Source organism: Halichoeres trimaculatus, unplaced genomic scaffold, assembly GCF_033239565.1.
Source record: "Halichoeres trimaculatus isolate MK-OKI-2021-1 unplaced genomic scaffold, fHalTri1.1 fHalTri1_scaffold_1, whole genome shotgun sequence".
Classification (NCBI taxonomy): Eukaryota; Metazoa; Chordata; class Actinopteri; order Labriformes; family Labridae; genus Halichoeres; species Halichoeres trimaculatus.
The window spans coordinates 16,381,146-16,837,605 of NW_027437179.1; the positions used below are offsets into that span (position 1 = coordinate 16,381,146).

At 40.8% G+C, this 456,460-nt stretch overlaps 7 protein-coding genes and 1 long non-coding RNA gene across 13 annotated transcripts; 3 read left to right on the plus strand and 5 right to left on the minus strand.

Moving 5' to 3' along the window:
• Positions 1–119,219: 119,219 nt before the first annotated feature.
• cdh4 (cadherin 4, type 1, R-cadherin (retinal)) lies at positions 119,220–366,849 on the plus strand. 2 transcript variants are annotated; one of them, XM_074670730.1, is made up of 17 exons: positions 119,220–119,437; positions 120,590–120,701; positions 220,389–220,412; positions 273,797–274,023; positions 282,223–282,405; positions 306,288–306,443; positions 312,938–313,082; positions 325,647–325,819; positions 336,100–336,237; positions 341,310–341,495; positions 341,806–342,059; positions 350,821–350,972; positions 357,609–357,845; positions 358,618–358,851; positions 361,063–361,202; positions 364,704–364,868; positions 365,376–366,849. In XM_074670730.1, the coding sequence occupies exons 1-17, from the start codon at positions 119,384–119,386 to the stop codon at positions 365,580–365,582; spliced, it is 2,787 nt and encodes a 928-aa protein (XP_074526831.1). In that variant the 5' UTR covers positions 119,220–119,383; the 3' UTR covers positions 365,583–366,849. The 2 variants fall into 2 exon arrangements, with proteins under 2 accessions (XP_074526831.1, XP_074526840.1); XM_074670739.1 differs by having other exon boundaries at positions 350,821–350,963.
• Positions 366,850–377,690: 10,841 nt separating this feature from the next.
• On the minus strand, positions 377,691–390,647 carry LOC141797628 (transcription initiation factor TFIID subunit 4-like). 3 transcript variants are annotated; one of them, XM_074679219.1, is made up of 16 exons: positions 389,700–390,647; positions 389,403–389,624; positions 389,060–389,199; positions 388,687–388,806; positions 387,103–387,192; positions 386,777–386,899; positions 386,468–386,557; positions 386,083–386,295; positions 383,756–383,897; positions 383,550–383,652; positions 383,133–383,302; positions 382,915–383,045; positions 382,677–382,805; positions 381,908–381,964; positions 381,694–381,816; positions 377,692–379,270 (listed from the first exon to the last, which is right to left on the minus strand). In XM_074679219.1, the coding sequence occupies exons 1-16, from the start codon at positions 390,193–390,195 to the stop codon at positions 379,106–379,108; spliced, it is 2,514 nt and encodes an 837-aa protein (XP_074535320.1). In that variant the 5' UTR covers positions 390,196–390,647; the 3' UTR covers positions 377,692–379,105. The 3 variants fall into 3 exon arrangements, with proteins under 3 accessions (XP_074535311.1, XP_074535320.1, XP_074535302.1); XM_074679210.1 differs by having other exon boundaries at positions 377,691–379,270; positions 382,677–382,802; positions 389,403–390,647; XM_074679201.1 differs by having other exon boundaries at positions 377,693–379,270; positions 389,403–390,647.
• Positions 390,648–391,653: 1,006 nt separating this feature from the next.
• Positions 391,654–394,101, plus strand: LOC141797663 (protein LSM14 homolog B-like). Its single transcript, XM_074679265.1, has 8 exons — positions 391,654–391,898; positions 392,019–392,182; positions 392,290–392,419; positions 392,509–392,694; positions 392,803–392,880; positions 393,059–393,199; positions 393,296–393,422; positions 393,496–394,101. The coding sequence occupies exons 1-8, from the start codon at positions 391,772–391,774 to the stop codon at positions 393,650–393,652; spliced, it is 1,110 nt and encodes a 369-aa protein (XP_074535366.1). The 5' UTR covers positions 391,654–391,771; the 3' UTR covers positions 393,653–394,101.
• On the minus strand, positions 394,085–401,542 carry cdh27 (cadherin 27). The gene is made up of 14 exons (XM_074668691.1): positions 401,532–401,542; positions 401,286–401,433; positions 400,542–400,691; positions 399,919–400,060; positions 399,657–399,820; positions 399,174–399,305; positions 397,937–398,119; positions 397,473–397,786; positions 397,250–397,392; positions 395,936–396,160; positions 395,593–395,814; positions 395,381–395,508; positions 394,574–394,657; positions 394,085–394,487 (listed from the first exon to the last, which is right to left on the minus strand). Exons 1-14 carry the CDS (start codon positions 401,540–401,542, stop codon positions 394,281–394,283), a joined length of 2,253 nt encoding a protein of 750 aa, XP_074524792.1. The 3' UTR covers positions 394,085–394,280.
• On the minus strand, positions 394,733–395,294 carry LOC141797680 (uncharacterized). Its single transcript, XR_012599101.1, has 3 exons — positions 395,190–395,294; positions 394,867–394,944; positions 394,733–394,785 (listed from the first exon to the last, which is right to left on the minus strand). It is a non-coding gene; the product is annotated as an uncharacterized LOC141797680 (long non-coding RNA).
• A 266-nt stretch (positions 401,543–401,808) lies between the features above and the next one.
• Positions 401,809–429,974, minus strand: LOC141797672 (dysbindin). 2 transcript variants are annotated; one of them, XM_074679287.1, is made up of 4 exons: positions 429,914–429,974; positions 403,513–403,665; positions 403,281–403,427; positions 401,809–403,197 (listed from the first exon to the last, which is right to left on the minus strand). In XM_074679287.1, exons 2-4 carry the CDS (start codon positions 403,607–403,609, stop codon positions 402,938–402,940), a joined length of 504 nt encoding a protein of 167 aa, XP_074535388.1. In that variant the 5' UTR covers positions 403,610–403,665; positions 429,914–429,974; the 3' UTR covers positions 401,809–402,937. The 2 variants fall into 2 exon arrangements, with proteins under 2 accessions (XP_074535388.1, XP_074535378.1); XM_074679277.1 differs by lacking the exon at positions 429,914–429,974 and adding an exon at positions 418,746–418,987.
• On the plus strand, positions 423,268–432,698 carry LOC141797645 (uncharacterized). Of its 2 annotated transcripts, XM_074679240.1 has the most exons (4): positions 423,268–423,726; positions 424,083–424,159; positions 427,084–428,232; positions 431,172–432,698. In XM_074679240.1, the coding sequence occupies exons 3-4, from the start codon at positions 427,186–427,188 to the stop codon at positions 431,520–431,522; spliced, it is 1,398 nt and encodes a 465-aa protein (XP_074535341.1). In that variant the 5' UTR covers positions 423,268–423,726; positions 424,083–424,159; positions 427,084–427,185; the 3' UTR covers positions 431,523–432,698. The 2 variants fall into 2 exon arrangements, with proteins under 2 accessions (XP_074535341.1, XP_074535333.1); XM_074679232.1 differs by lacking the exon at positions 424,083–424,159.
• LOC141797656 (bone morphogenetic protein 7-like) lies at positions 432,565–446,690 on the minus strand. The gene is made up of 7 exons (XM_074679254.1): positions 446,194–446,690; positions 441,016–441,205; positions 436,113–436,261; positions 434,167–434,373; positions 434,010–434,089; positions 433,801–433,911; positions 432,565–433,716 (listed from the first exon to the last, which is right to left on the minus strand). Exons 1-7 carry the CDS (start codon positions 446,588–446,590, stop codon positions 433,567–433,569), a joined length of 1,284 nt encoding a protein of 427 aa, XP_074535355.1. The 5' UTR covers positions 446,591–446,690; the 3' UTR covers positions 432,565–433,566.
• Positions 446,691–456,460: the final 9,770 nt, after the last annotated feature.

The window sequence follows — 456,460 nt, forward strand, 5'->3', positions numbered from 1 at the left end:
TGCAGTTTGGTAGAGTATCAGTTAAAACGTGTCAACAGATTCATATTGTGTCTATCTTCTGAAAAGTTTGTAGTTTTGTTGTGAATCAGTTCTTTTCATAAGATCACATAAGACAATGTTTTCTCCAGAGGCCTGTCAAGGATTCAAACAGGCAGCTTGAAATTTGCTTTGATTCATGTCACTCTGTTTTGGTTTAAAGTGAATTGGGAAAATGAAAAACTTAAATTAGATCCCAACTACGATGAATTGTCCAAATTCCAGATCTCGGCCAACTCAGTGAACTCAGCGTGACAGCTCAAATACAAGATATCATGTTGGTAAGTATTCACATTCTGCCCCCAAGCAAGCCCTTGAACTTTTACAAACTCCAGAGCTTCAGCCTTTGGTATAAAAGGCGAGGAGAATAAAAAATTGTAAATTTGACAGAGCTCATAGAGAGTTTAAGTTATTTTGACCATGCAGACATACTTTAAATTTGTCGCTGAGCAAAGTCGTAAAATCTTAACATATCTGGAATATGCAATACTCAACAAAGTTTTCAGACCACCCACCATAAAAATGAGAAAACCAGCCAGCATCATGAAGTGCTTTCAGAGATTTCCTTATGCTCCACCATTTTTTACAGAAGTGAGGAGTTTCAAACCATTTTTTATCATTTTATTTCCAAATTTTTGAAAAATTTAATTCTCTGAGTCCAAAATGTCAGATCCAAAATGTATCAAGAACACCAAATAACCACTAAAACACATTTTTTTTCTGTTCAGGAACATGAGTAAATAACTGTAATCTGTCAATTAAAAAATTATAATATGCTTAACTGTTTTCTGCTTTTTTTGTAAACAGTACATTTAAAATTCACAGATAACAACAATAATTGTATTTTTTCATTGAATGAATGAGTTTAATTAAAGAACTTGAATATTCTGGTGGATTAACCATTACAGCAATATGAAAAGTGTTTCGGTTGTCAACTATGTGCTGTTAATTTAGGGCAATGGTAGCAAATACTTTACACTGGATGTTGATCTAATAAATTTGTTAAGCTCTGTAGTCAAGATGTCAACATGATGTCTCTCTTTGACTTTATCTTTCTATTCACACTTATTATTTTGATTCCCTTGCAGAAGAGAAAAAAACAGCACTTTGAGCCCTCACTCAAAACACACTAACCCTAGAAATCTCTATTTGGTTCGAGACTGAAAAGAAACAAGCCGAAGGCCATCTTTAACTTTTCAAAAGTAATTTTTAATACACGTTTTTTAATTGAAAAACTCTATCAATATTGATTTATAAGGCATCAAAAATTACTAAAATATGCATGAACCTGTAATAAAAATCTACATTAACATCTTTTGATAATGTTACATTACTTGTACAATGAATTAATGTTTCATAGTACTTTGATTAAATGTCTGCATCAAGAACATAAAATCAGAATTATTATAGGTTATCTGTAATTAAATGAAGCTCTAGTAAGAGTTTGCATGCAGATATACAGACACTGTGCTGGATTAATGGTGTATTTAATCCACTTCTCGTACATCAGCACATCCTCAGTGCTCATCCTCTGGTCACATCTATCCAGTATCAAAACACAAACACAACCTGTGTTGTGCTGTTTTTAAATTTAGCTTTCCTTGTCGCCACATCGGTCGTTCCATCATTACTTGCTACCCCCCCCCGAACAGTTGCTTCAGCTTCATCATCTTATCAGTCTCAGATGACATCACTGGCCAGCACCTCCCCCTGCTGCAGTTCAGGAGAGACGCCCAACGACCACTCTGTAGAGGCCAAGCACCAAAGAGACCCCGGCAATAATTCAACATCACTTAGTCTCTAAAAAAAAAAATAATTAAAAAAATACATCTGTTTAATGCATTGACTTCTCATTTGTAATTTTCTAATGTCTATCTTCAGTTTTTCAAAATTGGAACCTACAAGACGTCACCAGCTCCCAATTACAGAAATTAGACTCCAACATAATAAGGACAAATATTACCATCAGTGGAAGCTGGAAACAATCAAAGCATTATACTGATAAAATTTATGAAGGAGGGAATTTAAATTGGCAGATTGTTTAACAGTAATCAAAGACCCTTTAAAGAAACAGACCCTCAGTTAATACAGACTCTCTGGTTATAAACTGGCCTTTGAAACTAGTCGATACTGAAATCAGTGGCTAAAGAGATCTCAGAGAATCTGTTGGGTCTGTAACACAGGACAGATAGAAATCAAGACCATTTCCTCATCACCTGCCCAAATTATAAAACTTTGATAGAAATATTTTTCCCCCAGATTTACAAATTAATGTCCTGAATTTCTTAATATCCCAGAAGAGGAACAGATCCAGATGATTCTGGGTGAAGAGAGTGCGACTGTTCAGCTGTCAGATAAATAACTGACAGCCTGTCACAGAGTTACACAAGCATCTGTGAAGGACATTTAATAAGGTGTTATTAGGTAACTAACATCACCTTGTCCATTTAAATATAGATCATTGTTAATTTAATCATTATTATTATTATTATTATTATTATTATTATTATTATTATTATTATTATTATTATTATTTGATGTATTTTTGCTTGATGTTTTTACTTATTTTTTTATTCACATGTGTTTTATTGTTGATATGTTTTTTAAAACCCTTTTATTTGGCTTTGGCAACATGTTAAAAAAAAGAAACAAAAAAATAAAGCTTATTTTGAATTGACCTCAGGTTAAGAGTTAAAAGACATGTCCTTAGTCACTATTTTTATTCGCCATACCTGACTTGGTACTTACTTTATTTTATGTTCTCACAAAATAGACATTCATTTTCTTAAGACTGAAAATGTACTTCCTGTTCATTATGGAGTTGATGGAGTGGAATTATTGTATATATGCTGATTATTCTGTACTGCTTGTGTTTTTGTTTTTGTTTAGAAATTATTTTTTTTTCTTTTGTAAAGACATGTTTTACTTCCTGTGAGTCCCCTCTTCTGTGATCGTGTGCCACTTGTCTGTCATTACACTCAGTGTATTTAATTTCCTTTCTTCACTTTCTTCCTGTTTCTCTACTGTGTGTTCTCCAGTACTCCTATTTTTTTTTATTCTTGTGATATTTGTTATTTTCCATCTGAACTATTTTAAATTTATAGTTGAACTCTGTCAAAGTTTTCTGTTAATGTAACCCTTTTATGCTGCATGCATTTGTTTTTGCTTTCAAACTGACAAAAAGGAACTCAACAGGCTTTTGAATGGATTGGGGGGTGGGGGGTCAACTTGGGTCTATACCTCCCGGGCCCAGATTTATATATCCAGCCATGTTAGCCCTATATCAGAAGAGTCCTCCACACAACAGACGCTCCAGTATTAATTTCAGGGTCACTTTATTATATTGACTCTACAGCAATTATTTAGTACAACAAAATCCAGAGAAAGACAACAGCTGATATGATTTATGAATAAAACAACAAAACCAGACGTCCTAGTCGATAGATATGCCGTGACATATGAACTGCAAATCTACTGCTTGTTTTGTTGCATGATGCCTCAGCTGTGTGACTCACCCTGGCTGTGCACGCCTCCCACCAGAGCATCAATCTTGTATCTTTAGGCTCTTGTTTTCTCTCCACCACAGAACTGTGAGACATCTGAATTAAAGATGGGCCTAAGACATACCATCGCTCATAGCCCCTTAACGGCTGTGCCACCTGTGGAGACCCTCTAACCCGATCTCTCTAGCAAGAATATCAAACACGCAGGAAACATAAGAATGTTGAAATCTCTGGCTTTTTTTCTGGTGAGAGGAGACAGAATTCTTTATTTTTTCAGCTTAAGATTCAGGGCTCAGGTGTTCATGGAGGTGTATATGTGTCAGAAAAAAACAAAAAGGTAACCTTGATTGAAATTGGAAAATTCTCATTACATGACATCCTTTGACAATTTGCATTGGTTGGTTGCAATTTAAAATACAAAAACATTCAAGTGCCTCTTGTTCAGCAGGTGCAAGCCTGCTTGTATCTGCTGAAGTGAATGAGAGGTAAAAAAATGAACACTTTGAATCACCCTAAAGGTGTCTAAAGAAACAGCAGGCCTTGGATTTGGTTTTGTCACTTTGAAGCTCTTTTTGCAGCTGTCTGATTAGCTTTGCCAGTGCTCTGACATGAAAGAGCACAGAGCATCATTCGAATCAAGGTCAGATTTATTGAATCAGTCAATAAGTGTCTTATTGACTAACCCAGCTGAGAAGTATAAAGCTGTAGGATATCTAGGCTTTGATAACATGACTCTCAATAAGAAAATAGGCTCAGCATTGCAGAGAGTGAGGATGAATGAGTCTACTTCAAAACAAAGTCAGACTGTGGCTCTGTGGTAGACTGGGAGGCATAAGTTTGGGTGTGCTGAAACATCCTTAAATGTCTTCTCAGCACCCCTGAAAAATAGTGACGCAGCGAGTACCCAACCAGACCTTTTAATTTGGAAGCTTCTTTGAAAACATGCCAGTCATATATTCTAGATATTGATTTGAATGAAGTGCAGTAAATCAATTCTAATAAAAGCTAAACATATATTCTGGATGTAATCCATCCCTTCCCCCCTCTCTGTCTCTGCAGTTGGTTTCATCTTTTTGAAAGAGCAGTGGGATTGCTGAAGTGTACAGCTGGGGCAAAGCCACTTAACTGCAAAAGTATTTAATAATACCAGTCAAACATACTTTTACACCAGCTAAAGATACTAGCCTTTCCTCACTCAGGTAATGCAGTGCTCCGGTCGGCTATCTAACATTTTTGCATTGTGATTAATAATAAAAGCTGAAGCTCAGATCTGTGAGTTTATTGTGACAGTGAGTGAGTGGTCTGATCATTCAAAGATGTTATGAGGAGGATCTGTTTTAATTATACTGCCTCTCCACCTTCTGGCCCAGAGTCTCAGGCCCCATTTACACGACAACGTTTCATCTGAAAATGCCAAAACGCAGTGAAAAAAATCTGCATTTACACTGAAAACGCTGTTGTAAGCATGCCAGGCCTGCAGGTGGTGATATAACTGTCTTGTCCATAAGCCGCTTTTGGGAGATTTCCACCAAAGTAGAGTTGAGCCGATCATCTGTTATACTGGGGGATACTAAGTGCAAAAGTGGAGCAACAGATGCACATTTTGAATGAAGATTCAGCAGATTGAGCAGCACAAGCACAACATGATGATCTTAACAACGGTACTGTTGTCCTGTTGTATGCACTCGCACGGAGAGGACTGTGACATCAGCGTTCCCACTGAAAACGCCGGCTGACTGTTTACACGGCAACAGAGTCGCTTCAGAAAAATCCCACTCTGGCCGTTTTCAAAAGTTTGCGTTTTAGGTTGACTGAAAGCCGTTTCCCTGTAAATGCGAGGCTGAAACGCAACAAAACTTTTGCATTTCACCCTAAAACCGTTGTCGTGTCAATGGCCCCTCATGCGAACTGTAGTAGAGTCGTGACTTTTAACCAGGTGTATGTTTGTTTTGGGACCAATTTTCTTTGTTCAAGTCAAGTTTTTCCTGGATTCAACGAGATGAGGTAAGGTATTTATCAGTACAGTTAAGTTAGTGCTGTTGTCTGAAACATGACAAAAAGCAAACGTTGCATGTTTTTACCATACATCAGCATCCAGCTATATTTATGTATTTTTATTTGTATTACTTTAATGCTGTCTTGACTGTAGATGAACAGTGTTGCCCCAGTTACCTTAAAAAAGTAATCCAATTACTGATTACTTCTTTAAAAAGTAAGTTAGTTACATTACTGATCTCTTGATTTTAAAAGTAACTAAGTTAGATTACAAGTTACTTTATTAGTTACATTCAGTTACTGCCAACAACACCTGCAGGTGCATGATTTGGCAAAATTGAGGGATTGCCATTAAAATGAAAAATAATAATATGAGTCTACATGTTTTGTTTTAAAGGAATATGCAGGCATTGGTAGTTGTGAAATGTTTACTGCACAATTAAAAACAAAAATATTAGTTTTATACATTCTAAATTTCAAAACCACAACTTAAGAAAGGTTTTACAGTACAATTTTTGGTGCACTACAGCTCTGTTCAGTTAATTTTAGATTCATATTTTTAAACAATTTGTTTTAGTCTAGTTTTTTTTTTATCAGTTTATTTTTATTTTCTTTCTTTTTTTCTGTTTCTGTTCTGTTGATCCTGTAAATGTAATACAACAAGCACAATCAAATGTTACTGGAGTGCGTGCTCACATAATCCTCAGTACTTTACATACTTAACTTACATATTAATTTTTTTTTTGTTTTGGTTTCACTTTTATTTATTTTTAATTTCGGCAGTTTTGGTCCTCCATACCCTCAGGCACCAAAGTCTAAAAAGTATGGGCACGCCCCTGATTGTCCCAGGTGCCTCGTTGCACGCAGCCTACGTTGTGTTGCTCTGCTCCTCAACGGATGGATTAATGCTAAACAGAGGGTTCAGCTCATGGAATAGATGGAGTAACAGTGAAAGACGGGACTCACCTTTCCCCCAGGTAAAAGTCAAACAACTTCTCAAGCGTTTATGGCCGCCGTGCGCTGATCTATCTCTGATTGATTCCTAAATGTTTCTGTGAAAGAGCTTGAGCTAATTGGCAGCACAGGGTGTACAACAAACCTAAATACTGGAATCTTTAGCTGACAAACTCAAAACAGTGACTGTATTTCCAGCTAGAAAACGCGTAGCTCTCATCTCCCCCTGTTGTTTAAGTTTTTGTCGCTGGCTGCTAACACGTGAGTTGTCCTCGTGCTTACTAGGCTTTGAGAGTCATGTTATCATAGCCTAAGTAGCACCTTGCTGGCATCACTGGTCGTGAATGGTGTTGGTGGTGTGAAATGAAAGAGTGGTGTCACTTATTGAAGGAGGCACTGCATGAACATAGTTCATACTGTTGAACATAGACGCTGGATGTTGCATTGAAAATGAGGCTTTTTCTTCTTTCCATCAAAGTTAAGCTTGAGCATCTCCATAGTAAAGAAGAATGGGGTGAATGTCCTGGAGAAATCACCACACATTTGGAAGTTAACACTCTTTCCTTCATATGTGGGCCATGGAGCCTCTTGGCCCTCATGTCTTCTTATCTATCTGTGCAGCAATCTGGTAATGACAGACCAACCTTTGTTATATACATCCAGGTGACTGCTACAACATCATTTTACCTGAGCAAATAATCTGCTTCTGTTGTCAAATTCACATATCTAACCTCTGACGAATGATTTTCATTTAATTTACATGAATAATCAGTATATAGTTGCATAAAATGATCAGGGTAGGTGTGGCATGCCATCGTAACCTGATTTAAATATAGAGCTACTTTCACTAAAACAGAAACCAAAGGCAGAAATCCAATGAACTCTCCAGGTTAAGAGCAATCAAATCCAGAAGTAGAGGTATTTAAGACATAAATCCCTTGGCTTTAAACTGTAACCACATTTTGTGGTGCTCACTGACAATTTTCAAGTAAATACAAATGTAAGCACTAGATAATTTTTTTTTTTTTAAAATTGGGGTTGTATGAGATATTGTCAATAGTTAAGACAGGGCCGGCTGGCTCACTTCATTATATGAAAAAAATGGAGGTATGAAAGCTGAACTATCAACAGCTACAGAAAGAGTAAATGATGACTTGACTGTACTCCTCTACACTTCTCAACATCGCTTCACTCTCACCTGTTCACATCATATTCGTACCGTGATGGCAGAGGCTGCAAGGTAAAGAGCCCATCAGGTTCAGTGTTTGTCCCAAAGCATGTGGACTGTAGGGTCTGAGATTAAACCTCATGATTTCTGATTGAAAGAAAAGCAAAATGGACCCTAATGGAAAACACTCAGGGTGCGTGGTCGAATATCAGTCAAATAAAGATGAAAACAGAGTGACTTACGGTTTCAGTTTTTAATGTTTTTAATAACACTGCAACACTGTCACCCAACTCCTCAAAGTGTAACTCCAACAACTGTTTGGCTTAGACTCTTGTGAAATTAGTTAATATACTCTACTTAAAAAAGGTAGTCTTGTTTTAATTTGCCATCAGAAAGCCTTTTTTCTTTTTGTTTCATTTGCAGTTTCAATGAGACTTGTTTCTGCAGATCAACTCTTTACAGTTATTCAACTCTGAACCAGAACCACTTACAGCAGAGTGACGATTCGATGCATCTATTTAACTTACACCTTTACACCTTTATACTCTTGCATATAGCACACACACACACACGCACACACACACACACACACACACACACACACACACACACACACACACACACACACACACACAGAGTTTTAAAAGAACCATATGCGCCAAGTGCAGTCCTTCATCAGTCAGAGGGTTGGGGGTTTGAAGCCTTATTGCAGTAGAGAGAAAGCTCCTCCAGAACCAAGTTGTTCTGCTTCATATGGTCCTGTACCATCTGCCTGAGGGCAGAGGGATGAACGCTTTGTGGCTGAGATAGGTGGGGTCTCTTCTGATCCTCATAGTTCTTAACAGGTATCAGGTAGTAACAGCAGTGTATTTTGATAAAATACACATATCGCGTGGACTGTGGGTTGTGTTATTAATAAATAAAGAATGGGAGCCTAAAAAGTGAGCGTAAATATAAACGATCATTCTGCTTTTCTTGTTGTTAGAGTCCATTTTATTTCTGATGAAGTAGATGAGTTGGTCAGGTAGGGAACTCTGGATGTTTGGTGATGCAGACTGCAGTCATATAAAGCCCACAGTGTTCTCTGATTGTGAACTGCTGTTTTCCAGTCCAGCTTGTGACAGCTCACTTTGTTGCCATGGGCTCACAGTTCACTCACCTGTCCCACCAGGTGACTGAGGATCCCTCCTGCTTTCCAGTCTGCATGACAGTTTCTCCCCTTCCACTTTCGGCCCACTGAGTTTCTTTCTTCCTCTCTGTTCTTCACTTCATAAAAGGTGTCCTCCAGAGTCCAAAAGAATAAAATGTTTAAGTTTGGTGATAACTTTATGTTTCATGAAGCCTGCAGACCAAACAGCTTTAAAGGTCACTGCAGGTGGAGAAACAGGTTTGTTCCTCACTGAATGTTGTGAGACGAACAAAATTGGCTTCCTGACAGCAAAGCAAAGAGGAACTTTAACACCAATGTTATTGGGTGACTCAGGGTTTCTTCAAGATAGCTGCTGCTAACCCAGCCCACTTCCCAACCAGGGCTGAGCAGGCACAAAGCTGTCAATTACAGTCATACAACCAGATCTTATAAAATTAGGGTCTGCAGGAATTTTACATGGAAACACTGAGGGGCTGGAAACACTGTTGTAGTATGCCAGGCCTGTAGGTGGCGCCACAACTGTCTTGTCCAGAAGCTGCTTTTGGTAGATCTCCCTTGAAGTAGAGTTGAGCCGATTGTCTGGTGTATCTGGGAATACATAGAGCAGAAGTGGTGCAACAGATGCACATTTCATGAAAGACAGTCAGCAGATTCAGCTGATTCAGCAGAATAGGCACAGCATGGTAGTCTGTGATGACTGTAACAATGGTACTGTACATGTACTTGTGCGAAGTGGAGCATGACATCAGCATTTCCACCAAAAACGCAAGCTTACTGTTAACACAGCAATAGTGTCGATAGTGTTTCAGAAAAAAATCCACTCTGGGGGCTGTTTTCTAAAGTTTGTGTTTTAGGTCGGCTGAAACATAGTTTCGGTGTAAATGGAAGACAATACTTTTGCTTATTACCCTAAAACCATTGTCGTGTAAACTGGTCCTTAGTTACTTCTTGTTTTCTTCCTTGGCTCAGTGCCAGCGGCAGCGCACACCCACAGCCTTCGAAAGTGACTACCTGAACACATTCAAAAGCCCAGAAACCACCTTCAGCATTGCGTTTCTATGTAGGAGACTCAAGAACTGTGCTTCTGACTTAGCACTTTGGCACAAGCTAATCACTGGATTATTTAACACATACCTGGTTAGCAGGTAGCTGACTCTGTTACTCTTTGTCCTGAGCTGCAGTCCAAGTGCCCAGAAGTGGGTGAAATTGAGCCAAGCTTGACCCTTGTTTATGAAAAAATATAAATGTTTTCGTTTTACTGTGGTTGTGTTTTTCTTGTTCTATGCTACGTCCACTATCGCATAGCCGCTCTTGATAGCTTCTTCCACTCACTAATCACCACGCAGTTACTTGCAGGTTACTTGTGCACTGGGTGTGCTGTGATTGACCGATGTAACCACGCCTACTCTCTGCCCAGAATTGTCCAGAAACAACCAAAACATCAGCATGAGACTGAGGAGAGGGTTCGAGGCAGACACAGACACAGACATGTATGTATATATACTTGTAAAGAGGCCCAGAAGTGACGATTGAGCAGGATTACTCCTGTAAAACTTGACATTTTATTTTATAGGAAAATCCTGCAGACTCTACGACCTAAGAACATGGCAGAGCCAATAATATATATCTGTAAATGTCAGGACAGCAATTCCGGGATCGCATCTGTCTTATTAGGACAGTTATGATGTTGTAAGGATTAAGGTCATCGTCAGGCACCAAAATATTCATGTTTAACACCAGATGTGTAGTTCTTGGTGAGCACTGGGTGTTTCCATCACAGTTATCACAGGCTGTAAGCCTAACATGTTTATTGTGTATGACAGTGAAATAACCTTTGTTTTCACAAGAGCTTTATTTCATGATTAATTTAAACAACACATAACACAGGTTAACACTGTGTGATGAGCAGGACATGGAGAAATGAGCTGATTTGAAGCTGCAATGTGTTGATATGTGTGTGGGTGTGTTTTCTTGTGTGAGCATGTTCTGCTTGCAGCTAACCTGGCTCAGAGGAGCTGGGTACCCCTTTGAGAGGTGATTAAACACAGAGATGAGAAAGAGGTCTCTCTCTGTTGGTGTCCAGCTGAATCATATGTCACTGTATTTTTAATATTTACCATACGTCCCACACACTGCTGTTTATCATCAACAGCACAGTAAAACTACGAGTGATTTACCTCCGTTGTGACCACCTTAGGTGCACGGTATATTCCTCTGAATGAGAGGGGGATGATAATTACTGGTTATAAATAATAATACACCTCTGTTTACTCGGCTCTGCAGGTCATGTCACGATGGTTTACTAGAGGTCAGGGTTGTGTCCCAAAAGGGAAACACTGTTAAAATAGAGAGAACAAACACTGCTTGAATTGTTGCATCAGAAACAAACTGCTTCTTCGCTGATTTTAATTTCACTGTGTACACTAAAGATTCAGTTTTTTGTCATCACTGCAGAATCTCTAAATCATACTCCTCTTTTTTCACTTTGCTACAGCTCCTTGTCTTGACAGTTTGGCCACTCAGGTTATCTGACCAGGGCTTGCCTTTTGTATCACTCTCAAGACTTTAAGACGATCAAAGGCAATCTTTCTTTTGAGGTTGTAACTCCCAGACTTTGGAACTCACTCCCACTCGAGTGTAGACACTTTTAAAAACAGCTCACAGCCCTTCAGTTTGGACGGCTTTGTTCAGCCTTATTGCTTTTTCAGGAACGGAGGATGGAGGTTACTTTTTAAAAAAATCTTTTTTTTTCCATTCTAAAAGTGAAACTCTTCATGATATCTGCTCGTGACAGTTGCTTTAAAAATCATCTTTCCTTACACTGATGGATGTCTGGTGGGGTTTTGCAAAGTTAGTCTGAGAATAGTTCAAGCAGTGAGGTTTTAGCCTTTTCTACACTACACCGGTCTTCTCAGTCCTAAGTCTTTTTCAGAGTCCTGTTGATCCAAAGTGTGCGTGTGTGCGTGTGCGTGTGCGTGTGTGCGTGTGCGTGTGTGTGTGTGTTTGCTCTGAAGAATGGAGCTGTCAGATGGAGGCTCTTATCAGTAATTTAATTGTAGATTGGATATTGGATATACATTTGAAGCTACAAAAAGCAATATAACTTAAAGCAGCTTAAAACAAATCACCCAGAAGGATTTTTGTCCTCCTTTTTGCAATATATTTCACAAATTACACCTAATGTTAAAACATATAATCACTGATAAGTGCTTGGATGTTGGGGCATTATAATTGTGAGTAAAGATGAAAACAGCAGAATATTTAATGTCATTATACTTGCACAAAATAGCTGAAAATCATTCTGAGGCTGGGGCCAAGAGATTTGTTTGTGAAGTGGTATACAACAACCAAACACAGCTTTCATTCTTTTTTTAAGTCAGAATTTATCACATTATGAACAGATAGATGGGAGCATTGATGTGTGTGTATTTATGTGCAAATCATTACAGCCAGCAACTTTGTAAAATACATGTACAGTGTAAAAACTACAGGTGATTTACCTCCGTTGTGACCACCTTAGGTGCACAGTATATTCCTCTGAATGAGAGGGGGATGATAATTACTGGTTATAAATAATAATACACCTCTGTTTACTCGGCTCTGCAGGTCATGTCACGATGGTTTACTAGAGGTCAGGGTTGTGTCCCAAAAGGGAAACACTGTTAAAATAGAGAGAACAAACACTGTTCGAATTGTTGCATCAGAAACAAACTGCTTCTTCACTGAAAGAACCACAGCAATAAAAGAAATGTCCCCAAACCTTTCTTTTATTGCTGTGGTCCTCTTTTGGAGGTAAACTTATTTTTAGCCAACCAACTCCCAATGTTACAACCTACATGCTCCAATCAATAATCTCACACATGTGCTTGCAAACATGCTAAAACTTAATTTATTTAAAATACTACCTGTATTTTTTTTCTAAGTGTTTTAATTTTCCTTAAAACCAAGGGAAAACTGACTTGTACATATTCAAAAACTAAGCCAAAAACACTCATACCAGTCTGTTTCTGGTTTTAAAACAGACTGAAAGTAATGACATTTTCTCTTAATGATCTTACATTGACCATCAATACTATTTTATTTTGTTTGAAACTACCCTGTATATTCAGTCAGTATTAGACTAAGTTATGTATTTCATTCAACTGATGCGGCCTTTTAAACAACTTCTGTGGCACTCGTCTCACGTTTACTGGACAAATGAGCAGTTATGGCTTTGACCACAGGGGGTGCCAAAATCCACTCATGGCAAATGTTCCTCACAAAAGTCATATGATATTCAGATAATTTATTACATTAATCTACTGTTTGCATCACTTTTGAGTTTTTAAAATAGACATGAATAATCTTGTTTTTAGGAAACTGCCTGCAAATAGTGTTAAACAAAATAACCCAAAGGACCAAAACCCTGAACATAGATGTGATACTTCTGTTGTACCTAAATTGGTGTGAAGTCAGAAAACAGAAAACAAAATTTTCCTGATGACAACAGCATTCAGCAGAACCTCAGAATTCAGGGTTGTAAAAAATATTTTTGTGAGCTCAAGGATGGTCTTTTGAGGGGCTGGGTTTTTAAGTTTGATTTAATAAAAAAAAACACTGGGTGAGTCATAAATCAATTACGGCTTGACAAACCTTAGAGCATCGTGATGAACTGTGTCTAATGACCTAGGACACTGAAGGGAAGGCATCACAATCAAACAGGAAGAAGCCTCTGGCAGCAACTTGTCTTTTTTTTTTTTGCATCACAAAAAACATGTGTTGCTGGCATTTAACTCCTCTTTGATCAGCCCACTTAAGAAGTGAAGAACATGTACTGGCCTTGGTGATTTCTCATGTTTCCTAGAAAGGAGTAAAAATCTGCCCCCACTCATCAGATAATGAAATTAAATTCTGCTGAATGCTTATCTCTTTGTCATGTGGTGAGTGTTTGCTGTATTAGTCCAACTACTGAAGGTACAAACAAACCTTTACCAAGAGTTAATATCAGTCAGTCGGCACACAGAACTCACAGCCTCATGCTTTTTTTTTTTTTTTTTTTTTTTTTTTTACAGAAAATTCAACACACAACACCCCATAATGAAAATGTACGTTTTTTGAAAAAAATTTATTAAAAAAGAACTAAGAGACCCCAGCCTTTGCCATGAAGCTCATAACTGAGCTCAGGTGTATCCTGTTGCCGTTGATCTTCCTTGAGATGTTCCTACAGCTTAATTGGAGTCCACTTGTGGTGAATTCAGTTGATTGGACACGAGTTGGAAAGGCACACACCTGCCTATGGCCACGTTTACATGGAGATTCTTCCTTTGCGTTTCCAAAAGCCACCCGTGTTTACATGAGGACGGTGTGACAACGATCCACGTTCATACGACTCCAAGAGGACAAGTCACAAATATGTAGTGGCCATGCCAGGCCAGTAGTTGGCGATGTGGATATATGTGTGTATATATGCTACTTGGAAATCAGCCATCATTGTTGTGGTTGTTCTTTCTTTTTCTGCCGTTTTATTGTGTGAGATGGTTGGCAAACCAACCTTGAGGCGCATTACCGCCACCTACTGGACCGGGATGGCTTACCTGGAAGTTGTGGCTGCGCGCGCAACCTTCACCTGAAACTGCGAGTGCGCATGCAGTGATGTCAGCGTTTCACCCTGAAGCGCTCTGCTCTGTGTTTATACGAGGCTGGATGGAGGAGCATTTTGAAAACTCTCCACTCTGGGGAGCATTTTCAAAAGTTTCAGACAAAACGCAACGAAGTCTCATCTAAACGCAAGGCCAGAACGCAACAAAAAGTTATCAGATTTGACCGTTTTTGGCGTCGTGTAAAAGTGGCCCATATAAGGTCCTAGAGGTGACAGTGCATGTCAGAGGAAGTCCCAGGAAATGTCTGTAGCCCTCTTAGACAGGATTGTCTCAAGGCTAAACTCTGTAAGGTAGCGTGTCCAGACAGAAGCCACTCCTCAGTAAAAGGGACATGGCAGCTGGCTTGGAGTTCTCGCAAAGGCATTTGAAGGACTCTCAGACCATGAGAAAGAAAACTCGCTGCTCTGATGACACACAGATTGAATTCTGTGGCGTGAATGCCAGGCGATATGTTTGGAAGAAACCAAGCAGCGCTCATCACCTGGCCAACACCATCCCTACAGTGAAGTATGGTGGTGGCAGCATCATGCTGTGGGGATTTTTGCAGCAGCATGGACACCAAACTTTTTGTGGCTTCAGCGATATTTTTATTACTTTTTCTCCTGTGTTTGTCTGGAGATCCTACATGTAACCATGACTGCATTGTTTACATGTGAACTCAGCTGTTAGCAGCCTGTAGCATGTCAATGCTAACTGGTGTAAGGCCTGATGTTTCCCCACAAGGTGAGGAGAAGGAGGTGAGGTGTGAGCTAAGAAGTGACGACATGGACCTGTCCTTCCATTCATCATTATTGGGAACATAAGATCTATCTCCAATAAGATGGACGAGCTAGCTGTGCTAACCCAGCAACAGAGGGAATACCAGAGGGCAGAGTAGCATCATGCTATTCACAGATATGGCTAACGGAGCTAACATCAGACACCAACACCACATTGGAAGAGCTTCACCTGCTGTGAGCAGACAGGATCAAGTTGACAGAGACTGAACAGACTGCTGAAGAAGCTCAGTCCTGGACCCTGTGGAGGTGGAGGCTGGCTGAACTGGAGAATGATGGACAAGCTGTCATCAACTATTTTCTTATGGACCTTTTTGCACTTTCTATACACTTTCTTACTTTTGTTTTTTTGATTGCTGCTGTGACTTCAATTTCATTGTACTTGTTCTAATGACAATAAAGTTCTATTCTATTCTTTTCTATTCTATTATGGGGTGTTGTGTGCAGAATTTTGAAGGAAAAAAAACTGTATATTCTATTTTTGAATAAGGCTGCAGCATCACAAAATGTTGAAGTAGTGAAACACAATGAACACTTGAAAGCAATATAAGTTTCTTTTTCTCCTGTCACAAATGTAAACCTTGTTCCTGTTGTTGGGATACTAAAACATCCCCCGTTTTCCAGACACTGGCAGTAAGTTCCCAAAACTCTGCTTTTCAGATAAAACAAAAGTTAAATTTAGAGTACCCAGATCTTTAGTCTTCCTCGAAATTGAGCCCACGGAAAATGATTAAGCTCATAAATTACATTCAAATTACAGCCAGCTCATCAAAGTCCTTTCCTGCGTGTCACAAAAAACAATTACTTGCTGTCGCTTTATGTTTCCTATCGGCAAACACTGCTGGGTGCAGCAGCTGCACTTACAATGCACTTCAAGTCAAGTCTATTAAATTCAGAGACAATAGTGTGGGAAAAATCCCTAAAAAGGGTTTTAAAAGTTAAAATTTAGTCCTGCTTGCTGCTTGAGAAATGCTGAGGTCAGCTTTGCCCTTTACACATCAGATAATACATCTGAAGTCAGCCTCAAATTAACTTTTTGCAATATGTTTTCCTCCTTATGCAAATAGTTCCCTCTCCAACACACACACACACACACACACACACACACACACACACACACACACACACACACACACACACACACACACACACACACACACACACACAGGAGCAGGAGTTGACAGGTGTGGATTTTGGATGTGCTGCAGAAACAGAGAGCTGCAAAGTAAGCACAGCCTGAAACTGGAGCACAACAAACTGACTCAAACTGTAAACAGCAGGTGTTAGGAGGAGAAAAACATTATTGAGCCAATTTGGTTCAGTGAAATTTGATTGCATAGACTTGGACATTATTCAATCTTTTCAAGATTTGAATGTTTTTAAACAGAAAACAAAGATGTTTAGAAAAAGAAGCTGGTATCAAAGATGTTTTGGTTCCAGTTTTTGTAAACAATGCACTGCTAGTTTTCGACCCTCAAGAGGAACTTCTGTGAGAAACCTTTGTTGTTAACACCGCAGAGATGCTGAGATGCAGGGTGGCAGAACTAAAAACAGATCCAAAAATAGATTCCTATATAGTTCAGTTGTTTAAAATGTATTTGAAATCTGCAGCCAGTGCCACCTCGGAGGCCCGACTGCACAGCACAGCATCGTGAGGCTGCAGATAGCAACTCTCAGTGTAACCCCATTGTGACTGGCAGACATGGGGACGCTGCTGCTCCCTGCTGGCACTGCTGCAGATGATGAATGATGCCATGCTGAACTAGTTTAAAAGGGGAGTCACACAATCGCTCATTTCAAAAGGCACTGCTTCACATGGCGGCCTAGGGAACAGCATGGAAAGTAATATCCATCAACAGCCAGCCAAGCAGTAGTGCTATCAGCAAACACAATTTAGAGCTCAGAAACATTATTGTTTTTCTCCCCCTCTGCTGTTCAACTCAGTGCAGCAATGAACTGGCTGAGTGATGCTCATTTGATGAATATGATACTGCTGTCATGATAATATGAACTTGGTCATTATGGGGAGGAATTGAGTTTTGGATGAAAAGGCACTCTGTAAGAACAGAGAAATTCCTTTTTTCATCGCCCACATATTGGTGTAAACCTTGTAAAGAATATTTCCTCTGCTTCACATTCTCACTGAAAGTTGTTGGCTTGTAGCAGACAGAGCTTTAAATGTCATAAAACTAGACTAATTAAAAATGTAAATCAAATCTTAAAATTACAAATGTTTTAAATTAAACATGGCGCACATCTAGAACAATCATACGCTAGATTTACAACATGACTCACTGCTTATTGCAAAAGTTGATCAAAACAAGGATCTGGCCATCTCTGCGGTGTCACTACATCAGATAGTTCTCAAGTCTTGTAAACTTTTTAACCTCATCTGGCTCTACTTAACTGTGTTTTGCTACATGTCAGGTCCAGCGGGCCAGAGCCCTCTGTAGCTGATACACAACACTTATCCAAGATGCTGAAACAACTTTAACACATCTGATTAACTTTCAGAATAACTCTTCTTGACACCAGGTAACTATGACCACGAACTATCATAATGTGTGAAGCCTGGCCTGGAGTCAAGAGGTTTTTAGAGGAGAGGTTCATCATTTGCTTGGGAAGTGAGACCATGTGACTTGGAGCGAGGTCACACCGAGCGGCAACCTCTGGTCAAAGAACATGAGACAATGTGGAAGTGCTAAAACCTGCTGTTCCTTGAGTGTCGGCTTGAGGCTGGCTCCAGAATCACATACACACCAAGCCAATAAAAAAAAGCAATTTTCTAAGCAGAAATTAACCTATTTACAGCCTGGTTCAAAAAACATCTCCTGCCTGAATCGCTAATTTCACGCTGATAAGCTGATTTGCTTCAAAAGTCTGTTTCAGAAACAGACGGTTGACAATGGAAGGACTACATCCAATTATCCAGTCCATGTTCCCAACACTGGTCATGTATTATTTGTCACGTCCTCATTATTTTCATGATGTACACAAGTTTTTGCCCATACATGAAGTGTCCCACACCTAAGCACACCTGTGCAGAGAGCCAAGGAAGTGTACCATGCTCTTAAGTAACTTGCCCTCATAGACTGAATAAAACATGGACGAAGCATCCGAGACCAAGGTTATAATAGTTTATTAAAACGAAACTAAAAATGAAAACTGAAATTTAAAATACATTGCAGTTAACTCAACTAATAAAAACTAGAAAAGAAAACAAAAAAACGATAAGTAAACTAAAACTGTATCTTGTGTTCACAAAACTAACTGAAACTAACCAATTAAAGACAAAATTCCCTTAGTTATAGTTTCTGACAATATTAATAGCCTTTAGGATTTTAATTAATCCGACACATTTTCCCAACCAATTTTAGACAGTTTTCGGCAGTTGTCAGTGCTGTACCGCACCATCACAGTGATGTACTGGGACGTGCTTGTTTACTGCACTGACTGTCTGTGCTGCCACGAAACGTAGTGGAGCAATGAATCAGAGCATCTGTAATAGTTTCATTGCATGTGAGTCTGACTTTATTGTTACAGAGCCCAAGTTTCTAATTATTAAAGCTCATATTATATTGTTTTTACATAATTTATGTATATATTTTTTATATTAAGTTTATATAATTTTCTTGTGTTTAAGGCAGCAGCCAACAGTTCAGTATCAACATTGACTGAGCAGTGAGCAGTATGTTGAACTTGAAAATAAACAGTACGACAAAATATTTACTCTGACCTTTTTGAATCCTGCACCTGGTTAATAAGGTATGAAAAAACTAAAACTGAACTGAAACTAAACTAAAACTGAACTAAAACTAAGCCTTGTTGCAAAAATCAAAACTAAGTAAAAACTAGAATGCCCGCTCAAAAACTAATCAAAACTAAAGTGTGATGAGAAAAACAATGTCAAAACTAACTAAAACTAAACTATAATGACAACTCCAAAATAACCTTGTCCGGGACATCACCCGTCTGTTCTTGAAACCGTGAAATGAAGCCGATCCACAGACGCAGCCACATTGGCTATGACGTTGGCTGTGAGTTTTTCTTTGAACAGCTACAGGGCACCCGCTGTGCCTCTGATTGTAAAATCAAACAATCCTAAAAACTTATAAACCTTCTATAAGAGATAGAAAAAAAAAATCACTCACCGTAAAGTGTGTGCTGATAGTGAAATCAGCATTTTAGATATTACTTTCCATGCTTTAGTTTTTTGAACCAGGCTGTAAATATGCTTTTAAATGCTGTAAAAGTCTGTTTTTATGGCTGGGTGTGTACGTAATTTCAGGTATTTCTGCAGCCAGCCTCAAGCTGGTTCTTGACAAACAGCGACTTTTAGCACTTCTGCATAGGCTTCATTTTTACCTACCCGTATTGCCCCTTGCTTGCACTGTGTACTATTAAGACTGGAGAGAAAGAACTAGTCACATGGTAATAATCAAGAATAACCATCTTTTATATAACAAATTCAAACTTTATACGAGGCTAGCAAGCTAAGTGAGCTGTATTTTCCATACTAAGCTAAGATTTGGCTTTCTTACAGAGACGTCTAAACTTTTCGTGAGTAACTTAAAAATAATTTTACATATCTCAATATATAGACTGATATATAGCTCAGAAATGTGGATTTCACAAGAAAATGGTTTTATTCTACAGATTTCAGTATCATGTGAGTCGTGTTTGATGGTAACAGCAGAGTGCTGTCTTAACACCCTTAATTGTAACTCTTCCAGGCTGTATAAACACAGCAGGTTTAGGTTGGAGGGAATGGGTTAATGATAAAGATGTTGAATAATTCATGTGATGGAATAACAAGACACTTAACTCTTCCACTACACACCTAGATCCCTTTCAAATGGGGCTCTTAGGGCCGCACTTATCTCCTTATCTGCTAATTATTTACATCTATACGCTCTTTTTAATCAAGCTGAGCACATCTGGCTCTATTACAGGGATAACATTCTCTCCATTCGGTATAACTCATCCTCATTTATAATGATGTGATGGCCAGCTAGGGGATACATTTTGCCCTGATGATTTCATAAAGAAACTCATCTGTGCTACAGGCTGTCTCCGCAGCAGATACAACACATATCTCACATCAGACATTAGCCTTGTAATCAAGACTTAATCCACCAACATGAGCCCTCTTTCTTTTTGTGTACAAACATGCTAGTCTGATCGAAGTTTATTTTGAAGGAACAATGTGTCCTGCTGAAGATGATGTTTCGTGGAAATTTCAAGCAGAGAGCCACCATTAGGTCAGATTGGAGTTCACTAAATCTAGTCCTCATGAGATGAAATGGCATCTGGACCATGTTGTATTTTTAACTATTGTAAATAACTCTCTCTGTCAGCCATGTCTCACTTAAGTCTTTGGTTGAGCTTTGTGTGAGTCATAACTAGGTAAAGTGTGTTTGGGCGAGAGTCCTATGATAAGTGTACACTTATTTCAATGCTAATGGTTTTCTCTAAGGTCAATGCACAACAGTTATGCTGTAAAATGGTTCAACGTGACATTTTCATAAGGTTAAATGGCCAAAGGAGTTGATAAAAGGGGTGTAATATTTTGTAAATGAGTTTATGCGTGCAGTAAAGCAGTTGATGGGGCAACACACTGGCCTTATAAAGATATCCAAGCTACAGGGGAGGGATTTGCTTTAGGTGCTGCTTGAAATGGCTTTTACCAATAACAAGTTTAATTTGATTAGGAAAAAGGCTCAGCAGTATTTAATCAAAGATCGTAGTCACATTGCTTTATAGATTTTACCCAGGCAATAATCCATTTCCCATTTCATTCTTGAATCTGTGAATCGGTTCAACTACTAGAGACCACGACGGGATTTCTGTAAAGACTTATTAGAGAAAAGATATAAAACTGAGTGTCTCTTTTTCCTGTGTACATCACGACACATCGTCTGTGATGTTACCTGGAGTCCTTCAGTATAGTCTCGTCCAGGTGACCTGGTCAGAGGTGATCAAGTCCCAGCCTGTGTCTGGCTAGCACCACCCAACCCACTGATCTCCTCTCCTGATCCACAGCCACCTTAAGGCAACCTCTGCTGTCTCAGTGGCCTCCTTGATGGATAGGCCTTGCAGAGCGACTCGCCTGCAAACCCTCCTTAGTAGAGAGACATCTTGCTCTCCACCCATTGCACTGGCACTCCTCCACCAGCTCAGCACATTTGGCTCTCTTCTTTGGCCTCCTTGATGCCATCCTCCCAGGGGACAGTGAGCTCCAGGAGAACAATCTGTTTTGCTGTCATTGAGGTGAGCACCATTTGGCCTTAATGCTGTTGTGGTGGCATTTTCTGGGAACTTCCGTTGCTTCTCGGGGTCGACTTTCCGCTCCCACTCTTGTGCCGGAGTAGCTGGTTTTGATGGTTGCTGGTGACTTTTCCCCAGCCCTGACAAAGGTGATGGTCTTCTATACTGGGTGTTGCTTGCAGAGGTCTATTCCACTTCAGAAGGTGTTTGCAATGGCTCACAAGACCTGGTCATGACGCCAGCAGAGCAGGGTGCAGGCTGGTGACCCCAGCTTCCCCCAGCAGAACAGGTTGGATGGGCTTGAAAGCACATCATCAACGACAGCCTGGATCAGAAAATGTATGCGCTGAGGCTCGGTCTTCCATAGCTTCTTCCTGGACCGTCGTAGAGAGGTGTCTTGCTGCTACCAATGTCTGCTTTGCCCTGAGTCACTGTTCCCACCAGTTTCTTGTGCAGTACCTGTGACTCTTCCACATCCACAGCCTCGCCTGCTCTCCACTTCCATCCTGTCCAGGAGAGACCTTTGGGTCAGAAGACCCCAGACCTCTTTTATGTGGCTCACCTATTACCATTCATGTCATGTCATTTTCCACCGCTTATCCAGGTGTGGGTCACGGGGGCACCAGTGCCATCAGTGAGGACCAGCAGCCCCTGTCTCCAGCCACTTCCACCAGCTCCTCTGAGGGGATACCAAGGTGTTCTTAGGCCAGTCGAGAGATATGGGTGAGGGATGTAATGTAGATTGACTGGTAAATTGAGAGCCTTACCCTCTGGCTCAACTCTCTCTTCACCACAATGGACCAATACAGTGTCCACATCACTGCTGACACCACCCAAGTCCATCTCTCAATCTCTCGCTTCATTTTCCCCTCACTTGTGAACAAGACCCCGAGATACTTGAACTCCAACTAAAGTATTAACAATCATGTTAATAGCTAACTAATGTTGCAGGGATTACAATACTGGCATATTGTGTGTGCTAGTATATGAGATGTTGAAAGTCTACTGCATTGGAACCATTCATAACAGCTCTTGGACTTCAGCTCTTTCAGATTCTGCTACAGCATCAGTAGCACCTGAGCAAAGTTTACCAGAAGATGTTTGACTGAGGTTGATTTCAAAGGTAATCAGACTCAGTTTGATCTGAGCCACTTGTCCCTGTGTGATGACTCATACAGGATGAAAATCAAATCACTCCATTTCCTCTGGTAACAAGACCATGTCAATGGGTTACACACAGATCTGAGTCTGGTTTCCTAATAACATGCGCTCTGAGAGGTAGAGCATTTTCAGTTTATTCATTATCTGTCTTTATTACACATAGCAGCAGTTAATACGAGACTAAGCCTGATATAGATATGTGCATCTCAATTAATGTTGCTCTCTGTGCCTCCGAAAGGAGCTCCAATGTTTACGTGGTTTCATAACAGCTGACTTTTTTAATTAAATGTAAATTTTAGGATTAGGTAAATGCACAGAGCAGAAAATATAAGGATGTGAGAAGTGAAAAGATGACTTGTACTTGGTAACTGAATTCATCATCTGTTATGTCGGGTATAACACTCATGTAGTGTAATGATGGCTTCTCAGTTAATAACATCCTTTACCCCCAAGCAAAAAATATAATAAGTTGAGATGTAGGTGTGATGATTTTTATTATTAGCTCTCTGACTAACAGAGCTGTTAATTTCAGCTTCCTATTAATCAGTTGCTGTCCCACAGTGAGGACATGAGTACGTGACTAAGAGGAGGCTGAGGAGAGGACAAAAAGATCTGAAGCTGCGTGTATGAGCCGCAGGATACACAACTCATAGCTGCTTTTAACGCCTGTCACCGAGTTTCTGAAAATGTTTTCAAACAGAAATGTTCTCTTTCTGTCCCCTCTCACAGCTGCATCAATCACACAATCCACCCACACAAGACCTGAAGAGTTCTTGTAAGTTTACTTTTATGCTGTATTCCCCCATAACCACAGTTCACTGAGAAACCCAAAACAAATTTTTGAGCTTACACTTATGTTTTCCTGATCACTGTACACCATGATTATAAAATGCAGTGACACACTCCACCATTTAAACACATGGTTAAACCCAAGCGTTAGACATTCATGTAAAATCCCATAGAGGGATTATCAGTCCAAGTCATCGTAAAGATGTGCATGCATTTTGCCTGCAGAGGCAGCGTTTAGCTACATTCATTTAGGAGAGTTAGCGTTTCTTGATTACTAAATTCAAGCTGTAAGCAGCCTGTGATTGGCTGGCGACCAGTCCAAGGTGTACCCCACCTCTCGCCCAATGACAGCTGGGATAGGCTTCAGCCAACCGCAACCCTGAACAGGATAAGGGGTTAAGAAAATGAATGACTGAATGAATGAAGCTGTAAGCAGCGTAAATATGTCCAGTTGTTTTGTGGTCAGTTGTTAGAAACGATACTATACAGCAGAGTCAACGTCTATCAAGTTTTGACTGTTACAAAGCAACCGGTGTTATAGAGCAGTGGTACCCAACCTTTTCTAACTTAGGGCCCACTTTTAAGTCTCAAACATTTTTGTGGCCCGCCCGCGATGAATATATAAAAACATACTACAACTTAAAACCTTTAGAGATGAATTATACATTTAACACTAACATAGTTTAGCCTTATCTAATGGCAGAGTTTACAGTCAGCGCTATCTTTTTATCTGGGCTTAAAAAAGTATTTTAAATTCATTAGACAGGCTGATGCACAGTAATATATAATAAATTTTATTTTAAAATCATAGGCTGGATTATAATATTTATACCATCATAGTTACTCATAGTTAAAGTAGTGAGTCAAGACAAATGGTAGAAATTTTTGTTTGCCCCCCCACCCACCCACCTATACCCCTGCTCTCATTGTGCCCCCCGAGTCTGAAAGTCTGTACATGCCCTTGCACAGAGGTACAGTGTGGTATGAAGGTTTTCAGGTTTGATCTCTGAAAGCTGGAGGAAAACTCCTCTGCTGATTTTTAAAGACGTCATCCTATACATGTAGTGGAAACCCAGCCATACGATGCGTTCTGAGAGCACTTTTTTTAAAATAAAGATTGAACATGAAGAACTGAATTGTATACAAGAGAAACATGTTGGAGGCTCCATAGTCACTAACACAGAATCTATAACATGTTGCAACGTTTTTATTTTTACATAATTACATCTCCACCCCCACAAAAATCAAACTATTTCGGAAAATCTTTGGCGGCCCACTTGCAGTACCTTCTTGGCCCACCAGGGGGTCGCGGCCTACAAGTTGGGAATCATTGTTAAAGAGTTATTAAAGAAGACCATGCTAACTGGAGACTCTCAGCTGAATGTATCAGTGATTAACGGCTGAGGGTCACCAGTTAACAGGGTTGCACTTTACACTGAAACACCAGCCGTCTGCAGCTGTGTCTTCTCTATCCAACCTCAGTCAGGTTTGACCGTAAATAAGTAATATTGACCATTGAGTTCCAGTTTTTATTTTGCTTGTTTAATGAAAAAGTTGATTTTGGGACAAGGTTATGACCAAGCATGGACTCAATATAGAGACTAAATAATAGGTGAACATAAATTATTATAAACTGAAAAAGATGTCATGATTAAAGTAAAATTACAGTAAATCAAAACTATTAACCAGTGTTATTAGTAACCCTGAAATAGACAACAATTAATATTCTAATATTTTTGGTGCATTTCTGTCTGGATGTAGTTTTCTGGCTCCTTCATTATAAACTGGGTCTTATTCTCAGCAGTTTGTGTGATCGCTTTTGGTTTGGGGGGGTTCCTCTCTGGGGTGCATGCTCGATTTCTCCACGAAAAATGTTTGTCCACTTGATGATCTCTTCCATCCACTTATTGGTTTTTCACACAGCCAGGAGTCGTTTACCATCCTCAAAGTAAAGATATTAAGTTTAAAATGATGTTTTTTAGTGCTTAACTCCTTCACATTGCTTGACAAACCGTTATGCTCAGCAGCGCTTCTACAGTCAAAATACGTGTGCATCCGCCATTGTTGATAAACAAATAATTCCTCTATAGGATGTCAACGCTTTTGGTTGACCTCACTTTACATCTTTCAGAGAAATTGTGCACTGCTGATCTTTCACTTCTTCTCTGAACTTGTTTGGGCCAGAAAAGAAACAATTAGAAAACAAAAATTGTAGAGACACATTTACCGGCTTTCATAGAGTAGAATTTGCTTGTGTGTAAATGTTGCATCAAAATTGAATCTTTATCAAGCATACGCATCTCTAGTGACGTGTGAATATTCATATCACGCTTAACATACCTTAAGTTTAACACAGCCATGCATGGACACGCAAACACACAAGAGTTTTGCATGAACTGTAGCATCTCATTCATGAGCACTTTCCCCTATCTGGCTCATTTAGATGGAGCAGATGCCTGAAAACATAATTTCACAGCTCATGGGGTTTTATTTGAGTGCTGCACTCCTGTTGTGTCGTTTGTCATGGTTCTCGCTGATTTCATTTTTCAAGATGACATCGAAACAGCATTCTGTGCTCTGTACCAATAATCAGATCTCCAGTTGTTTGTATTGTTTTACGCACTCAGTGAAATGTGCATATTGTGATTTCATGTGATGAGTATGTGTGTGAGTGTGTGTGTGTATGTGTGTGGGAGCAGCATTGTTCATCATCAGATCAGGAAAGAGACATTTCTGTGAGAAGATTTGTTTTGTTATTGGCCTTTGTGTCTGAGTTGCAGACACTCACACAAAGTTGAACGCTTTTTTTTCTGGGCTTGTGTTTTAAAAAGGCAGTGATATGAGCAAGATTTTTTAAAAAAGTAGGCGCATTAAAGGTTGGGAGATGGAGTGAGACGAGAAGCAGTGAGCAAATGGCTTCGCAGTAATCCTCGTCGCCTTGGTGGGGAAGTTCAGTGTTTGAACAGAGAGCAGCGAGGCGGGGCACAAACCTCCAGGATGGATCTCTGAGATTAAAGTGCCCCGATCGCTGCTCTCACATCACATCCCTTGCCATCAGGGGGGAATTCATTTACTCACACAGAACGACGGGGCAACCGAGAGCGCTGGGGAGAACAGACAGAAAATGGGAAGCAAAAGCCCGTCTGCAGGCTGTGAAGGAATGGAAAGCGGTTGAACTCTCTGAGGGCCTGTGGTATGATATGGAGACAGGGTGCTGAAGGGAGACACAGTGAATATACCCCACATGAATATTGACTTGAGTGAACATGTTTTCCTTTCTCTCAAGACAAAAACACTGTGACAACCCTGATAGCTTTCAGGTGAAGAAAAGAAAGCTCAAAAATGAGTGTGTTTGTGGTGAAAAAGAGTGGACTTCTTTGTGGGATCAGCTTTTGATCATCTACAAACAGGCATGATTCAGCACTCTGAATCACCACCCTCTAATTGGTACATTCACAGCTGCATTATAGCTGCAACACAGAGTTACACTTCAGAATCCTGCCTGTGAACAGCTCAAGGTAAAAATCATCAGAGGGACCAGAATGATTCAATGCACTGATTTTTCCTGAGAAGAAACACACAGTTACATAACGGAGGATAGAGACGCCTCACAGAAACAGACAGACAGGTAGACAGACAGGCAGACAGACAGGAGTAATTGGTAGTTTGGATTCAAATGCATTTACCTGCTTCTGTTGACCTGTGACAGTCACATGCCTTCTGTGCCATTACTCACCACAGAAGTCACAGTGTTAGCATTCTACTGTAGTGCACTCTGGTTCATAATTACATTCAAGGGCTGTGTCTGAAATCACTCCTTATTCACTATATAGTGAATAGGCCATTTTGTAGTGCTGTCGGACATCTGAGTGAGCATGGTCATTCCTAATGACAGTCCCACAATGCATTTTGAAAAGTAGTGTATTAGCAATGCTCACTATGTTAGCAATATATACCATCATGCATTGCGGTTCAAACAGAAGAAATGGCTGATAAAATGATTACTAATAATATGAAACAAAATTACAAACTGTCAGAGAATAATACTTAGCTCTAAGTTTGACTCTCGGGCAAGTGCATCTCACAACTTCAAGCAGAGAAACAAACAACACAGACGTTAGCCGCTGAACCGTCAGTGGCGGGTGATGCATTCACTGGACCTTGTAATTGTCAGACACAACATAAGTTGCTGCGCAAATATATGTTTTTTTTAATAACATGTAATAAATGTTCATTATATTTATCCTTCATGACAAATATGCTCAGTATAATATTGGTTATAACTGAAATCAATGCCGTTTTGCACTGTTTAAGATGAACTATGACTGTAAATTCCCAGCCATCCATGAACGACGCAAGAATAACTACATCACTGTCAGCGGCTGGCGAGTGAGTGAGTAGTGTCTGAAATGATGTTTTAATTTAGCTGATTGAGTGGACTATATGAAACACTACATCTTATTTACTATATAGTAAGCAGTGAGTAGGGAATGATTGAATGATTTTGGACACAACCAAGGTGTATTTGAAGCTGTAAAAGTGATAAAAAGTAACATTATGTAGTAACCACTTAACATAAATGTCTGACTTCATTAAATGAGGTGAGTCACCCCGAGTATGTTCACAAACTAACCTTGTGCAGAGAACAGAGCAGGGCACAGAGCAGTGTTATCACCTTTTTCATACAGCATCACCACCTTCACTATTCAGTTTCCACATTTCAGCAGTTCCTACCTTTACCGTCTGCTTCAGTCACAAGATTCATACACTCTTGAATCAAAATCAAATTTGTGTTTGTATACACACAAATTTAATGTTTTCATGGACAAATAGACGTAACACCACATGCAAAAGGTCTATACCAGGGGGTGCCCAAATTCTTTTCAGTGGAGGGCCGAAAAACAAACCAGGGTGAAGGGTCACAGGCCAATACTAATATCTTCACTCATGTTGCTGTACATGATATCAAATATGCCTATAGAATGATTGTGCAAAATAAATAATCATGAAACACTTTTCTTTGCTGTATTTCACACCATGAAGTTACTGAACATCCATATGGCACAAATACTTGGCCTATGTCTTCAGAGACATTCAGCGAGATATAAACTTTATAAACTTTATAAACTTTATAAACTTTCTCACACTAAATTTTCTCTGATTTTACAACTTATATGTGTCTGAATAAAATGAACATCTTTGTATTATTCTGCAAAACTACTGACAACATGTTTCCCAAACAATCAGTTGAAGAAAATGAAAAATGGTCAAACACAGCCATGAAAAAAAACAGTCATCACCTGTTTCTCCCCATTCTGATCCTCTGTTTTACACTGTGGTGTAGTAGGTGGCAGCCTGGGTGCCAGCTGCCTTTGCCCACAGGTGCAGCAGAAGAAGAAGTATTAGCAGCTAAGACCATAGTAGCAGCAGCAACTTTTCAGACCCCTCTTGCAGCATTTTTTCAAAAAGCAACTAGTCTGTTGAGCACAAATCTATTGACTTTCCTGGAGTTTGGAGACGTGAAAGCATGTATTGATCTGTGCTTCTCAACAGGCAGTGGCTGTTGGGCCCCTCCCCTATCCAAAACACTCACAGACAGAAAAGTCCTTTTCACTTGCAGCAGCCCCTCCAAGCTGCAGCCAGAGCAGGTGACTGCTGCATGCAAAACAATCTCACTCATGTGTGTGTCTTTTGAGTCACTTTTGGTGGTACCAAGCCTACATGAAAGAGGGGGGTTGTTATTTTGACATTAAAAAAAGAATCAACAGAAGAAAGTTAATTTAAAAATACAAACATATATGCAGTATTTTTCTTTTTTACACACTTTCTGTCTCTCCCAAAATGTTATTCCCCTCCTACTGTGTCCATGTCGACTGTTATAGGCCAGGCCTGGTCAAAGTCCAGGGATGTCTTTTAGTCCCAGTCTGTTCCTGACTGATCCTCCTCCAACTTTCACAGTGGGTGTGAGACTCTGTGGCTTGTAGGTCTTTTCTGGTCTCTGCAGGCTCCAAAGATATCCATGTTTCTATTGTGTTTCATGATGGGGATGACTCTTGTGCAGGAGGTCTGCACAGCACAGTCTGCTGATGTCACCACCAAATTTAGATAGACAACAAAAAACACAAAGTTCAGAGAGCTGAGGGGCCCAAAAATATGGATTTAGCACCTTTTCTTTGTTGGCATTATGCAGCAGATGTCTCAAAGTATCAGTCTACACTCCTAAAATAAACTAAACTGAAGGGGGAATTTGCACAATATTTTGGCACATTTACGAAGAAATGTCTGAGTGATTTTGATCGAAACAGCCTCTAAATATGTCTAAATTTTTAAGTATGAACTGTCAGCAGGAGTTCATGTGAAACTGATTTTTTATGAGCAAATATGTCAATTATTTATAAGCTATCAGTGCATCAGTATGTAAGTTGTGACATTGATTGTATTATTTATAAACCAAGTTTTGCAAATACATTATTTACATATCTTGCAGCATTCACTCCACAGAGCCTCTGCCCAGCAGCTATCATTAAAATGTGTGGGTTGTTTTACTGACTCCATTTTTAATGATAAGAAGCCTGGTAAGAGGCAAAAGGCAAAGATAAGCAGACAAATTCAACACACAGGAGACAGCAAAGAGTGTATGGCTCTATCTGGTGACAGGATCAAACATGTGACAGATCGTGCCAGAGATGTGCCTGTGCTTATTTGATGTTACTTTCTTTCATAGAGCTATTAAAAAGGGAGCACTGTCCAGAGGTGTATTAGAGCAGAGACATCATTACCGAGTTCAGTGTGAGTGTATCGTCAAACATTAACAAAGAGTTTAAGTGATGTTTGTGACGGCTTAATCGTGACTGACGGATAAACCTGTCTGCTGTCCTGGCTCTCTGCTCTGCTATGAAAGGTTTATTTTGTTCAAGTGGGCATGAACTGTCTTGAGCTCTTACTTTCATGCTGCAACCTCCTGTAATCTGCTGACTTTTCATGTTCAGAGGGCTCTTCACTACAGCCTCCTGAGTGAGCTCTCTTTGGAGCAGTTTGAGAGGACACAGCTTGAGTTCCAGCTGATACATAAAGGCAACACACACGACTGAGGTGTGCTCATGTTAATATTCAATGTTCAGTGTTCTGTCAAAACTTTTATGAGTTCAAATACTCACAACTTAATAAAATACATTAAAAAACGGCAGTGAAACCAGCGGAATACCCTTTGAATTCTCCTGGCCTGTCAGCCAAAATAACCCAAAAGGCATCAACTACCCTGCACAATTTCTACAACTCAGAGATAAGAGAGTGAATCCCTCTGAGCTAACTACATCAGCCCTCATGTCTGGGCTTTGCTAGAATAGCCTGAAGCATTTCCCAGACAGGAAATGCAAACTTTTTTTATTGAAACTTCACATTTTCCACACAGGTTGACTCTTTGACCTCCCTATAGCACTGGCTAATTGAAGACGGACAGACTGCTGCATAAGATGAAACATCTTCTGAGGAAGTTTGTGAACTTTAGGAGCATTTCAGAGTACTTATAAGTAACATTTCTGTTTCTACCAAAAGTAAGGTCCTCTTTTTGAAACAACACGAGTGCTAACAGGGCCTAGTGATGGGAAAAGCTATTCTTTTCAGTGTCTTGACTCATTAGAATCAGTTCAGAAAACTGAATCTTTCAGTGCTCTCCAGAGCTCCTCCTGTGAATCAGAATTGAATAAGCTCAAACACAGCCAAAGGTTTAGTCCTGCCCACAATTGTACTGAGAATGGCTGGTGGTGAATAATAAGCCAATGAGTTGAGTATTTAGTGGGATAAAGCTACATTTTGCAAACTGCAAGCTGCTAAAATAACCAGAGGAAGAGAGAGATTTGTAGGTGGAGCTTTCATTCAGTATGTTCAGTCACTGAACGACAGTCAGTGAGTGATTCTGTTGGAGATGCCGATCGTACTGAACCACAGTCAGTCAGTGATTTGTGTTGGAGCTCCCGTTCATTCAGTGAATGACTGACTCAGCTTATGAAACTGTGAGTCCCCAGCCTCAGTCACACACAAACATGACCTAAAGTTATAACGGCTAGCTGAGTAAAATTTAGTTGTATTTATATAAGCTGTTTGAAAATTGACAGCAGCTTGACATTTAAATGTTAATTAAATATTTGCTACTTCTTTGATTTTGAAGACATGAGAGAGAGCTGTAGGGGCAGGCTTAAGCCCCCAGAGCTGACTACGTCCGCTTGGTTCAGTCATTAAGTATCCCTGACATGAGAGGGACAAGGAAGGCAGACTTGGGTGACCCTCACAATCTAAAAACACAAGATAGGCGCGAGGAGACACAATGGAATTAGAAAATGAACAAGTCTCTTCAGTACGTGATTCGGTTCAGTACGGATGGGTACCGTGTTAGGTACTTTTATAGATACCGACCGAATTCTGTCAAAAGTACAGAGTACCGATTCACATAAAATCAAAAGGTACCATATTTAGGTACCTAAATGCATCCTTGTGACTGTGAGGGAGTGGAAGAGTAGGAGATTTTCCATGCTGGACATGAACACAGCATTGCAAGGTTATATATTGAAGAATGAATATGTTAAATTGAAAAAAAATTGTAGTTTATTCTTCAATAAATTGATATTTTTTTTACCACGATAACACAGAAAGTACCGAAAATTGGAACCGTTGAGTACAGGTACCATATTGTTTCAAATGTGAAAGGTACCCATCCCTACGGTTCAGTTTATTCACCCAGATGACTCGTTGGTTTCGAACGAATCATTCAGGAACCTCACATTTAACAATAGGGTCAGAGTTTGACACCTAAGCTGTCATCAGACAGCTAAACCTGACTCAAACTCTGCTGATTTGCCATAGAGCTGTAACATATGTCAAGAAGTGCTCTGATATTAATGCAGAGAGACAAAAGATGTGAATTAATGGATTAAGTGTTATTCACACATTAAAAGTGAGGTCTGTTGCAGTACTTTTCTTTCTTTTATGTTCAAATATGTGAAAGCTGAGGCATTAAAACTGTGTCTTAAATCAAAAGAAAGCACTTTTATAGAGATCAGGCAGTGAATTGAATTATCTTTGCCTTCATCTCATAGTTTATGATAAATCCAGGCATACGTCTGATGCGGAAACAAGGGCTGTGACTTTCCTGTGTCCCTTTACAAAGAGATAGGATTGTTTCAGTGCTGCCTTCTTCAGTAGTTTCTTCAGCTGTCATAGTGCTGCTGTATAACAGTTAATGACAGCTAAAGATTTAACCGGGGGTTCATGCATCATATTGCCTGAGGGACATATATTGCATAGTAGCTTCTATTTTCATACATTGTCTCAGACTAACAGATCTAAGAGTGTAATTGCTCTGCTTTCTTCTCCTTGTTACTTTGTAGTTACTGTAGGTTATCTCAGGTATAACTCTCAGCATATAAATCAGGAAGTCCCTGAGCCACCTGTAAGAGATACAGACTAACTGGATGAAGCTGCTTCTCCAAATCTTAGACAAATGAAGAACACACTCGGAGAGGCAGAGCAAAAACTATGTTTTCCAACATATTTCACTCACTGGAAGGTTTCATTTAGTGTCTGCTGTCATTGCAGGATCTCTTTTTGCTCATCGGTACTCAGGACAGTCAGACAGCTTCTCCTCCACTGCCTGGGTAGAAAGCAACAACACCTGAAGTTTCTTTCTCTGCACTAATTGTCTTGTTTTTGCATCACCTTGGATGCAGCATCCTGCTCAGACTGAGGAAGCAGAAGTGTAAGAGTTAAGGATAACAATGCAATAATTAACAAAGTTGTGTGATACTGAGTTGGAAGAATATTTCACGCTCAGATTCTTGAAGACATGGTTTCACAGTTTTGCCTTGGGTTGATGTTCCCGAATGAGACAGTCCATTAATTTGTGAGCTTGCATAACCTCTAACAAATTATCCTGTAGTTAACTCGACAATTTTTCTTCTCCTTCTGCGTTTTCTGGACGGAAAATACACAGGAGACACTGCATGACAGAACAACAGGACATGATCCTGACCCCATTAGGACTGAACTTGTCTCAAGAGGCTGTGGAACCTGGTCATTAACTTTTCTCCAGCTCCGCTGTCCAACTAATTGTAGAAATGCTGGAATTTGCCCACAGCTCTCTACTCAGCGGCAGGTCAACTAGCTTTTGTGAACACACCACTTACTTTCCTTCCTATTTTCTGAGCAAACTGGTGGTTACTTATTTTCTCCAGACTGCTCTACCCAGTTGGAAAATTGAGTGCTGTGGCCACCATGCACTCTGCCGTATTGACTTGCATGTTTGGTGCATGTTTGTGTGACCTGCGAAAGTGCTGAACGGCCCTCTTCGGCCTGCTTAATCAATCTCTTGTACATTTTCCTCAGAACATAATTGACTGATTTCTCCCCCGACAGGCTATTTCAGGAGGGTGGAGAGGGTGCAGTTTCACACTGCTGTTCACTGGTCCTCATGAATTGCAATCTATTGATCATGCTGCTGCACGGGGGAGCCAAATCTGGGCTAGCTGCCACGTCAGCAGTCTCTCTGCTGGCTCCAAAGAAGGAAAAACAGTGAGGGGAATACAACCAAGAAACAACAGGAGAAACATCAGGAGTAATTCTGCTTTTAGAGGTCCTTTTAACTGAACTGTTTGTAATTAAGAACAACATTTAGGTCTCTGGATCTAAACTTGAGTGTGAACATTGATTTAGTTGAAGCTGTGATTAAGTGATCTGTGCTAATAACGTAATGTAGGATGTATTTAAAAAAAAAAACCCAAAAAACAGCTTTCTGTAGGTGTGTGGACTGCGATAATGTGCTTACTGATGATTGATGCAGTCAAAGGCAAGCTTTGCGGCACACTGTCACATGCTGAAATGTCACCGGAGCCATGTAACAAACACACAGTTATTAACGATGACTGCAGCCCATCAACTGCAAGTTTCACTTCAGTGGTTAAGTCATTAAATTAAATTTATCTTGAAGCCCACAAAACTGTCAGTGCAAGAAATGTGTGAAATTCCTGTGCAAAAGTGGCAAAACACTTGCATCATTGCAGTCATTAATTTTGCTGAGAAGTATTTTCATGAGAGGATGTTTTTATGTTTGAGTGATGGGATTGAAGCGGAGGCCGTGGTTGGAGGAGTAAATAAACAGCTAGAATACATGGTCAATATACATAAAATAACGGATGATATGAAAGTTGTTTGAAGAGAAAAAAAATTCATCCGTGTGTGTGTGTGTGTGTGTGTGTGTGTTTACTCATGGGTGTTTGTATTGATGACAGCTACATTCCTCTCCGTTAAAGTCGTCACCATCCTCTCTGGAGATGAGAGCTCAAAGCAGTCTCTCAATTGAAGTTTAATGATGATGATTTATTAAGGTAACAACAGAGATCCATGTAAGCAGATTCAAAACTTAAAATTAAATATTTCATAAACATTAAAATGTAATAACATCGGCGCATAAATGAGAAGCAATTCTGTGGAAAGCAGTGTGATTAAATCTTTATCCTCATCCTGTAAAAGTATTACTGAATGAATGTGTAGCTGATTACTTCAAGTACTCTGGTGTTCACCATTTACACTTAAGATTGAAAAACACAGATTCATAAAAAAGGTTGTCAGAATGCATCAGGAATGATTATTTTTCATGTTTGCATTGATCCTGGTTGCATGAAAGAGCTGATCACGCTGACAGACTGACTCCGTATCACAGCTTGCTTTAAGTCATTAAAGAAACTCTTGAATGACGTGTGAATTTTGAAGCAAACATGAAAACTTTGGTGACTTTTATATGGTTTTCTATCACTTATCAAATGAAATGAAAAGTTGCCAAAAGAAACTCAAAGTAGATTTGCTTTTTTAGTCATCTCCCCCCAAACTTTGTTGAACTGAAAGAACTTTAAAACAAAACACTGCACATAAAGTTTACAGCAAACCTTGACCTGTTTTCTATATGACACTACATAAGTGTTTAATAATTCTTCTTGCCATAACTCCTATTAATACACTCCTCTTCTGCTCTTATTAAGCTCCTCAGAAACTCTGTAGTGACTCCCTGGCTCTCTGTTGTCTTGATAATCCACAGCCTTCAAGAGAGAGTTAGCCGTAGCTTCAACAATTTGCTGCATGCTGTTTGTGGCTGTGTGGGCTGACTGATGGTCCATGAACCCATTTGTTCTGGGGATTTTTTTCCTTCTTTCTTTTTTAGTAAGTTAGTACAAAAGTTATCTGTATCTGCCAAAAATATGTCAGTGAGAACTGTCAGGCTCACAACAAAACAGCTAAAAGAAAAGGGTGGAAGGCACAAACACACAATATCTTTTCAGTACGAGGGTTTTCACTTTCTGTGATTAACTTTAGATAACAAATCAAAGCTCTTTCAATGCTTCCTTTTCCAGCATGGGATTTTAAAACATGTAGGCATTAAATTCCTTGGCTAAAAAGAGTGAAGGGTAAGGTGTTACTGCTGTTACCTGATACTCTTGATTTATGGCAGCAAAGCTAAGTGATACCAAACAAGGGCCAAGGTCCAACTTCAGAGGAGATTTTACTGAGCAAAGAGGAGGCCAGTTACATGCTGAAGGTTTTTCTGTTGTAGTTGAGAAGACAAAATGTGGGAGGCACAATTTGGCTTTCATAGGTCTCAGCATTAAAGAGGGGGTACAGTGCTTTTAGACTTTGTAGTAGCCTTACATGGAAGATACAACAACAACAACAAAAATCACTATTTTTCTCTTACTGGTATTCCAGAAAGAGCTATAGGCAGACCTTGGTGTTTGAGGCCCAACCATCTGATGTGTCCATTTTTATGTTCATGTTGTCATCACTCTGTTTTCATTTGTAAATTACTAAAAAAAATTACATCGTTAAGTGCATGTTCAGTGTTACTTTTAGCTTAAAAAATGTTTTGTCATGCTTTCATTGAGTGGTCTTTCTCTAACAGTCTAAGTAGTACTTCCTCAGAGACGTGTTGCAGTAACCTGACAACAACAATAACAAAAAAAAAAAAAACTGTACACACAGATTTTGGCCACTGATGTTCTGGTGAGCTGGTGGAGATCTGTATGTGATGACTGCATCATTTTGGCATTCCCATGAAAATCTTGTGGTATTCCTCCGAAATGATTGCTTTGAAAAATTGATAGAGTCAGAGATGAATTTGACATATGAATAAAAAGCTTTTATAAAATATGCAGAATTATTTTGCACTTCCAACACAGTTACTACTTTATACTGTATGTTTCTGAATGAGGAAGCACAATACACCCTCTGTAAAAAGAAAAACAAAGTATGTGAAATAAGACTAAGGCTGATGGCAAGTCTGTGCTGCTAAGTTGTCTTTTGGGCTTCTGTGTTAAAGAAGCACATCAGGTCTAATTTGTGATGTTTTACATGAAGCCATTATGCTTTTTGAGTAGAAACTAGCAAAAGTGTTTCTGTCTTAACTCAAGATTCAAGAATTTATTGCCATGTCAAGCAAGTTGATAGGAATTTGTCTTGGTTCCAGCTCAACATAAACAAACAGTAAACAGACATTCCACAAAAAGACAGGGATTGCGGTACAACAATCAACAGTAACAAGGGCTAGCAGCAAGAAGTGCATACAGTTAAGGTGCAAAGTGCGTGTTGGTACATAGCATCTATGTTCCAAAACTATGCCTAACCGGGCATGTTCAGGTGTCTAATAGCTATGAGGTAGGTGCTATCTCTGAAACAGGATGTCCAGCACTTAATACTTCTATATCTCCTTCCAGAGGGAAGGAGGTTAAAGAGGTGGTGTGCGGGGTGAGAGGTGTCTGCCATGATTTTTTTAGCCTTCCTGATTATTCTTATGGAATGGAGTGATTCAAGTGTGGGGAGACTACATCCAATGATTTTGGATGCACGGCGTACTACTCTTTCCAGCCTGGTTTTGTCTTGAGAGGTTGTGTGACCAAACCAGACAGGCATGGAAAAGGTAAGCACACTTTCAATGGTGGCTCTATAGAAGTTGGTCATGGCTGCTTGACTGACCCTGAATTTCTTGAGTTGCCTTAAGAAATAGAGACGTTGATGGGATTTGCTAACAATCTGGTTGGTATTAAGATCCCAAGACAAGGAGTCGTGGATGGTGGTCCCAAGTAAACGAAAGGAGCTAACTCTTTCCATCACTTCCCCATTGATGTAAAAGGGGGGAGGGACACCTGAGGTCTTCTTCCTGAAATCAAAAATCAACTCTTGTTTTTTGGATGTTAAGTAGCAAGTTGTATTCAGTACACCATCTCACCCACTACTCTACTACTCTGTGGTACTCAGACTCATCTTTGTTGGTAATAAGACCCACTATAGAGGTGTCATCTGCAAACTTATACAGCAAGACTGATTCAGAGTATGATTGACAGAAATGTGTATAGTGTTTGCTGCACTGATGTGTCAGCAGTATTCTAAAATGTGTGAGGAGTTTTTTTTTTTCATTTGAGCAACTGAGTTTGTTGTTTGTGTTGTGTGTGTGGCCTCAGGGTTTTATTTCTCACTGTACGTTAAGTTTTACGTTGCGTTCGCAGTTTTAGCTCTTTTCGATGTATCCATATGAGAAACTTATAAATAAGCTAACTGTGGTATGTAACCTGGTTAAACCCTTCACTTATTAATACATCCCTTGTGTTTTTGACCTAATATCATTACTGTTTTCTGTTATAAAAGACAGTTGTCTGACAGTTAGTTTCCTCCGTTCGCCATAAGTAGACCTATCTGCCATCAGTTTGACAGCAGCCTGTGTCAGAGAAAGGCAAAGTGAAAGGTCTGTCAGAGCCAGTCAAATTATTTTTCCTGTCCTGATGCTCTTTCTGACAGATAAGCTGTCCTGACACACTCCCCCTCCTCAGCTCACCTTTGTCCTCTCCAGTCTCCGTGGAAACACTTGGAGAGCGTGATTGATAGAAAAGCGCGGGCAAAGGAATAATGTCGGCAATTGTTGCCTGGCAGAGGTCTCCATCAGAGGAACAGTTAACGCAGGTCCTCCATCCATTGTGGAAAAGCTCCAGACATCACACAGGTCTCCAAACAAATGTCAGAGGAGTCATTCTTCCATGTGTTTTTATTGTTAAGTAGTTCAGCTGAGCGCTGACAGACAACTGCTGAAGACAGAAAGATGGGGTGAGAAAAGGGGCATCAAGCCTCAGTGGTGACATTTTAAAAATGCTTGTTTTGTTGTTGGCCTGCAGTGTTGAACTGTGGCTTAAATTCCCCTGTGCAGTGTCTGCAGAGATGTCAGCACTGTTAGCAGCGTGTCAGGCTTACAGGCTTGAGCTAAAGAAAACACATCCCGCTTCATTAGACCTGCCGAGTTGGAACATAATTGGTTATATCAGTAAGCAACTCACCGGGGCTGATGTGCAGCACTCCGGCTTCAAAACAGGGTCATAAATGTAATCAGTGTTTACAGTTTTGTGGCAAAAGTGCTCCTCCAGGATCCATTTGCTCTGAGTGAAGTTAACATGCTGCTGCTACTTTAAAACCATAATTCACCTTTACTAGGGCCACAGAAAGAGGAGTCATTTGTCATTTATTTATCCTATGACACACATGTAAATGGATTACTTAGCCAGGCTTTAGAGTCCATTCTCTGCTGCCTCTACTTCCCCATCCCTCATTCCTCACTCCCACCATCTTCTCTCCTGTCACCAGAGTGCGGCTCATATCCATTTCATGGCTGCACTGCCATGATAAATCTGTCTGTCAGCAAGACATCATAATCAAATTGTTCCAGAGGTCATTTAACATTGCAGAGGAGGGACTTCACTTCAGCCCCTGGAAGATCCGGCTCAAATACAATTTACGTGTCAGAGATGAATTGTGGAATGAAACATTAAAGGAAGAAAATGAACTGTCGTGCCGACTGAAATAGCCTTGTTAAGACCAACTGAGTCACTTTATCTGCTAACTTCCATCACTGCTGTTTAGCTTCGATTCCCTCGACCGCCCTGCCTGTGATTTAAATTATAATAAATAATGGATGAGACACCTGCTGGGCTGGGTGCGTGGAATGCTGGATGAAATGCATGTGTCCTTAAAACGGATGCCACAGTGTTTCTGGGTTAACAGCGTCAAGAAAAATAAATTGCACTCTGATGACGCATCAGGACCCTCCAGTTCTGTAACACGCCACCGATTTATGAAGCACATGTGGATTGTCAAATGGAATCAAGAGTGGTATACTGTATTTTGATGTCCTATTTTTCCCCTCACTTTTAGTACAAAATGTTTTTCACATGTCCTCACTGGTTGGCATGATGGAAGAAGGCACCCAGAAAAAAAAAATCTGTAAATAGTCCAATAAATGAACATTAAAGTGGCTGTGAGGAGTTTGTAAGTGATCTGGAAAAAGTCTCCCTTCTAGATATATGACTGATCATAATCCACACTTAAAAAACAAGATTATCAGCACCAATACTACAGGCTACAGGCTATTTTAAATTGCTACCTCTTAGCTTCTGGTTTGGGCTGTCCAGGACTAGATTGATCTACGGCACCTATAGGTCTCTACGACAACACCATGCCAGCTGATGGCACTTTAGTAGTGAGAAAAGATCAAATACAGAGATCTGTGTTTTGTATCACTCTGTAACACAGGGGCTAAACTGTAAGTCCTAATGTTTATTCATACCCACAGTCAGCAGTTATCCTGCAGTGGTCTGTTCAAACTTGAGAGTCTTTCAATAAAAAGAAGAGTGAGGTTACGTTAGCTCTGCTTGGTAATGCACTGTTTGGAACACGGAGGTGAAGAAAGCGATTGTTGAACAGAGGAGTTAGTATTTATAGATAACTTTGATGGTAAAAAACTTAGCAATAAAGCATCACGGGAGCTTCTTGTTCCTCAAGGCCACCATCACTTCACCGATGAGCAGTTTTATCCAGACTGTGGAATGTGTCCATCAGTGTAAATAACCTTTGAGGAGATGTTCAACGTTTGATGAACATGACTCATAACAACATGAGTAACTATTTTTTTATATACTATTTTTAATTCTGTCAAATTCATGATGCAAAATGAAGTGCTCTTTATTTTTATGTCCCCCTTGGGAGTTTCAGAGTGAGAAGTATGTTTAGGTTTAAAGGCTGAGAGCTTTCACAGGCGACACTATACAGTCGTACAGGACAGAACCAGATTACACAGCCTAACCAGTCACCACACACATCACAAATTAAAGTTTTTCACTGTTGCTTTGGTGAATCCAAGAATAATTGTCAAATTAATTGATTTCAAAGTTATTATAAGCTATCGTCCTCATGACTCACTTTGTGCTCATGCAGCTGGGGTACAGAGCACAATCTTTTTGTGTTTATTTCACATGAGAGCGGGTGCTATTAAAGGCTTCCCAGAGCAACTAGTCATAAAATAATAAGAGTCTGAAAATCTGTTGTAAGTCTGTGCCCTTTACAAAAACTAATCTCCACATGACCACAGTATTTTCAAACTGATACAAAAACAGTAAAAAAAAAGGACGATGAATGATTGCTGTGGCTGCTATGGCTACGAAACACAATCATATTAAAAAAAAATTAAGAAAAGAGAAAAAACAAACAAAAACAAACAGCAACAAACAAACAAAAAGAAGCTGAACAGCTGCCTGCAGAGCAAATGTAGAAGATTTTACTCAATGTTCAGGTTGTATTGCATTTCTAGATTAAGAAAGTCCTGCTTGAGTTTGAGACTGTACAGGGGTAATAATAAGTGGTTGTGTCAAAATTCACAGACTGTAGTCAATGGACAGGTTTATGTAAGTGTTTGACTTTTTGACCTATAATCCTCTGATTTTTGTCTTTTATCACTGTGAATTATCAGCACAGATCACACTTCATTAAAAACTTCTGCCGCAGGATTACCCCTTCCTTCCTTCCTTCCTTCCTTCCTTCCTTCCTTCCTTCCTTCCTTCCCTTAGTGGTAAAATATAGAGATAAAAACCCCACCAATCAAAAATCAGGAAACTGTGCAGTGCTGAAAGCATGCAAAGAAATTTGTTATCAAGGTTCACAACCATTTTCAAAGATGGGTATTGAATTTATCTTTACAGACCATCAGCACCTCATTAGGAAGTTGTACTGCGCTGGGATGTTGTTTGATAAATTAGCATAATGTTTTTACAGCTTATCCTTTTTTTCTCTTTTTCTTGAGATAACATTGTTTTGCTTTGCTTTTATTTGGGACAATGTGTGGAGAGAAAAGGGGAAATGGCAAACACTGAACACCAAATCATGCTGGGACCATGAAACAAATGTGGGACTGATGAATCGAGAACTGTAGCCTCTATAGTCTGCCCAGCTAACTTGTTTTTTTTTTTTTTGTCCTTGTTAAATTACTGTTAACTACTGGCAGCCTCAGGTGCCAGCATTTGCATGTTGGGTTTAGGTGTAGTCTACAAGATATACAAAGAGGTCTTAGATTAATTTGGCAGCAGTAACTATAAATGTATTAAAAACTATTTGTTTTTGTTTCATTAAAAGCATGATGGATGACGTGGTGTCAAACCATAGGTCTGTAATGTTAGTAAGGTAGACCCCCCCCCCCCTCCTGGAGGAGTTTAGATGACCGAAGATTGACTTATCTGTCTTCCACTTTTTCTTTGCTTCGTCTGAAGAACAACAAAAACAAAAAATGCAAAACAAAACAAACACTACACTATTTCAGGTTTTGCTTAAATTTCCAACATTGTGTGTAAAGAGCAGGGCATAGTAGAGTACGTATAAAAGTGCCAACTGTTGCAGTTGGAGTCAGGCTGTTTGTAAATAAGCATTGTCATTGAAGCATTGATGCAGCTGCAGTCTGGTCTACAGCAACAATCCAGAGAAACCTCCAACACAAGAGAACCCAGAGACTCCAAGAAGGAACCACTGTGTGTGAATTTAAGGAGACGTTATATATATATATATATATATATATGTATGTATATATATATATATGTATATATATATATATATATATATGTATATATATATATATATATATATATATATATATATATATATATATATATATATATATATATATATATATATATATATATATATATATATATATATACATATATATATTTATATATACATATATATATATACATAAATGAGATATAATCTCTTTTGTTTTGTTATAAATTTTGTTATGAAACAGAGCTCAACCAGAGGTCAGTTTCCAAATAACAACTTAAGAGTACTTCTTAAAACCAGAACTATATGCACACAAAAAAGTGTGAATGCTGTGGATAGTTTTACTATAACATAATTTGATGTTTGCATCAACCCAAACATGCTCTATATCTAGAGCTAGAATAACCCTCTACACATGTAGAGAAATTTGGCTTTCATTTCAAAAGAGAAGTTTGCTGTAACAAGTTTTTACCAACATTTGAACTTGTGAACTCCTTTTGAAAACTAAACATGGTTACATATTTTACCTTTTTTGAGATCATTGTACCCTCAGTGAAATGTGGGTCCACAACATAAACACTTAAATAAACAGGGGGTTGACTTCATGTATTGGTTGGTAATTACTGTTTATTTAATTCATGCTCCAGGACACTTCTGTAGAACTTCAAAACAGAAGTTTCAATGAGGACATTGCGGGTGTGGGTTACCGCAGGAACACTTTTCTAACATCAAGGCCTGTGTCACACTTGTTTTTGAAGTGAAATAAACATTTCCAAATGAATAATTGATTTTATCTGTATTATTTGGGGGAAGGCATAAGGAAATATGCATGTTTTGGTTCCTTCAAAGACATACCTAATGCATAAGTAATGTTTTCCACTTTCAAGTGTAAAGTCCCACTTTTGCCTCAGGTATTTCAATTCTCTGTGTTTGTATCTCCCTTTTCACTCTCCACAAATACAGAATCAGAATAAAATGAGGAGAGGGAGGACATGGAAATGCACATCAAAGACATGATCATATGACACATTAGGACTCAAATTGGGCTCAGGCTTTTCTCCTCATTAAACACTCCTGCATTTTCTGTTTTAGCAGCTCACAGATATTAGCCTGATGTTGTAAACCCATACAGTGATTCTGTACGGTCCAGCATTATCTCACTGCAATGACAACACATGTGACGCAAACATTGCCAGCTCCTGTGTCCTGAGAGCAGGGCAGGGACTCTCAGGCCGTGATGGCGGAAATGTTATTTTGTTTTGCTGGGGAGATTAGATTCAGGCTGCTTGACCCTGCAGCAGAGTTTAGCTCTCAGCATTGCACATCTGTTTGGACATTAATTGGCTCCAGCATTTTGGGAATAGTTCTCGTAACAGAGAATGGTTGAGGAAAAAAAAAAAACAGAATAATTATGAATCGAGTGTAGTCTCTCCTAATCGATGTTCCCCCTAAGGCCAGAGTCAGAGGTACAGGAAGCAATCAAGGAAACAATGGCAGGTACACAAGTAATTTTGTGGGACAGCAGCTTTGCAGATGGGAGGGGGCTGTCAGACAAAAGGAGGGCCATCTGCATCCACCGATGACAGAAAATCAGCGAAGTGCCTCTGAATTCAGGATTTAACACAATGTAGGTAAACTGACATTTCATTATTGGGGTTCCTGACAAAACTTTTGCAAAAAAATGAAGCAAGTTTCAAGACAAGTACACAATTCTTTTTATTTCTGTGTAAGCTAGATTATTATTTTTTCTATCTAGTTTGAACTGGTCCCCAATCAAACCTTTAAGGGAAAAGCAAGTCAGAGGCATCAAATATATTAAAGAGTTATATTTAAGCATTAAGCCCTGAAGACACAAAACAATCGGAGAAACATTTAAAGCGTATTCAATTAATATGTCTTTTTGTGTATTTTACTGTAAATAATGGTTTCTTTTGTGTGTTTAAGGTTGAGAAGATAATGATCCAAGTCACAGTGATGGGCTTTGGATTCACCAGCAATGGTTCACTTACTAATACCCCTGCAATGATGAAGGGTAAAGGGTAAAGTTCAGGGTTAGACATGCTAGGCATGGTAAGAGGAACAGAAATCAATAAAACCCCTTGAGCACAGTCAGATATCTTTCTCTATGTATGTTTGTGTCTTCAAAAGGAGTATCGGACATGTGCTGCTGATTGGATGATGTGTGTCAACACAGAGCACTTGCATTGACTTCTTTCACATCAACATTGACTTTGGTCCAGCGACAATGGGCAGAGATCCACTTGGATCTACTTAAACGTGTCTGCGACAATAAGAGACAACAAACTCATTTCCCTTTCAATCAACTGCTCCGTCTTGAGCTGTTAGCTTTCCCACACACAAGGGTTGGTTTATAAGCTTTTTAAGAGCATAACTGCACTGCAATCAGACACACTGACAACAATCTACATTTCAAAAGTTTGAACACGTAGGTAGCTACTGTTATCCATTACTCCTTAAACTAGCAAGGCCAAGGCTGAAAAAACAACCTGTGAGAGAAGATAAGTCAAGAGGATGTGATATGAAAAATTATATTTAATTGTTTAATTGTCTTCTCCAGTGCCACTTCTACAAGTGTTTTTCAAATAATAGAAATGAAGTCCTCTTTAGACACATTTAGTACTCAAATCTTTTGAATAAGACCTGTTAATTACAAGACGACTTCACTTGCATAGTTACATTCAGTTATTAACTCACACTGTAATTTAAGGAGACTCTTGACTGTGTCATCACAAGTAGAGAGCCAGCAGATTTGATTTGATTAAGCCTGATCTGTCATGAACAGACACTTCATGTAAGAGCTGACTGAGCTGCAGTTTCAGCAACCTGAATGAACTTCAGCACCATGGACAGATCCCAAACTTTACCATCCATCCATCCATCCATCCATTCATTTTCTGCTGTGTAATAGAAAACAGTCCTTCTCCTAAGGATGTAAGTGTGTTTTACAAACCTTCCTCAGTTCCTCCAAAGAATGCAACTTTTTTAATGATTAAAAGAACAGACTTGTCCCAGCCAAGCGGCAACCTCTGGAAGTCACATCCACACCAAGCCAAAAAAAGACGTTTTAACAACAGAAATAAACCTACTTACTGGCTGGTTCAAAAAATATCTTCTGTCTGAGTCCCTAATTTCATTATCAGCACACACTGTTTGGGGGATGAATTCTTTTCTAACCTCGACAGTTCATAGGACATTAAGATCACAAGCTCGCCCAATCATGGTCACAGCTCAGGTCACGTGACAAACAGGTGCCCTATAGCTGTATGCAAAGCCCTTACCACTACAAATATGGTGGCAAAAGCCGATGTGCTTCATTTTCAGTTCGAGAAACAGACGGGTAACGTCAGGGAGACTACGTTCATGCTTTATACAGTCTATGATTCCAGCTGTTTATGCCGTGGCCACACCAAATGCGTATTCGTGAATTTAAACCCGAGTCACGCCTGCAACGCGCCCTGGACTATTTTGACAAGCTGACGGGCTGATGCGCGTCACTGTGCTGGCGGAGTAGAGAGCCCGCTCATGTAAAGACAGAAAGCCCAAAAGAGCATCAGAAAAACAATGAGCTGTGGTTTCAAAAGCATGACAGGAGAGTGTGTGAAAGCTTTGGAGATCACAACCAAGGCCTGCTGCCTCTCCCTGGTAATCCACCTCCACTGGCCCTGCCTGCCTGTTCCCCGCGACCTCATCCTCAATCCCTGGACTCATGTTCCCGGAGGTCTCCCTGAGGATAATGAAGGGGTCGAGGAAAGAGAGGACCACAGAGAACTTCCATCTTTTCCCTGGCTCTGCCCCTGCCCCGCTCTTTCCTCCTCTCTATCAGGCTCAAAACTCCACTGAGGAAAACACAGCTGGACTCAGTGATGACCCGTGCAGGCAAATCCAGCTGGAAACAAATATTTACAGAACTTACCTTCAAAACCTGTCTCCTCAGAGACTTTCACCCAAGCCTGCTCCTTTTTTCCCCCCGGTCTCTGTAGAGTACACACATCGTATTGTTGACTCTGGATAATGACACACTGCACAGATTATTTTCTCCTCCATCTTCCAGCGGGGTTGGAGTCGGAGTTGGTGGCGGTTCCCCCCCGCAACATCTTCAAATCAATGATGTTGTGGGGGAAAGTCATCACTGATTGGCTCCAAGTATTTTCAACTCGAGCGTAGAGGCCTCTGACGGCAAAACGGGCCAACGCTCCAAATGCGCTGATGCCCCAAACGCACTGCGCCAAACATATCCAACGCGCCATTCAGGGCAAATGCGCGTCCAAATGCGCCTTTGCATTGACTTTGTATGTAATCTCAACGCAAATTTGCTTGCGGTGTGGCCGTACCATTAGGGTGAGAGGTGGAGTACATCCTGGACACCAGGTCAACAATAATTCACCAATTAACCTAGTGAGCATGTTTTTGGGCTGTTGGAGGGAGCTGGAGCACCCGCACATGCTCAGGGAGTACATGCGTATCCCACACAGAAGGGCTCTCCTTTGCCTGTACTGGAATTCATACTGGTGACCTTTTGCTGTGAGACCACTCACCACTGCACCACCATGCAGCTCCCAAGCTTCGCTTCTTTTCAAGATGTTGCTCCGTCTTGGAGAACTATTGCTGTGGACCAGTTACAAATATCTGAAACATCTCGGACAAACCCTTTAATAGTAAGCTCTATGATTATATCCATTTAAGTTCTTTTATTGCCTTTTCCATACTCAGGGTCATTCTATTGTAGAAGTACTATGCCAGTCTAAGGGAACGGCTTTTGTCACAAATGAAATCTCTGAAAGGCAGCTTTCTGCTTGAGGAAAATAAAGTCTTCAGATAGATTAAAAAAAACAGTTTAGTCCTTTCATCAGCTGTACAACAGATTTTTGAGAAAAAAATATTGAGTCTTTGTGTGCAGTGCTGTTAGAGTTAGAGGCAGTGACTTCACACTGCAGAGATGTTGTGACTTTTTCAGTATGTTATACAAAGTGTATGTAGTTGTTTTGCCTCACCAATTATAGTTTCAGGAACAATGTCACTTATAAGTTAAGACATTTAAGGTTGTCTTATTTCCAGCCTGGAACCAAAACCCAGTTCTGCATTTTCCACTTTTTAAAAAAAACATCCAAGCCTTGTCTCAGCACCTACTGTACTACACCGAACAGATGCTTTTGCTTGGTGTCTTACAAATAAGGCTGTGGTTACACAGAGCAGTACGTGGATGTACTGTAGGAATCATTTACTGGCTACATCTGCAGCTTGCTTACAGAGTTGTATGAGTCACAAGCAAAACCTGGCTCATTAACAGAGATGTCTGTGTTATTGCCCGTGGTTTACACTGTTTAAATCAATGAATCCAGGTCCTCACAAATGAACACCGTATGAAAGAAAACGGTTGTAAAATATGAGCTGGCATCACACTTGTAAAATGGTGCACCATGAAGTAGCCTCCTGTAGTACACTCAGGAAAAAAGGAAAAAAACCCTCTTTTAATAGCTGCAAAGAGCTGTATAACACAAAGCAGAGGTCTCAGTAATTCGTAGTGTTTAGTGTGGATGCTGTTGGCGGGAGAACAAAGGGGAGACAATGTGAAAGCTCGAGAGTTGCGAGCAGCGTAAGATGTCGAAGGTGCTGACCCCCGACGAGTACTCCGGCTATAGGCCTAATGAGGCCTGGTTCACTGGTGTCTTATCCTTATTACTTTTAGTTATAATGAGGGTCAGCCTGTTAGGCCATTCAGCTCTGATCACCCTTATTAGGAACCAAGAGCGGGCGAGACAGGGGAGAAAGAAAAACAGAGTAAGTTCACAGAAAGGAGATCCTTTTTTTGTGGTTGTGGTCTCATTTTTTTGGATAGAATACCCTGGATACATTTTGTAGATTCTGTTTGATTTTTTTTTGCATCAGCAATTAACTGAGGAAAGCAAGCGATACATGAGAAGCCTCTGATAATTACACTTGGCTTCACACATATACTCACATGTGCAATAACACCACACACTAACGGCTGTTGTCTATTTCCAGCTCAGACTTTCTTACCCTGTAGCACAAGATCGGAGCAGACAAAAGAAGAAAGAGTTTTAAAAAAAAATCAATGAGGAGAGCTGTGATTTTAAAAGGTCCCTCATGGCTGCAACATGAAAAACACATACAAAGTAATTAAAAGCTGTGCTTAAAACCCCTTGTCACCCCACTCCACCGCACAAGCTCTGGAGGTCAGGGGGAGTTAATTCGCTTAATTACAGATGAGTCTTACAAATTTCTCAAAGAAATTTCTCAAAGATCGAAGGAGATCAAAAGAAAGGTTTGGAGAACTGAAAAGGCTCAAACAAGCTTAAGAAGACACTCAGGGTTTTAACACTTCACAAAAAATCCTTCATTCTTAATACTATGGTACACACCTTGAGGGTGCAGTGTTGGCTAAAATTATATCAAATCCTCTGTGGTAAGCTAAAAAATACTATTTAAAAGAAAAACTAAAACAGATTGATATAATGACATGTGGAGCCCCCTTTTGGTGCTCAAGCATGTGCTTTGTACATTTAAACACCTGAGAGAAGGTTTGCCATTGACTCAAGCTTTCCTTCTCTCCTCACCCCTCTCAGCCATCCACTGTGAAAGCTTTTATCCACGTCACCTGATCCTAGGTAAGAGGAAAGTAACTGCAGTGTAGAGGGACATTGTGGTTTGTGAAGAAAAGGAACAGATGAGAAGCTGAGATCATCATTAACTCACTATGCTGGGGCGCCAGTTTGGCCATGCGGTCTGACTGTGCAGTCCAAGCAAACAGCCTCAAGTCTCCAATGTGGGGACCCCAGGCTCCATATCCACTCTCAACCCTTTCCTGCTAGTCAAAATACCACCGGTCTCTTTCCAGCTGTGCCATTGATTTTAGCAAAAGTACCTGAAAAAAAAAAGAATAAAAAAAGTGAAGGAAGAACTCCTCTGGTAGTGACGTGATAGGAGTTCAGTAGTGCTGTGAAATGAGTGTCTGAACACACACCAAATCAAAATTTTAAGACCAGTTGAAAAACTGAAAGAATTTACATTTTGCACTGTTGGATCTTATAAAGGTTTCAAGTAGAGCTTCAAAATGCAAAAAGGAGAAATAAGAGAGACAAAAAGGGAGCAAGCAATTTATTGAAAACAACAATTGAACTGAAATAGGCTGTGTTCATTAGCAGATCAAAAGTTTAAGACCACAGCTCCAAAAAACATGAAACCCCTCTAAGATGGAATTAAAAGTTTCATGAAAGGACTCAGTAATGAGGAGCTCCACTGTTTTTGTTGATCACTTCAAATATTGTTTCAGCATGCTTGATGGGAGTGTTTCCAGGAGGCTAGGGAAACATTGCTCCAAGGGGTGAAGATGGCTTGGATTAAGACTTGGTCCAAAAGAGTGAGATTGATCCCTGGAAGAAGTCCTTTGTCAGGAGGGCATTACTGCACAGGCCAGGGCCCTCAGTCATTAAGGATGTTCCCTGAAGCATCTCCTCATAGCCTGCTGCTGTTTGACACCACTGCATAACCTGAAGCTCTGCTATTCCATTGAAGGAAAAAGCCCCAGATCATGATGGCGCCCCCTCCACTGTGCCGTGTTGAAAACATCTCAAGTGGTCATACCAGTAACGTTGGTAGCCATTGTAACCATCAAGGTCAAAGAAGATTTCTGTCACTGTCAGGGCAGAAAATAAAGTAAAACTATCTATTTTTTTTTCTTACAAGAGAATAAAACTTTCTTCCTCCTTTCAACTTTCTACGTTGATGCACTCTTGCAAAGTCCAAATGGGCTGGTCAAGGAGATGAGACCTTTGAAGGCATTGTTTGTTCTCAAAGCCCTTCTTGTGCAGTTTTTCAACTGGTCCTAAAATTTTGATCAGGTGCGTATAAAAATAAAGCACCCAGAAATGTCCTCACCATTCTGCTGTGGACAGGTGAAAAATCCAAAAATGAAACATTTCACACTGTGAAATGAAAGAGATCAGAAAAAGGATGTGAAGCTGATGTAGTCCTAGATAAAGTGTAAAAGACCTGGAGTTGCTTTACTCTAAAAAGCTGCCAGAGAAGTCATTCTGCTGTATTTTCTTGGAAAAAGAAAGTAAATGATGTTTGAGTTTGGCTGGAAAACTTATACGGATAAGCGCTCCATTGGTACAAGGTCCAGAGGATTTCTTTGCTGGGTTAGACGGGCCAGCAAAGAGGGAGAAGAAAATCGTTTGTGGTTGTTTCATCATTTCATTTCATTATTTTGTAAATATAGCAACTCTCCTTAATGCTGAACTAGTTTATTTCAGGGTGGTTTTACACAATCCTCAATGGAATAATCATCTAAAAATGATGACTGAAAAGTAATATCACTCGTCTGTGTAATATGATCAGAATTCAGATCGGGTTGTTATCCAACAATCTAGCCTCCAAACAGCAGTCCAGTGAAGAAATAAATGCAGTTTGATGCAAATGATCCTGTCTCCTTATCCAGAGCTTTCGACTCGTTTTCATACATTTGAATATATTTTATGAAATGAAGTGAAAACAACATGCAGCACGGGGGAAAACAACAAACACATTGTCTGTCATAGTTTCCACAGCGGAAGAATTCAAAGCAAACCTTTCATATGAGCTAGCTTTAGTGCTTCCATGGTATTCTGGCAGTTTGTGACCTGTGGGCTCGGTATTGATTAAGTTTTCATTAGCAGCTCATGACTCAGAGGTGTTGTGTGTATCGAGGAATGGAAGAGCAGCTGCTTTTATTTGAACCTTTGAGAATTCTGAGCAGGGATAATGTTTTTGCACTGAAGAAAGGGAGTATATGTAATGCTGAGTAACAAAGAAGAGGAAGTCGAGCTAAAAGGAGAGACATAGGGAGAGTGGGAAAAGCGAGTGGCATGAGAAGAGAGTGAATCATGGAAGCCGAGTGGAGGTAGCAGCCCGAGGCTAGCGCATCCTGATGTCTGCTCTTAAAGCAGGGAAATGAAATGAGAGAAGTGATGGAGGGAAGATGCCACTCATCAGGGCCAGCCCTGGCATCTTCTTATCACCAGCAGCAGCCTGTGGCTGGAGGGCCACACACAGATGAGAACGGCGCCGGCGCTGAGACCACAGGGTATCCAGCAAAGCATGCGCTGGCTATGAATGATGTATGACAGGGCTGAGCTAACGCAATTCAAAACAGGCTAAAACTGCAGCAAATCAAGGTCCTGTAAGGTTAAAACTTTTAAGCTTGGTAGTCTAATGCAGCGTATGGCCAGTGTTTAAGAGGGGTCAGGGGTTAATTGCCTTTCGAGCGGTCTCTGGGGTGGACTGTCGTGTGCTGGAGCTGAATTGTGGTTGGAAAACCATACAGTTATTCTGTCTATCTCTCTCTTCGCTCTTTCTCTCCTGGTTTGCCGGTGTGGGAGGATATTACCACTGGCATTGCAATGGTGAGCTGACCAATTTCAAAACACATCTGTTCAATTATACCTGGGAACCTGGAGATAATTAACTCTCTTCCCTCTGGCTCCTGCTGAATTACTATTGATTCCAGCAAGTTGGGAAGCAGCCTCAGCTCTTCTCTGCAGGGTTGTGTATGCAGAGAGATTATTAAGTCATAAACCTGTCGTTTGTGTTTTTTTCAGCTCCACAATCAGCAGACTCTGAAAGCTTAATGGGTACATAAAACTATTCATAGACGATTTAATGAAGAGACAGTGGAGCTGAGAAAGATGAATGGGACAAGTTTAATAGAGTGATGAAGATAGATGGGTGGAGGGACAGACAGACAGACAGACAGACAGACGTCTCATGCTATACACTCAGTGAATATGGAAACAAACAGACACATTAACATTTAACCAAAAACCTTCACATCACAGCACTCCCGCACTGGAAAGTAAAGTCATTGCCCTTGTGATGAGAGAAGTGCATTTCAGTGGCCTTGTTGCCATAGCAGCCTCCATTCAACGACTCAAATAAGTTTGAAGTGTTGTACCGAGTCTTTATCATCTTTGTGGAGGGAAGTGAAATAAACAGAGTGATCACGTCAGTCGGACTTTTCAATGGCAAGTTTTTGATGCAGAGCAGGATGTGCTGCCTTTTGAAAAACAACCAACAAGGCAGATTTAAATGGAAGACAGCACTCAGTCAGTCAAATGGATCTGATTTAAGTACACAGCTTTTCAACAACCTAACATTTCACACTGTATTGATTAGTCTGTGTCAGCTGCAGCACTCTGGTAGGAAATTCTTAAAAGTAACTTTAAAAATTGTCCTTCAGAGGAAAGAGAAGACAGAGAGTGTCTTCTCTAAAGGTATTTATAATGCTTTAATGATGGTTGTAAGACGAATCAGCAATGAAATATTTACTGCTTCACTGTCTGACTTTTTCCCCATCTCATTTCAGCTCACACGCGTCCCTCCCTCAGCTTTTGCGACATAATCCTCTCATAATTTCCTAAATCTGTTTTTCTTATCTTAGCCCTGTGCCTCTTTTCAACTACTTACCTACATCTTTTTAAAACTGCCAATAATCATCCACTTCTGAAGAAGTCCTCCCTGGATCCAAATTAAAAATTACCAGCCTCTGTCAAAACTTCCTTTTTTTGCCTCAGAACTTCTCTTCTCTCTGAACAACTCCTACAACATGCTGGAGGTTATGTTGTCTTAATAAACTCCAATATCCTTTTTAAAACAAGCACAGCATCTAAACAGCTCTATTCAAAGTTACTAATCCAGGGTTGTCACACTCATTTCAGTTTGAGCATCACATACAGACTAATTTTATCTCAAGTAGGCTGCACCATAGACTGTAAAAAAAAATGGACGTCCACTTCCTTGGCTCAAAGTGAGGTCTCCACAAAACTGCTCCCCCTGGTGGCTGGCTGCAGTATAGGTTAAAAAATCTTGCTTTCCAGCCATTCCAGATGGGCTGTGGTCAAACTTTAAAAAAATGAATACACTTCGTAGAAATGTTTCTCACGTCCGATTGTTGTGGTGTGTGAAGATATCATTTGGCTGCCTTGCATTCAAGTCCTCTTTTTTTCTGAAAAGTTTCGTTTTCATTAGTTATACGAGGTTAAAAACAAGGCTTTACACAATGATTGACAGATGCTGTTCTTGTGTATCTTTTTCGGGGATTGTAAAGTATGTCAGGAGGTAGAGTCAGGAAGTGATTAGACTCTCGAAAGAAAAAAAAAAAATGTCACCCAGCTCCACTCAGATTCTCCCAGAATCCCTCATCGTCTCTACTGCGCAGACTCTGACTGCAAACTGCTACAATGGCTGCGCCTGTGACGGGGCAATTTTGGCTTCAAAACCGTACAATCATAAATGGTGGAGCCACTCTGTCCACTCTATAAAAAGTCTATGGGCTGTACCACTAAAACCATAGCATAGTTACTTTCAGATCCAAGTCCAACTTTTTGCCTTTGAATTCAATGAGCTATCCCTCTACAAAACATTTTTTTGAACAGCCTGAGATTTCTCAAGAAAAAAAAATATTTAAACAGTATTTCACCTTAGTTTAACAATTGCACATGAGCTTTATATCTGACCACAGTGATCACAGAAGTACAAAACATTGAATCACAGTTATTTGGAACTGAAAAATATACCATTCAACCTAAAGATTTAATTAATTCATTAAGAGCTACACATTATTTGAACTGTTCTTCTCATCTGTGTAGTTATTCTGAACACAAACAGACTCTCCACACCTTACAAACTGAAGCTGGACCTTTTCTAAACATAACAAACCACGGTACGTTATCCCCCTGCACTGTAAATGTATAGCATGAAAAATCGTTCTCAAATCCTGTGTGCCACTTTATTCCACGTCAGGCTAATGGCAAAGTTTGTCACCTCTCAGGATTCTGCAGCCTTCAGCATGTTTTCTCTATCTCTCCCTCATACAGAGTTGGCCCTGCCCTGATGGTACAGCTTGTTACAAACCTTAGCAATTAGGTAACTGAAATGTAATTGCATTGCTCTGAAACATGTGCAATCACAATAAAGCTCATCTTGACATCTTGACACCTTGAGGTAGCTGGCTTTCACCGCTCCATTACTGATCTCTCGACTCCTGATGAAACAGACTGCTGTCTCCTCAGATGCAGCAGAAATTCATTCGTACATATGCTTGCAAAGGGCACAGAATATCCTTGAGCACCGAGACTTGCTGCAATCACACCAACGTCACAGGTTTCCCTTCACCTCTGCTTTCAGGCCCTCATTCGACCACACCAGGCCAGTTTTGACTTATCTCTCAATTCTCATCCTGTCAGATTTAACAGATTCAGTCCCATTGTGCAACAGATACTTCAAGTTCTGTTATTATGATAATATCCTTCTCTGCTTCTTTACTGTGTGGAGCTCCCCACAGTTTGCTCCTCGGCCCTATCCTGTTTTCTTTTCCATGATTTTGATGGGTAATATTTTCAGTGGGTTCCCTGATGTTTGGTGTCATTGTTAGGGTGGTGATACGCAAATCTATTCTGCTAAAACCACAAACTAAATCACTTGTCCTGCTTCCTTTACTGTCTATAAAAGGAGGTCGCTTAATTTCCTTCATTTAAAGGTGTAGTCAGTGGTCTGGGAGAAAATCAGTGAAGAGGTAGTTGATTAACAAATTTAGACCCACCTCTCCCTTCATACCCCACCCCTGGCTTCACACCCGAAAGATGATGGACGTGCATCGTCATGGAAACGACCATAGAAACTGTGTAGCTGACCAACATGGCGGAGGCCGGACCAGCGAACGCTCGAGGGTCAGTTCGCAATAACATGTGAAGCTGTATTTATTGCTTTGAAAGTAGTCGTAGTGGTAGTAGTGTGACGAGTTTTAGTAGTATTGTAGCAAATGATATTATAATATTAAGATATATGAATATTTTCCGATCAAAGACGTGCGATGCTCCACAATAGAAAGGCCCAGGTTGTTGAGCTTTGAAAGAGACTTGACCCGCAGATGTACAATGAAGTGGGAGGACGCTGTCCTCAGGAGGTTTAGCTGCTACACTATACGGCTCCAGCTGTTTTACAGGTATTTTAATCTTTAGCTCACTACTATTGTTTTGGTTTCGTGGTTCTTTGATTGTTGAATGGTGTTTGGTCTTCATTAATCTTGGTGCGCTAAAGACACACGGTTGTGTGCGCGCCAGAGGGAGAGAAAAGGGGGGGTGGGCGTGGCTTTCCTTGTGGTACAGTGCCTTGTATATGTGAATTAGAACTTTACACTATGGTTATGAATTCAGTAATGAACAAGAATTTGTGCCCCCCTGCACCTGTCATAATGCCCCCCTGTTTAATTTTGTCGCTGACTCTGGGTTAGCACATTGCTAAACTGCAAAGCTAAGGTAACCCTGACTTGTCATACAACAGTAGCCACAACTCGACTGCCATAATTGATAACATCACAACAACAGTACATTTTGGCAGATAAGACAATAAGATGAATGCCTGATGGCTGTTACTGTTTTGTGAAGCACCACAAAGCTAATCCAGCAGAAAGACGGCGACATCCGCGTCTGTTTTCAGGTCTGTTAAATCGCAGAATTCCCTCCACCATCGGAGAGCCACGCCAGTGTTGACCCGGGTCTTCCCTCTATTATTGTCATAGACCTTCTTTTTCATTTTATGCTCTTCTGTCCTTTATTCTTTGGCTGTTTTTTGGCCATTGCTACTGTTGGTATCGCACTGCTTTCTTACGCTAACTGTGCATGCTACTCGATTTGCAGCGTGTTTCTACTGGCCTGGTATGTCCTCAAAACAAGCTAGTTTTAGTACCTACTCCTCCCTGGTTCCAAGCGAGCTGGGTCTATATTGAAAGATGACGTCACTAACTGCCGGCTACTGATTGGTCAGACAATGTCGTCATTGATGAGTCATGAGCGCGGCGTCCAAAACAAGACGGGACATAAGAGGATGGGAATGAAGAATGGTGTCCCATCAAGGGTTAGCCTGCAGCCTTCTTCTGCTGTCCTCTTTCATTCGGTTTGTGACAAAGAGCCACAGACTGAGCAGCAAGTATACCATTGCCCCTAAGTCCTCCATTGTTTGTGATTGTTGAGTCGCGCTCAAAATGACGTGGACGCAGTGTCGCCCAGCTGTTTTAGGGCGACCCCGCCTCCGGTGGTCAAAGAACCGTGACCTTCAGACATTAACACACATTTTCATTTTCTCATATTTGAAACTCCCTCTATACCTGCTACCTGCAGTTAATCCAAAATGCAGCTGCCATTGTTAACTTGTTGGGCGTTATTGCTTTGTTTGTTTGACTACAATTTGTGTGTGCATTTTCTTTTTATGTTATCTGTTTTATTCCTGTGCTTGTGAAGTACTTTGTTACTTTTAAAAGTGCCGCATAAATACAATTTGACCCACTTAAAAAATAAATGGCCTCTTTACTTAAACATGCAGGGTCATATATTTTAACCCTTTTCATTACTCATTTGACAGGTGAAGCAGAGGGAGATCATTAATTAATTTCTTCATCTGATTCACATAAATCTCAAGTATAAGCTGCCTGATGAAAAAAACAGTTCAAGCTTTTCATTGCAGGAGTGTCCTTGTGCTGCACAACCGCTCTCCATACCCAGCTCTGCAGAAAATCAATTTGCACCCTTCAGAATTAACTGTGTCCAATTCCTACGGATATGTTTATTTCATTCATTCCAAATGAGATTATGAACCAGCAGAGTGACCCTGAAAATATCCGTAGCAAATCCATTTCTTGATGCATGGCGGAGAGTGTATTGCTCATATGGTGGTGAATAAAAGTGGTCTCTGTTCTGTTTTTCACTTTGTGAGTTTCAGTGAGAGTGACGGAGGACACTCTTAAGATAACATATTCAGTATGAAGGCGAGAAATGAAAAGAAAAATCTTCAAATGAAATTATGCTTCTTCCACTTTTCTTTTTGGCCAGTTGCAGCACACAGAGTGTGGTCATTCAGAGCTGTTCATCAAAGGCTCCTCCTGATATTGATAGCCTGTTGAAGCACAGCAGACTCAACCAAGATTGTTTGAACTGACTAAACTACAGCATTGTTCAGGTGAGGCTCTGGTTTTAAATAAATAACCACTCCTACACTGTTAAGTTGATGCAAGCACATCTCTATGACTGCAGCACAAACTATATATATATATATATATATATATCAAGGTCTGACTTTATGAAGCTGCTTTTTAAATATACAAATACCCTGAGTCAATTAGGCTCTGTAAGGCGTATATTTGCTAAGAATATAGTGAGACCTTTTCTCCAAGAGTGCACACAGCTGAGAGGTGAAAACTGGCATTTTTATTTGAGAAGGGAGCACTCTCCCTGCCAAAGCTGATTTCATTTAATGACTGACAGTCAGAATTAGAGTGACTCTGCCTCTGGCTGTTCAGAGAGTGAAAAACATCCCACCTTACCAGCAGCAGAGCAAACTACAGTTCCAGTGATACCTCCACTTAAATCCCAAGAGTCAATGCTTTGACAGCCACCTTCTTGTGATGGTTTAATTACATTTTATTCAAAAGGACATCAGTGAAAATAAGTCAGATCCCAACAACCCACATAACGCCCTGCACCTTACAATAAAATTACCCCAAAATAATGTTTTCCTGTTAATTTTTTTGGCTAATCCTGAAATTCCTTCAGCTGTATGAAAATTAATCTTGCAACAGCTCCATCAAGTTTCAACAAATCGCAGTCCAAATGGCCGCAAAGAAACCAGAACAGGGCCAAGGATCAATTCGTACTTCATTGAACGCCAATTTAAAGCCACTCAGAGTGATTCAGTTGGCTGCAGGGGCAGATCCAGAGGCCCTTGTAATGAGATTCATGCTGCTCCTTGCTATCTTAAGCCAGCACTGACATCCCGCACACATTCATTCTCCATTCTCATCCACGCATCTCATTTACTGCTGCAGGTGTGTTTCATTGAACTAATGTAGAATTAAAGAGGTGTGACCATGCACTTTTTTTTGTTTAGCTGTGTCCTCTCTCCCATAAAACCCAAATTAGAAGAAAGAAATCAGAGTGATTCACACACACCTTTTGCTATGACTCTGGTTTACATTTTTCCTAACTGGGACTTGATAAGTTGTGTGTATAAAAAAGGAAGAAGAAAATCAGCACGTCAGAGCCTCAACCAAGTCCAGCTGCATTTTGACCGTAGACTTGAAATACCCCAAACATGAAACACTCAGTGAGTCCTGTGCATCTAGAGGAGAACAGTGGTTGTTCACTTTGTTTTGAAGGTGACTCATATTTGACGCAGGGAGCAATGTGACAGAAACTCACAGATTTGGGAAACGTAATTTCTGAAATCGGCGGATGTTGGAATTGCTAGTGCATGTGTGTTTAGTGTGTGTGTGTGTGTGTGTGCATGATTACTGAGACCTGCTGAGAGCACCCCAGTGCACCCAGAGGGGTGGCAGGGGACAGATGGCAGGGAGGGACGAGCGCGGAAGCTGCCAGGCAGCATTAGTCACACCCATTACTCACAGACTCGGTGCTGGCAGACAACAAGTGGGTTTGGCCCTGACGTCTTCAGAGCAGGAAATTCTCATTAACAATTTTCTCAGGAAGGGAGAATAGGGGAGCAATTAGAGACAAGCAAAGAGGCATCAGAGAGTGAAAGGAAGGATGAGTGGTGAGACCTCCTCTCTGCTGTTACTGGATGCATCTTCATCATCAGCATCAGCATCACTCTTTGGCGCGGTCTCTCAAGCATCAGCTGGGGTTCCCTCCGGTCTTTGTGACTAAACCAAAGATGTGAATCACCACATCCTGCAGAAATAAACGTCTCAACAGTTTCCTCCCCTGCCTTTTCTTTTGTCTTCCTTTTACATTTAAGGACAAACACTTCTCATATGGTGTTGATCCCTTCACACCAATGTGTGATGTAGGCCAAGCGTTCATTTTCCCCTTTTAGACGGCGGCTAATGAAGTTACAAACAGGCCGACCCGGTGGGATGTGCTCATCCTGTGCCATAAAGATGGAAGGAGACTTGAGGACTAATTGGCAGCACCCTTGTTTCCAGTGTAATTGCACTTATCTTGTGAGTCACCTTCGAGGGTCATTTGGAGGCTCTGGATTAATTGAGCAGAGCGTTGCCGAGTGGAGGAGAGAGAGAGGAGCCAAGCGGAGAAGATATTTGGCCCATTACGCCCGATCGCAAAACTTTCTCAGAGTCTGACACGTTCGCTCACACGGGACACTTTCAATCAGTCTGCCTTAATCGCTGCTCCACTGTGACTAACAAATGCTTGCACCAGTTTTCTTTTTATAGAAATCTTAGTGATCATTATTTCACAGCCCTACTCCCACCAGCACACTCTAATGGGTCAGAGCCGCCCTTTTAAGAGCATGATGGAGTAATGACATAGCTTTTAGTCTGCTCATGTGCCAGCAAGTGTGTGAAAAAACAAGCCGCAGAGAGGACAGGGAGAAACGTTTCAAGTGGGATGTAAATGATGACTGTACAGCAGCCTGTCTGAGAGGGCAGAACAGTGCTATACGCTCCACGTTCTGAGCAGAAACTCACATTTCTCCTCACATCAAGGGCACATGCAGAGCCTGCCAGAGTAGAACGGAGGAAAGCAAAGTGTAATGAAACTGTGAGCTTGGGGAAATAGCTTTTGTGTGTGTTTTGGATTGCCTAAATGACGTACCAGGAAAGGCTGAATTTCATTTTCAAGGTCACTTGTCATGTTGGAGTGTCTGTGAAGGTTTCTCTGGAGCCTTACCATGGAGGGATTATGAAAAAAATGGGCTCCTGAGCACAAGCGTGGTGAAAGGACCCAAACATCATTGGGGTAAAATACTCATAATGAATGAGAAACTCCAGAATCATCCTTAGCTTTTTCCCCTTAAAATTTCAATCAGACAATTCTGCCTCTTTCTAGTAGTTTCACCTCTATTCCTCCTGTAAAAAATCTTTTCTATCTGTTTGAGTCCAGTCCCTTTTCTTTGAGGTTGGTCTTTTTTGTCCTCACATGTGCTGGTCCTTTTCAGTGACTTCTTTCCAAGTTAAACATATTCTTAAGGTCTGACGTAAAAACAACACCTGACCCTCTGTAGCTGTTGCTCACAGCAGAGTGAGTCATCCCTCGCTTCAATCCTGGCTTCTCTGGTCTGCACAAAGTTTCTATTGGTGAGACATGCACTGTTAAGTTGAACTGCTGTTGTAGCTAGAGGCAATTTAATTGGAGTGCTGTCCTTGTAACAGTAAACATATACCAGGCGACAACTGATTTATTGACAAAAAGATGTCTGCCTCAGCTACTATACACCATACGCCTCCTTTCAGGTAGTTACTATCAGACCTTCACCCTGGTGAACTTTAATGTCACATACATAAAAAAATCAACAGCTTGAGGCTTGCTTGTTGTTTATGAACATGCTAACATACTCAGCTTGTCACATCTTTTCTCATTTACTTCTTGTTCTTCTTTTTATCAGAATGAGTCTTTCATTTTCATTCTGTCTAGCTCTCGGGCAAAACCCCAGCATGCAAACTCTGGGGCATGTCAGGATGTGTCATCCAGTTTGGGTCTGACTGAGGTGAATCCATACAGGATAATTTCTTTTTCCACCCATATTATCTCCCCATTTGTTTGCCCAACTTTGTAAAATTTGATCTAGCATAGCATGTATCAAGGAGTCCAGTCATTTCAGTTTTGGTTGAACTATCACAATATATAAACTGTTTTTAATATTATGTCAACATAACCTCCAGACTGAGCCAAAGATGTGACTACACCTTAAAGGTAGGATCCGCAGGATTTTCACAAAAAATTAAAAGTCAACTTTTACAGGAATAATCCTGCTCAATTGTCTCTTCTGGGCCTCCATACACATGTGTCAGTGTCTTTGTCTGCCTTGAACCCTAACCTCAGCCTGTATGTTAATGTTTTGGGTGTATTGGGATGTTTCTGGGCAGAGCGTGAGCGTGGTCACATCAATCAATCACAGCACGCCCAATGTGCAAGTGACTTTGCATGTTGATTAGCCAGTGGAAGAAGCTATCGCTAGTGGATGTAGCATGGAGCAAGAAAAACACAACCAAAGTGAAACAAAACGCCAAACACTTAAGCATCTTCCTAAACAAGGTTGAAGCTTGGCTCAACTTTCACTTACTTCCAGGCACTTAGATAGCAGCACCGGACGAAGAGTGACGCGAGTTGGCTTTCTACTTAGCAGGTATGTGTCAGATAACCCAGTGATTAGCTTGTGCTAACATGCCAAGCCAGATACATGGCTCTGGTGTCTCTCCCATGTAGAGATACAATGCTGCAAGTGGTTGCTGGGGAAGAAAATGGGTTCACATAGACATGGTCGGAGGCTGCGGGTGTGTGCTGCAGCTGGCCCTGAGCCAAGGAGAAAGAGCCCAGTTTCGGTTTGTGTTTACTAACAAGTAAGAGAAATTCCTGCAGACCCTACCTTTAAGAATCTCTCTGTTTGTTCTGTTACTTCTACTTTAATTGGGAAAACATGGGTGGCCAATGTACACTGTAAAGATGTTACCTCTTTGCTGTCAGTTGTCTTTTCAGTGTAGATTTGCTGCATCTGAACTGTTGTCCAGGATAGAGTCTTGAGCTCTGGGGACCATTTCTGCACTACCAGTACAAACTTTTACTTTATTGTGGGCTTTCTATCCCGTTCACAGCCTCAGCGCCTTTCAAAACACACAGGGACATATAGCTCACCTTTTGAACAAAATATTGTCCACAGCTAAACCAGCCCTGGTTTATCTGGTAAGCAAATACTCAACATAGCAAGTTTCATTTTGTTAACAAATAAAAAATCACAAGGCCAGGAGTGACTGAGTTGCTGCTTTCAGTAAAAAATAGAGATACTTTTTATTGTTAGCGGTAGCTTTTCAACAGGTCATGCTAAGTGACCTTGCCAGAAGATGTGACGTTTAAGATCCAGGGACTCAAGGACCCAGGGAAGACTGAGGAGGCTTCATGTAATCCAGACCTTGCTGCTCACTGGACTTTCTCTTTCTTTGTCAAACTGGTCCAAATCTCAAGCTTCATTTTTAGTCGCTGTCAAAGGTTTATTCAGATCAGCTCTTCTTTAGTGATGACTCAGCAGGTCAGTACAGAGGGTAAAATTGTAAAACTCACAGCAGTGGGTGGTATTACAAGTAACAAAAGCGTCAGTAGCAGCTTGAATGACAACATTTGCCTTTGTTCAGCTGCATGCATTGTAGCAGGGGAGTGCGTCAAACGGGTGCTTGCTGAACAAACTAAGGGGTTTAACCTCTCTAATGCGTTCAGATTGATGCATCTACTGGAGTTCTTCCTTTCTCGCATCTCAGTTGTTGTTCGTACAGCTGGATTAGGTTGGTGTCTCTGCTGTTTGAGGGAGAGATGGATGTTGATGGGCCTGACCTTTTATTTGCGTGCTCTGCCATCCATGGCACACCAGTACAGGGAGCGCTTGTCAACAGCCGGTGTGTGCGAGCAATATGTTCGTGCGCTCGCTGTAATCTTTTACTAAAACATCCGTAGCTTTCTCATTGAGGAAGAGGCAGAAGACAGATGAAAAGGGCATATTTGTGTTCTGCCACTTTGTGCAACAGAGAAAGGAAACTGTGGGGCAGAGCTACGAACAAGCGCTTTGTACAGGAGGGGAGAGAGGGAGGCTGTAACAAAATGTCAACATGATAAATCCAACCTTTACAAGCAGTCTCTGCTCTAAGCGAGCCTGTGTCCTAGAATTGATAATCAGATATATCAAATTGTTTTGGAATAATTAATTCACCATGGGCTGTTATATATTCCCTCTGTGAGGTCTATAAATCCAGCTTTTAAAAACAGTTATGGCTAATATATACGCTGGACACTGCTCCATGAGATGCCTTTTGGGGAAAAGGGTGCTTTTTTATTGGCAGAGAGGATGGCGTCTGTTAAACAAGCCTCACTGGAGCTCAGGGTGTCAGGCTCATGTGAAAAAGAGATCAATCTCTCCGGCCTGTGGAAGATGAAGCAGGAGAGGGGGTGGGGCTGTCATTGTTTCGGATAGTTTAAGCCAGAGGTTCTTACCTTTAAGCCCACTGTCTGTCTCTGCAGAACAAAACTGAACCGCAGTGAGGGCGGATACAGAGAGCAAACCTCAGCTGTCAGTCTACCGCTCTCTCTTGTTTTTTTATTTAATTTTATTTTTTTTCAGCCGATCAGAGACCTGGAATAGGAGAAAGATTTTGTGACTCATTTTTCTCATAACAAGAAGAAACAATGACACCTGAATTATTCAGGGCAGGTTAAAGGTCACAGCAGAACAACGGTCTGCTTTCCTCATTGATACTTGACATTTCATCATCATTTTTGAGCACAGCAGACACCACAACATCAGGCTGTTTTCTGTGCATTGAGTGCATAATCATGAGTGAGCTTCACTGTGCTGAATTCTTTCTTCTTCTCCTGTAAACCTCTGGTGTATTATAATAATCAGACATATCAAATAGTAACCGCTCTGTTTCTGAAGTCTGCACTGCCTGTTATGATTGCTGTTGTAAGTGTATAACAAAGACATTAATGGTAAAAAGGATTTTAACCCCTGCTCATAAACATAAACTTAAAACACCTTTATACATAAGTCCAAATATGTGAAAAACTCGCAACCAGCAGTGTGACAAACGACTGCAACGCTTTGTGTTATTTAGAGCACAATTTGTCCCATGGGTGTCATCAAGTTGTAACTACCAATATGTGAGCAATTAATGATTTATTGTGTGATGAGGTAAAACCTCAGTGAATCAATTTGGGGTTTATCCCATTCTGTTTAATGTACATTTAACATTTTCATGCCCTTATGCTTTGCCTTTAACCCGATCATACATTACAAATTCTTCTTTCTTCTTTTTAAAGGGACTGTGAGGAGTTTCTGAGTGATCTTGTAAAGGTCTCTCTTCTTGATATATGCCCTATTGTAATCGAAACTTTAAAATGAGATTATCAGTACCAGTATATGTTATTTAGTAACGCTACTTCTTAGCTTCCCTATTGGGTCAAGCAGGACTGGACTGATTTACAGCTGACAAAGTTTAATAGTCGGAAGAGAAAGCTGTGTTTTTCTCTGCTGAAAATGATTTTTTGGATTAATTTTGTAGTGTTGGTGGACACAGGAGCCTAACTTTCAGACAGAAAAAGGACAGAAGAGCAGAAGTAAGCTAAACGGGAGAGTGACTCAGCCTGAGCTAAAGGCTAATTAGCCTTTAGCTCAGGCTGTGTCATTCTATAACACAGGGGTTAAACTGTTTGTGATAATTTCTATTCCAACCCACAGTCAGCAGTTATTCTGCAGTGGTCTGTTCAAACTTGAGAGTCTGTCAATAAAATGAAGAGTGAGGTTACGTTAGCTCTGCTGCTCACAAAGATTACACATTACCTACCCATCTCACAGCACTGGGCTGACAGAAACTCAACATATGGACGGCTACTAAACTAATGTACAAACTGAGAGTTAGCTTGTTGTCACGTTAGCCTATGGATTCCAAGTAGCAACGGGCTGCTGGCAGTGCTACATATAGCCAGCTACTGACGTACAGTACAAACTTACATTTGCTTGTTGTAATGTTTAAAATAACATCGCTACATAACTGTTGCTCAATACCATACCTCATCGCGTTGTATCCAGTAAAAAGTTATCTTAAACAAAGAAAAAACAAACACATGCACTGTTAAAATTTATATGCATACAGATCCTCCTCACAGCATCTTTGATTGATTGACTGATTTAAGAACAACAGTACATGTACCTGTTTCACATATTTTACCAGTTACTAAAACATGTTGCCAGTCTCTGATAGTTTTTTAAAGACATTACTAAATGGCTGTTTTTGTGTTAATCCCGGTTACAGGACGGTGTGCTTCCTCTGCAGGTTTAGAGAAGAAGATCTATACGGTTCTTAATGAATGTTCACAGCAGTGCACAGCAGGAGGCAAAGATTGATGGCTTTCATTGAGATAAAGGTAATCTTATTACATGGCCATTAATAAAACATCATTCATTAAGTGGAGTAATAAGGCTCCCATCAGTAATGTTGACTTCAACTGACACCTAATCAATACAGCCAGGGGAATTCAAACTTCACAAGGTACTCAGTGCTAATTGCAGCCTTCTCCAGGTGCTGAATGTCATATGTATTATACTTTAAGAGGTTTTATAACAATAATGAGTCCCTCCCAAACTCTCACTCTCCCTCCTGGTTTATAACAGGGGGAGGTTCTCAGGAAGATCCTCACAGAGGGGAAACAAGCCACAGCAGGTATTGTTTCACTGATCTCGCCAACTCCTGTGTTTTTTACGCTAAGCAAAGGAAATAAGTTTTGTGGTGAAGTTGTAGAAGTACATTTCACTTCTGCCTTTTCAGGCTGACTCTCAGAGGTGATCATTTCCCGCAGGAGATGAAGTGGTAAACGCAGCTTGCCTCACTGTTAGAGAGTATGTGGGAGTAATGGAGGTTACCGCGAGTCAAGAGAGAACGGTTCAGGAAAACATCATGGGCGGAAGAGAAGACAGATTAAGAGATTACCGATTTCACCATGCAATACGTTCTTCAGGCTTCAAACCAGCAGGTATTTGACTTTTTCAGAAAAGGCAAGAACAGGAAATATTGAGTTTGGCTCTGAACATAACAATGTGTTGTTCGAAATGGGATAGAATTTAAAAGTAGTGGAAATGAATTTGAATCAATACTTTTATGTTTGAAACAGCAGTTTGTAGACAGTAGCAGCTGAGAGGTGAGAGTTTTTATAAAGCTTAGAGACGGAGGCTTCAAGGGGTTTGTGCCAGACGTGTGAGGAATGCCGTGTGTGAATGCATCCGTAAGGTATTATGTACTCTGTACATGTGTTCTTCTGGAGAGGGATCAGACAACATGAGAAGAGGATGGATACAGTACATGGAGGAAGTAATTGTGTGCAAATACACTCAGTACTAAGGAGAGCTGCAAATTGTCATGCCTGTGCTGTCATTGTGCATAATGCACAAAAGCACTTTGGACAAAGTACACAAAGTTAAATGTATTCACAGTAGAGTGGGATGTTCCTAACATCTACAGTGTTGTGGCAGTGTCAAAAGCCTCTTGAAACAGGACATTTCAGATTACACTTAATTTCACCATAATAAGCCTCTTTGTGTCAGGCTCATAGCAGATGCTGCAGTTTCTTTGTGTGTGCTGAATAGATGACAAGATAAAACCAAAGCAATGAAAGCTACAGGAAGTGATGTCACAAGCGATAAGCAATAACAAGGACGCCATCAGACACCAAGCTAGATAATTTTTGTCTCTATCTCCTCTCGCTTTTTGTCCATGCTCTCTTCCCATTGCATGTCTTATCTTACAGCAATAATTAAACCCACAAGGGAGTATTTTATGATGGACATATAAACCTATTTAAAATGGAATTAAAGATGTTATCACAGCGACTGAAATAATGAAATGCTCTGGGGAATTAGAATCAGCAGGCTCCTCTCCCTCCCTCTTTCTCTCGCTCTTTCACTTTCTCCTGCTGAATCAAAGGGAAACAAGCTCTCCATGCTGAGATTACACAAACCATTTGACTTGTTGCTCTCTGGAACTTTGGGGTCTATGGCGCCAGCGGTGAATGATGAATCCCTAATCACGGCTGTATTCATCGCCCATTTATGCATAAGCAAGGTGTTCTCCTCAGGAAGATGAACTCTGAGGCTTGTGCTCCCATTATGCTGCAAATGAGCCTTAAAATGTCTCAGGTTGAGAACTTTTCCAGAGACAGTGACAAGGTGGATCATTCTTACAATCACTCACTGTGATCCATCCACTTAGTGGATGGATAAAACAGAATATCAAGCTCGGGAACAACGTGTCTCCATTACATTTCTGTCACCACATTTTACATAGTAGATCCCACATAATCAGACCTCTCCATCCGGACCTATTACTCCCACTGGGTCATGGTAACCGCTCATGGAACTTGGTAGACTCTGTTCCATTACCCTCTTTCAACACTAATGACAGTGAAAGTTCCTCTCTGATGCACAATAATGCTGTGCTGGAGAGGGTGGGAGGCAATTTGCTATACAGATAACCAGTATCTCATTAGCAGGAGCACATTCAGCGCTCCTGCTCCTCTGCTGAAGGCTAAAAAATAAGAGGAAGTCAGTTTTGGTTGTAATGAAGCCATGCAGGCATTAAAACTAAAACAGGATTAGCTCGAGCGAATGATAGCATGTGACCTTTGGCTTTCATATTGTACAAAAAGTTAAATCTGCAACTTATGCAGGGCTGAGTTTAAGGCTACAAAGTCGTAAACCTGTAATTTATTAAGATTTAATAAACATAATGTTTGAAGGAAAATAAAGGAGGTGAGTGTTTCTAGTAAGACACATTTAATTCTATTGTTTCCACCGAGATGCAGTCTGATATCAAGTAATCTGTCCACTTGGCTCCGTTGATGGTGCCTTATCCCTCATGGAGGCAATTTGCACCGTCTCTGGGCTTCACATTTCCCCAACATTAACTGCATGATTAAAAACTCATTTCAGCTGTAATTCCACAGTTAAGCACCTTTTCCTCTCCTATGTTAGATTCTCATAATCCTCTCTGTGACGTATGCCTCGGCTTTTCAGAATCCATTCCAGCTCCGAATGTTTTAATTAAAAGAAGAAAAAGTGTGCTCAGGTAATAAGACACCTCTGCCTAAAGTTGAGAAATGTGCTTTTCAAAGCGCTGCTATTCCTGGAGAAACTAACAAAGAGACCGACTACGGTGGAACAATTCAATACAGGAGGAGGGATTTCAGAGATTTAGGGTCTCACAGTCACATCAGCAGAGGAGTGGACACCATTAGGGACATGAAATAACGGCCTGCACTTTGCACTCAAGGACCCAGGCATCAAATATTGATGGAAACCAGTCTGCACTGGTGTTCTTTTAAACTCTTTCTTCAGGCAGATTCTCTTCTCTCCTTGCTAGTTCATAATTTAGTTTGAGGTTGGGTGACGCGTCTCCTCCAGGCCTCACTGAGCACCACTGATGATAAAAAAAAAAAAAAACTCCAAAGTTTACTTTTGGTTTAAAAGCATGAACTGTGCTGCTAGGTTTCAGAAAAAAATGGACAAGAGCAAGTCAGCCGCCTCAGCACAGGGCCTCTGCAGACAGAGCTATCGATATCTTCGACTTCTTTCACCATTTGATATGTTGTTTATTGTCAAGTCTGGAACATCGCTGGATCTCACCCTTGTACGTGTGCACTTGAAGATTCATTTAACTCTCCAAGACGGTGTGAAGTGTATCGTATCATCTCAGGAGCCAGAAAGACTGACGGTGACCTTGGGAGTGCACTGGATCCTATTTCTCCCTCCATGTCAAAGTAGGGTGGGTTGATGGGAACACTGATCATGGTGGTGGTGGTAGTGTGTGTGTGTGACTGAGAGATAGTAGGCTTGAGAATCACAGCAGATGAGGAGGGAGTTAACGCTCCTGCTCCATTCTTCAGATGTCTTGGAGATTTATTCTTTGGATGCAAGCTCTGCTGGCTACAGTATCGATCTCTTCTATAGGTAACACATGCCCACTCTGCAGGGAATCATACATCATTGCATTGGAAGGAGGAACAACTACCATCTCTCATAACTGAGAGGCTATTTTAAGTCTGTAATTAAGAAAAAGAGCCTATTCCCGAATCATGCAAGTTAGACTCCAAAAACTTTTTGGAAATTTCAAAGATGTCTACAGGAAGCTGGGTAAAGCATAAACTCTGATGCAAAGCAACACTACCCACAAGTTTAAACATTTTGCAAAGTGAGGAGAAAATAATCATTAATCTGAAAACTTTTCTCAAAGTTCCTTCCAAGTGTTCTGTAGGGTGCGCTGGAGGAATAAGTTTGGGATAACTTTATTGGTGGAGAATGAGCGATGAGTGAAAGAGAACCATCAGCAAACATGAAGATCAGTGCTCAGCATGCAATGAGGATTCAGCAGTGGGCAAATGCTCATATTAACTTGCCAGGTCATGCAGACATATTGATCCATGGGAAGAGATCACCAGTAGTGACCTTCATGATTTGAGGAATACAATTAAATATGCATTATTGCAGACCTTTCCTGTGATGCTTGAAGAAGCAGAAACATTTGGAAATGTCAGGTTCTGTCATTTCTATAAGGCTGATGAACCTTCCCTGTTTGAATTGGACCTGAAAGAAAAATGCAGCTGAGTGTAGGTGATGCCATTTTCCCCAGTCCAAAAAGCGCATTTTATCCACTTGAAGAGAAGTCTTTGTCTTCATTCAAAGAGATTTGAGTCTTTTTAATCAAATTTTGATAGCTGTGGCTGTTCGCTACGATGAGGGAAGAAAAGTGTAAATTTAAGAGTGCCAGACATCTTAAGGAGCCACATCATTTATGAGTTGTTAATCCAGAATGACATATGAATCATCATACTTCCTCTATAAGACATCTTGAGGAAATTTTGGTTGCTCCAGATACTTGCTAGAGCAGAGACTATATAGAGCTCAAAATAACATAGACAGTAAGAAAACAAGAACAACTGTGAGGGTTTATGATGACATAAACAAACAAGAGAAATGACTGCAGAGAGAAGGATATGTCCTTGTATCAAAATACAGAAATTTCCTTGTCCAGTCTGTGGCAGGGTAGTAGGGTTTTAAAATAATCTGTCTCTCTGGCTCTAAATTAGCTGTCAGAATCCTTCAAATGTGTCCCTATCTTTGGAGAACACAGAGCACTTTCACTGCCTCCTCTCCTCTCCTCTGCATTCCTCACATACTTTCCTGCTTTTATCCAAAGGGTTATAAAGAAATGTATTTTTCTTTATGTTCTATGCATTGCCTTTGAAAAAAAGGTATGTAGAGGCTCTTCAGCCAGTGCGCCTCAAGACTTCTCACATGAGCAACACACAAAACCTTGTTGATCTTCACTGGAAATCAAACAGAAACATGGATTTAATCTTCATCCAGCTTTTGTGTTTCTTAATTTCCTGCTCTTAGGCTGAATGGTGAGAGGAAAGAAAGATGTCATCAGTCATTGTTTGGATAAGATCAGACTGGCCACAAGTGTTTGTTGGTTCATGAAGCATTGATGGATATCATTTACCCACACACAGCGGTGTCATGTTTTTCATATCGGCCATTGATGAGCTCAGCTGAAAGCAAATTGTCGCATTTGCTTGAAAAAAGGGATCTTGTGTCCGTTAATCAAATATTGATTAAGTGCTCAACACATATGAAGCAAACAACCCCCTTGACGATGACAGTGATGATCTATGCATTTGAAAGATGCCTCATCGAACAATGTGTCAGTTACAGAAATATGGATCAGCAAATTGATTGCACTGATGGAGGTTTAATGTGAGTCACACAGGCAGTCACAATTAGATGATATAAACAATTTTAAAAACATTTAAATTTGAAAAAATAAAAAAAACCCATAATACTCAATTTTGCACAAATATTTCAAGTTATAGATTAACTAGAAACCATGTATACTGTGCAGATATACACGCATACATAAAAACATGGCTTAACTTGTTTTTTTTACTCTACATTGTACAGTGTTCACACTTTTTCTCTTTATCACAAATTTACCTAGGTGGCTTTTCAGCTCAATTTGTAGCAGTCACAGCTAGTTTGGTGGTTTTCCATGCTGAGGATACATGTGTTTAAAAAAATCTGAGAGGATGCAGTTTTAAATTAAAGCTCCTTAGAGGAGCATTTGACAGGCGGTGACACTGATTCAAATCATGGGATTAACTTTGAACATTGATTGGCTTCAGAAATCAGCTTCAGAAACTCATGGGTGATGGTGATGAGACTAAGGGTGCGGTCACACCGGCCATCCAAACCGTGCTGTGCTCAAGCACGACTGCCCCCCCTGCAGCACTGTTCCCTAGCTTGAGAGTACGGCCAGAGGTCACATGACTCCATTATGACATTATGGGTGTCACACACTCGCATGGCCCGCCAACGTCATTGTGAAGCGTCTTTTTACATAAAGTGCGATCTCATCAGAGTCAGCACAAAAAAACACAGAGCGCACTGCTACAACTTTAGAGACTTTTTAACTTATGGTAAGTTGTTTTGGCCCAACAAAGCCCTCTAGCACCCCTGCTTTGTTTCAAATGATTGTTGAGAGGTGTGGTTGTGACGATCATACATTATGAATCACATGCGCTGTCTGTGTGTTTGTGCTCGTGCATACAGTAAACCGTGCTGAAGCCCACCTCCAAAGCGTACAAAGTGAATCGTGCTGAAGCACAGCAGGTTACAGTCACACTGGCCTTTCAAAACGTGCTGGAGGGCTGAACTGGCTTAAGCACGGTATGGTTTTCCAGTGTGACCGCGTCCTAAATCCATATCTAAGCGCGGCTGCATGAGCAGGCTAGCAATCTACCCCCCATTTTTCTAACAAATGCAAGATCCCTATAAACTGGATGAACTGAGAGGGATGCTTGGCTGACAGAAGAGTTGAACATCTTCTTCAGTCACTTCGTGGCAGAGTCACTAGACAAATCTGCACCCAGCCCACAGCCCAGAACAGCCACTTCGTATGTATTGTATGGCAGCTGCACAGCAGCAGATAGAAAAGCACTCCAGAGAGTCATCAACACCTTCTTAAAGATCACCGGCTTGCCCTCTCACCTCCATGGATAAATTGTTACTTAACTGTTTTTTAATGTGTTTTTACATAAATTAATTGTTCACATCTTTTTTTTTTTTTTTTTTACTTGATTCCAATCTTGTACACATAGGTTTTCAGAAGAAGCAAAGCAGCCCCAGAGCATTGTCACCGCCATGCTTCACAGTAGGCAGGCCTCTTTCTCCTCATACCTCAGACATAAAAAAGTTCCATTTCCAGTTTCATCACTCCACATGACAGAATCCCAAAACCTCTAAGGAATCTCACTATCATTCAAGAATAAGTAGAAATTTCCCCAAACACCCTCAGTGTCCCAGTAAATGATTGCACATTGCATCACAGCACTGAGGAAGTGTAAGAGGCACAGCTTGTTAACACTACAGTAGCACCGAATACTCTCACACCTAGACAAATATGTACACACAGCGCTGTTCTGCCCTGCCAGCTTTGAAGCCACACATCACCACCCTCTCTTCTCTGTTCTGCCTCTGTTGCTACACTCAAAAAATAATTAATTGGATGGATGTGATTTTATCTTTTTTCCTTTATTCCAACGCAAGAAACCAGGTAAAATCAGCATGTCTTGAATGTGTTATTTGAAAAAACTGAACTGTACTTTTTATACCTGCATCCAATTCATTTTCCTTTCACTGAGTATATTGGCTCTTACTCAGTCTAGTCTTTGGTTTCAAAACAATGCTGGCTGGATAAGTAACCTCATTTAACAAAAATGTATGAATTAAAACATGTTCAAAATTTATCAACTGCAATCATTGAAATACTCTAAACATATTTGCTTGATTAGATTTTAGTTCATGAAAGGTTCTTTTTGCCAGACAGGACACTATGGTCAAATGTCTTGGACTTATAAAAACAAGAAATGTCCTTTATTCAACACTTTTTATGTTTCCATGATATTTTGTCCCAAGCCATTGTTTTTTTTCCCTTTCATTTTCGAGGGGGCAGTTCAAGTAAAAATTGGCGTCTTACCTTGCTCTCCTCTTGGTGTAATTGTAACTCTCTAACCAATAGGAAGCCCTGTGTAGGATGGAAATCAGAGTCGTATTCATCTTCCCTGAATCTATAGGAGTCAGCCACGCCCCATCTGCAGAGATGAAGCACCATCCTGCTTCAATCACTCTCCAGGACTCTCTCCACATGAGATCCCCTTACACCAGATTAACTCGATTTGTGTTTTTCTGTTCCAGGCAATTAAACGTGAGCGTGTGTGTAGGGTTAAATGAGATCACTAAAAGTAATTACCAGTATCCATCACAGCAGCTCAGCAAGCTCACACATGCGACTCTTTTCTTTTTTCGAAAGCTAAACCCGCATGCAGTCGTCAGCAGTCTCTCCACCCAAACCAAAGTGCTGCTGAAACATCATTATTAGAAAAACTGCTTAGTTCAGTGTATTAATCACACACTTTCTTTTTGACTGTGACTGTCAGTATAAATCATTTTAAACAGTTGTGTTTATTTGTGAACTACTAGATCAACAGCGTTTAAAACTATTAAAGGTATGCACAATTGATACCTGTTTTTCAGATGTCATTAAATAAAGTCATATTCAAAACAGGTCTGGATTATTCCCCCCATATTATCATGAATTCTGCATATGTTAGTTCATTTCAATCTTCAGGTCATAATTTGAAACCTCTGGTTTTGTATCAACCTTATAATATGAGAGATGAGTCCCAAGCATGAGATGTTGGTTTCTGGGAAAAAAAAAAAAAAAAAAGGTTCATACTCTTTTAGTTATGCAACAAAAAACTGTTGCCTTTAAGCAAAAGCTGACCCTGATAGTGTTACCAGGGTTTTTTTTTTTCAAACTCCAAAAGGTTACAAGTACTTCAGTGTGACTTCAACACTACTTGCAGACTGGTGATAATGCCAGAATTCAACTGGTAACTGAAAACCATGTCCCGAGGAGGTGAAAACTACTAATGCCACAATATTAAGCCTGCATGGCACAGCAAAGAAAAAGAAATCCCTGCGGGTATCTTAGGTAGAAGTTAAGGGAGTTTGAAAGTGATTTGAAAAAGTCTCCCTTCTAGATATATTCCTGATCATAATCCACACTTTAAAATGAGATTATCAGCACAAATGTAGGTTATTTCATAATGCTACCTTTTGGCTTCCCAATTGGGTCAAGCAGGACCGCACGTCTAAGTCTCTATGAGAACACCATGTGGATGAAGAAGTTTAACAGTAGGAAGAGAAAGCTGTGTTTTTCTCTGCTGAAAATAATTTCTTTAACGAATTTTGTAGTGATGGTGGACACAGGAGCCTAACTGTCAGACAGAAAAATGACAGAGGAGCAGAAGAAAGCTAACCAAGAGAGAGATAAACCCTGAGCTAAAGGCTATAAGGGCTAAGCTGTGCTAATGTACATTCCAACCCACAGTCAGCAGTTATTCTGCAGTGGTCTGTTCAAACTTGAGAGTCTATCAATAAAATGAAGAGTGAAGTTACGTTAGCTCTGATTGGTAGATGACTGGCAGGACCTGACCAGGATTCACTAACGCTACACATTACTGACACGTCTCACAGCATCGACAGTAGCGCTACATATGGACGGCTACTAAACTACTGTATGAACTGGCAGTTCGCTTGCGGTCATGATAGCTCATAAATATGTTGTAACACTGGGCTGCTACTAGCGCTACATTTAGCCGGCTACTGACGTACTGTGCAAACTTGAAATTGCTTGTTGTCATGTTTCAAACAACAGTGCTACATAACTGTACCGTTGAATACCTCACCTTAGCGCATTGTATTCAGTAAGAAGTTGTCTTGAACAAAGGAAATTTGTTGCTCCATAAACACATGCCTGGTTAAAAGTTTTGTCTTCACCACAGAGTGTGTGAGACTCTAGCATCTTCAAATAACACAGTTAGGACATAAATTGCTATATACCTTGACTGCATAACGGTAAAAATGTTTAATATTTGCTGAAATTAAAGCTTGAGCGAATTTTCCACAGAACATTTGCAACGTCAAACTGCTCCACAAACAGGGCTGCAGCATCTCTCCGTATCAGTGTTTCTTTTGATACATTTACTTTAAAAAATACCAACCTTTTATTCACTTGAAGAGCAGCTCTGAGCACATTTTATATGTTCTGTTGAAAGGTCACCAGAGAAGGCACCAAGGGAGGCGACTCTGAGTACACCACTGTTTTTCAACACTTAACTATGTATTGTGACCGTGGAAGGAAGAGTTAATTGGTCTGAAAAGTAAACTGGAAGATACTCAACATGAAAGACCCACCATCTGCACAGACAGAATTAAAAAACCAGCACAGCTGTGTTTGTGTATTTCAGTGCCCATATCAGTGGCTGAAAATAGAGAGACAAAATATATAAACCTGATTTGAAAACAAGGAACAGCGTTCTCTGTGTCCTGACCTCCTCACTGCTAAATGAGTTGCTATGTAGAGAAGGGAGCATTAAGTACAGTAATCCTACCATCACTTGGCTTTAACTGCAATTTTCTATCATCAAAGAGTATCCATCCTCATTTAAAAAAATCTACTGCTTCACTCAAATTCAATGGTTAAATGAAGAACCTTAAAGGAAATTTATCTGCTACATATTCTAGAAATACGATGTGTGAACATTATAAGCTGATCCAGCAGTAAATGACAGCACAGTGTTGTAAAGACACCAAAAGATAAATGTGTGTCCGTGTGTGTAGAGGGTAGATAAGGGCAGATTTTACACCTTTGACTAGCAGTCTTCACAGGGCCTGGCCTTAAATGACATAGAAATTGAGTTTTGCGAACTCGCTGTAAGACACATACTGGTTGGCAGAGTGGAGACAACACTTAAATGTGTTTCCACTCCATCAGACAAAAGCTGTACATCAGAGTCAAGGTCAGTCATGACGTTTCAGAACAGAACGAGTTCTGAGAAATCAAGAGTTTTCTTCTTTTTTCGAGGCCTCTTCAGGGAAATTAGCCCAGTATAGTTTTTTGCCATGATGACTGACACCACGGATAAAATAAGAGCCAAGCTGGGTAAATCAGGCTTGAAACTCAAACAACATTTTCCGGAGAGCAAAAATAACACATCAACGAGCTATCATGCTCACTTGAGTCCACTTCTAGTTGCTGGACAACAGGGCTTTTATATAACAAAATCAAGTATGCTGCATCACAGGTACTTACAGTATATGAAAATAAGCATCCAGGCTATTACCGCACAACAGGGATTTATCGTGTGCTGCATGATGATCCAACTACTTAAATTCCACAACAGCTAAACCACACAGGATTAGGAATTACTGTGAATTTAAGGAGGAAAACCTGAGCAGGAGAGTGCGGCGTGATTCTCTCTTCTCCCTGAGTTTCCTGTAGAATAACAAAAGGTCTGAATAAGATGCTGTGAGGGAAGTGATCATTGTTAGAAAAGAGAATAATGTGGGTTCAGTGTGTGACCCACTGACTTCTATAATAAAGCTGTGAAGCCTTCTGTGGGGCTCTGAGAGCTGGCACGTTAAACTGCAGCTGCTGAGGTCAGCCTGCTGAATTGTAATATTGAGTATGTATATAACCTGACTCCAGAGAGGCTAAAGCTGGTTCAGGTTCAATGTGGTAATGAACCCTGCAGTCACACATTGACCACAGATATTATCCGTTGAGTAATTGGCATACAGAGGGCTAGTTTGTGGTTCGCAAAGATGAGCTCGAGGTTTCAGGTCAACATATGCAAACATACCAGTGAGAGGAGTGAAAATGTGAAGCACAACATGCTTCATTATGCTGCGTTGTCTTGATGTGTTGGAGGGTAGTTTCACCTTTAACACAAGGGTACAGGGAAATCAAAAACATTTAAACCATACATAACATGTTATATAAACACATGAACAAGAAATAAGATGATAAGTAAATATTTTACAGTTATGTTGCACAAACTTTCTTTCATCATCTTGCATCACATCATCACTGAAGTTTGAAAAGTTACTCAGATAAAGAACAAAGTTTACATCACACAGATCAAAAAAAAGTAAAAAGTTGTTTATACTTTAATGTCAAGTGTGCTTAATTTACTTTTTAAAGTTTATATATTTGTACAGATGTGTGTCCCGCTTGTCATGAGACTTATCGACCAAAATATTATATTTTGGAGGAATCTTTGATGATATATTCTTGGATTTAGATTTAAGGTGTAGTTTACTGGAGTGTGAAGATCTTGTCTGAATGTCTAAAAAAAATCACTACAAATTTTAATTTTTAAGAATGAGGGCCTGTGTCTGCTAATAGCGTTTCTTTGGGCTAGCCGACCCCACAATTACAGTTTCTGACTGCTTGTAAGACAGGCTTATCATTGGTAGATTACAAATAGTGTGTCCTTGGCCAAACGAAAATGTAAAAACTATGGAGGGACACTGTGTCCTGGTGTTTACAGCTGCTTAGACCTAGAAATTTTGTAAATAACAGGTCTGATAAGTGCCTCAATATCTTTGTTGTTGACAAAGTTGATAATGGTAGTTCTGCTCTGTCTTTATTTTGGGTTGTGGTTGTAGGATAAGTTACACTTTTAGGTAATCAGGCAGTTATTCAGACGCTGAAGCTGAACTGGAAGCACTTTTTGGAAAGACTTTGCATACTTAATTTTGAGAATTGGTTTTGGATTTAAAAACTGCTGTCAGCATGAAAAACCCTCTGATCATTCTACTTGAGGAGTCAATGGCACAGAAGAAAAAACAAAAACAACAACTCTATTCCAACTCCGAATCACAGTAAAGTACAAGTATTTTGAAGTAGCTAATACTTTGGGAATATATCCAGACATAGATTTAAGCACTGAACTCATGTATCTGCTGTTCAAAGAACACTTAAGCCTTGTTTCCACCAAGCTGTTCAGTTCAGTTCATCTCAGCACGGCATACATTTTACAGGGTTTCCACTGACTGATCCCGGGACAGATCCCCAATTAACCGAGATGAGCCGCCCCACTTTTTGGCACCCTTACGTACCAGACTAAACCAATTCCGTGATACCATGTTCAGCTTGTTTTTACTTGCGGGGCATGAACGTCTGTCTTGGAGATCTTAAGTTTTTTGGCTAGCTCTTGCTCATGCCAATTTCCAGTGCAGTGCAGAGATGGCTGCCTTTGTGGCTTTACATAGTTATTTTGTTTTAATAGAATAGAATAGAATAGAAAATACTTTATTTATCCCCGAGGGGAAATTCGGGACTCATAGCAGCAATCAAGAAAACCAACATAAGAAAGTTTATAGAAAGTGCAAAAAGATCCATAAGAAAATAGATGACGACATCCCGTCCACCACTCGTCCACCACTCTCCAGCCCAGTCAGTCTCCACCTCCACAGGGTCCAGGACTGAGCCTCCCCAGCAGTCTGTTCAGTCTCTGTCTCCTGGATCCTGTCTGCTCACAGCAGGCGAAGCTCTTCCAATGTGGCGCCGGCGTCCAATGTCAGCTCTGTCAGCCACATCAGTGAACAGCACAATGCCGCTGGGCTAGCACGGCTAGCTCGTCCATCCCATCAGAGATAGATCCCACGTTCCCAACAACGATGGATGGAAGGACAGGTCCACGTCGTCACCTCCCAGCTCACACCCGAGAACCAGCACGTCGTCCTCACCTCCTCCTCCTCAGCTCGAGGGAAATCATCAAGCCCTACGCTAGTTAGCATTGACATGCTACAGGCTGCTAACAGCTGAGTTCACAAGTAAACAATGCAGCCATGGTTACATGTAGGATCTCCAGACAAACACAGGCGAAAAGTAGTAAAAATATCACTGAAGCCACAAAAAGTTTGGTGTCCATGACCAACAAATGAACCATACAAAGTGATGATCCACTCCACATAAAAAGATTACGAAAAAGAGATGAAAAAAATACAAGACACAGACAAAGAAGAGAGAGCTGCCGCAACAGGCAGCTACTTGGGCAGCGCCTAGCAACATTATGGTAATAATGATATAATATGATATGGTAATAATAATAATAATAATATTAACATTATTATAACATTATTATAAGGCATTATGTGAGAGCTGATTACTTCTGAGATGTGCTACAGATTCAATTTAAGCAGGAAACCACTCTTGGCCTTTGCATATTCAGTGCTTCCCACGTCATGAAATGTCCTCTTATATACCCTGGGAATACAATGAAGCTTAAGCATGTCAAATAGCACAATAAATATGAATAATCAGCTGCATTTTTTGTGATGTTCATTGTAGTCTTTAGCTAATATACCTTTAGTGGTATCAGGCATTGAAATTAAGAAAACTCTAGATGTCAAAAGAAAAAAGAAAACTCTTTGTCACAGTTGGCGGTTCTCTTCTGAGAGCCTAAATAATTAAGACAGGGTAACTTTTTCATCAATATTATTATTGACTCTCCAAAAATAATGGAAAAGTAATCAAGAACTGATAAAAACCAATACTGATAAAACTGTTCCCACCTGAGTGTGCTTCTATGTGGGATAAGAAGGCGGGCATTGTATAACTTTTGCACAAAGGCCTGTCACAGAAACATAAAAAAAATGTGAATGGAAGCACAAGTATGATGTACATGCAAAATATATGATACCTTTGATCTTATATTTAGCCATGTGATTATAATAATTACAAAGTACTCTTGTCCATGTGTGGAGACAAAAGCAAATCAATGCTCAGAAACTTTCATTTTATTTTTAAAACAGAATATTTAAATGAGGAAAGAAGATGCTGTTCTGAATGAAACATTCATGCTGCTTACTAACAAACTCTTTGGACAAGTTGTTCTTTTATCAATCCAAATGTGCTCATAAAAATTTTGTCTATCACCAGGTGCAGCAGTTAATTATTAGTCCATTTTTAGGTATGTTCACTTTTGTCTATGCCTTGTGAATGAGTTTTTCACTCTTTCCTCATTAAGCCTTGCTTTTCTTGTTTTGTTTACCTGTGCTGTTTCAGTGACATTGTGTACCCAGATTTTCAGTATTCATTTTGAGGATATAGAGTCACAACCAAAATGAATGCTGGGTAAAACTATAAAAATAACCAGAAGAAGTAATAAACACAGTTTCCCTTTTAACAAACCGTACTGAAATAAATGATTAATGTGTTGTGGAGTGACGTGCCTTACTGATGGCCTAAAATGTTCCTGCCATGGTAACAAGCTTCAATCCATCAACACAAATGCTGAGCTTGGGCGTTCAGGCGAAACACATACTGTAAACAAAAATCCTGCCAGTGCACAGAGCGAGGAAAAAAAACCCTCTTTATAACTGATAATGATCCTCAACCATTTGGAATGGCAGGAAGCAGACAGGTTTCTCCAGTACTAAGTGAATGAATATTCTTAAAGCGCTGGAGAGTGATTCACTGGCAGGACAAGCTGCCCTCCTCAAAGATAAATGTGTTGTTATAATACTGAGAAGCATTAAAGTGCACGGTGGAGGAAGGAGCTACTCTTCATTTAATGCACTCCCTGCAGATCGATTGACGCTGCGAAGCTCGGCAAAGTGACATAATTAATATTGGTATTAGAACAGGGAAAATAACATCAAATGAATTAGTGTGCTGTCAACTAGTGGCTCCAAACTCTGATGATAAAATTATGTTCCTTTGATATCTGCGTGGCTCAGTGACATATCAAAAAGGACAGGAAACAGTTAAATCTTCCAAAACTCTCAAAGGTGGAGTGTGCAGGATTTTCCTAAAAAATAAAATGTCACGTTTTACAGGAAAAATCCTGCTCAATCATCACTTCTGGGTCTCCATGCATGTGTGTCAGTGTCTGTATCTGCCTCAAACCCTCTGTATGTTGATGTTTTGGTTGTATTGGGACATTTCTGGGTGGGAAGTACGTGTGGTTACCTCAGCCAATCATAGCATGCCCAGTGCGCAACTGAATTTCTGTGTTGATCAATGGATGGAAGAAGCTATCCTGAGCGGCTATGACAGTAGACGTAGCACAGAGAAAGAAAAACACAACCAAAGTGAGACAAAACACCAAACAAAAATTTTTTTACTAGACAAGCTTGACTTCACTTTCACTCACTCCCAGGCACTTGGAGAGCAGCACGAGGATGAAAAACAATGCAAGTTGGCTTTTTTGCTAACCAGGTATGTGTCAAATAATCCATTAGCTTGTGCTAAGATGCCAAATCATGTGCATGGCTCATGAGTCTCCCCCACATAGAGATGCAATGCTCCAGGTGGTTGCTGGGCTAGTGATTGTGTTTACATGGTCATGGTTGGAGGCTGTTGGTGTGCGCTGCTACTGGCACTGAGCCAAGGAGGAGGAGCCTAGTTTGAACTTGTGTTAACTAAAAAGTGAAAAAAAAAACAAAACAGCATATCCTACCTTTAAGCAGCCTTTGTTGAAAAAATGTTAAGATAAATAACCTAACCCCTTAGTGCACGAAGCAAGAATCCTCTAAGTATCGTGAGGCCCTCATATTCTATGCAGTGGACCATTGTTTCCTTCAGAGAGATATCTCCATGCCAGTTAACAACTTCCTCAACCAGCCGGCCATCCCTCACTCTCGCTCCCAGTGCAGGTGAAGCCAGAGTGGTTGGTGAGCAGCTGTCAGAGAGGGATGTAATTGGAGCCCATTGCACCATTAGTCCTGCCCATTAGGCCTGTTATGATCGCTGTCTGTCTCTGCTACACTTCTACAGTCACTGTCTCCATTTGACCCTGGGCTCCCCTTTCTACAAGGGGACAGAGCCCAGACTTAATGACTTGTCACGTGTCCACCTGTGACTCCACGGGCTGATGATCCAGTGAGACACATTCCCCTGCGTGCTGTCTGATCTGTAATGGTCTTCATCTATACAGAGAATTCAAGAGTTCACCCGAGGCAAAAATAAATAAATACAAGAATGATTGCATTCTGCTGTTCCTGTCATTACAAGTGAAAGTCTACGTGCTCATGGGGAGATTGAGTCAGAGGTGGTCATAAAATCATCGGCTATCAGTGTGAATATTGGACAAGCAATCATTAAAGGAGAAGCGCTTATTCTGTGGTTGAGCTTAAACAGAATTCTTTAAGTCTTCTCCAACAATCTCAGCTTAAAGCATCTAAAGTTTCAACAAAAAGAGTCCACTTTTGTGGTTGATTATCCTAGGGCTGTACTCCATGTTGTCTCGCCTTTTATGTAACACTTCTATTTGATATTTTCTCTTCCCCAAGTTCTACGAAAAATAAAATAAATTCAAGCATGGCACCTGGAAATTGAATCTAATTGGAGCTTAATCCTGGACACAGAGCCAACAGCGTATTGATTCCTCCCTTTTTTGACCAGAGTACGGTCTGTACTGAATGTTTCCTTGCCAGAAAAAAAACAAGCTGTGAATGAATTATCAGGTCGGCACCAGGGCTCGCGGCTGTCCCAGCTTTTTCTGTAACACCAGAGTTTTTGCAGCAAATGCATGCTGTACCAGGGGAGAGGGAACGCTCAGATCACCGTTGGCAGCCAGCCTCGTAAAAGAACATTTTTATGCAGGGTTTCAGTACTTGGGGGAGAAAATGTAGAGTTACTTTATAGTTTTGAAAATAGAATCAGAGTGGTGGTAATGTTGGTAGTATGCACAGCAGTCCCTGGAAACTTCTTTTTTTTCTGGTAAAGGAATACAGATTTGTATTTGAGGATATGACTAATTAAGGATTGCTATGATGTGACAAGTGATGTTCACAGATTACTTTAAAATCTCACAGGTTTGGGCTTCCTAACAGGAATACAGTCTCAAAGAAAAGAGCAGAATAAAATGAAACAGCTTGGGTTTTCAGCAGTACTCACAGTCATTCAGCATGTTTGTGGGTACTTATTGTTTCAGTTCAACTACTTTGTATAATCACCTATACAATATAAATGATCCCAAGCTTAGCGCTTTCAAGAATACTCAAAGAATTTTTTTGTACCACAGAGTCCTGTTTGGTCTTGACTGGTTTTGAACTTCTTCATCTAAATGGGCTCAAATTTAAAAAGATTAAGACTCAGTCAGTTTTGCAGCTTGTTGAAGTCACACTGTAAATATAACAACATCTGACACCATTTTCAGGTCACACTTACCCTGACTCAAACAATCATATTAACTGTGCGTTCACACCAAAAGAGGCAAAAGTGGCAAGCACGCCGGAAGTTCATTCATTTTCAATGAGAGCACAGCGTCCTGAGCGGCCAAAGCGGCCAAAGCGGCTTAAGTGGCCAAAGCGGCTAAAACGGCTAAAGCGGCTAAAACGGCTAAAACGGCTAAACGGCTAAAGCCTCAAAAGGGGCACCAGATGAGAAATTGAGCCTCTGTCAACTTTATGGTAATGAGCTATGATGCAGTTCAGCGGCAAACAGTGGCAACCAATCAGAGTAGAGGTGTCCTTCGACCGAGCGGGCCTAAGGAACAACGCATGTAACTTCGGTTCCTAGTTCCATCTAGAAAAGCTCATAAACTGTGTTCGGGCTCATCCTATTCTTTTTCATATCCGCCTTTTTAGCTACTGCGACCAACAGCAAAAAAATTGTGTCGCAGAGGTGGAAGGTTGTTCTGGTGAGTTAAAAAAATATGCAGTAATAGCAGAAAATAGCGAAGTGAAGTGTAGTCTGTGACAAAGATGTAGCCTAGCCTTGCATGTAATCATTTCTTGCTTCATCTGAGTGAGATGACACCAGGGCTCCAGACTGACTTTTTTCAGCAATGATCTGAGGTTTACGCCGGGGGTGCAGGTTACTTTTATTATCAAACAGTCTCCGCTGGATCCTTCTGGATCCTTCCATGGATGGCTTCGTACCGGACTGTGCGCCAGGATCTGAAAGGACGCCAGTAACCTGGTTTTCACTTGCCTGTTTTGGGCTACCTTTTTTCTTCCTTGAGGATTTATCTTTTGTTCCTTGTGGATCAACGTTGTTTTGTGTTGCGGACTTAAGAGGACTGGAAAAAACTGGATTAAAGGAGCGTTTAAAATAGTGTGAAGAAGGACAGCTTGTATTTTTTCGTTAGTTGGGAACTTTTTCATGATTTGGGGTTCATGAACATTGAGATTAGTGTTTTATTTTGGTTGTGATTTATTTTGGAACGGGGAATACACATGGGCTGCGCAGGGGTTTAATTTATTGAATAAAAGTAGAGTCTGCAAGATTTTCCCAAAAAATTAAAATGTCAAGTTTTACAGGAATGGTCCTACTCAGTCGTCTCTTACAGGCCTCTATTCATATGTGTCAGAGTCTGTGTCTGCCTAAAACTCTATCCTCTGCCTGTATGTCGATGTTTTGGTTGTATCAGGATATTTCTGGGTGAAGATTAAGCATGGTTAATCAATAAGTGAGTAGAAGAAGCAATACCAAACCGCTACAATAGTGGACGTAACACAGAACAAGAAAAACATAACCAAAGTGCCGAGCCAGGTGCATGGCTCTCAAGTTTCCTTCACAAAGGAACACTTTTTGCAGTGAGTTTCGAGGCTAGAGAGTGTGTTCACGTAACTTTGGTCAGAGGCTGTGGCTGTTGCTGGCACTGAGCCAAGGAGGAGGGGCCCAGTTTGAATGATGCGTTTACTAACAAGTAACAAAAATTCCTGCAGACTCTACCTTTACAAATAAATAAATAAATAAATAAATAAATACATAAATAAATACATAAATAAATAAATAAATAAATACTTCATAAGATGGTGTTTTGTTTTTTATGTCATCTGTCATTTGCAATCTCTGTACTTACTGCCCTGATTCATGGATGACATAAACTCATGTTGTAAATGTAAACATGTTTAAATAACCGTACAGTCACGTTTTTTTGTTACTATTTATTCCCACGGTGGAGTGGGTCCTCGCCATCTTACACCGCCATGGTTCTTCCATAGCACAGAACAGACAAATAGACAACATTGCTTCACTGACAGGAGAAGGGAACATTTCAATCAGACTGTACCTTTTTTAATGAGCAAAATGAAGCACTGTTTTGCAAACAGTGCTTCATTTTGCTGGTTTTGCATTTTATTTTATTTTTTTTAACCAACTGCAGGAACATTCAACCACTAAATGCTGCATTCTGCATTTTGTACAAGTTGTTTATTTTTACAATTCCCACTCAATTTGGTTCGTGACAGTAGAACGCTGAGCTTTTTTTTTTTTTTTTTTTTTTTTTTACGTTGTTTTATTTCTGAATACTCTGTGTTTTGTTCAGAGCAGTGCATATTCCCAGGGCTGACTGAACTGCTGTTTTTTTTTTTTAAAAAAAAGTAAATCAGTTTCTTTTTTGTGTCAAATTATTTTGTATACACTTTCACAAAATGAAAATCTTTCAGTTTACTAATACTTTGCTGAAAACTGAATCTTGACATTTTTTTGAACAGTCTCTCATCAATTATAGCTCTAGTATTTAACGGATGATTTGGTAAACCAAATTCCCACTTCACTTAATCTCCCTTAAAATATGATTATCAACTTTGTGAAAACACCACAGGTGCAAAGCCCTGAGGTTGAGACAGGGCTTCACTGGTGCAGAACATTTGACAAAGACTGTGTGAATCATGGTGTGCTGTGGGAACAGATCTGCCAAATCGTAAGCTCTGAAGTAAAACTTGTTTTGACTGCGGTCATCTTCATGAACCACCAGAGAGAAAATGTGTCCACTGAGAGTCGCCCCACGCTGAGCCCCATGATGCCTGCAAGTCCCTGCAGCATGCTCGGCCCTGACGTGTCCAATTTGATGGCTCAGAATAACTTCTGTCTTGTCAGCTCTTGTGAGGATTCGTAGCTTTGACACGAGGCCTCAGTGTCCAGTGTCACCTGAGGCAACAATTAGCAGCTCCTCAGCCCAATACACAAGCACCAAATTCACACCTGCTGAAGAGCATGCACTTGCACAATTACTCACACACAAACACACAGTTTAAATCCTCCTCCTGCCATGAGCATGACCTCAGGCAGCTCTCCAACATTATTCATGGGGGCTGATGAGTCTGGACCGGTACTTGGTGGGACCTCATCTGGACAATGGTCCTGGCAGGGAGTCCCACTGCTTCTTGTCCCTGTTAGCCTCTTCATCCCCATGCTGAGATCATCATTAATGAAATCATTTCACCCAGATCCCAGATGGTGTGTTAGGGGTGCTGGCAAGCCTTGTGTTTATAAATCAGCCTCCCTGGAAGAGAGGAGTCATGAGCTGGATCTTTGACGACTGCAGTCTTCCAGACAACCCTGAAATGATGCTCTGGCAGCAGGAAACCTTTGGTTCTAAGATTTAGAGTTCATCATCAACATCATCATCAACTTTACACAACTGATTTCTTCTATTATTGCACAAGGGACAGACTGTCAGTATCTGTGGTCATCCAGGTTGACGTTTCTTATCTGAAAGAAGCCCCAAAATAAGAAATGCTTTGTGAATGCTCCTCCCTGAGTGAATTTGACTTGTTTTAAACAATGACAACAGCCCATAGCAATGCTGCAGTTAAGTTATCCCTGCTGTTCTGATGAAACAGAAGAATCTCCAGGTGGATGTTAAAATGGAGTTTGTCAGTGGGAAGAGACACATTTTAGATCAACACTGAAGAATTAAGAGACGTGATTTTGAATAAAATATGATTCTTTCATCATCCAATGAATAATATCAATATTTTTTGTATTATGTGACTTGATGATACAGAACCTTTGTTAAACAGCTCCGAATTCAAATTAAGATGAGCAGTTTAATTTATCCATCAACTGCTGGTGTAAACTTTCAGTCAGAAATTTCTTTATAAATGGTATTATCTGTTAGTCATCCACCATTTGGCCTGAGCTGGTGGTTTCACATTAACATCTTCAAAAAAATAGATGCTCCATGGATCTCCTTTAAGACATTTTTGCTCAATTCAAGAGCATACAGTGGAGTCCAGATACACAAGTACGACATCAGTATTTCTTCCCAGCCATCACCTAGCTGTATTAGACACTTGATTCTGACCTGATCCACTGTAGAAAAACCACAGCTCCTGAGTGTCTACCCGAGTTTGGCTCTGGAAGTTCCTAGAAACAATGCTCACACAAATGCAAAAAAGTTCACTTAATGGCAACAAATAAAGACATGTACAGCCCTGTGTAAAGAAACTTAGCTTTCAACAGCTCATTCCTGTAACAGGAGTGGGTGAACTGTTATACCAATAAGTAGTTTGGCAAATATTTAGACTAGATAGATTTGCATTCTAAATTTCTGAATATGGAATAAGTAAACATTTGTAATTTCTTAAATCATTTTTTTATGGTTTTGTTGACAAAACTATGAAAGATCAACTGAAACTGTCAAAAAGAGTTCATAGATGAGGAAAAAAATGCATATGTATATGTACGCTGGACCCAAATATATGATGCATTTTAAGATAAAGTCTCAGAAAAAAGGAAGAAAAATAAATAAATAAACACAGTACAAAGAAAGAAACTAATAAGAGTAATCACTGCTTGTTTGATCATTACATCATATAAAAACTATGACTGTCAGTAGTGTAGCAGGGCAGCAAGATCAGGATATTGAACCAAAAGAGCTCACAGGGTGACATGGCTGAAATCAGTTAGAAATGGAGACTGGCCAAAAGAGTGGTATAGGCTTCAGAGTCAGACTGAGAACACGTCAAAGGGCTGCTGGTTGGTGTGATCCCAAAAATAGCAATGAGGGGGCAAGGTTTAAAATCAAATTCAAAGATCTCTGAAAAACATTTAAAAACTACAGCCCCAAAAATCTGAAATCTTTGGACATGTCCAGAGTTGATGTAATAAAGTTGCCGGTTCCTGTTTGCAACAAGGACAGATAGGATTGTAGTTGGGAAATATCTTACCCAGTTTAGCCCTGGACCAGTAAATGGGATGAACTAGCTTAAAATGAATGAGAGAGTGTCTTGCACTAAAATAGGAAGAGTGAATCCTGTTTAAAATAAGACTCCACGTCTCTTTGTCGAGTTCTTCCCCCAGATCCTTTTCCCACTGTCACCTTGAAGAAAGATGGTAGGATCAAGAGATTGGCAACCGTTCTTAAGAAACCTGAAATTACACCCCTTTGAGCTTTGGTTAAACTCAGACTGTGTTTTTGCTGACAAAATTCCTCATTTGTGAACAGTGGAAAAACTGAGACGTGGGTAACTGAAATCTTTCTTTCAACATGCAAACGGGGCAAATATATCATCGATGTATAACTGCGATAAGGAAGTCAATCCTAATGAGTGCCAAGCTTTAAAGGCTCGGTCATTCAGTGAAGGAGAAAACATTACATTCTGTGATATTGGACCTGAAATGGAAATGTGTCTAATATCAAAAATTAATCAAAATTGTTGAACATTTTACCACTGGATTGTTGCCACATTTTTTTGAAGAAAGAGGTAAAGAGGAGAGAGCAGCAGGCGCACATGATTGTGACTCTAACTCTAACCCAAAGAGGAGTTATGTGCTCATGGTCTAAACATTTGTAATCCTTAAGACTTGTTCATCTTCAATCAATCAATCAATCAATATTTATTTATGGAGCCCTTTACAGAACCCAAGAGGCCCCCAAAGTGCTTTACAGTAGTAGTTTAGGATAAAAGGAACGATACATAAAAAAGGAGAGATACATAAAAAAATGCTGGGGGGAGGGGGGGGGTGCATAAGGGTGCATAAAAGCCATAAGGAAGAGATAAAACAAGTTAAAAACTAAAAAGAGCACGGTACCTAAAAGCCTCAGTCAGGGTTAAAAGCCATTCTAAAAAGGTGGATTTTAAGTTTAGATTTAAAAAGACCAAAGTCTGTGGTGGTGCGGATGTCTGGGGGCAACTTGTTCCACAAAGAAGGTGCCGCGATGGAAAAGGAACGGTCCCCCCACTTCTTGTCATGCTAAATGTTCAACTGAAATGTTACGTGTAATGGGAAACAGACAAACCAGCTGAAGTTTTACAGTGACATATGAATTAAATCTTTAAACTCTAAGGTCCACCAATTGGGACACTTTGAGGTCGCTCTGCAACAAAAAGACATAACAAATACTTGAGTTATAACTCTGAGTCAGTGACATAAATACTTATACTGGTGCCTCTGGGCAAATTTCACGAGTGTTCCCTTTATTATGACACCAGAGTTATTTTAATAGACCTCATAGATGCAGAGATATACCCTCTTTAATCTGGGTGTGTCATGTTTCCTAGCAGAGACCTAAAAAAAAGAGGCCTTGGCTTGAAGGTATGGTTTGATGTTGAATCGGACACACAAGGAAGATGTCACTGAAACCTGACTGGTGTCGTTTTTTTTTTTTTTTTTTTTTTTTAAGTACTATTTTCTTTATTTATGTTAATAATTTCAAATGAGTTATTTATTCTTGAAGCAGTATATTCTTTTTGCCATTTTTCCCAATTTCTTTCTTGCCATGGTAGATTTTGGGACAATGAACGAGTAGACTGAGATTATGCAAAATAGACTTCTGGCAGGCTGAGACGAGACCAAAGCAACGAGTGAAGGAACATACAAGTGCCATGCACTTTAATTACCGTATGACTGGCTCCACACCTCATTTAGTTGTTCCTCTCAGATGTAGTGGCACGGCAACTTAAGGGTCTTTTAAGAAGATGTTTATTTTTTATGTCACCGTTTTATGCTGTGTACACAGTCCTTGATGCCACAGTTGCCTTCTAAAGCTTTCCAGTGTCAATCAACTCAGCCTCAACCCAGTCAGTTCAGTGACTGTCACTCTCACTTGCTTATTTTTTACATATTCAATGGTGGATGAGGTTTTTCATCTCCAAACTAAATAGAAGCACAGCAGGGGTTTGTTTATGTCTTGCATCTGTCTCTTAGGATCAAACGGGTGTGGAAATGGAGTCAGTTACCATTAACATCGAGGCTGTTTTCCCAATGACACAGCAGAAGGCCCGGCATCATGGCGACAAAAAGAAAGAAATATCAAAGACGTAGCCCCATGACAAAGGCGATGCATTTGATTTTCAAAGGGATGCAGATATCAGCACTTTTAAATCACTTGACCAGGCCTGGCCTTTCCACTCTCTTACCTTTCATGTGGAGAACCCGCCTCAGGAAAGAAATGATGGAAAGCTACTCAATATTTATATGCATCCAGGCCTGACGAGTTCATGCTTCTATTCAGATTTGTTATGAATATTAAAAGCCCTGTGCACTAAATGCTGGTCAGAAGAGGGCCTAATGGATGGTCACTCATCTGATCTGAAGACGGTGAAAAGGCGTCTTCATCCTTTTCCATGGATCCGTTCCATCGTGTAGATCCATCCTCACATTTAGATTCAAGGTCCAGTTCTTGTTTCTACTTCTGAACCCAAAAATTACAGTCAGTAATTTTAAAGATTTTAGCTGTTTGTTCAGCTTACAGTGGAGATGTTCTACTCTGTTTTTCAGAACATCAAGTCTGCATTAATATCTCAAATAAATGTAGTTTTTTAATGGTATGAAGCATAATAACAAACAACGTAGCTGTAAAGTTCATCTTTATGGTTGTTGGATATCCTCTTAGTCTTACAGCAGTCTAATGCAGAGTTATTGTTTTTGATAATTAAATTGTTGTTGGGTTTTCTGTGAATCAACTCATCGTAATGAGTTGCTATTGACTAGCTGATCATTTTATCAACCCACAACCCATTCAAGTTCTGTAGTCTTCATCTGAGATTTGACTTACAAATCTTTATTCTCTCTCAATAGAAGATAAAAAGTCTTTAGATTAACTTTAGTCTACACATTATGATACGCTGCCAGGGTCTGTGTTGGCACATTTTCCAGTGAGACGAGGTGGAACGTTTGAGCAGTACACAGTGAAGTCTTTGTAATGAAAAAAGACATCTTACTTGAGATCCTGAGCCCCCAATCAAACAAATCAACAGATGGCTTGATGGTCTGCCAGAATCTCCTACAGGATTATAGAATAAAGAAACACTTAATAAGAATTAATGTAAAATTCAAAATGCAAGTTGCGCACTTACATTAGCTACTAGGCTATTTAGATGTGAAGCTTCCTTTATCTGGTATCTGCACTCTGCCAGCTAGCGGTGCTAGTTGAACATAACCTATGGCAGCTTTGATAGTCATGGCGTATTGGTGGGTTTCATTGTATTCGTAAATCTCAAACTTAGAGGGACCACACTTTTTTCTGCACACATACTTGGATGTCCCGAGTTTTCACTTTCCAACAAAACATGAAACATGAAACAAGGTAACCCATTCATTTGTTTGTGGTCCACGTACACCAACACACTGTTTGGTGGCCTTTTCAGAATCTACACACCTTTGGAGCTTTGCTTTATGAAAACTAGCCATGGATTTACACCAATGAGGAGAAACTGTGAGGATGTACAGATCTCAGGTTTACATTTAGCTAGATTTTTATTTACTACACCTTTTTTGAGTCACCTGCAGCAATGTACCCATCATTTTTTTAAAACTTCTTTGTAAGATAAACATGACAAAGGGCCCCTATACACGTTTAAATGTCACTCGAAGGTCATCTTCTGACTCTGTCATCATGGCAAGCTGACCTATGAAACCAAAAATGACACAAAGTTAAAAAATGACGGTTCAGAAACTTCTTTTTTGCACTCCACCTATGTCTGGCTCTGGTTTAAGCAGAAACGTCTGGACTGTGTTGTCTCCTGCAGCCATGTTTCAATGACACGCTCATGAGTTGCTATGGTAACACAGTGCTCTATTCATGTTAGAGCACCAGTAGAAAGAGACACCAAAAATGACAGTTTTGAGAAAGTCTGTGAGGAGTGGGATTAAAACCTCCTCTGCTGCTGGATTCCTACAGTATTTCTATGTTTTTGCACACAGGAGACTGTGTAAGATGACATTGATTGTTCTTGTATTAGAGATAATGAGACGTAAAATAAATGTCTGATGTCCCTCAAGATTCCTACCATGGTGAAAGAAATGAATGACATCAACTTGTCAGACAGTCAACACTTGTGTGTGACCTACAGCCTGAAACAAAGCAAGACCACAGTGATAACACTTGAGCCGATTTTGCTGCATAAAGGCGAGGCAAAGTCAGCCTGTGATTTATTATCAAATTTTGACTTTCCTGGAAATTTGAAAATTACTTTCTCAAAAAAAATTAAAAAAAAAGCCGACCCTGAACAAAACAAAAGTACAGCTTTGCACATAACTGACCACTTTCATGTCCTCCATTTAAAAGGGAGGCTGAGTTTAAAAGCTGCATTAAATTGTGCTCAAATTTTTATTTTACCCAATTTTAAAACTGAAATCAAACCAACCAAAACTGAAAACAAACCTTATAAAATAGAGGCTTTATGAAACTAAAATGTAACCCACACAAAAAAAAGAATGAAAGAGAGAAAAACTTTGATCATAATGAATGAGTCTGAATCAACGGTTTAGAGACTCTCTAATTTGAAATTTCACAGTGGCAGGTTGTGAACTGAATGAGGTCTAGTGGTCAAAAGGCCATCTGACATAAGAGCTCCTGAGTCTGTTGGAAGCAACAGCAATCTTCATCTGAACACACTTTTCGGCTGGGTAAATGTGCTGTGAAGAGGGTGGTGGGAACCTCCCAGTTTATCAAAAGTCCCCCTGTCTGCTGTTGTTGCAAGAGGGTCCTGCTCTGTGCCCATTATAGATCCATGTACCAGAGTTACTGCAGGGTCCCTGGTTACTCAGCTGAGCAGGCAGCAGTGTAGTTGAGTTTGTGCTAATTTCATTCAAGCACCCTCTAAGCATTCCTTTCAAGTGCTTATAGGTCCTCAGTGGAGAAAAGTATCTTAAAATTTGCTCTCATTAATGATTTCACACCCTGGAAATTTGTGGACCGATATAAATAGTTGGAATTTGTATACACACTCTGAGGACAAAGTGCATAAAAAGTTTCAGATGTTTCTAGCTCTACGAGCACTCTTTTGTTTTTGTTTTTTGCCAAAGTGAGTTGAATGGTCCTGTCTGTCACCCCATTTCAAATGAATAAACGTTCATAGCGCCAGTCTAGATTTTTTATTTATTTATTTATTTTTTGCATAACTGGTAAAATTTGCACCATGGAGTTCCACAGAGAGCTTGATTTTAATCTGAAATCTGGTAGTCTGAATGCTGAAAAATTCATTTTGTGATATTTACTGAACAAAAATGTGTTCCTCTGGGAGTTGACAAGTGTATAGAAAACTGATGATCATGCTGTATCGGTGCAAAATCTGTCCCAAAACGATCATTACCCTGAAACAACCTCAGCACCCTACAATGTTGCACAGTAAAGGTGGTATGATGTAGCCTGGGCGAGAAACTCTCATGGAAAGCAAGTGAGTAACCTGTTGGAAAAGAAGTGACAGAGCCTGTGTTGTGATGAAGGAAGTGTCTGACTACAGATACAGGTCTGCAACCTGGCAGATAGAAGAGGGTTGAGGGCTTTATTTGACACTTAATCCATTAAATGCATATAACTGAGCTAATGGTATACAACTATTTACACTTAAATTACATTCCTCTTCTGCTTAGAACGGCAGTTTTGAGGCCTCCGCTTCGGTGAATTCTTATATCAGTGTGATAATGTGTATAACTTAATAGCTCTCACCTGACATCTTTCCCACTTATCCACGATGGTAAAATAATAGCGATTAATTATCACCTTTCAAGGTGTTGTGTTATACTTGTGCATCCCCGCTCACCAGGAACTGGTCCAACATGATTAACACTTCAGTTAAATAAGGGTTTGTTGAACAAGTTACTTGACTGTCGGTAAACATACTGGCACAGTTGCGAGTATAAATACGATGTATTGTATGAACTCATCTCTTGATTCCTCACTGTAGACTCTAAAAGCTTAACTTGGAGAGAAACTGGGAAATGTTTGTAGACAAGCATAAAAGCACACCAGTACTGAGCTATCAGCTCCTGTCTTTATCCAGCTAACCTCCTGCACACTGCCGGTAGCACTGCATCGTGGGATTGTTATTGTACCGGGATGGCTATAGGGGCATGAATGAAGCAGTGAGGTGGATTTTGCTTTTCCATCTGCTAACTCCCACTCCAACAGGTAAAGTGCAGCAGGCTCTCTCTGGTAGAAAAAGCCTGTCTGTGCAGTATGTAAATACTGCTAAGAGCAGTTAGCTTCACCTGCAGGAAGGTGGCCTGAGAGGCCCAAAGATTGTAATGTGATTTAAGCATATGTTGTTAATAACAGCCCCGTGCTCCTCTCTGCTGCTGAGATTTCATTTAGATGCATAATGCTGGACATTAATATCAATACATACACTATTGATTTTTCCTCCCTGCCTGCTTTGCCAGGGAGGGAGTTTTAGAGCACAGCAGAGGGGGATTCAATTGCACTGAATTTAATTTGGTGGTTTCATGTCAGCATAGATATCCTGAAATTCAGACTCGTCTGAAGTCCAGTTCAATATCCTTGCTTGACCTCTTCCTCTGATTTCCGCTCCTCAGAGAGGGATGCATTACTCCTCAGGAAAGAGAGAAGCTCTGATCTCTCTCCCTCTTCTCTCTTTTACAAATTCTTCTCAACCCTTAACCACAGACCCACAGCAGGTCTCTGAGGGGTCAGTGTTGCAGCATTTCCACGGAGAGGAAAGGCCAAGCATGTGGGTGTTCGTTGAGAATCCAACAACCAGAGTTTCCTTTGGAATTAACGAAGGGCATCCGTAGTGCAAAGTCGGTTTGTGTGATTGTTTGTGCGATAAACTTTCTTCCTTTGCTTGAAGATCAGAGTTCATTTGCTTCAGAGGATTTATACTTCTTTTTGAAATGAACAATATGAACAATATGAAGAACTTCTGTTGGGAAGCAGTTCAGTCAGAAATACAAAGTAATTGCGATTGATGTTTGTATGGCGTCTCATTAATCAGAGACTAAATTGAATCCCGATATATTCCTCTGAATGGGTTCTTCGTTAATCTGGTACAATTAAAATTAATGGCAGCATTCAAAAAAGAATATTAAAGAACAGATGTTTACTCAGCATAAGTCAATAGTCGCAGAAACCTTCAATTATAGTCCTCCTACAGGGAAAAAAGAGGCAGCATTCATCCAAACCAATTGACAGTAGATTGAATTGATTAGCTTATTATAAGGAAGCTTGGTTATTATTGCCATAACTCACTGCCGATTATAAGTCTTTTGCAAGGAAGACAGTGACAGCACAAACATGATCAGGACCTAATCACATGACCAGCTCTGATCTATCTTGTGTACTTGATTAGGTCAGATATACAGAAAGAGGAAGGCAGAGAAGAGAGTGGGTATCAATTTCAAGATATGAAAATGATTTCCATAGACACCCCTGGGTGGTGGGATGCTACTGAGGCAAAACCTGATTGGATACCATTAATCATGAATAAACAGGCTGTTGTTGCAGTGGAGCATGCAGAAATTATGCAAAAACCTCACGGCCAAGTTCTTCAGTATGAGTAAACTTCTTATCGGCATTTAAAGGATACTTTTCTCTTTCTTGACTTTTTTTTTTGAAGTAGTTTGCATTCAGCACTGATGAGATTCTCATGTTTACAGATTTACCAACAGTACGAGTTCAGACAGCTGACATATGGGGAATGTGCCCTGATTTGTGCTCTGTTTGCTGAATCGCTTGAATTGAGTTGTAGCCCCCTTGTGCTCTGCCTGCATGATGAGGGCTCGCATCTGAACTCCCATCCTGTCAAGTGCTCGTCGGATGCATTCCTCTGACAGCTCTCTCGCTTTTACTTTGAGCCCCTTACCTCCCTCCCCAGCCTTCCATTTCACACCACAGAGGTCAGGGATTCTTCATGTGTGTGTTTATGTGTGTGTGTGTGTAGTTTTGTGCAAGGAGAGAAAAAGAGCTGAAGCGTGTATGGGGAGAAGCTGTCTTCCTTCTTGGCCCCTGGTGTTGTCAGGACTGTGGTGTTAAAGAACTCCGACAGTATGTCCCCTACCTCACCTTGCTGCAAACAGGGCCTGATATCAGCTTTCATCCATGGAACAAGTGTGTGAGGAGTGTGTGCACGTGCCCACTGAAGTGGATCTAGTTTGCTCTTTTCTCTTTGTGTTTTTATGTGTGTGTGTGTGTGTGTGTGTGTGTGTGTGTGTGTGTGTGTGTGTGTGTGTGTGTGTGTGTCTGTGTGTCTGTGTGTCTGTGTGTCTGTGTGTCTGTATTGCTCCACTGTTCAATATTTATCCACTGTATGTGGAGAAGGCCAACTTGAGGATGACTTGAGGATTAATACGACCCTCAAACAGAATACTACATGTCAGATTTTCACACCATGTCTCCCCCAGTGACCACACGGGATGGTTTTCATGAAGGGGAGAGAATACATCAACCCCAAACCAAAGGAAGGGCCAGACTGGCACTGCTCATGTTATTTCAAAGAGCATTTCACTTTTTCATCCTGTCTAAACAGATTTACCTTTCTGAAAATCATGTTGTTTTCTTTCTTTCTTTTTTTTTTTTAATCTCAACTTTTGATACTACAATTAGAAGGTCTTCTGAGGGACATACACTCAAAAAAAATTGTTGGATGAAGATGATTTTATCATGCCACCTATATTCCATTAAAACACACAGTCAATCAATGTTGGCTGTGTTGTTTCAAGACCAACAAGTTATTTCTTTTTTCACTCAACTTATTCACAATTAGTTGGTTTAACAAATTTAGGTCTTGCTGAATAAAAGCAATTTAAACATGCTGAAACAACACATTCAACATTAACTGACCTAACTTGGTTTGTTTTGATGTTGTATAGGTGGCATGATAAAATCACGTTCACCCTGTAACCAGTAAACATGAAATAATCTTGTTGAAGCTGGATGTTTTACTCTTGTTGGTTGAACAAATACCTGTTTTGATTTTTTGTCTTTGAAAGATGGAGATAGAGAGAAATAATTCACTCTTTCTCTTTCACAGCCAGTTCAAGCTATTGAAATTTTATGTTCGAAAAAAATGTTAATGGGTTCTCTCTGCTGCTCATTTTCCATCCCTGATAAGTTAAAGCAAATGACTTTTAGCTGTGCACATTTTGAATTTTTGTAATGTTTTCTTGTCTGACTGGAAATGACTAATCATTTTGGTTTTATGCAATTTTCCTTTCTTTTTAAAAAAATATAAAGTTTCAGCATTACAATGTTTAAACAATATCAAAACCAACTATGTAGGTTATCGTTTTTTAAATTTACTCCTTTCTCGGGACAAGAAAAAAGATACTGAACATATGAGATCCATTGACTCATCAGGAAGTTTCACCTTGTGTTCTGCAACATTTAATTGAATGTCTTCCTCAGACCAAACAAGGAAATTGATGATGTTATCATGCACTGGTTTGCTTTTCACTTTTTATAGAATCAATCCCTTTTCAAGCACTGAGCAGATTAATGGGTGCTGAAACAAACTTGTGCTTTGGCTCATTATCTGTGATTGGGTTTTATTTTGTTTTCTGAGAACAAAAGATTTCCTTTTTGCTGTTCTGCTTTTTATGGGGAAGGGTGGGGTTCTTTGCTTTTGTTTATAATACAAAGGTAAAGAGTTTGAAGTTGAAGGAGGAAGTGGGGAATGATGACAGATAGCAGGTTGCTAGTTGGATTTCTACCCAGCCCCCCCTGCTTAAAGACTTAAGCCTTTTCACACGAGGAACACAGGCTAACCTCTGGACCAAACCAGTGCTCCAAAACAAACAAATTGTTTTGATTCACATGAGCTGTATGATGAAAATAGAGTTTTATTTGCATTATTTATTTCCTCCCAGCTCCACCACTGTAATTCCCTTTTCACCTGCCTCAATAAATCCTCCCTTAACCACCTACAAATGATACAAAACACTGCTGCAAGACTGTTAACCACCTCCAGTAGGAAAAACACACATAATTACAATTTTACTCTCCTTCTATTGGCCATCAATCTGTTTCAGAAAACATCTAAAGACCCTTTTATTAACTCATAAAGCCATTAGGGATCAAGCACCTGCATCAACTACATCACGAGTATGTCCCATGGGTCTTCTGACCAGGGTTTACTTGCTCTGCCTTGTGATAGATGAAATACAGAAGATGATCATGTCTTTGAAGTCATGGCTTCAACTCTTTGGAATAATCCCCCTGTTACTGTGCTGTCTCTGCTTTCAAAAAGCCGGCTTGTTCCAGTTTCTCTTCCGGCACACCTTTTTGTATGAAATGGATGGGCAGACTGTTTTCTTATGTTTCACTGTGACAGCAACAGAAAGTCTGCTTCATTTAGAGGCAGCCTGTCACAACTCAGTGGAAATAGCTGGCTGAGTCCATCCTCTGTCATGGCAAGCAGCTAATATTAGTTTTGGTGGATGCTGAGAGGCACCTGGTGCCACTCATTAGATTTTAAGGGTGGCCAGAGCAAAGAGGTGGATAGCAAATCCACCCCTCTGGATTCAACCGTACTGTGGTAAATACAGTTGACAATTAACTGAATTAAAGGTACATATTACACATGTACATACATATGAATATTCAGTAATATCTAGAAACCAAATTATGGATTAATACATGTACATTCTTGTCCTCTGTGTTCGTCAATTTAGGAGAGATGGCAGCTTTTTGGGGCTAGGAGCTTCTGTGATGTATGTCAGTTTGTTTGTTACTGAGAACTACACATTTTTGTCTACAAAAATAACAACAACCACTCACTTCCAGCTGTGTTAATGTTGGGCACTCATTAAGGGCAAATACTGCCAATGTTGGTTTGCTTGCTCTGTAGGGATGTTTAATCACGGTGGTGTGAGGCACTGGCCTCCATGGATGGTGACCTGCTCCTGTAAAATATAAAAGGCTTGATCCAAGCTACAAAGAAAAATTTTAATCTGTAAATTACATTTTTATTCCTGCTCATAGAAAAATCAGTCTTCAGTTTGTCCTGAAACATATTGCCAGCTTTTTTTAATCCATGTTCTTTGTTATATCGGTGACAGTCCCAAACACAGGCTTTTTTATTTTTAGAACTTTGTGTCATATGAATTCCCAGTAAATGCTTCGTCCTGACCTGACATAGATCCACATACACCGGTTCATCCATCCCTCATACATCATCCTGATCCTCCCTCCCCTCCAACCCTCACCTTCATCTTTCAGCCCTCCACTTGCCTGTCCCATCCCAAGCTGCTGCCTGACAGGCGGCAAACTGGGTCTGACAGGTGGCCAGGCGGTGTCACAGGCTCACCGCAGAGAGCATCGCCTGTCTCCACTCATTTCCTCCTCTGTGCCCCCTCACCTGAACTCAAACCTCAGCCCCACTCCTCCCACCTTCCTGCTGGGGGAGCATCATGCCAAACAAAGAGCTTTGCTTCATACGAACAAGCTGTGTGAATGAAAGCTTTTTTTTAACATCTGTGCTTTAATGTTTGTGTTTATGTTAAACCCAAAGACTATAGGACACAATACGCAAGTAAATTACAGGAGTTGTAAAGATAAAAAGGTTCTTTGCTTTTTTAAAGAACTGTGGGAAAATTCCTTTCTGGAGCCTCTTTCTGAAGAATCTTTGCTGTGATGAACTGAATGTTTTGGATGCAGTTTTTGGTGCACTGAGGTCTTAAAAATCAACTCTGCAAAACAGCATGTTAGCCAGCTGTCAATGTCTCTTCACTGGCTTCTAGTAGCAGCTCGAATCAAATTCAAAGTTCTTCTTCTTGCTTACAAAACAATGACAAGAACATCTCCTGCATACCTGGGGTCTACACTCCTTCTCGCCAACTACGCTCTGCTTGTGAAAGACGCCTGGGGCTCCCAGCCCAGCGTGGCTTCAAATCTCTAGCCAGACTCTTCTCCTCTGTTGTGCCCAAATGGTGGAATGAACTACCTAACTATATACGATCTGCAGAGTCCTTTTCTACTTTTAGAGATATCTGAAAACTCATGTGTTCAGGGAACACTTAATCCCTTAATCTGACCCTTCTCCTCTTTGTCCTCAGGGGTAGAATAAGTCAGGAGGTCTCAGACCCAGCTCTTAGGGAATTTCCAGCACTATTACTGAATGTTGTTTAAGATTGAAGTATATTGTTGCAGAAATTAGTTGTAATTTGTTGGCTCAATTATTCTACAATACCTTAAATAAATAAATGAATGAAAAATCCTGCACTTAATGTTAGCAGCACCTGCAGCTGAATAACTTGTTGTATTGTTGTCGCCCTAACTAGTTTTTTCCGTCTGTCTAAATTCTTGCTTGTGTTGTACGTCGCTTTGGAAAGCGTCTGCTAAATGAAACTGTGGAAATGTAGATCTGTGTAGTCATGCAATAGGAATAAAAAGAGGAAGTATTATGTAATACTCGCTCATTTACTGACTGAGATAAAGACATGTTACAGACAATGTCATCCGAGCTCCAAACTATAATTGTCTCAGTAGGGGAGGGTCTTAATATGCAGAGGCTGTAGTTTGTCCTAAGGAGACTGTTATCCTTATCAAAGCACTGTTGTCCTGCTCTTCATCTCTGTATGCATTCATTTTTATCAATCCCTTAGACATGTCCCTCTGTGTTTCTTTGTTTTCACTGCAGATCAAGACACGGATCAGCAGCTGTTGTTGGTTGTCATGTAAACTAAGATGAGTCTGGAGATCAGCTGATTACTCCTGCATGCTTTTCCTCAAACACGGGTACATGAATATGCATACAAATACACAAACATGCAGAAATGCAAAAAGAAACATGTCCTCTGCACACACACACACATATATGTACGGGACACACCTTTACCACAGCTCAATTAAGTTGTTGTTATGAAGGATTGTTAACAAGGACTGAGATGACCGCTGGAACTCAGATAATGCAATGCAGTGCGGTAAAGGTCCCAAGAAATTATTTTTTATCTCGCGAAAAGAAATATTCCACTTGGCACCTTTGTATCTGAGAGAGAGAGAGACTCTTAAATGGCTCTAAATCAGCTGTACAGTAATTTGATATTTGATCTTTGCCACCCCTGAAGCATAATGGCCTTGATTATGTGATCCTGTCCGTTCAGAGCGGGTTGAAAGTATCTTGACGTCTCACTCTGCACAAAGGTGTGCTGTTAACGGGAACATTCACAAGGCAATGAACAAGATGGATGTGATGGAGCAGGTGGCTGCTCAGAGGAGGTGAAATGTCTTTTTCTCACCTTCAGCACTCTGTAGACATATCCTTTTTTACAATCTCTCTATATTTCAGAAAAAAATGAAGAGTCCCACAGCTTTCCCCTATCCGTACATTTATTTCTGTGCATCTTCCAAAAGAGCAGATGTCAGAGGTAGAAAAAAAGAAATGCTCAGTGTGATTTTAGGGCTTTGATCTCATTTCTTTTTTCTTTTTTTCATCGGGACCCTGGGGAAGGAAGTGTGACCCTGCTAATGAAAGAACTCATCAGTATCTGCTTGGGTAATTAGCCAAATTAGCCAATCCCCTCATCTCTGAGGTGACCCTGGTGTCGGGGTGAACATTTGATGTGCACAAAATATCTGAAGCTATCATACATTTCAGCTGGGGACTGTACCTGTTGGCTGTGTTAATACCTCAACTCTGGGGCAAAACTGCTTTTAGGATCAAGGATGACATTATAAAAACATCATGCTTTAAACACCAATAATGCATTCAGTAGATAAGGGAGATAAATAAGAACTATCCTTGTAATGAACTCCTTTCATTCATTAAAACAATTTGAAATGGAAAAGAGAAGTCATGCTTGTATAAGCAGGAGCTGCTCTTTGCTTACACAGCCTTGCAAACACATTCATTTCTTCTTATTTGTATACGTGTGGCACATTTGCTTAAAAAAATGACTCTTCACTTAAAGCTTCCATAACTTCTCTCTCAGTGAGTGATGATACCAGTAATGCTTTTTCGTCTAGAGCAGAACTGTCTTTATTATTCAGCAGCTCTGAGTCCATTAAAGGGCGAAACATATTACCTTTTTTCTCTATTAAATCTCTCTTACTCACTCTTTTCCATCCATTGTTGCTTACACTTCCCACTAAGCCTTCCTCTCCATCTCGCCAGGAGAATATTTAACCTTGGCGAGGCTCAGGGAGCAGATGGTGGGCCCTTATGTGTGTCCGGCATCATCCACAGCTAATTAAGTGATGTCTCTATAAACACCTGACCACAGGTCAAACCAGCCTGGATATGAAGATAGCAAGTTCTGGCTGCACAGATCAGGAAAGCAGTCCCACTTACTTCTTCCACAATGCAGTGCCAGCACATGAACTATTTATCCAAAACCAGGACAGGCCTGCTCGGGGCTGCACCTGCAGCTTCTTTAAAAAAAACTCAGTAGGGGTTTTATGAGCAATGTCCAGACAAGATGATCAACAACTGTAACAACGGCAATACAACAGCAAAACTATGCTTGACATTAGGAATCCCACTAGATTCACTGAAACATTTTCATAATTTTGTTTCTCCTTAAAGTTAATGTAAACAAAAAGCTATGGTTCTCTGTCAGAGATATACTTCTTTTTGACGCTTGATTTCTGTGCAAGTGATGCTGATATGGAATGGACAATAACTAGACTACCCTGTAGGCCTGGACCTGGATCAAACTTTGTTTTCTGAGTCATAACAATTAATTAGAAAGCAGTGAATGACATGGTTATAAGATTCATTATCAGGGCTGACATTGATATTTTAAATTTAGTGTTCCTCCCAATTATGTCTCAATGAATGTTTCAATTTGTAACAGTTCATGTCTCAGTTTAACACCTGACTTTCTGCATGTATCAGTCTGCATCTTTGTTACAGCTACTAGGTCTCAAATCATACAAAATTACCAAAGTCAATAAACTGCTGGGAGATTGAAATAAGTGACCACTGGCAGTCTTGGGAGACCACTGCCAGACAGTCACCTTACACAACAAACATATCAGTTGAACCACCTCTACTGTTGTATCTCTATGCCTATAGCTTTCAGTCCAGCTAAAATCCAGTTGTTTCTGCTCAAACGTCAACAAGTGTCACATTCATCTATGTCATCGGGTTTACCATTTCAGCTTAAATTAGTTTTAGGATGATGCTTTGTGCTGATCCAAAGTAAGGGAGGAGGGCTGTGTGGATCCCAAGGCACAGTCTTCGACCACAGTGATTTCCAGAGTGGGGATCAGGACCCCTCTAAGGTTGTCAAAAACTCAAACTGGGGTTGGTGGAATGCCTTCAAAAATCAAAAACTCTTTACAGTTACATATTTCACACAGGTGACCAAGCCTGTTTTCACTGTTGGCAGAATAAGTAAGGAAACTAAACTCCTTAAGAGCTGTGGTGAGCATAACCTTGTCATCAAATCAGTTTGTGCGTGTGTGTGTGTGTGTGTGTGTGTGTGTGTGTGTGTGTGTGTGTGTGTGTGTGTGTGTGTGTGTGTGTGTGTGTGTGTGTGTGGCAGGGGTAGAGGCAGATCCAGGCGATATTTAGGTACCTGTAGAACCCATTCCTACGCTCTTGTCTTAACCCCTTGATGCCTGTTGTTGCAAATTTGCGACATATCCTGTCAGGTCTTGATGCAGCTGAAATAACCTTTGTATCTCATTATTACCAGGTGGCAACCTCCTGTCTATGAATATGAGACAATGCAGAAGTGCTAAAATCTGCTGTTTCTCAAGTGTTGGCTTGAGGCTGGCTCCAGAAGTAGCAGAAGTCACATACACACCAAGCCAAAAAAAAGACATTTTCAAAGCAGAAATTAACCTATTTACAGCCTGGTTCAAGAAACGTCTCCTGTCTGAGTCGCTAATTTTACTACTGGCACACACAGTACGGGGGGTGAATTGTTTTCTAACTCGGCCATTCAGAGGATAATAAGGTTGCAAGCTCCTCCAATAAGAGGCACAGCTGAGGGTCACGTGACCGACAGTCGCCCTATGGCTGTACGCGAAGCCCTTGCCGCTACCAATCTGGCTGCTATAGCCGATGTGCTACATTTTCCGTTTCAGAAACAGACGGGTGACGTCGGCGAAACCATGACCCGTCAATGTTTTATACAGTCTATGATTATTACCCACTGATAAATATTCTACACATACCAAAGATTGTATAAGATCCACGACGTCACAATATATTGGTCAGGGGATGAACTTCTCATGCCTATTTATATAATATAACTTAGTTATACATTATACTATATTATGTATACTATACTCAAATTTATGATCTCCACTTAATTTAACATGTGCTCGAATGCAAAAATGCATAAAAACAATCTATTTTTATAATTGTTAATTAATTCAGGCAGCAAAGGGTTAAATCATTATCTCTTTTTGCATTTACAGGTATGTTGATGACAAAAGAAGTTTAAAAGTGTTATTTATGAACTGTAATTTATAATGTTGGTCTCTTCTACTGGAATCCCACCCAAATCAGAGTAGATGATTCAAACTTGACAAACAAGATGTGTTATAATCAAACATGGTGATTTAATTTTCAACAAGCGGAAATTAAGAGCAATTTATAAGCCTTGCAAAATCTATGATTATAAATAAACAAAATGATCACTGATTATAACCTTGTGAATGGCCTTTCGCCCACTGTTTTGAAATGAACCCAGCTGATATTCTGTATTTAAGAAGTATTCAGATGTCCCACAAAGGGCCTAGTAATTGTTCAAACATGACAATGAGCTTGTAAACACACAACAACAGATGCATTTGTTAAACAATGACCCTTTGTTCTTCTAAAGATAATCCACTGTGTATTAGATAAATTAATAATCGTGTAAAGCGCATTGACAGCCAAAACTACATTGTTGTATTTATCCTGTTGGTTCAAAGCAAAACCCACAAATCATATATCAATAAAGGAAACCTTATTTCTTAACTTATGTTTGTGGTAACTCAGTTTCCAACCGTTCATCTGCCACATTCAAGAAAAAAAGAAGAAAATCAGGAGTTTTGATTTAACAACCACCCAATCAGTCAGTCAGTCAGTCAGTCAGCGGTTTATAAATGCTGAAAAATGCTGGGCTCCTCTGAATTCTGCCAAGATAAGCCTGGTTTTGTCTGGGATATCATCTCCAATACAGCACATTTGACAGACAGCCCTAATTCACAGTTTTACTTCCTCAGGGTTTCATCATAATGGGAAAGTCTGTAAACATTGTGTGAAACACAGAGAGTCTGAAGAATTGAAGCCACCATTCAGGAAAGTTTTTCAACTGTACTCTTTACATTTTTTCCCAGGAAAATGTCACTAGTTTATACCTGGATATTTTTTTATATATATTTCAAAGCTAATCTATTTTTGCACCCCACAGCATTTGTGTTTCATATCCTGTCACGGTTACTGGGCATGTCACAGGAGCTCTACCTTTGTCCCCTTTAATTTTCAGTGGAAACAAAGCCTGGGAACAGATAATTGGCTGTGCTGCTAACAACCGCCTTTGTCCTTGTTGCTGAATTTACAGTGCATAGAAAATCTTTATGACAGGCCAAGCATGTTTTTTTTTGGTCCCAGATTGGTGGTACAGCCGCAGCCTCACCACTGGAGCTTTCCCTCTCGTTCTTTAGAGATGCTAAGATAGGCGAGTGAACAGCAGGAAGACTGTTTGTCACTCAGCAGCAGACCGCAGGCTGGGGTGTATAATTACCACTTACTGCACAATCACATGTCTTGTCACACCCTCCGTGGCAGGGTTTTTCAGAAACACACTCAAATTGCAGAGGAGAATTTTTCCTTCCTCAGATTTCCAACTTTTCTTCATTTCTGGCATTTTTGCCCTTCAATTTCAGTCCACATTTTCCCTTTTCTCACTTATTACTGCTCTCATTGATTTAATATAACCCCCATGATTTTCTGTTGGTGCATAATTTGCAACAGCATGTTTGATTTACAGCTTTTTTTCCCCTCATGCCTGCCTCCCTTATTGCTGGAGTACCCTCCCTCCCTATTATATATCTGCCTCTTGCTCCTTCACTCTTCCACTTTGCTGCGCCAGCACTTTGGAAGCAGAGTAGCTGGGGGTGGTAGTTTAATGGGGGTTGGGGGCTGCAGGCCCAGATGAGAACAGTCAATATTTCATATCTGTGCCTGGAAGGAGACACAGAGGGCAGTGCAAATTCAGATAGGGTAAGATGTATGACACCCATACACAAGTTTAACCATCTTGCCAATTGTATGTGCTGCAGGAAGCTATACGCCTGACGGCTCTTGACAGAAAGAATTCATTAATTTCAATTCATGTAAATAGAACACGGTTTCCTAAAGAAGGCAACACATGCTCCACGGAAACTAGGATATTGAAAGCAAGGACAACCATCCAAGTGAAGCTACATTAGCATAAATCAGATTGTCAAACTTCTACATTTCTTGGATGTATTGAGTGCATAATGTAGACGGTCTGGAAGTTTGAATACAGCACCTCTGAATAGCAACATCCATACAGCCCCATCAACTTTAGGTGTGAATACGTGCTGCTGCTTTCATAGGTGTGTTGTACTGAAACTGGATGGCTATAGATGAAAGGGGTGTTCCCTTCTACACTGCCAAGTCTCATTCTTCTACCTGAACTCAATCAGCCGTTCAGCTTGTGTAGACAGAGCTTTCTGTTGGCTCCTCGTATTGGTTTCCTTTGCCCAGATTAAACTGTGCAATCAGTTCACATTTCTCACCACATCCCTCCCAGGTTGGCTACATCTGCTCTCATTCAGGCCTCAGCCGTTCACCAATGAACTGTAGTCTTATCAGGGTCGAAATGGAAGCTCCGAATGATGTGATAGGATCACTTTGAGCTTGAGGATCCTGAGTGCCCATGAAGATGTTAATGTTGTGACCATGTTCCTCAATGCAGACTTATTTCTATGGTAATGTGGCCATTCATATGGTTTCTCTAATATCTGCTTACAGCAAAGCAATAACGACCGATGTGCAGACTGCACTGTACAACAGATAAATGTATATTCAGCATGCATTCATGCATCTAACAGTATAGAGCTGACATTATGAAGGTTTTCCTGGAACCAGGGCTTCTGCATGCTGTCATGGCTGAATGTTTTTCTATCAAAGTGAAATAAATGCGACCTTTATGTGGAAAAACTGAATACTAAGGATAATGTTATGTAGAAAATAAAACAATGATCTTTCCATGAAAGAAATTTTGCAGGAAATAAAACCCCATTCTTTGCACAATAATAAAAGCAAAGTTGAGTCTACTGTACCTGTCTTTGTCTGGCCCTGGTTAAATACTCCTGCTTGTTTTTGATCTCCACACAAGCCTGCTTTTGGCTCCTTTGCAAGGCCGTGCCACTTGGGTGCTGAACTGCTTCATTGTAGGTTGCTGTGTTTGTTTGTTTAAAGCTGGGCTCTGCTTTCACACAGACATAATTAAATCACGCCTAATCCACTATTTATGCATTCTGCTTCTGAATTATTCACACAGCAGTTTTATGTGTTATTGCATTTTTTCGTAGACATTCAGAACTTGCTGCCGTTATTGAAAAGCATTCCCCCTCAAGATTGCTTCTTTATTAATTAGCTGCCCCCCCCATCCACAACACACACACACACACACACACACACACACACACACACACACACACACACACACACACACACACACACACACACACACACACACACACACACACAAATGCTGCACAGTATGGTCACATAAGAGCTGTGTTTGCATTTCTTTGCTCTACGCAAGTATGAATTTGCCTAATGCAAGTACACACTGTGTAATAAGAGATATTATAGAGGTCCTCAAGAGAGTACATAAGCTTTCCAAGAATTCTTTTTTTTTAATTGAAAAGTCAGTGCTCACATAGAAACAACATAATGCATACGGTCTTAACTGATGAAGTACACAAACGTTTGCGGTCTGACTCAGTTACGTTGCGTGTTGACTGGGTTTGTGAATACACACCGGCTGTGTGTTCAGTCTGGCAAACAGCATGACTGACAGACACTCAGAGAGAAGTTCCTGTGCTTCCTACTCCATTGATAAAAACCTCAAACCTGTTGACTCCTGTTCTGGTTACGCTCATTATGTCCATTTGTCATGAATATGAACTGATTTTGACACGGTTTTATTTTGAATGTTACTGAGTGTTTTTAAGTGGATTCTGGTAACCACTTGCTGTCCTGCTTGATCCTCCCTGTACTAAGTTTATGCGTCACAGCTCAGGGTCTGGTAAAAAATAGGATGGCTGTGTATTATTTGTGACATGACGGACCAGCCACGCAAATGAGTTGACTGTGTTTGTCAACTCATGCCAGCTGCATGTTCAGTATTTGGTTCAGTATCACGACTTCCTGTCCTGCTTGATCCTCCCTACGCTGAATACGTATCCCATATGTTTGTTCCGTCAATCTGTATGTCACCTCTTAATAACTACATATAAAGTTTGTAAAAGAAACTGAGTCCTTCCAAAGCAGAGTGACTGTGAGATATTTATTTAATTGTCTTGCTTGGATGATTCCTGGGTTTCCAAACTTTTTTTTCTCAATAACTGCAAGAACTGATATTATTTGAGTTATTGCATCCAAAGCACAAAAAGATAATGCTAGATTAATGGCTGTTTGGGGTCACTTGGCATGTACTAGGCTAAAAATCTTGGACCGGTTTTGACTCCACTCTGTCAAACTCTGCAGCAAGATTACGGCCAAAATGATAATCACAACTATTTTGCTGAATGTCAATCTCATGATTATTAATCACTGTAAGCAACAGCGTTAGAGATTTTATTTGTAAAGCAGCTGTCATTACAGGTCTGCAGTGTCGTGCTTTACTCTGAACGTGAAATGTCTGTCTACCTAAAGGGTAGACGGACAGATACTTTTTAAATATCAAATTGTTTTCTTGTTATTTCAGTGATTTCTAGAGTTTACCCCATGATCCCTATCGTCACAAGTTTGTAACATACCCTATCAGATATTGATGCAGCTGAGATGACCTTTGTGTCCCACTAATGCCTGTTGATTCATATTCTCCACATACCAAGGATCGTATCAAATGCACTGGGTCCAAATATATTGGTCATAGAATGAGCTTAATTATCATATCCTTATAGCTTCTGTAAGAATGCAAAAACACACAAAAACTGTAAGTTAATTCTGGCAGTTGAGGTGATTTAAGGGTTAAGGTCTGAATCCAACTTACACCAAGATCTCTGACTTGCTCACAATATTTCAAAGATATTGATTTCATGTTGGGATAGATTTTCTGTCTCTGTGTCTAGTTTTAAAAAGTTCACAGACACCCAGCAGCTGAGATCATGAGTACCATTCATAATGTTGCTGGCAGGACTGAGATAAGCAGATGAGAGGAGAAGGCTCAATTTAATAACATCAGCATATGAATGGTGAGACATGTTTACTTTCCTACTGATCAGGAGCAAGTAAACTAGAGAGGAGGGGGCCAAGGATTGACCCCTGTGGAACCTCTGAGGTAACTGATTCAGCAGATATGACGTTTTCTACAGAAAAAAAAAGTTATTTCTTTTAGGTTGGATGAAACCAGTCAGAGTCAGGACCTGTCAAACTTACTGAAACAAGGAGCCTCTCAATCAAAATTTCATGGACAACAGTGAAGCTGTGCAATCAAGCAGAGCTAAAATTTTATGTTTTGACAGTCAGTGTTGATTTTAGGGTTATCTATAACTTTTGCAAGTGCTGTTTTTTGCTCTGATTTGTTTTAAAAGCAGACCTATAACCATCATGTATATTCTGAGTTGAAAGATTTGACCACGTAAAGTACTTTGCTGATGAAAGGGAGATTTTAGATTGGTCTGTAATAATAAATCTTGGCTTTGTTATTGTGTTGTTACAGCACATTTTATAGGAGAGGAGATGCAGATATGTATAAATAAAAGGTACACTGTTATTTATAAAACAGTGAGAGACAGCTTTAACTATTTCATGAGGGAAGGATCAAGAGAGTTGGACCAAGACCCTGGGGACTGAATACATTTCTCTGGATTTTATGAATCAAAAAAAAAAAAAAAAAGACTTTGAACTGGTTGCAACAAGACTGCATACAATTTTTGACAAAAATTCCTGAAAAAAAGAAAAGCAAATTCTTCACATCATTCAGAAGAAAGGAGCTCATGTAGGGTTGAATTAGGTGGGTTATTAGGGATGTTCGATACCACTTTTTGTGCAGAGCGAAACCAGTACAAGTACTCCCTCTTGAGCGCTCACTGATACCAAGGACCCATACTGCTAGAACTTTTTATACATAAAATTTCAATGAACAGTCACAGATCATTTTGATCAAAGACAGCACAGTCACTCTGACATTAAGTAAACACAAACAACTCTCTCCGAGTTTAGAATTTTTTTTGATAAATATAAAAAAATATATATATTTCAGAAGTGCACAATAAAACTAACAACTGTCAGAGTTTAAGTATTTTTTAAAGTAAACTATAGGGCAAAATAAAACAGTTAAACAGATAACTCTCCCTGGTTTATTCACGTCGTCTGGACAGGACCTGGTGCACATTTGCTGTGGCGTTAAACCGCAGCAATTAGCAGCAACTGATGGTGAGGAGGACTTGCTCAACGTCAGATTTTCTTGCCTAGAGTGTCTGCTGCTGGTATCTGCAGCCTTCAGGAGTACAGATACCTTGAAAAAAGGCTGGTATCAGCCCGATTCCTGGTATCGGTGCTCGCCCACCCTAGTTATTAGTCCGTCACTGGGAAAAAAAAAAAAAAAAAAAAAAAGACTTTTGTTAAACAAGGATGTAAGATTGTAAATATTATTTTGTAATTTAGAATTTAACTTTATCTCTACAATTCTCAAGGTCAACTTGTAGCTTGGTTTTCCTAAATTATCTGCCAGCCTTTCAGTGGATTCTCAGACTAGGTGCTGTGCATGCCAAGACCAAACAACGACAAAATGGCAACCAAAGCAAGCAGTGTAAAGCCAGCTCCTCCCAACTTTTCAGTCTAACATTTATGAGAAGCGTCATACCACAAACCACATATGTTTACATGGGCATGAAAATCAGAAAGTATTTAAATCGATATCCAATCGATATCCAATCAAACTGTGACCTGAAGAATCAAAATTGAATTGAGTCGTGATGCTCTCAGAAACACAAATTCAAATTCAGCTTTCATACTTTTGGGTATAATGTTACCATATTCTTCGAAGAACCAGTGTTTAAATTTGAAAGGATTATACATTTAAAAAATAAACTGTAAAAAGTACAGTTTGCATGACAGAATAAAGAACAAGTTGTCTTCAGTTTCTGTTTTTATCTACAAAACTTGAAATTTTGATCATCAGTGCTATGGTCAGGAGCCTCTGATTTTTCAAGTGCACATGTTTGTTACTTGAAGTGTGTCAATAAGTTGTCCCCCCAAGGGAATTGTCGAGCAGAACTGATGCTCCCATGTGTGTTTGTTTTTCGGTACTTACTCTTATTTACTTTTGGTATATGTAGTTCTTCAACATTACACTGCTTACATGGATCCTGTGCAGCTTGATTTCAGATCTAGACAGAGCATTTCTCTGTTCTTCATCTTTGTGGAAAAATGTTGCTTGATCATAAAAACTGCCTGGGCTATTAAAAGCTATTTTTTCTAAATAAGCAATATTACTACCAAGCTGTACAACTGCTATTTTTTGAGGCTGTTGCTGCCTGACACTTCCCAGTTGATATCTTTGCTTTGCTGCAGGTGTTTCTCCGGCTTTTAATTTTGAGTTGACTTTAGGGGCTTTAAATGAGGTGGTGCTGCATTAAAAGCTGTTTCGTTATATGTGATTCATTACAAAAATCAAGATTTATTTGATTTTACTGTAAAAATAAGTAGAGTTTGATGTTAATTTTGTCAGCAGATTAGAACAGACTATTGGCTCAGGCACCTTAAAATAGACCGTTTGTTTTAGCTGTAGAAATTATGTGTTAATCAATAAAGTTTCTTTAAACCAGAATTAATGTCACCTGTTTTGTTTATAGTTGGTAGCTGACTAATAAGCAGACAATAACAGAAGTAATATGGATTATTCCCACTTATATGAAGCAGTGACCTATAGCTATAACTTTGTGAATAATACAATCTTTTGATGGATGAATTAGTCAACTTTTGCGTTTAGCACAGAATTAGGATTGTGTTTATGAATCAATGGTTTGAAAGTTACTCTGGGAGACAGGGCTGGAACAATGGTCTTGTTCTTTCAGGATATTTCTTTGAAAACTCAATTTTCCTGAATAAGACCTCTGTGGCACATGGTGTTGTGGGTGAGTTGCTGTAGCGTTTTTTCCCCTCTGTGGCAGTCTGCTAAGAGGAAACACCAGGGGGCTGGGTTAATTAGGCAGAGGAGATTCTGATGTTCAGGTTCAAATCAAAATCAAACGACTTCCACCGTCATCCATCACTGTCGAGCCGCTCGCCATGCACCTACCAGACAATCATGGTGCACCAAACAGCAGTCACAGGGTTAGTGATACAGGCCTTCAAAGGAGTCCAAACCTCTTTTTGGAATAGAGAACAAAATTTTTAGTCTGTTAAAATAATTACCTGTTGCTGATTGATTTCTGCCTGTTATCTGGATTGTGCAGTCCGATCCCCGTGGAGGCTGAAATATCTACTGGGCCACACTCCTGAATATGTGAAGCTTACTGGGACAGAGAAAGGAAAAATTACCCAGTGTTAAACTAAATTTAAACTGCAGATCATCGGGGAAATAGTTTTGTATACATCTCACATCCTTTGCTCCTCTCAAGGTGTTATTAAAATGTTTACTCTGCTCTTTCACTGATGGACCATTTGCTTTCTCTTGTCTTCGGGCATTTCTGCCGCGCACATATCAATATTTCATTCACTGAGGAGGAGCTAGGAACAAAACAAAGCTTCCTTCAAGTCTGAGGATTTAATGTTGTGGAGTTAAAGAATGTGTGCCTTACTTTGGAGCTGCTTTTGTGCCTCTTTTCATTTTCTTTGTGTTCACAAATTTGATATTCACTGTGGAGTCAGTCTGACTCTATAGGGAAAAAACACATTATTGTAACAGCATGAAACTCACAGTATGCTGACTTCCCTACAAAGGAAGAAGTCTTGTACTGGTTGGCACTGAAGTTTGCCTTTTCTCACTGAGTGCTTGAGTGGAAGATGTTCAACAGGAAATCAGAAAACATGCTGCAAATTCAGAAACAATATACATTATTGAACATGAAAAACAAATGCAATGCATCAGTTGAAACATGCTGCGAGGAAATCACAACATTTTTTTTATTTTTATTTTTTTAAATGCACAAGCATAGAAAACACTGATAAAAGACAAATGCTGCAAACATGGCACAGCAACTGAAGTGCTGTGGGCCTGTGAGGGGACTCAGTGGAGCAGTTTATAACATTTCGTTCTCAAAAGGAGAGAGTGGGAGAGATAGGGCAGTGAACTTTTTATAAGACCACATAACAGATGATGCTGTTAGGGTCTCTGTGAGGGCAGGGCTTCACTGACCACTGTGCAAAAAGACAGAACCTGGAACCTGGGCAAGTGTTATTGAAATTGTTGATGGACAGCTGGCTCTGCTAGAGCTACTGCTTTTGAGTGGGATGAGTTAGCACTGATTCTGGCTGCCAGTAATACTTTTGGCTGACTCTGCAAGCTGTTGGGTCATCCCAATAAGTATCTAGCTATGGAGTCCAGGTTGCCCTGCAGCTACAATAATTATCCTAATGCTGTACCACTTTTTAATCAAATAAATTAAGCTAGAAAAGCACTCAGAGAGTGCGGACCAACCTTTTGGTCCTTCTTTAATGTTATACTCCCTTTCAGCAGACTGTCTGCTACAATTTGGTGTTAGTTGTAGGTTTGTATGATAATTTGTTACCTGGCAGTGTTGAAAATTATGATGAGCCAGTACATATTTCATATTCTGGATCTTAGTATCCAGAATATAGCCAGGATCTGGATCATACTTTAACATCTGTCAGAAATGATGGTGACCTTATCTTGTATTCTTTTGCAAAGCAATCCGACCATTTATTGTGGAGTTATACACACACATGGTGAAAACGGCCCTATCTCAACATGATAAAGAATCCTTTAAAAAAAATCCTGCATCCAGACAGTGATTAGGATCACCTCCAAAATTTAATCACTACTTCTTTATCCTATTTCGGACATTTCCTGAAAATTTCATCAAGATCTGTTTGTTTCTTTTTGAGTTGTTGTTCACAGACGAACAAACAGACAGACTCTCCCAAAAACATAACCTCCTTGGCAGAGGTAATTACCCATTGGGCTCAATAAAAGTTTGACAGCTCATGAACAAAGAGCCATTTCGTGGCGTTCCTTCTGGAGGTCTGGCACTTAAGCTGCGTTTCCACCAAGCAGTCCGGGTCGGTTCGTCTTGGTACGGTGCGCTTTTAGCGGCGTTTCCACTGACTCATCCCAGGACGGCTCCCTAAAAACCGAGACGAGCTGTCCCACTTTTTTGGGACCCTTTCGTATGGGTGCCAGACTGAACCGATCCGCTCTCGGGAGGTGGAGCAACACACTGCAGAAGGTTGATTGGTCAAAAGAAATCGAGACTTACCCCGACAGCGGCTTTATTTCTCCTGGCGGCTCACAGACTTCTCTGAAACGAAGCTTGATTGCACTTTGTAACAGAAAGTTACATGACAATCACAGAGAGGACAAAATGCTGCATGTCTTCCATCCGTGCTCTTTGTTTACTGTGTTTTTACGGCGTTACGCTATTGTTTACCAGCTGCGGCTTCCGGCATCCGGCCTACACGCCGCCCACCACGAGAGGGCACAGTTTGCTGTGGAAACGCAAATGGGATCAGACTTAACTGTCCCAAACCGTCCCAAACCGTACTGAACCGACCCGAACTGCTTGGTGGAAATGCAGCTTTACATTACTATGACTCAATTGAAGGAGTTTTTTCTTTTGGATTAAATATATTTTAGGCATTGATTTACACAAATCAAGACCATTTCAAGTTGGTGATTTTTTGAACAGCACAGTTCATGTTTCAGCAGATCTTTTGTTGTATTTAAGCTTTATTTGACACCCAAGCGTCAACTTTAACATGAGTCCAAAGCAGAAAGAAAATGTAGCTGAAGTTCATTGAGCAGTTGCTTGATTGATGCAGAAACACTTAATATTCTTGCAATCTTTACAGTAAAATAATTTTCTGAATGTGGAGCCCTCTTATCTTAAATGATTTCAAGGGCCTCTTGTCATTGGTCAGTCTTCTTGAAGTGAGCATTGTAGATGCTGCATCGTGATATCAAATTCCACAGTTTGTCTCCATTCAATCCAAGACAAAGTAAAGAAAACAAAATTCTGCTTGTCTCACAGACACTTCAAACTGTTGAGGGGTATCATTGGATAATCCTTTGCACTATTGTGTTCAATTGATTTACCTGTGTCCTTGCTGGAAATAACAGGAAGCCCTCCAAATATTTCAATGATGCTTTGTACCTCACTGAGTTTCTTCCTCCTTTTGTAAAAGCAAATTAATGTGAAGAGTTTGGTCTATTTCACCAGACTGTCACGGAGCTCCTGATAAACTTGAAGTTTTCTCCTTGGTCAGCAGTCGGGGAAGTTTCACACTGAAGAGAAGTCATACTCTTCTCTGTACAGCTGACAACATTGCAAGAGTTGCATCATGAGTCGCATCACTGTGCAGAGATGAACTCTGTGTGGCTTCTACATCTTGTAGATGTGTCTGTTCAAAGAGCAGTTCACACAGACAGACTGTCACTCGGTGCATCCATCGCAGTGAAGTGGTATGTTCAGAAACCCAGCTCAGTGATATCCATACTTAAGGTTTACATATGATGAGTGTCATTCATCTGTCTGACATGTTGATGACAAATGAAATGGCAGGGTAACACACACTGGCCTCATTCAGTGAGCTTTACAACACAGCTTTATTCGACTGTGTTTTTACTGTTGATGCATTTTCTGTTATACATTATTTTTATAGTAATTGATACAACTCAGCATTTTATCTAGTCTTATGTTGTGTTTGTGTACAGCCTTAGGGTTGATGTATGTTTATCTGGCAGATAGAAGGATAGCTTCTGTCTCCAGCTTGTGCCTGTGAGGTCTCTTTGACCCTGTGTAAGCTTTCACCCAGTCTCCCAGCTCCATGCTCTGATTCAACACACACACGCACACACACACACACACACACACACACACACACACACACACACACACACACACACACACACACACACACACACACACACACACACACACTTGGATAGCACATCTCACTGAAACCTGACACCAGCTGTGGGTTGAGACAGCGATGTCAATCATATTTGATGGCCAATTACTCTCGGGTGTTTAGTTAACTTTAACCTCTGTATAGACTGTTATAAAACTGTATTGCTCCCAGATATTGGGGCTCAGTCTTTTAAGACTGGCGCTGTAAATCTTAACTGTGATCAGAATAAACGCTGCACTGAGAAATATCTCCTCTTAGAGTGATTCTCGAGAAGTGTATGACCAAAGAACTGGGGATTTCATCGCGTCTATTTAATGAAGTAATGAAAACAAGCTTGAAAACTTAGTTGTCTCATACAAAAATTTGCAGTTCAGGAGTAAAAATCTCTTAATTCTATTTGACAGTGAGATATTCATTGATTAACATATTTGATAAGACAAAGATACAGTGAGTACTGCTTCCGAAAACTGATAGGATTCTTGTTATTTTAATTTGTTAGCTCCAAGGTATAAAAGCTTTTTGCAATACCATACAGTGAACTCAGTAAAGTTCAGATAGTTTTAGTGAAATTGACAGAAACTTTATCTGCTCAGAGCTCTGCAGCATTATCAGTTAGTCTCAATAAAATATTCATAAAACAGGAAAATGCTTAATGCTGCATGAGTAAACAACTATTTCATAATCTATCATCCATTAGTGAATCTGTCACTTACTTAGGAGGACTTTTTCCACATTTAAGCAATGAAACTTTTTCAGAGATTAAAAACAAGTCACACTCTGTCACACACCTGTCTGAAAGCCTTTGGTTGGCAGTGAACACACACAAAGGAGGGTTTGTGTTATAACTAGTAAGTAACATCTGAGTCTATCTACTGCTCCCTCTCAGTAAAATAACACAAACAACCGATTAGTACATGTTGTTTGACCCAAACTCTGATTGGTCTGGATCCTCAACAGACTGAGCTAGTTTCATTTTGAAGCCAGTGAAATGCAGAAGAGTGAGCTATGACTGACTGGTTAAAGCCGAGCAACTATTGTTCCATGAAAAATCAATTTCAAAAAGTTATTTTTTCCCTAATTATGAAACTGGTGTCAGCCCTCGGTTAGCGGGGAACAGTTGGACCTACTTAATTCAAGCCAGGTCATTAAATTCTCAGTGAACCTTTGAAAATTTGGTGATTTCGTGATAAACACATTAACAGTTGGTGCTGCTTTGAATTCACCGAAAAAAGATACGAATGGCACTCTGTCAGTGAATAATTGTGGTTTATAAAGTCTAACCAAGCAAGTAAAAAGGATCAGAGACAGAAATCTGGGGATGCATAAGAAACACGTTTAACTCTTCACAAATGAGTGCACGGGTTGAGAAATGTCAAATTATGATATAAAACATGAGAAGAAGCATTTGACAGTCTGTTTAGGGCAATTTTATGGTTTTACTTTCAGTAATGTCTCACTCCTCGAATAAAAAGAGAACTGGGAGCCATTTTTGTAAGATTTGTTTAATAATTCAGGACAGCCTTAAACCAATTTACTTCAAGTGCCCAGATGTTTTTTCTTTTTTTTTTTATTACAGACATGTTCAATACTTGAGTGGAATAATTTTATTGCTTTCTGAAACTGACAAGATACCTTGAAGCCAGGATGAATTCAGTGAGCTGGGAATCAGCTGGACCCCTCTCTGAGCTCCAGCAAAACAATAATTTCATGAATAGCACTGTGTTTGTGCGGCGGAGGCAGACATGAGGGTTGAGGGGGATCATCTGGCCACTTTGTGCACTGTTCTCTTTTCTTGCTAATGAGGTTAAAAGTTGAGACAGCATGTGCATGGCGTTCAGAGCTTCCTGGGGAATGTGGTTGCTGTGTTGGAGGAAGTCTTTTCCGTGAGGAGACGTGCTGTATTCAGCGCACTCAGGCATTTTTTCCTCTTCTCCCCCTGAACCGTCTTTCCGGACAGCAGCTGCTCCCATGTGAGGAAGTGACAGTGACTGATAAAGAGCAGCGACATTATTTATTAGTCATTGTTTATAGTACAAGGCATGAGCTTTAAATCCTTGTCACACAGTCCCTCTGCCAAGTTTCCTGGCTGTTATAAAAGCAGAAGCACAACACCCTGAAGAGAGACGAGTGGAGCGTATTACTGATATCACTGACCTTAAAGAAATCCTGCCCTGTGGACTGAAACACCCACTAAGCTGCAGTCAACTAGACTAGAAGTACTTCTTAATTATCAGCCTCCAGCAGTTTATTTTGAAGATACCATTTAAAGGAAAGAAACTAAAAAAAAACCTACACAGTTCAGAGGAAGTTGTTTGAATATTGAGGGAGTTGGTGGTGACAATGAAGGAGCAGAGTGAACAGCAGCAGCAGGGCGGACACTGGGCTGTGCTGATTGACACTGCAGTACTGTCCTGTTCCTTTTTGATGGGATTAAATTGTCATGACCTCTCAGATGTGGAAATTGTCACGGATCCGAGGTTTTTTTTATTGAACTGTAAGACCAGTTAAAGGCTTTCACATTTCTTTTTTAAACCACGTTTTCACTCAGACCACTGTGGAGAAATTCTGAATGGACTATTAAGCTACTCTGTCTTTTAAAAGTTATCAAAAATATCTTGCAGATTATATGCATCTAACTTTATCTCTACAATGGCAGAGTAATTGGGTAATATTAAGAATGAAAACTCCTCATGTAAGAGACAATGTATTAACTAGAAACCAAAGTTTTCACCTGTTATTAAGACTGAGCATTGAACCTAATGATTCGGCAAAATGTGCACATTTCCTGCAGATCATCAAACAGGCTGCTCATTCCTTGGACTTTATTTCATCTTGAGCTCACATTCACAATCACAGTCTTATCCCACAGTGCTCTATCATAGCAGCTTTAATAAAAAGCTAATAACTGCAGGTCTTGGCGCACTTATACCGCGGATCAGTGGCAGAGGGGAGAACTGGGGTGTGAAATAGACTCCAGTTGGCTGATGGACACATGAAAAGACTCGGATGGTTGGTTGTCACTCACACAGCCAGACCCGCCTTTGCTGCATTTGAAGTTAAAATATGAATCTAAATAGCCCGGAAAATGCATTTTTTCTACCCAAAGATCCCAGAAGTGTACCGGCTGTGATCGCAGTGAGCCATCTGAAGCGCAGATACTCTCTCCTGTGGCTGCTCCGCCGGGCGGTAGGAGGGGTTGTAGTGACGCTGTCATCCAATGGGCACCGGCTTCCTCTGGACGGAGCTCAGCATCTCAGTCTCAGCGGCACTTTTGCGCCAGACAAGTAAGGAAGGTCTCTTACTCAGCATCCGAGGAGAGGAACCAGGGCTCCGGGAATTACTGAGCTGTTTTAGGCGAAGAAGACTCTACTTGTCCTCTTCTTATCCAACACGCGGTTTTTGGAAAGATGAACGTTGCCTGCATCATCCTGGCGTGCACCCTCCTCGTGGGCGCATCCTCGGTAAGATGAGTTAATTTCTGTGTGTCTTTTCGGTTTACTGTAGAGCGAAAGTGCTGCACTGCCGTAGTGCTTAATGTTGGGAATCGCGCTGCCTGCGCCTCTGAAAGTGACTGACGGAGGCTCACTTTCCCCCCGCAGCGCTGCGCTAAAGGCAACGTGAAGCGAGTAATCGAGCAAATATAACGGCGTTTAAGGTCAAGAATATTCTTGTTTTACTGTAGGTAAAGAGTCTCTTGAAACTCTATCCCTTTTCCTCTCCACACTCTCAATGAACTGCAGTGCATCAGTGCAGAGGACAGCGGTTTGTGGACGGGCTTTTCTTGCTGTTAGCTGCGATCAACTTGGTTTACACACATTTACGCACCGGTACCTCTCATTTCTAGGGTTGATGGCTCAGTTGCACTGTTAGTATAGTGTTTCTTGAATGTTCCAAAGAAGCATGAGTTCCAAAATCCAGAGTGGATTACCTAACATTACTGTCAAACTTGGGCAATCAGCGCTGTATAATCAGGCATCAATTTGTAGCAGCTGATTAGTTCAGTTTTAACGATGAAGCCTTCAGACAGAGAACTAAGCTGTTTGTAAAATTTTTATTTATTTAACTAGAAATTTTAAATGGTTGGGTGTGAAAAACATCATTTGACTGTGCATTGTATTAGAGCTTTGCACATGAAACTGTGAATAAACTGTAATTTAACGTCTCTTTTCGTTGTCTCTCCACATGCACACACCCATATGAGCTCTCACTAACACGTCTGCTGGAGTTATCATTCTTCTATCTCTATCACTGTTTGTGCTCTGATTTTTTAAATTCATTTCTGATGATGGCCAAAACTTGTGAGTGTCACTAACAGTGATTGTGATAATAATGATAATGAGGATACTTGAATCACTCTTGTTTTGTGCTTCAGTGTCTCTGGTGAGGCTCACAGACCCTCCTCAGGGAATGAAAGCCAGTGTATGAAGCCTTCAATGTGGATTTTCTGTCTGTGACTGTATGCAGTGTGGTATTGTCCGCAGTAAACCTCTCTCTAGAGCCTGAGTGACTGTGGGGCTCAATCTCAGTCTGAATAGATTGTGAGGCCAACTTATGACCCTGTGGCCACAAGTCAATTTGCCAATGCTTAAGAGTCCGTCTGTTTTATTCCCCAGGGGAGTAAGGCAGGCCTGCCCCTCAAAGCCCCGTGCAGACCCGGCTTCTCCCAGAATTTCTACACAGTGATTGTCCCGAGAGACGTCCTGCACGGACAGAGCATTCTCAAAGGTAAGTCTGTCACTGCAGGATCTCATTTACCCACTGATGATATTTTCCCTCCTCTCTGCTTGGATCTGTCTCCCACCTCATATAGAGGAAAAAGGGAGAGGGTGTTTATGTATGTGTGTAGGAGGACACTGAATATTGTGAGTGGCCCTTCATCACTTCTGAAGTATGTCAGTGGACTCTCGGGTTGCATTGGTTCGGTTTGAGTAGCTCATCTCGAGCACAGAAATGCAGAAACACGAGCGCAGAGATCCGGTCCTGATGTAGCTGGGGTAGTACGAAATGTGCGGTGTGATAAAATGAGAGGTGACGGCAGGTGTGAAATGCATTCTGTTCAAGAGTTGTCATTTAATATGAAGTGTCACTGATCAATGAACACCGTCATTACACCGGTTGCAGTGAAATAAAACAATACACTTCCTCTTCTTTTTGATTGACTAAGCAGTAGGCAGACTCATTTAAATGGCCTGCTGCTTCCAGACTTGTTTGCAGCTGGAAGCCCAAAACTTTCGTTTTATTTCCGCTGTTCTTTGTAATACATTTTCCAGCCCTTTTATTCCTTCTGTTTTTCAGAGGAATTCAATTTTGTTTTCATTCGCTCCATTTATTTTGAGAGCAGGAAATGTAGTGAATCTCTTGTGAGGTTCATCTCCTGCCATTTGAAATTATGCTGCAGTTGCTTTCACGGGGCTCTTTTTTTTGGCAGGTAAAAATTTGCAATCATGGGAAGAAAAAATGTGTTTACTTTCCAACTGTTCTATGTTTCCGTTACATAGACATTGTTCAAACCTCTAATCTTATTTGAGATAAACAAAAATGCAGATTTTTATACAAATGCTTTGGATTTCTGCTCTAAAAGTCTGGTTCGGTATTGCCTCTTGGTTACTTAGATGGCTGGAAACTTCCTCTTTCTGTTCTGCTTCTCACTTTTGCTGACACTCATATGCAACATCTCAATAACTGTGGATAATAAGCTAAGCTCTCCCCTGACACTTTGCTTTTATAGCCAAATATTTGCCTGTTGTTATGTGAAATGCTATTTGCAGGGAGGAAATGGCATCTTCATTGTAACAGCTGTTTGAGCACTTTCTGGCTGTGAGCAAAACAATTGAATTATTCTGGAGGTTATTTTGTTATTTAGGAGGCTGACAAGGACGGTGCAGGCGGTCAGCGGGGAGCGAATGTGCCTGAGGGGGCTCAGGGGCTCAAGGTTTCTGCCTGTTTGGAAATGGGCTGAGGCATCATTACTGACCCAAACAATGTTAACAGAGGGAGATGATGTGTCTAGACGGATAAAATATTTCGCCTCCTCCTTGGTATTTGTGTGTGAGTGTGATACGTGCATGTGTCTCAAGGGGTGGTGCACAAACTGGACACATCCCTGTGTACATAATAGCAGCTGATACTTTCATTTAAAATAAGGTTGGCACAAAGCTGGGCTGCATCAATTTGATAGAGCTTATGTGCAACATCCGCTCCGTCTCTGATCCCATATTACCTTTGCTTCCAGTGTCACTCTTTCATTTTGTCTTTGTGTTTGTTCTTTGTGAAAATCAATCTAAGAGGAGCGCTGTCCTCCCAACTGGCCACTCAGAGGGATCTGTGCTGCAGGAGCTTAAGTCCTCAGGCAATGATGAATGTGCAGGGGCGAGCCTTACACAGGCTGTTTTCTATCTGCTAAGTGGGAGGAAGTCTTTAATACTAACGCCACAATATGTATAACCCGAAACTGTCACTTTCCCAGAAAATGAATGTGCAGAGGATGAGATGAAGGAGGGTCTGAGATGAACCAGGGCAGGCTATAGGGGGTTGCTGGACCACTGTGGGCCCCGCTGCCTGTTGTCTCCCCAGAGAGACGGACAGTGAGCGATGGGGAAAAGAACTGAAAAGCTGTGGCCAAGCAGGTGCAGTGTGAAGCAGGCCTCTGTTTCCAGACCCTGAACAATGTGTGGAGCACAGCTCTTTTCTCACCAAGGGAGAAGGAGGAGACGTTTTTCCTCTTTTTATCGTGTTGATACTGTGTGGGTAGTGTTGGAAGTGACAGTGTGATTTGCTGATGGCAAAGTGATTATCAGCAGTCTGAGTTAATTGAAAATGTAAGAACTATGCTCTTGTTGCTGTTGATGTAAAACTCCTGTTGTAAATGTAACATTCTGGGTGCTTAAAGGGTCAAACTGGAAATGAGTTTTCTGTTTTATGGGTGTTTGGCTAAAAGTACAATTTGCACACGGTTCCCTGCTCGAAGATTGTTTGTGCATTTACTGTTGCTTGGCAACATATTGATCAATTTGATTTGGAGCCCAACAGCACTCAAAGACTTATTTCATATTTGTGTCAAAATGAGCACTTTACAACAGGCGGGCTTCACTTGGTTTAGGTTCAAAAAGCTTTTTTTTTCATCTCCATATGGTTATTTTTATATTGTTTTTGCACCTTTTATGAGTCTTATGTTAAACTTTATTAAATCTTTTTTCAGAAAGCATCTTGAGATAACATTGGTTGTGATTATGTGCTGCATTAATGAAGATTGCTTGAAAGTTGTTTATAGAAATATGTGAAGGCACAGAGATGGAGATGAGGCAGATCAATTTGCTTTACATTTTATGTTGCTCTGCATCATTGAAAAGTTGAATTGTCTTAAAATGCTTTTTTTTTTTTAAATACCAGTTTCCATCGTTTTAGTGTGTGACAAGGATGGAGCTGATGCTTTTATCAGTCTCTGATGGCATGTACAGTAGTTGCCACCATTAGTTCCCTGCCATTATAACAGCAGGATTAAACTCCTACATCCTCCTAGCTGGAGCTTTACCTATGACTCACGATTTGATGCCTTTATTCATCTGTGTTGTGAAAATATCAGACTCCAGCACTTTGACGCTGAGAGAGAAAATGCGCTTCCTGCTTAAACTCATTTTTAAAATGCCAGCACACTGCACCACCTCATACAACATTGAGCCAGTTGTAACTTAGCCCCCCCCTCCATCATCTAATTCAAAAAAGGTAAAGCTGACTTCACTGTGAGTCTTCACTGGAGAGCATTGAAACAGCCAATGGAAACATGGTCTGATGTGATCATGTTGCCCTGCCTGTGACAGTACACAGCAATTATTGTTGTGCGCTGAATGTATCCATCATGCAACATTTGTGTACATTTGTGCCTTCCCCTCGAATAAATGAATCTACAGTTCTACAGGTCCACAGTTTCATTTAGCACAATAATTTTGACAGAAGGACAACCTAGTTAGTGCGACATCAGTGCTACAAGTTATTCGGCTGCAGGTGCTGCCATAAAGTGCAGGATTTTAATAAGAGCTAGGTCTGAGACATTCTGAGTCATTCTGAGGGCAAAGAAGAGAAGGGTCAGCTTACATGCTTAAGTGTTCACTGAACAGATGAGTTTCAGACATCTCTTAAAAGTAGAAAGGGACTCTGTGGATTGTATAGAGTTAGGTAATTCATTCCACCACTTGGGCACTACAGAGGAGAAGAGTCTGGCTAGAGATTTGGAGCCGCACTGGGCTGTGAGCACCAGGCGTCTTTCACAAGCAGAGCGTAGTGGGCCAAAAAGGAATGTTAACCTGGATGAGGGATCCCAGGTAGGAAGGAGCCATTCTTGTCAATGTTTTCTAAGCCAGAAGAAATAAATAAATGAATACAAGACATTGTCTGGACAATGTATGCCCCATAACAACTTGACAGTCCAAACTCACCTGGGGCTCATTTAAAGCAAAGTGCTCCCTCAGCAGCAACCAGACAGAGGTGTTTTATTTTAGTGCAGTCATCAAACTCTGAATTGTTAAAACTCAACAGCTTAAGATAAATCTGAATTGTTTTGTTTATTTCCTCATTTAGCTTTTTTAGTGTACAAACTTATACTGGGACCATTTCTGAGACCTGCTTTGCGTATTGGCCGCAGTCAGGCAATAACTGCTCTCTACCATGAAAATACTTTTCATGTAGCAATAAAGAAAATACAGTGAATGAAACCAAAGCCCCTGGAATCAATGAGGATTTGGATTGAGTTGGATGAACAAAGTTGTAAATATACTAAACTTGGCTAAAACAGAGCCTCATCCTTTTACAGCGTTACCTGAAGGAAAAGGGAAGCATCCAGTCAGGACTTGAAAGGTCAGATCTGAAATGTAATGCATCATTCAGTTCCCCCTTTGGTCATTCTTGGTTGGCTTTATAGGTTAAAGAGGGTGTTAGGGCTTTGTGGTTGACCATAAAAGACCTTTGTTTAACTAACTGACAAATCTCAGGGCTGCCGCTAAGTTGTGCTGAATAAATCATCGCACGCTTCCATGGAGATGTTTGTCTGGGTGCTGGCTCGGGATTGGAGGGGGAGGCTGAGGCACAGAGGCAAGCAGACAGCCGGGGCCCGGAATCGCGGTCCGTGCAGATTCCCGCTGTGGGCAGATAAGCCATGAAAAGAAATATTCCAGTGATTGCACATGGCTGTGCAAACCATCACCTCGCTCCAAGAGCCGGAACAGACACCTCTGAACACGGACATGAGATGGAGATGAGGCTGCAGCACAAAAGGAACTGATCTAAAATAGAGTTCAGTCAGGATGGTGTCTTTTTGAGTCTCTTTTTGAGTCTCTTTCAGTCAGTGCTGCAAGATTTGGGGAAATTGTGCAGTGGAAATTAAAGTGGACAGTATTGCAATAAAGTAATGGTAGTTGAGTGTACTAGCTTGGTTATCAATGGATGTACAGCGTTTATTGATGATCCTCATTTTAAAACATGGAAAATGGGTAAGCACAGCTTGGAATGTAAAAATTGAAGAACAGAAATGATAAACAGGTGATATTCTGAATATGAAGCAAGTGCTCACTGGAAACTCACCAGAGATGCATGTAAAGTATGAGTAATTGTACTCAGAGCTACCTACGTAGTCTTATCACTCTGGCAGCTTGTTAAAGATAACCACTGTCATACTGTAATTGTGCTCTGCTCTGATTTTATCCAGCTTTGACAACCTACAGCCATCTCTGTGTCTTTTTCTGCACTTACCTGGGCCGACACAAGCATGCATTTATTATACTTTTTTTGTGCCTTCTTGGTTGTTGATACAATTTGGCCATATTGCAGGGTGACCAAATTGTAGTCAGTGACTTGACCTATGCATGTTTGATTAAAGATGCTATGAGGAGGATCTGTTTTAATTGGACTGCCTCAACCCCCTTCTGGCCCTTCTGGCAATTAAGTGGAGATTGGATCGAAATACATTTTCTTTGTTCAGGTCAACTTTTGCAGATGCAGCGAGGTAAGGTATTGATCAGTACAGATACGTAGGGCTGTTGTTTGAAACGTAGCAACAGGCAAATGTTGTAAGTTTGTACCGTACATCATAAGCCTGCTATATGTAGCACTACTAGCCTGGTGCTATGTCGTATCTATAGGTTGATGTGAGAACAGGCACACTTTTTCAGTTTGTACCATAGTTTAGTAGCCATCCATATGTAGTGCTACTGCAGCCCGGTGCTGTGAGACGCGTCGGTAATGTGTACACTTTGTGAATCCTGGTTATGTCCTGCCAGTCATCTACCAAGCAGAGCTAACATAACCTCACTCTTTATTTTATTGATAGACTCTCCAGTTTGAACAGACCACTGCAGAATAACTGCTGACTGTGAGCTGGAATAAACATTATTACAAACAGCTTTGCTTGTGTGTTAGCCTTTAGCTCAGGCTGTATCACTCTCCCGTTTACCTTTCTTCTGCTCTTCTGTCATTTTTATGTCTGACAGTTAGGCTCCTGTGTCCACCATCACTACAAAATTAATCACAGAAATCATTTTCAATCAGAAATAAATACTGATGTATCTTCTCACTACTAAATTTCATCAGCCGGTGTGGTGTTGCCATAGAGATTTGGATGTGCCATAAGTCAGTCCGGTCCTGCTTGACCTGATCGGGGGAGCTACAAAGTAGCATAACCTGTAATATTAATGCTGAAAGTGTCCTTTTAAAGTGAGGATTTTGATTGGGTATATATCTAGAAGGGAGACGTTTTCAAGAACATTTCAAAACTCCTCGCTGCCTCTTTGAAGACCACTTCAGCATGAGCATACTCATCATGCTCCTGCTTGACGACATCAGAGTTGGTCACTCTGCACTTTTTATTTTGGTGAGAAATATGACCAAACAAACATGCTGCTTACACACACACACACACACACACACACACACACACACACACACACACACACACACACACACACACACACACACACACGCACAAAACTGTTAAAGTAGCTGATGGGTATAAGCAAACAGACTCCTGACAGTGAAAACATTACAATTCTTTGTGCTGTTTCATTAATGGTTTCAGTTTCACTTTTTCATATCACTAAAGCCTTTGCAGTTAGATTTATTGCGCAGCATTACTGTCAGTGCTTGCTTGAGTTTCATCTCTGGCCTTCTCACCATTAAAAGACGACGAAAAAGACTTCCTTGAGTGATAAAGACAGCTGCCTGTCTGACTGCTTATTTTGCCAAGAGTTTGAGACAGAGGAAATGAAGCTGATGAATATTTGGAGCGCAGAGACCTTGTTTTAGGAGTAAAACAGATTTTTCAATGACGGGGGATAGAGAAAGCAGCAGAGAGCCACTTTGTTCTCATTATATGAGCTGAAACATAATGATGATAAAGTTAAAACTATCTTGCATGGAGCAACAAGGGAGATGTTTTTCCTCAACCAAGTAAACAATTTATTTTCACACAAGCCTGGTTTTGTCACCTTCAGTCCACGCTGCTTTTTTTGCAAATAGAAATGTCTTGTTTCTATTATTATACTTTCATTCACAGAGTTGACTTTTGAATCAGGAGATTAACTCACTAAGTGTGAAAACAATCTAAAATTTACTGCCTTTTTCATTACTTCTATCATCCCAGGGTTTAACTGCTGCAATGCATGCAGGGAACAAAAACAGCTTATAGTGGATCTTTGATCTAAAAGATTAATTTTTAGGAGGATCATGCCTTCGTTGGGAATGTGCTTTCAGCTTGGATTTCCTCATGTTTAATTCCATCTCTAGAAGTTACACATCCAAAATGACTCGAAACATGACCCCAATTAGACGACAGCGGGGAAATCTGGCGTGGAGCCATATCTGCTTTGAAACAGCCAGCTTGGCGTTTGCTGCGCTGTGAAGGAACTTCTGACTCCTAACCTGCTATCCAAAGTGACAGGGCTTTCATAAGTGCGTCCAGACCCAAGAACTAAAGTGTGTGTATGTCTATGTGTGGGGTGGTGGGGGGATTACGTTTCCAGGCATTTGATAAGCGGGATGCCATTTTCCTTCTGACTCACGAACGTCTCTCTTGTCCTCCAGAGAGTCTTTCATCTGTGCAGCCAGGGCCTGCAGTCTGTGGTGAGCTGATAGAATACAGGTGCAGAAGATGAGCCACATCATTTCTCTTTATCTCTCCTGCCTTCTTACCAAACCCAGGCTACACTCCTATATCCCTCAAACCCTCCATAACATGACATACATGCTGAGCCAATTCCATCAAGCAAGCCACCCAAGATATAGTACATGCCACGGCACAATGCTTTTCATCCTGTTTTGTAGTCATTTCCTCTGTGGGGGTAGTAAGTAAAAAGAGGTTTTGATCGACGGGAAAGCGGCTGTCAGCAGAAATATTACTGCCACTTGTCAGGGCTTCCATGTGAATTTTATTAGCTGGAGCTAGCTTATCTCGCTGCGTTCTGGTATTAGCTTTAGTCTGATGCTTGGTCACAGGGTCATGGCATGCACTCTCATAGGGTTTCATTACAACAAAGCTAGTTCTACTGCTTTCCTGTATGCTGCCCACTGTGAGACAGGTGTGATTCATCCTGATCCCTTCACTTCTCACAGGCGGTGAGAAGCTGTCAGAGGCAAAAACCCAGCGCCCAACACGGCTGCTTTTTGAAAGTGCACGGTCTCTGCTTTCACTCCACCGGGTGCGATTATGCAGTAAATCCACTTTTCCTGACAAAATAGAGGTGAGCTAATTGTGCCCTAAATTCTGACCTTCAAACAGAGCTAACTGTGATATGATCAGACCTCAGCCTGCATCTGCAAGGGCTTGCGGCTGTGGGTTAAATCATGCAGTGATTATTGAGAAGAAAAGAAAAAAAACGAGGCACTTTTGATGGTGTAAGCCAAAAAAGAGAGTCCTTGGCGAGGGATTAACGGATAAGAAAGAGACTGTTGGATGAGGAACTAGAGACTAAGTACTGTATTCCTGGTGTTGAGACAAGGGCAGATTCAGAAAAAAAAAAATCATGGACAAAGTTTAAAGTGGTGTTTCTATCTTATTTCTTTGAAACTGTCTCCTGATTAAAGCTTAACCTTCCCAATGGAGCTTTTCATAAACTATTAAAGTAGCAAAAAGCTGTCTTTTTAAGAAATAAACACTTCTTCTAACATTAACGACCTTGTATTCACTGAATTTTATTTGCATTCATTATAGAAAACCTTTTTTTAATTGAGCATCCCATGCACAATCAATGTGTATTAGTGCTTTGCATCTCAGTGCACTCTAATGATCGGTGGCCTTGATTACGACCATATTGGCTTTTTTGTTGCAGTGCAGAAGTGAACCATTTTCCCACTGAGAGACCTCTGTTTCACCTCTCAGCTGTAAGTGTAACCCAGAATCCACCAGTTCATTACAAAGCTCTCCCCCTCCTCCTCTGGGTTAGCAGGATTTACATGCATCTGAATACAAATCAGGTTCTTAGTATTAAACTACTGTTTCCACAGCTCTAATTATTCACTGGCATGTTATCCTTTTTGTTTCTAATGTCATGACAATAAACTCTTAAGTGTCATTTAGGTGGATTATTTGGCAGTTAATTGTTATTCAAATAAAAAGAAAAAGGGTGGGCTTGGACTTCAGCAACCCGAGACAAAGTAACTGAACAGAACTGTGTTAGAGCTCTTTGCGAACCTTGTGAATTGCTGCAACAATAATAACAAGCCCAGTTTAAGTGATCTTAAACTGATTTCCTTTATTACCAGAGCATTTTGAAGTTTTGATTAGCCAAGAAGACACCAATTAAAAATGAGACAGCTTTATCCAAACCATGTTTCTTGTTACCAGAACTTTGTTCACCAGTGTTGACAGCTACCTTGAAAAGGTAATCTGACAACTCTACTAATTACTTGATTCTAAAAGTAACTTAGTAAGATTACAAGTTCATTAGTTTATTAATTACTTTCAGTAGCAGCCCCACCCCTCACCGTCTCATAAAGCTGCAGGATTTGGCAAAGTTTTCTGACTGTGATTATAATGCATAAAAATATGACTCTACATGCTTTGTTTTAAAGGAACATGCAGAAGTTATTGGTAGTTGTGAAATATGTAACTACAATTCAAAAAAAAAAATTTGTTTGATACATTTTGAATTTTAAAATACAAAATACTAAAATACTTTAAAATACTAAAGAAAGTTTGTATAGTTAAATTTATGATGAGCTACATCACTGTTCAGTTAAATTTGAGCTTTTTAAATAAATTTAAAAAATTGAATAAATTAAATATTTGTTTTGGTCTAGTTTTGTTGTTATACTTTTTATTATTTTCCTGATCCTGTATATGTAAAAAACACACAACTAGATAGTATTGGAGTTTGGGCTCACATAATCCCAAGTGCTGTGTTGGGGCCATAGACTGTAAAAAACAACATCAACAACAACAAAAAAAAGTCATTTTGCTCCGCTTGAAGTGAAGTCACTACAAAAACTGCTACCCCCGTGGCTGGTGTTGAAAATGAGGCGAGGTGTATGACATACATCTAAGTGTCAATTCTACTGTTTTCCCACACTGCCTAGCAGGGTACCTTTAACTGTTCGCACAGTCATTTTCCCACACTGCTATCCTGACAGAGCTACTTTTCCCACACTGCCTTACAGGGTACCTTTAACCGTGAACTAAGTCATTTTCCTACACTGCTATCCTGACAGGGTACCTCACAGATATAGTTTGTCACTCAAAATGATGTCTTAGTTCTAAATTTCCCAAATACTTAAATTACTTCTTGTTGGAGATGTGATGCTATCAATCTGACCAAAATACCTTAAAGTTATTGATCTGACTCCATTCTCCTCTCACCTCTTACCGCGCAGTCATTGAGCAGGTGTGTTTGAAAAGTTAACATTAGTAGTCCTAGACTTGCATAGCCCAGGAGAGGGCCACAGCAGCTTAACTTGAATGGACACCCAGCTCATGTTCTTAGTCTGAAATTTTTTTAATTGAATAGCCCTGCTATGAACAGCCTGTGGTCGGGGCACCCAAGTCTAAAAAGCCTGGACACACCCCTGCTGGTCAGCAAGTACCTCGTTACAGCTAGCCTACGATGTTGCTCTGCTCATCAACAGATGGATTTATGCCAAACGGAGGGTTCGGCTCATGGAATAATGATGATAGTAATAATAATAATAAAAGTAATAATAATAATAATAATAATAATAATAATATGTATTACGCTTGAACTGTCCTTTTGCTGAAAACGTGACTTGTCGCATACACGAATACAGCCAATGCAAAAATAAAGCAAATATATTATTTTACTACTACTATTATTTTACTAAGGAAAATGGATAAAAGAATAGTAACGCACTGTGGCGTGGATCACTGGTTTGGAAGTATTAACACTTCAGATTACTTGTTATTGAAAAATTGGTCACTGTTTTTTTAAATACGACAAGAAACCCTAAGAATATCCTGGAAAAGACCCCTGAAATTTTTAGATCCCCAAACTGCTTTTTTTCCCTATCTTCAGGGCAGACTTTTTCTGCAAGCCCCAAAGTGCAATCAGCACAACAAGTGAGCCAATGTGAGGATGTAGCAGGTGAAGTTAGACAGTCTTCCTGTGAGGGAGTGAACAGTGATGACATTTACACCATGCATCTGATGCAATCTTCATATGAAGAAGCTGCTCCATAGACTGTACTACTTGCCAGCATTTTATTTTTTTTATCCCCCCTTATTTATTTATTTACTTTTTTACTTAATTTAGTCTTTTTTTCATGTAGCACTGACGTTCAGTCAAGAAACTTCCCAACAGAGTCAGATTCTGCCTTGCGTACCGTTTTGCATGTGTTGTTGCACCATGACTTCAACAGCGTCCTTTAAAATTCATGTGCTGCCTGCTGGCGTCGTGCCTCCTGTCTGACAAGGAAAATTTCAGTCTCATCCGTCATGTCAAACAGGGTCCAAACTGAAAATGCGTCATACTCTTTGCAAATACAGTAAACAAGCAATCTGAAAATTCCAGAGATTGGATGGAATCAGTCACCATGATGTAAAAACACAATCCATATCCAAACTTAGTTATCCCATTACTGTGCCACCCAGAACTGGATCACCCCCCTTGATGAAGACTGCACTCAAAGAATTTGCACTCAAATTACTTTGAAGTGGTTTGTTTAGCACTTGAGAAGCACACCTCAACACTACACCATCTCCTGCACGCCAACAGAAATGTGCATTTTAGCAGGATAGCTTTTTTTTGTTTGAACCAGACTCAAAGTTTAATCCTCCCCGGCACAGTAATGCATTTTTTATGTTCAGATTTTACAGCGTTTTAACTGAGTGATGAGCTCTGAGGATGTGTGCGAATCTTCAACTGTCCTCGTTGCCCTTTTTCTCGGCTGCGCCTCTGTGTTGTCCTCCCCCACCTGCTCCTCATCCCTGAGTCATGGGCTCAAAGTGACATATAGCTTCTCACTTTATCGATGACTTACAGCCAAGGAGTTTGACCTTGTGTTGCCACTTGACCTCGCATGTTCTCTGACACTCATACTCTCAGTCTGCAGCTCTGGAGGAGATGAAAAACACGGGCCAATCAAAATGATTTATGTTCAGCTCGACTCAACACATAGATCCTTTTAAGCTGCAGCTAAATGCATCTCCAGAGGGCTGCTCTGTATTGTACTGTATAGTCATTTCTGAAGCCACAGGGCTTTTGCTATTCTATCCTCTTAATTAAAAGACTACACTGTCAAGATGCCTTTGTTCTCCAAACTTTAATATCAGAAAGAGCCCTTGCCAGAGAGCGGCTTGTGCTCCACTTGTCCTGTGGATTAATTCAGCCCAGAATCTATATTTGATCAGGGTGCCTGCCTGCTTTTGTTTATAATTTCCTCTTGGTCCCTTTTTGTTAAATCTGTAAACAAGCATTTATTTTACATATAAAGAGACACAGGATGTGCAGTACATTGTGTCTATTTTTTGGTGCTTGTGTCTGTTTGTAGCCAGTGCTCCATCCAGAGGGTGATTATCTTAAATGGAGAAATTAAAGGATTACAAACCAGCCCAGTAATCCAGCTGTCAATCTCATGGCTCATTACTACGCAAAGGAGAAGGAAAAGGAGAGAGGGATACACTTCATAAACACACTCTGAAGGAGAGGGGGAGGTAGAAACAGAGGGATGGAGGGAGAGGAATAGAGACAGAGAGGCCGAGGGAAGGTGGGGGCATACCTGGTGGTGGAGCTGAAGGGGTTTAACTTGCCAATCAGAGGTTTTCTCTTTGTTTGGTGTTCATCAACAACTTCACTTCCTCCATTACTAACACAGAGGCATTGATCAAACCCCATTAGCTGAGATGAGACGTTTCATTATTGTGTTTTACCAAAGTGGATCATTTTTGACACGCCGTCTGAAAACAAAACATCAGACATTTTTAAAATGTTTCATCGTATTTAATTGATGTTGTGAAGAAAAGAAACAGAAAGCTCCATATAAATCAGATTGTTTTGTTTACAGTTAGAGTATTTTCTCCCCTGATTGTTTTTTATGATATGCTTGTGTTCTCAAGTTGGGTGTCTTGGTACGCAGCTGCTTTGGTCAAGCAGGTTAAACTCCACTTGGATGTACAAGGGAAAATAATGCTTTAGAGCTCATCTCAAGGATTCACAGTGTTACCCACGTTCACATTGTTATTGCACCTTTTGCTGTTAAAAATTCATAAGCCAAGTTTGTTTGTTTCCCAGCTGCTGCCATCCTGTGTTTTACACCGCAAATGACTGAGTGCAACCAAAATGACGTGTACGGCAACATATAAACTGTGTGTGTGTGTGTGTGTGTGCTGCAGATTAGCCTTGGTGCTGAAAGATATACAGCATCACTGCCATTTTTCACCGGGCTCTGAGGCACATAAAAGAAACAGTTTGGGAAACGATGGCACCGTAAAAGAAAATAGAAACACAAATCCTGGCTCCATCATGAAAAAGGGGGTAAATTGCATCTTCTATGGTGGTGACGCTTCTTGGGTTTGATTGTATCAATTTGCGGTCTATTTTCATCTAAAAAGCCGGCTGTGTGCCTGCCTATTTGCTCATGCATGCTGACTTGTTGATGCCCACTGCTGCGAACTGTTCCTCATGTATCTCTACTCAGCTCATCTACTTAGACCTGTACCAAATAATAGTTAACATTTTTTTAAAAGAGTAATTCATCTATTTAGATTTTCTTGTTTAGGTTTTCACTGTTTTTTAATCTATTTTCTGCCACAAACTGTCTCAGTCAGGATTCAGGGAGAGAGCCACTTTTAATCTTGCCATGTCGTACTCAAGGTGTGTGGGTGTATTTCTGCTAAAGTGTGGTACCTGTTGGATTTGAGCAATGCCAGGCTTTCTTTGCTGCAAAACTACTATTTTTGCTATACTGCTGAGAAAACTCAGTCATACTTTCAACAGACAGTCTGTTTGAAAGAGCTCATTCTGGCTTGGATTCAGATGGCTGATTTGGAAATCACAATACGGTGGCATGCTCCGTCCTGTTGTGATGCAGATTTCACCGTGGGAGGCAGACAAATCTGCAAATATGCTTTGCTGACCAGAGTAAACTGAAGATATTCCACTGTAGGATCGTAATACTACTTAATCCATTCCCGTTCCCTCTCATCTGCAGCTGTAACGTCAGCGAAGAAATGAATCTTTTTATGCTTTTATTGCTTACTTTGCTTTCTTTCCACCATCACATTCACATTATCTCAGCTGTCTGTCTGTTTCCCTCCATCTCTTTCGCTGTCTCTCCAAACCTGAGGGAGCTCATCATTCCCTGACTGAATCTCCTATGAATCCATTTCCTCTAAAAGACTCCAAACAAAGCACAAATAACATGTGAGATTTATAAGTGGAGCTGCACTCTCACAGCAGCAGGCCACATGCACAGCTTGTGTTGTACACACATGCACCTACACACACCGACACACACTTTGCTTTCTCTAGAGGTTAATTCATTGCTGCGGTGAGAGGCCCCTGTAGGTATCTGAACAAATGTTAAATGTGCCATTATACTATTAGCTTTGACCCCCAGATGGGTTTCTTCTACATTCTAATCATCCACCTGTAGACCACCTGTGTGTTTCTGCACACTGCAAGAGAACACTCACACAGTTTAATTGCCACGAAAATACAAGATTTATTTCTGAATCTTACTGTGCCGTTTGAACTGCTGTCTTACCTCTTGACATATTTGGGAGTTATGAAGATAGAGGCACACAGCAAATACCCAAGAGAGGATAACAGCCACCGGCTAGCAACATTCAGAAATCCACATGAAACAACATTACTATTCCAAAGATGTCCTAGTTGCACACACAAACATGTCTTTTGTTGTCTTGGCATAACAAGATGGAGTTTTTTCAAATATGTTTAGGCTTGACATTTGGTATACTAGTTTTTGTTTAGTGGGAGACTGGAAATTCATAGAAGCAAAGAGGAAAAAAAGGGGGTTGAGAACCCACTTTTTGTGATTGAAATATGGGAGCAAATCAATAGAGGCCTCCTTTGTGCTGGCAACGTGCAATGCAGACACACGCTGGTAGCATCGATCAGAGCTTCAGAAGAATCACAGTTTTCTCCTCTGTCTCTCTGTGCGGCTCTCTTCCTTTTTCCATCTTTTTCTCACGTCTCCTTTCTCTCTGTAGCCTCGTATAGGTTTTCAGATAAAAATTATAGCTCTGAAAACAGAGAAAGTGTGTGTGTTTGTGTGTGTGAGAAAGGGGGAAGGGGGGGATGTTGGGTGACAGTGTTTGTGCTCTGCACCACAATCCGACAGTAAGACAATAAGAGTCAGTCAGACTAACTGTGGCCTCTGGGAATAGGAGCCGTCTTATTGCCATAAACAGCAATTTAGCCTGGGTGAAAGGAAACGGATGCAGCCACATTACTGTGTCATCATGATTACAGCCACCACAGGGCAGAGGCAAAGTGAATGATGGCTTCTGCATCCAGGCAACTATTTGAAATGCAGCGTCAAATTTATAGCTGAGTAAACCAAGCTAACATCAAGGCTAATCCAAATGATGACTTGTCAGAGATGGAAGAGATTAATGGAAGATGTTGGACTCTAGTTCTTTACTCAAGTGCTTATTTATCGTTGAACTTGCATTTGTGGAAAGCAGAAAGGTTCATTGTGTAGAATGGATTTGCATACAATAGCTCTTTTCTGTGTTTAAACATGAAATCTTTTTGATTTCCAGCCCATAGGTAGCTGGCTCAACATGCCGTAGTCATTTTAAATCAACCTGTCTGCATCCTAACCAGAGGACAGAAGATGCTTTGAACAGCTCTCTGAAAGCATCACCATGGAGCTGAGAGTTAAACGGCCTGGTTGTGTAAGCTCTGTTTCCCTGCAGGGAAGAGCCTAATGCGCATAACTCACCTGTCATGAATAAAGATCCACCATCCGGAGATATCTGGTGGAGTTCCTGATTTCAAGCAGTGATTCACAGCTTGATTAGCATTTTTGTTGTGCTTCTCTCTAAGATAATCTTAAACCACTGAAAGAGCACATGATGCTTTGAACGCACTGAAAAGTCCTGTCTGTTATTTTTATAAGATAACTCCATGCTTTGGTCAGGTTCAAGGCCTGCAGAGCTCATTATTGTGGAGCTGGGGTGGTTGTTGGCAACAAAACAATCCCCTCTTCCACCTTCAGGCCCCGCAGCATCCGAGATGAAATGCGAAGAGTTGGAGGCAGTTGGGCAGAACGTCAGTGCAGTTTTGTGTGTGATCAACATAGCTAGTTGCAACAGTGAATACTGAAGAGCACAGAATTGTCTCAGACTGTACTAAAGTTGCAAATACATTAAACATGTTCATGACTTTGTGACATGAAAATATTTGTTGTACAAAGTTCACCTCAGTTATGATCCTCTATCCTATTTTGGTATGTTGTGTAACTGTAAAGATGTTCAGGTCAGGTCAATCGACAGTCGGCTGCCAATGTTGTTATTTAAGTTTTATGCATCGTGAAATCAGCTTGGAAGAACAAAATAACACATTGTATTATTAGTAGTTTGGTGTATTTACTTGGAAGTACAGTGTTGAATAGAGAGCTAATGGTTACTAGTTTTTAAAACTGACGTAGCTGTTCATGTCAGCAGTGGGACTGAGTGGACAATTTCAGGATGTTTGTTGTCCTCCTACATGAACAAGCCTTGAATGTCTTGTGATCTGGCTTGAACACAGAGTATTTTCTGAGGTTACATTTAATTCTGCTGGAACAGGTTTCCACTTGTGGCTGGTTTTAAATTTCTGATATTTGTGAACTCAGCGAGGCATGGGAATTTTGCTTTTGGTTCCTAACAACAACAACAACATTATAAATCTTTCAGTAAATCTGCAAGGACCTGCTGTGTCAGAATGGCTCTATGTCTTTTTTTGACACTGTTTGTGGAAAATGATGTAAGAAATGGTGAGGGCAGAAAACAATCAAATATTGACAAAGTTTGACTAAAAGGGATAACAGAGTACAATACCTATGATATAAACACACTTAACATGACAAAGTATTGTCTTCAAACTAGCGTAACTCTGTGGATTTGCACTGTATTTTGTGCTGTTGTTCACTCACGTTTTAATCTAAGATTAACAATTATTTTTGCAAACTTTTCTAATATGTCTTTGTTGAATTCAAATTTAGAAAGCTTCATTGCAACCTGAATATTATAAAGAGAGACAATGTAGCACACAAACTCTGTTCTCTCTAGAGATTAAAGGTAAGATGATGAGGAAGCGAATGAATGTCAATGTGCAAAGACAACATTTGTGTTGAAGGGGTCACACCCTTTTTTTGAATCACCAGAAGCAGACAGTTTACTTTTGTAAGACCAAATGTCTCAACAATTAAGTCAGATTGATTTCTTTTTTTCTTTAAATGTTAATGTAATTGATAAAAATAAATAGTACCCATCCCTAATCTTGCACATGCATGTGGATATTTTTGAGAACAGTTTTTTTTCTTTCAGTTTTGACCCTGCTTCCAAAAAACCCAGTGAGGTTTTCAAAAATGCCTTCGAGGGTAGATATTTTTTTCATCTGAGTTGTCGTCTGTGTTGCAGATCAGAAGTTTTTGAAAATGCTGACTGTCCTGCATTTGGCAATTGTTGTTGATATGTATTTTGTAAACACTGAGATGGTGAGCTATCAGTTTGTTTTTTCTAGTTTGTTTTTTCAGTTTGTTTATTTGCACAATAAAAGGAAACCTTGCTTTTCTTTATAGTTACATACACATACACTTAATATCTTCTGACTACATGCTCCATGTACAGTTGAAAGAATGCTGGCCTGGCATGCCTTTGTAGGTATAATAAACTGTAGGCAAAGGAAATATTAATAATAATAATAAAAAACTCAGTGTAGAAAAGAACTCCTTTTTTTTTTTCTTTTTAGAAAACAGAAACAGTTTGATCATTTGGATGTAGCCTTGGTCTGAAAAGAGAAAGTATGAGTAACTTCTTAAATTCTTTTACAGCTGGTACAGAGTCAGCATTGCTTACCTCTTTGCTTATCTTTAAATTTAGCTGAGCATATTAGCTTAGCCTAGTTTAACGGAAACTTAACTCTATGTTCCTTTAAGAATTGAGTGTCTGTTAATAAGCACGTATTATTTCCTGCTAATCTTACTATAAATGTCGTCCACTGAGAGTAGCATTTCCCCTGGTATATAAAGCATTTTTCTCACATTTTTGAACTGAAGAACTGGATGTGGTTACTAAAGAATGTTGTCAGTCATTATCTTCAGATTTTAGTTACCTCAACCTCTGTTTTGCTTGGGGGTGTACCTATTAGAATTTTCTGGCCAATCACTGATCTTTAAAAAGCCTGACCTGCTGATATCGATTTGGGCCGATACAGATTTTTTTTTTTTTTAAGCATATACCTCAGTGTTACAATGTTATTTCATTGAAAATCATTGAACAGTACCTATGAAAATATAAAATCTTTCTGTCTCAGTGCAAAATGTAACAATGGCCAACTGTCAGACCCTTACATACCGAGGTATGTAAGATCAGTTTCATATGTAAGGATGGGTGATCACCGATCACCAATCCCCCAAAATTCAGGAAATCGGCACCAATCGACAGGTGCATGTCTAGTTTTGCTGCATCTTTAAACAGTAAAAAAAGTTTGGTCGGAGAATAGAAGAACCTCAGTTAACGACAGGTCAGCTTTGAGTCCCCAAAGCAACAGTGAAGGAGGACCAGCAGAGAGACAGTCATTTTTAACATAAAACTGCTTTGCTCAGCGTTTTTACAGCGAGTCATTATCAGGTCCGTCTGTTTTGGAGAGAAGGAGACCTCTGTGAATAATTCAGCTTTCAGTAAAAACCTTGTGCACGATGAACACTGAAGGGTCGTTTAGAGACCTGGTTTGTAAGTTTACAGCCTCTCACGCTGTTGCTTCTGCATTTCTCTGTGTATAAAGATGCAGCCAAAAGTACTGTCTTTTTGTTTTCAGCAGACTGCTCCTCTTCAAGCCCTCGAGCCACTTGTTGAAATACCTGCATATGCTCTGTGTAATGGTATGCTTTGTTATAGCAGGTATCCTCATCACACAGGTAAACTGTTAACAACTGTTTTATCACAAAGTAGGAATAAAAAAAGTGGTAGCTGTAAGTTGAAACACAAAGCTGATAACTCTTTGTAGCACTGGTTTTGGTGATGTGAATGGGCTTTATGCAGCTTGAGTTTACTCATTCATGAAGGTGCACAGGCATCACAAAATACCCCCTGCTATTATTTCACATAGAGAGTATGCAGTCCTTGCACTTTAATACCAAGTCATAGCTTGTATTTTATCATTTTAATTCAGTCACATCTTAAAATGCATTATCTAGCTGCCAGCAGAGAAGAAATTTAACAGAATCTGTCTCCCTAATATGGCATTAACAAAAACTGGTAGCAGTGCCAAAATGTAAGCTGTACTGTGCAAGTGCTTGAAGATCCTGAGTTCACAGTATTCTGTTAATCATCTACCCCCCTCCAGTGATTCACATATTTAATATGCAGAAGCCACAGCCACTTGTAACAACATTTTGACGCTAGGTTCTGCATCCTGCAGGAATATGAATCTTTACAGATATGCAGAAAGATTCTTTCATTAGAGATGACATTAGATATTGTAAAGGTGTCAGACAGAGAGACCAGCTACTCTGAAGCTGCTGTCTCTCTCACACACACACACACACACACAAACACGCATACACATCACACACACATTCGTGTTGAAAGAGAGCTGAAAGAGAGACAAGATCATTTTATTTTCTGCTGTAATTCTATCAAACAAAGACATCATCAGGGATGGGTCACCAGCTGTGTCTCCTCACAGCTCTTCTTCTCTCCTCCCCTCTCGCTCCTCTATTCTTTTCTCAGCTCTCATCTTTTTCTCTTGGTTTTGATATTCTTCTTTTTCTCATTCTCGAGAAGACTTTTGGATTCAATTTGTAATACTCTGTGTGCCTGCGTGCCATGTTTCTGAGCTTCGGTGTATTCCGCAGCCTGAAGCTCTGTGTGAACTTCTCTTCACACTCTGGAGATTTCATCTGACGGTCCGGGGAGAAAGGAACAAACAGGGGATATGATGTTGACAGTGTTTGTCCCTTTTCACCTTTTTTTCTTGAAAAGAACATATCCCATGCTACCTTTGTATGTTTCTGTGTGAATGTGGACATGCGTGTGCTCATACGTGCTCTCTAGCTACCCCTTGTTTTCAATAATTTCCCCACGCAGCACTAAGAGTCATAAGCAAGGCCCTTGCAGGCTGCATTCTAAATACTCTCAAGGCTGGAGGCAAAGCAACATGAATTTCAATGAATAATTAAACAGGATTATTTATTTACTTCCTCTGCACCCTGAACCACCTAACTGGCAAATCTACATAGCATTTCTCGAACCTGTGGCACATTTGTATGCATAATTTACTCTTATGGATGAATATTTTCTTTGGGATGTCAGGTCTTTCCTGTTCCCACAGCACTTTCAGGAATCAGACCAACGGACTTTAAATGGTGTCAGGACGTTGTTCTGGTAGGCTTTGATTGTGTATTGTTTTGAGCGTCTCCATAAAGAGACTGAATTTCAAACGTCAATTAGCACAATTTGTTTTGGTGGCAATCATATGGCGCCTCTGCATTTTGGTTTGTTTTAGATTAATGACATTGTGTGAATCAATCAAGTGGTATTGTTCTGGTGGCTGAGAGGTTGCCAAGTGTATGTGTGTGTGTGTGTTTGCGTTTGTGAATGTGTGTGAGGCTATGTTGACTGTGGGAGAAAGAGATGAATAAGCGAGCAAAGGACTGGAGCCCTGCCAGTGTGTGAGACTCCGACGCACTGCAGATGAGCCAAACTCCATCCATTCACATGCAGTGCTTCGTGGCGAGTTGACATTAGCTCCCACTGTCATTGTGTCTGTCAGTATGTTCAAACTGCTGTCATGTGTTGCGTTGTGGAGGTTTATTTATCAGCAGTTTCAATTCATTGTCATGGTTCTTTTCTAAAGGCATGATTAAGTATCAACATAAACCTTTCGGGGCAACAACCTTGGTTATATTATGAAGTTTTAAATGAGAAAATCTCATCCATTTCACAGTAAACATCATTATGTATTTATAAAACCCTGCCTGGAATCATTAATGGCACAACCAACATCAAACATGGCACCTTAATGAATAGCTAACAGCCCACGTACGACTGGAGAGTGTGACTGTTGCAAATACACAGATGAAATGTAAATCAAATTAAATGAGACGACACCTCCGTTTCCGCTGTCTGAAGCAACCTAACAGCTTTTTTTTCTCACTGCTATCCAGTGTTATTAGGAGTAAGTGTGTGGTCAGAGACTCCAGCTACACTAACACTGCAGTGATGGAGGATCCAGCAGGAGGGCAGTTAGATTTCAGCAGGATACTTCTAATGTTACCTCCAGGGGTGCAGCATTGCCTGATAACAGGGTTATGAGTGCTTTGTATCAGGGCTGAATCGGTTAATGAACGGACCCCTCAGGGCTAATAAATGCACACGAACTGTGATGTGTTATGCAGGCTTCCCGTGTAAATACTGCCACGCAGACACAGACGGCAGATTTATGTTCACTGAGGAGCTGTTGTCAGTTTTTACTGTAAGAGTGCTTTGAAACTCTTTATGCTTACAGTGCAGAGTTTTTACCTGTCAAAACCGTGCAAAAAAGATATGTTTTCAATGCAAGATCAAGAGTCAGGTTTCTGTTGAACTGTATTCAAACTCTCAGAAGAGGAACAGAGAAGTCGAGCACAAATTGCTTTATTTTGGATGTGAACCCAACACTAGATTACAGAGGGGTCAAAAGGCGAAAAGTCAAAGACTTCCTCCCACACAACAAAAAACAAACTTCTGTCAGGCTGCAGCTTTTATCAAGCACGTGTCTGCCACCAAGACAAAAGTTGATAGCCAGAAATCCTGATAACAGGATTAAAACAATATACCTCTGTTTTGTGATAGCATGTATCTCAACATTGCCATGACAAACCAGCATAACAACCCAAACAGGATGACATTTCATTCTAATAACATGACACAACTCAAGAAAGATTAGAGATGAACATATTAAAAATGCGAAGTAATAAAAATCACAACATGTTAATTATTTCAGCAAAATCTGCTTTCAAGGTTGGGTCTGCAGGAATTTTCGTTACTTGTTGGTAAACACAGCATTCAAACTGGGCTCCTCCTCTTTGGGTCAGTGCCAGCGGCAGCGCACACCCTCAGCCCCCAATCATGCTAACTCTCTGCTAGGGCTGAACAATTTTGGAAAATAATCTAATTGCGATTGTTTTGGACCAATATTGTGATTGTGATTCAGCATGCGATGTTTTAATCTACATTACTCATTTAACACAAGCAGTAAACAGTTCTATAGTATGACCAACACAACAAAGGATACTGTCAACATAAAAACTATTCTTTCCTGTTGGCCAGGCCAACATGTTATGATGAAATGAGATGAATTGATGCATAAATTGATATAAACAACATGTCTTTATTTAACTAGTACGGTCACAGCAGAATATTGACTGATTGATTTAACTTATAGCCTTGTAGGCATGTGATAATATTATCATTAATTCCCTTAAATAGAATCAGAGAAAGGAGCAAAGCACTGCAGAACAACAGGCCTGGAATGAACAATAATATGAAAAATAAATATGAATCCTCTCTTCTTTGAATCTTGCACTAAATAAAGAGCAGACATGTAAATAAGACCAAATCTCCGGCTCATTGACTGAAATATGTCAACATGTGGAGTGCACTTTTTATGAAATGAAGATACAGTGTGTGAACACATATCAAATGTATAAAAATCTTACTGATCTCTCATCGGTAACAAAACACAATCCAAAGTGCAGAAATGTACATAAAAACAAAGTTTTGTCTCATCCACTAAAATAAAAAAATTGGATTTAAAAATTGCATTCTATTACAATGTGATGTCAGTTTAAATTCAATTGTTAAGCCTTACTCTCTACCCAGAAATGTCCCAATACAACCCAACATCAACATACAGGCTGAGGAGGAAGTTTGAGGCAGACACAGACACTGACACAAGTTGTCATTTTATTATTTTTGGAAAATCCTGCAGACACTGTATTTAAAGAAAATGTTGATGGGGATCTTTATACGTTATGTTGCAAAGATACTTTGAGAGATAATTCTTTAAAAAAGAGCTGATGTGAGTCTTTGTGCAACAAAAAGTTAAAGTTCAACATTTCAAACTATTAAAAGGTTCATTAAAATAGAAAAAACAATAGATTTGAATCTAGGCATGAGGTTGCACATCACTGTTATAACCAAAAAGTGATTATTCAAATCCTTGGTGCATTCCTGCAGTACCATGCACCGTGCTGGATAATGGAAAAGTCTTGCTTTGCAATATACTGATAAAACTTACCTGAATAATTTAAATCAGTCATTGTCGATTTCTCTGAGGTCCGTATTGTACACTGTTCTTTCATTAGGCTTCAACTTGGTCTTGTTCTTGAATAAGAACAAAGTAAATGTTTCTTGCTTTCATGGAATACATAATGAGCCTTTTTTTTCTTTAAAAAAGGATAGTTTCTCGTTTCAAAGAGTAGGAATGAATCAAAGAATATGTTCCTTAAGATTGCCGGGTTTCTCGCAGCTGGTGCAGAGCTGACCTCTGACCTCTACCTGGCTCTGACCAGGCAGGGGGCAAGTCATCATCTCCTCCACATGTTTAGTATGAGACGGAGAAGAACCACAGGAGGAAGTTTGATGTGTGAGCTTGGTGCCGTATCTGACGGTGCTGAGTACAGGGCCTGAGGTCTGGCAGGGGCCTCCCAGGGGGGGCGCACCTCAGAGCTACCCACTCATGAATGTCTCTTTGAAATGCTGGGGGAAGGTTAAGTGCTGACAGGGCTGTATAATGGCTTCCTCCGGTTATGTTATGTTGGGGAAAAGAGCAATGCTGCGTTGTCATATGTAGTCTTGTAAATGCTGCTGAATCAAATCTAGCTGAGCCGAGCTGAGTGCTGCAGTGCTCAGGTTACACGGCCAACATAATTGTCAGAGAAAAAGTATAATTCGGGCTGGCACTATGCTGATGTGCTCTGACATAATGGAATATAAAGCATGTGTGAGGGAAGTTGCATTAAGTGTCTCACAGGGCTCCCCCCCTTTCATCACATGGCCTTGCGCTGCAGCATCCACAGCAGGGTCCAAACAGAAGAGGTCTGCGCTGATAACATGCTGTCGAGAAGAAACAGGATGAAGCGCTGAGTTGGCCTAACTCAGGCAGACATCAGCGCTGTGCCTGCTGCTTTCAGTAGGTCCGCCTCCAATCCAGTCTGTCTCACAGTTTTTCTCCGTGCACTTGCTTTGCTCTGTCTCTCCCAAATCATCATTTTTCTTCCTGCCTAGCTATTTGACGTTTATCCCCCTCCTCATTATTCACCCCTGTCTCTTAACGGCTCTTTGGTGTGGTCCCTTGTCTGGCTTGTGCTGAACCTTTCTGTGATGCCTCAGCCGATTTTAGTTGTTTTATTGAATCAAGGCCACAACGTTGAGCTGTGACAGGCCCCTCCATCATGTTCAGCCTTGTGATTGATCTCAGATGGACTATTTGACACTTTGGACTCACTAAACAAAGAAACTGCCCACACAAGATGCGTGTGATACATTCTAAACACACCAACATTCATTTGCTTGTAATTGCTGGTGTCAAGGTAAAGCAAAATGGTAAAAGTTTGATTAATAGAAATCTTTTCTCCCACTTCTTGATTAAGCTGAAGCAATTTACAGCAGTCCTTTGCTTTAGATGTAGCACTCACAGTAAAAGCCCTTTTATTCACACTTATTTAGATTAGGCTCCGTCAGCACATTAGCATGGATGCTGCGGTCTCTTGGCAAGAGCTTTTCGTCCAACATCCAACTCAATCATTTATGCTGGCCAGTGCCAGTGTGCATGTCCAGCACAGAAAGATGGCACATGGGCAGGAGGTAGCAGCCTGCTCTTCAGATGGCCCCACTACATATGTATGAATCAGCACAGTGCAGTAGAAATCACATATTGTCTGATGCAGGACAGCATTAACTTTTAGCATTGTCTATACAGTTTATGCAACCCATCTGAATCAGATAATATTGATTGGGCTCTTTCAGTGTCATTTCAAAAGATGGAAGTGCCACAGCTACCTCAGTTTGATTGCTACAAGCTTGAAATGGGATCCAAACTGCACGGCAGTCAGCTTCCATTTACACAGAGGGCTCCATTGATAACAAATGATAACAGTGAGATCTCAGAGGGATATTTGGGTAAAATGGCCGGCTCGTTCGACAGATTACTGTGACGTGTTGGGCGGCAATGACAAAGCATTCAGAGTGAGCTGAGGAGCAGCTACACGAGCCAAAGACGAGGCGGACGGCGCACATAGACAGAGACAGAGAGGTGCCATAAACTGTTGTGACGTGCTGTAAACTAAAAGCATCATTAGTCTTCACAAAAATCATCAGGACATCATGTAGCCATCTCTTTCTGAGCTCACCTGAAGTCCTCTTTCTCTCCTCACACTTGTTCCTCTCTGCTCTGTTTCCTGTCTTACACTGATGCCCCTCGACCTTTCACCCACCTGGCCTCCTCCCCGCACTAATTCACTCCTTAAAGAGTTATTTAATCTGCATAACTTAACGGCAGCCCTTTAAGGTTGACTGTGTTAAGGTTGAGTTATACCTCTGCCAACTTATTTTTAATGACATTCCACACGGGCAATAGGGCGCTCCTGTGGATATATATATATATATATATATATATATATATATATATATAACATGAATTCACTCTGGTTTCTCATCACTGTTGCTCACTGAAATGCCACTAAATGTGACATTTAGACCATTGAAGCAGTGCTACACTTCAGAGAAATGGGTTCAGATTTTACATGATTAAAGTGCAGTCGTCATTCTCAGCGCAGACTCTGTAAGAGTCTGCTGCCTGTTCAGGAAGCATTGAATCAAGGCTTCTCCTCCTAAGAGAAATGCCGATTCCTCTCAGGGTAAAAGTCATTGGTAGCTGATTTCCTAAATTGCCACTGTTTAATGGAATCAGAGTTTGCACAGGTTTTTTTTCTGGTTGTTTGCTGGAACAACAGGATTTCTTCTCATCAGTGTGGAGGAAAGAGGGAAAGCGTGAGCAAGCGAGGTCATGAAAATCCCACTTTGCTTGTCCATCCCTGAGCTGGACACATTAATGAATGAGCAGAGCTTGCCTGTCACTCTGGAATTGGAGCATGCACACACACACCCACACACACACACACACACACACCCACCCACACACACACACACACACACACACACACACACACACACACACACACACACACACACACACACACACACACAACAATAGCTCTTTCCCTTATGAGGAGCGTGGTGCAGGAGGGCTTCAATTTGCCTCTCCTCTCCCACAGAGCTTGGCATTCAGCAGAGCGTTCCTTATTCAGAGAAAGCATCCGCGGCAAAATAAAAACTAGTGCCATCTGCTCCATCTCCCCCTGCTTCCCGCCACAAAGCAGATGATTATCAACTGGAGCCTGCTCAGCTTTAGCGAAGCACTGAAGCATCTCAGCCAGCAAGCAAAATATCAACTGTCTGATTTTGGAAACTTTTGACAACTCAAAGGCTTCCTGTTTTGCACTAAGATTCTCTGTAATGTCCTTGTTCTTTGTACACATGAACCGTTGGCATTTCATGCAGTACATTCACTCTGAAATACCAATGTAATTACATTTTATGTAACGCTCTGAAAGCAGGCTTCTGTACTCTCCATGTGAGCACAAATACCATGGTGGCATCGGGCTGTATAGCCGTTGTTATTTGTGCTTTGTGGGCCCAATTTTTTGCCTTTTCTCTTTTCTGTCAACACGGAAAGATATTCAGGGAACAAGGATAGCCAGAAACGATAAAGGACATAAGAAATGGAGTCCACAGGGGTCCATTCATACCCTCCTGCGCCTGTCTTTAGGGAAAGTGTGCATCTCAGCAGGCCGCCGTGTCACATGTAGTGTACAACAAGAGACAAACACACAAACATACCCCAAGCTGTGGCTGCACATGTTAACTCTGATGTCTAAGTTTTATAATTTTTTTTCATCAGGGTTAAGTCTGGTTCTATACAGCTTTTATCTGAACCAGTTGAGATGCAACCTGAAATGCTGTTGCCTGCGCCTCACTGCCCTTAGGTTGAGTTAATTCACGCTGTTACACTTGATGACATGTTCCCACCTTAACATAAACGGGTGTTGTGCTACTTATTTTCAGCTAACTGTAGTCATATCCTGCTGCAGTAAGTACCCAGACATGTCCTTTGTTTTGCTCTGTTTGAGGAGAGTTTGGTTTAAACTACATCCTGCTGCGGATTCATTACTTGTTTGGATTTCTTCTCAACATGAAACCATAGGTATAGACTTCGAACTTGATGAGTGAACTGACATATTTTTATATTTACTTTTTTTTAATGGAATTTGTAACAAATCTTGATCATTTAGGAATAATCTATGATGCATAGAGATGTTCGATACCACTTTTTTTCAGACCGACACCAGTATGAATATTCCCACTTGAGTGCTCTCCGACACTGTGTACTAATACCACAAGTACTTTTGATACATAAATAACAGAGCATTTTGAACAAAGACATCACAGTTACTCCGCCATTAAGTTCACAAAAAAAAAAAACTCTTTCTAAGTTTTCCTTTTTTTTTTTAACAAATTAACACAAAGTGCAAAGTAAAACAGTTTAACTTTTTACTCTTCCTGGTTCATTCATGTTGTCTTAGGACCTCGCCATAGACTGTATAAAACATGGACGTCGTCTCGCTGACGTCACCTGTCTGTTTCTGAAACCGAAAATGAAGCACATCTCTTATTGGGCAAGCTCACAATCTTAATATCCTCTGAACTGCTGAGTTAGAAAAAAATTCACCCCCCATACAGTGGGTGCGGATAGTAAAATTAGAGACTCAGACAGGAGACGTATTTTGAACCAGGCTGTAAATTGGTTAATTTCTGCTTTGAAAATGTCTTTTTTTGGTTTGGTGTGTATGTGACTCCCGCTACTTCCGTCAGCCTCAAGCGAACACTCGAGAAACAGCAGATTTTAGCACTTCCGCATTGTTTCATATTCTTAGAGCGGAGGTTGCCGCTTGGACCTCACACATTTACTGTGGTGTCAAACTGCAGAAATGCAGCACCAACTACTGGTGAGGAGGACTTACTGGACAACTTGAGTATCAGCTGCTGGTATCAGCAGCCTTCACAAGTACCAATACCTTGAAATAAGGCTGGTATTGGTCCGATACCCGATGCATCCAGGTGTCTTCAAGATGTCTGATGCTGTAAGTTATTCTATGATGACGACAAATTTTAGCAATAATATCGAGATGTTTGTTGTTTGTGTTGTAGGTTGTCAAGCTAACTTTACCCACTTTATGGAGTAAATTAATCTTCTAAAAAATTGCTTTTGAGCATACATGTCAGTCTTGTCCAGACTCAAGAAGTGTCTGCTGATATCAAATTAAGTTGCCCGTAGTGACAGCCCGTCACGAATCTATCAGGGGAGCCCCTTCTGAGTTATCACGGGCCAAAAGGTCAAGTACACCCTGGACAGTTAGTCGGTCAAACAGCTGGCACATAGAAACAGAAACTTAACACTCTTATACTCTAAGTGAAACATTTTGAGAGTCAGTGATTAACTTAACACTTGTTTTTGGACTGTGGGAGGAAGACAGAGCACCACAAGGACCCATAGATGCACATGGAGAACCTGCCAGTACCACACAGAAGGACACCAGTCACTGCACATGAGCATTTGAGTATCAGGCTGTATTCACTGTCTCTCACAGACCCTCCACCACTGCGCATTTCTTTCGTTTGGATAATAACAGCAGACCACAAAGAATCGGGGAGATTCCTCTGTGCAAACATCAAATGCAGCATCATTCCCTGTTGTGCTCTAAAAGCTTTCTCTTTTATGCAGATTGGTGGCATTCTCTTTGCTTGTCACCCTCACACAGTTTTGAGGCTAGTGTATGTCTTGCCTGTCGTTGTACATACAATGTCCACCCTATCACAGAATGGATTTTCAATAGAAAGGCTCTCCCCTCCGCCCTAATCCGATTTGCAGCCTATTTGTGTGCCTAAGAAAAGCCTTAAAGTCTGCCGCTTGGCTTGGCTACTCTTTTTTTTTTTTGGTAGCATCACAGATCTGGGCAACTGAGATGACATGAGGACAGCAAGCAAAAGTGGAGCAGTGAGATAGCAGAACAGGGAAGAAGACACGGAGGGACAGAATGTAACGCAGCGAGGCAGCATCGTCGATGAGAGGGAAAAAAACAGCATGCAGACAGGACGCACAGACACTGCATTTACTACACAGCCTCTCCACTGCTGCTGCTTTTCTCTTAGGCTGAGGAGCTTAGTCGGCAAAGCCGGAGCAATAATTTATCCACCATTCATATGAAAAACACATGCCAGCAGACAATAGCTTTCACACACTAAACACACAAGCCTACGCAAACACAGCAAAACACAGATGAAAAAGATTACAGACAAAACGTATGAGGGGATTTCACAGTGAATCAATTATCAGTGCTTCCATCCGTGTCAGGCAGGATCATGCTTGGAGGTGAGCCGAAAGGATGTGAGGTTATAGGGATTAGATCCCACGGAGAGGAGCTGGAGGAAAAAGGCAGCCACAAAGGAAGGAGGCTGACCAAGCCCTCAAAGGGAACATCTTGAGGGGGGTTCGGCTTTAGAAAGTAAAGACCATCAGCAACATGTAGGCTTAGTTTGTAGAGGATGTCCCAACAAAAAGTTACCTGCCTTAATTCCTCCTTAAGTCCAGTTAGGGTGCACAGCAGTGAAAACACTGAACACTGGGGAAGAAACCCCTGAAGGTTTGCAGTTGTCACTGTTTGTGTTGTTGGTGCAGCTCTGGAGGAACAAGAGAGAGGATCGGGAAGAGTCAGAGCCTCAAGGAGGATGCACTGAACTAGCCCTATCCGCTGCTTATCCTCCTTTGAGCATTTCGTGTGTGCCGCCGAGTGTGTGTGTGTGTGTGTGTGATTAAGGGAGAAGGAGAAAGAGCGTGGCTGATTGCACATGTGTGAAGACACAGTGGGAACTCATCACTATTTGCATGAGGTTCACATTCATTAACAGTTCATACTAGAGAGCGTAATTAAAAGCTTGCTGTGTTTGTAATTACCCTGTAGCACCTGTTCCCCCACTGTCAGTCTCTTCTGCCCACGATGTAGCACTCTCACATTCTCTCGCAGGTGATGTAAAGGCTGAGGGGCACAATTTACTGCTTTAAGTCAGATGAAACTCACACAGTTGAGATTTGACTCATTAAATCAGGAGAGTCATTAAACGAGATCAGAACAGAATAAATGGGAACGTGGGGGCAACCCAAAAGCAAAGGAAATGATAATACCAAACGACACAAATATTTAAATGCTGCTGATCTAATATTTATGTAGAGGGATAAAGAAGGAGCTTAAGTTAGGCAACGCTTAACCAGCAGTGTGATAACCCACTCTGTTTCTTTTACCCACTCATGTGCATTATGACACAACAGATGTGTGTAAGGTAAGGATAACAAGTTCATCACCTGCTCTTTAATGAGCTCTGCATCTGGGTGAGTAAGTATATGTGTGTGTGTGTCTGTGTGTGTGTGCATCATTTTGACAAATACATATGAGGGCGTGAGAAAACTTTTCCCTCAAGGGCCCCTCTGGTGCCTCAAGACACCTTATTTGGTGTTTTATAAGAAGCACAGCAGCCTGCAGGAGGGAACGGCCCTAAAGATGCAGCCTGGTTCTTTGATGGACTAAGTTTTTCAGTCTGGAGGCCACCAGGGAAGAGAAAGACAAATAAAAGTGAAACTATTTGTGTTACGGGAATGGAGATTAGCTGCGGAAGATTTCATTAGCTCAGGTATTTTTCACTGAGGTTGCGATTTCTCTCCTCTGTTAGCTTTTTGTTTCCTCCTGCAGAATTGAGGGAGAGCCAAGAAAACATACAGTGAGACCGAAGACAGAAGGAGACCTACAAACACCACTGTCTTGAAAGGAATATGAAGCTAATATGTGTTTTATTGATTTTTTTTTTAAAGTGAATTTTTCAGACATGAGCTGCTGAGGGAATTGAGCAGTGTTCGACAGGCTGAGTGCTGCTCCTGGTGATGACTCAGAAGATGTGTAAATCCAGGGTGCCCCTTTCAGACATGACAGGGTCAGCAGTTAAGAGAGAGGAGGGGAGAAGGTGCTGATTTGAGAGAAATAACAGATGATTTGAATAGGTGTATCGACTCCACTTAATTTTAAGTTAAAACCAATTTGGCTCCATCTCTGACAGACAGTCAAGTCCTGCAGAAACCTATAAGGTCAAAGGTGGGTGATTAATGACTCCCTGACACAATTAACAAATGGATAATGGCTCCCAGCTCTCACCTTCCTTCTGATCTGATGGCTTCTCTAAAGCAAAGCGCGGTAATGACACTAGTTTCATTCAGGCCACAGCTGGAATTTCTTTCAGCTGTCTGCGATGATAATGACCATTTGGACAATTTCCTCCTTATCACCAGGCCTACGTTCCCTTTATGTCACAGTCTCAGAATGTATTCTCAAGGTGGAAATGATCTTACGGGATATGAATAATGACAAAGTTTGCACTGACTTGACTAAGTTTTTCAACACATATTTTTTGATGTGTCATACAACCAAAGATGGTGTTTCACACACAAAAACATCATTTTATGACTCTTTCACCAATAGTTGAAAACAAAAACATCACATTGTTGTGTGAATGGTCCAAGTAATGTTTTTACAACAATATGACATCTACTTTCACAGTTCTGATGCTTTGTGGCTGAAGTGTTGCATGACTTTACACCACAAACAGAAGGTGGTGACAGAAGGAAAGTGAAAAATAACCAAAATTTTTAACACGCACGTCTATCACGCTTCTTTCTGTTGATGGCTAACACACAACAACATTGTTGTTTTGTGAAGTAGTGTCCAGTGGCCAAGTTCACCAAACTTTACCTTACATTTCAAAGTGGATACATATCAGGGATGGAACAGTTCACAAAATCCCCGTTCAGTTCCTGTCACGGTTTTGTAGTCACTGTTTTTGGTTCAGTTTGGTGTACATTGTTGTTTTTAACACCTTTATTTTTACCATATACCCAGATAATCCACTATTAACAGAATATTTTTAATTAATTAACTCAAGTTAAGTCACGAAAATATTTGTCATGGACTCTGTAGGAGAGAGAAATAATGTGGGGGAGACAGAAAGCAGGTAAAACACAACATCGTAAATATGTTAAGAACTACAAATTTTTCTTCTGTCCATTCTGTTTTTTTTAATGACTATCAACCCTCCTCCTTTATCTGGGCTCGAGACCGGCAGAAGTGACCATAAAGAGACACGCACTTGCATGATTTCATCTGCTGTGAGTGAGGACTGTCTCTGGGTTTTGGATAGGGGAGGGGCTCACATTAGCACACGCTGACCATTGAGGCGATCAAAACAGGCTTGAACGTCAGACTCCAAACTCCAGAAAAGTCACAAGATTTGTCATCTTTAAAAAAACTGCTCTTAGTCAGCAGGACGACACAACACCACAGGTACACCCTCTAAAGGCTGATTTATGCTTGACGTGTCTGTGGGGTCCGTGCCGATTAATGACGTCATTTTCACACCTACGCCCCCTCGCGAGGTCCCTTTCGCGTGGAAAATTACCATGATACTCACACTTGAAAATTTCTAACCTGCCAGACGGAAACGTGTGGACAAGATGGCGGAAGAATGGGATCTCCTAGTGGTCAAAGTGCAGAAAAATAGGCATCTGTATCACTCTTCGCACAGAGATCACTGTGATATACTGTGTGGTAAATAAAACATGGCGTGAAATTACAGCTGCTCTCAGCAAAGAAGAGAAATTGGTTAAAAGAACCTGGGGAAGTCTCTGGGACAGATATGCCATGTTGTAAACAAAGGCAAACTTCTTAGACTCTTGTTTAGTACTCTAAACGTAGGTTTGTGATACACCGCCCCCTGCAGTTTGAGAATGGGTGCGCTTGGTGTCAAAAAGCATATAAGCCTCATTAGTTCTCTCTCACACAAATCTCATGCGTCTTTCCACGCATCACGTTCGCGTGGAAAGCATAACACAGACTTAACTCTGTCTTCTCTGCTCGCCTTGTAAACAACACACACGCCTCCCCACACAACTGTTTAGCTTTATTCTTCACTCCCATTGTGTATGCGTATGATTGGAGCTACATACTTGCTTCAAAATGAGCTGTAATACGAGGGAAAAAAAACATGAACCCAACGAAGCACATGTGCCCTGAACTGAGTGGGGGAAGCCGAACAGTTTTTTTTTCATGCTCCGTTCCATCCCTAATACATACAGGTTTTTCTACTGCGAACACTGTGCATGGTCTAAGACACACACTGATGTGGTATCATGTATTTCAGCTCCTTGTTCTACAACTGCCTCAGTATTTTTCATTAGACTTGCAGAGAGCAAGCGAGATAAACCAGGGACAAAACAGCACCAGGGGCGTGGCGTGTGAACAAGGTCGGCAATTAAATGTGTCTGAAGAGACATACATGCCCTCCGTATTAGCAAGCAGCTCTGGGAGACAGCAGCTCTCATTGTTTAAGCCTTCAGCATCCCCTGGGGGGTTGGTCAGGGTGAGGACTATCAAGTTTGTACAGGGGATGAATTGAAAATTTGATAAAAGCAACAAGTGTGACCCCACTTTTTACCGGGGCACATTTATCTTTCAGAGTGATGGAAGAAGGTGCGGAGAGGTGCCCCAGGAGGCCACGAGAGACGGAGAGTGAGAGAGACGGTGAATAGGCAGGGAGGGGGATGAAGCAAGATCCCCACACAAAGCCCAGCATTATTTTAGTCTACCCCCCCTCCTGTGGGAGACTGGGCTGAATGTGCTTACCCAGAGGCACAACTCATTCAAGGCGACGGCGCTCAGCTATTCATTTATCTGAATAAGAAACAGAATGAGGCAGAGAATGAAGTTGGGTCTGTACAGGTGGGAGAACAGTGTTGTTCTGACATGAAACAGTTACCGATGATGCTGAGCCTGCAGTGAACATGTTTTCACTGCGGGGCCATCAGCCTGGGCAGCAGTGTTGATCTTCTGCGGACTATTTGTGGGCTTGGAAAGAGGTGCAGAGCTGTAGTCCAGCAGGAATTTTATGGGATTTGATGTTTGAGCCATCCTTCCAACTCATCCTCCTCTCTCCATTGTAGACAGGGATGTGGTTGTGGATTGTGATTGTTTACCCCCTAGTCACCACCACTGCTTCACATTAGGTTTAACAATTTTTATCTTTACACTGTCACTTCCATTTCCTTACATCAAAGACATTAAAGACAAACTGCATCAAATAACATGCCTTGTACTCCCTTATGGTCTAACCTCACTGAAGGATCTGATTTTTTGCATTTCTTTGAAAATGTCTCACAAAGAATCCTCAAAGCAGAACTGATTCTCAGGTCAGTGTGTAGTTAAAAACCCATGTGAAGACTGCTGAATAATTCTCTTCTAGTTCGCTCACATCAAAGGTGGATTTCTATCACTTACTTTCCAGGCCATGTATTTAAGCAACGCCACAGCCGGTGGAGAGTTGTGTCAGCTGCTTGAGAACTCCATAATATCTTCTGCTGAAGCAGCATCACTCTGCCATGCTGCAGCCACTGCCAGGAGGCTGTCGACTTGCACAGCATCCTTCTGCAGCCCCCTGCTTGCTCCCCACGGCCCAGACGCCTGTTAGTACACTGGCAGGGAACAAGCGCTTTAGCCCACCTAAGAACAGGTGATCCTTCACAGATGGAAGAGGCTGCACCCATGGGAGTTCACGCTCTATCGTTTGCATCTTTGGCTCATAAATCTTTTATAAAGGATGTCAGTTTTGCTTACACAGAGGGGAGGCAAAGCCCCTCAGGATCAGGATGAAATACAGGTACAAAAGCCTTCCTCTGGCTTTGCTTGGTTTGTATGTCTGCTTGCTTGTGTGAGGGGGAGCAAGTTTCCTGGGGTTATGTGAAACACAACTGTTTTGATCTAATTTGGAGTGTGTTCGCTCCTAAATGTGCTTATCATGTGTTACAGCATGTTCACCATACTAATGGCAGCCACCATTCAGATGCTAATGAGTAAAGGCTTTCTGGAATCTATCCAAACCTCCCTTGCGTTACACTGGATTCCTGAATCACTTGGTTTGAATGTGTATTGTATCCCGAGTATTATACTTTTCTGGAGTTATATTCTTCAGCACAATGGCTGCAGTGTGTGTGCACATTATTTATCCTCATTGACATATTTAGATATGCATGCAATTAGTGGAAGGCAAACAGAATAAAAGATAAGATCCCATTTTAGACGTGCAGCACTGTGCACACATTAAATCCTGCCTTAGCGTCCTTCTCTGCTGAACTTTTATGCCCCCTCTCTTCTTTTTTTTTATATACAAGCAGTCTTTCTTTAGAGGCAGAGATGGCTCATGGACTGGCTGTTCTATCAGGGCTCTAACTGCTTATGACATCAACCCTGTTTGCTTTGATCTAACCGTCTCTGGCAAATGGCTTTTTCTGAGGCCCTGCAGAGAAATTTAACACTTCTAATATGAAAACAGGCCCTTCAGTGGCTCAGCCAAAGATACACATATGATCAGCGTGTACTTTTTGCAGCTTTTATATTTTTGTCAAAACAACACTGCCAATAAGCTATTCGCCCTTGCAACTTTTATAAAGGAGGAAGCCAAATTAACCGTGAATCTCTCAGCTTTGGTCAGCCAAACAGTACATGTAGATGAAACAGTCTTCAGCATGAAAAGAACGTTAACATCTGCGTCCCAGTTTTTAAAAAGTCTCACATTATACAGAAAGAGAGAGAATTAGACTGTTAAGATGCATGAGTTGGATTGCTTTGGCATCCTCCTGTAAATGTCGATGTGCAGTTATGCACAAAGACAGCCGGCAGGCTCCCTTGGTAATTTCCGCCACCCTGAAGTCATTGTTGACATGTAATTGTATTTGTGCAACTCACCTGTTTGCTGGGGGACTGATATCGGCTCTGTAAATCGAATTACGTCGTTTATTCCGCCACTAATGAGTGATTTAATGATATAAGTGTGCTGGGCTAATGCCAACCGGCGGCCATAAGGAAACAACATCCCACCTAGGAAGACTTGCCAGCCAAATGAACGCCATTATTGCTTGTGTGCTGCATGAATGGAGATGATGAACAGGAATTAATCACACTGTCTTTTCCTCCACACTTCTGAGTTTGTTGGACTAGGTTTTCTCCCCGTCTCTGCCTTTCTATTACAGCTTCTCTAACCCCGCTGTCTCTCCATTAGTTAGTTAGTCTTCCTCCCGAACCTCCCCTGTTGTTGTTTATAGGGAATGTATCTCCTTACCTCTCCATGTAGCTGTATGTAGCTGTTAATATGTCATTATTAGACTGTTTTTCCATGTAATGATGTTGTGTCTAAGTCATGAAGAAACATGGTGAAAACCCATCAGCTGTATTAGAGATGGACGCTGGTTACTTTGCCAGGATATTGCAAGCCTTAGGCTTCCATTAGGAACAAATAAATTGCCGGCAGATGAAGAGAAATGCAATATTATATTATCATAATTCCTTCCAGCTCGATAATACAATTTCACTTTCATTGTGCTCCTGTAAACTTATATTGGATTTCCTCTGCATGCCATGGAATAACAAGGGAACATGCAAGTTTACGATCAAGCATTCATGCCCGGGAGGATCTGCTGTAGTACAACTCTTGAATGAACAGAGGGGACCAAAGAAAGTCTTTTTTCACTGTCTAGCCTTAACACAACAGAAAGGAGTTCCAGTTATACATCTTTTTTTCTTCTCTGCTGGGTTGAAAGGAGACTGAGAGTAAATGACTATTGATTGGCCAGCCGCTGGGTTGGGGTTCGCGGCCTGCTAACTGTTAGTCTGGCTGAGTGGCTATTATTAGCATTGCACAGCATGTCGTGCACGACCCAGGTAAGTGGCTGTCCCTGACAAATGCTGTTTGCCAGCCCAGTCCATTATCTGTAGGGAGCAGGATGACCGCTGGGCCCCACTGCTAATATGCAAGTAGATGCTTATCAGTTCAAATTAAGAGGAAGCCCTCCCGGAGACCAAGGGATGTAATTGTTTTTGACAAGCTGCAGCCCTGCAGCCATGAACCCTCCAGAGGGAAAATTGATGCAGCTCTACACATTGATGCAGGCAGAGGGTCAGGGCTGAAACGAGGGCTCCTCCTCACATTCCACTGGGTTGGTATCAGGGTTAATGTGCTTTTGTCTGAGACGCCATCACAAGGATGCAAATAAGTTTTCTCCTCCTCATTGTGTGATCCAATGTTGCATCAGAACAGTTGCACTTTTGACTGCATGCTTCATCTTTCAAATTCTTTGTGAAGACTTTGTACTTTGTTAGAGAGTTGGTGTGTTCATGCAAAAAACACTTTCAAACTAGAAAAAGCACTCACAAAGCGCAGACCTCCACCAAGCATAGTGTGATTGTCATGCAACTTTTTAGTCCTACTTTGATGTTATACTCCCTGACAGCAGCTACAATTTGGTGTTAGTTGCAGGTTTGTACAATAATTTGTTACCTGACAGTGTTGAAAATTATGATGACCCAGTACAAATTTCATATTTCAGATCTTAGTATCCAGAGCCCTTTTACATCTGTCAGAAATTATGGTGACCTTGTCTTGTATTGTTTTGCAAAGCAATCTGACCATTTATTGTGGAGTTATATACACATTTGGGACAAAACAGGCCTATCTCAAAATGATAAAGAATCCTTTAAGAAAATCCTGGATCCAGACGGTGAGCTAGATCACATCCAAAATGTAATCACTTTTTCCTTATCTCATTTTGAACATTTTCTGAAAATTTCATGAAGATCTGTTTGATACTTTTTGAGTTATGTTGTTCGCAGACAGACAGACAAACTCTACCAAAAACACAACCTCCTTGGTGGAGGTAATAAATGGTCAGGTCAATGCAAGATTACTCCATTGTCAGAGAAAAACAAACTCTTCTCTTCCAAGTGTCATGACACTATGCAAGCGCAACTACTGAAACCACATTCCTAATTTATAACCCGGCTCAAGATCCCATACAGATGCACAAAGTAGCTTCTGTTTTCTTTCCTCTTTATCACATGGTTCATTTAAAACAGTTTGGTTTTGTTTAGTTTAGGTAAAGCCGCATGGAAACATTGCATGGCTTAAAATAGTACAATGAGTACGAATATGGTTTCTCACAGGATCGCTGTTCAGGGTGTCTCATTACAGCAGAGGGTTTTACATTGGAGTTAATAGCAGCTGATATTGAAATTTAATGACAAATCTTTGGTATTTGATGGCATATGAGTGAGATCAGGCAGTTTTGGTAGTATCATTCCACCCTGATCACTCCCACATGTCCACTTCAACCCACAACAAACTCAGAAAATGCCATTCAGCAAAATGTTTGAAACTTGAGTCACCTTGTATCATGTGTGAAGATGAAGAGCACACAAGGACAAGAACAGAAATTCAAAGAGATTCTTGCAGTTTTCTATGCTTAATGGTTTCCAAGAGCCTGACAGTTTCATGTGGTGCAACCACAAAGATAGCCGCACATATCCTCGTATTTCTACTAACCTCCATCTAATTGATCAAAAGTTGAGAGAGATCTCACTGATGGACATGAGCACTTTTGACAAGCAGTCCCTCAGGAAGATGGGCTTTCTAATTGTTGGTTTTTACTGGCTATTGTTCACTCCATTTGCCAGTATTTATGGCAGAGAAAGACAGAGAGGTAGCTACAGCTGGAGCTCACAAAGATGGGAGAAGAAAGGGATGTGTCTCGGAAGATTGCACATAAGTGCTGTTTCAGGTATTGCTGTGGAATTACAATGGAGAGGAACAGCGGGGGTTTAAGTTGGAAGGGAGAGACAAAAAATGATGGAGATGTCGGATGGTGTAGAAGTCCAACTTGACATTTCCTGCATGCGCACCTTCACAGTCACAGTCTGAGATTTGCTATGAATGCTAAGTAAATATTTTGCAGGCATTGTCATGAAGGCTGTGACTGGATGAAGTGCTGATGTCTACAGTATTATATTCTACAGTCCAGCCTAATGAGCAACGTTCTTCTTACTCAGGCAGATTTTTTTCCTTTTCCTTGGACATTTTAGTAGAAGCTGCGTTTGCATTTGAGCCATATGGCTGGGCTCTGTTGCAAGCTGTTGAGCTGAACATGAAAACAAAAGTTAGACACCCAGAGACATCATTAGGGCCGAGGAGAGATGTTTGAAAGTTACAACCTTCTTGAAAAAGAACATACCGGTTCATATTCCTTGTCGAAGTGACTATTCTATAAATCAACTTATATCTGTATATGGCGCTATACATTTGTAGTTTTATCAAGAGAAACTTACTAAAAAAAATCTAGAGGATTATTTGTTTGCTTTTTTAGAGTGGCATTTCTTTTTTAAATCATATGTTTTGACAGAAAAAGTTTTTCATTAAGACCAGATGGTGTTTATCTATCAAGCATTTCAGCTGTTTTGCAAGCAAACATTTGATCAGCACACACACTCACACACATGTGCATGCACACGCAAAACAACAGATCAGTTTTGACACTGAGATCTGAAACCAATTTAATATCTGTCACGTCCCCATTAAAATCAGAGCGTTAATTACACCTTATAAAAAGCCTGTCATGTTTCATAATCCCACCAGAAACAACCATTCAAACTCAATCAGCCACTTGGATCTTGCATTGAATTAGCACACTGTCACTCTGTAATTGAAAGCTCGTCCAGGTTTAGGCTCAAGGCTGTCAGTTTAAACATGTTTATTATTCCCCGTCTCTATCCTATATGTGACCTTGAAGCTTTAGAGGCTCAGTCTTTCTCCTGGCAGCTCACTCTGAAGGAGGCTGCGAGCTGCCAGTGTGCCAGAGGACAAGTGCTGTGTTGCAACCGATTGAGATGCAGATCACGTTAGCCTGCCGCTGGCTGGCTGGCTGCTGAGAAGCTGACTAGTGCTCACAGATCTGACCTGGTTGTTTCTCTTGCACTTCTTGTGTTTGCTCTGCTTCCTGTTCTCTCAAGCTTTACATGCAGACATTTGTTTCTTCTTCATTAATTGGCATGTATTCCTCTCAGACTTGTTCAAAAGAGGAGGAGAAACATGGGAGGGGAAGGGGGAGGGGAAACATTCTCTGACGGACTAATTTCTCTCCTGTGGTTGACTAGAAGTGGAAGAAGATACCAATTATGAGGAATACGTATAGTTCTCAAGAAAAAAGTCATATATATTCCTCTGTTACTCATTTAACAAGATGGGTTCTTAAAAAATCTAGTTTTCTGTTATCAAAGTATATCTTATTCTGGTTTCAGAGCAACGCTGATACATTAGCATGCAGACACAGAGCTGGTTCACCATTTCTTAGTTTTGGGTGTAAGCATGCATACAATTTGTTAATTAGTGCTTAGCAGACAGAACATCTGAGGCTGGTGGGAATTCCATTCTGACATTTCCCCCCAAACTATAAAGTTTTCTCATGTTGCAAAGTATGATGAAAAAGTAAAGTATGTTTTACTATATATACGATGATGAATCATTTTACCTCATACCTGAATGCATTCACAGTCATAAATACAATGTATGTAATGCATGCCATTGAGATGAAATGCCAGTCTCTCAGAATTTGGTGCAACCCCTTAACATCAAAAGACTGACTGGAAACACTTTTTTCATCATCTGTGCAGAGTGAATATCTGCAACTTTAACACTATCTTACGGGACTTCAAGAGATCTCTCACAGTTGTCCTAGTTTATCTGTATTTGGCAAGTCTTAAGCCTTAAACCAATCTGCTCTCAGAAGGTGGAGCTACAACACTGCAGACGGTTGATTGGTCAAAAGAATCGTCACTTACCCCGACAGCTGCTGCATTTCTCTTGGCGGCACACAGTCTTCTCTGAAACAAAGCTTGATTGCACTTTGTATCAAAGAGCTACATGACAATCACAAAGAGGATGAAATGCTGCATGTCTTCCATCTACGCTCTTTGTTTACTGTGTCGCTTTTTTCATCTTCGTTGGATTTATTAGCGGGGTAAACTGTGTCGCGCTGCTATGCCATCACGCTATTGTTTAACAGCTGCGGCTTCCTTCATCTGGCTTACACGCCGCCCACCACGGGAGGGCACAGTTTGCTGTGAAAATGCAAACAGGATCAGGCTTAACTGTACTAAACCGTGCCAAACTGTACTGAACCGAACCACACTGCTTGGTTGAAACCCGGCTTTAGTCCAGGGGTAGATAAGGATTTATATTTGAGCTTTGAGAAAATAGTACGGACTAACAGGAAAATTTTCTTGAGTTTGCTTTCACTTAACTGGTAAGCTTCATCAAGTCGTCTTGAGAAAGGATCATATTTTTTCAAATGTATCTCTAATTCATTGTTTCTGATTCAAGCCTGATATGTAGAATATTTAGAAAAACATGAGTTCAGGTTTGGTTGAGGTGCACTATCCACTGGCACCTGTAATCTGACAAGGGCTCTCAGTAAAATACAAAACCTTATTGTGAAAGCATACCACTGAGATCTTAACATTCACCATCTGTCTAACTGAGCAGTTTAGTGGCATTCCACATGATCGTATCATCAGACAATTTAAGGAAATAGAGCTTCAGAGTAATCATTTTGATGCCTTTTACAAAAAAGGGAGGAAAAAGGTTTTAAACCAAGAAACACAGGCTGCATTTTTCTTATTTGTGGCACAAAGTTATACGAACACAGTGGAGCAGGGAACATGTTTCTTCTTCTATGAGGTGAACATATTTATTTTATGTCGTGCTTCTTCAAGCTTTTTAAACTCAGACCAAGTAGCAGTTATCTAATGTTTTAATGGGTTACTGAATATGAAATAAAAGCACAGCACGGCACGGCACGGCACAGCACAGCACAGCACAGCACAGCACAGCACAGCACAGCACAGCACAGCACAGCACAGCACAGCAGATCTTTTAGCCATACCACTTGCATGACTTAAACAAAAACCCACACCCTTTCAAAACCACCCACTCCAATTACACAACCACACAAAAGTACACAATAACAAGTGAATCATGAAATTGGAAAATTTACTGGAGAGGACATCATCATGAACATTACATTTCCTGATCACTGATGAGGAAACAAGTCAAATTATTCGGAGGCTTTGTGTTGCAACATTAGCAGACCTCGGTCAGACACATCGGTGCTCTCTCACTGCATTAGTAAGTCAGAGTCTGGGGAAGGGATGGAAGAGGAAGGTCAGTAAATGTGAAGTGCAGATAGGCAGAAGAATGAAAAGAAAATGGGATGTAGCACTATGAAAGACCCATCACCTGTGAGTGACCCATCCTTGGCCCCCTGGCAGAGGCAGGACAGGTCATTGTGTAAGTGCTTGTCATGTCGATGTCTGGTGTCTGGCAAACCAGGAGGAGTACAAAACATACTGGGAAGAAAACCTTACGAATCAGAGCTCACAAAAATCCCACTGTCAAACATAGCTGTTGTGCTTATGCTTAAATTTACTTCTTTTGGTGAATTTTCTTCATTCATGCTACCAGTGATAAAATAACGTCTGACAAGGGCAAATGATCTGCAATAAAAAGTGTTTTTAGATGAGACAGTAGGGGCGCTAAATGACACAGCTTTGTTGCTGATGGGACAAGGAGGAAGGGAACAGGCACTGAACTGTTTGCATGTAAAAGTGGCAAAGTGGTGGTGAGATAACAGAGAATAATACAAAAAAACTGAAGCCATAATAGTTAGTAGACACTGTGGGGAAAAGGAGAGGAGTGAGACCGATGATATGCATCATCCCGGGTTCTGTGAGGCTTTACTGGGATGCTGATGGCTAAGGGAGCTTTGTAGACCTCATGCCAGAGTTCTCAGGGTTTAAGCATTGGGCAGACTGATCTAATTACATCGCGGGCTGAGCTGTGGCAGCTATCACCAGCATCATAGGATTCTTGCAAGGCTTGGCCACAATACTACTACTACTACTACTACTACTACTACTACTACTACTACTACTACTACTACTACTGCTACTACTACTACTACTACTACTACTTCTAATGATAATAATACATAATAATAATTGAATAGGTGACAGTCCAAAATTGACTACCCGTGAATCTCGTTTCTAAAAGTGTCATTTTACTCATTGTTGTTACACTTTGCCACTTTCCCAGAAGCACCTTTACCTACTGTCGTGAGGACGTGGCCTTTACCAAAGCATGCGTTTGTTTTGAAGCGAATGAAGGACGAGTGATTCCTGTCTAACATCACTTTCTTTAAGACAACTTTTCTTTTTCTGACGAAAACAAAGTGATGAGGTAATGTTTTTATTAAAAGTTAGGCAGCAGTATTGTTTTAAACATGATGACAAGGGATTTTTTTTCCCAAATGGAGTCTGTCATAAATACATAGCCATAAATATTTGCCATAAGCAAACATACATGCAAATGTGCCTGATACAACATTTTTAAATGGCACAATTTAGAAATGACCAGCTCCGCTCAGTTGTGTGTCGGCTTTGTTCGTCATCTCTTGTTCGTCTGGCCAGCTGCATGACTGATGTACAGTTGGAGTCTCGAGACAGAGGAGTTCCCACGCTTCCCATCCCATAGATAAGCCCGTCTTCATCCATATTGGGCTGTAGAACCTCAAACCTTTTGACTTCTGGTCTGACTCTGTTCATCTTGTCTGTTTGTTGTCGTTTCGGCAAAAACAGGATGGCAGCATATTAGCTGCGACCAGGCTAGACCGCAACGGGGTGGATCTAGTGTAAGCTGACAGATTGACTTAAATAGAAACCTGTCCGATCCAGTGCCTTGATGGAGCAGGGATAGACTGAAGACGTATCTAGTGTATTTCAGCTGTTAGGGATGCATCGTTTCTGGATTTACTGCAGGATTCTCTTGGTGAAGATTGTTTGAGCCATAACTTATTGTCTGATCTTGATGGACATTGGTTCATTTAAGGTAAAAAATGTTTTGATAATGCTACTGGAGAAAGAATGAGTTTCAGTGAATCATAGAGTCTGTTGTTTCCCCAAGATCTACCAACTTGGTAATTTTTTGTAGGTTATAAAATCATTGTTATAGTCAAAATGTTTTTTCATTTTTTATTTTTTACTGTTAAAAGTTTGAACTTGTCAGATTTTGTATTATTACTTACAATTTTATCAAGTTTAATGCGTTAGCTGCTTAACACCCATACTTGATGCACACAAGCAAGAAGTGAGATCTGAGTGAGATTGGTGTGACATCAGTAATTGTTTTAATCAGGGTGTTAATGGCAATGTAAAATAAAGGAGACCAAGTATTGTTAGAAAGAGGTAAAACTGGATTAGAAATGTTCACGATGTGTGAAAACATTTTTTTTAACAAGCTCTTTGTGTGACATATCTATTAACACTGATGAAGAACCTGCTGAGTTCTTCCCACCCCTGGAAAAAAAATGAACAAAATGAAAACAAGGTGTAATAAAATCTTTAACGTTGACATCAGGAAACAATGGAATGGTTTAGATTATTGTCATATTCAGATCATACAATTAATAAAGAACAGAATCAAGACGAAGAACTATGTGAAATATAAAGAAGAAAGAAAAACAAACAAAAACGATTGTTGTAGAGATGCTGCCACCACCATTGCTCCATCAGTTGTCATGGGATACCTTTAACATGCATTCAGTTAACTTTTTACTCAAAGCTCTGCCAGTAAGCATCTTGATAAGCGTAGTGATCTGTTGGGACCTGTCATCTTAAACCTAAACTGTGTGTTTATGGTCAAAGAGACCTTTTTCTCTCTGTGTATACTAAAACAGTCCAGGCAATGCATGAACTTTAATTCAAACAAGCCCTGAGCTTTAAAAGTTTGTCAGAGCTAGGTCAACTTACATTGTAAAAGATCAAGGAAAACAACATTTAACATTCTGTGCTGGCCAAGTTAGAGCCATGACCCAAATACATTTGAGACGCTGTGGTATAAATGGCCAGGTTATTTAAGAGAGGTTTCCAACCCTTCAACTCAGTCAAGGTACAGACATGATCAGAGTTGGGATCCAAAAAACTGATCAGACACTCAAGAGACATTTACCTGCTGTGATTGATGCCACACAGTGCTGGCAGGAGAAGAGGCTGTAAGCTCGAGGGAAATGCTGTGTTAGGCAGCTTTATTCTTCATAAGCAAACATGAGTGTTAAAGTTGTATCAAATTCATAAGATTGGACCTCCTCCAAGACCTTGAAGTCAGTAAAAAATGCCTAGCCTTTTGATGATGAAGCACATAAATGAAAAAAAAAAAAAAACTGATTTTGAACCTCACCCAAAAGGAGATACCACAGCTGACCTTTGACCTTAAAGTCTTGTTGAGCTCATAGCACTTTGATCAGTGTGATAAAAGACAGCTCATGTGTTTTATGAAAAGCCAAGCTTCAAGCTTTTCAGTGAACCATTCAACTTATTATACCTTCCTGCCACAATGTGCAGTGTGGGGGTCTTTTTGCGGCTTCCACTAACAGATGACCTTATGAGGAGGGCCGTGACCACACTAAACTTCCTGTGCTCACTTCAATACCACTAAGAACCAGACTGCATAGATATGTGAAGGAAAACATCACCCAAGCTGCCATTATACAACTACATTTGTAATAAAACAGCATCTATTGGAAAATGCTTCTTTATGTGTCAGAACAGATTAATTAAGGCTCATAAATGCTGCCCAACAATGGATGAGGGATCCGCGGTAAGGCCATAGACTGATCTTTTATAGGTTGGTTTTGTCAATGATAGTATAATGTTTCAATTTCAAAAGCAATCTCAAACCAGTTAAACGCCCTCTGGTTTTATAGTTATGGTGCATCCTTTTAAGTAGATACTGCAGAACAGAGACACAAAATCAATGTTTTTTACAGTGGCAGTTCACAGTGCAATGTTTGATCAACTCAAAATTATGAGCACTTTATTTTAATCGTCACTTTTTAAACTCACATTCTGCATCTGCTGAACGCATGAAAGCACACCATTGGATCATCACAATGCCTTTTCCTTAACAGCATGAAAAGTAGGAAGAAGGATTAAATAATGTTGTCTGCTGACTTAAAGGATGCAGGCATTGCCATCTCAGTCTAACCTCTATTAGCTCATGGAGCCATTCTCAGTATCAAATCAAACTTTTTAAAATGTGAACTGCATAAGCTGGTCAGTCACCAGAAGTGGGAGGGGCTTATCTCAACTTTAGAAATGAAATTAGACTCAAAAAGAAACAATAAACCCAACGTTTACTGCAGTAAAATGTAAAACATTGAGGCAGAAGAGGTGACATAGTGAGGTTACTGCATTGTTGAAGATTCCTATGTACTTGAGATGTATGATGCATTGCACACTATGCAAATAAAATCAGCTGATCATTATATTTTAAGAAGCAGAAAACAATGGTATGAGAAACAAATTGGTTAAATGCACACTCCTGAGTGTATTATCACAGCTGTTTGTGAAATGTAGAAAGTACTAGAAAATAGCAACCTAGAGTAACTGAAGTATAATTGTGCATGTGCATAATTGGATACACTTTTCAAAATGTGAATGATTGAACTCATGTTTGTTTATCATTATCTCTTGTGCCCTGTATGTTAAAAAATCTTACATAGAAATTAGGGATGTCCCAATCCCTAGTATTTGATCGGGCTGATTTTTGCATTTTTTTAAGTATCAGTGATTGGGAATTCCAGCCAATCCGCTCCACCAATCCTTCACATTAGCTGCCAGAAAGCCAAAATTGCTGCCGAATGCCAACGCGTCAGTAAAACCTAGATCTATAAGTGCACCCAACCTCATAAAGTTGATAAAAGAAAGATGAAATAAGGTGTGGTACAGTGACGTAGAACAGCAGCCACACTTTGCTTTATCACAGAACACATGTGCACAAGCAGATACATTACAGCTATAACACCTGCTTTACAGCACCCTACGGTAACTCTACAGGGACAAACGGCTCAAAGAGCAAACACAAACGAACACTGTCAAGTCCGTTAGCTTAGCACTGACAACTTCGTGGCTCCAGTGTCAGCAGTGTGGAAATACATCAAACTAGATAGTGAAGACAGCCCAAAAGCCACATCTATGCTCTGCATTATTTTCAAGAAGTTACAGCTCGACCAAAACATCCTGAAACATTTTACAACGTAGTTCACTCACAGAGGAAAGGCCGCTCCGCTGCTTCTGGGCTTTAAAAGGACGGACAAAAATCCACAGAGAGAGGACAACAGCGCCCAAAAATCTCCGAGAAGAAGGTGGGACACAGGTTTATGTCATCTCAGTTATCCACGGTATGTCTTTCTGTTCATACACTTGGTTTATCAGCCTGCTTCACTGAAGCTGTACAGCACAGTCAGTGGTAGCATGCTATGATCTGATGATGGTGAGATTAGCTTGACAACATAAGCTTGTCTGGTGTTTCTGCTGAGCCTCACAGCACTAGATTGATCCCTTGCCATGGATGTTCAGGTCAGTTAAAGTTATAATCCACTTTGTAGCAAAATAAGTATTTCTCCATGAAAGGGGGAAAGCATGTGATAGTCCTGTTGGTGTCTAATATGTACGTTTAAAGTCTCTTGTCTTCGAGAGTTGCGTTCAGGGCAGCCTCTGATTTTAGCATTCTGTATTACATGCTAAAAGTTGTCCACCATTCAGGGTTTGCTGAAAGCCTTAGGAAGCGTAGAATTTTTTTTGGTAACTACATTTGGCGAGCAAACCAGTCATTTCCTGCAAATGTTCCGAGAAGACATGAAATTCAAAGAAATGTTGATGGAATTCTTCCGTCCTTTGCGTCATGTTAAGACATGTTTCCAGCTTTGTATTTGGTACATTCATGTACCCTCGGAAATTTGAGAATCTGACGATTACCTCAGTGCTTTGAGTTTTTGGATTGGACAAATGACTTGTAAATGCCAGTCATTTAAAAATAAGTGGGTGTTTCAATCCTGCCGACGGGTTTGGGATCCAGAGGGTGTTAACTTCAAAACTAGCTGTACTAAGTTAAATGGACTTAATGAGCCTTAACTGTTGTTTTTTTTACTATTCAGTATTGTTAACACACTAAACAAAAAGACTTTGCTGCTTCACTTTCTCACTTCTTCAGCAAAGATTATCTCCAAACCCAAAAATCGGATCAGGACTCTGTATCGGCCGATACTCGATATTAAATAATCAGGATCGGGATCAGGGGCAAAAAATGCTGATCAGGACATCCCTAATACAAATGTATGTGCTGATTATTAGCTAAAGATAATGAGATCATTTTAGACCCTTTTCATTGTCACAACAGCAGTAACTCTACTTGAAATTAAAAATAGATTTCTTTATCATTTTTGTATACTGTCTATAAATTAGGGGCTTGTATGTGTATTTTTAGTGTTGGTGTCTTGTGCAATAATAGATAGTGTAGTCTTCTACTAGGACCTTGAGTGCCTAAGTCCCCAGTCTGAAAACTAATTAAGCAGGAACATTTTATTTCAAATCTTAGTTGTACAACTACCAAAAGGCTTCAGTGTTTTGATCTCTCTTTGTTGTAGGACGAGGTAGGATCTGTCTTTAATGTTTTTCATGTTTAAAATCATGGGGAAAAGGCAAAGTGTTTGCTGGTCTCTCTTCCCTCTCCCTTTGATCAGCTAACACCTCTGTGAACAGGAGGATTGATGGTCAGTGAGGGAAGTTTCCTACAAAGTGTGTTCTCTCTGAACTAAACTCTGTTCTTAAGCATGAGTTATGAGGCTGATCTACAACAGAAAGAAGAAAAACAGCCCTTTTGAACATGAAATTTTCTTAGTAACTGAAAAACATGAACTGTGGTTTACTCCCAGGATGCCTATAAACAAGCCCGTGTTAGTGGTTTCACTTTTTTTTTTTCTCTCTGCTTGGAAAAAACGTGAGAATGTAAATACAAAGAGAGAAATGATGTGAAGACTTCAGTAGTTCAGCCAATGATTTTACTATATATGTGCAAATTTCATTTAAGGTAACATACATTTCTTTGCATATCTTGGTGGATGCAGTAATGAAAACCTTTATATGACAGACAGGAAGAATAATGATGATAACACCTACTGTATGTGTCACAGTAAAAGCTGTTGTTTATCACATTTAAGTGCTGTTACAGTGATAGAAAACCTCATACCTGTGAATTTTTCTATTAATTTGTTCATTGGAATGATCACACCATCCCTTTATCAGATAGTTAAGGGGTTTCACCTCCAGGGGACATTTATTAATAAGGGCTCTTCAAAATGGTCACCTGATAAAAAGAGAGATTAGCCTGAAACAGAATCAGTTGCCCTGTATCTGCCTCCTTTTCAGTTTCATACTGATAATGACAATGTAGCATTCAACCAGATACTTCATAGACGTATACCTTTAAAAAGTATCTGTTTAAAAATTTCTTTTAGTGTTTTATTGGTAGAGGCAATCACTTTTTTGATTCACATCAAGGTCTCAACTGGAAATAAATCTTGAATTCAAAAGGGTTTAGTCAAGCAAAGCTTAACATGTGTCACAAAAAAAAAAAAAGACGCATTGGTTTAAATCAGTGGCAGTCTCTGAAACTGAAACCTAAATGACAGATTTATCTTTCCATGAACAAGCCATTAAAGCCTCATTGCCATCAACCATTCAAGTTTAGATCAGTATGGTTTGGTACGGGTTGGATGGTTAAGCCTGACCCAGCCACCCATGCCCCCTCGTGGTAGGCGGCGTGTAAGCCAGAGAAGACTGTGTGCCACAAAGAGAAATGACGATTCTTTCGACCAATCAACGGACTGCACTGTTGTCGCTCCACCTTCTGGGATTGGCCTTTAATGCGAGCCAAGACTAACCAAACTGAACAGCTTGGTGGAAACGGGGCTTAAATGATCTTTCTTCATCAGTTCTTATATTAATCTTATACCAAGTGCTGTCACATACAATTGTAGCCCATCTGAGACTACACTGATGCAGAGATTTGGAGCAAAAAGAATTACGTTATTTTCCTCAAATAACTTCCAATACAACACACAGTGAAGTCTTTATGTACTTAGGAGCATTCAAAAAAAGAAGTAACCAGAATTTAGAGCCACGTGAAGTTAAACTGTCTTTTTTTAAACAGTATGCACATGCAATCATGCCTGCAGTCCTGCCTGAGGCTTTACATGGTCATTTAGCTCTCAGGTCCACAGCTGAATTCAAATCAAAGACCAATCACCCACCTCCAACCTCTACCTGAAGGCTGTTGAAAAAAACTCTCAGTACACTTTCACACTCAATATGCAGGCACACATATTCACACACACACTTTCACAGAGCTCATAAGCTCTTCCCCTCCTGCCAGTAGGGTTTTTTTCTGCTGTTGCCCATTCACTCATGGGTGAAATGAAGTATCCTGTGCTGCGTGGATGGATACCTGCCCAAGTTAAACTCAGTCTGACAGGTCCTAATACCGGGGTCAGTGTACTAAATGAGGTAGAGGGAGATAGTAAACGCTCCCTTTCTTTCCACTACCACTGGCCTTTCCTTCTCTTTATAGTCTTGTCATGATTAACCTATGGGAAGCCTTCTGTTTATTATTTGAAAGTTTATTTACCTCTATGTGTCTTGTGAGACTTTTCACTTCTTGCACCAACCCAGCTTTTTCTACCATCTACAGTTCATATTGTCTCTCCCCCTCTCCACCCGACCTGCTCTGAGTGCTCTGAACCAGCATGTTTAGTGCTGCTGACATGAACAATGGTATCATTGCCTTGGTCTTGCTACAAGGAGCACCTCGACAATTCACAGTGATTGTTTTCAAATTGCCCGATTGGGAGAATTGCCTCTTCTGTTTGATGCTGTAAAGTGCATCTGATTCCACCAGGAAAAGCATCGCTGGCTCTTGCAGATTTGTCATTTTTCTCACTCCCGACCCTTCCCCTCCCCCACTTTTGAATTCTGGGGTTAGGGAGTTTGGTGCGGCGCTGGAATATTGGCTGTGCAGCAAAAGAAAAACAAAGCAGAGCAGAGCAGTCTGCGCTCTGAGGAGACATCTGTCTTAGTCTAAATTCATCACACTCTACTGAATGCATTCTGCTGACAAATTATTGGTCGGAGTTTTTACTTTTTTAAGGAAACCTTACAGTTTTTATATTGAGTCTCTAACATTTTATACTCACAGCTTTTGTTTTGTTTTGAGCAGCTTCTGTTACTGGACCAGTTATTCAACATGTAAACTGTCCAGATAACCCTGAAAAACTGAACATTCAAACAGCAGGGTGGGCCGTTTCATCCTTTTGATAATTTTGTGCAGCAGAAATTTTCAGTCAGCTCTTTAAATTTTTGTTAAGGCTTGGATTAAATATTTGTGCTATAAAATCAAATTTTCCCTGAATTATTTTTAAGTGGGTGCTAAAACTTGGATTTTATTTAATGTCACAGTTCTCTAAGATAAACAATCAGACTATTAAACCATAAAGTGGAGGTGTGGCTTATTTAAGTCTTCAGATGTGTGGTGATGATTGGATCACATTGACATATCACTTTTTACAGGTATCACAGTGTGCGATAGTTTCCCATCTGCATGTTTTAGCACTGCTGCCTGTGTTGTCATGGTTTCAAAGTTGTGTTTTGGCTATGCAGGTGGAGAGTCCAGGCAGTTGTGATGATAAATGTTTTGTATCATCAGACCTCTAAATGTGACAGGGCTGCCATTACAGGAGAGTGATAGCTCAAATAGAGCACCTGTAATTACTGGCCTGTCAACCAGACAGCCCCACTGCCTAAACCATGTCAGCACTTTAATTGAAAAACATCAGATTGGCACGCTGCATTAAACCCTGCATCATGTCTGTGCGGCTTCCCCTCTGATATATAAGATGCACTGCATACAGTTCAGGCTAAAGGCTACAGCAACACTGACCGAGTCTGTAGATAAGAATATGTCATTGATAGTTCTCCAGTTACTGCAAAAATAAATAAACAAACAAACAAATAAATAAATAAATAAATGACATATGCAATAACATGTACAAACTCAGGGCCAAAGCTCGTATAATCATTGCACACAAAAATCGAAGACCCAAAATGCATCCTCAAAGGAAAGCCTAGTGCCAAAAATAAAGCAAAAGCCAAAACAAAACAAAACAAAAAAACAAAAAAAAACAAACAAAAAAACACTGGAGGAAACCAGAGGGACTCACAAGGAACATACGGTACATTTGATGAAATGACAAAGACAGGAGGAAACATAGATACTTAAAAACTGGGTTAAGAGAAAACGCGACACAGGTGTGACAAAGAGAAGCAGGCGAAACTGATGAGATGCAATCAAAGAAACACACATGAGCAAGAAGTAAAACTGAATCAGACACACTAGAAGGAAGAACTATAGAATAAGACAGAGAACACTGAAAAACAGGGACAGAGATGAGAAAACACCTACAAGGATTACCAGATGCAGGACATGAGACAGAAGACAAAAGAGTGCAAAATACCAAGAAATTCACTGCCAGAATACACCTGGGGCCTATACTACGAGCTGGATTAGCTCTTAGAGAGATAACCTCCAGGATAAGTTTCGGGTTTTCCGTACTACGAATGTGGATCTCTTTTTAATCCAGACATGTTGCCCCGGTAACTGATGCTGAACGCCAAACCTGGTCTGGAGCAGGTTAAGTTCCAGGATAGAGCTCACGGGGTGTGACAGACCGCCCGCTGACCAATCAGTTCTCTCCGGCGAGCATGAAAGACCACTCAGTCACCAATTTGCTCAGCCGGAGTGAAATCCTCTGGCGTGGGACCACCCCCCGGTCTTTTTGGACCAACATTTTTTCTTATGGGCTGTAAACAAACAATATCTTACTGATCATCATAACTGAGACATTGACAGGGAAAAGTAGAAATGTGTGCAAATGGAATCTTTCATACTGACCACTTTGAGGGATGTTTTTATATTTATTTTTTATTTGCTCCCACGTCCTTTTTTCCCCACTGCTATTGCATCTGCAATACAAATGAGCGTTTTCCTTAGGATTTTTAGGAGAGTGGACTCTTTCTAATTATGAGGTTGGATATGATGCTGATCACACACACACTGACTGACAACATGAATGAATAAGGACCTAACTGCCCGTGTTGTCACGTGATGAGATAGGTCTATTAATATCAGCATTTTGGGAATTTACGCATTCACAGAGCCGGCGATTTTTTGCCAGCAATCCCTCCGGCTTCTCACGGCCGCAGTCGTGTTGCTCCTGGCCTGGATGATACTGCGGTACTCCTTGTATTTTTGCAGGATTATTTGCTGCTCCTCCGCTGTAAAGTCGGCTGCTTTCTTCTCCATTGTGGAAAATGCTACGGGGCCGCTAACCACGCCCATTTACTATGTGTGCGCGCACAGATCCCAGCTGGATTCACTTATCGAGTTGATAACAAGCCTTGTAGTACAGCAGATCTGGATGACGGAGACTCTGGTGAACTCTGGTGAAGTTCAGCGAGTTGTCGCAGAGTTATCCTGGATGACTTAATCCAGCTTCGTAGTACAGGCACCAGATGTGTCTCCTATCTGGCACAGCTCCGTCACAGCACCAGATCAAATAGATTTTTTAAGCCTATGTGTCGACTTAAGCTTCATTCGCTCTGTTGCGGTTCGGTTGTGTCCCTGCTCTGGCTGGTTGCAGCAGATACACAAGCCATCAAAATGTGCTAGATACCGCAGCATTACTTCACAAAAAAACAGATTGAGCAAGACACAAAATTGTGCATGGAAACCACCTAGAAAGCCACCTTCAAAATAAAACAAACCATGTGAAAACCAGATCATATTTAATTCGACAACAAATGTACAAAATAAGCTCAGCCAGGCCCGGATCAACTGGTTTGAGGTTTCACAGCCCAACATGAACAAGGAGAGGCTCGTTGGAGTGGGAAGAGCTGGAACTCAACTCACATTGGAGCGAAGCCGGACTGGAGATGCATCTGGTGTATTCCCGGCGTAAGGTACCGGACAGCAAGGAAATCAAAACAACACAATGGCACATACAGGTCTAAACAAAATATTCCTATGATTTGAATCACTGAGCCATTAGTGCTACCCCAGATCTGTGTGTGACAATGGACAATGCAACGTGGCTTTCTCCTAAGCTGTTTGTAGAAAACTGAAAAAAAAAACTCTAGTTCTGTGTGCAAGGGTTTGGGTCAGGTGCACTTGTGCTTTTATGTTTTGATTTGTTTTTTGCTTTTCATCATTTGTTAAATGGTGTCAGTGCAGTTGTTTTGGTGCCGTACTGCCAGTTTTTTAATTGTACTTCCTTTTTAGATAGTAAACAACATTGTCATGTTCATCTAAACCCATGCTGTTAAGCTGGAAATAACATTTTTTTTCTCAACTCAGTCCTATTCAAAAAAGAGAAAAAGAAACTAAAGATTTTCTTTTCTGTTCAGAAGCTGCAAAACATTCTGAAAAGCTTGCCATGTTCTCTAACTGACTATGTGCATATTAAGAGTATTTTTGTATTTCATTTCTTTTGCTCATGAGCACCTTGTAAATTATTCTGGTCTTCTGCAGACAGACTGAGCCATGAAGTGTTTTTGTGCTTGTCTGAGTGTGTGTTTGGTTGTGATTAGCACTGCATCCACACACATGCATGTCTTCTGTTTGACCTTTGGCCTACCTTTGAACTCATTATCTCTGACAACACAACGACATGGGTGCCCTTTCCTGGGTGGGCTTATCGCCTGCCACTCCTTACCTGTCACCCCGTCTCAGATTCAGGACAATCCTGCCATCCTCTGCGCTCTCTTTGACCTTTCCCCTGTGAACAAGACTGAGACCTTTTGAAGGATGTCCCTGCCTAATCCCATCACCTCACTCTGCATCGACGGCTTGTGTTTATCAGCCGGTGCAGGTTCAGCTGGAGGAGACTCTGCACGGAGGAGAAATAAATAGACAGGAAAAATCAATGTGAGCCGCGTCAGTGGGCCCTCATGCTCTAAGTAACATGTTTATATAGCACAATACCGCAAATATTGTGTGCTGTTAAAACCATGTTGAGATAAGTCATCAATAAATTTGATCACAAGAGCAGCTCTGTGTGCTGTGCTATATTTGTGAGCAAACGTGCAAGCTATGGTATTTACTACAACTGTCAGTCAGGAAATAGGTGATACTACATCAAATGATTTCAGTCTGAGACAACTTTATAAAGTTAAGAAAACTTCTCACCAACTGTCTGCCTTTTGTTCCTCCAGCCTTGTCCCCACTTCCCTCTTCTTCCTCTGGGTGTTACTGAGACTCAGTGCACAACATAATGGGGTTTGCTGACTGAGCAGAATGAGCCTGGAGCCGTTGTCAGTAATGTAAAGCTGCCAGTGTTTATGAATGGCTCCCAAGGCCACCATGCCAAGATAAGCCAAGTAGCTGCATCTAAATGATGAGCTATTAGATATGAAGGCTATTGGATTTCTCTACTGCAATTTTCTTTACTGTTGTGAATTCTGTGGAGATTTTGGCCTAATGTATCAGGAAAGGTATTACCACGATAATGAACTTAGTGTGAAAAAGGCAGCAGATTTGTCCTTAACAGTATTAACTAAAGGAAAACTGTGTGACATGGTTGATAGTTTTCCCCTGGATTAAGAGTAATCTTCCAACTGAACGTGACACGTTGAGAAAAAAAAAGAAGAGAAAACAGAACTTGTTTGGGAGCCTCTTAAATAGCACTTCCAAGGAAAGCCCAGGGTTGAAAAGACTCCACTGAGGCTGTCTCCCTTTGTGACCATTGAATTTTTTCAAAGCAGTAAGTAACCACTGATCAGATGAAAGAGTTTCTTTTCAAACACCGTTGGGTTATGACGCCATATTTATTGTTGGGCTTTGTAGATTTAGTGTCCGTTCTGTTGATGCAGCAAGGCTAGTTATTGAGTTCGTTTCTCAACGCTTTCACCTCAATCTCTTGCTTATCATCACACTTGATGATGAACATGAGTAGGCGCATTGTTGAGATAATTGCTCTCTACACATCTCATGCAAAAGACTTTTTTGCCTGTGCGCATGCTAATGCACAAGCTGCAGAATTCCTGGACACAATGAAGATAAAAGTAAGAAAATCACAGAATATAGAGGAGTGACTGAAGAGTGAAGAATAGTTTTTACCGATATTCTTCAGATCGTAAACTGAAAGTAAGGGTTTGCCCCTTCCTTGTTCTTGAAAATATCTTTATTTGAAAACTATTTTGCAAAGTTTCAAGTCCATGGATAGGGCTGGGTACTGAACTTGGTTATCCCAAGGGGAAATTCAGGGGGAGGGTGAAAGTGTGAAAGTGCAAAAAGGTCCATAAGAAAATAGATGATGACAGCTTGTCCATCATTGTCCAGTTCAGCCAGCCTCCACCTCCACAGGGTCCAGGACTGAGCTTCTTCAGTCATGCTCCATCTCTGTCTCCTGTGTCCTGTCTGCTCACAGCAGGTGAAGCTCTTCCAATGTGGCGTTGGTGTCCGATGTTAGCTCTGTTAGTCATGTCTATGAATAGCATGATGCTACTCTGCCTTCTGGTATTCCCTCTGTTGCTGGGATAGCACAACTAGCTCGTCCATCGTATTAGAGATAGATCTTACGTTCCCATTAACTATGGCTATGAAAGGACACGTATATGTCAACACTCCTTAGTTTACATCTGAACCAGCACATCGTCCTCACCTCCTTCTCCTCACCTTGTGGGGAAACATCAGGCCTTGCACCAGTTGAGATTGACATGCTACAGGCTGCTAAGACACAACCAGTTTGGAGTCCATGGCTAAAAAATGAACCATACAAAGCAATGATCCACTCCAAATACAGGGATGATGAAAAAGAGACAAAAAATTACAAGAAACAGACAAAGAAGACACAGCTGCCACAACAGGCAGCCACACCAACAAGGCGGTGCCTGGCAACAAAATGCTTTAGTAGTACAAAGTAGGAGAACATTTTAGAACACCACATTTGGTGCCAAGTTTGCGGGTCCCAAGGAGGCCTTTTAACAGCAATATATATATTTTTTACTTTGGATATTGCCTATCAACCTCTTCTGTGAGCTATGATGTATGCGCTAAACCAAATAAAGCAGAAGTGCTGAACAAAAGTGGAGCCTTTCAGCTTCCCTAAAAGTTTCTGCAAGGACTAAAATTTAAACCAACCTCTTTTGGAAAGCTAATGAAAATGCTTTTTCTTCTCGACTCTTTATTATGGGTTACTGAGGGCTGATCAATCCTTCCTGTTAGAGGATCAGTGCTACTTATCTGAAGAGTAAGACAGTGCTCAGTGAACATATGGTTAAAAGTGTAGAAGAGGAAAAGACGTGGATCTCAATCTGGGGGTTTAAAATGTAAGATTATAATCTGGGCTGCTCTGAAGATGTTCAGGGCTCCAGCCAGGGTGCACCAGGTCTCAGTCAACCACCCATACTGCGTGTGTTTTAGTATCCAGCTACGCTACACTGTGTACTGTTTAAGATGCTATTGGATTATGTAAGGGGATACATATAAATGGATGATCCAAATGAAAAGGTCTGGCCTCGCTTTCTTTTTTAAGGCCTTCCTGATGAATAGCAGGCTTGGTTATTCTCTCAGCGTGAGGCTCTAATAAGCCGAGGGACTGAGCCAAGGCCCAAAAGAGAAGCTCGATTTAAACCAATTCTAAGGAGCTGGGAGCATGATTTACGATGTAGCGCTGCTCCTCTCCTGCAGACCCCCTCCTGAAGCCAATCACAGCCAAAACACTGAACACTTCCTGCCGACTGACTGCGGACCCGATGTGTTACCGCTGCCTGCACTGTTGTCACTGCTTCTAATCTATTTGATTGATTATGAGTCTAATCCCTGCATTATTCCCTGTTTTTTTTCCTCTTGTGGTTTTACAACGAGGAGGAGCAACAAAGCGAAACACAAAGTTAACCATTTCCTGTGTTTCCAATATTTTATTCCTTTTTTCTCATCACATATTTCATTAAATTTTGAGAAATTATAATTACCTGTAAAGGTCAGGTTTGGGTAGGCCATGCACGGGATTTGCACCTGTCATGCAGAGTGATGAATGTTGCAGGCTGTGGTTATACATCACTACCTGTGAAATTCAACCTCTGGTTACATGTAAAGAAGAAATGGAGCTGTCCTTGCGTGAAACACAAAATGCTTCCTGCAATACCGAAGCCAGTTTTATGTCTACATATGCAGCAAGAAAGCACTCAATGGCAGATCAAAGAATTGTGTCTTTTCCTTCATGGAAACACAGCATGGTGTCTGCTCAAAGGCTTCTTCTGTGGTCATGACCTTGAGGTGCTGCTACTGGCAGCCTTTCCCACCCAGTTACTGTAGAGACGATGTCACTGTGCAGAAAAAAAAAAAAAGACAATCCCTCACCATGCAGCATGGACAGCATCTGACTTGGGGCCACAGGAACTGAGCTGTGTGACATAAAATAACTTAGCAATTCTAGCAAGTGCAAGAAAAGCAGGAAAGAGGCAGAGTGTTATCAGGCCAACATAGGAACTCAGCCACTCAGAGTGATAACAGGAAAACACATTCACATCAGACAAACTGCCTCACTCCTGGCCTCCCACTATCTCCTCTCTTCCTCTCCTCTGGCCTTTGAAAAGGAAAAAAAAAAACAGTCATAAAGTGACAAGTTTGGATTTGCACGCCTCTGTGGTGGAATGAGTTTGGACGAAATTCAAGTTGTGGAACAGAAGAGAAAGTGTCTTTTGTGCGAATGGATAAGGTTTTTTGTCAAGTTGAGCCCTGTCACAGACCAGTTCAGACAATCGCCCACTCTTTGATGAATTTTTCTGTCCAACAAGAACAAGCAGGTTTCAATATCAATGTTTGAAAATGTTTAACAGTCATCAGGTCACTATTTCTGTCCATCGTTGGAGTATTGTTGTCATGATGAACGACACAAGCTATGTATTAAGTAGGGCTGGGCAACGATTAAAACTTTAAATTGTAATTAATCGCATGATTTCCCTGATTAATCATAATTAATCGCATTGTGAAAGTGCCATAACATCTGTCATGCAAACACTAAATCAGTACTTGTTATACAGTAATAGTTAAATCACATATTTAGTGCAAATCAAATTTACAAAATGTAAATACAAAATTAAAGCTTATTGCCACTGTCAGGGCATTAAAGTGATACTCAGGGATGGAACAAGTTGGGTCCTATCACAAGGTTTAGGGCAGAAATTACCGCTACAGCAGTGATTTTGTGCAGCAGAAGCCCAGGGCGCTCACACCAAACACCCCTTCCCTGCTCGTCAGACGGTTTCCTCTGCACTCAGACGGGGCCATATTTTACTTGACCAAAAACACAAATAAACGGACTCCCACCAAAAAACTCTGATATCGGTCTGCATTCACGCTTTATTCAGAGAATTTTCAGTGTGTTACGTTCACACAAAAACACCGCTAAATAAGGCTCTAGTTCTCATGGTGTCTCTTCGTCCTGGCAGACTACCTGCATTTGTTTATATCTGGCACGCGGGCGCCTTTAAGTTCCGTGGCGTTGCCCCTCTTCTCCATGCTTGTTTTGGTTACTCATCGTGTTTTTCCACCAATTTCAATTCCGGTTCCACCGCGGTCAGCAACAGACATTTACAAAATAAAAGCATGTGAGCAACATGCACTAATGTGCGATAAAATATTCAACAGCGTTAATAGATTGACGGGTTAACGCGAAATAACGCTTTAACTTGCCCAGCACTAGTAGTAAGTATTCCCAAACTGCTGCAAACAACCAAAAAGCTCCTGAAACCGAGGAATGATAGGCATAAATACATCTCCAAGTTGACCACATGTATCATTAAGTTTGATTTTCTCCACTGAAACACATTCACTCCATATATTACCTCCACGTACACCTGTCGAGCTCTATCACCAGATAGCTTTTTAATACACTGACTATCCGACTGAAGTATGTAGGTGGAGTTTAGCATCACTTCATCACTTCACATCGCTCTCATTTGACAGTGTCAGGCTGCCTGTCAGGCGGCAGACTAGAGACTCGATATCTGCAGCAGCAGGGAGGCACTCACACATGAAAGCAGCAGTATTAAAATGATTCTTTAAAAAATGGAACAAAGTCACTAAGCGTCTGATGTCTTAAGCGGATTGAGAGAAAATCCATCTGCCTTAATGTCAGCTCGCCTGTCTATGAAGTATAGTGAGTAGCAGGCTTTGTGGATGGTAATGTTGGTGAGGAGTGGACTCCAGCTGACAGCGAGAGGTGAGAGCAGGGGAGGGAAAGAGGGAGGAGGAGGGAGGAGGGGGGAAGAAAAGTGGAGTTTTTGTATGTTAATAGGTTCACTTTGACGGAGTGTGTGGCTTAGAGGCAAAACAGAAGCTCAGGTATGGCTGTGTTGATTTTGTATGCACGGCCTGAATCGTGCGCACTCAAGGAATGAGGATTTTAATTGTTTGTGACAGAGAGACATGACAAGCCTTTTCCTGCCTGTCACCATTAATGTGTTTTAGAATGCTTATGGAAACCTTGCCAAAATTGTTGAAGGTATGACACATTGCCCTATCGCTTACAAATGAGTCACACAGGAGTGTTTCTAAGTGCATACTTGTTAGTTTTGTGCCTGGCTGGCCCATGTTAAGCGTGTAAATATGCTAGAAGGCTTGATTTAATCCCACATACACAACATGCAGTCTACACAAACATATGCAAAAGTGTGTCCTAGTTATAAGACCTCTCATGTTTGACAAACTGAACCACTTTCTTAATTCCATCCTGAAGAAATGACTATAAACTGTGTGTTTGGATAATGTATTCTCATGAAAAACACAAACTCTGAAAAAACAAAGTGAGGAGTGAGGAACAGTTTTCTCAGCTGTCTTTAGCAGTTGGAAACGAGTAAGCAGATTCTTTGCCAGGGAGCTGCTGAATGCATTACCAGTGCCAGTGAAATATGCAAATTTGGTTAAAGGAAATGTAATTTTCCATTCCCCTTGTTGATTGCACTTAATGCAACTTGCAAAGTGATGGAGATTTAATTGAATCTGTGAATGTGACTTGTTTAAATCAAGGAGCAGATTATACCACCTCTATTGTAATATATTGTGCAAATAGCTCATGCATGTGCCATTAAAGGCTATTTTTAATGAGCTCTGCAGGAAGCTGCTGTCATATAAAAGTAGATGGAGCCAGTTGGATAATGAAAATGTGCCTTTACTGCAGGAACACTGCCTATGGCCATTTACATATCTTTAATGTGAGCGTTAACATATTCATATGCATCATTTGCACATGCAGCAGCTGGAATCTAAAAAGGGTTTATTAGAAGTTTGTGTCAATAAAAGTGTTTTTTTTTTTCACTTCTATGTATGCATAACTGGCATGCACATACAAAATAACTTGCCTTACAATGACATGGAGCCAGAGCCAAAACGCACAGAGCAGCTTATAATAGATTCAGATGAATAAAGTAAAAAAGGCAGAGATGCTAACAGCATGTGATGGGTGTCCTGCTGTAAGTCTGGCCTAGCGTATAATGTGTGTTAATGTTAGCTGGACCTCCTGGGCTGCTCTGGCATAGGGTGGAATTTTCCCTCGGGGATCACCGACTTATTTTTGCCATCCATTGCACAATCCCCCGTATGCTGATGCATTATGTTTTTGATTATCTGTTATCACTTTTTACTCTTTCTTTCACTTTCTCTTCTCTTCTCTTCTCTTCTCTTCTCTTCTCTTCTCTTCTCTTCTCTTCTCTTCTCTTCTCTTCTCTTCTCTTCTCTTCTCTTCTCTTCTCTTCTCCTTTCCCTTTCTTTTTCTCTTTTTCTCTCTTTTGGTGTGTTACCCTTCCTCTCTATCTCTCACCTCCCACTGTGCTGGACAGCATTGAACAGGGCATGGTGATTAAAAGAAATGTCAGTGCATTCATTAATAATTCCACGGAGTAGCCTACCGTGCGCACTGCGCTTGTTCAGTCGTATCGGGCATCTCGGAATTGTTCACTTGTTGTTTAACATTGGCACTCTTCTGTTTTTTTGTTTTTTTTTCTTTTGTGTGTGTGTGTGTGTGTGTGTGTGTGTGTGTGTGTGTGTGTGTGTGTGTGTGTGTGTGTGTGTGTGTGTGTGTGTGTGTGTGTGTTCAACCTCCTATTAAATTGGTTTACTCTTGATGGATCATGCAGTATAAGAGGTCTAAAGAGCTCTCACAGCTGGTCAGTTTCTCTCTCCCTCTTTTCTTTCAGCCTGTTTTTTCCCCTCACTACTCTCCATCACTGTTTCTCTCTTGCTTTGGGGGGAATGGACACAGCTGGCCAGACATCCAGGCGGGGCGATGCCTGAGGGAGTCCCATGCAGCTGGCATACACTGAGGTGTGGGAGTTAAAGTTGGGCAGAGGGGGTAGGGTGGTCGGGGGCAGTGAGTGTGTTTCATGGAGTAGCCTACTGAGTTTATACTGGCCACAGACCACGGTCTCTGTGGAAAACAAGTTTTTTTTTTTTTTTATGAGTGTGTGTGTGTGTGTGTGTGTGTGTGTGTGTGTGTGTGTGTGTGTGTGTGTGTGTGTGTGTGTGTGTGTGTGTGTGTGTGTGTGTGCGCGCGTGTGCATGTGTGTGTGTATGTGTGTTCGTGTGTGTGTGTGGCAGAACAACATGACACTTGATTATGACAGAGGAACATGCATTGCAGTGCTTCCCCTATTATTATTTAGGAGGGGTGGCCTGCCCCTGAAACGGAGGCACCCGCCCCTCCTGGAAGTCGAGTTAATTTTATTTTCCATACAGCACCAGATCACAGCAGAAGTAACAAGGGATGGTATTGAAAACCGGTCCCCGTTGAGAATCGATAAGAAATGTTTCAATCCATCGGTATCATTAGCCTTTGTGCTTAACAATTCACTTATCATTTCCCTTGTCGATTCAGGACTTTCAGCTTGAAGTTTTACTGAAGAACTGACTTCATAAAGAAATGTTCATTCCTCTCTCTAAGGAGATTCATATTCAGTACATTTGAATTGGTATGAATCACCTAATTTACCACAATAACAAAATAGTGCTAAGGTATATGGGAAACTGCATAAGCTAGCATTTAGCATAAATCAGTATAACTTCAGCTTCAGAATAGAATTTCAACTTTCATCACAGAAACATATCACATCAACTCTTTGTAAAAAATACTGAGAATTTCAAATGTCAAAAGCTAACAGGCAATTGAACGGCTCATGGCTGACTTCATAACTACAGAAAGCTTTAAAACAACTTAAACCATTGCTTTAACCACTTTGAGACACTAGATGGCCTACTTGAATTATTCATATATTACAACACCGTACATCAACGTCACATTGTGTGCAATTTTTACCTGTTTCTGTATAATTATGCCCAGAAATATCCAGACTCAGGGACCAATTACATTTTATTCACTTACAGTATGAAATCAATTAAATGTTGTTGACACAGAAAAACCTGTAAAGCTACTTTTTGTACTAAGAAAATTCACAACAGGAATTGATAAGGGAATCAATAAAGAATCAGATCGATTAGCAGAATCGATAAGAGCATCGATATTGACAAAATCTTATCAATTCCCATCCTTAGAAGTAACTTAGAGTTACCTCTCTCATAAACCAGGTCTAAACCTTTTTATTTTTTATAACAGACTAAATAGCCTTATGTTACTTGTCTTATTAACATGACGGGATGGCATCTTCCTGTACATCATCATGTTCACATCTTTCCTTGTGACCCCAACGCATCTACAGACACACAAACACGTGGGTGCATGTACACACACAAAGACAAGCGCACTTCGTATGGCGGACAGAAAACTGGGAAAACCACCACAAGCGCCTTCTCTATGGAGGTGCAACTCTCGCTGTCCTGTGCACCTAGAAACTATGTCCTCAAGATCAATCCGGTCCTGTCCGAACTGAGAAAAGTTTTTAGATTGTGTGGATTGTGATCAAGGAAAAATCTAGAAGTGATGACACTTTTTCAAGATCACTAAGCAAGTCTCCGCTGTTCCACTTTATACAAAGGAGCATTATAAAAACATTTAGTAATAGTCCTCAGACAAACTCACAAACTAAAATAATTGCTTAAAATCACTTTGACCCAAGGAACCAATCCACAAATGCTTAATATTCTCCTGAAATTAACAGATCCATCTGCCAAATCTTATTTTTCAGAAGACCTTTTCTGACAAGTGACCTCTTGTGGTTGAATAAATAATAATGATAATGAATGTTTTAGGATCAGAGGTGATTAACTGGAAACACATAATAAATCCTCATTTTAACATCGTGATTTCTTTAATAAATGGCAGCAAAATTCTGATTTACTTAGACAACTCATAACAAAACTGGTAATTTTTTTTTTCTTTTTCTGTTCCTGTGAAACATTATAGCCCATTCAGTGGGTTTGTCTAATTTCTAGTAAAAATCTGGGGTGGAAAACTTAATTTTAGTTATTATTCTTATTCAAAAACTACTGGAGGAGTCAGGTTTCTATAACATTCTTTTAATTTTTCTTGTATTACCCCATTGTCAGATTTCTTACTCACTGCAAGCAATCTGGGCCTTACTTTTGGTTTGAATTACATGCAGAGTGAATGGAGCTTTTATTGAGTACCATCAGACATTTTTACAAGAAATAAAACAAAATCACCTGCCTAGTTAAGCATTGTTGTAGTGCTAGCTCGGACTTACTGTTTTGCTTATATGGATACCAAATCAAAAACACTCCTCGAGCTACTCGGTGATTGAAGAACCCGTCTGCAACTATGCTTTTCAGGAATGATGTACTGTCAGTAAGTTCTTCGCTCTTTCAATAGACTGAGAAAATCCTGTGTATGAATAGAATTAAACCTGTGGATGTAATCAACACGGCATGAAACCTGCTAACTCTGCTCTCTATATTATTTCCTCAGAGGATGCTGAGGGCTGTGAAATGCAGCGTCTGACAGATATGTTCTTCCTCTCCTGCTTCTGTTTGATGCTATTTCAGATTGACACATTCTGGCTGGATTTAATGAAACACATCTTTGTGCAGTGAGTCACGGAGGCAGCTACTAATATGTTATTTTATCCATCTTCCATTCCCATCTTTCATTGTCAGGCAGAGAAACAGGCTGACCAGATGAAGCAGCTGAAGATGGACATAGCAGTCATAATCAAAAGAGCAAACTCCCTGCTCTCAAGCATTTATGTTATAGCATTGATGTTCAAATTTTTGTGTATTTATACAAAGTTAAGAGTAAAATATCCCTATATCCACTCATATAATTTCAGTAGATTACTCTCAACCTTGCTTAGTTTTACTCATAAGCCAGTGTTTAGAAATGATACTCTTAGTTTTAACAGTAAGTGCTTTTTCTTCTTGTGCTTCTGCGGAGATTTCTTCTCAGCCCTCCTTCTCATCAAGGACACTGAGCTCCAGGGCAATTCAACAAATACAACTATATATTCTTCAAGCCAATAGAGAGAAATTGTAGGCAACAAAGATGACAAAAGGAAAGTTTATTCAAAGAGAAACAGTACATACACGAGCCAATTCATGTTGCTTTATGTAGCCTAGTATCTTTGAGAGCCGTGTTGGATCATTCAGTAATAAGTGGCGCCAGTTAACACATTTGATTTGGGCTGATGCAAGTTGAACTTCTGGGAGTTGAAATTACATCTAAGATGAAGTTAAAATGTTTAGGTTTTAAGTGTTCAAAGTTTAGGCTTGACTTGGGATACAGTACAAAAGAAATAGTGAAGACTGTGTTGTAGGTTTCCTTTAGAGGACGCACATCCAAAAGAATTTAGACCTGGTCAAGATGCCATCATGCTGTTTGAGTCTGAGAATACCTATACTCAAGATGGGGTGTGCAATTATGTTGTTAAGATTTCTTTAATGGCAACTGCTTCTTGACATGTTTTGCAGATTGGTGTCTTGGATTCTGAAGCTGGGAGTGTTTATGTTTTGTCTCCTGGTGCTGTCACAAACAGGAGTGTCAACGTACTGTTATGAAACCACCCATTTGGCCATAGTGTTAGCCACATGCACAACTGCAAATAAATGACCAGTTAACCAATTGCACCATGCAAGTGAGCAGTAACAGTGTCACTGAGAGAAGATCAAGTAAAACACATTTTTTAGCAAGGAAACAGACACTTTATAACAAGAATATAGAATAAACAAACAACTGTAATTATCTAGTCAATCATCAAAGGTAACAAAGAGAAAGGGAACGTTTGTCTAAAACTCTTGAACAGAGTAAAAGCATGTGGTGTTTCTGAGCTCACAGTAGAATACCTCAAAAATAAAGTAAGCAATATGAAAGTTACTTTGGGGAATGAGCACCACAGCAATGCTCCAGTGACTGGATGAATAATTCTACAAGCTGTTGTTTGATGATCTCCTACATTTTTTGCCAGTTTGAGAGGTTGAGATTGCCTCTTCTAAATCATCTGTTCACCAGAAATATTTCCTAAATCTAAATTTACTGTACAGCTCCACATTGTCATACTTTTTCCAAAGTATTCGTTTTATCCTTAAATATCCATTGTAGGGCTGTCATTTTAACGCGTTAATTAGATTAATTAATTACACCGCAAATTAACGTGTTATAAAAATTAACGCAGATTAATCTGGATCCCAAACCTGCGGGGCGTTCAGAGACGCACTTATTTTCAAATGTCTGGCATTTACAAACCATTTGTCCTACTTGGAAAAAGTGGTGTTCTCGTCAGATTTTCAAATTTCCGACGGTCCCTGAATGTATCACACTTGACTTAAAGCAACATGCTTTAAACCGGGGGAAAGTGAGAGACTGCTGTCCACATCTCGTTTATTCACACGTCCTTTTTGAAAATCAAGAAAAGCAGAAAATCAACTGTTTGCTCTCTCTCAATTTTGTAAAAAAAACCCCAGATAATTCTACACTCTTTACTGCATTAAACAAGCCCCGAATGATTGATATTTGTCCTGTATTTAAATCTAAAGAATTCTTTGAAAATTTGCTTCCATCTTCCCAGTGTCATGTTTCAGCTTGGGGCTGCTCTGCACCAATGAGCAACAGTTTGTGAGTTCAGAGCATGTAAAACTGAAAATACTTCACTCTTCTTTGATCCAAGACTTGAATTAAGTGTTTTGTATATAGTTCCTCTCAGTTTTTAGCCTTTAGCCCTGGTTCTCCTGACCTCATAGAAGTATAGAAGTTCATATTGCAGTGAAAATTGAGTCCACATCGAGTAAAAATGTGACAGAAGCAAAAACCGTCCTAAAAATCAAATCAGCTTATCTTAGGTGCAGGACTGTGCAGATTTTGTCAAGATGGAACCATAAAACTTTTTTAATATGTTCCTTATGCCTCAGGGTACCTAAAAATGTGTTGTATATATTCCTACCTTATTTTTTAATGTTTTTTTAAATGTCTTTTAATGTAATTTTAATGTCCTGGAATTCAAATTCTTTATTTTGGGACCTTAAGCAGATATGAGATTAAAATGCGATTAATTAGATTAATTAATTACAAATCCTGTAATTAATTAGATTAATTTTTTTAATTGCCTGACAGCACTAATCCATTGTGTTTGCATATTTTGTCTTCAACGCATAAGCACAAATTCTGCCATCCTTCAAACAGCTGAACAGGTGCGGTAATCCTGCCGTTAGTGCCTGCAATGGTTGGTTGTAAGTCCATTTAATGTAATGTACTGATTGGGCGTTAACCTGGCTCATACATAGCGCTAATCTTTTTTTTCCGCCATTAGTACAAATGTTTTTCATTGCTAATGGCTGGATGCGCATACAAGCCCTGGTCTCTAAAATCAGGGACTTTTTTTTACCATTCATAGATGCACTGTAGATATAGGGGGAAAAATAATCTAGTCGCGGATTGCAGAAGGAAAAACATTATCTACCTTATCAGTTTCTCTCGGGTTTACAAGCGTGGTTGGACTGCCCTTGCTCATTAGATGTGAATGTAAAGGTTCCTCTATGCACAGCCAACCAGCGTGTGAGGTGAGTGGGACCTGGTGCAAGCAAGGGTCTCTGCTGCGGAGCAAAGAGACAGCATCGCAGCAGAGCTTTTGTTCGCAGCCTGCTGCCACTCTCTCAGCTGGAATTCCATTTGTTCCCTCACCAGAATGAAATGGCATTGATTGTTGTCTCAGATGTCTGGTGTAAGGGAGGGGCTGGAAACAAGGAGAGGGATAGGGGTGCAAAGAGGGAGAGGAAGAGGCAGAAAGACAGGCAAAGGGACAGACAGACAGACTGAGATACTGAAGAAAAGATACGCAGGAGCAAATAGAGAGGTACGCAGGAAAAACGTAAAGCTTCTGCAAATCTATGATAGGACTTGAAAGGGAAAAGAACAGAGAGAAGGGAAAATGTAGGATAAAAGAGGAGAAGCAGGTGGTGTCTGTGGCAGGTTCATCCTTAGATCCTCCTCTGTGGGATTCCTCATCAGCATTCCTGCCTCAAATTTATCTATTATCAAAAAGCAGAGGAGGAAGGTGCTCTGCGGGATTAAGTGCTGGCTGCACCCGTGACATCTTTAGCTTTGACTCTGGAAACTTTTAACAACACATTAATCTAACAATGGCTGGCCATTATCAGTCTGCTTATGAACAACAAAAGTGAATTCCCACTGTCTAACCAGTTGGTCTGTGTAAAATGAGTGAGTAGTTATGACGATCACAGTTTCTGCTGATTAAAAATTCATCCAGATCGCTCAGAAAGGCAAACAAAGTATTATTTAAAGCAAAGTCAACTGTCTGACATTTTAAGTAAACTCCTTTTGTTATTCTCAGCGGAGAAACTGGCAAATAAAGTACTTTATTTTCACACATTTCTTGTTTTTCACCAGCAGAGTTAAAACAGTTGGTGTTCAAGATGTTTACACAGTGAACAAAGAGCATAAGCTGCTACTTTTTTGTTTGAGAGCCCTTTACTTCAGTGTATTTCTTTTTTTTTTCTTGTCTGTGTTTAAATTGCTTACTTTTACACTCTAGTCTAAAACTTAAATCAGCTTTTGACTCAAGGGAAGTTCAAGGCTCTTCAGCTGGCTCATGTTTTTATCTTTCATTTAAATGTTGAACACATAATTGATTTTGTTTTCGTAGGTAATGAGTGTTAAACTACTTCAAAGATTACGGTGCCCTTAGTATACTGAAAGTTCTTGCCAGACACAACATAAATTAGCCAGGTTGGGTGATAAACTACTTTTTACCACTATCCTCCAAGGATATCTAGAATAAGCCATCCATATTTATTCTGCTCTTTGACCGTGGTACACAGTTTGTAACAGCTGACTGAAATATGAGATGAGCATCAGAATGCGCTGGTAGATTAAAACTTGAGAGTGGAAAAGAGGAACAGGTGAAAATCAAATAGACCTGAAGTTGCTCAGATTTCCTGCTAACAGTATTAAAGGCAGGCAGAACTTTTAAAGTGTACTTGTTGCCTTGAGTTAAGCCTCTCAGGTTGCTAAACTTAACCACTGAGACTAATATCAAAACCTGAGTGTTAGATTGGTTAACCGGGGGCTCCCTGTAACAGGTCATGCACAGGGCAAAAATATCCCAAAATGAAATGATGTTCCTTCTGAGATTAAAGTCCTGACCTGCTATTTGAGCATCTGGCACATCTCCAGCCCTGGTCACTCAAAACAAGAAAGCTTTAAAGACACAAGTGAAAGAATATTCATCCTTCAGAAAAATTGAAAATGCATTTCTCACTCTTCTTAGCTCAACATCCTCCCTGCTGTTGCTCAGAGTGTAATACAAGCTCACAGAGGCTCTCCCGGGGAGACATGTTTTGTAAATGTGAAACGAAAATTCAACAGAGCTTTTGAATGTGTCCTATTGTGGATGCTTTACATGCAGGCAGCGCACCTGTGGGCGGTTCAGTTCCCAGAAACAGGCAGCAGGGAATACTATAGAGAGAAAAAGCCTGTATAGAGGACATCAAAGCAAAGTGGTCAAATGTCTGTGCAGGAAAGCAGAGCTCTACCTTCACCCTGCAACATTCTCCTTCCCTCTCTTCTCTTCTTGCTGCCTTCTTTCTTCTCTGTTTGCCCACTCAGACTCTGGTGTTCCCTCTCCTCTTCCCTCCAGGGAGTTATAGTCGACATGCTGCGGGCTAAAGGGAATTTGTTCAACACATCAAGTATGCATCATGTTTCTGTTTCTGTGGACAGCACCTCCTAAGAGTGTGAAACAGACAGAGAATCCTGTTATTGCTGTGTGGCCATTTTCACTGTTGTGGCTGTGGGAAGTCAGGAAACATGCATTGTTGTTATTGAATTGAGAAGGATGAGAAGCTCTCTTGGAAAAATGAACATGCAGTGATCAGACCAACAGAGGAGTAGGATGCAGCATCCAACATCTGACGTATTTCTCACACAAGAGGGCTGAATGATTGATTTTCACAAAGATTTTCATCATGGGAATATAAATATCCAGAACAAGCCTAAAGCCAAAGACCTCCAGAGGAAAAAGAACAGAAATGATCCACTAATATTCTTTTAGCATGTGAAAATTGATTTGTTAGACCTTAAGATGAAAAATATCTGCAGTTCTGCTTTATAGAAATGAGAAAAATGTTAGAGACAGGTTGTATAAAAACCTGTAGTTCAGTGTCCCTTGAGACTGGCTGCAAAAGTGAAGGACTCCTTTGTTGCATTTCGACTTGTGGCCTGGTCGAAGAAAAAAAAAGTTCTTATTGTGCTATATTTTAGTTATTCATTAAAAAAAATACTTGACTGTATTTTCATTATTTTAGCAACACTGCTGTAAGGTAGCATGAAGGATACGAGTTACTCATACATGTGCATTATAAGGGGCACTGCTGTGTTGACTGATCAGTGGGTGTGTGTTGCCTGCCATTAGATGCCATCAGCTAAATATGTATCTCCAGAAACCAATGGGTGACATATAGGGCAGGACAATTAATAGGATTTTAATTGTGATTTCAATTTTGCCATCTGACAATCATAAAAACAATATAATCGGAGAAAAACAATTAATATGCCACACAGTGTAGATGTATGCAAGTTCCTGTGCTTCATAGCTCTTCTGTGTCCCATGTGCAGCCACAGCGAGTGTGTTTGACTTATGTGTATCAATAATACTGTATGTGCCACTTGCTGGTTCTTTTAAGTTGTGTTTAAATCAGTACTGAAGTTTTTGAATAAACTAATAATTGTGTATATTAATTGTGATTTCAATATCACTGAAAATAATCGGGATTCTTATTTTTACCATAATCGCCCAGCCCTAGTAACATTATAGAGAGTACGCCCATCTTTAAACCAGTTGAGGTTCAAATTGACTGTGACATTAGTCAGTGCATTTAGCAGCACATTGATTGGGATACTACTGAAAAAACTCTTATAAGGCAGTGACAGCATTGTTTTGTGTCTGAGTTTAAATGTGTTTGAATTATTGTAAGAACCACCCAACAAATGAAGGAATTATGCCGTGAGATTGAAAAAGTAGAATACAAGAATCCAACAGCTTTACTCTGCATAAGAAAGTAACATTTCTCCCAGTTGGAACAGCGCCTGGGACTTGAGATAGATTAATAATGAACCATGCACTTATTATTCTGCTGAATCAGTGAAATACAATGTGGCTGCAGCAGGGGGCAACATCTGTGGTTTTGTTTTTGTTTTGCCCTGAAAATGCTCCTTTTTTTCCAGTAGATGAGAAGAGGGAGGACAGAAGGATTAAAGGGAAATATCAGGAAAGACTGAGTGGGGTTATTACAAGGTCAATTCCATTAAGGATGCCTGGGGATGAATGTATGGCCCAGTGCTGCCGGGCATGTTGGGGCACGCTTTTCATCAATCACTAGATCTTATGTTTGGGCCATGACACCAGAGCAAAGGGGAGCTCATTTGATCAGTGCTATAATTCTGAAACACCTCTGTGGCTGACAGCTCACAAAGAAGTGCAAACAAAAAAGGCTGTGGTTGTTATAATCTAACACATTGAGAATACACATCGCTCATGAGTATTTTCTACGTCATGTCTAAAGAAAATGAGGCTGCTAACATAATTCTTGTCAACAAATCTTGTTAAGAAAATTAAAAAAATAAAATTTTGAATATGCCTTAAAACAACATAGTATAGGCTATGTGTATCTACTGCAGAGCTCCACTGTTGCTCTAAAACTATTGAAAACATAATCGAACTCCACTCACTCTGTTTGTTGTGTCCCTACATTAGCATACACATGAGTGCCCTATTTTGATTTGAGCTCCAGCAAACTATCATGCTACTAGCTACTACATATTCATCTGAAACCAAAAAGTTACTTCCACTTGGAGCACAGGAAACAGTTCATACTTTCAAATTTTAGTTTTCTTTTCTGTTTTTTATTCTGAGTTATTTTCCCCCATCAAGCCACCACTTACATCTCATGAATGTGGTTTCCGGATATGGGACTCTGGAATATTCTGTTATTTCTCCAGCCAATCCCCTTAAAAGATCCCCAATCCCTTATGTGAACATTTCCCCACTACATTTTTTTACAGTTACTGCACTATTTGTAACAATGAATGTTCAGCAAAAGCAGGCTATCGTCTTGTTTCTACTTTAAAAAAAAAAAAAAAAAAGAAAGAAAGCAAAAAAAGAACACGCTTATTAAAGATCATTTTATTTCAATTGACTTCATCCCGCTAAAAGCAAAGCTGTACAGACGTGAAATTGTCAAGTATGAAAAAGTAGAATTACATTTGTCTGGCTGCCTATGTTTGACTATTAAAATACATTTTCTCAAAGTGAACAATTGTAAATGTTTAATGGACTGTACTTAGGTAATGCATTTTTTCTCTTAGCAGACTGGGGACAATGCATTGCCTTCATTACTGAGTAGCAGCAGGTTATTACCTTTTCTACACTTTGCTTTGCTGCCTGCAAACGGCTCTGGACAGTTAGTCATCACATAATGTGCACAGAAGAAAAAAGAAAGAATGGAGCAGAATCAGAATATGAAATTTGTTCTTATTTGCAATTTAAATCCTGCAGTGATTCAGTTGCCCAGTGCTGGACTTGTGTCATTATTCTTCTCTGCTTGCTAACAAGTTGCAGAGTATTTTATTTCTATTGACCGAACACTATCAGTAACACATCCTCCCTCTACACTCCACCGCTCAGTGGAACCAGGCAGACTCCAGGGAGAAGACAACCTCTCCAACGGCCAATTACACCATTAATTGCTTATCAGATCCAATTTGGGATTGCAGTAAATGAAGCAAAGTGTTCTCTGCTTTGTGTGTGTGTGTGTCTGTGTGTGTGGCTGTGTTTGGCTTCATGCAGTGTGTTGCCTCTGTCATCCTCAATCAGTGCTATTCAGCCACCTAGTTGCAGAGCTTCCACATATTTGCTCTCCAAAATATCCCATTGTTTGTCTAAATGCAAGCACAGCCACACACACACACACACACACACACACACACACACACACACACACACACACACACACACACACACACACACACACACACACACACACACACAAAGAGATGGATCATAACTTTCTTATGGACACATTTCTATTGGGATAACCAAACAAAAGTATTATTTTTACTAAACTGATGGCTGTTTATAGTTGATTTGGGTTTAATCATAGACCAATGGCACATGTTCAGTCTCCAAATGTTTCCTAAAAGGGTATTTTTCTATATTTTTGTGAGTTTTCACCATGGGAGTCAGCAAATATGCTTACTTTATGCAAATCTATCTCTTTCATTATCCAACAGTCCAAAACAATGGAAAATACTGTCTAGATTATTCTCCAAAGTGAACTCAAAGTTGGACTCTCAAATTATGTGCTGAAAGCATATCGTGGCTAATGCGTGACCTGCCTGTAACTATGTTTAGTTATGCTAACACAGTGCAGTGTTCAACCTACACTGTGATGCATCAATTCACCATAGGGAAGATAAAGCAGGACAGGAAGTCAAGTATTGAAACATCCTAAAAACACCAAGTGACGTCCAAAATAAAATAGACCGTGTCTAAGACCAGATTGTACTCAGCTTGACTACAACCACAAACGGACAGAGCGGAGCCTGACCACAGGTTAACAGGTGTGAGGTTTTTTCATAGATGAAGAGAGACTAATCAATGGAGAGGGAAGCACGGGCAGGTTAGTTTTATATGCATAATGTGTGAACATATTCTTATCAGATTAAATGATAATCTAAAGCAGTTTGAGAAGGATGCATCCCACTGAAATTCACTTATGAAGGGACTGATATTTTAAGACAGAACACCAGCTGATCTCTGCCGTCAACGGCAACAACAACAGAGATCAATCGTCATTGTTGTTGTCTGGTGTTTTGCTAGTTAAAGCTGTTTTGGGATTTTAGAAAGGTCTTCAATTGTTGATAGTTTTCTCACTAGTTCTTTGTCTCCTTTTAAGTGTCAACAAAATCCATCAGTAGCACAATAAAGCACAATAAAACCATACCAACAGACTGACTCTTCAGCAGACATGATATTTTCTGGCAGTTGTTCCAGATATTTGGAGCATAGAAGGTGAATGCTGCCTCTCCATGTTTGGTTCTGACTTTGGGGACTGAAAGCAGACCTGATCCAGATGACTTGAGGGGTCTTGATGGTTCATATGGGATCAAAAGATCATTAGATATTTTGGCCCTAATCCATTCAGAGCTTTGTAAACCAGCAGGAGTGTTTTAAAGTCTATCCTCTGACAAACAGGGAGCCAGTGTAAAGACCACAGAACTGGACTAATGTGATCCACTTTCTTGGTCTTAGTGAGGAATCGAGCAGCAGCTTTCTGAGCCAGCTGCAGTGTGTGACTGATTTTTTGTGAGACCTGTAAAGAGGCTGTTACAGTAATCAAGTCTACTGAAGATGAACGCATGGAGCAAGTTTTTCCAGGTCCTGCTGACTCATTAGTCCTATAATCATTAACAAATGGGTCACTGGCTCCATTTGATAATCAACCCGGGTCTTAGGCCTGTGTTGAATACGATGACAAACAATTGGCTATAGGAACTCTTGGTTCCTGGAAATGTTTTATCAGGAAGCAAGAGTTCCTGGACTAGGTAGGGATGGGTACCAAAATTAGGTACTTTTTTGGTACCGACCAAATTCTGTCAAATTACATTACATAACATTTTTACATAAAATTTTTACATTTTATTATTAAAAAAATAGATATTATTACCACATAAACACACAAAAGTACCAACAATTGGTACCATTGAGTAAAGGTACCGATTGCCAGGTACCAGGAATCAGTACTGCATCCTTTCAGTGTGGAAGGTACCTGGACCTTCTGGTTAAAAAACACATACATGTTGATGAATGCTCCTTCACTCTTGAGTGTAAAGTAATTGCAGTGTTACGTGTCTGTGTTTGGAAAGTCTTACAGTATGATTTTTTGCAGCTGTATTCACCTGTTTGCTTCTTGACTTTACTGGAAACTGGCAAATATGAGATAGCTACTTGGCTTGCTGCTTCATGTTGATTAATCTGTGCAGACCTAACTTTGATTTACTCCCTTCTTTTTATCTTCTAACTCTTTCCTTGGCAGAGTTCTTCAAGACTTACTTGTAGTATTTAAATAAATAGATAAATAAATAAAATTGACTCGAACTTGAACTTGTATTGATCCTCCTCATCCTGAGCCTGTTACCCACCCAAACTGTAATGGAGCGTGTGAAGATTAGGCTAATTGGTTCATGGCAGGTGAAAAGTTCAGTCTCTCTTTCCCCCATATAACGCATCATATCCTGGCTGGCACACATGGGGCACACACACACACACACACACACACACACACACACACACACACACACACACACACACACACACACACACACACACACACACACACACACACATTCTTGAAGACATAATTACCTGGCTGTTTTATAAGTTGTTTCATTATAAGTGCAATTGACTTGTTGGAGACATAACCACTGATGCGTTCAGAGGTGTTGTGTCAATTTTTGATAGAGTTTCCGATTGATTTATTTTCTCTGGAAAGTGAATCGATGGAAATCTCATTAAGGTAGACGGTAAAGGTCACAGCAGACGTTACAAAAAAAACCCCCACCCCAGCGGTTCCTAACACATTCTATATAGCATGATGGTGACTTGCACACTGCAGACAGTGCAGTGATGTAACTCAAAGTTGGTTCGATTTCAGAAAAACAGAGAGTTCAGGACTGTAAGACTACTGTTACAATCAGGACTGTGAGAAAAAATGTTAGCACTCTCATTTTGTACATTATCAGTTTTATTTTGTTTAGTATAACAGCAGATTGTCATTTAATTGAATTTCTTCGAGTTCTCAGGCTTTCGATTAACTGCTGCAGTTTATTCTCAAAACAAATAATAGATCAATATTTCTAAACATGTTTCAGTTTGGATCAATGAAGCCAGTCAATTTATTGATATATTGTGTTGAGTGGATTGATCTGCTCTCACCTTTTAACACATACTCATTCATCGATATATAACTGCAGGGGCTAGGAACTGAACAGCCACCCTTTCCACTGGATGACAATCTGCAAGTCAAAGCCGCCCAATTGTTCATCCCACAGTTTTGTTTTTAGGGCCGAAATTGTTTTCCTGTTATGTTTCACCATTTCTTATATTTCTTTTTTTCAGTTACTTTAGGAAATAAGCTCTGTAAAGTTTACCAAACCCTACTGGTGAGCACATTGGGTCATATGACTTTTGACTATTTGGGCTGAAAGCTCCAAAAATCAAAAATGTAATTGGTTTTGGCATCTTTACTGCAGATTAATTTATCAATGAGACATGGTAGAAGTTATAAGTCTGTGATACTGTTGAGAAATTACTAAAGTCCTGGTTGTCCTGTATTTTTGGGTTGGGCGTATCTTGTCTTCAGCTTGTATCTCATATATATGAGTTGCAGCTCAGGCGAGTTGACCAGCCAAACAGGAAATATGCTAACATGTTCTGGAAACCAGTTGATTAAGAGTTTTGGCACTGTGGGCAAGAGCTGAGCCCTGCAGGAAAAGGAAATTTAACATTGTCATAAAACTTGCAGTCAGATGAAGCCTTAAATCATGGCTGTGGATTCTGCATCCTCTAGATCTGCCATAGAGTCATGGCAGTAGAACGCCAGTAGGCTATTACACATTTTTCAGTGTTAAGAATTTGGGTTCAGATGTATGTACATATGTATATGTTTGTGTGACTTTTTTTTATATGTGTATATACGTGTACGTACATGAAGATATATAATATAATATCTATATACCTCTATAACTGAGCCCCCTAGATCACACTCTACTCTATTCTCCTCTTCCCCTTTTTTTCCTAATATTTCTGTAATTGTTTGCACAACTGTTTGGTGTTCCTCATTTGAAGTTAATTTTTTGTTAAGATGTAATAGAACAGCTGTATCAATACTAAAAAGAGACATAAATGTATATTTGGAATGTATGAGATATGAATGCTCAATAAAAAATGTGTTAAAAAAAAAGAAAAAAAGAATTTGGGTTCAGGCCATCAAAGACTTGTATTGCTGTGCGTTTCACTGTCAAGCTTTTGTTTCCCCCTCTCTGTTCAAAATCACATATTTGGACTGAGAGGAGTAAAATGTGAGTCCTCAGTTAGTGTGCAAGCATGAAAGCAAGTAAGTCTTTGATTCATTCCCAGCCTGACGCGAGAAAAACAGTTGTTTGTGCGGACCTTGATCCAGTGCATGCTGGGATAGATCTGTGTGACCCTGGGTGGGTATAAGTGGGTATCGAGACTGGATGAGAAAGAAGTGAGTTGGCCAATTGCCACAAAGCTACATCTGTCAAGAAGTAATATTTTATTTTACTGGACAGTGCATCAAGCACTTTTATTACTGTTTCACCACTTGTTCGGATATCGCAGGGACTCTGCAAACGAGAGAAAATAACAGGAGATGGCACTTGAATGCAGACGTGCTTCAAGGCAACATTGCTTTTTACTTTTTTTTTTGAAGAGTATGGCTATCCGTGCTGGATTGATATTATGTTTCTTTTTTCTTTTTTTCATTTCTGGTGGAAAATATGATGAGGTTTCTTGGGAAGTTGATTGTGTTCCTGCCTGTTAAAAGACCCTGGACCTCTGTGAATCCAGGCAAACTCGCTGACGGATGCCTGAGGGAACGAATGCTTCTCAGACTCAATCCTCCTAAAGAGGAGTGTTTGGTCAAGAGCTGTACTCCTTCTATTCCCCTTCCTCCTCCTTCACTACTCTTATTTTCTCTCCTTTTTGGTTTCTCTCCCAGTCTCTATGTGACAAGTGAACAATGATTCATATGCAGTGAGTGCAAAATGGAGCCTATTTCTTGTGACTGAAGTTGCCCCCTCCCCCATTGCTGCTACATATCACATCTTGCAACATTGTGCACACACACATACACATTAACACAAAAGCACACACACACCTTGCGTTGGGATAGTTATGAATTTGATTTCAGCAGTGCAAGCCTGCAGCATGAGAGCAGACAGAGAGGGAGAGAAAGCTGTGATGTTTACACATCACAGATAAATGGCCGTGCTGTTTGCTTTAATAACCACACTGAATGCAGAGACACATGTAATTGCTTTGATGTCGCTCTGATGGCAACAAATAATGGCACTCTCTGTGATTATGGAGTCAGTTAGGTGCTGCGGGCGTACACACAGGCTTACATGCGCGGACTCAGCTCGTGCATGTGACTGTACGTGAGAATTTCCCCATCCTTCATCTCCCATAGTTTTTGTCTGGGTTACCACCCTAAGGGCTTGATTTAGATGAAATGCCACTTTTAATGGAAAACTTGATGAAAGCAAAACAACAACTTGGAATATTGCTTGTGTAAGTAGCAGGAAGGGAGGCAAGTGCCAGGGCCATGTCAGCAGCAGGGGTTGTTTCTGCCTTGATTGTACTCTTTAGGAATTCATTGGTTGCCTCTATGATATTAGTGTTGTAGCAAATGTAGCCCCCAGGCAGGCAGCCGGCACACAGCTACTCTTTATAAATGAGCGTGCCAGGAGGTAGAGTCTGCTGCCCAGTCCTGCTGTGGACTCACTGTGGAACGAGCTAGGGAGGTCTTGGGGCTGGGGTAATATATGTGTGCTGTTTGTGTGTGTGTGTGTCCTTGGCGAGAATAAGTGCACCAGCAGATCATCATATCTGCTCTCTCCACTCTGCTTTTCATCAGGCTTACGTCTCATCTTAATTGCTTTCATATCATAAATTTGTATGAGTAGCACTCACATTAACGAGTCACAAACCTCTCTGGTATGCCAGTGTTATTTTTTGCTCGATTGGCTCCTGTACCCAAGCATTACAGCTGACACTCATCACTTAAATCTCTTGCTACTCTGCATCATATCACCGGCATCTCCTAATGTAAGCTGCGCAGGGAACAATCATGATAAGTCATTTTTACCCCCAGTGTAGTTACAGTGCAGGTATTAGCTTCAGTAACACTTTTGTGAACTGTCTTGCTGTATTGTGTTTCTATAGTAACTCTGGCCACACAGAATTCCCATTTGGCAGTGTAGTAATTAATTTATCTCTATTGATCTCTTGTATCCCTCAAGCCTTTCAGCAGGGTGGCCTGAAAGCCGAAAGCAGCACTGTTGATTGAATGCACAGTCTATCTTCAGAAGCGATCACAAATCAGCTCCCATAGGGGAATAGTTGGAAGAGAGCCAGATTATGTTCTTTCATGCTGCTGTAGTAATGATTCATTTCATCGTACAAGACACAATCGACTGTAATAGCAGGTTTGGCTCTGGGCAACAGGTACTGCCCTGCTCACGGTCATGTAGACTGTCATGGCAGTGATAGCAAGAAGCAGCTGCAGGAGTGGGCAAAGACTGCCCAGCATACCTTCTTATACTGCAGCATATTCTCCATATTTCACTTCAGGTGCATTCGGAGCTAGAAGGGGCACGATTCTCCAGGTTCTGATTTTTATAATAAGCTGTTCCTGCCAGCACAGTCTGACATTTACTCAGAGCAGGGCAAACAAGGATAGAGAAAAAATAGGAGAATATTTGCTCAAGGAGCTCCAACTCCCTCTTTGCCATCCCCTTCTTCTTCATATCTTTTCACGCACACATTTAACTTCTCAGGTATTTTTCTTTTACCTGTTTTGGTTGAGTTGGAGGCACCCCCTAGCAAAAAATTAAAAGACTGTCTTCAAAAGCGTCTGTAGGGATCCAAAGTCCAGTGATGTGCAAAAGAAATGTGTACCATTTTGGAGAAGTGTATTTAAAAGTTGACCCTCAAACCAGTGGAAAAATAAGACTTATTTTGTCATTTGGTTGACAGTGCTTGTGTCTCTTCACTTATGTGTTCAAAGCTAACTCAAGAGTCCAGTATTTTGGGAAGAAATAGCTCTCAGAGAGAGAAACGATAGAGACAGCAGGAGACAAAGCTAAAAAAGAATGATAGTGGCAGTAATAGTATGAGACAACTCAAGAGGAGGCGAAAAACGTCAAAGTTAAAGTAGCAAAAGAAGGGTGAGGATGAAAAAGCACTGATAGCTCACCTTATGTCAGCATCTGTGACAGAATCGACTTGGAAGTTTGGATACTGGTGTTGTCATGGAAACAGATTTTTGTGCCGCTGACAGACGAGGGAGAGGGGGTCCCTTTGTGTTTTTCCAGTGGATGACAATGCCCGCCGATAAAGATGTCATCCTGAGAAAAATAGGTGTTGGCTGTCAATGGCCCCGAGTGCTGACATAGCCTTCATGCAGCTGCATTGTCCTGCGCTGTCCACAGAGGACTCTAAAGGCTGTGACTGTGTGTCTCTGTGGTTTTTGACTTTGGAGAATGCTACAGACAAGCCTGTTCAAGATTACATGCTGAGAGACTGAAGGAGTGACATGTTATGAACTTTGGAGAAAGAAGGATACAGCTCTACTCCTCTTTTTGTGACAGTCTGTGGAGGTGAATAATTATGCATGGTGAAAGCAAAAATACCAAAGAGGATGAGGACCTTGTGATCATGAATTCAGTCCTTGTGTTCACACAACTAATATAGTGAAGGAGAGGGATGATAAATCTCATTACTATTAGTTTAGGATTAGAGGAGGGATTGCTCTGTAATCCTCCTACCAACACTCTCACCGTAGTCACATCCAGAATATTCCAGCGACGCTGCTAATGATCATCAGTACCGGTAATGTGCTGGGTCGTGGATCATGCTCTGTCCTCAAATTCTTGCACAAGTTTGTAGGCTGGAGGCAAATGTCCTGCTTATCATGTTCAGGCTGATGTACATGGGGGCTGCATTTTTAATTAAAAGTCCTCGTATCTCTGCCTTCAACATCGGGAGGTGTGATCACTGCCTGTCACTTCAGCTCAACAAAACATGTTTATTTTTGGTCCCAGATTCATTTAATGGGCTTGTCAAAACTGATGAAAATTAGAGGAGGCAGAGGCGGCTGATAAGCCCCACTGTTATTAGATGGGCTGGAGCGCTTGTTTGTCTGCCTTAGTTTGTCCTGTGTTGACGAATAAATGCCTGTGTACTGCTAGCCAGCAATCTGAGGGAAATGTGTGACCCTATGCAACTGCTTATTCCAACCCAGACTCACTTAGTCAAATAATTAAAGTTTACTTGGCTCAAACTTTTAAGAATAAATAAATACTTGACACTTGTAGCGACTGATGAAGCCTCGCTGTGCTCAGCTGCGCACTCAGTGTTTTCTGAAATGTTAAACCACAGCAGTAAATAGACATGGGAGCTGACAGGCTGCTGTTCCTATTCACTGAGGTGCTCCCTATAACTTTGTTTTTTTCCTCCTGAAACCAGAAAATAAAACAAAAGTAAGATTTTTCCAACAAATCCTCTGGTGGTAGGAACAGTAGTGCACCAGTGCTGCATGGTGTGCATCAAATAAAGAAGCGTATCAAATAAAAAAGGCCTTTTATTTCTGTATCCAAGTGCATGCAAGTGTTCCTCCAGAGGGACATGATGACAACTGTATTCATCCAAATATGAGGCCATTTTCTGCAGCTGTGTTGGAAAAGATCAGGCTGTAGTTTATGGGTTTTACACAAAAACTGAGTTTGGAAGATGTTGGAATTTTACTGCTTCCTACCACCCATAACACAGAGAGGTTGTATTTGCTCCACATAGGGTGGTTTTATTGAAAAGCTCCTCTCACTGAGGTTATGTCGACAGATGACAGCATGACATACAAGCATCTGCTCCCTGTGGAAGACGGCATAATTGCATAGTACTTTTATTGTGTTTGTTGTTCAAGTCAATTGCTAGCTCATAAAAATGCAAATACAGCACATATGGAACAAAATCCGAGAGCAAAGGGAGCGCAAGAGTGAAGTACAGAGGAAATTACAGGATTTTGATGGCAAAAAGATGAGAGTCAGATATTGGAGAGGGACAGATTGTTGGTTGTGTCCCTTTGTTTGAAACCTCCTGTGTCATCTGTGGTTATTTAAGGTTTGATAGTAAATGGGAGAGAGCATGTTGAGGTGGGTGTGTCCAAACTGAGAGAGAAACTGCAGAAACCAGTCAAGTCAGGGTTTATTGGGCATGACTTAAAAAAAAAAAGGATTGTGTTATTTATTCATTCAACCAAGTTAAACTCTAGATTATCCTGTTCATTGTTGTCATTGTAGAGCTTTTTTTTTTTTTTTACCTCTGTGTTTGTTTTCTTGTGCATTTCTGACATTAACATGATGGCAAACCCAGTCAATGCAGTAAAGCACTAAAGTGGTTTTATGGTCGAGAAATTCCAAAATGTGATCGTTATTCTATAAAACTACATCTGGGAATTACAATCAGGATTAGGGATGGTACCTTTCACATTTAAAAGAAACTATACCAATGTCAAGTTACTGTCAATTGGTATCGGTACTCAACTGTACCAATTCTTGGTACTTTTGTGTGCATTTATGTGGTGGTAAATACTAATTTGTGTAATGATAAAATCTTAAAGTTTTTTAATCTAACACATTTATTTCTTGATATATAAAGTTAAGATGCTGTGTTTATGTCCAGCACGGAAAATCACCTACTCTTCCACTCCGTCACAGTCACAAGGATGTGTTTAGGTACCTAAACAGGGTACCGTTTGATTTTACGTGAATCGGTACTCGGTACTACAGACAGACTTTGGTCGGTACCTATCAAAGTACCTAATTCGATACCTATCCCTAATTATGGTGCAAATCTTCTCATTCAAACTTCTGCAAATGTTGTTCATCAACCTCCTTTCTGAATAGAATGATGAATTGAAGTTCATATTGCGTTGTGTTTGCTATTTTGGCTAGCTGTCTTTGCTAAAGGAAATGGAGCTTGAGGGTTAGGGATGTTGCGTTTTGACAGCAGTAGGTGCAGCAACCCCATCCAAATACCTCTTAATTTTCAGAGTTGGAAGCCGTCCAGAGCTATGGGATCCATCCTAACCATTGAGAAACATGTGAAGCATTTGGGGAATGATCACGTGATGATGATTTAGTGATGAGATATGATGTTATGTTGTTTGTGCTGTTGTGTTTTTCTCGTGTTGGACACTCACTTGCATAACTCTTATAGACATGCACTCACAGTTCTGGTATTTTTGGACTGGTCTTTTAAAAGTGTTGGAAAGCAAAAGCTCCTGAGTGCTACTTCAGGACCTTTTACTGATATCTAATAATTAGTGTTCAGACACTGAATTATTTTCATGATTTACACAGATGTGGCTTTTTTTTGTTTTTTTCATGGCTTTGGCTTCCTAAACAAATTAATGTGTATTGTAGTCAATATGTTTTCAGTTTGAGGAGATGAATGTGTTTTTCATCATCCGATTACAAAGTATTTACTTTCATAAATAGAACATCAATGACGTTAATGCTGTATTTATGGAATGGTGACATTTACGGGCCATTGACATTTCAGAAGCTGTGAGAGGTCACAGTGAAAGAGGGTGTTTGGTGTGATGCTGCATTTCAAAGTCTGACTTCATTTTGCAGGTTTGTATGGGCCTCCAGCTGTCAAAATGCTCTCACTGGTCTCTTCAGGGGGATGTCTGAATGAACCAGTTTGACAACCAGTTGTAGTGAGACTCCCTGTCTGTCACCTTCTTTTCACGTCTCCAGGAAGCGCACCAGCACATGAGGTCGGTCGGAGGCTTCTGTGGCCTTTTTTTCCCCTTCTTTCTGTGGGAATCAGAGCCAAACAACCTGCTTTGAAATCCGCTTCAGGGTTGCTGATGAAGCAGTGTCTACATGTCGACATGCATCTAATAATGTGCCGCACTGCTCCTGCAGCAGACATAATAGACCTCTAACAGACCCAGGGGAGATTGTTAAAATAGTGCGGCAGGTTAGCTAAGACTAGCAGTGAAGCATTCCCATGTGGGGATCATCAAATAGACACCAAAGGGATTGATGGCAGCCTATTGCTGCCTCCTAATAGTCATACACTGGAGGGATTGGACTGCAAGGATGAGTCCCGGGTGGATGTGGAATACTTCACAGTGCCTGTTGGCTGCTGGTTGTCAATAGAAGCGAGGGAGGATAAGAGGAAACAATGTGGATGGTTGCTTTGTGAACAGGCAGAGGTGCTCTTTGTTCATTTAATGGTTAAATGGGGTTGCAGAAAGGTGGGGAGGGGGTGGTGCAGAGGGCGATAAGCTGACACAGAGCAAAGCGGTAAGAGACTGCTGAGCTGCTGCAGTGCTTCCGTCTCTGTTCTTAGTACAGCATGACAGTTTAGCTTCTATTTTTGCTTTTAGTGACAAAACTGAAGGAGAGGGAAGTTTTTAAAAAAAGCACTCCCTTCATCAGTGTCCACTTCTTTCATCCACCCTCATCATCTCTCGCCCAACCTCTGTGGATCCACAGGGTCCCACTAAGCACCCTTAGTCCTCCCCCGTCCTGACAGACTCTTGATCTCCCCAGGCCCTCCGCCATCCTTCACCGCTCTTAATGACAGACATTTATTCAATTCAAGCTACTGGGAAATGAGATTAGTTTGGATAGTGGAGGATGGGAGGGGCAGAGAGCAGAGCCAGAGGAAAAGGAGATGGAGGGAGGAGGAAAGTGAGAATGTGTGTGTCTCAGCCCATCATCCGCCACCTGCTTGTCTCTGCAGCTCAAGTAATCTTAAAACAACACATTAAATGCATTACAGTCCATCGCTTGTCATCCTGTCACCGACTCCATCACGGCTCACTGCAGCGAGCCCATATGAGCCAGCAGGGAGATGATGACAGAGATGATGCTGATGGCGATGAAGATGATGTTGCTGATGATGATGATGATGATGATGACAGGCTGTTGATGCTGTTGGTTGGGGATGTGATCGCATCCAAAGGATTCAGCTGATTGCTTCTCAAACATCGTCTCTTACTTCAACTTATTTGCTGAAGCTGTGTCATGTGGGTATCGCTCTCCGTGAAAAACAGCAGCGTTGAACAGATTGTAGGAGGGAGTCATCTGTGGCAGTGCGTAGTGTGTCTGTGTGTCAGCTCTGACACATATAGAGAGGAAACTGCAGACCTCTAGTCAGACCTGCTACCTGTTGTTTTTACATGTACATTGAGTTTCAGGGTTATGATGCAGAGACACACACACACACGCACAGACAGGCACAAATGCCCATCATCCATATGCAAATCCTATGAGACGAAGCATGAACTCTGCTAACAGAGATATGAGGCCGCTACAGAAGAGCACTTGGCTGCTTAAAGACCCTGCAGCGCATGTCATCTCCTCCCCATCCTTCAACAGGGCTCTGCATTTTAACTAAACATCTGGCTGTGTCAGCACCAGTTCATCACTGAGGGGACCCCCCAACCCTCCTCTTCCCCTCTGTGTCTGTCTCTGCATGTTGGGAGGCAGTGTTCAGTGCAAGTCACTGCATTACACATCGTGATTCATGGTGCTCCAGTGTTTATGAGTGCTGTACATGCATAATCATTTGGATTTAATCAGGGAACAGAGGTTGAAAATGCTGCCTTTGAGTGGACAAAGCATATAAATATATTCTGCTACACACCCACAAATATCGAATGTCCCCTCACATAAGATGTTTACATGCTGAAATGAAACCACCTACCGGGCTACAAAAATTAATCGGCTGCTACCTACAGTGCATTAACAGTAAGGTTGAGTCACCCCATTAAATGTGTCTAGCCTCAAGGGAAAGTGTTTAATGTAAGCTGAGAGAAAGTACAATGCCTCCGAAGTAGCCGGATTCGATTTACATTTAGGTTTAACAGCATACATTCAAGCAAGCAAACACAACATAGGAACTGATTTCTCAGGATGTGTTTATTTGTTGCGCACCATTTCTGGCAGGTTTCCTCATCTTTCTATTGCAAGGCCAGTTTCCTGAGAGTAAGTCTTTAGTATTAGGGTATGGCTTCTCATTTCCACCAGGCAGTCGGGTTTACACTGCAAAAAATGAAATCTTATGGAGTGATATGTCTTAGTTTCAATGGAAAATGTATTTTTAGACTTAAAATAAGCCACATTCATCTAATCAGTCCAAAAAGTTGTCCTGTTCAGAGTTTTTTTTTTTTTTTTTTTTTTTTTTTTTGAGAAAATGAGGTCTGAATTGCTTGTAACAAGTTAAAAACATCTGCTAATGGAACAAGTGAAAAGTTAATTGCATTAGGACATCATTTTAATTTCATGCAAATTTTTGAGCAATTTTTTCTTGAACCATTGGCAGATTTTTTTTTACTTGTTACAAGCAATTCAGATCTCATTTTTGTCTTACATAACTTGAAACAAGAATTTTTTTTTCTGGACCAATCAGTTGACTGTGGCTCACATCGGGTATAGTTACACAATTTTTACCTGATAGCAGATAAAAACACTTCATTCAGTTTTTTGCATTGTAGATCAGTACAGTTTGGTACGGGTTGGATTGGTTAAGCTTGATTCTGTTTGCGTTGCGTTCACAGCCAACTGTCCCTCCTCCTGGTAGGCAGCATGTAAGCCAGAGTTACACAATAGCGTGATTCTATAGCAGCGCAACACAGTGTGCCGCACTAAATAAATCCAACAAAGATGAAATATGTGATACAATAAACAAAGAGCAGCAATGGGAGACATCTGGCAATTTGTCTTCTTTGTAATTCCCACGTAACAAGGCTGTGTAATACAGTACAGCTGCTGTCGTGCCGTAAGTGACAATTTTTATGACCAGTCAACAGATTGCAGTGTTGTAGCTCCATCTTCTGGAGCCAGATTGGGCATCCCAAAACGTGGGTCAGCTCGTCTTGGTTATTTGGGGATCTGTCCCGGGATTAGTCAGTGGAAACGCCACATAATGCATGCTGTACCGAGATGGACTAAACTGAACTGCTTGGTGGAAACAGGGCTTTTGCTACTGTGACACCATCCACTCCTAACTTTCCCACATCCACTAAAACATAATATTCAAAACACACCCTGACCTCATTATATCTTATCGTTTTCAGTCCGTCCAGACAAATCTAGACAGTGCTGCTTTCTTGTCTTGTTAGTATTCCCTCTGTTGATTGTATTGAGTTACTGCCTTTTGGTTTTGTGAACACTGGAGCTGATGTAACTGACAATAGCTGAAAGTGGAAGTGAAAACAAAGACTGCTTATAATAACAAGCACAACACTGACCGTGTTGAGTAATCCTCACATTGTTTAAACTTCAGCGTCTGAGAGGCTGTAGTATCACTGCTTATTTGGAAAGACTTTATGTGTTTGTTGACAAGATTACTGGCAGGATACCCTGGCTTGAGTCATCCCAGTTTCCTTTGTGACTCGTATCCAGCAGGAGAAAGGAGTAGATGAGTCTCTGATAGACTGTCTGTGAAAAGTTGAAGAAGTTGGCATCTCTGTTAAAAAACAAACTGAACACTTTGATCGGTTCAAAGCTTTTTATTTGGAAAGATCTGTCTTATAAGATCTGGCAAAGATCTTATAAGACACAAGATTTTTGAGAAGACATGTCACGTTGTAACCTGTTCTGTCCCTTTTTTTTCCTGTTAAAAGATGAAACCTCACCTAGACCTGATTTCTTTTCGTAGCTAAGGTGGTTATCTTAAAATGCATTACATCACTAAGTCCTGCTATTTAAGTTACATTCCCTGTGTAGTTTGGAGTGCAGTTCATGTCAGGTACGCTTATCTGAGAGAAACGGGAGCCTTCAGTGATTACAGTGTATTGGCAGTTTGGTGTGTGTAACAGCAGTCTCCTGAAGTGCCCCATTACCTCTGATTTAAAGTGTGTAAAGAGCAACAGGCCAAGCAATACAGTCCCCCCTCTGACGATACCGGTGGCATTCAGCTCACGGACACAAAGGCTGCAGAGAATCAGGTGAACTATGGGGAAGAAAAAGAGCCTTGTTCACAGGCAGTGAATCAAATTTTCTACCATTTAACACATTTTGAAACTCATTTCTTTTTTTGTTCTGCATTTAGCTTAAAAAGAAAAAAAATCTGAATGTTGAGACGAGACACACTGAAAGCTCCCCACTCTGACTACACATATACATTTCTCATGCACATAGTCACACAGTAGTTACAGCTCTCATGTTAACAGCAAATTGCACTTCAAAGTGTGTCAACTCTACTTAAGTGAGATGATGCATTTCTTTTGAACTAGAAACATGCTTGTCTGAATGATCAAAGTGAATAATTACAAAGTGAATAAAATACTTGTAAGTTTACTGACAGACCTGACAAAGTAAGTTTCACTGTAGCTAAACTTGGATCACACAAGTCAAAGTAGAACATTTTGAATTTAAGATTTAAAAGCAGAAAACACTCAGATATTGTTTGTTTGTAAAAAAGAGCCACAGAAAATAACTTCATAAAGTTTCAAGTACAACCCCAGTTCTAAGAGTTGGGACAATGTGTAAAACGCAAAGACAACATGTCAAACCAAAGACTGTTCATAGCCTCAGAGGAGTTAAGATTGAAATAGTTTCATCACTCTGGTACAGAAGGCATGAGGAAGATGTTCAGCAACAATAATGTTTCTTAGTATTTAAGGATTTCACCAGAACATAAAACTAAAAGTAGAACCTGATCAAATCTGCATAAAAAGACAAGTTCAGTAACAAATACTGGAGGGTAATAATCCTGGAGCCATCAGGCAGCACTGCATTTAAAACACACAAAACTCTGTAGTGGAAATCAGTGCGTGGGCTTAAAACTAAACCTGCAAATCCACCACTTTGGAGGAAAGAAAACACCTGGCTTCAATCAGCTAATGGATCAAAAGCCAGCACTCCTGACCAACATAAGTCCTGATAGGATGGGGAGGTGTTGTTGATGCTAAATGATACATTCAAGTTTGTGCTGCCATACAGACAAACAGTCAAACAGCTGCAGGTTCCCAATTAAGTGAGTCTGGGGGCTAATTTGACCCACTAGCAGTGCTGACTTGTCACTTATTGGAAAAAAATTGAGCACAAGCATCATGGCACAACCATATGACCATAAATTTTGTGCAGGAATGATACCACATTAGGCAAGATTGGGACACCATCCCAAGTGGGTGTTGTTATAGGAAGAGGTGATGCAACACAATGTTAAACATTCCCCAGCACAGCTGTTTTGAAACACGTTGCCAGCATCAAATTTATAATGAGCATATGTTTTTCATACATAATAAAGCAGTCAAGTTTCAACATTTGACATTTGGTGTTTTGCGCTGTTTTCTGTTATATCTGGGCTTTTAATGATTTACAAACCATCAAAATCTATTTTTAAGACTTCAAACTTTAAGACTTTTTAACAGCACATCGTGCCAACTTTTATAGACTTTCGGGTTGTGTGTGTGTGTGTGTGAAAATGTGTGATAACAACTGAAAAGCTCTTTGAGTTTGTGAATTAATGGCATTGTCAGACTGTTTTCTCTTGTTTTAACTAAACCTTGATCATACGCCCTCCAAAAGTGGAATTGGAAACTGTTGATAAGAAAAGCATTGACATCTCATTTCAAACTAGCATTCAAGGGAAGTGTTGCAGAGTGATGCACACACTCCAATGCACAATTATTTAGAGCTCATGGTAGTGTGTGCCACTGTGACATATTTATGGCATGGAGTCAGCAGAGAAGTATAAACCAGGTTCAACACTTAAAACTAAGTTTGTGAGTTCACACATTTAATTAGCAGAATGACATTTCTGGAGTAACAGTGTGGATATAAACTCAGCATTATTTGTCGTTGTTATTTAGATAGCAAGGCAAATAACTACCATGAAGTGATTTTTTTTTTCGTTCTTTTTTCTTTTTTTTTTTTTTTTAAATGACTGATGAGTTGTAGTTGATGGCTGATGCATATTGTGAAAAACTAAGTGTTGGAGGGACATTCTCAGGATGGCTTGCCAAGACCAAACATCCCTTTCAGACCATGCAGGGCAGAGTAGTTTCATACAAACCAGACTTAATAAAAGAGAGAAAGCAACCACTCTAGTGCTGTTCAAAAAAGCACAAGTGCTATCACACAAAGGGGCATTGATGTGCTTAGATATGTGCCAAGATTTGCTTCAGATCTGCTTTAAAATGGACTTAAGACTGTTATGGAATGTAAAATAATCACATCTTAAACATTCAACTAATGATAGGCTATTAAAATACTGTGGTTGTAAAGTCAATTTTTCTCAGCGTCATGTCTATAAAGTATTCATGAAGTTTATTAGCTTGTTTTGCAACGTCAGCTACAAAGTGTAGAGCACCGCTCTTCAATGTGTTATTAAGTTTCAAGCTTATTTGCTGCCTGGTGCTAAGCAGGAGCCGTTGTTAAAAAAAAACATGGTGCGGTTAGTAAGAGTTAAGAAAAACAGCGGCTTATAGGCTCAAAATAATGAACCAAAAGATGCTGAAATTCTGTTCCTCCTTGAGAGGGCCTGAAGAGACAAATGAAAGCGCTGTATAGACTCGTTAAAACAAGCTACTTCTTGAACATGACACACAGCAAATTCATTCTAGTGACTGTGGTAAATGTCCATCTTTAACCAAGAGAAATGTTTTACCACCTCTTTTTTTTCTTTTCTAATTAAGAGAGGAACACAACAAATAGAAGGTTCCCTGCTGGGTTTAAACAAGGACTGATCCTCTTCAGTGTGAGCCACCTGTCTGCTTATCGCACATTAGTGTTTGCAAGACCTTGGATTAGGCAGCCTCATCTGAACATATGGTTAAATTGCATGTTTAGTGCTGAGAGCTCATCCTAAATAAATGTATGTGTTAGTCTTGTTGAAAAGCTCTTTGGGTGGTGGCCATGGTGTATGTGTCACATTGAGGGTTGAATGTACGACTTTTCCCTCCACAAGGGCCCTATTACCACTGAACGTTAATGCTCCATGTCATTGTGCTTCCATTCAGTCACTTTAGTACAATAATTAATCAAAATAAACATACAGCGCTTGACAATAAGGCTTTTATATTCAGCACTAATCAGACAACTCATTAGGCAGTAATGAGCCGACTCTGCCTGTGCTTGTCGTGTTTGGGGGAAGTTTGGCGCATGGGGAGAGAGGTTTGCATGTGTGTGTGTGCCTGTGTGTGCCTGAGTGTGCATGTGTGTGTCTGTGCTTGTGTGCCTGTGTGCCTATGAGTGTGATGAGGGTGCACTACTCATAGGCACACAGGCACACAAGCACAGACACACAAACACAGCATCCAGCACTCCTGTAGTCCCACTCCAATTATGGCAGCATCTCACCCGGGAAGAAGCCCACTTACCCAGCATTCACTTTATGAATAATTGATTGTTTGTGCCAGTGTTATATTTGTAAATACACGTTTGCACTCTGATTAATAGTTTTCTAGACATACTCATTTGTTCAATTTGATTAGACTCTTAAATGTATTATTTATTAGCTGAAAATGCTCTCCAGTTATTATTTAGCACAAGGGCAACAAGAACACTTGGCATAAGGACACATCTGCATGTAAGCAGACGTGCTAACATCAATCCCAACACATGCACATGGCAGGTGGCAACGAGAATGTGTTTGATTTAGCAGGCTTGGATGTTTGTAACACTTTTATCTGCCTTTCCACATATTTTTTCAACACCTTTGATTCACGGCATCCTTTAAATCTTGATATTTGATAAAAGAGTCCAAGTTTTTTTCTTCTATTTGACTTAGATCTATGCGTTCATGAGCTAAAGCAATTCTATTGTGGGAATATAAGATACATTAACAATGAAGACTTGGAGTCTGTAACCTTCCCTTGACAAATGAAGAAAAAAAGGTTATACAGACAACACTGACGTAATTAGGAGCTCTGTTGGAGCTTAAAATATTTTCTTTTCAGCATTGATGCAGAAATTAGAAGCTGTGACCTTATGGGTGACTGTAATTGGCAAGTTGGCACAGCCATTTGCTTTGCCTGATTCTCTTCTCAATAACAGTTTTTAAGGAACCAGTTTAGTTAAAAATAAATCTGAAGCATTCACAAGAATGATGAACGCTAATCTCTTAATTAATTCACTGGGGAGCGCAGCAACACATGTGGCACATGATCATCACAGTGGCAGGCCTGCTTCAGTGGTGCTGTTTAATCATATGTTTGAATAATTGTGTTTTTTGTGTGTGTTGTTTTTCTTTTGCATCTTTTGAAGCAAGCACTCTGAGTGAAATACGACAGAGACACCTTTGTCTAAAACCACAACCTAAAGAAGACCATTATATGCATGTTTGCATTCATGTTTAAACAATTAGCCGTTAAAAAAAAACACATAAAAAGGAACACTAAAAATGATGGACTGGTCCCCTCAAGTCTGCACCACAGTCCCATCCAGCAAAATCCTTTGTGTATTCAAAGAAAAGCCTTTGGCTCCAGTAGCAGAAGCACTGAGTATTGGATTGGAAAACATTAGTCATGATTCTCAGGAAACCCTATATTGACTCTACGCCAGAGACATGTGCTGCTGTAATTTCTGCAAAAGGTGGACAAACCAAATATTACAATTAAGAGCAGGTTGAAACAGAGGGACCTTTTTGTAAAAAAAAAGCAACCATTTGCATGTATTATGATCATGATTTGGAAGCAAAAAACAAAAGGTATTTCAGACACCTCAGGTGTTCTCACAGTTTTGGCCACCTCTGTATATGCGTAAAATATATTTCAGATTACAAAATTATCATTACTGTGCATACTTGGGTGTAAAACACACTAAATTTGTGAGATGGGAGGGGAGATGTGAATAAATCTGCCTTTGTTCTTGTAGACACAATGTTCTCAATTGGTACTACTTCACCAGCAATCAGGCTTCATAATAAGCAGCTATTGTTTTCCTTACCTCTTGCGCCTGATAATGAATTTAAATTTAAATTTAAAACCAAATGCTGCAATGAAGCCTCTGTTCTACTGTATGTTCTGTATTTTAGTGCATGTGCCATGCACTGTCTCTCTGTTCTTAAGTACTGTATCTTCTCTTCATTTTATAGCCTTAGATATATTTGGGAAGATATGTGTGGCATAGATTCATGTCTTACATTTAGAGCACATGCTCATTTTTTCAGTGATGAATAGAATAAAGGACCCATTGTCAGCTGCGAGGTGACTTGATTACTTTTGATTTTATCTGCAACTGTTTCTCTTCTGTTTGAACACGTCTGAACACACACAAATTACAGCAAATACTGCATTAAAGCTGGTTATTTCTCTTCACGTGATCCCAAAGACTGAAATACTGTATGAGGTGAAATATTATGCTCACGGGAGTTGACTGGATCTTACACTCGCAGCACGTGTTTTCTTAATACCAAATCATGTGTTTTTAAGTATCTGAGTAATGTGGAAGCCCGGCTGTGACTGATTTGTCAGTTACGCTATGTGCTATGAGCCATTGTTGAAAACATTGAAACCTGTTGCGAAAACGACATGGACAAATGCCCAGACAGTGAATGTGTGTGTGTGTGTGTGTGTGTGTGTGTGTGTGTGTGTGTGTGTGTGTGTGTGTGTGTGTGTGCGTGCGTGTGTGTGTGTGTGTGTGGCGGGGGGGGGGGTGTCTGACATACAAACTGACAGACATGTTACATCATTTGGTGTGTGTGCATATGCAATATACACTCAGTCTCTCTCTCTCGCTCTCTCTCTCTCTCTCTCTCTCTCTCTCTGTGTATGTGTGTATGTGTGTGTGTGTGTGTATGTTTTTGTTGGTGAATATCCTTGGGAATGATAGCAGGCCAAGTGAGGAGAGAAGGAAAAGCAGCACTGCTCTGCACCATATGCCAAATATGAGCCTGCCTGCCAATTTGTGGGGGATACTGGCAAGTGCTAGCAAGGCTGAATTCTTGACAGAGGGAGATGAATAATTGAACATGTGCGGAGCGAAGTTCTGTTGAGATAGAGTGGGGTGCCTTTAAACATGGAGAGGAGGAATGCAGACTGTCTTCAAGCAAAACTCTCATTTAGATTGTGATATGTTTGCTGTTTGTAAACAAGTCAAAAAGTTTCAGGGATTTAAGATGAAGAGGAACTATGTAATGACATGAATGGGATAAAAACACTTCACACTGGCATTCATGTGTTTTCAAGACATGAAATGAATATGATAAAAAGTATTGAATGTTTTGTTGAAAGATGTATCATTAAATATCAAAATGGGCATTATTTTGATTTGATGCAGGAGCAGAAACAGCCTGAACTTGCCATTGGTATCTTATAAATGAGACCAAGCTTATGTGCTTGTACAGCTCAGTTGTTTAGACAGTAGTGAGCTTTGTAGCCATTTTGCAAGCTTTACATCATTCAGTGATGCAATGCAAATTAAAAAAACACCTAAAATCTCTCATATACAAGTAAAAAAGGTTTTTTTTTGTTTTTTTTTACCAGAATACCTTCAAACAAAGCTTTTGCAGGCCTTTAATAAACACCAGGAAGACTTTTGGCATGCTGACAACGAGTTTCACTGTCATTAGTATTCATTGCAGATTTAAAGCGGTGATTACGTGTAGGATACGGGGTACTTTCCCATATGTTACATATGCTATAAGTTCCCATTGCAATCAGGGCTGCCATTTGTGGAAGTGTGTCATCAATCAGCACATCATCCTCTTCAACAAATCCACTAAACATGTCTCTTCCCCATATGGCGGATCCGCTCTGTTATGTAAGAGTCTTCAGCCATGCTGGCAGTTCTGAGATGCTTCACTCAGTGTAGCTACAGTGCTGGAGTAGAATTTTAATCCCAAGATGCTTTTGTGGTCACACTGAAAATGCAAATATTGTGATGTTTAACGGGTTAAATGTTTGCCATGTCAGCTTCGCTTGTTAGCATAGAAGCATGGCTTATATGCAGCAAACACAGAGTACATCCCAGATGGATGGACATGTTGTTTGGCAGTGTTGTGTATGCACATACCAACACTGAAGAAGTTAAAGGCTCAGTTCCCATTAATTACAAGTGATTGAGTTTATTCAGATATTTAATCATTTTAAAAATGAATTAAGTTCCCCATAAAAAAATGAGCTTCTTTGTGGTTCTTATTTTGAGCTCCTCTTCTTCAGTAGTCTGCTTTTCCTTAGTCGGCACCCCTCAGTCATTACTGTGTAACATCATAGACAGCTGTGCTTCCAACAAAAACCTTTTACCATGTGCTGTTAAGCAGCAAAACTTTTAATAAAAGTGTAATTATTTTTATTAAATAGAAAAAAACCTGAACAACTTACATCAAACTCTGGATTTGACCCATATGTAGGACGACCCCGCTATAGGACAACCCCCTCTTTTTGAGACCAATCTTTGGAAAAAGACTGATAACTAAAATTTACTTTAGCCCCGTTTCCACCAAGTGGTTCAGATCAGTTTGTCTTGGCACGGTACACATTTTATGGCATTTCCACTGACTGATCCTGGGACTGACCTCCAAATAACCATGACGAGCCGTCCCACTTTTTTTGGACCCTTCCATTGGGGTGCCAGACTAAACTGACCTGATCCTGGTGGAAGGTGGAGGTACAACACTGCAGACTGTTGATTGGTCAAAAGAATCGTCACTTACCGTGCGACAGCAGCTGTATTTCTCCTTGCTGTACACGGTCTTCTTTGAAACAAACCTTGATTGTGCCAATCACAAAGAAGATTGCTGTATGTATGCCCTTTAGTTCTGTGCTGTGTTTTTCTTCTTCATTGGATTTACTAGTGGGGTACACTGTGTCGCTCTGCAATGGCATCACGCTATTATTTTACTGATGCATCTGGCTTACACGCCGCCTGCCACGAGGGGGCACAGATGTCTGCGAAAACACAAACAGGACTGCTTGGTGGAAACGGGACTCAAATAATTATTTTTTATTGAAATTCTGAGGCAATCGTTGACATAATGCAGACTGCTTACATTTTATAAATCCAATTAGTAAGATCTGTGTTTTTGATGTACTTCTGATGACAGCTCTAACAATTAGCATACCTTCCTTACGTTTCTCAGTAAGAAACTCGTACACACCCTTGTCTGTGTCTCTTGATAACTATAAACTTTTCTTTCACAATTTGCATTATTCGGTCTTTAAGGGCGTGCTATTGTGGACTTTACACTCTGTAACTCCACATGTTTTGGCTGCCTGACAGTTTAACATCTCTGCTGCACTGACTATCATCATCTTATAATCAGTATCATAACTGTGCATCGTTTGTTAACTTGCCCAACTTTTGGTCCTGTTTGCTCCGAACAATCACAGCACCTCTTCATTTCTCATCTCCTGTCACTGTGTCTCTGCTGTGATTGACAGATGACTGTAGCCACCGTTTGGTTTCTGGTTTTACAAAAAGCTAGCACTCTCTGCTGTTGCAGACAACTGTCAGAAAGTGTCAATGGTCAGATCCCGATTATAAGACAATCCCCCCACTTTTCAGATTATTTTAAATGAAAAAAAAAACTTGTCTTATATTCAGGTCAATATAGTGAGTGCAAAAGTTTGAGGCTTTTACTGTTTGTTTATGCTGAGTTTTTGGCTGAAGCTTTAAAACTCAAGGAAACAGGATTACCGTGGATCAAATGAGATTGATTCAGTATTCCCTAAAATAACATTACATTGGGATAATGAAACACAGAACACACACTCAAATTGTAAATTATTATCCATTCTCATTAAGTAACAAGTCATCAACACCATACATTTGTGTCAAATATGTGCTTACGTTAATTTTTGCCTGCGTTCATATTGAAAACTTCTCCAAATGTTCATAAAAGCTGGCCTCAGCAGTAAAACTAACTGCATTGTCTGAGCTGTTAACAGCATCAGTAATGCCAAATTCATGCTGGGTGCAGTAAATCCAATGTTGGCTGCTGTTCTAAACACTGTGCTCTGCAACTCTCCACACCTCTCAGTACCTCCAGAATATGAGGAAACTATACTTTGTTTCAGTTCATGAGATGCACATTGATTGCACATTCAGTTGCCTATGCACCAAATAAAGTAGGTTTAAAATAAATGTGGTCATTTCGTTGGGTTCGTGACAGTAGATTTAAGTGGAAAAGTGCCATTACTCAATTTGTTCATTCGTTGGCTTGTGCATTTTCTGGCCAGTACCAGTAAATCAATAACATTACTTTTTAAATTCCTGCATTTAAGTCAAGATAGTAGCAGATAATATTAATATCTGTATTTCAGTAGTTGAAACAAAACAGAAGTGAAAGTAACATGTACTGGTGAGCTATTTATGGTGCCAGTCAAAAGTTGAGATTTGGTCAGATGCATCTCTAACGCTGTAGATGACAGCACAGTAGAGGGACCCAGTGTTTTATGAGATAGTTAGTCCAATCTTTTCCTTCGCAGTGACTAAAACCTCTGTCTTGTCATTATTAGGCTGTGGAAAAGGGGTTTGTAGTCCAGGTCTTTATAGAATTAATGCAGTACAAAAAAATAGATAACCTAGGAACCTCCCAGGAGTAAGACGAGAGAAGCAGTTTCAAGTAACCTTCGTACAGATAATTTGAAATATCAAAGCTGCTAATGATTTGTCCAAGGGGAAGGAATTAAAAAGGAGACAGCAGAAACACCAGGACTAATCCCTGTGGTACACCAAAGGCCCTCTGAGAGGATCCTGAGAAAGTTTACAACAGAGACTAAAAAATTTCTGGCAAAATGAGCCAGGGTAATCAAGCTAATGTACCTGGTAATCCTACCACATACTAGAGGCTCTGATGATGTGTTGTGTCAAAGACGTGAAGGTCAAGGAGAACTTCAACAGGAAAATTGCCAGTTTTCCCAGAAACCAGACTGAAACTTCTCATTACAATTATGTCACTCAAACACAGCAGTTATTTGATAAGCCTTAATTATTTTCTAAGATTTGGGACAAGAAAGGACGTTTTTAGAGTACCCTGTAGTTCACAGGCAATAAAGGATCTAAGCATGTCTTCAATAAAGGCTGGAAAGTTCCCTGTTAGCTTTGGTAAATTCAGAGTGGAAATCACATATTCAAATAAATTACTTCAGATCCATGTCGTCATCCTCTTTGTGGTTTTTCAGAGTTAGGCAGGGACAGGCAAAGACTTTTTGAACTGTGTTAGCTACTCAAAGTACAGCTTCATGCACAGCAGTGTTTCTCATGTAATTAAACAAACTTTTTTTTAATGTGGTGTTAGGTGAAGGTTAAAGGGTTAAAGAGCTAAAAGGATTTTATAAGTCATCTTGAAAAAGTCTCCCTTCTAGATACAATATGTGCCTATGATGTATACAGGGGGAATAATTCTAAGGCAGCTCGTTCAATAGATACCCTCACATTTCACTCAAAGCAACAAATATCAAACTTAAGACAATTGGTGTGGAAGACTTATATGGTGCCATCCTATGGGACCATGAACACTGTGCAACATGTTGTAGTGAGCAATCAAAGAGCTGTTGATTTGCTGTAGTCTGAAGTGTTAAATTAAATGCCAATGGCAAAAGAAAACAAATACAACATAGTTTCATGACTTTCAGCTTTTCTTTCCAAACTTTTGTGAAATAGGCAAGGTTTCAGTGACTAGTACACAAAATCATCATTTTGCTTTTCAAACAGAACCACCCCGGTGAGATGGGAGGCTGTAGGTCGCCAGAGAGCTTTTACTTAGCTCTCTCATTAATTTTTTTTACTCTCATTACTGGGATACTGTGGTTCATAATAAAATAGATTGCCTGAAATGCAGTGTTCAGGAACCAAGTGTATTTGAGTTTAGTCTCAGTCATCTTCAAGGCTTTAAAAATGTAAGCAATGAATGCAAAAAGGAGCCATGGAGATTTTTTCTGATCATATCTCGATCAGAAACACTGCTGGAGGACACGAGGAGGGCAGGCAACCAGGAGAGAGACGTCAAATCCTCTTTGGCTGCCTGTCCTCTATCTGTCACCAGGCTGCAGTGGTCTGAATAAATACCAACCAGGTAAAGATGTACTTAAGTGTGGGCAACGTGCACAGGCTATGCCACAATCCTCCTGTGTTTCACTGAGTGGGCACAAGAGCTATATAGACATCACAACTAGAGTTTGACGATAATGATGAATTTCACTGCTGGAGGCAATGACAAGAAATATAAGAGGGAAAATAAACAGTATTCTGGTTAAATAGTGCCGCCTGGATAATAGACAGCAAATTTTCTCCAATAGCAGCTCTTTGTTCTGTATATGTCGCTGTCCCGCTATTGCCTGTGACTTTCCATTAATCCTCAGAAATTGATCTGTTTTGTTCTCTCTGTTTAACTGTGACTCTTGTCCTGCTTTGCGGCATGTACTGAAACCTATTATGTTCTAATAATCTTCTTTCTCCTCTTTTTCCCTCTCTGTTTCTCTCCTGGTGACAGATACCACCCTGTCCAGTGAGCGTGGTGAGTACTGCAGTCGCACACTCTCTTGATTTAGAGCCATCTGTGTGTGGACTCTGCCAGCAACAGTGGGTTGGCTGATTGTGTTGATGTGGAAGGAACCATTCTTGCATGTTAGAGGCAGTGGGGGAGCGCACAGTCACAAACATCATTCACATCACCAGGAGGCTTTTTTCCTTTTTATCACATTGCATGTTACGGCTAATGTTAAAATGTGGAGAAAAAAACCTCAAGCAAAGACAATTATGAGAGCAGCATCCACAGACCCATGTGGCCAATCAGAATTTAAATTAAGCATATTTTCCCTGCATGCTTTTTTGCCTCAACCTACTTAGTCAATTTACCCCCTTTTGACTCCAATACTAGTCAATAAGGAGCCAATAAGGAGTATCATTTTCACTTTATTTCATCCCAGCTGTATTGAAATAGTGTGTTAACACAGAGAGGAGATGGACTCACCCTCTCAGCCTCTCTTTTCATTTTATTTTCATTTTATTTTCAATTTGACTCCCCTCTGTTGTGATGTTGTTAATGGCTTCCTTGGCTTAGAGGAGCACTTTAATCACTTTACCCCAAAAGCTGAAAACAAGAACCCATCTTTTTTTATGTCTTGTGTTTATTTTGCTTTGCTGCATATGTGTGAGTCTATGTGTGAGTGTGTGTTTGTGTGCCCCGGTCAGACATCTGGTTTGCCCTGTAAGAGCACCTACGTCAACCGCCCTTCTTTTGAACGCTACTTTGTGTAGTTATGGAGGCCCCTGCTGCCTCCACATGTTTCATTCCATCAGTTTCAGTGTTGCACTGTGACAAATAGACATATCTTGCTGAACTCGCACTCAGCTCCAAGAAGGATGGCGCTTTGGGGTGAAATTGTCTCGCTAAATTGGTGTTGTGGCATCACACGGTGTAGACAAAACACTGCAAGCTGTGTGTCTGGTCTCTGAAACCTCAAAGTGGGCGAGAGGGAAGGAGAGTGTTAAGTTGTGGTTTAGATCAGGCTCTTGGAGTTTATTTTTTGCATGCCTGGTTAATCCTTGTCTGACGGAGGTGGTGAAGGGTATATGCTGCTGAGAGACGCTTATGTGATCAATTCTTCTTGGCAATGTGAGCAGCATTATGACACTTTGACTAATGGACTGGAACAAACCCAGAAAAATAAGAGGCCACAAAAGGCAAAGATTTGTATTCTTCCTGAGCATAATCCTTGATTTTAACCTCATCTGCTCCTTTCTTAATCCCCACCTGGCACTCACTTTAAAACACACACACAAGTTCTCCTTTGTCCCACACCACCTTACTGTGTCTGTACTGCTGAGTCGTCACATAATGTGAATGATGTTCTTGGATGAAAGGTGAAAAAGAAAGAAGAGTGAAGTAATGAATGGATTAAAACGCAGATGAGAGAGTTGCAGAGGAGGGTGATGAAGCAAGGTCTTCATGCCCTTGGTCGCTTTACGTAACTATCAGGCAATTGTCCAGTAGACTGATTTTCTCACACCAGAGCAAACGTTATGCACACTGTTTAATTTCTCTCTTCATTCATGTTTGTGTTGGTGTTTTTGGGAGCACATAAACATGTAACATACTCCTGCCGTCCAAGACAGTGCATTTCCAAGCTTTCTCGGTGTGTCTTCCCCTGCTTAACAAGCTCCTCTCGGCCCCTCTGCAGTGATGGGGTGTGTTTGCAGCCAGCTGATAGGCCTCCTCAACGTGAAGTGGCTGCCGGCGCATCCTCTCCTTGCTTAATTGGCTGTACCTGAGGCAGGAGGGCAAGGTGTAATTGCGATAAGAGAAAACGCTGTGCTTGGCTGGTTTTAGGGTCCTTATCTATAGTCCCCGGATTGATTATGGTTTTTCTGCCAGCCGTGCAAATTGTTCAACCCCATCAACTGCACTGGAAACCAGCTTAACTCTTTCCTCGCCAAACTGTACTGTACAGGGGCAGGCTGTAAACCAGCCAGCGCCATGCTCTGACCACTGGCTGTTAGCTCTGACTTTGACTTCCATGCACATGAAACAAGTGTTTCATGTTCCTTTTTTTCCTCTAAAGGCAACATGAATTTTATTGAAAAGGATGCAGTTTAGCATGAACCATGAAAATGTACTGTTGTTGTCAAAGAAATAAAGGCCACATTTTGTCTCTCCACAGTCCAGTCTGTCTCTATTAGACAATTTCAAAGATCAGTTTTCCTCTTTTGCCAAAATAAATCAGTCAGTATCAGACACTGTCGTAACTCTTCAATGAAATGGGATAAAAAGCTCAGTATCACTTTCAGCACCTATGAAGCTTGAGCCAGCAGCTGGTTGGCTTACTTTAAATTATCATTAAAAGAAAAAGAAATCATGGGCAAACAGCCTGGCTCTATCCACAAAATCTGTTACAAGTATGTCTTTACTTTCTAACTAACCAAGCTACGGTGAGTAGTTTTTTCTGGTTATGAAACAGGATTTAAAATTAATTGGCTCATCATTACCCGCAAAAGCGTAAAAACAGATAAGAAGTGATGACTTGTTCGATTGAAGCAAACTAAAAGTTCCTTACAAAAACAACTTGTACAGACCGTCTTATCAGGAGAGAAAATTAAGAACTGGAACCAGGGGCACATACAGTGGGGTGGCCAGTGGTGCCATGGGTATCCTTTGAAATCTGATAGGCTAAATGAGACGTCTCCATAGAACGATGAGAGATATTTGGCCATTTGGCTTTTCAGAGGTTGTATTGATATTTACATCATTAATTTTGGCTGTGTTGCTGCATTCTGCTTGTGTACTTTTTTCTACACTGACAAGTATCAGTTTGCTCTGTCAGTACTTTTAAGTGTGAAAACTTTCTTCATGAGATAAAAGTGACAGGCAGGAATCAGTCTGACAAAAACTGTAAGCAACCCCTCACTGTCTAAACTACAGCAATCAGCAATATATCAATTCCAAAGTGTTCCCATTACAGCTCTATAATTCTCTACATTTTAACTTCTGTGTACTCTTTTATGTTTTAAATTAGAGTACACGTGACGTGTTGCTGAAAGGTAAAATGCCTTTTGTTTGTGATCTGTTGTACACTTAATGCTTCCTGTGCACACTTAGACACACTCCTGCCCAGGATGTTACGGAGCCCCTGAAACATTCAACACTAACCACAACCAGAACTACAACCTGCGGGTTTTACCTGAAACGCACTGAAAATACACTAAAACTGACGAGAGATTTAGGGATGCTGAATCTTGAAGGAGTGGGCAGGGGCTACCTGTTTTCATTTACCTCTCGATTTCTTGCGAGGTCAAAGGTTAAACGCCGGCTGCTGTAGCTTCACATTTACCACTCATGTAGCTCTGGGCAAGACATGTTGAACCACTCTTGAACTATTGATTATGTTTTTTTTTTTATGTAATCCTGAAACCCCCAATCCAGTCTCGCTATCACTGCCCCCCCTTCCTCCTCCATTGTTTCTTTCATTGGTCGTGAGAAGTGGTTGGGGCTGAAAGAGCAGCTAATGGTCTGTGAAATGTCTCCAAAGCTAAGGCAACAACAAAAGCTAATGTCTCAAAGCCCCACTGAAACAACAGAAGCAGCGGATAACCCTGACAGCGCAAAGAGAAGAAAGGGGGAGGGAAAACATCCCTGCTTCCCTCTGATGTGTCAGAGAGGCCATTTCTGTCAGCCTAATTGAGGTAAAGCTTTCCTAGTGGCCTCGGTAAAATGGCGTAATTGCCTGCTGGAATAGATCGGGCAGCAATGTTGGCTGGACTCTGCAGAGTTTCCTTTCCTTGTGCAATGCAAGGTCACACGGCGCTATGCACATGGCTCCACAGCGTTTTGATATTTGCTGTTTAGATCTTTGTTGCTGCATGGAGCTGAGCAAGTCAAGGTGCTGAGGTACTGACACAGCTCGGTTGAATCTTACGTCCTGATGCTTTGATTCACCAGCCTTATGTTTATTAGTGAATTACGTTTGTTTTTTAGTAGCACACAAAAAAAGTTCATTGATGACCATTCAGCAGTGTTTGCACGACCGGTTTCTGAGGAAAAGCTGGACAGGATACAATTTCTGATCATCCAAAGCGTTTCTCCCTCATGTGCTGAAGTGTGCGACCCCCTCTGCTTTACTTCCCTTTCAGAACCAATTAAAGCTGTTTTTCTGCAGCAGATCTTGAGCTGATGAAGACAGCCACTCAGAGCTCTTGAAGTAAAGTCGCACAGGACCTGTATGGCAGATGGTTTGTGCAAGAGTATGTGCAAAGAGAAGAAGCAGCAAAGAAGGAAACAAACAAGCATAAAAATGGCAGCCTGTCTCCAGTGAGAAGCCTCTATTTTCTACCCAATTTAAGGCTTACCATTTCCAAATTTTCAAACTTTTCCTCAAAAATGCTGTCAAACCTGCAGGAGAGCAGGGAAACATAAAATCTTATTCTGTGGAGAATTTTTGCACACCATCTTCCAAAAACTATTGAGACGACTGACTGTAGTTTGAGCGAGGGAAAAAAGCGCCGGGAGCTGCTTGATCTTCCAGCTTTGACCACTTCTCCCAGCTGAATGGATTCAAGCTTTGCTCTCGTCTTATGCTACAAAGCCAGAGACGGCAGAGAGTCAAGGCACAGAGGACGGTGCCTAATGGCTACAAGTCCAACTTTTCTCAGTGGATTACATGTTTCCAAAAGATAAAGCTTGATCAGTATTTTTCTGGTGAAAAGCCTCACTTTCTGATGCAGATGAATGAAGACAGGAAACATACTGCATCCAGTGGTGTCCAGGGCTTTACCCAGAGTTTCAGAGCATACAGTCAGGAAAACAGAGATTATTCACAGCACACGCCTGTCTTCACGGTCAGACCTCTTTGATGAGCAGCATGTGTTGCATCACCCATTGTGGTTTGTCAAAAAACAACAACAAAAAGACAGCTTGTATAGTTTATTTATGTTACCGGAAAAGAAAATCAAAGTGAATTTGTTAACAATCTTTTGGAGTTGTTGAAGTTTGTTGGATGCCAAGGGCAGAAGATGTGTAACAGCCTAAATGATCTTAATTTGGAGACGTGCAGCAATTGCTCAAACAACCCAAATTCACAGGTGTATTCAAATACTGAAAGAAACAAACCCGCATTAAGCTGAACCAACTGAACCAGGCGCAAACCAGGTGACATGCTGCAAATACAAAAATGATGCATAACCAAAAACTGAAGAGAATCAGGTCTTGAGGGGCACCAAGTGAAAGTTTCAAAGTCTGACAGGCCATAACATGGCTTCAAAACATAGATATTTTATTGTAGAAATATACTGGGGTTAAAATAGAAAGCCTGGCAAAAGTTACGGCTGACAAGTGTCTCTTAGGTAAGATCAGGTTCTCAGGAGCTACTCAGTATCAGGCTCCAAGTATTGGTGTTGCCCACTACTGACCACATAGCGCTAGCTCCTGGAGCAGCTGCAGAATCCCTGCTCAGATCTCCCAAGGTGAGCAAAATTATGCCTGACAACCCCATTGCTCCTCTCCCGTTCCTAATGTGAGAGTCCAGACCCTACAACTCTTTAAATCTCACGGCCACTGACATTTTCATGATATCAACTTATGGTGCATTCTCGTATGGATAAAGTCTGTTTCTCGCTTTTTTTCTGTCCTGACAGCTCCAGAGCAATTCTTGGTTTGGAGCGTTGAGTGTCTGGTTTCAAGTGTTTTTGGCTTTGCATGATTTCTGTATTTCTGCACATGGGTTTGCTACTTGCTACTTGTGATACTACTGCATTTATTGAAAATCTTTGTATGCTTAAATTTAACTTTTTGGGCATTTCAAGTAACATCCATATTCCAGCAAGTGGTTTAGTTGTAACGTACTGAGTATTAGTACTCAAAAAGTTACAAATAAGGCCCACCTTCTAAACACTTACCTCCATCACTGTATACCTAGACAACAGTTGTCTTCATCTCCTCATTCTGCAAATGATGGTTACCTTAACTTTGTTGCATTGGTGACACTGCAACAACTGACAAGATTCTAAACTAATAATATTCTTTTGGCAGATTTTTCTTTATTTAGTTCATTTTTTCTGTTAAGAAATTCTTCAGAAATTGTCAGGTGACTATGGTTCATATGAAGTCCATCCAGACATTTTCTACTCAAAGTAAGCCATAAACCCTGCCTTAGGTTTCAGTTTTTGCAGTGCATAAACTGTCTCCAGCCCAATAAACCCCACAAGATAAGGAAGCAAAGTCTCCCCAACAAGCCCTACGGCAGCGTAACTCCAGTCACTATCTTTGTGAAAAGCTGGCTAATCTGTGTGCAAGTGGCCATTTGAACAGGGGGCATGACGTGTGCCATATTATCATGTCTACCTAAAGTGTCACTGTTGAGCCTGCTGGCCAATGTCTTACACGTAATTTAAGAAAGCTGTGCAGCTTTTAATAGATATCAACAACCCCATATGTTAAAAAAAAGAAAAAACAAAAAAACTATGTTTTTCTTTATTTGATTTTGTGGAAATATGATTAATTTTTTGTTTTATCAATTGTCAAAAAATCATGAATACTGACCTTTATTTAAATCCTTCAGCTTTGAAACCTTTGTATTATTCTTATTGTGTTTTTGTATGACACAATTAAAGTTCCAAATTGGGGCTGCACGATATATCATCAAAAGTCTGTGATCCTGATTCACTGGTTTAAGTGATGTCATTTCTTTACACAGACGGTTCTTAAGAATTTTATTTCTCAGGCTACATTGTTAATAAATTAACCTGAAACGCCAGACAAATAGTTTCATATATCCGCCACGAAATTACTTCACAAGTCCATCTGGGTAGCAGCTCTTCCGATTTGTTTTCAGAGGCGGGACTTTAAAAAAAATCTGCAGCTGGTGATTGGATGACCGTTCTGATTAACACACTCACTACAGACCAATCCACATCAAGCCACGGTATGACGTAGCTTATGTGAGCCGATGTTTCTAAGAAACAATAGATGAACAACTACTGAATCACGAGAAACAGCTGTGAAAAAGGCGTTAGACGACAGCTTCCGTTTTTATAAATTTAACTTAAGAATCAAAGGAACGCTGACAAGTTCAAAAGTCTGCTGATGTCACGTATGCTCCCACAGCCCCCGCCTCTCTTCCCTGATTGGGCCGGTCAGAATTTAGCTAAGTGAAATCGTTTGTCATTGGATCCTGGCAAGATGGACCTGCAGGAGTTCGGAAACTGAATCAGGCAGGTCCGTCTGCTCTGTAAGGTTATTAAAAAATACCCTCTAAACACAACACCACCATTGCCCTTCCTTCAACCAATGGCAAAGCGTCTTTACAACATGTGGGCCTGCTCCTGCTCTCTGCTCAATTTATATAGATAACGTTAGAGCAGTCGGAACCTACATCATCTGTTGTTCCCCAGCTATCTTAGTGTAGCAGATACAGTTTCCCTAGAAAACTCTGATTCAGGATTTTTGTATTAAGTTTTCCCTAAGAAGCACTGTAACATTCAACATTCCATATATCTCTTCATCCAAATGACATGCGTTTGTTACTTATTTTAATTTATTTAAGACCAGGGATCTAGGATCCACGTGCAAAGGCTTTTACTTATTTTTATTTATTTATGTCCAGAGATGTATAGATTAATTGTCCGATTCAGTATTTATTTACCTGTAAACTCGATAAAATGTTGATACAAAAAACCTGTAGATTAAACTTTTTGTATGCAGGAAATCCACAGGAGGAACTAATAAGGGAATCGATAAGGAATCAGATTGATAAGCAGAATCAATAAGGGCATTGATAACATTCATATTGATATCTTATCAATACCCAACCCTATGAATGACCATTTGAATGTTCCTTTTTTTTCACCTAAATTTTATCAGTGCAATAAACATTATGTGAAAAAATGTGCCATATCTAAGCAAAAAAACGGTGATTGTCAGAATCATGCAGCCCTAAATGCAACACATCCGACAGTTAAAGAGCATGCAGTGAATTAGAGTCCTCTTCTACTGTTACCATAAAAAAGCCGCTTTTGTTGGGTAGCAGCTGCTTAGAGGAAGCTAACTTTTTGAGTTGTAACATTTTTCAGTTCATAAAGCTAACTCACAATGTGAAATACAACCTGCAGTCATGATTTTAGCATAAGCAGCAAGTGTTTGTGTTAGTTTTCCCATATGTTACTGAAGGTCATTATGTTCGTAGAGAAAAAAAGTCATCCTTTTTATTTTTATAATTTTCAGGGGAGTTGCTTTGGGGGTTGTTATTCAGTATTTATACACTCCACTACTGCCACACTTGATGGGCATTCCCATACTGTCAAAGCCATGGTGTATACTTGACCAATTAGTTCACGCTTCATTTCATCACCCCAACTGGGACTAATGAAACTGCATTTCCTAAGTTAATTGTACCAACATTATGTGATATTATGAGGAACAGGAAATGGTAGCGCCTACTTTATTATCCCTCCCTTCCGTCATAACCTCCCGCTGTGGGAGACTTTCTCCTCTTCAGCTCTTCCTCCATCCCTTTATATCTCCTCCCTCTCTCATCCGCTCAGTACTCTCAGTCACATCCTCCCTTTCTCTCAGCAAAGAGGCTGGATGCCAAAGAAGCATTAAGGGCCTGTGAGACAAGGCTGGTCCAGGCAAATCCCAGCACAAATTAGAGTGTAGAGACCATTATTAAAGCCAATTGCCACTGCCTGCTACCAACAGTTAAATTACAATGTCTCTTGAACAAAAAGGCAAGTGGTTTTTATTACCCCTCTTTTTTCCTCCCTGGCAGAGCTGCGCACTGGAGCGAGTGCAGCTTTGGAACTGTGTCATTCCTCTGGATCTGGAGTGGAATCATAATGTACTACAGAGCTGACGCTCACATGAGGCCCGGTCCTCAAAAAAAGCACACACATGATTGGCAGTCATGATTTGCACAAAAAGCGTTGAGTTTATTTGTTTGAAAATAAAAAAAAATCTTCATAATTCACCCCAGATACCCACCTCCTCAAAAGGCACACAAAATATTCCCGTTTACTTTTAATGTGCAATATACTGAGATGATTTCAGCGGCTATGTTTAAACTCCTGTATCTGGTGTTTCTTTCTGTTAAATGGACATTTTAGCTGAAGTGATTTGCCGGTCAATCACAACTACCTCAGAGTTCCTGACTCAGGTTGCTCTGCTACTGTGAGGACCTTCTGAGCTCTGTGAGTGTTTGTGTGTGTGTGTGTTTGTTTTTAAAGGAAAAACAGCCCTCTGCTGTTTCAATAAGGCACCACAATTCATTTTTTTTCTCAGCTGATTTGAATCATCACACATTTGTGTAGATTTTGAACAGTCTCGCAATGCATCACTACATCCCCCAGTCACTCCTATGAGATTATTGCATTAGCTGACTCCATGCTGTGCGTATCAACTTCCTGGCTGACAAACCTGGTGAGTTCCTGAGAACAAAGTACCTGAATAACTAATACTTCAGATCAAAACCATTTGAACTCTGCCATAAACTAGCCTAAAACACCCTCAAAAAACTGTGTCTTCTCATGTACTGCTGAAGGTGAAACAGTTCTGGCTCTGATTACTTTCGCCAAGGAGGTTATGTTTTTGGGAGAGTTTGTCTGTGAACAGCATAACTCAAAAAGAAACAAACAGATCTTGATAAAATTTTCAGGAAGTGTTCAAAATGGATAAAGAAGAATTGATTAAATTTTGGAGGTGATCTGGATCACTGTCTGGATCCAGGACTTTTTTAAAGGATTCTTTATCATTGTGAGATAGGGCCGTTTTCACCATATGTGTATATAACTCCACCGTAAATGCTCGGATTGCTTTGCAAAACAATACAAGACAAGGTCACCATAATTTCTGACAGATGTAAAGTACGACCCTGATCCTGACAATATTCTGGATAGTTAAATCTGGAATATGAAATATGTACTGGGTCATCATAGTTTTCAACACTGTCAGGAAACAAATTATTGCACAAACCTGCAACTAACACCAAATTGTAGCAGACAGTCTGCTGAAAGGGAGTATAACATTAAAGTAGGACTTAAGTGCTGTGTGACAATCACAATATGCTTGGCAGAGGTCTGTGCTCTCTGTGTGCTTTTCTAGTTTACTTATTTATTCTCAACATTTTTTAAATTTGTGACCCACTGAAAACAGCTCTACAACCCATGTTTGGGCTGCAGTTCACCAGTTGAGAATCACTGTGCTAATGCAACAAATGATGAACACCATCCAGCCAACACACTAATGACTGTAAGAGTATATCTCAGCTCCATCCCCTAAAACAGCTATCACATTGTATTTGGATAAGGTGAACATAGATTTTAGTGTGGACCATGGGTTGCGTGAAATAATAAAACACTGAGAGTCAAAATATAACTTAAAAGTTTCACATTTATTTGCTCTTCTGGATGGTGAGTGATGCAGGCTGCAGCTGTATGTGAGCCGCTAACATCCTTTGAGTCAGAAAGGTCCCAAATTACTGTTGTTACCAAATCCCAGTTGTGACAGCAAGTAGTTTTCTTGGTTTGGGAGCATGGGCTCACAGTTTACACATCTATGTCACCAGGTAACTTGAGATTTCTCTTGGTCTCAAGTTAGCACTCTGTCCACTGAGTCTCATTTTTCCTCAGCAAACTTCTGTTCCTGAAGATGTCCTTCCGTGCCCACGGTAAACAGCATGCAATCATTGCTGTCACATTCATTCAGGTTTTAGTTTGGTTGTATTTTTGTCTCTTTCAAAGCCTGGAGACCTAAGCAGCTGATCAGTGCTCTGCAGGTAGAGGAACACGCATATGTGAAGCATCCAAAATGGGATAAAAGCAATGGGCTCCCTGGTGTAAAGTAAGGTACTCAAACCTGACTGACTTTAGTGGGAATTCACACTCACATTATTATTTAGTTTTTTCCTTTTTTGTCTTTTAAATGAATTCAATTATGTGCAGCTGGTCCTACCCACAGTGACTGATAGCTTCAATACTGGTTCTCCAGCTGATTTCTCAACACAGGGGCTGGCTCTACCAACAAAACCTGTGGGCTTTACCCATATTTCTGAGAATTATCTCATTGATCTCTTGATTACCAGACAAAAAAATCCCATAAACAAGCAAATGGTAGTCAAAGCTGAAACAATCTGAGATGAAACTGCTTTAGATGTGAACTGTTCAGATGTCTTTTCTCAAACAGCTCTCTTGTCTTTTTAAAAACCAAAGAGCAAACGTTTACCTAATGAGGGGGAAAAGGCCACCAAACACAGGATGTTCCCTTTTAATGGTAAGTGCTTAGAAACTGAAATAGCTTCAGGATGTTGCTGTAATGCAATGCAAAGTCTTACCACTCGATTTTGCGAAGTCAGAGGAACTGAACTGTGAGACACTCTGTAAAGTATTCTCCCTGGAAAAGAAAAATGAAATGAGTGCTTTCTGTGAAGTATGAAGAGGCGTTTTTTTTTCTCACCTATGACAAACTCTAATTTCCTCTGCTCCCCAGTCACATAACTGTCAGAATCACTTTAGCGTTACAATTTTCTCCCTGATCATCCAAAATAGCACGCTCACTTCCACCTGTGAGTCAGGCACACGGGCCAGCATATGGCCGCAGACATCGGATGAAGAGAGATGGAATCTGTCACTGGGCATCCATTTAAAAAGCACTGGATGTGATGGTTTGTTGAGAGTGCGCTGGAGATACTTCACAAGCAGCAACATTACTTCATGTAAGATTTCTGCAAATTTCTGTTCTAAGGAATCTGTCTTGTTCACTTTATTTGTTTGGGAATGATTCAGTTTGTTTTGTTTTCCCGTGTTGTCTGGAACACAGGACTTGTCAGATGAAGAACCTCTCTATACATTTCAATTCTGAATTGTGTTCAGATGCAATATTGATTCTAGACTGGACTATTTACTAATCAATATGCATTAATGACACTCAAACCATGATAATTCATTCCAGTCTATGTTAAAATAATATTCATTTACAAATAATATGTGCGTTATTTGTATTGTATTGGAAAATTGACTCAAAAAATTGAACTGTGCTGTTGAATTGTTCTTTAGTAATTAAAAAAGTTAATACTAAAGTGTTATCCATCAAGTTCATGAAATTGAAACCTAGCGTCCCTCATATGTGCAAATGTCTTAGAACGAATTTTTTTTTTAAAGTTATATAGTTTTGTGTTAATAACATGTAGCCTGATTCCACTAGGGTATCTTTTTTTGTATTAATTTCCTCGTTTTTTTTTTTTTAAATATAAACCCTTGTTCTTGACACCACGAACGAAGATTCCTACAGACTGTCTTTTTTTGTTTTTGTTTTTGCATTTTATTTATTTATTTTTTTACTATAGACTAGTAGACATCAATAGTACTTAAATAAAATGCAAATTACACACTCCTAGCCTTTCCCCTCTGACTCTCCCCTCTGCACCATAAGAATGATAGAAAGTTGAAACTGAAAAAACACAGTTAGCAACAAAAGTGTAATTGAAAAAGAAAGTTGTCATCAAAAATACACACTGCCATTGATAAAAAAGTGATATCAAACAAATATGAATGCAAAAACTTTATAATGCCAAAATTAAAAAAAAAAATCTATAAATAAATAACAATATAACATTTGTTGTCTGTGTTTTTAACTTCAGCAAAATTTTATCAATGCCATTACATTTTTTTTCCTCCAAATGGTTATTCATGCCAATTTTCTTTTTTTCAGTTTCAGGGAGTGTTTTTCAATGCCGTATTTTATTTTCAATACCAAATACTAAAGCCATTGTTTTGGTCCCATAGTTGTGCTGATCATTGTAGAGCTGGGAGAGAAACTCGGTACTCTAAATTTTATTGTCTGTCTGTCTTTTGGGATGGAGCACTCCAGATTGAAGTAGCCGTGTTCTTCCCAGCAAACTTCTTTTTTTTAGCAACTTACCTGAGCCATCTTTCTGCATTGATTAAAACCCTCTTTGACATCCCAACCTCTAACTTTTTTTCTCAGGTTTAACCATTAATTCATTTGCAGTTGATCATGTTGTACTGTGATGCTCCATGCCCCTCTCCTCATGTCACAATTTAAGAGATGCAGTCATTTAGCTGCCAGTTCTCACCAATACTTGTTCACCTTTTAACAAGGGTCAGTTAAGATTGAAAGGTCTGATGCGTGTTAGCATTCTCACACAGAATACTGTTTTTCAAGGTGAAGAAAAAAGTAAAACAAATGAAAGAAGTTAAATGCTTTCATTGTAAGCATATTTGTGTTAGCGTAAGCCAAGAACAGCACAGTTTTGATATGTCCACAGAGATGCTAGCCTGTCTGCAGACTTTTGTTGCTCCAGAGATCCTAAACCCACAGAACTTGTCCCTTTTATATCTAAAAATGTTGCAACTGCTCTCTGCGCTCCTCTCTGAACACTGCAACACAACACTTCACCTGGTAGTTAAAAGCTGATAAACCACAGAGAAACTAGAGGTGAACAGATGCGGTGCAGAGTGCGTAGTTTTTATTAAACATCTTTATCTCACTCAAATATGTGCTGAACAGCCGAAAGACGAAAGGGAGAAAAATGACACAGTTAACAGCAATAACCTTTTATGTTGTAGGTGTTAAAGTTTTATGAGCTTGATTTTTCTTGTACAATAGTCTGTATTGTTTGGATTCACCCGAAATGACCCTCTTGTTTTCCTCTCTGGATCCTTCGTCATCATTTTCAGTCCTCACCATATCAATGCCCCAATTCGTTTTGAATTGATTGCACTGTTCCGCACCACTGATATTTTTCATCTTAAAGCTGAAGGAGAGACAGCGTACTGCTGGCTCAACCTTTTCCAAACAGCACCTGAACAAACTGTTTTTCTTCACCCACCACACTCTTACAGCTCCATCACTCTCGCCCTCACCCACTCTGTAGATTAGCTCTACACTGTGCAAGCGGAAGAATGAGGCCAGTGAGAATCAAACATTAATCAGCTGCTGTTTTATAAGACAGAGGGAGCGCCTGCACTCCTTGGGACCCCCTCCTTTTTGCCCTCAGCCTGCCCTACCAACGAATGTTAATGTGACTGCCATTACTCATTTATGAGCTGCCCGCTGCTCACTGCCCACAGCCTGGCGTGCAGGCCGAGGCTGGCATGGTGGCACTGCAGGTGGAGAGCTGTGCCAGAGCAATCAGTGGTGGTAGGCTTTGTTTGGTTCACTGTCCAGAACAGTACCAAGGTGTTTTTGGAGATATAGGCCATTGTGATTTGTGTCATATTTAAAGTAGGTGATATGTAGAGCAAAAAAAAAGGATTAGAAAACAACTCAGTCATCAAAACTGAGAGGATCACTTATCACAGAGCATCAAGCGTAAGCTGTCCAATTTTTTTCCCAGTAAGCGGGCAGTAGGATATGATATATTCACATTTGGACTGTTGTAATTGGACATAAATCTTGCTAAATTGCCTCCATGGTGAGACTAAGCAACTGGATAGGGGCAGACAGGCAGCTTTGAAGAGTTAGAGCAGAGTGGTTCTCGGTATCCAGGACACAGAGCGCAGCAGGAGCCATTCTTATTCTTAGCGACATCAATAAAGGCACAAGTCTGCACAAGGTGAGACACACAGACACCTTCTGCTGACAGTGTGTGAAGAGTAGCCATCAGTGTCAGGCTGTGTGGTCAAAATTAATGAAGGCAGGAGGAATGGTCCCTGTGTGAGTGTGTGTGTGTGTGTGTATAAAGAGTGTAAAGATAAAGAGTGAGGAAGAGAATAAAAGGAAGGAAGGTGTAGATTGAAAGTTTCCATGCTGCTGGCAGCTTTGTGCAGCAGTGACACTAAAGGTGTTGCTCAGTGTGAAGTGGTTGGTGATCCAGACACCCGTGGATTGTCACGCAATCCTGTTTCCCAGATGGCTTTGCTCTATGCCTCACCTTTTCCCACATGGTGCTGCTGCTTCAATAGGGCTGAGTGGATCCAGTCCAGTGAAGCCTTTACTGTTTCCATGCATGTTTAATGCCTGTACCAGAGTTACTACAGATGGCACTCTCCAGTGAATGTCAACATATTTTGTGTGACTGTTATTGTGTGAAGTGCTTCACAACCATTGGTTCCTTTTTGAACGTAACGGGGGGCTTTAAACAGTGTTTTTACTCACTGAATATTTTAAATGTAATCAACCGACAGCGGAATAACTCGGCTCATAACTGCCACTTCTGCACATGAGGACAGGGTGCACAAACCGAGTTTCATGTTTATTTTAAGAAAACGCCTGAGGAGGATGTCTTTTCCTTCATCTTTCTCTTGCCTATGGAGCCTCATATATTTGTGGCCTTGGGGGGATTCCCAGCATGCAGCAGAAACAGGAAGTGTGTAGCCTGTGGCTAAAAGGTAGATACTCCTACTAGAGTCTTACTCGGCACACATACACACACGTATACTCCTCTCCTATGGGAGTGCTAATCCCCCAGAGATGAAAGGAGACTCCAACTGCTCTCTGATCCCTGTGTCCTGCTGTGGCGCTTCATTTGGTGCCTGGTGGAGAGAGACCAGTCCAGTTTATGCTCCCACACATGGTGTCCTTGACTGGGGTACAGACGTGACCTCGGCCATGCCCCATGCTGATCCAGAAAGTTTCCTATTAGAAATCGATGTCCGTTTGACACGCCTTCCATTCAAGCTGTCTTTGTGGTGTGTGCGTATCACCATGGAGAGAGATAGAAAGAGTCATATAAATAGATACAGAGAGCGGATGAGTGCCTGTGTGCATACTGCAGGCCCATCACACCTCCTGAATCATGGTGTTTTCTCATGGGAAGCCAGGCGTTAATGCCAGATTAACTATCTCCTCTTCATTATAGGAAACAGAGTCCTCTGCTCCTCCTCATAGCTTTGAAGTGGTCCAACAGTTCACTCAGAGTCCATTGAATATCTGCTTTTATTGTGTGCACTCTCACACCTGTACAGGGATGAGAGCATGTGTACACATCCAGCCAATATAACTGTGTACCTCTGGACTTCACCAACAACAAAGAGAATGCTTGAATAAATATACTTCAACATCATTAAATGCAGAAAAAGAGAGGTGAGTCTTTCTGAAAGCTTTTTTAACTTCCATGAGGATAAACTGATTAATGACCTCCATCCTGTTGTCTGCCATACTGAAAGCCACTGCAGCTGCTGACTGATCTGGGTCTTTGTTGTAGTTTTCCTCAATGTCATGAATTTTAAAGAACAGATAACAAACCCCAGGGGCCCTTATTCAGCACAACAGCACTTAATAAGGAAATCGCTAACATATACCCTCTACATTAAATCTCAAATACAGTCCAGATGGCTATCTACACTTCTGATTATATCCTTAATTCTCTTCCTGACTGCTAGCTTAAATGGAAACCTTTCTTTAATAAAGAAATAAAAATCAGCATAAGGGAATTTCTCAAGGTGTCCCTTGAAAAGAAAGAAGCTATTTTCTGCTCGCTATTCTCAGGTTTCCAAAAAATAGCTTGGCAAAACAAAGGTAGAAAACAAAGGTAGAAAACAAAGTCCAGCACAGTATTTAATAACTTAAAGGGCTTTGGAGGATAAAACTTTGTGATTTAAGTTTTCCAACTCCAGTTTTCTCTAATAGACTTTTTTTTTTGGGTTGTGGCGGGTTTTTAAAGGTAATGTCTGCAGGATTTTCCTAAGAAATAGAATGTCGACTTTCATAGGAATACTTCAGCTTAATTGTCTTCTACAAATGTCTCTGTGTCTGCTTCAACTCACTCCACTGTCTGTATGATGATGTTCTGGTTGTGTTGTGACATTTCTGGGCGGAGAGTGGCCAGGGTTTCATTAGCCAATGGCAGAGTGCCCGGGGGCCAGTGACTTTGCGTGTTGATGATAGCAAGTGGAGGAAGCTATTAAGAGGATCTAGTGGATGTAGCATGAAGGTAGCATAACACAACCAAAGTGAAACGAAACGGCAAACAGATAAAGCTTTTTCCTAATGAAGGGTGAAGTTTGGCTCGGTTGACACTCGCTTTTGTCCTCTTGGAGAGCAGTAAGGAACGAAGATCAACGCGAGTTGGCTTTTCTGTAGATCTTGGTGCTACAGGTGGTTGCAGGGCTAGTGAGTGCGCTGACTTGGCTTTTGAGGCAGTGGAACACCTGAATGTTGTGTTTACTAACAAGTAAGAAAATTCCTCCCGATCCTACCTTAGAGGTGTTTCCTTAAGAAATGAACAACTGTTCCTACGTTTTCAAAATCTATTAAACTAAGCTACTTGGCTGTTTTTATGACTACAAAGTGCCCGTGCAGACATAAATTCACACTAAATTTTGTTTCTTACTTTCCTCTTTCTTTTTTTTTTCTGTGTTGCTTATCTAGAGCCTTGTGTCCACCAGGCAGTTCGGTTTAGATTAGCGTGGTTTGGTACAGTTTGGCTTGGTTAAGCCTGGTACTATTTGCGTTACTACAGCCAATCGTGCCCCCTTGTGGTAGGCAGCATTTAAGCTGGATGCCCACTGCCCCATCAGTAACATGATAGCGCGACACCATAGCAGCGTGACACAGTGTACCCAGCTAATAAATCCAACAAAGATGAAAAACGCAACACAGTAAACAAAGAGCAACTATAGGAAACACCCAGCAATTGGTCTTCTTTGTGATTGCCATGTGGCTCTTTGTTACAAAGCAATCAAGCTTTGTTTCAGAGAAGGCTGTGTGCCACAAAGAGAAATACAGCTGCTGTCACATGACGACACAGTGATGATTCTTTCAACCAATCAACTGACTGCAGTGTTGTAGCTCCTCCTTCCAGGATTGGATCTGTTTTTGTCTGGCATCCAAACAGTTATCATCAACATCTCAGTTATTTAGGGGTCTGTCCCCAAAAGTGGAATTTAATGGAAACACCATAAAATATGCGCCATGCTGAGACAAACCAAATTGAATTGCTTTGTGGAAACAGGGCTTTAGTCTTGGCTGATCTGTTTCCCATTTGTTTTTTTTTTGTTGCCACAAGACTGCCAAGGTGACCAAACCATGGTAGATAAACCCCAAGAAACAAAGCAATATGTGCACATAGGTAGTCTGATTTCCTATTGCTCAGGTAAATCAAGGATCTTTGTCTGTTATTGTCTGTTTTTGAATTGGCTATTAGTAGTGTGTAGTTAGTCCACAGCACCACTATAGTTTTGGAAGCTCTAGTTTAATGACTTTACCAATTGGTAATCTTGCTATTTTTACAATTATGCCCATCGTGGTTGATCTGAGAACAGTATCTTGTTAACTAAAGTCCCTCCTTTATACTTACTGTAAGGGTCTGGTTTCTATCCTTAACTTAGCGCTTGCAGTCTGGAGTTTTAACTTGTAACCCAATTTGTTGAGAGCCCTCTCTCTACCCAGCCACCTCCAGTTTCACCTTTGTAGGGCACATTGCACTCTACTTCAACCCACTGCTAAAACAGGTGGTACATGCTCTCCCTGCAAAAGGACACCTTTGCAAGCTCATAAATAACAACGGTGAATGTTCAGACTGTGTAGAACACATGGGGTCACCTCAGCACAACTAGGGCAGCGTTGTCCATGGAGGATTGGGCTGCATCCTGCCTCAGTCTATCCAAAAGTGTCTACCATCAGCAGGTTTAAAGCAGGAAGCGCCTGGTTAATATTTGGGACGAAGCACACTGAACATTAGTTTTCCCTGAGGCTCTTCTTTCCTGCTTCTCTCTGGTGCCAGCACCTGCGACAGGTGTCGTTTCAGAACACCATGTGATAAATGAAAAAACAGTTTGTCTGTGGCAGAAAACAAAATGCACCCTGTAGGGTAACAAATAAAAACAGGGCTCACAGACATCTTCAGCTGGATTAATCAAAGAATAAGAGGCGATCTCTTGAGATGAAATCTTTGTGTGAAGACATTTATTTTTTGAAGAAATCTACTATCAGCTCTACGTAAAAATGTTAACTCCAAAATAGCAGCCTGATACATAATGATAAAGAAAAAGTCATTAAACCTCTGTGTGTGTGTGTGTGTCATGTTGTCATCATAACTGTAGGAGTTAATGATGCTGAGAGAGAAGGGCAGAGCTCTGGGGTGGCTGGAGGGACAAAAGACATGTGCCTGTCTCCTCCTGAGACTCTCATTAAGCAGCACGGTGCTCACATGGCATCTCATCACTGCATGTGTCTACAGAAGGCTACACTGGCTTTGTGGGAGAGCATGCAAGTATCGCTCTACAGTGCTTCAAAGCATACATGTGAATATTTTTGTCAAAAAGAAAGAATGAGAATCGTAAGTCTGTGGAGAAGTTGGACGTAACGAAGCTGGCAGAAACGAACAAGTAAAAAAGCAAAACAGGAATCATTTGATGTAAAGTCTCACTGGCCTTCTTTGATTATATCACTGTCTGAGGCATCAGATTAAAACTAGACAAGATGTATATTTTAATTATTCAGTGCACCAAAGCACTTCTAATTACAGACACATTCTGCTAAATTTTCTACAAGTGAAGAGAATCGTTGGACAAGCTGAATTTTTATCATAAAAGTAGAAAAAATATTTATAGAAAATGGTTTTTGGTTGTCATTTTAAGGACATCAAATTTACAAATATATATACACTTGGACACACATACCCTCATTTCCTGTCCACCCACACACAATTTTACCTGGTAGAACAGAGTGACCTCCTTCTGCCAAAACCCTTCAGTCATCCTCATTGTGCTTCCTCTCTCTCTCACACACACACACACACACACACACACACACACACACACACACACACACACACACACACACACACACACACACACGCACACACACACACACACACACATGTGTTGCCTCTTTCTTAGCATCGTGGAGCGTAGGCTTCTGGCGAGCATGCTTCCTTTGCAGACCTATTAAGTAATTGGCTCACCACTGTTGCAGATGTATTTATCTGAGCACTCTCACATAACCTACGGCGACCTGTGCTACTTTGATGAGCAGGAGCTCAGTAGACACACGAGCAGCTGATGATCCCATCACTCAATGGTTAAAGGGGTTACTTCCAGGACGCGTGGTGTTTGCTGAAAGGTCTTTACAGCATGTTGGGAACCAGAGGGCAGTGAAACATCAGGCTGTTTGAAATGTTTGACTGAGCATGGGTTTTGAGGTTCATAATTGTAACATGTCAAGAGAAATTACATGATTGTTCGTATGCACATGAACGCTTGAGGGTCAGAGGCAAAAGACTGGCATTCATGTCCTCGTGGCTCTTACTGAAACGCACCCATCAACTTTCGTTTTTACTTATGAAACAAGTAGGGGACACTGGGTATGGTTGTAACACTTTGCTTCAGCACCTCCAACTCACTGAATACCACCCAGCCATAAAAACAGACTTTTACGGCATTAATAGACTTATTTAAAGACTTATTTAAAGCCTGGTTCAAAAAACGGCCTGGGTCTAAAACACTGATTTCACTATCAGCACACACTGTGCGTTAGTGATTTTTTTTTTTCTATCTCTGCGGTTTAGAAGTTATTGGGATTGTTTGATTTGCCAATCAGAGGCACAGCTGAGCTCATGTGACTGCCAGGCGCCCCGTAGCTGCTCAAAGAAAAATGTGGCTGCGTCTTCAGATTGGCTTCATTTCACAGTTTCAGGAACAGATAGGTGACGTCGTGGAGGCTACGTCCATGTTTTATACAGTCTATGGTTTCAACCCACCCCAATCCTGTCAGCCAGTGTTTAGCTAGCTGTATTAGCATAGTGGGTTGAAATCAGCATGGGGAAATGCATCACATTTAGCCTAAGAAACTACAATTTATTCTGACCTGAGTCAAATGATTTTATCTAGAATAGTACTAAACAAAACATAGTCTCAGTCAAAACATTAACTTTCATGCCTCAGAATCAGTTTTTTTTTCTCTATAGAATCTGCATGCAGCTGTTCCCAGCATTGACAATCACCATGTGTGATCAGGGTGGAAGAGGGTAAATATTGAATATTAAATATTGAAATGATTGTTTGACTCCTATCTAATCCTTGATTGGTGGAATTGGTGGTGTTACAACTCTCTCCATGTTACAACCATACCTGTCTCCCCTACAAAATGTTGCACATCTTTTGACAAAATCTTTTCTGTATTAAAGCCACCATGTATGGAGACTTTCTCATGATCACCTCAGATATAAGAATCAGTTTGTAACCTGCTGTTTATTTAAAACCAGCTGTGTAAAATGCTCTTCTCTAGCCGACTCTCTCTCTGCGTGCCTCTTATCTTCAGAGTGCACTCTCACTGTAAATGATGTGCATCGTTTTAATAATCCTTCATTATTAAGCAACAGCACTTAACCTCAGCTAAACGTAATGTTTTGCCAAACAACTGTGATTTCTTATTTCTTAGACCCTTATGCAACATGACTGAACCAGTAATCAGAGTATTTTTAGTATCTGTTTTTCTCATACACTTCCACACTTTGTCTTGCTGCACTTAGAGCTTCATCGTGTAACATTACAGATAACAGAGCTCAAATGAAATGGTTAAAATTTATGGAGCACAGCATTAAGCTCATCTCTTCAGTGAGGTGCAGTTGGTGAACAAGTTTGAAGAACAAAATGATCAAACAGTGTTTTCTTAGATTCAGGGAAAAATGCAAATCAACCAAACTACTGATTAGAGCACCTTCATTTTTTGGATGAGGTGTCTCTTTACCTGAGAGAGAACAGTCCCAAAGCTGAATGCTAAGATATCCTGACTTCTTTGAGAGGAGCTTGGCAGCCTGTCCTAAAGACTACAGCTACGTAATGAAAGTTGGCCGGTGATAATGAGCATACTTAGCTTTTTTGATGTACACTGCTTTTACAGAAACATCAATGCCTGGGTCAAATGCTCACATGTACAACAAAAGAAAACATCCATTTTCTCGACACATTATAGAGCTGTTATCAACTGCTAGCTCTGTCTGCTCTGTCTCAAGGTCTGAGTTTTAAAGCAAACAACCCCAGCAAGTTTTAGCTGCTTCACAAAGTTTGTCCTATTTTTTTTTAGATGAGCTGCCTGCACCTCCGCTCTCTGCAGCAAAGTTTGGGGAATTATGTTTAAACCCTGTCCGTGTGTTTTGTGAATCTGACAGCATCTTTTTTGTCTCATTTGAACAGGTTTAGCCAAGCAATGGAGACAAAACAGCTCTAAACAGAGAAAAAAACTATGTTGGATAATGCACTGCTCCAAGGTTCACCTATGAATGAAAAAGGGAGGTTGTTTTCTCATGTACTTATTTTATTTACTTATTTATCTTTTGCCAGCCACTCACTGAAGCTTCTGACACAATTTCAAGGTTTTTCAAACAGTTTATTTGCTGTAGAATTTCAAGCAAATATAACTTTAAACACTTAATAGTCACAGGATCATTGGGGATATCTAGGACTGTCTAAGACTGAAGCTCATCAGTGGTTTTAAATTTATCAAGTTGGCAGGTTTGTAAACAAACACCTTTAAAAAACTGATTAGTTGGGATCATAACAACAGGTCATACAGTGATCTAAAACAGGAGATTTTTTGACAAAACAGATTTTATCAGTGCTTTCATAAAGCTAACCATCTTTCGTCGGTGGTGCAGTGCATTAGGACAATTTAGGTCCTGCACGACTCACCATGAACGTGACTCTCCTCTCCATCCCTCTCTTCTGTCTATTTTTATTTGATCACAAGCTTCCTGCCCCTGCTAATATTAATGTTGTCTCTTTTTTTCTTCTTCATCCTTTAATCTTCGTCTCCCATCCTTCTCATCTTTCCTGTCCTCTTTGCTTTTCATTCTCGTCTTTATTGTTTTCTGAAACGTACCTCTCAGGCCGCCGCAGCTTTTTGTGTTAATAATTGTGACCTATTAACTGACAGCGGTGCTCAGGGGAGAACCACTTTTCCTTAAATTATACATGATCACTCCCTATTTATCTACCTCTCTCTTCTCTCTCCTCCACTCTCTCTTCCTCTGCTTCTATCTCACAGTGTTTCTCATTTATGTCTTCCTCTAATGCTGCTCCATGAGGTCACTGATACAACCTTTCAAAAGGTCATACCAAAGCTTTAAGAGAGTTGAAGAGAAGAAATGAACACATTCTTTCACATCAGATAATTATATCCAACAAGTGCTTTTCTTGAAATGTATGAAATAAGATATTGTCCTTCAGATAGACTAGAACACAACTAGATTGTTATATGAATAGAAACCCATTCTTTGAAAAAAATGGAAAAGAAAGTGTCATTTTGATTGAAAAAGTCATTAATCTATACCAAACATTATTGAGAATTTGACTGTCAGTGCAATGGTTCCTCTTGTCCTCTGACCACTCATGGTACATTTACAGGACATGTCATTTCCCCCATCAACATCAATTTCATTCATTTATAGCAGTGGTTCTCGTATGTTTTTTAGTGATGTACCCCCTATGATGTGTTTTTTCCGCCAAGTACCCCCTAACAAACACAAAGCAGTTTTGGATGGAAAAAAAAAAAAAAAAGAAAATATCACAGTACTCTTAGTGTCTATTGGATATAACATTAAATTTATGAACTTGAACTTATATTGGATTCAACATTGATTAAATAAATGCTGATAAAGGAATTTTGCTTGGTTGCTATTTTTTGAATATACATCTTTGAAACTTGCATACCCCCAGGGGTACACGTACCCCCATTTGAGAACCACTGATTTATGGCATGTAAGCTTGGTAGAGCAGCTGTATAAAGTAACACATTCACCTACTGTGTGGGGTTCAGTGTCAAGGGCAGAGGGACCAGGGATCAAACCCTCAACCTTATAATTGAGAAACAGCTGACCGAACTACTAAGCCACAGCAGCACCCCAGACATGTCACTTTAAAGTGTTTATTTATTCACACCAGTTCCAGAAATCGTTTTATCATTTGAGGTTATTTGTCATAATCACACACATGTTTAGAAATTATCTTTATAAAGAAGGTCAAGAGCCAAAGCCTCAAAGCCTTTAAAATAATAATTTAATTCTTGCTCCAAACTTGCAAACAAAGATCGACCTTGTTACAACAGCAGCCACACACACACACACACACACACACACACACACACACACACACACACACGCACACACACACACACACACACACACACACACACACACACACACACACACACACACACACACACACCACACACACACACACACACACACACACACACACACACACACACACACACACACACACACACACGCACACATCCTATGACAGCCACGTCTTTGCAAACATGCTAAACCAGGTTATAAATGGTTTTCGGTGAGGCATAGAATTGTTGGCCAGTTGGTAATTATGGGGTCAGTGTGGTACATATGAACATAGCATTGTGCTTTCAACCAGAAGCATCTCCAGAGACGGATGGCCAGGGGTCAAACTATACATGAATAAATACAGATGTCCATATTTAAAGACCTGATAGCGGGGGAGAATGTCACCCAAGGTGCAGGAGCAAGCAAAGGGAAAATATTCACATACTTGGAAATTGTAACTTAATGGTACAAGGCCACATCAACAGTGATGGTTAATATCAGAAACTAATGGAGGAAACCGTTTCTTTTCTTCTTCGATGAACACATTGGATTACATTCTTAGGTAATAAACGAATGCACCTCTATATGGGCACCATTAGTTGCATGAAGGACATCAAGATGGTGCTCCATTTCTTGCCATGTTTGCTGTAGCATAGGCTTATCAATGGTAACTATGACACACATTATGCCTTTACTTAAGGAGTAGCCATTTTTTAGGAGTTCATGTGACAGTTCCTTGCTTATCAACAGGATAATACACAAAGAGATAAACACACAAAGAGACTTTTTGGGCACCCTGTATAATTAAAGTTCCTCACTGGAGTGTTTGATCACCAGCTGAGCCAGAAATCAGCTTTTTAAAGTTGCAGGAGGGGGTTTTGTACGATAAAAACAAACCAGTACAAACGCAACACAACACAACAAATATTCCTACTTGCAAATTTCATGGAGAAGAAAAATCAACATGTTAGTCAGACTTCAAGGATACACACAGTGTGTTATGGCAAGAAGCGCTGAATGCAAACAAACTTTTCTTTGCATAAAAAAAGAAAGAATCCTAGGAACACCTTCAGACTGTGAAGGTCAGCATATGTGCACCTGCTGCAGGGCTGCAATTAAATCAGCACCGGTGTGACAGGAAGAACACTCTTCACATTGCTTCCTGTGCAATATTCTTATTCACACTTCTTCTGTTTATCATTATTTCCTAACGAGCCCAAGCAGAAATTTGAACCTTATGTCAGAAATTGATATGTTTGTTTCACCCTGACAGCACCATAGTGTACCTCGGTGCTTTTAATCATAACCTTACTGAATATTTTCTGGTCAATGGAAGCTTTTTTTCAAAGCCTTATGTAAATTGTGTGTTCTCATGCATTTGTGAAGGTCATTATGAGACTGATAATCTGAGAGCATCTTGAACATATAGAAACACTTTCCAAGGAAATCAATAACTTAGGCTCTTCCTATTGATGTGGAGGCAAAGTGTTTGATGCTGTTTGTGTGGGTGTGTCTGTGTGCAGAATGAGTAAGGGCAGAGCAGTAACAGGGGCAAAGCATCACCTCTCATATTTCTGAAACAAAGCAACACTCATTCTCTGTTATGCAGACTTAGTGGAGCCAAATCAACATTCGCTGCCAGAAGCCATCTGTTTATGTGCAAAGCTGATGGAATGAATGTATGTATTGGTAGTTTGAACGGTTTTGGAAAAAAAATCAATTTTTACCCTCTAGCCTTTGAGTAGTAGTTGCCTGTCATACGCCCACATCTGAGGTTATTCTTGGCTATTTGATATGACTCCCCCTGCATACAAAGATCCAAATCAGCCGCTGCTTCTTCAGATGTGTTTGACTTTCTATTGTGTCAACACTAAAAGAAACTGCTTTCATATTTGGTTTAAAAATAAGGTTGGGATTTTCACTCACATAACTTTTTAAAAGGAGCCCAATCTCTCGCAGGTTGTGGGAAGCTCCATGAATAATCTCAGTTTGTGCTCCATGTTATGGGAAATTGAAACTGTCTTAATGGCATAATGATTTTTCCAATGTTTATTTTCAGTCTATTTTTACTTAAGGGTGTTTACAGTTAACAAGTATTGAATGATTGGTCATCGAGAAAGGGCTAAAACGTGGTTTGCAAAAAAGAAAAATTACATCAGGTAGCAATTAACAACACATGGTCTCATACAGCATGCATCTATATGGGTGTGGTGTCATGACCAGCATGTTTCCATATGGACCATCCTGATGAAAGTGTTGCGCTCAGCAGAGATGCTGAGAATGGGGCTGCAGCCGTGCGCCTATACACCTGCCATTATCAAAACCAACACAGATGTTGGGAACTTTTTTATTGGACATCAAGCGGTAAGCCCCAGCCACAAGAAATGAAGCCGCTGATGTAAAACAGTTTGTCATGTGTCTGCTTAAGGCTGGCTCTTGAGACACTGGAAAACCAATTACACACACACATTAAACAAAAGAAGATGATTTGTACAGCCATTATCTATATAGCTCATTTCTATCAAGGCACTCTTACTGTACCAGGGATGCAACAGTATGCAGTAGAGTATTGAACCATTCTGAAAGCTGCACGAGACAATACACCCTTTTGGACCACAGGTTGATTCTTTGAAGCTGCTGTTTGTGTGTGTGTGTGTGTGTGTGTGTGTGTGTGTGTGTGTGTGTGTGTGTGTGTGTGTGTGTGTGTGTGTGTGTGTGTGTGTGTGTGTGTGTGTGTGTGTGTGGCTGTATGCGTGTGTTGTGTCTCCACCCACTTCACACTTTTGTAACTTGGCGGCAGTAGCTCAGTCCGTAAGGACTTGGTTAAGTGATCAGAGGGTCGCTGGTCCAAGCCAAGTGGCAACATCCGGTTAGTAAAAATGAAGCCTATGCGGAAGTGCTAAAAGTCGCTTCATTTTACGGTTTGACTCTGCAGGGATATGTCCATGTTTTACAGTCTATGGTCCAAGCCCAGGCGCAGACACAGATTGAGAATTGGGCTTATAGTTGGGGAGGTGTTGGCTTTCATCCCAGAGCACTGTCAGGTGCAGGGGTGGATTAACACACAGGCTCACCGAGGCTGCAGCCTAGGGGCCCCACATGTGCAGGGGCCCTAGGCTCCAGGGGCTTGATTTGTATCTTATGTGGTCCCCGCCTGATTTTCTCTCACCTCTTAAAAACAACAAAAAACATTTTTCATTATTTATTCAATTTAATTATTTTAATTATTTCCATTTCATCAATTACTTTTAATATCTTAAAATATATTATTTGCCTTTTTTTGTATTGCATTTTCTTTTGATCAAAGTTATTCAATTTTTTATGTTGACTGTGTTTAAAGCCAATTTACTGCAAACAAAAAAAAAAATCTGTGTACAGCCATCAAGAGGTCTGTTGTTTACACAATGTGGCAAATCACCTGTTGGGCTTGTTTTGGGCTTGTTTTGTTAGAGCTGATCACTTATTTCTATCGCCAGATCTGGCAGCATTGCCTGGTGATAGCATGAATTGTAAGAAGGGGGCCTCACAAAAAGAATAGCCCAGGGGCCCATGACTACTTTAATCCTCCTCTGGTCGGGGCCCTTGAGCAAGGCATCAAACCCCCAACCATGTCTGCGCTGAGAGTGCAGCACCATCACTCTGACCTCTCTAATCAGTGCATGTTTCTGTGCAGAAGAGCTGTTTGTGCATGTGTGTGATTCAGAGTGTAAAAACAGAATGTCCCCCGAGGGGATTAATAAAGTATAGTAATAAAGTATATCTTCCAACTTGAGCTGAGTTAATACAGTGCAGCTCACTCGCACACAGAAAGAAATACCAACAGGCATGATCAGCTATGTTGCAAACTTAGCCACTACGTTGCTAGTGACTTTTCACACCCCTCTAGCGGGTCTTTTTATAAAACAGAGACAGAAAAAAAAAGAGAAAGCTATATCTCGCAACTTTTTTTAGAGTTTCGGGACTGTGATGTGAAAGTATTGATCTGCAGCACTGCTGTTTCTCAACCAAGCAGCAACCTCCTGTCTAAGAATATGAGAAAATGCAGAAGTGCTGAAAGCTGTTGTTTCTCAAGTGTCCACTTGAGGCTGGTTCTGGAAGTACCAGAAGTCACATACACACCAAGCCAAAAAAAATCCATTTCAAAGCAGAAGTTAACCTATTTATAGTCTGGTTCAAAAAACATCTCCTGTCTGAGTTGCTTAGTTTACTGTCAGCACACATACTGTACAGGGGGTGAATCTTTTTCTAACGTGGCGGTTTAGAGGATATTAAGATTGCGAGCTCGCCCAATCAAAGGCACAGCTCAGGTCACGTGACTGACGGGCACCCTATAGCTGTAGGCGAAGCCCTTGTCACTTCCAATATTGCCACGGTTTGCTTCATTTTCTGTTTCAGAAACAGACGGGTGACGTCAGTGGGACTCCGTCCATGTTTTATACAGTCTATGTTCTCAATGAGTAGCTGGTGCTGCTGTGAGCCAAAAACAGTGGTACGGACCGTACCATGAGATACCTGGAGCGTTTCACCCCACAGCTGATCGGACTGACCATGTTTTCTTTTTCTCACTGAACTGATTATGACCAGGTTGTGCACCTGGCTCTGAACATGTGAACATGGTGATTCTAGTTATTGAGAACAATAAGGCAGAACATTGTGAGTCTTGAATGTTATATTTTTCTTTTTGATTTTCTGCTGCAGAAGATCCAGTCATAGTATCCGCCTGGCTTAACTATTTGCACACAGAAAATACTTTTATGAGCCTGCTCTACGTGTTAATATTAAGCTTGTTAGAAAAATTAAGCCTATACCCGTTGCCATTGTCTTATGTTACTGAGGAAATTGAAGCTGTAAGATTCAAGGGGGAAAAAACACAGTTAAATTTGTGTTTTGTCATAAGACAAACCAAAGTTGTTTTTTTTAAGCGATCACAGGGTAACTTAGTTTCTGCATCCCAGACCCAGACTCAAGCTGCAAATATGCAGCTTCAAAGATCATCTCATTGCTTTAAGTGTGTAAAAGAGTTTTCCTTGCAGGCTGTCTCAGTTGAGGAGCTCTAATATCCACAATCAGCCAGTTTGAGGCCCTTTTGGGGATCTAATCAGAACACCTTTCTCCCTGTGGAGGTATTTGGCTCTCTTCAAACTGAAAGGAGACCCCTCTGCAGACCCACAACCGCTAAAGGGATTATATATCTCATCTGGTGTGGAAACTCCTGGGGAATCTCCCAGGAGGAGCTGGAGGTCAAAGCTTTGGAGGACAATTGGGATACTAAGTCTGATGTCACGACAGCCCAGGATGTGAGGATGTGTGGACAGACATAAAACATCACATGGGCGGACAGCTTAACCATGGGATCATGCTCACTGTAATTCCACTCTTCTGTCCAACAAAGCCATGATTGTAGATGCAGTAAAATGTGTAACTTGGTGCTAATCCAACTCCAGTATCAGCCAGAACTACAAAATTGTTGAGGTATAGAAAATGAACTGAAGAAAATAATCACTGCTAAACACTACCAGCCATATTCTAAACATAGCCATCCCTGGGGTGGGTGCCAGATATTGACTCATTTTGTTTTTCCATGGGAAATCCAACCCAACACAAACACAGAAATGATTTATAAAGAAAATTTGTATGAGGATGTAACCACTATTTTTGTTGTTCTGATAAACTCATTTTACAGCATACTATATAAAAAAGTATCAGCATAAGAGTGAGACTAACTCAGAATCAGTTAAACAGCGGTAAATGGTTTTAGCCAGGAGTTTGTTTTGCTGTTGTCAGCTCTTTGTTTCAGCTCATTGTGCCTGCTCTCGTATCTTTGGTATTGGCTGCAGATTTTTAAAGGCAAATAAGTTAAGACATTAAAAGAAAGAATAGGTGACTTGAAAGGCTCTGTGAGGATTATCTGTTTGACACTGATTGCAGTGACACCTTTCACTACTGCATTTTTTCGCTCGGTTTCCCATGAGCACTATCACCCCTGTTGTAATAACATGACTCCTGCCGAGGCACACATTTATTGTGAAAGCAAATGAATGGAGAGACGATCTTTTTAACTCTTGTTTTTTGAGTGAACTTGCAACATATGTATTTGTAGTTACATGAACAGCAAGTAAAACATTAAAACTCAGTTTGTAGCATAGTTTAATGTACAGAAGGTGAGGGGACTGTCTGGTTAGGACTATTCACAGCTCTGTGCTCTGAGACATGTCCATACATGTAACGTTATTGTATCCCAATTATATCCTCACCCAATTTCATTTACAGTTCTACAGTTTCATTCAGCAGACATTTTCGTCCAAAGCAACATGCAACACAAGCAAGATTTTAGACAGAAGGAGAACCTAGTTAGTGCGACAAAAGTGTTACAGTTATTTGGCTGCAGGTGCTGCCATTATGTACAATTTTTTTTTTTAATAATATAATCTATTGAACCAACCACAACTAATTGCTGCAACAATATACTTCAACTTTCAACAAAATTCAGTAATTAGTGCTGAAAATTCAATAAGAGCTGGGTCTGAGGCCTTCTGACTCATTCTACCCCTGAGGACAGAGAGGAGAAGGGTCAGCTTAAGTGCTCAAGTGTTCCCTGAACAGATGAGTCTTCAAACATCTCTAAAAGTAGAAAGGGACTCTGCAGATCGTATAGAGTTAGGTAATTCATTCCACCATTTGGACACAACAGAGGAGAAGAGTCTGGCTAGTGATTTGGAGCTGTGCTGGGCTGGGAGCACCAGGTGTCTTTCACAAGCAGAGCACAGTGGGCGAGAGAGAGCGTAGACCTGGTTGAGGGACCCCAGGTAGGCATGAGATGTTCTTGTCAAAGTTTTGTGAGCTAGGAGAAGAGCTTTGAATTTGATTCGAGCCGCTACTGGAAGCCAGTAAAGAGAGATTAACAGCTGGGTGACGCGTGCTGGTTTGGGCTGGTTAAAGACCAGATGTGCTGCTGCATTTTGGATCATCTGCAGAGGTTTGAATGGACACTCAGGGAGGCCTGCCAGGAGGGAGTTACAGTTGTTGATGCGCGAAATCACGCTAATCTACCAACTCCAACCTCACCAAGCAGAGCTAACGTAACCTCACTCTTCATTTTATCGATAGACTCTCAAGTTTGAACAGACCACTGCAGAATAACTGCTGACTGTGGGTTGGGATGAACATTATCACCAACAGTTCAACCCGTGTTTTAGTCTGTAGCCTGTGCTCCATCACTCTCTTGTTAAGTTTTCTTCTGCTCCTCTTTTTTTTGTCATTCCAGCTGCAGTGTCCACCATCACTACAAAATTATTACAAAATCATTTCCAAGTAAAATAAGTTATTTTTGTTATTATTATTTTTTTTTACAAATAATTGACTCTCTAATTGAGTGTGATAAAACTAAAAGGCTATATTTCCTTTAGATTATCAGAGAAACAGCTTGCTTATTTACTAAAGGTGGAGGATACTCCATTCAAAAGTCAGCTCTTATAAGTTATTTACATATTCTACCTAAATTTTCAATACTCACAAAAACCCCTGACATGCCACTGAAATACTTTAGATTTTAATATTCAATATAGCAGTTTCAGGAATGCCTGCATAATGCCTGAAAGATGTTATACTGAAGCCATGTTTGAATAAAACCCTTATATAAGTGCTCATCAGTCTGGCTCATTGCTGCTGCGTCCTCCTGAACAATACACAGAGAATCAGAGTGCTGAGTGTTAAGTGCAGGCAACTTGTTTGACCACATTTATTTGTAGGTTTAGAGAAATGTCCTTGTGTATTCATACTGAGACTGTCTCTGCTTTTCAACATTTGAAGAGGTGGAAATGTTTCCCAAGAAATGGCATCAGCCTCAGTATTCACTTTCAGTGTTTTAAAGCTGGAACATGGCATGCTGGGGATTTTCAAAGGAGCTTTGTGGGAACTGGATAGCTCACTTAATTTAAATTTCTGATCTTTTTCCACCTGCTAAATAACACATTCACCAGGGAACTCTGCTGGCAGGCAAACCCTTCACTCTCTCTAAAAAAAAATGTATGAGTAGATTATTTTATAAACCCAATGAAGCCACTTTTAGTGCAATTCTGGTTATACAGGCCTATGTTGGGCAACTCCACAGACTCAGGGACAGTTGATCTATGATGAGTCTAGACTCCAGAACGCAGAAGCTGTAAAAGACATTTGTATCTGTGAAGCCTTTTTAAAGGGTTCTTACTCTTGAGCAGGCAGCTTCTCCACTTCAGCAGGTAGCTTTGTTAGTTCCTGTAGTATCCAGAAGAGAAAATAAGGAAATGAAAGGGATGAGAAATGTCTTCTTTGCCCTGAATATGAAATGGCCTTGGCCCCCTGTGACCACTAACTTCTTCACATTTGAATATGCCAGCTTCTGTAAGGAGGGACTATCCATTTTTAGTAAAAGAAGTAATGATATAATATCCATGCGGACAAAAGGGGAATGTCTGTCTGTCTGTCTGTCTGTCTGTCTGTCTGTCTGTCTGTCTGTCTGTCTGTCACCACTCTGTGAGCACTGTCGATCTCTTTGGTATTGATTTTGTGCTTTGATTCAGATGTGAGTCGTTGTAGAAGCAGACAGGATCTCTCACACCAAGGCTGAGTCTCAAATCAGATACTTCTTGAGTACACTTACATGACGTACACTGTATACACTCTGTATCCGAAGGGTGCACAAAGTCTTAGTGTTGTCTCAAATCAAACACTGCTGCCTCGCACTTACTGGAAATGAAAATCGTGTTTCACAACCGTTCACGGGTGTTTTTATTGTCCCAACCATCATTCAATCCGTTCCCACCCCTTCCTCTACGTAGCCACAATGGTAACCATTAAAGGTGAGAAGTGTCCAGCAATCCACACTCAACTTTTTGACTGTTATGAGGCGCTTGTGCTATGTTATTCTGTACTTTCAGTGTGGACACGTACACACTCAAAATAGTAAGTGAAAGTGCAGAAGTAAGCGCTTTGAGACACAGCCCAAGCCCCAGACTGTCCAGACATGTCTGTCTGTCTCTCAGTCCAGCCGAAATGCGGACGTTCGCTCTTTTCATAGAAGCGTGATGAAATTTTAATGAGTCTGTATCACCCTTCTAAATGAGCAAGAGCAGAAAGCTGCGGAGCTGCTCAAGTCAATTTCAGTGTTCCTGGATCACTGTCTCGGCCTCATCCCCATCAGATCTTCATTATCTCCTTCCTCCCAGTTATTTTTATCTGTGAAGAACCAAAAGGACAGAAATACCGCTGAAGAACGGGAGGGGGGAGAACCCCATCTTGCATGTAGAGAGAGGAGTTTGATGTGGCACATTGACTGGGGAGAGAAGATTTCACACACCACAGTGTGTTCCTTTTTGTTTACAGCAGCCAAAGTCGGACTCATTCTCCCTTTTGCTCTCTGCGTCTCGCTCAAGGCAGGAGAGAGCGGGGAGTGTTTGAAGAGCTGACACAATGAGTCAGAGCGAGGCGAGAGCCAGTGTGAGGGAGAGGGAAGGGCGGTAAAGGTTTAGGCATCTGCACTGACAGCTTTCTCCTGCAGTCTGACAGAGCTTTGTCGAGGATCCTGGGTTTCACCGCTGCTGCCGCTCCAGGGTTTCATTGATGTTGCTGCCGCAGTAAGCGCCCAGCCCTGACCTTTTCAAGCTCGCAGTACAAATATCTATCCTTCACATGGCGACTGAGTTTTCCACATCCTACCCCTACACATCTAGATCCACATTAAGAGGTGAAGGGGAAAAAAAAGGAAGCAGGGAAAACAAGCTGTCATATCTTGACAGATGGCCCACTCTGTCGGTAAAACGTCATCACAGACAACATCTCCCACGAGGTGGAGCAGTGGCGAGGATGTCCACAGCCATCTGTGCCCCGCAAGCAGATGCTGCAGAGAACACAGAGGCCACATGTGTCACACTGTGTTTCATACACAGGGCTGACTTTAATGCCCCATGCAGGGTATTAGTTTGGGTGTGTCAGCACTGTGGAAATTGGTGGATTTTTGCTGCTTCATCTTACAAACTAATTCTGACATATTGAAGCTGTAAACCCCATTCTGTCTCTCTTATTTCTCTTCCCCTCCGCCTGACTCTCTGCCTGTCTGTCACTCCATCATGTCTATCTCTCCATCTCCCCCTTGCCTCCTCTTCATCTTCCCGCCTGCTGCCTCTCGCCGTCTTTGCTCTCCAGCTGTAGTTAAGAGAAAGCACGAAAAAAGATGAGCAAACATCCCGCCTGCCTCAGAATTCATTTTCAAGCCCCGCACATCCCCGTCTTCTCACCATGTCTGCCTTCCCTCCACCTGAAATATATCACTCCTCCGCTGCTCCCACACAGGATTAGGCTTAAATGAGAAATGTATTGTTTCCTTCATTCACTTGAGTCAAAGAGTAATTGAGTTAATCTGTCTGGCTTCTGTCTGTTGGGTAGAAGCAGAGATTAGGGCTGCTGTTGGTGGAGATTGAATCAGAGCTTTAAAAGATGGAATAAAAATGTCACCACATCTTTAATGACAGCTGGCTTGACATTTTCCAGCAAGCTTTTAAAGGAAATACTCAGCTTTTTTGTCCCCAAAAGCGCAGAGCAGGAAAATGCCATATGTTGCCATAATTTTATGTAGGATGTCTGTAAACTACTTTTATGATCTTTTATGGGGTATTGAATACTTGATTCAAACCCATTTGAATAAACATGTTAGAATATCATTGCATACAAAAATGATGAGACTTTGCAGCCTTTGAAAGGAAACAGTAGGTAAATGTGAAATTACGTGAACCATAACAGGCCTCATTATACTTTATAAGCATCATGACGGGGAAACACAATTCCCCCTCATTCCTAGACAAACTAGCTTGATTATGTTGATGCATCGCAGCAGAGATGGATATTTTTCGTCTCTTTCACATCTGACAACCCTGCAAATTTCCCTGTGTGTGCAAGAATTTGCTTATCCCACCTAAACAGTAACCATGCCAACATAGCAATTGTGCCTAATGGATTTCACTGCTCTGTTATTGCTGAACACACACAAATAGTCGAAGAGTGAATGAAAGCTGTTTCCCTGTGCGAAGCAGAAAGGCTAAGTTCACTTTTTACAAGCCCTGGCAGAATGGTGTTTATTTTTTTCAGATAAATGTTAATGTATGGAGGATTACTGCTGCAAAGACCCAAGCCAAGCTGAGTCTAAAGATGACAGGAAGGGCTATGAGAAAAACAAATGCTCGAGTTAAATTGATCATTAGATCTATAGAGTTTGTCAATTCAAGGTTCCCAAACTTTATCTGTTTCTGGTCGGAGCAAGACAGTCCAGCTGAAGACCTGCACTCTGAGCCAACTCTCCACTCCACCACTGTCAGAAGGAAAAACGTCATGATAGTAAAACATTTCAAAAGAAAAACTGCCTTCAAAATTAAATTGGGTAGACACTTTGATTACCTTGGCTAACTTTGTTCCTGGATAGCTTCACATACAAAAAACAGAAAATAATTAAAATGCACATCAGCAATAACACTGTTTCTACATAAAGAGGCAGCTCGCCCCCCTGGAAATCAAGGTTATTTTATTTTCCAGCAGCAGTGAATTGCCTCTCTCATAACCAGGTCTAAACTATAAACTGTATATAGAGTGGACAGCGTGGTTCCCCTATTTATCATTGTACGGTTTTGAAGCCAAAATACCCCCGTCACAGGCGCAGCCATTGTAGCAGTTGTGCAGCCAGAGTCTGCGCGGTAGAGACGATGAGGGATTCTGGGAGAATCTGAGTGGAGCTGGGTGACAAAAATAATAATATATTTTATTTTCTTTTGAGAGTCTAATCACTTCTTGACTCTTCCTCCCGACATATTTTACAATCCCCGAAAAAAATACACGAGAACAGCAGCTGTCAATCATCGTTAAACGTTAGGTAACACCCAGTTTTTAACCTCTTATAACTAATGAAAATGAAACTTTTCAGAAAAAAAGAGGAGACAAGACAGCCAAATGATATCTTCAAATCACCACAACAATTAGACATGAGAAACATTTCTATGAGGTGTATTAATTTTTTAAAGTTTGACCACAGCCCATCTGGAATGACTGGAAAGCCGAATTTTTTTTAACCTATACTGCAGCCAGTCACCAGGGGGAGCAGTTTATGTGGAGACCTGACTTCGAGCTGAGCAAGCGTACGTTCATTTTTTTACAGTCTATGGTCTAAACCTTTTTTTAGGGTCCTCGGCCTGAGCCAGGGCACCTTCTAGCAAGAGCTAGTTTTTTTTTTTTACTTTACTTAGCATTTTTTTGTTAATCTATTTTACATGACAGGATGTAATTTGTACATCATCAGGTCTGCCCCACCGGGTTCACAGACACACAAACACATGTGCGCATATACATACACAAACAAGCTCACTTCATATTGGAGAGGGACCTGGGGAAACACAGAATAAAGTGCCAGAAATCGGTGGACACCACCATTCAGTCTAATGGTCTTGACCACTTTTGTTTAGACAACTGTTTCATTTGTGCTACAGTCCTGTAACAACCTCTACATTTACTGTTGTTTTAACTGTAAAAATCTATCAGACGACTACAAGGATTAGAATTACGTCATGTCCGTTCCACAATGGAGGTGGCTTACGGTTCACAGGCAACTGAAAGTGCAGGTCTGCAGCTAGACCCCTCTCGGTCGAGACCCCGTTTGGGAACCGTCGGACTTTAGAATATGTAAAGAAATTTCAAGTTTAGGAATGTATTTTCTTTCTTTTATTCACTTTTCAATAATTGATTTAGAATAGGAAATTATTAAAAACGAAAGCCAGACTCACTCAAGGTTGCTACAAATGGGAGAAGACATTTCAGGGCTCTGTCACCCAGAGCAGGATACTCCTTTCTTACATGTAGCTAGTAGTTAGACAGGGGGTAGTCTCAAATTTCAGTTCGGATTTTTAAATAGCTTAAAAATAGCCATGACATCATCATGCTGAAGTTGCAGCTGCCACATGAGGTGCAGTTAGGTACAATCAGAATCTTGTGGACCCGATGCTTACAGAAATGTATTTGTTGTATGTTCAGGTCAAATTGTTGTGGAAAAAAAACAAAAAACAATGAATACTATAAATGATAAAAAAAATAATTGTCCAATTTTCCGAGGCCCCCTTGTGCTTCCTAGCAGGCCCTCACTTTGAAAACCACTGCGCTAATACAATGACTTTGTGTGTACAATTTGACAGAATTGTTTGAAGTCTATTTTAGTGATAAAACATATCAAGGGAAAAAATAGCCTGATAGAAATATCTTGATGTTTATTCACTTCAAGCAGGTACCTGAAGTCTGTACCTATCCTTGACTGCCACACTCAGAATGCTCCAGACTAACCCCAGGACGTGAGATTTCAACCCAATTCAGTCTCTCCGTCTGGTGACTTCAAGGCCTCCTCAGTGCCAAGGCCCATGCTTTTGATTCTGCAGACTTTCTGCTGCTCTGTGCTCCGACTCAGATCAAGAGGAAACAGGATAATAAAACAGGGAGCTCAAAGTCCAAGGTTTGGCCTGTATTGATCCTATTCAGCAAGCGAAGAGGCTAGAGGGAGCAGAAACTCCCTAGGTGCATCCGTAGTGACTTCACAGATTAATGACACACCATATAAACCAGTGTACACAGTGAGTCTCTGAGGAAGACAAACACTGGCCACCTGAGGACGACAGCGCATACCTTTTAGTGGTTCCAGCATGCTTCCATCTGAGTAAATATATGAGTGGATTAGTAGCATTAAGTTTCCTGGAGGAGCAGTTGGCAATCTGAACAGGACAAGCAGGTGCTGGTGTTTAAAGGCAGATGAAGGAGAAACAGCTCCTGAAAACTCCTCGTCTTTCTGATTTTTCCTCTGCCTGACAGTAAACATTAATTTACCTGAATCCCAAACAGCGAGAAAATTATAAAGAAGTGCTTCATGAATAGTTAGCAGTTGTTTAGCCAATTCTCCGCCACCTGCCTGGCTTTGAGAACATCGGCACACTCTCTGCCTCCTCTCTGGGTCTTTTCCTCTTCGGTTTCTGACAGTGAGCGAGGGAGTAGCAGCACTGCAGAGCTGCACAGTGCTGACAAAGCCAAAAGGCTCTGCACTTTGGGCTCCAGAGTGGCTGGATCGATGTAGTGCCATCACCGTGGCCTGAGGGGAACGGCTGCCACCATCTTTCATACAGCACTGGATGTCCTCATCTGCCTCTCTGTCACCTCCTCGCCTGCAGCAGGACGGAGATTTATGCATAGAAGACAGTTCGAGTCCAAGCATATGGCATAGGTTAGCAAGCACATGAAACTAGAAATACTGATAGCTTGGTTATGAAAGTTTACCACCTCCACAAATAAATGCTGGCAAAATAAGTCAAACTCAGGCGTGGATCTGGCACGAGGACATAACTAACTAAATGTGATAAATTGAGCCAAAGCTGTGATTTCAGTACTGTTGATTTTATTAAGCACATTTCCTCCTTCACAGACTTTGTTTGCATGATGATTTCCAGGTTTAAACTAACTTTTCACACTCGTATTTGGTGCCAGACATTTTTTTTTATATTCTAAATTTTCACCCTGAGTGTGTGTGGAAATATTTTGAAACACTGGCATATTCATTCAAGTTATAATCACAGAGTAGAGAAATAACTACTTGTTACGTGCCAAGAACTTGAATAGAAAATGCAAATGACTGAACACTGACATGCGTCTTCTAGCTTTGTTAGAGATTGTAGGGTGCTCACGCATCCAGCAGCTTTCACACGTACAGCATAAGTCAACACGGTCAACTGAATCTTAGTTTTAAGGGTTTTTCATTGTGTTTGTATGAGTTTTGTGTCTCTTTTTCCTCAAGAAGCTGGTTTATTTCAGAGAAAGATATAAAAAGTGCATCCCTGAATGCTCAAACCTGACCGTAGGCTGAGGTAAGAACTGTTCAGTCTGATACTCAGTGCAGTTAAACTGGTCATTTCATCGCCCCGGGTGGAGAGAGAAGCCCTCGTGTTCCTTTGTGTGGTGTATTCAGTACAGTTATTTCTGGTTGGATCTGTTATTCTCAAGCTTTTGTTCAAGTGAAAACAAAATTAAGCCAACCTCCCCAGGGCCGCAGAGGAAAATTTTGAAGCCGTTTGCCAGGCTGGCAACCAGCCATCATGTTTTGGTGCCAAGTAGACAGAATGGATGGTGTCTTTTAATTGTTTGTAATAGAAAAGATAATAGTTTTGTGTAATTATAGGAAATATTTAATCAATAAAATCAGACCTAGAATAACTGAACATATTTTACTTGTTACATTTTTTTATTTTTATTTCTTAAGCTCTCTGTTGTGTTACATTCAGACAAATACTTCACACACACACAGAGAGCACACAAAGTGTCTGCAGCTTTAAGAGGCAAAATAAAACAATGAGAGTCCAATTTTTGAGTCTTAACTTTCAAAGTATTGTTTTTCTGTGGGGAAATTTAAAAAGCTAAAAAAAATGATGCAACAGAATTGTAAATAAGAAGAAAAAATAATAAAGAGGCTTTGTATGTGTCAAAGAATGTAGTAAACAGTGTTGTCAAACAGTTAATAAGCTCCACTTTACAATGGAAAAACCTGCTACAATTTCCTCTGCTTTTATCTACCCTAAAGTATCATACTTGGACACTTGGACTTCTTTTTGTTATTTTGGCCTAAAAACAAGTAGTGCTCATAACCAGAAACCGTATCTTCTTTATTTTTTTCTTTGCTGAACTGTTTGAATTTTTTCACTTGCTCAAAATTTTGAGGGGTCATTTAGAGATCACTTGTAAAATGTGAGCACTGGTGCTTTGATGGGTTTTAAAATGTCAAGGGTCAATTTTGCTTTTCAGGCAAAGGTGCAGTATAAATTATGTTAGCTGTGATCAGACTGAAACAAAATGGTGTAGTGCAAATCCAAATGTTGAAAACTGAGGCATTGATTCGATGTTGAGTGTCCAGAGGTTGTAGCATGTCTAATACATAGCTACAACTAAAAGCATTTGCTCTTTTGATCACTAAGATCTGCAGAACCAGCTTCGTCTCCAGCTTATTTGTCCCACATGTTTCCATTATTTAAAAGTAAAAACAGCATCAAGAAAGATGATGGAGAGTTCTTCTTTTGTGAATCAAGCGTCTTGTGAAGACATCTGCATGCCTACAGCGATCTGTCGCAGTCAATGAAAAACGTGAACACACAGAGTGCCAGTGGCTGTTCACTTCTAAGACACATTTAGGAGTGATTCATAAAACACGTTCTCATTGCACTTAGTGACAAACCTCACTTTTGGGGTCTCTTTCTGATGCACAACACACCTTTGATATGTACACAGAAAATGTGAACATTTACCAAAGAATCTCTTTGATTTTAAGTCTTTAAGGTTGGGGAAATATGAAACTGATAAGTTAAATTAATCACTGGACTTCACATAAACCTTCTCCCTAATGAGGTTCTTGCATTGATTGACCCATCAGGCAACCTTGGCCACCAGCCAACGATGAGTTTTTCTGGCTTTCCACTGCGTCGCTACAAGCAGTGTCTAATATTGATGCATCATTGAGTTGAAAGTCTGGTTCGTCTCATGGAGAAGCTGACAGGTACCTTGTGTACCTGACGAAGAGTCGACATTTGACGCCTTGAGAATTATAACTGACTGAGCTCGACTAGATGGAAAGAGCTTTTGCTGCTTTTGCATCATCTCACAATGTCTGCCCTGCCTGGACTGCAAAACACACGTCCTTTCTGGATGCCAGTGCTGAATCTATACTCCCGTCCACTCATTGGTCACAGGAAAACTGGTATTCACACGTCAAACTACCATTATTCCCTGTCATGCAGTGGGGTGTACTAATATGCAGGGCAATGCTAATATAGCTTTCTATCACAAGTAAAACTGAGCAAAAGTCAGATATGAATCAGAGCCAAACAATGGAAGACTTGGCAGCTGATATTACTGTACTTCTGGATCCTTCACTTCATGGTTATGGTAATCCAGAGGTTGTTTTACCGTGTATCAGCTGTTAACTGCTTCAAGTGTGTTAAAATGAAGGCGTTTGATTTTATCCCACAAGATTGTGTGACTAATTTTATGTCTGCTTATTATCTCTGAAAATGTATAATTGTCTTAAGCCTGCATTGGCACCTCTACTATCTGAATGCAGTGACTTATGTCATAGCAGGCATGTGACTGCAAGTGGTCAAATCCCACCATCTTGGTTATTCTTGTGTCAGTAATTACAGGACATTTGACGTAACTGACAAATCCTGATCCTCTTAAAAGGTGAGATCTTACCACCATTTCCACCAAGCAGTTCAGATCGTTTCGTCTCGGCATGTCATGCACTTTACGGCTTTTCCACTGATAAATCCAGGGACAGATCCCCAAACAACCAAGACGAGCCGTCCCACTCTTCTGTAGGGATGTCAAACTATACCAATCTGATTTCAGAACGTGGAGTTAAAACATAGAAGACCGTTGATTGGTCGAAAGAATCGTCACTTACTGTCTTTAAGCCCATCTTACAGTCTTCTCTGAAACAAAACTTGATTGCACTTTTTAATTAAGAGCCACATGCCAATCACAAAGAGGGCGAAATGCTGGATGTCTTCCATCGCTGCTCTATGTTTACTGTGTCGCATTTTTCTCCTTCGTTGGATTTATTAGCGGGGTACACTATGTCGTGCTGCTATGGCGTCACACTATTATATTACTGATGTTGTCGGCATCTAGCTTACACGCAGCCTACCACGAGGGGACACATTTGGCTGTGGAAACGCAAACAGGACCGAGCCAACCTGTATCAAACTGTGCTGATCCAAACTGGACTGTTTGGTGGAAACGGGGCTCAAGTGTCCAAACTATCTTTAAATTTTTCTTCACAGTCGACTGCATCAAGCCAACAAAAGAAGCAAGCTTACATCTTGCAATTTGAAGCCATGACACTCCCTGCATGTTGACCACCAGTCTTGTTACATACTTGGCCATCCTTCCCTCATGAGCCATCAGTGTTTGACTTCCCTCAGTGAAAGCATGTAAAGCCCTTTCTCTATAGTGGAGAGTATATATAGTAACTCGTTTCAGACGGGCGATTAAGACTCTTTCCATTACTTGTGCGATAACACGTATAACCACCCTCAACTGATAACCTAAACAGCCCGATTCTCTATAGATTAATGACTTGTCTCCAACTAATGTATTTTTATCACAAGGTCATGAGTGATGTATTATCAGTTAATGAGAAATACAGAAATGTGTGGTGTGAGAGGCAGGGCGAGGTAAACACACATACACTGAGAGACACACTCATTTCACCTTTCAGAAGGGTTTTTTCTGGCCTGCGGTGAGTTGTCCTGCAGTGATAAGAATAATGGTTTTGGCGCTATGGCCTACAGAGACCCACCTCCCATTCCCTCCTGCTAGATAGTTGAGCTGAAAGGTTCAGCCTCTCCCATTGTCCGTCCTACATCTATAGCACACAATGAGGCTCAGCACTGCCCACTTAAGGGATAGCAGAATTCCCATATTAGGGACCACTGCTGATCTCTGCGATAAGTGTCACTGGAGGACTTGTACAGGGCACATCTGTGGGAGAGGAAATGACTCTTGTATTGGAATACTTACAAAATCCTCTGACAGGGAAATGTCTTTGAAAGCCTGAGAGAAAAAAGGAAGGGTTTATATTTAAAATATACTTAACTATTCGTTTGATGGGCTTTGTAGGTGTGCAAAAACAGCACAGTAGGGGTCCACTGATATTCTTCGTTATTTCATTTCACCTCAGGTCTGCCTTGCTTGAAGCAGAAAAGACGTGCGAATGGGTCCGCGCTGAAATACCTCCATCACTATCTCTGTGATCTCAGCGTTTACACAGTGTTAGGCAGTGAGGGACATCAAACACTCTAAGGAGGAAGAGTGGAAAGTGTTAGGTGCAAATGTATTAGTCATGTTTTTAATTGATTTTCTGGAACAGGCCAAGGTGACTTCAAAGCAAATAGTGTTTGAAAGAAACTGAGATTTGTTGCTTTTAAGGGAGGGTTGCTCTCTGAAAGGCTCAGACAGTATTTGTCTGATCCACGTACACGTCCGCGTAGCCAAGCTGAAACTGGGATTTTATAGAGCCAAACAACCAAAAGGGAGACAAATGTTTTCATTGCTGGGTGACATAACAGAGTTGATGATAAAAGTTAGCTCAAGTCAGAGTATATGCATTAAGTACGGTACTTGTTATATTTTCTGCCTATAGTATACACTATGTGACATTGACTGCAAGGTGTAATACCTTTTTTTTATAATGTATGAAGGACACTAGTAACGTCTGCAGTCCGACTCTACTTGGTTTATATAATCTAACTCACAGAAATGCCCAAAGAAGGAGTTAAGTGATGTTAGGTTCATAATTGATAAATAGGTAACATGTTTTTTTTTACGTCAATAGAAATGTAATTGCTTTTTAATTCATTCATTATTTAATTCATATCATTAATTCTTTTAAAAACATTTCTTTTGCGGAAATATTGTTGTTGATCACGGCTCAGACTGTAAGTGCACACAGACACTTCTCTTAAAGCTTTTTTTTCTCTGCCTGACTTTCTGTCTCAGTGTAAAATATCCTGTCAAAGCCTGAAGCAGAATGCATTGATTGCAGTTTTGTGTGCCTTATTGCCCAATCCTTTCAGTTGCAGAAGCATTTATCCTACATAATGACGGCATCAGCACCCAGCTCACAACAATCTGGCCCTGTTGTCCGCGTAGCCGCGTTCCTCTGATGACCGTCATCTACTTTCAGGGCTCGGCTCTCTGGAGGAACAGTCCGATAACCACTTTTGAATGCCGGTTGACAGCAATGAGACCAATTACTTTCATCAGTTACTTGGCTTATTGATCAGTGGGATGACCTTTATGGCTTCAGATCGTAGCATCTGTCTGAGCAGTGACTTGAACATCACTTTGGCTTATTCTTTCCACCCCAGAAACTCATATCTAGGATCACATGAGTGACAGCTTGTTGCAGAAAGTCAAACACCTCTCTACATACCAAATACATGGAGAAATAAAGAGTAAGAAAAATAAGCTATGCGGCAGTTTTATGTTAGCCGACCATGTGGTTGACATTTCAGGTGGCCACAGTCTTCTCAAGATGAGCATACAAGCTAGTCAGTCTGGTCTGTGGGCCTAGAGACTAATGGCTGGCCTTGGGCTGTCGCTTGGCCCAGGGGTCTTTGTAGTAGAGACAGGATTAGAGAGAAATGGATGAGAGCAACGGATAATGAGGGAGATCTGTCTTAAGTCTAATCATTGGCTTTAGAGGACATGATCTGGGTTGCTGAGAGAAGGTGAGAGCAGATAAGAGGTCTGTTTCTTGTTGTGATTACAGCTTTTATCACCAGCGGACATCCAATATGATCGCATTGTAAGCTGCTTGGTTTGCGGTTTTATTCAAGTAGAAATACCATTTACTGGTCTTCATAAAGGTAGTGAATAGTTGCAGCAGACGTGAATGAGACACCTCATTACTGAGACACTCTGATATACCTTTTATCACACAAAATTTAGTGTTGCCTCTCCCTCAGTTCTCTTAAATTAGTCTGTCAGCCGTAACAGATATTTCTGTTCCTCTCTAAGTGTATATTTGTAATGCTAATTAGTCCAATTGTGGGGAATTCAAATCAAGATGCTGAACACAGCAGCTAAACAATCACCAGGGAAAGATGCAAACACTTTTATGCTAATAACACGAAAAGAGGAAAAAGATGGAAGGGAGAAAAGACAGAACCAGAGAGATGAAAGGGGCTGCTGGTCCACTCAGTTAAGTAAGGGGGGTGGGGAGTGAAAAGGGATGGAGATAAAATGAGAGAATGTAAGAGGAAAGAGGGAGAAAATTAAAAGCTGATTACCTCGTGAGTGAGTCTTTGCTTTTCTCTGAGGATGGGAGGGGGAGGAAGCCTGTTTTTTAGTCTTATAGTATTTATTAAGGAGGGCCTCCAGGGTAATCAAGAGCTGCTAAAAATAACCAGCTGAAAGGTGCTGCAGACATAAACACACAGTCAGAGCACTGCTTATGTACTGTTACTTTACTCTTTAACTCTCTCAGCTGCTTTGTCTCCAGGTCTAATCAGAGGATTTCCGTATCATAAAGAAAGTCATCTTTAAAGTTTCTTCTCTGCATTGTACAAGGTGTGCAGTGAAGACAATTCCTACCAACTAGAAAAAGAAGCTTTTTTGAGAGTAATGGGTTTTCATTACAGTCATTATCCGCTTGAGTGAGGGTCACTAACATTTCCCACAAGCCCCTTTTGTCCCCAGATCCTTGCCCCTAGTTTGCTCACATTGTCACTCTGCCCAGCTGAGGTCCCCACACCTTGCTCTGGGCTATGTGAAATTATTATATTGTACTGAAAGATAACAGACAGCATGTTGCCTTGAGGCACTCTCTTCGTTTCACCTCCTTAAAGAAGATATTGCTGCGATAAAGCGTGGCTTCTTCTCCACTTGTGTTGAAATTTAGCAGAAGCCTTGAAGGCAAGGTCTTCTGAGTGGCAGGCGGATGAGAGGAAATAACCAAAAATAATGGTCATTGTGTTTGTTGAGCTTGTTTTGATTGGCAAAATGCTGTGGGAAAAGGCCAGGGTCCAAGCATGGGAGTTTCCTGTGCTCTAATTTCTGCACTGACTTGAATTGGAAGTTCAATTTTACTGTTTTTTTTTTCAAAATTGTCTGACTTTATTGGTAGCTGCTGAGAACACAGAGTGACAGCAACAAGGAAAATTTCCTTTATCAACAATTTCCATATCAGTTACTGTGGTCTTCTGTGATCCACAGGCTGTGATATATAAGGCTGTGGTTGTTTAAAGACACATGCCTGTCCCTTACTCCAGTGCTTTTCCTTGCTATAACAAACAGAAAGAAAAAAATGGATGTTGGGTTGATTTATCTCCTGGACAAACTGAAGGAGGTCAGACAGAGACGGATCATCTCATCAGACCCGTTTGTTCAGGTCACCAAGATCCCTGACATGACCTTAAAGAGGGTCAATCCCAGCCCACCTGAGGCCAGCACGTATTGAGACACTGGTGCCCCCTAGCTGCAGTTAGCTTGGACAATAACAGCTTAACAAACAAAACTACGCACACACGTGCACACACACAGATCCACACAAAGAGGAGAACAGCTTCTGGGCTGAATGGGGGTGTATTAATCACAGTGACGCCTGGCACTGCGATCTGTGACCCAGTCTTTTAATTGCATCCGCTCTGCTTTGCTCCTGCTTTCCCTCTTTATCTCGCCTCTTTCCCCTTTCTCATTCCTCAAGCCTCCTCACGCCTGTGCCCATGAGAGCAGGCTAATGCAGAGATAAGAGGAAAAGGCCGAGGCTGTGAAAAACCAAAATACTCTACCCAGAAAAGTGCCCTGGCAAAAACTCACAGGACAGGGAATGCACTTGAACAGGCTGAGACTCGAGCTGTGATGTAGAGAAAAGCTCCCTGTGAAATGTGATAACGTGCAGGTGAGGCTGTGTGCAGAGGGAAGCCAAATATCTGCGAGGAAATCTTCATAATCCATTGAAACGCTGTGACAACCTCTGAGAACGTGCTGCCCACACAACATGCTGTATGTATTTGCAGTAAAAAGACTCGCTCTGTAGCCTGACAGCCCGGTAGGAGCCAACCCAGGAGGGCCTATCGCAGCTGTTGCTCTGCACTTGCAGGATGAGCAAGGTGACAGAAGGAAAAACAAAGGTGTGATGGGGTGGGGGTGGAGGGGCATGTGGGTGGATGTTGGCCCTATAGATGTGACAGTGCACTTAGACTCAGACAAGGTTTTGTTCAGCCCGTAAGTGCGCTGGCACCAGATAACAAGCATGTGGTGTTTAAAAAGTGAAACATGAGCGCTGATGCACACAAATGCAGGTTGACAGAACCTCCTCTCCCACGCACACACACACACACCCATGAGAGCGCGATGAGTCGATGACATCCATACCCATTTATGCATCAGCTGTAATAATCATATATGCAAAGAGCTTGTGTCAAACACTCCCACTCCAGTGTCCCTTCTCTGCTCTCACTCCATGTTTCTATTTCTCTCTCTCACTCTGGCTGCCTTGCACGCACAAGCGCACACATTGACGCGCACACACGCGTGTACACACATACTTGAGTCGCAGTGGTTTCCTTTTGTAAGAGCGAGCTGTCAGGGGGAACTGTGTGGGCTTTTGTTAAAACAGAGAGCTGCAGAGGCAGAGAAATTCATTTCCAACTGCGACAAAAAAAAAAGCCTTTTCAGGAAAGTCACATTGTACCTGTAGTGTCTGAAAAACAGCAACATGTAAATTGCATTAGTTATAAGCATTCCTGTGGGTCTCAGTGGGTTGGGTTTTAAAAGAGTTTAAAGGATTGTGGATGTTTTTGCACAGAGTGCTTCTGGTTTGGCTGTAGATTCACAATGAGCGGCATGTTTATAAAACACAACATCAAAAAAGAAAATAGGTTTTACATCTTTACTTGCCAGTACGACTTGGTTCGACTGCAGGTACTCTGACTCCCACTGAATGGTGTAAACTTTTCTGATTCCGCTCGCCTCCAGTAGCTGGGAGACTAATGCGACTTAAATGTCTCTTGAGTTGATTTTAAGCTGCTGTAATGTCACTGTCAGGTAAACCTTGTACGCTCAGTCATTTTTCATGTTTAAACTTACACTGGAGGATTAAATGCACCTTCAGGGAATTTCTCAGTTCATCAAAACCATTTAGTCTCCCAACGAGAACATTTTAGTATTCTTGGCAGTCTGGCTTAAACATGACTTGCTCTCTTTTTCTGTCTCTCTTGCTGAAACCCTGGCATTTTGAAGATAAAGTATAGGTTTTTAACAGGACTCAGATTTTTTGAGTTCATTGCTCGAAGCAGTGAATTTCATGAAGAATTCAATGGTCTCGTCGACTTGACAAATAGGGCTTTTACATTCAGTTTCACCGAGACACGTCTGATGCAGTTTGTCACAAAGAAACTCATTTCAGTTTGCTGCAAGTGGTGCCAATTATCAGAGTAATTAACAGAAATCATTTACTTTTAGGTCGATTTTTTTGGTTCTGTTTGTGAATGATGCCAAATTAAATCTTTTAATCTTAGAAGTTCGAGCTTTAACTGGCTAAAATTAAAGGAACGATTAAGCTAAGTACTCAGTGTACACTCTGTGCTATTGAAATTAAAGTCAGGCTGAAGTTTGTGTCTTTCTGTGAGATATCCCTGTAGCCTCTCACACACAGTTTGTTCTGTGTTTTAGCAGAGTTGGTTTACTCCTCGTCTGTTGTGCTGTCTATCACAGCCCCAGCCTGGCAAAAACACTGTTATTTGCAAATTGAGTGGGTGGCGTTGATTTTCCTGTTGGCTTGAGGAAAGCGACGGGGCACCAGAGGGAATGTTTACTTAGCACTGTGACACGACTGGGATGAACAGCTCCTTAACAAAAGGAGCTCCATATGCTCCGTTTGGATCCGAGTCCTCATAATTTACCTGACAATCTGCGAAATGTGTGCCACAGTCAGACTTTGAACATAAAGTTTACTTTACAACTGCATCAGCTGAAGGAAGAGGATTATTTATGTCACACCAATCCATTAATGTACAGTGTGTTTGTTGTCAGACTTCTACTTTTAGCTGCTGCAACCAGAACCCTAATCCTTATTTATAGAGCCTTCAAACCACAAAAGTTAAAGCACTTCAACTCACATGAAAGTAGAGGCAGTAAATTCAGATTGAGACATGCAGAACAACAGTAAAAATCATAAAAGAGAGGCTATGAACAGTGATAAAGGTGTTGGATAAAGGGAAGTCTATAAAAAGATTCATCTATTCACCCTTAAAATGGGAAAACTGTTTCAAAAAACAAGTGAATAAATGCTCAGATCAGACTTATGTGGCTTTGACCTTTTGTGTGATGTCTTTTTTTCATTGCTTTTGTGAGAGTGTCTCAGCTCCCTTTGACAAAGGTAATAACTGACCCACCAGGGTGCCCGTTTTTATGTCTGGCTGAGCTGCTGGCTCAGACTGGGTGTCCTGGTTTGCATGCACAGAAAGGGGCTCAGTCTGCAGGGAGCAGAGGGGAGGGAGGAGGAGAAAGAGCCCAGGTGGGGGGTTAAAAAGAGAGGAAATAAGGATAGCAGAAAGCAAGGAGGGTAAAGAGGTGATCCGAGAGGAGAGGATGGAAGCTGGAGAGACAGAGAGGAGGAGGTGACAGGAAGTGGAGGGATCAGCAGGGAGGGGAGAGGAGGCGTGCACAGTCGACAGGTGAACATGGTGTGGGCGGGTGCACAGCGATGAGAGATGCATGCTCCATGTGAATGCACAGAGCAGACTGTGCAGATGTACCACCTGCCATCTACATTATGTACCTGTAATGTTTCCATTCAAGAGCTGTTCTAGCCTCCTCCGGGTATTGTCGTGGATCTACAAGCAGGCAGAGACAAAGAGCATAAATGTGTCTTTCTCTCCCTCTGTAGTCAGGTGAGTGGTGTGTGTGTGTGCACATGTGCGTGTGTGCACTCGGTGGTGGGCAGTCACGGCTGCTTGCCCGCTCTGTTTTAGCTGTGTGTGTGCCGCGCTAGCCGCTCTGTTGGACAGCATGTTCTCTACCGTCCGAGTCCAGAGAAGAGCAGCCAAGCAGAATGACACCAGCCTCAGCAGCCTGCCAAACACTGCTGTGGATGGCAGGACACACTAAAATATACAGGACACACTCACAAAAACACACCCACATGGGAGCGTACACACTCAGTACATGCACACTCACTTTGAAGCTTTCACACAGAAGTGGACCAACACCCTCAACACCACACAACACGCACACACACACATTTACAAATATCTGGGCTACAAAATAGAAGAACAGACGGCAAACACACACTGGCTGTCGCCTGAGCAGGTGGTTTAATACCCTTTTTGTTTTCTGCATCGACTGCCAACCCACAGCACAGCACACACACACATTTACACACCTTCAGAGGTAGAAAGCAATTGACAGAATTGATCTTTGTGTCAGGAGGCTGCTGCAATAAGACACAACACTTGTGTATAGTTTACAAGTCTTTCTGATGAACTGCTGAAACAGCTGTTTAAGTAACGCAATCAGCTTTTCCATAGAGCTGTTCAGCTACGCCTGCACACTCCAAAAACCCCTGTGTATAGCAAAGTACCATACAGTAATGGTATTTATAGGCTTTAATTAACGAGGAAGTCCATGTTTTGTTACATGGTCCAAATGCAGATGAAGGTCCAGGCAGCAGAGACGTCTCAGCAACCTATACAGTTGTTTTTTACCTTAATTTTGTGATGCATTTTTGGTAAACAATGACACCCTGTGGCTTGTTATGTTGACTTTCCATTCAGACGTGTTGAAATAATCAGGCAATCTTGGCTCACAAAGCAAACAAAAGTCAGACAAACAGTGTAAGAAGCAGCATACTAGCCCAGGTCTGTCTGTGGCAAAATTCATTTTTTCTAGTAGCTTGTATCTGTTGAAATAAACAATACACCTGAAAATCTGCCATCTCTCAACAATGTAACCATGTTATAAAAGAAATCCTTTGAATGGAGAATTTTGTCTGAAAAAGCAGAAATCCTTGTGCTCATGTGTGGGTTTTCCCATCAGAGATAAGCCTCTTACAGAACTCACTCCCCGACAGGAAAGGAACATTCATGATGAGATGTCAAAAAATTGAAAAGTGCCACATTGTGAAATAACCATACTGGGCACATCCATAGGTAATGACATACAACACATCTTCACTTCTCCCACATTCCCGCCATAGGCCTTGGGTGCACTCGTCTCTTCTGCTCAGACCTGCTGCTCCAGATGAAGTGACCTGGTGATCACTCTAAGTCCAGTGGCAGCATTGATTGAACTCGCTGTGAAATATTTATGCGGCTTTTTTTTATTTAATTCATGAAGGAGTGTGAGCTCACTGACCTTCAGGGTCCCCAGTTTAGAAAAACACCCTGAGGCCTCATCTGCAGTTTTACATTTCAAATTCAATTTTCTGCACAAAGTATGCCGCAGTTTGTCAAGCATAAGATGGCAAAATGAATTACATGCACCAGAGAGCAATCACAATAAATAAGCAAAGATTAGATATCAACAGTGCTTCATCTTTATTCACTGTTTCTATTCCATTATGATGTGACAGTAATGAATAATCTGCATTGCTGCATTGTGCATTTTCTCTTCTCGTGTTCAGGTCTTCACACAAAGAACTTCTTATGAAGGATGAGATTTTTTTTTTATGTTTATGATATATATCCATAATTTATCTCTCACATTCTGTGTGCTATAGTATTTTTGTCTCTTGCTTGCTTCCTTTTATCACTCCATCTCTGTCTCTCTGTGACGTACGCATGCACAGTTTCTCTATCAGTATCTCGTCTCAGCGTTGTGTCTTTCTGCTGCTTTCATCTCCATTTAACAGCGTGACAGATCAGATCCCACCAGCTGATTTAAATGTGCTCTGCAAACAGCATTTTTAATGACTAGCTAAGCATTCATGAATATCTCCAGACTAAGTAGATGCGGTCAGATTCAGGGTCGTGGTCCCCGGCCCCTGGTGGGAATGCACCAGCAGGCAGTGGATGGTGGACTGAGATGTGGCCTTGTGCCTTCACAAAGAATCAAGGACACTCTGCCAACAATGCGAAACAGGGCTAATGTCACAATGGCTTCATGTGTGTTCCCATGCTCACTGACATCGGCAAAGTACACAAAGCAAAGACAGCCCCTCAGAGACCTCCCAAGCTTTATCGTAGAATTTTGATGTAAATTAGTTTATGTCACACATTCGAAGCATCTGTGCTCTGAACCACCACCTACACATATCCACTCTTACACGCCCAGTAGCCGAGGCTTTCATAAGCAGCGCTTTGCAGTATCCTTAAGCCTTGCTGCTGCTGCACCACAAGAGACCTGTCGAAGTGACAACAATTAGCCCACTGAGTTCAAGCTAATTGAAGTCATTTACATAATACATGCCTGCCATCACAATTCATCTGTTGACAATTCAAGCAGGTCTGTGTCACATTGTTACAGCCTGATGTTCAATCCGTACCCACAGTCCCCGCCTTGATAAATGATCCCAAAAGTAAGGTAATCACTTATCATTCACATAAGGATGTTCCCCACTGGCCTGTATTCTTTTAATGAAAATATGGATTGCGTTTGTCAACACAGATAGATGCACACATTGTCAAAACTGTGTTTACCATCAGTCCCATTACACAAGCAATTACTCAGAGGTTGAAAACAAGCGGCCTCATTTGTGCAACGACGAGCTGCAGTGGCCAGGAGATCTCGTGCTTTATTAGCCTGTTGTTCTGGAGCTGCTTTTGACAGGAAGCTGGGCGATAAATTAAATAGATGGCTTGATAAAAAGCCCGCTGTGCAGAATTCTTCACGCTGGATTTTTGAGAAATCATGCTGCCAACACTCATAACAGGCGATCTGTTCCCTCTGTGATTTATGAAATCATTTTGTCTTGTTATCAGCAGCCAGAGTTTGTGAGATACGATCAGAGCATGTGCGCTTCAACTTGGGGGTAAAGCCGGCAAGGGATGGTGTGTGTGTGTGGATGTAACATAATAGATGGTGAAAACAATAATCAGTCATTCTCAGCGTTCAAGTCATTGCATCATGCTGTGAAACATGGGTGAATGATGCACTGAGTGTTAATTAAATTTGGCAGTGGAATGAAAGGATTTTCTAAATAGTCTTGTCTGAAGCACAGTAAGTTTCCTCTCTGTTTGGGTGCTGTGGTGGTGGATTCAAGTCAGTTGTCACTCATCTATCCCCTCAACTGCCCTCCAACACTTAAATCATAAGTGGCGGGGGAAGACTGCAATCACCCTCTTTAACGAAATCCCCCTTCCAAACCATGCAAACACACACATATGCTACATTACACAGGAAACAGGAATAGCGGTGTAGTTTTAGCAGAACCCTCTGAATGCCATTCATGCCTCTGCTCTCTGTTGGCAGCCAAGCATGGAGCAGAACCAGCCCAGTCAGCCTAATGTGCTTTAGACCTTTTTTCATGCTTTTCCCCCCCAGAGAAGCCAAGGGAAATGCTGTTTTGACATTGCTATCGCTGTCTAGTTTTGGTGAAGAATGATATGTAAAAGAATTAGGTTTCCTCCCGTGTATTCTGGCTCAGAAACAGATAAGCAGTTTGTTTTGCCAAAGACGTCAAAGTGGCAAATCAAAAGTGACAGCCAAAGGGAGGAGATATTTCAAGATACGTCTTGATGGATGCAGGTTAATCTTAATCCTGCCAGATGTGTCAAGGATTTGCAAAATACCTTGTGGACTAGATGTCACTGTGCTGCACTCTAATTCTATCCCCTTCTCCCCTTCCTGTGTGTCTCTGCAGTGAAGTTTGAGGATTGCCAGCGCAGCAGGGAGGTGGGCTTTGTCAGCAATGACCCCAACTTCAGCGTGAAGCCTGATGGGACGGTGTACACCGAGCAGGAGGTAGCCAACCTGTCGGAGCCGGTCCAGTTCATGGTGACGGCTCGGGGGATCCACGACCCACACATCTGGGAGACGACTGTTAAGGTCGCCATGGCTGGACATCCTCATCCTTTAGCTTTGACCAAGGTAAGGTGCATAAACAAATTCAGGAGTGAAGAATCCATGTATTATCAATCAAATGAAATGTAAACAAATGAAAATCTGTTCATTTTTCACTATTCTGCCATTAAAGGTCCCATATTCTGCTCCTTTTCTGCAGTTTAATATGGATCATTGATGTCTTCATGAAATGGTAGTAACATGCTTTGGTCCAAAATGCCAATAAATCAAGCACAGCAGCATTGTTTCCAGGCTCTCATAGCCCCTCTGTTCAGAACGCTCTGATTTAGAGGGCGTGACCTTCATATGTAAATGAGCCACCGATGATACCGCCCCGCTCTTCCGCGTCACTGAGAGCGGCGCCACGAGCTCCGAGTGCACAATGTTTAGAAAACAGCGAAGCTCCTTTACTGTAACATTGCAGGCTAAAACAACAGGCTAACTGCAGCTAAAGTTAGCATCCTGAAGCTAACACAGAGACAGGGGGGACACTGAGGAAAAGCTCTTACATCTGCTCCACAGCACACAGCATTTAAAAAACTCACATTTCCAGGGTCTGAGGTTTGTTGGCGGATGGTTGGTAATGCGCCTGGATTCCGGACCAGTCTATTAGCTAGCCCTCTGTTGGACTGTCCAAAGTTGGAAAAGCAGTCGGCCGTGAAGTGACTGGCACACACATGCACAGTTTTACTGAGTGTAGCTGGCACATTTCGTTGATAAATCAACTCTAGCTACTTAGTCTTGTCATCCTCTGAAATGGGAAGCTCGTGCATGGAACTATGTGGCTGTTTACAGCCAAAAACAGAGCAGTGATGGCAGTGATGGCTGCTGGAGCAGCAGCGGGGAGGGGAGTATCTGCTCCGGTGGACCAATCAGGTCAGACTTGCTCCTGATTGGTCAAAAAAGGGAATCGCTGATGTCGGCAAATTCCGAACAGCTCCTTTTAGGTCAGGATTTTACATTCACAAGCACTACTAAGTACAGTGGTGTGGGCTGGGAGGAAAGCCAAAGACCCACAAATTTCACTAAAAGACTTAATAAAGTGATTTTTGCATAATATGGGACCTTTAACATAAATCAAATAAAGGGCAGTTGAATTATACAGGCTGATATTGACTTGATTTCTCTAGTCATCGTATCCCAGAGGTTGTAGCTTCTCCGTCTAGAGCGTGTCGATAAATGATGGACATCTACGTTTTATTTAAAGGAGCTAAACAAGCGACTCTTTCGGATAGTGACATGACACCCAAAATAATCCACAGGATCTTTTAGGTATGTTCATTTTCTTCAAAAATATGCCATATGTTTCTTGTTGAGTTGCACTACAAACGGCGTATTAAAAAAGTGGATGAACATTAGGCCGTGGGAAGTACGGGTGCAGGATGAGATGTCAGACACAGGGAAAGCTCACTGCTGCTAACCCAGTTAACCATTTATATATCACAGCATTGACAACTTAATTTCACACAAAGAACATATATTTCACATTATTACATCACACGGATTTACCACGTAATAACAAAACATAAAAGATAAACAGCGTTTTCTTTTGATCATGTATGATTAGCTTTTCACAACATAGAAGTTAAAACAAATTAAGTTGGTCTTGGGAGTAAAAGATCTGCCTTTGAACAAGTTGTGAACTAACTTTTGGCTTTCAACAGAGAAGTGTTGAAGTTTAAAATGTTTTTCCCTTTTTTTTGTCACACTGTAAACAAAACCTTGTATACTTGTAGTCATGTGATCATCAGTCTGACCTCTTTAAAGCCCCCAACACTAATTATATTTGCTCTGTGTTCTGCTATCAGATATTAAGTATAACTTTATTAATTTCTTTTATGGGAATACATTCCTTCGTTCACTACAAATTTAAGTCTTTCGTTATAACTTGCAAAACATCTTTTTCTAACAAACAAACTCTCACTTTCTATCATTGTACTGATCTATTTTCCTTTCCCTGGCATGACAGTAACACGCTCCCCTACTTAATTACTTTTTTTTGCCTCTCTTCCATTAGCAGAGATTAATGTAGAGAAGGTTCAGGTTGCAGGTTTCTCATTTAGCCAGTAAAAGTTCATTACAGATAATTATCATTGGTGGATAATGATAGAAATAGCAGCTGTAGCTAATGTAAAGTAATTTCATCAAGGATAGAATTAAGATTTTGTTTCTGTTGTGTTAAAGTTAGTCAGTAAAAGTTAGTTTGTAAGTGAAGAAAAGATTTTACCCCTGATCGAGAAAGGCTCTGAGTATTTTATCATATCAACATTTGAACCTTATGTACCAAATAGTTGTGCATTGAAATCCAAGGCCTTTGCAACAAGGAGCATCTGGTATACAAGAAGATCAAGACACAGGTACTCTAGGATATCTCAACTGCAATCAAATTAGTGCTCTTGATTAGTGTGTCTGTCAGTATCTGCTCTGCTTCAAATCGTAGAAACTGGTTTGTGAAAATTACTTTGGCTGCCACACAAAGATCGTTTTGTGCCCAATCAGCCCAGAACTCGAGATTACAGATTCTCGTTTTAATCGTTTCAGACTTAAGTTACTGGCAAGTGTTTAAAGACAGAGATGTATTATTACTGAATACATTAAAAAGGGATTTATATTTGTTGTGTTTGCTAGCTTTGCTCGGTAAGTTGACACAAAATGAAAACACAAGACCAGATGCACACCCTCTGCTACTGATGTCCACTACCCGACAGCAGTTTGCAGAGCACTAAACCGTTATCATTTTTGCTGCTCTACTTGTTGAAAGCCAAAGGGCTTAATGTTCAGTCATGTTTCTAATCATGACAAAAAGAAAGAACTCATGTAGCTAAAGCAATTGCAGCATGGGGATTAAAATTCTGCCCACTCCTGGCGGTGCAATAATGGAGAGTAAAATATAATTGACATTGATTGAGCTAATGTTCCACTCTGCGGAGTCTGCAAGGACCAGGTGATGTAGTTTCGCTGTATAATTACGTTTCCCACATCATACGGCCAGAGAAAGATTCAATACTTGAACAAGTGACAATAAATGTGTGTTCCCATATCACACGTAAATTTGAAAAGCAGCTTTTAGGCATCACACATATGTTCGTCTCAGCACACTGGTGGTGTGTGTTTGTCAGTGTCAGATGCAATAAAGAATGAGAAAGTGTTTCTGGAGGATCTCAGTGAGCTCATAAAGCCAGATGACGATAAATTAGTCACTGCATGTTCATAAAATATTGGAATTATTAGAACAACATAAGATATGTTCAGGGTTGAAGCAATGCCTGCCGAGAAAAATAATTTCACTGGTGATTAATCCCTTTCATCCTCCTCCTCCTCTTTCTGGTACATACAGCAAAAGGTGATACTAGAATTTCTGATGGACAAGGTTACAAAAGTGCATAAAATGTAAAGAGTGAAACATTGAGCAGCAACCTCCACATCTCTGAAAAACATTTTTAAACAAGTTGTCCTCACTGACATCGGCTATTTACAGCCTGAGTGGGAAGAGTGACATTCACAAGCGATCATAGTTTTTTATTGCAGACTCCCTCAGTCTGACTGACTCATTTATTTGTTACATTTTGTACTCTGCAGATCTGGATATTTATTAAACTCCTTTCATTTGGCATGGCGGATGTAGAAAAGAAGATAGAAAGCAGGAGATGTGGTCTGAATCTATGAGCTGTCCTAATAAGAAATGGCCCTGCAGACAAGGCTCTGACCCTGTGGGAGAGGTCATGTTCATGTCTCCCAGGACTTCCTGCTCCCTGCTGCTTTCCGTGTTTTGCTCTTATAGTTTCAAAGTTTGTACACTTCAACAAGAAGAAAAATACAGCAAGTATTAAAAAGTTGTTACCCAGAGCAAAGATACATTTTATGGCAGCAAAATGGAAATAACACAGTTAACACGCTTCCAACAATAGCATCTCATATATTAGCATGCTATCTTTTACTAGTCAGTACTAAACCTTATCTCAAATGAAAGAATTTAATACACAGAGTTACACTTTAGAAGACAGTGACAAACAAAGGGTGAACATCTCCCGCGTCATTCTGCCCACATGGTTGAAATACAGTAAATGATAAACTTAAGATAAATGAAGTGTACTTCATCTACATTCACAGTTATTACTGAGAGTGAGATTAATGAGTATCTGTTTCTGTTATGTCTGAAATAAAACTGATCTGGATACAGTTTCTTCATTTTGTACTAAAACACTATAAAAGTTATTAGGTTGGCAAAGTGGGCTTTGAGTTTGACCTGTTTGAGTTTTGAAATTTCTAAATAAAATGACATAGCTCACAGTCAGCAGCAGTGTCTTAAGGCAAGTAATGTCAGATTTCTTCCTCTAATTTATGATATTTCAACTGAAGTCAGCATGTCAGGAGAAACTTCAGAGAAAGCTCTAAAGTACCATTGCTTCCCAGGAGGCAAAGTTTTATCTGTAGCGTTTTAAAAACGTGTGACCCGTCTCCCTTTTTCTACCTCAGTAAACACAAAGGAGTGCAGCGGGTATCACCCATCTCTTTGTTCTGAATGTCAGTTGTTATTTTGGAAAAGAGGTTATCATGATCACGTCACCCTACCACAATCTGCCTCTGCTTAACAAGTGCAGCGGTGGCTGGGAAGGCAACGAGCAGCTTTGGATATCCTCTCTGCCCTGGTGGCGATTAAAAAGCAGACAGCTCAAATAGTGGCTCACATTGTTCACTGGCTTCGGGCACAGACAGATAGCGTGCAGAGAGATGCTGAACTGAAACACAATGTATGATTGGTTGATCTCTACTCTGAACAGAGTATAATGTAGCATTCATCTCTTTCTATGCCTGCTTTGTTGTGTAGCCCCAGTGCGAGTGCAGTGATGTGCTTTTAATAACTGGCTTGCTTTCTCGCTGCGCTGTTTTAGCAGCAGAAATCAGCACATTTGGAATGTGCTCTGTGATGAACCAGTTCATTTCAGTATTTAATTTTTTTTCCGGGGTACAATACACAGCAATCGGAGTGTAGAGCATCTTTGGCCTGAGAGCCCTCTCTGCTGTGTTTATGTACTCAGGCTATCGCTTCTCACACAGGTAGGGCCTCTCGTTGAGTGCTCTCTAACTCGTACTGATTTCATGGCACGTTGGTTTGCCTTCTCCACCAGCTTAGAGCCCATCAGTTATGCACCACTGGATTTGGACCTGACTGGTAGCCAGAGCGAGTGCTTATTTGATTTGCATTTTTGCTGCACTCTCCCCAAACAGCCTCACCTGTTCAAGGTAGATTACAGCAGGGCCAGCAGCAGGGTGGAACATTGGACCCTGGAGTCCACTGGTCATTCAAAAGCTCTGGCAGCAGGGTTGGATGCCTGTGTGCTTAAACTTTGTGATTATATCCTGATTATGTTGACAATCCACTCTGCAAAGCTGCAAGTCTAAACAAGAAAACGGCTGCTTTCAGAATTTCAATACATTTTGTGCAAAGTTTGGTTTCGTTGTTACTTTTCTTCACTTGAGTTTTTCAGAGAAGCTCTCATGGGAGACGGTGTACTCACAGAAGACTTGCAGTCATGTCTATTTTATCACAGTAAACCAGCAAAGGGAACTGCAGCACTTAAGACAGAAAAATAACTTCAAAGGAACTGGTCAAATGTGCCTACCGAACAGAGAATGGGCAATGACGAGCACACACTGTATTGTTCTGCCTATTTGTCAGACTGATAACCTCCAGATGTCAGCTCCAGGGCTCAGAGGCTGCAGGCCTAAAGAACGGTCCAGCAATGTGCAGGCTGCCTGGGAGCAGAGAGCTGCCAGCTGGCCTCGGCTGCCTCTGGGTTTCAGGAGCTGCGGGCGCATTAGGAACATACTTACTGACTCCTTGTCATGTGTTCACGCACATTAACAGTCTGGGACATGCAAAAACACACGACAAATACACTGGCACATATGCTCATGCATTACACACATCTGAATGTGTGCACACATGCTTGCATGAAGGCCGGCACATATGAGTTCCCATATGTACGCACAGGCATGACTGAGCACACTGCACATGTACATCTCCAGTGAGCACCTAGAGTCCAGGCAGCCCATGGAGAGCCTGATCCAGTTATCCTGTGTTGATTTTGTGCTTCTGTGATTGTCATATTGTGAACAGCCATGCTGCCATGCTGTGTGACAGTGACAGTCACATGCAGCTGCTGTGCTGATATTATCCACAAGCAACAAAGTCCATCTCCCTTTAATTATTCTGTGTCTTCCTGCCTGACTGTCTTGCCTCTTCATTTCTGTTTTGGCAACATTTTCAAAGGAATGTTTGGACTCGACCAACCGGATGCTTTCACATCCTCTTTGCCGGCTTCATTTGTTCCTGTAAAGAAATAATTCTTTGTTTTTATGCTGATATCTGGGGAGGCAGATAAAGACTTTATCATGGCAGCAGCATGCTGGACTTGGACCGGCTGTGGGAGGAACAGAGCTGTGGTATCATGTATGATATAAATGTCCATATGCACCGACTTACAATCATTCCTGATGATTCAACATCATCTGCCAGAGAGAGCGGCTGTTTATCCTCATTTGTGTGTTTGTTTTGGTACATCATTGTTTGTCTTCCCTTGATTTTTGTTTGTTTCAAATGAGCATCAGCAAATATGCACACAGCCGCAGAAACACAGACAGAGACTAATTCCACCTGCCACCCATGCAGGGGCCTGGCAGCACCCAGCCTCCCCTGTGCCAATTGGTACCTGTTAGTGTTGTGGATGAGTGGAGCTGCAATGAGAGTTATCTTATCTGGGAAACACATCTGGTCCACTTGTTCCTCTATCTGTCCTCTAACCAGCCACCCGCTCACCCCGCTCCCTTTACGTCACTAAACCCTCAGCTCTGGCTGTCAGGAGCTCTGCTCTGAGCTGCCTGTCCAATCCGCTGAGCTGTGAATGTGCAAAGAGCTCAAACAAAAGATGAAAAATATACACTTAGTCTGCTCAGGTGTGGATTACAGGTGTATATTGATATGAAGAACTGCTGCCTTGTGTTTGGCATGGAAACCTGAGTGTGGTGAAACCTGCACACGTGTCTCTCCTGTATGACTGCTTACGCGTGTATTCAAGGTGAGATGAGCAGGAGGTTTTCCACTGCGCTTCAGGTGACAGCAGGCTGCTGCCAGCGTGTCTGTGTGGGTTAGTGTGTGTCTTAGTGTGTGTGTGAGTGTGAGTGTGTGTGTGTGTGTGTGTGTGTGTGTGTGTGTGTGTGTGTGTGTGTGTGTGTGTGTGTGTGTGTGTGTGTGTGTGTGTGTGTGTGTGTGTGTGTGTGTGTTGGTACACAGAGCAAGAGACAACAATAGGATTAGGTGGATTACAGCAATACAACCATCTTACAAAGGAGGACACCACAGAGGATGGGGAAAAACACGCCGTCTTTTACACACCCTTCTAACCCCTATTTCAGCAGGATGAGCACGAACACAATCTTCTTGCTGCAGATATAGCTGCAGGGGGTTGTGTACACATCCATATATCCTTACATAGGAGTTTCCCATGATGCCATTGTCCTGCATGTTGTTCAGACTCACTTTAACTGCAAAGGAGTAAAGTTATACAAGCCCATGAGGGACAGTAATCATAACTGTCTGCACACTTTGTTCTACTTTGTTTATTTAGAGAAAATATCTCCCTTGTCCTGGTTGACATTTGAGTTGCTCGTCTTCCAAGTTATTGCTCCACAAAGGGAACTGAAGGAGGGGGGCTCTTCTGTCACCCTCATTATTACACTGCTATTTCATCATAACCTGTTTTAAGTGATGACAGGCTCCTGTCAGGCCAAAGTGTCACATTGTTTTCAGACTGGAGCTGGGAAACAGGGGACAGGGACAGGCTTGTCTTGAATATTTTCCTACAGGAAAATCCAGAACAAGTAAAAAGACAGACCACAGTGGACAAAATCTAGCCGTGTAGCTTCTGTGAGGGATCTGCCTCGCCAAAGCCCTCGTGAAATGTGATGCAGTCTGAAAAAAATGTACTTATTTCCTCATGTTTTCGCCCGTCACTCTCCAAAATGGCTTTATTGTAAGCATGACACCCAGTATTTTACTTTCAATCTTTAGTAGAGGGGAAAACTGGACTTTTTGTAGCACTTTGAAGATTCATCTCGTAACCTATCCTGGAAAAGTAGCATCTTCAAATGGTTATATGGACAAGACATTCAGCATGCGATGCTATGACATATGATTGATATTGTTTGTCCTTTTCTTCTTTTCAGGTTGGCTTTGAGGAAATGTTTTCAAGAGTCTGGGAGTCCCAACCCAGAGTGATTAAGTTTCCTCGAAAACATCAGAGGGGCTCCTCTGCCAACGGGCTAAGACGACAAAAGAGAGACTGGGTCATTCCACCCATCAATGTGCCTGAAAACTCCAGAGGACCCTTCCCTCACATGCTTGTCAGGGTGAGTGACAGTCTGAATAATTCCTGCAAAAACTTCTTCTTCTTGCCGAATGTCTTTGGTGTGCCATGAAACTTTTATAATAGATGCCTCTGAAGAGAAAAGCTGTGATTGAAAAAACGATACAGCCAACCAATGTTTGGTTTCAGAGTGCTTATTCAGGCCAGGCAGGAGTGCAGATTAGAGAATCTACAGGTATACCTCTCTGAATCACTGTGAGGCCAAGAGACTCAACATTCTGGTATTTTCTATCAGACACAACCCAGCAGGCGAAAAGCACTGCTCTTGTCTCCGATTTAAGTCATGATGCCAGATGATTTGTCTGCTGTGCCTCTGGGCACCGCAGACGGGTAGACAAAAAAAAAAAAATCTTTGCCTGAAAAGCACACAAATACTTACTTCATACTTGGTCTCGGAAGAAACGATCAGAGGATTATTCAGAAGTATTCTCTCTCAGCGGTACCTCTACACCTGTTAATATAGCTGCTTGACATTTTCTCACATGGCAGAGCATCTCTTTGTAGATTACAGCATGCCTAAATTGATGATAATGACTGCCATATTGTTCTGAGCTCCCCAGACACTCCTCAAAGTGAAATGAATGTTTGGTAAAGATCTGCTTCAGAAAGCCGGCGATTTGATTAAGTAAACGTTTTGGAACAAACAAAAGGGTTTAGCTTCATTTTATTGAATATGTTGGGATGGATGCTGATGATTTCAGTTTATTTTATTGTTTTAGTGGAGGCATTGGTACACCCTGCATTACAGAGACAGAGCTGCTTAGACAAAATCAAGGGTATGAAAACTTTCACTCTAAACATTGGACAAACCTGTGTTTGATTTTCTGATTGAGTGTGTGGTTTTTACTATCATTGATAGATTTCTTTAATATTTTCACTCTGCGTTTTGAAAGCATTATGGTCCTCCCTCAACTTCATTTATAAAGCCCTTTAAAAACAACCACAGCTGAAACACAGTGCTGTACATAAAAGATGGTGCAGGCATGCATAAGTAAATCAATAAAACAAACTAGAAAAGCAATTCGCCAAGCATATTGTGATTGTCACACAACACTCCAGTCTTACTTTAATGTTATACTTCCTTTCAGCAGACTGTCTGCTACAATTTGGTGTTAGTTGCAGGTTTGTGCGATAATTTGTTTCCTGACAGTGTTGAAAATTATGATGACCCAGTACATATTTCATATTCCAGATCTTGGTATCCAGAATATTACCAAGATCTGGATCTTACTTTAACATCTGTCAGAAATTATGGTGATCTTGTCTTTTATTGTTTCACAAAGCAATCCAACCATTTATCGTGGAGTTATATACACATTTGGTGAAAACAGCCCTATCTCACAATGGTAAAGAATCCTTTTAAATAATCCTGGATCCAGATTGCCACCAAAATTTAATCAACTCTTCCTTATTACATTTTGAACATTTCCTGAAAATTTTCATCAAGATCTGTTTGCTTCTTTTTGAGTTATGTTGTTCACAAACAAACAAACAAACAAACAAACAAACTGTCTCAAAAACATAACCTCCTTAATGGAGGTAATAAATCAATAAAACTAAGGTACTACAATATTTTTTTCATTTTTTAAAAACAATTTAAGTACAATAAAAACAACTACTAAAAACTTAAAACAAACCATAGACCACTAACACACTACCAGAGTCTCAAGCTGGGTTAAAAGCCAAGGAATGAAAATGGGTTTAAAATTGGACAGTGAGGGGGCTTGTCTTTTGTGGAGGGGGAGCTTGTTTCCCAATTTTGGAGCAGTAACAGAAAAAACTCTGTCCCCTCTGAACTCATGTTTTGGCCTCAGTACCTCCAGGTCTCATAACAATATGTGTAAACAGAAAGACTGTTCATTAAAAAGAGACAAAATGGAACAAGAAAAGAGAAGAATACAGCAAACATTATACTCTTCATCACCAGAGATAAAACTATTGTATGATTATTGACCTCTCAACCACCAGGGGCCAAGTACATATAGCTTAGATTTATGACTGTGAAATATATGCATATACATTCTTGTGCCAGGTTTATGAATGTATGCATGAGCATGGATCTGTGTTGTGAACTGAGTAAAATGAACTGTGCAGATAACTCAGAATGGAAACCACCATGTGCGTCAATCTCTCAGTGACAGAAAAAAAAGCTTCAAACTCACTGATTGGCTCTTTAAGGTCAACAACTAAAAGCTTCACTATTTATAGCACTGTTTGTCATCTTCTTGAATGTTCTGAGGGTTTTGTTTTAGTTTTAGTCTTTAGACACACTGCCCTCTCAGATAAATAATGGAACTAAAAACAGTCAAATTATCAAACAAGGAAAACACAGAGGAAGAATACATCAAAAGAATAACAGAACTGAGCTTAACATTAAAGGAGCTGACATTAAAAGACACATTCATAATGTTCAAGCGTGCACTGTAAAAATAATTAATCCTGACGCACAACCTGAAAGAATATTGCATATTGGATTTGGACTCTCATCTTATTTTTCTCATTTCCAATTTTCTACCAAATCAGACAGGGCAACCTGCGGGAAGAGACGAGTGTGAGCGTCCTCAAGTATCCTTGAGGGATGCACAGTCTGGCCTGATGTTCTTTTATTAACACCATTTTATGTGTAACCATGGTCTGTTGCTGCTATGCATCATTTATACATTAAGAAATAAGTGAAATCCATAGCGAATTCCCATGGCAGCATCATACTGCTGCTACTCCAAACTCTCACTCCATGCCTCTTATCAGAAACCCAGACAGACATGCAGCTTTTACTAGCAACACACACACACACACACACACATACACACACACACACAGCAACACATCCACAAAGTCTCTTACGCCCATTTGTACAGCGAGGCTTACACTCCCGGATTACGGAAATCGCCTTTCACCAACATGTCGGCGAGAGGGCAGATTTTCCAGCAAACCATGGAAGCTCTCACCCTCACACAAAGACACACACACAGTCAGGCCATGGGGTGTTTGGGGTGAGAGTGGGGGCACCAAATTGTGCTGCCCTGCTGGAGACATGGACCCTCTTTTATCCTTGTTTCACATGTCAGCTGTTTGATGGTTGGAATAAACCTGTAGGGTATCCTTTCTGCATGTGGCCATGCGAGTGTTTAGGTTGGGTTAGTCTGTGTGTGTGTGTGTGTGTGTGTGTGTGTGTGTGTGTGTGTGTGTGTGTGTGTGTGTGTGTGTGTGTGTGTAACCATCTTCACTGATGTATATATGTGATCACAGTATGGCTCTTCCTCAGCCCTCAGCCATGGCTGACAGCAGTGCACCATGGGGGATGTGACTCATGCTGTCGTGGATCTCTGTGCAGCAGCGCTTTGCATCCTGACAGACAGCTGAAGGGGAGAACAGAGGCCAGTTCAGGCTTTGTCAGGCTGTTTTCAGAAGAGAACCAGAACAGAGTTTAAGGCTCACACACACACTTAATTTCAGGACACACACACTCTCCTGCAGCCTCTTTCAGATTTCTTTACCTGTGTTTCTTCACTCAGCCAGGTTCACTGGGTCTATAAGAACCAATTAACCTTCACAGTGTAATTACAGCTTTGCAAGCATCAAAGGATGCAAATGACACGCCCAGAGAGGTGTGAAGTGGACCACTGATGGTTTTCTCTTTGATTCAGTGTTGGTGGAGAAAGAACTGACAGCAAGGTACAGGGAGGCTTATCTAGATCTGGGGCTGTGGGGCATTTGATTGATCCTAAGCAAATTAAATTCCATGTACAAAATAAATTCTTGCTGATTAAGTCAAAACAATAATTAATTTGATAATTTGCTTTTGTCTTTTCCTTTGTTGCCATTACATCACATTTATGGCCCTATTAAGGTAATCTTTGAGGGTATCTGTCAATTCCACCAGCGATTTTCATTCCAGCTCTTTCACTCAGAAGAGATAACTGTGGTTCATCTTCTGAACGCTTCTTCCTTCATCAAAGAAACAAACCAAGCTCACAGACAGAACCCTCTCCCTCTTTCTCTCACACGTACACTCACAAAGATGTCTACACATGCCAGTGATGTATAGGAGATGCGTTGAGCTACTGGTCATTTTAAGGCTGTCAAGTGCAATTCACTTATAAAGAATCACAAGTGGTGCAGCTCTTGAGCCATTGATTTGCCTTTGTTCTCAAATGGAAAATGTTTCCGAGCTTTAGCTGTCAGATGATTTGACATGACAGATGTAAGTGCAGTGGAAATAGAGAGGTTGAGAGACAACTTGAGTTAAATGGATACTGGGGTGTATGGTGAGGGACACGCTTTTTGAAAAAGTGAAAGGAGTGAAGGCAGGAGATAAAAAGAACAGAAAGAGGACAGCCTGGGATTGAAAAAACATGAAAAGAAAAAATAGAAAGTCTTTGGAGAGCGCTGTAAATCTACAGGGTGAGAGAGGCCAACATTAGTTTCAGGCCATTTGTGGCATTCTCATCTCAACCGTCTCCTGCAGCACCTACACTGGGGCCAATGAGGCAAAACTGATGGAAAGCAGTCTGAATATGGGAGAGAAAAGACTGTGCTTTCATTTAAGCAGGCCTCAAACACTGGCTCCCTCCCTGACCCACGCTTTGGACAGTGAAAAGAAAAATATGGGCTGGAAATAATTGAGCACATTGTGGATGGTTGTTTTAATATGACGTGATTCTGCAGTCGAGGGAAAGACTAAAGAGAAACGTCTGCGTTAGCTGTTTCTTTCACTCTGCGTGACTCTCTGCCCTTTCCAAGCAGCTAAATGAAGCCATAATGAAATGTATAATACATAGACTTTATCATACATTCACAATGTGGAAGAAATTATGGGCTTAAGGTGAATAGGTGAACGGGCCTATTAGAGTGCATCTCAGAATGATTTGGTTTACCTCGTTATTTCGAATAGCCCATTATGCTAGTGCTCATGGGTAATATAATACCGCACAGTGTGGTTCTAAATGTGTCAGAGTCAGAATGACTTGGGGACCTCTTTGAAGGGATTTCATCAAAAATAAACAGATACAAAGAAACCAAAACAAACAGTGAAGTTCAGCTGTCACTGCAGATAACTTTCAACACTTTGGCAGAAAGAAAAACTTTAACCTTAGTTCAGAAACTGAAGAAATATGTTGCATTTTGTCGTAGAATATTACTTGGTTTGTTGTGCTGAGTAGCTCCTATAGGGAACATACAATGTGTATTATATACAGTCTACTCTATATAAACCCTCCACTCACCGGCATTAGCTTTCTATTGCCTTCTCCTCCACTTGCCTGAGAGGCCTGGGAACCTGAGGGTCCTGAGGGTCCTGTGAATATCTCAGCTGTTTGAGTGGTGGAGCTCTCTGGATACAGATCATGTTGGTGACAGAGTGTTCTTGCTGGAATCTGCTGGAGACCCTCTCCCAGTTTAGCGGTCCCCGAGCGCTTTGATCACTATAAGCATGCTGGCTCTTTTCCCCCATCTTCTCCCGCTGTTCTTGCAGACTTTGGTACCTCGTCAGCTTTTTTTGTTCCTTTGTCTTGATGTTGCTACATCTATCTACCTCTGCCTTCTTCTGCTGTTTGTCCAGCACCACAGTGTCTGATTGATTCACCATAGCCAACTTATCCGTCTGGATCTGGACTCCCACAGGATCTTGACTCAGTCATTCTGCCACCTTTGGAGGTGTCGTCCATCTTATAACTGTGACCTTCACCTAAATGTAGGTGTTCCATGTAGGTGCTACCTGCCTGCAGCTTGTACCCCACTTCATCATGGTGTCCTGCTTCTGGAGCATCTTTTCGTAGCCTGCACCTTGGTTCGGCCTCGTATTGTAGACATCAGCCTCTACTAATATTGTCTCTGTGTGTCAATGGTCAGTTTTGGTGCTGTCCTTTAGTCAGTGTATGTTTTCTTGACATCAGCCACTTCCTCTATTCATGGGTGGTGCTGTATATCACAGTGCCGTTCTTTTGCCTCAGTCCTTGCAATGAAAACACAGAGCTTTACATACAACCTCTTATTTCACACTGTTTTATTGGACCTCTCATACACTCCCACATGTCTCCAATCTACATATGCATACAGGTGCACGTGTACCTTGTATGTGCAGGTTTGCATTTCCACCAAAGCAGCACGTCACAACTCAGAGTCTACAGCCTGTATTGTTTTCTACACATCTGGCTTAAGGAAAAAGGAAAACTGACTTAAACCGTTCTCATGTTGGCCCCCCTCATTAATGATTTGCGCAGAGATTTTAAGTCATTTTGAGACCAGGTGCTGTAACTTTATTTCTTTTATTTTTTTGATTATTAGAAGCAAATTAAAACACAATATGATATAAGCGTTAGCACAAGCGAAAAGTGTTAACAAGACTTGTCTGTCTGGACCTGCATTGTAGCCAATTACCCTACTAAGTGTTAAGGCTTGAGAGATGAGTCCCTGTCTCTAAAATAAGACTTCAGTTTGTGTCTGAGTGAGGTCTCTTTCACCTAAAAAGTCATACTGTGGAGCTCTGCCTTTATTCAGTGATTAAACCTTGGTATAATTTTAAATATTTAATAATAGCAGACTCATATGTAGAACTATTGGCTCATAGCTTGAACAAAAGTCTAAATAACTGAAACATCTCACTAAATTAGATTCTGAAGAGATTCTGATTAATTTAATTTCTTTTTTTTCACATATATAACGTGTTTCACTTTTACTTGAATTTGATGTAAACTCAACAAGACAGTATACAGGTAAACACTTGTCTTTATTGGTCTTTCTCCAATACAAAATCAACGAAACAGTCTTTATCAAATAAGAGGTCTGAGTCTTCCTTTCCACCTCCTCTGTCATCAGTCAGTCAGTCATGTATCTTATCCACTGAGGTACCAGAGATGTAGCGTAAAGTCTTCAAAGAGCACAATACACCTCTCTGTAAGGAACTATTAAAAACTTTGACTTTTTAAAGAAGTTCTACAACAAAACAATTCATTTAAGCACATTTGTTTCGAGACAACACAACTATCACAAAATAATTTACAAAATATTTATGTTTTTGGTTGAACTGTATGGTTTTGATAGATTAAAATATTTTAAGAATTGGCCTCAAATCAAGAAGACTTTTGCTCTGAAGGAACTTGGCCCTATAACACCAAGGAAATTTGTGCTACTTTTCAAAAAAAAAAAAAAATGCAGTTAGAATAAAATTGTCACTCAATTTTTAAATAAGTATTTCTTGCATTGAAAGAATGCATATTTAATTAAAACTTTACTGAAAAGTTGACAAGACCACCCAATTTATCAAACATGGTTCAAAAAGTATGTCGTAAAAAGTTACAGTAATAGTTTTTGTGGATAAAGTTGAAAGGGTTATAAACATCTCATGTTAAAAAAAAGAAAAAAAATATGGCTAGTTTTTTATGGGTCAGGCTTTACAAGGTCAAATGTGTGTTCAATTGTGTTCACACTCTGTGAAGGCATTTCAGTTTTACTGCTGTCTGTCCCCACGGTAGTGATCGTGGAGTTTCACTTATTGTAAGTTAAACAGCTCAGAATCTGGGCACTTCGTAAGGTGTGGGGTACAAAGAGGTAGCAATATGTCCTCTAAGTATTCATGGGTTTGACTTACTAACATAAACACAGCAGATTTTAGCCTTTCTCATTAAAAAGACGAGATTCAAGCAGGTTTGTTTTATTGTCAACTGTACCTAACAACGCCTTTACTTAAATAGGTAAAAGACACATGTAGGGCATTGTAAAAGATATATCACATCATGTTATGATTTTTGAATTCTCTTAGACAGAAGGCATTGAGTGACTTTCTAAGTTAACGCTTTTATATTATCTGGAACTCAGAAAATGATGACGGTGTCTGATGTTCAGTAGTATCCTATGAGCTTTCTATTAAAGAAATTATTTGAATCTAAATAACTTATTATTGCTGGTGTTTCACATTTCTTCATTATGTACTGTGTGCACTATTTACTCTTTATTTGTGGTCAGTGGCAGTTCTGGTAAAAAAAAAACCTCAAAAGAAAAAAAAAGCCCTTTAGTTGTTTGTTAGCATGTCCATGTGTGTTGCTTCTTTATGCATCTGTGAGTGCACATGTCAGGGAGTTTGTTAACAGCCTCGGTCTTGAATAATTGGCTGGTGCAGGGTTGAGGTGCAAAAGATGAGCCCCATTGGCGTTAACTTAAGCGCAAGTTCATTTGTTATTCACCCAACGGGGGCACTGGGCAAGAAGAATGGTCAGGCAGAAAATAACAATGACACTGCACTGTACACCAAGACATTTTGGGTTTGTGAAAGGGCCCTTAGTCTTAAACTACAGCACACAGCACTTGCGTTAGGTTAAATACTGACTTGCATGCAACTGCACTCTTTTTCATGACTGATCTGAATGGCAGTTTTCTTTTCATGAAACTGTCAGCAGGTAAAGATTATCTCTTAATCAATTTAAACCATTTCGATGCCTCTGAATGTCTAAAATAAGTCAGTCTTTGAGTTCTCATTACATGGCAGTTATGGTTCATGTCGATACAGCTAATAAGCACTGGTTCATTCAATAACAACTCATCACAACTCAGTCTCATGCAGCTCATCCTCCCTTTTTCAGTGAGTGCAGCATCAGCCTGTGATAAAGGTTCACTGTGAGTTTAGCTTTCAGCTTCAAGAAGCAGACAGAGTTTGTCTCGTCTGGTTTGAATCCCCTTTTCTCCAGGAATTGAATAGCTCTGAAACAACAGCAAGGTCTCCAGGAATAAAGATCCCTTTAATCTTGTTTCACAAAACCCACATTTAATTTTCTCTGTCGGTGGAGAAGCATTGCGCGGGACAAAGTGACACAAAAGTTCAAACTTTGTAGCCCCATCATCCCTATACTAATCCAAAAATTACAAAATAATGCTGTAGATGAGCAACATGTCTCCAAAGTATGTAATATTAACTTTCTCTTTTTATTCTGGCACAGACACAGACAGGCTGAACCTCCATGTAACGCCCTGTTTCCACCAAGCGGTGCGGTTCAGATCAGCACAGTTTGGTAGATTCAAACCAAACGCCTGAAATACACCAGTCCGACTCCATTGTATGTTGACTGCGTTTTTCAACTCATATCGACTGCATGTTCAGTCCAACAAGCTGTATGACTGGCAGACAGCTAGAGTCACAAGGCGGAGGAGTTCCCATGCTTCCCTCTCCATTGATAAGTCTCTCTTCATTCATGTTGGGCTGTAAAACCTCACACCTGTTGACTCCTGGTCTGGCTCCACTCATTATGTCCATTTGTCGTCATAATTGAGCTAAATGATTTTGACACAATTTGTTTTATTTTGAAAGTCACTGGGTGTTTTTGAGTAGTTTCAGGTCACGACTTCCTGTCGATCTTCCCTACACTTAATCTATGCATCACAGCTCAGCGTCCTGCAAAAATAGGATGGCTGCGTACTACCCGCGACACAACGGACCAGCCACGCAGATAGACTGCTTTGAGGGGGATCCAGTGTAAGTTGACACATTGACTTGACTGGAAATCTATCTGATCCGTTCCTCTGATGGAGGCCTGCAGCACATCTGGTATATCTCAGCCGTAATCCTCTTTGTGTTTCCACAGCCAACCGTGCTCCCACATGGTAGGTGGTGTGTAAGCCAGATGCTCATAGCCATGTCAGTTACGTAAAAGAGTGACACCATAGCAGTGGGACAGTGTACCCCACTAATAAATCCAATGAAGAATAAAGACCTGATACAGTAAACAAAGTGCAATGATGGGAGACTTCCAGAAATTTGCTTTATTTGTGATTTCCATGGGGCACAACTAAGCTTTGTTTCAGAAAAAACTGTGTGCCACAAAAAGAAATACAGCAGCCACTGTAGCACAATAAGTGATGCTAGTTTCGACCAATGAGTCTGGGGTCGGATCGGTTTTGTCTGGCACCCCAACAGAAGGGTGCCAAAAAGTGGGACGGTTTGTCTCCGTTATTTGGGAATCTGTCCTGGAATTAGTCAGTGGAAACGCTGGAAAATGCATGCTGTACCGAGACAAACCAAACTGATTCATCTGGAGGAGCTGGGGCTTAATTATTGCAGCCCTCCCAAGTTCCTCCAGACACATCCGTATCTTTTTTTTTTCTTTTCAACATTCTTTTTTATTGAATTTTTGGCACAAGGTGAGCAGAAATTTACCATTTATTACAATGAACATGCATATAACCCCCCCCCCCCCCCCCCCCCCAAAAAAAGGGCCAAATCTGCATTAAGTTTTTCATGATAAGAGGGAAAAAAGAAAAATAAATAAATATATAAATAAAATAAGGTAAGATAAATGACACATCTGTATCTTAAGACCGAAAACAACAGAAAAGGATGATATTTGGTCACCTTTAGTCCTTAAAGAAATTAAAGTGGAACATAAGCCTTTAATTTGACCAGGCGTTAAGTTACTGTTGTTTATTTACTCAACAGTCTAAACCAACTTGGCGAGGGCTAAGTTGGTGGTGTATTCTTATCAGTAAGGGCCGTCAGACTTTTCTTCTAGCGGATGCTGAGGTATCCAAACCACTAGACCATTCACAGTCTCTGCAGGCTGGTTTCCTCACTGCACTGGAGTCCTCACTTGATAAATTATCAGCTGCATAAGAAGCCTCATTTTTTATTTCATATAGATTTCGATAATATTCCTGTACTGTGTTTCGTGCTTGCTGCAAAGCTCACAAAAAACCTTATCAGATTTATAATATCTGTCAGACCCTCCGAAGCTTTCAATTTAAAATGCATTCATTATTCTGTACTGAAATATCTGCAATGGCGACACACTCAATACTGAAATGTTTTAAACCAGTGAACGTAACACACAGCAACGTTGGATAGACTTTAATGGGATATAATTTTTGTGGGAACATATTCAGATATTATTATTAAATTTAAGATACCAGGTGTGCTTCATAAATTAGCCCCAGGCTCATGATGTTAATGGAGGTTGGTGCAGTTTTACATATCTCGCCTGTGAGATTTTTCCAAGAACACAGAATGGGAGTGTGTATTTGTGTGTGTCTACTGTAGTGTTTGTGGGTTTGTCATTCTCAGCATCCCCGGTTGGACAATTAGAAGGTGACAGTCCCATTAGAGACCACCCTGCAGTACAAAGGCTGAGTGCTGTTGTGAGTGACACAGAGCTCTGCCTCTCACTAAATAACTGTCAGTCTGCCCTCGTCCACTCTGACCCCTCTGGCAGCCTCCCTCTGAGCCACTCACACTCCCCTCTGGACTCTCATTGGCAGCCTCAGCAGCTCCCCGAGCCAAGCAGGGCCCTCCTTTCAAGCCTGGCCTCCAACTGATTGGTTGGACCCCGTTAGCCTGAGGCATGCCAGAAGGGCTTTCAACTGGCCTCAGGGTGCTACTGATTGGCCGGGCTGTCAGGGTCGTGTGTCCCCTATGGGAGCTTGTGGAGGCAGGTTGAGTTGAGGGATTCAATTTGACAATAGCAGTAGGTGAAGATGGGAAGTAGCAGAAAGCTTTTCACGAACCCCTCCCCTCCCTCCTCCTATAACTGTTTAAGATCTCTCTGCCATCTTTCTTTTCACTCAGCCCTCCTGTAGCCTCAAATATCTTCACTGCAATTGTCTTATTGGAGATTTCTCTGCGCATGGACAATGCTTTACCTGCAACTCTGGTGTTTGGAAGTTTTAGTCAGAGCTGTAGAATATAATGAGCTGAGACTCTCCAGGGGTCCCTTTTTTATTTCGGTAAGCTAAGACATGATCATCTGTCTCTTCCTCAGTCTCTTTATTCACATCACAGACTCTGGGAATGTGGCTCTTCTTTTAAAGTCAGGATGGCTGCAGTTGCTCCATCCTCCTCTCCTCACTGCGAATCAGGGGAATTAATGCTATTGTTAATGCAGAGAGACCGCCTGTACATTTCAACAGGATCCGCGCTTCTTGCAGAGCTCATCTAAATTGCCTGGCTAATGCTGTAATTGGTTTTGTGAGTCACTTCTTAACTTCCATTAATATTTGTTCTCCCTCTAATTGCCCCCCTTTTTCCAATCCTACATTTCTTTCCTCTGTCTGGTTTAATGGTCTGAGGTGGAGGCAGTGATGTGTGTGTAAGTGTGTATGCTTGAAAGAGCATCAAATCTATTTTTTAGCAGACAGGAACTTTAAAATATGAGGGCCCTTTTTTCTGTCTTTCAGGTATTGATGAATGAAAAACAGGAAGAGGAGCGGGGGTATTTGAGTTTAACCAAAAAACATTAGAGAAGTCACGGTCAGCACTGAAGGGACAGCTTTCAGATTCCTGTGATCCTTATGTGCTTTGCAGGAAAAAAAATCTTTCTTTTAAGACTTTATATCTATTTTTTAAAAGCCCGAATTGTATTCATGTGAAGGTTATTTATTGGATATGCTGCTAGCATCCTGTATGATTTTCGCTGTTTATTAAAAGACAGATTACTCGACTATGCCTTTGCCTTCTTTGATGTTTTTTTTTTCTGAGCTTCATCCCTTTTTCACCCTCACCTAACTGAATCGTCTTTTCCTCTTAAGCAACACAAACAGCTCCTCTGGAGGGAGAAAAAAACAGACCAAAAACCTCTGTTACCTTCGATTGTCGAGAAAAAAAAACAAAGTCTTACTCTATCATCTCTAAATCTAAATCCACTTCACATCAACCTTACCCCAGGACACCTGAAGAACTCAAAGGATCCAATTCTGTTGACCGCATTAGGAAGTGGAGAGGAATGGCTGAATAACAATGTCAGCATTAGAGCAGACAAACCTTCAGGTTTGCTTGTTGGAGTTGATGGAGCTTTCGCTGCTTCCTCTCCTCTGGGAGAGATGGAAGAAGGGAGCAACGAGGAGAGAGCAACAAACAGAGGACAGACACAGACAGAATGGCAGAGCACAACAAATGAAAAGAAAAAAATATGTATTTCTGACTGCACATGGCTTGGTTCATTTCCCATTTCGTTTCCGATCCATTATGGACTAACATGCCTGTGTGCTGAGGCCCCGACACTGCTGTTCTTTATGAGTATCAGGGATAACTGTGTGCGACGCTGCCTGTCAGCGGCTCTCACTTGAGAGATATTAAACCCGAGCTCTCTGCAGCTTCTACCTCACAGACCTCCTATGTGACTATTTTTAAAAGCATCCGCACTTTTCCCCTCTCATGACGCCACTAAACTGACAGGTTTCACCCTCTTTATCACCACACTCCCGCCTGTAAGGCTGTTATTGTATTTTTGAAGGAAAGAAAGTTTGAAGCCTGGCAAAAACTTGATGTCCCACATTTTCCATAATTGGAAATTTTATTTCCATTTTGTCAGCCCATCTCTCTCGCTGTTCTTTCTTTCATCCTCTGCTTCACTTTTTCCTCCTGCGTCATTTTGTTGGATGTTTGTGTGGATGGCCTCTCAGACTGTTTGAATTCCTCTCTTCCATCAAAAACAGGGCACATCTGCTTTGAAGAGTGACAAGCACACAGCAGGAAGGATCAAAGCAATGCAAAACTGAAATTTAAGAGGAAGTTAAAAAGCATGTAGTTTTGCCGTTTCCCTCATGTTCAACAAAGAGAAAACAGATACTGTATAACAGCAGGGGAGGATGAGACATTATCAAACGGAGCTATTTTCAAGGATGCCTGTGTAGTGTGCAGACGCTGCGATGCTTTTGATAATGCTGTTTAACGAAGCAATCCCACCATTTGCATTGACTCCTTTTAGATGGCGTTCCAGCTTTCTGTGAGGGCAAAGGTTTGCTGTCACATCTGAATATTTTAACAGGAAGGTTTAACAGTGGTGACACTCACATCAGGATTCTCAGGATAGTTAAATCAATAGTCTATTTCAGCATGAAAGCATCTTTTTCTTTCTTTAGAGCTCCTCACTTAAGTGCCAGACCTGCTATAATCTGCTTTGGAAAGATACAAAGAGAAAGCATATTTTTGAACTATCCTACATCTTGCCAGCAAGTTCCAGGAGTCGCAGGCAGTCGAGTAAAAATGAGCAGAAAAGCAATAGAAATTATGAATGTAAGCTCAGAGCTGAATTACAGGAAATTTACTCTACTTGAGGGAAATTTGAGTTATTTAAGGAGGAAGAGTAAAAGCATCAGAGAGCAAATTAGATTTTCTTTCTTTAAAAGCCTCTTTAAAAGTGTTAAATACCCTAATCCGCACAATGAATCAACCATCTGCTGCTCAAACACAGCACCTCAAACTAATCCAGACTCTGAGAACTTTTCATCATTATCTAAACTTTGTGTAATCAATTCAGACTCATACTTTTATCCCCCCTTAATAACCATATTTTATTTGTCGTATGTGCTTGTGTGCATACACTCTGTGCAAAAGTAAAGCAGGCTTGTGAGTATATGAAGCGTGCAGTCAGTAAGTAGTTCCTATTAAAGGAATCCAGATATTTGGCACATGGTGCTTTAATTATGCTTGACAGCTATGACAGTTAAAGCGTGACTGAGAGGGTGCCAGGAGGGATCTGTGATATCCTGTCTGTACCTTGAGTGTTTGGCATCACCTTCTCCCACAACACACCTCACAACAGAAATACCAGATTTCACTGCATTTATCTGTGAATTTATCCCCCTCAAACCGGCATATTCAGAGGTTTTTTTTTTTTTATCACAAACTGTTGGAGCTGCTGTGTTGAAGATGTTTTCCACATTTGGCTGGTGGCGCCATCACTGACATCTACTCTCTCATCCAAAGTTATTAATAGCTGACTCAGTGCTGCTTCTCGAACTTCATTTGCTCTGTTCTAATATTTTCTTTTTCTCACAGAGAAATGTTTTGAGTTAAACGTAAGGAAGTTTTAACCCCCCAGCCTAAAAAAGACAAATTGTCAAAAAAAAAAGGCAAAGCTAGAGAGGTTGAAAATTTCAGGCTACAACCAGGACCCCAGCTGTTTACCTGCATTCGGCTGTACATGCAACTTAACTCAAAATGAAACCGTTATTTGCCTATTACTTCAATCCAAAAACTGAAATCTTGTCTTGTTTTATTTTTTAATGTTGGAGCCTGCTAACTTTTAAATCACTGCCCACATTTTAGAAGTTTAGCTAACATGGACGCAACAAGGCAACATGCATTAGCTTACCATGTTTTGGGGAAACAAACTGCGGTAATAAGTTGTCATATATGCTAATATTACAAATTAAAATGTTTAAAAATCAAACACAAATTACCCCTAATTCAATGTCATCATATCTAACTGAAAAGGTAACGCCTGATAAGTGTGGTTGCCAGTTTATTAAGTACCAAATCAGCTCAACTCCACAGCTGTGTAGGTGTAATAGGAGGAGTAATAAAAATGTGTACTCAATGTGTATTTTTACTTAAACTGTATTACTTTAAAAAGGATAAGATGTTTTTTGATATTTTATTAGAGACAATTAATCTATGTCTAAAACAGCATTTTCTGCGGTTGTGTTACTCATTAATCAAATTATCATAGAATATTTTTTTTAACCTCCTCAAAAGCCCATGACATTCTTGTAAATTGGGGGCAGCATTTTAGAATAGACAATACAAACTAGAAAAGCACTCAGAGAGCACAGGAGCATATTGTGATTGTCACCAACACTTTAGTCCTACTTTAATGTTATACTCCCTTTTAGCAGACTGTCTGCTACAATTTGGTCTTAGTTGCAGGTTTGTGCAATAATTTATTACCTGACAGTGTTGAAAATTATGATGACCCAGTACATATTTCATATAACAGATCTTAGTATCCAGAATATTGCCAGGATCTGGATCATATTTTAACACCTGTCAGAAATTATGGTGACCTTGTCTTGTATTGTTTCGCAAAGCGATCCGACCATTTATCGTGGAGTTATATACACATATGATGAAAACAGCCCTATCTCACAATGATAAAGAATTCTTTAGAAAAATCCAGTATCCAGGCAGTGATCTGGATTGCCTCCAAAATTTGATCACTTCATCCTTATCCCATTTTGAACATTTCCTGAAAATTTCATGAAGATCTGTTTGTTACTTTTTGAGTTATGTTGTTCACAGACAGACAAACTTTCCCAAAAACATAACCTCCTGGCGGAGGTAAAAACAGATTAGAGTTTCGTAATGAAAACAGACAACAAAGAGCAATCTAAAACCCAAAAGAGACATAATTCACCAAGTTTTCTCTTTCAGTAGATGTTTCTTACTTCTCTTGGCAGCTTCAAGCTGTCTTTGTGACACAAGGTGCACCATTAATGTTTGCACCTTTGACGAGCACGTCCTATTTTTACATCTCTGTAGCAGAGTGCTGTGTTAGGTCATGTTCACCTCTGTGGCCTATTGAAAACGCCTGACAACAAAAGGTGCAGGAGGCTTTCATTGAGTCATTGCTGACCAGCTGAACCCGCTGTTTTCTTTGCTTCGCACTGCTGGTTGACGATTTAATTCAGCAGGATTTAGCACTTTTGGTGTTGAGGGTTTATCTAACGCACCTAAGGGGGGGCTGTGATTGGATGTCAGTGATTAGTGCATAATGGATCTGTGTTAACTCCAATCTAGGATCAGTGAAGTGTTGTCTAGTGCAGTAAAGAACGGTAATATATGAGACAAATGGTGGTGAGGGCAAATCAATTCAGTTGAAGAGGCAGGATGTTCTGGGTAACACAGGACAGTTTGCAACCCTGTGGATGAGTGATGTGCTGTTTTCACATGCTGATGTGTACACAGGTCAGAGTGCTTTTTAGGAAACAAAAAAAGTGCACCTGTTACAGGGTAGACTGGCAGCAAAATAAAAGGAGGGGAAGGACATGTGCAATGAAAATTACCAAGCAGAATGAGCTATTAACCTTTTTGAAGGCTCTGTTAGTCCTGAAATACCACATATTAGCCAATGTAGCTAATTTAAATTCTAAATAATTATTCTTTTTATTTTCTCAGGTAATTTGACTTAATTGATGAAAATCATTTGTTTAGCCAGGGGGGTTCATACCAACTTAGGGGTGGAAAGTAACATATAATCTGCTGTTAGACTTGGTACTAGTAGAGTATTTCAACCATAAACATGTTTGAATAGGTGCATTTTCAAGTGAATAATAAAATTGTTTTGTTTTGTTTGCCTACACTGAGCCCCTTCATCACACTGCCATTTCTGGTGCTGTACCTTTAAGATTTTACATTACCTTTCACTGCAAAAATGGTGAGAGGCTACAATGCAATGATTGTTTGATATCGTCTTTATTTCTTTTAGTTTAAGTGTCTTTGCAAAAAATGCTCTGTTGCTGTTGTAAATGTGGTTTTGACCAATCAGATTCCAGTACTCAACACAGATAAGTTGATAGCAAGAAAAACAGACAATAAATATCATTGGAATCATACATTTGCTATCACTTTGCTTTATACATCTCTGTATAGCTGTTGAATATATAACTTCATGTATTTTTATGTATTTTGTTTACATGTTATACTCATGTGTTCATTGTTTTTTTTTTTTCACCATAAATCCAAGACAAGTCCCTTGCTGTGAATTCCACACAGCAATAAACTCAATTCTGATTCTGATTCAGATGCTGCTTGTCACAGCGTATTCAGATCATTCTGAGTTTGTGTTCACCAAAATTCAGGACAGAGTGTTGCAAAGGAAGTGCAAGCATGACACACATTCAAATAGAAGGAAAATAGAAATACAAAAACTCTAAACAAATTGCTGAACCTGCATCACATCAATGTGGAAACACAGCAGTGAGGTAGTGTGATATGAAGTTTATCAGTATAAAAGGTTTTAGAAGCTGGTAGAAGTCTTCAAGGCAGCATTTCAGGTTTGCAGTCATGACGATTGTATGTATCGGACTAATCTGATACACTGTCAATCTTGCATGCAGGTCTGACATCCTAAACTTTGATTGGAGGATTGGGTTTTTTCCTCAAGCTTTATATAAACAGAAATGTGAAGCACTGGATGCAGTTTTCTGCTCTTGATGATGCGCTGTGGGTGGAGGATTGTTAAAGGGTGTTCTTACTTTGTTGGTGTTGAACGCGGCTGTGATTTCCTGGTGTGGCTCTTGGGTCTGTGTAACCTGCGGGGGGCGTTTGATGTGCCCTAAAGGCAGAGTGAGGTGACTGAGCCCATAAAGAGCTATAAAATAAAGAGGAGAGAGAGAGAGAGTGTGTGTGTGTGTGTGTGTGTGTGTGTGTGTGTGTGTGTGTGTGTGTGTGTGTGTGTGTGTGTGTGTGTGTGTGTGTGTGTGTGTGTGTGTGTGTGTAGGCCAAAGGACTACAACACCAGCCTGAACCATTAAGCGTGGACGAGACATAAAAGAGGCTATCAAAGAGTGTAAACCACAGATTCCCATTATTGTGTGACATTAGCCCATAGCACACAGTAACCCTTAATGATCCCATGGGTGCCTGCAGCACACCGTCCTTTAATGACTTCCTGGATGAATGATTGTTCATCCCTGGGAGCAAAACACTGCAAGAGAAAGAGAAGTACAGCTCCACGCGTGCTGCCTTTCTATGACTGCTGTCGTGTCTTTTTAAAAACATGAGATGCAGAAACAAAGTCAATGAATGTAGTCAGAATATTATCAAATAAACGCCAAATTAGCTTCTGTTTATGTAGGCATCAAGCTATTTATGCAGATAAGGTGATCATACGAGGCTGGATCAATTAAAGTGAATTCGGACGGCCTGAAACTTCACAGCGCACTAATTAGGCAGCAAGCCGCTACGCTCAATAAATGTAAATGTATTCCTTTCCGTTGCTTCCACTTTGTCTGTTTGTGTGCCTTGCGTCACCCCGAGGAGTTAAACAGAACACTAATTCTTCAACTAATTTCCCCACTACTCCCCACTGGTTTCCCTCCCTGTGTCTCTCAGCTTCCATCCCTCTCCATCTTTCTTCTCACGCTGATAGCTTGTCCCACAGGACCCCAGCAGTTGTCAGTAATCAAGGAAATCACTCTCAAAGAGCTACAAATGGGTCACTTATCTGATGTCTGGTCTGATCTGACGGAGACAGACAGCCAGTTAAGTCCCTTGCATCTGCCTCGCTCTGCTATTTCTAGTGTGATTAGTAGCCATTCTATCTGCCAGGAAGTACTGAAGTAAGCGCGAGCATGAAAGATAGCCATAGAAAGACAGAGAGAGGGAGGTAGAGGAGGGCTGAAATCCCTGCTTTCATCATTAGCATTCAATTCAAATGGCTCAATTGAGCAGTTGTCACTCAAGGGATTCCCAGGGCTCTGAGAAGCCTTGCTTCTTCATTTATTCAATTTATTGATATAAAGACTCTTCATTAAGAGACACCGGCAAATGTGACATCTGGTCTCAGGTGGCCTTGACGTGGAATATTTAGCAGGCTTGGAAACATAGACCACATGACACGTAAGAGCCCCCTTTGTTTTCCCGTGGGGCCATTACACCAAAGTGCCAGCTACACAGAGTGTGCTTTGAAGTTGGAGTGAGGACGACGGATCTCACATAAACACACGCTCAGACACGCAGCTGTGCTCTTGTCCAAATGCAGAGACACAGAGCCGTGGCCGGTGAAAATTTCATGTGTTTCCCACATGACGGCCCTGTGAATTATTGAACCGAGTCGCTCCTCTTGATCCACGCATTGGTGTGCACGCACAGAATCTCTTACCTGTCCGACACTTCACTACACACACGTACATGACGACAGCTTTTTTTCTACAGGTTCTTTCAACTGAAGCAGATTCTTCATGGTGTGCATCAGTTCATTTCAGATTTGAAGTCTGAGGCTTTCACGAGATTCTCTGCTTCACCGATGAGACAGAGGATTTCTCAAGCACGTTCTCGTTACGAAAATGTGCAATGTGTCTGTTTTATGCCATATTATCAATGTGTAATTCAGCAGAATGACACTGATGATGATGATGATAATGATGGGGGTGAATGATCAAATAATAGCATTATTTATGCCTTGATTTGGTCCTTCTTTGGTCGGCAGTCTTGAATAATAAATGTAATTAGTTGAACAGGATCATTGTCATGCTACAGTGATTACATTACTGATTGATCGGAGCTCTACAATGCTGCACATTACACCTGCAGGCTTCATACATGGATCATGTGTGAAGGGAGCTCAGGAAATGAAAATTGCAGCTGTGAAAGCTTGCAGCAGAGTGCTACAGCATTTGTGTGGGAGGACCACGTCGGAAATTAAGAGAGAGGGTATCATGTTCAAACAGAGAGATGTTTTATGCAGAAGCCGCCGTCACTGCTGAATGGATGGAGTAATTTCATTTTCATGCATGATCTGCAGCCCCACAGACCAGGAAAATTGCAGAGGAGGGGAAGAGAAAGATAGAGAGAAAAAAAAGCCAAGCCTTCCTTTTACTCCATTTGACTCTGTGATTATTCTCTCAGACTTGTAACCATAGTGATGGTTCAGTCCCAGTGGAAAAAGGAGTCAAAGCACTGTTATGTTCAGAAACAGAGGGCAAGGTTACAGAAAAGATGATATGAGATATTTGGCTCTTGAAGTCACATCATCCTGGTCTGAGGTACATGAATGCACAAAATGACTCCACAGGAGTCGTCTCCTTCTTTCATTTTATTGAACGCCTCCTGTCAATCAGGGTGTTAACAAGAAACGAGCCCGCTGATACAGGTGCAACTATTCCAAGTAGGTGGCTATTTTGTAGTCATTTTATGACAGCCCTGAAGCTGACACTGTTTATTAGATTCACTGCTGTGGTCATGAGTTAATTTATGAGAAGGAGAAAAAGATTGAATTCTGCCCCAACAAAATCCTCTGTATCAGTAAAACTCGACACATATTTTGTTTTGTGAACTGTCTGTGAAAGTCTACCATGCATTATACCTCAGAATGAATCAAACAAAGAATTATTTATTCTTCACTAATGTTGAAAGTGTAGACCAAGACTTAATGATGCTCATGCACATCTCTCCCATCTTTGTCTTCCTCTGAATTTTGGCCTACACAAAACAAACATTATTGTTCAAGTTAAGTTCTGTGTATAGCATTTGTCTTAATTCATGTACAAAATAATTGAACTGAAAGTCTCAAGATCATCATTTACTTTTACAGGTTTGTCTGAATAAATAAGAATATATTGTGGAAAAGTGAACTCAAATCAGTGTTTCAATTCAAAAAGTGAAAGTCATAATTTATAGTGATTCATTACACACAGAGTGAAACGTTTTTAACATTAATTCATTTTAACTGGGATGATTTTGACAGACAGTTTTTAAAAAAAGTAAGGATCACATAAAATAAGAACATTGCATGAGACCAATTAAAAGTATTTTGATACAGAAGTGTTAGCCCTCTGAAAAGCAGATTCATTTGAATGCAGTTGGTACCTGGTTAGGGCTCCTTCTGCATGAATTACTGCATCAGTGCAGTCAGCCTGTTCTGTGTGTTATGGAAGCCCAGGTTGCTTTTATAGCTGCATCCACAATAGATAGAGTTTCAGGGCTAACGAGTTTTCTGGCTGATGAAGCACAGTGATATTATGGTCTTTCAACCAACTTTTGGTGCTTTTGGTGGGATGGGCAGGTGTCAAGTTCTGCTGGTAGATGAAATCAGCAACATCGAGAAGCATGAAGTGCTCTAAAATTTCCTGGTAAATGTCTGAGTTGACTCTTGACTTCAGGGCCAACACCAGCAGAATACATGACCTCCCAAACCATCAATATCTGTGGAAACTTTACACTGGCCTTCAGTACACTTGGACTCTGTGCCTCTCCACTCTTGATTCCCAATGAAATGCAAAAATAACTTTTATCTGAGAAGAGGAACCAAGAGCAGCTTAGATTAGCACAGCAACATTTCAAACAAGCAGCAGCAGGTCCTGGAATGACCACGCCCTCCGTGATAAGTGATTGACAAGCTAAGATTCTGCCCCAAATCCTAAACTATGAATGCATTTTGAGAGATAAACTATTTGTTAAATAAACTATTTGGGTTGTGTTGCAAGTAGGGGCTTAAAGCATTTTCTGTTTGGTATATTTACTTTTTTTTGGGATGTGTGATTTCAGTCAGATGCTCCCAGACTTCAGGAGTAGCTGGTGATCACAACCTGTGGGGGGTGCAGACAAAGTTAAAGGCAAAATAGACATGAAGTAGTGTTGTCAAGTGATTAAAAGACCAAATTAGAAAAAAAAAAGTTTTATTAGTTAATCAAATGTCTAATCTGTGATAAATTATGATTATTCACACAAAGTCCTTGGGCTCAGCAAAGTCTATAGATGGATAGAATCTATAGAAATACTACAATTGACTGAATCTTGTTTTGAGTAAAGACTATTTTTTAAATCAGATTAATCACAGGGTTGCTGTGGTTATTAATCATGTTTCATTTTGCATGAGCAAACAAATTCAAGCAGGAAATATTTTTTTTGCCCTTTAAGTTTTTGTTCGACCCCTTTAACAGTTCATGTTGACAAAAAGCTTTGTGTTTTTCGATGGAGCTGTATTTAGTGCATCTTGGGAGGCAACTTGCAAAACATCTGTAAACCCTTATGTCCTCAATGATGTTAATGGGTCTGGAGTTTGTTGCAGTCCACTTGGAAATTGTGTCAATTTGTCCAAAGTAGATTTACTGAGGCCCCAAGCAAGCTAGCTGCTAAGCTGGGTGACACATTAGCCAAAGTGCTAGCAGAAAAGAAAACTCCTTCCCATAGAGTGTGCAAAATACTTTATGTTGGTCGGTAAACTGTTTTTTTGTTTGTTTGTTTTTTTAAAACTCAAATCTACTTGAACAAACTGCCCAAAATGTGTTGCCAGCAACATTTTAGAATTTTGCAGACACAAATACAAGCCATCCCAGTCAAAAAAAAAGAAAAAAAATAGACAATACAATGCAAATATGTGAGCATGGTTAGCATTGCACTGTCTCAATTTTTTTTTGTTCAATCTGTTAAAAAAAATTAGTCAAAAAACTTAATGGTTGGGCTATGTCACCAAACAATTTCTCAGTTCGTGGGCAAATGTTTCCTCTTGTTTCCTGATAACACCAGAGGCTAACTATGTTGATATTTAGCCAGTCATCTCTCTCAAAGAAGCTGTTTTTCATTGTTTTCATTTTATACCCTTTTTTAATTCTTATTAATGTTTTTGCAAATACTATTATGATTAAATCGATGACGGAATGATGAGAGTTTCAGTTGTTTGGAGGAACCAGCTTTTCTGTCTCTGGTACTCGTAACATTATTAGACCACCAATTTGTGTAACATCATATTAATGCTGCTGCAGCATTGTCTGGTGAGACAGTAGTATCCTAAGCACCCATTCAAAATCAATACAACAAGGAGACAATCTCATCTTCCTCTATCTTCTTTAACTCTGTAAGGCGCAGAACAAAAGTATTGATATTTTTATTGCTGTAGCAGTGGGGCTGCTCATCCAAACTTGTTCAAGGTAAAATAGATCACTCTTGTAATGTCACAGTTTGGGTTGTGTGTGAAATAACAGTCCAAGTATTAAAGGTGAAACAGGTATAAGACTCCAGTCAGACTTGATTTGGAATAACAACGTAAAGCTTTTTTACATCATTTGGCCAGCCGTCACAATCACAATCACAATGACTAGCATCAACTAGCAGTGAGGCTCTTTTACTTTCAATTTTGCTGAAAGCTGCTGTAAATGTTTAAAAGGTCAAAAAGTTATCAGGTTAGGCCAGATCCTTTTTTTCCAATTCTGCACATTGCTTGGTTTTCTGTTTTCCCCTTCAGGCTTACAAGAAAGCTTTCTGTAGAAATGTTGTTATCAACCGATCTAACAAATATCATCCCTTGTACACTCTGAAACTTTTGCCTGTACTTCTCAATGTGCTTTTATGTTACTCTGTACAGAGCATTTCATGCTTCTCATTGCAAGCAAAAACCCCCAAACATCTTTTCCTCTTTTTTAAGCTTGTTTATCTGGTTGTGTCCCTAGATTCGCTCAGATCAAGACAAAGATGTTGGAATCCGCTACAGCATCACAGGAGCAGGCGCTGATCAGCCCCCGAGTGGGATCTACAACATTGATCCCATCAGCGGCAACATGTTTGTCACTCAACCCCTGGACCGGGAGGAGAGAGCCTCATTTCATGTAAGAAAGAATTCAGTTTTTATTCTCTGTATCTGTTTTTCCTTTAGCTCCATTTTCATCAGTCTCATTATCTCCCCCCGTGGAAAAAGTGCCTTTTCTTTTAAATTCTACCTCCACCTTCTCTGCCTCAGCTCCCTAATGTGGCCCGTCCACCACAAGTTGGGCCTCACCCGGTGATTTGTAGTTCTGTTTTTAGATGCTGTACAAGGTTTTCACAGCAGCCTCTCCAGGCTCTGATTGATGCAGAAGCCTGAAATGAAATAATGAATGCCTTGGCAAAACACACAGCCACTTGAGCTGTCATTTAGATTGAAGTTTAGCTGCACAGAGCAGCGTAGGATGGATAGAACGGAGTGAAAAAGACAGAGCTGAGGAAGAGTGCAGGAAAACTGTTGTTGGGAGTTAATGAGCAGGTGCAGCTTCAAGTCTGTGCGTGCATGTTTGTGTGCCTGCGAAGATTTGTGTGGGCACCAGTCCTGAATGCTGATTCATATTTGAAGTGTGTTTATACCATAAACTTGGCCTCTCTTTTCCCCGTCTCTCTTCCTTCCTGCATGTGCTCCCTCGTTCCTTTGTGTGCTGCTGTTTTACTTCACCACCCCCAAACATTGCTGCGCACTCACCTGAAGCGCATCACAGCTGGGATGCTCAAAGGTTCAGACTGACAGCAGTATGGTTAGCTCGTGTATGGCCTATAAGATTCCCCACAAGCAAACCCACACACACACACACACACACACACACAGAAGGCAATAGAGTTGGGTTCATGACTGGCCCCTCTGGAAGCTCAGGTTAAACAGCTTTGCAAGAGTGTAAATTAAATATTCAGACCACATGAGACTGGTGTTAACTGAGGGCCGCTGGTTCATATACCCACATTACAGGTTTCAATTTATATCAGCAAAGACTAACACCTCCACTCAAGGTGAGCACTGGTGTCAGACTCCCAGCACCCACGTGCCTGTCAGCATGACGGATGGCTGCGCTGCTGATAGGGCTAATTCAAAAACACACTGCTGTCTCTGAGGAAATATAGAATAAAGGAGAGTGAATCAGTGTGCACTTTCAGCATTATGCAACAAAATAAACAACAATACACTTTGTGAAATGACTGTAAACAAACACAAAGCTCTGGGTAATTGTCTTCTTGATGGCTTTGTCTCGTACTTCTGTGAGTGATCCATTAAGTTTTAGATGAGCCTCTTGTTACTCCGCTTGCTATGTTCAGGCTCAAGACACCACTGTGTCTTGTCTCACCATACCTGCTCTTACACACTCAACCAGCAAAATGGGATCAATAAAACAAGCTGGTTATTGGTCCCTGGGAAAGGATAGTGGCCCAGTAAACAGCTCATACTCCACACTGCCTGTTGTGAAAACAGCATGTTTGGCTGAATGGAGAACATACTTCGGACATACTGAAGTTTCATTTTCTTTAGTTTGAAAACCAGGAACTATTGAGCTTTGAATAGAAGCTGATACAGAGTGCTGATAAAGGGTGGGAGAAAATGTTTTACAAATATATTCATATTTATTTTTTATTTGCAGTGTGTGTGTGTATATATATTAGAGGTCGACCGATATGGGTTTTTTGGGGGCCGATGCCGATACCGATGCTTTCCAAATTTGAGCAGCCGATGCCGATATGCATAGCTGATTTTTCCAATTTGATATTCAGGCCGATTGTTAAATAAATATATATTTATCACATTTTTGTGAAACGCAGCCATTTCTGAGCAACTAAAAAAAATCTATTACAACAAGTTGTGTCCAGTCCTCTGAACATTTATTCAGCTTTCAAAACAATGAAATATTTTGTCTGAGTAAACACACAATGTAACGAGCAGTAGTAAACATTCACACTTTTCTTAAAATGTCAAAAAAGAAATTTAAACTTACTAATATAATTTGAACAAAAGTATGTAATGTATCCAAGTGGTTCCACGAGTTTGAGGTGCTCATCTTTTTTGTGCCTGATCAAAAGTTGCGTCATTTTATACAACGGATCAAAAATCGACTTTTTAAAAGAAAATACGGCCGATGGCCGATAGAGACAAATGTCCAAATATCGGCCCGATATATCGGCCGGCCGATATATCGGTCTACCTCTAATATATATATATATATATCTTCTTTTTTTTTTCAAATTTGAACCCTTTATTTTAGTCCTCGTCTAAAAGCTTGAAAAAAAGTTACTCCTCTCCTCCAGCAGAGAGTTTAATGTTTTTCTTCAACTATCTAGTTACGCGATATCAGATCTCTTAAACAAATCCTAAAAACTGACCCAGATGTGACGTGATTTTTAGGACAACAGGGGTCCTGGTACAGTTTATGGATACCATCATCATCATCATTATTAGCTTTTGCACACAGCTAGGTGTTAAAAGAAGCAAATTAAAAAACGCAAAAATTGTGCAATATTGAAGAATTGCACATTAAATGGAATCAGCATCCCAAAAATTGTAAAGAAGTGAATTGGGAGAAAAGCACATTGTTCCAAACGCTAGTGCTGATAGTTTGTGATAAAAAGCATAATGCTAAGAGTTTCATATCTTTTACATGAAAGCCAACACAGGGCTTCAACGGCCTTCTCTGGAGATAAAATGTTATAACTTTGCAGTGACTGAGTGTTGGATGTAAAGCATCTAACATTTTATGCGTGTGATGTTGATGATTTCCCACAGGAAGACCCGGCTAGTTGAAAACATTAGCCTATCACAGCCCATTAGCTTTTTGATTCAGATTCTGAAGCTAATTCCAACTTATGCTCATTATCAGCATCAGTATATGTACATACTTAATTTATTCCCTCATGTATCCATGCAGTTTGTCATGAGATGAAGGATCTGGTGTAGGAGAATGTATCCATGGTGTGGCCCAGGGGAAATTTAGTCCATTGCTTACTTTCTTTCAACTTGACATGTAGTTCCGAGCGCTGCTGTGCTCTCGGAGGCCAAACTTTGCTTGTTAGTTTTGGGTTCAAGTGAAAAGAGAGACAAGGCTGCTGTTTTTGACAGAAAAGCACCAGGGGAAGTGATCTGTGAGGTGAGGAGAGTGGGTGTTAGCCTGAGCTTCAGTTTTGTCAGACAGATCTCCTTTGAATCCACGGGGCAAGAGGAGAATTGAGCAGATACAAAATGATTTTTTGAATATATTTCTGAATACACTTTAGTGGACAGTGAATTTGTTTGGTGTGTTTTCAGTGTATGCGTGGTTCATGACCTGCTGGTGGTGCAGCAATTTTTGTGCCTATGAATACATCTTGTTACTCAGATCATAGCCATTTGGTCACGTGAAGTAACCCACGTTCTTGGTCAGTCCATCTCAGAGTTTTCATGAGGATTTTTAGCTGGTTAAGACTGGGATGAACCACAAAGCACACACAGCCACCAGTGAAAAGATTGAATATTTCCATATAGTTATTTTTTAGGTCTACCACTGGCAGACAGTAGGCGTTGGACAAATTGGTTGGCTGCACATTGCTGAAAAAGCCTTTTTCAGATTGACTCTGTCAGAGACTTTCAATGTGAGTTCAAAGAAAGCAGGAGGAGGGTTTATAGTTAAAAAAAAACACTTTAACAGAGGCAACTTTTTTCCATGGGGGCACCAAAATCAACACAAACCAGGAGTTCCTCACAGGAGGATTTATCATGATGTTGGGTTTTCTGTTATTTACTCGATAGGTCTGCATAAGCACCACGAGCATGTACTGAACTGGGGTGGTCTTGTCCTTCTAGTCTGCTATCGAGGATGATGAAGTGATGACAGCTTTTATTCCAAGACCTGAAGTCTATGACATCTTATGTCCTGATATGGCCCTGATTATTGACCTGATTATATGAACCCAGTTTCTTGGGAGCATCATAAAGCTGACAGAGGGAGGGTCTGCTGACATCACGTGATCTGTAGAAAACAAGTTAAATGTTCATCTAAGATTACCATCCAAACCTGTATCCTGCCTTCCAAAGAAATGGTACATCTATTAGCGTAGGCGGTCCCCTTTACAGGACTTTGGGGGTACTGCTCCTCCATTTACACTCACACATTTACTCACTGAGGCTTGCATAACCGTAGCCAGTTAATCAAGGCATGCCTAATTGAATTTTTGCGTCCCTGACAGTATGTAAGGCAGCACACCCCGCTGTTTGCTATCCTTTCCTCTTAAGCATGTGGTACTCACTGATTGTTGTTCTTCAAGGATGGGGTCACTGCTTCAACAGCATCACACGGCCCGTAGACTGACGAGCCCCTGCTGTAGAAATACACTTACAGGCCAATCCTGTGCGCACACATTGCTGTTTCCTGAGTTAATCTACGATGGTTTTGTCACACGTTGGCAGTCTGTGGCAACAAAAAAAAACCCAAAACACATCAAACATTTTCTGTTGGCATGTTGTCAAATCATTTTAAATCCTATCAGGAAACATCAGCCTTTTAATGTGCAGTTAAAAGATTTTTTTTTTTTTCCATACACAGCTGGTTTTGTGTCTACCTTGAATGTGCCATCTACAAAACTGCCACCCTGTGTGATAAGTGCAAAAGATAAAGTAAGTTTTAGTGGAACATGTTCAAGGTTTTGAGCTGAGAGGTTGTTGGCTTTAGCGGCAGTAGCCAAAACGTTTATGCAGAAAAAGTAAAAACAGCACACAGAGAGAACTGTTGAAGCATTTCTGTTGTGAGAAAGGTGGTTAAATATTTTAGCAAAGGAGACCTATTTTGGAGACCTACATAAAACTATATTTCTCCTCAGAGTTTGGTCCAGTCATACTAAAGCTCCCGGTGCAGAATACTGATGCAGCCTCACAGACACTGGTTTGCTGTCTGCATAGAGCACACGCTCCTCCTGGCCCTCAGATCACATTTTCAATTCCACATGGTGCACACAAAAGGAGACACACGCAGGCACACACACACACACATACACACAGATGTGAGCATAGAAATATTTACATTACAGAAGTCTGAGAAAATGTGCTGGAAAAAACACGCTCCAACCCAAAAGCACAAAAGAGAACACATATACACACACAAAAATGCTCAGTTTAACAAAGAGAAGAAGCCACAGTCATTACCATTCATTTGCACACACACACACACACACACCCATGCAGTGAAAGAGTCACACAAATCACAGGCACACATCCCTCAGTGTGCAGTGTTCACAGCTGAGAAAACAGATTGGGCTTGTTTGTTTGTTGGGTCTCCTCTCCATGTTTGTTTGCTGTACTCCAGCCAATGGAAAACTAGCATCTTGAGGATCATTAAGTGGCTAAAGAGGCCTCTTTTGATTGGCTGTGTATGTCTTCTCAGTGTGTGTCTGTGTGCTTGTGAAAGCGTCCGTGTTAATATGCGTAAACACGTGTATGAATCACTATTTGGATGAGCGTCTGGGCATGTTTTGATACATCCTTGACAGGCAGGCACAAAAGCTGACATGATTAGTTGTGTTTCGGTGAAGACAGGTGCCGCCATTGAGTCTCTCATGTCACCCAACAAAACATCACGACTCCCAGTGAATAGGCTGGCAGGCAGATCCTCCTCCACTGTGTTGTTGCCGACAAAATTGTTTGCTGCCAGTGTGTCACTTGTAGCCAGAATAAGGAAACCGCTCCCCTCACCAAGCCACACTGTGATTGAATAACATTTCTGCAGAGGATATGAATTTCTGGGCGATTGAATGAAGGTAATGTAAGTCACAGTGAACAGAGCAGCTTTGGTTGCAGGGCTATTACAAAGCTTTGCGTTATGTTAGATATCATTAGCGAGGATTGGTGGGGAGAGGAGGGTGTGTAGCAGCAGCGGTGGAGATTAAGACATCCCACTGTAGATGATGATTGCTTTTGTCAGTCCTCCCTGTTCGAGCCCCCACACCCCCACACTGCCTCTTTGTGTTTTCATCTCTCATTTACTTGCACAAGGCTCTGTCACTCTGCTCCTCTCCTTCCCATCTCATGTGCCTTATCCTGCACTGCCTTTTTCATTTATTCCTTTCCTCCATTCTCCCACTGTGAATTCAGAAGGAACAGCTCATCAGCCGCTACACCCTTCCAAATGGCGGGCTTTGTCCAACCAAACCGAGGCACGCTTCCCCCCTTTCAGAAAAAAAGAGCCACAGCTTGAGCAGCAACACCTCCCTGATATTTCTCAGGCCTCTGGCTGTGCTAACAACCAAATAGGTGTTGTTTGTGTGTCTGGAACATTTCACTACGCAGCCCTGTTCTGTGTTGTTATAATCTATGCCAAGATGCCAACAGGATACTTGTGCCCTGTTGGCAAACAGGGAACAGAACATTTGCTCGCTGAATGAAGTTGCCAATTAGCAGAGTCAAAGTTGTTCTATGTGTTGAGTTCTCATCCAGACAGTCAGACAGCAGCGTTTCATATCAATCAAGCAAGCGGCCTGTTGTCAGTCAGGCTACATTCAGAATTTAGATCCAAGCTCATAACTAACAGAGAATGTTAATGATTTGTTCCTTCCCTGTCTATATCCACAGCTGCGAGCCCATGCCGTCGACATGAACGGAAACCAGGTGGAGAATCCAATCGATCTGTACATCTACGTGATTGACATGAACGACAACAGACCTGAGTTTCAGAATCAGGTCTACAACGGCTCTGTGGCTGAAGGCTCCAAACCAGGTAAGATTATTTAGGCCTGGACCACATGTATATGGATATTTTTTTGACTGGATATCTTTGTCCTTTGTTAAAGGTCCCATATTATGCTCCTTTTATGCAGTTTTATATGGATCATTGATGTCTTCATGAAATGGTAGAAACATGTTTTGGTCCAAAAAGCCAATAAATCAAGCACAGCAGCATTGTTTCCAGGCTCTCATAGCCCCTCTGTTCAGAGCGGTCTGATTTAGTGGGCGTGACCTTCATATGTAAATGAGCCACCGCTGATACCGCCCCGCTCTTACGCATCACTGAGAGCGGCTCCACGAGCTCCAAGTACACAATGTTTAGAAAACAGCAAAGCTCGTTTACCGTACAATTAAAGGCTAAAACAACAGGCTAACTGCAGCTAAAGTTAGCATCCTGAAGCTAACACAGAGACAGGGGGGGCACTGAGGAAAAGCTCTTACATCTGCTCCACAGCACACAGCATTTAAAATACTCACATTTCCAGGGTCCGAGGTTAGTTGGCGGGTGGTTGGTAATGTGCCTGGATTCAGGACCAGTCTATTCACTAGCCCTCTGTTGTACTGTCCAAAGTTGGAAAAGCAGCCGGCCGTTAAGTGACTAGCTCACACCTGCACAGTTTTACTGAGTGTAGCTGGCACATTTCCTTGATAAATGAACTCTAGCCACTCAGTCTTGTCTTCTTCAGAGATGAGAAGCTTATGCATGGAACTATGTGGCTGTTTACAGCCAAAAACAAAGCAGTGATGGCTCTTCAACTAGGGAGGGGAGTGGGTGGGGAGGGGGTTCGGGGGTATCTGCTCTGGTGGATCAATCAGGTCAGACTTGCTCCTGGTTGGTCAAAAAAGGGAATTGCTGACGCTGGCAAATCCCCAAAATAAAAAAAAAAACTTGTTTTAGGTCAGGATTTTACATTTACAAGCACTAAGTACAGGTTTTGTCATTGAATGTCACAGTTTGTGGGCTGGGAGGAAAGCCAAAGACCCACAAATTTCACTAATAGACTTAGTAAAGTGATTTTTGCATAATACGGGACCTTTTTAAAAAAAAAAAAAATCTATGTCCACACCACAGAAATATCTCTGTGCATATCAAGAGGCAAAACTGAAAACAATGGCCTCTGAAGCCTGCAATGCCATGCCTGGCTGATAAGTGGCAGGTTAGCAAAATGTGAAAACCATAGAAGAAGAACGTTATGAGCATGCACAGTCAAAAACAGGAAGAAGAAGCAGTCAACGAAGTAAAGAGATGGCGAAAAAAACAAATAAAATTGAGTCTATTATGTGGATGGACGATGAGGTGGGCTTGTTACCTTATTAACATCAACAACATCATTATCAACAACATTACATTCATTTGTAGAGCTGTGATGAGGGAAAAAGTGCAAAGAGCACAGAAATAGAACTGTAAATGTCGGCCATTGTTCTTGTTGTTGGCAACCGTTGCAACAGTGACTTGTTGCTAGGCGCTTGACGTCATCACGTTAACACCAGCTCCGTTTAACACCGCTACACGGATCCACTCGACTGATATTTTTTTATTTCTTCACTTTTTCATCTGTTTTTAAAAAATATCTGTTTATGTGGGTTGGGCAATTGGACAGAAAAATGTGCGTTTGAGAATATATCCATACTCGTGTGGTCCAGGCCTTAGACTCGTGTGTGATAACTGTTAAAAGATGGTAAATTTAAAAGGTCTACATCCTCAATAATGTTTGGATGGAAAAACAAGCATGTAACATTCAGAGCTATAATCCAAAACGTTTCCTCTTCCAGCTTATTTTCACAAACAGAATCTTTAGGAGGATTTATCTGTTGCCTTACTTTATGCTGTGATTTATAATCCACAAGAAACCAAAGAAACTTATCTCTTATTGTTAGACGTTATGATGAATCTGACTCAGTGAATAACTTCTTTCTTCAAGCAAAGTGTCCACCTTCAAGAAACATTCAGTCTATAAAAGATGAAGTAAAGTGATTTTGTTCTTCAGTTTGTTTTCACAGTCAACCATTAAAGTCTAACACAAGAGAGAAGAAAACAGAAAAAAAAAAAAAAAGTCTGTGGCAAAAATTTCACAGGCTCAGCCTTGTTAACAAAGCAGAGCTTGCACTGTGGAGAAGGAGCGCTTCCCTCTTTTGTTGTTGACTAATATGATCTCAAACTGCACTTTTTGTTCAGCTCCAATTGACTGAGTCATCATGAAAGCCATAAAACACCTTTGATACAAGCCTCTAATCATTTTCACTTGTAACTGTTGAAATCAATGCACGTTAAATCAGCACTTTTACTGGCATTTGTAGCCTCTGTGCTGCGCTCAGCACAAGATTATTAGTGCAATAATCCATTTGAAGCCGTGCTTTGGACTGATTTATGAATAGCTAAAAGGTTTTATTGGATTAGTTTAAACTACTAACAACAGCGGGAAGAAAATGTTTAATGTAATACACAGCTTTTTATTGCTCTAAGATCCTTTTACACCTTTTACTTTTTAATCTATTGGAGTTTTATGGGTCATCTTACTTCAGTCAGTTTGACTTATCACACTTTTTCCCTCTCTGTTTTGAGTCAGGCCTTCAGATATCCTTTATGATTTAATCTCACGTACAGACTCTCAGAATAAAATTGCACATGGTTGGCCAACCAACATTTAAAGTGTGAACTCACCGTGACTTCTGAAGTTTTCAGGCGGTTCAGATCAGGTCAGGCTCATGTGATATTTGTGATGGTGTCTTGGCTGGATGCATCATTATCAGATTCTGCAGAGCATGGCGAGACGTAGACCTTCCCCCAGAATCAGAAGACGGAGCTGTGGTCAGTGCAAAGCTTGAAACGAGAGCAGAATGTGCAAGCAGCTCTTATGTCTCGACTGGAGGAACTCTTGTTCTAACAATCAGACCCCGAGGACCCGTGTTTGTCTTCACAGCGTTCTGATATTGTTCTGCTGCAAAGTTTAATCTCAGGGGGATTTGTAAACAATATAGAAAAGCATTTTGTGTGTGCTCATGTGTGTGTGTGTGTTGGTGTGTCCATGTGTGTGTGTGTGCATAGCAGTTACTCCTCAGTGGAGCATGCTTCTATATACAGAGCTCCTAATTAGCGAGGGCAACCAGACATTCCAAAAGCTGCTTTCTTCATTTTTTTCAAGCTGATACTCGGCTTTGTTTAAAATGAGAGCGAGCTACGACAAAAGTCTTTGAATGTGGTTTTGTTTTGAGCAGAATGCAGTCTGTGATACCAATTAACAAGAAATATATTAGCCTTGGCTATGTGCGGTCTAATTGCTGTGCCCTTCAGTATGCAGTCACTGCCAGGTAACATTTGTTTGTGCGGCATACGGTGTCAGGTGTTGAGGGTTCGGTATCAAAAAGCACATTGTGTTTGGAGCGCGGTGCTTTGGTCTTCCTTTGCACACTCGTTGGTCTTTAAATAATGAACTTTAATTAGGAAAATAAGCTGCAACGCTGTGTTGGCCTAATTGCCTGTTTATTCAAAGAAAACAAGAAAGAGTGCCATTTATCTAAAGTGTAGGTTTAAAGTGACATTTTATACCTTTCTAACCCATTTAAGCTTTTGATTCATCCTCTACAAGTCACGTCCTTTACTGACTAATTACGGGCCCAGTTTAAAACTCAAGCAAAGAGCCAAACAGTTTGATTAAAGTCAGTTTACATACCCACCAGCTCTGCAGGCAGATAACAGCCAAGGACAATTGTAAGATAGCACTTGAAGTAAAGTACTTAAAATGATATCATCTTTTTCTTTTTGTTGCACAAAAGAAACTCAGATCCCAAAGCACAAGGTAACTGAAAATATCAAGCTTTCACATGAAAAGTTGCTTCTGAATCGCAAGATTTCTCCAGTCTTGTTTCTTTTATTCCTCACATTTACCGAACAATAAAAACTCTTATTAACTGTTTGAACCACTGCAGCACTGCCCCTAGCTTCTTTGGCTCAGCCACTGAAACCAACCCTTCGTAGAAGCCTGAAAGCTAAAGAGATTATCAAAAGAAGCACCAGGTAAATAAGAAGCAGTCAGGGCAGATCCCCTTGCATACGTGCAGAATTTGCATGTTTCTTGGATCATCCTGTGGAAACTTATATGACCACAGAAACTCCTGAGGCATCCCTCCAGGTGATACGTTCTCTTTCCATCCTGGCAGCAGCTGGTGTGTTGAATCACAACACTGCAGCTGACAGGTGCTGCTCGGGGCAGAGTATCCAGAGATGCTCCTGGAATATCTCAATCCTCCGTCTCCCACTGCCCTCCAGATTTAAACCTGGCGAAAACATCAAAGAATCCCCACTACATCTGTCTCTAAATGCAAAATACAGTCACAGCCCGCATCCAGTATATCATTATAAACTACTTACTGCGTGCTTACACCAGCACACATTGAGCAAAACTGTAAAAACAGCGAAGAAGAGCGTCGCCCGTGTTCACAATTTGAGATATAAATTCCACGGTGTTGAGCAGCGCTATACTTGAGAGGGTTTGTCGGTGTTATGAATCATTTTGCAAAAAGAATATTTCAGTTTTAGTTTCACCACAATGAAAAACCATCCAGCAATTGAAAGCATATTTTCTCACTAACCTCTTGAAGCTGTCAAAACAAAATGAATTTGTACACTTCACTTGGCACTGGGAAAGAAGTCTCAGCAGCAGAGATCTAAAAACCCTAGCAAAAAAAATGAATTATGTGCATGGTTTGACACCAGGAGTGTTAACTGTGAAATCTGAATAAGGTTGGGGACTTTCAACCCCTAATTTCTTCGGATAAAGAGTGAAAGTGTTCCATTTAATGAAAGCTGAAACTTGATTCCAAGACGTAATTCTTCTACTAATGACTTGCAGTTAGATAAGGGCTCATGTGCACTAGAAAGTTGCTGATTTGTGTTTTTTTCTGCCAAATAAAAAGGAAATATGGTGACATGAAGACTTCATTGCACTGTGTCCTACCGTACCAATGAGGAGGAGTGAAAATAATATGTTTAGAGGACTGTATGCACTTCATTTCTACAAGCACAACAAAATATGCAAAGAAGAATATTTCACAATGTCAAATATTTCTCAGTTAATTAAAAAATTTGTGAAGCAGCAAACACATTTTTGTTGATGCCCATTCACCATTCCTCTGTAAATGCCAAAAAGAAAGAGGAGGCTCTCTTTGCTGAGCTGACGTAGTATCACACTCTGCATCTACGGACGCAGATATCAAAGGTTCTCTAAAGCATTACAACAGATCTTCACATGTGACACTGCGTGACAGTCTTCAAAGAGCGGGGACCAACAGGGAACAAGCCTTATCGTGGCCACCAGATGTTAATTTTCACCAGCAGATTTGATCAAACCGTCAGCCAGGATCAGTTTGAAACGGCTTCATTTGTTACTGTCTGCCACCGGGCTCCAGCTCAGCACCACATAAACCTGTGACTAATAGAGTTCAATTTGTTTAGGTAATCAAATTTAACAAGACACTACACGACAGTGTGAGCTATCTGATCATATTCAGCTCTTGTTAATAAGAAATAAACTGGATTCAGTTCGAAATCAAAGGAAAACAAGCTCAGCCAGCTTCAACGTGAGCAGAACTTGACGTTTAATTCACATGACGTTACACACACAATGAAAAGATGATGAACAGAGCTACCATGGTGTAGTGAACATCTGTAAAACCTTTGACACCGTGGAATAGTCCTTCCCTTCTAAAAGGTCTCAGATGACGACATGTCGACATGGCGTGACTCCTGCAGAAAGCTCCCATGTTCCATCTCTGCAGCACACCGAGAACATCTGCTCTGCCATGTCCTGTCGCTCTCCTCTCCTCAACTCTGACAGCAAGTCTTTCCCTTTTATGGTCAGTCTTTTTAAAAACGGCCTTCGGAAATGAGTGTGCAAGATCAAAACCAGCAGCTGAGTGCCTTCTCTCACAGTCGATTTGCCCTCCCAAAGGGGACAGAGGATGAGACTCTGGTTCTTTCTCTCTCTGCTCTTTCTCTCTCCTGGAGAGTTTGCTAACAGTTTCAGTAAGATTTAAGAGACTTTTTCCCTCCGTTTTGCCTGGGGGGATAATTAGGAATTGGCACATAAGGGGAGAGATGGCATGATGGAGGCGAGCAGAGTTAGAGGAGCACAGAGATGTTTCAGTGGGTTGGACGTGGATTTTGTGAGCAGGTGGTTGTCACTGGGCCTCTAACTGTTATGTTCGTGTTAATCATGATGAGAATGGAGGGTTCAGATTCGCTTTCTAACTTCAGCATTATGATTATGTGTTAGTTTGCTCTCTCCACCATTTATGAATCAACATGCAATAGTGACTCCACTGTGTCCATACAATATAGGGTGACCATATGTCCTCCTCTTTGGTCAAAAAATTATGTCTGTTGGGGGGATTTTGTAAAATTCCCTTAAATGTCTGAGTTTTGCCCAGCTTGATCTACAGACCATCAATATTTATCATGAAATGCTGCACCGGGGCCACTGGCATTATTCTGATGTACCTACCTGTAAAGAATCATGTTGAACAAAAAACCAAGAGGTCTTGTGTTAATACACAGCCTTCTACAGAGATCTGGATCTTCTGGTTCTAGTCATTTTTATCAGTTTATTAAAAATAAGAAAAATCAAGACGTCTCATTAACATAAGAATTCACAGCCTTTGCTCACTACTTTGTTGATGCCCCCTTGGCAGCCTTTACAGTCCTATTGAATGTGAAGCTTCACACACCCATCTTTGGGCAGTTTGGCCCATTCCTCTTTGCAGCACCTCTCAAGTATCGTCAGGTTGGATGGGGAGTGTCGTTCCACAACCGTTTTCAGATATCTCCAGAAATGTTCTAATGGATTCAAGTCTTGGCCCTTGCTGGGCCACTCAAGGACATTCACAGAGTTGTCTTGAAGCCACTCCTTTGATATCTCGACTGTGTGTTCGCTGTCCTGCTGAAAGATGAGCCGTCACCCAAGTCTGAGGTCCAAAGCGCTCCGGATCAGGTTATCATCCAGGATGTCCCTGTACATTGCTGAATTAATTCATTCCCTTGATCCTGACTGGTCTCCTAGTTCCTGCTGCTGAAAAACATCCCCACAGCATGATGCTGCCACCACCATGCTTCACTAGAGATGTTATTGGCAAGGTGAAAGGCAACGTTTGGCATTCACGCCAAAGAGTTCAATCTCTGTCTCATCAGAGGAGAGAGTTTTGTTTCTCCTGGTCTGAGAGTCCTTCAGGTGCCTTTTGGCAAACTCTAAACAGGCTGCCATATGCTTTTCACTGAGGAGTGGCTTCTGTCTGGACACTCTACCACACAGGCCTGATTGGTGGGTTACTGCAGAGATGGTTATCCTTCTGGAAGGTTCCCCTCTCTCCACGGAGGACCGCTGGAGCTCTGACAGAGTGACCATCGGGTTCATGGTCACCTCCCTAACTAAGGCCATACTCCTTAAGTCACTCAGTTTAGACAGCAGCAAGCTTGAAGAAGAGTCCTGGTGGTTCTGAATTTCTTTCATTTCTTTCATTAATGGATGATAAAAACTATTGCGCTCGCTGGGACCTTTAAAACAGCAGAAATGTTTCTGTACCTTTCCCAGAATTTGTGCTCTGACATGCACTGTCACTTGTAAGACCTGATATAGACAGGTGTGTGCCTTTCCAAATCATGTCCAATCAACTGAATTCACCACATGGATTCAAATTTAGCTGTAGAAACATCTCAAGGATGATCAGTGAAGACAGGGTACACCTGAGCTGAATTTTGAGCTTTGTGCCAAAGGCTGTGAATATTTATGTACATTTAATATATCAAAATGTTTTTTTTTGTTTTTTTTTTTATAAATTAGAAAAAATAAAAATAATAATTGCATTGTCATTATGAAGGGTTACTTCTGGATGCAGTGTGTTTTAAAGCATCAGAACATAAAAAAATGACCATCAGCAAAAGTTTGGCAGTAGGTGAAGGAGGACATTTCTTTATAAGAGGGAAAATTTGAAAGGAAGAATCAGACTCTTAGAGACAGACACCTGCACATTAACAGGCAGGACAGAGGACGTGAGATAAAGAGATGGACAGTGATAATAAAAAAAAAAGATGGACGAAAGAACGTTTTTGGGAGCAGCTAAAAGAAAAATAAAGACATTTAAGAGTTCTCCGTTCAACACAAACAAGACTTTACGTGCAAACAGAAGCTCATACCTTTAAAAAGTGTTGCTGCTTTCTGACAGCTTGGAGTGATGTAGCCAGGCTTGTTCAGGTTTAACTGTTTGCCCTTCAGACATTATTTGTGTCTGGGTAAGAGTTACACGTCAGGATGCACAGGCCATCAGGCAGTAACAGTGATCTAAGTAAAAGCTGCATTTGATCTGGCCTTCCATCCTCCAATCAATGCTGCCAGTTTTGACTTCTTCTTCTCTGCCTTTTTGAATAGTTTGGATGATTTCACGGTGTCCTCAGAAAAACGCTGGCTCCATTAAAGGCTCTTGTGTGAACTCTGTGAGTCCCCTTCTTCATTTCCCCCAAGATTCACTAGGTTTCAACCTTTTCTCTTTCCTCTCCACCTCTACTTCTCCTTCTTGCTCTCTATCCTCTGTATGACTGCTTCTCTTTCAACCTCTATCTCCCCTCCACTGATGAGAGTTATTATCCTCTTACACCATCCACCCCCTCGTGCTCCCTGACTTCCTCTTGTACTCTTGCTTTTAGTGGTCTTTGGAAACCCTCTTGCCTCTCTTCTCACCTTTATTCTCTATTTTTGCTTTGCAATTTCCTCCTCTGCTTCCTATCTTTACATCACATATCTATCCCTCTATTACAGCTTTATCGCTGTAACCATCTCTCTTTCTCGTCTCTGTCTTTCCTGTAATTTAGAGGAAGATGTTATCTCTGGTTAAGGAAGCAGATAGACCAAACCTACCATGATTTTGCACCACATGAGCGAAATGGCCAGCTGTTTGTGCCCCACGCTACTGGTTGTATTTTCAGCTCTAGTGAGTTTGGTGGAAAAGCAATTAGGATTTGGAATTAGTGCTCAAATTAAAGAGGAATTAAACGGTCTTAGAGATTAACCCTTTGAGGCATAGCAAACCTTGTTTGGATCTTGAAGCACAGCGTCATAATATTAGTGAATCCTTCTCAATTAAGTGAAAGGTCGTAGTGCTGTCATGTGATCCAACTCCACATCCTCCACATCCTCCACGAGACTGGAATACTTGATTATTTACATTGAAGCTTTCCTCTCAGGAATGGCAGTAATTGTTTTTTAACTTCCTGTCCTTCATCTGTCTCTTTTTTTGTGACAAATCCATCTACGCAACTTATTAAGCATTGAAATAAATCCTTTTCATACAGGCTGTCTCAGGAATGATGGCGCCATCAAGACCCAATTATGAAGCGACACCTGAAACTACAAAAACACACAAGGGAGCTCTGGATCTGCCAGAGTCCACAATAATGAGTAAATGCTTCACAATAATGAGTAAAAAGTCTCTGACTGAGCTTTCCTTATAACTTCTTCTGTACAAAAATAGAGACTTTCAAGTTGCTTTAACACACTTCAAGACTTTGAAAACACCTTTAAAAACACCTTTAAAGGACAACATTCGATAGCATCATCCTCTCACATTGTAAATTCACAGAGATTTTAGTCACAGACCAAAGATTCTGCTGAGTCTGGGGATCTTGAAGGGTCATTGACTGGGACTACAACTGGACCCAAAGCCCTGTTTGGGACAGTGGTTGACCAGTTAGCTAGCAGCTGTAGCACTGGACATTTTGGGGCTGCTGAATTTCTTTTTTTTCTTCTTCACTCAATCTTGAGACAACAGAGGGGACGTGTTAAAGAGGCAGTGCTCTTCTGAAAGGAGGTCATAGAGGCCAAACAGAGGCTTGTTGCAGGTCATCTGATTAACACAAGACTTAAGACTAGACATGCACTGATTGATCAGTGCCACTTTCCTTAACTTTTGGGGATAGGTGATTGGCCCATCCTTACATATGAAACTGATCTTATGATAGCCAGCCAGTTGCTTTTTGTTCTGAGACCTAAAACTCAGGACACTTTATTGGTTGTTTAAGTTAAAACATAAAGAGTTTATTGTTTCACAAGTATCGTTCAATGATTTTCAATAAAATAGTATTGGAACATTGAAGGTATATGCTGTCAGTTATAAAAAAAAAAAAAAAAAAATCAGTGTCGGCCCAAATCAGTATCGGCAGGTCAGGTTTTTTAAAGATCAGTGATAGGTGATTGGCCAGACAATTGTGAACAATGCACCCCTACTTAAGACCCATGCTTGTCCCGTGAGAGTACAGTGGAGAAAATGAACACTTTTCACCAAGATTCCAGAGCACATGCTTATTAGGGCTGGGACGACTTGCTATTCTTGCAATTTGATTCTTTTACGATTTTTGGTTGCCGATTCAATTCAAATTGCGTTTCTTCGATATTAACCATTTTTGCGATTTTGAGTTTGCTTCTTTAACACCAGACTGTGTGAAAAAGCTAAATAATGATGATGATGATGTCTACAGACTATATTTGGGAGCCATATTTTCCCATACAATGCACGTCACGTGAGTCAGAGAGAAACATTTCACCCTCTGCTGGAGAAAAGTGGTAACTTTTGCTAATTCAGTTACTAAACAAAAACTGAAATTAAGACTCTGAATTTGAAAAAAACAACAATATTTTTACAAAGAACCAGGATTTTGATATTTTCAAACAAATAATCCTGATATATCGATTTTTTATTTTTGCTCCCACCCCTTATGCTTATCCAAAACTCTTGTCATTTATTGCCACCTCAGAAACGTTTTTGTGACTTTGAAAAGTGTTTCAGTATGATTCAGAGCAGTGGTTCTCAAGCTTTTTTTTAGTGATGTACCCCTATATGATGGTTTGTTTTTTTGTTTTTTGCCAAGTACCCCTCAATAAGCGCAAAGCAGTTGTGGTTGTAAAAAAAGACGTAAAACACAGCGCTTTACTAGTATCTAATGGATATAGTTCTCACTTTATGAACCTGAACTTATATTGTATTCAAACACTAATTAGATAAATTGCCTTAAAAAAAATTGCTTGGTTGCTATCTTTTGAATAAACATTTTTGAAACTTGTGTATCCCCTGGAGTGCCCTCGCATACCCCCAGGGGTACATGTCTCCCCATCTGAGAATCACTAAATTAGAGTAAGGCCAGAACAAGGGGCATGTTGAGCATAAAAATACCACCTCTTACAATTCTTACTTGCAGTTACAGCAGCACAAATCAGTCTCTGAGTCACTTGATGCATCCCACTAAAATGAAAACCCAGGTATAATTTTAAAATCATCCAAAATGTTATCAACATTACAAGTCTCCAAATAAGGCAGGGGATAAAAAGGGCATTTAACCCTCACGGCTTTCCCCAATGCCCTGTTTTCTTAGTTTTTGCTGTTGTTGTTTTCTATTTTGAGCTGTAATGTCCTTGTCTGCCTTCACTGTAAATCTTCCACTTACACCGTCTCCTTATTGAAGCATGTTAGTGCCACAGCCATCTCATCTCCCTGCAGTCCCCCTCCTGCAAGCTGACAGTCTCCCCTCTCAGCAGCAGCAGCAGCAGCGTGTAAATGGCTGCCTGATGGAAAGTGACATTTTCACAGAACCCTGCGAGAGAGACGAGGTGATCTCTCCTCTTTCTTGCACAAAGTGCTCCTAATTGCCTGGTCGCATTTCTGAGCCCAACTGACAAACTTGTGCAAATCAATAATTCTGCTGAGGGAAGATGCTGAGACACAGAGCGTCTCACCCTGGTACGTGCCGGGAAGACAAACACAAGCACGTGCATTTAGATGCATACATGTACCCAACATTCATATACTATACCCTCACACACGCACACACCCTTCACCTCACCACCTCGGTGCTGTCTGGCTTAAATGGCAGTGTTTATCCGTGATTCTAAGACAAATAGGGAGAGAGCATCGGAGCATTAAGGGCAGCCACGGAGCCGCTGAAGGCTGAAATAATGGATGGTGGAAATGGCAGAAGACCCAGCACTGCTCATTACTAAATGGACTCTGCAGAGGTGGAAACTTTGCCCCACCAGCTTTCTATATACAAAGGACAAAACAGGCCAGCTTAAAATAGGGTCTTATTTAATGGTTTTGTGTTTTTGTGCTTGGTGCTGTAATGGCCCTCACTCTGAAAGTTGCTTGCAAAAAGAACAGAGAATGTCACAGCAATTTGCAAAGTCTGATTGACTTGTTTCTTGTTTATAAATGGGTCTGTTGTCTTCAGAGCCTTCTTCCTTCTCTTTGATATTTGCTATAAATTCATTAGCAGTAATTGGCTTACAGGAAACCTTCACAATGCCACATGTTTTCAAAAAGGAGCCCATGTGTGTGGAGGACCTTGAAAAGCACATCGAAGACTTTTAATGAATGTCGCCTGCTTGTTTTTCTGACTAGATTTTTTTTCCTTGCTTGAACTCCTTTCATGCCCTGTGCACTGTTGTACATCATCAACTACTGCAGAATATTCTACCTCGTCCTGGCTCTGACGCTCCATCCCTAACTGACTTTCTGTCCTCAGGCTCGTCTGTGATGCAGGTGACAGCCACCGACTCGGACGACTCCACCACAGCCAACGGCATGGTGCGCTACCGCATCCTTTCTCAGACACCGCACAGCCCCATCCCCAACATGTTCACCATCAACAGTGAGACGGGAGACATAGTCACTGTGGCAGCTGGCCTGGACAGAGAGGTCAGTGAACGCATCCTGTTTCCTTAATCTCATATCATTTACTCAATCTGTGTATCATTTGTGTCCACCTCATAACTCAGTGAAAACTGAGCAAGAGTCAAATGTTAAAAAGTGGTTGAGAGCTAATCCACATTACTCTTTACTCTGCTGAAATATGGTAGGGACAACTTATTTAAAGGTTAAATGAGGACAGGAGTGAGTATTGTGACATTATTTCTTCATAGTAATTTCCAGCAGTAGTTTAAATCATGTCTTCTTGTGCTTTGTGCAAAATGTAATCATGGGCTACATGACGTTTGAAAGGTTAAGACATTGTTTTGAAGTTTTAAATATTTTTCAAAGAGGGAGAAAAAAAGAAGGCTGCACATGTGCTTGAACTCTGGCTGTGTGACTCTGACCATGACGGTGGAAACATCCCCGGTACAGTAGCTGATTAATATCTACAGACACTGACCTCTGCGAGAGCCAGATGGCTAATGGGTTGTTGACTTACATTCAGTTACCTGGAGGTTGGCATCCTCTTCCCTATGATTTTATAAATTGGTAACTGTCATGCTCCTTAATACAATAATTTTATCCATGATGTATATGTGACTTGAAGACTTGCATTAATTTAAAAGCTCTGTTTCATGTTATTTGGGAAGATGTGCGAAAATAAAACCAGAATTTAATGGTTTTCGAATCATTTTAAGACTTTATTTGATTGATATCAGTGCAGAAACAGCATGTCAAACTTTGTAAGTGATAAGATTGATTGTGTGATGAAAAATATTACCATTAATTTGCAAATGTTTGGAGACACAACTGGGTATTAGGGGATTAAAGAGGAAAAGCAAAGATGGAAAGTGGTTCATCACTCAATTCAGCAACTCCAGAACAGTATTTTTGAGCATTAGATTGCAAATAATGTTGGATTTTATCAACTATGGGACATAATGATGTAGCAACAAAGCAACAAGAGAAATTTATGTCAAATAGGGACAGGGCTGATAACTCATGCTGGCTTTCTTTTGGCCCTCAGGTAGTGCAAGACTCTGCAGTGGAATTCACTGCATGGGCTTGGCATCACATCTAAAAGCTATTGTGTGTAATAACAGTTTCTGCATACATAATTCTATGAAACGCGAAAAGGAAACACAGGCTGTGCAACGGTTAGCGCAGTAGCCTCACAGCAAGAAGGTCTCCGGTTTGATTCCCAGCTTGGCCGGTGGGCCTTTCTGTGTGGAGTTTGCATGTTCTCCCCGTGCATGTGTGGGTTCTCTCCAGGTCCTCCGGCTTCTTCCACCAGTCCAAAAACATGCTCACCATGTTAGATGGTCACTCTAAATTGTCCGTAGGTGTGAGTGTGTGTGTGAATGGTTGTCTGTCTGTCAGCCCTGCGATTGGCTGGCGACCAGTCCAGGGTGTACCCCGCCTCTCACCTGATGACAGCTGGGATAGGCTCCAGCCACCCGTGACCCTGAACAGGATAAGCGGCTAAGAAATGAATGAATGAATAAAAAGGAAACAACACTTCAACAAGATGCAAAACATTGGTTCTTTGAGGACATTTCAGATAAACTGAGGCAAAGTGGAAAAGTGTCTTGTGGTCTAACAATCAAAGCAGTTCTTTAGGAAATCTTGGACACTGCATCAAAATTTTAAATGTTGTCTCAGCACTAAAAGACAAAGCTCCAAAACTGTATGGATCTAGGGTTGCACATGGAAATGTGTGATAAATCCTGTGGTAGAAGCAATGGCAGTGGAGTTTGATCATCATCTTCAAATAGAAAGTGAAAAATAAATGAATTTTCACCCTGGTTTCAACATTTACTGAAGATGTCTTAGGAAGGTTTTTCTTCCTCAATAAATTGGCCAAAACCCAGGTTTGATGAATGTGATGAGTTAACACCTTGGTCATAAATATTTATTTATATTTTTGATTGGACAAGTTGTGGCAGAAATACATAAAAAGGAAGATAATAATAGAAGAGCATTAAGCAACATTCCTGTTAGACTTTGTACTGGAGGAGAAGATCTTTCATACAAGCAAAGCCAAGTTTGAAAAGAAAGTAAATGAGATTATATTCCAATATGTCAAACTATTTCTAAAACCATCCAGTTACAAAAAAAATACAAGACTGACTTTATATTTGATACACTTGATTTATCGACTCGCTGCTGCCATGTCCAGCTCATTAGGGATAAGAAATTGAAAAGACAGCCTTTCAGCAGAGCACCGTTGAGCGATTCATATGAGCTTGTGTCTCTGTGGAAAGAGAACATTCAGACCAATCAAATCACCTGAAAGCTGCAATTATAGATGCTTTCCAAGGCTACATCAAAGATTTAATATCTTCATGCAGAACATTTTCCCTGTCATCATACAAGTCAAAGTAATTTCTAATTAAAACGATAGATTCTCTTATAGCCAGATAATGGAATTAAAATCAGATTGTGTTAAACCAGAACTATCACTGTCACACTGTATGTCATCAGTCCATCATATGACAATAGTCATAGAACTGAGTTATTTGATATTTTTTCTACATTTTGTGTGCACAATATTTTGTGTAGTTCTTTAGGCAAAATATGTTGAAATAGATTGTTTGTAAACCAGCAATTTCGAGAGCTTCTGGATTCAAACATTCCATACTAAAACTTAAAAAAACAGGATGGCTCTCAAATGCATTTGCAAATTCAGTTAAATCAGTCATTTATATTAGTCATTTCCATTTTCTGTCATTGCGTGTATGCAGCAGTGCACGGCTGGTATGTTTTTCAGCGGACATAAAGCCGAGCAGAAATAACGACCACACAAACTCAGCACCTCTCTGCTGAAGAGGTCGCAGGAGCTTCCTCTTTATTGTCTTCTTTGGTGTCATCCACTGCTGCTGTGTGCGTCTGTTGCTTGCTCTAGTTGTTTGCCAACCCACACAGCACCAACAACAACAGCAACACAATTCTCCCCGCTCCATCTTATCCTACTAATGAGGAGGGTCATGCAGGGTCGTCTCTTGTTTATCCCAATACGCACCAGGTGACTTTTGGTTACAGCTTTTCGTGGTAGATTGTTCATAATGGAGGCTTTCTCTCATATGGGCATTCACAGGCACTCGAATATGAACCCTTATCTCTCTGCAGTGCACAGTTTTAAAGAATAATACAACTGGCAAAATCGGGGAAACACTCAAACTCATATGTCGCCATTATAAGGGCAATCTCATCCTCGTAACTTAGCTGGCTGATTTTACTACAAGCATTAAAACACCGTTTAGTGTGTCTCATAATGTTTATATTCTGAGAAGTCCCAATGGTCCCTCCTAGCACTTAACACAGCCGGGCAACGCTCAGGAAATTAAATCTGGGATTTACCAATAAGCATGTTTGAAGAACAATTATGGTTCAAATCTCAAGAACAAACCCAGATTTCGATAACAGAAGAGTACAATACATCAATGCTGGTTCCTCGTCCAAATCTAATACTGTGCTGGCATGGTATGACAGCATGGCACATTTGTGGGACAATATAAATGAGTCAAGTGTACGCGAGCCAGCTCTGTGTCCCTGTTTCCAGCTTGGCCCGGGCAGCAGCAGTAGCAGCTGATGTGAGTGAGGGAAAGCTCATTAATCTGGACACATCAAGCCAGGTTCAGTCCCACCTGCCTCTGATCCTCCCACCAAAACTAGGACACACCTGGGAGTTTATGCACCTGCTGTCAAGGTCATCAACACAAACACACAAATGCTTTCAGACACATGGGCATGTGTCAGTGTCACACACTCCCGTGCAGTTGCACTTCGTGTTAAATAGCAGGGAAAAGCAGGGAAAGTGAAAAATGAGATTCAAGGAGTCAGAAAGGATCTGTGCCATCTGAATGGTTTCCTGCTACATCAAACAAAAATATGCATACTGCTTGTATTTAGACTGGGTTTACTATAAACACCGTGAGAACACCTACTGCGTACCCTCTGTCTACCCTTCCATCTCCCACGCTCACACTCTGCTCTTCCTCTACTGTGCTGCTGCTTAATTACAATATTCATGTGCTAATTAAGGGGTGAGGCAGGTTCTCTCGTGTTGAGGAGACCAGGGGGTGCATGGAGGTTAGCCTGCTATCACTTATCCCTGGCACCGATGAACACCAATTATTACTCCACTGCCCGTAGAGCCTCTCCCCTGCTGACCTCACATGCTTCCATAACAAGGTGCTCTGTACATCTTTCAGTTTGAGCATCACATCACCTTTTCATTTGGGTCTTACTTTCAAGATTTACTTATCAAAGCTTTCAAGAACAAGGACTTTTATTTGATTTAAGATTGCTAAAGGCAGCAGATTTGTTTAGGTTTTCAAAATTGTGATTGCATGAATTTATATTAAGTTTGAAAGAAAAAAAGTATGTCCCTCTGTTTTGGAAGGCGTACATGCATTACTGGGGTGGAGATAACTCTTGTGCAGCAGGTAGCAGGCAGGGAGAGATGTCAGAATGCCACAGCTGGCACACATGTACTTCCCCTCTGTGGCTGTGCTTCCACTGGCAGAGAGAGCTGTTGTCTTTTATTACCCCAGGCTGTCTCAATCCCCCCATGAGTCCTGGATTGGAATGGTCTGGTGTAACATGGTGAGGTGTGGCTGAACGCCAGGCTGTCCACCAGGCTGCTGCCGGCTCTGTAGCACTGTATTGTCGATGATTAGGACATCGCCTGGACTGCCTTAAGGACACGAGTGCCCACAGTCTGGCTCTATTAGGATCTGCAGAGCATGAATGGAGATAGTGGCTGTATGCATGGGTTCTGATGGGTACTGTGCTCTATGTGGCCATGGATGCTAAATTATTATTAGGCAACAAAGCCAGTGATTCACTGTGAGCAGGTTGCAAAGTAAAGAATACTGGTGCACATTAATTGTTGCAAAAATTTACATTTAATTCAAAATATTTAATACTGACATAATCATTTGTACAGACAGTTCTAATTCTGATCCCAATTTGATTTTGGAACAGCCTGGTTTGTGGCGCAGGGGCCCATCCAACCTTGTTTTTCTGCCTTAATTACAAACACTGTCAGTATGCAAGTAGTTAAGTAGCCATTTATATTAAGTGTAGCTGGCAGTCCAGTGCTCTAAGACATATCTGTAATGTGTAATGTCAGTAAATCCTGGTTAGCTATGTCCTGCCAGTCACCTAGCAAGCAGAGCTAACGTAACCTCACTCTTCATTTTATTGATAGACTCTCAAGTTTGAACAGACCGCTGCAGAATAACTGCTGACTGTGGGATGAAATGAACGTTACCGGTTACAGCTTAGCCCCTGTGATATAGAGTGATACAGCACGAGCTAAAGGCTAATTAGCCTTTAGCTCATTCTATATCACTCTCCTGTTTAGCTTCTGCTCTTCTGTCCTTTTTCTGTCTGACAGTAAGGCTCCAGTGTCCACCAACACTACAAAATTAATACCAGATATCGTTTTCAGCAGAGAAAAACACAAATCTCTATGTTTTATCTCTTCTCACTACTAAACTTCATCAGCCGGCGTGGTGTTGTCATAGAGACCTAGGCGTGCTGTAAATCAATCCGGTCCTGGTCAACCTGAACTTGAAACTAAAAAGTAGAGATTTAAACTAACCTGTGACCAGCAATATTGGTGCTGATAATCTCATTTTAAAGTGTGGATTATGATCAGGCATATATCTTGAAGGGAGACTTTTTCAAGATCACTTTCAAACTCCTCACAGCCCCTTAAAAGAATAAGTTGATCAACAAAGTTATTAAACTTTCAGCAGCTTTCAAGGTTATTTTATATCTTCACATCTGCATTTTGGATAGTGATAGTTCGATGTGCTGACCTTTACCAGATACATTTAAGCAGTTATACAGTTCATTTCTTGTCTTTCTTCCCCATAATATTTCACACAAGTGTATCTCTTGTCTCAAGTGTTTTTTATTTCCTTGAGTTTGTTGTCATGGTTAAACTGGAAAAATATGGTATAATGAACGTTTCAGAATCCTTTAATCGGGTGTTGCAGCAACAGATATCAGGCAGTGTTATAGTAGAGTCACAAAACCTTGATTCTGAGTCAAGGATTTACAGTATTGTGCATCATGCTCAAAACACACTGTGGCTCTCTTAAAGGGAGATAACTCATCAGTTTTGCTGCAGTGAGCTCAATGCGGATGCTCCATAAGCTCTTAAATATCTGAAGCCAAATCACTATTAATCAGAATTTTAACACACCAAACATCTGTTACTCAGTGATTGAGTCACTTTAGTGTCTGATAATACCCACAACTCGCTGGCATTAAAGCTACCAATTGTCCAAGTAGGCTAACGTAAGCATAGCTTTCTTTTCTGTGTGTATCATGCAGATCCATGGTGCTAAAACATTTTGCATATATTTCACTGCTCTTGCTCATAGTATTTGCAGCAAAGTCTTGGACACAAAACTCATCATTTGTGGTATTTCTTCTGAAATCTTGTCAGGAACTGTAGCTACGCAAGACAGCATGTGAATGCATGTACAGGTGACCACAAACGGCAGGCTTTGCTTGAGCTGATTAAAAGTGCTTTATGCTAAATAATGAAAGAAAGAAAAAAAAACAAGTAAAAAGTCTGAATCAGCTTATTAAAGCTTATGTCCTCTTTCAATCTTCCTTGTTCCTTGTCTTTCTTGCTCAAGTATGAGCACAAGCCTGGTTTATCGGTGCTGGAGCTGCGGGCTCAAGTATTCTAACATCATTATCAGGTTTCCTCAACCACATGGTCCTCTTCGTTTTACCTACAGTTTAATAAAACCTGACTTAATCTGCTGCAGTAGAACGCTGAGTATTTTGCTGCTATCTGGCATTATTGTTTTTATCAGTTTGTGACATGCTGGAGCCAGACAGTCTGACAACAGCATGCTCATCATACCACTGTTTGCCTAATCTTGTTATGTCTGCTGCATTGTGATTCTCGGTTGTAGGATTCACTAAACTTTTGCCCAACCATGTTGAGTTCTTTATTTCTGCAGCTTTGCCCATATGTGACTCACAGCCTCTATTTATCCAGTATGTGGCTGCGAGCTGTTTGCGTAAATGTGGAGGCATATCTAATCAAGTGGATTCTGAGTTCATATCTCAGATTTACCTACGTATCTGAGAGACTGTCTCTGCAATGGGATTCAGAGGGAAGCGTTCAGAGAACAGCACTCGCTGGCTCGAGTTCCCTTCAAAACTGAGTCGAGCTATTTTGTCCTCAGCCCAACCATAGAGACATCCCTGCGAGGGATGAAGTGAAGAACAAATGATGAAGATGGAGACTAAACAGACTAGTCTGCATATTTTTAGCTCTAGCAGGGAAGAGATGTAAAAAAAGAAACTGTAAACTTGTACTGTATTATACTCCCATGATCCCAAAACTGCAGCTCCCCCTCATTTGTAACTATGTCTACAAGAGTGTTTTATTTCCAAAGTAGATGTCAGACTAAGCTGAAATAAAATGATTTGAATTTAACTCATCTCTTCCAATCCATTAAACTCAAAATGAGTAAATTTAACCCTGTCTGCACTATGCGGAAACTCTGGACAGGGTCACTGGCACCAAGCATTAAAGGGGTCATGGCGAGTGAAGTCCATGAAAGGAAAGGAGCAGTCATCGCCACCAGCCTATTTGAGACAGATTGTAAGTGACAAGCTAATAACTGTGACCACTAGTAGCCTGGCAGGCTGAAACTCAATCCACAAACGACACAAGCAAGATCAAGCCCCGCACTGATCTGGTCTTTTTTACCTTCTGTGAGTGTTGTATAACAGCTCACTTTGTGAACATACACACTTAGCTCAGGCACTGTTTCTTCTCTTCTGTGCACCTTTTACCAGACAGCCACTGCTACATTTTCTTGTTTCACATTGTCCTTCATGTTCAAGCCATTATCCATTATTTCCTCCACTTTGTTCCTGCTAACAAAGTCTCTCCGGAGCATCAGTCCATTTGCTTACCAACCTTGAGTGGCCAGGTCTACCACCTGTCCCAAGTGCTGCTTGGCTTGACTTATTAAGTGGCGAACACTGAGTGCCCAAAGCCATTTTCCTTTTCCTTTCTTCAGTGTGCTGGATGGTAAATTTCCTCGCTTGGTCTGCGAAGAAAAGAAAGGATTGGGTTTTATTGTTGCCGGGGCTCTGTGTACAGGTGTTTCCGTGGCCTCAGATGGCTTTCAGCTCCTGCAGATTTGGACTGTTAGGCTCTGGGTTTGTTGTGATTGTATTTCCTGCCAGTGCTAAACTCTAATCTAACGGAGAGATTTTCTGTTTAGAGCTTCTGTAGTACTCATTAAAGAGTCCTTTAGTGGGTTGTATGGGCAGTCACTTTCCAACATCAGAGTGAGGCTCACCTAATGTGTGTGTGTTTGAGTGTTTAGTGAACACGTGCACATGTATGCCTGGTGTAAGAGTGAGACTTCCACCTGTTTCTACTCACTTAAGCACCGGCGGATGTGCATGTCTGCACTAGAAAAGCCATAAACTCACAACTACTCCCAGATCAGTGATATAACCCTGCAGGAAAGAGTGCACCAGCCACACCTCCCACTGTGTGATAGCTCCACCTGCTGGATCACCTCTACTAATCTAACCAAAAAGAGTGTCCATCAAAGCTCCAACCTCACCTCTTACAGCCATCTCTTTTTCTCTTAGTTGATGTCTGTGACTAGGCCTAAAAGTCTACAGAGAGAGACACTCATGTACAGCTCTTTTCACAAAGCGCTCTGTGGGAAAATAATATTGAGATTTAATTATGAGCCAAATAAAAAAGAAGCCAGTATTGATTTTTCATTAATAGGTTTGGTTTGGTGCTGATTAACATGTCTATTCAATTTATAATCACTTTGGGAGATACTAAATGACTCCAGCTGTGTGTTTCTACTGCTCTCAATGGTCTGACTGATCAAGCAGTCAACCGCATCCTTCACAACTGAGAATGAAAAAGGGGGTGGGGGATTGGGGGGCAAAGATCCAGGGAGCTAAAGACATCAGCAGGAAGAGAGACAGACAGACAGACAGAGAGTGAGGGATAGACAGAGGGCAGACGGGTTGCATATATGAGCCAGAATGGTGAGAGATCAAAAGAAGTGGGGAATGTGAGCTAACAAGAGACTGTGGACAGAAAAGGGAAAAGAAAACATCAAGGAAATAGAAAGCAAAGGGGCAGCCACATAAAACAGTAACTATAACTCCCACACCTTCACGTACAAGACCTCAACCTGTGTGTTCCTATTCCTCCGTTTGGTCTTTGACACCAGTGCCGCTGGCCTTCAAGTGGTCAGAAACCATGACCCAGGGATGACTATAGCAGAAAGCGTGACCCTTGGATGAATAACACAAAACTAACCCAGCTACAAGCAAGGATTAGACCCTCAATAGGAAGCATTGTGGGTGCTAGACAAAGACGCAGGGCCCGTGCACAAAACACCGGCTTGTCCTTGACGTGCATTCTCCCTCAATCTGTCTATTTTCTGTAACATAATGGAGGTTGGAGCCAAATGGATTAATAGAGAGAGAAAGAGACCACAAAGCAGATAGGCTTATGCTGATAGGGTAGAAACACACGCATACACACACACACAGGGGGAAAGAGAGGGACTGTCCTCCTCTCAGTGGTGAGTCTGGGGACTGACTGAACTTTTAGCACCATGGACAGCGTCACAGAGCTGGGATGTTGATGCACTCTCCTCTCTTCTGTTTGATGCTGCTTCTTCGTGTTGAGCTGTTATGTTGCAGTGCACACTGCAGCAGACTCTGGATTGACTCTCCCTCACTGTAACTGGACTAAATAAGGCCTGTCCACCTCACTGTATTATCCGCAGCGCTGTGGTGCAGCTTAAAGTGCCGGTGCCTCCATTAAAATGAGTGATGACCCAGGTCTGTTCCCACAGCGGAAAGCCAAGACTTTAAGGCAATAATGGATGGGCCCTTTACCAACATGCGATCTCTCCCTGCAACTTTGTGTATGTCAGTTCATGTGTGAGTGCATGCGCTTGAGTGTGTGTGTCTCTATGTGTGTGTGTGTGTGTGCACTGTTCTCCTTCTGTTATTGAGCGAATAAGGTGCTCTAACAGACTCCTGTTCTTACTTCAGTGAGCTGTGAAAGAAGAAAAGATGTGTACCCTTGGCTGGCAGTTTGGAATGATCTGAATTCATGCATTTATTCATTATGACTCACAGTGTCTTTGTCACATGGCAAAGAGTGTCATGCATCAGAGCCAGGTTTTGTGAAGCATTTTAAGTAGCATTCTTTGAGTATGTCTCCTCTGTTTTTCTTCCTACAGAAAGTCTCCCAGTACACCATCATTGTCCAGGCCACAGACATGGAGGGCAACTTGAACTTTGGCCTGTCCAATACAGCCACAGCACTTATCAGCATCACTGACATCAACGACAATCCCCCTGAGCTGACGGTCAGAACGGTGAGTGCCAACTGTCCCACAGATAAGATAAAATATTTCTACCTGGAGGAGTTAGCCTTTTTAAAAGTTAAGGTGGAAGAATGAAATATCTGTCCCTGCCAAATCATTTCCATGCTGTCCCCTAAAGACTTGGTCCAAAGAGCCAAATGCGACACCACTTCCCTGCAGAGCTCTTACAGAGCCTCTCATAGCGCAGAAGACACTGTGTTCAGGTGTTGTTGTCCTATTATTTAAAAAAAAGTACCTGCCTGTCCCTGGGAAAGACAAGAATCACAATATTAGAAACATATCATCTGATCCCCGTGGCTGACAAAAAACCATGAATATTAAAAAATGTCACCTGGTTCTTGTACAACAAAAATATCTTGTAATAATAGTAATCTGTTATTTGTTTTCAGGAAATATTGAGATGAAAGAATGCCCTGAGGCAGAGAGAGATGTAGGATAAGGGCAGATGCATAAGAAACACATATTCAGTACGTGCACTATAGATGAAAACACAGCCAATGGATGAAACCAGGCCTGTGGCGGCAAAAGGCACTGTTACTGAAAGTTCAGTTTTAGTGAAAAGACGGTGCACCCTCCCTGCCCCCCTCCCTCTTTGCTTCTTGTGTTTTCCGTGCCAGCAGGGCCTCTGGTGGCTTACGGTTTGTCTACGGGCATCTGGCCCTGGTCCCTGAGACCTTCACATTGGTCTGACAGGAAGTCACGCTACAGCACACTTCACTGTTGCAGTGTTTGTGGTCAGGTAGGGAATTGTCTCTTTTTTAGACTCGGGATTTAGAAAAGTTTTGGATCTGGAGACAGAAACATTAAGAGATGTTCTAATGTTTCTGTTTTTAAAGCTTCTCCTGTACAGAGTTTGTAAACTTCATCCTTAACCTGCTCAGGAGTGATTGAAATGTTGACCACATCCTGGTAGACCTACAGGAAAGCTGCTGCTCTTCATAGGAGCTCTTGGATTTCTTAGATTCCAGAGAGAGACAGATGCTGTCTGCAGAGGAGCTCAGTGGCAGAAGCAGCAGTGTGTCAGCTTCACACACTGTGATCCCTGTCTCCTCCGCCGGGCCGTCTGCAGCGTACATGCCAGTACAGTTCCAGCCGCGTGCTCTGATAAGAGCTCCCCAGTTGTCGGAAGGAGGGGAGGGCTCGCAGAACAAGCTGCTGCTCGGCTCAGAAACTGCACCATCCCCCGTCTGCTGTGCTGGCTGCATCACTGTCTCTACCGGTGGGGAGCTGAACCAGAGTGCTCTTGCTAGCTAGAAAATGGACACACATCTCCGCTAGCACCACTTATGAACATGTGTGACATACGCAGTATTAGACGTGCACTTCCGTTTGCATCTACATGCTCTGTAAAAGTTGGTTACCTCTTCGGATTGCGTCACTTTTACTTCAAGTCCTCTTGAATAAATGAGAGCAGCTTCGGCTGAGCTGTGAAGGAGCATCTGACCATATTTCTCTGCCTGACTCAACGTAGTAATGAGTAAAAATGAATAAAGATATGTTTTTGTTGCACGCCCCTTACTTAGACGCAAACGAAATAATGTTTTTCTCCAGATGTCTTTTCCTCAGCTTTGTCAATCTCTACTTTTTGTTTTGCTTCCCACACATGCATCCTAACTCTGAGCGCTTCAGTAATTATTTGTGCATGACAAACGCGAGAAGAATTCACTGCTCGCTATGGGAGGCATAGAGAAAACATAAGCATGCTAATTAAGTGAAATTGCTTGCGGGGGCGTAAACCAAGCTGATATATAGAGTCTAATTTAAAAAAAAAACAGCCAGATGTATTATTCATATTACCACATGGGCCAGGAAGCACTGTGTAAGTGTTATGTTCTACATTAGAAGATAACTGAAACAATGAAAAAATAATAAAAATAATCTATCTAATCATGCTAACCAATCAAGTGTATCATACTTTTATGTAAGTGATATTAGAGGTTTGTTGTTCCATGAAATATGATTTAAGCCAGGACAGTTTCTTGGAGAACTTGTGAGATTGACGGTTTGAACATTGAGACACGATGGCACACACAGATCTAATGAGCAAAGGCTGAGAGCTATTTGTGTATCACCTGTAGAGCTGCGGCTCTCACACCTGGAAGAGCCAGAGTAACTTTTCCGCTCTCCTCTTCTGCCACGCTTTGACTTTGATTTGTGCTTTTAGAAAAAGACTCCCAACAGTCTGTAAGACCTAAGAAAGACAGCGAGTGTTGGTGACTATGGCATGTAGCGTTATCTTTATGCAAAGTCATTACAGTCTGCTTAAGTGGACTGATTTCAGTCCAATAATAGAAGAAGTCTGGATTTGTTACATATATTTATATTTTATGTTGTCATAACCATTTGGTGTTGTTTTCAACACCCCATAAAGAGGAAGAAGAGCTCATTTAGTCTTGTTTAGCTGCAGCACTGCAGTCTGAAATGGAACATTTTCATTTGCTGAGTCAATTTTCAGTAAGAAGGTGGTAGATTTCCCCTGTTGGGTGCCGCAGATTTGTTTTCTGAAATGGTTTGGGATCTGTACAGCAGCATAGCTCCACTGATGTCTCCTGGTTCAAGATCAAGTACTGAAGGCTGGCTGTGCCTATACACAGTCTAATTCATGAAAAGCAATAACTCAATGATCAGTGAATTCACGTCTTAGTTTGCCCTTCATACATGTGTGATGAATTGATGGCTGAGTACATAAAAAGACTGTGAGTTGGACCATGATGATGCTTCAGCTCTGAATGGTTTAAACATGAAAGTAATTTTCTTTACAGGGTCAAAAGTTGATGGCCTAATGTAAGTCCACTTCACCCTGCCAAAGCCTTTTTCTGCCTTCAACTTTGTGAAAAGTTTGTAGGAAGAAATTATTTTTTCTTTTGCAACTCATGAAGACCTGAACTGATAAGTGATAAGAGGCAGCCTTGCTCGTTTTCAGCAAGCTTAGCCAAGAACCTGGCTGATTTAGTCGATGGATTTGTTAAGATGTTAATTTTATTAGCTTTACTCAAGGCACTTTTATGCTACTTGTTATTTTAATTTTTCACATTCAAGCTGTGTCTTGCTCAAGGGCACTTCAGCATGTGACTGCAGGAGTTGAGGGTGAGCTTCTGGTCTTTATTAGGTGTCTCTACTTACACTGCTTATCTGCTTTATTCTGAGAATTTCTCACTGAATGGCGACTGGCTATCAGACTGAATCATCCATCTGATGACTGAAAGGAAGAAAAGTTTTTCAATCATGCAGAGCAAAATATGTGTTTATTAAGTTATTTGACATTATTCATTTTCTTTTTAGAAAGCTAACTGGTTGTAAAAACAACAGAACTAAAAATGCAGATGAGCCGTGAAGCTCAGAGTAAGTTGCATAAAGCCAGTTTTCCACTAAGTTTGAAGCAGAAACCAGGGTTTGAATCAGTTAAGTCAAGCATTTATCCGACACAGTTTTCTTTTTACTCTGATGTGTGACTGCAGCAGCTTTAAAATGCAGTTTGTCAGGCTTTAATGCTAAAATGGTTTAAAATCTGCAACAGTTACTTGATTTGGGAAAAACCTTTTAACAATCAGCACAACAACTTTGTTGTCCTATGGGTTTTATTTTGGACCTGTGCCTCTTTAAGACTTTACAAGCTCATATCAATCCCAGGGTTTTCTCTAGATGTTGTTAAGTTTAGAAAAGAAAGTACATAGAGTTTGTTAATAAAACCCTGGCTAACCTTTAGCTACCACTCCATTTAGGTTTCATGAATCTTTCCATTATTGTCTCATTTGAATTTTGTTTCCAGTGGCACAGTAGACTGAGGTCTGGTTCGACAATTACCTATGACTGGATCGTATAGCCCAGCTCTCTCCCGCTCCTTCGCACCAACTAAATCCTCCTGGAACTCAAAGTCTGTGTCTCTTGTGGCTTATCAATGAGTCCACATTGCATTCTGGAGAAAGTAGCCATTTTGGAAGCGCCCTCCCTTACAGTCGGCCCCATTGTGTAGAGAGCATTTTCCATTTGGCTGTATGACAAGCGTGGCCCAACAAGCTGGGAAGGTTTGTGTTGGTGTTTGTGCAAAAGCTGGAGGTGAAAATGAAATGGAGGAGCCCACGCTGTAGGGACTGAGAGTGCATATTTAATTTGTTTTGTGCTTATCAGCCTGGTCATACTGCAGGGAATAGGAGGAGAGGGGGCAAGGAGGGAGAGGAGGAATGAGAAGAGAGGAACTGAGTGGTTTGGACACTGCTTCAGTCCCATGATGATGAAGCCATTAAAATGAACAGCAGCTGGCAGACACACACCATAAACAAGTTAACTCTTCACAAGAGGAAACAAGGATTAACTTCTGACAATAAGAGCTTTGAGTGTGTGTGTGTGTGGGCGGGTCTGTCTGTCTGTCTGCCTGCCTTTTAGTAGAAGATTAGGCCCTTATAGAGAGGGACATGCATCCCCTGTGCTGTGAAACCTTCCTCTGGGGGTGCCGCAGCTATCACAGAGTTTACTCCAGAGTTACTTCAGAGGGAAGTTGTGTTAGATTGCAAAATAATGAAGATCATTAGTCAAAGATTATTCCTTTCCACAGCCTTAATTACAGTACTTATCTAATTGCTTATTAAGACTTAGATTTGTTGAATGCACAGAATCTCATTTAAATGAGTAAACAGTTAATTGAACAAATCCATTAGTTAAAATAAAGAGTTTCATATGAGCGGACGTGGAGGGGAATAAGGGACAGCATTTACATAATAGAAGATATGATTCTCTATTATGCAGGTTTAAATATGTTTTCTTTTTACTTCCCTTCCAATCTCTGTAATTTGTTCCCCATTTGTTTTGCTTCTTTCAATTCATGTTTCAGTGTAATGAGCGTTACGGGCATGACCCTAAGAGCAGTTTGTTTTCATAATAACAATTACAGTAAATGCTCAAAGATTGATGATTGCACAAGCAAATATTTAGAGTCTCAATAAATCAACTTATTAACATTCATTAGCCCAGTGCTGGAAAAACATCACCATAATGTTATCCACTCCATCCTCCTCTGCCATCCCCACCCCCCCCCCCCCCCCCCCCCTCTCCCTCCTGCTCTGTAGTTTTCAGGGGAGGTACCGGAGAACAAGGTAAACGTGGTGGTGACCAACCTGACGGTGGTGGACAGAGATCAGCCTCACAGTCCCAACTGGAACGCAGTGTATCGTATCGTCAGCGGAGACCCCTCTGGACACTTCACTGTCCGCACCAACCCCGTCACCAACGAGGGCATGCTGACAGTGGTGAAGGTAAAACCAGAAGCGTGTGTTTGGCTTCTCTGCAGACATCCTGATGACTGATATTCAGCTCCACTGAAATGAAAAGCTACATTTGTTCTTCATTATTATTCAACGGCTGCAAGTTTCCACCTGCTCTCAAGTGCCAGATGTTGTTGACTGAGTACTTTGCTCTCACATTGTTTTCTCTGAATTATATGTCATTTCTCAAATTGGAACACAGTTAGAACCAATCTTGCAATCAGAGTCCCTCATTTGTCTCTCGTCTCTCATTCCTCTCTCCTTCTCTTTCTTCTCTCTCGACTCATTGGTTCTCCTCCAGCCGGTGGATTTTGAGATGAATCGTGCCTTCATGCTAACTGTGGTGGTGTCCAACCAGGCCCACTTGGCCAGTGGTATCCAGTCCTCGCTTCAGTCCACAGCGGGAGTCACCATTTCTGTTCAGGATGTGAACGAGCCGCCAGTCTTCCCCGTCAACCCCAAGATGATCCGCTTTGAGGAGGGCGTGCCGGCAGGGACCACTCTGACTGTGTTTGCTGCTCAGGACCCTGACCACTTCATCCACCAGATTGTCAGGTACTGTTGACGGCACCGCTGTGGCAGGACTTGTTGGCAGATGTAAAAATATACGGGGAATACTCGGGTGGCCCCATTCCCTTGTGTCGCTGTCCACCCACTCTGTCACTCCCAGCTCGATCCACTGCTGTATCTAAGGATGGGTACCAAATTAAATACTTCTACCGACTGAATACCTGAACGCATCCTTGTGATTGTGAGGGAGTGGTAGAGAAGGGGCAATTTTCTTTGCTGGACATGAACACAGCATTGCAAGGTTTTATATTGAAGAATAAATATGTTAAATTGAAAATAAAATAAAATTTATTATTTAATTAAACAAATTGATATTAACTACCACATAAACTCAAAAAAGTACGAAAAATTGGTACCGTTGAGTACCGATACTGATAGCCAGGTTCCGGGCGTTGGTACCGCATCGTTTCAAAAGTGAAAGGTACCCATCCCTAACTTTATCCTTTATTAAATCATTTTTCAGATGAGTTTTTGGTGTCTATGGAGTGTAGATAGATGTAACATTAAGATATATCCTTCAGAGTGACGTCTGTCTCTTCTAACTGCTGTTTGATAGCTAGAAGAAGAAGGAATTAATGACAGTATTGTGACTGAGCTTAACCAGCAATTGAGACACCAAAACAATGTGCTGAAGGACACCAAGGCCTGCTGTAGACCCAGACACTTTGTGAATGGTTATCATTGAAGTTCTTTCATTTACATTCAATCCCTGCAGTTGATTTTCTTTTCAGGTTTTTGATTTTAGCATCTAAAGTCAAAATAACACAGATTATTTTCTTTCATACTGCTAATTACTAAAAGATCAAACAACGTAGTTTAGTTTCTTTCAGCAACTTTTCATATTAATTATGCAGCTGTGTGTGTTTGGGTTTTAACTTCTTCTATAATAAATGATGACAACAGTCAAGGAAACTCATTATGCTGAGAGACAAAGTTAATGCAGATAAAGAGAAAAACTTATAAGTATAAAAAGCCAGTAAATAGTAACATGAGTAATTTCAGTTCTTAGAAACTGAATGCCGCTTTTTAAAGTCGAGAACAGAACAAATGACCTCTTTGATCTTGTGTTAAGTTATCGTTTCATGTCAAAGTCTTGCCACAAAGACCTTTTTCCTTTTTAATCTGCAGCTTCCTGCTGCTTTTTTCTCCAATTATTTTAAGTCATCATCTGCTCCTTGGTTCTTCTTAGTCATAGCTGCATTTTTACTTTTAGTTACTCTGCAGGTAAGCTGAAGCACCTGTGATGGTCCAAGACTTGTAAAAATTGAGGGAATTTAAGAATTTCCAGAAGTGTTACCTTACATTGTATAAAGAGGCAGGTGTTTGCTTAGCGTTGTACGGTGGCCAGCAGGAGTCAGCTGATTTGCAAAAGCAACAAAACACATGCTAATGGAAAAACACAAATGCAAAAGCCACAACACAACAGAAGTTAAGAGGACAGTTATTTTCACAGACTCAGAAAAGTTGTGAAAGTCAGTAATCAAATTATTTTCTTTTATAACTTCAGCCATGATAAGATGACATATTGCTGGTAAATGAAGAAATCTAAGTACTATGGAAATCACTAGGTGGCACCTCTATGCAGCTTTACTTATCATAGCTGAAGTTAAAAAGAAAATAATTTACTCACATTGGTTGTACTTCAAATGTCTTCCAAATTGTCTGACACCTACCAGCCACCGTAGTGCCCCTCTCAGGACTGAAACTCAAACTCTGTGATGATTGTCAACTGCTGTGGTCTAGGTTAGTAATTGTAATAAGACTGAAACTGTGACCAGTTGAGCCCAGCATTGGTTCAGGCAGGCCACAAAGTCAACCGTCAGCTTCTGTGAACACCTGCTCTCTCAGCTGCTCAGCGAGATACATCGACATCTGATTGGCACGAAGCTTTGCTGCACACCCTCAACCTGAAACCTTCATTTCTGCTGTGTCTGATTTTACTAGTGTCATGTGTTGTCATGGATGTTCTGAATCCTGGGGGGTCTTTGCTGCTGCTGCTGCTCTCCCTGCCTTGGCTTTTCATGTGTGCACATCAAAGAGAGAGGAGGTGTGTTCTCCCTACCTCAGACTTTGTCTTTCTTTGTCTTTCTACCTGAGCACACTGCAAAGTGCAGGGAGCTCCCTGAACAGACTGTATCACAAAATTTAGCCTTCTTTTGTGTCCTTACCCCCTCACTCATCAACAACTGAAAAAACAAAAAACAAAAAAAAAAACAGTTTTAATATTGATCATTACATGGAATTGAAAAAAGAGAGTAACTTTATATCTCACAGTGCTTAAAGCTATATAATGTTGTTATAAGTTGTGCCCTCTGAGAGTTAAATGAACGTGAAAGCTGTAGTATTACTTGTTGGTAGCTTATGAGTCCTTCAGCATATTTCACCTTGAAATGTGGCTCAAGTTTCTCCACCCGTCGGCTCTGATTCCTTGAGGAATGGAGAAAAAGCAACAATTTGTTTGATCCCCTTGGTTTATTTGAGTTGCAAGATTTTACTGCAAAGGTACAATCCAATTCAACTTAATTTATACAGCACATATCCACAAAGAATGGAGGATACCTAAGTGCTTCACAGTGAATTAAAATAGTATACATAAACAAACAGACCAAGAAAAGATCTCAAATGAATAACAACAAATACAAGAAAGCATGTGGAAGGAAGCCAAGATTTGGAGAGGTTTAAGCATCTGAGCATCTTTTTCTGCGAGAAGAGAAGCAGCATTTTAGACAAACTGTAGGTGTGTGAGGCAGGGCTGGTTAATGTAAACAGGGTAAGTTAAAGCATAAGTTTCTACTTACAGTCATTAATTCATACATGAGACTTGATCTTGACTGAGAATTAACAAATTTGTCTGTGTGTCAAACTGAAAATCCCTGTCTATTTATTAATTTATTTGTTAACACTTTACTTTAGAGGTCTGCAAATTTCATCACACCTAGGTAATAATTAGATTAGACTAGACAGAGCTTTTCTTGTTTCTTTGAAATTAGCACATAACTTCCTTAAAATAATGTCCAAATTTATTGTCACAAGTCAAAATTGGTAGGTCATAGATTTTTTTTTTTTTTTTTAAATACTTAATTTGAATTCAAATCACAGCCCACCACAAAATGTTTTTGGAAATATCCCAAGGTTTCAGCTATTTCCAGAGAAGCAGATGATAAATAGCTGCTTCGTACCGAGTTTGTTGATCTGCATAATTGAGATCACATGCAAAATGATAAACCTTTATGATTGGGCCTATAATGTTTTACATGGTACAACTGAAGGCTTCAGATGTGATATTCACCAAGAGTGGGGTTGTAAATTGGCCATACCTGATTGTGATAGACACTGCGAGTACAGGCACTGCAAAACAGAGTCTGTCCAGAAGTTATGTGCTAATTTTCACCAAATTCTCATGAAATTTTGGGGGTAATTTCAAAGAAATAAGAAAAAACTTTGTCTAATTATTACCTAAGTGCAATGAAATTTGCATACCTCTAAAGTAAAGTATCACCATTTGTTTTAATTTATCCATCAGCTAAAACGTGTAGCTGCAACATCATAAAACCTCTAAGCCCACCCCCCACCCCAGAAGTTTGGGTGAAATGAATGTGAGGTGGGTAAGATTTTACTCCATGGCGGGCACTTTCTCCAAAGTTTGTCTCTCATCTGTGACATTCTCAACCAACCCCATCTGCCCCTTCCCACCCTCAGCCCAGGCTCCAGCTTCCTCCTGTTGCCAGGTGACAGGTGTGAAGAGGTCATCCTGTAATGAGTTGGACACTGTGTGTCTGCCCTCCTTAGATCCCTATCTCCTTCTTCTCTTTCTCTTCATTGATCCCTCCTTCCAGCCTTGCTAACTGGGATGACACGCAGCGGGCATTATGCCACCCAGGCATCGACCCTGTGTGATGGAAACTCCCACATGCCCACTGAGGTCCAGCGCCATCGTTCCGCTCCATCGCCAGCTCCAACGAGAGAGATTGATTTTTCTTAATGTCATCGAGATGGCCTGTTCCACTGAGGAAACCAGTGGAAATGTTACTGAGTTGAATGTGAGCGAGGCAGTGGGAGATAGACTAGTGTATGCACAGACATACAGTCTATAGGTATACATATATACTGAGAAAAACACTGAGAATTATCCACCACTTGGGTTTCTTCTCTCAAAAAGACGTCATGCAAACCAAGTGGGCTGAGCTCTTTCGCCCTTTGAGAAGAGTAACTCCCCTGTAACCTTTTCTTTCATCCCTCTCCCCCTCTCTTTTCTCTCTTTTCTCTCTTTTCTCTCTCCTCTGGACCGGTCACTTTGCTGCCTGTGAGTCTGCTGGTCTTTTTATTGATGGGACCTCGGAGCTGCTGTCTGCTCCGGAGCAGCTTGCCAGCAGACGCTCAGCTCATGCTCAGACAGCTCACCTCATCTCTGGTGCGGCTGTATTCCCTTTTGGTGACCTCGCTTGTGCCCTAAAGCTCACACAAAAGACACAGAAATGCACAACTGTAGACTCACAAACGTACGCCTACATGCACACGAGCAACAAGCCAACACGGACTGAAAGGAAAGAGCAGCTGGAGACAAGCCAGTTTTGAGCATTTTTTGTGGATGTTTCTGAATTTCTTGCTTTTTTCTCCATCTCTTGTGGCACAACCTTTTTGTCAGCTGAAATTTTCTGATACTAGAAATAGAATTTGAATTAAATCAGGAACCTATAGTATGCGATTGTAAAAATGTGTATTTGTTTATTGTCATATGTGTGATGTGTTCCATAGTTTTCATGTCATGAAGTCTCATTGCAAAAAAGGAATCATTAAACAAGCAGCTACAGGGACAATATCTTGACATTTACACAAGTCTGTCACAGGCTGAGCAGCAGAAGCAGTGCTTGTACTGCAGAGTGAGTACATCTTTATCTCCCAGTAGCCTTTTGTTTTAAGTACAGCAGGAATCAAATTCACTGAGGGTTCATTGTAGAAATACCAAAATGCAACTGTGGAGTAACTTTGCACTGAAGTTTTCTTTTTTTTGCATTCTCAGTAGCCACGTTTTACAAACCCAGCACCGTATGGTGGGATGCAAACATGTGTCAATCATTTTAAGAGTGATGGAAAAACAACATCATACCCTGGAAATATTTGAATGCCATAAATTAAAGGTCCCATATTGTGCCCCTTTTCTGCAGTTTAATATGGATCATTGATGTCTTCATGAAATGGTAGTAACATGTTTTGGTCCAAAAAGCCAATAAATCAAGCACAGCAGCATTGTTTCCAGGCTCTCATAGCCCCTCTGTTCAGAACACTCTGATTTAGTGGGCGTGACCTTCATATGTAAATGAGCCGCCACTGATACCGCATCACTGAGAGCGGCGCCACACAGAGGTGTGTGGGCAGAGAGGGGGTGGGGTTATCTGCTGCAGTGGACCATTTAGGTCAGACTTGCTCCTGATTGGTCAAAAAAGGGAATTGCTGACGTCGGCAAATCCGCAAACAGCCCGTTTTGGGTCAGGATTTTACATTCACAAGCACTACTAAGTACAGGTTTTGTCATTAAATATCACATTTTGTGGACTGGGAGGAAAGCCAAAGACCCACAAATTTCACTAAAAGACTTTATAAAGTGATTTTTGCATGATATGGGACCTTTAAAAGATAAACTTTTGTATACTAATAACATATATGGCAAGAAATACAACTGTACTGTGTTTTCACTGAAATAGTTATATTGTATAACCTTAACCGCATGACACAGTGCTCTTTGTGGTGTGCTGGTGGAGAAAACGATGTCACCATCATGAAGCTAGGTGGGACCAAACGCTCTGCAAAGAGCACTGTGTCATGCGGTTATGGTACATATACAATATAACTATTTCAGTAAAAACACAGGCGCTCCTGTATTTATTGAATGATATTTGATTCCAACAGTAAACAAAAAAATTAAAGAAATCACATTTATTACAGCCCCGGAGGTCAGGGGGTGATAAACCAGGTTAAAAGAGTGCCTGCCCGTATGCAATGCTCCAGGAAAAACAGCGAACGCGCCCGTAAACAAACAGGGACATTCTGATTGGTCAATACTACTCGGCCTCCTATTGGTCGATCCACAAATCATTGCCAAGCAGACAGAGATCTGTGAGCACAGGAAATCTGAGCGAGCAGCATTGTAACCGAGCAAGAGGTCACAGTTTGAGCACGTGCATAGAAAATTTGAGCGCAAGAGTAGAGTTTTGAGAGACAATATCACGAAATCTGAGCATGAAATCAATACAATACTGCTGTCAAATCAATTAAAAATTCTCTTGATTAAAGATAGGATATTCATTGCATAGCAATGCCTGCTGACAAAGTTTAGTAGTGAAAAGAGATACGGTATCTGGGTTTTTCTCTGCTGAAATCAGTTTTTTTAATTAATGGTGGACACAGGAGCCTAACTGTCAGACAGAAAAAGGACAGAAGAGCAGAAGAAAGCTGAACGGGAGAGTGATACAGCCTGAGCTAAAGGCTAAAACAGGGGCTAAACTATTGGTGATAATGTTTATTCCAACTGTTAGGCAGCTGTTTTTCTGCAGGGGTCTGTACAAGCTTGAGAGTCTATCAATAAAATGAAGAGTGAGGTTACAGATATGTCGTGGCACCAGGCTGCTGTTGTGCTACTTGTGGCTTATAACAGTTGCTTGTTGTCATGTGTCAAACAACAGCACTACATAACTGTACTGATAAATACCTCACCTTGTATCCAGTTAAAAAGTTGTCTAGAACAAAGAAAATTTGTTCCAAAACAAACACACGCCTGTATAAAAGTGACATCTTTGTGACAGTGTGTGTTCGACTCCAGTCCGGAAGGTGGCGAGGCAGTCCAATTAAAACAGATCCTCCTCATAGTGTCTTCGATATAATGGCAAGTCACTTTTCCCAAGTGATAATTCCTCTATGACTAGTGTGTTACAAAAGTCTGTTGACTGCATTAGAGCTCTGTTAAAAGGATCACATATAAAATCTGTTTTGAATCATGCTTTCTAGTTGGATGTCTGATACCAAGAGCAGATGTAAATCATTGTCCCCTACCCAAGACTTTTGTGAACAGTTTAGAATTAAGCCCACAAGCTTGTTAAAACTGGGAAAATGGAGCATCAAAGTAAGGGAAAAATAAGAAAATCTTGTTTTTTTAAGAAAAAAAAAAAAAAAGACTTTTGAGATAGCGGTGAGTCCAAAAATTAGGATTCTGGAGGGCCTCGCAAAAATAGTGAAACAGTGTTGCTGTGCAGCTGTGAATGAAGACAGCAGGAGGCAACATCTTGTTGGCACAAGGAGGAGATGAGAGTGCCAGACATGAGACACAAACACACAGTTATACCTGCAGGGCAACATCCAATTCTGACTAACTCTGTATTTGAAGCTTGTTGAGCAGAGAGTACATATTTTTCTTTGCTTTTTTATTTTCTCATTAAAAATATGATCGAGAGTGAACCTATTCATTACCATGTCTCTCTGTCAGTCAGTTAACTTGTTGAAAAGTTTGCATCTTTAGCTGGAGGTGCAGTTTGTGTTTGTGCCTGTTAGCCTGTGGTCACCCAGTGTCAACCCCAATGTACTGCTTTAATTAAGCCCCTCTCTCCCAGCACCACATTTCCTCCTGACCACATCTACATTCAGCAACACGCTACAGATCTGTCGTACTCCCGTCTCCATCTGCCTGTTTCTCTGACCCTCTGCCTTCAGTCTTTCTGTGACACACTGACCATCCACCCACAAGTGAGACTTCTCACTTGTCCACAATTAACTGTTCCTCGTTAGGCCTGAGCGAGAAGCGCCGCTTCCACACGCTAGACTTGTCATAGTTGTTAAGGAGATTTACAGTCTTTAATTGCTGCTGTCACTTTCCCCTGCCTTGATGTCACGACAGGTGACAGCAGAACGAGTGGTTGTGGCAAGTGTGTGTATATATAGAGAGGTGGTGTTGTTAAGAGCACTGCTTGGCTGTTCTGCAGATGGGTTCAGGTTTTCATCGGTCGTCATGCTAATGAGCTTCTGCTATGATAAGCTCAGTGAGCATATGTTCACTACAATATTTCGACGGTGCTTGGCTGGTATTACTTATTATGGTAATGAATGTTCAATGTGATAATGGGTACTCTGAACTGACAAATAAAAGAGTCAGAGCTGCTGGAACCCAAGCTGCATGTGGCTGCAACAGTTGATACGTGGAGAAGCTTTCTCTCTGCATGTGTGTGTGTGTGTGTGTGTGTGTGTGTGTGTGTGTGTGTGTGTGTGTGTGTGTGTGTGTGTGTGTGTGTGTGTGTGTGTGTGTGTGTGTGTGTGAGTGTGTGTGTGTGTGTGTGTGCCTGTCTGTCTGTCTGTCTGTCTGTCTGTCTGTCTGTCTGTCTGTCTGTTTTAAGCATAAGCTGTGTAAAACATGGACGTAGTCTCTGCGACATCACATGATACCTTGAAATTAAGCTAATCCTCAGATTCAGCCTTATTGGTTAGTGGGATTTCTTTCCAACAGCTACAGGGCGCCTGCCAGTCACATGAGCTGAGCTGTGTCTCTGATTGGACAATCAAACAATCCTAATCACTTCAAAACCGCAAAGTTAAAAAAAAAAAAAATCACCCACCATACAGTGTGTGACGATAGTGAAATCAGCGTCTCAGACCCAAGCCATTTTTTCTTCTGCATAGGCTTCATTTTTCTAAACCACATGTTGCCCCTTGGTCTCAAGGCCGTGCTTTTATTCTGTGTCCATGTTTTTGTGTGTGTTGACAGGTACTCCAAACTCTCTGACCCAGCTAACTGGCTGAAGATCAACAAGACAAATGGTCAGATCACCACCACGGCCCTGCTTGACAGAGAGTCCATACATGTCAAAAACAATGTGTACGAGGCCACATTCCTGGCATTCGACAACGGTAAGTCTGGTAAGTCTGAAAAAACGGAGTGTTTTTTTTTCCATGTGATTAACAGTACAGAACATTCAGGACAGGTGACACACTTTTAGCAGAGCAGCTTCAGGCATGACCTTGTTAGTAAGTCTGCACTCTGGTCCAGACTAAAATATTCTCACTTTTGGATGGGTTGCCAGGAAATGCAGCAGTGCCCCTCAGAACAAGAGTCCCCTGAGGACTGTGGTGTTCCCTTGAATTTTCTTAGTGCCACCAAGAGTTTACCTTTTTTTAGAATTTGCTGTTTATGAATGAAAGATGTCAACCCTCTCTGGATTGAATTTTATGAAATGTGGCCCACCCCAAGGATGAATTCAACTGAAGTCATTGTTAAGTCTAGATTTGTTAATTTCACACCAAAAAATAACACACATAACGTCCAAGCACTTTTTTTTTTAAGTTAAACTTAAGCATGTCTGATCCTTTAAAGGGTCCCTGCTAAAGCATACTTTTAACAATAGCAAGGAAACCTTCCTCACAATAATTTTATATCCCAGAAAGAGGGCAGTGGGAAAAAATGGTGTTGAAAATAGTTCTGCCAAATATTTCAAAGAAAATGAAACTGGAAGACATTCTAGCCAAATAAAGTAATCACACATTTAGAGTCAACAAATAGAGATAACAACAGTCAGCAGCAGGAAAAAGGAAATTAGAAAGAAGAATGTAAGAAAAATAGGTGTAAATTTAAAACGTGCATAGGAATGGAATGAAAATGCATAAGAAAGGAGGAGAAGAGAAGAGAAGAGAAGAGAAGAGAAGAGAAGAGAAGAGAAGAGAAGAGAAGAGAAGAGAAGAGAAGAGAAGAGGAGAAGAGAAGAGAAGAGAAGAGGAGAGGAGAGGAGAAGAGAAGAGAAGAGAAGAGAAGAGAAGAGAAGAGAAGAGAAGAGAAGAGAAGAGAAGAGAAGAGAAGAGCGTAGTCTGAAGAAGCTAAGGCACACAGCAGCTGCATCACCTGACGCCCTAATCAAAGAAGGAACTTGTTGGTCTGAAATATGAATAATGTGTTTGCTTTTAAAACCCTGGGGTAATATATAAATGTCTGTACAAATGCTCGACTTTAATTACCGCTTTCATGCCTTCGCTCCGCAGAGATGACATGACACACCTGTCAAACATCAGCATGTTGTGCTTTAAGAAGTGTTATGACTTACTTCCTGAAGATGTAGACTGCTGACCTTTCCACGTGTGCTCTCTTGTCACTGCGAAATGATTACATCTATAAAGAATGCTGTCTTAATCTTTTTCATCTTCATCAGGAGAGAAGTACACGCCACAGAGACAGGAGATAACTTAAACGTTTGTCACAGGGCCACTGCAGAGAACATAAAACTCAGTGTAGCTTGTTAATGTGAGAACAGCAGAGTAAGGTGTTTCATTCACCTCGGCACACCTCACCTCTGTGCTGAAGAAGCACGGGCAGGGCTTAGCTCCTTCTATAAACAGAATACTTTTATCTGTACACAGGAAAATCTAATAAACAAAGGAAACAGAGGGAATTTGATCAATGAAAGCTGGCTACAGGGAATGGTCAAACCTTTTCGTTCTACAGACAGATATCCTGTAGTGTGCCTGAAATGTAAATAAGCTGGATGGATGGATGTTTGTTTACTTTACATAGGATCTAATATATGCTATGACCTTCATTACATGATTTCTGCTAGTAGGTAAAGAATAATAAAACCTGTCGATGAAGGTCTTGTGTATCAGCCTGAGGTGCTGTAACAGTAGACAAAGCTAAAGAACTGAAGCTCTACAAGCAGAGGTGCTTGCTCTCTGTGTTAAGGTTCCAGGTGTTTTTACGCTGGTGTGGAAAAATGAGAGATGGTTGGCCCGAAGCACTCCAACTTAAGCTCAAAGTGTTGACTGCCTATTGATCCCAGAGCCCAGTGCCAACAAGGGGATATATTCCACTTTGATTGAAATTCTCTTACTTATTCCACCGAAGCCCGGTGTAAGAAGCAACAAATCACCAAGCCAATCATAACCGACAAGACGGTCGATGGGCCTTGGGGCCTCAAGCAACAGACCTTCACATAGCTGATGCATCAAGTTACTGTCTGAGAGAGTGAAAACAGCTGAAATATAACAATGAAAAGCTACAGGGTTAAACTGTACATACTGTACTGCATCACTGTGCAGAAAGCTGTCAACTGTATATCAAGGCTACAATAAATCACACAGCAGTGTGTTTCACACTGCTTATACTTATCATCTGACGTTTGAGGTTGTACTGTTTCATCATAGACCATATAACTGAAAAATGTTTGAATTTTTGTAAAAAATAGTTTATAGGGATGGCAGAAAATTATTTGATGTAAGGGCGCGGTCACACTGGTTAGCGGTACCGTGCTCAAGCAGGCTTCAGTCCTGAAAGTCAACTTTGTTTGGCCAGTGTGACTGCAAGTATGCCTATTCAGTTCTCTGCTTCAGCAGGCTTTAGTTCACTTTAGCATGTCGAAACGACTTAACGTAAGCCAAAAAGTCTCTAAAGTTGTAGTAGTGCTCTGTCTCACTGTGCCAGCGCTAATGAAATCATGCTTTGTGTAAACAGACGCTTCACGGGGACAAAGGCAGTCTGTGCGTGAGACTTAAGTCTGGATCATATTGAAGTAGCGTGACCGCTGGCTGTATTCTCTACCATACAGTGTGGGACTGTATGATTTTGAAGCCAAAATTCCTCCGTCACAGGCACAGCCATTGTAGCAGTTGTGCAGCCAGAGTCTTCCCAGTAGAGACTGTGAGGAATTCCGGGAGAACCTGAGTGGAGCTGGGTGACATAAATATATATATATTTTTTCCTTCAAGAGTCTAATCACTTCCAGACTTTACCTCTCGTCATATTTTACAGTCCTTGAAAAAAATACACAAGAACGGCAGCTGTCAATCATCGTTAAACATGACGTAAAACCTCGTTTTTAACCTCTTATAGCTACTGAAAATGAAACTTTTCAGAAAAAAGAGGACTTGAATACAAGGCAGTCAAATAGTATCTCAAGTCACCACAACAATCGGACGTGAGAAATATTTCTATGAGGTGTATTAATTTTTTAAAGTTTGACCACAGTCCATCTGGAATGACTGGAAAGCTGCATATTTTGACTTATTCTGCAGCCAGTCACCAGGGGGGAGCAGTTTTCCTGGCGACCTCACTTCGAGCTGAGCAAGATGATGTTCATTTTTTTTAGTCTTTGCGCGGAATAGAAACTGTGATTAGTGTTGTAGTTTTTTTTTTTATTATTATCCTTAATACATTAGATGTTTTTAACACTCAAAAAAAAAAATCAAGATGCAGATAGAAGTGGTGTACATCTTTTATCTGACAAGTATTTTGTTTGTGAAATTTGATTTTCCATGTGAATGTTCACTGTAGTAAACTAGGTGTTCAATATGTTATGATGTAAATTTAAACCTGACAACCTTAGTATGCGTGATTACATGTGCTCAGTGACATTGTGTGGTTATAAAACAATAACAATCTAATGAAACCTGATGATTTAACGATGACGACTGAGAAATAATAGGACTCGCTTTCAAGTATAACTTTTAGACAGTTATTTATGGCTTCTCTTTTTGCAGAAAACTTCAGATCTTAATTTTTTTCACTTATTTTTAAACATTAACGACTTAACAGGCATCAATATGAAACAGACATCAGTTGAAATATCCTTCTGTATTATTAATCATACTAGTTGAGTACTGAGGACTCGGTTGCTTCTCTGAGTCTGTTTAAGTGTGGTTTGATTAAATTGGTTTGACAGTTGCTCGGCAACAAATAAGTTGCAGGATGTGTGATGTGTTTTATTACAACTTTTTCTCAATTTGGCCATTTTACATTGTGTCCAGCTTATTTCACTGACTCAAATGCAGGCAACTTGTATTGGGCTGAACTTGACACTTTTATCATTGAGACTTTGTTAATCATCACAGAGTGAAAGAAAGTGGTAACACTTTGTATTAACTACACTCTGTTAAGTATTAGTTAAGCATTAAATAACACATAACTCATCATCTGTAAAGCATTGTTCATACATTAAAACCCATTTGTATGTCATGTACAAACACAGTTATAAATGATTTATGACTGATTAGTATGACCCTCTGTAATGTGTTAACTAATTCTATGTTCATACTTCATAAATAGTTGATTCAGTAATTACAAATGAGATATCATAGTCATAATAAACCAGTTATAAGCCATTTACAGATTGTGATTGTGTCATTTCAAAAGGATTAGTGAACGCCTAATTGCAGAGAAAATCATGATCAATTAAGGTATTCACAAAGGCCTTATATATTCTATAACTAAAAAACAATCACTCAGACTTAAAGTGGCAAAACTTAAATCAAATAATAGGTAACAATTAAACAGGCAGTAGCATTTAAACACTGGCTGTATAGAAGCAGCAGCAAAACTGAACAGTCACAACAACTTGGAAAAACCTTGTTAACCCTTTTTAGTTGTAGAATATATTCAGTTTATATGAAGAGTTATTTTAAAAGTTTCATACAGAGGTTGATTCCCTTTAATAAATACAAGTTTAAGTACATGTTGTGTCTGGGTCCTTGTTCTATTGAATCAATATCTGTGACTTCTGTGTTTTAAGGCACTGCTGGTCTTTAATCTCATTAATAAATGCTTTGTAAAGCGCTTATAACTAGTTCATAATGACTATAATATCTCATTTGTAATTGTTCAATCAATTATTTATAAAGTATAAACAAAGTGTTAGATAACATATTACAGAGGGTCATATTAATCAGTAATAAAATATTTATTACTGCGTTTGTAAGTGCTGTACAAATAAGCATTAATGTATGAACAGTGCTTTACAGATAATGAGTTAAGTGTTAACTAAAGCTTAAGCTATGGCTGCCTTTTGCAGCAGCTCTCACTTCTTTGTCCGTTTCTTGTAAACTTTTTGTCTCTTTTTCGTAATCTTTGTATTTGGAGTGGATCATTACTTTGTATGGCTCATTTGTTGGTCATAGACACCAAACTTTTTGTGGCTTCAGTGATATTTTTGCTACTTTTTCTCCTGTGTTTGTCTGGAGATCCTACATGTAACCATGGTCACATTGTTTACATGTGAACTCAGCTGTTAGCAGCTTGTAGCATGTCAATGCTAACTGGTGTAAGGCCTGATGTCTTCCCACAAGGTGAGGAGAAGGAGGTGAGGACGATGTGCTGGTTCTCGGGTGTGAGCTAAGAAGTGATGACATGGACCTGTCCTTCCATCCATCGTTATTGGGAACGAAAGATCTATCTCCAATAAGATGAATGAGCTAGCTGTGCTAACCCAGCAACAGAGGGAATACCAGAGGGCAGAGTAGCATCATGCTATTCACAGACATGGCTAACGGAGCTAACATCAGACACCAACGTCACATTAGAAGAGCTTCACCTGCTGTGAGCAGACAGGATCCAGGAGACAGAGATGGAGCATGACTGAAGAAGCTCAGTCCTGGACCCTGTGGAGGTGGAGGCTGGCTGAACTGGACAATGATGGACAAGCTGTCAGCATCTATTTTCTTATGGACCTTTTTGCACTTTCTATGCACTTTCTTACTTTTGTTTTCTTGATTGCTGCTGTGACTTCAATTTCGTTGCACTTGATACAGTGGCAGTAAAGTTCTATTCAGTCCTATTCTAACTAAGGCTTAACTAATGCTAAACAGGGTAAAGCTGACACAAAGTGTTACTGAAATATTTTATCTTATGCTAGAGTGCGAGCTCTAAAGTTACAAATGTTTTCACTACTTTCATGGTGCTCTGACTCAAATCAGACCATGAAACACCTTGAAAACCACTTCACTCGGTGGGGAACAAGCAGTGTGCTTAAATAACATTAAGACGCTTGTTCCCAGCATCATGTTGTACAGAATCAAGAGCGACAAAAACAGTGTGGCAGCAGAACGACATTTCTCAGATGGTTAAGGTGTAGTTCAGTCACAGTGTGTGCTGTAATCAGAGCACATTAGAGGATTTGCTGTTAATGCATAAATCATCAAACGTGTGCCTCCCAGCCTGATGGCTCTTTTCTGGTCTGACAGTCATGGGAAAGCCTGAATAAGTTATGATGAGCTGGTGTTGCTGGATGTAGTGTAGGGTTAGTGTTTGAGTCATTTCCCCAAGGGGATTTGCACAGCGCAGATAGCAGCAATCTTACTGTGAGTGTTGTCTCCACGCCTCGGCCTGTTCAGAAAGCAGCTGGTTCTGAACTCAAGGACTGAAAAATGTATGTGTCCTTTTATTTGTTTTGGCTGTTTTGTTTGGTTGCTCCTCCATAAATGTACACAGTGTTGTCCTCCAGTTTCAGCTGCAGTAATCAAAACCTTGCCCATCCAATTGTTTCCCTGCCTGTACGCCTCATTTTCTCACCTTCGCACATGACCCAGGTGGAAAACTGTAATTGAAACTGAAGGATTGTTTATCCTTCTTCTGTAGCTCTCTCATCACACTGTCTTCTAACTCAACTTTCCTGCTTTTTGCGCCAATCATTTTACCTTTACCCCTGTGCTCCTCAACTCCTTTCTTTTGATAGCTACAGCATTATCTCGACTTCTTCTCCTTTGATCTCTTTCTCTCCCGTCTTCCCCCTCTCATCCCCTCAGGCTCGCCTCAAGCCAGTGGGACAGGAACTCTCCAGATCTACTTGATCGATGTGAACGACAACGCTCCAGTGCTGGTTCCTCGGGAGGCCCAGGTGTGCGAGCGTGCTCGTCCAAACTCCAGGATCAACATCACAGCCTCAGACGCTGATGCTGACCCAAATGTTGGGCCCTTTGTTTTTGAGCTGCCTTCTTTTCCTGCCAGCGTTCGCCGCAACTGGACGATTTCCAGACTCAGCGGTAAAAAAGCTTCACAATGTGTTTACTGTAGTTACTGCTGGAGATATTCCACCCACCCTTGTGATATAACATTTATAAGATATGTTGGTATGATATATGAGCATTCTGCATCCCCAGAATTAAACCATAAACCTAACAGATGGGATGCAAAAGCCCCTCTGCAGAGTAACTGCTAACATCAATCAGAGGATCAGGGATTGCTGTAAGCTGTGAGAGAAGTCCAAGTTTAACAAAACGTCTCGCAAAGCTCACAGTGAGAGACACGGGTGCCATCCAGTGTTGACGTACGATCTATCCTTTGTGACAAATGAGATCCATTCATCTCTCTGTCCCCCAAGCACCCGATCTGTCACCTAATCCACCCAGATGGATGTATCACAGCAGTTGTCTTGAGGACAAATCTGATCTCATACCTGGATTCTTCTCCCGCTGAGGCTCACGTCTCAGCTTGACTGAGTGATGGAAGAGGAATATCTCTTCTGTTGTTTTGTATATCTCTGATGCGTCCTTGCATGCATTCGTGTCGGAATGATTGCTGTGTGGTTTGTTTGGCGGCTTTTATTCGGTGTGTCATTCACATGTACCTGCCGGTATGATGACAGGATGACCTGCAGTAAACAAAATGTGATTTCTCTGCAGTGCACTGTCTGATCTTATTTCTCCCCATCCTCTTCTTCGTCTTTATATTTCCCCTCTTCACATCCATCTTTTGATATTTTCTCCCTTCCTTTTTTTTTCTCTATATCAACACAACCCCACACCCCTTCATCAGGTGACTATGCCCAGCTGAGATTAAGAATTCCCTACCTGGAGGCAAGCGTGTACGAGATTCCCATCATTGTGTCTGACTCTGGGAATCCTCCTCTGTCCAACCGGTCTTTGATCAGAGTCAAAGTTTGTCCCTGTGACGATAGCGGGGACTGCAGCGCTACAGGAGCCGTTGCAGCTGCAGGCCTGGGCACTGGGGCCATCATCGCTATTCTCATCTGCATCATTATACTGCTCAGTGAGTACAACAAAGTGCTGATATGAATTATTAGTATTGTAGTATAAACACTGAAAAAATATAAACATAACACTTTTGATTTTGCTCCCCTCTCCCACCTCTTTAAAGATCTAAAACTATCTCTATGTTCACAAAAAGCCTTTTTCTCTCAAATGTTGTTCACAAATTTGTCTAAATGTGTTGCTGAGCATTTCTCCTTTGCTGAGATAATCCATCCACCTCACAGGGGTGGCATATGAAGATGGTGATTAGACAGCTTGTTTGTTGCGCAGGTGTGCTTTTGGCTGGCCACGATAAAAGGACACTCTTGTACACACGCAGCTGGGTACTTCCAAAAAACAAATATCCTCCCTTCATTCGTTTTTCATAATACTTTCTTTCACACGCATCAGGTAAAATCTGCCGCAAAGTGCGGCTTGAAGCATGTCAAACCCATATTTGCCAGTGTTTTCAGACGTGAAACCCATGCCATCCAATCAGAATGAACCTCCATCAATCAGCTGTGACATTTGAGAAAACGAAAAACTCTTGTTTCCTGTCATAAACACAAAGCCATGAAACCAGAGTTTTCCAAAATCTTCACTTTTCAGAAACCTTGTTTTTAGTGATGTAAAACTGCAGTTTCGTGTGGATGATAGGCCTAAACGTATCAAACATATTGGGTTTCCCAAATACCAGTGTGCAGTTTTATCACGCAGCACAATGCCACAGGAGTTATAAGTTGAGGGAGCATGCAATCGGCGTCCTTACTGCAGGAATGTCCAGCACAGCCCGTGAATTGAGTGTTCGTTTCTTGACCACGAGCCATCTCTAAAAGGCGTTTCGGGGAATCCTTCAGTACATTCAACCTGCCTCACAACCGCAGACCTCATGTAACCACATCAGCCTAGGACCAGGGATGGATACCGAATTAGGTACTTTATAGGTACCAACCGAATTCTGTCAAAAGTAGCAGGTACTGATTCATGTAATATCAAAAGGTACCTTAACGCATCCTTGTGACTGTGAGGGAGTGGAGGAGTAGGTGATTTTCCATGCTGGACATGAACACAGCATTGCAAGGTTATATATTGACATTTTATTAACAAACAAACTGATATTTATTAACACATAAACACACACAAAAGTACTGAAAATTGGACCTGTTAAGTATCGATACCAATTGCCTGGTACCGGGCATCGGTACTGTACCATTTCAAATGTGAAAGGTACCCATCCCGACCTAGGACATCCAGCATCTTAACCCCAAGATGGTCTGAGACCAGCCCTGATAGCTGCTGCAACAATCAGTTTGCATAACACAAGAATTTCTGCTCAAACTGTCGGGAACCGTCTCAAGGAAGCTCATCTCCATGCCCGTTGTCCTCATTGAGGTCTCAACCTGACTGTAGTTCATCCTCCTAACCGACCTGAGTGGGCAATTGCTCATGTCGGATGACGTCTGACGTCTGGAAAAGTGCTCTCTTCAGAAGTGGTGGTGGTATGGGCAGGCATATATTAAGGACAATGAACACAGGTGCACTTTAATGATGGCATTTTGAATGCCACTGTCATACTATCCATCTACAACCATCACCTCATGTTGCAGCGTGAAAATGGGGAGTTGTTGCAAGGGTCTGTACACAATTCCTGGAAGCTGAAAACATGGCCACCATACTCATCTGACATATCATCCACCGGACTGGCGTAAATGGCCTTATGTTCCAGTTCCTGCCAATGTCCACCAACTGGCACAGCTGTTGAAGAGGAGTACCTACAACCTGATCAACCCTAAGCCTGACACGTAAGACAAATGGTGGTCATGCCAGATACTGACCGGTTTTCTGGCCCCCTTCCTCCAAATAAAGTAAAACAGCACTTTCAGAGCGCCCTTCTGTTGTGGCCAGCCAAAAAGCACCCCTCTGCAATAATCGAGCTGTTTAACCAGCATCTTCATACGCTACACCTGTGAGGTGGATAGATTATCTTAGCAAAGAAGAAATGTTCACTTCCACGCACATAGACAAATTTGTGAACAATACTTGAGAGAAAAAGGCTTTTTTGTGTACATAGAGAAAGTCTTAGATCTTTGAGTTCAGCTCATGAAAAAGGGAGCAAACAAAAGTGTTAGGTTTATATTTTTGTTCAGTGTAGTTTCAGAAAATCACTAAACAAACCTTGAAAGCCTCTTCTTCATCTGCGTCTATCTCTTTCTACCTGGCTTTCTCTCAGGCATGGTTCTGCTGTTTGTGGTGTGGATGAAACGAAGAGAGAAGGAGCGGCAGGCCAAGCCTCTGCTGATCGACCCAGAGGACGATGTCCGAGACAACATCCTTAAGTATGATGAAGAGGGAGGAGGAGAGGAGGACCAGGTATCTGTTCTACATCATCAGTACACATCTGTACCTATTAAACCAGTGTCATCATCAGAAACTCCATCTGTTACTTTGTCCAAGCAACACAATCTTTTTTTTTTTTTCTTTTTGAGATGGTAGTGGTCACTTACAGAGGATTAGGAGCTCATTTTGAAAAAAAATCCTTAGGGGGGACATTATATTTGACAAAATCAGTTCTTTACTGATGGCCATAAATAATGAACATTATAACTCTGGTTGTTGGGTTTTTTTTCCCTTTGTTTTTCCACTACTTGCTTTGACATCAGCTTTTTGCCTGTCAAAGTTGAAAGATTTACCTTTATAGTTAGCAACAGGGATGGAAATTTACAGTAGTCCTGTATCTGAATACTCCAAATATCTAACAAACCAATATTCCAGTACTCCCAGAATATTTTTATTCTTATTTCAACCGTAAACTAAACTAGAGTACGTTGGACACAGACCTTACTGGTCTTTACAGACATCTTTCCCACTCTTCATGGCGGTGGCTTGTACTCCGGCTCGACAAATGCCATCAGCTCATTGAAGCCTTCCCCTTCCACAAAACTTATTAGGAGCACATCTCCAGTCACCACTTTGGTTATTAGCAGAGTGATCTTCTCCATTCTGGTTTCATCACAACAACGTGCTAACAGAGCTAGCATTTGGCATGATGCAAGACTTCCTGTCTTCACTGTTTTCTCCTTGTGCTATCAGTGCATGTGGTTAAGCATCGAACTAGTTACCCTATGGCATTCAAGTTTGATGCAACATATCACTGCATCTGTATACTCATACTATGTACTTGAAGCACTTAACCTCACTTTTCCTGACTGACATCGCAGGTGAAGCAGACAGTTCTGCATTTGTAGTGCTGTAATAATATGCTCCTAGAGAGCTTCTGTGAAAAAGTCATTTTGCTGAAATTTGGCACGGTGTGCTGAAGTCGTGGCCGGAATAGTCATGATTTTGTATGTCGTCAATAATTTTCTTATCTAGTCAGTAGGAAAAGGAGAAAAAAATCAAAAAATCAATATATCAGGATTTTTTGTTTGACAATATCAAAATCGAGATTCTTTGTGAAAAAAACTTTTCTTTTTTTCTAATTCAAATTCGTCATTTCAGTCTTTGTTTATAAACTAGATTAAAAAAAAGTTACCACTTTTCTCCAGCAGAGAGTGAAATGTTTCTCTCTGACTCATGTGATGTGCATTTTATGGGAAAATATGGCTCCTGATATAGTCTGTTGACATTATCATCATTTAACTTTTTTCATGGTCTGGTGTTAAAAAAGAAAACCAAAAAATCGCAAAAATTGTAAATGTATGAGAATCACAATTTAAATTGAATCTGCACCAAAAAATCGTACAAGAATCGAATCGCAAGAAAAGCATATTGTTCCAGCCCTACTAGTCAGTTAGGTAAAGACAAAGAGCTGGGTCACACTTATAACACTGTGTGTGTTCAAGTTATGTCGCCAAAAAGCAGCGCTCGCACAGGTGCCGAACAACAAAATGTTACTCAAATAATGGGGTCAACAGGGAGCACTCGAGTACTCAAGTACTTGATTACTCGCACCCATCCCCAGTTAGCAGTTGGTTGTCTCTTGATTGATCGTTGTGTTTTGACAACTAGTTGCTGATGTCAATTAATTGGCCATACACCCAAAAAACAAAGCAAACTGTTGACTGCACACTTTACTGGCAAGTATCATTGAAGGATTTTTGGAAGAAGCAACAGTAAAGATTGTGTTTTTTTAACGTCTTTACATCCATCAAGTTCACTATAACGCAGTTTACCAGAAATAGATTTGGACCATCTTCTAGTTTCATTTCTCCAAAACCTTTGTACTGATCAGGAGTCAAATTAATGGCAAAAGCCTTTTTACCTTGCATAATGATCCCTTTTCCTGACATAGAAAAAATGTTGTTATAAAAAAAGATCCTATCAAACACTTTTGCCATGAATTATTGAAATTGCCTTAAGAAAAAAAACTTCATCCGAACCTTTTCTGACAAACAGTTTAAACACAATCTGTCTAATACTATTTTATATCTGTATGACCACATGATAAGTCTTTGGATAAGTGTTAAGTGGGTTACACTTCTAAAGCATCTCTGTATCCCTCTGACCACTCAGGGCCCTTCACAGCACACGTCAGTACTCACCCTTTTACACATTCACTTTCACACACTGATGGCAGAGGCTGCTTTGACAGGCTGCCCATTAGTACTTATCACAGTCACACACATTCACACACGATGCCAGTTCCTTCTGGAGCGTTTTGATGTTCAGCATCTTACTCAAAGACCCGTCGTCATGGGGGCTGAAGGAGTCAGGAATCAAACTTTTAATCCAACAATTAGTCGCCTGCTCTACCTCTGAGCACCAGCTGCTCTTAGTCAACATCAACAACCAAAAGAAAAAAAATTTAAAAAATGTTTAAAACCCTGATTATTTCAGAATTAAAACACATGAAGCCATCTTTTTCCATTTGCAAAACTTAATTAATTGATTTACCGTCAGTGACCATGACACAACACAGTGACAGGGTGCTCCCTCATTTGTAACGCAGATTGAGTCTAGAGAACGACACATCCTTTTCTAAGTGAATAAAACTTGTGAAAATGCTTTTGGGTGGTAGTCTGCCCTCTGCTCCTTGAACAGACGGCTTGGTTTCAACTCCACATCTTTTGCAGCCGTTTCCACATGATGAGCAGAAAAAGATGAGATACGCACTATCCCAACACCACCTCTTCTTATCCACAAACACCCTCTGCACAAATAAAAACCTTCTGCATTATTAACCTGTAAGAGCGTTGATAAACTTAGAACTGTGTTAATAATTTTGCCATTTTTGACACTTGCCATTTTGCTACACCCACTCTTAGCAAATATCAAGAGCACAAACACACGGCCGAATCAGAGGACTGCAGTGTACACTGGCAGGTTTGAGCACCACAATTATAATCAGCTGCAGGGTAGAAGTAAAGACACCTCAACAACCTGCTCTATTTACAGCACTCAGGTAAAGACGGGGAAGTTAAAGAAACACAAGTTGTAACCTTATTTGTATTTATCTCAGACTGTAGATTGATTTTATAGCTTTTAGTTTAGATTCAATGAAATCAGTTATAGATATAGATTTAACAGCAAGCACATGATGCAGAGAATACCAAGCACATTGAGCACACTGAGAGCGTTTGTTTTAGAGAGTGAAGAATGGTGTATATTTTGTAATGTGGAATCATCTGATTGTTGCTCATGCCTTTCAGATGATGATAAAGTAAATAATGATATAAAAGTCTGATCAAACTAAGTCTGCTGCCTAGACATGACTGAAAACAGTATCCCACACTTTCAACAACTCTGTAGAAAACTATATCACAGTCTGAGTTGTTTCTGGGTAATTGGAAAAGAAGAAAATGTTTCACCAACCAGGCTAAATAAAGGACACAAAAACCTGTTCTTGATCATTTCTCTATTATCATCATCCAGGACTATGACCTGAGCCAGCTGCAGCAGCCCGAGTCCTTAGACCACATAATCAATAAGCCGGCAGGGGTGCGCAGGGTCGATGAGAGGCCTGTGATCGCTGAGTCCCAGTACCCTGTCAGACCTAGTCTGCCCCACCCTGGAGACATAGGAGACTTCATTAATGATGTAAGTATGAAAAGGAAAAGAAACTCTTTGTTGTTGTTGTTGTTGTTGTTGTGTAATTTCTGGTACACAGCTTTCCCAGACTAATGTACACTACAGTCAACACCAGTTTTGGAGACTTAATGGTCATTTTTAGGGAAACACCTCCAAAAAAACACAACACACTAGAACTGAAGATCATATTTCTTTGGCAGCAAATATTTTGTCCTCTAAAAAAACGCTGAGCATTTGGCTCTAAAACATCATTTCAACCATGATGGAGCGATAAAAGCATAATGGGTGGGTGAACAAGATGAGACACACTTTATTGCAACTTTTACAGTCTGGCCATCTGAACCTGTAACTGTGTGAGGCATCATCACCTCTGCTTCATAGCCGGTGAAAAACAATTGTTGGCTTTAATCCAGTTCCTGGGACAGGAACTCTTTCCACTCATATCACTGAGTGTTGTAAACTATGAAGAAGCAGTCCAACAGCTTTCACAACCTCTGTGTCCTCTTGTGTCTCCAGGGTCTGAGGGCAGCAGACAACGACCCCACAGCTCCCCCCTACGACTCCCTGCTGGTTTTTGACTACGAGGGCAGCGGATCAACTGCTGGCTCCGTCAGCTCACTCAACTCCATCAGCTCAGGGGACCAGGACTACGACTACCTCAACGACTGGGGCCCTCGCTTCAAGAAGCTGGCTGACCTCTATGGAGGAGGGGATGATGACTGAGAGCGGGGAGCGGGGCTGGGTGGGGCTGTGGCAGGGGTCGGATGGATTGATGCTCCTAGAAACCATGGGACGGGGCAAAGATAAGGGTAGAGGCAGGCTCTGTGCTCGACATGTAAGGAACAGACCTTTACACAGGCTGTGTGAGCGTGCTCACAGCAACCAAGCCCATACACATGAATCCTGCTGCAACGCAACTGTATTCTGGCTTTATACTTTTTAGTGGCGAGTAAGTAGTGTGATGTTTTTTTTTTTTTGTTTGTTTGTTTTTGTTGTTCTCTCACCGTGCTGGACCCGGAGCTCTCTGGGGATGAATCAAGGCGGTTGTGAGAGACAGGATAGTGAATTTGTGCTTTGATTGATTGTTAAAACGAAACCATTTCTTGCTTTAGTCTCACACTGAAGAGAATGTTTTTTGGGACTCTGAATCTCTTTCACTCTGTCAACTTGAATTTCCTTAGAACAGAAGCACTGTCTTTTTTATAAAGTGCCTTTTGTGGTGTGTTTTTGTATCAGACTCCTGCTATCTCAGGATCGGTTGCCATTCGTGCAGTACAGTGGAGGCGCATTCTCTAGTCGCCCCCCTGCGCTCCTCAAACCAGCCCTGCCTGTCTCTCTCCTCTGCTATCAGAGCGGTGCAGATCAACAACCCCAGCAGCCAGTCCCAGGAGGGGAGGACACAACCAGGGCAGACTATCGGATATCATAACCCAATGGACTATGGCCTCAAACAGCCAATAGGAGATGTTGAGGGCAAGAGGACCCTCTTCTCCAAGGACCTGCTCCGTCTGACTTTCACAAGCATCACCTGTCGACACGCCGACATTGTGTGAGACCATTTTTATACATGTGGGGGTTTTCTAATTTAGTGGAGAATGCCTGCCTTTCCTCTACGGACTCATGATGTTAGGAGCCTTTCTGTTGAGACGCTTGCCTGCCCTGTATGGTTTTGTATTGCTTTCTCCACAGTGTAAAGCTTACGTAGGCATGATCTGATTAGTCAGACAGTGTAAGGAAGAGTAACCTGAATGACCTGGTACCAAGGCATCTGAGGGAGTTTTTTTTTTTTGTTTCGTTTTGTTTTGTCGCCTTGAACATTCCTCTTTTTTATAGGCCAACAAAACAATTAAAAGGTGCATGATTTTTTTTTCCCAAAATGATTTACTTAAAGCACTTGTTACTATGTGGTGAGAATGTGAAAATAGTCAGCAGAAACTATATGAATATACTCTGTATAAAGACACTGAGAAAATAAAAATACTGTAAGATACCTATTTTTGAAGTATTGATGACATTGAAGTTGCTGCTCATCCTCCGGCTCTCTACTGGGCTAAGGGGATTTTTGGCCCTTTCATTTTTAATATCTGGATACTTTTGTCTTCTGTTGACAGCATTGTTCATTTTTTAAATGCCTGCTTTTACATTTATTTTCTCCTTTGGGATTGTTTTCTATAAATGCTTTGTTATACTCCTTTTATATGTGAGCCCCTCTTTTCACCCTGCATTGTCTCTGACAGACGTGTTCCTCCTGCTGGCCTCTGGCCTCAGGGCTGTGGAGGGTTCATTAGCAATGCCTGCTGATAGTTGTTCTATTACTCAGTGTGTCCTGGAATTCTTTTACTCAGTCATCTAGATACTGGATGTGTGCTTCGGTAAATAAACAAGACATGTTTTAAAAATGTGAAATTCCTTTTTGTACTGTCCTTCACATGCACCTTCTCCAGGTGTATGCTGAAATGTGTGATGCAGTCAGGTTGGTTCAGTAGTTGTATTTTCAGATATGTCCCTTAAAGCTTTAAACCATAATGGGCCTCCGTGGGCTTCTGTGCCACTTTTTTTAAGGTCATTTATTACAGCTCTGTCTAAACTAACCAAGACTTCAAGCCACGATGTGCTGGACTGGAGCATTTCTGATGTGTGTGCCTCACAGTGGTACTATCAAAGAAGATAGTTTGGCAGACAGCAGTGCATGCCTCTGGCCCCCTCCCACCCACATGGATCAGCCGGGGAGGAGTGATGATGAACGAGCTGGAAGCAACACAGACTGCATCAGTTTTCACCAGGATTGTCTAATTATTGTACTAACACTTGTGCCGTCACAGATTGATTGCAGATATGCTTAGGAATATCAACATAGCAGCTTCAGTGGTATGCTCTTCCACTTTCCTTTAATGAAATATTTGGTTTGTATTTGCACACTTAATGGCTGCACAGTCTTTTTTTTCTCTCATTTTCACAGTGGAGTCATGTTTTTACAAAGTGTTGGAAAGAGAAGTGAAGCTGCAAGGCCCCTTTGGAATTACACAGTTAATCTTTGACCCCTCTGTTTGGATACGGCTACAGTTTCTAATAAAACACTCGCTATTTGTCCTTTTATTGCTCTGCAGAAGAAAGAGTTGGAGAGCAGCGTAAAGGGTCAGGGAGTATATTTGTGTCCATTCCCATGATTTCAATTAGTCAGCCCAAGCGCCCAAAAAAACCCACTGGGGACTTAAAGGGATTAAATCCTCTCCGGCTGTGTGTCTATCAATTAGCCACACCATTAATCCCCACGGCGTAATCTCATTAGATAGAGCGCCTTTAATGAGACACCCAGAGAGAAGGCAGAGAGGCAGGCAGGAAGAGAGTGGGAGAAAAATGAGGTGGAGGCAGGATGCAGGTAGGCCGTGTGGAGAGGTGATTAGTAGGATGGAAGACGAGGTCAGCTAAGCAGAGGGGGATGAGGGGAGTGAGTATCGAGCACAGCAGGGAGGATACGTTACGTTTAGAAAATGCTTTCAGAGAGAGGTTAAAACAAAAAGAGACAAACTCAGTCCTCTATGACAACAAAGAGGTGATCAGGGCTGATGGAGGACTAGTTAATTATGAGTGGTCTGATTCTTTATCTCTCTTCAAGTACCTCAGTAATGACGGTGTCTTAATAATTAACCCCATGTCAACCCGCACTATAATAAAGAATTCTGGCATGGACCGAGCAAACCTACAGTATGTTAATAAAAAAATCCTCAGAGGTGGGCTCCAGTGCTTGAAAATAATAATCAGGTCAGTAAAAGGTCGTCTTTATAGCTAGACAGCCGCTCGCTAAAGAGATTAACTTCAGGGAAGGTTTCCTTGATGAGCTTAGCTGGAGTTCACTTGGTTTCCTGTGGCAGAAAAGCAAAGTGAGAGAAGAAAGCAGACTCAAGTTGCTCCCTTGATAGATGGTGTATGTAGACTGATAGCTTTGCTGCTGGCACACAGCCAGCACCTTGTGTTGTAAATAAAGTTCTCTTCTTCAAACATGTCCGAGCCGGGCTCTTTTCATTTCCTCTCCATACAGTGAGTCTCTTGGGCTGAAGCTGGGAGCAGTCCAATCGGAAAAAACACCAGCCGATGTTGGTTCTGATGTTGGCTCTGTGATCAGCTGTTCACTGTTCAGTGTTCGTGTGGTAGTTCTTCAGTGAAGGTACCGTCAGACCGGGCTGCCTCTGCTGGCTGCCTTTCTGCTGACACCACTCCAAGCCTCCTGCTATTTCAGGACTCAGTCTAAAATGAGATCAAAGCAGCAGAATAAATTTGATGTTCCTGCGGCAAGTGAGGGAGAGAAAATCTACTGTTTAACAACCAGCCATTTATGATATGGATGACTGGTCCAGAGCAGACTCTCTGCTAATACTGAAAGTGCTCCCAGTCACAGCTGAAACACTGCCTGTGTTGATATCAGTCTACATTCAAAAAGAGGGCATGGTTTGTTTTAGTGCAAAATATAACCATTTTTTATTTTCTTAATCTCCTATACTTATTCAGCAGCCACATTTTCAATCAGCGCTTCGTTATTTGTGTGTAATGGTCTGTTAACATGGATTTTTACTTAAGAGGGTAGAGAAAGCTAATTATGGCTGTCATCATTTGAAAAATGTTATTTCCTTTTAACTTTTGATAAATGAAAACAGATCATTAAAGAAAAAAATCAGAACAGTCTGTATGAATAGAAATAAAATAAAAGGACATTCGTTGTTAAGAGCCCTTGTTTACCTCAGGTTGTAAACACGATTATTTGTGCTTTGAAAATAGGCATTTCTACACTGGATGTAATTAATGACCACATATAATTATGAAGGACAAAAAAGAGGGAAAAAAATAAAGAGTCAAAATACTGCAGTAAATGAATAAAATTATTGCCCAGATGACAGAGGCAATCTGGCTGCTGACGCTTGGGAAATTGCTATCATCTTTAGGCTAAGTACAGCACACATCTAACAGACAGATAAAACGTCCAAGACCTTCACGCTAACTCTGTCCACAAACAGATTCTCTTCTTGATTTGAAGATGATAATCATTACGGAGGCTCACTGTCTGTTGGAGGGTGGTTTTTCACCATTTCTCATCTAGTTCATTAGCACAATAAAGACAGCAGCAGGAATCTACGTAACCAGAGCTGTCAGTCAGCACAGCATAGTTCTTCTTTTAGTGTCAAATAACTAATTATTGTTTTCTGAAAAACAACATCAGCAGAATATTAACCAACTGTCACATTATTTAGCATGTTTGAGATTTCATTAGGTTTAAATTTGATTATGTTTTTGTGGAGCATCTTGGAATAACATTTGTTGTGAGTTGGTGCTACTCAAATTAAGATTAATTGCCTGATTGATTTGACATATTGTTAAATTTTCCAGTTTGACCCATGTTCCATCTCTTATAATGGAGGAGGTGAACTTAATGATGTTTAATGAATATTCTCGCCAAATATTGGACTGTTCTTTTGGGACCTGATTTATGACATTTTAGCCGTTTAGGCAAGACCAAAGACAGCACTTCAGATTTGGCCTCACTCATAAAAACTGAAGGTTTCTGCTTGATGTGTATTAACAATGGAATATAGTGTGCCAAGTTTTTTTTAAAAAAAAGGTTTTGTTGCTTTATTTATTTATCTATTGATCTATTTGTAAAGCAGCATTGCCAAGACATACAATATCAACATAAAAAGCCACCAACATCTGCAGAGTTTCTCCCCTCTAAACCCTAGCTTTACATTATAGGTTACTGATTTACAGAAACCTTTACGATCTGTTCCAGTTCCACAGAAAGTTGTGCTACTGTGACAATGAAGCAGCATGAAAAGTGCAAGGGTCTTGAAACAGAATTCCTAAACTGTGTTAGATCCCATACACTGAAACTGATTTATTTCTAATGGACTTTTATTTAAAACTTGAATCAGGGTGAACTGATTTGTTTGCAGTCATTAAAAGCATATCATATTAAGCACCACAAAGAGGAGAAATTTTGACTATGTAATGATTTATTACGACTGATGAACTTCAACCAGCCTACGTGATTCTATTTCTTTAGCCCTAACCAGCACAAACTGAGGGAGTTAAGATTACACTGGCATTATTACCATCTGTTATCAAAATGATAACAAGTAACCAATAAAGGCATGAGCAGGAGCTTTAGAGTGGCCCCGTGGCTCCAAATAAACCTACAGCACTACAGAGCTTCATAACACACAAGCTCATTATACCATGCACTCGTAATTTGATTCTCCAATAAAACCTTTATGTAATCAACCTACAACACATTCAGTGGCACACAGTAAGATCAGGAGGACTGGTAGATATCTGGTTTCCTTAGAAATAGCTGAGCTGCCTAATGGTTAATGTATCAATAATTTAGGATGCTCTCAGAGGATTTATGAAGGTTTTTACTTGTTAAAGGTATGCACATTTTGCTGCTAATACTTCAGAAGAACTCTTAAGAGAACACCCACCTGTGTTACAGATAAAATTCAGTGTATCTGTCATAAGGCATACAGCTCAAAGTATGAGAGCACCAGGTTTCTCTCAGGCTCACGCTGCCTTCCATAGAGAGGTCTAATAAAAATGCTATGTATTTCCAGCTTGGGGGATGTAGTGTTCCTGTTTTCGAAAATTCTTACATGTAATAATAATAATAATAATAATAATAATAATAATAATAATAATAATAATAACAATAACAACAATAACAACAATAACAATAATAATAATAATAATAATAATAATAATAATAATAATAATAATAATAATAATAATAATAATAATGCATTTTATTTAAAGAGCACTTTTAAAAATCTCAAAGAGGCTTTAGAAGGTAAAAGCGGTATAAAAAACAAGTTTAAAAACAGATACAAAAAATGGAATAACAGTAAATAGAAAAACATGTACAGAAAAATCACACAAAAAAAATCAAGCTATGTCAGCCCTCTTATTCCTCTCTTTACTAGATCTGTATATCAAGTGGACTTGCTTTATTGAGGTACAATACCAAATTTAGTTCTCATGGTCTAAGACGTTAAAGGAGCTGTGAGAACTATGTGAAAAAATCCATTTCCCATGAGCACTTGCACCCACTGTCATTGGGATGGGACTCTTACCAAAATGTTGTTTGAATTTATTTATTCATTTATTTTGTTTATTCTGTTTTGTTGTTGTTGTTGTTGTTGTTGTTGTTGTTGTTGTTGTTGTTGTTGTTGTTGTTGTTTCATTTTGTCATTTCGTTTTGGAGCAATTTTCTCACATAGAAAATAAACAATTAAATGCCAGTGCTTTAGAACAGCTGTAAACAAGTGACAGGTAATAACTGAGTACACCATAAATATGTAAATAACTATGAATTAACTTTCTTTTCTAACTTTCTTTCTGTTCATTTTTGTTTTTGTTTTTGTTTTGTTTTTTAATGTGAAAATACCAGCCCTCCTCCTTTATCCTCTTAAGACCTGAGCTTTTTTCTGGTGTACAATTCTTAATTCACCTTGCTCTTTGGGAAAAGTAAGACCTAATAAGTGTAATAACTAAACTTGGTTATTTTACGGAAAGTTTGATTATTTGTGTTATGAGTTCTCTATTAGTTGTTTGTTATCAGTGTTATTGTACTTAAATACAATGTTTTTTTTCTCTAAAAGGGTTGTAATTTCAGAGAGAAAAAAAAGATGTGGGGCAGTGTCCCTAAATGTGGCTAATAGCTCACAGTTTTAAAAAATGAAGGATCATGGGTTTAAGAGGCAGAAATGTAGTGTCCGCATATGTGGATGCTGGGTCTTAAGAGGTTAAGCAGGCTGCAGTGACTCAAAAGACACAGGCACAAGTGTGTTGCAGCAGTCACCTGCTCTGGCTACAGCTTGGAGGGACTGCTGTGAGCGAGGAGTGTCTTGAATATGGGAGGGGCTCAGCACCTGCTGCTTGCTGAGAGGCAGAGGGTGCTGGAAATCTAAACATGCTTTTACATCGGTCTCCAAACTCAAGAAAAGTTGCTAGATTTGTTGTTTTTTGAAAAAAGGGCTCTATAGGGACCTGAAAAAAAGACCTGAGAGGGGTCTGAAAAAAAGACCTTAGTCGAGTCTGAAAAAAAGACCTTAGAGGGGTCTGAAAAAAAGACCTTAGTCGAGTCTGAAAAAAAGACCTTAGAGGGGTCTGAAAAGTCGCTAAGCAATCAACACTGTTCTGCATGCCACAACCATGTATAATGTGTAACATTAGATCTTGACTACCTGATTAACTCTTGGGTACTGATACTTTGCATTGAAAGACAAGGTATATTTTGATACTGGGTACTGCAGAAGCATTTCAGGCGGAGCCATTAAAAGAACCCAAGTGCGGTGCCCAGCCCTGGTCCTGCTGGTGCTCGTCTACCAAGCAGAGCTAACGTAACCTCACTCTTCATTTTATTGATAGACTCTCAAGTTTGAACAGACCAGCAAAATAACTGCTGACTGTGGGTTGGAATGAACATTATCACAAACCACTTAGCCCGTGTTTTAGCCCTTTGCTCATGTTTTAGCCTTTAGCTCTTGCTCTTCACTCTCTTGTTTAGTTTTCTTCTGCTCTTCTGTCCTTTTCTCCTTTCTGACAGTTCTATTCTAGTGTCTACCATTACTACAAAATTAATTTTATCAATCAAAAAAACACAAATGTCTTTTCTCACTGCTGAACTTTGTAGGCTAACGTGGTGTTGTAATAGAACAGAATTCTCTAAGACAACAAAACGTATGGGAAGTTTAGTACTGAGAAGAGAGATCTGTTTTTCTCTGCTAGAAACAATTTCTTGGATTAATTTTGTGGTAATGGTAGACACAGTAGCTGGACCAGCCACAAAAAAAAGAGAAATGTCAGAAGAGCAGGAGAATGCTTAATGAGACAGTGATAGAGCATGATTTATGTAACATGAGCTAAAGACTAAAAAACGAACTAAAGGCTAAATGTTTCAACATGGGCTGAGTTGTTTCTGATAATGTTCATTCCAAACAAGTAAAATAAGTAGTCCTCACTGTCCCTTTGAATTGTGGGTTATGATCAAGCATATACCTAGAAGTGAGACTTTTTTCAAGACCACTTAAAAAGTCCTTACAGTTGGTTTGGGCTTTTATTTCTATTAAACGTTTTTACATCATGACCACGCTATTCAAGAGTGATCAGTTAAACACTAACAATGCTCACACAACTGCTAAAACAAACTCATCATGATCAGGGACACTCAGATTTTTTTCCACAGAATGATGCACTACTGCATAGCTCCTGTGTTATTTGTTGACTATCTTCCACATGAGCTCGTGAAATCTATGCTGCTGCTGCTGCTGCTGCTGCTGCTGCTGCTGCTGCTGCTGCTGCTGCTGCTGCTGCTGCTGCTGATGTGGATCATCTCAGTAGAGATTGGCTTCTGGGTGTGATTATATGGTGGAGTGCAGTCTGAAATTCAAGCTGCACCCTCTGGCAGAGTGGCTGCTCTAATCAACTACATGTAATTCCCTACCTTAGCCACAGGTTAAGTGCTTTCCCCAGGACGCTGGCTACACCTCTAAATGGTAGGAGATGATTCCTTCACAGCCAAGTTGGTCTCTAGTGTCCTGAAGGGTAAGATCATGCTTCCATTACCTTCTGCCCCCCTGATTCGCTCTGTCAGCATTACTCAAGGAATACAGCAACACTTAACATTAATAATGGATGTGAAGCAGTCATCATTACACTCATTAGTATAAATAAATTAAAGATCACCAACCGTGTGTAACAGTATTGGTCTTGTAAATGTAATAATGATATTACGGTAAACAAGACGAGGAGGAAAGACAACCTATCTGGCTATGTGCCCAATGTAAGCGGATTAGTCTCTGCTTGATGACTCTGTTCTAATACATATGACTTATGTACATACTCATTTGAAGAGAATAATTTACATAAGTCTAATGGAGATTCTCTGCTTTAGACACTTTCCATAAATTATTCATTTTCATCTCCCTGAAACCTAAAAAGTTCTCCCAGACAAGGTGAACATCTTGGCATATATATATTTATTTAGGTTTTTTTTTTTCTTTTTTTACTTTTAAATTCTAAAATTCTAACATAATCTGACTATTTTAGGGTATGTTAGTGTTGCTCTGTGAATGGTTATGTCATTTTGTTCATTAGCTGGCCCATCACTTTTTGCAAATGTTAGGATATCTCAAAAAATGTCTTTCAATTTTACTCAAGCATCTATGAAGATCCTCACCCACACTTTAAAATGTCAAATGTTTTATCAACTTTATATCCAGTTTTCGAATTAGACAATAAAACATATCAACTTGTACTAAATGTGCTACAAACATTTATGTCCCTCTCATTACACAAGTGTTTATTAACTTCAAAAACATTTCTAGCTCATCTATAAAAATGGGAGCTTATTAAAACTGTGGAACTCTGAAAATCCTAAATAAACTACTCTCACATCAGCGTTTTAGCAGTGGGATTGTGAGTGCGCAGCCTTTTCTGTGTTAGCAATTAGCACTGCTGTGCATCAGCAGAGTATCACAGCTGTGAGCATCCATGTTTCCACCATGTGCCACTGAAGTCTTGATTTTTGCATCTTTCAAACATACTCCAACATTAATCTCAAATGAGATATCAGTGTGTTTCGATGCAAAGCTGCGTTTGCAGCCACACTAAGCTGTGCTGTTTATATCAGGTAAGCTACCGCTAGATCAGTTTGTTCCTGTGCCAGTTTGAGTTACTTTATATGTGCTCGTCCCACGTTTGTCTGTGTGAACCACAGGAGTGTACATTCAACACCTTTTGGTGCTTCTTTGTCCTCATAGGAGCTGACTTTGTAAATGGAGATGTTCCTCTCCTGTGGGCTGACACCGCCTGCTGCTTGACCTGATTCAGCTCCATTAAAGAGGCCAATAGGGCTATTAACCCCCGCATCAATACCTTGCAGGTTCAGCCACGCTTACAAACCCATTTCAACAGTGGTCATAAACACTGGTCTTATTATAGTATCTCCAGGCCAAAGAAAAGTGCCCCAGCTGACCCTCTAACAAAGGACTCCTAAAGTCAGCATTAACCTGGGTGGAACAAGGGCACAGACGCACAGGAAACAGACTTGTGAGGAGGTGGAAACTAATGAACTGTTGTTGCATGTTATTTCTCCAGCTCTGATTCCTCAGTAAAGTCTGAAAGCCATTATTTTTTTTATTTCAGGACAGAGTGCTACTGAATTTGTGCATCTTAGTGGATGATGAAGTGCAGTGACTGGATCACAGTTTGCCACATCAGTTCTTCCAAATCACATCTCATGTCCCTCCTCAGAGAGACTTATATTCATAAGCCATGAGCTTAATCAACAATGTGCAAGGAGGCGTTGAAAAGGATTATATTAATGAACTGGCTTTAGTGGGGCATTACTGTAAAAGCATGAATAAGGTGGGATTACAATTGTAATTTTAAATTCATTAGTTTACAGAGTAAGGTCAGTGATGCAATTATCGTAACCTTTGATGCATACTGCTATAGGCGTCTTACCTTGATACGGAGTTTCATAAGAATGGGAACCACGTATGTAAAGGGGATTCAGGAAGTCTGCACAAACCTCTAACCATTATTGAAAGTGAACACTTTGTGAGCACAAACAAGCAAAACATTTCTGAGCGGAGACTTATCATAAAAGTGCAAAGAGAACCCCCTGCTGAGAAGCACTATCAGAGCCGTCAGTTCTCATCCAGGAATCAGACAAAAGCATACCAAGTACAGAAGAACAGTCAGAGACACGAGCAAGAGCGTGCCTGCACGCATAAACACACAAATAGACCTGCTTCAGATATTTCTTATATAATCTCACCCTGAGGTGAAAGCAAAAATGACAACACTAAATGTCACAAATTAATAACAGCCCCGTCTAATAATAGTCATGGAGGAAAGCATTGATGTTACTTTTCTCTTTTTCCCTCTGGCAGGCTCAAGGTGTTTACCCAACACCCGCAGGTGCAATGACTGAAACGTCGCTAGGCAACCGCACCATCCCTGTTGTTGCTCTGCCACTGGCACTCAAGTGGAAGCTTATGTGGACTTAACTCTAAAAGAGCAGCAGTGTTGAGGAGTGGAAGAGGGATTACCAGGAAAAATATTGGATTGGATGGTGCACAAGGGGCAAGGCCATACCTGAATCCCACGATACCCGATGAGAATGCCATGATGGACTGCCAGACCAGGCTGGTTCTGCACCCCTGACTACAAGCCTAGCTTTATCTGGCTCAGCTTCCTCACCATGGCACCATGTTTGACAAACAATCCGGTGCCCTCCAGTTTGGCCTGAGTTTGTACTTCTGATGTTGATCAGGCCAAAGCGTGACAAACTTAACATTAAGTCAGCTAATTGTTACCAACTGATATTAACTTTTTAGCAGAGGCAAATAGTGCAGCATCAGTTCACTGTCAGATGAAGTGAATTGGTAAAATGAGCTATTGCCACCTAGTGGCTCCAAAAAGTACTTTTCTGTGGGAAATAGATTGAGGCTCATCACCACCCATTGCTCCAAATCTGCATTTATTGTTCCTCTATGGCCGACGCAGATACAAAAGCTGCTCCCAATCATGGTAACATCAGGCCACCGTCCCAGAAGCAGAATGGCCTAATCATTTCCAGCCTTTGGTCATGGTGAATGTTAGCAGCTGATGTTGCAGCTGTCGCCGGAGCACCGTGTGTTTGGCTGATAATGGAGACAGACTCAAACAAGACGGCCCAACAAAGAACAGCACAGACGGCAGGCAGACTGTGTGTGAGTGTGAATTCAACTCAGCGCTGTGTGCTCAGCTCATGGGAGTTGTGCTTAATAGCTGCCAATGGACCCAGGGGACACACTGTAATACTCAGTAATATAAGTGGCTTTACAGATGTTTGGGAATTCAGTGGAGTTATCTGTGAACAGTCTGAGTCAGAAGACATTAGAGGTATTTGGCTTATTCCTGTACAATACTCTGCACCATAGTCACATCATCACATGCAGATGTTCTGATGCAATGCTGCCCTCTAGTGTGATGCAATACAACAAAAAAAACAGTTGAGGACTAAAACACTAAATAAATCCAGTTTACTGTAAAATCCTCATTTATTCAAACCTTTTAATAGAGAAAATGTGTTTCTTCTGTATGCTGTATTGATAGATTCTCAATTCTATACAAAACTGTGTAAAACTTCTGATGTAACATTTACAAATATACAAGGAAGAAACTCCAGTTTCTCGAGTCGGAGGATGCGGTCAGTCACTATTAAAAGAGTAAAATGTGTGTTGGGTAGCTACAAAAATAGAAATCAGTATCCAGAAGATGTATGTTTGGTATAGCAATACAGGTTAAAAGCTTTGTGAAACCTGTTGAAGTTTTAAAAATCAACAAAGTCAAACTATTTGTAAAGAGAACAATTAAACAGATTGAAAAATAAAACCAAAGTGCACACCTCTCTTCATGCACTCAAAACTAAACACCCAACATATTATTAAAAGCACCTCTTATAGAATAAAAATAAACATTTTGTTTAAAATTTAAGCTATACAAAACAAATAAGGTGTCACATGAAATTAAATAAATAGCTAAACATTCATTTGTATTTAGTAAATAAATATGCTTTAAAAATCAAATAAAGTGATATAGATGACTGAAAAGGAGCTACTGCTTCAGGAGTTACAGAAGGGTTAATTGCTTCAAGGATGGCTATATGGCTTATTCATCGTAAGGAAGGCAACTCAGTAGGTTACACAGTTTGATGCTGAAACTAGTTCAGTTGTCAATATTATAGAAAATAAAATCACTAGTCTGTTAAATGAGTATGTGGTCTCAAACAAATCAAAACATAACTGTTAATTTTCATTGCTCTGAAGCCTAATGCACACAAACAAATCATTCGGATAAACTGCACTGTGAGACAATGCATAACCGCCATTAGATTATTTGTTCCTACAAAAAGTCCTCCTTTGGGAACATGTATTGAAGGAGAAAATAAAGGGGAATAAGTCCATGACTGCTCTGAAAAGAAAAACAAGCATTATGTGAGGAGAGAGGTAGAGGGGCCATCCTATAGCCTATATGGCTACTACAGTATTTCAGGTTATTATGTGTAACTGAAAAGACCTTGAAATGTGCCAAGCTGCCGCTCGCCTTCTCTTCATTTCTAAGAGTCTCTTAAGCTCTCTCTGTGGTAGGAGCGGCTGGTCTCTCTACACACTTCATCCGCCCCTCCTCTCCTCTCCTCTCTGACATCAAGCCTATTTGAGGAAGCCCTTGTAGAGGAAATGGGAGCGACTGGTAAATCTCTCATTCTCCAAACAGAAGAGCAGGTCCCTGAGATTGACACGTGTGATGCGCTGCCGTGTGGGTCTGGAGCCTGATGAACCAGCCCCGCCAGACAGAGAGGGACCTGATCCTGATCCCTGTGGGCAAGAGACAGGCAGAAGGGAGGAAGACAGGGAAGGGTAAATGTCTCAAAACTGCCATTTTAGAGCATCCAAAGTAAAGGTCCTGGAATCAAACCACCGTGTGGGTGTACAAACATATATCCCAACTAAAAGAAGTTTAATAACTTGTCTACATTTATAATTCTCAAACTGTTTTCTCCTCAGTAAAGAAATATGAGAAGACTGGGGTAGAAATCAGCTTGAATGAAATGGTACAGACCACTGATGAGGATCCAAAAAGTCAAGCTTCACAGATATAAAATCACAGTTTGTCAGCCTTTTGTTTGTTCCTTCACAAACAGTTTAATCAACCTAAAAGGAGCAGATGAATAATTAACTAAAAAGTTTCTACTGAACTCAAAGGAAGGCTTAAAGGAGCTCATGACAGCATGATCTTTGGCACAAGTAAATAATGTGAATCAACAAGAAGCAACAGAGTCACACAAAGAGTGTAAACGTTGTTTGAAAGCAGCACATGGCTGGTTTCTTGCTTGATCTCCTGTTGGAGTTTCTTCTGCATGCTCTGCATTCCTCACAAAGTCCAAAGCAGATTACATCAGTGATTGACAAACAGGAGTGCTAAAACCACAAGAGGTAAACAATGGATAAATGGTCCAACTAGCAACATGTAGTGAGACAGCAGAATTTGAAAAAGTGACACAGACTTTTACTTGATGTAAGTCTATTATGGACACTCTGGATGAAATGCCAATTCCACATCCAGTTATCGACTTAGCCTCTTTCTTGAGACATGGGTTCTTCTCCATAAAGATCCCTGATCTGCCAGTGATACCATTCAGATTGTCTTAGCCCTACAACACTGTCGCCAGGTGATTTTCACCCAAGCAAATGTATTTAAATGATATTCACTATGATGCATTTGTCTGAGTTTTGAGGGTTCCAGGGTTACTTCAAGCTGCTCACTGATGTTATCAAAGGTAGGCGTGTTTTCCTGCTACCGTCCCTCTTTTTTTCAGAAGGAACGTGTTCAGGTGGTTATCACTTCACTTTATGTTTAATGGGTAAAATGTTTTCATTTATTATCAAAAGAATGTAAACTTTTCTTCTAACCTTCACTGAAAAAGGCTCCTATTTCCAAGGAATGGGTAGACCAAAGACAAAGCTCCCAGCTTCATAAGGTTTTTTTGTTTTGTTTCTCAGGATTTTTTTAATAGATTACTCCCTGATTTTTCACAAATTTTAGAGCCTTAAAGGTACCTGTTTATGATGCCTTTTTCATTTTATAAGAATTTGTATATGGAAAATTTAAAGAAGAGTATTTGGCTTTGCCATGTGTTGTTGTACTTCAAAATATTTTGATGTCAAGTATTTTTATTGGGTATTTTATATTGGGTAGAATAAACCCAGAATGGTGTTACTATTTGCAGTGATGGTGTTCAAGGGTTGGAAGTCTTACAGAAGCCAGCTCTATTGCACATAAAAATAAAAAATAAACATAATACCTCTGAAGAAAAAAGGACAATTTTGTAGAAAGTTACTGTACAACCATATTTTTTGTCTCTCTCCATTGTTTTATAAATACAAACAAACCTTCATCCAGAACAGCTTAAAAGCAGTATTACCGTTGGTGTACAAATAAAAAGCGTGACTCACTTCAGCCTTTGACAAATTAAGTAAACACATGAACAAATAAAAAGTTTCCAAACAAACCAACTCTTGTCTGCAGCAGCTGGAAGAGCGCAGTGCCATTTATTCCAGCCAATTGTTTAACATTTATTTCTAAGAACAGGCACTGCTTCTGCAGATGCTCCCCAGTGAATAAGAACAGCACAAAGACTCAGAAGGGAGTAAAAGAAACAACCAAGCACAGACTAAACAGAGCAGAACTCAACATATGTATATGCAGCATATACTCTGTGCAAGGGGGATAAAAAAAAACACAGACCTACAGCAGATCTGTAAAAAATATTAATTTCTTCCCTCCAACTTAGTGAGTGATGTATAGTAGGCAGGGCCCAAACTCAACCAGCAGCTGAGGAAGGGTTTGTCTCTTTGTCTCAATCTGTTCATCAAAATATTTTTTAGTTTTTAAGATGATCTAAAATGAAACAATTGACCTGTATCATCATGTCTTTTTCTGCAGGTATGTGAACAGAGCAGACAACAGAAAGCAGGTTTCTGCCACAATACTGTTTTGTCAGTGATATTTCATTGCTATAGTTTAACCAAGTTTGACTGTCATGGATTTGTTTGTGTCACTGACATTTTAATTTTGAAGCTTTGGGTCTTGAGAAAGCATGAGTATTTTGGTTCAGCTAGTGCATATTAATGAATATGAGGAGATATCTGCAGAGTGAAAAGGTGTACAATGACACAGAGATTGGGTTATACTGGTTATACCCCCACACATTATTAAGTGTAGGTTTATTATCAGTTACCTCAGTGGCAGCAGACGAAGATGAAGAGTCTAGAATCTTCCTCTTCTTCCTGGGCCCAATGGCTGCTAGAGCTGTGAGGTTGGCCTCCCTCTGCCTCATCTGAGCCAGCTCCTGCTGCTGCATCTGGACAATGCACACATTCCAACGTAAAGCCCACAGTGCGCACACACACAGAAACAAAGACCTGCTTGCTGTGCTCCTCTTCTCTACATACCTCTTTTGCCTTCTGTTTCAGACGCAGCTGCTCTGGATCCTCTTGCCGAGCTCGAGACTGCAAGGCCAAATGCAACACACACAAGTAACTGGCATTGGCAGATGAGACTCTAGAGCTTCGGTCTTGAAGGACTAGAGATACTGTGAGGTTTACAGGTGTTTTATGGCCTGTTCATGAAAACTTGGAGAGTTTTAAAAGTAGTCTTAAAAGCCCCCTACATAAACAACATAAAAGAATACTAAGGCTCTGATGAAGTTGGTTAAATAAACACTTTCTTTTGAGGTGAAAAAAATATATATATATTTGATATTTTGTGCTGAATAAAGACTGACAGACGCTTCAAATGTCAAATGCTGCAATTGAGGTCATCTAAATTTGAACTTGTGTCAAATATAGCACTGAAAAATGTTTAAAAGCTGCAAGATCTCTGTGACATGCTAGATTTTAACCAAAACCAAGAAACAAGACCCATGCTCCTGCCCCATGATCTTTACTCTTCCTCCTGTCTGTAATTAAACTGATTTTAAGATTTTAATTTACATTCAAGCCTTTTGTACAACTAAATGTCAGACCTAGTATTACTGCACAAGCCAAAAACTACACAGATCATCCAATGAGGTCATCTGTTAAAGGAGTTTTTCAAGTCATTCAAGTGGCAAGCTTTTTTTCCCAAGATCAGTTCTCCAAAGCTATGGTTTTTGAATACTCCTAGGAAAATCTGCAACATCACCTTTTAGCACTGCTAGAGTTTAGTTGATGTAAACTCTACCTTAGCTGCCTTGAGAAGTATCTCTCGCTCCTGCTCCTCCTTTCGTTGTTTCTCTAGCTGGTCCAGCTGCTCAAAGAACTTCAGCTGAGTGCGAACATCACTGCTCTGCTCGTAATTGTCATCCTCCTGCTGGGAGACAATCACATGTTGTCCATGTACGGATCAAAAGATGACAAGAGAGAATAATGATAATTACTTCATGAATACTGTAAAGTCTTTGCAATCATAGAACCAATACCTTAAAGTTTGTGTTTTTCTGCTGGGCTACTTGGGAAACTTTTTCCAACAGATTCTGGAGCCGCTGCTCAGTAGCATGGGAGAGGAAGGTCACAACCTCTACACCAAGATCCGTCACACCCCACCTCCTGCCTGGGGGAGAACAACAAGTCATTTGGGGCTCTTAAAGGTGTGGGAATAGACAATATGAATACCATGTCATTGTTTTTAGTGTCTTACCAATCTCTAGCATTCTTTTCTGAAGTACAGCACAAGAGAGGAAAGCCTCATCCTTACAGGAATGTGTCACAGATCCCACTAATCCAGAATTGGTTGCTAGAATATTTGCGCTTTCCTCTGATAAGTTCACTCCAGCCATGGAAGCCACGTCGTTGATGTCGTCATCATCTCTGTGAACATAAATGCGAACAGGCAAACCCAGTCACTAGACAGATGGTCATGAATACTTCATGTTGTATGTCTCACACTGGTGTGTCAGAAATCAGAGGGAAATTGTGAATGAATTGATATTGTACTAAGTGATGAAAACATGAGAATGTGTAATTTACCAATGTTTAATTGTATTTTATTGAGAAAAATTGAATTTTTCAAAAAAAAAATTCAATTAAATTCACATTTTATCTTTTTTGTTCTTACTTGAAAGTGCCTCCTGCTTCTTTCAACTTATTTTTTTGAGCTGGGGTCAATGCTGCACCACAGACTTGTTTACAAACAGGTGACCCCTCTGGTCTTACAGGGACTGGCAGAAACACAAAATCAGAGTGAATACAACAGGTCATTTTATGAGACAAACACACACATACACATAACAGAAAAGGGTAATGTTAGACTAGCACCCTCATCTGATTGTAGTTCTTTGAGCTGGACTTGTTGCTGCCCCACTATGATGCGTCCAGGGGCCTGATTCCTGAGAGTCACCATGGGAGTCGTTGGTAAGGTTACCTGAGGTCTCAGCATGGCTCTCTGCTGCTGAGGCTGGAAAACCTGTGGTTTAAAAACAGATTGTGAGATAATTACAGGAAATAAATGCATTTTCTATTATACAGCCAAGCACTGTAGATGAATTACATTTGGAGTAATAACCTTTTTTAAGTACAGAGGGATTATTTGTTTATCAACAACAGCAGATGCACACACAACTTGAGTGCAGAAGCACTGCAGATTATAATGGTTTTTCAACTGACGTGGGGGAGATAAACACCAAAAAACACATTTTTTGGTGTTTCATCTGTGACACCATGCTCATGACTGCATTATCTGTTGACACTTACAAGACTTTGACATGCCAGGGCCCTATTTTACGAAGCAAGTTCAGCCTAGCGAGATAGCCTTGGAGCTACCTCGCTGGACTGAGCGCGGTAGCCGGCGGTCTCGCTACACGGTTTTACGACGCTGGTTATCAACCTCATAAGTGGATCCAGCTAGGCAATGAGCACGTGCACGCATATAAGGCGGAGCCCGCTGCATCTGACCAATCGCGAACATGGAGCAGTCTGGAGCGTCAGAGCAGGCCGGAGAGAGAAGGACCGCGTACTTCACACAGGAGGAGCAGGAGGTGATCATGAGGAAGTATGACGAGGTGAAACATGTAATTAACGTTAAAAGCAACACCGTCGTCGCTGCAAAAGCACGGAAGGAGTGTATGGCAGAAAATTGCTGACAGTCTAAACGCATAAGTGTAGTGCAAAAAAAATCTTTTGTGCCTTATCATCCTGAAATAGCACTGTTCACCATGCACTTTTACTGTAAAATGCACCATACCTCATTTATTTCTTAGATGAATTTATTCATTTGTTCATTCCTATCGTGTTTACATTTTTTGCGTGATATGTAGTCCACATGAGCCCTACATGAATTCCTGTCACAATTTTAATACGGGCAACAAAATATTGTCATGGAACAGAAGTGTTGGCATTGAAGATCTCATTACGGCAATGAGAGTTCTTCATTCCCTTTAACTACCTGTAGAAAGTGTCATGTACTACCAACCCCTCCCTGGAAAACCGGTACCTTTCATAAAGGCGGTCATCAGAAAAAGAGAGTGGTTCGGTGCGGTCCCTGAAAACTCTTGCACGCCAGAGTGCTCCTCGGACAATGCGAGCTCCGATGTCCACAGGATCCTCTAAGAACGGACAAGCCACTTTTTCGTGAGGGCTCATTGGTCAGTGGGCAGGGTTTTTATAGTCTGCGAGTTCAATCTGGAACCTAACCTGCCCCGGAGCAGGTTAGCCGTTCAGTGTATGTTGCCATGGAGACTCGCCTCGCTGAGGAGTGATCCCGTGTCGTTGAACAGGGAATCCGAAACCTATCCTCAAAGCTACCTTGCTAGGCAGTAATCCTGCTTCGTATAACAGGGCCCAGGACATAAACATGTGTCAACAAATGAGAAATTCTCCATAACTGAAGCGAGCACACAGACTGCTGAGTCTGAGACCCGGTTTAAAATAAAAGAACCAGAAAACTACATCCAGAGAACTGCACCAGATCTGAATACTAATGGTTGTGTATTTCAGGGTTAATAGACTGTTTAATAATTTCTTAATATTCTGTAATTTTACTTTGATTATAAAATCTGTTTCTGTTAATCAAATTTAAGGCTTCACTTATCATTTACTCTCTATAATGAGTCAATGTTTGGTCATAATCTTGTCCCGAAACCAACTTTTTCAATAAATAAGCAAAGTGAAACCTGGATTTTGATTTTCAGCAGTTAATATTGCTTGTTTGCGGTCTAACCTGGTTGACTAAAGTTGGATAGAGATGCCACATTTAATTACACACCCGCAGATGTCACTGGTGTTTTAGTGTAGTGTGACCCTGCACCCTGTTCGCTGGTGACAGCTGTTAATCACTGATACATTCAGCTGAGAGTCACCAGTTAGCGTGGTTGCTATTAACTCCTAAACACCGGTTGCTCTGTAACAGTCAAAACTTGATAGACATTGGCTCTGTTGTATAGAATCATTTCTGACAACTGACCACAGAACAACTGTACATTTCTGTGCTGCCAACAAGTTGAAATTAGTGTTTAAAGAACGCTTACTCCTCGGAATGAAAGTAGCTAAACGCTGCTTCTGCAGGCAAAATGCATGCAAATCTTTATGACTTGGACTGATAATCCCTCTATAGGTTTAAATCATAGATCCTTAACAAGAAGTACTCAGTTTACCAGTGAGGGGGTCTGTCCTGGTTTGCTGACCACTGGCTGGAGCTGGGGTCTTATGACTGGTGCAGCAAGGCGGGGGCCAGGGCTGCCCAGGACCACAGTGGTAGGGGCAGATGAGGTGGAGGATGCAGGTGCTGAGGTGAGCTGGGGAAGCTGACTCTGCTGGATGAAGGCTGTTGAGTCTGGGGTGAGCTGCCTCAATGCTGGGAGGCTTCTCTGCAAGACAAATGGGTGAAAAGCCCTTATTGACAATGACTTGAAGATGATTCTCTGCTTGCTGCAGTCCAAGAAATTATAAATGAAAATCACAACAGTGCATAACCACATTCATGATTGAATTTAATAAGGGTGGTCCATCATGAAAATGACAATGGGTTAGCTTTCTTACCTTAAGGAAAGGCACAAGGTAAGGTTGGGGTGAAGAGTTTAGCTCTTTGTACAATCTGCTGGTAAATTCTTCTGCTTCCAGTTTGCCCTCCTATTAAAAAATACAGGCAGAGAGAGTTGGAAGGGAGAGGTTTGTTGTTCTCAAAGACAGGTAGTTCTTCTTCAAGCTCATTTTCTTCTGCTCTTAGAGATAAACTGGGGATTTTAAACCTTTGTTTGTCCACACTCTCAAAAAAGGTATAAAAAATGTACACAACAAAGCAGTTGTTAGGTTTCTGTTTTCTGTTTCTTGTGTGCATTTTTTACTCACCAGCAGGTCCTTAACCAGCTCTCTCACACTGGAAGCAGTCTCTGTTGAATGCTTCCCTGTAGATGCCAGCTTGATCAATGTAGACAGAAAGTTCTTACATTTCTTCACATTCTCCATTGTCTCCTGCCAAAAAACAATAGAAAAGCTTATTAAGTCTCATTTCCAAAGAATGATTTACAGTGTTTTATTTCACAGCACCCTTGCTTTGTCTTTTTTACAACCATATTAAAGTCTACTAAAGCGTAAATGTTGAGTGTCTTGGAGCAGCTTGATGTTGCACTGCATGGCAGTAGCTCCATGTGATCACTGGGCTTCACACAACTCACCTTACTCACTGTTACTGAGGTAACTGTGGTCCCTGCTGTTTGGCTGACAGTCCTGGGGGTCATTCCTGGTACTGCAGCCCCAACTGTACTCTAGGAGAAACACCATAAATATGACATTTTATTCTTGTTTTTTGGCCACTTTTTCCAAGTTGCTCCAGTTTAAGGTTGAGAGCTGTTTTAGAGCGTATTCACTGCAAAAAAAATAAATGATCTGAACAGGAAACAGGTGTGCATGTTCAGAGCAGTAATTCATTTGAGGCCTCTTCCTCAAAAATGAACCTCAATTTCAAAACACTAGGCAAGAGTTTAGTATTCTGGTGGTGCAACTTATAACACTTTCTGAACCATCTGTAGATCTGACCACTGGATCACTGATCACTGAACACACAAAACTTTGTAGAGTTGTCACAGAAAGACTCATAAATTATCAAATTTCTGCTGTCTGAAAATGCCAGCTGCAGCACTGGGACCAGACAAAGGTTCAAAGACAAGACTGAGTAATCTGTGGTGTAACTATAAAACAAGTCTTAATGCCCAACAACTAAATTCAGGTGTGTTTTTGATTCCTCTACATATGTGTCTTCACTGATACCTAACAAAAATCGTAAATAGTGTTGTCAACCATAAGCAGATATTAAGTTTGAAAAAGCCCAATTAATCAGCCCATGTAATGGCTTTTAAAAATGAAGTCTGTGCGCACTAAATTAATAAAAAACCAACAATAAATGTTCGTATGCACTGAAGACAGTCTCTTCGGTGTGACTACTGCTGAGAATTGTTAGTGCTTTCTTTTTGTCCATTCTTCCATTCTGCATTACGCCATTATTTCCTCAGTCATCATAATATTTTCCAAATGACAAAGTTTTTCTCCTCCTCAAGTCTAGAACAACTACCAGCTTGTGTTTTATATGAAATCTGTTATGATTACGTAATGCAATTTAGTGCTGCTTCTACATTTAAAGTCAGCCATGTTCTGAAATCTCGATCATATTCATCAAAAAGTAGCTGTTATAGTCATATTTATAAATCAAACTGCTTCAGCTGGAATTAGAAAACTGAACTAAATGATGAGTTCTGCTATTTCCTTTATCCCATTTATGTTTGTAGCATAAACGTGAGAGGACATACCACAACGGTTGATAGGTTTTCTTTTTTATCAGAACCATGTAGATGCATTTTGCTTTTTAGACACAATCGTCTAAAATGGAACAACACATGCAAACTCTGCCTACTGGAAAAAGTAACACCTTAAAACTGAGTATAATCCCTTCACGTCAACATCTCAACTGTATTATAGTCAATCAAGAAATAAAAACCTAGGGAACTAAGGAAATACTCAGAATTATGCATCTAATCACACCAACCAGAGGATGAGAGCTGTTTTTTAGGTGAAGAAACATGCATCCATTTCCATTACATCCTCTTAGTTACACTTGGAAAAATAAGCTGGTTAGTTAAGTGCCTGAAAGAATTATCATGCTGACTGTGTTCAAAGTATGTGACAAAACACAACTTCTGCATGTTGATCTGCAAAAAGCTTCATAAAAAAAGAAGAATTGGAGTGTTGTCAGCAGAGAAAGTTACCTGAAGAACAGGAGGTCTATGAAGAGTGGTGGTTGCAGCAAGTGATGTTGGAGTCGGACAGCCCTGACGAATGAGGGTGCTGGGAGCTACTTGTCTATTAACAATGGTGTTTCCTGGAGCCTGAGAAAATACACAAAACAATATTCAAATAAATCAGAAGTATTCTGATAAGTCAATAAAATAAATTACAAGCTTAAAACTTTTTTATTTAACAAATAAAGATTATTATATGTAATAACATACACTTTTGTGTCCATATGCCTACATGTGAGGTTAAATCATGAATCATTACGCCCAACAGGTGTCTTGATCCATTCATATTAAGACTGCTCGAAATAGCCATCCCTCCATAAGACACACAAAGTGATCTTACTTGGCCAGGAGGAGCACTTGTTGGTGTAGCAGTCCGAGGTGCCATGCCACCCTGTGCCTGTGCCTGCGCCTGCATCTGGGCAAGAGCCTGCTGAGGAATCATCAGAAGCTGTCCACTCTCACTGCGCACAAGCATCATTCCTGAAGCGAGTTAGAAAATACAACTTAAAAAGTTTTGTTTTCTTCTGCATGAAATGGTTTGGAAGAAGTGACTTTCTCGTGGGGTGTTTTTAAATAAATAAATAAATGTTGGACTGTTTGACCTCAGTGCAAAGTTAACTTAATGTTGTAAATCTCACAAAATCACAGCTTATAGTAAAAAAAAAAAATGTCATTTCACTCACCTGGGGGAAGCTGGATGTTGTGCAGGCCTATACTGGGCTGTCCTGTGGGGGCTTGTGGGAGCCTTGGAGCCAACATCTGAGGGGGCAGAGCTCGGATCCCGCCTGGAGCGCTTGCTACCGTTACCGGAGCACGAGGAGCGCTGAGGGTTCCAGGAGTGACAGCCGGTTGTGGTGCTGACTGCATTATAGTTGTGGGGGGTTCTGCCTTGATAATGTGCGATCCTGCGCTGACAGACACCGAGTTAAGCGACTGGCTGTTGTTTACAAGCGGCGTCTGTATGTTGATACCTATCTGACCTGTTGCATTGGAAACCGCAGCGGGGCTCGCATTATTGTTTCCATTCATAGCTCCCGACCCCGCAGTTTGCATAGGCATAGGCGGCCTAACAAGTGCCACAGTGGCTCCTGTTGCCTGGTTCACAGACTGAGGTGATGCGACAACACTCTGCGAGTTCACGGGGGACGTTTGAATAACACTGTGTGATGAGAGAGGCATTAGCGCACCGCTCAGCCCTTTTGACATCATCGGTCCGCTGTTGACAGCTGTGACAGACATCGCAGTAACGTTTGCGCTGCTGCTACCAGTGCCACTCGTCACAGTCGACCCTCTGAGAGGTGTAGCGCTTCCTGAATTATGCGAGTTCATAGTTTGGCTCCCATTGAAAGTCTGAGCGGAGTATGAGCCTACTTTCCCCAGGGCATTTGGTAGAGAAGTTACACCGCCACTAACAACAAGTGTTTTGCCAGTGTTGTGTCCAGTGGTGTGCTCCGTGCTGGTCGTCGATGCATCCATAGTTGAACCATGGAGACCTCGTTATGATGAGACCCCCTGCACTTCAACTTGTTTAGAAGCACCACAAACAATCTTGAATGTGAAGGGACAAGACTCGTGTACATTTACTGATGTTCACTGTCAGCAGCGGTGCTTGCTTTTCGTGTTTACTCGCAGAGACAAAGAGGAAAACAGTATTAGTAGTTACAGCGTACCTGCTTCGGAAAGCGTCTTGACCAAGTCCCAGCTGGACATTAGCTCGCGCTACCCCCTTGTCCCGGAACTATAGCCATGTAATTACCGGCTGTCTCGTGCCTACTGAAGTGGTTGTTTTGACACAAGACCGACAATTGTGACTCTGCAGACTGCACAAGATGGTAAACTACCGCTTTATTCACCTCTGTTTGCACTGACGGCTCATCCGACGGGCCGGGACCAACCGCCATCTTCACACTCCTGCGAGCTTATGAGAAGTGAGGTACTTACCAACTGACATGCGCTTGCGCACAGCAGCTAAACGTCTCCGTGCAGGGATTTTGGCGAGCTGTGATTGGCTGTTCCACAGTCTAAAAGGCGGTACCAATGGCTTCAGCTGTCATTCCATGGGATGCCTAAGACGGAACAACATCGCACCGGATCCGAAATATTTTGATGAAAATCTACATCGTACGGGGATGCTTGTGCCGTCACAATAACTGCACTGTTTCAGAATTTCACCGCATAACTGTAGGTGGAATAATAACCTGGTTTACAGCAAGCTAGCAGTGCTAAATTCAGAGTTAAATCACTCCCGATGAGCTGTGCAAGATGGCTGCAGTGTTTTTGGCCAGCAAGTGTAGTTGCTGTTGTAATGAGGCGTTTAAGAGCGCCCCACCCTCTTCTTAGAGAGGAAATATCGCGCTGTACTGTCAGCAGTTATGGACTACAGTGCGGTTAGAGTCCCATTGGTTATTTTTAGAACTAAGCTAAAAGACGTGCATTGATTTCATTTTTATTTAACAGCTCAAACATAACAAAAAGGGCACTTTTAGTAATACTCGAAAAAAAAATTTTTTTTTCTTTTAAATAAATTGTTATAATCATTAAAAGTAATAATAATAATAATGACCATCATTGGGTTTTTTTTTAATGCATTCAAACCAGGAGGTGTGGCCCATATTTTTCATTTTCATTTGGATTTTTACTTTAATATAAAAAGTTTTGGAGTATCATTTAAAAAATTCAATAGCACAAAGAGTTTCTTCCTGGCATCTCCGTTTTTGGCAATTTTAACTAAACCCCTTCAACTTAACTTAAGTAAATGAGGGAAAATAAATAATGAGGTGAAAAAAGGTAGTTTCCAACTTGACAGTTTGTGTTAATAACTTTCTGCTGCTGCAGCAGTTGGGTGACGTTCCTAGCGGTGTACGCTGACGAACGATACAAACTAACCCCGACACACAAGTGACCCAAAGAGGTGCGTCACTAGCATCTTATAAAGCGCACAGGTGCGCGGTAATTGTGGATTGCTAATTAGTTCATGCGTGTTGTTCATGGGGTTTGACGAACTGTGTTCCCAGTGCTACTTTTCTTTTACAAGCATATTTATACAGCAACCATGAGTGCTTCAGGGGGAACTCCTTACATTGGCAGTAAAATAAGTTTGATATCAAAAGCGAAGATTCGGTACGAGGGCATATTGTCCTCTGTAGACACCGATAGATCCACGGTTGCCTTAGCCAAAGGTAGGTCGTTGATCCAAGCATGGCTTTTCTCTTTGACAAATGTATGTCTGTAAGAACTCGTGACTGAGGTTTTTTGACAAGTGAATCCTTTTCTCCTCCATTTACTTTCTTTCTGAACAGTTAGATCTTATGGCACAGAGGACCGGCACACAGATAGACCAGTTCCGCCCAAAGATGAAATTTATGAATTTATTATTTTCAGAGGAAGTGACATCAAAGACATCACAGTGTCTGAACCTCCAAAACCACACCATGGACTGCCTCGTGACCCAGCAATAGTACAGGTGTTTGACTGAGGGAAAATAATTCCCTCCTTTGTAACATTTGCTGTGAACAGGGTTTTAAAGTTGGAAGTTGATTTTAAAAGTTTTTATCCTAAATGTCATTTTAGTCCTCTCTTGGCAACCCCTCTGCTGCTTACCACCCACGCTGGAGTCCATACAGAGACATGATGCCAACCTACAACCAGTTGGCTGCAAGCACTCTGCTCAACCAGCAGTACAACGCAGCATTGAACCTAGGTGATGCTGAAATGTTAAATATAGGCTTTAATTTGTGCTTTTGCTGGCTGTTCACACAAAACCATTTGTTTCTGTTCTCTCACGACCAGGACTGCACGGCATCCCAGCCAGAAGAGCCCCAATGGTGGAGCAGGCTGTCCAGACTGTGCCATCAGCCAGTGCTGCCCAGAAAAGAGGGAAGTCTGTGACACAGCCTCAAAGCAGACAGCAAACACGTACAGGCCAGCGATCAGCTCGGGGTGGTTCCCAGGCTCAGAAGGAAAACTTACCTTCTGGTGAGTACACATCAGTTGCTGATGTGGTTAAAAAAAACCTACTTTGCTGATTATTTTCTTCTTTTAGATTCTGTTAAATTAAACAAACGTCTTTCTTTCTCGGTTTAGGTCGAAGGTCATCACAGCAAAGTGCAACAAAGATTCAAAGCCAAGGCACTGAGAATCAGAAACAAAAGCAAAAACAAGGTATCAAGAATAAAATGCCTCAGTAGTTTACATGGAAGTGAAGCAGTACTGCTTTTTTGAGCAGGACAGAGTACAATGAAGTATTGTCTTTTCAGACATGAATATGAATAAATGAGCCATTTTTTGCCCTTAAAAGTTCCACTTTAACGATTCTTTGATTTGTGTTGCTGATATGCAGGCAGTCGAAAGCCCAGAAACCGGAGCAGAGGCCAACTCTTAGTGAAAAACTCAAAGACAACTACTTTGCAGTTTGTGTCGGACTTTGACTTTGAAACTGCAAATGCTCAGTTCAAAGATGACCTAACAAAGGAGGATGTTGGTATGTTTGCTGTATGGGGTGTCTCTTTATTGGCAGGATAAACCATGAAATGATTTCATGTTTGTAAGAGTATTTTATTTCTTATCACAAATGCAGTAGAAAATGTGGAAGGTGGGGAGGCCCAGGATAGTCCGGGTAAGCTGGAGGAGGAAGCACTTGGTGATAAGTACTACGACAAAACCAAATGTTTCTTTGACAACATCTCGTCTGACCTAAAGCCCAGGTGAGCCACACATTCAGGGTTTTCATAATGCTATTTGGTACCCTCAATTTATTATGTTTTTGTTTGTCCACAGGAAAACCTCGTGGGCAGAGGAAAAAAAACTTAACATGGAAACATTTGGAGTGCCTGGTCGCTTCCTGAGGGGCAGGGGATTCAGGGGCCGAGGCCGCAGTGGACAGACTGCTGCTGAGCAGCGCCCCCTCCCAAAGATAGGCAGTGGGAGGGTGTGAGGATTTTTTTGTTTGTTTGTCAAATTTCTGTATATACAGTAGTTTTCTACTTATTTAAAAAGCACTTCCCTTTTTCTCATTCACAGTTCTTGAAGCAAATATAATTTTTCTTTTCTTTATCCCAAATGTGCAGTAAGAATTTTGAACTTTGAAAATGTATTCTATGCATTGGGAAACATTTGTTTAGTACAGAAGCAGTATGCTGAAATCAAATTGATTCATTGATAGTGGTTTGGTTAAATCCAATGTAAAAATGTTTCTCTTGAACAGGCCAGAAGGTGGGAAATTTAGTTCTTTTGTTTTATGTATTAAATCTTTTTACCTGACGGTCAATTGTTACTCCAAATTACCTTTGGAGGAAAGCTGTACTTCATTTTTTTTGCCTTATTGCAAAATGAGAACTGTGGAGGACTTTGGTGAAAGATGCTAATAAATATTTGACTAAACGATTCCCTTCATCTCTTGTGTTAATTACTGTTCAAAGAAAAAATACTAAGTGCACAATCAAAAGAACTTCTAAAACTTATTCACCCATAGCTTTCCAGCTGGTACTGTACAAAATACCTATCTAGATCAGCAATACATTACAGAATGTATGTTGCATTAAAGAAGAAGAGGGAAAAAAAAATCATTTTCCTCTGTGTGACTCCAAACAAATTGAAGCCAGCCGTTTAAACTTCGGACCCAAATCATTCACTGCTTTTTGCAGTGAATCCTGGTCGGGAATGATTATGTCCTCCAGCTCTGAGATTTGGTCAGACTCTCCTTCATCTGCATAGGTGTGAGGCTCGTAGTCCAGCTGTTCTTCCTCTGTTTCCTGTAGAGAGGAGAGCCTCTGCAGAAGGAAATCACACACAAGTAAATACAGTGAACCCCTCTCTTAAAAGTATTTACACAAGACAGCATCAGTGCATTACCCACCCGATGAAGCAGAGCGAGGAGAGCTCCATCTGATGTGTAGCTCAAGTTTCTTTTGGAAGGGGAGTTCATCATACGTGTGTCTATCTAAAGACATCAAAGTTCACATTGATGTGATGTGTATGCAGCTGTTTCTTCAGAGAGGCAATTAGAAACTATTACTCTACCTGTTGGCTGTGGTAGTTAACGCTGGATATCAGAGAATTCAAGGATGTCTAAGATACACGGAGAGATGCAAGTTAGGGATTGTAAGTGCACAGCTGTGACATAATTAACCATTAATGAGTATACAGTACCTTGTTTATGTCATTACAGGAGAGATATTTTTTTCTTTGAAACCCAAAGTGGTCGTTGAATCTATTTTGATGTATATTCTTATGGAGAGAAGAACAAGGTCAGCTGTAATAAACAGCTGAGTTCAAGTTGACACACACAAGTAGGTCACACATTCACATCATACTCTTTACACCCTTAAGCTATGTCTTCAAAATGTTTGACTAAGCTTGTTAAAGACTTTATGATCTTTCAGAAAAATCTGAGGTATGATTCAGACTCTGTTTCAAGTCTTTCAAGTTCTGCAAACAGTAAAGTTGGTCCTTTTATCTCAGTAGGCCCTCACCTGAGATGAGACCTGCAAGTGTTGCATTCTGTCAGGCCGACTTTGCTTACGGTCTACATCCTGACATTGAATAACAGTGGACAGTGGCAAGATACCGTCAGGAACCTTGAAACAGAGAGTAAACAGTTACCAGTTTGCATGAAGAGAAACAAGGAAATACATCTCTGGTTTGTTTGCAAATGTTATCAAACTGTGACCTCGCAGTCTGTTCCTGGTTGCTCAATGTTTGATGTGAGGAGGGTTTCCCCAGAGGTATCATTTGTCTGCAGAGTGGTAAACTCCTCCTTGCAGGAAATGGCAACAGCCATCAGCAGGAATACTGTCAGGGAGCAAGAGAGAGAGTAGGTTTCAGAGTTTTAGCAATCCAAGTAAAACTGTGAGAACAAATAACTGAGTTTCTTACACAGAAACAGAAGCAGTGAGGAGAACATTATGCCTATAGCACCAAAGGTAGCACTTGTGGTCACGTCTCGGCGACTGAGGCAGTTTGGTATCATGGAACAGTCGCACACTGTCACACTGAGGCTATAAACACCATACTTTCCCTGCATGTCAGACACCTTCAGATCAACTGTGTGAGGACCAACATACACACCAGGGCCCTTCACCAGACCGGCTGTGTACCCTGGAAGAAATAATCAGAGAACAACATGGTTATTTTTCTTAATCACGAGTGTGAAACTTCACTTTTAGCGTGATTCTCTCTTCTTTTTTTTTCTTTTTTCTTTTTTCTTTTTTTTTTTTACCATAGGAGGGACTCAGGCTCCATTTTCCATTGATGTCACCCAGAAGTTCAAATGTGAAAGGCCCCCCTAATGGATCGTCGTCCAGGTCAAAGGCTGTGATGTTGTTAGTGGTTGGACTGTCAGACATACACATAACCAGGATGCTCTCAGTCAGCTGAGGTATATTATCGTTTTGGTCGATCACGTAAATGTCAACTGCAGTGGTGCCTGTCATGGGTGGATCATCTGTCAGGAATAGAAACAAAAGAGTTGAGAGTTGAGAATTTAGTTGGTTGTATGGAAGTCAAAAGCAGAAATACATCAATGCTCTTCAATAACCAGAGACTCTTGGTATCTTGCGCTGTAAAAGCTGACGTCTTCATGAAAAAAGAAAAAACAACTTCAGAAAACAAATAGACTGGACACTATGAATCCAAACCATGACATATCCCATACTGATGAGTTATAGCCTATTTCTACATTCTGCTACTTAAAGGAGACATTTTATGACCATCTGATACTACAGCGGGGCAAGTAAACATAAAAACTAGTGGTCCAGGTTGGCCGGGAAGGATTATGGCCGCCTCAGAAGACTCCTCAGTGTTTTGGTGTCGAGAATTGAAAGAACTTTCAGCCACACATGAAGGTGACTGTTGGGGTTGTAATTGCTGTTGAGACATGAAATAAGTCACTGAAAATATATTTTATATTTTTCAAAATGAACTCCTCAGATCTGTTTTAATTAAAAAAAAGATAGATAAATGAAAAACGTCATTTGCACATCTACATAAAATTTATTTATCTCTCCAGAGTATGTGTTGAGTTTCTGCACACAAAAAAAAACACCTAAACACTAAATATCTGTCCACTTGTTGGTGTCTGTCCGTCCACTGATCTAATATGGAGCTGGCAGTCTTTTAGTATCCATCGAAGTGAGTTGGGTTAGGTGAAAAAATGCAGTTTTGGGTTCTAATTTTCTTTGCATTTGATTTACATCATTAAAATAAAAATTATTATTATTTTTTTTTCATTTATGCAATTGGTTGATGCATTTTAAAAAGTCAATTTTTATTTTATTTTATGCCTTTTATTCGATAGGAGAGGACAGTGGATATAGTAGGTAACAGGTTGAGAGTGAGGAATGACATGTGGAAAACAGGCCACAGGCTGGATTTGAACGCCCGCCAACCGGCTTGAGGGTGAACCTCATGGGTCCATCTGCACCCCAAATTTGATGTATCTACAAATTTTGTTTTTCTTATTTTGAAATTGAAATTCTGTGTCTGAAACAGGAATGTTTTGTCCCAATCTCTCTCCATGCTTTCAGAGCTTTACCATCATCCACTGCATGCAGCAGGATCCTGTAGACACCATCAACAACATGAGGAGACTCTCTGTCTGGTGATTGGACTGTTGTGATGTCTCCTGTGTGTGGATCCACCCACATCCAGCCAGCAGGATCATGGCCCACCTTATACCTTTTAGAAGAACACACTACACCTCAGCACAGGGAAATCAAAATGAGAGCTAAAACAGTGGAAATAAATGTCCCACTTACACAAACTCCCTCACGTGAGTGGAGTCTGGATCAGCAGCAGTCACTCTCTCCACCCAGGTTCCTGTGGGAGCGTTCTCCTCCATCATGGCCTCTTTGACAGCCTCGCTGAACACTGGGGGGTCGTTGATGTCCTCGATTTCAATGATGACTTTCACAGAATGAGGCTGAGCTGCTCCAGTGTCACCAGCTTTTGTGGTGTCAACTTCCCACAGGCCTGAGGTCGTCCTATCCTTCACCTTACAGGAGAAATATGGCGACTCATTTTCCACTGAGATGAGCAGTTCTCTCTGTGCTCCATCTTCAAAGTCTAAAGGCTGAAATTGCAAAAAATAGATTTGAAAATCATTTTCTAAAACCCTTCAAGCAGGGCCAGTGAAAGCAGAGAGTCTGACAAAAGAAATGTGATGTAATTACATGTCAGCACTGTGGCTGTAATGTAAAGCATGCAGTCAAACAGCGCTCACTTTTATTACTGTCAGCACCCCATCATTTGTTTCTGGGTCTGTTTCAATCTGAAAACTGTCCTGCTCTTCACCCTGTATGTTGTATCTGGCTCTCCATCCCGGGCTGTATGGTTTGTCTTTGTCCGTCACATGCAGGCGCAGAGGAGAGACCCCAGTCTCATCTTCTTTTACTTTAGCAGAGCCCTAATGTGTGATACCAAAGAGCAGGAGAAAATTATCAACATCTGTTCAGAATGTTCACAGAAAAAGTGAGAATACCCTGTTTTCTTCAAGCTGACAGGTATCAACGTGTTTACTTGCTTGCTCATTAGAAGAAAAAAAACAGTTGTCCTACTTGATATTTTATGCTAAGTTACGTGAAAATGTTGTGTAATTCCCAGGTTTAAGACTCTGTAGATGTTTTTAAAACCCCATCTTATTTTCTAAACATAATTTTGGTTATTGAATCTCAGATTTTGCTACTGGCTTACATATACAATATCACAGTTTCATTACACAAATCATTTTCTCAGATGTAATATTTATCTAAGAGTAAGTAGAACCCAAACACTGATGTAGACAGTGATCTGGATAGGTCTAGATATACATTTTTGATTAAATGTCAGAAAACAAAAAATAAATTTGTTAATGGGAGGCTTGGTTAAAAGGGGACTTTCTACTGACTGATGTTTTTAGTTTCTATCATCTTCCTTTTTGTTGTACTTGCCTGATATAATTCCATCCCTACCGTACTACATTCATTTGATTGCTCTTTAATCTAATAAATAATAATTTACTTCCTTTTTTAATCTTTCCTTTTTGATTCCTCCTTGCAAAAACAGGTCCCTCCTTGTATGTTGTGGTAGTACCTGGGGGGGCTTAAAGCATGAAGCTTGTGAAGATTTGTGAAAGACTGCATTCTGTTACACACTTGAGCCTGGCAACAAAAACACTGAACACCACTGTCACACACACACACACACAAAAATGAAAATGAACATTTTTGCAGGCTGGTTCAAAACATGCTGGTCTTAAAACCTAATTTCTCAACCCAAACATGTTGAACGGAGTAAATTTTTTAATACTCATTATTTTCTTAAGACATCAAATGAATATGTTTTGTAAAACAAAGGCAGCAGAATAATGTCGCTCATATTTTCAGTATATATGATATTTGGAATATCTGTACACATGTTAAGCATGAATAGAGAGCATTCAGCATTATCTGATGTGCTGTTTTCAAACTTTGACTGCCTACTGTTAGTCCGCTGAAAGTGGGGAGGTGGTTGTTTCCATCCTGAACATGAACGAGAACAGTGGTTGAACTGGACAGGGAAACAACGTCCCCATGGTCTTTGGCCTCCACCAACACCTTGAACATTTTAGTCTCCTAAAAAAAGAAGCAAATTATGACAGAGTAAAAGATTTAAGCACACAACTAATCCCAACCTTTTGTTTTTATTAAAGGTTGAGGTAACTGCAGTGATAGATATTAAATCATGTTGTACGTTTCGGAGGAAATGAGGAAACACTGAGACACAAAGAAGAAACCATTGAAAACACACCCTGCAGCTCATTTCTAAATACAGTAAGTGTTTTCTAGAAAAATATATAATTAGTCATGGCCCAGAGCGAGTTCTTACATGCATGTCAGCTGTCATGTTTTATACTTGAGTATGTAACAGAACAACAAAAGCTGCATTAACCTGATCAATTGTACATGTCTAATGATTTCTCTTGCCTCATGATCCAAACATCCTCTGAAGGAGATTCTTCCAAACTCATCAACGTAGAAATCAGTGTCTGGGTGTTTGGGGATCACTGATTTGATCTCATAGTGAAACGTGGAGTTTGGTGTTCCTCGCTGGTCTCTGTCATGTGCCAAAACAGTCAGAAGATGGGAGCCTGTGGGAAAAGGACCAAACCTTTGAAACTGTTATTTAAAAAAAAAAAAAAAATTGATCTTTCAAAAAGTGAGGATGTGGTTTCATAATTTCCTTCACCTTGTTCAGCCTCCTCTTTAACACTGATCTGGTAGAGATCTCTCTGAAAGAGTGGAGGGTTGTCGTTGATGTCCAGTATAGCAATATGAATTCCTAAGTTAGTGTCAATGGTTCGGTCCGTCTTCTTCACCTCAAATTTCAGCTGTAGGTTCAAAGATAAAACTCAAAACAAGTTACAACATAAAGGTAAGAAATACAGTGTGGGGCTGTTTTATTAAAGATGTTTTTAAATTTCTCCAATTTGTCTTGAAACAAACAGCATTTCTTAATGCATTGGTCTCCCTTGGTGTTTCCAATGAATGAACTTTTCATACCAGGCTTCAGCAGTCTAAGCAAGACAAAATAGAGTGGGTTTCCTGCAAAGAGACATTTTTTGAAACAAAATTCTTCCTGGTAACTGAGCATTTGTCCCAAAGACTTTCCTGATAGATTTTTATTTAATTAACTCAAACATCTGTCGGCCCATATTATATGGGTGAACTTTCTCAGTATTTGTCTCTTTGTAAAGAAGCGAGACATAAGATCAGACTCTTCATACACAATATAACCCACAGAAGATGCTACGGAGGAAACCAAGACAGTGTTGTACACTTACACTCGTGTGTAAACGTGTTGAGTCTAACCTTAAGCACAGTCCATTCTTCAAAGTCCACCGCTTTGTGAGCATACAAGGTGCCGGACTCCTCATGAATGGAGATGACACCTTTTGGCTCTTCATCCACTCCTTCTCCAGACAGCTCAAAGAGGACTCTAAATTCCCGATCGATTTGTATCTACAACAACAACCAATACTTCATAGTCTGCTTTCAGGAGCTTGAGATTTGTGTTTCATAAGCACATCTATGAAGGTCAAGGTTGGCACCCTTTAAGGAAAATATGATACCTCGTTTGTTTTACATGTGCTAAAGTCAAGTTTTCTGGGAGAAAAACCTGATTTTCCCATCTTTAAAAGTCAAAAATATCACTGACTGGGAATATATGAAATTAAAAAGCATTAAATAAATCATTTTCCTGAGCATACAGTCTGGTCTGACACATTTTTTTCCTCAGGAGCAGATGTAGATGTTAACATTTACAATATGGGAATAAGCAGTCTTGTTGCTAATGGTTTAATGAAAGCCTCCTCAAAAGTGATAAAGACTGAAAAAATCACTGATGTCCATCAAAGCTCACTGAAAACATCTTACTAAGATGTTTTTTTTTTTTTTTAAAGGCTGCGCATGCAAATGCTTTTACTCGTCTGAATTTATCGTGCATAAAAAGAAGTCTTAACACACATTTGGTATTTGAAAAATATATCTACCGCTGTCTTCTTTGGAATATTCCTGTAATTAAGTGTTGGCTCTGACCCTCAGTGGTTTTCTCACCTTGCCCAGCACATAGGGAAAGGGTCCGGGATGCCCCTCCTCAATGGTGAAGGAGTCAATGATCCAGGCTCTCTTGGAGCGGCTCAGCAGCTCTGAGCATGAAACACTCAGAAAACAGTAAACCTGAAAGATGGACAGCCGACCAAACCTGAAACACGGTCTTTCACAAAGATTATGTGTGCACATACTTATGCAGACTGGGGGGTTGTCATAATTCACATCTTCTGTACACTAGAATAAAGTCACTTGTAAGTCATGGCGCCTGAAACTAGGTGAACCAGTTCCTTCAAGTTCAAACACAAGCATATCTGAAGGAACAAAACTTTCACAGGAAGAGAGTGGACTTTGTACGGTGTGAAGCCTGACATGAAACTTTGTGGATTCATAAAGCTTAATAGCTCACCAAGTGATACATAAATATATATGTACTCTTCTAATGTAGATACAAACTGTGACAGTGCTGGTAAATTGATCAACACATTTTATTTATAATTATAAAAACTTAAAATCATTTCACATCATTTTAGATGATCTCGTGTCACATTTTCATTTCTAAACTATTAAAAAGATGTTTTTGAATTAAAACAGCATGACATTAAATGAGAAAGTCAAACATAGAAAAGCGCTGATTAGAAAAGAAAATTCATTTTAGAGAAATTAAAAGCCAGAGTTTTACGTACCATGAGACAGGAGCAGAGCATGATGCTTGTTCAGTTTGTCCAGCTCGGACTGTTTGAGGACTGGAGTCTCTGACTTATAAGTAAATGAGGACGAGAACCTACCCCCTGCATTACACACCCACACACACACACGTATGAATGTAAGTCCAGGTATGCGCGTGTCTGTGTGTGTGCGTGTGTGTTTAACTGTGTGTGAGATCTGTTTTTTTGAAACACCCTCTTATAGTAATCTTCTAGCAATAAGCTGGATTATTGAACAACCATCACTCCTGCAAAAATGATAATCAGAAGAAAACATCTTCTCACTTTGTCTACATTTCACTCTTGTTACTATTCAACAAAAACTTTATGGTCTACACGTTTGACTGACTTGACTTTGACTTTAAGCTTTTTATGATGTGGTCCTGCCGGCTGCAGTGTCCTCAGGTTTCCCCTGGGGCATTCAGACATGGCCGAGAACTAGAGACTCAATGTGACCAAAAAGGTTTGTTTAAACTCTAAAACAATTAGTTGTTGTTTTTCCTGACTCTAATGCAAACAGAAAGACACCTTATGATGGATTTAAGAGGAGCTTAATAACAGAGAGGTGGACAATGTGTCGCTCTCAAAAGCAGTTCATCAAAATAATAAGCCTTCTATTGTTTCATCTCGAATCAAACTTTGTCATATCTATATTTTTCTCTGTCCAGTCACTTTTTAACTGTCTTGCAATGTGTTGATACTGTACAAATTCATTGTTTGCCAGAGGTCAGACACAGAGGAGCAGGTCCATCAAACATGCGGGAAAAGCATAACGTCACCATATATACAGTCCTTATCCCCAACCTCCAAAACACACACACACACACAGAACTCAATCTACAAATCATGAAACCAAGAAAAGTTTGAAAGCAGTGAGAAGAACTGGAGGATAAAAGACAGTTTTCAATGAGATCACGTCCAAAAGTCAAGTGGAGCCCTCAGGGAGAGGAGTCAGGTGATCTGAGGTGCTTCCTGTGAGGATGATGGAGTCTGACTCTTCACCTTGTCTCTTCGTTTCAGTGTGCCGGTGTGTGTTTCCTCGTCATCAGATCTTTCCACAGGAGTGTTTGCTCCGTTACCGCTGGTGGTCTGACTGTCGTAGGATGAGTTTGAAGATGTGGAGGACAGGCGAGGCTTGGCTTCAAGGCCCTCGAGGACGTGGCGAAAGAGTCCATTACTGATGACCTCCTCGTTGTTGTTGTTTCCTTGAACTGTGGATAAAGTAGAAACTATTGTGAGGGGTTGAACTCAATAATGTGTTTTAAAATCCCTGTTTTATTTTTGGTATCATTACCACGGGGCAGCGGGGAGGTCAGCGCCCCTTCCTCTCCACTGGAGCTGAAGAAGACATCCAAAGCATCCTGTTCAGAGATGTCAATCAGCTCCATCTGGTCCAGCAAATCCACATTGACCTCCATGGACGAGATGCTGCCAATTGGAGCTGCCGAGTAAAGAGAAGTGACGTGTTGAATGTGTGTCGCATGAATGTGTATTTATGTGTTTACTTTTTGTGCCATCCAACTCACGTCTCTTGTAGTCTCTGATACTAAGGTGTGCTGAAGACAGGTAGACGTCCACATCATGCTGGAAGACCTCCTCAAAGAAACGCTGCCTTTCTCTCATTTTGAGCTGCTGTGCTGAGTCGACATCTGGAGGCCTCTGGCCACGCTCTGTCTCCGCTGAAAGAAATGAAACAAATTCAGGGAGTTAAATAAGAGCTCAGGGACAGTTTTATATCTGATACTCAAGGAGAAACAAACTTGAGGTTAGGAAGGTTTTGCAGTGAGATCATAGGCATGATGTTGGACAAATGTGACTTGCCAGAAGAGGGAGACATTGAGCTGTAAGCAAGTCATAAGGGGGATAATTTCCCTTCCTCAAGACGCAGCTGTTTGAACACCAAGAAGGAAGTAAATATCTAAAAGTCATCCTATTTGTCACAGTATTGATGATAGTATATGTTCACATATGGTACTCTCATCCCTCTGACTGAACAAACAGGATCAGGAAGCTGCTGCTGTACCACACCAAATAAACTTTCAAAACAAACTTTCTGAACTTGCCTACAGATTATGAGTCAGCTCTGACTCACACGTTGATCAACAATAGCAAGCTGTGAGGTCTTTACAAAGTTAATCTCGTTGAAGATACGATATGATCCCATTCCTACTCTCGTTAACGACCCTGAAATAAGCCAAGCACATGTGCGTTGTGTGTTAGAGGAAGCTTTCACTGCAGCTGTTAGACTACAAAACAAATTACACACTAAAGCCAGTTAACACGTCTGTCAGGAAAAGACGCACATTGAGATCTTTAATATGAAACAAAAATTAAACAAACTCCTAGAGTTAGTTCTAAAATCCAAGGACAAAATGTGTGAAAACAAGCTAAAACAGCCTCTGAGCCAAAGTTGAGCTGCTCTCCTTTTACTCCCTATGTAACTCAAGGGATACGTTAAAACATCAAACAATGCACAAAACTCCCTTTTCCCCATCATTCCCCTTGACCTGGAGGGCGAGATTGGATGCACTTTTGGATGCTGACCCGACAATGGGTCACAATACCAGTTAATGCAAAGCTACAAGCTAAACTGTTAGCCATATACATCCTTGTTTTTGTTGTGCTGTTAATTCCCAATGGGTCACCTCTGTGAGACAGAGACCTGCACCTGTTTTCACACCTGGTTTGGTCCTTTTCTTGTTAACACACAAAGGCAAGGGCCTTCATCCCTCTCTGCTCCACCGCTGTTTTCTCCCTCTCAGTTCACCTTGGGACACGTCTGACTCACATCAATTAGGAAACAGTGAGTAGATGGTTGCTATGTATGTTGCAAAGGATGCTGGATGCTATGGATGCCATGGCAACTGGCTGAGCACAATAGACCAACTGCCAAAGTTGCATTCACTTAAGAAGATGTGTGCAGAGGGGTCTATTCATTCGCTATTACTGTTCACACTGAATGCTCACACACTCCACTGCCACCAATAAATGTCTCTGTGCTTTCTATGAAAAATCTCTGTCTGACTGTAGCTTTGTGTATGACTTAAACATACAGAAAGTAAAATAGTTTGTGTACATGCACTGCAAAAAAATGATATGGAGCACATCTCGTCACACACACTGAGTTTGTACTGACAGATTTTATTAAGATACATTTTTGAGCATTGTCTGCCTTAAGCAGATTTATTACAACCTGTAGGCAGGGATTGGGGTAATTGGATGAGGCCTTGAGGCCCTGACTAAACAGGGAATAATGTGAAGATTATCTGGTCTGCTGAGAGCAACTGTCACAGAGGCTCTATAAATAGACCACTGAGTGACTGAAAGACATTTAAGTCCGGATGTTGACAATACCAGGAAAGACAGAGACACCCGGGGCTCTGTTTGTCCTTATATGTATGAAGGACTCCCATGGATATCCTTTTAACATTATAAGGATTGGTAATCATCACATATTGACAGCTTCTATCAGGAAAGCTGTAAACACTTCCCATCCAAAAATGTAGATGTGGCCTAAAAGCAGCTGCAGGTTTGCCATCCTCAGTGCAGCATCGGTGCAGTTTTCCCCACCAGACACATGTCTGTGTGGACAGAAGGACACACGCCTGTCACTTCGGCTCGGCTCTGCCCTGTTTGACAGCCTGCCTCCTGGGTACAGTGACCTCACTGGCTCTGGGATCAGATGGGCAGACAGCTTTGGAGGGAAGAGAGGGAAGAGGACAACTCTAAGCCCAAAAATGGACATGCTGACAGCACCAAGGGGGCTTACAGTATGTGTGCACAAAGAGAGACAGAAAAACAGAATGAAAACATTTAGTTTCAAAACACAAGAAGAACGATATACGCCTTTAACACAGCAACCAATAATGTCAGTTCTTTCAACATTTACAGCTTGTCAGTACACACAAACTTAGAGTTCTCAACAAAGTTCTTAAAAACATTGTTATATAAATTACTGAATCAGAAAGATGTCACAATAAATAAACGCACTCAGAACCTCCAAAGACCAGTGGTCCAGCTTTATACAACACACAAACATGGGATAAATCATTATATCTTTAAGTAAATTAACAAGATAGAGTATTGGTCCAGAGGCCAAACTGTACTCGTGCTGCTGTCAAACAAAACAAGCTCCAGTGTAAACATGACCTCATTGGCAGAAGTTATAATCTTGTTAACTAATGACACCTGGCTCCTCTGAGTCAAACAAAAACTAAAAGCTCCTCTCCCTTAAGTTCTTTTTTATCTCCTCCATTATTTATTTATCAATTTATTTACAAATTACCATCCTTAAAAATATTTGTGAAGTTTTATCTCAAAGTTGTACTGATCCATGCACCACCAACAACAAATGTCACACTGTTATACTGTTAACACATTGCATCTATGCACTGATTCAATCACTCGGGTCACATACCCAATCAGTCAGGGATGCTTTTCTCCACTTTGATCTTGGAGTGTGTGCTCGTGTTTTCTAAGTCACACAAAGAACCGCCCACTCCCTCTGTTTCAGAGCAGACGATCAAGGTTCACAATAAGAGAAGTTACTCATGAATAAAAGAGGAGATTAGAAAATAAAACCTGGGTTCGTCTTTGTTTCTGCTCTGTCCCTTGCTCACTGAGGAATACAGCCTGTTTGATATGTTTGCATCCAAACCTTAAATATCATTTAACACTGAAAGAGCCGAGGCTACTGAGTGTTTCTTACTGCAGGTGTTCTGCCTAACATGATTTGCTCTTTTTTGTGTGCCATGGATCTGAAATGCATTGTGGGCGTCTAGTTTGACCTGTGTCTGTTTGTATGCAGTCTTTAGCAGCCAAGACACTCTTGTGAAACAGATTTTTGATCTCTAGGAGTTTTATTTTCCAGTTAAATAAAGATGAAATTGAGTTACAGTACGTTTTTTGATTGACAGAGATGGGAGATGAGATCCACTAAATGTTTGTCGTGTATAATAAAGAGGTACTTTCTGTTAACTGCATTTTATTTTTTCAGAAATGAAGTTTTTGTGTTTATCTGATGATCCACAGGCCTGTTCAAGAATAGGAGGATTGGTGTTCAAACAAACTTTCCAGACACATTTTCATCCTTCTGGTCTACAATCCTACATTCACCTTCTAAGGAGAATAAAGGTGAATGAGGCTGTGTGTATTTGCATACAAAGGAATTTAACTGAGAGACTTGGAGACGCATGATAATGTAATGTGCAAAGTCTACTCAGACCTGTCTAATTATGACCTGATCACCCAAGCTTGATGATAATACCAGGAGGAAATACCCCAGTGATGTAGCATCTTAATAAGAGAGTAGTTTAAGTCTAGTTAGGGCTGTGCAGAGGCCTTGAATTCTTTGATCCCATCATTTCATCAAGAGACACTGAATGCAAATCCATATCTCAATAACTCTACAGTTGTTGTTGCCAACAAAGGCTTTGTTCCTTACCTTCAAACAAAAAGCTAGGGGAGAAAGAAAAAAAAAAAAAACATATCTGGATTTTATTGTTTGACGATATCAAATTTGGGATTCTATGTCAAAAAAATAATAATAATAATAATTCAAATTCTTTATTTCAGTCTTTGTTTATAACTAGATTGAAAAAAAATGTTACCACTTTTCTCCAGCAGAGGGTGAAATGTTTCTGTTGGACTCACTTGATGTGCATTTTATGGGAAAAATATGGCTCCTGATATAGTCTGCAGACATTATCATTTAACTTTTTCACATGGTCTGGTGTCAAAAAGGCTAACTAAAAATTGTGAAACTCATTAACATCAAAGAATCGCAATTTAAATAGAATCGGAAAAAAGGGAGAAAAAAAAGGAAAAATAAATTAATTAATTAAATAATAATAATAATAATAATAATATAATAATAATAATAATACATAAATAAATCAGCACCCCAAAAATTGTAATAGAATCAAAACGTAAGAAGAGCTTATAGTACCAGGCCTAAAAAAAGCATCACCATCAATGTTAAACAAGCAGCCATGATTACATTTGTAAAGTTATTTAAAGGTAAAAGATTACTCGCTGTTGAACTTGTGTCAGCCTCTTTTCATGTTGTTGCATTTCTGTCTCTGCCTGGATGTTTCAGGTTGTGACCGTGGCTCTCTTTGCTTCTTGTCGTGTTACACAATCAGACACATGAAGAGAGCTGCGCTTACAAAGCAGGATGTCAGAGACTATCAGAGGCTGCCTGTTTGACGTGTGTGTGTGTGGATGAAGAGGCTCCCTGTCTTGTGTGACCAGCTGAGGACATCATGTCAAACCCTGGGGTTTGTGCCACTGGATGACCTTCTTTTTTCACTCAGAAGACGAGCAGATTTAGATACAATAAAAGTATGTTAAGACTGTAATTATCTTTGGAAATAATGATTTTTATTTCAGATTACAGGCTGCAGCAAAATGCTTCTCCTGGAGTTTTTCTCCACTTAGTTCAACAGTGATTGATCTCAGCATTGATTGTTACTACTCAAAGGCAGAGGCCTGGGGAGAGAAGCTAAAGGTTAGCTACAGATGTATATCCTAACATTGATTTAGCCTCCCTATCCAGTTCTTTTTTCCACAGAATCACCTTGATCGATTCGACATCCCTGGCAGCGGACGACCTCCCTGACCTCTGATTAGCACAGCGACTCGCACGGGAAAATCCTCCGTCACAAGAAAAGTCTGGACACTGTGTGCACGGCTGATGAGCTCACATGTCTGGAGCGCTGCAGCCCCACCACAAGCCAGAGTCTTTAGTTTCATACCACAAGACGACTAAAGGGCCTGTGACCGCCCAACAAAGAGAGAAAGAGTTTGACCTGATATTCCTTTCTCTCTTTCTTCCCCTCTGTCCATTTCTCTTATCTTTTTCACAGTCTTACTTGCATTTTCATTTCTGTCCTCATTCTGTCTCTCATCCTCTCTTATTCCCGCATGCTTGAAAAATGTCTTTTATCTCCTTCTCTTTTTCTCCCATATCTCTTCTGGCGTGTTCATTCTTTATTCTCTTTTCCATTCCTTTATCTTTCTTTTTTCCCTCCACATCCTCTGTTTTTATATCTGTTTCTATTTCTACTTATGTTTGTGAATTTCTTGGCATTCATCTTTTATTTTGCTCTATTTTTCTTCCTCTTATGCTTTCTTTATGTCTCTATTTGTGTTTACCTTTTATTTTTCTACCTGTCTATTACCTTTTCTTGTATATCTGTCTCTTCTGACCTTCCTTCCTTCTATCCATCCTTACTCTAAGTGCATAGAGACTTGTGAGAGAAAAGGTCAAAGGTCGGGGCTCAGGACCAGCTGGACATGCAGAGGGGCTGAAACAGACAGACAGTGGACCGGATGTGTGTGCGTGGCACTCTGCCTTCCCACATGAAGACAAATCCAGACCTCGGCTCAGGGGGCAGAGAGAGAAAGAGTCCATTCAGAGAGGGACAAAAGCTGAGATGTAAGACAGCGAGACAGGCAGGCACTCCTCGGAGGAGATGTCATTTGCAGGAAATCATTTTTGAATAACACAAAGTGACTTCACCTCAGCTCAGCCTTTATTACACTCAGTGGTGTTACATCTTTAGCTACATTTCTTTACTAGTTGAATTCTCTTGTACAATTTTTTTCTTACATTTTTAATGAAAGTTGTCATAATGAGTCAGACTTCCTGGAAGAATCTTGCATGGCTGTTGGCAGATTATCCTTCCTGAAATCATCCATTGCTCTGTCACCTTAAGTGTGATCCCTGTTTTCTGTTATTTAGCATATTTTTCAGAAAGAAAACAAGAATCAGAGAGAAAGAGACGACTTTCAAAATTCCCTTCCAGAGGCAACAACTGCACAGTAACAGAGGCTTCACATTGATCTGGAAGCCAAACGACGGGATAGGAGGGCTGGGTGTCACCCGCAGGCTGCCATTAGCCCCTCACAGCTCTAACTGAGCCCACAGACTCCCCTGTGACAGGAAAGGGAAGGTCAGGACCAGAGAAAAGCGCCTCTCCAGATGATCTAGTTGTTGTTACACTTGTTACAGAGAAGAGCAGCTCTGGCTGCGACCCCTCGGTAAACTGTAGTTTAGCAGAAACCCTCAGTGGAAGCCATCGCTTCCTCCTCTGCTGTGATTACAGAGCTGTCTGCCAGACTCTCAGTTTGAGTCCATTTATTCGAGCCAAGCCGAGGACTTTTCTGAGAAGTGGTTTCCTTACACAAATGGATGAGGTCATCACTGTTAAAACGGCTCTGGCAGTGGCTCATACATCAGTGTGTGGCTTCAGTCATCACACCATGAAGTACCAGACTGTCAGGAAAAGCTTCATTTGCTGTTGTGCCAGCAGAAATATTTTTAAAACTCACCCTTTCCTTTTTTTTTTACCCTCTGTAAACAGGACTGTGTGTCTCTCTTATCTATTAAAAGATACATAAATGGAAATTAAAACCAATATGTTTCTGAAAAGACACTTTATGTGCATCTACTGAATGTCTGAGCATGTTCATGTGCTTGGACACAAGAGTAAGAAGATAAGTATGATACAAAAACACACAAAACAATGACTTAGCTAAGAAATGCTTTAAAATGTCCTTAAAATGATAAGACACCTTTTTTTTAATTCTATGATGTGGATGATGAAAACAGTTATTCTGGCTCACTTTCAGACAGATGTATATGGAGAGGAGCCAAAAGCTATGTGTGATATAAAATCTAAGACAAGGCTCAAGTCTTATGCTTATTTTTAATGTTTGACGTTAATGTCCATATCAAAAAAATGTACCGTATTGTATTTACCTCCACCAAGGAGGTTATGTTTTTGGAAGAGTCTGTCTGTCCATCTGTTTGTCTGTGAACAACATAACTCAAAAACTGACAAATGGATCTTGATGATGTTTTCAGGAAATGTTCAAAATGGGATAAGGAAGAAATGATTAAATTTCGGAGGTGATCCGGATCACTGTCTGGATCCAGGATTATTTTAAAGGATTCTTTATCATTGTGAGATAGGGCTGTTTTCACCTTATGTGTTTATAACTCCAGCATAAATGGTCAGATTGCTTTGCAAATCAATACAAGACAAGGTCACCATCATTTCTGACAAATGTAAAAGTATGATCCAGATCCTGCCAATATTCTGGATACTAAGATCCAGAATATGAAATATGTACTAGGTCATTATGATTTTCAACGCTGTCATGTAACAAATTATCGTACAAACCTGCAACTAACACCAAAATGTAGCAGACAGTCTGCTGAAAGGAAGTAAAATTATAGACTGTAAAAAAAATGGACGCCAAGAGAGGTAGCCACAAAAACTGCTCCCCCTGGTGGCTGCCTGTAGTATAGGACAAAAAATCTTTCTCGCTTGTCATTCCAGATGGGCTGTGGTCAAACTTAAAAAAATTAATTCACCTCATAGAAAAGTTTCTCATGCCTGGTTGTTGCTGATTTGAAGATATAATTTGGCTGCCTTGTATTCAAGTCCTTTATTTTCTGAAAGTTTCGTTTTCATTAGTTATAAGAGGTTTAAAACCAGGCTCTACGTCATGTTTAACGATGATTGACAGCTGCGGTTCTTGTGTATTTTTGGGGGCAATTGTAAAATATGTCGGGGGGTAGACTCAAGAAGTGATTAGACTCTGGAAAGAAATTAATAACTATTTTTGTCTCTCGGCTCCACTCAGATTCTCCCAGAATCCCTCACAGTCTCTATTGCGCGGACTCTTGCTTCACAACTGCTGCCGATGGGAGATTTTTTGGCTTTAAAACTGTACAATGGTAAATGGTGGAGCCACGCTGCCCACTCTATATTCAGTTTATGAATATAACATTAAAATAGGACTAAAGTGTTGCGTGACAATCACAATATGCTTGGCGGAGGTCTGTGCACTCTGAGTGCTTTTCTAGTTCGTTATGTTCTCTGACTTCCTTCCACACATGCTGTGTGTTGTCTGGTAGGATGATCACTTCTAAGAAACCACCAGGACAGTCACGAATGTTTGGGCAGAGGCCACTTGAATGAGATATTTCTGCAGTGATATGTTTTTTTTACATGGATACTTTCCCGATGAGAGTGCACAAGAAGCAAGAAAGTGACTGTAAACATGGATAAGCTTTAAAAGGAATGAGGAGGAAAGGTCAGGCTGGACAGAACGGCGCTTGCAAAAAGGCTAAAAAGGAAGAGGAGGATGTCTTATAAAGTGTAATATGCTGGGAGAGAGGTTGAGCCAACAGAAGGGTGTGGGTTTCAGAGATGGAGTGGGCAGGGAGAAGAGATTCTGTTCAAGAGGACGTCTTGTTATTTTTACAGGGAGTCTCTTTCATGCCCTCCAGCTAAACATCGACTCAAACAGCAGCAGCCGGCTGTTAACATCTTACAGCTGGTCATTAGTGGATCAGTCTCTCTGCCAAGCCTGTTACAGTAATTAACACTGTCTCCATGTGAGATACAGGTAAAAGACTCATCCTATTCTAACAACAAGAGCTTCTCCTTCTGGTTCATACTTTTCTCTGTTTTTTTCTGGAGGCTGTTGTCTCCAAACACATTTCTTGCTGATATCTTTGGAAAACACTTTGCACTGAAGTGGACCAGACAGGTGGACGCAAGCCAAGCTTGTAAAATGGACCACTCTCTCTGCCTCACACATTTATTTTTGGTTTCACTGGCTCTCCAGTCTCCCAACAAAAAAAAGAAAAGAAACACCATTTACTAGGCTCCAGTTGCAAGGATGTTAAATTATTAATAGCAGCTGTTGATGTGTTGGTGTGTCTGTCTGGTCCACATTTCTGCACATGCCTGTGTGTGTTTACGTTTGCATGTTAAATCAGGCTGTTTGTGTTGGGACAAAGCTGTGTCCAGCACCATCAGGCCAGTCCGTCTGGACAACAATGACATCAGCTATAACCCCTTCTTTCCTTCACTCCTGACAATAGGACTATTTGTGGGTCAGTGTCCTGTCCCACTGCCCTCCATTTCCCACAACCACTCTGTCATGAGTTCTGATCAGCACAACAAGCACCACCAGCTGACTCTTAACCATCACTCACATGATGTTTTTATTGATTATCAAATCCTGTAACCCACTGTGATAATTTCAAACCCAACACTGTTCAGTAACTGAAAATGAAAAGTACACGCTAAACCGTGTGAAATAATTTATCTGTGACTCTGAGTGAATTAACTATCTGATGGAACTAACTCAGTATCATCCGTCTCAAATGTTGCTTTAACAAGAAAGGAAGACAAACAGAGACTGTGTTGACTTCTGTCATGGTGACCACTTCAACATTAACGCAGTTCCTGGGAAAGCAGCACAGCCTCTCTCCAGACTTTCTCCTCTGTGTGCACTGACTTAACATTGGCTGCGTCCACCACCATGTACTATCGTTATCAAGTGTGGATTTGTAGCAGGCTTAGATTTCAGGGATTGTAATTTTCTTAAAGGGCAACTCCGTTTTTTTGACACCTGGACCTTATTTTTAGGTGTGTGCATGTTCATATACTCACTCAGACAAACATCGTGCAGCTCGGAGTCCTTCAGAAGTTATTTAGATCCAACCGATTTCAGCCGCACTTAGCAGGGGCCACGGCAAGGGAGCTTCAGTGCTGGACATAATCTCTACAGAATCGCCCATTTCTGCTTTATTGTTTCATCCATCGCTATCCATCGTTATCACAAACACACTCCTCTTCTGTTGCCATAGGCGAACACTGTCCACAAGCGCACCACCAGTTTGCATTGAGTCGTGGACGTGCTCCTGTTTGTTGTCCTCAAGCCAGCTCTTCGTCTCTCTCCCTCTGTATCCTTCTTTCATGGAGCTCCTCGTCCGTGTACTGAGGCTCAAACCGGTAAGGACAACCGTCAAACGTTTGTTTACCAGGTCAGCTCTGGGTCAGCTGACCCACCTGAAAACGGTAGACGAGCTGACTTTGTGATAACACTGGCGATGGATGAAAAAATACAGCCGAAATGAGCGATTTTGCAGAGATTATGTCCCGCGCTGAGGCTCCCTTGCCGTGGCCCCCGCTAAGTGCAGCTAAAATCAGTTGGATCTAAATAACTTCTGAAGGACTCCGAGCTGCACGATGTTTGTCTGAGTGAGTATATGAGCATGCACACACCTATAAATAAGGTCCAGGTGTCAAAAAAACAGAGTTGCCCTTTAAGAGTTTTGCCAGAAATCCCTGGACGTGTATAGGATTTTATGAGATGGAGATGATTAATAACACTTGAATGCTTTGCAGCTCTACAAAAAATACAATGGCAGAGCTCATTATCCACTAAAAGTGATGTATGAGGTAAAAATCGTATCAAATGACAGTGTAGCTGTGTATGAAATGAATAAGGGTTATGGGAATTTACAGACCATCAAGTAGGAAAGTGGCATAACATTTGGTCTGAGAATATAGTTAGTGGTGTTTAAGCACTGGCCATTAAATGTGTTATATTACTTTGAGTTTGTTTGTCTGTGATCAACATAACTCAAAAAGCAACAAACAGATCTTGATGAAGTTTTCAGGAAATGTTCAAAGTGGGATAAGAAAGACCTGATTAAATTTTTGAGGTGATCCGGATCACTGTCTGGATCCAGGATGTTTTAAAGAATTCTTTATCATTGTGAGATAGGGCCGTTTTTATCATGTCTACAGAACTCCATGATAAATGGTCAGATTTCTTTGCAAAACAATACAAGACAAGGTCACGATAATTTCTGACTGATGAAAAAGTGCGATCCAGATCCTGGCAATATTCTGGATACTAAGATCTGGAATATGAAATATGTACTGGGTCATCATAATTTTCAACACTGTCAGGTAAAAAATTATTGTACAAACCTGCAACTAACACCAAACTGTAGCAGACAGTCTGCTGAAAGGGAGTATAACATTAAAGTAGGACTTAAGTGTTGCGTGACAATCACAATTTGCTTGGCAGAGGTCTGTGCCCTCTGAGTGCTTTTCTAGTTTATTATAATTTAATATTTTTATATCATTTCTTTTGTAAAACTCTGAGCTCTAACAACAATTCCAACTTCTTCTATGCTGGGTTTGTTTCCTTTAATCTCTGTTAATTTGCCTTAAGCACCTCAAGCCACAGAATTAGGGTCCATGTGTTGAACTGAAATTTTTTTTAACCTTTATTTGATTGTAGGCCCAGGAATATCAGCCTTTTTTATTGGAATAAAGCATTTCCTCACCCCTGACAATAGCACATCAGTGATCAAACTCTTTATTTTGACCGACTGAAGAGCTGATTTTGTGCTCCATGTTTTACACATGTGGGAGAACGATCACATGACCAGTAACTGCTGCGTGTCTGTGTTGGGCTTTGAACTCTCAGTGTATGCCTGGAGGCGTTTTCTGTGTCTGTACACAGAGGACTGAGCTGAACAGCGAGAGGATGGATTTGTTGGAGGACTAATGAGAGGAGCTTGTCTGTTTCCCTGGGGCTCGCAGCTCAGACTGTGGAATAGATGGGAATCTTACTCAGCCTTCCATGCTTGGCTGTTTAGTATAATCACACAATAATAATCAACTTAAAGTGCTGACAGGCTGCAGGGCTGAATAATCTGTGTATCTATGCCATGTGAGCTTTTTTCACATCGAAAACCGATGATCCTCTTAACATTCCTCTTGTTTCCGAGGGAACATACCAAAGAATTAACACTTTTTTGTGCTGCGCTGTGGCTTAATATCAGGAAATTTCACTTCAGTCATGGTAACTTTCTTTTCTCTGTGTATACAGAGAGCTGACATAGCTTTCACTGTCTTTCATAACAAACGTTTCTAAGGGCACACTGAAACAACTTGGAGGGAATTTTTTCTAGAAAAACTTAAAATTTGAAGGGCTCCGTGCAGAATTTGAACAATAATTGTGTCACAATTCATTCCTAATACCTTGAAAAAAAAAACACTAGATGCCCCCAAAAAATGAAATCATGGTTAAAGTAAAATAAAAAGCCTAAAAAAAAGACACTCCACATTACTCATTTAGGTTTAGGCAGCTGCAGGCTCCTCCTAAGATCTTACCCTTTAAAATTTTATATACAGGGTATGTGCTGAAATCCTGAGGTTAAATTCAATACCTTTTGAAGACTTTTTAAAAAACCTTTTTAAAAGTCTTAAGACCTTATCGCAACTTTAAGCTGTTGTTAGCAACCAATCTTTGACAGGTGTAGTGTGCATTTTAACATAAATTAGGTACGCTGAGCAGGAATGAAGCATGAAAGAATAAATTAAACTAAAGGCAGGTTAATTGACATTTCCATTCCCACAAGAAGTAACAGCAGTTATTCAAGGCCAACTTGCAGGAAAAAAACCAATAATTTATTTCATCATTGTCAAAGTTTAGGACAAGTGCTTGAGATGTTATGTGCTTTCCATCAGCGCTACATATGGATGGCTACTAAACAAAACTACTGTACGAACTGAGTTTGATGTCACATTAGCCTACGGATATGTTAGGCTACTAGCGCTACATGTAGCCCTCGCCTCACAAAATCACAACTTTGCTTGTTGTCATGTTTCAAACAACAGCGCTACATAACTGTATTGATAAATACCTTATCGCACATCGTGTATCCAGTGAAAAGGAGATTTGAACAAAGAAAATTTGTTCCAAAACAACTAAGCTCAGGGGAAGCTGGGGAAGCCTTCTCTAAATGGTAAGAATCCAAGATCCCAGGTCCTCAAAAGTCTGAGAAATTTTCTCAGGAGGCTTAAGAAACTTATGATCTAGAGAGAAATATTTTGAGATGCTAAAGCTTTTTCTAGATCCTAACGCTGGTCTGTGATGAATGTGACGAGCAGAATGATTGTCCAATCACCAGGTGTGGTTATTTTTGAAGGTTCAGACCCTGAAAACATTTTCAAACCAGATGGACGATTTCCTTGGCGGATAGCCTATATGGAACTGTCTGTCTGGCGTGTCAAGTTAGTTTGTAACAGCCACAAGGAGGAAAATAAATAAAATAAATATTCATGGATATGTTTGGAATCAAAGCTTGAATACCAATAAAATTAATACCTCATAACATTACAATTAAGACTTTTTAATACTTTTTAAGGGCCTTAATTTTCCCACAACTGATTTATCAACTTTTAATACCTTTTAAGACCCTGCGGACACCCTGTATATAGGTGAACTATGTGAACTGGTGGGGTAAACTCTTAGAGCAGGGGGCTGGCTGATGTTTTAGTGTACTTTAATGGGATATTTCAGCTTCTGCATTAAGACTTGACATCACATACACCACCATATCTCATTCTCAAATCTTGATTTTTTTTTTTTTTAATTAATAAGTTTGTCCCTTATCTTTTGCTGTAAGACATGTCTTCTGTACAAGAAAATAAGTCAAACTAAGGTAAAGGAACAAAGAGTTGTATAGAGGAAACTTAAATGATTGCGTTTTAAAGGAATAGTGCTAAAGAGGGTAAAACATAATGTTCTTTTATCTCTCTTCAGTGAGCTCACTTTGGTCCCTCTTGTATCTCTGCGGCTCAGAAGCTTCAGTCACTTGATATCAGAGCTGCTTAACAGTGAAAGTGAATTCCTCAGAGTCTGATCAATTTAGAGATACAGACCAGACATGATATGAATCTCGAGTCCTCTAATTTACTCGTCAAGCAGAATTTCACCCTGTGGTCCAATCTGGTTCAAATCTGACCCAGCCAAGAACACAGGGACACCAGAGAATACTCCCTCTACGTCCCACACATGCTGTCTGTAACACAGTCTCCACAGCTGGTCAACCCATCACTCCACAGCACACGGATGTGCCACTCTCTGGCACATTCCCACAGTAACCACAGTGAGTGAATGGAGGGAAGTGTGGAGAACCAGAGGCTGCAGGCCGAGCAACAGATGGGAGGCGTCTTCTCCACAGTCCCAGCCCTGATCCTTTTTAGCCTCATGGATTCACACAGTGATCTCACAGGGACTTATTCACTTCCAGGTCTGTGTGCTGCATGTTCAATCTGGGTCTGTGTGTTTGTGGAACAAGCTGCAGTCAGCAGACCCCTGATCAGATCTTCAGGCACAATCCCATTAGAAATAAGAGATCTTTGTCTGCAGCTTGGCCCCAATCCAAGCCTGCTTAGTGTGCGTGTGCATGTGTGTGCGTGCGTGTGTATGAATTCATCCCTGTTCCTGTGCACTGAGAGTATGAACTGTTGGCTTGGTATTAGCAGCGTTACTCAGGGTGATGATTCAACATTCCTGTCTGATTCTGGGCTGCCACAGCACTTACACCCGTCACTTTCGGAAGCGTCAACACAAGAGCTGCTTTTTAACACAATGACTGAGCAGTGACAGCAGCGTCTACATCGGACCTAGCACACAAACACATTCACAAACACACACAGCTGAACTTATACATGACTGAGCGTGGGATACATCTGATTTATTTTATACAAAGAGTAAACTGCAAAAACAGAGTGAGCAAACTCTTCTTATGTGCTTTTTCTTTAAAACATTTTCTTTAATGTAGAAACTGAATGTCAAACATAATCATTAAATGACATTTTAAAAATGACTTCAAGAAGAAAAAGCTTGTTTCTTCCACATCTATTTCCTTGAACAGAACAAACAGGATGTTTTCACTTTTTGTTTTCCGTTTCTTTAACTGCTCAATCCCAATCTCTGCTATACTTTCAAAAGACAAATCAGGTCAGTGATGATCTCCTCTATCAGTTTTCTGCTCTAATATAAAATGAAAAAAACAAAACCTATGCCAATATCAAGCTACAAGTTTCTTGAAAGGATGAAGAAGTTGAGAGAAAAGACTCACAGGGCAGGAGTTTGTTGTGAAGGTTGGCAGAAGAGGAGCTCATGTTGCTGAAGAGTCGTAACTGAGTTAATGAAGCAGAGATGATCAGTGTGTGACGGCAGGTCAGCAGAGAGATTGCCGATCATCTCCCACCTCCTCTAGGGCTCCACGGTGACTGATGCTGAGAGCCACACAGCGCCTCTCCTTCCCCTCTTCCCCACTTCCCTCAGCAGACACGATGAGACACTTGGCGGAGGAGAGAATAAGTTTGAGGCTCTGTGGAGTCGACCAGCTGACCAATGACAGGGAGGAGGGAGGAGCTGAGGGAGGAAGGGATTGGGAAGAGGAAGGAGGGATGGAGGGAATTTATGTAACAGGGTGGAAAATACCAAGGAGAGACAGACACATGCCTTTGTTATTTTTGTCTTCTTTAGCCCCCTCCCTCCCCCTCCTTCCTTTTCTCTGACTCTTTTTTTTTTCCTTGTGTCCTCTTTGTTTAACACTGTTCTTTTCTCTGTCCCCTTCAATGATTTTATTTTATTTTTTAAGTCAGAAAAGCTTTGATGCTTTAAAAAAACAGTTTCCATATTCACAGGGAATCATTTTTCATTTAGAAATAAAAGGTATGAGTGGACACTGTGGGAGGAATAGCTGCTGTAGTACATAAATGACTAGATTAGGCTACAACACATGAATAATACTTCCATAAAAACTTCTAGTTCAAAAGAAAATCAAGAAAAGATATTCATTTAGAAACCCTTTAAATATACTGGGTTATACGGTGGCCCTGAAGGTCAATGCGAAAAAAACATTTCAAAATACACAAAAACATTTATGAATGCGCAAAAACATTTCACAATCTGAAAAAATGCTTAACCTGAAAGGGTAGGACCATGCTACGTGTCTCTGATTGGCTTATTTGAAGCCTATCAGGCATTAATCTTACATTACTTTCTGTTTACGCTGGATGACCGTTTAAGCTCAGCCACGGTCCTACCCTTTCCGGTTTCTCAAAATGTTTTTCATGATTCCTCAAACGTTTTTGCGCATTGTGAAATGTTTTCGTGCATTCATAAATGTTTTTTTTTTCAGATTGTGAAATGTTTTTATGCATTCATAAATGTTTTTTTTTTTCAGATTGTGAAATGTTTTTCAGTTTTTGAAATGTTTTTATGCATTCATAAATGCTTTTTTTTAGATTTTGAAATGTTTTTGTGCATTTCATAAATGCTTTTCTCAGATTGTGAAATGTTTTTCAGTTTTTGAACTGTTTTTGCACATTCATGACTGTTTTTTCAGATTGTGAAATGTTTTTCAGATTTTGAAATGTTTTTGTGCATTCATAAATGTTTTTTTTCAGATTGTTAAATGTTTTTGTGCATTCATAAATGTTTTTTTTTTAGATTTTGAAATGTTTTGTGCATTCATAAATGTTTTCTTTCAGATTGTTAAATGTTTTTTCAGATTTTGAAATGTTTTTGCACATTCATGTTTTCTTCAGATTGTGAAATGTTTTTGTGCATTCATAAATGTTTTTTTTTAGATTTTGAAATGTTTTTGTGCATTTCATAAATGCTTTTCTCAGATTGTGAAATGTTTTTCAGTTTTTGAACTGTTTTTGCACATTCATGACTGTTTTTTCAGATTGTGAAATGTTTTTCAGATTTTGAAATGTTTTTGTGCATTCATAAATGTTTTTTTTCAGATTGTTAAATGTTTTTGTGCATTCATAAATGTTTTTTTTTTAGATTTTGAAATGTTTTGTGCATTCATAAATGTTTTCTTTCAGATTGTTAAATGTTTTTTCAGATTTTGAAATGTTTTTGCACATTCATGTTTTCTTCAGATTGTGAAATGTTTTTGTGCATTCATAAATGTTTTTTTTCAGATTGTGAAATGTTTTTTCAGATTTTGAAATGTTTTTTTGCAGATTGTGAAATGTTTTTTCAGAGTTTGAAATTTTTTTTCAGATCATGAATTTTTTTGCGCATTCATAAATTTTTTTTTGTGTTTTTCAATTTCAAACACTCAGCATATCTTGAATTTGAGTTATCCGATTACACTCTGCTTAACTTCTGCGGTTCCAGACGGATCCAGTCTGGATCAGCAGCTTATCCTTGTTGCTTGTTATAAATGGGCTTTTGTGTTGATGATTAAATAAAATGTCTTTTTTCTTTGTTTGCACTTTTCCTCCAGTGTTACAACTTTTGTTAAGCAGTCCACTTCGTCCAATGTTCATTTTTAGATTAAGCACATCACAGAAAAGCACAGGACTGATTTCTACATACTCATATCTTCATCAGTCTTTGTGGTGTGTGTGTGTGTGTGTGTGGGCGGTGAATGTGTGAACGTTTCAGCCTAAACCGCAAAAAATAACCGTTACAGAGACAGTTAACCTCTTTTGTCCCTCAAGGTGGTTTCTCCGTACTGACAGCCACAAGCAAGTACTACGCAGAGATGTATCCACACTTGTCCAGAGGAGCGACTTTGACTGATTTAGAAACAGAGAAACCATAAGTGCGATGCTGACCTCTACTCTGATGTGTGAAAGTGAAACATATGCTTCAGTTTAAGCTAAATCTGTCATTGCATTGCAGTGCCTTCTTTTATCTGACTACAAACAACCGTGATGCAGCTGTGACTAAATTAAAAAGAAAAACAGTCCCTTCCATCAGAAGAAAACACCCCCTCTCCCTCCATTTCCCTCTTTCTCTTATCTAAAAACAAAAACATTAGATTATGAAACATCAGATTATGAAGGGGCCAATCATATTTCAAAGGGACCATGGCCACCCTTGGGCACCTACTAGACTTCCATTTGCCAAAAGGCCTGTCCAAAAAAGAGACACAGCAACAACACAGAAGGCCACACCAGTCAAACAATTACATGATCCTGAATCACAAAAGGCAAAAAGCACAATGCAAATATTTATTGTGTATTCGCTGATTTTGTTGTAGAAGTTTTTTAATAAGCAGAGGCAGAGGTCAGAGATGAGTCCAGTTGTTTCACCATTCAGCAGATACGCCTGCTTAAATCCTCTGCTGACTTTTATTAGCTTGATGCGCAATTGATGCAGGAATCAATTTCTAAAAATCAGTACATGAAAACTCTGTTTGACTCACATGGATCTGAAACAGAGTCAGGAAATGAGGAACAGGGTTTATCTTCAGATAATCTGTGGGTCCTAGACACCATCTAGTGGACAGAAGTCATCACCTGCAGTCCGTCCAGGCTAGGTCCTATGATTGCTTAGGATTTGCACGCTGGGGGTTTTAAAAGCAGCATTACATCATCATCACCTTTTTCCAAAACACAGCATCGACATTTTGAAAGGGGTTTTCAAATAGTGCAGCAGTTCAGTCACAGGAAGTGTAAACTGCTGGTGTGAGTCATTACAAGAATCAGCTCATGAGAATCAGCTGAAAGTGAGAAAACTTGTGGAGCGACTTCAATCACTTCGTAGACTCATCAGTTATATTTTTAGTTATGGCTTAATAACTGCCTCATATTTTATTTAATTCCATAAAGTGATCCAAAGACAAAATCCAAGATGAGCTCATGAGTTCAGAAACTTTTACTACTGAAACTGCGCTGCAGTGTAGGTGCCAGTCTGAAAGGTGAAACTTGGGAAGTGGTGGGAGTGAGTGGTGATATCTATCAATAAAGAACTCTTTGTAAATGTCAGTGGTTGTTGTGGTTTAGCCTTAATGTGCTGCTTGAGACAAAGAAACAGCATCTTATTGTGCTGTTAGCTTCTGCAGCCAGTGTGTTTGTGTGTAAATGTGTGTGTATGTGTGTGTGTCTGTACATCAGAGGACAGAAAGAAAAAAAAAAACAGAGAGATGGAGCGAGAGTGGGCAGAGGAAATGTGGTGTGACTCAAAGTGAGAAATCCTCTTCACCTCAAACTAAATTCTGCGTGGGCTGTTTCATGACTGGGGGTTCACCTGCTGAGGCCCTGCAGAATCAATAGCTGAGACCTGGGCTGCTGTGCTTGCTGAGGCAGCCATGAAGCAAAAGCCAAGTCCTCCTTTCTTGTGCATTTAGAGTGAGATGAAAGAGGGAGGCAGGAAAAAAAAAAAAGCCAGTAGAAAGTGAGGAGATATGTATAGAGAGCGGGCTGCAGGCTGCATGCTGTGAGGGGACTGCACCATCATGAAAGAGGCCGCGGTTTCTTGCAGATTGGCTTGAGTGCTTGAAGTGTTCATGTTTGGCGTCTCACTTGTCCAGGATGAAACACTCCTCTTCCACGTCCGCCCACTGAGGTGAGAAAAGCAGGAAGTGAGATATGCTATGTGTGTAGATTGCATATGTGATAGATATCTGTGTTGCAATCCCTCTTTTTTTTTTACGGCTGGTGTGTCCAGGCTGGTGTAAAGCAATGGTTTCCCACCCTCACTACACCAGGCAGAGTGCCAGAGCCATCAGGCAGTCATACGCCTACCATCAGCTGAGGAGTTGCACAGCAGTCTCATTTCTAATTATACATCCAACAACAGAGAGCTACGGAGCGAGCGGCAGAGAGGAGTGAAATATGGAGAGAGGGAGACGGAGAGGGAGAGAGGAAGAGTGTGATTACAAATGGAGGAGAGGCTGAGAGTGCTACTCAGCAGCAAACACAGGGTGAACAAGTTCAGATGTGAGGGAGAGAAAGAAAGTAAGGGAGGATGAGGGAGAGGCATCAAATGTGTCTGAGAAAGGTTAACAGGACTGACTGACTAAGTAGAGTGGGAGTGTTAAATGTAAAAAGCGAGTAGGAGGGAAAAGAGCGAGAGAGAGGAAGAGGAGAAAAGAAAAGGAGGAGAGCGTGTCTGATAGACAGTCTGTTGAGCTTGTCTGGATGCTTCTCTTCACTCTGCTCTGTTGTGCCTTTTGCACCTGCAGACTGGGAGCCAGACAGGTGTGTTTGTGTGTGTGTGTGGAGTGTCTGTGATCATGAAGGGACACGCTTTGTGAAGATGGACTCACAGAGAAACAGATGGATGGACGGATGGAGACACATGTAAGTATCTAACAAAAAGCTTGTCTGAAAATATCCTGACTCATGAAGCATGTTCCAGGTTTTGAAATGTGCATCAGTCTGACTGTAAGTGCATGTCTGAGAAAGTCTTTGCAGTCTCTAAGATTCTGCACCGCGGGCTCAATTTGCTTGTATTGCGCTTTGACTTCACAGATAGAAACATCAAACTGACTAAGAGCAATATTGTCGCTGCTGATATGCAAATAACCCTGTCCTCTGTGGAGATGATCACAACCATGAAAGCACCCAACACACTCAACACTGCTCTGTGTGTGTGTGTGTGTGTGTGTGTGTGTGTGTGTGTGTGTGTGTGTGTGTATTCATGTCATTTCCTGCAGTGAACTCATCACCTCATAAGGTCGTGGAGCCTGAGTGACTTGACAGTGTGGGACTGATGATCTAATTGTACATATGTGTAAGTAGCGATCAAATATATCTGGGCCATTTGGCTGAATTTGCATTTACACTGCAGGCGTTTAGCAGACAAACACTTATCTATTTATGTCTCATGGTAAAATGCTGCACAGAAATGTCAGTGTGAGGGTGCTGTCTGATCCCACACACACACACACACACACACACACACACACACACACACACACACAGCATCAGAGCTGTGCCTGAGGGGCAGGTACAGAGGTTCATTCAGTGGTGATGCTCAGAAGTGATGATGTCATAATAAAAGGCATTGACATGAGCTTTGCATTGACAGGCTGTAAAAGTTTACCTCTGCATCACTCGGTGCAAGTGGTGTGTTTGCCGTCTTTGGCTAAAATGAAGCAGTAGTGTGAGTGTGTGAGTGTGTGTGTGTGAGTGTGTGTGAGTGTCTGGCCTCAAGGTGCTTATATTTAGCCCTGCACTGACTCACTCCTGTGCATGCATTTAAGGTGGATGATTGTTCTTCACAGTTTGAGTTGTTGTGATCACAAGAATGAGAAAGGTGCAGGCTTTGTGTTTGATCCTGTCACTGAAAACACACTTCTCACATCTTTACAGAGAAAATTTCCTCATAAAAAAAACAATCAAAGGAGGATCTCATCCTTGTGATGAAAAACACTACATCTAACTTTACAGCCACCCCCAACCATTTACTTTGCATTGTGCTTACTACTCTCACAACCTCACAGAGCAGTACTTTGTTACCATAGTAACTTTTTAACAAAAGAGTTGTTAGCTGCCCATCAAAAAAAAGCTATTTGAAGTCAGAAAGCGACTGCTCATAGCAAGTGGAGAAGTTGTTATTGATGTGTCAAGGGGATGTTTACAGGCAATGATCTCAGCAGGTGGCACAATCAGAGAGAGGGAGAAAGTTCTGCCACTTTCTGAGAAACCTGTGAAGGAAGTGACAGACAGAGAAAAAAATGATTTTTTTATTGGTTTAAGCTTGTTGGAGATATAGTGAACCAATCCAAAACAAAAATAATGACATTCCAAAAAGATCCCAGCACCCCAAACACAAATTCCTCCTTAATGAGACATCCTAGAGTACACCAAAAACTACACCTCCTTGGCCTTTAACATCAACTTCACAGGAAACCTAAACAAAGCTGTGAACGACCCGAGGGACAAGACCAGAAAAGCTTTCTACGCCAAAAACAAACATTAAATTAGACATCCCAATTCCAACCAGGCTTAAAATACTAAACTGGTTTATAGTGAAATCTGAGGTCCACTCGCTAACCATGACTATACAAAACTGAGATTCTGTATGCACAACTCTGCAAATCCATCCTTCGTGTTCAGCAAAAAACACCAAACATAAATGCAGAGCAGAATTAGGACGGTATCCTTGGATAATTAAAATCCAGAAAACAGCGATTAAATTCTATGAGCACCTTCAGGAAAGTGAGCCCAGCAGTCTCTGTTACAATGCTCTCATCCACAGACAGGCTGAAGACAGATGCCCACTCAAACCAAACTATAGGAAACAAAAGGAAAACTACTTGAACCACAGGACATAATCAATGAAACACCAGAGCAAACTGGAGCTTTACTTGGCCCTGAACAGGAAGTACACTGTGGCAGACAACCTGTGCACTGTGACCTATCCACAGCTCAGAAGATCTTTGACCAGGTACAGACTTAGGCCCCAACACAACAACATTTCATCCGAAACCTAGCGATTTTTGATCCGTTGTATAAAATGACGCTATTTTTGATCAGGCACAAAAAAGATGAGCACCTCAAACTTGTGGAACCACTTGGATACATTACATACTTTTGTTCAAATTATATTAATACGTTTAAATTTCTTTTTTGACATTTTAAGAAGAGTGTGAATGTTTACTACTGCTTGTTACATTGTGTGTTAACTCAGACAAAATATTTCATTGTTTTGAAAGCTGAATAAATGTTCAGAGGACTGGACACGACTTGTAATAGATTTCTTTTAGTTGCTCAGAAATTGCTGTGTTTCACAAAAATGTGATAAATATATATCTATTTAACAATCGGCCTGAATATCAAATTGGAAAAAATCGGCTATGCATATCGGCATCGGCTGCCCAAATTTGGAAAGCATCGGCATCGGCCCCCAAAAAACCCATATCGGTCGACCTCTAGTTACAACAGTACTGTAGTCCTGTTGTATGCACTTGTAGGAAGCGTAGTGTTTCCACTGAAAACGCTGGCTTACTGTTTACACGGCAACAGTGTCGGCAGCGTTTCAGAAAATTTCCACTCTGGAGACTCTGGAAGTTTGTGTTTTAGGTGGGCTTAAAAAAACGCAACAATACTTTTGCATTTTCACCCTCAAACAGTCGTCGTGTTAACAGCCCTTCAGCGAGCTCACCCTTGCTTTCGACAGATGCCAGTACAGGCAGACCTGCCCACCTGTACACAGGGTCAGGTAGGGAACAGGCTGCACTTACTGATTGCCTGGCCCCTGTATCAGGACCTCAGAGACACCTACTTCCTACCGATCACACACCCACACACTGACTTTGAGGACATGCCTGATGTCCACAAACTCCCATACTTGCTTGGGGAAGTTCAGCAAACTGCAAACACAGCAGCCAGAGTCGTTCACTGCTGTGGCTTGTAACAGACTGACACCACCATGAGCCCAGAGCAGGGGACAGACCAGGCCCAGGGTTTTGATGGTCCCATACATGTATAGGAAACATTCTGTACACTTTATCTCATTGTGAATACTTTAGTGTTAATTCTGTAATTTTTGCACTGTAAGCTTGTTGCACATCTGCGTTAACTGTGTTCATTTTTTCTGTCACACTTGCTTTTGCAATGTAAATATATGTTTGTCATGCTAATAAAGGTTTTTGAACTGAACTAAAGTGAATGGAGTTAATATAAAATGAACTATTTCTTCATACTTTACAGATTGTGACGACCTTTGACCTTGCTGCTTCTGCCCCTGTTTCTGCCTGTGTCACCTGAACACGACACCTTCTCTTCAATGTGAGTGACAGGCAGCATGAGCCAATGAGCTTCACAGAGAACCCAGGTCTGGTCCCGGACAGGGACAGCCTCCCGCTCAAGAAGAGGGACCAAAAGCCAAGCCCACCACCCCAGCAGCATCAGCAACCATGTGATGAAACAACATTTAAAGCGCCCTTCCCTTACAGGAGCCACAGTGAGCTCAAGACCAAACACACCAGTCCTTTCCAGCCCGTACCGAGGAGGGTCCCTGCTCTGTACCAGCCCTGGATGCAGACTCTCACATCGCCCAGGTCTAAACCCCACGTCCTCTCTGCGTTCAGGGAGCACCATGCTTGGGCAGATTGGAGAGACTACAACCTCCTGCAGCCTAGATGGGACTTACCTCACCAGTATCAGCACCACAGCCACCTGTCCCCCACACTGGCTCTACACCCAGGGTATCCACAGCACATCTCTCAGTTCAACCTGCTCCCTGAGGGTTTCCAGAGCGGAAGTAGGAGACACAATTGGGAGCATCTCAGGACAATCAGGGACAAGAGTGTGAACATAGACAGGCAGAGCAATGGGAGAAATAAAGGACCATACCTAAGGAGAAGAGACAGAAAAACTGCATATTTCCCTGGGGTAGAAAAAGTGAATTCTCCTTCATCAAGCACACATTTACCTCTACCTGAAAACTTTACCCTTCATCATGATGTGTTACTCAGGTCAGCAAAGGCTGCCAAACACCCTGGACATTCCCTCCTAGGAGTTTCATCAGACAATAATCCAAAGAACACATACATGTCCATGAAAGAGGATTTATCAAGATCCTCCAACCTGGTCTCCCCTTCCGCCCCCTCATCATCCTCCTCTTCCTCTGCTAACCAGTTTCCCTGGCTGCTGCCTCACTTTGTGGCCGGCTCCCTGATTGAGCTCAGAGACGGGCGGCTGAGGCGGGTGGAGCACCTGCAGACAGAGGACTTCCTGTTGGGATCACTGGCCTGCCCTGACCTGTGTTTGAGCTCCTGTACGGTGCAGAGTATCTCCCCTTCATCTTCCTCTTCCATCTCCCGCCTGCTTATTCTGCTTCATAACCAGCATTCACAGGTAGAGTAAGAAGTCTGTGTGGGGTCTACTTCTCACATGTGGATGGCATTACTACTCTGAGACAGTAAAATATTTATTACAGTCATAAGGGAGCAGCTTTGACCTGGAAATCACAGCAGCTTTCAATTCTCCAAATTAAAATCTCAACAAACCATGTCAGATACCCTTTAATCAGGCCTTAATGCTGAAAAATTAGGGGTAACAACAAAAGGTGATATTTAAATCACATACTGTTAACATATACAACGAGATAGAAAAAGCCTGCATGTGTATGTGTGTGTATATATATATATATATATATATATATATATATATATATGTTTGTGTGTGTGTGTGTGTGTGTGTGTGTGTGTGTGTGTGTGTAATTGTCACAAAAAAAAACCCTTGAAGGTATGGTCGGAAGAAATTTTCACTTAATAGTATAACATTCAAACTGAGCTGTTCTTACTTAACTTGGTGCCAGAGGCAGCGCACACTTAGGGTGCGGTCACACTGGCCATCCAAATCGTGCCGTGCTTAAGCAAGATTGCCCCCCCCCCACAGCGCTGTTCCCCAGCTGGAGAGTAAGGCCAGCAGTCACACTACCCCAATATGAACCAGACTTTACCGGGTATCAGACACGCGCATGGCCCGCCTGCGTCATCGTGAAGCATCTGTTTACATGAAACTCTCATCAGAGTCAGCACAATGAGACACAGAGAGCACTACAACTTTAGAGACTTTTGGTGAGTTGTTTTCACCCGACACAGCCCTCTAACACCCCGCTTTGTTTAAATTGATCATCAAGGGATGTGCTCGCGTTGATCATATGACAAGGATCACATGCGCTGTCCGCGTGCTTGTGCTCGTGAATGAAGTAAACCGTGCCGAAGCCCACCTCTCCGAAGCGTGCCAAAACACAGAAGGGAATCGTGCTTGAGCATGACAGTTGCGGTCACACTGGCCATTCCAAACGTGCTTTAGGGCTGAAGCATGGCAGGCACGGCAGGGTTGGCCAGTGTGACCGCGTCCTTAGGGCGTCGTCACACTGGCCATCTGAACCGTGCCGTGCCTAAGCACGATGGCCCCCAGCAGAGCCGTTCCCCCGCTGGACAGTACGGCCAGCGGTCACACTACTCCAATATCAACCCGACTGTGGGTATCACACACGTGAATGGCTTGCATTAGGCAACTCTGTTTACATGAAGAAGGGTCTTGTCAGAGTCAGCACATTGATACACAGAGAGCTACAACCTTAGGGACTTTTGGACTGATGGTAAGTCGTTATGGCCAGACACAGCCCTCAAATACCCCGCTGCTGTTTAAAATGCCTGGAGAGATGCGCTCGCAGTGATCATACCTCGTGAATCATTCGCACAGTCCGCGTGTTTGTGCTCGTGCATGACGTAAAGCGTGCCGAAACACACCTCTCAGAAGTCGCCAAAGGAGGGAAGAGAACCGTGCTCAAGGAAGGCACGTTCGCGGTGGTCCCACGGGCCATTCGAAAGGGCTGAAACGTGTTTAAGCACGGCACGGTTTGCCAGTGTGACCGCCTCCTTACTACCTCTGATCGTGACTACGTGAACACATTCACTGAGCCAGCGACCACCTGCAGCATTGCGTTACTACGTGGTAGTGACTCGAGAGCCACGCAGCTGTCTTGGCATATTAGCACAGGCTCACTGGGTTATCTGACACATACCTGCTCAGCAGAAAGCCAACTCACATCGCTTCGTCCCGTGCTGCTCTCCAAGTGCCCGAAAGTGAGTTCAAGTCCAGCCAAACTACACCCTCGTTTCAGAGAGAGTCGTTTGACGTTTTGTTTCACTTTGGTCGTGTTTTTCTTGCTCATTGCTACGTCCACTATCGTGGCCGATAGGGGTGGTTTCTTCCACCCGCTTGTCAACATGCAAAGTCACGTGCGCATTGGGCGCGCGGGGGTTGGCTTATGTAACCACGCCCACTCTCGTCCTAATTCAACTTAAACATCATCCAACAGGATGTGCGAGGCGAAAACACGGTAGCAGGACAGTTCCTGTAAAACTTGACATTTTGATTTTTTTAAGGAAACTCCTGCTGACCCTACCTTTAATAACTCACTGATACAACTGAGGGAAAGTTCAAAGCATATGTTGATAACATTTTATGGCACCCAAGAGAGGATGAAAATGTGATCCTTTTCCTGAAAATTGGGACAGAATTTGGCGGTTAAATAACAGTGACAACCACAGGTAACAGAGAGTAACATAAAAGCAGAACATCAAATGATGAAACCTTCGCCTGTGCTGTACTTTTTATTGTCATCGCATGACAAAAAAATTAAAGACAGAAGTAAAGACTCCTTTATCATACAGGCTGAATGTGCATTATGTGGTTGGGTGTTGTCTTGCTGTCGTAAGCCAGATCTTTTCCAAATAGGATCATATCTACTCAGCAGCATTGATCTTGTCTTCTGTGGAAAGAGCAGGTTTGATGTGCTCTCTTGTACACCAATGTTTTCCTAAATGTTTTTTGTATTGTGAAAGAAATGCTGTCCCATTCAGCTCAGCCATGCTCTGCTTATGTCAGCCTCCTGCTTAAATTGTGGCACTATTTGCCAGCTCAGTAATTCACACAGTGGTGAACCCCTCCTTATTTATACTTCAGAGAGCAGCCTCTCTTGGATGTGTTTTTTTTATTATCAAACAATTATGTAACCTGTTTCCAATTTCCCTTGGTTGTTCTGTGTCACCCCTTATAAAATTTCTGTTCTTTTTTTGCCCCACGTTTAAAATGGGCAAATCACCTTCCTGACAGTTTTGATTGAGCTGTTTTAAAGAAGCCTTAAACTCTTTAAGTTTTTCTCACTTGTTATTTGAAATAAGCTGCATACATAGAAAACCACCACCCCCTAGTGAAGAGACATGTGAGCTGCATTCCTGAATCTAATCATCTTGTTCATATGTAACACCTTCCTGTAGGAACTGGTGGATGTCTATGTGGAGTACCCCTTCTTTGTGCGTGGGCAGGGCTGGTCCTCCTGCAGCCCCCAGAAGACGGCCCGTCTCTGTGGCCTGCAGTGCCGCCAGCTCAGTGTGGGGGATGTCTGCCTCGCCCTTACCCCTGTCTCAGCCCACAGGCCTCTACCATCAGCCAACCTGGAGCCAAAATCCTCCCCCAAGACTTCAGAAGGAAGGTGTGAGTCCCCGAAGGCACAGCAGGTGCATGTTTCCGCAGAGGCAGGGGGTAGAAAGAAGGAAACAGAGGCTGTAAGGAGGAGACACTATTCAGCCCCTGAGCTGAGAGGTTCAAGGACTAACTGTCTGGAGTGAGAAAAGTCTGTATTACTGACAGAAAAGAAGTCTATCTCTCCAAAGCTCTGCTTTATCCAGCCCACAACTTCTGTCTCTCTACCTCTATAATACTTTTTGTATGAGCTTGGCTATCATTTTAATCTAGGAGCAAAATTTGAGGAGTGATATGATTAAATCTCAGGAACCCCCACAATATAATTGTTGAATTAAGTTAGAACATAGCTTTGCTTTGGAGCTCATCTGAATCTGTGACAAGAGTCAATTCAAACTTTTTATGCACAGTATTTTACTACATCTACTGCATTTAAAAGTGAAAGACCAAAGTCTACATATTTGTTGCCAGAGGGAGACACTTCTGTAAAAATACATTGTTAAAAGATCTTGTTAATTCAGCGATCGTTTAGAGCTAGACAAGAAATGAGCCCACGTTCCTCTGACAGCAGAGAAATCCCCTCAGGTCCTTAACTGCTGATCAAAGTTTATCCAGCTTCATTCTTTCATTATGTAAGATTTCTTGATGGTCTTACATGTTGAATATCATTTCAATGACTTTATTTATGTGATGCTAAAAACTTGGATAATGTAAGCCTCAGTTTAATAATAATCAAGTTTCCTGATGAGACTCAATTGACTTAGTAATATTTAATCACACTTCTACCTCTATTTTCTATTCATGGTGAAAGATCTACTCATCTCTTTGTATAAACATTGTGGGCTGTGCTGTATTATAGGAGCTCTGTGAGTGTCTCATGAATTTCGTTATTTGCGTGGTTTTCTGGTGCTTCGTTTTCAATGCCTGTCCCACTTTTCACAGTGAATGTTTGTTCCACTCAGACTACTTTGAAAGCACAATCTGTTAATGTGTACAGGGTTGAATGTCAGCAAAAAAAAGTACTGTCCTCAAGATGTACACAGTGCCATATGAAAAAAAAAAGCAACAAAACAGCAGGAATGTGACGCCACACTGACAGCAGGCACGGTGCTGGACATGCAGATTTAGTCTACATTTTGTAAAATAGGTTTCTTGGATGAATAAATATGACTTGTGTAAAGTTTTCTTTGCATTTTTCACATAAATCCAAATGCTTGGGTCACATCAATTTATGACTTACTTTACAAATTATGAGTCATAGTTAAGACTTTTATTTAGGCTAAACAAGATTTTAAAAAATCACACAAGCTTACTGTCCTTGCTTTATTTGACTGTGTAATCGGACAAAATAAAAGAAGCAGTTACTTTTGCCCACTGCCCACCTGATATGCCCTGGCATCGAGCACAGCTGCAGTCTATGCTGATGGTGCACAGCCTGTTGTTTGCCTCACGGTATGACTCTCTGAGATCCTGCAGACTGTATTACTTTCACAGGCCTGGTGAAATATGTCTCAATCAGGAGGAGCCCGGTCCAACAGGCAGCCATGCAGTCATACACATTGTTATTAACAGTCTCTGCTGTCAATCATCACTGAGCCCCTGTTCATCATCACAGCCATGAGCTGCCAGATGTCGTACACTTGCTGCAAAAGAAGCTCCGCAACAGCAAAGTTTGGTACAGAGCATGTTTCCAGTCCTCGTCAGAGGAGAAGTTCATTCAGCTGTTCCAAAATACAAGGTGCAGCGTTCAACAGGCAGATGGGGCTTTCAAATTTTATGAGCTCTGAAATGAGTTTCCAAATGCACATTTAATGCAGGTGTTGATATAATGATATCTGGTGGTCTGAAAAGAACTGGAGTACAGGTTTGTGTACGTCTCCTATTTGAGCATGTTTTTCTTTCCGTTTCTAGGACTGAATCATTCTGAATTCAGTCTCAACACTGCATGAAGTCCTTGCAGAGTTCTGCAAGTTAAAGCTGGAGGAAAACAAAGAAACCCTTTGTTCAACCTCTCTCTGTGACAAATAGCTCCATTTGCTTCATGGTAGTAGTTAATACTGCGTGGGAAGCTCTGCATAGTACACCAGATTAAAGCTTGATGCTCCTGAGGACCAGCCAGTCAATCATCCCTTGTCTTTTGTTCCTTCACTTCTCCTTTCATTAAGAATCCATCCAGATTTAGAGAGCTAATCAGTGACATCCACAGGCTCGGACCACCATGTTACAGTACTTCTTGAGGATGACGTTGGAGCTGTCGTCAAAGTAAAGCACTGAGATGCCATGGAGCTGGGTGGGGGCGCAGCAGGGCTTTGGTACAGTCTCTGGGTTGATGAAATGCACCTGGAGACAAAAAGCACAGATCAGTCACCATAAAATGACAAAATCAGCTGATGGGAAAGGGTCTGTCATCAGTTTAGGATTTACCAGAGTTTGCACAATTGCATGATTTGTAGCATTCATGTAGGAGTTGAGGGGGAAGGCACATTCTCCTTCACAGTAGTATGCTGCATAACCCTCTGGTGCAATGATCCAGTCCTGATCAGAGAAAACAAAAGGAGAGTGTCAGCCAAGTTCACCTTCTTTAACAATTAACACATATTAATAAGAGACAACATGAATTCCCTGAAGTATACCTGCCATCCCAAGTCTCGAAAACTGACATACAGCTCGTGCTTTTTACATCCCTCTTTAGACATGCCAAGGCTTTCTGAAACTGAAAAAAATGCAAATATGAAAACACACAAGTGTAAATGTGATGATATCATGAAGGGCTCTAAAGGGCTCACGTACCTGTTGCAGCCTCCACCGCCTTCAGTGCATCTTGTACTGTCCTCTGGGGTTTGGAACGGTGTGAGTGGCGCCCCTTGTGGCCATGAGCGGAGCGGACGCTGCGAAGTCGTACTTCATCTGCTCTGAGGAAAGCGACCATGAAGGGCTGCCTGTCCAGAGGTCCACTGCTCGTCACCAGACCTGCCAGTCGAGGGTTCCTCTTTTGGCCTACAGGGGGAGGGAAAGAGCAACAGGATGAAGGCTTCAGCCAAACTTATGTCTAAAGGTGATTCTTTAATTAAGGGAGTTTTTCTCCCTTAATTCTTGCATTTGTAAGAGTTAGGTTAGGTTAGGTTAGGTTAGGTTAGGTTAGGTTAGGTTAGGTTAGGTTAGGTTAGGTTAGGTTAGGTTAGGTTAGGAAGCTTTGAAAAAGTAACTGTGTCTCAATGATAATATTTTAATGCTTTTTCTGTGTGTTCAAAATTCAAATGTGCAAGAATTTCACTGTTTTGGGCTTGTCCCCCATCCCTGTATTTTAACACCCCCTCTATAATAAAGTAATAAAAGTGCTCAATTCATTTAAATCTTTTCTTGACATTTCCTCATAATAACTTAAAGAGACATTTTTTAAATTCATGTAGTTTATATTTGTTCTATTTGTTCAATTTGCAATTAAACTATGGTTTAATATTGGTGTTCCTTATACTTCCGTTATTACCATCACACACTTCACATTTTACAGACTAATTAAGTTTTTACAAAAATTACTGTCAACACACTGAAAATTCTAAGACATGAGAAAGAAGCCTGATTTTTTGATGTCCACATATGTGATCTTTTTTACACCCTGATGTTAGAGTATGTTTATTAGGTGTCATTACCAAACAAGTTACTATTTCAATATTCAACAAATCAGTAAAAATAAATCACTTTATTTACATATATTTTGTGTAAATTGTTTGCCAGCTAACCTGTTAGCTTAGCAACTCTAAAACTTTATCAACATTTCTGCAATAAGTGAAATTTGTCATAACTGTAACATGGCATTACCCTCACACAGGTGACAAGCCAAAAACAGTGAAAATCACACATTTACATTTTTAACACTCAGAAAAAGTATTAAAAATCATCATTGAGACATAGTTACTTTTTTTTCATAAATTCTGCAACCCAAGTTCTTACAATCTTTTATTTTTTATTTTTTTGTTAAGAACACATTTCTTCTTGGATGTCTACCTTGTGGGGACAGAAAAACTTCCCTAATTGAAGAATCACCCCTAAGTCACTGCTTAATAATCTTTCTTCCCCTAACAACAAAATAGATGAAGTTTTGAGATCTCTGTAGTGTCGTGTGGTCTAGGGCTGCAGCTATCAAATATTTAGTATTAGAGTATTCTACTGAAAATCCCACCGATTAATCGAGTAATTGGATAAAATACATTTTTGTTTAGTTAAAGAGCAGTTATTTTTCAAATGAAAATTTTTCTCTTTAAGTAATAGAATTTTCTAATACAGCATGTCAATAAGAGCACTTGCTTTGGTATCTCCAAAAATTTTTAACACACTTTGACACATTTTTTGTGCCTTGTACATCTCATCAAATGTTGCGTACCCAAATGGCACCTGTTTTGTAGAATGACCCATTAGTCTCCAAACTCCAGAAAAGAAGCTAGATTAGTTGCTAGTTGCTATTTTGTATAAGAAGTAGCTTGAGGGGTCTGAAAACTCTCTTAATATGGCCTCAGCTCAATTTGAAATACCACTCTTTGATCTTTTTAAAAATTAAATGATTCTTTGAGGCGGAGAAAATTACTCGAGTATTTTTTGTAATTGAGTACTTCGAATCATTCGAGGAATCGTTTCAGCTCTAGTGTGGTCCATCTTTGCCCCAGGACTGAAAGAACATTCCTCCACACAAAAACTGTTTCCTTACAGCTGTCTGTTTGAAATACATGCAGGTTACTCACCATGGCTGTTCTCCAACACTAGCTGCAGACCCAAGTTCTGTTCAGGGTCTGACAGCCAGAGGTTACTGGTGGCAGTCAGGTCAAAGATGAGCCAGCCCTCCTCAGCAGCCCACACCTCTTGCTGGTCCAGCAGCAGAAGCTCCACCTCACTGAGAAGAAAACATTTTAGTGCTGCTGGCAAACACAGTTGGATAATTGCTTTTCATTAGGAGTACTCTTGTTTAGCTCATGCTCGTGTATTTCTTGGATGCACCATCAAAGAGCTTAAGTATCATTAGATATATGACGAAAACTGAACTTTTAAGAAATGCTGATGTCCTGAAATGTGTGGTGTAGTTTGTTGCACACTTCATGCTTTAAAGTCCTTGACTTCAATCCTTGAAATTGACATAATCTGATTGAAAGGTCCAAACATACTGAGCCAAAGTGTCTTGTCTGCTTGTGAAAATGGTTGGATGCCAAGATAACTTTTTTAATTCTACAAAATGAAAACGTAATCTGTGGTGCTTTAAAAGCCCCAGAGCTGAGAGGATGGCAGATGCCAAAGAAAAGAAACAAAAATCATGAAAATAAGATCCCATGTTTTAGGCTGGTGTCTGCATGGGTTAATATTCAAGCTGTGAACAATGAATGAGCAACAAATGTTGTGATGAAAATTCCCCCATTCTTGGCAAATGTAGAGTGAAAATAATAAATAAAACACAGCACAGAAGTTTTATGGAAACAGTGGTATGTTGTTAACAAGCCAAGTGTGACACCATCCACTGCCCAACTTTGTTAAAAGCCAAGAATGTGTGTAAAAAAAATAAGCACTGTAACTAATAATGCTGAAGTGTTGATGGTGCGCAGGAACCAAATATAATCAGAAAATTTTCATTATGTTCATTTACAGAGGTTTCCAGTTTTGTTTTCATTGGACTGAAAATGTGGATTTTGAGAATTTCCATTAAAGCTTCAGTAAGGAACCTTTGGTTTCAATCAATCTAGCGCCCACTCTGGACAATATGACATCTCTTTTTTATGTTATATGTCTATGATATATGTTTTTATATATGCAAATCCTGTTATTGTTGGGTTTTTTGGGTTTTTTTTTTTTTTTTTGGTTTGTTACCTCCACCAAAGAGGTTATGTTTTCTGGAGAGTTTGTGTTTTTGTCTGTGAATAACATAGCTCAAAAAGTAACAAATGGATCTTGATGAAAATTTCAGGAAATGTTCAAAATGGGATAAGGAAGAACTAATTAGATTTTGGAGGCGATCTGGATCATCGTCTGGATCCAGGACTTTTTCAAAGGATTCTTTATCATTGTGAAATAGGGCCGTTTTCACCATATGTGTATAGAACTCCATGATAAATGGTCGGAATGCTTTGCAAAACAATACAAGACAATGTCACGATAATTTCTGACAAATGTAAAAGTACGATCCAGATCCAGGCAGTATTCTGGATACTAAGATCCAGAATGTTAAATGTGAACTGGGTCATCATCATTTTCAACACTGTCAGGAAACAAATTATCATACAAACCTACAACTAACACCACATTGTATCAGACAGTCTGCTGAAAGAGAGTATAACATTAAAGTAGGACCAAAGTGTTGCGTCACGATCACAATATGCTTGGCGGAGGTCTACTTCTACTTTGTTTCATTTGTTTGTATTTTATAACAAAAATTTCCCTTTAACACAAACTTTACTATCACTGTCACTGACTGACATCTACCCCAACTTGTGGTTACATTAACAAGAGATTTCAATATAGAAATGATTGTTTTTAATATGGATGGGTTTTTCAATTTTTAATACTTTTATAGAGACATCAGTTGCAAATGCTGCCTGTTTACAACTCCACACAGGGGCTTTAACATTGAGACAAAACTACACTCGCCATTAGTGCATTGATTACTTTCAGATCAAATTTATTCCACAGACAAAAATGACATGTTTCAGTGGATTAAGTGCTGAAAAAATAACAAAAATGCCATTTAGGTGACTTCTAACTGTTTGGTAAACTGATACAGTGCAGTCTGATATTCATAAAGCCTCTCACAGTTCATCATAGCAAAAACTGTAGATGGATTTGATTTTCCAATCAAGCCATTATTGTCGACATGGTAGTGCTTACTGCAACTGTGCAAACTCCATCAAATCCTCTGTACTGAAATGTGCTGTCCTCAGGGAACACTTCTTAGTCCACAGCTCTTTTCACAGAGAGTTAAAGACCCTCAGGCAGATGTCTGCCTGCTGTCTGCTCGTCTGTGTGAAGCAGCCTTTGTATGTCTGTGAATGACAATAGTGTTGCCCTTAACACTATCGTCAGACCCACTGTCTCCAATAAAGCACTTAAATCTGCTGTCTACACACCAGTCTTCCTATCTGAGATTTTATTAAGAAGCCAGGAAAACTTCTGAGAAACGAGAGGATGTGTGGTGTCTTATCATTCCTCTCTAGAGCATCTGCTGTATGAAGGTGTGAAACAAGAAATCAGTGAGGTGTAGGTGCTGGCAGACTGACAGACAAAACACAAACACAGACAGACAGAAACACAGGAATAGCCCTCTGCAGTCAGCTGACATGTTGGGGGTTAGAGGGTTATATGTGGTGAGAGCGGTGGGCTGTGAATGCAGGTCTCCTGGGATTGTCCTGCTCTGACTGTGTGAGAGTAAACATGATCCTGAGAGAAACGCTGTGCTTCTGTAATTGGCAGTAATGTCTGTGTAAACAGCTTCGTGCTGACAGTTACAGCAGCAAAAATAACCCGTGGGGAAATGAAGAGAAACACTTTGCTGTGTCACAAGAAGACAAAAGTTCCAGGCAATAAAACAAGTGGTAACCATTCAGAAGACTTAAGGATTTTCAATTGATAGATTGATTGATTCTTGCTATCTCATCTCATTCTTCCTTGGAACCATTTCCAAATCATGTCAAGACCAAAGACAATCCCAGTTTTATTAATGTATGTATGGGTTTGTTCATTCTTTCTTTTTATCTATTTTTATTTGTTTGCCTCTGTCTGTGTCCTCCTGCATATTTATACTATCCACTGTAGAGAACCCTGACCCCCACTGGCAGGACAGTTCAACCATCCTGTAAAACACTTTGTAATCTGTTGCTTGTACTGGCTACCCATCTTTCATAAGATCACTGATCACAGGATTCCCTTAAGGTGGAAATGTGTGGTAAAGGTAGGGTTGAAAAGCAGTGGAAATTTTTTGTTGAACTTAGGTTAAGTTTCCTGGAAATTTACAATGGATTTTTAGGTCTGCAATATTGGAAATTTTCAGGTTTGTGTTGCCACACAGAAATAAATTTGTCAAAAAATTTGATGGCTAAAAATTCTTTTATTTTTCACCATTCATGGTTTTTGTTGCTTTGTGGAAGAAACCATTGAAGGTGATGAGCCGTCATAATGAGACAGCAGCTACTGAAGATGATGAGATCCTGGTCTTTGCTGGCTTGATGAGTAGAAAGCATGGCCTAGAGAGAAGCTAAACCAAATATTTTGACATTTTTGAACAGGACTCTTTTGGGGTACTGAGGGGACAGGTGGCATGTTTGCATGTACATTGGCTGGCAAAAAAAAAAAAAAAAAAGGCGGCACTTAAAAAGGGTCACACACTACAACATTTTGGACCACCTTTAGCTTTGATTATGGCACATATTCATTATGGCATTGTTTTGATAAGCTTCTGCAAAGTCACAAGATTTATTTCCATCCAGTGTTGTATTAATTTTTCACCAGGATCTTGCATTAATGATGGTAGAGTCTGACCGCTGTCAGTCAGCGATCAGTGAGGCTAACCAGAAAAAAAGGCTTCAGTTTGCTAGGGAGCAAAAAGATTGGACCCCGGAGCAATAGAAGAAGGTCATGTGGTCTGATGAGTCCAGACTGACCCTGTTACAGTGTGATGAGCGCATCAGGGTAAGAAGAGAGGTAGATGAAGTGATCACCCATCATGCCTAGTGCCTGCTGTCCAAGCCTGTGGGGGCAGTACTCTGATCTGGGGTTGCTGCTGTTGGTCAGGTCTAGGTTCAGCAACAGTCTGTGCTCAAAGAATGAGGTCAGCTGATTACCTTAATATACTGAATGACCAGGTTAGTCCATCAATGGCCTTTTTTTTCCCTGATAGCACAGCCACATTCAAAGATGACAATACCAGGAGTCATCGGGCTCAAATTGTGAAAAAGTGGTTCAGGGAGCATGAGACATCATTTTCACACATGGATTGGCCACCACAGAGTCCAGACCTTAACCCCATTGAGAATCTTTGGGATGTGCTGGAGAAGACTTTGCAAAGCGGTCAGACTTAACCATCTTCAATGACAGATCCTGGTGAAAAATTAATGCAAAACTGGATGGAAATAAATCTTGTGACATTGCAGAATCTTGTTGAAATAATGCCACAGCCACTTCTTCGTTTTATGGCCAGGCAGTGTATGTTTGCATGTGACAAATATTAATGCCTATATTCAAGACAGTTAGAATCAGGAAAAATTCCTGAAAATTAATTTACAATATCATTTAAGAATATTGCGTTAGACATGTTTGCACGCATGTCTTCTTATAAAAAATCAAAATTTAAATATTTATACATGTATAGGACCAGGTAAATGCAGCTTAGATAAATTCCCCGAAATTCGCATTATTATTTCTATAAATTCATTATTTTTAACTTTATTATTTTTAACTTATTAAAAAGTTTCAAATTCTAAAAATGCCCAGAATTTCGCAACCCTAGTTTTAGATGAAAAGTAAATGGTGGTGGTAATAAAGTAAGGCAAGAGTCAAGATAAATCTGTGATATACAACCATATAAATCATTTAAGGTGGGAAGCAGTCACAAAGTAAAAATACTGTTTTTTTTTCAGAGAAGCAGATGAGGAACCGTTAACATTTGCTTACCTGTGTGGAGGTTCCTGCAGGACCTGATACAGACTGACTCTGAAAGTCTCATTCTCGTTGCGTTCCTGGATGAAACCTTTATAAATCCTGAACTCTGCTGCTGTGACAGCCTCTCCCTCTGGGATACGGGAAAGGTCAAACCGGAACTCTCTGTTGTTGTGGTTGAGCAGAAGATCCTGGTCCTGTTCGACTATCAGAGGGGGACACAAGCAGATCAAAAAAGAGCTGTAAATCATCAAAGTTTAACTTGATGATTTAGTGCTTGATCAATGAGTCCTCTGTTTAGTTTATTGTCAGCCGCAGTAAAATAATAGTTCAAACACACAAAGGGAAAGTTTACACAGCTGTGGAAAAGGCAAACCAACGTGAGTACAGTCAGATGGAAAATCAGTCAGTGTTTCATATCCGTCAAATCCGTCACTGAATCAAACAATCCTCTGATGCATGTCACTCTGCCCACATCTCAGAGGTTCGGGTCAGAAATAGGAAAATCCAAGAGTGTCTGATCTAAACATCACTTAAGTCAAGTCTGCCATAAGAGCCAATGAGGGGGAAGAAAAAACACACGCTGGCTGAGTTTGGCTCCATGTTTAAATTACACACATGTGCTGACCACAAGAAAAGGCCCATTAAGGCACTGCCCGGAAAACCACAGCAGCCAGTGTGCTTTTATAAACACACTCACATAAAATAAAGAGAAACACACAAAAACTAGCAGAGCCTGTACCACCCACATCTCCCTGATCATTTTGCCATGTTGCACTGTCCACTGGTTTTACTCTGATGCAGGGGATGAAGGAAAGCAGCAGTATCCTCATGGCCCAGCAGGGTTTCTGACACGCCCTGAGCCAGCTGAACTCCTCCGGCACTCAGAGTTTCCACAGGAGCGGTGGCCACAAAGACCCAGAGACTTCCTGAAGCTTTCGAGTGTTGTGTTTTTACAGCGTCAGTCAATGTGTTTGTCCTTGGAGAGAGCACTGGAGGTCTCTGCTGAAGGTGTGCAGAGCTCGGAGGAAGCGATTAGCCACCTTAAACACATCCTGCCCACTGTTATACCCCATGATATCACAATGACATCATACTGCACTCCTGCTGATGGTCTACCATTGTTAGCATGATTGGGCAACCAACGTCAGAACACACACTCACACACACACTGACTCAGTCTTCTGAAAACATTTGTATGAATCAGAAACACACACGAGCTGCTGGTCGTTAAGAGTAGTGCATTCTGGGCCGTGCGAGTCATTCCTTTTACTGCAATTAAATGCTGGAAGGGAACATGGGGTGTTTTTATGAAAGCAATAATTGCTTGTAAGGACTTGGTGTGTTTACGTTAGGGACCATTAGCTTCAGAGATCAGACCTCAGATATGCAAACTTCCCTCTGGGAGGCACTTCAACACTTCAGATTACTCCTCATGCTGCAGGGCCACACAACCACAGAGCTATCATTAGCCTAAAGCACATTTACAGGAGGTAACCAGGGCTTCTTTTTACACCAGCATATGGGGTTAGAGACATATTTGCAAAAAAAAAAAAATTAAGAAACATAATCAAAGTCACTCTACATGTCAGCAAGCTATGGTTCAAAATTTTGGGAAACTCTCTCTGGATTATTAGTCCATCAACAATTTTTTTTTCTTTATTTTAAATTGAAAGCTAAGTTATTTGTAGAGTGATTAAAATATAAAATCATGCTTCGAATTTTAAATACGCAACAAGAAAAGCCTTCTGTGTCCTGCTTACTGAATAATATTAAAGATGCTATGTGGAGAACCTGTTTTAACTGCACTCCCTCGCCACCTTATGGCCCGGAGTCTCTGCACACTGTTGTAAATTACTCATAGCGAGACGTGGGCTTGTTTTGGATTTCAATGGAGATCAGATGGAAACAAATTTTCTGTGTTCAAGACAACTTTTTACTGGATACAACGTGCCAAGGTAAGGTATTTATCAGTACAGCTACGTGGTGCTAAAGTTTAAAATGTGACATCAAGCAGGCATAGCAGCCGGCTATATGTTAGCAACATCAGCAGCTCGGTGCTCCAAAGTATCTGTAGGCTAACGTGACAACAAGTGAACGCTGTCAGTTTATAATTAGTTCAGTAGCCATTTATATTTAGGGCAGCTGGTGGCCCGGTGCTCTAAGACATGTCGGTGACGTGTAACATCAGTAAATCCCAGTTAGCTGTGTCCTGCCAGTCGTCTACCAATCAGAGCTAACGTAACCTCACTCTTTATTTTATTGATAGACTCTCAAGTTTGATCAGACCACTGCAGAATAACTGCTGACTGTGGGTTGGAATTAACATTATCACAAACAATTTAGCCCCTGTGTTATGGAGTGATACCACTCAAGTGTATCACTCTCCCGTTTAGCTTTCTTCTGCTCTCCTGTCCTTATCATGTCTGACAGTTAGGCTCCTGTGTCCACCATCACTACAAAATTAATCACAGTTCTTGTTTTTGGAAGAAATAAAACACAGATCTCTGAGTTTTATCTCTTCTTACTATCGGTCATTGTCAGGTGACGTCACATCCGCAAACGCTGCAGTGTAGGGATCGATATTGTTAATTGTTGACAATTTTTCAAAGTATCTTTCCCTGGCATCTTTCATCAGTTTATCTCAATATGGTTTCCGCTCGTTTGGCTTTCGTTTTTTTCAGTTTCAACATTGTATAAAATCGTAGAGCTCCTCACTGCCTCTCCGTTTACCTCTATTGTTTACATCCGTTTACCCACCAAAATAGCAGGAGGGGCTTGTAGATGACGTCACTGACAAAGACCGATTAAAAATTTGTCGGCGTGGTGTTGTCATAGAGACCTAGACGTGCTGTAAATCAATCCAGTCCTGGTCGACCCAACCTGGAAGCTAAGAAGTAGCAATTTAAAATAACCTGTAACCAGCAATAATGGCGCTGACAATATCATTCCAAAGTGTGGATTACAGTCAGACATATATCTAGAAGAGAGACCTTTTCAAGATCACTTTGAACCTCCTCACAGCCCCTTTAACTTCAATCATACTCGGTAGATAGAATAAATTAAAGATAATATTGGTTGAAGGAATCTCATTGAGCAACAATTAGACTTTGGCCTGAAAGAAGATCATTGTATCATGATGAGAAGCATACTGGGGTTTTCAGCTCTCTCTGGATAGGAATTTTTAGACGTGATCTTTTGTTGCGGCCTTCAGATCAGCTTATCACGACGACTGCATTTCATCCTGCTAGATCTCAACAACACAAAACACCCTCTGTTCCTCAATGGCACTATCATCCCTGTTTCATGCTTTGCTCTTTCTGAGATATTTCTGTTCATTAAGTCCTTTTCCAGGTTCTGCATGTGTGTCGTGGTCATTAATCAACCCACTTGTGCATGTGTCTCTATGCCAGGATTCAAGCCGCAGTGAAAACAGCAGAGGAATAAGGGTTGGTAAAAAGATGGAGTATTAGACCTGTGCTTTTGAATGAACTGCACCCCAATTTCTTCGTAACCTGAACACAACAGAAGTGCTCTGCAGTAGAGTTTTTGCAGCTATGTGCAATGCTGCATTAAAACATGATGAATACTTCCAGCTGGTTTTTAAATAATACTTTTAAGCAGCTGTGTAAAAGTATCAGTCATGTGATTTTTTAAAGACTTAACATAAATACAAGTTCTTTAAACTGATGTTATATACGGTTTGTATTTCTCCCTTTATTTTCCTTTCATCAATCTCCCTGAAAGCTACTGGATGTATGAGGCTGCTGGGATATTACAAGTAACAGTGTTATTCAGACCCCTGTCCACCTGCAGCACACAGCTGGATGCAACGGGAGCATGTGCAGCAAAGCAACGCTCCCTCACACTGGAAGCTGTGGTCCCTGGAAGGGAAATACCATAATCCAGTTTGGTCTTGAAGCGATCATCCAGGGACCACCAGGATAGAGTGGCCCCGGCTTAAAACTCTGCCAATCATCAGCACAGGAGGCTGGTGGGCTTAAGGAAAAAATAATACACTCTCTTTTTGTCCTTTATTTTCTTTCTTCCGCTTTATAATCAAACGCTTGTGATGTGGAACCGCAAAAGTCTGCTAAGGGTTTTCAGAGCAGAGCTTCCAGAGATCATTAGCTGAAGGCGCCTGTTAAAGCTTGAGGTTAAAGGCACAAATGTTTTGTTTTAAAGTTTATTTTTCATTAAAAACCTATAACGTTTTGCATTAACTATCTGTTTATGGGCTGGTTGGAAAATATTCGGGATGTGGCTCAGTCTTATTGGTGCTTATATAGAGAGAGGGTTATCAGAAAGTCTTTATTTTGACCCACAACCTTTGGACAGAAGGGTAAAAGGGTGTGGGGTGATTTTTTTGGGCAGTAACCACACCTGAGTTAGAACCACATTCACCAGGTTGTTTCAGTAAAATGAGAAGGATGCATGTGGGATCTCCAAGGAACCAAAGGCAGGACTTCCCTTTCTATAAATTTAATCATGTCTAAGTGATCCCTGACTCTCACCTGTGACCCCTGTGACTCAAACAAACACACAAACAGCTGCCTGAATGCAGGAATGCACTACACAGTACACATACCTTTGCAGAGGTGACTGAGAAAATAAGACGTGTTACGATGCAGTTAGCATCTTGATGGATGTCAACCAGCTCCCCAGTCCCAGTGGGTATTAGAAATGCCTCCTAATTCCTAGTCGTGCAAAACAAAGCCCTCTCCCCCACAGCTTTAAACGACTGTGAAGAAATCGGATACAGGCATGTTGTCATACCAGTTACAGCTCGAAGGAGACTGACCCAGAAAAACCTCAGTGTCTCAGATTCACACACTTTCACACATTTTGCAATTTGTTGTAGACTTAAAGAGCTTGTAAGACTTGACAACCAGGTGATGAGGTTGATTTAATCAGAAGAGTGAAGCTTCCCGATGAACACATTTGTAGGAACTCTCTGACTTCAGTGACATAATATGAAAATAAGTGTTGTTCGCAAAAAGCTGTATCATAGGATTTTTTTCTTAAATGTACCTGTGTATGATCTCCTTTAATAAGAAGTTTTACAATAAATAATAAACACAGTTACCAGCCATAAATATATCTATATCAGCAGATATATGTGGCATTTGTGTCATACTTTACTTTTGTTTTCTTAACATACTTTTCTGGGATGATTTGTGTCTATAATCTTACCAATGTTGGTAAAGCTCATCACCATGTCCGCGTCATCCAGGAAGCGGCTGTCCTGAGAGGTCACCATGGGTGATACCTGGGCAGGAAATGCTGGCTTGTGGTAAGAATACGCTGTCAGGTGTGCGTCTGTGGAGATGGTATTATACAGGTCCAACATGAACATCGGCGCAGCGTTGTTTTTGGGGTAGACATGCGGTCGCGGACGGTGCGGTAGCCCCAGAATGGAGAGGATCTCCCGCTGCATCTCTCTGCGCTCCTGACTCCGCAGCCGCCGCTGGATGAAGCTGGAGCGCACCTCGTTGTCCACGGAGAAGTTGGAGAAGGAGACCTGTGCGGCTACAACGCAGTAACCCCAACACAGGATGATCATTAACGTCTCCAGGGTGCTAGACAGCATTTTATCGCGAAGTGCTGCTCGAAGGAGTTGAAAGGTAAATAAAGGATGGCTCTGATGAATTCTTCCTTCCACTACTTTTACGCACTGGCCCCTGGTGCTGTGTGTTCCTCTCCCTGGCGGCTTGGGAATGGATTTTATTGAGGCGCTGTGTCAGGGGAGGGGCAGGAGGGGAACAGAATGGGATAAACCAATGCTGGAAAGATTGGGAGATATGGTGGGGTAAAGGGGGTGGGGGGCAATAAGGGTAAGGCAGGAGTAGATCACTGTCCTATCACTACGCGCACTTGTCTTGTTAATGAGATAGGTGGGGTGTTGATCTCTCAAACAAAAGTGCCCCATCAATGATTCCTTTGTCAGGACATGTTTGCCCGCAGTCACTGGGTACACTCAAATTGTTCCTATCTACATAGCTCACCTTCCCTCTAAATCTTCCCAACTTATAGTTTTCAAAGCTGTGTCTGACTTGTATTCCCACAGGATCTCAACACTCTGCAAATGAAGACCTGCAAGCATTAAAACCTGAGTCTAGGCGAAGTGAGAAAATCCCCCTAATCCCCTTCACCAAGCAGAAACCTTTGAACTCAAACAATAAACTCAGGCCCACCATAATCGTTGAGGAGTTTAGGTGATCATGAAGAGACATGCCAATCGCCTCCACTTACATGTAAACCCCCAAGAGATTTAGTTAATAAGGGTGGTGGGGCAAGTGACAAAGCAAGAATAAACTCAGAATGTATAATACATGTCTTTCTCCTGGGTCTCAGGGACGGAAAAGACTGGAAAAGCTCATAAAACTCAATGAGGAGGTCAGTGTGTCATAGCCACAAACTGAAGTCATGCTGAACACTTAACGTCACAAGAGTCTTCCTCTGCACTGCAAACATTTGAGCATTAATGCAAATAATACTGCTATTTGTGAATTTTTGTTTTTTTGAAGTGTTGCATAACCTCACAGTGTACTTGACACAAAAATATTATTTGGTAATGTGATATGCCCAAAAACAGTGCAACCATTTTTGTGTTTATTTAATTCAGGCAGCTGGAAATAATTTCTATTGTTTTGCAGAGTTTATGTTGCATGTAAAAAAAAATATGTACTAGCCTTATAATTTTCTGTTTTATTCGTTTTGTGAAGTGACACTTAATGTCAGTAACAGCCAGGTGGAACTTTCATTACGGCAGCAGTGGCACCCCGGGTTGTTTTAGGTGGGGATTTCCGCCCACATTTCAGACACAATCTGGATGAAGAACTGAATGCTCCGTGTCTTCATTGCTGCTGAACTGTATCTGTATTTTACAGGTTAGTATTCAGGGAAAATAACCTGCTGTGACCTCTCAAAAGCTCACTGTATGTAGATAGATGTCGTGAATGTGTTTCAATGCCGGCTGTAGCACTTTTATGAACTTTAAAACTCCGCGAAAGACCGCGAAACTTCCGCGGTAGGCTAGCATGCTATGTCTCGTTTGTAAGGGTTAATTTTCCCTCCGTCAGGTCTTGCAGGCACGTAACTATATTTATGTTTTGTTCTCACTGATTATTTGTTGGGCTTTCGCACATGTTTATTCTACAGCAAACAGGTGGTTGTTTGAGTGTGTCATATAGATATAAAATTAAGAAGTTAGACTTGGTTTTGAAGAGTAATAAGATCAAACATGAAGACAGATGTTTGAGTGTTTCTTTTTGTTTGAGATTCAGATACAGTTGAATGGTTTCACGTTTATAGAGCTTTGTATTTCTGTGTCAGTGAATATTATATGTGTGTATGTCCAGAATTATAGCATTTCAGATGATGCTGCTCTAAACACAGTTAAGAACTGTTATGATTTGCACTATATTAAGATAGTATCCTAATTCCCTTTATTAAAGGTGACCACATGCACTACAAAGTTGCTGTCAGAAAAAAAGGAAGACTGTAAACAAGTTAAGCACAAATGAGGAACAGTTACAAATGTGAATACATTCTGTAAAATGATATTAACAAAAGAATTCATGGACATTAATTGCACTGTGTTACGGTTGATAAGGACTGAAACAGAGACTGACACTGAAAATGAGGTTCTCTATTGTATGTCTATTTTGATGTTGAATACAGACACAATCTGGATGAAGAACTGAATGCTCCGTGTCTTCATTGCTGCTGAACTGTATCTGTATTTTACAGATTTATCTTTTGTTGCTGTGGTACCACCAGTCTGGGACACGTAACAAATTGTGGGGGCTCGTCCGGGATCTGTCTCCACCAGGCGCACCAAGGGGAAGCAGATCCAGTGATTACAGAACCACGAGGCCAGAGTGACGTGACTGCGGCCGTGACGACAGCTAGTGGGTGTCCACGAGGGGAAGTCAGAGCCAGAGGACGGTCTTCAGTCTTTCAAGGGAACCGCACTGCTGCTCCATCGGACCATCGCACGCCATGTCGAAGACTCGCAAAGAACTTGTTTGGGCCATCAAAAAGAACTTGTACCAATTATCAGTAAGTGAAGCCTACCAACTTGCCATGGACATTGCGACTGACAGAAAAGGTGCAGACGACTTGGACTCTTCTGATGAAGAAGGCTGTGTCAACTTTATCCTTAATTACATGCAGTCTGATGATTTACTTGGTTCTGAGGATGAAGGTATGAGCCAGCTACTCATGCTAAATGACCTTGTATGTAATGTTATTGATAATCCTAGTCCAGTCATGACTACAAAAGAGGGAACAGAGGAACAAATGCTTACTCTTCCCACACCTGTAACTACAGACCCAACCACACAACAACAGACTGACCCCATCTCAGACATCACCACTCAAAGTGTGGACCAGCTCCAAGAGATGCATGAAGTACTAGGCAAGAAATTGCAACATTACAAAGATATGGTCAACACAACTGACAGGCAGCATCACAGCCTCAATGATTCAACTCAACACCATCTGCTCCGTCACCCTCCTCCAACGATCGATGCAGAGAAAGTAATCCCCTTAAAGGACTTTCCTTATCTCCAGCGTAGAGAGTTTAAAGTTCATGGAGGACAGATTGGTGACCAAAACTCAGATATCACATATAGCAGTATCTGTAAACAGATTGACGAGGGAGTCAGGGAAGGTTTCACAGAGACTGAGATCATCCGAGGGGTGCTGAGGATTGTGAAACCCGGTGCTTTCAAGGACATGCTCACTAATAAAGAAGAAATAAAAATCTGTGAACTCAAGGGCTTCCTCAGGTCTCATTTGGGAGAAAAAGCAAGTACAGAATTGTTCCAGGAATTAATGTGTGCAAAGCAAAACGAACAGGAACCCCCTCAACAGTTTGTGTATCGTATGATTGGATTGAAGCAAAAAATCCTCTTTCAGTCAAAACAGGCAAACACAGACATTCGCTACAACCCCAAAACCATCCAGGAAGTTTTCCTCCACACAGTATATCAGGGCCTGGGATTCAAACATGCAAATGTCAGGCAGCAACTGAAGCCACTCCTCTCAGACATTCAAGTTACTGATGAGGAGATAGTCAGTCGGGTAACGAAAATAGTCAGTGATGAAAATGAACATCAGCGCAGGCTGGGCTATGTTACTAAACAGAAAACAACACATGCACACAGTGTTCAAGTGGATGGTGGAGAAAAGGCTAGAGACAAGAAAGAACATCAGACAATACAGCAACTCAGCGCACAAGTAGAAACATTAACTAACATGGTCGCAGCCCTAATGGACCAACAAACAGCGGCTCTCCAGGCAACCCAATCAAAGACTGACACTGGCCAAAAACTAGACCAGCCCAGGCCTGCAACATTTGTTCCCGGTGGGGCACCCCATCCAACACAGGGCCAGCCCCCTTTCACAAGAAAGGGTAAGGTACCCAGTTGCACCACCTGTTCACTTCAGGGCACACAGAACTGCAATCATTGTTTTGTATGTGGTGATCAAGGACACTTTGCTATTGGCTGCTCGAAAAGAGTTCGACAGCAGGGAAACGGGAGTCGGTCTCTGCCGAGGGACAGCCAGAGACCAATCCACAGCTCCAGTCCCACTCAGTAACCCCCACATGCAAGCAACGACACCCAAAGCAAAAGAAAAGGAGAAAAGAAGTCTGTGACCCCCCTTGCCAAGAGACTTTAACCCCTGAAAACCCCAGTCGCTCAGCACCACTGATTGGTAAAAAGAGTCTGCTCAAGTGTTTTATCAGTGGTTATGCAACAACAGTACTCTTCGACTCTGGCTCACAAGTTAGCATAATTGACAGACTGTGGAGACAGACTTTCATTCCCAATCAACCCGTCAGGCCACTGGAAGAGCTTCTGGACCCAGGGGAAAATCTTGACCTGTATGCAGCAAATGGACAGTCAATCCCATATGACAGATGGGTAGAGCTAGCAGTCAACCTCCCAGGAAATGACAATCCAAACCTCACAATACAGGTCCCCTTTTTGATAAGTCAGATCCCCTTCCCTCAGCCTCTACTAGGGTCCAACATTTTTGAGGAAATGATCAGTAGACAAGAATCTTCTACCGACATGCCAGCCATGGTCATTAGCCTCCTCCAGAGAGCACTTGGTGCTGAAAAGGGACAAGTAGAAGCTATGGTAAACTTCATTCAAGCTAAAAAGACACCAAATGATACCATTGCTACAGTCAGGGTGGGAAGAGAGGATGTGAATATCCCAGCTGGAAAGACAGTGTATGTGCGGTGCAGAGTTCCACCTACCTTTGACACATCTGACCCTACTGTTCTCTATGAACCTGTAGATGAGAGTCTAGCCTTGGAGGAGCTGAGTGTTGGGGAGGGCCTTTTGGAGATCAGTAAGAGCAGGTGGCCACTCATCAGTGTTCCCATCTCTAACCACACCAAACATGAAATCGTAATCCCCAAGAGAACCCAGTTGGGCTCCATCCAGCATATAGCCAAAGTCATAGAGATGGGAGAGACAGAGACACAACAGGGGGAGACTCTGCAGCCACAGACATTAAGGGCTGAGGTCAACAATGTCACCACTCCTACAACCCCGCCCCCAACTGAGCCTTGGCTACCACCTGTTGATGTTCGTCATCTTGAGCCAGAACAACAAAGGTTAGTTAAAGACATGCTTTGTGAGGAGTCAGCAGCATTTGCCCGCAACGACAGTGACATTGGATGTATTCCCTCTCTTCAGATGTCAGTCAGGCTCAAGGATGACATTCCTGTTCAGAAAGCATATGCTTCAATCCCCAAACCGCTGTACAGGGAAGTAAAAGAGTACATCCAGGAGTTGTTATTGAAAGGTTGGGTTGTTAAATCCAAGTCCCCATATGCTGCACCGATTGTTTGTGTGAGGAAAAAAGATGGGTCTTTGCGCCTCTGCGTCGACTATAGACTCCTCAACAAAAAGACTGTGCCTGACAAGCATCCTCTCCCCCGCATTCAGGACTTGATCGACTCTCTTGGTGGCTACCAGTGGTTTTCCATCTTAGACCAGGGCAAAGCTTACCACCAAGGCTTCATTGCTGAAGGCTCCAGACACCTGACAGCATTCACAACCCCCTGGGGTTTATATGAATGGGTCAGGATACCGTTCGGACTGTCAAATGCACCAGCAGCCTTCCAAAGAAGCATGGAAGAAATGCTCAGCACATTGAGGGATGAATGTTGTATCCCATATCTGGACGATGTGTTATGCTTCTCTAGGTCCTTTGAGGAACATGTGGAGGTGCTGCGCCGTGTACTACAAGCTCTACAGCGCCATGGGGTTAAGTTGAGGCCTGAAAAATGTGAGTTATTTCGCAAGGAAGTCAGGTATGTTGGGCGGTTGGTTTCTGCAGACGGGGTTAGAGTGGATCCGAAGGATGTCGAGGCAGTCAGAGCGCTAAGAGAGAAAGCTCCACAGACAGTAGGAGATGTCAGGAGACTCTTAGGTTTTCTGAGCTATTATAGAGCATACGTGAAAGATTTCTCATGTATAGCAAGACCTCTATACGAGCTGCTCCAGACAAAGTCCAGTTCATCACAAACAACACCTACAAAAGGAAAAACAAAGGGGCCACAACTGTCGTCACGGACTCCAGTTGAATGGAACAGCAAGCACCAACAGGTCCTTGAAGGCCTCATAACCATTCTAACTAACCCACCAGTGTTAGCATACCCAAACTTCGATCTCCCTTTCACACTCCATACCGATGCCTCCCAACAAGGCCTGGGAGCAGTCCTCTACCAGCACCAAGATGGCAAGATGAGGGTTATCGGCTATGGGTCCCGAACGCTAACACCAGCTGAGCGAAATTACCATCTTCACAGTGGCAAGCTTGAGTTTTTAGCCTTGAAGTGGGCAGTATGTGACAAATTCAGGGATTACCTGTTTTATGCACCCCATTTCATTGTCTATACTGACAACAACCCCCTCACTTATGTGATGAGTACTGCTAAACTTAATGCTGTAGGCCATCGCTGGGTAGGGCAGCTCGCAGACTTTCACTTTGAAATAAGGTACAAGCCAGGAAAACAGAATGTTGATGCAGACACCCTTTCTCGTTGCCCCCTTGACATCAACACCTATATGAGTCAGTGTTCAGAGGGGTTGTCAGAAGAAGCAGTGTATGCTGTTTGGGAGGGTAGCAGAACAGCCCAGCAGGGGGAAGTAGCATGGGTGGCAGCCCTTCACATTGCATCACAGTCAAAGACTCACTCAAAACCTTTCCCAGCAATCGACCACAATGAACTGGTACGTGAGCAGCGTCAGGATCCTGCTATTAAAGACATCTTGGAGGCCAAAGAGAAAAACGTGCAACTGACTGAAGACACACGCAGAACATTGAATAAACTTGCAAGAAAACTCTCAAGAGAGTGGAGCAGACTACAGGTAGAGAACAACCTTCTGTATAGAAAAGCCCTTGGTCGTAAACAGCTGGTCTTGCCCACCACCTTCAAACAAACAGCTCTCACTTACCTGCACGACAACATGGGACATGTGGGTGTTGAAAGAGTTCTGAGCCTTGCAAGACAAAGATTTTATTGGCCTTTCATGAAGAAAGATATTGAAGAGTACATCACCAGAAAATGTCACTGCATAAAACAGAAAAAGCCAACCTTACCTGATCGAGCACCCATGGGGAGCCTCACATCAAGCTCACCCCTTGAACTGGTCTGCATTGACTTCCTCCACCTTGAAACTTGCCGTGGGGGCTATGAGTACATACTTGTGGTGGTCGACCACTTCACCAGGTTTGCGCAAGCATACCCCACGAAAAACAAGGCTGGAAAAACTGCTGCAGACAGGATTTTTAACGACTTTGTCCCACGGTTCGGATACCCATCAAAACTCCATCATGACCAAGGCCGGGAGTTCGAAAATGAACTTTTCAGAGCTCTCAGACAACTCGCTGGTGTGAACCACTCCCGCACTTCTCCATATCATCCACAATGCAATCCTGCAGAGAGGTTCAATAGAACCCTGCTACAGATGCTCCGAACATTAGGTGACAAAGAGAAGGAAAACTGGAAAGAGCATCTTCCTCACGTCATTCATGCATATAACTGCACCAAGCACGAGTCGACAGGTTATTCCCCATACTACCTGTTGTATGGTCGTCATCCACGCCTGCCTGTTGACCTGCTCTTTGGATTGTTGACAGAGGAAGAAACAAACACAACACAAGAGTACGCAGAAAAGTGGGCAGAGAAAATGATCGAGGCATACAAGATTGCAAGTACCAATAGCCAGCAGTCGAGTGCTAAAGGTAAACTCTATTATGACAGAAAGAACAGAGGTGTGACCCTTCAACCAGGTGATAGGGTACTTGTTCGCAATACTGAGAGAGGAGGTCCATGTAAACTAAAACCATACTGGGAAAAGACGATCTACATTGTTAAAGAGCAGCTCGGTGATAACCCAGTCTATAAGGTGAGCCCCGAGACAGGGAGTAGACCCATTCGCACTCTTCACCGAAACCTGTTACTCCAAGTAAATGACCTTCCAACAGAGTTGGCAGCTGAAAATACACCTACAAGGTCACAAAAGAACAACAAGAGGTCAACACAGTCCCTGAGCAGAGAGGAACAAGCACAGTATCATGAGACAAGTGAATCGGATGACGAAGAGGAAGGCCTGCGGTATTGGCTGCGAATACCAAGAGGAGCTCAGGGAAAAGAACATGTTAGGTCATATCAAAGGGACACTAGTGAAACACAAAGGGATCCTGTGCAAGTGGAAACTCACCTGGAGGAAGCTGTGACTGTTGAGACTACACATGAAAATGAAAGTGAGCCTTGGGATGCAGAACCTCAGCTTAATGATGGACAGGATTTAACTCAGGTTGATAGCCCTGATGGAGACGTCCAGGAAGCGCAGCCAGACACTCAACCTACACTGAGAAGGTCTAGCAGAGACAGGCGCCCAGGCCAGATGCTAACCTACTCCTCCCTTGGTCAGCCAACTTACCAGCCACGCTTCCTTGTCAGTGCCATATGTGCTCAACCAACAGGTTTTTCTCACCAGTATCCCCAGTCCTATCTTTATTCATTTCCCCTCACACCGACATTCCCATCCCCATACCTGCCAGTCACCTATCCTACCTCATGTTACTGAGTACTTGGTGGGTTTTTCAGACTTTTCCAATGCAACTATTCAACATTTTGAGGGTTGATGTATTTTGTTTGGTTTGTTTATAGGAGTTACACAGTTAAAGTTTGCAAGTGTCGGGAGCCACTTTTGTTTGTAGGGGAGTGTGTGATATGCCCAAAAACAGTGCAACCATTTTTGTGTTTATTTAATTCAGGCAGCTGGAAATAATTTCTATTGTTTTGCAGAGTTTATGTTGCATGTAAAAAAAAATATGTACTAGCCTTATAATTTTCTGTTTTATTCGTTTTGTGAAGTGACACTTAATGTCAGTAACAGCCAGGTGGAACTTTCATTACGGCAGCAGTGGCACCCCGGGTTGTTTTAGGTGGGGATTTCCGCCCACATTTCAGACACAATCTGGATGAAGAACTGAATGCTCCGTGTCTTCATTGCTGCTGAACTGTATCTGTATTTTACAGGTTAGTATTCAGGGAAAATAACCTGCTGTGACCTCTCAAAAGCTCACTGTATGTAGATAGATGTCGTGAATGTGTTTCAATGCCGGCTGTAGCACTTTTATGAACTTTAAAACTCCGCGAAAGACCGCGAAACTTCCGCGGTAGGCTAGCATGCTATGTCTCGTTTGTAAGGGTTAATTTTCCCTCCGTCAGGTCTTGCAGGCACGTAACTATATTTATGTTTTGTTCTCACTGATTATTTGTTGGGCTTTCGCACATGTTTATTCTACAGCAAACAGGTGGTTGTTTGAGTGTGTCATATAGATATAAAATTAAGAAGTTAGACTTGGTTTTGAAGAGTAATAAGATCAAACATGAAGACAGATGTTTGAGTGTTTCTTTTTGTTTGAGATTCAGATACAGTTGAATGGTTTCACGTTTATAGAGCTTTGTATTTCTGTGTCAGTGAATATTATATGTGTGTATGTCCAGAATTATAGCATTTCAGATGATGCTGCTCTAAACACAGTTAAGAACTGTTATGATTTGCACTATATTAAGATAGTATCCTAATTCCCTTTATTAAAGGTGACCACATGCACTACAAAGTTGCTGTCAGAAAAAAAGGAAGACTGTAAACAAGTTAAGCACAAATGAGGAACAGTTACAAATGTGAATACATTCTGTAAAATGATATTAACAAAAGAATTCATGGACATTAATTGCACTGTGTTACGGTTGATAAGGACTGAAACAGAGACTGACACTGAAAATGAGGTTCTCTATTGTATGTCTATTTTGATGTTGAATACAGACACAATCTGGATGAAGAACTGAATGCTCCGTGTCTTCATTGCTGCTGAACTGTATCTGTATTTTACAGATTTATCTTTTGTTGCT

Excerpts from the sequence above, each read along its gene's own strand:
- cdh4 (XM_074670730.1), top strand. The coding sequence starts at position 119,384 with ATGAACGTTGCCTGCATCATCCTGGCGTGCACCCTCCTCGTGGGCGCA. Across the intron at positions 119,438-120,589 it reads TCCTCGTGGGCGCATCCTCG|GGGAGTAAGGCAGGCCTGCC; the intron begins GTAAGATGAGTT and ends TTTATTCCCCAG. Across the intron at positions 350,973-357,608 it reads ATTCGACAACGGTAAGTCTG|GCTCGCCTCAAGCCAGTGGG; the intron begins GTAAGTCTGAAA and ends TCATCCCCTCAG.
- LOC141797628 (XM_074679201.1), bottom strand. The coding sequence starts at position 390,195 with ATGGATGCATCGACGACCAGCACGGAGCACACCACTGGACACAACACT. Across the intron at positions 386,558-386,776 it reads AGCTGGTTAAGGACCTGCTG|GAGGGCAAACTGGAAGCAGA; the intron begins GTGAGTAAAAAA and ends ATTTTTTAATAG. Across the intron at positions 382,806-382,914 it reads AGAAAAACACAAACTTTAAG|CAGGAGGATGACAATTACGA; the intron begins GTATTGGTTCTA and ends ATTGTCTCCCAG.
- LOC141797663 (XM_074679265.1), top strand. The coding sequence starts at position 391,772 with ATGAGTGCTTCAGGGGGAACTCCTTACATTGGCAGTAAAATAAGTTTG. Across the intron at positions 391,899-392,018 it reads CACGGTTGCCTTAGCCAAAG|TTAGATCTTATGGCACAGAG; the intron begins GTAGGTCGTTGA and ends CTTTCTGAACAG. Across the intron at positions 392,183-392,289 it reads GTGACCCAGCAATAGTACAG|TCCTCTCTTGGCAACCCCTC; the intron begins GTGTTTGACTGA and ends ATGTCATTTTAG.
- cdh27 (XM_074668691.1), bottom strand. Across the intron at positions 400,061-400,541 it reads AAGAATGGACTGTGCTTAAG|CTGAAATTTGAGGTGAAGAA; the intron begins GTTAGACTCAAC and ends TTGAACCTACAG. Across the intron at positions 399,306-399,656 it reads GAGGATGTTTGGATCATGAG|GAGACTAAAATGTTCAAGGT; the intron begins GCAAGAGAAATC and ends TTCTTTTTTTAG.
- LOC141797672 (XM_074679277.1), bottom strand. The coding sequence starts at position 418,788 with ATGAGCTCCTCTTCTGCCAACCTTCACAACAAACTCCTGCCCT. Across the intron at positions 403,428-403,512 it reads TATCAGAGACTACAAGAGAC|CTCCAATTGGCAGCATCTCG; the intron begins GTGAGTTGGATG and ends TTTACTCGGCAG. Across the intron at positions 403,198-403,280 it reads GACCTCCCCGCTGCCCCGTG|TTCAAGGAAACAACAACAAC; the intron begins GTAATGATACCA and ends CTTTATCCACAG.
- LOC141797645 (XM_074679240.1), top strand. The coding sequence starts at position 427,186 with ATGAGCTTCACAGAGAACCCAGGTCTGGTCCCGGACAGGGACAGCCTC. Across the intron at positions 428,233-431,171 it reads TTCATAACCAGCATTCACAG|GAACTGGTGGATGTCTATGT; the intron begins GTAGAGTAAGAA and ends ACCTTCCTGTAG.
- LOC141797656 (XM_074679254.1), bottom strand. The coding sequence starts at position 446,590 with ATGCTGTCTAGCACCCTGGAGACGTTAATGATCATCCTGTGTTGGGGT. Across the intron at positions 436,262-441,015 it reads CTGCAGGAACCTCCACACAG|TGAGGTGGAGCTTCTGCTGC; the intron begins GTAAGCAAATGT and ends TTTTCTTCTCAG. Across the intron at positions 434,090-434,166 it reads GGCGGTGGAGGCTGCAACAG|TTTCAGAAAGCCTTGGCATG; the intron begins GTACGTGAGCCC and ends CATTTTTTTCAG.